This window comes from Bubalus kerabau, chromosome 15, assembly GCF_029407905.1.
Source record: "Bubalus kerabau isolate K-KA32 ecotype Philippines breed swamp buffalo chromosome 15, PCC_UOA_SB_1v2, whole genome shotgun sequence".
Lineage (NCBI taxonomy): Eukaryota > Metazoa > Chordata > Mammalia > Artiodactyla > Bovidae > Bubalus > Bubalus kerabau.
The window spans coordinates 76404244-76891830 of NC_073638.1; the positions used below are offsets into that span (position 1 = coordinate 76404244).

Below are 487587 nucleotides of genomic sequence, written 5' to 3' on the forward strand. Positions count from 1 at the left end.
CTGGAAGGGAGGGTGTGACTCACAGGTTGACCTTACTCTGTACAGTAAGTGTGTGTTCCTGAGAAAATTGCACTCAAATTGAATTTTTATAAATGGAATTCTATTTGGGCAATGATTTACAACACAATTTCTGAGATACTTTATCTTCATTTTGAGGTAATGTTCCTAACGTTTTAGTTTTAGAACTCCCCTTCCTTTTTTAAGCACTAAGAATGTTCCAGGTAGATGATGCCATAGAAACCACTAAGTCCTACCCTTTCAGTTTCTAGGAAATTGAAGCCCAGAGACAGAAGAAGACTAGCGTTTGTCAAGCAACTGCAAAGTCTCAAGTACCATTTTAGCTTTTTATATGCATCACGTTGCCCAATTTTCCAACAATTCCATGAGATGGGATGGGTGTCATCTTCCCTTTACCAATGAATAAAGTGAGGTTCAGGTAGGTGAGTCACTCAGTCACGTCTGACTCTTTGCAACCCCATGGACTGTAGCCAGCCAGGCTCCCCTGTCCATAGGATTCTCCAGGCAGGAATACTAGAGCGAGCTGCCATTTCCTCCTCCAGGGGATCTTCCCCACCCAGGGATCAAGCCAGTGTCTCCTCTGCTTCCTGCATTGACAGGCGGATTCTTTTACCACTGAGCCACAGGGAAAGCCGGTGGCTCAGATGGTAAAGAATCTGCCTGCAATGTGGGAGACCTGTGTTCGATCCCTGGATTGGGAAGATCCCCTGGAGGAGGGAATGGCAGCTCACTCCAGTATTCCTGCCTGGAGAATCCCATGGACAGAGGAGCCTGGCAGGCCCCATTCCATAGGGTTACAAAGAACTGGACACAATTGAGCAACTGAGCACGCACACACAGGCAGATTAAATAACCGGCACAGGGACGCTCAGCTCATACGTGGCTGCTTCAAATCCCCGAGGACTTCCATTGCTCACTCCATTCTGACCTCTGACCTGTGACCTGTGACAGTCTGCATGACCAGGCCCATCTCTCTTGTCCCTCTAACCTTACTGGCCTCCTTTCCAGTCCTCAAATTAGATACCCCAGGGCCTTTGCACTTGTTGTTCCTTCCCCTGAATGCTCTTCTCACTCACCTTATCTGGCTGGTATTCAGGTATCACAACTCATAACTCACATCTCCACAGAGTCTTACCTTCCCAACCTCCCACACACTTTCTATTATACTAACTTACTTTGTTCTCTTCATAACACTTATCACTATATGAAATCACTTATTTTTTGTTCATTTATTTATTTACCGTCACCCTACTAGACTATCAATTCCATGAAGACAAGGACCTATCTCTTGTTTCCCTCTGTAACCCCAATCCCTACGGAACCTGGGATGCTCAGTAAATCTTGCAGGACAAATGAATGTAGCAGAAGGGGGTTTTAAATCCAGACCTGCACAAACTCTGAAGCCCAAAGAGCTTCCCATTGCACCCCAATGAGCTCACGTTTTAAAATTATTTTTATAAACTATTCCTCAATGGAAAAGTTCTCTGAACTTGCCTTTGAAATGTAACATTTTGGAGTTTGTTACATTGGACTAACATAGATGAGAAACTCTTGTTCAAATAAAATGTAATTAAAAATCCAGATCCAGAGATAACCATGGCTCTGGAAGATCAAGAAGACTCCGTATCCCTTGGAAGGACCTCAAGGGGAGCAAACGGCTTGTCCCCAAAAGTTTTCCTGTGACCAGTTTCTCACTAGACCAGCCCACACTGCCAGTTGACTGGATCGTAACTGACAAGCCTGGGTTCCCAACACCTGTGGAAGAGCAACTTTATAGCATCAATAGTAAAGTCAACAGCCCCTTCTTTATGTGCCCAGAGGGTAATTGCTGGCATAAATGATCATCAAGCAGAGCAGGGTGAGAGGCCAGGTAAAGAGAGAGGCACTGTGCCCTGGGAAGAAACAATGCCACATCTGGGGCTCACTTATCACAGTAACCATAGCAACCACACAATTCCAGGCACTGTGCTGGGTGCTTTACACTCGATGTTGAAGACCCATTTTACAGAAGAGGAAACTGAGGCTCAGAGAGGTTAGGAGACTGGCTCTACATCCTCCAGTAACAGAGTTGAAAATCAAAAGTTTATCATTATAAAGGGCTCTTCTTTTATCACTCATAATATTTTTTTTATTCTGACTTTGAACAAATATCTACTTCGTATTAATATAGCCACTGCAACATTCTTATAATTAGCATGTGCCTAGTGTGTATTTTTCCATCCTTTTAAGCTGCATCTTTACAGTTAAAATGAGGTTTCTGTAGATGGTATATAGTTTGGTCTTGCTTTTTTATGAAGTCTGATAACCTCCACCTTTGAACTGAAATGTTTAGAGCATTTATATTTAATTGTAATCATTGATATGTTTGGTTTAAACTTATCATCTTGATATTTGTTTTCCATTTGTCTCATCTGTCCTTTGTTCCTTTTCTTTTTTAACTACCTTCTTTTGGACCAGCTGAGTGTTCTTGTAGTATTTCATTTTATCTGTTCGCTAATTAGCTGTACCTTTTTTTTAATTTTTAGCAGTTATTCTAAGGTTTAAAATACACAGCTTTTATTTGTTTAAGAAATCTTAAAACACTTTACTTCCATTTCTCCCTTCTTTTCTTTATAGGACTGTTGCAAACATTTTACTTTTATTCATATGATAAACATCATAATACAAATTATCCTTTAAATAATTTTTTTTAATGAGGAAAAAAACCCTTATGTTTTTACCTCTTCTGACACTCCTTGTTTCCCTTTCTTCCTCTCTTGTGAAAAACAAACAAACAAACAAAACCCACCATTTGTGGTATGTTAACACATGCTAGGCGCAGAAAGCCCGTTATTACCTTTAATTCTTACCAGAGCCCTGACACAAGTTACTAACCATGTGTACTTGATGAGGAAGCTCAGGAATGGGAGAGGGCAATACAGCCCTTGAAAGAAATGAACCCCAGGATGGGCCCTTTAGGGACGGAGGGCAGGGGCACTTGGGGAAGACAGAGGGGTCAGCTGGAGCATAAGTGGGCCTGGGGAAGGAAGGAGAGAAGCCAGGAAAGATCCGGCCTGCTCCAAGAGGGGACAGGCCACTGGACACGCCCTCCTCGGGGCCCACCCCTGCTCAGAGGGCCCCAGGCCTGTTGGCATTGCCTTCTCCAAGTGGCCAGCGGACCCTAAGGCAGTCAAAGGGGAGAGGCAGAAGACATGGGAGACCGAGACAGTCCCTCCATCGGGGACTCTCAGGAGTGAAGCCCTTGCCTCTCAGAGCTGGGCAGCCTTCTCGCCTCCTCTCCCTCTGTGTCCCCTGTGGCGGATCCCCACTTCTGTCAGCCTCTGCCTTGGGTGGAACGTTCACTGTCCATTTCCTCCCCCAGGTCTCACCTGCCTGAGCACACACAGTCACGTACATGTGACCTGGAGTGCCCAGAGCTTTGCATTCTGCTTTTCATATGTAACGGATCACCTCACAGATTTTGCCATGTGTCTGCATAGTCTTTGCTAAGCTCTTCTGGGTTTCCCTTTTTCTTTTACAAAAGTCCTTTTTATCACTGCACGATTCTCCATGGAGAAGACAGACCCAACGGCTGACCCAGTTCCCAAAGGTCTGCTGTTTAAAAGGGTTCCAGTTCTTCCCTGAGGCAAGGGACCCAGCTACCTAGGGTTGTGTTTGGGGTTTTCTCTGAAGCTTGAGGCACTACACCTTAGGGACCTCCCAGTCTCTTCTCCACCCCCCAAAGGTGCCAGGCTCTGCCACAACACCACCTCGCCCAGGAGAGCTGGCCCAGGATGGACGGGCCGTCCTCTATTTATTCACTCATTAATTCCACAACTGTCACCAAGCACCTCCTGTGCACACAGACCCAAGCCACGCGCTGGGAGTGGGGCACCCCAGACATGAAGACAGCAAGTGAGTGGGCCATTCTGACCTAGAAGGGTTTGTGCTTGATGAAAGGCTGGTGCTCTGGGAGAAGGGCTGCTAACCCTGCAGAGAGCTTCCCAGGGGACACGCCATCAAGGCTGAGATGAAGAGAATGTGTGGGAGGCCGCCAGGTAAGCAGACAGGGTGTCCACGAAGAAGGGAAAGAGCACAGGCCAAGGCCCAGGGGTGAGAGAGTGCACCCTTCCAGAAGCACTAAAGACTCCCCATGTGATCACAGCCCAGGGGATGTGGGAAACAGCAAGAAAGGAGACCAGGAGATAGAAGGGAGCAGGTACCAAGAGCCTGTAAGCTGTGATAAAGTGTCGGCCATTATCTTGAGGGCACTAGGGAGCCATTGAAGGTTTTTAAGTAGAGGAGAGACCCAACCAAATTTGAACTGTAGTAAACTCATCCTGCCTTCTCATGTTCTTTCCCCGGCAGCAGGTTGGGCACAGTGGCAGTTTGGAAGAGCCCTGGGTGCATCCTGAGTCAGAGTTGCTGCAGGGGACAGAGCGAAATCATTGTGAAGTCTTGGAGGAGAGCAAGGATCAAAGTGAAGGACAGGTGACAGCTGGGCTCCTGGTGAGAGACCCTGTGAAGAGCAAGAGCCAGGCAGCTGGAAGACCCTGAGCTGGGGCTCATCCCCCAAAACTGTGAGGGCCGAAGACCCAGGTCTCAGGAAGGTGGGCTCACCTGAGCATCCTGTCCCCCAGCCCCACCCCCACCAGGGATCCTAACTGCACAGCTAACAGAGAGCAGCACTGCCGTGGAAACTCAGGCTTCCCATCCCCACTTCAGGCCTGCCCTGCTCCTCCCACCACACAGTCGCCATAGTAACCATTAGAGGCACCAGATCTCGCTGAGGCTGCGGAATGGCATTAAGCCTGCCTGAGTGGAGGGTGGGAGGATGGGAGTGTTATCTTGGTACTCCTGTGGATGGAGAGTCCCTAGCCTCTCTCACTTTTCAGGACTGAAGGACAAGGAGCCAGATTTGTTAGAAGTGTGATAGGTTGTGGAATTCACAGCCCTGCCTCTTCTCTCTAGCCCACAGGCTGACCCTTAACCATGGCCATTTGCTAAGAGGGGCAGGACTCGCTGGTTGTTTTAGTCACTAAGTCATGTTGGACTCTTTGGTGACCCCATGGACTGTAGCCCGCCAGGCCCTTGTGTCCATGGGATTTCCCAGGCAAAAATACTTAAGTGAGTTGCCATTTATTTCTCCAGGGGATCTTTCCAACTCAGGGATTGAACCCACAGATCCCCTGGAGAATAAAATGCCAACTCATTTCAGTGTTCTTGCCTGGGAAATCCCATGGACAGAGGAGCCTGGAGGGCTACAGTCCATGGGGTCACCAAAGAGTCCAACTCAAGTTAAGACTCACTGGAACCCTTCTCAAATGCCTGAACACAAAAATCTCGACAACTCTTCTGTGAATGGTCTTAGAGCAATAATACAAATACTTCACGTGCAGAGTCTTATTGAGGGCCTGCTACAAGACCAGGAAGTACATGCTTCCTTATCTTCATTGTACTGAAGTGGAAATCGAGGCTCTGAGAAGGCAGGTCATTGCCCCCAAGTCATGCATCCAGCAAATGGAGCACCCAAGGGAGGCCCCAGTCAGTCTGAACATCTTCTCTAAGAGTCTTGACTGTGAGTGGAAGCCAGCATTCCTGAGCTTGCCTCTCTTGGACCCAGGTGTGCCACCTGGAACTTGCAGAGCCTGGCTGCTATGCCTGCCAAGCATCAGCCACCAAGGCAGTGCCCTGACCGCCCCCACCCCCCGCCCCACCGTCCTGGAACAGCACTCAGCAGCTCTAGAAGTTCTTCCATAGTGAGCTCTCAGATGGATGATTAATTGATTGATTGGTGTTTGGAGCTCATTCTGCAGCAAGACACAAGGCTGTTTGTGATCAGGGTTAAGGCTCAGTCGATGGCAGGGACCAGGGGCTGTGTACCTGGCCAAGATCAAGTTCACAGTCTGTGCCTGGGTCAGAGAGCTATGAACAGACTTTCTGCCTGTGTAGCTCCAAAGCCCTTCCAGGGGTCATGCTGCAACCTTGGCCTCATTAGCACATGATGCTCACCAACCAGCTGGGCCCATCTGGTTTCTTATTAATCCAAAAGTGAGATGGAGGAAGCAGCCTTCTAGGGAACCAGCAGTCTTGGATAAAACAGCCTGCAAGCATGCCAATACCTCCTTCTCCCTGCAGCCAGGAAAGAATCTTGCCCTCCTCTTGGCTGTGTCCTCTGAATCCTTCCCTCATGGCCAGACCTCAGAGCTTTGGCTGGTGACCAAACCATGCCTCCTGCAGGGACAGAGGAGAGGCAGGTGGGACGAAGAGCTGGGAGCAAAGGAAGGGCTTTGAGGGAAGGGGCATGGTGGGGGGCAGAGGAAGCGGATGTCATGAGGTCATCCAACGTCCAGCTGCATCCAGCTGCCACACCTGCCTCTTCCCTTTGGGTAGCTAATTCTCATTTTGCACCCTACTTTCCTTTGCACAGGATATTCTTTTTTTTTTTTAACTTTTTATTTTGTATTACGTGAAAGTGAAAGTCCCTCAGCTGTGTCCGACTCTTTGCGACCCCATGGACTATATAGTCCATGGAATTCTCCAGGCCAGAATACTGGAGTGGGTAGCCTTTGCCTTCTCCAGTGGATCTTCCCAACCCAGGGATCGAACCCAGGTCTCCTGCATTGCAGGCAGATTCTTTACCAGCTGAGCCACAAGGGAAGCCCATTTTGTATTAAGGTATAGCCAATTAACAACGTTATGACAGCTTCAGCTGAACCACAAAGGGACTCAGCCATTAATATACATGTATCCATCCTCCCCCAAACTCCCCCTGCATAGGCTCTTCTTATTATGTAAAAAGGCACTTTTGTCCCAAATCCACATAACATTATTCAGTTTCCCATTCCCCATCCTTCATGGCCCATCTCAGGTGCTACCTCCTGTAGGAAGTTGGCCCTGACCCCCGCAGTCTGAATAGACCAGTCCTCATTCTGACTTCAGAGAAAGCAATGGCACCCCGCTCCATTACTCTTGCCTGGAAAATCCCATGGATGGAGGAGCCTGGTAGGCTGCAGTCCATGGGGTCGCTAAGAGTTGGACATGACTGAGCGACTTCCCTTTCACTTTTCGCTTTCATGCATTGGAGAAGGAAATGGCAACCCACTTCAGTGTTCTTGCCTGGAGAATCCCAAGGACAGGGGAGCCTGGTGGGCTGCTGTCTATAGGGTCACATAGAGTCGGACACAACTGAAGCGACTTCGCAGCAGCAGCAGCATTCTGACTTCCTTGGTGGAACCATTAGTGGAGAGGTCTAATCATTCCTTTGATATTGTGAACTTCTTGAGGGCAAGGCCCATGTTTGATTCATGTATATTCATCCTTGATAATGCCCAACTCTTGTACAGATAGAACATTTAAGGTAAGTATGTATTGAATGAAAGGATACATGAATGGAGGAATGCATTTTTAATGAAAGGATGGGGTCAAAGTCATAGATTCAATTCCCTGGGAAGCAGGGAGGCAGAGTCTGGTATGCAGGATGTTTATAGAGAGTGTCCTTGGAATCAACACCTGTGGAAGGAAGGGGAAGGAAGCAGGATTGGCAGAGGGGAAGTCAAGCTGCAATGCAGTCTAACAACAGCAATCTTGGTCCACACTGCATAGAGCTCTGGAGCAAAAATAGATCTTCAGAGCTGTCCTCATAGATTGAGACGGCCAGACCTTTATATGTACACATTCATAAATCACTGGATGTGGGTTACCCTGGGAAAAGGCATGATCTTCAGCAAGGCAGATTTCTGCAGCTGAGATAAGCCTTGAAGGAACTGATCTCTAAAGGCTCTTTGACACCAGTCCTCCTAGCAGTTGGGACCAGAAATTCTTCATTGCAAGGGGGTCTGGACAGCACATCACAGTATCTAGAAGAGGTGGACATAACAAATAATGGACAAAAACATGGACAGATGGACAGTTAGGATGAAGGGTGGATTCATAGATGATACGTAAATGGATGATTAGATGAGTTGATATCTGGATAAAAATGGATGGATGGATAAATGGATAGATGGATGAATGGATGGATTTATGGATGGATGGATGAATGGACAAATGGATAAATGGATGGATGAGTGGATGTTTGAGCAAATGGGTATCTGGATGATGGATAGATGAATAAATAGATGTGTGGATGCATAGATTCATGGATGATGGGTGGATGGATTCATAGATGAATCTTTGGTTGATGAATGGTTGGGTGGATGATTGGTAATGGATGCATGAACAGATGACGTCTTCTCAACATTTCACGTCATTTAAGTAACTGGACCCTCCCAGTTATTCACCTGCTTTTTCTTTTTCCCTAAGGCGGATTCAAGGAGGGTCTTCAAACAGTAGTCTTAGCAAGTGAAATGATCTAGAGAGTGAAAGGGGACCCTTCAGCATCACCACAGAACATGTAGGGGCTCTTGAGGACTGCTACCTGGATGGACGGCCAATACCTACAATTTACTAATACAGATGTGACCCTGCCCCACGACAAGCACACACACGGTGAGCAGTCAGCAGCAACCTAGACACCATGCATGGGTGCCGTGGATGGTGAGAGCCCCTCCCCTGCCAAGAGAAAGGACAAGTCTAACTCGGAGGATGGGGGCTGGGGGTGGGCTCTCTTCTCCCACTAAAGACCAAGCCTAGGTACCCCTCAGGCCATGTCACTCTTTCACCTGGAGGGACAGGGCTAACTTCTGTCAATGACAGCACAAAGCCCTCCTTTTTATTTAAAACAATGCCCTATTTTTCTTTTAATTTAAATTGAAGGATAATTGCGTTACAATGCTGTGTCCATTTCTGCCGTACATCAGTATGAACCAGCCACAGGTATATGTATGTTCCCTCCCGCTTGAACCTCCTAAAGGCCTTCTTTACCCTTTGGGTTTTGCCAACTAATCCCCAGCCACTGCCCTTACGTCGATATCCAGCCAGTGGGGGACACTCACGGGGTTGGCTCGGGCCTCAGAACAGCATTCGGAGGCCACAAAAATCAGGGGCATCTATCAAGGGCTGGAGACATTGACCGAGGAAACTTGCTGCTCCATGCCTGTGGGTGCTGTGGGGGAAGACAGCTTTCACTCCCAGCAGGACAGAGCCTACAGAATAATTTGGACCAGGGCAGAGGCCCACATCTGGGTGAGGGGATCCCCTAGGATGGTTGTCCCTCCCTCTCTCCCTGGGCCCTGCTCCTCCTAGCTTGAGATTCTTTTCCCTCCCTGTAGGATACTTTTCCAAAGCTAGAGGTCCTCCCTTGCAAGGCAGTGAAGCTGGGTCTTCTCTGGTCTTAGGAAGAGACTTAAGATGATGGAATATGAGGGCGGGGTGGAGAATAGTCTTAATTCCCTATTCATTACGTGAACCTACTGCACAACCTCCCAGCCTCAGCTCACAAACTCTCCCATGTGTGACTGGACACCCATGACTTACCTAGGCAAGCTTCTCCATCCTAGAGTTGCTGTAATTGTTTAACAATTCTTCCTTTTATTCCACTTTCTATCTCCCATCACTGGGGCTTACGATCAGAAAAAAACAAGCTGGATCTTTCTTAAACCAGCAGCAGTTCTAGGGCCGACAATCACCTTTTCTCCGAACCATATCCATACCTCATACAAACAACCTCCTTCATTAACCTTCCTTAAGACAATGCTCCTGGCTACCTGAGGCCTGCTTCTTTGACTATGTTCCATTTTATCTCTTTTTTGGCACCCAGTAGAACTCAGTACTCCCGGAGTGGCGACCAGATGGGAGACAAACAGAGCTCTCTCCTCCTTTCTATTAATCCAGGCCCAGAACGTGGGAGCAGTTTTGGCAGCCACGTCATTCGATGGATGCATTGCGACCCTGTAACAGCTAAAATCCTAGGTCATTTTTATATTTGCTACAACGATCTAGCTGTCCTCCTATTTAGTACTGCTGTAGAGGTTTCTTGAGGGTGCAGTGGCAGGACCCCCATTATTCCTGCTACCTCTCATCTTAGGCTTAGTCCATCACTCAGTCCCATGAAGATCTTTTTAGATTCTGGCTCTGTCATGAAAGGAATTTATTATCCCTCCCAGCCCTCTGCCTTCTGCCAATTTGATTGTCCAGATACTTTTAGGGCTCTAGAGGGTGGGAAGTATCTCTTCATTGGCCTACTAATCACTTGCTGTTGACAATCTCCAAAATAACCCCCAATGATACCTGCCTCTTAGTATCCACACCCCTGTATAGTCCCCTCCCACATTATACCAGGATTGGTCTGTGTGACCAACAGAATAAAGAAGAAGTGGCAATATTTCACTTCCAAGATCCCATCAGAGGCTCTCGCTCTCTTGCGCGCCCTCACTCGCTCACTGTCACTTTCTCATCACTCTGAGGAAAGAAGCCGTGTCACGAGCAGCCACCTGGAATGGCCCACATGGCCAGGAACCAAAGCTTTTTGCCACCAGTCAAGTGGCTGAGTGTGGAAGTGGATTCTCCAACCAGAGTCAAGCCTCTGTTGACAGCAGCATCAGCTGGCGACTTCATTGCAGCCTTGTGAGACAACCAGAACTACCCAGACAAGTCTCTTATAGATTCCTGACCCTCAGAAACGTTGAGGAAGTAAATGTCTGTTGTTTCAAGCTGCTAAAGTTGGGATAATTTGTTACACAGCAATGGATGACTAATACACCCCCTCACTCACATCCGGAGAGGAAGAGTTGATAATAGGGGCAGAGGGCATTTTAAACTGTGATTTACATGGGATTAACTCTTTCCTCTTCCTTTTCAGTTCGTATCATCTGACCAACTAACCAGCCTGGAGTCTTCCCTTGCTGCCTGCCCCACCCTAACCCCACCATGGGGGTAGACCAGACTCTCTAGCCCTGTCTTTGGGGATCTTCTCTCCTCTGACTTGTGCTCCAGAAACGAGAAGTTATAACCTTCTCTTGCCTGGGAGGGTCCTTAGTCTCTAGATATGTCTTAGAACCCTAGCACATTTTAACTCCAGCTTCAGGCAACTGCCTAGTTTGGGGCTTAGAAGGAGGGAAAGCTCCCTTCCCTTCCCACTTAAGCCTTGAACTTTACTCCATGTGGTTCAGCCCAGGTTACCAGAGAGCTCTTCACTGGGTATTCAGACATCAATACAGCAAATAACGAAGTGGCAATTTGACTTCGCATTTGCTCTCCTCCCTTGGGACCTTTGTGGGGCAGGCTGGCCATGATGCGAGGTAGAATTCTGGCCATACCCACCTCTTTAGGCCAGAGCATCCAAGCTAGTGAGCTGTGAATAAGTTTTGGATGTGCTGCAGATATTGATCCCCTCGGGCCTTGAGGTATTGATCCCCTCACAGTCTTTGGAGCAGCCAAGTAGAGCCCGAGACAGCCAGATTCCAGGCCAGTCACCTTTGGCTATGCGCAGACTCAGGATCTTCACAGTAGACTGGACAAATAGTAACCTTTCCATGAAAGTCGTGATGTGGAAAAGAAAGTCAGCAACTTTCCTCAATAGATATCTTTATTCCTCATCTCTCCATCTTGTCCAAGTAGATATCATGACGTATCTTGTCAAATTTTTGCTGATTTTATAATCTCAAATGAATTCATAGATTAAAGTAATCATCATTAATTACTGATAACAATATATAAAAAGATAATCATCCAAAAAAGATAATCATCCAAACCATTATACTTCCTGATGAACATGTAACACTACCTGTGCAGAGAGGCACCGGTTATTCAGCTACTGTCTGTCAGCTCGAAGCCCCTCCCTCCCTGCTCTGAGATGCTGGGATTGGCTCTCTGAGAAGCACCCTCCTCCTCCGCAGGTTGACGTCAGGTTTAGCTCCGCCCATAAGGCACTAAGGGGAGACTCAGTTCAGTTCAGTAGCTCAGTCCTGTCTGATCCCTTGCAACCCCATGGACTGCAGCACGCCAGGCTTCGCTGCAGCTGCTGCTGCTAAGTCCCTTCGGTTGTGTCCAACTCTGTGCGACCCCATAGACGGCAGCCCACCAGGCTCCGCAGTCCCTGGGATTCTCCAGGCAAGAGCACTGGAATGGGTTGCCATTTTCTTCTCCAGCCAGGCTTCCCTGTCCATCATCAATTCCCAGAGCTTGCTCAAACTCATGTCCATCGCGTCGTGATGCCATTCAACCATCTTATCCTCTGTCATCCCCTTCTCCCGCCTTCAATCTTTCCCAGCATCGGGATTTTTCCCAATGAGTCTGCTGCTGCTAAGTCGCGTCAGTCGTGTCCGACTCTGTGCGACCCCATAGACGGCAGCCCACCAGGCTCCCCCGTCCCTGGGATTCTCCAGGCAAGAACACTGGAGTGGGTTGCCATTTCCTTCTCCAGTGCATTTAAGTGAAAAGTGAAAGTGAAGTCGCTCAGTTGTGTCCGACCCTCAACGACCCTATGGACTAGGGTAGGAGAAAAGCAGGGACTCCCTTCTTCCTGCTGGCTTGCTGGATTCCGATACCATTGCTCCAGGAGGACACCTTTCATCCTGCCCTCTCAGAGCAGCCGGTGGCAGAAACTGGGTGGTGGCCACTGAAGTCTGAGCCCCAACTCTGCCAATCTAGATTCCGTCATGCCAATCTCTTCTCATGTTCCCCTTCCCCAGGAATGGTGACTATGCCCTATCCTTACTGTAGCCCGTCAAACCCCTCTGTTCATGGGATTTCCCAGGCAAGAATACTGAAGAGGGTTTCCATTTTCTTCTCCAGGAGATCTTCCCCACCAGGGATCCAACCCACGTGTCCTGTGTCTCCTGCATCGAAGGTGGGATTCTTTACCACTGAGCCTTCGGGGAAGCCCCATATAGTTACTACCCCTGCTGAAAGGGCCAGTGTGGTTTCTGTTTTCCCTACTGGACTCCTCAACAGTACAGGACTTTGCCAAAATTAAAAAAGAAGAAGAAGAAGAAATCGAACCTGAATCTGATCAAGTCTTTAGACCTAATCATCAGTTTAAGTCATTAAGCTTTGTGGTGATTTGTTATGCAGCAACAAACAACTAATACAGGTGAGAGAATGACACTGAGGTTCCGGATTCTGAGACACAGCGAAGTGTTGATGAAGTGTCCAGGATTTCCTTCAGAATGATGGGGGAGGGGGGAGAGAGGAGAAGCTGAACAAAATGGGCCACGAGTTGAAAACTGCTGAAGCTGGGGGATGGATAGCTTGGTTTCACTAAGCTATTCTTTCTGTTTTATATGGTTTTTTTTTTTAATTAAAATTAAAAAAAAAAACTTTGCTCAAACCCCACAAAACAGTTAAAAGCAGAAATTGCATATTTGATAAGATTTGTTCTTCAGTTCAGTTCAGTCGCTCAGTCATGTCCGACTGTTTGCAACCCCATGGACTGCAGCACGCCAGGCCTCCCTGTCCATCACCAACTCCCAGGCCTACTCAAACTCATGTCCATTGAGTCGGTGATGCCATCCAACCATTTCATCCTCTGTCATCCCCTTCTCCTCTCACCTTCAATCTTTCCCAGCAGCAGGGTCTTTTCCAAGGAGTCAGTTCTTCACATCAGGTGGCCAAAGTACTGGAGTTTCAGCTTCAACATCAGTCCTTCCAATGAATATTCAGGACTGATTTCCTTTAGGATGGACTGGTTGGATCTCCTTACAGTCCAAGAGACTCTCAAGAGTCTTCTCCAACACCACAGTTCAAAAGCATCAATTCTTCAGTGCTCAGCTTTATAGTCCAACTCTCACATCCATACATGACCACTGGAAAACCCATAGCTTTGACGAGATGTACCTTTTTTGGCAAAGTAATGTCTCTGCTTTTTAATATGCTGTCCAGGTTGGTCATAACTTTTCTTCCAAGGAGTAAGCATCTTTTAATTTCATGGCTGCAGTCACCATCTGCAGTGATTTTGGAGCCCCCCAAAATAAAGATTTGTTCTTAGTGAGTCCATATTGGGTTCCAGTGATGCTCACTTCCATAGAGAGTACATCTAGAATAATTCATCCTCATGCATTGAGATAAGTGTGCTGATTTGTAGTTTCAGAATCCACATTGTTCCCCCTTTTGAGAAATGGAAGCGTGTACACCCCTCAACTGTCTTCAGTAACACTTCCTTTTCTCTGATTTCTTGAGGACAGAGACAGTGGTTTCGCGGTCTCATCTGCAAGTATTCTAGGACCATGAGTTCTCTGTTCAGTCTGGAGCCCGGAACTCATTTAGAGCAGCTGGGTCAGTGAGGGCAATTTTCCACCCATCCCTGAGCCCATTCCATGGTTGTATTGCAAAAGAGAAGGGATAGGAGCAAAATAGGAGATGAAGAATTCTGTTTCATCCATACCCCCCCAAAAATGCCATCTTCTCCAAGCTCTGTTGGACCTACAGCATAAATATATCAGGAAAATAGGAACTAGAAGAAAGAGAAAGGCACTATGGAAAGCAGACAGTGTAAAATTCAAGGCAAAATGCATTCAATAGAGCAAAGAGAGTCATTTGATATTGATAAAAGTTATGATCAATAATGAAGTCAAAGTTTGCTCCATGAACTTTAATGGACCAAAGAACATAGCATTGAAATATATTAAGCATAAACTCTTCGAAATGTGAGAATAAATTGACAGAAACTCAATTATAGTGGAAGATTTTAGCATACTCATCTCAATCCATGTAAGAAGGCAAACTTAATAAAGCAATAAGAGATTCAAACAGTATCATTAATAGCTGAATTAATAGATATTGAACTTATATCCTGCCAACAGAAACTATATCTTTTTGTCAAGTGTCTGTGTAACATTTACAAAATTGATCATATGCCAGGTCACAAATCAAACACCAGTAAATTCCAAGTAGCAGAAAGTATACAAGTTACCTTCTCTGACCAAGTGTTAGAAAAGTAGAAACAAATAATGAAAAATTTAAAAATAAATTTTAAAAGTCACCATTTAGAAATTTTTTTAAAAAAATATCATTTTAACCCAAGTAGTGGATATTTTGTTCATGATTTTCTTTTTGCTGTAAATTCCACAAAAAGCCCTTTCTGTCATCCTTGATGTGTTAGTAAGACTTAGCTCATTGGCCTTCTCTTTCCTGCAACTCTCTGCTTGCACCTACAAGAGTGGACTTTGATGTTTGGACCACCCAGGATCCATTTTTCTCTTCTTCTGGTACTTGATTTCCTCCTGGAAAGCCTCCCTTCCCCATTCCCAGGGAGCTGGTGTTGACTTCACCGTGTTCCCACCCCCACTGAGGGGCATATGGTACCAACCTGGTCAATGAAAGCATCATGTTACAGTGTTTAGTTCAAAAATAGCCAACGAGACATTTGCTAGGACTGCTGGCTTCCGACCCCTACTGCACTTGAACCTGGGAGCGTGGAAGTCTGGGACTGCGCCTGCCTCCTGGTTATCAAAGGAGGGGTCCCTTTGTGAGAAGAGAGCCAGTGTGAACTCCCCTGCTCTGTCCCATGACATAGTTTGAGCCCCTGAATCAAACCACACCTGAAACCCAATCTACTCCTACACTTTTCAGTAAAGTGCCTTTTAGTTTAATCCATCTTAAAGAGAGTTTTCAGTTACTTGTGTCTTTTCTTCCCACTTTGAACCTGCCTTTAAATACAATTCTTTTAATCCTCATTGAATTACTTAGAATTGAATGTCTTAACTGCATTTTTTTTTAGAACTTCCCAAAGCTTTGTGAGCAGTCTTCCCCTCAAGCCATGACTCATTGGTATCAGTCATCAAATTTGTCTACCATTCTCATCTTTTTTCAGAACTTTTAAAGTCCTTCAAGTCAGTGCTTTTTATCTGTGAATTGACTTTGGTGGGCTCTGAGGTCACTCCAAGATCACTCCAAAGGTAGAAGGAGCCAGAGGTCAACACCAAGTCTGCCTGACTCCAAAGGCTTTTTCTACTATACCAAACTGCCCTGCCCTGGACTATTTTTTCATCAGGAAGGGGACTCTGGGGCATCTCTCTGAGTCAAATTCTAAGAAGCCCATGTAGGCAGGAGGGAGCTTGAGGAAAGGCTGGAAGAGATTGACCGTTTCCCCACAGAGAAGCAAGCAGTGGGATCTAGAAGCCCCAGGCTTACGCCTCTGAAAATGCACCCAAGTTGTCCTGCCCTGCCGCTGTGGAGTGTTCCAGACAGTTGTTGGCGTCAGACAAGCTGAGAGGGCACCCAGCCTGGAGGCCGGTACCTTACAGGGCATGGGGAGACCAGAGGAGGGGTCGGGTGTGGCCTCTGCTGCTCTAACCCTGCTCCCTGCCTGTCCCCAGACCCCGGCCCTGACCACGGGGGACCCTGCCCACCCCAGATGGGTGTCACTCCCTTACCTTCTGTTCCCAGCTGGGAGCCTAAGCCTAGCAGGGCCTCCCAGGTGCAAGCAGAGCTCGCCTTCCAGCTGGTGGCCCAGAATCCAGAGTCCTGCCCTTCACTGTTCTCTGTTTGAATAAGGACTCTGGGGAAAATGCTAAGGCACCCCAAGAGTGCAGAAAGATGTTCTCTTGTTGGGGGGAATAGGGTTGTCTTGATACTTTTTATTGAATGACAATCAACACTGAAGCTTGACAAACCCAAGGTGACTTAATAAAGGTTAACACTTCCCTGAATGCCCAAGGTAGACAGGTCCTGGATCCTCCTGTCTTTCCCAACCTCTCTGCTACCTCTTAAAAGCATTTTGCATCCATGCACACTAAGTCATTTCAGCCGTGTCCAGTTCTTTGTGACCCCATGGACTGTGGCCTGCCAGGCTCTTCTGTCCATGGATTTTTCAGGCAAGACTACCCGGAATGGGTTGCCATTTCCTCTCCAAGGGATCTTCCCAACCCAGAGATCAAACCCACGTCTCTTACATCCCCTGCATTGGCAGGCAAGTTCTTTACCGCTAGCACCACCTGGGAAGCTATGACCCCACAAAAGGAACCCTCTCTCATCCTGCTCACACCAATAAATACAACCTTCTATTGGACATCTATTATATCAGGCATTTTACATACAGTATCTTTAATGTGAACACTAGTCCATGGCAACCCACTCCAATATTCTTGCCTGGAGAATCCCAGGGACAGAGCAGCCTGGTGGGCTGCCATCTGTGGGGTCGCATAGAGTCGGACATGACTGAAGTGATGCAGCAGCAGCAGCAGTCCTTATATTGTAGGTAGGACTATGCCCATTTTGCACATGAAGAAACTGAGGCTCAGAGAAATTAAGAAATCCAAAATCCCAGGTCAGTGGGAGGACTGGGACTTGACCCCGGGTTGGCTGACCATCCCCTCTCCACCATTCAGCACCACCGATGGAAAGAAACTCACACATTCACTCTTACACCAGCAAAGCCACTGGAGTCAGGTATAAACGTGCAGTGGATACATGGATGGTCCATCTCCCTAGAAGGCCCTCCGTTTGTCTGCAGTTATTTATGTGGAGGTTTGTCTGCTCCAATAGACAGTGAGCGCCTCTAAGAGCTGGGTCCAACTCCATCACTTGCTCCCACATCCCCGACATGCTGCCTTGAGTAGAAACATAGGAACAGTTGCCATCGTCCATCCTTTGAAAAGCTTTCTTTTTGGGGAAATTTTTTGTGAGCTCTGCCTTCCCAAGTACATAATATGCTCGATCACTGAGTTGTATTCTCCAGGCAAGCATACTGGAATGGGTTGCCATTTCCTTTTCAAAGGGATCTTCCTGACCCAGGGGTTGAACCCACATCTCTTACATCTCTTGCATTGGCAGGTGGATTCTTTACCAGTAGCCCCATTTGGGAGGCCCTCCCAAGTATATTGTTGTTGTTCAGTCGATAAGTCATGTTCAAATCTTTGTGACCCTATGGGCTGCAGCACACCAGGCTTCCCTGTCCTTCACTATCTCGCTGAGTTTGCTCAAGCTCGTGTCTATTGAGTCGGTGGTGCCATCCAATCATCTCATCCTCTGTCTCCTCCTTCTCCTCGTGCCCTCAACCTTTCCCAGCATCAGAGTCTTTTCCCATGAGTCAGCTCTTTGCATCAGGTGGCCAAAGTACGGGAGCTTCAGCTGTAGCATCAGTCCTTCCAATGAATTTTCAGGATTGATTTCCTTTAGGAGTGACTGTTCGACCTCCTTGCTATCCAAGGGACTCTCAAAAGTCTTCTTCAAAACCACAGTTTAAAAACATCAAATCTTCAGCACAGAGCCTTCTTTATAGTCCAACTCTCACATTCATACATGAAAAATACACCTTTGACTATATGGACCTTTGTCAGCCAAGTGATGTCTCTGCCTTTTAATACTCTGTCTAGGTTTGTCATAGCTTTTCTTCCAAGGAGTAAGCATCTTTTAACTTCATGGCTGCAGTCACCGTCCACAATAATTTTAGAGCCCAGGAAAATAAACTCTGTCACTGTTTCCACTTTTTCCCCATCTATTTGCCATGAAGTGATGGGACGGGATGCCATGTTCTTAGTTTTTTGAATGTTGAGTTTTAAGCCAGCTTTTTCACTCTCCTTTTTCACTCTCATCAAAAGGCTCTTTAGTTCCTCTTCACTTTCTGTCATTAGAGTGGTATCATCTGCATATCTGAGGTTGTTGATATTTCTCCTGGAAATCTTGATTCCAGCTTGTAAGTCTGGCATTTCTGATGATGCAATCTACATAGAAGTTAAATAAGCAGGATGACAATATACAGCCTTACCATACTCCTTTCCCAATTTTGAACCAGTCCATTGTTCCATGTCCAGTTCTAACTGTTGCTTCTTGTCTGGCATACAGATTTCTCAGGAGACAAGTAAGGTGGTCTGGTATTCCCATCTCTTGAAGAATTTTCCAGTTTGTTGTGATCCACACAGTCAAAGGCTTTAGCATAGTCAATGAAGCAGATGTTTTTCTGGAATTCTCTTGCTTTTTCAATGATCCAACAGATGCCAGCAAATTGATCTTTGGTTTCTCTGCCTTTTCTAAATCCAGCTTGTACATCTGGAAGTTCTCGGTTCAAGAACTGGTGAAGCCTAGCTTGAAGGGTTTTGAGAATTACCTTGCTGGCATGTGAAGTGAGCACAATTGTAGGATAGTTTGAGCATTCTTTGGCATTACCTTTCTTTGGGATTGGAATGAAAACTGGTATTTTCCAGTCCTGTGGCTACTGATGAGTTTTCAGTATGTCAATATGTTGACATATTGAATGCAGCACTTAAACAGCATCATCTTTTAGGATTTGAAATAGCTTAGCTAGAATTAAGTTACCTCCACCAACTTTGTCCGTAATAATGCTTCCTAAGGCTCACTTGACTTTACACTCCAGGATGCCTGGCTCTAGGTGAGTGACCACACTATCGTGGTTATCTGGGTCACTAAGATCTTTTTTGTACAGTTCTTCTGTGTATTCTTGCCACTTCTTAATCTCTTCTGATTCTGTTAGGTCCTTGCCACTTCTGCCCTTTATTGTGCCCATCTTTGCATGAAATGTTCCCTTGATATCTCCAGTTCTCTTGAAGTGATCTCTAGTCTTTCCCATTCTATTGTTTTCCTCTATTTCTTTGCACTGTTCTCTTAAGAAGGCTTTCTTATCTCTCCTTGCCCTTCTCTTACATTCAGTTCAGTATATCTTTCCCTTTTATCCTTTGCCTTTCACTTCTCTTCTTTTCTCAGCTATTTGTAAGGCTGTATGTATCAGAACTCAATTCTCAGGCTCCCTTGCAGTGAGGATAGAGGCACGTGACCTGGGCTTTCTCCTTAAAGTCCCTAATTCAGAACTGAGCCCCAGGCAGAAACAGGCACAGACTTCTGTTTTATGGTCCAGTTATCAGTGTGGCCTCAGTTACAAGGTCAACTTCCTGTGGCAGAAGAGACCACGGCTGCAGTGGAGTCTGTTCCTGGCCTCCTGCTTAGCGGCTGCTGCTGCGGCAGCAATTATTCTACCCATCGAGTCAGCACTACGGCAGGGTCCTGAGTTCCTCCTGCCCTCCCGTTGACTGCCTGCACTTGCTCATATTGTTTAAAAAAGCCCTTTTCTGCTGAAACTAGCCACCGTGGATTCTAATATTTGCAACTCTGTAAACATTTAGCAAATAAATGTTTTAAAATCTCCTCTCATGCTGGAGGCTGAAGAGGAAGCCCCATCGCGTGGCATGCCTTTGTGCCCTTCCTTCTCACTCTGCCTCCTTGCGGGATGCCAGGTCCCTCAGCAGTCTCCAGCAAGCAGGGTGCAGCCCAAGGCACTGTGGTACCTGGCACAGTTTCTGGCACACGGTGGGCCCAGGGAAATGTTTATTGATTGTTCTAATTCTCCTAACTTGCCTGCATCCCAGGATCCCCTGAATCGCTTCTTGACATTCCCAGCCCTTGAATTCTTTTCATGTGACAGAGCTTTATCGCTGTTAACTCATCTAATCCTCAGAGTACCCTGTGAGATGGTAGTCATTGCACCAGCCTCTTGCAGAGGAGGAAACTGAGGCTTGGAGGCATGAAGCAACTTGTCCAAGTTCATGGCCTGGTAGCAGCAGGGTCAGGCTTGTACCCAGGGGTGTTGGACTCCAGAAGCCCAAACATCTCAGCCCCTTCTCTCTGCTACACAAAGTGTAGCCTGGGAGGTGGGATTCTGGCCTTAGGAAGTTCAGATGCCCGCAGAGGGATGCAGCCAACTCCGGTAAGCCTTACTGAGATCTGGGAATTAATGACTGAATGGGCTGGAGCCACAGACGCTCCAATTTAAAGCAAGACTTAAAGCTGTTGTACTTTTTTTTTCTCTTTCAAAAGCAAATGTTAGCATTTCTGAACACCTGTGACTATTGTCTAAAACCACACAATGGTCTGGACATTCCCCACTGCCTAAGGCTTTGTCAAACTCCTGAGAATCAGAGCAACAGCCTTTGTTTTTTCTGGAGGAGCTGGAGCGAGTAACTTGAGTTCCTGTTCCCGCCAAAAGTACATACAAGGAAAACCAACCCACAATGTGATGGCACTTGGGGGAGGGACTTTGGGGTTAGCGCTTTCATAAGAGGCCAGAGGGCTCCCTCACCCTCTCTTTCCTCCATGTGAGGGTGGTCCACAACCCAGGAGAGGGCTCATCCATGCTGGCACTCTGATCTTGGACTTCCAGCTCCCTGAACTGCAGGGAACAGATGTCTAAGCACCCAGTTTATGGCATTTTGTTATAGTGGCCCAAGCTAAGAAAGTCCTCTGTCTCCATGCCTTCTCCTACCCCTCCTCAGCTTCTGGGAACCAGCTGCCAGCAAGAACTGGCTACCTCCTGCCAGAAAGAACTCATCTCCTGTGACAGGTGATGGTCCTGAAAGACCAGGGTCGAGAGAGGTAAGTTCAGTGAGGCTGCTAGAGTTCCTCCTCATGACACACAGAACTTGCTCATGACCTGTATCGGGGGCTCCATCACAGGGTCTATTTGAGAAGGGGCTGAAGCTGCACTCAAGCTTGTTAGTGTGGACACAGACCCTGCCCAGGAAGAGCCACACATGGAATGTCAGGAATGCATGACCTCTGCATGCAAAGGTCAAGGGGAAGGCTAGTTCGGGTCTGGACCTCCAACTTGTAAACTGGAGACCAGTAGGCTGAATCCATCTCCTGTGCTTTATTTGGCTGGCAAAGTGCTTCCATAAAATATTTTTTAAATTATTTTCTAGAATCTTCTATTTGGGAAAGTTCATAGCCTAGTGAGCCCCCGGGCTTGATATGTGCAGGGTCCCTTAAGAGTGGAAAGTTAAAGTCTATTTAGTCAAATTAAGTGTGCATATACATCTTACTTAGATGAAGGGTGACTGTGGACAGAGGAGCCTGGGGGGCTACAGTCCATGGGGGTCACAAAGAGTCGAACACGACTGAGCAACCAACACTCTCCCTTTCATACAGCTTTAGCAGAAATGCCATCCAGGATCGAGATCCAAAAGAAATCACCCAGCAGATCTGTGAGGAGAGAAAGAGGCTCCCCACCCTCAGGTTGTCTGAGGCAATGAGAAGGGGAGGAGGAAGTTTAGAAGCGAGCTAGGCCTCCATTGCTGAGGGGTGGGTAAAGGTGGTGGATACAGCAGTTTAGAGGCACAGCCTAGAGGTCCATACAGTAACCTGGGTAGGTCTTTAAAAGCAAAATGCTGGGAGAGGAAAAAAAAAAAAAAACAGAATTGGGTTTTTAGCACAATACTGTGCGCATAAGTTAAATACACGCACATAAAATAATATAGGCTTCATACAATCATAAAAATAAAAGCAAGTATGTCAAGCTCATCGGATACAAAAGAAAGAGCCCAGACGTGGGACAAGGAATCAATAGAGAAATCCATCCGGATACCCTTGCATGGAGCAGTAACGCACGAACTGAAAAGTGGGCTTAGAGCAACTCTGAGTTTCCTGAGCTGAGCCTGAAAAGACCTGGAGGTCTGTCCCTTAGGTGTTGGGGACGTTTCTCTCTGGCTGGGTACCAGGCAGACTTCCCGGGCCAAGGTTATGGTCGAGGACCTAAACTCATCCATTCATGCCTTCCTAAGGATAGTCTCCACCTCGCAGCCATCTCATTCACCATCCATCCCCTCAGAAAGCTCACAGCTGGCTAGGGAGTCAGGAACTTGACCAGACCCCAGAGGTCTGGGTGTGGGGTGTTCAGACAGGAGCATCTCATGCAGCCTGGGGTTCAGCAGGGCTTTCTGGGGGAGGCAGCATCTGAGCTGAGACCTGAAAATGGGGCAGCAGCCGGCTGAACAATTCTGATTGTATCTTGCTGGGGACTTTTGGCAACTCCCTTCCCAATCCGAGCTCCAGTTTGCTCACCAAAGAAAGAAAGTTAAGCTCTAATTTGGGGGGTTGCTAAACTGTAGGATGTCATGTGTGCTTGAGGAACCACTGAAACATCCAGAGTGGCCAAGCTCCAGGCCCCCAGCTTCAGTTTATCTTATCTGATGAACATAGAGCTGAGAAGCCCAGATCCCCCTTTAAGGGGGTACCCCTGTTCCCGGAAGTGCCCCTTCCACATCCACCAGCTGCAGAGAGTCACCATCGGAGCTCATGCCCTTCCCAGAGATCATGCCCTTCTCATAATCAATGAGTGACCAAGGAGGCTGATGGGAAAAAGACCTGGCCAATGGCCCATCCAGACAACTGTGAGGGACCCCTCTTGGGGTTGGCCTGGACCACCCTCGGGCCTGACTTCTCCACCTGCCAGTCCTGTTTCCTCCCCTTCTCTTCCTGGATGCTCATCCCTCTGACCCTTCCCAGTAAACACCATGTGCACTAAACTTGTCTCAGCGCCTCATTCCAGAGAGAGCCCAACTGAAACACTGCTTGCTACATTAAAACTTGCTTAAAAAGCAACAAAAACAATAATATCAATGCAATTTGTTATCAGTCAATTATTAATTTTTAGTCTGCTGCAAAAAGTGAGACACTTCAAAGCAGACAGACTAAATTCCCCTCCAGCCTCAACATAAAACGAGAGTGGCCAGAGAATTGGTCATCAAACATCGCTGGTCAACGGAACACAGCTTCAAAACCCAAAGGAGAATACAACTCTTGGTCTGAGATTCTGAACATTAGATAACAGTTTTACTGTTATTTTCTATAATAAGTTCTCTTGGGTCCTTCCTAGTGGTTTCATTTATTAATTACTCTCACTTTGTGCAGAATTGTTGATTTACATGCACAAAGTTTGGGGCATTTTTCTCCCTGGGGAGACTGTTTTCTTTGAGAGACGGGCTTACACAAACAGCTAAAGAGGTCACAGTCACCTGAACTCCAGGTGCCTGGCAGGATTTGTTGGGAATAAAAGAAGGAAGAAAAGAAAGCAGCAATTCAAGGAGGTGAGAGGAAAATAATAATAATGATAACATGAATCCTCTTTAATTGAGCACCTACTGTGTGCCAGGATCTGGGCTGAGAGCTTGACAAAGTATGAGCTCACATATGGCAGCCTTATGAGATGGACCTTTAATAATTCCACCCTGTGTATGCAAGTGGTTGCTGTTCAGTCGCTAAGTTGTGTCTGACTCTTTGCAACCCCATGACCTCAGCACACCAGGCTCTCCTGCCCTTCACTATCTCCTGGAGTTTGCTCAAACTCATGTCCATTGAGTCAGTGATGCCATCCAACCATCTCATCTTCTGTTGCCCCCTTCTCAAGACTGAGGGTCAGTGTGGCTATATGACTTGCCCAAGATCCTAGAGCCAGTAAGCAACTGAGCCAAGACTTGATTCCACATCTTTCTGACTCCAAAGCCCGGTCACATGGTCCACACTACTTGTACCAGTTGAGTCTACATCAAAGCCCTGGAAGAGAAAGTCAGGTTCAAGCTGGTAGTGTAAAGATGAGGCAAAATATACCCCTGGGACCCTAAGAGAAAGGTTGAAACCAACTGTGTTCAGAGTGTGGCTTTATAAAGAATCAACCTTTAGAGAGACCCAGAGACCTTCTGTAAAGTGTGGAAGGCAGGTGTCCAGGGGACTCCAGGCAAGGCTGTGTCTCCTGCATCTCTGAGTGAAGAGGTCCTCTGCCTCCAAGAGTGACCTGATCCCTCCTATTTGCCATCATAACTCAGGGGCAGCTGAGCCATGGAAGCCCTTCTACAAGTCAGCGCAGCTCCTCCAGCCTGAGTGTTACCATAGCAACCATTTGAGGCTGGGATTTTTTACTAAAGAAGGGAAAGGAGCACCTCCAAGGAGCAGGGAGGGGAAGTGGAAGGGAGACTTTTGGAGGGTGTGGGGACTCACCGTGTTCTTTCCCTCAGTGTGTGTGGGGCCCCAGTCAGTTCATAAAAGTGGGGAGCACAGAGAGTTACAGCCAGATTTCCCCAGGAACATCACACCTTGGCACACAGATAAAATGATCAAATTTGCACACTGTGTTGGGGGTACACTCAAGGTAACTAGGAACTGGGTGAAAACTGTATTACATTTTGTGTACATTATATAATTTTGGTAGAAAAAAATAAGTACAAGGTAATGAAAGTGAAGTGAAAGTCGCTCAGTCGTGTCCAACTCTTTGAGACCCTATGGACTATACAGTCCATGGAATTCTCCAGGCCAGAATACTGGAGTGGGTAGCCTTTCCCTTCTCCAGGGGATCTTCCCAGCCCAGGCATAGAATCCAGGTCCCCCTCATTGCAAGAGGATTCTTTACCAGCTGAGCCACAAGGGAAGCCCAAGAATACGGGAGTGGGTAGCCTATCCCTTCTCCAGCGGATCTTCCTGACCCAGGAATTGAACCAGGGTCTCCTGCATTGCAGGTGGATTCTTCACCAACTGAGCTAACAGGGGAGCCCTACAGAGTAATAGGGAAACTATTAAATATTGACTGCAAAGTCGCTCAGTCATGTGACCCTATGGACTGTAGCCCATCAGGCTCCTCTGTCCATGGGATTTTTCAGGCAAGAATACTGGAGTGGGTTGCCATTTCCTTATTCAGGGGATCTTCCTGACCCAGGGATTGAACTCAGTTCTCCCACATTGCAGGCAGACTATACCGTCTGAGCCACAAGGGAATCCCCATTGACTATGTGGAAAAAAAAAAAAAAAAAAAACTTCCCAATGACATCTTTTCAAGCAATTTAATGAGAAACTTGAGATTTCTTCCATGAACATACTTTTTTTAACATCAGGCTTTACATGTGAAATGGCCATACACAATTTTTGATGGGGGCTTTTTAATGAGGAGCTCTTGAAATTTTTGAAAGTCACTGTTGGCAGGAAACTTTTGTTCACTGAGTACATGATAAAAAATGTAAGACCATTTTATATCCATTCAAAAATGTATAACACTTGAAATTATATTAAAAGAACCTAACAGCTCTTTCTCCTCTTTCTTTGACAAATGTAATGTTGAAATTTCTTGTGATAATGTGAATGGATGGTGAATACAATCAAACATTTCATATCAAGGATTTCAAAATAATGATGAAGTTCTAATTTGCGGAGTGTGTGTGTATTGTTAGAGCTTTCTCCCTGCAGCTAACGTGGATGCCACTAAAAAGACACATCACCTGAAAAGATTAAGGCTTCAGCTTCTACCCGATGTAAAGACAGGGATTTGGAGCCTTCTCCAGAGCTGATCCACCTTGGATAACCCACCCAGCTTCCTTTTCACCTTCATGACTTGACCCACGCTGGACTGGGCACCATGCTTCTAGGACACCAAGAATGGGAATTCCTCTTGCAAGTCCAGGGTCCCTTGTTCACACTGGGAGCACAGGGCTTGGCAGCTAGCTGCTGACACAGGTGACAAGTCACCTCCTGGAGCGAGGCCCAGCCCACGTGGTACCAGATGTAGCTCCTCCTCATGAAATCTACAGGAACCACAGGGATGCCTGGGCCCTGTCTGGTAAGGGGACCAACCATTCCAGTTCTTGTGATTAAGAGGTTTCTGGGCTTCCCAGATGGCCCTAGTGGTAGAGTACCCATCTGCCAATACATGAGATGTAAGAGACGTGGGTTTGATCCCTGGATCAGGAAGATCCCCTGGAGGAGGGCATGGTAACCCACTCCAGTATTCTTGCCTAGGAAATCCCATGGACAGAGGAGCCTGGTGGGCTAAAGTCCATTGGGTCTCGAAGAGTCATACACGACTGAAGCAACTTAGCACATACACAAGAAGTTTCCAGGGATGTGATTCTTCCAGTGCTAAAACTGGGAAAGTCCCAGCCAAACAGAAAGGAGTTAGCTGGTCATCCTACATGGCCACCTAAAGGCTGTAAGAATCAGTTCCTCACTGCACCCCTGTAATTCATTCGCTGCACGCACACACACACACACACACTGGAATTCTCTGAATTAGAGCAGTGTTTTGCAAACCTTTGTGCACACATGAATAGACTGGGGATCTTATTAAAAGTGAAGATTCTGAATCAGTAGTTGAAGGGGAGCACGGGCAAGATTCTGTATTTCTAACAAGTACCCAGGTGATGGAGGTGCTGCTGGGACATGGACCACCCCTGGAGCTGCACGGGCTTGGATCACAGCACCGAAACAAAAGACAAGACTCCAACACTGTGAGACGAGATCTGTAGCCAAATGCTCAGGCGAACCAGGAGAAGAGCAGAGAAGGGTCACTGGAATCCATCCCCACCATATGAAAACCAATCGTCCTCGAAGGCCCACAGATTTGGAAAGTTGCTCTCTGCACACGGCAAGCATCTCTATCGAGGACAGATTTCCCATGGCCTCTAGGCCACTCTGAGTTAAAATCAGTTAACATCAGTTGAACCCTAGCATGGATCACTATAGCCAGTTTAGGGGCAGTGGTGAACTCATCAGACCAGATCCCTGACCTCATAGTGTTTCAAGGTTGACTGACAGTTCACACAGCAAATTCATGCACATATGTCTTTCTTCATCCCCTTTTTCGTTCATATACTTGCCAAATACTAGTGTAGAACCTATGAAGTTGTAGATACTCCAGAGAAATACTGCTCTTAACCCTGGTAATACAAAATACCAAATACCTGGGATGACTCTCCTATTGAAAACAACTAAAGTTTAGTTGCTCAGTCGTGTCTGACTCTTTGGGACCCCACAGACTTTAGCCCACCAGGCTCCTCTGTCCATGGGATTCTCCAGGCAAGAATATTGGAGTGAGTTGCCATGCCCTTCTCCAGGGGATCTTCCTGACCCAGGGATTGAACCTGGGTCTCTTGCATTGCTAGTTGATTCTTCATGGCAAATAAAATATCTGGGGAAAGAAGAAAAAGCATTCTTAAATGTAAGGTAAACTGGCAAGAAAGTAAATCATGTACAAGGCCAAAAAAAGCGTGGAATGGAGGCAAGAGCCAGGAAGGCAAGGAGAGTAGCAGCTGTGTTTACCAGGGGTATTTACTGAACCCTGAGAAACAGAGCTTGGTTTTCCTGGCATCCTAGGGGTAAGGGAAAAGGTGACAAAGCCCAGAATGTGCCCAGGGTGAGGAGTCTGATAGGAGTGACTCTCCCCAAACAGCTGAGACTTCAAGGGGAAGCAGTCTCGGGTTAAGGACAAAGGGGTAATATCAACAACGCCCTCCGTCACAGGGAGTGCAAGAAAAATGGAATGTCTTAAAACGAAGCCCCAAGTAGAAAATGGAAAAAGTAACTACTGAGAATTTGGAGCCATCAGTCATCCCTGACACAAGTTTGTAACCAACCAAGTTGAATTCACACCACCTGGGTGGTCCCCAAACTCCACAAACCAACAACTTAATTTACAGTGGTTGCTGCCAAGAAGTGCCCTCCAAGGGCCTGGCAGAGGCCAAAAATAAAAAATACTCTTCGGAAGAACCCTCTGCAATCCCAGGCCTCACGAATTTCCATAAATAGAAATTCAAGGAAAATTGAGTCAACCACAGTCCACAAGTAAACAAATACACAAGGAAACTCCGTATCACGACTGAGAACCAACAGAAAGCAGGAAACCACTTCTTACAGACCTGTGTTGACCCACCAGTGCCCTGCCTTATCGGCCACTCAACAGGCAGACCCTTTAGACTCTCACGATCCACACCCATCCCACTCCTGCACTCTCTGTTGAGTTGTTCAGTCATGTGGTGGACTGACGTGATGGAACGCTCTGGCCCACACCCACTGGAACGTTTCTTCTCCTCTGGCAGGCGGTGAGTTCCTGCAGCAGCCACATCTTCCCCAAGATCTGGATCTAGGCAGGAGGTGTGTGGGATGCCTCTTCAAGTTCTTAATTCCTTCCTGGCTTACTCTCCCTCCACCCCAGAGGAGGTGGGACTTCCTGCATGTGTTATTCTCATATTTCGTAAGAGTTCTCCTTTACAACCCTTTGAGTAATTAATCATATTTTACTTGCTAATCATTAATTATATTAAATGGTCCCTGTTGAAATTATAAATGTCAGTTCTGTTCTTGGCCTGGCCTTTGATCAACACATTCAGCATCCAATTAAAATCGCAGGGCGATGCAAAAAAAAGCAGATAAATATGACTCATAACCAAGAGGAAAATCAATCAATCAATAAAAACACACCCAACAATAATAGAATTAGTCATCAAGAACTCTGAAACCCACTCAAGTATTCTTGCCTGGAGAATTCCATGGACAGAGGAGCCTGGCAGGCTATATTCCGTAGGGTCACACAAAACTGAAGCCACTTAGCACACACGCATGACTTTGAAACATAAGTCTTATAAAAATTTTCAGAGATATAAAGGAGAATGTGAATACGATGAAGGTAAAAATGGAATATATAACATAAAAGACACAAGGGCCATATAGAAAGGAAAAATACAAATATGAAATGGAAAATGTGCTGAATTGGACTATAGCAGATTAGACATTGCAAAAGAAACAATTAGACAACTTGAGAACATCAGATTAGGAATTATTCAAACTAGGCATGGAGAGGATAAAAGGCTAGGAAAAAAGTAAAGCATCAGTCATCTGTGGGATGATGTTAAGATGCCTTATATATGGGTAGTCAGAATCTCAGGAAAGTTGAGGGGGACAGAAAAAAATATTTGAAGGAAAAAAACAGTTGATGTTTCCCAGATCTGACGAAAACTATAAATCCACACATACAAGAAGCGTAACGAACCCCAAGCAGAATAATGATAAAGAAAAACCTACCGAAGCACATTATAATCAAAGTTGCTGAAAACAAGTAATAAAGAGAAAAATCTTAAAAACAGCTACAGAAAAGAGATATTATACATAAACAAAAAAATTAAGAATCACAGCAAATTCTTCATCAGAAACAATATGAGGCAGAAGACGGTGAATCAAAATCTTTACATTGCTGAAAGGTAAGCCATCAAATTAGAATTCTAAAGCCAACAAAAGTATCTTTCAAAAACGAAGGCAAAAATAGACTTTTAGAGAAAATCTGAAAGAATTCATTGTCCATAGACCTGCACTCCAAAAAAATGTTATATTCGATCAAAAGTTCCTCAGGTGGAAGGAAAGGGACATCAGGCAGGAGTCTGGATCCACACAAAGGAATGACGAGCACTCAAAAATAAGATGAAACAGACCACCAATACATTCAACATGAATGAATATCAATCGTCAACCAAGGGAAAGAATCCAGACACAAAAGGCTGCATGTTTATGACTCCATTTATACAAAATCCTGGAAAAGTTAAGACTATAGTGACAGAAAGCAGCTCAACGGTTGCCAGGTTCTGGGGGTTAGGGAAGGAGACGGACAGCAAGAGGGAGAGCACGAGGGAATCTGGGGGCTGAGCTTTCCTATATCTTGATCGTCGTGATGCATAGCTATGCACATGTCAAAACTGATCAAACCATATATTTAAAATGAGTGAAGCTTATTGTATATAAATGGCACCCTAATAAATTTGATCATTTAGAAAAAGTCAATGAAAGACCACATATAATGCTTTAAAAATGCATCACAACAATCACAGAGAAATTTAAAAGAAGGCACAAAGAATTAAAGTGTTTTAAGGTATGCAGATGACACCACCCTTATGGCAGAAAGTGAAGAGGAACTCAAAAGCCTCTTGATGAAAGTGAAAGTGGAGAGTGAAAAAGTTGGCTTAAAGCTCAACATTCAGAAAGCGAACATCATGGCATCTGGTCCCATCACTTTGTGGGAAATAGATGGAGAAACAGTGGAAACAGTGTCAGACTTTATTTTTGGGGGCTCCAAAATCACTGCAGATGGTGACTGCAGCCATGAAATTAAAAGACGCTTACTCCTTGGAAGGAAAGTTATGACCAACCTAGATAGCATATTCAAAAGCAGAGACATTATTTTGCCAGCAAAGTTTCGTCTAGTCAAGGCTATGGTTTTTCCTGTGGTCATGTATGGATGTGAGAGTTGGGCTGTGAAGAAAGCTGAGTGCCGAAGAATTGATGCTTTTGAAGTGTGGTGCTGGAGAAGACTCTTGAGAGTCCCTTGGACTGCAAGGAGATCCAACCAGTCCATTCTGAAGGAGATCAGCCCTGGGATTTCTTTGGAAGGAATGATGCTAAAGCTGAAACTCCAGTACTTTGGCCACCTCATGTGAAGAGTTGACTCATTGGAAAAGACTCTGATGCTGGGAGGGGTTGGGGGCAGGAGGAGAAGGGGACGACAGAGGATGAGATGGCTGGATGGCATCACTGACTCGATGGATGTGAGTCTGAGTGAACTCCGGGAGTTGGTTATGGACAGGGAGGCCTGGCGTGCTGCGATTCATGGGGTCGCAGGGTCGGACACAACTGAGTGACTGAACTAACTAAAGTATTACGTGTATTTTTTAAAAGACGGGTAAAGATATTGACTAATTTTAGACTTGGATAAACTGAAGAAGGAATTTGTCATTTCTAATATTACCACTAAAGGAATAAAAACAGATATGTAAATCTCTAATCAGTGGAGGAAAAAAGATGTCATAGACAAAAGCATAATCAAAAGTAAGGTTAAAAATAATGGGTGAGACAAATAGGAAGTACAAAATAAGATGGTAGCTGTAAATTCAAATGGGCTTCATAGGTGGTAAAAAACCCACCCGCCAATGTAGGAGACGTGAGAGACTCAGGTTCAATCCCTGGGTCAAATATATCAGTAATTACAAGGCATGGCTGTGAACTAAAAGATGGAATAATAAATTACACACATTCTACCCATAGAAGGCTAGTGTCGCTATATTGGCATTAGATAAAATGGACTTAAGGCAGAAGCATTACCATGGTAAACAGGAACACTTCACGATGAGAAAAGGTGAAAATCACCAGAAATTATGATAATTTTAGATTTGTAGCACCTAAAAACACAATCTCAAAATCACAAAGCAAAAAAAAAAAAAAAAAAGAAAAGACAGAACGGCATGGGGAAATAGAGAAATCAATCTACCCACAATCCCAGTATGGAATCTTTAACTCACCTTTCTCAGTAATCATGAAAATAAACACATTTTTTTTTTAAGTCAGGAGCAGTATTTGGCCAATAAGTTTAACTTGACTAGATGGACTTAGGGGGCCCACTACATCCGGTTGTTGCACAAGACACATTCTTTTCCAGTGCAGTCCCCAGGCTACAACTGAGAACTGAGGCTCAGGGTAGACTTCCGGCTTGTCCAGCAAAATGCAAGTTGAGCAAGTGGAGCAAGTTCTCAAGGTGAGTCTCCTGTCACCTAAACTGCTAATTTTCTACTCTTCCTGGATGGTTTTAAATGCCTCCTGTTCCCCTCTGTGCAAAGGTTGTTGTTCCAAAGCCACTTCCAGCTTCCCAAAGCCAGCTGAAGGCCAGAGTGACATTGCTAAAGGCTGAGGTGTTACCAAGGAAGGAAGAACACAGGAAGCAACGCGGCAGAAAGCATTGTTGTTGGAGGCTGGATGCTGGACTGCGCCAGAGGAGGAAACCGCCCGCCGCTTGGGTGTGCTCAGCTGGTGTTCTCAGATCCCCTCCAGGAAGCTCTAAGATTCAGGTCTCAGAAAACTCAACATCCTTCATTGCTGGAGACAGTGGGCTTCCCTGGGGCTTCGGGAGGAAGAAGGCTAGGTCTAGGTCCCCATGTGAAAAGTGGTCCTTTGTGAACTGAAAAGAGCACAGATGCAGGTGGCTTAAAGGGGGCAGAAAGGCCAAGTCCATCTGACCTAGACGTAGCAGCTGAGCAGCTGACCTGGCCCATCCCAGGAAGGCATTTCCCAGGAATTTATATAATTTTGGACATGTGGCCAAAAGACAGTCGGTCATCTCGGCCAACTTCTAGTCCTGAGGGTTACTCCCCTAAGGGCACCGGACACCTGCAGGTGCCATCCTGTGGGTAGGCCCGCTTGTCTTCATGCTTCGCAGCCGTTCGGGGGCATTTCTGTCCGTCCCCTACTTGCCTCCCCCTAGTTAGCCCTTGGTTCTAGGCCTTGGCTGAATAAGGGGACTGGACTGACTCCTGTGCCATCTTGTTCAGGAGTAACTTTGTGCATTGTTAGCATTCATGTGAGAAGAGCTCACCAAAAAATCTACTATTCAACGAACATTCACTGAGCATGTCCCAGGCACCCTGTTAATAACCGTGGATAAAATGACATGGTGATGATGATGATAATGGCTAGCGTTGAATAGGCATTCCCTATACACCAAGCACAGTGCCCAGCACTTAAATGCATTAGCTTATGCAATCTTCAGAGTAGCCCTCTGAGGCAGGTATTATAAGCATTACCTTTGTACAGATAAGAACATGGAGGCTCGGAAAAATTGTGATACGCCCTAGGTCACACATTGACTAATGACAAAGATGGAACCGGAACCTAGAATCATGCATTTTACCATAATAGTTCCCAAGATGAAGAAGACATTGTAATTATAAGTCATCAGCAGATGACAACTCCCAGAAGCAAAAAGTGCAATTAGACAGAGGCAGGGGAGGGAGATGGGAGGTTTGGGTGAAGCTTTAAGGGCTCTTTGAAGCCTGGGTAATTGTCCCATGTATGGCCTGGGCAGGCGGGCTGCAGGCCCCCAGGCCAGTCAGATCCTCAGTTTGGGCACTAGTCTCCCAGCTGCACACACACACATGCACGCGCACACACACACACAACGCACCTAGTGACCACTCAGCCCATGGCTGCAGCTATACCCCCTAGTGCATTCAAACCCTACTTGCCTCTAAGGACTTGATTCCAACCTGTTTTTCAGCACTCGGGAGACAGAGCCTATGTGTTTTCTCCATGGGTCTGGGAAGGGGCTTCACATACATCTTTTCTTTCCCAGTGATGAAAGGCATTCCAGCAGAGAGAAATTCTTCCCCAGAAGCGGATGAATAGGGAATGGCAGGTTCGTTCTGGACAATACCCTGTGGAATGATGGGAAGTGGCGCTCAGTGAGCTCCCCAGAGGGAAGTGGGGCTGGGAGGCTGGAGTGTCTGCTAATACGAAGAAACAAGGGCGAGCAGGTGAGAACACACAAACAGAGGAAGCCTGCGATGAAAAGAATCGGCAGGACACAGCCCTCCAAGCAGCGGCATGAGAGGGGCCCTTAGTACCAGGACAAGACCAGGAAGTTACTCCTTAGGATCTAAGCCATCAAGGCGCTACACACAGCTGAGGTGGGGCCGGGTCAGCCCTGCCCACGTGGCGCTCTGACCACCATTTCCTGGCGGAAAAGGGTGCCTCTGCATCAGCAGGAAACAGCCGCTGGAGAGGTGCAACTGATGGGAGGCGGGAGGGTGCTCGGGAAACTGCAAACATTCCCTACACGTGTTTGTTCGCTGCCCTTCTCCCTACAAGCGTTAACCTTGGAAATTGTAACAAATGGCAAAGACAAAAAACTAGGAACATCAGTGTCTATGCGCGAAGTGGGAAAAAAAAAAAAGAATTGTTGACTACAGGGGGGTGATGTGGACTCTTAGAACAAAACTCAGCTGAACACCCCCTCCCCCCATCCCCTGTGAGAAACAGGCTGGGAGGGCATCAGCTGCCGGGGCCTCATTCAGATTCCCAAGGGCCCACCCCCTGGTGAAGGAGCCATACAAGCAAATTCTTTTATCCAGTGGGAAGCACCTGGTTTATCCCTTCTTTTATTCATGCAACCAGTGTTTACTGGAGGCTATCGTGTGCCAAGTCCTATAATTAAAAGCATGATTACAATTGTGATGAACAGTATAAAAGAGATGTACATGATGCCACAAGGGCCTATACTCGGGATATCTAATATAATCACTTATATGGGGGCCTATGATTAGGATAACTGAACCAATCTGATAAAACCAGAGAAGTGTTGATAATGACACTGCAGTCCAGAGGATGAGCGGATATTAACTAGGTTAAGAGGGCAATAGGAGTAACCCAGCCATGAGGAAAGAGCTAAGTATATATGCTGCAGTGAGCCAGAGTGCCGTATGTATTGGTTAGCTTCAGCTGCATAACAAGTCATCCAAAACTTAGTGGCTTAAAACAACTTTTTTAAACTCAATTTTGTGGGTCAGAAATTTGGCTGGATTCAGCAAGGCACTTCCCACAGTCTACATTAGGTTGCATCGCTGGCTTGGGCTGGGGCTCACTCGAGCACCTGTATCAGTGGCCAAGTCAGTGAGGAACTGGCTGGCCATTGGCTGGGGCTCTTTGGTTCTTCACTTTGTGGTCTGTCATTCTCTAGCAAGCTGCCCTGGGTTTCCTTCACAAGGCAGTTAAAGGTATCTAAAAAGCAGCAAAAAGGAACAAGTTCCAAAGCTCAGGTACTTCTCATGCCGCTGTAAGCCATTGACAAAGACAAGGCATGTGGCTAAGCCCAAATGGGGAGAAGGGACACTACCCAAGGGTGTGGTTACAGGGAGAGGGGAACAAATTGGGAGCAGTAACCTCAGTGTGTTCAAGGAATTGAAAGAAAGCCAAAAGACCAGAGTGAATGTGAGGGGAACACAGCTCGGGTGAAGCTGGAGGTGGGCAGGAACCAGGGCACGCAGGTCCTCCAAGAGAGCTCTAAGATTCGGTCTTTAGACCCTAGAAACAGGCCAGCACTCTGGCTTCTGATTCTCTGTCATGCAGGCTTGTTTATCACAAATAAACCCCTTGAAGGCTGGGTGATGGCTCTTCCAAGCTTGAAAAGCCCAGGACCTCTCAGTTCAGTTCAGTTCAGTTGCTCGGTCATGTCCGACTCTTTGCAACCCCATGAACCGCAGCACGCCAGGCCTCCCTGTTCATCACCAACTCCCGGAGTCCACCCAAACCCATGTCCATCGAGTCAGTGATACCATCCAGCCATCTCATCCTCTGGACCTCTGGGGCTGCCTAATCCCAGGAGTTCTCTCTGTCCCAGCCCAACAAAGCTGTGAACTCCACCCCAGGGACCAGCTGTTTTCTTGGAATAAGAGCTGGGGAAGCCGCTCGGAGGCAGCTGCTAGATTGCCAAGGATCAGAAGGAAAGTAAGCAGGACTGGTATTCCGCCAGTGTAGACAACAGGCCACCTGCACTAGCTGTTAAAGTACTGAATGCATCCAGACCGCTGAGAGGCCACTGCCCTGAGTCGACCCACTCTGGAATACTTTTCCCTCCCCGGCTATCCTGGCCCCAGACCCAGCAATAAAAGGAGTAACATCTGGCACAGGAAAGAGTCACCAGGACATCAGGATCTCCAGACACTGATCCAGCAAGCCACACCACTTGGTAAATATTTTGAGCATCACCCCCTGGCTATCAGGTGACTGGTCTCAACTAACCGAAGGGAAATGAAACTGTGCTCACTGTTGAGGGTGTTGAGGGTGATACGAATCCTGAAAACCAGCAACTGGTCATCGAATCCCCTCCTCCATCTCCATGTCTCTCCTCCCCAAAGCCAGAAACACCTAGACCCCACCAGGTTCTGCCTTCACCCTTTCACATGTCCCATAATCACACTCAGACATTATTGCACTCTTTTATTTACAGAAAACACAGATAAAGCATTTCAATGTTCATTTAGCAAACTGAACCACTCTTTTTTTTTTTTTTCTTTTTTGGCACAAAGAGATATCACAGATGGACCCCAAGATCAATCAGAAAACCATAATATTTATCAGCCATCACTGGTCCAGGGGCAGCCACAAAACTCAGACAGACAGACAGACACAGCGTTGCCACAGACTGGAAGAAATAAACAAGGTCCACATTCACCTCACAGTAAAAACCTGCTCACCGACAGGCAAGGATGGGCAGGAAAGGGCAGTTTTCTCTGCTCCAAGGAGTGGGGGGCAGCAGATATTGGGGAGCAGAAACAGGATGGGGAGGGATAAACACCATTCATAAATTAGAGAGAGGTGGCCTTTTTGTTTTTAACCTCTTACCTTGTTGAAGTAAGACAGTGCAAAAACTACCATACCCTGACCACTCGTCCATTCAAAAAACCTCAGAAGTTGTGTGGTTTGGGGTGTCTCTCCTCTCAGGCGCCCGTGTGTGTGTGTGTGTGTGTGTGTGTGTGTATACGTGCACATGTGAATGTGAAAGTGTGGTGCTTGTAAACATTGTCACCATCCACCAGGGACACACACTCGAGTGTCTGAACGGGGTGGGGTGGGAGCTGGACCCCACTTCGCCCCCTCTGCCCCAGGGATTCCTGTCCAAGACATAGTGCAAATTTCAGAGACAAAGAGAGGCAGGTGGAAGGGCAAGGGGACAGACAGGGGGCAGGTAGGACACCAAAGACGGGTGGAGAGGGAAGGGGGAAATAAGGCAACAGTTAAAAACGGTCCATGTTATCAAAACCGACACCCTGTGCCCCCTGCCCCCACCCGCGGAGCCCCGGTCACGAGAAAGGGCGGAAGTCCCGCTCCTCCACCAGGCTGATGGAGGGGTTCTTGAGCTCCTCCTCCGAGCTGGCCATCTTGTAGCCCAGCTGCGCTAGCACCCGCTGGCAGGCGTTCTGGGCGAAGGCCACGATGTCGTAGGAGAGGCGGAAGCGCCACTTCTCGGCCGTGGCCGCCGAGTTTCGCACCGTGCCGTACTTGTGCTTCCCCAAGGTGGGGTCTCCCCGCGTGTTGTTCTGGATCCAGCGCGCCACGTGGCTGTCCAGGGGGATGCCCAGGAACCCGTAGATCTCCTCAGTCTTCTTCATGGGGTTCCTGGCCAGGTCCTCGTAGCGCACCAGCATGTATTTGCCCTTGAGCCACGGGGGCCGCATGAGGCCGGTGGACACGGAGTTGGAGAAGTCCTCGCACACCGTGGTCAGCTGCGTCACGTCCAGGTTGTAGGGTTTCCGCCCGGTGCCGTACCAGAGCCGCCAGAGGCGGTATGTGTCGCGGAAGGTCTCGCTGCGGGAGGCCAGGATGCCCCGGGGGTCCCGGACCAGCTGGATGACCTTGAGGTTTAGGCGGGGGTCTTCCACCAGGGCCCGCAGGTCGTTGACCTCAGGTACGCGCACCGTCTTGATGGCCACGTGGCTGCGCTCGCGGCAGGCCTCGGCGGCCACCGTCAGGTTCAGCAGGCCGCACCTGCGCACGCAGTCCCCCTCCTCCAGCACCAGGTCCCCCGAGCCAGGGGCGTCGCATACCGGCCGGGAGCACAGCACGCGGCTGGCCCCGCGGCGGAAGATCCTGTCGGTGGTGTGGTTGACGGGCGGCGGCTTGATGTAGTTCTCCAGGAAGTAGAGATCGCAGTCGTAGAGGCTCCTCAGGAGGTCCCGGCTGGCGCCCAGCATGACCCGCCGATCGGCTGGGCTCTTGCCCTGGGTGAAGCGGGGGATGAGTGTGTTCTGCACGTGGTAGAGGGGCTCAAACAGGTAGAAGACGTCCAGGTGCTGGTTGAAGAGCTGGCCCACGAAGGAGGAGCCGCTGCGCGTGGTAGCCAGGATAAGGATGTGGGTCTTGCGCGAGAGGTTATAGGCGAAAGTGGGGCCCTCCTCGCACAGCCGCTCGGCCAGCCCAGCCTCCGCCAGGCCCGGGCAGGTGTGGAAGGACTTGGCCGTGAAGGTGCGGATGGCCGTGTATTGAATGGCGATGGAGGCCAGGGCAAGGAGGAGGACGGCCTTCCAGGAACATTGCATGGCTGGGCACCTTCATGGGGCTGCTTCTCCAGCATGTGAGGTCTGGGGGCCAAGGCAGGCAGCCGTCAGGGAGCAGCCAGGCTTGGGTGCCCCTGACGGCCAGAGGGGGGCACCGGCTTGCTCCCCTAGAGGAGCTGGGTCTCCAGCCCTCAGGGGAGGGGCCCCAGCTCCATGGCTTAGTGCTCCCAAATACACCTGAGCACTGAAAGGGCTCCTACGCTAGACTTTACCATTCTCTGGGGACTCCCGGGGGCTCTTAGGGACTGAACAAACCCATTCCCATACCCCAGGGTCTAACCTACAGAATACTGTGGGGCCTCCCATTAGAACTGAGTACCTCAGTGTGGCCTGACCGGGCAAGACCCTAACTCCCTCAACTCCCATACCTGGGGAACGACCAGCTCCCACCCACCTCAAGCCATTCCCCTGTCTCTGCCTATCCACCCCTGCTGGCATCTCCTGGGCCACCTGCATCTTCTTCCACTCCCATGAGCTGGCACCCACTTCCCCATATGGTCCTCTTTCCTCTGTCTTCTGCCCACCCCCAGGAGGAAGAAGGGTCCGTGTCAGATGCCGCCCCCTGACCCAAGGCCCCGTGCAAAAAGAACCCTTGCACGCCTTGAGCAGGTGGGCTGCTAGCAACCTCTGGCCACCAGGCTGGGGAAGGTGGACAACGTCGTAAAGCCCTTCCTGCTCCCCCCACTCAATTTACAGATGCAGGTGACCAGCTTATTCCAGTGGAGGACTCTCGGGGCTCATGGACTCCCTCAGAGGCAGGTGGCCCAGAGCAGACAGGGTCCAGGGGCTGCTGAGAAACACCCCTTCCCAGGCCCCAGTGGCCTCTAGGATTTGCTCCTGGCCCCTAAGGAAGGGGGTGGCCCCCAGGTGGCGCTATTGGTAGAGAATCCGCCTGCCAGTGCAGGAGACGCAAGAGACACAGGTTCAATCCCTGGGTGGGAAAGATCCCCTGGAGAAGGAAATGGCAACCCACTCCAGTATTCTTGCCTATAGAATCCCATGGACAGAGGAGCCTGGCGGGCTACACAGTCTGTGGGGTCACAGAGTCAGACACAACTGAGTATGCACACGTCTACTGAGGAAGGGGTCCTGACACGTGGGTGAACTGGTTTAGCTGGATGAACTGGTTCCTCCAGCACCCCTCCCCCAGCCAGTCCTCAAGGGCCTCCACCCTTAGGCCCTCACCCCCTTCAGCCCACAGGGTGAGCTCAGGGACCCCACTGTGATTCCTCAGTGGCCCCAGAGAACCCAGGCCAGGCAGAGAGAAGGAGAAGGGTGGAAGAGAAGGGGCATCTCAAGGAATGGAGGAAATGCGGGGAATTGGAGGGCAGGGAAAGTGGGGGTGTGCTGGGGTCCCGGGGTAGGGGCCAACTTGAGCATCTGGAAGTTGCCCCCCCGCCTCCCCCCCAGCCAAGAGAGGCCAGCTCAGTGACCCGCCCTGGGGAAGGCAAAGGCGAGGGAGGGCTCCACAAACTCACCAAAGAGGGGCTGTTCGGCGCTGGGCAGTCCACAGCTGCCGGGTCTCCAGGCCTCGCAGGCAGTCACAGCCCGTGCAGCAGTCCCATGGCCAGCAGACTGCAAGGAGACAGGGAGAGGAGTGGCGCTGAAGCGGGGCTCCCAGTGCCCCCTCCGACCTCTTCTCCCCTGTGTCGCATGCCCATGGACAGCTCCCTAGGGCTGGGCAACGCAAGCCCTGTCTGCTCTCCTAGATCTACCCACTGAGACTCAGGGCTCCAGGTAACCCAGTGCCATCTCGGAGTCCCTGGGTCCAGCCCTCTGAGTCCCAGGCAGCATCCCACCCCCTTCACCCACCTCTCTCACCCACTACCCATACCCTATGAGAAAATGATGCTCCAGTGGGCAGGGGGCTGGCAAGCCTGCATGCCCAGCTGAGAGTCAGTGCCCCATTTAGGGAACCACCCCAGAGAGGCACCCCTCCCAGCTACCACCCAAGAGAGGTGCACAGAAATCCACTGGACACAAACACCCCCAAGCTGGCCAGCTCAGTTCAGCTCTGGTGATCGGACTGACCCAACCAGATCCACTACCTAGTGCCCAACAATGGTACTGTCGGGGTCAAAGTTATCCCAGAAAACGGGGCCGGCTGTAGCACCGTCCAGATGGGTTCTGCATTTAAAATCCGCAGCATCCTGACCCTTTGCGATTCACCTTGTTCAGTGATTTTCCCCAATGGGGGTTAGCGGAAGTCAGGAAGAGCAAGGAGCCTCACCCCAGATCTCCAGGTGGAAACGGCAGCTCAGTGGAGGCAGCCCACCCGCTGAAGCCCGGGAGGAAGGGACAGAAAGGAAGCGAGGTTCCTCTTCCACCCACACAGAGAGAGGAGAACGACTACCTGAAACTCAAAGCAAAAGTGGACCAGGGAGCATCCCTGACCTTCACGCTCTTTGCAAACCCTAAGTGAAAGCACCAAGGTAACAGCATCATTTTGGTTAGTATCCAATGAGTATTTCCTAAGCGCTAAGCAGTTTACCTACCTTGGCTCATCAGTGTTCTGCAAGAACTTTACGTGGAAGCCAGTATCAGTTCCATTTCACAGGCAAGAAAGCTGAGGCACAGAGAGGTGGAGAAAACTGCCTGAACCCATATGCCTGGCTTAACCCCCATCCAGCAGGTTCCCCAGAGCCCACACTCCTTCCCTCCAAGGAGACCTGACTTACTGTTCCTCCAGGCTACCAATATTGGGCCTTCAGACATGCATGTAATTAATGTCCCCTGCTCATTTGTGAATCAGTGCGAGAGGCGCCAGATGTTAGAAGGCAACGTTCAGATGACTTCTGAGACTTAAAGCATGCTCTTCCCTTTGCTGTCTGGTCTGGTTGAACTACTGGGCTCGTGGAGGTTGGGTGAACGCCTGCGCCTTCTGAGTATTCTTCCCACGTTCACTATTGGGCACAATTCCCCTTGGAGGCAGGACGAGTGGGTCCTCATTTCCCAAATGAGTGCTGTTGGGTTCAGCTCACTCACCCAGCTCTCCACACCAGGGAGAGTCTGTTTTCCTGAGAGCCCCTGCTGGAAGGTCAGGGTCCTCACTCCCATTGTTCAGATGATGAAACTAAGGCTCAGAGACTACGCCAATGGGCGTGGTAAGCAAGTAAGAAGTAGGAGAAACTCGAGTCCCTCTGGATCAGACTCTTGGGCCGGCGCTGTGGCTCTTCTACCATCAGTTTGGTGGAGAAGAAACATGCTGAAGCTTAGGGATGGGCCCAGAGGCTGGGGTGAGACAGCAGTGGGCTGGCGGCGGCTCGGGGAGGCCTGGTTTAGGTGTGAAACCCTACTTGGTGCTTAGAGGAAGCGGTACCATGTCACCAGGTGGCAGTAAACAGGGGAAAGACGCAGTCAGAGGTTCTGGGGAACCTCCGGCATAAGCCGAGAAACGCACCCCCGTCCCACACTGCCTCACCCCACGAGAGCAGAAGACGCTGTCTCCATCAGCAGGGTTGCTCGGAGGACCCCACAGAGAACAGCGTCTCAGCTTTATGTGTGCCCCATGCAGAGTGCAGGCCAGCCCTGCCCAAGTGCCCTAAGACCAGCGTGAACGTCTTTCGAGAACAGGTAGGGAAAGTCACCGATACTTGTGCAGAGTAATATTTTTAAATTACTCAGGAGTCCATTCTTCAGCACCAGTGGTATTTCATTCGGCCATATTTCCTTTGTATTTATTCACAAGCATGTTATTATCTAGCATGAGCCAGGTGCTATTCTGAGCACTATGGGTAAAATAACATGAAGGAAAGCAAGTACTTCTGGGCACTCGTGATGTTTCTCCCAGTCATATGTTCCCTTTCCAGGCATCAGCTCATCTAGCGCTCACAGTAACCCTGTGGGGTCATAGTTCCATTTTACAGATAAGAAAACTGAGGTTCTACACGGTTAGGTAACTTCTCCAAGCTTAGAGCCAGGATTCTAGCAAGGCGGCATGCTCAAAATCCTCCTCCCTGACCTACTCCCTCTTCAACCACTTTCAGCACCCTTTGGTCCTCACCAAGACAGGAAATGGAAGCTTTAAAGAGACTTCCCTTAACTCTTAAGATTCCCGTTCCAAAAACAATTCACCCAAGGTTGTCTTTAGAGATGAGCATCTTTCAAGGAGGAAACCATTTTGAGTTTCTTCCCCTCACTTCCCTGAACCACCACCACCCCCAAAAACTGTAAGGCCAGGATTGGAAGCTGCGGTCTTTGCCAATAAATCAGAAGAAATTAAAGCATCATTGCGATGCTATAAATCCCTTAAAAAGCAGGACTCAGATTTACAAGGTGCAATCTGGACACCGGGGAGGGGAAGATGTTGAAGGCAGGCCACCCCGTTGTCACCCCTCCCACCCCCGACCCCCAAGGAGGGCAAAGCCAGGGCATGGGAACGGGAAGATGGAGGAAGTCAGGCCCTCCTAGAAATGCCCCTGCTCTCCTGCCAGCCTGGCAGAACCAGGCCCAGGGCCCGCCAAGCGTCCTTGGTATGCTGGAAGCAACTGCCCTGGAAACCAGAGGCCCTGAGGCCCGGCCCCATTGTTCCCAGGGGAGCTCTGGCCACTGCAAGGGATACCCTCAATACCCCCATCCTCTAAGCCGGACTGTGGGCCCCAGAGTCCCTCGCTGGGGCTTCTTGAAGCCTGCCTGGCCTCCCTCCACCTCTGGTGAGCCAAAACCCAGGCAAGCCTTAGACGTGGGTGTCCAGAATCTAACTTCTTTTGGGAGTCACCCACTCTCAAAGGAAAGTTCAGACTTGGGAACCAGCCACCTTCAAATTAGGGTACAGGATGGGAGTGGGAACACCTCCACCTGGGAGAACGAGAATTCAGAGCCAAGAGCTCAAGCCATGAAACCACACCTACCTGGACCTATCACTCGGCAGGACGCGGGCCTGGGCGACTCACTCGTTTTCTCTGAGCCTCAGTTTCCCCACCCATAAAGTAAGTATTACCGTAGCAGTGGTCATCTGAACAGGCGTATAATATGGTACAGCCTTGCACTTGGGACGTTGGCTGTGGCACCAGCCCTGTGGATGACCAGATTCCCCCAGTCTCCCTGGACCTCTGGTTTTCTCACCTAAGAAATGGGGATAATTTTAACAAGGCTGTTTTTTTAGGACTGATTACTTCGTACAGTGCCTAGCGGGGATTGGAGAAGGAAATGGCAACCCACTCCAGTGTTCTTGCCTGGAGAATCCCAGGGACGGGGGAGCCTGGTGGGCTGCCGTCTATGGGGTCGCACAGAGTCGGACACGACTGAAGCGACTTAGCAGCAGCAGCAGCAAGAAGGAAGTGCTCAATAAATGTTATTTTTATTGTCATTGATGCCTCGCGTGCTTTCTAGGTCAAGGAGGTCCCTCAGAACCCATCAGCACTGACTGTGACGGTGAGGCAGACACGCTCCCTGACCGCTGTGCCCAGACCTCTGCCAGGCAGCCTCTGCCTGGAGCTCCTGCCTTTCTGCACACTCTCCCAGCCGGCGAGCTCTCTCTGCGGAACCGCCGCAGTGGCTTCCCTGCTGCCCTCTAATGGCCACATCCTGCAGTGCCGCCCCTTAGCGCGGCGTCTCGGCTGGGTTCAGAATTCCTGGCTGGCTGGCTGCAGTCTAATGTGAGGACGCAGGCAGGCAGGCGGCGGGGAGACGATGTTGCAGAAGCAGCGAGGTGGGGGGATGACACGCCCACCCGGGCTGCGGGCTCTGCTCTGTGCTCCCCTCTGCCCTCACCCACACACCATGAGGCAGGCGGCAACAGGCAGCCTCAGCATCTGGAGGGTCTCGGCTCCCTGGTCTCCTTCCGCTCCGGCAGGGAAGGAACACCGAATGTCATAGGCTGGAGCAACCCACAGGCTCTGCATTCGCCTGGCTAGTGACCTTAGACTCATCCCCTGGCCTCTTTGTGCCTCGGTTTTTTCCTAAACCCAGTGACCCTTAAGGGCTTCCCAGGTCTGGCCATCGGAATTGTCCGATCCCTGGAAGCCCTTGTACTTCATCCTCAGGGTCAGGACCACCCTCCCTGAATGATGCAGGAACCCTCCTTCGAAGTGGGAAGGTTCCAGTCACCTTCCAAGAGGCTACCAGGGCTGGCAGCTCTGCCCCTATCTCAGCCCGATCCGTGGCTGCCCCGGTGAGGCCCAAGAACCAAGAGGGATGCTGCCCTCTGACGAGTTAACCTCTGCCTCCTGCTCTGTTTAATCCACACAACCCAATGCTGTGGTTCTTTGTCTTTTCTGGGTCACAGACCCCCTTGGAGAGACACAATCCCTCTTCCCTGAAGATCCATTTGTGCCCACAGTTTTACACACACAATTAGAAGGCTCTTAAACCTCCTAACACCCACCCATGAGCATCCCTTCTCTTCCCTAGAGACTTAACCCTTTCATTATTAACATTCTCCCCCACCCTAGCGTTTTCTTTTTAACCGATTCTGTCAGAGAAGGCTCCACAGATGTTTAAATACCAAGGTGGAACCATCACCCAAGATACATTATTAAGTAAAAAAAAAATGTTTTTAAGTCCAGGGCCAGGAAAGACATGGGCAATAGTGTGCAACCATTTCTCATTTTTTTAAACGGGAATGTATGTGACTATATCTATACACACACACACATTTATTTGAATCTATGCATAAACAACCACAAGAACTTGCACTGAACCAGTTAACTGTAGCTGCCAGGTGGGAGGAGCTAGGAGACGGGTGGGAGGAAGGCACAGTTTATACTGAGCATGTTGATCCAGTTTGAGTTTATTAACTTTGGGAAACAGAGAGAAGCCACCTCATGCAAGAACTGGAGGGACAACTGATGACAGGGTGTGGCACTTAAGCCCAGCACTGGCATCTCACTGTGCCCCCAGGGCACTGCTCTCCCTAGGGCACTGCTGGCTGGCTCTCTCCACCGGCAATTCCAAGGCACCAGGGTTGCATTCGCCATCTTTCAGACAGAAAAACAGCTCAGTCTGCTCAGGCGGGGGACAGAAGTCACCTGGGGCTACTGAGACAAGACGGGAGCTGAAAAAGGGGGAGACCTCCAAAAGGGGACCTGAGGCTTTGGGAAGAGCAGCTAAGGCCCAGTTGGGGAAATGACTCCCCTCCTGGTTTTTCTCCTTGTTCCCTTTTCCCCTGCTCTTGTGAAGTCCAGGAAGACAGGAGAAGCAGAGGGAAAAACCTGATCATTGTATCAGATGATACAGCTCATCAGAGTCAGGAGTCAGTATGGAGGAGCCCCGAGGCTCTGGGGTCCCCGAAACTGGAGCAAGAAGCAGAGGGAACTGGATGGGGGAAGAGATGGATGGGGGCACAGAGTTGGCAAACAGGCCTCTGGGATGGAGCCTGCAGAAAGGAAATGCTTAATCCCTGTGTCTGCAGTAGCCAGTGATGATCCACCATACGTTTGTTTAGTTATGTCTAGAACACATAAAACAGCAAAGTTTTTTTCTTCCTAAGGAAAAAAATGTGATGAAAATGGGCAAGGGGAAAACAGGGGTATGAAAGTCCGAAAGAACGAGGAGCCAGGTCAGTGCACAACAGCCCATGAGGTTACACAGACAGGTCGGAGTTACCTGTCAGCCGATGAGAAAAGGGAAATACTTCATTTACGTGTTTCATAGGATCCATGAAGTGAAGATTAAAGCACCTGCTCAAGAGATACCCAACTATTCCTGTTACTGAATCCAACACAAGATTTATCCAGAAGGCTCTCCTCGAGAGCCCTGAGCAGGTATCACTGTCCTTAAGACCTCATACCTAGTAAGTCCAAGGACAAGTTTAGCAGTGCTGTGTCCTGAAACAACCTTCAAGGCCAGCAGGATGCCCATATGTAGTTCAGCCAGCGCAGCCTTGGGAGGAGGTCATCTGATGGTGTCCAGACTCAGCCTCTGAGGTCTAGGTCAGCCCAGGGGTGACTGGAAGCCCCAGGGCTTCTTTCTCTCTGGGGTCATGCCCCCTCAATCTGAAACCCTGTGAGGTCTATGGGCCTTCTCTCCAGATCCACACCAATCCAAACTTGTGTTTTGCACACAATCTCTGGAGTCCCTGGGCCTCATGGCTTATCCATAGACCCCACAGAACCAGTACACACATCCTTCAGGCACCTCCGATGGGGGCAAGTTCTCACAATCATGGTTCCAAAGACAAGCATCCAGAGATGACCATCCACCAACTTTTCACCATCAGCAGAGAGGCTTGACTATTTCTCATGAGCCTCGATGTCTCCAGAGCAGGTCACTCCAATATCCACATATTTTGACCCTGGGACATGCATGGTGTCCCAAGCCTCCTTGAGAAGTTTACCCAAAGGCGTGCGAGGAGGCAGAGTGAATGCAGGTTGGACATCCTGGTTGTGGGACTAGCCAGGGCTGGGCTGACTCCTACCGCTGATGCTTTACCCTGAGCAGAGCACTTAACCTCCATAGGCCTCAGCTGTCCTTATCCATGAAATGGGAAAGATGATCACAGAATGTTTCGAATATTTGGATTGTGAGACAGAAAGCTGAAGAAGCTTATCACAGGGCTGGGCACAGAGCAGGATTGACTAACAACTCTGGGCATGATTTTGAGGGACTACTCTGCTTTTGAACTGTGGTGTTGGAGAAGACTCTCGGGAGTCCCTTAACTGCAAGGAGATCCAACCAGTCCATTCTAAAGGAAATCAGCCCTGAATATTCATTGGAAGCACTGATGCTGAAGCTCCAATACTTTGGCCACCTGCTGCAAAGAGCCGATTCATTGGAAAAGAACCTGATGCTGGGAAAGATTGAAGGCAGGAGGAGAAGGGGATGGCAGAGGATGAGATGGTTGTATGGCATCATCGACTCAATGGACATGAGTTTAATCAAGCTCTGGGAGACAGTGAAGGACAGGGAAGCCTGGCACGCTGCAGTCCGTGGGGTCACAAAGAGTCAGACACTACTGAGCGACTGAATAACAACTCAAACCTACAAACAGGCCAATAGTGGCCTGGAAATGTTCAAAGAAATTACACCAGTGCCACGGCCTCCTCCATGAAGCTCTCACCACCTGTGTAGGTTGGAGACCCCGTTGTTCAGACTGCAGGGACTACCTACAGTCCTGCCGGTCAGGGGGTCCCGACCGACCTGAGGAAAGTTTTCCCCAGCAGCTCCTGCCGCATGGCCCCAGTGTGCCTGACTCCTCGCGGGGAAGGGATGAGTCAGAAGGGCCCAGTTCTCTGTCTCGGGCTGATCCTACCACAGCCCGGCCTGTGGTAGGCGGGCCACTCTGCACCCACACCAGGCGGAAAGGCCCCGGTTTCCTGTCCCCCCCACCGCCCCTCCCCAGCAGCCGGTCGTCATCGGAATAGTACCCAGGCCCCGCCCCCTGGATACCGGGGGCTTTGGCCCCTCCTCCCCGCTTCAAGGATGAGAAACAGCCAACAGGAGCTAAAGCGAAGGCCGCTGCTGCTGCCCGAGGGGCTGGGAAGGGAGGACATCTGTCCCTGGATCCTGGAGTCTCCAGTCTTGGGCCACCTGCGTAAGGCCCAGCTGGCCCGTGGGGATATGGGATGGAGGGCTGGGCGCCGGGAAAGCTCACCTGAGCTTTGGGGCTATTACATGGGATGGAGGGGATGCTGAAAGGTTGTTGCTGAGCCGTGAAAGGCACTGGGATTTTTGGCCTCTGGAGGAGAGGGATTCAATCCGGGGCCAGTGACGAGGCTTGATCACTCAGAGCTTTTGTGTAATAAAGTTTTATTAAAGTATATTCTGACACAGACATCAGAAGGGGGCAGAAAGAGTGCCCCCCACCCGGCTAGTCTTTAGCCGGATGTTATATAGCTACTAGCTGGCTGCTAATTAGAGACAGGAAATGTCTCAGAACTCAGAGACTGGCACCAGGCCCCTCACCCACGACATGCATTTTGAGATAATGTTGGCACAAGGTGAGTTGTCCCGGGCCATGAATCTTGAAAAAAGGCAGTTTTCCAAGCAAAGGCGTAGTCTCATTAACACAGCTTAAGAGAACATTTGCATGAGTAAAACATACTGGTTTGTCAAGTAAAAATGGACACCAAAAAATGTCTTGATTACCACCTGGCCTGGAAGGGGCTGGATTGGGGCAGAGGGTTTGGGTTCAAGGTCCAGAAGGTCCCCCTGGCCCCTAAGCCCAGAACTTACCACCAGCCCCCAGCTGGCCCCAAGGATGCCAGACAGTTCAGTCTGCCAGTTGTCTGTCTCCTGGATGAGAAGTGTTGCGGAGAGCCGCTCACGGGGACCCTGACAACCAGTCTGTTTTACTTGACAAACCAGTATGTCAGACTGGTTCTGAGTCTTAGGCGGAACCAAGTTGAAGATAGAGTCTAGGGTAAATACATAGCTCATTAACATAGCTTAAGAAAAACATTTCCATAAGAAAAATGCACTGGTTAGCTCAAGGTTTGAGAAAAGTTAAGTTCAGGTGGAACCAGGTGTCGTCATGGCAACGCAGAATTTTAAAAGAAACCTCTTTTTAAATTTGTATAGAGAAGGGAAAACAATCTGACACTTGTAGTTTGCTTCCTCCTGCTACTGAAGAGAGGGATTAAAAACTGCCTGACACTTGCGGCCTATTTCCTCCATTTGGAGACCCTGGCCTTCCTGCCTGTCACCCTCTCAATACGCTTGAAGGGAGCCTCCAAGCGGGGGCTTTCCACAGGTACTGCTACCATCTCTCACAAGTGAGGGAGCGTGTCCAAGTGTGTGCGGCTTGTCCTTGGGGGCCAGGATTCAAGCTCAGCTCCGAGGACCCCTAAGCGCTGGCCCTAACCACAAAGCTGAAATTCCCCAGACCACACCCAAGAGCATGGAATGGCACCAGCCCCTGGAGACTAGAGGGGACAGGCAGGGCCAAGGTGGCCACCAGGCTCCCCACACACACCAGCGCCAACCTTGACCTCAGCGTTCACGCAGACCCAGAAGCAAGTTCACCCAGCAAACACCTAGTGACCATCTCCAAGGATCAGACCCCTGCTGTGTCAGTTGGAGGGATGCAGGTCCAGCTGCGTCAGCTGCCTGCAGCCCTTCCTGCCTGGTTCCTGGCACACCACAGGTGCGTGGGTACCATCTCACCGCTTCCCAAGGGGTTCTCCCCTCCCCAGCTGAATGACAAAGAGAAGCCCATCACAAAGATTAGAAAAAATACTGGTGCGAGCAGAGGGCACAGGGCAATGTCTCACCGGATAGGCACTAACCAAAACAGACTCTGCCCCCCACTCCGGGGCCCTGGCTCTGGTTGGACGAGTAGAGGTAGGGGAGTGGGTGGTTTCATTGCCAGCAAGGCCAGAAATGCCCAAATGCCACGCAGCCAAGAGGATGCCAAAAACTGTCTTGATTACCACCTGGCCTGGAAGGGGCTGGAATGGGGCAGAGGGTTTGGGTTCAAGGTCCAGAAGGTCCCCCTGGCCCCTAAGCCTAGAACTTACCACCAGCCCCCAGCTGGCCCCAAGGATGCCAGACAGTTCAGTCTGCCAGTTGTCTGTCTCCTGGATGAGAAGTGTTGGGGAGAGCTGCTCACGGGTACCCTGACAATCAGATGAGCACCTCTGCCCCTACATCAACAGGGACCTCCCGAAAAAGACACGATAGCAACTGCTCACAGGGGACCATCTCACAGGGGAGGGGCGAGGCCCACTGAGGCTGAGCAGCGTGCTGAGAAGTGGCGGAGGAGGGGCCAGATGCAGGTTACAGGGTTCTGTGTGTGAGGTGCATACGCAGCGAAGTCCTCACCTGTCTGAGTTTCTCCCTAAAGACGCAGCTTCCTTCCCTGACCCCCTAAACCCCGTGGTCTGAACCGCCCCAGCTATTGTGCTGACCCTGTTAAGGCACACTTAAGACGTCAGGAGCAACACGGCAGAGGCTGAGACCCAGACCTCAGATCCAGGGCAGGCTTACCCTCACAGGACTTTCCCAGGCACCCAGGGAGAGGAGAGATCACCTGCCTCCCTTAAATAAGATCACGAACCTAACACTCAACATCACGGTAATGCTCTTAGTGCACTAGGCGAGGTACTCAGTCCACAGCACCTTTGAAATGTCAGCACCGGGCTTGTCTGTCATCTTCACCTGCCTACAGAATCCCTGAGGGAGGGCGCCAGGCCCTCTGCCCACCCACCCATCTTGGGGTCGAGGGGTGCCCAACTTGGGGCCCTCAGCACCCTGCAAGGACGCAGTGGGTGCTAAGTGACTCGTTTTCCCCAGCAGAGACCCAGAGAAGGGGAGGACTGTGCTCTGTTTTCTGTCCCAGAGGAAGAGATGAGCGTTTGCGACAATTCCCAGCCCATGGCCTTCCAGCTCTAATCAAGGAGCAAACACAAAGAGAGAATCACTAAACATTTAGAAAACGCGGGAACTCTGTGCCCCACGCAGTACCGTGGGGATTTATAAAGAACAAATCATGCCTGACAAACTTGATAGCTTTCTTGATAGAATTACAAGACTGGTAGATGAAGGAAATGCAGGCAGGGTAATATATCTTGATTTTTAGCAAAGCATTTGATACAGCGCCTCGAGTAATCTTACAAAATTAATTCAAACAGACTTGGCCCTAAGCACTTGTCATGGGGCTGAAAGCAAGAAGGGGCAGGTCCCAAGGGTCCCAGGTGGAAGAGGCAAGCCCAGGGGGAAGGAGCTGAGGGACAGAGTCCGGGAGAGAAGGCAGGGCTGCCAAGACCCAGCTTTGTTGGGTCAGATCTTACTAACATCTTCATTAACGATCTTGAGAGAGGGAGTAAACAGTCCGTTAATGAAATTTGCAGAGGGTATTAAATGGGAAGGTGTTGTGAACACCAATGAGGATGGCAAAGCGGCCCAGAGAGACCTGGGGGAAAAACCTAGGCAGGAAACTGTCAGCATGGAGAGGGCTGGGGGCCGGGGGATTCTGGGGCCACCTGGGGCTGCCAGGGAAGAGGGAAGGACAGCCCCAGGGCGGGGGTGGGGCTGGGGCAGCCAAGGCCAGCTCGAGTGATGGCTTTGACTGGCAAAGCCCAAGGATCTCAGTTTTCCCATCTGTAAAACAGAAGGAAGAGCAAGCAGGTGTGGAGAATGAGCCGTAGCTCTGAGAGCTGGTACTGATGCAGGGACTGCCTTTTAGGGAGCTCGGAGTAGACGCCCTCCTTATGGGAGGGAAGGAAGGGGACAGTGACCAGTGACGTGGAGAGGAGGACGGGTTGTCTGCAGGCCAGGGAGGGGAGAGCAGCAACTGAAAAACAGACCGGTGAGGGAGACTGGCTGGGCCATCACGGGAGCCCAGAGTGGCTTCGAGCCACTGCCCAGACACTGCCGAGACACGGGTTGCTGGGGTAAGCAGATGTGGGCAGGCGCCCGTCTCCCAGCCTGCTGGGCTGGAGCCCAGAGCCAATCCAGACTTGCAGGGTGCGCTGGGCACACTTCAGCGGCAGAGGTTCTAACCTGCAGGGATGAGGAGGCCAGCATCTGTTATCTTTCTGGAGAATTCCTGATTCCTCTTCAGTGGCTCACCAGGAGATGCTTCTCCAGACAGGTGAACCCGCCTCTCCAGGATCCGGGAAGGTCGCCCCGGCTCCAGTCCCCTCTCTCAGTCTTCAGAGCTCCAAGGGGCCGAAACAGGACGCTGCCCGGCCATCTGGACTTGGGAGGATGTGTTCCCGCAAGCCTCCCAGGCAGGTGGGGTCTGAATGGGAGCCAGGACTCCCGAGCACGGTGCTCAGGCCCTCAGCCACCTAAACATGTGCTCCGTGGGAGGAAGAAAGGGATGGCTGGTTCCCAGCTGGGGGTGTACTGGTGGTTCCTGGGGAGGCTCTTTCAGGAAGCAGGAGGCCAGCCCCGCCAGATGTCAAGACTACCTTGCCGGATGCAGAGGGGTGGATCCAGGTGAATGCACCGCCAGGGGGAGTGCCCTTCCAACATCTTGAATTAATGGCGCTCACTGAACACTCACTATGGCCGTGTTCTTGGTGTGTTCCTCAGGTTAACACATTTGACCTTCACAACAGCCCTATGAGGTGGGTGAAGAGCTCTTACTTTCCCATTTCACAGAGGAGGAGACTGAGGCATACACTGGTGGCCATGAGCCCTAGCACCTAGTCAGAAAGCCCGTGGGAGAAGCAGAACCTGCCAGGAGCCACAGAAGGAGCTGAGCGGCTCCCAGGGTGGGAGGGCTAACCCCAGTGGGTGGGGAGAGGCAGCCCCTCCCACAAGGACCCCAGAGCCTTGCCCTGCCGCTCCCTGTTCCCCATGAAGGGAGCTGGTCCAACTCCAACCACACTTGTGGAGCCTGGATTTTTACTATATGTTTCCCTTCTCCCCCACCACCGCCGCGATGAACAAGTCTGTTTCCATGGAAACCATACCGTGACTCAGGGCTTCGGGACCTTCTCTGAACCAGATTATGAATATCAAATGCTCTCTCCCCGCACCAATGCAGAGTGAATTGGAAAAGTAAAGAGAGACCCACAGTGGGCAAGGGAGGGAGACAGGGATGTGGGGAAGGGGAACTGCGGCGGAGTTGGGGGGTGGGCGGAAGGAGGTTCAAGCCTCTCCCCACCCAGTGAGAGCATGGCATCTGGGCCCCCTGCAGACTCAGCGGAGCACAGATGCACACCTCCTGCGTGTAGATGTGGCCGGTATACTCATACCCCTGTATCAGCCCCCTCAGTACCACTCCTCGGGAACTAGGGCCCTAGAAGAACACATCCCTTCGAATGGGGACCTGCCCATGGCAAAGGTGGCCAGGCAGGAGGGAAGCTTGTCAGCAAGAGGAGCTTGACTTCAGATGCTGAAGAGGAACCCTCCAAGCAAAAACATGGCAATACTCAGCAAAGAGGGAAATTTGGAATTTTAAGGGGAAAATGTGCTTCCGCTTTGCGATGAGGTGTGTGTTAACGGTGTGTGCCAGGAAGGAGGCGGGGCTAGGATTTCAAAGCCTCAGCAGGGTTGGGGGCAACATTAGCAGAGGCAGCCTCTCACCTCCCCAATACCCCGCCGCCCTGGCCTAGCCCCTCACCTGCCAACATCAGGACAGCAGCAGAGAAATGAAGGTTTGCAATGCCAGGCTTCGGGGCCTCCCTCAGGGGGCCAAGGGCCCAGGGCAAATCCACCCCTCCAAGCCCCAGTAGCTCCCGGAAGATCCAGGAGGGAGAGGAGGAGAATAGATTGGAAGCTTGATACCTCCCTGGTGAATCCAATGCGTGAGTCATGATGGTGAGAGCACTTGGAGAAAGAAACAGGGCCATGGTGCTGCCCCTAAGTGTCCCCAGCTGCTGAGGGCCGGAGCCTGGGGACTGCCCATCTAAGTAAGGTCTCTGCCTGTGGCAGCCAGCCCCACCTCAAGGGGTAGAGGAACCCTTGAAGCAGGTACCTGGTACCTCGGGCCCCCTCCTGCTTGCCTCCTACACCGGTCCCACCTCCCACCCCCAACCCCCGGTCCCCTCTGCCTCCAGTCCTTATCTACCCTCTGGACATCCACCTCCCTACCCCCTGCCTTCACCTCTCTGTCAAAAGTCTAAGCCCATTCTCTGGCTCCTGGACTCCCTAGACGCCTCCAGCTTCGGAGCAGTGTTTAAGTCCATCAGGAGAAAAGCCGCACCAGAGGTGAGGAGCGGTAACCCTGGGAGGGGGCGGGCGCAGGATGGAGGGCGGGGGGAGGGTACCATGTGGCATCGCAAATCAGGCCAAGGTGCCACCTGAGGGCTACCATTAGGTCTTACCTTTTAACCCCTAGCTTCCCGGCTAGGGCCACTCTGGGTTCCCAGAGCCTGGGAGGGGCTGCTCTCCAGGAGGGGAAGAGCAGGCGGGTGGTTCTGGCTTCCGTGGGAGGGCTGCACCTTCCAGCAGCCCCCGTTCCCCCCTCCCCCTCCAAGACCAGTTCATCGCAGAGTGGTGGGTGCGGGTGCGGGGCAGTGGCTGGGGGCAGGAAGCAGACGACAGCCGCCGTCTCCGCGTGCAGCGTGGTTTTGGAAAGTTGGTGCAGACGTAGGGACCCCAGGGTCTGCAGGGGTCTCAGCAGCCCCGAGCCCGGCAGGCTATGGGACGCCAAGCCTCAGGCAGCCCCCGAGTGCGCTCCGCCGCGGAGGGGAGCGGGCGCCTCGGGGCCGCCGCGCGACTCAAGTTTGCTGCCTTCCCCGAATGGGGGCGGGGAGGGCCAGGGCGATCGCGGCGCTCACCCGCCGCCGGCCCCGGAAAGCCCCTTCCTGCGCCCGACAAGCTGCGGTCCTCCCCCCGCCCCGCACCGCCGGTAGCGACTGTCCCCAAGCGGAGGGGCGTCTCCCACCGCGCCCACGCCCCTCCCGGCTGCTGCGGCGAGTGTCCGCTCCCTCCCGCCCCGGGGCCCGCCGGGCCCGGCCGGTACCTGGTCGGGGGCGCGCCGGGAGCCGCTGCAGCGCCCAGCGCCGGCTCCATCCTCGGGTCTGGAGTCAGGCTCGCCGGGGGCCGGCGGGCGGCGGCGGCGGCGGCGGCGGCATCCTCCGCCTCCCGCGCCCTCCTCCTCGGCCTCCCTCCTCCTGCCTCTTCCACCGCCTCCGCGCGCCCCTCACGGGCCCCTCTTCATGGCCCGGGGGCGCGAGCCCAGGACCGCTCGGCCAGCTGAGAGCGTTCTCCGGGTCGGGGTACGGGATCGGAGACCGGAGCGCGAGAGCCCCGGGGGCGCCGGGCCGGGGGCCGGGGGCTGGGACCGAGAGCGCGGCAGCCCGGGGCGCCGGAGCCTCGCCGAGCGCCAGCCGCCCTGCGTCCCGAGCCCTGGGCAGCAGCGGCGGCGGCTACGGCGCCGAGCGAGCGGCGGGCGCTGCGGTCCGGGCTCCACCCCCCCAAAGCCGCCCGCCCCTCGGCTGCTGCCCGCCCCCTGCTCTTCCCCACCCCGCCAGCGCGCGCCCTCCCGCTCCCCGCGCCGCCCTGCCGGCTCAGGCTCCCCGCGCTGCTCCAGCCACCAGCCCTCGGGACATCCCCGTTCGCAGGCAGGTTCCTGTGCCAACCCATCCAAACCGGGGGGGGAGCCACACCCACAACCCGGGTTTTGGGAGCCCGGCGAGCGAAGGCGCAGGCTACCCATTGGCACCACTTTCTGTACATACCCCTACCCCGCCCCCGGTGTGTGTGGGGCGGGGGTGGTGGGGGTCGGGGGTGGAGAGCGCTCACCGATGGCCTTCTGCCTGAATGCCCCTCCACCTCCAGAAGTTCGCTTGCAGCCCCCAGCCTGGCTCCGGGACCCCAGAACCCAGAACAGGAGCCTTTTTGTATCTTTTGGTACCAATAGCCCAGCACAGACCCCTAGGTCACGCCCCACCACCCCCTTTATTTCTCAGATGTGGAAATGAATCGTTTGCTCCTGCTCCGTTGGTACCTCTTGGGCGGGGTCCACAGGCTGTTTGGGGTGCGGGGCAGGCATTAAGGTGCATTTGCCGGAGGACCCTCTTCCAGGCCAGCCCTCCACCCCGGCCCCACCCCCACCCGTCCTACCAGTCACATGCTGGGGCTCCTAGGTGGAAATCTGGAGCCACTGCCTCCCTTACGTAGGGAGACCCGCCGGCAGAGCCCAGAGCCCGCAGGCTGAGCACCTCAGCCTCTCATTCTTTGCACAAATATTGACTGAGCATCTCTCGAAGGCCATGTCTGCATGGGCACCAGGGACTCGTTGGTGACAAGACAGATGGACCCCTGGCCTCTCAGAGTGAAGTGTAGGAGAAGCCGGGTAAACAGGCAGAGAGTACCTGGGAGCAGTGGCCCCTGGGCTAGAGGGGACAGCAGGGAAGCTCAGCTCTGCCACCAGCTCTGACTGTGCAGGGGCTGGCCACTATGGGGGCCTGTATCCTCATCTGGCTGATCCCCTGTCACTCCTCAGCTTCTGACCAAGCAGTTATCTTCTGAGGCCAGGAAAGGCAGTCAGCTTCTATCTCCATCCATCTCTGAAACTCTGATTTCCTGTTATAGCCAGAGTCATGGGTGACTTGAAAACTTCAGGCACCCCAGGGAAGCCTCTTCACCCAACCACAGACAGTGCGGTTGAGTTGTTGGCGCGGGAGCCCCTGGGCCACAGTCTGCCGAATATGTACATGAAGGATGCAACCAACCTCTTTGCGCCTCAGTTTCCTCCCCCAAAAGATGAAGATACCAGTCCTCGCCCCTCGGGGCTGCTGTACACTAGATGGTAAAATGTATGCAAAGCGCTCAGCCCGTGCCAAGCGCTTGATAACTGCACAGTACTGTCACTGCTACTGGCAGGCTGGGGTTCAGGGCAGCCAGAAATGAACATTAAACTCAGTCACCCAGAGAAGGGTGTGGCCTCTGCGCTTCTCTAAGGACCTCCGTATTCAGATCACTCTGAATATGGAGAGAGACCCTCTCTCCGCCAGAGCCAGATGGTATGAAAGCCTCTGCCCCCCAGGGGCCCACCAAAACCAAACAGTCATTTATCTTGGTCACAACTGCAAATTTGTAATGAGATAAACTCCCCCACCGCCACTGGTGGTCAGTCTGGCAGTGGACCCCCGTCAGGCCATCGCGATCCGATGTTACCCACGCTCCTCTTCCAGTGAGTTCTTCAGCTGCAGCGACGTCAGCGTGGCCCGCCCTCCTCCCACCACAGCCGGGATGGTAGCCCCAAGCCTCCATCTCCACCTCAAGCTGATCAGACCTGTTTCCCCACGTGCTCCCCCAAGGAGTGGCAGCTGACCTTCCAGGAGCAAGGACTTCCGTGTTTCAAAACCCCGTTCATCCCTCTAGAAAACCAGTCTCCAAGAGCCCAGACCTGAGCCTTTCACCCAGAGCTAATCCCTCCCCACCGTCTTCAGCCTGAGAGGAATAGTCGGGGGTTTAGAGAGCACCTCCTCTATCTCGCCCTCTCAGATCCAGCGCCTCATGTTTCAAATTCTAGTGTGTTTCGAGTGGAGAGGAAGGAAATGTACCTCTGGCCGACATGAAAAGATTGGTGGGGTTGTAATGGAAAGACGGAGTGGAATTCGGAATTTTTTTTTTTTTTGGAAGACTATTTAAACTCTAAAAATAGACAAAAGACCTGGTCTCGGGAACACCGGGATTCTGTTTCATTTCCTGGAATCTCCCAGTTGACAAGCATGAGTGTTTTGTGAGTGCCTACTGTGCGCACGGCACTGTGGCAGACGCTACAGGGGAGGAGAGGAGGGAGAAAACAGGCCTTGGCTCAGGGCATTTGGATCCCAACGGAGGAGCCAAAAGCAGTTGCTTCAAATGTGACTTGAGTGCAAAACATGTAGCTTTGGAAGTCGGAGGAAGATGGAGTCTCGGAGGGCCATTCAGGGAGGGCTTACTGGAGGAAGAGGCCATTGAACTGAGGCTTGAGGGATGGGTAGGGCGTAAAAAAAGGTAAAAGAGCAGGAGAGCCTGTGAGAGGCAGCAGCGGCCCACTGGGTGGAGCTCGTGTGTGGAATAATATAGGAAGATTGACATTAAGGACTAACATTCAAGGTCTTACCCTGTACCGGGCACAGTACTATTTACTTTGTGTGGATTAGTCCGTTTCATCCTCAGAACAACTCGATGAAGGAGGTGTGAGCATTCCCATTTCAGAGATGAGGAAACTGAGAGCCAAACAGGTTAAACGGCTTGCCCAGGTGTGCAGAGCTGGTGAGCAGCAGAGCCAGCTTTTGAGCAAGCAGGCTGGTTGGTTCTACCTGCGAACCATTTAGCTGCCCCACCACTGCCAGCCTGACTCTAGGGAGGGTGCCTACAGGGAGGAATGGCAGGTTGAATGGGCTGGAAAGGATGGTGGCAGGGGTTGGGGCCTTCAGAAGCCCCCAGACACAGGGGCTTCCTGAAATGGAGCCCCCAGACCTTCCCGGAGAACTCTAAAATGAGTTCTCCCTTCAGAGAGCAGGTCCCTGGGGTTTGGGGAAATTGGTTAAGGGATCTGGGGGCTCAAGATTTCAGCTTTTTAATATCCCTCACTGTCCAGGCGATGGCAGTCTGTGCCACCCACCTGGTTATTTCAGTCTGTTCCTAGAGATTGATGGCCCAGGCTCTGATTTAAGATCTGCGGCAGGGATCCTCAATTTGCCCTGTCTCACAGGGATGCTGACAAGGCAGCGAGGGCGTGGAAGACGACTCCTGGCTGGCCCCGGACTTCAGGCCTGAGAGCCTGAAGTACCTGTAGAGAAAGTTCCAATCTGAAAAGCCTGGGCGGAGGCGGCAAGGCCCCGTGGACCCGTCCTCTGGAGCCTCAGTTTCCCCATGGGTGATTGGATGATAAGAGTTGGAGGAGGCCTCAGAGGCGAGCCAAACTGACTCCATTTCATAGATCAGCAAACTGAGGCCCAGAGAGGTTAATCAACTTAGCCGAGGCCACAGAAGAAGTGGGTTGGAATGAGTGGGTCTCCAGCTCTTGGAAGGAAAGTTCTCTTACCTATCTCTTTTCCCCCAATTCTGCCCTGTCCGAGATGAAGTCTTATTCTGGATGAATTCCTCTTCTAGATGAATCAAAGGACCTCAACTTCTCTGTGGTTGAAATAAGACAAATATTTGAGGACCTTACCTGGAACCTTCGCTTCTTTAGGAATACGTGACCCCATTTCTTTCTCATAAGAACCCCATGGGTCACCAGGCCCACAGGTCACTGGGCCCACAGGTCACCGGGCCTCATGAGATCCTAGATTCAGAATGTATCATTTTGGCCAAAACTCCCAAATTCCTGTTCTTTTCCTTTCCTGCCCTGTCAGATCCTCAAGCTGAAGGTCACTCTACTGTCCCACCTAAAGGGTCTCTGAACCTCTCAAAGGGAATTTATGTGGCTCCCAGACCAGCTTGACCACTGCGGTCACCACTGACCATCTGTCTTGTCTGCTCCTGCTCTAGAACCTGCCAAAGGCCATGAGGCTACTTGAAGTGCCCCCACCACGTACCATGTCTCCCCAGTTTTGACCTTTGCAGGGAAGCTAATGGCCAGGCCAAGAGGTGACTCCTGATGCTCCCAGAGCCCCTCCTTGGGCTGCTGGAGCCAGAAGAGCAGCCTCTTCCCCAGCACAGGGGTCCTAGGTAGGTCCCCAGGGCCCCGAGACATAACGATCTGCACCCTAAGTTTCCCAAAACCTCTCTGCAAAGAGCTTGTCCTGCTGGTGGCTGCAACCTCTAAGCCCGGGCCTCAGATGCCAGCCAAGGGGCCAGGGAGGAGTCCCTGTTCCCTCCTGACTCCTCCTCTTCTTGAACCTGTTCCCAACAGACAGTCCCTCTCCTCCAGTTACAGCAGTAAATCAGAGGATGCCAACATATCTTAGTGGAGGCAGGAAACAGGGCAACTAAACGATTTACTTCTAGGAGGTAGCCAAGCCACAACACACCTGCTACCCGGACTACCCCAGGCACTCCAGGGCTCCGGCCCTGCTGGGCCTGTGGGCGGAATGCAGGAGGGGTCTGTCTCGATCTTCCACTGACTGACTCAGGCCATATCCCAGCCTGCAGGCTCCGTCTTCCTTCCTCTGGCCTCACTCAGTCCAGCCCAGATCTTGCCAAGGCAAGTGTCACCCAATCCCCCCCCAGTTTCTGGGAGGAAGAAAGAGGTCACAGAAGGCCAAATGGCCACTTCCTTCTGGAGGAGCTGCCTCTGAGGAAGAGGTCAGCGCAGAAGTTGACCTGCCCTGAGCCTCTCTGCAGCCGTTGCCGCACTCATCCTGGAGGCCCAGACTGAGGACAGACGAGGGTGCACTCTCGGGATCCAGTGTCTCCCTAGGTGCTTCCGAGAGCTTCCTTGCTGGTGGGGTGGAGAGGGGGTCCCAACTGTAGTCTGTGGTCACCTGGAGAGGGCCTCCACCTCTGGCTCCCCACCCAGGGCAGACCCCAGGACCCCCAGTCACAGAACCCTGGGGGAGACGGACAGACTGAGCAAAGGCAAACAAGGCCTGAGGTGGGCTGCATCCGTGTGTCTGATCGGAAAACAAGAGTAAAATGAACAGGTCCTGGGGCGGGGCAGGTGTTGGGACCAGGAGTGGACGGTGCAGGGTGGTGGGCTGCAACGAAATCCCGCATCCTGGGTCATGCCCAGGCCTCCACGTTACCGTGGCCAGAGAGGCTGGCCCAGATGAGGTGGGCCCCTGGCAGGGCTGGCCTCACGCCTCCTCTCCTGCCTACAGAAGCCTCAGCCCCTGCATGGGGCGGTTCAGACCAAGGTGTAAGGTCCAGCTCGGAACCAGGCCAGGGACAGGTGCAGAGGCCCAAGCTCTGAGAGGCAGGTGGCCAAGCTGCCAGGATTAGGGAGGGAGGGGCAGTGTCTGGGCCCAGGAGGTAAGTAAGGGCATGTCCTGGTACTATGGGAGGCCACCGAGCACCCTGGCCCCGACTCTGGGGACACAGATTACCTCAAACAGCCAGGAAAGGCCAGTCTGGTCTCTTGAAGCAGAAAGGAGCCAAGCCCTAAGAAAGCCTGGGATTCCCATCTGGTAAACCCTTGCCCCTACTCCCCAGGCCCCCACCCCCTCACCTGCCTCCTGGCCAGCTCCTGCCTCCTGCCTCTCACTCCTCACACGCCCCCACTTCCTCTTGCTCATGAGGACTCACCTCATGTTAGCCGCCGAGGCTCTCTTCCCCAGCCCTGGCTGGCGCTGAGAAGGTCACATTCTCTGCTGGCACATGGCGACAAACAGGGCAAATGTGGGCCCCACACTGCATCTCACAGGTGGGCATTGGAGGGTGTAGACAGGTAGATGCCAGGAGATCGATGCTGGGCTGTCCTGAGGCCTCACCTCCATGGAATTTTGGAGAAGCTCAGCAGGGGTGCAGATTCACCTTTCATACCAGGACGCAGAAGTCTCCGTCTGGGAGGGTCTGACCCCGAGGTGACCGTGAGGCCTGCCCTCCTGGGCCAGTTCCCGGATGGGAGATGCCCAGAGAGGGGCTGCTGCTTCCCGGCGGATCCCTGTGGGCCGCTTCCTCCAGACTCCCAGGCTGTCTGCATCCCTTGACCCCAGGAGGGGAGGAGGGATAAGAAAGCATTCAGCGTCCACGTCCCCTTTCCTTACCTGGTCCCCACTCCTCATCTGCCCCCAACATGAGATGCCAGCTGAAGAGTCCACCGCCTGCCGGGCCTGGTCTTTCAGGAGCTGAGAAGCTGAGCGGAGACTGGGAAGTGTCTTCGGGGCTCCCCCTGCCTGGCCCTGAGGCCAAACTGGGAAAACTGTGGCTCCTGACGGCTGTCCTGCCGGGTGTGGTCAGCCCTTGGCCAGCGGCCCGTGAGCACCTCGCACTGCACAGCCCAGCCCTGGTCAGCGCTGCACTGGCTGGCTCTGGGAACTCTGCCCAGGAACAATGGAGCCATTCAAGCGGCCTGGGCTTTGCACAATGACCCTCTTGGTCTCTATCAGTGGCTAGACGGTGTGTGAGTGAGAATGTGTGTTGGGAGGGGTGGGGGCGCGGGCAGTGGGATGTGGAGGTAACTGGAGAGCCCAGGCAGAGGCAGGAGAAAGAGCACTGACCAGGGACTTATTTATGATAATCCCGATCTCCATCCTCTGTTAGACAATTTCTCTGTGCCAAGCACTACCCTAGATACCTGCGTTATCCTCACAACTCACAAGTGAGTGAGCTCCAGCAGGACCCCAGTTTTTAAGACAAGGAACTCAAGGTGCAGTTATGTAAGTCAGAATAACGGTAACTCCTTGAGAGGGGTATTAACCCAGAAGGGGCATAAAGGAACTTTCCAGGAAAGTGCAGAAGTCTCTCTTCGGATGGTGGTCACATGGTTGCACACACACACTTTCACTGTGCCATCTGCTGAAGATCTGTGCACTTCGCTGTATATAGATCGCTCTATGTAACTTTATATTAAAAAAAAATGACAATACACCCATAGAATGGAATATTACCCAGTCATAATTAAAGACGAGAGAAGCTTTTTATATACCTCTTTATATATTTACCTTTATACAGCTCTTTATATACAGATCACCAAGATACACAGAGTTAAGTGAAAAAGTTACACACTTAACATTAGTTCCCAGATAGTACACAAACACGTTTTAAAAGACTGTCTGTACAAATCTGTCTGCATCGATTAGATCATCTCTAGACGGACACACAGTCACCACAGCACCTCTGGGAAGAGAAGCCCCACGGGACCCGGGCTGCAGGAAGACTTTCTCCTGTATACCCTTTGCTTAACCCACAGGAGTGTATCACTTATTCAAAAAGTGAAATTGAACAATAAGAGTGCCTAAGTTGCCAGTTCCCAAGCCGTCATGTCCATTGCTTCCGTGCACTTAGTTTCAAAGCCAAACAGCCTCTCTCCACTCTCCCCACTCACCTCCAGCCTGTCATCCCTCCTCGAACCCAGCCAGACTGCAGCTGGCGCCCAGCTGGGCACAGTTCATGGCCGGGCTCCACCACGGACCATCCAGAGCCCACTGTGGCCTGAGAGTCCAGGGGCTGGGGTGGGGCTGGAGCTGTGGAGAAGCCACTACTTCACAGAGCCCAGTCCCCCACCCACCCTGAAGAGGGTGGGTGCCCCAAGGATGCTGACTGCTTCCACCTGGGCCCCCCCCCCAGCTGCTGGCATGCCTGCCCAGGTCCCCACCCTGCCCGCTGCTCCCACTCTGCTATTGCTTTCTCATAGGTTCCTCTCCCAGGTCCCTCGAAAGCAAACCCAGGAAGTCCCAGGCCCAGGGAGGCCAACCAGATGTGGTTAGAATCTGGCTGGGGGCGTGCAGAGCAGAGCAGCCCTGCTTAGCTCAACTGTCGCTCATCACATCCTGCTCAAAAGGGGCCAGCTTGGATCCAAGTCCTGGGTCTGAATCCCAGCTCAGCCACTTACAGGCCAGAGGACCGCAGGCACATTGACTTCATCTCTTTGTGCCTCAGTTTCTTCATCTACAAAATGAAAACAAAGATACATCCCTGCGTGGATTATTGGGACCGGAGAGGAGATGCAGAGGAGTACGGATGCTCCAGCACAGAACCTGGAGTCAAGCAGGCACATCTTGGAAGGATCCACTCCTCGCTCCCGGGGCAACAGTGACTACACAGCTTTTTGCAGCGAGGGTGACTCAAGGAGAGGGCCTCCCCGCACCAGGGCTCCAGGTCCCTTCTGGGTCCCTCCCTGCCCTGGGGTCATCACAACAGTGCAGAGTATTGAGATCCAGGGAGCCACCCAGGATGTGGGGAATGTGGATACCTGATTTTCTTTCAGGTCTCAGAGCCCAGAGGCAGGAAGACTCCTGGGGCCCCGGGGCCATCTCCAGGTCTCCAAGAGTTACCACAAGGAAGGAAAATCAAGACAAAGACAGTGGGGCTTCGGGTGGGACGAGTGTCAGCAGCTCCTCGGCGTCACCTACCTGGCTTTCCTTCTGCTACCAGATGCCCACAGCTTCGCACTCCCAGCAGACCGGGTGTGCACACACGTGGCTGGGCCGTTCTGGCCTGGAAGCTGATTTGCTTTGGGCAATTCACTGAACCTCTGAGCCCCATTTTTCCTGTCTGTAGGGATCAAATGGATGTCCCCACCTGGGCTCTTCATAGCCTCTTAACACCCTGATGGGCAGCAGTGCCCTGCCTCCAGGGCCCCTCCAGGATCAAATCCTCCTGGAGGAGGCAGAGTCCGTTGCTTCTGTAGCCTTCGCCTGGGGACTTGGAGGATGACCTCCTGCCCAGGCCTTATGCTGGGCATAGGAGAGGTAACAGTAACATGGTCCTGAATGAGCCTATGTTACCTGGGGGCCCAGGGGAGCCCAGAGACAAGCCAGAAAGTAAGGGACCAGGTCACACGGTGACCATGGTGGATAAGGGGGAATCAAACATCCTGGAACAGAGAGGAAGGGGTTCATTTGGCCAGGACAGCAGCTTCCCTACAGACCCCAAGTTTCCTGGCGCAAGTCTGCTCTGAGCATCACATCCGTAGCTCATGTCACCCTCCGAGCGGCTTCAGGCAAGGCAGGAAGGTGGGGAGAAACCCCTCCATTTTACTGATGAGTGCCAAGCCTCCACGGGGGCAGTCAGCACAGCACTGGGGTAGGTACCCAGGGCTCCAGCTCCCAGCCTGCTGCTCCCCAGCACTTTCGTGACCATTCAGCACGTCCCCACCCAGGACTGGCTGCACCTGGCCAGGCTCTGCAGGTAGGAAACTTCCTTGGGCCGTCCAGGGTCATTCCTTGATAGGTGAGAGCTGTAGGCCATCCTTTCTCTGGAGTGAAAGGGTCTCCTCAGACCCTGAAACAGCCCCACCTCTCTTCAGCCTCACGCCCTGCTCAAATCCACACCAGAAATGCTGTCTCAAAAAGTCCCCTGTAATGGGACTTCCCTGGTGGTCCAATGGCTAAGACTCGGAGCTCCAATTCAGGGGGCCCAGCTTGATCCCTGGTCAAGGAATTAGACCCCACATGCTGCAGATAAGAGCCCATATTCCACAACAAAGGATCCTCCAAGCTGCAAAGATGTCTCACATCAGGCAACAAAGACCCTGCGTACCACAGCTAAGACCCACTGCAGCCATAAACAGAAGTCGCCCGAAATGATAATCCATGCATCAAGCGCCCCTTGACTGTCTAACCTCCGGGAGGCAGTCGTTGAGCCTGGACCAGCCCCTCAGGGCCTGGGAAGCACACCCAGCGTTACCCCAGTCCATCAGGTTTTCCTTCCCTGCAGCTGAGTTATCTCTGCCCCTCTCCAGAGTGGTTCCACCACTCTGTTGCTCAACTCTTTTCTAAGCAGGCCCAGAATACAGATTGTCCCAGAAGATTTCTTTACATTAATGATTAGTTCCTCACCCTTTAAAAGAAAGACATCTTTTTTAAAGGGCAAAATCTTCCAGCCGCAGCCTGACGGGCCCTGAGCCAGGCTGTGGAAACAGCAAAGACAGACTAACAGGGTACCAGGGGCCCCGTTCTGCTCCTGAGGGTGATAAAGGAGTATCACAGGGCAGGGGGCTGCTGGCTGGGGCGTGGAGGAGGAGAGAAAGATGGGGAGCCCGAGGCCCAGTGTCCAGCTTCGGGACAGAGGGAGAATGTTAGGATCTTGGGACCCAAAGGAAGAACATTGAATTAAGAGTCCAGACACCCACTTCAACCTGCCGGAAGGTGCGGACCCGGTGAAGAGAAAATGCTGACCCCACTCCAGCTGACACTCCCTGTAATACAGGGGTGTGCTGGGGGTAAGGACAGTTTCAGTTCAGCTGTAAGAACGACCTTCTGACTATGACCTTGAACAAGACACCAAGAACCAATTTCTACCCAAAACCCCTCAGCCTGGTCCAGAGCCCTCCTCTTCACCAGATGTGGTTCTCTGAGTCAGTCCTGGCCAGAGGCAGAGGGATGCCCTAGTTGGCCTTTAGAGGTTCGTTCTCCTGGGGAAGAAAGATCTCCCACTAAGGAAGCAATGAAATGGCTGGCTTTTCTCACCCTTTTTCTGGGCCCCCATTCTAAATGGGAACTTGATGTGTGCCTACTTCCTTGGGTCGTTGAAAGGAATAAGGGAAATAAGTGTATTAAATAAAGCATTTAGAGCAATAGGCACATAGTAGACACTCAATAAATGTCAGCTATTATTATGGCTTTAAGACTGCCTGAAAAGGGCACCCCTCTGCCACCTCATCCCCCCTCCCCTGAATTATTCACACAGACAGACACCAATGACATGTCTGCTCAACCCTGCAAAAACGAAACAAAACAAAATCTGGGCATCTGGAATGGGACTTCAGGCCTTGCTTGGAGATGTGCGAAGCCTTCAAAGCCAGAAGTGGAGAGTGGAGGAAAGGGGAGGGGAAGGGGGCCTGGGTCCCCAGGGACAGCTGCAGGCAGCAGATAAGGGCAGAGGCAGCCACAGCTGGAGCTGAGCAGGACACCAGGGCTCAGACAGGTGAACGCACGGGAGGCTGGAAGGAAATCAGAAGACCAAGCAAAGCTGGGGACAGGACACACTCTTTCTCTCCCTCTCTAGAATAACAGGGGTGGAAGAAGCCCTTGTATCAACTCTGATTTACAGGGAGGAAAAAAGAAAATAAATGAACCCTTGACAAGTGGGAAAAATGCTAAGGCCACACAGAGACCATTGTCAGCACCCTCTGTGTGGGGCCTGAGAACTAGGGAGCCTGGCAATAGGCCAGAGTCCAACCTGGAAAGACCTTCTGCAGGCCTCTCAGCCCGTCCCAACGCTCCCCACTTCCTCAGCAGCCTTTTGGCCCCTCCATGCCAGCCTCACCCCTCCTGCAGGAGGCAGGGGGCGGGCTTTCGGGCACACCCCCTAAGGGCAGGGCAGGCTGCTTCCTGTCGGGGTTGCCCCTGTTTCTATGCTTGCTCAGGACAGCACAGTGACCTCAGGGGGGCTTGATGGCCTGATAATTCCCCAGGAGGCCAAATCCAGACAAAGTTCCATTTAACAAGCTAAGCAGCCCAGAGAGCTGAATAAACCTTGGCAAGCCATCACCCTCCACCTTGCCTTTTTAAAATCTGCCTTGAAGCACTCTGGCTTTCAGCAGTGACCTCAGCACGTGTTCTGACCCAGGGCTGATCCTACCGTGGCTCACAGGACTGCCCCTCAGCCAGGGCCTGGTCTGTGCTGGCCACCTGCTCTTCCCTCACCACCACCTGCCCCCTCTCCGCCCTGCCCAGCACCCCTGCCTCATGCCACTCCCAGCACCACAGTCTGGACAGACCAGCTTTCCCCCCACCAGGCCCCACCCCTCCTACACCCCCCATCTGTCTGGAGAGCAGCTCCTCAGGCCTGATGTCTCACTTTGGTTGTCTCTCCTACCAAGGCTTTTGCCCCAGCTCCCTCCCATGAAAGTGGAATCCAACATACTTTTCACCCCCTCATCTATTATAATTTTGTCCCTTTAAACGTCTATGCATGTGCCTTTCCTACTAGACTGGGAACACCTTGAGGTCAGGGCCCTAGAGCTTACTGGTCTCTGTAAACCTAGAACCTAGTTCACGACCAAGCTCATAGTAGGTAGCCACTAGGTAGCTGCCAAATGGACCCCAGACGTGACCTAAAAATGTGAGGTTTTCATGACCCAGTGAGTTCTTCCAACTGACACCAAAGCAGGGCACTGGTCTGGACAAACAGATCTTCCCATCTGTCCATCCTTGGGTGCTTAGGGAGTCCCAGCCTAAGACTCAGACGGGGAGAGGCTGTCTTGTCCCAGGGACAGTGCCCTGCCCACAGGACTGCGGACGCTGACTTACCAACCACCACCACCACCCAGCCCCCGCCCCTCCCCCCTTCATCTCAAGGATACAGAAAAGACACAGATCCAAGCACCAGCATTCGGGTTACTGTCCCCCCAAGGCTCCAACCCAACTAACAATAGTTCTCCAAACAGGAGAGGCCGCGGGGACAACGCCTTGTTTCACTTCCGGAGAACAGATGGCTTCCGATCCACCACCAACTCCCGGAGTTTACTCAAACTCATGTCCATTGCATCAATGATGCCATCCAACCATCTTATCCTCTGTCATCCCCTTCTCCTCCTGCCTTCACTCTTTCCCAGCATCAGGGGCTTTTCCAATGAGTCTAATGGCTCCAGAGAGACAGTGGATGCTGGTGGAGCATGCTCGGGGGGTGGGGCAGTAGCAGGAAGGCCACAGTCAGGCACAGGGGGTGGAGCTGTGCATGAGACCTAGGGCCCTAGACAGACACTCAGGGCCCCCCTCCCTTCACACCCACAGGTTCTACTTCCTCGTCTATGCCCCAGAGTGGCTGGCTCTCACCTCCCCCAGCCTCCCATCCCATGTAGCTTTCCTGGTCCACTTCTCTAGCTTTGCTCCTGAGCTTTTCTGGGCCACTCCCCTGTGAGCCCTCTCTGTTCCTGTCCCCTCTACTTAAGGAGCCAGAGGAAACAGCTCCAGCCTCTGGTGCCCCGACGAGGACAGGGAAGTCAGGACGCCCAGCAAACAGAGCATGGCAGGGGGCCTCACATAAATAAGAGAGGTGACAAACCCAAATCAACACAGCAGATAAACCAGACCAATGTTTCTCATCGTGTGCTCCACAAAGCAGGTGCTTCCGGAAATAGAGGATCCTATGGTCAAAGAAGACTTGCGAAGGCAGAGTCAAGCAGGTATTTTAGCAGGACTTCCCAATACTCTAATGTGCATGGCACATCTCTGAGAGGGATAAAATGCAGCATTTCTCAAATACATTTTTTTTTTTTAATCAAGAAACCCTTTTTCACAGCAGACTTCTCAAGACCGATGTTCTATGGAACATGCTCTGGAAAACACACGACTAGATCTAAGTATTCCGGTTCCCATGTCAAGTCTTTAATCTAACGAGGAATTCAGGGACAAACAGAGGCTTCCCAGAAAAAAGGCAGACAGGAGACAGAATGTCTGGCTCTGCCACTCCCTCTCAGGGGCCACTTCACTCTCTGCCCTGCCGGCACCCGGGACCCTTGTGGGGTCTGAGGGAAATATGTAGCACCCCTTTGGTTTTAATCAATTGATTTTTTAAAATATTTATTTATTTGGCTGCGCCAGGTCTTAGTTGCAGCGCGCATAACCTTTTTTTAATTTTAACTTGTGTCATGTGGGCTCTTTAGTCATGGTGTGTAGGAGGGGAAAGACCACACTGTACAATATGATTCAATGTGTAAAAGCTCTTTGCAGCATTTAAAAGGACTCATCTGCTGTATAAAGCAAGACACGTCTATGCAAGGCAAAGATGAAGTGATGGAAGAAAAGCAAAGAAGAGAAAGAGCTGCAGTGGGTGCAGTGAAGAAGGGCCGGGCAGAGGGTGGAGGCAGACAGGAAATCTAGTTCTGAGTTCCGTCTTGCCCCTGATCCCCCCGTGAGGTCATGGTCAACTCCCGCCTCTTCCTCTGCACATGAAGGGCTGGGGAGAAATGATCTCTGAGGTCCTCCTGGCCCTCAAGTCAGAACTGAAGCCCCCAACCCCGCTTGATGGGGTCCATCTCCCCAGAGGATCTGTCCAGGTGAGGACATACAGGCATCGAGGAGGAGAACATAACTGCGACCAAGAAGAAGCCCTCCAGGCTTAGCCAGAGAAGCCAAATCTGCCCCCAGTATGAACTTGGCCATGAAACTGGAGCGGGAGCCACACTTCAGGAACCAGGTAAATGCAGAGAGAGACAGAGCCGTCGCCCTGCGCGTGTCTAAGAGGCCCCGCCCCACCTGTTCAGGCCCCAGCATCTCCTCTTGGGTGGAGAGCTGACCAAAGGGAACTGGGCAGGCCAAGGCCAAGTTTCATTTAGACTGGTTTGCTGTAGGAGCCTTTGAGGGAAGCAAGGGCTGGGAGGACAGACAGGATGTCACACAGCCAGGTCTGAAGGGTGAGAATGGCTCCTGGAGCCTGCATGGTGGAGGGGTGTCGTCCGCCTGCTCACATGGCAGGCTCCCTTCCAGCCCCACTCCCTCAAGGCTCTTCCTCTTCGTCACAAGGAGGTCCATTCCCCACTTCCTGCAGAGTCCACAGTTAGCTGCGTGGGAGACTGAGGGACAGTCGTCCAGAGCACTCCAGCCTTTCTGGACAGCAGAGCAGCTGTCTAGTCTCGAGCCCCATGCTGAGGGGTGCGTGCACGTGTTTCTGTGTGTCTGTGTGTGCACGGGCACACTCGTGTTGGGCACAGAGATGTTCCCCAGCCCAGGGCTCACATCAGGAGGAGGTCAGGAGACTGCGGCTGTCTGGCGCTTGGTGACTGTGTCTGGGGATGCGGGAGTGCGGACACGGTCTGCGGCTCTGTGAGTGCAGACTGAGGGACAGCGCAGTACCCCACAGGGTCTCTGGGGTGCAAAGGCGACTCTTGGCGCCCAGAGAGTGGGGCCCAGGACGGGAGGACCTGCTTGTGCTGCGGGGGCCCTGTCCCTGCAGACTTCTGCCCGATGAGAGGTGTGCAAGAGCCTTCTGTGAATCCATGAGCCCCTGAAAAGAGCAGGGGGAAGGGGGCGGTGTGTGCTTGCACATAAGCACATTCAAAAGTGTTGGTGAAAGTACCCAAGGGTTCTAATTCCAGGCCCACCTCTGTACCAACTCACCCTAGGACTTGGGCTGAATCCGCTTCCCCTTCAATGGGAGGAGCAGACACAATTGGCTGTGTTCTGCAGTCTGATCCCCTGAAGTTGGGGCTCATGCAACCCCACCAGGGAGGGGGGCCTTATCCCCCAACCCTCCCCCCAGCAGCCGGAACCCAGAGGGAAGAGCTCTGTGGGACTTCATCAGCTGCTCATGATATGCTTGGGCACATGCCGCCCTGGCCTGCTCAGCCCCCTGAAGGGGAATGATTTGGTGGGGGGCAGAAGGGCCAGGGATGGGGTTGGAATTTCCGAGCGACAATCCTGGCCAAGGCTGGAATCGGCTTCCCCAGCCCCACAGCCAAATCCTAGCAGCATCCGATGGGGCTCCAGGGGCTGGCTTCCCAGCCACGGGGCCTTAACCCCACTCCAGCCACAGAAGCTGGTCGGGTTCACCAGGGTCAATACCCTGCACCTCCCCGCAAGCCCAGATTGCCTGCCTCCTGGACCAGGGGAGGCTCCAAACTGTACAGGGAGGAGAGGCTGAGGCTGAGGTTGAGGTCACCATGAAGGGGCAGTATCCTCCAATGGACCCCTTTCTTCAACCACCTTCCTTTCCTTCGTTTCACTTTTTTTTTTTTTTTTTTTTTTTTGCCAGAAAGAGTTTAATTGAGTCTCCTTAGGGAGATGCAGCTCCATCTAATTCAGCTCTTAATTAACCCAGCACACCCCAAAGAGGCTGCAGAACTACTCGTAAATTAAATATGAAAAGCATTATTTATCTAGGAACAGCCTTCTAACAGCTCTGACTCTGACGTTTATAGTTACTAATGAAGATGGATTTGGAGGGAGAGAAGTCAAAGAGGAGAGAGTCTACTGCCTGGGAGAGAATGAAGCCCTCGGGCCTCCTGAGGGTCTTCCAGGGCTCGGAGAGGGTAGTCATTACATTCAAGGGGGATGTGCCGCCGCCCCCCGCTCCCCGCCACCCAGTCCCTGCTTCTCCAGATCTCAGAAAGGAGGTTCAGAGCAGGCTCAGGGGGTCCTTCAGGTTGTTGAACAAGACCCTTTCACAGCAGCCGCCAGACCTCTCTCACCACCCCATTTTTCATTCCCAGCCCTTGTTCTGACTTTGGCTGTCCTTGACTCACCACTTAACTGCTCTGCTCCTTGCTCCACCCTGTCTCCATTCTATCCCTGCAGACAAGACCCCTTGGCGCCCTGGGTGGTTGCTGGCTAAGACCACGCCTCTAATATGTGAGCCCCTCCCTTCCCTCCAAATGGCCACAAGTAGCAACAGGAGACTCTCATCTTGGCTTTCAAGGAGCAAAAGATGCCTCTTTCTCTAGGCACTTGCACAGAACCAAAGAAGAAGCCAAAAGTCATCTGGAGCCTGAAGGGTCAGGAACAGGAAAGTGTCTGCGATTTTGCTGGTTACTACTCCTCTGCCATCACCCCACCAGACCCCATCAATTGCAGGAAAGTGAACCTTGGGAATCATGCCTTACTCATCTTTTATAAGCCAAGTCCAGGGCCCAGCATATAAGCACCACAAATGTATATAGGATTGTGGAATTTGAAAAAGCAGACAGGGGAAAGGAGGACGAGGGAGGCAGGCAGGAGCAACTGAAACCAAGATGAACAGGTGGATAAAAATCATAATATCCCTGCCGATATAATGGCTTCAGTTCTTCAGGAAAGACAGCTCTGTGAGTGCCCTTCCTTCTCAGGGCCTTTCTTTCCGCGTTGAGAGCCCCACCCCCACACCACATCCATAGCCCCAGTTCAACCCAGGAGTAGAAGGTCGATTTCCCTTTCTTCTAAAACAGTAGGAAGGAGGGCTTGAGTTTGGGATTTGCTCTCCTTGCTGCTGTCTTCACTGTCTCTCCAGAGGCGTCTATGCCTTCTTTTCTGCCCTTGCTGGCCTCTGGAGAAAGAGGAGGGACCCTAATTTCTCAGCTCTGTCAAGTAACAGACCTCTCTTTAAAAGGTTAAACTCCCTTCAGGCCTTACCCAGATGACCACATAAATGCCATCTGCTGAGCTGCCCCCTCTGGGCCTGGTGGGGTGCTAGACACAGAGATACCACACGGGGGGCTCTGTCCTTCCAAAGCTTCCAGTGCAGACAAGGAAGATATGCGAGAATGAAATGAAGCATCTCAAAGAACCCACAGTTCTTTGTGATTGTGCTCTTTTTGACTGCAATGAGTCGACAAACCCAACTTTGTTCAACCACAATTGTGCTGGAAAGAAGGTCTTCACAGACGTGGCGGTTCCAGGAAGATACGACTAAAGCTCTCCCCACCTCGGCCCAGGACCATGGACTCCGTAACAGGACACACATCTGAGACTCTGGGGCCTCCACCCAGGCAAGGTTCCACTCCAGCAAGCCTCTCTGCATGCCCTACAAGCCTGGAGGCTCATCATTCTGGCACCCTGAAATGGCTAGACGAAAACAGCTTCTGCACCTTGAAAGATCTTATCAAGTACCGTTAACAAGCAACACAGCTGTAACACGCCAAGGTGCTCAGAGTTCCCCGTGCAAAGACACACATCACCAGACTCCTGAATATCCATTCCACTGAAGACTTCAAACTGAGGGCTCCGATAAAACCTCTAGGAAAAGCTGATTCCAGAAAAGGAGAGCTTCTGCCTGAGACCACAGACAAGCTGCTGCCAGCAGAAGTGGACCACTTCCGCCCAAGACCACAAAGCAAGGTCACTTTGGATTCTGCAGTGCCATTTTTCTTTGCCTTCCCCACTAATCTTGTCACTAACTATACTTTGACACTCTCCAGTAACCAACTGGGGCTTCCCTAGTAGCTCAGATGGTAAAGCATCCGCCTGCAATGCAGGAGACCTGGGTTCGATCTCTGGGTTGGGAAGATCCCCTGGAGAAGGAAATGGCAACCCACCCCACAGTATCCTTACCTGGAAAATTCTATGGACAGAGGAGCTTGGCAGGCTACAGTCCATGGGGTCACAAAAAGTCAGACATGACTAAGTGACTGAATTCCCTCTATTAACCAACTAAAAGATTTCTCCACATGACCTCCCCTATCTAAATCCTGCCGCCTTTCACCACCTGCCACCCCCTAACCCAGGTCCTTCCTCCCTTAAGAAAAAAATAAGACCTTTGAGTTTATTTTTCTCAGCCCATAATTACTGCCCACCATTGATGACAAACATCTAATAACTGTTTCTTTGACTACTTCAGAAGGTAGATTTCCTTCTAAGGTCCTTCTGATACTTGTTTCCCTCATATAATTAATCTCAAATTTAATTTTTAAAAAATTGGATCTTGACCCCCCCCATGTCAAAAATATGCTTCTGTTTAGGTCATTATAACCCTGTCAAGCAAAACTTAGTCCATCAGAAATGGAAACTAATATTCAGACTATTTTTGCTACAGTAGTTTAATCTCTGCAGAGATACTTCATCCTGTTTTGCAGAAACCGTTTAACTCCACTCGGGAAAGCTTCCGACCCTGAAGGCAAAAAAAAAAAAAAAAACCCAGCTCACTCCCGCTGCGATAAATGCCATGGCCAATATGGTCTCTGCGCCACTGCGACTCTGCTTTGTATGTGGACGTTAGCCTTGTACCACCCGCCACACACTAACTTTTCCTGTTTTTCAGGACAAATTTTAGAGACTCTCAGATGTTTAAAATTACCACCCCTCCAGCAAATCATGTTTCCCGGAACAGAATGTCCAGAAACTTCCAAAAAGAGGTACACACAGACTTCCTGAGAGGGCTGCCAGAAGGGACAGCAGACCCACTCATTGGACCTACTAGGCAAGCTGCAGTCTCCACAGTAGGAACAATTCAGCTGCCAAAGGTGACCTGAAACTTTCCCCTGACCCTAGTAGATATCATCAGTTACACAGCTTTTGCTCTGGAAACCAAACCAACCATTTTAATGTACATCTATCAGCCAGAATTGTCATGCATGATCACATAGCTCTTGATTTCTTCTTGAATAGCCTAAGGGAATCTATACCCTAGCAAGTCTTCTCTTGGCACCCATATAAACACTTCAGGCTAAGGTAGAACAATCTAGACGTAGATCGAATGAAAAAGTCACCCGGATCTCTAGAAAAGAATTTGGGACACAGTTTCATTTCCTGAATTTGGTCATTCTGGCCCCGGTCTTCAGGATCAATTAAAGTTTTGTTTCTAATCACTCCCCCGCTGAGTGACTGCTGCCTGGTGTACTCTGTTCAGAGTCTTCTTCAAAGTGGCTATGCAACCCTTGTCACATCAGAAAATTAAGAAACTTACCCTGCTCCACAAAGAGGCAGGGAGACTAGCTCTTGTCCAGCTACACTCTGTAAACAGCCTCCTAATCAGCAAACTGTTTGTAAGAGTGAAGACCTGAAATTCATAGGCGAATGCCTTGCAGTCTGGCTTTGCCCTTGGCCAAATAGGTGCACTAGGAAGAGAGAAAAAGCCCCGGACAGTCCCGACTTGGCATTCTTTCCCAGTGCTTGTGTGCTCATTCAGCCGTGTCTTCCGACTCTTTGCAACCCCATAGACTGCAGCCCACCTGGCTCTTCTGTCCATGGAATTTTCCATCCCAACCCTGAGATGGAACCTGCATTTCTTGCATCTCCAGCATTGGCAGGTAGATTTTTTACCTAAGTAGCCCTTGGTATTGTCTAAGCCATGACAATGACCACACATCCTCCCATTCTGGCTAATACGAGTGACTGCTGCTTCTTTACCAATTATGGCCTGAATCTCACTTCATTCCTCCTGCCTTCTAGGAAAGACTTAAGATAACAATCATAGAGTTAACACCTCTTCCGGACAGTATCCCATCCAGAGCAAGGCCCAGCTTCCTTGAATCCTCCTCCCCAAATCACTTAAACAAGCCCCAATCCTATAACAAGTCCTTTATAACACCCTCTTCCTGAGACCACCCATGTTCCCCATAAGGTGTGTTTCTCCTTTGTTGCAATGAGCCAATAAATCAAGTTTGTTCAACTAGAGATGTGTTTCTGGTGACCTTCGGCTGGAGGGCTCTGATACATGTATAAGCAACTGGACAGGAGGCAGAAGATAGTACATGCTATGAGACTCAGCTTCAACTCAAGGGGGAAGTTGTATTAGGATAGAGAGGAATCGTTAAGTTCTGTGCATGAAAATGGCATCTTATAAGCATTTCTGGGTATGCTGGGGTAGAAGGAGGTTATTTTGTCTCCCGCCCCACCCCACCCCCAGAAGTAGACTGCTGCTGCTGCTGCTAAGTCGCTTCAGCCGTGTCCAACTCTGTGCGACCCCATAGACGGCAGCCAGCCAGGCTCCCCTGTCTCTGGGATTCTCCAGGCAAGAATACTGGAGTGGGTTAGACGGAACTATATGAGATCAGTCCAGACAACCAGGAAAATGTGTCTTGATCAGCAAGATAATTAGAGACCCAGCCAGGAGGAAGAGGAAGACATTGTCAGTGCTGACATGCTTCTACTGGCCAAAGAGAGAGAGGGAGCCTGGGATAGTTCCTAGAAGGAGTTTATGCAGAGAGCAAGGCCTGGGATCTCCTAAGGAGGGCTTGGGTCATAAAGGAGAAAGTCTGGGGGCTCTGGGAGCTCCCTAGAAAGCCGGGCTGCCTGACAAGTCTCCTGGTACCTGGCAGCTGGCACATCTTTGCAAAAGACTTGCACCCCACCCTTCTGCCATCCCAGTTGCTTTTCTGCCTTTGCTGCTGCCAAAGGGGGGCTACCCCTTGCCCTACTCCACCCCCACCCCACCTCCAACTCATATAGGGAGTATCTGGGAAGGAGGCTGGAGGGCTACATGTGTGCAAAGCAGTAACAAGTTTACCACCAAAATCATGCGGGGACAAAGAGAAGAGAGCACATTTGAAACGAAAGAAAAAAACCATCCTTTTAGTGGAAAAATGTTGAACACATTTTAGGAGGATATAATGCCCTGCATGTCAAAAGAACAAATCAAAATTCACCAAAAAGCTCTCCTCTCCACAAAGATACACACACAAGTCACTGAACGCACGAGGACACATAAGCCCTTCACCTAATTAGATGCCTCTGCTGGATGTCCCACCTAACTTCTTCCTCTTCACCCAGCCAAACACCAGATACCAACACCAGGCCAAAGGGCTTTTGTATTTCGCTATTAAGTGACTCTGGTGCAGAAGGAGCTCTTCTTTTACAAATGAGAGGCTTATTTTACAAATGAGAAAACTGAGGCCTCCTGATATAATGCGGGGAATGACAACTGAGAATCCAATCCAGGATTTAATCCTGGATCCATTGTTTTTTTGTTTGTCAGATTTTTCCCAAAAGCATCAGCTCACCTCCAGTTTCTAAAATCTACATGGTCTAGACTGGTACAAGCGTCCCTCCTCTTTGATGTGTTATACCAAAATTGGGAAGCCGTGGGTTAAATGCAGGTTAAAGCCTCGGTAAGCAGCCTACAGAGGTCCAAGGCCTTTGCTATTAAGAAACATGTCAGAGTCTGCATGCAGCTGACACAGACCTCGAGTATTATAGCCCAGGACCCGGTTGCCTTTTTTCCTTTCCTATAACATACATTATGGATACATAATTACAGTAATCAAGAAACTAAACCATTGGGTGGGCCAGAGCCCTTCTCCAGGGATTCTGGAGTTCTGTTCATTCATGCCTTCCAGGCATTTAAAATCCTCATGAGTTCACACTAGACTGGATTTTTTTTTTTCTCATGCCACAGCACCATTTCAGGTCCCCTAAGAGCCATTGACCACCTCAGTTTCAGAATTTATTTTTCAAGCTCAGTCTGATTCTGGCAGGATGCTGAGGTATCCCTTGGAATTTTCTGGTTCTTCTAATTGTAGATAGTTGGGGAGCCATCCGGTTTTAATTCCCAGATTATCTGTTGGGAAATCTCTAACAGAGCTCAGTTTGAAATCCTAGACAGTTTCAAAAACTCAAACTCATTTTCATTGCTCTTCTTCATACTAGACCGAGCCAAAGGGCTAGAGGGACTTTCTAGTAAAGCCACCTTTTTAAAATTGAGTTTGGGCCTCATTCTTTTGGTAGGAGCATCAAGATGGCATCTCTACCACGTTTCAGGGTGAGTGGCTTCGCATGACGAGCTCCCACTTCCTTGTGTCCAGGCTGAACTAGGACTCACATCCACCCTCTATCTAGGATGGGCGTGCCTCACTCCTTTTTGGGAACTAGAAAGGAGGTAGCCCTCAGATCCAAAGTCACCAGCATGTAGATTTAACCTTAATTACGGGCCCCATGGATTTCTAGCAGCCAGTTCTCTTCTTACCCTTGGTCAAGGCAAGTCCTTTGACTGAGCCTCTGTTTTCCCCATCTGTGTAATGGAGGAGGAGTGGGACCATTTTCAGGTTCTCTTCTGGCTCTGTGACCTTCTGACACAGATTAAGAGAGACAACATGAGGGCCTCAAGAGAGGAAGAGTGAGTGGAGACCCTTTCTATCAGAAGGACATCTGCCATTCAGGTCCATCCAGACCCCCCTCCTAAAGCTGCAGACAAATCAAACTCCCATCACATCTCACCTGGACTCTGGCAATGGCCCCCTAAGCAGCCCAGACTGTAAGGATCTCTGCCACCCTAAGCATCATCCCACCACCCACTCAAGAGTACCTCCAGGAGTTCCCACTCTTTTCAGAACCTGTGCTCTCAGGATGGAAGACACACTTTAAGGATGTGGCCTCTGCCCACCTCTTTGGCCTCACAGCTTTCTGTGCTCCCTTAAATGCCATGCTGCAAGATTCACTGTTCTCTTTCCTCCTCTCTCTCCCTTCTCTTTCTTCCAGGCCTGTGAATATTCCATTCAAACTGTAAGAACTCCCAAGGCCAGTGGCTCCACCTAATTAACTTCCCTGCATTCTTCAAGGTGGGCTCCACTCTCCCCTTCCCTCCCTGGGAAACTTCCCCAGCACAGGTCCTCCTCCACCTCTCCTACCCCAAGCACTCCTAGCAGAATATTTGGGACTCAGTCTGCTTTGTAATTCTTGGCCTCTTTGTCCATCATGGTCTCTAGACAAGACATACTCCTTGATCAAGAAGAAGTATTTTTATTCAAGCACTCTTACTCGGCACTCAATACAGACTCCGTACATGTTTGTTCAGGCAATGAATAAGAAATGAATCGATAGGTCTCCAACTTAATTGGAAAACCTGAAGAGACAATTAGAGATTCCAGAGTAGAGAGGCGCCAAACCAACGAAGATAGTGTTTTAGAAGCTCAGGGTCAGGCATTGTGAAGCAGAACAGGTTGTCTTTGCTTTGTCAGGAATTGGAAGTGTTTTGGTTTATGTGGCAAGGGTGTGGGAACTTCATCATAAAAGCAGTGTTTCAGGATTAATCTAGAAGTAGCATCCACCACAGATTTGAAGAGGAAATCCAGACAGTGGCCGGTCCAACCCATCTCAGGTAAGGAAAAAAAAATCATTTTCTACACTTACCAGAGAGTCTCAAGCACTCCACTCCTGACCTCAGCCTCTCACCCCACCTTGACCTTCCATCTTTCCATCATCTCCTCATCAGCTTGCCTGCCTGTCAAGGATCCAAGCAAAAGCCAGTCTGGGAGGGGGAGCCAGTCCTCACTGAAGGTTATCATAAGTAAAATCTGCAAGGTTGTTTTTTCCCCCCCTTTTCTTTTTCCTCTGTAGACCCCTGATTACGAGATGAGGTTCCTGGAAGAAACTCCATCCCATCTTCCCCTGCTCCACAAGCCATTAGCCAAGAGCCCCTCACCACCAAAGCACATCTCCAGGATTGCATGTGGAGTCCATCCTCTTTGGGAAGAATAAAATGAGCCCAAGCTCCCCTCTTGGGACTACGTTTTGTTCAAATGTCCTCTGTTGAAGACACTAAGCCCCAGAGAAGTACAATGACTTGCCTGAGGTCACGCTGCTAGTTAGCAGCAAAAATCAGATTTCAAAAACCCCAATCTTCCCTAAGGCCTCTTTCTCAGCACTCAGCCCAGGACTGGAGGAAGAGCTGATTTTGTGGGTTGCTGCAGGGAGTACCTCATGCCCAGGCTCCTGCCCATGTGGCCACAGCAGTTGCTGCTAAGGTTACTTGTCTCCAAAGATGATAGCAGCAGGTGCTTGCTTTCTTTTATCCCTTGCTGTCCTCATAAGGGGCTTCCCAGGTGGCACTATTGGTAAGGAACTCTCCTGCCAATGCAGGAGACATAAGAACCACAGGTTCGATTCCTGGGTCAGGAAGATCCTCTGGAGGAGGGCATGGCAACCCACTCCAGTGTTCTTGCCTGGAGAATCCCATGGACAGAGGAGCCTGGAGGGCTACAGTCCATGGGGTCTCAAAGAGTCGGACACGACTGAAGCAACTGAGCACACACACGTGTCCTCATAAGGTCCCGACCGACTGAGCGAGCCTAGTCTCAGGTGAGCAAGAGGCTCTGGACAAAGAGGAAAACACCGTGGTGCCCTCCCCAGGTGCCCACACAGCTGGCTAGGACTGGCAAAGGGAAGAAGCCATGGCCCCAGGCTGTAGCTCATGGGCCCTCCCTCTCCCTCCCACATGCATATGCCACTCACAGACTGTGGACTGCCCCCCGGGGTAACTAGCAAAGCATGAATTTTGTAGAGTTTCTAGTGCGCCCCTGAGGCTAAATTCAGGTGAGAGGCAGAAGGGTAGATGTCCAAGGCAGAGCCGCTCTCTGCCTCAGACACACAGGCTGCCACCTGGGGCCTCACCCGTCCCAGGCCACCTGCTCTCTTCACCAGTGAAGGAGAAGCCAAGATCTCTTTCTAGGTTCTACTAATAAAGTCATTCAGCAAAGGCCTGGCGACCCTCTCCTGGTACCAGGTTCGGTGGGAGGTTCAAAGAGGTCCAGCACCTCTGGAATCCCCCGTCCTCTGTTCCTACCGCATCCCCTACACACTAGTACATCGGCATTTAAGGGCATTTCCGAAAGTGAGCCTCAGCCCCTTCAGCACAGCCCATCATCCACGATAATAAAACAAATGAACTAGACTTCCTCACGCTTGATCCATCTTATGTACAAGATGAAAGTCCCCATAGCACCATATCCCTACTGAAATTCCTTTAGTGGCTTCTCCTGAGTGGGTTTGAAGTCTGGTCTTGCTGCTAACTAGCTGTGTGACCCTGGGCAAGTCGCTTGACCTCTCTGGGCCTTCTTCTGTAGGAAAAAGTCAAACCCTCGGCATGGCAGCCAGGCCTTCCCCAAGCCTGTGCCACCCACTGCCATCTCCAGCCTACTCTCCTGCCTCTCTCTGTCCCTGAGCCTAGACTTGCTGTCTTATAGGACCTGTCTCATTCTGAGACTCTCATGTTATTTGGTACCAGTCTGTCTACCTGCTTACTGCCAAAGTCCCCTGGGGCAAGAGCATCTCTGTAGCTCCCAGAGGGCCCAACACGGGGCATGAAACACAGTGAGCATCAACAGATGTTCAAGTATCAGTGAGAGGCTGAACAAATACACATCCTTCCTTCCAGGAAGCTGCGTGATGCCCTCCCCCAAAAGGTCTGACTACAGATTCCAGAGTCAGCCTTCTCAAAGGTGGTACGTGGACCACTGGGCAGCAGAAATACCCAGCAAGCTTACTGTTAAACTATGCAGGTTTCCCAGGCTCCACCCCAGGTCTATGGATTCAGAACCTCTGGAGCGTGCTAACTCGGGATGTGGGGAGGAGGGGGCTCCCCTCCACAGACTCTTGGAGCAGGGCCCTTTGGCAAAAAACATATTGCAGGTGCTCCCCCTAAGCAGCCTGGGGGTGGAGACAGGGTGAAAGGCGTGGGGACTGTGACTCTGTGCCTGCTAATGATCACCACCAGCTCCTAGAACTCATCTTCGTCTTCCACTAGCCAAGTCATGAAGACAGAAGCGCTGCCTTTCCTGCCCCATCCTGCCTCCCGGCGCACCACCCGCCAGCCGCCCCACACACACACACCACCTGGTATTTCTCCTCTCGCTGCCTCCCTCCCTCCTTTTCCCATGGGCACAGCAGGGCTGGAGGCTGCTCTTGCCCTCAGCCAGCCTCTCCCTTCCTCCCCAAGGCCTGCTATCTCTTCTTCCATTGGATTTAAGTTTCTTCTTCCATTGGATTTAAATTTCCTCTCCACCTTCCCACCCCCAGACAAAGGAGTAACTCTTGCTCCTCTTTGCCCTGTCCACTAGCATGCTAACGGCTTTTATAAAACCAGCGTGAGTAGCATTTCCAGCCGCACGCTTTGTATCATACCTAATAATTCAACCTTTGCTGGTTAACCAAGCAGCCTTCTCCTTCTATTGCAAGGCCTGCAGAGCCTCACAAACACCTCTGATGCCAAGTGTCTGTGGTCGTGGGGGCATCCTCACAGAACCGGGAACGCACGGGTCTAGGCTAGTACAAGCACTGGAACCGATTGGGTGCTTTGGGGATGGCAGGTCCCCCATCTCAGTCTCTGAAGAACAAAGGATTGGGGACCAGACAATCTGCAGGAATGCTTTGGATCGAAGACTCTAGAATTAGAGAGCTTTAACACTCTAAGAGCTATTAGTTCCTGGGCTGAGGGCTGCAGGGTGAGGGGCAAGTTCCCCAAAGGCCAGAGAAGTCACCATGACGGGTGGCTATCAATTCAGCTTCACATTTTATAGCGGTGGCTGGCCAGGGGAGAGGCCACAGGGCTAGAATAAGCTGCGAGTATTTGCCACAAGAAGCAAGTACCCAGCCAGAGTGGGGAAATCATAGCAAACACTTACACAGCATTTACTCCCAGGTGGGCAATGTTCTGAGCACTTTACACACGTTAACTCATTTAATCTCCGCAACACATCCAATACGTAGGCACTATTATTATCCCCATTTTACAGATGAGGAAACAGGTTCAGGGAGGGGAAATAATCCATACAAGGTCACAGAGTCAGTGGAGGCAGAGCTAGTGGACAGGGCAGGTCTGTGAATCCACACTCTCAACCCCAGTTGTTCAAACCTGTCACCTTCGCACACCCTCAGGGAAGATTCACCCCCATCCTGTTACCCCGTCACAGGGGAGCGAGTGGAGACGTCACCTCCATGAGAGGCATCGTCTCCAGCATCATACCTTTCATCAGGCCTTCAATGTCTAGAGCCAGATAGCCTTCCTTTGAAGAGACCAAATGTTGACTTGTATGTATTTCGTATCCCACAAATGGATACCAGAGCAGAAACCCTTTGGCATCCCCACCTTTCTTCACTCCCTCTTTCTTCCCAGCCCCCTGCTCTCACCTCCTCACTACCTCTCCCATGCCCAACCCCCCTGCACAGGGTGGTGAAGAGCCAAGGACTTGAAAGCAGAGGCAAGAGACCTGAGTGTGAGCTGCCTTCAGTCACCGACGGGGACCTCAGTCCTCCTGGCCTCTCGGGTCAAGAGGCAGTAAGAGTCGAATGACTAGCTTGCCGGCTGGAGAAAGCCACCTGAGATCACCCGTGGGGTCCGTGTCACACTCTTATCAAGCCCAGCTTCGCTAGGTGTGAAGCGGGGCTTTGCTGGGTTGGCAGGAGGCTGAGGCCCGGAACCTAGCTTTGGGGTCCGCAAGTGAGTTGAGTGCTGGGTGGTTCAGGCGGTGCTCTCACAAGCATGGCCTCACCTCGCACCACAGATGAAGAAACTGCCTCTCCCCCCACAAGGTGGGATTCGGCGCCCAGAGTTAAACAGGGCTCAGCCTGAGAAAGAGCTTTGTGAGCAGACCACAGGTGGCCAGGGGTTAGCAACCAGCTGCCAGGATTCCTCACAAAGGCTTAAATCAGTCTCCATATTTTTCTGTCCCCTCTTGTGATGCCAGCTCACCAGCACACACCTGTATTATGGGGAAGTGCCTCCTCAGAGAAGCTGCCAGCGACAGCCTAGCACACACTCTCCCAGGAAACCCCAGCGTCCTCCCCTCCCCCAGCACCCCGCTGGTCCCACCTCATTCGCCCACACCACCTGGAATGCCTGTTCTCATATCTCTTCAACTCAAACCCCTGTTCCTCCATGGAGGTCCTGTTGGGATCCCGCTGCTGTCTCATGGGAAGAATCAGGCAGGAGAGAACCACCTGCCCTGCTCTGGTTTTGTCCTGGGAACCTGGGCGCCTGCCCGGGGCCCATCAGATTTTCTGCTTCTTTAAAAGAAACCACGCCATGTGCTTTTCCTAAACCTGCTCATTACCCAAGCCCAGGGCCTGGACACACAGCCGGCACCCAGCAATAGTCACAGCAGTTATGCTAGGTGAGTGAACTGGGAGGAGCCGAAGAGCAAACACACTTCCAGGCTCTGGTCAGACAACACAGAAATAGCAAACGGCGGTTTCCTTCCCTGGAGAACCTGACCTGAGGGTGTTTCTCTGCACCAGGGGCTCCAGAACCCTCTCACAGTCACCTGAACAGCACCATACCACCCTCTCTTTAAATCTGAAACCCAAGCCTCTTGCTAAAAGGGTGGATCTCTCTCCCCAGTAGACAGCGGGCCCTTCCCTGTTGATTTGTAACTAGAACCTGCTGGAGGCAAGAGTGGGGCTTTGCGCCTCGAGAGTTTTGGGAAAGAGCCTCTCATCACAGCATGGCATAGGGTGAGTGAAGAGTGTGCCCTTCGCCTCTCTGAGGCCCACCTTTTCAGCCAGCGATGAGAACTTAGTACCTGGCTGGGTCCTGGGGCAGACGGGTGACAGAGCATGTTAATCAATCCACATTTAACACAATATGGCCACAAGAAAGCAGCTCGCCCACAAGTCAGGCAGGGGGCCTCCTCGCGACCGTGGCTTTGGGGTTTGTTGTGTTAGGATTCATTTGGGTCTTTCGGAGGGAAGTAGTAGGTGTTAAACACTCCCTCTCAAAAGTATCTCCCTGGCTCCTTGCTCAAGAAATGACAATTCGCAGGAAAGCAGTGGATACCTCAGATAAAAGAGGGCGGGTGAAGCCTTCTTGCCCTTTGGGCCAGAGTTAGCCTTGCAGGAGGGCCTCTGGATTAATGCCGACCTTCAGTTAGGTAGGAAACACTTTCCAGGCAGAAACAAATGGATGGAATAATTACCAAAAAAACACACAAAGGGTTATGCACTGAGAGGCTCACATTACCGTGTTATTTACATTGATGAAAAACTATAAAAATGTAATAGCTGTCTGATAAAAGTCGAATGGTCAAATAATAGTGGCAACTCCTTAGGACAGATTACTATTGATAAGCTATTTGAAGGGTCTTTAATGGCATGGGAAAGTACGGATACTATAAAGAGAGAAAGTTTGACATACCACTCTATACGTACACAGTGTATACAGGTTTAACTGGGTAAAGCACCAGATCAGGAAAAAGAAACCAGACCAAGGCGCTATATTATCTCCATGCAGTGAGGTTCTGAGTTTATTCTCTTTGAGTATTTTTCTGTGTGCACTCTCCCAAGTTTCCTGTAATGAGCATATATTCATTTTGAAATATGAGACTCATATAACAAGAAAGCAAAGGAGAGACCTTGGAAGAAAAGAAAAGAATAGGGAGAAAAGAGGGAAGCCGAGCAGAGGAGGAGGAAGTCAGGAGGAAGAATGAGGGCATCTTTGTGCCCCCACTGAGCTGGAGGACTGCACTACCACTTCCGGGGCAGAGGACAGAGTGGGCAGAAGAGGGCAGCTCAGGACCTAGTCCCAAGTCCAGAGCGGAGGTGAAGGAAGGGGCCACAGCAGGAGACTTGGGCCCGCACTTTGTGGGTCACAGCCTTTGTGCCCCAGCATCTCTTCTTTGTCACGGGTGAGAATGCCATCTGTCTGTCACCTGGAGCCAGTTCCCCATCGAGCAAAGCAGGTCCCTAAGGAGAAGCCCTGATTCTTCACAGACACACACCCACCCCTCCCCATTTCACAGCCCTGCGTCTCCTCCAATCCCCGCCCCCTCTACTGCAACCACCTTCACCACCCCACCACCCCCAACTCCCGTTCCCTGGGCTGCTCAGGCCCAGCACTCAGGTCGTCCCTTGCTGCCTGGAATAACCGGAACATTCCTCCTCCCGAGTCTCCCTCCTCCCCGACCCCTGCAGGTTCTTTTCTCTTCCTCCTCCCCTTTTCTCCACAGTCTGGTTTCTTTTTTTTTTCTCTCTCCCCAACCTGGGGCCCTGTTCCTCTGGGACAGGCTCCCTGCTGCCCCTCCCTTTCCAGCTCCTTCTAGCTCCCAGCAGGCCAGCCTGGGTCTAGTGGATTGGCTATCTCTCAGCACCACCTGCTGCCCACTCTGGCCTCCACCACTGTCTGCTTTCAATTTCTAGAGTCCTCAGGGCCTGGCTCCTATCTCAGCATATCCATCCAGCGCCTGTCTTTGGAAAGCAGGAACTGAAGAGTCAGAGCAGCCAGGCTTCTTCGCCTTTCTTTCCAGCCTCTTTCTATAAAACTAGGACATGTTAGAGCTGGATGAGACCTCCAGGCTAGCCCCATGGGCCTACCCCTACCCCTAATCCTGCTCCCCACCAAGACCCTGGGGCAAAGACAGCAACCACAGGCCTGTTCCAGCTCCCACAGAATACAGTCTGCTCTCTGCACAGGATCTGAGGTCCAGGGTGCACAGGGAGGGCAGACAAAAGCACCCACTCTGCACAAGTGTGTCACAAGGGTTATGACTGAGGGCGTTTAAAGATGCCTTAGAGCCCATTCGAGGCTCAGGTTGCCCCTTTGACCCCTCAGACACTATCACCCAGGACTCATCTAGATCCTTGAGCTACCAAGGCCAGCCACCTGAGGCCCTTATCCTCTCCCATCACACCCCTTTGAAGGCCATCACCCCTCCCAAAGGAAGAAGAGAGCTTGATGCACTCTCGCCTATAACAATACTTGGCAGGCTCTGGAGGATACCTGGACTACCAGTGTTCGAGGGTCCTAGAAAAATCCTCAAACTCAAACAACCGCAAATGGCACAACTGCAGCTACTTTCAGGGCAAAGGGTCTACAGCCTACTCCCGCCATCCTCTGCTCAGGAGACCCCCGGAGCCCTAGTCTGGAAGCAGTCCCAAGGTTGAAGAGACATCCTTGAAAGAGACAGGCGGCTCCCTGTCTCCCTCCCACTGCTTCTTCCGCTCTTCCGCTCCCTAGGAAGGCCCTCCTGTGTCCTCGTCCTCGGTCGGCCCCAGGGGAGCAGGGCCACTGGCGGGGCCGTGGTTCAGCTGGAACAATGAACTTCGCAAGGCAACACTCTCTGTTCCCTGCTGCCATCAGACCACAAGTGGCTGCACTGGCCCCGCTGAGACAAGCTGTCAGCACAGCGAAGCCTGGGCCCCGCCATCGCTCCCTGGCAACCCAGGAGTTAACACTGATGACTGAGAAAGGGCAAGCCCACGGGACTCCAGGAGACTGGCTGGAATTTGCCTATCCCAGAAACAGGAGTTTGAAGGCACTGCAAGATTGCGAGACATGGAAAACTAGAGAGAAAGAGGAGGATAAAGAGAAGGAAGACGAGCAAGATGGGAAACAGGGCCGAGCAGTTTCCTGAGCATCACCAATCCCAGACATTTCTTGTGGTAAGAGTCCATCCTGGGGATCAAAGGGATCCCTCTCCCCTGATCCTCCTCTTCCCACCCTCAGGGAAGCAGTAGCATGGAAAATGGAAAGAGCTTTAGAGCCAGACCTTGGCTCCCATACTGACTTCATTGCTTCCTAGCTGTGTGATCTTGAGCAAATGACTTAAATCCGCTGAGCCTCAAGTCTTGCCGTCTGTAAAAGGGAGGTACTGATGCCTCAAAGTGTTTTGTGAGAACAGAATGAGGTGAAATGTAATCCAAGATCTTCTCAGGCTGCAGAGATATTTGGCCACTTGCTTCCCTTTCATTCAAACAGAAGTTTTCCGAGAGGCAGAGTTATGAGCACAGTTCATTCATTCACTCATTCATTCATTAATTCAAAACTTCTTCATTGAGGGGCCCCCTACATGTCATGCCATGGGACTATAATTATAAACAAAATGAAGTAGCTACTCTCATTCTAACTGCAGAGGAGAGACAATGAACAAGTGAATATACAAAATGCCAAACAGAGACAAGTGCTATTAAAAAACATATATAAAGTCTGGCATGGAAAGAGAAGGCTGTTTTACATGGGATGGTCAAGGAAGGCATCTCTGCAAAGGTGGACATTTCACAGACATCTGAGAAAGTGACCAGGTCAGTTGAGTGGTTATTTGGTGGTGGGGGAAGTGTCCCAGACAGGGAACAGTGATGCAAAGACCCTGAGACAGTTGCATGCGCAGGTTTTGTTTGTAAGAAGGAGAGACCATCAGGGAGATAGATAGATAGACCATAGATAGATAGACCATCTATCCATCAGGGAGAACAATGAAAGGCTCAGAGACCAAGGCATTGAGAGACCTTCAAGAATGGGTAGAGTGTTTTTAACTTACATAATTTATGAGGTTGCACTAGGTCCTCGTTGTGGCACACAGGATCTTTGGTTGTGGCATGTGGGATCTTTAGTTGCAGCATGCAAACTCTTAGCTGCTCCATGTGGGATCTAGTTCCCTGGCCAGGATTGGAACTTGGGTCCCCTGCCTTGGGCAACACCCAGAGTCTTAACCACCGGACCACCAGGGGGGTCCCTTAGTAGTATTTAATAGGCACAGCTGGAAAGGAAAAGAACTCCAGACAGGCCTTCAGCCTTCATGTTTTAGAATCTAGCTCAGTCCCCTACCCTGTGTTAAGAGGGAAAGAAGCCCCAAGAAAGGCTTGCCACAGTCACACCACCAGTTAATAGTCAAGTCAGAACAAGACCCTGTCCTCTTGACTCCCAGTCAAGGGCTTTGTGTAACCTGGCTTGTCCTTATAATTCAGAATACATGCACATCTGCTCCCCAAGGAGGCTAGGCTGTAAGCTCTCTGGGGGCAGAAGCCCACTTCTCACCAAACTTGGTGCTCTCCCAAGGCCTAGCAAAGGCCAAGGGCCACCCAGGAATTCTGACCTACCCTTGTTCCATCTTCATGGGGGTTTTCTGAGCATACCAGTTACCATACCACCAGGCACTGTGCTGCAACTCTGCAGAAGTGCCACACGTGGTGAGTAATACCCTATATCCTAGCAATTATAATTAGTGCAGAATAGGAAATCAGGCATTATTAGGAAGAACTGGCTACTCATTTTCATGTTACACTATGCTCCCCCACCATACCCGCTCCCCCATCTCCCACCCTCTCCAGTTTCCCAGTCCCAGGTCAGAGGTGGCGGAGAGGAAGAGTTCAGCCAAAACTTCCTTCCTTCCACTAATGTGTGGGTAACACCTACATGCCAGGCGGTAGAAAGACAGGATTGCCACAGTTCCTGTCCTCAGGGAGCTTATGCTCTCACGGGAAGTGTTCTTCTCAGGCAGTTGCAATGATGGGAGTAAACAGAAGCTACAGAGGCAGCCCAGGAGAGGGGGTGCCTTCAAGAGTCAAGGAAGGCTTCCAGAGGAGGTAGCATTTGAGCTGGACCTGGAAGGATGGGCAAGCACATTCAAGGTAAGCACGCAGGAAAAAGGTATTCCAGAAGCAGCTCCAAGAGAAATGGCCAAAGAGCAGACAGTGTAAAAGTGGGGGATGAGCTGGGAGAAGGCTGAGCAGAGAGTTGGGATCCAGAGCAGGCAAGGCTGTTGGCTGTGAATTATCCCCCAGGGACCCAAGGGAGCTGAGAAAAAAGGTTAAGTAAGGCCCTGAGATTTCTGGCCAGCCCCAGAAGGTGAGTCCCTGAAGCAAAAGTCCTGGGATCAGGAAAGATGAAGTCCAAGAGCATTGTCTTGGGGGGAGCCAAGAGACCCAGATCTGAAGTGGCAACAAGCACTGATTTCTTCTCTTACACTCCTGGTTCCTGGAGGCTTGAGGGCACCCACCAGGATTCTGTCCAAGGGATCGATGGTTGGGGATATTTTGCTTGAAGGCAAGAAGAAAAGTAGAGTCAGAAGTGATGGAGGGTTGTTAATTAGACTAAATTCCAGGAGTGCAGAAGCGGCAGACTCAAGATGTCTTGATAAATATTCGATGATCAGGTGGTGACTGCTTGAATAAACAAATTCTGGCAGCCATGTGGAGAATGGTTTGCAGCAGATGGGAGACTAGAGGAAGAAAGACCACCAAGGAAGCTATTGCAATACACCTGGAGGCAGATGAGACAAAAGTGACAAGCCCTAAGGAGAGGTGCCTTGCGCCCAATAAGGGGAGGATGTCTGGATCATCCTTGGGGAGGAAAGGATTTGGGAAAGAATCTGAAGAAAGGACCAGCAGAGAAGTCCCGCAAAACCGATCAGCCAGCCCCCAAATCAGCCCCCAGAGTCCTCATGCCCTGCTGCTTTGTCTCAGGAAAGTACAAACAGGAGAATTGCTCCCCCAGGGCCTCCACAAATGCCTTCTGGGGGAAAACACAGCCTTGACATTTGTAATCCTAATCACAGGGGATTAAAAATGGCGTATAATACAGCAGACTAGCTTCAGGCAGCCAGACTCAATGAAGAAGCAGCATCCTGAGAACACTGAGGCATGTGAGGAGCCCAGGAGACAGCAGCAGGGCCTGAGGACTCAGGGTCAGTGGGGCAGTTGCCCCACAAGCCTGTAGGCATAACATCTAGATGTAGTTAGTAGCTGCTGTGGGAGTTTCTGCTGTCTTGGCAGCCAGAAGAGGTCACGCCTGTCCTACCTGACCAATCTCTCTGGATCCAAAAACAGCTTTCCCAGCTTGGAAGATCATCATATCCCCAGGAACTTAGGACTCTGAAGTCCTCATTGCTGATGACACCCCCTTCAGAATGGATGCAAGACCTGACTTTAAGGATTCCTGATCCTGAGACCCCATGGAATTCCCATCCCAGGATATCCAGCCTTCAACACAGGCCTTGAATTCAGGTATGGTCTTCAACAACAAGTTTTCCTCCAGTCTTAACAGCAACTTAGTCCATCTGAGTGCAGCTTGGCTCACTCATATTTTCATTACTGAGCATCTGAGACCTTATATCACAGATGTCTAGCTCTAACCCTTCAAGCTAAGTATTATCCCCATTTTTCAAATGAAGATTCAGGTTTAGAAGAATGAAATGACTCTGTCCAATATCACACAGTGGCACTCAGAGCTCAAACCCAGATCTGATTAACTCCAACATCAGACACCAGGTGCCTCTGTCTGGTCCTATCTACCTTAGCTGAAACACAAGGAGCAATGATAACACGAACTCTTCTCTGGATGAAAATTATACCATCAATCTTGAATCAGGCCACCAGAAAGACAATTAGCTTTTTTTGAGTAGCTACCACATGCCAAAATGTTCAGGTGGCCATTCACTAGGCTCTGTTTTCACTGTGGATTCTTTCATTGTGAATGCCTCTGGTCAGCAATTGAGTTCAGCCCAATATGGACCCAGGTCCCTCCGTCCCCTTTCTTCTGCTCCAGACTCATGAAAGTCTGTTTTCTCAGATCCCCTCTGTTCCTCCAACCAGACCAGCCTAGAGCTGTCCCCAAGAACCACTTCCCCACCCTGACTTCACCTCCAGCTACAAAGAAAATAGTAACTCCATTAGCTCCCTCAGCAGCTTCTGCTCCAGGCCCAAGCTGAACTACACAACAAACGCAAGCTGGACACTGATCTCCTCTTACACTGTTATTCCTGCAAGATATCCTAGGTTGTTCGCCTCTATGTAATTCTCTTTTACAAATTAACTCACCCTGGTGATGGAGAGAAAGACTATCACCCAATGGCATGAGTCAGAATGAAATCAGAAATGCACAAACGCGAAACAAAAAATACAGATTTACAGAGAAAGTGATCAAAAGAAAGAAGGCAAGAAAGTTAACTGGTCTAGAATTTCCCTCAAATCCTCATCCTCTAGACCCGCATTCCCCAGGTCATGCTGAGCCAACTGACTCCAAAATAACCTTTCCTCAAGAAATCTGGCTCTCAACTAAAGTCCCCAAACAAGTCAGCTCCCTTGGAGAATGAATGACTTCGCTTGGCAACCAGAAAGAGGCACCACCCCCAAATGGCTGTGTAAATTGGAACAGCCCATGCAGGTCAAGTGAGCCTTAAATTCCTCATCCATACACTCAAAATAATAAGCTTAGCCTTGCCTACCTTACGGGGTTATTTTGAGGATCCAGTAAGATCTTGGATACAAAAATGTTTCGGATATTGGGAGAGGAAGATGGGAAGGAGGAAAGCAATAAGATATAGAAATCAATAGGGGATGTTTGAGCTCAAGCAAGGCCATATGGTGCCCCCTTCCAATCTGGCAGGTAGTATTCATTCTGAAAAATTCTAGGGTACTGGCTGTGCTTTAGGGCAGAAGTGCCAGTGGGGGGAATTGGAGTCCTAAACTGCATGCCTCAGTATTGGTCGGGTTACATGCAGACAAGGCTGGCCCACTCCTCAATACCACCAGAAGAGAGAGCAGCAGGACTCAGAGGAGCATACGCTCTGAAAACAGAAAGACTTGGATCCCAGCTATGCCACCTGCTCAGCTGTGTGACTTCTCTGAGCCTTCATTTCCTTGTGTGTACAATGGGGACAGGATACCTAAGTTATAAGATTGTTGCAGATTTGTAAGAATTATGTTAAATAACTTGTGTAAAGTGCCTGACATTAATGGTAGTTGTTCTTATTATTCTTAATAATAATCATCCCCCTTTATCACTGCCTCATCCCTAAACATGAGGAGGCAGCACTGAATGGCTATTAATGAGAAATCCACAATCCACCTTACAACAGGCCCTCAACAAGCTCACTAAGCATGAAACTGAGCAAGAATATTTTTGTGTCTACTTGAAAGCTAATGAGTAATGAGACCCTAACTAGGAAAGAAAGGGTGCCTGTGGGGTTCCCATGTTGGTGATGGGGGTGGGGGATCAGAAAGGCAAGTGCAGAGAGGAAGGACAGCTGGGAGGCAAGCGCTCAGATCCCCAAAGCCAAAGGCTTTGGCCTGGCAGTGTCCAGACAGACAAGCTCCATGAGCCCACTGAACACTCCTTTCCAGCCCAGGATTAAATGCTTGACAAACTGCAGCTTGGTCATTTCCAAAACTGGAAACTGGAAATCCTGGACTTCCAGGCTTGGCAGGGTGAGAAGAGTCGGCTTCGGAATCCTAAGTGATGGTCACCATGCTCTCTGGTGGCCACCCCCATGGGATAGCTAGGAAACAGCTTCTAAAACCACAGCAGATAACTGGCTTTAGAGCTCCTTGGAAGAGGGTCTCAGGGCAGAACTTGACTATGAAAGAAAGCAAGGGAAAGGAAAGGAAGGGGGGAAAGGCTGGTATGGACTGACTCACAGTTTTAGTGGACAGGAAAGCCTGAAGAAAGAGCGATAGTGAAGGTGGAGATGCAGTAGATGGCACAGCAGAAGGGCAGATATGTTCCTGACAGTATTCATGAAGGCAGACAGCAAAGGAAGGGCAGGAACATCTCTTGAGCATCACACCTTTATGATGGGGCACTCTACTAGGATGGTCATAGATACAGCTCATCTAAGCCTCACACCATCCTTGTCAGGGCAGTAACTTTTATCACCATCTTCCACAGGTAAGAACCCTGAGATGTGAGCAATCACCTAGTTTATTAACTTTTGGTTTTGATTCTCTAACTTTTCAGCAAAGCAACAAGTTTTGATATTTAGATATTCTGACACGTGCTAAAGAAAAATTCCACCGCTTTATGACTGGACACAGTAGTTTTTCCCCACTATTCCAGCTAGTGGTTCTCTTTTCTTCATCCCTTCTCTTTTATCTATGAGTTTCCCACCCCTTATTGGTTAAAAAGACATATATATTCTCATCTAAATGCTTAACTGCAAAAGCATACATCACAGAATCCGTTTTTTCAAAACTACACCAGCATTTGTTTTTAAAGGAAAAACCCCTAGGTTACAAAATTCAGTACCTTTATTAATTAAGACTTCTAGATCTTTCTTCAGCTCACTCTGAATTTTCATTTGGAGACAACCCCTCTGTTTTAACCTTGACCTTCTCAAAGTCCCAAGCCCCCTCCTCCAAGCTCCTCCCCCTCAGTAGCAGCTGTTCTTTCTCCCCCACCCCCTCTTTTTCGTTCTGCACCAGCTGTTTAGTTCCCCCTACTGAGGCTCTTCAAGTCAAGCAGAGGGAAAGCCGTAATTTGCCCTTCAACCTTCCTAATTTGAAAGCGCCTGCATTCTTTCCCCTCACACAGAAGACAGTAACAAGGGGATAGAACAGTCTGCACACAACCCTCCAACCACAAAGGTTCATCTTCCAAGTTGGCGCTACGTGGCCTTTTAGAAAGACTCCCCTTCCTGACTCACTAAGTGCCTGTGCCGTGCAGCTACACCAGGCAGACCTCCCCACTCCAAATTAGCCTTCATGAGCTCAAATTTTATCTCAGGAAGATAGAGTTTAATACCTCCTTGTCCAAAACATTTTCCCCAGATCTTCCCACTGAGGACCATCTCTTACCCTCAATCGCCGTGCTTTAGAAGCCCTTAGCACTTTCGCCTCGCAATGCAGTCAGCACGTGTCTTTCCTTTTTCTCAGACCATAAGCTCCTTGAGGGCAGGACCCAAATCTATTCTGGAGGAACTGCAGTGGCCTTCCCCTATCTAGATCAATCTCAAAAGGACCTGACGTGCCCGCTTGCATCTCTTACAAGCATTCTATATTAATAAATCTACTTCTTGCCTATCACCTTGCCTCTAGCTGAATTCCTTCTGCGCTGAGACACAAAGAACCTGAACCTCAGTGAGCCCAGACATCGGGTTTCTGATAGTCATGAAAAAGCAAAAAGAGCACATGCTGTAGGATGAAATTGCCATGCTGAGACTGGAAATAGACCCAGTGAAAAATCAAAACCAGCGAAAGGAAAAGAAATATTTTGAGGATATTGAAATTGTCAAAGAAAGGATGATGATCTTCATTCTGGACTGACTCAAGACTGATCCATGGATGAGAAAAATAATGATGTGTAAAAGAATTTTAACTTTAAAAAGGTGTCTACAAGAGTAGAGCGCAGCACTAGCATGCTTGAACCAGTGAAGGAGGAGTTAACGATGTGTGCCTTACGTCTGCACCTACGTCTACCTGAAGGAGGCAGTCTTTGCCCCTCCCCTTTTTTCATTATAAATTGTAGCCCGCTCACACTTAAGGGCAGAGCTGCCTCAACCGCCAGCTTGCATCTCTTACAAGTGTCCTAAATCTACTTCTTGCCTAAAACAAAAACCAAAAAAAGCACCTGACCTTACATCTTTTTCAGATTTCCCATATTAAAGGCTGAGCATCTCCCTAAGAGGGGCCCTTTCCTAGGAATGGACCCCATGAGGATAAATACTTTGGGTCTTAATCACAGATGTCCCCAGCAGCTGGAAGAGTGCCTCCTTCAGAGCAGGTTCCCAGGAATGATGTGTTTAACAAGTAATGTCTCTAAGGTTGGATTTTCCTGGGATAATTCACTACCCTCAGCTTCCTCTGCATCACCAAGAGATCCTAGAGATCTAGGCCCCTTTGACGAGAATCAGATTTCTGATCATAAGCCTTTTTTCACTGACTAGAATACCCAGCTCCTTTTCTTATCTGCTATTCAACTTCTTTATTTAGAACTATTTAGAGGTGATGTTATTTGCACGAAATACCTATCTACTTCTCTGATAGCCTATTACTACCAGTGATCAGACATAGGGGATAAAAAGATTTCTTAGAAAGATTTTATTCAAGGTTTCATATCCCTTATTCAAGATAGCACATGAAAATATTGCATAACACATAGAGGGCACTCAGTAAATGCTTGCTCTCCTTCACCCCCCCCCCCCCCCACAGAACATGCAAAATAAAATTTAAACCAAGTTCTCCATGGAGAGTTAAGTTCTTCTCCCTCTGCACGCTTGCAGGCGTGTCTGAATGTAGAGGGCTGCCTGCAAAGGTGAGGGTGCGCATACGAACACACAGGGTCAAAGTGATATGTGTGCGTGAAGTCTCTGTCACTGAGGTGACGTTATAGATTCTCAAAGAAGTTTGGATCTGAAGTGAGACCGAGAGGGGATTATTCCAGGAGAGATGAATATTCAGTAGAGATTATTCCTCTAACGTGTGAAGTCAGGAGCCACCCCGAGGAGCCATGAGTGTGATAAGTTGCCCAGTAAACACGCAGCACCAGTCAGTAACATTTCTTTGTGCTACTACGACATTTGAAGCCCTATGATCATTACAGCAACACCAAGTCTGATTTTTTAACTTTTTCCCCATACTCTTCACCTCCTAATCAAACCAGACCCCAAAACAGACCCTGAAGGATGTTTCATTTCTGACTTTTCTACATCCTTAGACTGTTACGATATGGTTAACATGAAAATATCATTAAAAGCATCAGAGGAAGAATTTAAGACTCCGGGGGGCTATTAACTTTTCATGTTCAGCAGATGAGTTTGAGTCGATTCTTAGCTAGCCTTTTCAGTTAATGAGTGAGAGTTAATTCCACCTGCAAAGTAGCAATGGTGGTCATCTTAAGACTCTGTCACTGAGAAAATACGGATACTGTGTAACCATGAGTTATGAAGGGAGAGAAAACCGGACTTCTACAAAGGCATTATTTGCATCTGCATCACCAGTGCATTCAGTGTTCACTCACTCAACACAGATACTCAATATATTCATCCAGCTATTACTGAGCGCCTACTATATGCCAGATGCTAGAGATACAATGGGAAATAAGGAAGACAATGTTCTTGGCTTTCACAGAGCCTACATATCAAATGAAAAAATGGACAGGGGTCAAGAAAATAAATAAGATAATTTCAGATGGTGATGTACGCTGTGAAGACCACACGGCGGGCCATGGCAGAAAGTACCGCAGCAGAGGCAGCATTGGGTAGGGGACCATGGGGACAGCCTCTCTGAAGAGGCAACACACAAACTAAGACCTGAAGTTGAGAAAGGTCCAGACCAAAGATCAGAGGAAAGAATGTTCCAGATGGAAGAAACAACTAGGGAAAGATCTTGAGGGAACAATATGTTTTGGAGTATTTGAGGGCTAAAGTTGGATGGACCAGAGTGTGCAGGCAGATGGTAAAACCAAAGAGATGCACTGGAATGGGGAGCACCACATCTTTCAGGCCATGGCAAGGAGTCTGGATTTTATTCCAAGTGTAAAGGACAGCCAGAGAAAAGTTTTAAGCAAAGCAGAATTGGATTTACATTTTTAAAAGACCACTCAGCTGTTGTGTAAAGAGTAGACCCAGGGAAGTTAGAGCAAAAGCAGTCAAGAAGCTCTCCTGATCCATCAGCCATGCAGGCACACGGTGGTGGTGGCCTTGCCTGACAGTGGTAATCACCAAGTAACAAAAGAGCAGATGAGCCAAGAATGTGTTTCAGAGGCAGCATTAACAGGACTGGATGATGAATTCAGTGTGGAGACGTAAAAAAGAGCAGACAGATCAAATGTGAACCCAGTTTGGGGGTTCTGAACATATTAGATCCACACTACCAACACAGGGGAGACTAGAGCAGGAACAATTTGAGAGTGGAATTAGGAAAGTCAAGAGTTCTGCTTTAAAACATCGTGTGCATGTATAAAACGCCTGCTAGACACTCGAGGAGTTAGAAGTTCATTCTGGGCCTCATGGGAGGGCTGCAGCTGAAGACCTAAGTCGGGGAGTCACTGACATATAATCTGAAATCATAAGTCTGCCTGAGGGTATGGAAGTAAAGATTTTTTAGTGCCCAAGACCTAGCCTAGGCTTGCAAGAGATCACTGAGAAGGGCTCATAAGGCAGAAAGAAAACCAGAAGATGGTAGTGTCAACCCAGCCCTGGAAGAAGGAGACATTAACCCATGTTTAATGACCATTCAGCTCTCGGCACAATCAAAGCTGACCCTGGGCCAGGCACTGGGATCACAGTGGTGAACAAGACACTGCCAGACCCTCAAGGAACTTACAGTCTAATGGAATTACGAGTGGCACCCAGAGAGTGGGCAATTTAAAGTTTGTTTCTTACCAGTATAGCTTCTGATTCATTTACAACAACACTAGAACAAAGCAGAACATATTCCAACTGAAAATGAAAGTTAAAGCTACAAGGGAATCATTGTTGGAGTCCTCCCATTTTATGTACAGATCAGTAGATGTTTAAACATTGGCTGTGGCACAACCTACCAGTTACTGAACCTGTATTCTGTTCAACTTCTATGAGACTTTGAAAGTCTTGCAAGTAAAGAAGGGGACTATCAGCTGTCCAGTGGCATTTAGTGTCCCCAGAAAACAGTCTGAAAATTGAGAGGACTGAGAGGAGGGGCTCCACCACCCTGAATGTTCTGCTGTTATACCTCGATACAAGTGCACAAGGTTAGAATAATGACATGAAGAGCTCTGAAGACAAATGGTAGTCCCTAAGGGAAAATCCAAGAAGTTCACTGGGATTGGATCGAGGCAGTCATTACTGAATTTTCTGGATCATAGTAATGAAGTGGAATTTACAAAATGGGATTTAGATACATTTCTGATAGAGTGTAGAGACTGTCACCCTTCAGCCATCCCCTTTGTCCTGCTTCTCCTGATTCTCTGCCCCTGGGCTCCTGCAGAAGCCACACTGGTCATCACAACACAGGAAACCCTAAAGACCTGAGGAAACAACCCAAATTTGTGCATCAACACTGCCTCTGGCAAAGCAGCTTATATAAAAATCTTGTACAATATTACATACACAAGTTACGTACACAGAGTGTCCTGAGGTTCTCTGAACCTAAAAGTAGCATCTCAACTGAAGGGAAAGATGCAACAATAAAAGAACTGGTGAAACTCCCCTCCTTCATACATCAACTTAAACAAGTGAACGGACAACAGCAGTTAAGCATCTCACCACAGTAGAAGTGAGTAATTATTTGACCATCAATAAGCAAGGGAGGTGGAATGCCGATTCATGGCATTCTTCCTATTGCAGCCATTTTGGATTTGTTAGCCAGAAACACGAAGCGGCACTAAATCAAGAGCTGGGAGAGCAGACGACCTGAGGAAGTGCACATCAGAGCAGAGAAGTCAAGCAGGAGGGCATGAGGGTAACTGGTGCATTATGAACATTCTTGCACCAGAATTTCTTTTAGATATTAATTTTGTTTTGTGGCTTTCTGTATTTCTCCCTCTCCCTCCAATTTCAACCTGGTAACCTTAGTGTTTTAAATTCTCACTTCAGGGATACTGTCATGATGAAAAGCTGAAGCAAAATGAACCCATGGTTGTTGGGGAAAGCAAAAAGCCATCCAGTCACATTCTGGAGGTAGAGTAGGAAGGTGTAGAAACAGGGAAGTGAGGAGAAAGGTTTCCCAAGTCTAGGAAGGGGGCAAAGTCTAACGTTCCCTTGAGCAAAAGGGGACCAGACTCTGTTGCCTAGCAAGGTACTAGGAAGGTGGCAAAAGCCAAGAAAGGAACAAGAGATCTTATTCCTGTTCCTTCCTAAGCATGAAACGGAGGAAAAGCCACTGGCCCTGATTTGCACAGACGTGTACAGTTGTGACTGATGAGTCACCATGCCTTGGCCCGCTGTGACCTTGGAGCCATTCAGTAGCAGGGAGCTGCAAGAATGGTTGAAGTGGTTGAAGTTCAAAAGTAAACTCACGGATGTAGCCTATTACCAGCTGACATAAGCAACTGGTTAGAAGCGTCATAAATAGAAAGCACTCTTGCTGGACTTTACAAGCCTGCCATCATCTTAATTCAAAACCTCAGTACTTTCATATACTGTCTACTTATAATAGAATGAGCTAACAAATTAACTTTGCCAGGATTTGGGGGTGGAGGAACTTCTCTTTATATTCCTTCCTAAGAATCTAGGAAAGAAACTTAAAGTACACTGGTGAACAGCAGACTTCTCTTTTCTCACCCCTCCAGGTAGCCCCTCTTGATCCCTACCATACAATCTACAAGTGATTTCTCTCTTATCTAAATTTTGGTTGGTTCCTTTAGGCTGAACTTCCCCTGGGCAGTCACCCTTTGGTGGGATCATTTCATCTCAGGATTTGAAAAATATATATTGCAATCTTGATTTCATCATCTCCTCAGTCAGGCTCCAATGAACAGATTCACACACACACACCAAGTTCCTAAGAAACAGATTTCAAAGCTCAATTGCTGCTTAATTCCTTTGCAAAATAAGCAGTGTGCCAGCCCAAGTTCTTCCTGGAAAGGCAGTACAATGAAGAGATCAGAATAGAATATTGCTTGGTAAACACAAAATCAGCAAAGAGAAAGTATTGTCTTGCTCAAAGGATATTAGAATCAAATATATATATAGCTTGGGGTAATCCTCCCCTTGTCTGAGATAACTGACAAGATAAAACTATCCCTTCAGAGATTCACTGATAACAAAATTAATCAAATTTCTGATTTTGGTAGGGGGACGAAGATTAAGAACAGGCAGAAACAACAGCCACATTTTATTTTATACCTTGACCAGGAAAGGGTTTGACAAAGTGTCTCATAATATTCACACCAACCAGGCAGAAATATGTGTACAGGATGACAGGACAAGCAGGTGAGCCCGTCACTGTGTGATTAACCACAGTCGTATTCTGCTTGGCTTCATCTCGCTCGACACTTTTTTATATCACAGCAATGAAGACAAACATAGCGTCCCTCAATATATGCTAATTTCACAAAGAAGAGAGGTAGAGATGATACAAGCTGACTGAATCAAGACTCAGAACTATTTCAACCGCCAGGACATTAATCTAAAATAATGAAATTTACTAAGGCTAGTTGGTAAATCCTCCACTTAAATCAACTGCATTGAGTGTAAAATGGAAAAACTAGCTTAACAGCCTTTCAAAATTCTAGAAAAATGGAACAAATAACAGGGATATTTAATGACCTAGACCGAGTCCAGAGAAGGGTGAGCAGAACTGTAAAAGGGCTTAAAAATATTTTTTATGAAGAATGGTTGGGGTAGAGAAGAGAGCATAATATAAGGAGCCAATAAGATTTACAATAATTATTGGGGACATTTGTTTTCTTTCTTGGAATATGCAAGTGGATTAGAGACTGGAGGGCTTTTATAGGGTACTGAAGGGTGAACAAGAACGCATGGGCCCCAGTTACAAGAAAAGCAGATTTCAGTTCAATAAAAATAACTTTTAAAAATAATCACAACTATCCTGAAGAAAAAAACTACCTGTGAAGTTGGGAGCTCTCCATCACAAGACTTTTCAGAACAGCTTGAATGGCTATCTGCTACAACCTGCTCCCTACCAGGAAGCACACCAGTTCCCCCATCTGCAACTCAAGAGACCAAGGGGTCAGCTTTATAACAAAATAATAAGAACAATCCAAAGAAGTTGGACCAGGTCGAATTTCTGGTGGTCCTGCTCTGACCCAGGAAACTGGTCTTAGCATCTGGACCTCTAGCACATTTAATTATAACAGGTCATTTTCTCAAACACTGGTTTCAGTAGATGAAGCAGTTGTTTTACTACTTGGACCTCAAAACAAGCTGGTATTTTGCTTTTCATTCTGTCTACTATTTATTAAACTGGAGTCTTATCTATGAACCCCAGTCTGTATAGGTAGGTCTCCAAAACCACCCTCAAGGAAGCCTGTCAAAACCCCAAGGTATAAAACAACTGTCAGTCTACATCAACACCTACTGCCCACTGCCAAGAGACCTGATGCCAGCCGGTCATCAGTTTTAGAGCAACTAACAAAAGTCCAACAAAGTTTTGCCAACAAAGGTTTGTCTAGTCAAAGCTATGATTTTTCCAGTAGTCATGTGTGGATGTGAGAGTTGGACTATAAAGAAAGCTGAGCGCCGAAGAATTAATGCTTTTGAACTGGGGTGTTGGAGAAGACTTTCGAGGAGTCCCTTGGACCACAAGGAGATCAAACCAGTCAATTCTAAAGGAGATCAGTCCCGAATATTCATTGGAAGGACTGACGCTGAAGCTGAAACTCCAATATTTTGGCCACCTGATGCGAAGAACTGACTCATTGGAAAAGACCCTGATGCTGGGAAGGATTGAAGGCAGGAGGAGAAGGAAATGACAGAGGATGAGATGGTTGGATGGCATCAATGACTCAATGGACATGAGTTTGAGCAAGCTATGGGAGTTGGGGATAGACAGGGAAGCCTGGAGTGCTGCAGTCCATGGGGCCACAAAGAGCTGGACACAACTGAGTGACTGAACTGAACTGAACAAAATTCCTGATGAGTTGGGCTTGAAGTTCCCTTCTATATATCAGGCACTGAGGATACAAAAATAAACAGTTCTTGTCTCCGCAAACTCCCTATTCCGGTGGGAAAGTCGTCACCTTAGCACACTGTCTATGCCACTAATAGAGCATATGAATGAAAAATTAGGACACAAATTATTCTCTGAAACACAGGGAAGTAAAGTACAGTAGCTCCCCCAACCTTATCCACAGTTTCACTTTCTGAGGTTTCAGTTACTTGTGGTCAACCACAGTTCGAAAATATTACATGAAAAATTCCAGAAATAAACAGTTCACAAGTTTTAAATTGCATGTTGTTCTGAGTAACATGATGAAATCTCACGTTGTCCACTCCCTCCCACCCTGGACGTGAATCATCTCTTTGTTCAAGGCATCCATACTGGACACACTACCCGCCTAGTTAGTATGTGGAAAAAAGCCCAGTACACGTAAGGTTTGGTACTATCCAGTTTCAGGTGTCCACTGAGGGTCTCGGAACACCCTAGAGACGAGGGAGGACTCCTGCAGTCAAAACTTCCTTCTTGATGTGGTAGTGGGGAAGGTTTTCAGGAAGCGACTTCAGAGGACATGGCACCTGAGCTTGGTTTTGAAGAATGAGTAGGATTTTCCCCCTGGAAAATGTGAAAGAGAGGAAGGCACTGCATTCTCTGCTGATGAAAGAACACCAAAAACAACCCCGAGGCACAAAATTCACCAGCGAACTCAGGAAATCGGACCACCTGGTCCAGTCGGATTAGAGCAACAGTGGCCTGCTGCTGGCACCTCCACAGGCCGCCCAGACCCGAGGAGTCTGCTTGGTGCCCAGGTGTAAGTCACTCAAGCTATCCCATCCCGCCGTCAAAGCACAGGCAACGCAGCAGAGAAGCAGACTAGATCAAGATTTCTCAATACCAGATGTTGGCCTGTCTGCTGCCCGAAACAAATCATGAAAACAATGTTTGCTCTGAGATTATATTCTTCCTCTTTTTATGGAGTAAAAGAAAGACCCTTTTCTTTTGTAAACTGATGGTGACTGTAGATCAGGTTTAGATTTTTAATATTCTGACCTAAAAAAAATGTTAGTCTTCCAAATTTTAGAGGGGATAGTTTGCTACTTGTGAATCCATGTCTGGGAACCACCAGCAGAGAAGAGAGGTACCTCCCTACACATACATTTCCAAAACCCGGGAGCTTCATTCCAGACTCCTAGTGCCTCCAAAGGTCCTCTTCTCCATGGGTCAGATTAGGGTCTGCTGAGCAATTCCCCTTTTCCTGCAGTCATGATTATGCTGCCTCCCAGCAACAATGCTGCAATTCCCAGATGCCAAATTGCTGTGGAGTAACATTGAGACTATTGAGTTTCTGATTAACTTGAGTGGCCTCTTCATGACATTTACAACATGTAACAGATAGCTCTGAGCAAAGAGATCAATCTGAACAGATTTTACAGATGGCGAATCTCATCTATTGGCTTTAAGTGCTAGTTATCTTTCATTGAAGCAGTAGTAACTCTTCTCTGTTGCAGCTCTGTTTTAAGGTCCACCAATACTTTCCCCATGGCTTTAAGAGCTTTGACCCCCCAAATCTCATACCACCTGGGAGTCATTCTCTGTATGCCTCCATAGTCTGAATATGCTGTGTTCTCTAGTGAGACGCCAGGGGTCCTACTTGCCAGAAGTACAACCAAAAGGTAAGACTCAAGACTTAAGGTCTTGGAGGAAGAAGCATGCACAAGGGTGACATAGCCCTTGAGCTAGACTGCCTCCATCTCTGTGCCCTTCACTTTTCTTCTCTCTTCCAGCTCATTTTGCCCTCTCCCTTTCTCATGTCCATTCTTACCCCCACTCCCATCAGTGCTTATTTAGGATATATTTTGCTTCTCTCCTTTGGATTTCCAATTTTAGATCATCTTTGCTCTACCCTCCACTTTTGCGGTCCCTTATTCCACCAGAGCTAATTTTGTGTATTTACCTACATGGAAATTTAACAAACTATTAGTTCAATTCAATAAATACCTGTTTCCTGAACTCTTTGATATGCTAGACATTCAGGATACAGAGATAAAAAGAGCCTCTTCTATGTCCTCAGGGAGCTCCAGAAAACAAGGGAAGAAGCTGTCTTCTACCTGGCTCTGACTCTAAAATTCTCTCCATTTTCTATCCCTCTTCTCACACACAAACCCAAGTCCCATGGGTAATTAACGAGATGAGTAATGGACTTTCACTTGCCTCTGGCAAGTTTGGAAAGAAGGTTTTTTAGCAAAAGTGGCTTTAAATGGTTCCAGTTGTTTTTGTTTTTCCCTTTGCACCTTTAAAAGGCTCTGAAAACCTGGTAAATATAACTGAATCATCAGAATCTTTTTGAGGGGTGGACTGCACAGGTGGGGAAACTTGGAGGACTTGATAGGTAGATGTCGTCTTTTCTGGGTCTTCGCATTCCATGCAATATCTGAGTTTTCTCTTTCTGGGTCTATCTTTCACGTTATATGATACTCTTCCCCTCTCAAGATGGAAACAAACCAGGGAAAGCTATGAAAGGGGTAAGAGAGGGCGCCTGCCACCACTCAGCCACAAGAGCAGGCTTGAATCAGCAAGAAGAGCCACCCCACCATGTCATGCTTCATCTGGAAATGCTGTTGCTGAATCTGTATCTTTCAGAAGAGGCTTTCCCCATTCATCAGAAACTCTCCCTGTACCTCCTCTGAAGGAATAACCCCAGCCCATCCACGTCACTCAACTTGCCTTAATGTCCTCACCCATGACCTCACCTAACTAACACAAGGGTCGACCATCTCCTAGACGCTCACCTTAGATTCTGGCCTGCCAAAGGAAAGCATTAACCATTCTATCTCCCAATTGCTCTCTGGCATATTTATTATTTTTCATCAATATAGTTATTAGATACAAACTCAAGGAGAATCGGATTCACAGCCCAAAGTTCTCCTGGACAGACAAAAAAAAAAAAAGCCACCTCTGCCTTTTCTACCTTCTTTCTGCATTTGTTTTGCTAAACCCCACAATTCTACCACCACTAAAGAGTGGACTAGAGAAAAAACCAGGGCTGGGGTGGCAAAGAGTTTAGGAAGGATCTAGGAACTTCCCTGGTGGTCCAGTGGCTAAGATTTCACGCCCCCAACATAGGGGCCCTAGGTTCGATCCCTGGTCCTGGAACTAGATCCCACATGCTGTAGCTAAGATCCCACATGCCACAGCTAAAGATCTGACATGCCACAACTAAGACTCAGTGCTGCCAAACTGATTTTTTTTAAGAGATTAGGAAGAATCTAGAAAAGGAGTGATGGCTGTGCCTACCTTCTGTCAGAACTGAAATAAAGGGGGCAACACAATACCTGGGCACTGTTCAGAGGCACCCTCCTTGTAATTAGGTCAACCGTTCCCCCAGACAGTACATCCAGATGTTTCCATCAGGATCAAGGCACAATAGAGAAAGCCCACAGTAAGAATGAGTTTCAAGTGGAGCAGAGAAACCCTAACTCTCTTCCTCCTCCTCTCGCCTCCCATTTCTTCTCTTCCCCTCTCCAGTCCCAGATTTCTCTCCCTACACTGCTGGAGTTTTTGGAGGGGGTCTCAGAGGGGGTCTGACTTCCTTTCTTCATTTGACTCCTAACCCCAACACTCCTCACACTCAAGCCCTTTCACAACTCTGTCTTCTGGGCTGCCCACCAAAAGTCTAGAAGTGCAGGCCTTATCTCTATTATGTTAGACCTCCAAGAAGAGAGACAGAAAAGGCAGCTGGCAGGGGTTAGAGCTCCTTGCACTCCATGGCCCCTTCCACATTCCCCAAGCAGACTGAGAACTGGACACAGTGAATCCTGACTAGGTTCCGGCCTACTTGTGTAAAAGCAAACACCTTCTCCAAGCAGAGAGGGTTGATCTGAAATGCACAGTGTAAACAAACAGTTCTTCTGCGGCTTACAGCGCTCTAAAAACACAATGCACTCTGCGTGTTAGCTGAACTGCTTTTGGTGGATCCAAGAACTTGGTTATCACCTTTTCCTAGACTGTCTAATCCGCTTTTTCTAGTTTAACTTCTTTCCATGCTTCTCTCTCCTCTTATCTGTTTTCTACCCCTACCCTCCTCCTCCCATCTGAAGCTCTTTCCGCCTCGGGAGAGCTGGGAGAGCCCAGGAAGTGAAGATAGCAGATGGTTCAGAAGAACTTTCCCAATCCCTAAACCTCAGAACCTCGGGTGCCCACACACCACGTGGCCCCACAGAAGGTGCAGCGAAGAGACGGTCCCTAGTACTTCCTACCATTGCATGGTTCTACCTAACTGGATGCGTCCCTGCTTACCCACAGGAAAACCAGTCACATCACACAGAGCCCTCATCAGAAGACCATCACTGGTAAGTTCTTCCAGTACTTTCCTAAACAACTCTGGAGGTCAACCAGGTCTGTTACAGCAGCCAAACATAGGCACCTTAGACTCCAGCCTGCTGAAGACCGCCATGACCCTGCCTTCCCCTTAGCTTTCTCCACCCCACCACCACAAAACCAGAAGCTTATCAAGTGTTATCTAGTCCATCAGATGTTGCTGTATTATCAGTGTTTCCATTTACAGTTCTGAACTTGAAAATTTTTTCAACCGTCCCTCAATGAAGTCTCTTTCCTCGCAATCTCTCCTTTCTAGCCACTTAACCTCATCTAACCCAATAACTGGGGAGGAACCAGAGGATGGAAGAAAAAGAGTTGGAAACTCTGGAGAACCAGAGAAAATGTGAGGATGAAAGAAAAGCAGAAAGTGTCTACTTTCTAGAGCATTCCAAGGGAACAACAGTCAGAGATGTGAGTCCTCTTGTTTGCTCATCCTCCCTTAAAAGGTAACTTGTATCTAGGAACATGATACAGTTCTTTAGCAAATTACCCCAAACTACCACACAACTCTCATTCTATCAAGACTTGGTGACTTGATGAGAAACTGTTTGGGCCTAGAAGTTTCTGCCCCACAATTCTGTAATAATGGGACCAAGTGGCCTTCGGGTAGGGCCTAGCATTCTTCCCCTTGGGACTCTGGCCACCAGCCAGGACATACTCAGGCTACTTCAAGATGTATGCCATTATCCAGCTTTCTTCTCTCCCCACCCAGGAAGCTTCTATTGAAGCACATTTGGCCCAAACAAGGCTTAGTCCCCAAGCTTTCACTGAAGCCTCCTCTCAGGCTGACTGACTAGCACGCATCAGTCACCTCAGACACACAGTATCTTCAGTTACCTTGGAGTCAATCAACAGAGCTTGTTTGGGCTCTGCTACTGACATCCCTCATCTGTTTCCCAGCCACATACCCACAAGCCTGCCAATGTCCAAGGAGACTGCTGAACAGACCACTAGACTCCAGAGCTCACCCAAGGTGGCCTCTGCACTTGCCCACACCCTTCTCCTTCAGGCCCATCTGCTCACTATTTTAGAAATTGCACAAATTCATTCTTTTAGATATTGAGTACGTTCATATTTTCTTTGAGGTTTAGTTTCTATTATTAGGCTCCAAACCTGTCTTCTCTGTGAAGAAATGACCCTTCTTTTAAGAAAAATTACTTTGAGAGAATTTGTATTTTCAGTATTAATTTTGTAAAAGTATAAAGACTGGATTCTGTAACCATTGGGAGGCTGGCCATGTGGGGACAGGAAATGCAGTTCTTAGGAATTTCCAAAAAGGGAACAAAGAGGAAAATGTGAGTTCGGGGCAGCATTTTCCTTCTTTGGCCAATGACCTGATAACTCTGCTCTGTCTATCACAGTTACAGCTTGACTCCCTTCCCACTCCAAGAAAAACCCTTACACAGGTTAGAAGTAGAAGATAACAGGGACTTGCATCCCAACTAGTCAAGGTTCCTCTGTCCATGGGAATTCTCCAGACAAGAATACTGGAGTGGGTTGCCATGCCCTCCTCCAGGGGATCTTTCCAAGCCAGAAATTGAACCCAGGTATCCTGCATGGCAAGCAGATTCTTTACCATCTGAGCCACCAGGGAAGCCCCCAACAAAGAGAAATCTAGGTTAAATCACAGGATTCCAAAAAACAGAGGGGCTGCCCAGAGGCTGGAGGAGACAGGAACTAAAAACCTATAAAGATGAGCTTTATGGGCAGACTAGGCTAGGCTCACTCCACTTGAGAAGGGCCAAGGAGACACTGTAGTGGAGGAGACAGCCCCAGGGTCTGGGAAGAATCCATTTTCCACCAGATCAAAATGAGAACAAGTTTGGAATCCAATCCAAAGAGCTAACAGCAAGTTTAGGATCACAGCAGGTTCCAAACCAGCCAAAAGATCTCTTGGCCCCTGTATTTCACATTTTCTTATTTTTGTTCTTAAACTTTTAATTTCCCTGTAAAAGTTCCTTTTGAAAAATTTCAGTCTTGTCATAGGCTGCTATGGTGAAAAGGCTCTGCTTACTTCCATGGCAGGAATAGCGCTCTCTGTCTCCTCTGTCCTACGCTTCTCATCAGAGGGGCTTTGGAGAAGGAAAGGAGAACTGACCAGAGAAGGACAACAGTAAGAAAATGCTTTCCAAGGATGAGAAACTTTTATTTCCTTTCAATCTGATATTATTTCCTTCCATTCTCACATAGAAAAAACAATTCACCCAAAACATTATTCCTGAATCTTAGAAGCATCAAGTTCCAATTATGCCACACGGAGAACAAAGAATTGAAGGAGACCCATCTCAATTTCTTGTGGCCAAAAAGAAGACTTAATGATGCCATAAAATGCCTCCCTGAGGAGCGACCCTGGGGTGTCGCCTTCGCTCTCTCTCAGTGTTCCCATCTGAGGCTCACTACCGCTTGTACTGCTCCTCTCTCAACACATCTCCTCTCCTTTCCCAACCACATTTTTTCAGTAGATTGAGGGGGTAAAACTTCACGACTCCCTCCAGCCTCCTAACTCCACGTTGTATCCCCAATTCTACCTTTTCCTGAATTTGCCCATATGGCAAGGGAAAAGGGCGGCCAGTGTGGCTTGTCTCTCAGAAATGCTCTTCCTTCATGGTTTGGCAGCCAGCACAAACCACTGTCTTACGTCACTCCCTCACAAGCTGAGGAACCATTCTTTAACAAATAGAGGCACCCAACTCAAATTCAGCTCAGAAAGTACTGTGGTTGGAGTAGACGGCTCTAAATTCTGGATTAAGAAGGAAGATATCCCTTGAGGATTAGCGTAATCACTAAATTGGAGAAGAGAAAAGAGATGTAGAGAATCTGGTACTGCCTCAGCGTACCTGTCTTTCCACCTCTGAGGAGGGTTATCATCTAGGCTCAGTCTCTCCACAGCCCTGTCTCTCCTGTTTTTCAATCCCTTCCCTCATCCCTGCTCCTCATTTTACTGTAAGTATATGAGTGACAACAGGCTGAGGAGGCTGAGAAGGCTGAGAAGTCAAGTCTCACAGATAAGACAGATGCAGGATATGGCCCAGGACAGCCAGAGGAAAGCCAGTGATTCATTCATTTGGGTGCCCACCTGCCCTCTTCCCACAGGCTGTTTCTCCCTTCAGAATAAGTTCTCACTGCCTACCTGACTTCCCCTCCTGATTCTCAGCCTCTTTATTGACCACCAGATTCCATTATAAGAGGGAAGCCCTTGGGCATGGCATGTAAGATCAGGGGATAAGTAGCTCCTGGCTGGTCAACCATCTCCCTTCTTCTTGGACATTTTCCTTATCTTGATTCCCCAAGACAAGGCCACAGCAAAGAAAGGCATTCGTCTTCCCACATAAAAATCCAGTTTCCACTGTACACATACTTCCCACACATTGAGAGGATTTAGCTGAGGGTGCTGAGGGTGAATAGTGGAAGCCACTTTCTAAATCCCCAGAAAACCCTCAACCCATTCTAAACATCGTTGGCATTTTATTAGGACTATCTCAGGAGGAAGAACAAAAAGAGACCTCCTTAGATGACCCGAAGAAGAATCAGTTTAATGGGATTCTCTTCGATTTCTCTAGCACATTTGTTTGCCTCTTTCACTTCTGTTTATTTCCTCTTCTCTATCACCAACTCAATCGTGATCTTCTCTGGCCTACATGGTTTCTGTCTGCGGAAGGGGTGAGTACCTTCCTTTACTATCAACAGTTGGCTTCAGGGCCCTGTTCAGTAGCTGTATCATCCTTGCGCAGGCCGTACTTCCTTCCCAGCCTCTTGTCTGAGTCCTGCTCAGTTTCTCAGAAGTATTTCTAGTCGCTGTGGGCAAACCATCCAAGATCATCAAAAACTAGCCTTCACTGATAGCCAAATGCCCACCATGCCCCCTCCCCCACCACAGTACTCCATTACATTCTCCATCCCAGGGCCGACAGCTCCTCTTGTGATACTATTATCACTTGCCTTAGTGCCCCAACTGCAATGCCACTGTCTTGCCACATCCCACGGCTGCTGCAAAGCAGCTCATTTCACTCCTATTCAACTGCTTATTTAGCCCTTGATCCACGGATGTGAAAAATCAGAGCATCTTCCAGAAGCTGATTGCCTAGATTTGGTTCTCCAACTACCCATTGCCTATCTCATTTGTCCCACCCATATCTGAAACCCATGATAAGATCATCAGGAGCTGCCTGTGAGCATCAGCAAGATTCTAAAGGGTTTATGTAAAAAGGGTCTAACTTTAGTAAATGTGAGGCTTTCTGGACTCTTGAGATACTGAGAATGCTATAAATTTTCTTTGTAAATTAATAGAAACTTCTTCCGTGGAAACAGAAGTAGAAAAGACTTTGGAGACTTGGCAACTAAGTTATTTAACCAGCTTATTTAAGGGCTAGCTCTTGGCTCTCTGAGTCTGACGTTGGCACCTCTTGTCACTGGCCTCCATCTTGCCTCGGTTCTTCTCATCCTTGTCCTTGTCCTCTTCTCTATCTTGTTTCCCTCTGGCCGACCTTATCTCCATCCTACTACCCTTTTTCTCCCAGGCACAATAGGCCAGAGCCCCTTAGCTTGGGGAGGCTAGTCCACATGGCTTTGCACGTCCACTGTGGGCCTATGGGTTCCCCATCCTTCAACAGATCCATATTAAGGGTAATCTGGGAACTCAGAAGGACTCTCCATTGTTCCTTCAACATCAGCTTCTCTTAGTTACCTCAGCACTGCCAACTCTGCACCTCCCAACAAATACCTCTGATTCAATAAGTTGATAAAGGGGAACACAGAAACTAGTGAGGATAGGAAAGACCAAGGGAAATGGAGTACAACTTGGGGGTTCTTTTCTCTGTTCAGAAACGTCATGAGCTGTACTATGTACTCCCCAGAATATTCAGGAGCCTCCAATGATATATATCTTCCCTGTCAAAGAGAAAATGGTTTCAGGGTCTGTTGGGGGAGTCTTTCTCTCTCAGCCCTTAAAAGACCAGTGATCCCTGAGAAAGTTAACACTTGTGACAATGACTGATGGGAATTTCCAATGGAGTCTTGAATCTAACCATTCCCTCTTCCCAAGAGAGACAAGAAGGCGGGCGCCTCCCCAAGACCCCACCCCAGCAACCATGACAACCTACCTAGTGCTTGCCCATACCAAGTCCCAATCCCCTTCTCACCTGTACCTCCCTCTTTCGCTTTATTTCTAACAGGTACCATTTAAGATACGTTTGGGAAGGACCATTAAATAATCTCTCTTCATGCCCACTTCCCATCCTTTGGGCTCCCAGCTCTACCACATCCAACACCCTTCCTCTTTATAATTCAATCCTCCCTTATCTTCCAAGAGGGAGGCTCCAGCAGTTCCCATAATTACAGTGTGCACAAGAGGGCGTGGCCTATTTTCCTGGTTCTATCTTTTACTTCTCCACTCAGTTCCTATTCCATTTTGACTATGAGATCTAACAGCCCGTCTCCCAGCCCCCAGGAGGTGTAGTAATAATAGCTAGCACTTACTGAGTGACAACTATGTGCCAGGCATGTATCTGCTCAGCTTTTCTGGGAGCTGGGAGTCCCTACAGTAGTCTCCCTTTTGTCCTACTTTCCATCTCAATTCTCTGTCCCAACTCTCTTCATCTCTGACACCCTCTTCTAAAAAAATTGTATGGTGATCCACTGCCGCTCTTTCAGAGGCCACATCTTCCCTGGCTCACCCTTACAAGATGGACCACTCCATGTCTGGGCTCCAACTATTCCGATATACTCTAGAAGAATCTAAGTCCAGGCCTCCCCTTTCGCTATCCATGACAGCGCTTACTTAGAGGCCTTAGCAAAGAGACCGTTTCCATGGGTAAGACCACCACAACCCCTGTCCCACCTGCCTGCCAACCTCGTCCCTAGCCCCCGGACGTTTAGAGTCCCCAGAATTGGTCGCATCATTTCACCCAGGTCCCAGAACCTATCCAGGTCCCAGGAAAACATACAAGCTAAAAAAGCTGCAGTAAACACCTTAAACTCTGGCCTTCTGAGGACTACCTAAAGGCAGACTGGCCACCTTTCCACCCTCCAGCCCACTTGCTTTCCCACCAGCTTCTTAATAAATCAGGCCCCCGCCCCATTTATAAGTGTGATCCCCCAAATGCATGTCTCCTTTGAAGGAGAACATTTCCTTTCGCCCTTTACTAGGAAGTCGCGGGATTTCAGGTATAAACAATGGCCGACCAGATATGGCCAAAACCGTTACCCCAGGATCTCGCGATGAGAGCACTGGCTGTTAACGGCCACAGCACTTTCAAGAGTCATCATTCATTGGGCTGCCGACCTGTCAGTCACTTCTGCTGGGCCAATGAGTAGCATTGCCTCACAAGAAACAGCGGTTGGAGGGCAGGCCAGTGGTTCCCTGACTTTCTGATCCCGGAGGTGGCCCTGCTGTTCTCGTCTGCAACTTGCAACTGTTCATGCCTGTGCATCATAGGCAGATGGGCAGCAGGAGGGAGGATCATTGAGTCAGCCTAGACCCACGCACAGGTTAAGCAATTTGGAGGGGGAAGGGACAAAAGGAAAAGGTTTAGCGCCAACTAAACGTTGGAGTTTCTTAACAGTAATAGCGTTGGGAAGGCTGCGTTGGTTCAATCTGCCCCAACCCTGCTGGTTCCCTTACTGTGTGAACTTCTGCTGGTCTCTTCCTTGTCCTGGGCCTCAGTTGCTTTTTCATAAGGAGGGGATTGATCCTACAAGATCTCTCATGCTTCTTATTTTTTGATATTTCAAAAGACGAGGAGAGAACCCAGCTTAACCACGGTCCCGTTAATTGTGAAGGGGAAGGCAGTAGGTCAGAGGTGAAGAAAGATCTAGAACCAAGAGGATGTTCAAAAGGAATGAAAGAGTGATGCCCTCTAGCCTGAGGGAGAGTTTGAGGAGGGGGATAGCTTGCCAGAGGACCTGAGTGTGGAATCAAAAGGTAGAAAAAGCATTTTGGCCAGTGTCTATAACAGGATTGGGGTGGGGAAGGGAGCACGGTGGAGCTTAAAGAATCTCCTCTCACCCATTTATGGGTCGGGTTTTTTTGTTTGTTTTTCTGGAGTTTCCTACAAAAAGGTTCTTTTTTGGCGGGTGGGGGGAAGTTATTTTGAAGTTTGGCGAAGTTGAGCAAGGATCTGTTCCCACGGTATAAGTGAACTCCCTTCATTTACTGTCTTCTGTTTTCTCAACCAACACCACCTGCAGAAGCTGACAATGACCCTTGGGCTTTTCCAGTGGTTACCACAACACCATTTCCTGCCGCCTGGAGGGAAGACAGAGTAATTGTTGGCAGCAAGAGGTGCGTGTGGGTAAGGAAAAGGGAACTCTTTCCCCTCTTCCCAGCCCTCCTCCTCTCTTTTTCTCTCCCTCATATCCTTCTGCCCAGCCCTTTCCTCCTCCCACCTGCTGACTCCAGCCAGGGTCACACCAATTTTCATTTTTCACTGCGTCCCCAGAAATTCAGGGGGCCTGAAGGCATGCTCAGGAAAGGCTGTTCCCTGGCACAACCTCTCCATTGTCTGTTCCGCTGAGAAGTAATCAGTTTCCAGAAAGTTTGAGAAATTGATTTTCAGCAAGAGGGCACCAAGCCATTTCTCTAGCCCATGGGGTATCTGCATATTTGACATTGGCCTTCCTAACATTGGCCTCCCCTTGGTGGTTCAGATGGTAAAGAATCTGCTGCAATGCAGGAGACCTGAGTTCAATCCCTGGGTCAGGAATATCCCCTGGAGAAGGGAATGGCTGGCTACCCACTCCAGTATTCTTGCCTGGAGAATTCCATAGAGGTGGCAGGCTACAGTCCATGGAGTCGCAAAGAGTTGAACAGGACTGATGGACTAACACTAACACTTCATGAGTTAGAGGTTGTCAGCCAAGGAGGTATAATAACTTCATCCAAACCCAAATAATGTCTTGCTATTTAGCTTTTTACCAAGATTTCTACATCTCAAACCATCCACCTTCCACACAACTGGGTTTTTTTTCCCCTTTATGTCTCATATTTCTTGCTGTTACTCTGTTCTCCTCGCTGTCTCTTTTCCTGTGTCTTTCTCTCTGGTTTGATTTGTTTTTCCTGTTGTTTTCTGAGGCCAGAGTGGAACCTGGAGATGATGTGGGCATGCTGATTTTCAAAGGAAAAGATCTGAGCCTCCACCTTAAGAGGCAGACTCACCCTCTCCAACCTAGCGGAGGTGAATGTTGCCCCCCAGCTCCTCAGACACCCGCTTGGTACTAGGCTTGTTCTCCAGGCTTACCAGAAGAGTACCTCTTACTCTAACCCAACATCCTCAATGATTATCACCCCTGCCTCCTACCTCCCATGTCCACCCCCATGGCAGGGCCCCCACAGAAGCAAAACATAGTCACCTTAGACTCTGGCATACTGAAGCCAGGCCCTGATCCTGTCAGCTCACCTTCCTGCCAACTTGTATTTAATAAAAATATTGTTAAATGGTATTCGTGTGTCTAAAGTACTGTTTAAGTATTTGTTGTTTCAAACTGTATCATTAAATTATATTCTTCTTTTCCCCATTGTATTTTTTTTAAGCTTTACAATATTGTATTGGTTTTGCCAAATATCAAAATGAATCCATTGTATCCATTGTATTCTTTATGGGACCCAAATGTTAGAAGCTGAGAATGAGTAAAGTTGGAGAAAGTGTGACAATATACATTTCTCAATAGTGACCACAAAGCTTGCTACTCACAGGCAAGGTGTTTAAGAACACAAATGGTCCTAACCACGTCAGCCAAGAAAATGGTTTCCCTGAGCACCAGACACAGCTTTCAGCTAGTTGAAGGGCATTTCCACTACTCTATTAGGACGTTATGTAACAGCAATGTACAGGTCAGAAAGACCTTCTTGTTGTTTATAATAATAAATGGCCTAAAATAGTGACATTTGGTTTGGTCCTTCTAGTCAACTATTATGTAGCTGTTAAAAAAATACATTTGAAAACTTTTTTATGACAGACATAAAAAAGCATATTCTAAAACTATGTGCAAAATCTTCTAAACAAAAATTCCAGAAGAGGTTGGAATTCTGGATTTTTATTTTGTTACACATTTTTTTATTTTCTGTTATAAAATGAGCATGTATTATAGACAAAAAAAAAAATCCAAATTGTAAAACTAGTTGGTTCTTCCCTGTTGTAAATGAAGAAGGAACTGGAATGAACTGATTAAGTGGTCCCTGACATGACAACCTGGCAGCTGGAGGTGAAAGCTTTAATGGGAGTCAGGATGCCACAGACTTGCAAACTGTCGGGAAGATACAGACAGATTCAGATCTGGTGGAGGACAAAACAACGTATATTCCACTTCATCTTCACTCACTCTTGCTTTCTTATGCCTTCTCTGTGCTATAATGACAAGCATTCCATACTGAAGGGCAAAAAAACCTGAATTCAAATCCTGACCCTGGCCCCTGCTAGGTGGGTATCAAGCATTCAATCCTGCAGAACCTTAGCTAGATGATCATGTGATGAACCTTAGCCAGATGAGCAAAGGCCCTCACCTCAGGGCCCTTGCACTTGCTTTTCCAAAACTCTTTCTGGAATGCCGTGCTCCCAGATGTTCCTGTGGTTTGTTCCCTCCTACATTTAGGTCTGGATGCAAATGGCAACTCCTCAAAGAGTTCCTCACTCTAGTAACGTAAGATTCTTTTCAATTTTATTTTCTCTGAGCATTGATCCCTAACTAAAATAATCTTCTGCTTTGCTTAATTGCTTATTGTCTCTTAGAAATTAAATTCTTAGGGAGCAGGAATCTAGTCTTGAGCTCTGTATCCCCAGTGCCTAAAACACAGCCTGTGGCTAATTAAATAAGTCAGGCGCCCAGGTGATACAATTTCACAATGTTTTCTCATTTAATCTTCCTAAGACTCCTGTAGTTTTCCTAAGAGGGAAAGGTTAAGCACAGAGAGGTGAAGTACATTGAGTAAGTGGCAGAGCCAGAATTAGAACTAATTCCAGAATACTTTCCACTTCGCTACCCTTCCCTCCCATGCAGCCGGCGTGGGGCCTGTTTGGGAGAGAGAGGGCTGGGACAGTTCAAGGGCAGCGAACATCAAGAGCCAAGTCTCTGAGCCCAGAAAGTTCAAAATAGTAAAAAGACTGAATTGCATATGGACATAGGAAGCCGTGGGAGTGAAGGACGGAAAGAGCCGGAGGGGCTTGGTTGCAATTCCGGAACTTGAGAGCGTTTTATGGGTATCTAAGCAGCACACAGTCCCTTTTATTCACCCCATGAAGAGAAATGGAACACCTCCTGTGGGCTTTAAGCGATTCAGCACGTAGCTGGAATGGGTAGTCCCTGTCCTTAATTGAACACCTACTGTGCGCTCTGCACAGCTCAGGGCCCATCTAGACTGGGAGTCTTGTCCTTGTCCTCCCGTATCTGGGGTACTGCAACTGGGATGTCTGGTTAGCAGGGGTTACCTGCCCTGAGCAGAGACAGATGGGAGTTTTCAGTCATCATTAAGGTTTATTGACCAGCGCGGCTGGAATTTCCCAGAGAGAGGAATTAATCTCGCTACCGACTGAGAGCAGACACCCTGCTGGGAGTAGTTACATAAATTCTGTTGCTCAAATTAATTAGGATTGTGATTCATTTGTTTAATGAGGAAGAATCTGATGGTGGCAAGAGGCAAGCCGGCGGGCCTTTCAGAACCCAGCCAATTCCAGGTGACGCTGCGGCAGGTGGAACGGCTGGCCGGGTCGGAACCAGGCCCTGACGTGGGCGGAAGGACCGGACCAATCAGTAAGACGAATAAACTGAGGCAGGCAGAGACAGCCAATCAGAATACACTGCTCGTTGAGAGGCGGGTGTGAGGCTCGCCGGCTCCCAGACCTTTCTGCCTGTTAGGCCTGCAAGCGGGGAAGGGCGTCTCAGCTTCATCCCCGGTATTCCATCCTCCTCTTTTTTCAAAGCGACGGAGAAAAATGCCAACAGCTGAAATCGCATCCATTTCCTCACGTCCTCCCAAAAGCCAGATTATTTTGCTCACAGAAGGAAGGATTCTTTCAATAAAGATCTATTGCTTAAAGCATATAGAAACACTTGTCTCTTACTTCCACCTCTATTTATAAAGAGAGCCCTCCTCTTTACCCAGAATGTCCCTGTTTACCAAACCCTGTCAGTGTCCTTCACTGTGAGTCCCTCCTATAATGGTAACTGACCAGAACGGCGCAACCTAGGTAAACCGTGAGTCTGGCAGCACCAGACTTTTCATGAAGCAGAAACATTGTCAAAAGCATGCGCCTGACTGCCCCAGGGGCTTCATTCTCTTCCCAAAAAAGGCGGAGAAGCTTCGCCTGGAACTTGGTCAGTTACTCTGCACTCAGAGAATGGGTAGCCATGAAGGGGCACCGAGCTGGGAACCGAAAGTCTAAAAACAGGTGACCTAGGACAAGTCTGGTCCGTCTCTGAGCTTCACTTTCCTTCTCCTTGAAAGGCGGCTGCTTTCTGCTCTGAAAAGAATGGAGCTTCGGTTCCGGCACCCTACAGAGCGTCCCCCCTCCAGCAGTTAGAGGTCATTTTGACATCGAAGTCAGATCTTGGCACTTCAAATGTTTTAAAACCCTCCAAAGGCTTTCCAACACATTGGGAAAATTTTTTTAATATGAAAAAATGTAAACTGACATTTATTCCACAGCTAAGGAGGCCCACAAGATGCAGCTCCTGCCTTCCTCTCTGACCTCAACCTCTGCAGCACCCGCTCCCTCACCACATCAGCCTTTCTTTTAGAATACAAAAAGCCCACTCTCTCCATCAGGCCTCTGCACTGGCTGAGCCTTTTCCCTGGAAGGTTCTTCCCCAGCACTTTGTATGGGCAGAAACTTACCATTTCTTTCCCTGCGTGAATGTCACCTTCTTGGAGATACCTTCCCTCAGTGTGCAGTCTAAGGTAATTCAGGCTCAGGAATTCCCCGGCAGTTCAGTGGGTAGAGCTCTGCACTTCCACTGCAGGGGCCATGGATTTGATCCCTGGTCAGGGAACTAAGATCCTACAAACCAAAAACAAAACAAACAAAACAAAGTAACTCGGGCTTTATCCATTCAGTTCAGTTCAGTTCAGTCGCTCAGTCGTGTCCGACTCTTTGTGACCCCATGAACTGCAGCACGCCAGACCTCCCTGTCCATCACCAACTCCCAGAGACCACCCAAACCCATGTCCATTGAGTCAGTGATGCCATCCAACCATCTCATCCTCTGTTGTCCCCTTCTCCTGCCCTCAATCTTTCCCAGCATCAGGGTCTTTTCAAACGAGTCAGCTCTTCACATCAGGTGGCCAAAGTATTGGAGTTTCAGCTTCAGCGTCAGTCCTTCCAATGAACACCCAGGACTGATCTCCTTTAGGATGGACTGGTTGGATCTCCTTGAAGTTCAAGGGACTCTCAAGAGTCTTCTCCAACACCACAACTCAAAAGCATCAATTCTTCGGTGCTCAAGGCAATGGCACCCCACTCCAGTACTCTTGCCTGGAAAATCCCATGGACAGAGGAGCCTGATAGGCTGCAGTCCATGAGGTCGTGAAGAGTCGGACACGACTGAGCAACTTCACTTTCACTTTTCACTTTCATGCATTGGAGAGGGAAATGGCAACCCACTCCAGTGTTCTTGCCTGGAGAATCCCAGGGACGGGGGAGCCTGGTGGGCTGCCGTCTATGGGGTCGCACAGAGTTGGACACAACTGAAGCGACTTAGCAGCAGCAGCAGCTTTCTTTATAGTCCAACTCTCACATCCATACATGACCACTGGAAAAACCATAGCCTTGACTAGATGGACCTTTGTTGGCCAAGTCACATCTCTGCTTTTCAATATGCTGTCTAGGTTGGTCATAACTTTCCTTCCAAGGAGTAAGCATCTTTTAATTTCATGGCTGCAGTCACCATCTGTAGTGATTTTGGAGCCCAGAAAAATAAAGTCAGCCACCGTTTCCCCATCTATTTGCCATGAAGTGATGAGACCGGAAGCCATGATCTTAGTTTTCTGAATGTTGAGCTTTAAGCCAACTTTTTAACTCTCCTCTTTCACTTTCATCAAGAGGCTCTTTAGTTCTTCTTCACTTTCTGCCATAAGGGTGGTGTCATCTGCATATCTGAGGTTATTGATATCTTGATTCCAGCTTATGCTTCTTCCAGCCCAGCGTTTCTCATGATGTACTCTGCATAGAAGTTCAATAAGCAGGATGACAATATACAGCCTTGATGTACTCCTTTTCCTATTTGGAACCAGTCTGTTGTTCCATGTCCAGTTCTAACTGTTGCTTCCTGACCTGCATACAGGTTTCTCAAGAGGCAGGTCAGGTGGTCTGGTAGTCCCATCTCGTTCAGAATTTTTCACAGCTTATTGTGATCCACACAGTCAAAGGCTTTGGCATAGTCAATAAAGCAGAAATAGATGTTTTTCTTGTACACTCTTGCTTTTTCAATGATCCAGCAGATGTTGGCAATTTGATCTCTGGTTCCTCTGCCTTTTCTTAAACTACCCAAAAACAATGTCCTTTTCATTATAGGGGACTGGAATGCAAAAGTAGGAAGTCAAGAAACACCTGCGGTAACAGGCAAATTTGGCCTTGGAATATGGAATGAAGCAGGGCAAAGGCTAATAGAGTTTTGCCAAGAGAATGCACTGGTCATAGCAAACACCCTCTTCCAGCAACACAAGAGAAGACTCTACACATGGACATCACCAGATGGTCGACACCGAAATCAGATTGATTATATTCTTTGCAGCCAAAGATGGAGAAGCTCTATACAGTCAGCAAAAACAAGACTGGGAGATGACTGTGGCTTAGATCATGAACTCCTTATTGCCAAATTCAGACTGAAATTGAAGAAAGTGGAGAAAACCACTAGACCATCCAGGTATGACCTAAATCAAATCCCTTATGATTATACAGTGGAAGTGAGAAACAGATTTAAGGGACTAGATCTGATAGATAGAGTGCCTGATGAACTATGGACAGAGGTTTGTGACATTGTACAGGAGACAGGAATCAAGACCATCCCCAAGGAAAAGAAATGCAAAAAAGCAAAATGGCTGTCTGAGAAGGTCTTACAAATAGCTGTGAAAAGAAGGGAAGTGAAAAGCAAAGGAGAAAAGGAAAGATATAATCATCTGAATGCAGAGTTCCAAAGAATAGCAAGGAGAGGTAAGAAAGCCTTCCTCAGCGATCAATGCAAAGAAATAGAGGGAAACGATAGAATGGGAAAGACTAGGGATCTCTTCAAGAAAATTAGAGATACCAAAGGAACGTTTCATGCAAAGATGGGCTCAATAAAGGACAGAAATGGTAGGGACCTAACAGAAGTAGATAGAAGAGGTGGCAAGAATACACAGAAGAACTGTACAAAAAGCATCTTGACGACCCAGATAATCACGATGGTGTGATCACTCACCTAGAGCCAGACATCCTGGAATGTGAAGTCAAATGGACCTTAGGAAGCATCACTACCAACAAAGCTAGTGGAGGTGATGGAATTCCAGTTGAGCTGTTTCAAATCCTGACAGATGATGCTGTGAAAGTGCTGCCCTCAATATGCCAGCAAATTTGGAAAACTCAGCAGTGGCCACAGGACTGGAAAAGGTCAGTTTTCATCCCAATCCCAAAGAAAGGCAATGCCAAAGAATGCTCAAACTACCACTCTATCCATTACCTTGTCTTATTTTTCATCAGAACACTTTCTCTTTTTTTAAAATTGGAGTGTAATTGCTTTGCAGTGTTGTGTTAGTTTCTGCTGTACAACAACATGGATCAACGTAAGTATACATATATCCCCTCCCTCTTGAGCTTCCCTCCCACCCCCACATCCCACCCCCATAGTTCTTCACAGAACACCAAACTGAGCTCCCTTGCTATACAGCACCTTCCCACTAGCTGTCCACTTTACACACAGTCGTATATATGGCACTGCTACTCTCTGAATTCATGCCACCCTCTCCTTCCCCCGCTGTGTCCACAGTCCGTTCTCCATGTCTGCATCTCTATTCCTGCCCTGCAATAGGTTCATCAGCACCATTTTTCTCAATGCCATATATGTGTTAATATACAATATTGTTTTTCTCTTTCTGCCTTACTTCATTCTGTATGACAGACTCTAGGTTCATCCACATCACTACAAATGACCCAATTTCATTTTCATTCCATACACCACATTTTTTTTATCCATTTAAAAATGTTCTTCTTTATCAATGGACATTTAGGTTGCTTCCAAATCCTGGCTATTTTAAATAGTGCTGCAATGAACATTGGGGTATGTGTGTCTTCTTGAATTATTATTTTCTCAGAGCATATGTCCAGTAGTGGGATTGCTGGATCATATGGTAGTTTTATTTTTAGCTTTTTAAGGAAACTCCATACTGTCCTCCATAGAGGTTGTATCAATTTACATTCCCACCAATATTGCAAGACGGTTTCCTTTTCATCAGCACACTTTTTGCTGCTGGCCTTTTTATGTTTTGTTATCTATCTTCCTCAAGTTGAATTTAAGGTCCACAGGGCCAGGAACCTTCCCCATTTCATCAGTCAAGGTCAAGCTAAGAAAATAGAAACTGCATTAGATATTTCAACAGTGATAATTTAATAAAAAGGAATTCTTTTAAAATACATCTTTTTAAAAATATTAGGAGAGAAAAAATGTTAAGGAAGCCCTAAAAAAAAAAAAAATAGAGGTGATAACCACAGGAAGCAATGGGGTTGTGAGAATCTAAGAACTTGCAGGAGGAGCCCACAGCATTGGGACCTAGCCTGACAGATGACCTAGCCGGAGGTCATCTGTTGCTCACCTCTGAGGAGTCAGGGGAGGTTGTTCTGGGAATGTCAAAAGAAGTTGGAGGCCAGAACCAGCTGAAGCTAATAGGAAGAAGGGCCGTCAGGATCCAGCTAACAAAAAGGAAGGAGCAGGTCCTTATTCCTTCCTCCTGACTTCCAGTCTCACTCTAGTGCCCCTGCTGGCAGAAACAGGAAGTCCCAGAACAAAGAAGAATTGTAATTTGCAGGATTCCTATAGTTTATAGAAGCCTTCCCTGGTGGTTCAGATGGTCAAGAATCTTCCTGCAATGCAGGACACCCTGGTTTGATCCGTAGGTCAGGAAGATCCCCTGGAGAAGGGAATGGGTACCCATTCCCGTATTCTTGCTGGGAGAATTCCAGGAACAGAGGAGTCTGGCAGGCCACAGTCCTTTACAGTCCTTGTGGTTGCAAAGAGTAGAACACAACTGATCAAGTAACACTTTCACTTTCATGGCTTATAGCATCCATGCCCTAGTATCAAGAGGCATAGTAATAAAAAGATGGATTTGGAGCTGGGAGACAGCAGCTGAATAACTAGCATCCTCGTCTTGTTGTATAACCCTTAGTCCCCATGTTGCAGGAGTGTGTGGCATACAGTAGGCACTCAATACTTGTAGAATGGATGAATGAATGATGCACAACATAGTGTTAGTAGCTAAGGGTACAGAGATGAGACAGACTCTAACTTCAAACTGCTCACACTCTAACAAGAGAGTCAAACATCATTTATGGTTCAGAATAATGTAGTAACTTTATGGTTCAAAATAAATGTAAAAGCAAAAATACCCACAATGTGCTGCAGAAGCACAGAGGAGGGCCTCTGCTCAGTTTGGGCACCATAAGGAAGACCCTCCTAGAGGGGATCATGCTCCAGCTTGATGCTCTGGTGTGTGTGTGCACTCAGTCACTCTGTCTTATCCAACTCTTTGCGACACCATGGACTGTAGCCCACCAGGCTCTTCTGTCCATGGGATTCTCCAGGCAAGAACACTGGAGTGGCTTCCCATTTCCTACTCCAGGGGATCTTCCGAACCCAAGAATTGAACCCATGTCTCTTGCTTCTCCTGCTTTGTCAGGCAGATTCTTTACCACTGAGTCACTGGGAAGCCCTTGATGCTCTAGGATGAAGAGGAATTTGGAAGGCATGGAGGGATGCTGAGGGTCAATGACATGAGGATGCTGGATATTTCAGGCCTGGGAACAGAGATTGTGCAGAGAGCTTGGAGAGAGTGTGGCTCAAGTAGTTCGTTATGGCTACAGCATCCGTGGAAGTGGTAGCAGCCTGGAGGATTCAAGTTCAGCTCATGAAAATCTCCTGTGCTGCTCTAAGGAGTTTGGGCTTTGACCTCAAGGCACAGGCATGCCAGTTAAGGTTTTAGAGCTGGAGAATGACATGACCCAATCTGAGGAATGTGAAGTTGCAGGAATGAGAATGAAGGCTGGTTACAACTAGAAAGTTGTTAGATATGGGCAAAAAGGACAGGCACTTATCTAATTGTGCTTTCAATGGATACAGTCGGTTATGCAGAGGTTACACCTCAATACGGTTGCATTAAAAGAAAAAACCACATGGGCTTCCCTTGTGGTCCAGGGGTTAAGAATTCACCTTGCAATGCAGGGGGAACCAGTTCAATCCCTGGTCCGGGAAGATCCCACAGGCCTCAGAGCAACCAAGCCTGTTTGTCACAACTACTGAAGCCCACGCACCTAGAGCGTGTGCTCCACAACAAGAGAAGCCGGCGTAGTGAGAAGCCTGCGCCCCGCAGCTAGAGAGGAGCTCCTGCTCACCCCAACTTAGAAAGCCCTTTTGCAGCAACAAAGACCCAGCACAGCCAAAAAATAAATAAAGTAATCCTTAAAAAGGAAATCAATAATTTTTTTTTTTAAAGAAAAAACATGTGCTTGGGATCTGAACTACAGCTGAGGGAGTTGAAGGCTAGGGGAAGAGAAGGGGAAGCTAATAGAAGCTGGGGTCCCTTGGTCTGGACTCTGTCGTGGGATAATCAGAGCTGCAGGAATCCTGGGAGTCGGCCAGCTCTTTGCATCTTCCCCCTCACAAACCCTTCAAATCGTGGAGCTGGAAGGGGCCTTCAGAGGATGCATCAGCATCCCAGCAGGAAACAGAACTTCACTCAGATAGTTCAACTGAAGAGACTTGAACAAAGAGGAGAGACTTCTTTCCAGAGAGATGGGCAGGATTAGAGAAACTAGAAGGGATGCTGAAAACCCTGAGATTACAAACACCTGGAGGCCACCCCCGGGGCCTCAAGGGTCAAGGGGAGGAGGCAGGAGCACTCCTGGAGCCCAGGGAGTGCCGAGGCAAGAGGGGAAGAGCCGTTGGCAGGAGCTGTGGCTGAGCAGAGAAGCACTTCCACAGCCTCTGCCACCACGCAGAGAGGCCGTGGGCAAGAAATCCTCCACCCTCTCCTCCCCACCCTCCAGCTGGCAGAGGCATCCACTGATTCACTGCACAGGGGGCAGCCTCCCAAGACACAGGTCGGGGCAAAGAAGGGGAGACCTGAGACCCTAAATTGAAATGGACAAGCAGAGAATAACAGCCTAGTAAATCTCAATTCTTTTTTTTTTCCCAGAAGCCTCAGAAAGCTGAGGTGAACTTGCCCAAGGTCAGGCAGCAAGTTAGTACAAGGCCATTGGCCCCTCTCCCTCAGGGTCAAGGTTCATTAGATACTGGCCCTGCACTGAAGCAGCCAAGTAAAGATGGCCCGTTGTCCCAGAGCTGGAGCTGCAAATCCAAATTAGCCAGAAGAAGACAGCAGAGTGGGAGAGGATGGGCACCCAGTGGCTGGCCATGCATCCTCTGTGTCTGCACGGTAATAGACACCTGCCTCCTTGTCTCTTTGCGACCTGCTGTCTGTCCCCAGCCCCCCGTTTTCCTTTCTCGAGTCCTCCCCAGGCCTGGGTCACAGGAGCTCAGCCCTGGGATTGGCAGGGACGAGGGGAGGAGGCTCCACTTCCCTGGTAGCCAGCCCTGCTCATTGATTCCCCAGAGCTGCTCACTGATCCAGCACAAGATGGTTTAATTGAAGTCATTACAATAAATGGTGCAGAAAAGCAACACCCTTAGTCTGCCAGGAGCCTCAGAGATGAGAGGAAGGGCCTCTGGGAAACCCAGAGCTCACAGCTGGCTATTATGGAAAGGCCACAGGGCTGAGAAGTCACATCAGCCTGGGTTCAACTCCTGACCCTGTCACTTACAAGCCCTGTGACCTTAGTCAAGTCCCTTTATCTTCCTGAGCTCCTGTGTCCTTGTCCAGGAAAATGAGGCTTTTGTTACTTGGCCTCCATTCACGACCACCAGGCCATGCATGGCCCTGGGCACTGCCTGCCTCTCCTGCTCTTCTCCTGTGCCACCCCCTTCCCAACCTCCACACTGCGGATGGTTACTGTTCCCTGCCCCACGTTCTGCCTGCTTCTGGTTGCTCTTCCTGAAACACCCTCCCCCACTGCTGCCCTGGGTCATTCCCACCCACCTTTCAAGGTTCAGCTTCAGCTCCAAGGTCCCCTTCCTCCAGGAAGACTGCCTTCCCCCGTCTCTCCTTCCTTTGGATTCCTCTCCCACTTTCTGTGACTCCCATCTGGCATTCAACACGCACTGTCATGCACGGCAGCCTTTTTCTCTTCTCGTTGCTGGTCTTCTAATCTAGATTAAAAGCAGAAACTCTGACTTCTCTTTCTCACCCTCACATGCCTAACACATGCTCAGCTTTATCACTGTAGTGGCAGTGGGCGGGGGGGTGGGGAGCGGCAGGTTGGAGTGAGGGGCAGAGATTCTGAGCCCAGGGGTGGGCACAGAAAACAGCCAGCAGACACTGGTCAATGACAAAGTACCCTGAGCTCCCTTCCCAGATAATTAGGATGATACATTCATCCTATGCGTGCGACTCCAGCATGAGACACAGCCACCTGTGTGGCCAGGCTCAGCTGGCCCTCTGCTTGGCTTCATCAGCTGGCATCTGATTCATTAGCAGAAAACAGAGGATTCAGGTCAAGAAATCATAAAATTTCAGCATCAAAAGAAACCTAATTATGTAGCAAAAAGTGGTGTCCTTGTACCTCTTAGTATAAGTTATAAGAAGCTTTGCAGCTTCCACCTGGGTGCCTTGGAACACTCCTTCTTGAGTTGTTCCCTCTGAGAACCCAGACACCATACCATGAGAAGCCCACGCCACGTGGAGAAGCCATGTCCAGGTACTCCTCAGTCTGGCAGTCAGTCCCAAACGAGTGTCCAGATGGCAGGCAGCATCAAATAAACGCCAGCCATGAGAGTGGACCATCTCAGACGTCAAGCCCTGATGACCTTCAGATGACTCCAGTCCCAGCCACTCTCTGATGCCGCCACATGAGCGAACCCAAGAAAGAATCTCCTTGCTGAGCCAAACCAATTCACGAATCAGGGGGTAAAAAAGCAAATCATTGTTTAAAAAATGATAAATCATTGCTTTAAAAAACAATAAATTGATTTTCTTGTAAAGAAATTTTATCAAAATGTCATTTTGCTGGTGAGAAACTGAAGCTCAGAGATGCCATGTGATCCATGCCAGGTCACACCGTGCATTAGTAGCAGAGTCATGTAACCGTTGCCACCCGTTGCCACCACCAGAAAAGCCAAAGAGGAGTGAGCTGTCGGGGGCAGAAAGCAGGAAAGGAGCTGCTACAAAGGATTTGTAGGATCCTTCCTACAAAGGATTTTGTAGGAAACCTTTCAATTCCTCGGGAAGAAAACTCTTCCTTAAATGTATATGATTTTTTTTTTTAATTTTCAAAGAGCATCTCATACCTTTCATAACTTCTTAGAGTTTATTGAGTTAATTGCTCTGTATTTTAGCTTGGTTGGTTTTCTTTTTTCCTTCCCCTTGAGGTAATTAGCCATAAGCTTACCTGAGTACATTTGTCATGTCAAACAATGGCTTCAAAGGAAGGAAAAAGACCCAAAAAACAAGGCCAAGTGACAAAGCAAAACCTCCTAGAGAAATATTCACATTTCCTGAATAATCTGTCATTAAAAATGCACGCACAAGCAGGACAGCAAACAGCAGCGTCAGAGCAAACGTTACCTGGCCAGCCACTGTCCCCGCTGGCGCTTTGAGTTCCTTGATCTGAATCAAACCCATACCCGGGGCAAAAGTGACAGCCCTTCCCCAGTTCACTGCCATCTGTTTGGCTAAACCATGGGCTCAAAGGAAAACCTTGGACTTGGCTTTTCTTCTTCAGCCCCTTCAATTTAAGGAGCCATCTTTTTAAGGCCCATCTTGCCCAATACACGACAGACGGCAGATTCAGGGAAGACACATCTCAGTGTAAGGATAGAATCAAGCCCTTCTGGTCTTCGTTTTTATCTTTGAGTTGATGTGATCGGTATCAGCCTCACATTGGACAGACCTTGGTCTGGGCCCCATGGTCCCATAGTTGTTCGTTCTGAAGGTTTGCTGGGAGAAGACACCACTTTTTGGACATCATCTACGATTTATACTGGGTCCCAAAGGTTTTCTTTCTTTTGCCTTGTGTTTAATCTTTCTAGCCACCCTATGAGGGAAGAATTACTACCTCATCTTAAAGAGAAAGAAATTTAATCTTGAAAAGGAACACACTCCAAACATCACAGCTGGAACTCAAACTGAGGCCTAGCCAGTTCCCAAGGCCTGCTCTTCTCCCACACACTCATATTGCCAGGTATCTCTTGCCACAACAACGCCGTGAAACAAATCACAAGAAAACCTCAGTGGTATTCAGTAATCACCATTTACTGCCCGTGCATCTGGGATAGTTGGCTAGGTGGTTCTGCTGATCCTGGCCGGACTCACTAACACACCTAGAGTCTGGCTGCCCATTGAGAGATTGAGGCTGGGCTCCAGGGACAGCTGCAGGGACTCACTCCTCTCCACACGCCTCTCATCCTCCAGCCGGCTAAACCAGGCACGTTCTTATGGCCACGGCAGGGGGACAAGAGACAAGGCAAATCCAGCTGATTGCACAGGGACTTTTCAGGCTTTTGCTTCCATCACGTTTGCCATCATCCCTTCAGCCAGAGCAAGTTTCATTGCTAAGCCCAGAGTCGAAGAAGGCGGACACAGAGGACGCAGATGATGGGGGACAGGGTGTGAATGCCTGGAAGGATGAAGAGCTGGGATCACTTTTGCAGCTACCACATTGACCTTGGGCAAGTTACGGTTCCCTCCTGAAGCTTCCGTCCCTGCATTTTTTTTTTTTTAACTGGATTGTATCTATCTTGTAGGGTAGCTGAGAGCATTCAATAACATAAGCTCTGTGAAACACCAGCAAAGTCAAAAGTATTCCTTCTGCTGATGTATTTCAAGTACACAAGCTTGGGGGTTGTGGGGGTCAGGGTGAGAGTACTCATTATTAGAGGTACATGGAAAGTTCAGCTCCTATTTCTAGAATCCAGAAGGTTTACACAAGTCTCAGAGGTGAGAAGGCCCAATCACTGAGACAATAAACAAGATTTGTAAGAAGAAAATAAATCAAGGGGGAAAAGAACAATAAGTAAAATGATGTAATTAAAGTTACTGTTGAAGAAACGATCAAGGAGAGAATGAGTCAGCCACAAGTTTAAGCGATGAATCAGGCCCAATGTCATGTTTCTAGAATTTTTGTCTATTTCAAGAGAGCCTGATGTCCCAGTTAAAAGAGCACCTTGAGCGTGTGGCAACAACATCTGGAAGGAAACACACTTTTAATTTTAATTTCTCCCCAACAGCACTGCTAACCACGGGAGCAGGGTGCTGGGTGCAGAGTAGCCCATCTGAACAATCCCATGGGGAGCGGCCAATCACTGCAGCATTATTTCACGTGTATCCAAAGGGATTTTAAATTCTTTAAAAAAATAAAACCTGTGCAATATGCCATTTGATTGTCAAAACAAGGCTATGACTATTAATTGCTCTACTCAACAGATGTGGAAACTGAGGCTTAAATGGTCACCTAGTTAGAGACAAGTCAAAGAGTGGAAGGCAGGTCCCTGAGTTATTCTCTCCCAGACTAACAGAGAACCATCCTCCTGCTGTTGATAACTCATTTGGATTTTTATTTCCAGTCTGTAAGAAATAATATCAAACATTTGCTGAGCCACTTACCTCATAAGCATGGCAGTTCACGGAATCCTGACCATAAACAGAGGTCAGCATATGGCCAGTTTCTTTTACAGATAAAGAGAAATGGAGCTCAGAGACTTTAACCACTTGCCTGAAGTCACACAGCCTGTAATAATGAGCTCTGATACACATTCTGCAGCATATCTTTTTCAAATTCTGCCATCACCTGCATTAAAGCCTGAACAATTAAAAGCAATTGTATGGCTAAATCTGCCCACCCCCTCCACACACACACACACACATATGCTTTTCCCTCAGTTAATTCAAAGAACAAGCTTTCTGACCTGTATTTTCCACTTCACTGTGTGTACCACACCACTGCCTCTAACAGACACAGCTCAAAGCAGAGGAGCAAGTGATATTGGTTCAGGAAACCTGAGCTGTGACCCTGAGCTGCTGACAGAATGTCTGATATTTATAGCAACTTGGAGTCAAGTATGGAGGAAAGTGTGTTCTGGATTGTTGCAGATGTCCTCAGGGGGAAAGAAAGCGTCTCTATGAAAAACTGTGTGGGATGCTTAACTGATGGAACATCAGACATGAAAGGACAAATCAATGGGTTTGCATCCCGGTTTAAAAAAATAATAATAAAAGGGTGGCCCAGCCAGTCTCTGTGGATAACATTCTTCACACACCTAGGATATAGCCACAGGAGAGGCCACATTGCTAGCTGAATTTATAAATTGCCCCTTACACTTTAACTATTTCATTTATGCATTTGCCTGTTGATTTAGAGTTGTCCCATTCCACAAAGGATTTGAGGCTGATTGTTTAATTGTGAAAACTACGGCCAAAACTGCACGCTACCGTTGGCAGCTCAGCAGTGAAGAATCCACCTGCTAATGCTGGAGACTCAGGTTTGATCTCTGGGCGGGGACAATCCCTTGGAGAAGGAAATGGCAACCCACTCCAGTATTCTTGCCTGGGAAATCTCACATCCAGAGGAGCCTGGCGGGCTACAGTCCGTGGGGTTGCAAAGAGTAGAACACAACTGAGCGACTAAACAACAACAAAATGGCCAAAACTTGTTATGCCTCCCTGTCTCCTTGCCCTCGTCCTGCACGCTGACTCTGGGCCTGGCCTTATGACTGGCTTTGGCTAATGGAACAACAGAAAACTTCATGCAAGCATAACTTGGAAAAAGCATCCAGAAGAGAGCCCCAGACATCCAGTCAAGGCTATTCCAGACCGACCAGCCTCTGCCAACGTGCCAGTGACCACAGAGCCCATCCTGGCCAAATCAGCAGAGAAAGACATTGTTTAAAGCTACTGGGTTTGGGGATGCTTTGCTCCATGGCAATAACTAATTGATACAGAAATTTTATTCTTGAAAAACATTATTAATTAATCGATGGTTATGTATTGAGTGCCCTTGATCAGTCCCGTCATAATAGGTTCTGCATAATACAGAAAACCATGCTGTAAGACATGATCCTGCTTGGAGTTTCATATTTACTTGTGGCAAGACAAAGGAAAAATACCAGCCAGATCTACTTAAAGCATGTGGAAATTGTTTATATCCTACTCTTTCCTCAAGGCCAAGTTCAAATGCTACCTTCCTCTTGTAACATTTCCTTCCTTGAACTCCTTGCCAAATTGAATTGTTAACTTCTACCTCCTCTGGGATACCACAGACCATTGTTTTAAATTCTTCCAGGGTGACTTTCATGTTATATTTAGAGCGATAGTCAGATGAGAATGTGTCCGTCCTGCCCACTGATTATAAACCTGGGTCTTGCCTCTCACTATGTGGACCCCAACATCTGCTTCAACGGTTGCCTGAACATGAGCCGAGTCCGTGTTTGTTGACTGAATGAATGCTGTAAGAGTTCCAGCATGAGGGAAAACTCGGAAGTTTGTGGTAGTCAAGGAGTGCTCCATGAGGGAAGCAGGAGTTAAGGTTCTCAAATGAGATCCACAGTAAGACTTCCTAGAATTCATGGACTGAATTCAGGGGGACCTATGAACTTGGATGAGGAGGAAAATTGCATCTCTGTGTTCACTAATCTTTAACTGAAACTTAGCATTTCATGCCATTATAAATGTAGGTTACAAACCACAAAAGCAGGTGTAACAGATGTTTTCCTAATCACCACATACTACTGCAGAGACCTCAAAATATCATTAATGTTCATCACTACTTTGAAATAATAGTGTTTATTTAATATAGTAATAAAGGAGAATAGCATTACCATATCACAATTTGGTGTTCTTTAATATTTTAACAACCACATCACAACCAGTTTCCTTTATAATACTGTGTATTTTTTAATGTATCTAAAATCACATTTTTGAGATGCGGTTTATAGGTTTCATCAGCCTGCCAAATGGGTCCGTGGCACAAGAACAGTTAAGACTCCTCTCTACCTTGGAGAATATGCAGACTGTGACTCCCCAGATTGGAGAGAAGTAAATATTTTGGATAGATGACCAGCATAAACAAAGATACAAGTGGGACGGGACATGAGTTCCATGCAGGAAGGAAATTTCACCCTCTCCCCACCCTTGAGGAGAGAGCCTTCTGGGCAAGATGAAGTAAAAAGACAGAATCTGTTAGCATAATAATGCATCCAAGAAATGAGGGAATAACTGATTTCTCTTAGCCTCTAAGAATTTGGAGAATTTAAATGCTTAAGGATCTAACAGTCCCCCTGCAGGGTGGAGCTGGGATTCAGGAGAGAGCTGAGCTCTGAACCTTGCAGAAACCACGTCCCCGCCACACACAACTCTAGTCAAATTGATGCCAAGAAAAGGCCACACCCCATCCCCCGGGACAGGGCCCCTGCGCGGCGATTAGGCCACGCGCTGCCTGTGGCTGGGTTTGAGGACACTGGCAGCTGACTCACTGGGACCAAGGATGCTTTGCACCATTCTTGGACTCAGAACGGATATGCAATTGGCTAACAGTGAGACTCTCTTTTAGAAAAACACAATGATGACAGTTTGTCCTCGCAGAAAGACGCTACAGGCATAACAGAGGGGTGACCACATGGGTTTGGGGACAGCGCAGAGGCCACCCTGATGAGATCACAAGGCTGGCTCAAGAAGTAAAGCTGAGAGGGGAAGAAAGCAGAGAGGAATGCAGGAGAGAGAAGCAAAAACTAACTCTAGGCTTTCAAGAGCCTCTGACCGAGGCAGGGAAGTTAGACGGGGGCTTGGGACAGATGGCAAGGTCTATCTAAGGGATATGAGGTAACTTCAAGACATCGCAGGGACAAAGTCCCCGAGTCCACCAGAGACTCAAGAATAGAATTCCAGGGACAGACTGAAACGGAAAGGGAAGATAGTTAAGGGAATCATCCATGTAAAGGGGATTGTTCAAGTCTCCAAGAATAAAGGCAATAAAGTCAAAGAAAAGCAAGGACTGGGCCTAAGGGGATGGTCACAGAATCAAGATTGAAGACAAAGAAGCTGATAATGATGATAATTATACATGAATAAGGAGACTCCTGTGTCCAAAAGCCAAGATAAGAGAACATTTCAAGAAAAGGGTTAAATGTAGCCAGAAAAAGAAACTTGTGCAAGGTCTCAGGCTGTGGCCAGTGGGAGGTGCCTGGTGAGTTCCCACGGAGCAGAGCGTGGATGGATGGAGGCCCACGGTGGGGGAGTGGGTGGGTGGAGCCGGTTCAATGGGAAGAGGGAAGCCAGGACAGAGGGAGGGCCAAGCCTGGAATTAAGTTTCTTTTCTCCAAGAAGATCCAGACTTTCATTAGAGAAAGAAGGAGACTGCAAATCTGGGGTATTTAAAGGTCATGTGAAAATCATGGAAACCTCAAGCTGAAACTGTTCCCACCTAAATAATTTTTGTTTAGAAAGCAGGCAAAGCCGCTGAAACCATCTCAGCACAGCTCCCAAAATGGAATGACTCAGATGTCTCTGAAAATGTGTAGATGCTCTGAACTGCTCTGCTAATATATGGTCTGCCCACACTGAGCCCAGGGTCTTATGGGGACGTCTGACACAGAGGCCAGAGCTTCCCAGAGGCGCTATAAGAACAGGAATTCAGGAAGTGGGGTCAAGTGAAGCGCTGCTATCACTGAACACACCCTGCAGCTTCATGAAACCACCCACCATTTAACCAGCTCTACCGTGTCCCCAGCACTTCACCGACACTCTCCTAATCCTTAACCACAGCCTGACAAAGTAGTTTAGCTCCATTACTCTCCCCACTGTCCGGATGAGGAAAACTGAGGCTCAAGGAGGTTAAGTAACTTGCCTTGAACTCAGTTTACTGAAAGGCGGAGATAGTGCTGGGACCCAAGCATGTCTAACTTCCAACCTGCTTCTGTCTACCCTGTGACCTCAACCAACCCCATCCCACCCCTCAAGATGGGGGGAAAAAAATGTGACATTACCTCCTGTGACAGCCAATGAAAGACAAATCTCCAGTAATGTTAGTCCTAATGCTTTCCCAATTCAAGCCAACTTTTAGAAGGAATCCATTCACTTCTTCTCTAAGAGCCCTTCCTGAACTCTTGCTGAGGACAAGCGCTCAACTGGCTCCCAGAGGGAAGGGCTCTCAAGGGACGCCCTGGTGGTCGGGGAAGTCTTCACAGAGGAAGAAGATGAACCAAATCAGTTTCTTAATTTTGTTGTTGTTGTTGTTTTTGTTTAAACAAAGTATGACTTCTAAATCTTTTGAAAAATCAAATAGTGCTCAAAGGCTTACAATTGAAAAGAGCATTCTCTTCTTCTCCCCAACCCCGTCTCCCTCACCTTGTTCTCCTGAAGCTCTTTCCCCTGTTGTTTACCTCCCTCTCTCTAAATAACCCTCTCTCTAAATTACCCCCCGAGTCACCAAGGGGCTTCCATGGTGGCTCAGCGGGTAAAGAGCCTGCCTGCAATACAGGAGACCTGGGTTTGATCCCTGGGTTGGAAAGGTTCCCTGGAGAAGAAAATGGCAACCCACTCCAGTATTCTTGCCTGGAGAATTCCACAGACAGAGGAGCCTGGAGGGCTATAGTCCCTGGGCTGGACTGAGCGACTAACTTTCACTTTCATGCTAGATAACACTTATTTTTCAACCTCTTGAGTCATCATCTTAAACATCGGTTGACATCTTAGTGGACTAGAAGTTTTTCTTCCATTCTCTCTCCTCCTCCTTCCATTCTCTCCTCCTCCTCTCCCTCCTCCTACTTGCATCTCAATTTTTTAATTATTATTATTTGGCTGTACTGGGTCTTCATTGCTGCGCATGGCTTTGTCTATTTGTGGGGAGTGGAAGCCACTCTCTCTAGCTCTGGTGTGTGCGCTTCTCATCGCATTGGCTTCTCTTATTGCAGAGCACAGGCTCTAGAGTGCAGGTTCAGCAGTTTCCGTGCATGGGCTTAGGTGCTCTATAGCATGTGGGATCTTCTGGAACCAGGGATCAAACCCACGTCCCTTATGTTGGCATGTGGATTCTTAACCATTGGACCACCCTCATAATGGACGTTGCTCATAATTGTTTTAAATCCTTTGTCTACACCTTCACTACTATGTATTCCCAGCCTGATTACTAGACTGTGATTCTACTTCCTTTCTTTTTTGTTTTTCCTTTTAATAATTACCTCATTTTTCATCAACTTAGGCTTGTTTTGTAAAAAGCAATTGACTAAACTTTTCCATGCCCTCGATGTAATTTTCCACATGACCAAACCTGTCTGATAATTTGTCAGTCTCATTTATTTTCCTGGGGACAAACTCCCTTACCCCTTAGAGCCTTCAGCTATCCTGCTGATCAGGTCTAGTTGTTCCCTGGGCCAAGGCACAGCTGGTCTCCAGATATTCTCTTAGCCAATACCCAAGGAATTTCGTCCCTGTCTCCCCTGGGTTGGGGTCCCTGTTCCTGGATCCCACATCTTCTTTCTCAGCTCCCTGGTTTTAGTTGAGCACATTCTTCAGGAGTTTCATGAGAAAAGGGACTTGGGTGGACAAGTTATTCTGAGATATTGTGTGTCTAGAAAAGTCTTCATTTCACCATCACATTCAGTTGATAGCCTGGGTTGGTATGGAAGGAAGATAGATGGTAGTCGCTCAGTTGTGTCTGACTCTTTGTGACCCCCTGGACTGTAGCCCACCAGGCTCCTCTGTCCATGGAATTCTCCAGGGAAAAATTCTGGAGTGGGTTGCCATTCTCTTCTCCAGGAGATCTTCCCAACCCAGGGATCAAACACAGTCTCCTGTGTTGCAGGCAGCTTCTTTACCATCTGAGCCACCAGGAAAGCCCCATGTTGGTATGGAAATAAGTCAGAAAAAGACAAGGGCTTCCCTGGTGACTCAGTGGTAAAGAATCCACCTGCCAATGCAGGAGACACCGGTTCTATCCCTGATCTGGGAAGATCCCACATCCCAAGGAGCAACTAAACCTGTGCCCCACAACAACTGAACTTGGACTCCAGAGCCTGGAAGCCGCCACTGCTGAAGCCGGTGCTCCCTAGAGCCTGTGCTCCCTAGAGCCTGTGCTCCCTAGAGCCTGTGCTCTGCGACGAGAGAAGCCACTGCAACGAGCAGCCTGCAGCTGCAGCCAGAGAGCAGAACCTGCTCACCGCAACCAGGAGAAGCCTGCACAGCAAGGACGCCCCAGCACAGCCAGAGCAAGTAAGTAAAACTAGTTGTTGAAAAAGAAAGACACCACCATATGATATCACTCAGATGTGGAATCTAAAAAATATGACACAACCAACATACCCACAAAACAAAAACAGACTCATAGGCATAGAGATCAGCCTTGTGTTTTCCAGGGAGGGGAAAGGTGGGCAGTGGATGAAGAAGAGAAGGATTGGGAGTTTGGGATTAGCAGAAGCAAGCTATTATATATATACAAGAAGGTAACAAGGTCTTACTGTATAACACAGGGCACTATATTCAATATTCTGTGATAAACCATAATGGAAAAGAATATGAGAAAGAATATATATATATATAATTGAATCACTTAGATGTACAGCAGAAATTAACACAACTTTGTAAGTCAACTGTACTTCAATAAAATCTAAAAATAAGGAGGCACCAAAAGACCAGTCAGAGGCTTTGAGTACCTGGGCCTGACTTGTCCGTTTGATGAGCTACATTCTAGGACAAACATTCCTCCTGACAGCTTGTCTGCTACAGACCCCTAGATATATGCATCTATCGGTCATTTCTTTGGAATTATCTAGTTCTTCCAGAGAAACATTCTCCTATGTCCTTGTGGGGTGAAGCCAGAATACCAATACAGGCTTGATTCTGCTGCTCCGGAGCTGGGTGGGAGAAAGGTGCTGGAGAGCTCTCAATTTATCTGCAGACTCAATCCCCTGCTTACCCCTTTTCTAGGTACACCTGGCTTCCCTGAGCCCAGAGCCTCTGATCTCTCGTGGGAGTAGGAGGAACAGTCACCCGACTGCTGAGGACTTAGAGGTCGGCCTACTCCTTACCTAGACTTTGAGACTGCCCCCATGCTGCTGCTGCTGCTGCCACTAAGTGGCGAGCCCCCTTCTCCACCCCACATCCTGGGGCACTTGGTGCCTCCAATCCCTAACCCTCTAAACTGGGGGAGTATGGAAGAAATCAACTTGCTTCCCAGTACCCTTCCCAGCTGTGAGTGTGGAGATTTGGTATTTCTCCTCTCTGCTGGGAGAAGGGCATGACACCCCACTCCAGTATTCTTGCCTGGGAAATCCCATGGACAGAGAAGCATGGTGGGCTGCAGTCCACGGGGTCACCAAGACTCAGTAACGACTGAGTGGCTGAGCACACACGCTGCTCTGCTAAGTCACATGTTCCTCCTCTAGCAGCTTTATCTCCTGGATTTAGGAGGCCCTGAGATCCAGGAATACAGACATCTAAGTCCATCAAAGACAAAATTTGGGTTTCTATTCTGGTTCTCCTGGTGGTTTCTGTAGTTTTCAGGGAGTGAATAGAGTGGTGACATCTTTCTTCTACCATCTTGGAAAGCCTCAAGCTCAGTCTCAGGGGTGGATAGCCGTTGACCTGGCAGCTGAGGCAGGGAAAGTTATTCTTGGCGGAGGGCATGGTGTGTTCCCAGGCAAGAGGAATGGAAGCAGACAGCCTACAGCTTCTCGCGACTGGAAGCAAGCTCAAGGGAGAGGAGGCTGGACGGGGGCCAGGGAAGCAGGTCACGGAGGGCCATGAGGGTGCCAAGAAGTTTGTCACTGATCCTGGAGAAAAGGGGAAGCCTGAAGGAGAGCAACCACGTGACCAGATTGGCCACTTGGGGAGCAATATGGCAGGTGTGCTTAAGGGAGTCGGGGGCACACACGCCTGGGAGGAGAGAGACCCACCGCGGGTTATGGCAACAGTTTCCCCGTGAGAAACGGCAACAAGAGAGGGCACTTGAGCAGCGGCGGTCACCGCGCAGAGTCAACAGGACCCGCAACTAACGAGCAGGGCAGGAGGGCAGTGGAGGAGTCTAGTTTGAAGATGGCATGGCAACCCACTCCAGTATTTTTGCCTGGAGAATCTCCATGGACAGAGGTGTCTGGCGGGCTGCAGCCCATGGGGTCGCAAGGAGTCAGCCACGACTGAGCGACTAAGCACAGGTGGCAAGAGTGTCCACAGGGACGGGGAAATGCTGGAGGAGAAGCAGGTGTAGGGAAGCTATATTTGCATTTTTATTACATTCTTCCAAATCTGGGGTGACCAAACTGGTATTATATGGTTGCGGTCAATATCCACATAGCTATCTGAGTCTTGCTTTTTTCTATTAGAAGTAATTTCCAAGGGTCAACAGAATCCTCTAAGGTCCTTCTTTCATTTGACTACAGAATATCCTATCGTATTAATGTCCCATGTCCCACCTCCTCAGGACTCTCTTCCGGGCACTCTAAAGAGGACTGTAGGAACTCCATGGTGCTCTTGGCAGGGTCTGTGAGTGGCCTCCTGCTTCCTCTGAGGCTGAGGACCCCTGGAGAGGTGGGTCAGTGGCATCCGCTCCATCCGCTCTGCCACCTGAAATGAGAGTGATGAGGAAGCATGCTTGGCCAAACAGCCTGTGGCTCATCCACACCCCAAACTACCTCCCAATCTGATCCTCTGGTCGCCAAACAACAGTGACCCTACCAGATTTGGAAGGAGCAAGGCCCTCCCCCTCGCCTCACCTGGGCCCTCTCCCCTTCCCAAACAGCCATGCTGCTTTCTTCTGCCAACCATCCTCAGGAGTGGCCCCATTCAGATCTCCGGAGAGGGTCTCAAGGTGCCTGGGGTCAAAGTGTCATCAGGGTCACGCCTAAGAATGGTGGTACCCACACAGGGAAGCAGGTGGCCCTATGGCAGGGTTAGGGGAGGAGGAGTGGACCAACGGTTGTTATGACAACCAAGACTCCCAAGATGGAAGGAAGGGAAAAGGCGGCCCTGCTTAAGAGTTGCCATGGCAACCCAGATCCTTGAGACCAGCTCTGAAGACAAAAACCACACACTCCCCACTTACAAAGAAGGTACCTGGGAGTCCTCAGGATTCTTTGCATTTCAGAGAGCTGAATGGAATGAGTCAAGGTCTCCTGGTCCCACAGTTGACTTCAGAGACTTTTCAGAGACAGGAAGGCTTCCACTTTTCTTTGGGAAGACAGCCAGAGCTTGGCAACCCCTCAATTCACTCAAGAAGCATCTATTGAGACTACTGTATACCAGGGACACTGTGATAAACAAGACTCAGGCCTTGTTCTTAAATGAGGAAACTAGACATTTAAACATCAGTGCAAGACTGTTGTTGGTGGGCGTAAATGGTTCAGCCTTTTCTGGAGACAGTTTGGCAGCATCCATTAAAATTATAGGGCTTCCCTGGTGGCTCAGATGGGTAAAGAAGCTGCCTGCAATGCGGGAGATGCACGTTCAATTCCTGGGTCGGGAAGATGCCCTGGAGAAGGGAACAGCAACCCACTCCAGTATTCTTGCCTAGAGAATCCCATGGACGGAGGAGCCTGGCGGGCTACAGTCTATGCGGTCGCAAAGAGTCAGGCGTGACTTGAGCAACTGACAGTATTGAAATTACAAGAGCACATACGCTGTGATGCAGCAATCCCATTTCCAGGAGTGTGCCTACAGAAATATTTGCATCTGAATCTCCTCACTGCAGCACTATTTGTCACAGCAAATGGTGGGAAACACTTGGATGTCCCATGAGGGAGGCTAGCCATTGAGATTTGGGTGCATCTATATGTGCTGAGGACACATATGAGTATGTGTGGAAAGCAGAAGAAACTGTTAGCAGTGACCACCCCAGTGTAGTGGGATTGACCAATAAGATCAGAAACTGGAGGGTGGGGGACGGGGCTCTCGCTTTTCCTTCTGAACCACATTTGGCTGTTACAAGAATGCGCGTGTGCACGTTAACTCGCTTCAGCCATGTCCAGCTCTTTGTGACCCTATAGACTGTAGCCCACCAGGCTCCTCTGTCTGTGGGATTCTCCAAGCAAGAATACTGAAATGGGTTGTCATGCCCTCCTCCAGGGAATCTTTCCAACTCAGTGTTTGAACCCGTGTCTTTTACGTCTCCTGCATTAACAGGTGGGCTCTTTACCACTAGCGCCACCTGGGAAGCCCCATTACAAGAGTATAGATTTATAATTTAAGGAAACCACCAAATACTTGGGGAATATGTAGGATGGTTGGTGGGTGGTCCCATAGCTTCGTGGCAAGTAGATGAGGAAAAAATGGAAACAGTGGCAGATTTTATTTTCTTGGTCACCAAAATCACTGTGAACAGTGACTGCACCCAGGAAGTTAAAAGATGCTTACTCCTTGGAAGAAAAGCTATAACAAACCTAGACAGGATTTTAAAAAGCAGAGACATCGCTTTGCAACAAAGGTCCGCATAGTCAAAGCTATGGTTTTTCCAGTAGTATGACAGCTGGACCGTAAAGAAGGCTGAGCACCGAAGACTTGATGCTTTTGAACTATGGTGCTGGAGAAGACTCTTGAGAGTCCCTTGGACTACAAGACCAAACCAGTCAATCCTAAAGGAAACCAACCCTGAATATTCATTGATAGGACTAAAGCTGAATCTCCACTACTTTGGCCACCTGATGCAAAGAGCCGACTCACTGGAAAAGACCCTGATGCTGGGGAAGATTGCGGGCAAGAGAAGAAGAGGGCGGCAGAGGATGAGATGTTAGATGGCATCACCAACTCAACGGACATGAGTCTGAGCAAACTCTGGGAGTTGGTGATGGACAGGGAAGCCTAGTGTGCTGCAGTCCAAGGGGTTGCAAAGAGCTGGACACGACTGAACAACAAACAGTGGTTGGTGCTCTGATGAGATTTATGGAGGTGAAAAATGTGTGTATTGCTGGCTATAGGACAATGCAAAGAGCCACACTAGAGGGAGGTTAGAAGAAAAGACAGGCGGGTAGGAAGAAGTGAGGTCAAATTTCATCAGAGGAAGCCATTTTAAAGGGATGGCAAAAGCAAAGACTGGGAAGCGTGGAAGTCCAGGTGTGTTTGGGAACTTCAAGCAGACTCCATGCAGAGGTGGCAGAGATGGGTTGGGGCCACAGACCTCCCCAGGGACAGGGGAGAGCCATCTTAAGTGTGGAAGCCAGAGAGGGACGTGAGAAGAGCAGAATCTAGACAGATAGCCCAGAGGGCTCCTGTGTGGTGGGCAGACTCAAGGGGAGACATCCCTGGGGCAGAAAGTCACCTTGAGAGGCTGCTAGAATCCCTCCCATGGGGAGAAGTGATGGGGACCCCCCTGAGGGCAGATGGAGGGCAGGGAATTCCTAGTAGCATTTCACAAGTAGGCAGGGTAGGAATTGATGTGTTTATGAATCCACAGACTGACACTCTATCAGGGCCAGATGAGCCTCCTCCACTTCAGTTCAGTTCAGTTCAGTCTCTCAGTCATGTCCAACACTTTGCAACCCCATGGACTGTAGCACACCAGGCTTCCCTGTCCATCACCAACTCCCAGAGCCTACCCAAACTCATGTCCATTACATCAGTGATGCCATCCAACCATCTCATCCTCTGTCGTCCCCTTCTCCTCCTGCCTTCAATCTTTCCCAGCATCAGGGTCTTTCCCAATGAGTCAGTTCTTCCCATCAGGTGGCCAAAGTATTGGAGTTTCAGCTTCAGCATCAGTCCTTCCAATGAATATTCAGGATTGATTTCCTTTAGGATGGACTGGTTGAATCTCCTTGCAGTCCAAGGGACTCTCAAGAGTCTTCTCCAACACCACAGTTCAAAAGCATCAATTCTTCAGCACTCAGCTTTCATTATAGTCCAAGTCTCACATCCATACATGACTACTGGAAAAACCATAGCTTTGACTAGTTGGATCTTTGTGGGCAAAGTAATGTCTCTGCTTTTTAATATGCTGTCTAGGTTGGTCATAACTTTTCTTCCAAGGAGCAAGCGTCTTTTAATTTCATGGCTGCAGGCACCATCTGCAGTGATTTCGGAGTCCAAAAAAATAAAGTCTGACACTGTTTCCATTGTTTCCCCATCTATTTGCCATGAAGTGATGGGACCATATGCCATGATCTTAGTTTCTCTGAATGTGGGGAAATGGAGGCCCAGAGAGGAGAAATGAGGTAGTCCCTGCTTTTATGACTGAGTTTCTCCTGGGCAACTTGGAGGAAGCGGCTCAGTCCTTCGAGGACCTGGCCTATTTAACATCTGATTCAGACAATCCCCAACCGAGATGGAATGGACCAAGGGATGCCTGCTGCCCAAGAAGCCTCTGTGGGAAGAAGACAGGGAGAAAGACAACTGTGATGTCTAGATGGCAAGGTTCCCACCGAGATCCAGGCCTCCTAGAGGGGAAGTGTTCCGGGCATCAGACTTGGACATGGCTGGCTTGCAGGGAGCCTCGGCTGGGCGGGGGCACTGGGAAGGATGGCAGGTGGTGAGCATGCTGCCCCCAAGAGCTGGCAGGAAATGTCTCTGTCACCTGCCTCTCTGGTGCCCTGCTGCATGCCAGGGGACAGGCACTGTGGTGGCCCAGACAGAGCATGGGACTCTGGAGTCAGCCCCTGACATCTAGTGCCTTCCTGTCCTGCCCACTGGGTACGCTGGCCTTGAACTTGCCATGTAACAATCCCACGTAGGAAAACTGACAGAGGCTCAAGACTCTCTCTGAGAAATGCTGCAGGGAACGCAGCCCTCCTCCTGGACAGGAGAAGGGGAAAGCCCCCAAGGGATCCCTGTTGCCAAGCCGCCAGTGTGGCCCCATTTAGCAGATCAGCTAGAAGGAAGGGTGGTGATCATCGCCCTCCCTGAGCTGTGCACAAGCACAGAGCAGGCGGCGGCCTCTGCACACGATGTCCTCTCACTTAAAAAGAAGTAAACACCAGGGCAGGTGCAGCTATCCCATTTCACAGATGCAGGAGAAGAGCTCTGATTCAGGCCCCACCAGCGTCACGCCAACCTTTGGACAGCAGTCCCAGCAGCTGCTAGACTAGATTCAGATCTGTTACCACTGGTCCAAAGAGTTCTGCATGAGGAAACATTCTCCCCTTAAACAAGTCTGGGAAATGCTACAAATTCTTTCCTTCTTTAAGGGAATCACAGTGCCTCTTAAGTTATCAAAGGCTCTTAGAAGTCCCATAGTAATGCTGTTTAACACAGCATTTCCCTAACATATGGCTTCCCTGGTGACTCAGACAGTAAAGAATCTGCCTGCAATGCAGGAGACCTGGGTTCAATCCCTAGTTCGGGACGATCCCCTGGAGGAGGGAATGGAAACCCACTCCAGTGTTCTTGCCTGGAGAATCCCATGGACGGAGGAGCCTGGCGGGCTGCAGTCCATGGGTAACAAAAAGTCAGACACGGATGAACAACTAACACTTTCACTAACACACTTTCATGGCCTCTTTTACAGTCTGCAGAACCTGAGCTCCCTGAAACATTCTGACAAATGTGGATCTGACCAATAGCAGCAGAACTCTAAGGTGGGATTTCAGACCTTCAAACAAAAGACAAATCCTTGGGCAGAGTCTTCCCTCAGTCCCTCAAGTCACAGCAGAAGCCTCTGCTTCCTCTCGGGCCTTGGAACAGAGAGAGTGGATGAGGCTGAGGTCTGCGGGATCCCGAACTGCACCCTCGGCGGGCAAGGGGAGGACCAGATGCTGGCTGTGGCAGGACTTGTCTGCAGCTCTGGCACCAGGCATCCTTGGGTGGGCGGGCCAGGTCAGGCATCTGGAAGAGCCAAGGCACAGATGTTCCAGCCACTCTTGGATTCCAGCCTGGGCTCCTGCCTTCCCTAATTCCAATATTTGGCTGCCGCTCTCGCCTAATTCATATTCCAATGTCAACACTGCGTAATCTCCCCTAAACACTGACAGCCTTGGAGGTGGGCAAGGGGAAGGGGCAGCTGACAAGCAGGGACAGAGGGACCAAAGGGGAGGCGAGGAGGAGGTGAGCAGGAGGCAAGAACTCACACAGGACCCCACCCCACCCCCCAACCCAGCCAGGCCGGTAGCACCTGCGAGCTTTCCTGGAGAGACAAGACTGCGGCCCTAAAGGCACCCAGCACTCACCTGTGCTGATCAAGGAGGCCATGAGGTGTTGGGGCCAAGGGTCTCCCATGCCCAGAGAAGGGGGAACCAGAGCCCACTTAGATGTTGGGCTGGGCTGCCCAGGAGGGTGGGTCTTGTGTGATGGCCAGACAGAGAATGTGACTGCAGTCAGGAGGCTAGGGTCTAGTTCTAGCTCTGCCTCTTAACTGGCTGTGTAACCTTGGGCAGTCAGTCAACCTCTCTGGGCTTCATTTCACTTCTAGAATGAAGAAGTTGCCTGTCTCTGGGGGAAGGCAAGAGAGCATCAGGAGAAACAGCATGGGCCTGACTGCTGAGCTGGCTCTGTCCTGGCTCTTGACCTCACTGGACTCTGGTATCCTCATAGGTAAAATGGGAATAATGATGCTGGGATGAAATGAGAGAAGGCGTGCAAAGAGCGTGGATCTCTACGTGGGCTGTGGGGGCAGGGCAGGGTATGGGGCAGCTCAAACAAGGTATGCCTGCAGTCATCTTCTCCAGGCCCTCACTGAACTGAGCCTCATGTGAGCTCTATGAGGGAGAGACTATTGCTAACCCATTTTGCAGAGGTGGAAACCGAGGCCCCGTAACTGGCCCACAAATCACACCGCTGGAGGGCACTGGGTTCTGTCTGACGCCGAAGGCTTGGGGACTGTTCTGTTGTTCCACACTGTCTTTCTAAGCTTGTAGGGATGGTGAAGGCGTGGACCCGGGGCCGTGGAGGAGCCCCATCATCTGGCTGATGAGGAGTGAGGGGTGGGGGCACGGGGGTGCAGGTCCGGGGTGCCGGTGCAGAGCGGCAAGGCGGCCCTTGAGCTTGGTCTCCCTCCTGCCCTAGGAGCCCGTCTCCGCCCTCACCGACCTCTCGACCCCCAGCCCACCCTATTCACCCCAGTCATTGCTGCCCACCACCACCACCCTCCCTGGGCTGCCCTCTGCACCCCATTCCCAGCCAAAGGCTTCCCTAGTTCTGACCACAAACTTCCTGGAATTCAGGGACCTCCACCCAGATTTTCCCCAGGGCTGCATTCACTCAGACTTCCTGAGGAGGGCTACTCATCAGTATGCACAGGATTTGCATGCGATTTGCATACACTCATAAGGACCTGCAAGGCAGCTTTCCAGTGAAGTATTATCAAGGCTGCTTTCCGCTCCTTATCTCTCCATTTCTTCCTGCTGCTTTGAACCCACCCTCAGGCACTGCTCCCTGCTTTCCTACTTCTAGATGAGTAACTAAACAAGAGGAGGAATATTTTTTTTTAAATGACGATTGCCATTTACTGAGCACCTGTTATGTGACGGGAGCTGCCCCTCACAATTACTCCCAGAGAATCGCTATTTGAGGGGGTCTGAGGGAACCCAGGGAAGAGGAGCCCCCTTCCCAGCCCCTCCTCAGAGCCACCAGAGAGTGACTCAGGCAGAAGAATTTCAAAGGGCCTCTTTAATGTTGGTAAAGCTAATTCAGGGGGCTTCCCGGTGGCTCGGTGGTGAAGAATCTGCCTACCAGTGCAGGAGACGCAAGAGCCGCAGGTTCCGTCCCTGGGTCGGGAAGATCCCATGGCGTAGGAAATGGCAACCCACTCCAGGATTCTTGCCTGGAAATTTCCACGGGCAGAGGAGCCTGGCGGGCTACAGTCCGTGGGGCCGCAAAGAGCTGGACTCGACTGAGCACAGCTCACGCACGTGAACACACACACACACAGCTGATTCAGGACAAATATGCCTCAGGTCTTGTGGTTTCCTAATTCTGAGCAGAACGGCATGGAGAGGATGTATGCTCTCTGCAGGTGGGCAGATCCCCCAAAGAGAAGCGGGGAAGGGGCTGGGCTGCACACTGTCCCAAGTTCACCATTTACAAACCACCCCCTGGGGAAGACTGGGATGGGGAGCCAAGACTGTGCCTCGAGTGGATGCTCCCTCTTTGTGGAAGGACACAGCAGCAGCAAGTGAGCAGTGTTCCCCTTAGTTTATAGATGTGAAAACTGGGAAGTAATGTAACTTCCCCAAGGTCCATGAGTAAGGAAACTAGGGCACTGTCATTGAAGCCCAGCACTGCCTAACTCCAGAGCCTGTGGGCTTTCCATATCACCAGAGTCATCTCTTTGAGCAAAGCACACCAACCAGGGAAAGGGAGCAAAGAGAGAACACAGAGAAGAGAACAGAGAGAAAGCTGCAGGTGTCTGCACGTGGGTCAGCCCGCCACTGGGGAAATCCACCCCTTCAGCACCAGGGCTGGGAGGGCCTCTGGGCCATGGAGTCGTGGCAGGGGGGACAAATTCTCACACATGCCCGCAGGGGCGAGGCAACCTATACAGGAGTCGGTGGGCAGGGAGACAATAGGGAGTGGTGGGGACTGTGGTCCACCCCACTGCGGAAGGCCCGACTCCAGCCCAGCCCGCCTCGATCATGCAGCAACAAAGCCCAGGCCACCAGATCTTCTGACTTTTCAAGAAATGTTAAAATCAAATTATTACACGAAATCTCCCCTATCTGTTTAGGTTGGCTCAGCATTTGAGAGAACGAACAGATACTGTTGAGGCAAGCAAAACATCACTTCTTCTTGGCTGCAGCCCACTCACCAGTCTACAACCGCAAAAAAGGCCTGTCACCTCAGAAATGTGCTCGGTGAAGTGAGAGTTCCTGAGCTCCAGGGCTGGCCGCGTCCCTGTCCCTGCCACCTCTCAGGCCGGAGCAGGAGGCGCTCAGTCAGTCATGGGGAACATCCTTGGAGCCCATCCCAGAGCTAGCAAGCAGAGAACCGGGCCCCCTGATTCCTAGCTCACAGCCCCTTCCACAAACTCACAGCTACTCACTGCCTTTTTCCTTTTTCACTTTTTATTTTGTATTGGAGTATAGCCGATTAACAACGTTGGTAGTTTCAGGTGAATAGCGAGGGACTCAGCACTACATATACAGGTATCCATTCTCCCCCAAGCTCCCCTCCCACCCAGGCTGCCAATATTATAGGGCAGAGTTCCCTGCTATACAGCAGGTCCTTGCCGGTTATCCGTTTTAAAGACGCTACTTGCTGTCTTCTGATCCAGGAGCTGCATCTTAAATTACAGTCAGAATCTCTGCGGTCTCAGGTTAGAAATCAGCATTTTTAACAAGGCACCCCAGGGAATTCTCACGCACACGAATGTGTGGAAACCATAGCAGGGGGACTGGGAGCAAAGACGGAAATGTACAGGCATAGATGAGTCCAGTGCGGACCAGCCATGTGACCGGAAGTCACAGCCTCGCTAAGCCTCAGTCTCTCATCTTTAAAAGAGACAGAATGTTGATCGCTTCACACGTTTGCCTTGGGGAGACCCTAGTAAGGTCAGGTACACAAAAACGTTTTTGTCAGCACACAAGCAGTGGTTTTTCAACCTGCCGGTCCCAGTCAATAAATGGGTCACAGGATCAATTTAATGTGTTTTGGGACTTCCCTGGTGGTCCAGTGGCTAAGACTCTGCACTCCCAGGGTAGGGGGTCCAGATTTGATCCCTGGTCAGGTAACTAGATCCCACGTGCTGCAATGAAGATTGAAGATGCTACGTGCCACAACTATAGACCCAGCACAACCAAATATTAAAAAAAAAAATGTTTAGTGGGTCTTGACCCATTCTATTTTTAGTGAAATAGAATAAACAGTAGAAAGACTATTGTCTTACAGAACTTCATGGAACATAAAGACATATGTGGGAATATAAGCACCTGTGGGAATGTTGGGTCACAATTCATAATGTTTTTGTCCCATGAGTGGTCAAAGAAATTTTTTTGTTTAAAAAACACACCGCTCTATGGGAATTCCCTGGCAGTACAATGGTTGGGACTTGGCGACCTCCCTGCCAGCGACCTGAGGTTCGATCCCTGGTTGGAGAAGTAGAATCCCACAAGCCACACGATATGGCCACCAAAAAAAAAAGAAAGAGACATACACTGCTCCATGCATGGTCGTAAATCCTCATGACCTTGTATGACGAAATGGTTTCTTTGGACATGACAAAAAACACAAGCAACAAAAGAAAAAAAACAAACTGGGCTTCATCAAACTTAAAACTTTTGTGCTTCAGAGGGCATTATTAAGAAAGTGAAAAGACAACCCTCAGAATGGGAGAAAATAATTACAATCACATATCTAACAAAGGCCTGTTGTGCAGAATATATAAAAGAACTTTCCAACAGTAAAAATGATAATCCAACTTTAAAAGGGGGGAAAGTCTCCACAGACATTTTTCCAAAGAAGATACATACTCAAATAGCCAGCAAGGCTGTGAAAAGATGTTCACCATCATGAGGCTTCCCAGGTGGCACTAGTGATAAAGAACCTGCCTGCCAGTGCAGGAGACTAAGAGATGCAGGCTTTGATCCCTGGATTGAGAAGATTCCCCTGGAGGGGGGGCGTGGCAACCCCCTCCAGAATTCTTGCCTGGAGAATCCCGGGGACAAAGGAGCCTGGTGGGCTACAGCCCATGGGGTCACAAGGAGTCAGACACAACTGAAGCAACTTAGCACACACACATACATATGATTAGTCATCAGGAAAAGGCAAATCAAAACCACAGTGAGGTACCACTTCACACCCACTAGGATGGCTATCATCAAAAAGACAGACAGTGACAAGTGTTGACAAGGACACAGAGGAATTGGAAGCCTCATACATTGCTGGTGGGAATGTAAAATGGTGCAGCCACTTTGGAAAACAGTTGGGCATTTCCTCAAAAAGTTAAATGTAAAGTCACCATACGATCCAGAATTTTTACTCTTAGGTATGTATATACCCAAGAGAACAAGGCGTGAAATACTGATTCACACTACGGTATGGATGAACCCTGAAAACATCATGCCAAATGAAAGAACCCACGTATTGCATGATTGCATTTATGTGAAATGTCTAGAACGGGCAAAATCAGAGGCAGAAAACAGATTAATGTTGGTCTAGAGGCAAGGGGCCATGGGGAGTGAAGGTTAGTGGTGTTGGGGTTTCTTTGTGGGATGCTAAAAATGTTCTAGAACAAAATAAGGGTGATGGTTATACAACCTTATACGTATACTAAAAACCCACAAAACTGTACACTTTAAAAGAGTGAATTTTATATAAATTAGTTCTCAGAAAAAGCAACACTGTTCTAAAACATTATGGAATCTATTGATGCTAAAGAAGATGAGATGGGAAAGAAAATAAAGAGACCAGAAGGAGAGTGCTAAGCTTGTGAAGGCCTGGAGGGCTGCAGAGGGACATCGTGTCTCCACCACGCGCCCTCTGCACAGCCTGATCAACGGCACGCCGTCGGAATGCACGACCCAGTGAATGGAGCTCATACACTATGGACGGCATTGTGACCCGTAACAGTCTCATTGAGCGACAATTTGGCAATGTCTGTTAAAAACTAAAAATGCTCACACTTCTGACCTCAGACTTTGTGTTTTAGGACGATAGCCTTCAAAAACACTCCCAGAAGGGGTCACCATCAACACAAGTACATTCATTGCAGTGCTGTTTGGAACTGAGTACATTATGTTGAGTACATAATGACTAGCAATTGAGAGACAATTAAGTAATAATCATGATATACCACACGTGGAATACTGAGCACAGGTAGATATTTGAGAATTATTATTAAGTAGGGGCAGAGAGTATAAAGACAGCAGGGATCAGGGAGAAAGAATCATTTTTTCATAGCAGAATTCCAACTAATAAACAGGGTACTCTCAAAGTGTCTCTCCTACCCCCAAGATACTTATTAATTACAAAGGAAAAGATAGTTTATAGGAGAGAAATCCAGCAGTTGCCACCTAAACCAAGCGATCAATGTTAACATCATTTATAACGTGACACATGGATAATGTGTACCCCCTGGGAAAAATACATTACTGGGACTTCCCTGGCAGTCCAGTGGCTAAGACTTGGCCTTCCAATGCAGGGGGCTCAGGTTCAATCCTTGGTTGGGGAGCTAAGCTCCCACATGCTACACAGTCAAAAAAACAAAACATAAAACAGAAACAATATTGTAACAGTACAATGAAGGCTTTTTAAAAAAGGGTCCACATCAAAAATCTTAAAAAACAACAACAACAACAATTGGGGTATTCATGCCTATAATGCCTAAACTCCGGGAGTTGGGGATGGACAGGGAGGCCTGGCGTGCTGCAGTCCATGGGGTTGCAAAGAGTCGGACACGACTGAGCGACTGAACTGAACTGATGCCTACAATGCACAATCTCAATCTAATCATGACCAAAAGACAGCAGGTAAAACCAAACAGAGGAATATTCTATTAAATAAGTGACCTGTACTCTTCAAAAGTGTTGAGAGAGACAAAGAGGGACTGAAGCTCCATCCCTGACCAGAGACAGCTAAGTGGACCTGAGACTTAAATGCAGTGTCGATCGTAAATTGGATCCCAGAGCAGAAAAAAGTTATTCATGGAAAAGCCAGTGAAATCTGACTAAAGAATGTAAGTTAGTTAACAGTATTGAACCAATGTTCATTTCTTAGTTTTGGTAACTGCATTATGGTTATGCAAGATGTTAACATTAGGGAAAGTTAAGTGAAGGATATTAAGGGTACTCTGTACTATTTTTGCGACTTTTCTGTAAGTCTAAAATTATTTCAAACTGAAAAAAGTTTCAACAGAAAGAATATTGTAGTCTTATTTTTGTATAAAAGAATCATAATCTGGTGAGCATTTGCTGGTTGTCTTCTGTACTGGGTGGAACAGCGTTTCCCCCAAAATTCACAGCCATCTGGAACTTCAGAAGGTGACTTTGTTTGGAAATAGGTTATTTGCAGATGTAATTCATTGACATGAGGTCACACTGGATTAGGGTGGGCCCTAAATCCAAACAACCAGTGGTATCTCTATAAGAAGGCCCTGTGAAGACACACACACACACACTCACACGCACACGCATGCACACACGCATGCACACATACACGCACGCACGCACACACACGCATGCACACATGCACGCACGCACACACACGCATGCACGCACGCACGCACACACACATGCACACACTCACACATGCACACACTCACACACACACGGACACACACACACGTGCACACACACGCGTGCATACACGCACGCACACGCGAAAGCGCACACACATGCATGCACACACGCATGATGCACACACGCACGTGCACACATGCACACACATGTGCACACACGCGCATGCGCGCACGCACACACGCATGCACACACGTGCACACACTCACACACACATGCATGCACGCACGCACCCACAGGGACACACACACAGGAACACACACACACGCACACACACACTCACACACACACACAGGGAGAGCACAGGGTGAGCACAGAGGAGGCAGAGACTGCAGTGATGCAACTACAACCCAAGGAACACAAGCGCTTCTGGCCACCACCAGAAGCTAGAGAGAAGCACAAAGTAGATTCTCTCTCAGAAGCCCCTAAAGAAACCAACCATGCCAATACCTTGATTTTAGACTTCCAGACCCCCAAAACAAACAAACAAACAAAAAAAAACCCTGTTGTTTTAAGCCCTCAAGTTCATGGTAATTTGTTATAGCAGCTCCAGGAAACGAATACATCTTCGTAGCCAGCATTCCCCACCGCTCACCCTGGTCCCAAAGTCCCAACTGTCTCTTGAGGATCCGTGCGGTTCACTGAAGCTGACTTACTCCCCTCCTAAGCGTCCTAGGTTACTCAGCATATTCCATCTCTCCAGCCTCTAAGACTTGTGACCCCTGAGGCATTGAGGCTTGAGGACAATATTTGCTGCCAACTCCTGGGAAAGAAGCTTCTACACCTCCAGAAGAAACTGTCTCTCCTGTTAGACCTGAATGAGGAAACCATTGTGCTATATAACAAGGGGAACCAGTCTCCACATGAAAAGAGCAAAACAGGAAGCAGAATGGAGAAGCAAAGATTCTGATCCATCAGTAGGCTGCTGGATCAAGCCACACCTGAAACCAGTCATCTCTGGACTTTTGGCTTATATGAGCCACTAATTCCCCTCTTGGTTAAAACCAGTAAAGAGTCCTGACTAATTCAAGTAAGGCCGTGCATGGAAACAAAGCCATCATCATGCTTAGGACCCTCATTCTAGCTTAGCTCTGTTTCCCTCTCTGCCAGTTTCACTGTTAGATGAGTTCTGCTCTCCTAGTCCAAATTCAGCTCAGCAAGCTCTATGGAAAGAAAGCATCTCTATTTTTAACCATCAGGTATCTGCTGCAATGATGCTGTGTAACAAGCAACCCACAAAATCTCAGCTGCTTACAGAAACAATCCTTTTTCATATTCATGGCTTCCCTTGGTGGCTCAGATGGTAAATAATCTGCCTGCAGTGCAGGGGAGACCGAGGTTCAATCCGTGGGTCAGGAAGATCCTTGGGAGAAGGGCATGGCAACGCACCCCGGTATTCTTGCTCGGAGAATTCCATGGACAGAGGAGCCTGGTGGGCTTACAGTCCATGGACTCAGAAAGAGTCAGACAGGACTCAGCAACTAATACTTTCACTTTCGGGGGGCTAATTTCAGCTGCGTTAGGCTGCACTCACGTCTTCAGATTGCTTTCCATATTCTCCACCCTGGACTCCAGACGAAGGCCACGCGGGAAACACCCTTCTCACGGCGGAAGTCAGGAGCTGAAGAGGGGCAAGCAGGAATGTAAGACTGCTCTTTTCAGGACAAGCTAGGAACGGGCACAGTGACTTCTACCCACATTCCGCCCAGAACAAGTCAGGTGGTCAAGGCCACCACTGCCAGTGTGGGAAGAACACTCACCCCCAGCAAGCCATGGCAAGGACCGGAACGGAAGGAAGAGCATCACTAAATAACTTGATGGCGCACATCGTTCTCAATAGTGCTTCAAACGGGTTGGAGATAACTCACCCGCCGGGCTCAGGGTCAGCTGTTCTCCCCTGAAGCGACCACAGTGCCTGAGGGGTGAAAGTAGAGGAGGTGGTAAGGGTCCCTCCCAAATTTACAGGCCGGGGGGAACGCAGGGATGGGCTGCTTCCCAGTGGAACATCAAAATGCTGTTTCCACGTTAAGGATGAAAACCATCTCGACCAGGGCCGGGTGCCTCTCGAAGTACAGCACTGCAAGCGAATCGCCTGAGGGTCTTCTTAAAATGCAGGTGCTGAGTCAGCAGGCACAGGGTGGGACCCGAGAGTCCGCCTCGCTAGAAGGTCCCAGGTGATACGGATAAAGATCTGTAGCAATGATCAAGAATGAAATCAGGAGAGGCTCTCAACCTCCCGATGCCACCTTCTCGATTACAAAATGACAATCCCATCTGCCAGACTTTTTTTTGGCAAAGAAGATGGCGCCCCCGGGGAGTCAGGGAGTGAAATATTTGTGCTATTTCTTACCCCCTGACTGCCCTTCCATCCCTCCGCCAGTCCCCAGAAAAGGGCTCAAAATCAGGCCAACTGGGAGAGATGAAGCAAGTATCACAATGCGAGTGCGGCTTTCCATTAACTGCCTGAAACTGCTCCCTGCAATAATGTTGGCGTAATCCATAAGATTCAATTATGGTTATCAGGCAATTAGGCACACTGCAGCTAGGTTCTCGCATAATTAATGCTCAGCCCCCATCTAGCAGCTTCTGAAAGTGGCACAGGTAACATGACTCACCCACCCTCAGCTCTGGGAGAGAAACAGGGGACCCAGAAATGAAGCCTGCCCTCCCCCTCGGGTTCCAGAACATTCCTAGGAGATAAGCCCTGGATGTGTTGTGAGGGGACAGGGTGCAGCTCAAAGAGCTTGGGCCAATGACCCCCAGGGAGCCCTCGCGCCTGCCATGATGCTTGAGCTGTGGAGTACGAACCCCGGGGCAGAGTTCAGTTCCTGCCTCTGCTGTTGATCAGCCATGCCATCTCAGGCACTCCCTTTAAGTTTTTAAAATCTCGAGTTCCTTGTCTGTTGAAGAAGGTGAAAACTGGATCAGAGAGTTTGCGTGTTGCTTCAGTAGTTCCTGCAGGACTGTTTTTGAGATCTCCCTGGTCTGGGCCTCAAGGTCCTCATCTGTAAAATGGGGATAATAAGTCCTACCTTGCATATGCTTGGGTTTCCCTGGAGGCTCAGATGGTAAAGAATCCTCCTGCAAGGTGGGAGACCTGAGTTCAGTCCTTGGATTGGGAAGATCCCCTGGAGGAGGGCATGGCAACCCACTCCAGTATTCCTGCCTAGAGAATCCCCATGGACAGAGGAGCCTGGTGGGCTACAGTCCACAGGGTCAGATACCACTAAGCGACTCTCACTTTCTTTTTCCTATGCTTGAAGGGTCATCATGTAAACCAAATGAAATGACACACCTGCATGAGGAATTTGGAGCATTTCCTGGGACCTACCATTGTGTCCAAGCTGCTGCGTGCCTGGTTCTGCTCCACCCTCCGGAGCATCACTGTGTACAAGTTTCCTGGTTCCTGCTACCCCCCAGCAGAGCTCTGGGGGATCAACCGCACTCAAGCGGTGTAAATCTAATGATTAGGGTGGGTAGAGTAAAGGGAAATCACTTCTGAAGCCACAATCTGTGGCATTCAAATGAGGCTCAAGTGACACAAAAGAGAAAAAAGTAGCCAAAGAAGGCTGTGGCAATAGTGCAGGAGAGAAGTGAGGAGGAGCGTGAGATCCCCCAGTCGGGAAACTCAGGGAGTGGGGGGAGGGGGGACCACAGAGAACCCGGGAGAAGAAGTTGGCTGCAAAGACAGTGGCTGGACCTTTGTGAGAAAGACGGGGGCTTCTCTACCAGCCTGAGAGTCCCAGGTGCCAAAACACACACTCACAAGAACATGTGCACGCACATGCAGACAGACACACAGAAAGGCACAGAGATGCAGGCACAGGCACGCAGGCACACGCGCACCCATAGACCAGCCCAAGCAGACACAGACGCGGCACGAGCAGAGGCACCCACAAGCCAGCACACACAGAAATGCACACACGTGTGCACAGGAATGCATGTGTGCACACACATGCAAATTAAACACACACTCCGTGATACCTTAACATCCACCCGCTTCTCAAGTTGAAGCTCACGGTTCTCCCATGAGCCTTTCCCGCTGAGCATGTAATTCTACAACTGCCCACAAGAGGGTGCTCAGGAACTAGAAATCAGGTGTCCCAGCAGGTTAACAGAACAGGCAGCTCGGAGATCAGGACTCACCCTGCATATCATAACCGAGAAAGCTGAGCCCAGAGAGGGAGGGGACTCGTCTGAACGCACAGGTAGTGAGCCCTGCCCTGTCTCCCTACCGGAATTATGCTCCAGGACGGGGGACGGGGGATGGAGGGCTTGTCATTGCCACAGTCCCGGAGAGAGAGGAAGGTTTGAGGGAAAATTAGGGTACTTGAAGGTAAGTTCTTCTGAGGTTTTTGTTAGCCCCGTCCCTAACTTACTGTGACCCTGAGTCTGTGCCTTGGCCTCTGGTTTTCTCCGTGTTCTCATCTGTGAGGAAGCTTCCCCAGGCCCTCTGGAGGCCCCCAGACAGACCGCTTCCGGTGCCCATGTACGCCTAGATCTTCAGATCGCTGCTCTTCCTCCCCATTTAGGGCTCATGCTGTCACCTCCCCAGGCAGTCCTCCTCAGCCGGTTCCTGTGTGCCTGCTAAAGGGCTTCGGTCGTGTCCCAGTCTTTGTGACCCCATGGACTGTAGCCTGCCAGACTCCTCCGTCCATGGGATTCTCCAGGCAAGAATCCTGGAGTGGGTTGCCATTTCCTTCTCCGGGCATCTTCCCCACCAAGGGATGGACACCGCGTCTCTCTTATGTCTCCTGCATTGGCAGGCGGGTTCTGTACCACTGGCACCACCTGGGAAGGCCCCTGCGGGTGCCTCCTCCATCACTATTTCATTTGCATCACTTTATTGCTGCTTCCCTGGAGTAGGAAACGGCAGCCCACTCCAGTATTCTTGCCTGTAAAACTGCACCGACAGACGAGCCAGGCAGGCTGCGGTCCATGGGGTCACAAAGAGACACAACTCAGCGCACACGCACGCACATTCCTGGTTACTGCACTTGAAAGAGCCTTGTTTATGATGCACTTACATGTTTATCTTGTCTCCTCCAAGAGGATGTAAGCCTCATAAGAGCAGGGTCCTGGGGTGTCCCCATCTCCCGCATTGGTATCACTTGCACTCAGAACTGGGCCTGGCCTTCCCGAGGGCTGCATTGACTGGAGGGAAGCCTCCGCTCCCGGCGAGGCCCTAGCAGAGGCCGCCTCAGCCGTGTGCTGGTGCTGCCCTCTAGTGGTGCCGGGTCCCCATCACACCCGGCTTTCTCCCGCCCGTCCGTGGACCTTTTCAATCGGCCACCACCTGTCACCACCAGGGCACATCTTTTTTTTTTTTTTTTTTAACTTTACATAATTGTATTAGTTTTGCCAAATATCAAAATGAATCCGACCAGGGCACATCTTGGTGGGACAATAGGGGTGGAGATAACGGGCTCCTGTCTCCAGGGATCGTTCCACCTGGATGAATCCCATCAGGATAAGTGAGGGATCCTCTATGGCACCTAGTATTTGAAAAGTCAGTCTCACAATGAATCAAGATGGGTTTAGTGCATGGTGTGGACTCGGTCTCCGAAAAGACACCTTTGGGGCAGAAAATGATGGTGCCTATTTCGACAAAATCGAATAGATCGAGATAAACCAGCCTGTCCCATTTTACAAGTGAAGTCACCAAGGCCCAAGCCAAGACAGAGAGAGAAAGTTGCCTCCTCTAAGAAAACCCTAGAATAACTGACCCATCCCCCCCCACCCACTGATAAGCACAGAACAGTCGGATTTTATGCAAAGCGTGTGTTCCTGAAGACCTTGCATGATTCAAAACGTACATAATTCCAGACTAATTTCACCATAGAAATGAATGCAAAGTGCATAACCCCCATTGTGGCATATTCTTGCTTCAATGCCACTTTTTATTTTCCCAGCATTACCTCTAATATTTCACAACACGCTCTCAGCTAAATTAACAGGGCAGCATTTCCTGCCGGTGGTTTGGTCTTCTTCATAACTTTTTTTATCACATCTCACTTCCTTTCCAATGTTCTCGATTTTCAGGTGCGTTTTCCAGCACCACCGTTTAAAGAACACTTGGATGACGTTGTTACAGGATACAGATAAAAGATTAAAGTTATAATCACTGTGAATGTAGAGAAAGCTGCACAATGGTCTTTAGAATCCCCAGCAGAAATTAGAAATTCGGATGCATGAAGACAGCAGTGAACGCATATGGAAGGCAGGTATTTCTATTTAACAGCCTAAGCACCAGAACCACGCAGCAGGCTTACAATTCCCAGTTAACAGCTCACTGAGCTCCTCCAACTCCAGGAAACAACTCTGATGACTTTTATTTTAACCGAGGGGCTTCGTATTATTGCCAATGTCGTGCATAAACATTTTATCCGCATTTTACGTTACATCTTTCCAAAGCCACGTAGTTGAAGCTCTCATAAACCGTGACCTCATCTCCCTCCCTGTGTCCTTAACCCCAGAAGGGTGGAAACTAACAGCCGCACCCAACTGAACAGCCACACCCAACCATAGCAGATACAGACTTCAGAAATTCCAGGCACCCCACTCATACCCACGCCCTGGCCTTTGAGGATGAAGCATCAACAGGGGCGCCCACCCCTCCTCCAAGTCAACTTCTACTGGTCAGAGAAGGAAGTCCCCTAGGAAGGGTCCTCCTGTTTCTTCTTGCCCCGTTTCCCCACCAGCATTTGGTTCAAGTTGTCCATCATCTTGTTCCAGCAACCCCCTCCCCCAAAAGTAACCTGAAGAGGCTTTAGGTCCGTGTTGGGGTGGAGGGGGGAGGATGAAGGTGAAAACTAGCTCTTCGTTGCAAGTATGAGACCATCAGCCTTTTTTCCCATCACCGAAAAGGATCTCTCAGTCCAACTCCTATGAGTTGTTCTTTGGCCTTCCTCTGCCTGGAATCGCTTCTAAAAGGCTCCCTCAGCTTGGCCAGAGCCAGGCCCCAGGAGCAGGGGTGGGGGGGCCCAACCCTGGGAAGGAGGGATGGAAGGGCAGCCAGGGGGGGCTCTGAGCCCATCTGCTGGGATTTGTGTCCAGAGTCCATCTCCACCTGACCTCGAGCAAGCCCCTGTCCAGGACACTTCCCCTCTCTGGGCCTGTTTCCTCCTCTGGAGAATGGGGACAATAATGCCACCTACTTCCCAGGACCACCACAAGAGTAAAATCAATCCCCCAGGTGTCAGCGCCTAGTACCAGAGTAACAGGTGGTTACTGTAACAGGTTCTGTACAAAGTAACAGGTAAGCAAACGCTTACTGAGAGTTCGGGATGTCTGAGGGTCAGCACCAGAATCTGGGAAATCCCACCCCTCTGAGGACTTAGTGTCCAGTGGTAGCTGGTGATCCAGCCCAGAAGACTCTTGCCACTAATTCACAAATCCACCAGTGGGGATACAGAAGGAACTGCTCAGCTGAGAAGGGCAGGGGTTCCCAGCCCTGGCTTTGACCAAGTGTGCGTCAACTTGCCTTCGGCCTCTGGGCCACCTCTAGGGCGGAGGGGCGGGGACAGGAAGCTGGAGTCCTCCAGGGGGTCCGTTCCGGTCAGCCCCTCCCACTGGGCCCGCCCCTCCTTGCACTGCCAGTGAATCTGCAACTTTGCCCGGTGAGCATCTCTTCTGTTCCCTCAGTCCTGAGAAGCGCCAGGCTCCAATCAGTGTGCCTGGGCAGAGAAGAGGTAGCCAGGGAAAAATTCGTGCTGTCCAGGTAGCAGTTAAGAATCGCCAGGTGTGGCTTCATCTATCAGCAGAGAGATCCTGGTGTCAGCCCTGAAATTCCTTCTTCTCCAGGAAGCCCTTGTGGGATGGGAGGGCAAGTCCCATGATGCAAGGAAGGGTATTTGATGTTTCCCAGATACATCTCCTGTTCTCCCGCTTCTATGTCTTACCACCTGGACAGCCCTTCTTCCTCCAGCTGTGTCCCAATACTCCCCATCTTGTCCCTGTCACACTTCAATGCCACTACTTCCCAGGTGAAAGTGACTGCTCCCCTAGTAGGGTCACCCCACTATTTTCTACCCCGGGCTACTCAGATCACAGGTGCCAGGAAGAATTGCTCAGACTGGGGACCAAGGGCAGGTCCCAGCCTGGCTTTGCCCAAGAGTTTTTCAAGTCAGTTTCAGCCTCTGAACCTCCTCTTCGACCTGAGGGGTGGACGTGAGCTTCGAGGCCATTTAGGCTCTATATCCACCCTGGTGTTGTCTGCCCACCAGCCTGTGAGCAAGATTCTTGATCTATATACTTGGGACACTGAGGAATCAGTCAATTGTTAAGTGGCTAATGGATGGATTCAGAACTTGCAGACATAAGCCATAAAGCTCTCTTAATGTGAAGCCTCTGAGGATCCCCTGTCTTGCAACTACCCTTCCTTTTCCTTACACCAGCCCCTCCACAAAATCACTTTGTAAGCCCCCAGCCAGCGAGCCACACCCTCAGTATGACCCCAGGACATGTGATCAAAAAGACTGATAATATGTCCACTCAGCGCTTTTTTCTTCCATAGAGTTAATAATAATAATAACTTTTTTTTTGGAAAGTCACTCAGACATGTCCGACTCTTTGTGACCCCATGGACTATACAGTCCATGGAATTCTCCAGGCCAGAATACTGGAGTGGGTAGCCTTTCCCTTCTCCAGGGGATCTTCCCGACTCAGGGATCGAACCCAGGTCTCCCGCATTGCAGGCAGATTGTTGCCAGCTGAGCCACAAGGGAAGCCCAAGAATACTGGAGTGGGTAGCCTATCCCTTCTCCAGCAGCTCTTCCCAACTATTTATTAAATGTCTAGTATATGCCTAACACTGGACTCTAGACTTTCACATGAATTTTCTCATTTAATCTTGATAATCCATGAGGTAGGTTCTATTATTAGTCCCCACTTTTCAGGCCAGTAAATAAGCCTGGAAGAGTTTAAACTTGCCCAAGGTCAGAGCAAACAAGTGACAGAATTTGGGAACTTTGTAAATAAATCATTTTTATGCATTTGTGTTGCAATACATTTGCATTTTTATAGTCCTCCCTCAGACTTGAGATTTTTGTTTTTTAATTTAATGTCCTGATCTATTTCCAGTCCATTATGACTGCCCTGCTTGTTTGGCAATGTTTCTATGAGCTGTCAATTTTGTCTCCCTCTCTAAGAGAGGAGAAATATTCTGTGGAATTTGTGAAAAACATAGCTAAATAGGTAAGTGGACATGGATGACTGAAAATGAATTTTTAAAATGAAACAACCTAGAAAGCAGACAAAATTGCTTTCAAAATGCATATGAAAATTGCAAAATCACCCCAGGGTCCAATGACCTTATCAAGGCATGAACTAATGGCTGTAAACATTAATTTCCAACTAAATTCCTTTCTGTTGATTCATTTGAAACCTGGAAAAAAACTTTCAAATGTGTTCTAACTTTGTCAAGCAAATGCATAATTGCTGGAAAATTATTTAGAAATTCAAAGCCCAAAATACTAGAGATGGGAATAGAGAGTAAAGAGATAACAATAAAAGCTAAAATATACTTTTTAACATTTTAAGGGCACCCCATGGTACATAAAAATTAATAAAACTTGAAAAAACAGGGGCCAGAAATACCATTTCAACCTACGTTTTTGTATCAGCATTGCTGTGGTTCAGTACCTCAGTCATGCCCAACTCCTGTGACCCCATGGACTGCAGCACGCCAGGCTCCCCTGTCCTTCACTAGCTCCCAGAGCTTGCTCAAACTCATGTCCATTGAGTTGATGATGCCATCCAACCATCTGATCCTCTGTCGTGTCGCCCCCTTCTCCTCTTGCCTCCTATCTTTCCCAGCATCAGGGTCTTTGAAGTATAATTGCATACAGTAAAATGCAGATTTTTATGTGTAGATTTTAAATTCCAAAAAATATGTATACCCATATAACAACCATACAATCAGGATATTGATTGATACTGACATTGATAAAAGATTGAACATTTCCACCACCCCAGAAAGTTTTTTTGTACCTCTTTCTAATCAAACCATCCATCCCCAATCGGTGATCTGCTCTCTACAATCAGTTTATGTTTATCTGTTCTAGAATTTCATATAAATGGACTTACATATTACATACCATTTTGTGTCTGTCTTCTTGGTAAAATGTTTTCGAGAGTCATCCGTTTTTGCAGCTATTCCGCTTTTAGTAGTGTTCTATTGTATGGAGATGCCGCACTGTGCTTACGCATTCATCTCCTGATGAATGTTTGGATCGTCTCCAGTTTTTTGCTATTATAAATAAGACTTCTATAAAGATTTTTGCATAGGTCTTCCTCTGAATACAATTTTTCATTTCTTTGGGTAAATACCTAACAATGAGATTTCTGGGTCATGTGGGATGCATATATTTAAGCATTATAAGAAGCTGCCAAACTATTTTCTAAAGTGATTCTACGGTTTTCTCGCCCTTGGCAGTGGGTGAAAATCCCAGTCGCTCCCCATTCTGGCAGCATTGTGTAGTGTCAGCCTGAATTTTGTGTTTGTTTGTGTAGCAGGTAAGCAGTTGTATCTCATTGTTCAACCAAACTGCTTTTTATCCAACAATCAGCTTGCTTCTTGTCTGCTCTTTAGGTTGTTTCAGATATATATTTATATATTTATTCAGATGTATCCTTGTCTGCGCGCTCACACACACGCACATGTGGACACACACCACTCCTGCCGCCTCCTGTGTGGCAGATGAAGAACATTCTGGATGAGGAAACGGAGGTGGAGTCTGCCCTGGCTGACCCTGGGCAGGTCATTTTAAACCTATTTTTTTCAATCAAATGTTAACAGAAACCCCCGCTCACCAAAGCAAAAACACCAAAAGCACAACTGAGGAAAGAAAAATTGATCATTTGAACTTCATTGAAATTAAAAACTTCTGTACTGCAATAGAAGTTAAAAGAGGATAAAAGGATAAACCACAGACTGTAAAGAAAGCTGAGCACCGGAGAATTGATGCTTTTGAACTGTAGTGTTGGAGAAGACTCTTGAGAGTCCCTTCGACTGCAAGATCTAACCAGTCCATTCTAAAGGAGATCAATCCTGGGTGTTCATTGGAAGGACTAATGTTGAAGCTGAAACTCCAAAACTTTGGCCACCTGATGTGAAGAGCTGACTCATTTGAAAAGACCCTGATACTGGGAAAGATTGAGGGCAGGAGGAGAAGGGGACAACAGAGGATGAGATGGCTGGATGGCATCACCAACTGGATGGACATGGGTTTGGGTGGACTCCGGGAGTTGGTGTTGGACAGGGAGGCCTGGCGTGCTGTGATTCATGGGGTCGCAAAGAATCGGACACGACTGAGCAACTGAACTGAACTGAACAGACTGGGAAGAAATACTGGCAAAACACATATCTGATAAATTACTTGTATCCAAAATATGCAAAGAACTCTCAAAAGTCAACAACAAGAAAACAAATAATCCAACTTAAAAATTGGCAAAATACCTGAATAGAAACTCCACCAAAGAAGATATACAAATGGCAAATAATCATATGACTCAGCACCATATATCATTGAAAAGAAGTGAAAGTGTGGGTCGCGCAGTAGCATCTCACTCTTTGTGACCCCATAGACTGTAGCCCACCAGGCTCCTCTGTCCATGGAGAGTTCTCCAGACAAGAATACTGGAGTGGGTAATCATTCCCTTCTCCAGGGGATCTTCCCCACCCAGGAATCGAACCCAGACCTTCTGCATTGCAGGTGGATTGTTTTCCATCTGAACCACATCTCATTAGGGAATTGCAAATTAAAATAACAATGAAATATCACAACCACAGGAAGAAGCAACAACAAACTCCAGGGAGAGGGATAATGTGAGCTCCAGTGATGCCACGATGTACTACGCAAAATGTCCAGTATTCAAAGAAAAATATTATGAGACACGCAAAGAAACCAGAAACTACGTGTCATTCACTGGGAAATAAGAAAATAATAGAAACTGTTACTAAGATAATTTACCCATTGGGCTTACTAGAAAAAGCCTCTAAATCAATTGTCTTAAACGTGCTGAGACAGATAAAGGTAACCATCGATAAAGAACAAAAAGAAATCAGAATGATGTATCACAAAATAGACAATACCAATAAAGACACCAAAATTACAAGAAGGAACCAAAAAGAAATCTGGGAGCTGACACATACAATAACTGAAATGAAAAACTTGCTAGAGAGAGTCAACAGTAAATCTAAGACGGCAGAAGAAATAACCAATGGGCTACATAGGTAAATAAAGATGTCAGTACCTTCACATACCTTATTGGTAGTCTTTCTTTTCCTATGAGATTCAAAAGTCAAATGTACAAAACAGTAAGTATAAATCTAACCAGGACTCAATGTATAATGACGTAATTACTTACAGTGACAACATAAAGGGAAGAGGCTGGATCTACAGAAGGGCAGAGTTCTTGAGTATGGTTGAAACTAAATTGGTACTTAGTTTAGGTACTTAGATTTAGTGTAGATTTAATAAGATTTTAACTGTAATCCTCAGGAAAAACACCAAGGAAAAAATTAAAATATGACTTTTTTTTAAAAGGAGAGAACCAAAATAAAACAATAGGAAAAAAAAGTCAACTGACCATAAAAGGCAATAAAGGAAAAATTGAAGAATAAAAAAGATGTATAATGCATAGAAAACAGCAAAAATCTTTTCTTCCAGTAATTACTTTACATGTAAATAGATTCAGGTCTCCAATTATAAAGCAGAGATTGGAAAACATGGACTAAAAGAAAAAGAATTCACACACTATATGCTGACTGCGAGAAACTCACTTTAGATCTAAAGACACAAGTAGATCAAAAGTAGGAAGATAGAAAAAGATATTCCATACAAATCACAACTAAAATGTAACTGAGGCAGTTATGTTAATATCATACAAAAGAAACTTTAAGACAAAAAGTTTCAAGAGATTAAAAAAAGGGTCTATATTGATAAAAGAGTCAATCTGTTAAGACAATTATGGCTATTACAAGCATGTATGTGTCTGGTAACAAAACCGCAAAATACATGTGGCAAAACTAACAACTAAAGAAAGAAGTGGTTGTATTCATCTGCTCCGGCTGCTATTACAAAATACCCCAGACTGGATGGCTTAAACCACAGAAATTCATTTCTCAAGTTCTGGAAGCTGGAAAGCGCAAGATCAGGGTGCCAACAAAACAGCTTTCATTCCAAGGCCTCTTCTCTTGGCCTTTTGGCAGCTGCCGTCTTGACGTGTGTTCACATTACCTTTTCTTTGTGCTCACCGAAAGAAAAAGAGAGCTCTCTGTTATTATAAGGACATTAATCCTATCATATCAGGCTTATTACCTCATTTAACCTTAATTACTTCCTTAGAGACACTGTTCCCAAATACAGCCACACTGGGGGAGTTAGAGTTTCAAAGTATGAATTTGAGGAAGGGGTGAGCAGAGACACAAGTCCATTACATCAGTTCTACAATAATTGTTGGACTTCAATATCCCACTATCAAAAATAAATACAATGAAGGACACATGGTTAATAAGGAAATGTAGGACTTTACACTATATACCAACTAGACACAACCAACTTCTATAGAACACTCCACTCAACAAGTGTAGAAGTCAAAACATATGTCCACACAGAAATCTGAACACCAACGTTCATAGCAGCATTATTTAAAATACCCCAAAAGTGGAAAGAAAACAATGTCCATTCGCTGATGAACAGATAAATAAAACAGGGTATATTCATACTCTGGAATGTTATTTAGCCTGTGATGGTTCATTTTATGTCAACCTGACTGGCCGCAAGGCACCCACATTAAACATTGTTGTCTGTGGAGGTATTTCCCAACGAGATCGTCATTTGGATTGTCAGACTCCGTAAAGTGGATCGCTGTCCCCAGAGAGAGCGAACTGAGAGCCTGACTAGAACAAGAGATGAAGAAAGAAGGAATATTCTTCCTCCGTTTTACTTTCTGCCTCACTGCTTGAGCTGAGACATCGCATCTTCTCCTGCCCTCGAACTGGGATTTACAGCCTCAGTCCCTCTGATATGCAGGCTTCTAACGGAGACTGAACTACACCACCAGGTTTCCTGGGTCTCCAGCTTGCGGCTGTCAAATCATGGGACTTCTCATTCTCCATAATCGCAGGAGTTAATTCCTCATAATGAATCTCCTTTTATATATATATTTTTTCTTTTCTCCTATGACTAATACACAGCCATAAAAAGGAATCACATACTGATACATGCTGAAACGTGAATGAACTTTGAAAACATTACATTTAGTAAAAGAAGCCAATCACAAAAGACCACAGATTGTATGAAGTTACTTGTATGAAATGTCCAGCAATGACTAAAAAAAAGCGCACAATGTGGGCGTGTGAGTGAAGTTTTATTTGGGGCAAAATGAGGACTGTAGCCAGGAAGGCAGCACCCAGACAGTCCTGAGAAACTGCTCCAAAGATGTAGTGGGGGAAGGTCAAGATATATGATTTTGGTGCAGGGGGAGCTCAGTGCAATCAGGCTCTCATCTTGAGCAAAAGGTTTTCTGCTAGTCACAAGGAGCTGATGTCATCAGGAAGGGATTTAGTGCTTTTCTAGACATGAGGAGATGCAAGAATTGGGATCTTGAAACCAGTTCCTGAAAATATCTAACTATCTAAAGACCTGTTCCACCAGTTTCCCTGGAGCACAGTGCCTCATTCTCCTCTCTGAATTCCCTTCCAGGGGTGTTGAAGGTCAGCAGCTGCCTCAGCGCAGGCAGATGTCGAGCGCCTTTGGAAAGCGTCCATTTGTGGTTGACAGCAGCATAGGCAAATCTATACGGAGACAGAGGGTAGATTACTATTTGCCTGAGACCAGGGGGTTGGGGAAAATAAGAAGTGACTGGTCAGGGATATGAAGGTTCTTGCTGGTGTGATGAAAATGTTCTAAAATGATGGTGCTGATGGCTGCACAATTCTGTGAATATATTAAACGCCATTGACTTGTATACATTAAGTGGGTAGATGGTATGATATGTGATTTATATCTCAATAAAGCTGTTTTTAAAAGCTATTAAAGCTTATAAGTGAATCAAGCAAGGTTGCAGAATACAAGATCAATATACAAAAATCAATTGTATTCTATATACAGAAATAAACAAGTGGAAATTGAGTTGTTTTTTTTTTAAAAAGTACCATTTACAGTACCAACAGAAAACATGGAGTAATCAGGAATAAATTTAATGAAAGATGTGCAAGCTTTGTTTGCTACAAACTATAAAACATTGATGAGACAGTGACCCAAATAAATAGATGTGTGATGTTCATGAATCAAAAGACAAAACATCATTTTTCCCCAAATTGATCTATGTATTGAATACAATCTCAAAAGAGCCTGAGCAGGTTGGTTTTTTTGTTTTGTTTTGTTCTGTAGAAATTTGCAAGCCAGTTCTAAAATTTATATGGAAAAGCAAAGAACACAGACAGAACCAAAGTACTGTCTATAAAAAAGACAAAGCTGGTGGACTCACAGAACTTGAATTCAGAGCTTAGTATAAAGCTAAAAAATAAGCTTATATTATTATTTATTATAATTATTTATATGTATGGAAAGGATGGATATATATATAAATGGAATAGAAGAGAGTTCAAAACTAAGCTCTTTCATATAGATGTGCATGTTAAGTCACTTCAGTCATGTCCGATTCTTTGCAACCCTGTGGACTGCAGCCTGTCAGGTTCCTCTGTCCAAGGGATTCTCCAAGGCAAGAATACTGGAGTGGGCTGCCATACCCTTCTCCAAGAGAGCTTTCCAAACCAGGGATCAAACCCACATCTCTTATATCTCTTGCATTGGCAGGCAGGCTCTTTAACACAGTAGATTTTCAACAAAGGTGCTAAGGTAATTCGAGGTCAGGGGCGGCGGACGGAGAGGAGCTACCCCACGTCCAAGGAGCAGCGGCTGCGCGGGGAGGGCCTAGAGGAGCTATCCCACGTTGAAGGTCAGGAAGGGTGGCGGTGAGGAGATACCCTTTGTCCAAGGTAAGGAACAGCGGCTGCACTTTGCTGGAGCAGCCGTGAAGAGATACCTGACGCCCAAGGTAAGAGAAACACAAGTAAAACGGTAGGTGTTGCAAGAGAGCATCAGAGGGCAGACACACTGAAACCATACTCACAGAAAACTAGACAATCTAATCACACTAGGACCATAGCCTTGTCTAACTCAATGAAACTAAGCCATGCCCGTGGGGCAACCCAAGACGGGCGGTCATGGTGGAGAGATTTGACAGATTGTGGTCCACTGGAGAAGGGAATGGCAAACCACTTCAGTATTCTTGCCTTGAGAACCCCATGAACAGTATGAAAAGGCAAAATGATAGGATACTGAAAGAGGAACTCCCCAGGTCAATAGGTGCCCAATATGCTACTGGAGATCAGTAGAGAAATAACTCCAGAAAGAATTAAGGGATGGAGCCAAAGCAAAAACAATACCCAGCTGTGGATGTGACTGGTGATAGAAGCAAGGTCCGATGCTGTAAAGAGCAATATTGCATAGGAACCTGGAATGTCAGGTCCATGAATCAAGGCAAATTAAAAGTGGTCAAACAAGAGATGGCAAGAGTGAATGTTGACATTCTAGGAATCAGCAAACTAAAATGGACTGGAATGGCTGAATTTAACTCAGATGACCATTATATCTACTACTGCGGGCAGGAATCCCTTAGAAGAAATGGAGTAGCCATCATGGTCAACAAAAGAGTTCAAAATGCAGTACTTGGATGCAATCTCAAAAACGACAGAATGATGTCTGTTTGTTTCCAAGGCAAACCATTCAATATCACAGTAATCCAAGTCTATGCCCCAACCAGTAACGCTGAAGAAGCTGAAGTTGAACGGTTCTATGAAGACTTACAAGACCTTTTAGAACTAACACCCAAAAAAGATGTCCTTTTCATTATAGGGGACTGGAATGCAAAAGTAGGAAGTCAAGAAACACCTGGAGTAACAGGCAAATTTGGCCTTGGAATACGGAATGAAGCAGGGCAAAGGCTAATAGAGTTTTGCCAAGAAAATGCACTGGTCATAACAAACACCCTCTTCTAACAAAACAAGAGAAGACTCTACACATGGACATCACCAGATGGTCAACACTGAAATCAGATTGATTATATTCTTTGCAGCCAAATATGGAGAAGCTCTATACCGTCAACAAAAACAAGACCAGGAGCTGACTGTGGTTCAGATCGTGAACTCCTTATTGCCAAATTCAGACTTAAATTGAAGAAAGTAGGGAAAACCACTAGACCATTCAGTTATGACCTAAATCAAATCCCTTATGATTATACAGTGGAAGTGAGAAATAGATTTAAGGGCCTAGATCTGATAGGTAGAGTGCCTGATGAACTATGGAATGAGGTTCATGACATTGTACAGGAGACAGGGATCAAGACCATCCCCATAGAAAATAAATGCAAAAAAGCAAAATGGCTGTCTGGGGAGGACTTACAAATAGCTGTGAAAAGAAGAGAAGCGAAAAGCAAAGGAGAAAAGGAAAGATATAAACATCTGAATGCAGAGTTCCAAAGAATAGCAAGAAGAGATAAGAAAGCCTTCCTCAGCAATCAATGCAAAGAAATAGAGGAAAACAACAGAATGAGAAAGGGTAGAGATCTCTTCAAGAAAATTAGAGATACCAAAGGAACATTTCATGCAAAGATGGGCTCAATAAAGGACAGAAATGGTATGGACCTAACAGAAGCAGAAGATATTAAGAAGAGGTGGCAAGAATACACAGAAGAACTGTACAAAAAAGATCTTCACAACCCAGATAATCATGATGGTGTGATCACTCACCTAGAGCCAGACATCCTGGAATGTGAAGTCAAGTGGGCCTTAGAAAGCATCGCTACGAACAAAGCTAGTGGAGGTGATGGAATTCCAGTTGAGCTGTTTCAAATCCTGAAAGATGATGCTGTGAAAGTGCTGCACTCAATATGCCAGCAAATTTGGACAACTCAGCAGTGTCCACAGGACTGGAAGAGGTCAGTTTTCATTCCAATCCCAAAGAAAGGCAATGCCAAAGAATGTTCAAACTACCGCACAATTGCACTCATCTCACAGGCTAGTAAAGTAATGCCCAAAATTCTCCAAGCCAGTCTTAAGCAATACGTGAACCGTGAACTTCCTGATGTTCAAGCTGGTTTTAGAAAAGGCAGAGGAACCAGAGATCAAATTGCCAACATCTGCTGGATCATGGAAAAAGCAAGAGAGTTCCAGAAAAACATCTATTTCTGCTTTATTGATTATGCCAAAGCCTTTGACTGTGTGGATCACAATATAAACTGTGGAAAATTCTGAAAGAGATGGGAATACCAGACCACCTGACCTGCCTCTTGAGAAATTTGTATGCAGGTCAGGAAGCAACAGTTAGAACTGGACATGGAACAACAGACTGGTTCCAAATAGGAAAAGGAGTACATCAAGGCTGTATATTGTCACCCTGTTTATTTAACTTGTATGCAGAGTACATCATGAGAAACGCTGGACTGGAAGAAGCACAAGCTGGAATCAAGATTGCCGGGAGAAATATCAATAACCTCAGATATGCAGATGACACCACCCTTATGGCAGAAAGTGAAGAAGAACTAAAGAGCCTCTTGATGAAAGTGAAAGAGGTGAGTGAAAAAGTTGGCTTAAAGCTCAACATTCAGAGAACGAAGATCATAGCATCCAGTCCCATCACTTAATGGGAAATAGATGGGGAAACAGTGGAAACAGTGTCAGACTTTATTTTTGGGGGATCCAAAATCACTGCAGATGGTGACTGCAGCCATGAAACTAAAAGACGCTTACTCCTTGGAAGGAAAGTTATGACCAACCTAGATAGCATATTGAAAAGCAGAGATATTACTTTGCCAACAAAGGTCCGTCTAGTCAAGGCTATGGTTTTTCCTGTGGTCATGTATGGATGTGAGAGTTGGACTGTGAAGAAGGCTGAGCGCCGAAGAATTGATGCTTTTGAACTGTGTGTGGTGTTGGAGAAGACTCTTGAGAGTCCCTTGGACTGCAAGGAGATCCAACCAGTCCATTCTGAAGGAGATCAGTCCAGGGATTTCTTTGGAAGGAATGCTGCTAAAGCTGAAACTCCAGTCCTTTGGCCACCTCATGTGAAGAGTTGACTCATTGGAAAAGACTCTGATGCTGGGAGGGGTTGGGAGCAGGAGGAGAAGGGGACGACAGAGGATGAGATGGCTGGACGGCATCACTGACTCCATGGACGTGAGTCTGAGTGAACTCCGGGAGTTGGCGATGGACAGGGAGGCCTGTCGTGCTGCGATTCATGGGGTCGAAAAGCGTCAGACACAACTGAGCGACTGAACTGAAGGTAATTCAAAGGAGAAAGAACTATTTCCAACAAATGATTATGGCACATTTCAACACACCTATGTAAAAAAGGAAAAAAAAAAAATCTTGACTCACACCTCTTGCCACATGCAAAATTAACTCAAAATGGATCATAGATTTCAATGGAAATCCTTAAACCATAAAACTCCTAGAAAATATAGGAGAGAATATGTTTAACCTTGAGTTAGAGAAAGATTTTTAAAATCATATTCAAAAGCACAGATCATAAAAGAAAAAAATTAACAAATTGACCCATCAAATTTTAAAACATCTGTGCTTCCACAGATACTGTTAAAATAATGTAAAGTCAAATCAAAGACTGGGAAAAAATATTTTATGCATATATTTGGTAGAGGATTTTATCTCACAACTCAATAATGAAGAACAAACAAACCAATTCAGAAATGGGCAAAACACGAGAACAGATACTTCTCTAAAAAAGAAATATGAATAGCACATAGGTACATAAAAAGAAAACATCATTAGCCAGTAGAGGAAAGAAAAATTAAAACCACAATAAGTGATCACTACACATTTATTAGAAGGGATGAACATTTTAAGCTGACAATACCAAGTACTGGTAAGAATGCAAAACAACTGGAACTCTCCTACATTTCTGATGGGTACAGCCATCCTGGAAAAAAATTGTCAGTCTCTTAAAAAGTTACTGTACTTGCCATGATAACTAACTATGTCACTCCTAGGTTATCTTCTCAAGAGAAATGAAGACAGACCTCCAACAAAGACCTGTACAAAAAAAAAAATGTTTATAGCAGCTTTATTCATAGTGCCCCCATCCCAAAAATCTTGATTCCAGCTTGTGCTTCATCCAGCCCAGCATTTCGCAGGATGTACTCTGCATGAAAGTTCAATAAGCAGGGCGACAATATACAGCCTTGATGTACTTCTTTCCCAATTTGGAACCAGTCCATTGTTCCATGTCCAGTTCTAACTGTTGCTTCTTGACTTGTACGTAAAGAAGGACTGTGAAGAAGGCTGAGCACTGAAGAACTGATGCTTTCAAACTGTGATGCTGGAGAAGACTCTTGAGAGTCCCTTGGACAGGAAGGAGATCAAACCAGTCAATCCTAAAGGAAATCAACCCTGAATATTCATTGGAAGGACTGATGCTGAAACTGAAGCTCCAATACTTTGGCCACCTGATGCAAAGAGATGACTCACTGGAAAAGACCCTGATGTTGGGAAAGATTGAAGGAGGAGGAGAAGGGGGTGACAGAGGATGAGATGGTTGGGTATCATCATTGACTCAATGGACATGAGTTTAGCAGACTCCGGGAAATAGTGAAGGACAGGGAAGCCTGGCATGCTGCAGTCCATGGGGTCACAAAGAGTCAGACACGACTGAGCGATTGAACAAGAACAATCAACTGGTGATTATAAACAAACTAAGGTACATGCAACATGGATGAATTTTAAAAGCATATGCTAAGTGAAAGATGTCAGACACAAAGGCTACATACTGTCTGATTCCACTCATATGACATTCTGGAAAAACCAAAACTATAGGAACAGAAGTCAGTTCACTAGCGACCAGAAGGAACTTCTGGGGGTGATAGAACCATTCTCTATCCTGATTATCATGGTGGTTACCCAAATGTACATATGTGTCAAAATTCACAGAACTGTACACTTAAAATATAAAATTTTTGTACATAATGTATATATGAATAACCCTAACAAAAAAACCCTGAACATTATGTGCAGGAATTCTACTTTCTCTATAATCAGCTCTTCCAATTATATGCTGCATATTTGCCACACTAAGTATCCTCTTATTTTCAAATGAGGCTAGTGGAAGAATAAGATATTTGCATTTAGAAAAGTGCAAGATACCTCTTTACTTTTCTCTTTCCCTTCATACTCTTCATATTCTTCATCATGTCTGAGTAGAAGTTAATTTATCATGGGTTTTGCTGTCCTTATATCAGAATTTTTCTTCCTTGTAAAATTTTGAGGTGGCAAAACAGACATTTTGCTTTCAATTGATTCCACAAGATAAGAATAATTCTCAAATAGACATTTTGTTCAAAGATCAATAGTCTAAATGGAATTAAATAACTACAAATTAAATACAGTTCTTAAAAGTAATTTTGTTTAATGGTAAAAATGCTGTTCTGCCAAACAATTCTATAAAGAGTGGAATTACAAAAGATAATTGAATCTCTATTATTCTTCTTGGTACTCTTATTTAAATTTGTATAAACATTTATTAGTTCCAAAAGAATAAAATATTCTTCCTAAAGTTATCTAGCTAATTCCCTTTCTCTTATATTCATATGAACCATCAGTCTATTTTCATATTTATTTAAATTTTTGAAACTTATTATTTCAAACAATTATTGCAAACAATTATTTTTCACATAAAAGTAACAATTTTCAATTATCACTAATTATTGTACCATTTTACTCTGCAAAAATAAATGCATGCATATTCAGCAACTGATTGAAATAATCTCAATATATAAAGCACAAAACAATTTTCATCTTGGATTACTTCTAAAATGCTTACTTATGTTTGAAAATGTTCAAATGTTAGTAATAATCCAAATAACCTGCCTTCTTTGCATTCCTGATGTAGTTACATTGGTTAAATATGATGTCCCTCTCCTGATCACAGGATCATCGATCTTGTACAATATCAGGGATGTCAAGAATGACACAAAAATAGACGTTTCACTATTTGACCTTTCAAGGGCTGAAGCCCAGATTAAACAGAGTTTGGCTGAGTTTGGAAGACTGAAACCAAACCTCAGTGCATAACAATGGTTCTCAACTACATGTTCAGTTCAGTTTAGTCGCTCAGTCGTGTCTGACTCTTTACGACGCTATGGACTGCAGCATGCCAGGCCTCCCTGTCCATCACCAACTCCCAGAGTTCACTCAAGCTCATGTCCATCAAGTCAGTGATGCCATCCAACCATCTCATCCTCTGTCGTCCCCTTCTCCTCCTGCCCCCAGTCCATCCCAGCATCAGGGTCTCAACTACATAAGAGTGCCTCTTATAGAAACTAGGCAGGGCAACTGGCCCCAGGCCAGAAATCCTGGAGTGGGTTGCATGCCCTTCTCCAGGGGATTTTCCTGACCCAAGGATCAAATGTACTTCTCTTAGGTCTCCTATATTGGCAGGTGGGTTCTTTACCACTAGCACCACCTGGGAAGCCCAAGGTGTTTCATAAATTATATGAATTGAACAGTGAATCCAACAGAGAAGAGAGGGCCAGTGGTAGGGGTATCAAGCAGAAAGATCAATCAGAAGATATTTGTAAACCAATTTTAAATTCCCAGGTATCCACACTGGCCCACGTCACCATCACTACGTGCCACCTGCCAGTTTTACAGCCAAGAACCAAAGAAAGAAGCCAATCTTGACCTTTATCTGCCTATTGGCAGCCATTCTGCAAACAAACCATTATGAACACATCCTGGTCTACACTTCCTGCTGCCCTTCGCTTTCTCTTCTCCCACCCTGTTCTTGGAACCACAGCACTTGGGGGAAGTGGGGCTATGATAGCTAGATTCAGAGAAGAAATAAATCATCAGTGGGCTCATTAGTAAGACCTGGGTCATACTCACCCCTTTTAAAATTCAGCAGGACCCAGTGGTCCTTGCCTCACCCCCACCCGCATGTCCTTAGCCTGTCTTTTGTCTGTGTAAAACATTAAAACAAGACCAAATAATAGTAGTTTAATCATTAAGCAGAGTCAAGGACCTTAATTTCTCTTCAAAAGCTATAGACAATATTTTGAGCCTTGTCCTTTGAGCTGTCTTATAGGGCTTCCCTAATGACTCAGCAGTAAAGAAACTGCCTGCCATGCAGGAGACGCAGATTCGACCCCTGAGTCGGGAAGATCCCCTGGAGGAGGGCATGGCAAGCGACTTAAGTATTCTTGCCTGGGAAATCCTACTGACAGAGGAGCCTGGCAGCCTGCTGTCTGTGGGGTCACGAAAGAGTCAGACACGACTGAAGCGACTGGGTACTCTCAGGCACAGGGAGACTGAAATCACCACCAGGTGGAGTAAATTAACTGTTAATACATGAGGACCTGACCATAGCGGTGACATAAGCTGTCACAGTTCCGAGAACCCACCTTAAAGGGAACAAACTAACGCTGGAACTATAGACTAACTGTAGTTAAAACAATCAAGATGACACTGATCAGACCACTCCACGGCCAATTTCAAGATGACGGTCAGAGCTGACTGTGCTGTTTCTGCATGTAGCCCCCTCCCTCTACCTATAACCCACTGAAGGTTAGTGGTAGGCAGTCAGTCTTTGGGTAAAAGTCTGCTCTTCCCTCCAGGTTGCTGGCCTCAGAAATAAAGCCAACTTTTTATTCCACCAACCTTGTCTCTTTATTGGCTTTAGAGCGATGGGCAGCCAGACCCCCACGTTCAGTAACACTTTGGCTGGAAGAAAGCAGTGGATTGATGGCACCAATGACAGCAAGAGCCAAGGAGGGCGCCGTCCCAAAAGGAGATCAAGACTTTCTTGCCCAAAAAAGGAATATTAATAGATGCCTCCTGTGTGCACTTTCCTCATAACTCATTGACAAAGGGAAGCCGCAGGAGTGCACATCGGGGAGACCTTGTCTAATTGGAGAGTTTCCCTAGGGAAGTGATGTCTGCACTGAGTCCTGAGACAAGAATCTAGACAGACTTAGGGGCGAATGTGAGAGAACACTGAACAAGGTGTAACCACAGGAGCAAAGGAAGAGGGACGGGGTCCCCGCAACCCTCCAGATACCCTTTCCTTCATCCAGTACAGGCCTTCACAGCACACACGGGTAGTTTGCCAGTTCAGCATCACCCCTGTTTCTTCTTCCCCCTTCTAACTTTTATTTCTGGAGCAAAGCTTCCCCACTCTCAGATCATCTTATCTGGGTCCAACAGTGGAGCTTGCTGTGCAGGGCTTGAGCCAGACGCTGGATTTATCTACCTGGCCACAGTGATTGATCAAGGGTGGTCATGTGACCAGAGCTGGACCAATCAGAACGAACCTCAAGGGTTTTGAGAACCTGATTTTTTTTTCCCCCACCAGATTTAAACTTGAGTGATACTTTTTAGGGCAGAGACATGGTTGTATATGATAGTATAATGGTAGATATGTCTTTATACATATACATATATGTCAAAACCCATAAAACATAAAGCATCAAGAATGAACCCTAATGTAAACTGCAGACTCTGAGTGATAATGATGTATCAATGTAGATTCAAGGATTCTAACAAAGGTACCACTCTGGTGGGGGGGTGTTGATAATGAGGAGCTGTACATGTGTAGGGGAGGGAGGTTATGAAAAATCTCTGTACCTTTGGTCAAATTTGGTGGGAACCTAAAACTGCTCTAAAAAATAAAGTCTATTTTTTAAAAAAACCTGAACGGCATGAGGTCTGGAATGCTTAAAGCCATTTGCCATCATATGGAGTCTGAGAACAAAGCCAATGCTTGGAGAAGAGCCCAGACCAGGATCTGTTTGATGACATTGTTTGGGCTGCTGGGGGGCTTCCCAGGCAGCACTAGTGATAAAGAACCTGCCTGTTAATGCAGGAGACGCAGGAGATATGGGTTCGATCCCTGGATCAGGAAGATCCCCTGGAGAGGGGAACGGCAACCCACTTCAGTATTCTTGCCTGGAGAATCCCATGGACAGAGGAACCTGGTGGGTTATAGTTCATTGGGTGGCAAAGAGTCGTACACGACTGAAGCAACTCAGCACAGCATGGGCAAGCTTCTGGGTCAAGCTCACCTAAAGCCAGCCACTCCCCCTGGACTTCTCAGGAACATCAGCCAATATATTCCATTTTGCTTCAACAAGATCTTCCCCGTCCCTCCACACACTATCTGGGACAAGGGTCAGAGTTTCTTCTTTTGAGACCAGCAAGCCTGGCTCCTCTCCCATTTTACTGATAGGAAAACAAAGGTCCAGAGAGGTGGAGAGAATTATCCAAAGTCAAAAGATTGTAGATACCAGGCCCAAAACTAGAAGTCTAAGGAGCTTTCCTCTATGCCTTGAGGTCTGCTGGGGGATTATGCAGTCAATTAGCAGCTGGTACCCTTTCTCCTGTCACCCCCAGCCAAGACTGAGAAAAGACTTGATAGTCGTTGCTATCAAGACATTTATCAGTCAGGCGAGAGTTTTTAATTTTGTTTTTCACAAACCTACTGTATTAATTTCCTCCCCGGTGGTACTAGTGGTAAAGAACCTGCTTGCCAGTGCAGGAGATGTTAAGAGATGCAGTTTCAATCCCTGGGTTGGGAAGACCTCCTGGAGGAAGGCATGGCAACCCACTCCCATATTCTTGCCTGGAGAATCCTATGGACAGAGGAGCCCGGGAGGCTACAGTCCATGGGGTCGCAAAGAGTCGGACACCACCGAGGCAACTTAGCTTGCACACAGGTACTATATTAATTTCCTAGTGCAGTCATAACAAATTACCACAAACTCAGCGGCTCAAAACAATGGAAATTTACTCTGTCACAGCCAGACGTCCAGCATCAAGGTGTCAAGGGTGGGTTCCTTGGGAGGCTCTGGAGGAGAATCATTCCATGCTTCTCTGCTGGCTTCCGGTGCTCTCCAGCAACTCTTGGAGCATCCTGACTGGTAGCTGCATGACTCCACCCTCTCCAGCCTCCACCTCCGCCTTCACATGACCTTCTTCCCTGTGTCACCTCTGTCTCCAAACCTCCCTCCTTATAAGAACACCAGTCATAGGGTTTAGAGTCAACTTAACCCAGTATGAGCTCATTGTAACTTAATGAAATACATCTATTAAAACCCAATTTCAAGTAAGCTCCTATTCTGAGGTTCTGGGGATGAGTTGGAGGGTTGAACTCTAGTCAACCCAGGACACTTAACTCTGCCAAGCATCAAGCTTACATGCCTTGAGGCATAACTGGGGTGAAATGGTGTGTGTGATAATAATGCCCGCACCAGACTCATGTCCATTTATTTTTTAAATTTTTATGTTATATTCCATTTTTTAAAGGTTATACTCCATTTGCAGTTATTACAAAATATTGGCTATATCTTGCTGATATACATTGTATATCACTGTACATCATTGTAGCCTATCTTACGCCCAATACTGTGTACCTCCCACTCTTCCATCTCTATATTAACCCCCAGCACACACACTGGTGGACACCAGTTTGCTCTCTATATCTGTGAATCCGCTTCTTTTATGTTATATTCACTAGTTCATTGTACTTTTTAAATTCCATGTAAAAAGTGATATCATATAGTCTTCGTCTTTCTCTGTCTGGTTTATTTCACTTCACACCCTCCAAGTCCATCCATGTTGCTGCAAATGGCAAAATTTTTATCTTTTCTATGGCTGAGTAATATTTCGCTGTGTGTGTGTGTCCCCTTCTTTATCCATTTATCTGATGATTGATGATTAGGTTGCTCCTATGACTTGGATATTGTGAATAGAGCTGTTATGAACACTGAGGTGCATGAATCTTTTCAAACTAGTATTTTTGGGTTTTTTCAGATACATACTCAGGAATGGAATTGTTGAGTCATATGATAGTTCTATTTATAGCTTTTTGAGAGCTCTTCATACTTTTTTCCACAGTGGCTGCACCAATTTACATTCCCACCAAAGCGTGCAATGGTTCCCTTTTCTCCACATCCTCACCAACCCTCATTATTTGTGTTCTTTTTGATGATAGTCTTTTGGACATGTGTGAGGTGACGTTTCATGGGTGTTTTGACTTGCATTTTCCTGATAATATCGACAGAAAATGTATGGACCTAACAGAAGCTGAAGATATTAAGAAAAGGTGGCAAAATACATGGAAGAACTATACAAAAAAGATCTTAATGACCCAAATAACCACAGTGGTGAGATCGCTCACCTAGAGCCAGACATCCTGGTGTCCGAAGTCAAGTGACCTTAGAAGGCATCACTATGAACAAAGCTAGTGGAGGTGAAGAAATTCCAGTTGAGCTATTTCAAATCCTAAAAGATGATGCTGTTTAAGTATTGAACTCAATACGCCAGCAAATTTGGAAAACTCAGCAGTGGCCACATGACTGGAAAAGGTTGGTTTTTATTCCAATCCCAAAGAAAGGCAATACCAAAGAATGTTCAAACTACCACACAATTGCACTCATCTCACATGCTAGCAAAGTAATGCTCAAAATTCTCCAAGCTAGGCTTCAACAGTTTGTGAACCGAGAACTTCCAGATGTTCAGGCTGATTTAGGAAAGGCAGAGGAATCAGAGATCAAATTGCCAACATTGTTGGATCATAGAAAGAGCAAGAGGATTCCAGAAAAAACATACACTTCTGCTTTATTGACTATGCCAAAGCCTTTGACTGTGTAGATCACAACAAACTGTGGAAAATTCTTAAAGAGATGGTGTTGGGGGCCAGAGTGAGGCACTCCGCCCGTGGCAAAGGTCATGAGGAAGGAGGCTTGACATACGCAAAGGCAGGATCGAGCCTCAGGAGTCCCCCTGGAAATCCTCAAGCATCTACCCCCATAACCAGAGCCTGCCTACTTTGCTACTTTGTGCTCTCACCTACACCTCTGACTTTACAGGGGGCTGTCCCCCACCACCTCTTTCGGAGAAGGGGTTAACTTAGAGCTCCAGTTAATAAAAACTCCTGGGCGTGACAAGAGTGTTTTAACCTGCAAACTCCTCTGAAGGTTCTCTGGCCTGCCTGACAGGCTTGTCCGGCCACATGTGATTGCTCACAGCCTCCCAACCGTGAGAGGCACGAGATGCTTTAAACCTTCTAAAAACAGGTTCCTTAGAAAAGTTAGAAAACTATTAGTATAAGTATAATGGGCTGATTAGAAATTGTATTGGTGAAGGGTTTTTCATTTGTTGAGCCAATGTTTGTTGCTAAGTCTCCATATCCCCTGCCCTTACACACATTAATGAATATATAGAAGAAATAAGTATTAACCTTTGATATTAATCACGTTAGACCTTAGGTTAAGTAAATTCTTTCCCTAACTAAAATCCACTACACTCTCACCCTATAGGAATGTAACTTTATTTGGGTGGCGTTTGTTTTGAGAATAATCACCCCTGGAGAAATAAGTGTCCTGGTTGACTGACCGCTGTCACAAGGAGAGGGTCATAAATTGTCAGCAGGCCCCCTGGCCAGAAGATGATGTAACACCCCTAAGACCTCTATATACATTTGTATGCAGCACCTGACTTTGATAAAAGTCAGGACTGCTGACCCTGAATGACTTTTGCATAACATCTCAGTGTATAAAAGTAGACCATGGAAAATAAAGAATTGGGATCAGTTTCTCGAAATACTGGTCTCCCCATGTCGCTCTCTCTTTCAAATTCTGGCTGAGTCTCCATCTGGAGCTCGGAACCCACCATGCTTGCTAATTATGCCTGGGCTTCTAAGATCCGACCGGGGAGGCCTCAGTGTCTCCTCTCCTTCGGGAGAACGGAAGGACGCCTGCGGCCTACGTAAGTGGTGCAAGCTTCTTGTCTTGAAGTTTTATTGGTCCCCTGTGTAAACCAAGCTACTCAGCCTCTTTTCTCCACTGAATTTTCCTACTGAGCTATCCTCATTCTATTACTCTTTACATCTCTAATTAATATCTAACTGAAGCTATTGTATCCTGATCCTCGCCGACACCGCTTTGAACTCCCTGGATCAGCCAAGGCTGGACCCCGGCAAGATGGGAATACCAGACCACCTTACTTGCCCCCTGAGAAATCTGTATGCAAGTCAAGAAGCAACAGTTAGAACCAGACATGGAACAATGGACTGGTTCAAAATTGAGAAAGGAGTATGACAAAGCTGTATACTGTCACCATGCTTATTTAACTTATATGCAGAGTACATGATGCAAAATGCTGGGCTGGAAGAAGCACAAGCTGGAATCAATATGGCTGGGAGAAATATCAATAACCTCAGATACGCAGATGACACCCTTATGAACATGACCTTTATGGCAGAAAGCAAAGAAGAACTAAAGAGTCTCTTAGTGAAAGAAGAGAGTCAAAAAGCTGGTTTAAAACTCAACATTCAAAAAACAAAGATCGTGGCATCTGGTCCCATCACTTCATGGCAAATTGATGGGGAAACAGTGGAAACAGTGACAGACTTTATTTTCTTGGACTCCAAAATCACTGCAGATGGTGACTGCAGCCATGAAATTAAATGACGCTTGCTCCTTGGAAGAAAAGTTGTGACCCACCTAGACAGCATATTAAAAAGCAGAGACATTACTTTACAGACAAAGATCTGTCTCGTCAAAGCTATGGTTTTTCCAGTAGTCATGTATGGATGTGAGAGTTGGACCATAAAGAAAGCTGAGCACCAAAGAACTGAGGCTTTTGAACTGTGGTGTTGGAGAAGACTCCTAAAAGTCCCTTGAACAGCAAGAAGATCAAACCAGTCAATCCTAAAGGAAATCAGTCCTGAATATTCATTGAAAGGACTGATGCTGAAGCTCCAATACTTTGGCCACCTGATGCAAAGAACTGACTCATTGGAAAAGACCCTGATGCTGGGAAAGATTGAAGGCAGGAGGAGAAAGGGATGATGGAGGATGAGAGGGTCGGATGGCATCACCAACTCAATGGACATGAGTTTTAGCAAGCTCTGGGAGTTGGTGATGGACAGGGAAGCCTGGAGTGCTGCAGTCCATGGAGTCGCAAAGACTCAGACACTACTGAGTGACTGAACTGATAATTATCGATGTTAATCATCTTAGACTCATATTCATTTAACACACACTCCCTGAGCACCTACTATGTCTGAAGCTCTGTTAGGTGCTGAAGAATTAAAGGTGCCCAATGGCACAGACCCTGTGCTCACGGAGCTCCAGTCCAGGGAAGGAGCTTGGCATCTGCAAGGCTGTCAGCAGTCGAGAGTAGCGGCTGTCTCAATTTTTCATGAACTGCCCCTCTCTGGACCTGCTTCCTTCTCTGTAACGTGAGGGGTTTAGAATAGACGATCTCTAACACACTTTAGAATTCTAATATTCTGAAAACTTTTTTTTTAATGTGTTTGAAAATGATTTGTAAACTGCAAAGTGCTGTACACTCAAAGACAGGCAGTATAACATTAATAGTTAAGTAAGTCAGTCAGCCTGGATTCAAATCCCAGCTCTACTGTCTACAAGCTCCTATGACCTTAGGTGATTTACTTTGTCTCCCTGGATCTCGGTTTCCTTCCATAAAATAGGATACTATAGCATCTCAAAAAGTTATCATGAGGCTAGAGGAATTAGTCCATGCAGTATTGAGGCCAGGGCATGGCCCAGAGCAGGGCCTGATAATGATATACAACTATTAGCTGCATGCTTTCTGCCACTGGGACTTAACCATTCATGTGGGAGATGAAACTAACAGGTGAAAAAGTTAGAGAAAAAGATCCAATAGTGGACCAACCAGAGGGCTCTTGAGACAGCACGGCAAGTTCCCTGAGGGTTGGGGTAGTGAGGCCTGAGGCACATATCTGCCCCTCAACAAACTGCAGGACAGAGGGCAGTAATGCCAGGGTCACCCCATAGGACCAATGACCCAGGAGACCAACCGGGAAACTGGGCTCCGAGCACTGAGCTCATGCAACAGAATAAACTTCAGCTCCGTGATCAGACTAGTCTGGATTTAAATCCGACTCTTCCCTCCTCACTGGGTGGCCTTGGGTTAGTGACCCCTCGTGTCTGGGATCTCACTTTCCTCATCTGTAAAACAGAGATTAAAACAAGAGAGTGTCCCTCGCAGCCTTGTTGCAAGGACTGCCGAGTTGTACATGGAAAATCCCGGCATGGGGCCGCCTCCAATAAGGGTTAGTAAGACACCCTCCACCCGGCAGGACTGGTTCTGTCACTCACTCCCCACAGGTTCGCACCTAACCTGGGGAATCATCACTCTGGCTTGGAGATTACTCAGGTGCATGTTACAGGAGCTTTGGGAAGTAATGCTTTTGGCTATCCTAGACCTCAAAAAAACCAAAAAGGCCTGCACGATCTCAAGCTAAGTGCTTCCCAGAAGCCAGACCCTAGCATAAAGGTGCCGTCTCTGATAGATATTGTTACAGAGAACCAGCTCTTGCTAATCCTCAACTCTCCTACACTCGTCTACAGAACGCCCTCTCCCACACTGGAACTTCTTTGCTAACAGTCCTTCGTCCCCTGGCCATGCATCTCATGCTTTGGGATGTGCCCAGCTCTGCCACTCCTAATCCCTGTCTGGCAAACGAGCCCTGATTTGGAATTCTCTAGCCGGCCTCCAGCTCTGCAGCTTGTATTCACTCCCTGATAATTGTATCCCCTCCCTTGCAGCTTCAGACCCAGTACCACCCAACCCCAGGCCTTACTGGAATCTTAGACATGAGTTCCAGCAATAAAGAGTTACCTGGTCTAGCTGGACCTTGCTGTAAGGGTGCACTGAAAGGGGCTTATTCATCTCCTGCAATCAAGAGTAGGCGGTGCAGAGCTGGATGGCAGCTCCTCCAAGCTCTAAGGGACTCGGGCAGGCTCTCTCCACACTTCTGCTCTGCCATCCTTTGCTTTCCTCCTATCTCTTGTCTCATGGTTACAAGGTGGCTGCTGCCCAACCAGACCACATGTCTGCATTATAGACAGAACACGTAAGAAAAAGAAGCAATAAAGACTACTTATATAAGAAAGCAAAGGCTTCTCCAGAAATTCTCAGCTTATAACTCTTTGGTCAAAAGTATGTCACATGACCACATCTAGCTGCAAGGAGGTCTGGTGAATGAGTATTTTTAGGTAGACATATTGACATACAAATAAAATATGGGTAATGTTAGTAAGAAAGAAGGTTAAGTTAACAGAGGGTGAACCAGGGGTCAGCAAACTACACCAGTGAGCCAATCCAGTCCATGGCCTATTTTTATAAAGTTTTATTGAAACATAGCAGCACCTGTTTGTTACAACACTACAACAGCAGTGTTGAATAGTTGTGACAAAGACCATATAGTCCACTGAGTCTAAAATGTTTACTCTTTGGTCCTTTACAGAAAATATTTGCCAACTCCTGGGGTGGGCAATGAGTGCCAGCAAAGGAAAAGCTTTTTTTCCCCCCTGGAACACTCCAAAGAACATTCCAATCATGAAAAAAAAATCAGAACTTTTTTCTTCTCTGTTTACATTATTTTACAGTTTAGGACAGATTTTTGTTTTGAATCACACACAGGGTGAATGAGAAGCCTTTGAAGCTTTTCAGGGCATAGAGCCACAGGTCTTAAATCAGGTATCTCTAGTGGTGGTGTGACTTCCATTCATTCCACAAAGAGGTTGAAAGTTGAAAGTCGAAAGTGAAGTTGCTCAGTAGTGTCCAACTCTTTGGGACCCCATAGACTGACTGTAGCCTACCAGGCTTCTCCGTCCATGGGATTTTCCAGACAAGAATACTGGAGTGGGTTGCCATTTCCTTCTCCAGGAGATCTTCCCAACCCAGGGACTGAACCCAGGCCTCCTGCATTGTAGGCAGACGCTTTACTGTCTGAGCCACCAGGGAAGTAGTGCTGAATAGCTACTATGGTGAGAATTGTGTCAGGTCCTAGATAGGGACAGGATGGATGGATGAATGGATAGATGATAAATGGAGAGAGAGATAAAGAAAGAGAGGGATCCGACTCACAATGTCATGCCTTCTTAATTTTGCCTAAAAAGAAAAGTGAAAGTGTTAGCTTCTCAGTTGTATTCAACTCTTCAACCCCATGGACTATAGCCCAATAGGCTCCTCTGTCCATGGAATTCTCCAGGCAAGAATACTGGAGTGGGTTGTCATTCCCTTCTCCAGGGGATCTTCCCAACCCAGGGATCGAACCCAGGTTTCCTGCATTGCAAGTCAGATTCTTTACTGTCTGAGCCCCCAGGGAAGCCCCAATTTTGTCTAGAGAATACACATATGTCTGAGGAGAAAGGCGTATAGACTATGGTCAGTATGTGGGTAAAGGCCTAATTGCTGTAACAAAGAAATCCCTTCATAACGCCATCAGGGTTTCAGGGATGTAAATTGATCCCCGTCTCCGAGAACAGTCTCAAAGCAGTCAGGGCAGGTTGGCAGGTGGCTCCACGCCACACAATCAGAAACCCTGGCTCTTTCCATCATCCTTCTCCAACAGCCTCTAAAAATTGACCTCATCTCCATGGTAACACGGAGAAGGCAATGGCACCCCACTCCAGTACTCTTGCCTGGAAAATCCCATGGACGGAGGAGCCTGGTGGGCTGCAGTCCATGGGGTCACAAAGAGTCGGACACGACTGAGCGACTTCACTTTCACATTTCACTTTCATGCATTGGAGAAGGAAATGGCAACCCACTCCAGTGTCTTGCCTGGAGAATCCCAGGGACGGGGGAGCCTAGTGGGCTGCCGTCTATGGGGTCGCACAGAGTCGGACACAACTGAAGTGACTTAGCAGCAGCAGCAGCAGCAGCAGCCATGGTAACAGCTGGGTGATAGGCACATTTAGGTCTCGGGTTATAGGAAGAGGAGGAGAGAACACGGAGGAGCGCCCACCTAACATTTTAAGGTCTAGACTTGGAACATACAACACATCACCTCCATTCCCAATCCACAGTCACGTGGTGGTTCACCTACCCACAAGGGAGCCTGGGAAATGTGCCCTCTGGCTAGGCAACCATACAATTATCTTGGACAAATGGGAAATGAATTTTGGTGGAAAATTAGTAATGTCCACCACATACAACAGGCTCAGGAATCCTTGCTGAACTCAGGATTGAGACAGTCAATACCTGTGTGTTCCCAGGAGCACTCAGGCCCTCCTGGTACCAGTCCACTGCCCCGCCGCCGCCCCCCCCATCCCTGGGAGGTTAGTTCTGTTCACCCTGTCTGGTATGTATTGTCTCCTTCTGACATCATTAGTGGCTCCCAGTCAAGGTTAAGAAAATAGGACCACACCCATAAATGGTCCAACTGCGGCATTAATGACCTTCTGACCTGCCTCATACCAAGTTCACACCCTGGATAATTATTCTTGACAAAACCTAAAACTTCACCTTTTATAAATGGATTAAACAATTAACATTCCTTAAAAACAACTCAGAAGCAGTTTGTGCAAAGTGCACAGCTCCTAAGGCCTTAGATCTCTGTGAAACATCCCCACTGCTCCTTTCCTTGTGAAAAGCTAAAAGGATTGGGATCTGTGAGACTTACAGTACTGGCCTATCACAACCTTAATCAAGGGAGTGTCAATAATGGTAGAATTTCAGATACAGCATCCGGGGAGGGATTGGACACAGGGATACGCCTTGGTCTCCTGGCCCCTGGAGAGCCCAGACTGTGCCCCAAATATCCAGTGTAGACTGTCCCTGGGTCTCTCTCGGTGAAATGCATCGGGCCTATATAGATCATATATTTCTGCCCTAGGGGATCCAGGTGACAGCACATTCATCAGATAAATTAATTCCTGTTAACCTGCCATGTACAGATGTGAGAGTTGGACTATAATGAAAGCTGAGTGCTGAAGAACTGATGCTTTTGAACTGTGTGTTGGAGAAGACTCTTGAGAGTCTCCTGGACTGAAAGGAGATCCAACCAGTCGATCCTAAAGGAATTCAGTCCTGAATATTCATTAGAAGAACTCACGCTGAAGCCGAAACTCCAATACTTTGGCCACCTGATGCGAAAAACTGACTCATTGGAAAAGACCCTGATGCTGGGAAAGATTGAAGGTGGGAGGAGAAGGGGACCACACAGGATGAAATGGTTGGATGGCATCACCAACTCGATGGACATGAGTTTGAGTAGGCTCCGGGAGTTGGTGATGGATAGGGAAGCCTGGCATGGTGCAGTCCACGGGATTGCAAAGAGTCGGACAGGACTGAGCAACTGAACTGAACCTGCCAAGCTGAAGGGCCCTTCCAGGAAACCACGGCCTCTCAGAGACAAGCTTGCCCTGTGTGTCACTAAAGTATTTGTCATGGTGAAATATCAGGCCTAAGAGAGAAGAACAGGTTTAGGGGTTGCTCTTCACAAACTGAAACCTACATCCTTTCATGTTTGGCCCTGGAGTGAGACTCTCCAAGTCAGAGGACCAGCTCAGTCCCTTTAAGCCTTTTCTTCCCCCAAAGGGTAATTTGATCCCCAAGGTGACAAGGTGAGCAAATGGTATCCTCCACCTAGAGACCTGCCCATAACTAGGAAGCAGGAAGTCCCATTTCAGGAGGAAGAGGGCAGGCCTGGGGCAGAGCTCACCCTGGGGGTCTGCCCTGGCTGGGGCTGTTGGTGGGTGCTTATTCCGCTGCAACCCTTTCAGTTCCCATAGCCCACCATGGGCTGTTTGAAACACTGGTGAGGGTTTATGCAGTAAGCAAGTAAGACTCTAAATGTACTCCATAGGTTTTACCTTTTTATTATGGAAATTTTAAAATGTATATAGAACTAAGGAGACTCTTGTATCCTCCATGTACCCAAGCCTAACTTCAACAATTGCCTGTCTCGTTTTATCTATCAACCTTTGGGGTTTTCTTGCGGGGGAGCGGGGTGGTCTTGAGAATTCTAAGTATTTTCAACTAAATCTCAGACTTCTCATTCACAAATCAAATGCTGTTTGAAATATTACAAACAAATCGTAGTCCTTACTTTCAACCATATCAGCTAGGAGGTTGAGACCCACTTGCAAAGTCCAGCCTCCTAGTTTTAAGGACGCTAACTCTGGAGCAGTTACCCAACGTTAGTGGCTAGAGGGGGAACCAGGAAAAAGTTGGTCCTCCCGGCTGCCTGGTGAGTGATGGCCCAGGCTGGCGACCATTTCCCAGGCCCCGTCCCTGGGAGGGGGAGGGGGACCCTCCACTAACCGCCGGACTGCCGGCGGGAAGAATCTCGGCTGTTCCCCCGAACACATTTCTGGAAGCACAGGCCGGCAGCCGGTCGAATGCAGCAGGGTACTGGGACCTGCAAGCCGCGGTAACTGGAGTGGTGGGGGATCCCGGGCGGGATACCCGGGTCTGGGGTGGCCTTGGAAAGAGAAGGGGGCCTGCTCCCACGACCGGCGAGATAACTCGCAGCCAAGATTAGGCTGCGGCCTGGGTCGCCCTGCGGCCGACCCAGTTCCACGTGGGGAGCTGGCTAGCGAGGCTGGCGCGGCGCCCACGCCAGGGGCTGGGAGCAGGAAGTAGTCTCCCGCGGGCGAGGCCCTGGGCGCGGCGCGGCAGGTGCAGCGCCGGGCTGGGTGGGCAGGCGGCCAGTGCAGAGGAGGTGAGCGCCGGGGTCGCTTCGCGGCTAGGGACCGCCAGCCCCGGGGCAGGAGCTTGCGGCTGGGTCCGTCCTGGGGGTGGGTGGGTGGGGCTTCTGAGAGGGGAAGTGGGGTGCTGCCTTGAGGGTCGAATCGGGCCACCCGGAGGGCCTCGAATCTGGGGTGGGGGCGTTGCTGGGGGGTGGGTTTCAGGCTCGGGAGAGGGCTGGGGGCTGAGAAAGTAGGGAGAAGGAGGCCATTGCAACAAGGTTTTGGAAGTGTGAGCGCCGCTAGGTGGAGGGATGCGGCGGGGCCACGGTTCTCTGGACCCCAGGGGACTCGGGGTGGCGCCAGGGCTCCGGGGACGCGGTCCTGCCCGGATGAGGGACAAGATGGCCCTGCAGATGAGCTGAGTCGGAGGGAGTTAAGCCTCTCGAGGAGATGGAGCAGGGAGGGAGGGCTTGCTGGAAGGGGGCCGAGGCTCTAGCACCCACAGGACCCTTCCGCGGCTACCGAGCTCCAACACCCAGGACCACCAGCTGCGGGCGGGGAGCGCCCACGGGCTGCCAGGGGCCCGCCGCGAGCCAGACTCGGAAGGCCAATTCTCAGACGCTGTGGCTTTAAGGGAGATACCGGCGCGCGGGCTCTTTAAGGAGGGTGTTGGGGGCGTGTCAGGAAATGAGCCCTGGTCCCGCCTCCCCCGGGGGAGGGGCCTCAGGTGTCTGGAGGCTTCGGGACCGAGTGGAAGCTTGGAGCCTGGGAAGACCGCGCGCCGTGGGCTTGGACCCGCCCAGTCCACTGCGGGTCCGGAGGACCCGGGCCCTGAGCGCCCCTGACTTCGCCTGCACCCTCTTTCCAAACTCCCCCGCACACCCTCTTTTCAGCTCCTTGCATGCCTCCCGCTTCTCACCCTGCAAACCTTTTCTCTCCCATAGCAGCCCATGCCTGTTTCTCTCCGCACCTCTTCCTCACGCTGTCCCCCGCCCTTTTGAAGCCCCTTCGCCTTGCGTTTCTCCTGCTCCCCCTTTCTCCTTCCATTCCTCCCCTCCCCCACTTCCCGCTGGTTTCCTTCCTACTCGGTTCCAGCCCGTTCTCCCCTAACTTGTCATTTCCGTCCAGCCTTAGCCCATCGGGCACCTTTCCCCTGTCTTGTCTGATGAGTCCCCTGAGGGTGGGAGCAGGTGGTGGAGCTCACCCCAAAGCAGAACCTCTCCATCCGAGAGAAGAGTGGGAGGCCTCCAGGCCACCCGCCATGTGACAGTTGAGGACTTCGGCTTGCAGAAAGCAGATGTGAGCTCGCTGCCCTGTACTCCAGAAAATCAGTCTGGCTGTGAGCTGACCCAGCCCCTCTGCTACCATGAACAGGGCCTCTCTGAAGCGGTCAAAAATCCTGCACATGGCACTGATGGGGACTTCCGATCCCTCTGGAGAGGCAGAGGCCAGCCAGGAGAAGCCCTTTGTGCTGCGGGCACTGCAGATCGCCCTGGTCGTCTCTCTCTACTGGGTCACATCCATCTCCATGGTGTTCCTTAACAAGTACCTGCTGGATAGCCCCTCCCTGCGGCTGGACACCCCCATCTTCGTCACCTTCTACCAGTGCCTGGTGACCGTGCTGCTGTGCAAGGGCCTCAGCTCACTGGCCACCTGCTGCCCTGGTACCGTGGACTTCCCCGCCCTGCACCTGGACCTCAAAGTGGCCCGCAGCGTCCTGCCCCTGTCTGTGGTCTTCATTGGCATGATCACCTTCAATAACCTCTGCCTCAAGTATGTGGGTGTGGCCTTCTACAACGTGGGTCGCTCACTCACCACTGTCTTCAATGTGCTGCTCTCCTACCTGCTGCTCAAGCAAACCACCTCCTTCTATGCCTTGCTCACCTGCAGCGTCATCATCGGTGAGTGGCCAGCCAGGGACACAGGGAGTGGGCGCAGGGCGGAGGGGATTGGGGGAGGATGGGAGCTGAAACCCTAAAGAACAACCCTGTCAAACATCTTTGGGCTTTATCTGCCCCGGCTCCCTTTTTTGACCATCATATGAAGAAGAATCTGGGGTCCAGAGAGGGCAAATAACTTTCTGGAGGTCACCCAGCAAGCTAGGGGCCTAATCAGGGTCCTTCAAACAAGATGGGATTACAATCTATACTTCACACAGGGAAAACTAAGGCACAGAGAGGTTAAGTGATTTGTCAAAGATCACACAGCACACAGCTAGTAAGTGGTAGAGGTGGGATCTGATCTCAAGTAATCTGGCTCCTTACACTTGACCACTGTACTCTATTGCTTCTCAAGAGTTTGAGTGTCCTGACTTCTCACCCAGTGCTCTTTCTAGAGGACATTGCATCTTTTAATAAATATATGTGTACCATCATCCTCTGACCTTGCAGGCTTACGATAATGCCTGAGATGGTGGCAAGAGATATGCTATGGGATAACTTAGCTGTCTTCCCAGACTTGACCCTCAGAAAATAAAAATTACTAATGGGGACATTGTGTTAATTATTTGCATACAGCATCTCCTATGTTCCCCAGAGGTTGCCTGAATGGTATTATCATCACCATGACCGACTACATACACACAAGGAAACTGACACCAGACAGGTTAAGTCACTCACAGGGCCCCACAGCTAGGAAGTATCCAGCTTGGGATGGATACTCAAACTGGCTGCTCCCCCAAGCCTATATTTCTAATCACTCCGCTCTGTTCTTGTCCCCTAGAGCAGCGGCCCCCAGCCTTTTCGGCCCCAGGGACCAGTTTCGTGGAAGAGTCTTTCCACGGACTTGGGAGTGGGGGGATGGTTTCAGGATAATTCATGCCCATTACATTTATTGCACATTGTATTTCTAATCTAATGCTACCATTGATCTGACAGGACATACTGGTCCATGGCCTGGAGGTTGGGGACCCTGCCCTAGAGGTTAGAACTGTGCCATCTAGTTCAGTAGCCACTGACCACATGGGTCTATTTCCATTCAAATTCAATGAAATTTTAAAAATTCAGTTTCTCAGTTGTGTCCTGATTCTGTAGCCACATTTCAAGTGCTCAGTCACCACGTGTGGCCAGTGGCTGTTGTACTGGACGACACAGATGGTAGATCATTTTCATCATCACAAAGTGTTTTATTGCAGCCCCTTAGGTAGGAGCACCTCCAGCTTCCCACCCCCTCAGAGTCCTCCTGAGGCTCCATCTTCCAGGAACGGAATCTTTCTTTGAACCTGTTAAGGTTCTTCCTGGTTCTGCAGACTTCATCTTGGTTGACCTACATCGTCTTGGTTAGTATCTGAGTCTGCAAGCTGAGTTGCACCAGTGGCGAGGAGGGGCCCATCCCATGCCACCTGTCCTAGAAAATGTTTTCCTCATTGAGCCACTGTGGACCTAGGCCTGCCCAGTCTCAGTTCAAGGTGGGAGAGAGAGAATGGCAGAGGTTGGAGTGATGGCAGCTGCCAAGACCCCTGGCAGATCCATCTCAGCAGCTCCCATTTCCTCCCCCAGGGAGTTGGTATGGACTCCCAGGCCTCACTTAGACAAATGCCCCAGGGATCTCCACTTCAGCCCGCTGACTTTATGGAGTCGGGGGTGTGGGGGGAGAGGGAGGGACTTCCTGATTGGCTAATTTACATGCAGGCTGGTGAAGTCTTGAGGGAAACTAGGCCCAAGTCTGAAAAGTAATCAGAGTAGTAGATGGTGAGACAGCTTCTGGGAAAGGACATTCACTGGTTGGCTGCTGGGACAGACGCCCAGGAGGTAGTGCTGTCTGCTGGCCCAGCGCCTGGGCCTCCTCTCTGCAGTGTTGCCCCACCCCCCACCCCCTCCACCCCACCCCACCCCCGTTCCTCCTTGTCGGGGAACGTGGGTCTCAGGTGACTCTCCAGGCCCCCTCCTCCTCCCTTCCTTGGACAGTATCATTCAGTGCTCCTTCTTGGCTGAGATTCCCTCTGGGGTCTGGAATTTTAAAAGGGGCAGTCCCTCTTCTGGACTCAAAAGGTAACCGGCAGGAGGGCTGGGGGCCCTCTGGCTGTGCCCCCAGAACCAGGCTGGAGGTACCTCTTTGCAAAGGTTCTGCCGAGAAAGAGAACACTTCCAGCAAGCGCTTACGGCCCAGTCTTGTCTCCTCTGATCCTCACGACCACCTCCAAAACAACCTACATGCATTCACTCAGCAGATATTACTCACTGGCCAAGCATGTGCCAAGAGCTCTGGGGATGCAAATTCTGAAAAGGTAGATGCAGCTCCCACACTCCTGGAGGGCATGGGGTTGATGCCTGGCAGTCAGGAAGTTATGCCATGACTTGGACATAAAAGGTGCTGAGGAAACCCTGGCGGGGTGGAGACGGGGAGAGAGAAAAGCAGGGAGGGAGGGTTCTAAGCTGGCGTTCCAAAGGAAGTACTAGATGGATGTAAGGAAGAAGTGAGGAGAGAACGTTCTAGGCAGAAGGAAAAACACGCATTTCTGCGTGGCTGGGCCAGAGCAGGCTGTGCCCGTGAGGCTGCCCAAGTTAAGTGAGCCTGGACTGTTTCCTGAGGGCTGTGGAGATGCCCAGAGAGGCTTTAAGCCAGGACAGGACCCGAGCAGATCTGTCCTGTAGGAAGATCATGCTGGCTGCAAGGTAGAGAGTAGATTGATTGAAGTGGGAAGGTCAAGAACATGAACCCAGATGTCTACAGCGGAAGGACATGGGAGCTCAGAGAATTTAAGTAGACTTTCCATGGGCCACGCAGCCTTTAAATGACAGAGCCGGATCGGAGTCCAGGTCTCTCTGACACCAAAACCACGTGGCGGGAGATACAGCGCGTGTAAGATTTCGGCCCCTGCCTTCTGGGAAAGTGGGGTCTAAGCTAGAGAGGCTGTACTGTCCCCGTGGGCAGGTGCCTAGCAGCCCAGGGCAGGCAAGGGTCTTGAAGGAAAGCACAGGCAGAAGGAAGCCAGGAAGAGGTCTGGGTGCTGGGGGTACCAGGAGAGACTTCAGCCCTGGAGAGGTTGGCTTTGACCTTAAAGAATGAGTGGAATGTCCCAAGAAGGAGGAGAGCGTTTCTGGTTCAGAAAATGATCAAGGGTGCTGAACCCTGGTGTGAGAAGCAGGGAGATGAGAGTGGCGACTCGGGGTGATCGTGGCACGGAGATGGGGTTCGAGGGCCTGGGGAGCCCAGCATGCCAAGCTGAGGGTGGGCAGTGGGGCGCCGAGGAGGCTCCATGGGTAGGAGGTGTCACAAAATGATAGTCTCAGAGTAAGCAGCCCCAAAGGCCTCGGGCCATAAGTGCTTCTCACCAGGGTAGGCTCCCATCTCACAGACCGGGAGGCTGAGTGAGGCTCCGAGACCTCAAGTCACTCGCCCAGGGTCACCTCTACCACTAAGTGCTGTAGCCACGCTCAACCCTCAGAACCCATTTCACACGTTGCTTTTGAGGGGGCCCCAGGCCAGCCCAGTCGTCCAGTTACAGGGTTCTCACAGCACCCTGTCCTGTTTTATGGACCTCATTACAATTGCAATTAAACAAGTAATTGGGAAAGGAATCATTTTAATGGCTCTTTCCTCTGCTGGAATGCAAGCCCCATGAGGAAGGGTTCCTATCCTGGCCTAACTCCCCCAGCCCTTGTGCGGTGCTTTGCACGTAGTGGAGATTTTGCACACCTTTCTTGCAGGAAGGGCCAGGGGGATGGAATGGTAAGATCAGTGTGACACAGTCTGTGAACTTGGGTGGCAAAATTCTCTGTCCTTCCTCCTCCCCATGCTCGTTCCCCTCTCCCCGCTGCAGGTGGCTTCTGGCTTGGAGTGGACCAGGAAGGAGCAGAGGGCACCCTGTCTTGGACGGGGACCCTCTTCGGCGTGCTCGCCAGCCTCTGCGTCTCGCTCAACGCCATCTACACCAAGAAGGTGCTCCCGGCGGTGGACGGCAGCATCTGGCGTCTGACCTTCTACAACAACGTCAACGCTTGCGTCCTCTTCCTGCCCCTGCTCCTGGTGCTGGGGGAGCTCCGGGCCCTCTTCACCTTCCCCCAGCTGGGCAGCGCCCACTTCTGGGGTATGATGACGCTGGGCGGCCTGTTTGGCTTCGCCATCGGCTATGTGACGGGACTGCAGATCAAGTTCACCAGTCCCCTGACCCACAACGTGTCCGGCACAGCCAAAGCCTGTGCCCAGACGGTGCTGGCTGTCCTCTACTACGAGGAGGCCAAGAGCTTTCTCTGGTGGACGAGCAACATGATGGTGCTGGGGGGCTCCTCTGCTTATACCTGGGTCAGGGGCCGGGAGATGAAGAAGACGCAGGAGGAGCCCCACCCCAGGGAGAACGAGAAGAGCAACATGGAGGTGTGAGCTTCCCCAGAGACCCAGGCACAGCCCAGCCCCCGGGGAGCACACCCCTGAATGCAATGAAGGTGTCTCTCTGGACCCGGAGACTATGGCCTTACAGACATGATGGGAATCTGGTGGTTGAAATGGAGCCAGTGTTTCCCAGTGTTGTCAGAAAGTTGCCAGACCCGTCTCAACCCCTTTCCTAGTTGCAGGGTTTTGTCCTCCCATAGGGAGGAGGGACGCCCCAGTGAGAAGAGCCAGTTAGGTTCTCTGGAGGAGTAGCAGCTTGCAGGGACTAGGACAGGGGCGCGTGCCAGAGACTGTGCCCCCTTCCAGGGCCTTCTACCTCCACACGACCTTTGAGGTTGGGAACAGGCCACACCTTGAAGGGACAGCATTGGCAAAGCCAGCCAGTCTTCACTTACACTCAGGGGAGATGGGGCTGGGACCCCCACCAGAGGCTTAGGGTTTGAGAAACCTCACCTCTCTCTGTCCCAGGCAGGTACCATAGCTTTGACCCAACCCCCCACCTCAAACCAGCCTTTTGGAGGAGAGCATGGGCTGGGCTGAGGGAGGAAATGGGCAAACGTTCCCTCTTCTCTGCGATGAGACGAGCAGGTCCCATGAAAGGGGGTGAAAGGTCAGCGGTACCCAAGCCTGGTCCTGGCACCCGCAAGGGCTGCTGGGAAGTGGCCTGGGAATGGGCTGCATCATGGGAGAGCTCCCTGTCCCCGCCGTCTGCACCCCACGTTTCCCCTGTTTGAACATGGTACGTCCTTCACAGGTTCAGCAGGCTCAGTGACACCCTCCCGCAGTCCCCAACACCAGTTTTCCCCACCTCACTCCCCTGCCCCTAAGGGGCAGCTGCCACCTGGCACAGCTACCTGGCTCAGGGAACAGCCTCCCAGAAGTGGAGCCAGGGAGCCACTTTGGCTTCTGCGAACTCTGCCTCCCCAGGAGGTGCTGAGGGAGCAAGGGTCAGCTCAGAGCTTTCTACCTCAGCTGTGCCGACCCCCTCAAGATACACTTCCTGTAGGGCTGGGCTGGTAACCTGATCTAGGTGAAAGCATTCAGCTAACAGTTGCGAACATCCCTGAGTTTAAGGCTGAAAGAATCTTCCCTTCGGCTCATCCCCACCTTCCAGGCCCCAGGGTGGCTTTCCTGACTCCTGTCCCTTCTGTTGGTGTTTCGTTCCACCCAGCTTTTGGGGGGTAACTCTGATGTTTTCAGTCCCTGTAGCAGAAGGCTGGGGAGAGGGGGTCTTCTCACCACCCCTCTGTTCCAGTCCCTCCACCCTCCCAGGTGGTTTCTAATGAAGGTGGGACTTGATGCCCTGAATTGTGTGCAGTTTAATTAAAAATTGGACTAAAACATCTTGTTTGTGTGGAGTGAGACAGGATAGGCGGGGTCTGGATGGCACCTGTGAACAAAGGCCCAGCCCTGCCATCAGCAAGCCTGGGTCCTATCACAACAGCCCTTCTCAGAACCTGTTCTCCCTCCAGGCCAGGGGTTGATCTCAGACCTCAAGTTTCCTATTGGTAATTGTCGCCACTTTCTGGGTTCTTGCCGGAGGCAAGACACTGCTGAGTGCTCTGCTCCATCGTTCATTTCCACATCCCTCCCCAACACGCCTTGAGGTGGGCGCCATCACCCATTCCCCCACTTTACAGATGGGGACACGGAGGCTCAGGAAGGAGCATAGGAAGAAAGAGGCGGCAGTGGGAGTCAGAAGTCTCTGCCTTCAGAGCACCGCTGCTTCACCACAGGGCCCTTAAGCATACCCAGCATTTTTTGAGCACCTACTGCATGCCAGGCACTGGTGGTGGGACGTGCTGGCATGAGAACCCAAATCTGCTTCCAGAGACAAGAATATAAACACGCATCAAGGCTCCCGTAACAGATGCAGTATTGCCCTGAGATCTCAGAAGATGGAGAAACCACGTCTTCACAAGGGCCAGGGTGTTTGAATATTACTAGGGAAGCAGGGGCTCCAGGAGCAGGGGTAGGCTGACCAGGAAACAAGATTAACCTGAGGAAAGAGCACACAAGGAGTGGTGAGAGGTTTTGTTTGGCGAGGGGGGTGTATAGAAAAGGAGAGTGGGTCATGGTGTGATCAGCTTTCAATGCAGTGGTCCATCTGGTCTTGATTCTAATCAGTTTTAAAGCCATCACCAGGTCCCTTAAACAGAGAAGGGATATAATCATTTCTGCACCCTCTGTATAGTCAGAAGATTGAGACAACATTCTTCATGTTATTAGCCCTTTCTTGAATAAGATTCTAGAAAAATCTAAATAGTTTGAAAAAAATTCAGGCAGCCTCAATTCACAGGACACAACTGAACAGCCTGCTGTGCAAGACCTCCACACAGAAAAGCACAAAGATGAACGGTGTCTGAGGATGGATTTGCATCCACATGCAGCAGAACACCCCAGTTCTGATGCACATGAAGCCCAGAGAAAACCAGAGCCAGCCTTCCAGCATCCCAGATTCCCACAGTCAGCACCCACCGCCCCCAGCTCGTCTCTATGGTATTTAAAGGAGCCAGGGCCGTCCCCAGGAATGTTTCACCTGCAAGAAGCAAAGGAAGTGCGTCTTCACTGGCAAGTCCACAGTTCCCCTTCTCTTTGGTTCCCCTCCACACTTTTTTTTTTTTTTTTAACAAAGTGTCTTGTTTGTAACATAAAAATAAGATCACTTTTCCCCTTTGATTCCAGTGGTAACAGGTTGCTAAGGGGATAATGTACATATCAAGAAGGAGTTTATCTCCAAAATTTCCTCTAAGAAAAGGCCAGGAAGGCTTAAAGAGAACCATGTACATGTCATATATACACATCTGACATCAACAAAGATACCCTGAAATAGTGGGAATACAACTTGGAAAAAAAAAATCTCAAAAAATATTTTAATATGCCCCCAAAAAACAAGCATAAAATAGTCTGGTACAAAAAGGCAGAGATGTGGAAGTCAAGCTGCCCAGAAAAAAAAAAAAGAAAAATGGTGGATGAAATGGAAAATTTAGGAACAGGAAGCTGATTCAACACTGACACACACATTTCCAGAATGCATCACTCTTTGCTTCTGTTTTTGCAGAGCACTTGGTCATAAGTCTGGAGACCTGGGTTCCACTTCTTAGAAGCTAGGGGGCCTCAGACAAGTCTCCTAACCTTTTCCAGGCCTCACTTTTCTTGAAATATGGGGATAATCCTTGTCCATCCTGCCACACAAAATGGTTGTGAATTGATGCTCAGCATCGTTCTGAAAATACAGTGAGTTATTGTTCTTATCTGGAGAAGGCAATGGCAACCCACTCCAGTACTCATGCCTGGAAAATCCCATGGACGAAGAGCCTGGTAGGCTGCAGTCCATGGGTTCGCTAGGAGTCGGACACGATTGACCAACTACACTTTCACTTTTCACTTTCATGCATTGGAGAAGGAAATGGCAACCCACTCCAGTGTTCTTGCCCAGAGAATCCCAGGGGTTGGGGAGCCTGATGGGCTGTCGCCTATGGGGTCGCACAGAGTCGGACACCACTGAAGCGACTTAGCAGCAGCAGCAGTGAGAGGAATGAATTAGATAAATCACTTACCCTCTCAGATCCTTTTGCCATATGAAAGAAAAGAAAGTTGTTCTAATGAAGAGATTGGAAAAAACCCTGATGCTGGGAAAGACTGAAGGCGGGAGGAGAAGGGGACGACAGAGGATGAGATGGTCGGATGGCACCGCCGACGTGATGAACATGAGTTTGAGCAAGCTCCAGGAGTTGGTGATGGACAGGGAAGCCTGGCATGCTGCAGTCCAGGGGGTTGCAAAGAGTCGGACACAACTGAGTGACTGAAAGAAGAGAGAACATGACGATTTAAGGAGTTGACGTACGTGAACTTTGGTTACTAGATAAGAAAACTGAGGCCCCCATAGGGTCACAAGATAAGCCTGAGACATCAAGGACAAACTAGAGTGTGGTATTCAGTCCTCCTGGGCCCTCATCTGATGATCACATAGCTGCCTCACCTGACACAGGCCCTGCCCCCACTGAAAACCTCGGCTCCTGTGAGAGGGCTAAATTTAGGACCTGGAACTGGCTAAAACGGGGACACCGGAGCCAGCTGCACAGAAGCAGCTGCCCCAGGTGTGTTGGGAGCTTAGATGAAGGAAGGCTGGGGGAGGGAAGGGAGGGGGTGGTGACTAGTGTGAGGGTGACTGCAGGGGATCGCTGAGCCCTGGTGGGGAATGTACAGCCGTGGAGCTAGGAGCAAGTTTAAATCAGGCCCAGATCTCACAGACAAGCCTGAGGCTCAGTATGTGTGACTGACTTGCCAAAGCTGCAGTGCAGTGGGGCAGGACCCAGACCCCTTCTCTCAGGCCAGTGCCCTTTCTGCTAAGCATCATCGATCACCATTTTTTAAAAATAATGACAGTCACCGTGACTATTATTATTGCTAGTATTTGTTAGATGCTCACCACATGCCGGGTGCTACTCTAAGCATATTACCCGTTAAAGTCTGACACCCGTTGACCCAGATTAACATCTGCAATAGGTACTGTTTTGTTTTTCTTTTTTTAAGATGTGGAACTTTCTTTTTTTGATGTGGACAGTTTTTAAAATCTTTATTGAATTTGCTACAGTATTGCTTCTGTTGTATGTTTTGGTTTTTTGGTCAGGAGGCATATAGGATCTTAGCTCCCCAACCAGGGATCAGCCCCACACCTTCTGTGTTGAAAGGCCAAGTCTTAACCAGGACACCAGGGAAGCCCCTGTAGCAGGTACTATTAACAGCCCCCTTTCACAGATGAGGGAACCGAGGCCCAGAGAAGTTAGTACCCTGCCCCAAATCACAGAGCTGGGTGACCTTTCTGTACAATGAGACTGAAAACACAGAGGGACATGGGCCAAACCATATAGGACAATAGAACTCTGACCCACAAATTTGGCAGCAGTCAGCCCTGGAAGCTAAACCGGTACCTCCAGTGACACGATCCCAGAAGAGTCAAGATTTGGGCAATGGCAGCCTATTTCCCTATTTTTGATACCCACTCCCTACTTCCAACTAAGGACCAAGCAATCACACAGGATCCCCTCCCGCTTCTAATGAACCCACCTCCGCCTTTCCAATCAGTTTAATAGCCTCCTGAAGCATTCTCTTTTCTCTAGAAAGCCTTCCCACTCCTCTGCCTGCCTTTGAATCTTTGCCACACTGCAAGTGACGGTGGCTGACTCCCCTGCTATAGCAAGTTCAGAATAGATAGCCTGCTTGTTCTCATGTGGGTGGGCTTTGCCTACTTTTGTAACTCCCATTCACCATCAGCTTTCTGTCCAGGTACAGACTGGCTTGGGAAGGAAGAAATAGTCTCAGAGGACCCCAGGCAAGTGGAAGGATTTGGAAGGAGCCTGTGGGGTAAAGGTGGGGGCTGGGTAGGGGCAGCTGCGTTTCTACCAGGTCTGCAGTCTGGCTCCCAGGCTGCTCTGTAGCCCCAAAAGGGTTATATGATTTTCCATCCATCTAGCGAGCCTCTCTCTGCTTCCTCCCCAGGTCACCATCCACAGGGTCCCTGCCTTACCTCACTTTTCATTCCCCTAATCCTTATTGAGTGCACTATATGCAAAGCCTGAACTAGTCTCTTTACATCTTCATTCCAGGTACCCCACGAGGCAAGATCATCTTTCCATTGCTTTTGAGATACACTGGTCTTTAGTTCTGTGTCCAAAGTCATCTAATTCCCGACCCTCCATAACTTAGTTTCCTTGCCTATAAAACAGGGGGAAGGAGGCCAGATTAGATCCATTCCTCTAGGAAATTTGGGGAGCCCCCTTAAAGCAGAAGGGAGAACCAAGTGGACCCCCAGCCTCCACTCCAGGGCAGCCTCAGTTTCACCCATTTACATACCAAGGATGCAATTTAGATTTAGTTATGCTCAAACAGTAAAGAATCTGCCCACAGTGTGGGAGACCTGGGTTCCATCCCTGGGTCGGGAAGATCCCCTGGAGCAGGGCATGGCAACCCACTCTAGCATTTTTGCCTGGAGAATTCCATGGACAGAGGAGCCCGGCAGGCTACAGTCCATGGGGTCACAGAGTTGGACATGACTGAGCAATGAACACTATGGTCCACTGTGCTATCAAGGGGGTGGGGGCCTTCTGCATATTACCCTGCTAATGGGGCCCCTAAGACTTCAGCAGAGAACACGAGAACACTTTGTGGCACATACAGTATTTTTTGGACCCAGTACCAATCCCTGCTTCTTTGTCTTTGCTGCCATTGCCATAATTTTGATCCTTTTTCTTCTGAGACTTGCAGAGGGTAAAGAAGGCACTAAATCTTGATGAGTAAAAAAGAATCATGGTAATCCCAGTCTCCTTGTCTGTTATTAGTTAAAATGGAATTGACTGAGAAGACATGAAAAGTCTACTAGTGGCTAGTCCACTACTGGGAAACTTTCCTAACTCTTCAAAAGAGACACAAAACAGGAATGTTCCTGCTCTGGCCTCTTGACGGATCCTCAGCAAGATGGCTGGAGCTCTGGCAGCCATTTGGAATCATGAGAAGAGTCATTTTTAGGAAGTCTAGCCTACACACCATCAGAGTGGAGAGATGGAGAGAACCTGGGTCCTTGGTAACATCACTGAGTGTTGGAATTAAGAAACTCAGGCACAATTTAAGCCTCTTTCAGTAGGCTTTCCCTTTGTAGCCAGAAGCATTTTAGCTGGTTCAGATCTCCTTTTCTGTTTTGTGGTTAACATGGTCCTGTCCTAAGCCTTAAGCACCCATGACTAGAACAATGGGATGATGTAGCCCATCTGGGGCTTGAATTGAATTTCTCATCCAACAGCATCTGTCAGAGCATGCTCCTGGGCACCAGTCTGGTTCCAAACCTCCAAGCAACCCTCCTCTCTTCTTTCCCCTCTGCACTGTGATCCCTGGCCTGCTCCTAGCCTCTCCTCTCTCCATGGCTTTCCTCCTTCCCCTGTACCAAATTGGACTCTGCTCTTGAACCTCCACCCTCCCTTGTCTCCTGGACTTTCTGGTTGCTCTGTGTAACCACCAGCCCCATCCAGCCTGATCCCAAACTCTTGTCCTGATACCTGCTCATGTAGACCCAGGTTGTCCTGCCCCCTCCCCCAGAAAGGAAAATGAGACCCTGAGGACCCACACCTGACATACCCTTTAACAAACCCTGCTTTAAAGCAGGGCCACTTTACATGGAATCTCAAATAGAAAGAAATGACTCAAAACAGTAGAGTCAACTCAACCACCACCCGCAGTGAGCCAGTGGATCCTGGAGCCAGCCCAATCTATCCAACAAAGCTTGAGCTGTGGAATAGCATTGTGGTCATGGAGCTGAATCTGAACCCAAACCATACGTCCTTGATCTCAGCTCTCAGCTCCCATGAAACTTGGCAGGATGGGGTCAACAGAGACAATCACCGACGTCCAGCTCTGCCCTAGAACAAGAGCTCATATTCACATGAGTTGGACTCTGCGAGAAGGTCAGGGGGCATAAAAAGAACATGAAGGTTGTCACCTTCTCCAGAGGCCAGGCAAGCAACAGGCAACCAGGAGAAGCCAGGGTGTGAGTCAACAGGGATTAGTGGAGCCTACAGCAGACTGGGGGCCACCAAACCCAGCAAAGGGCCCAAAATTCCTAATTTCCAAAACTAGTTTGCCCCTCTGACCATCAATTTTCAACTTCTAGGCCATTGGACCTAAGTTGAAATCCCAGCTCTGCAATCTGTGGGCTGGGCATCTTTACATGGGCAGGATAACATCTCTGCAGACTCAGTTTCCCGTCCACTTCCCAGCTGTGTGGCCATAGGCAATATGACTTGATGTCCCTGAGCTTCTAATATACAGAGTAAGGATGACAAAAATTCCTACTCCAGAGGGCCACGCGGTGACTGGATGGGGTAATGCAGATTACGTACTTAGCATGTTGTCTGCTACGTGAACAGCAGCTGTGATTATTAGGTGGGAGCTCTCAGCAGAGAGAATTACAGGACTTTGTCACTTCTGCCACACAAGCCTGTGGATTCAGCTCTGAGACCTGCCCAGAGCCGCCTGCTGGGTGGGAAAGAGCTGCCCTGGCCGGAGCTGGAGCTGCCAGGACTCTCCATCCCTACCACCTTCATCTGTTAAATGGGTCTCTGATCCTCCCCTCCCACTGCAATCACAGGAGAGGTGAACCCTTATTTATCACAGGAGTGAACTCCCGATAAAAACAGCAATGAGGCCCACCAGTCACACAAGGGAGGGAGGCGAGCTAGATGGGAATCGTGGTGGAATGGAGGGCTTCCCAGGTGGTGCGAGTAATAAAGAACCCGCCTGTCAATGCAGGAGACCCAAGGAAGATCCCCTGGAGGAGGGCACGGCAACCCACTCTAGTATTCTTGCCTGGGGAACCCCATGAACAGAGGAGCCTGGTGGGCTACAGTCCACGGGGTTGCAAAGGGTTGGACAGGACTGAGTGACTTAGCATGTACCCACAGACAGTTTCACACAGGGGAGCCATGGCAGAGTTCTTTTCCAGGACTCTGGGTCTATATGTTTGCTGTTTGGGAATGTGGGTCTATACTGCTAGAACTCCTTTGGCAAGAGGAGCTGGAAATCTGAATCTCTACACACCATCTCCTGATTTGTTTAAACAGTGACTCAGGTCTATAAAATACTGTGTAGGCTGTGTGGCATGTACACTGACCAGATTCAGCCTCGGGCCACCATTTCATGCCCTCTTTCGTGGAATATAACTTCTTCTTCCTTTTTAAAAAAATATTCACTTATTTATTTGGCTTCGCTGGCTCCCAGTCCCGGCATGCAAGATCTTTAGTTGTGACATGGTAACTCTTAGTTTCAGCCCATGAGACCTTAGTTTCCCAACCAGGGATGGAACCCAGGCCCCCTGCATTGAGAGCATGAAGTCTTACCCAGTGGCCCACCAGGGAAGACCCAGAATCTAACTTCTTTGGTGGCCTTGTCATACCTGTGGAAACTTAAGTAGGACACAGAAGTGAAAGGAAATTTGCTCAGTCATGTCTGACTCTTTGCAACCCCAATAGTCCATGGAGTTCTCCAGGCCGGAGTGGGTAGCCTTTCCCTTCTCCAGGGGATCTTCCCGACCCAGGGATTGAACCCAGGTCTCCCGCTTTGCAGGTAGATTCTTTATCAGCTGAGCCACAAGGGGAGACGTAGGACACAGAACCAGGGGGCAAAGGTGGCAGGATCTCTGAACCAGAGCTGATGGGCACTGTCGCTCTGGAAAGTACCAGCTAAAAGTGCCCTTCTTTTGCCACCTCCCCAGAAGAGAAACTTCCTGCAGGGAGTCAGTCTAGCTGTTTCCAGCATTTTCCAGCAGCCATAAGTAGAAACAACACTTACAGTCTTTTAAACATCTTATTGCCTCTCTTCACTCTGTCCTTGAAACGCGCAGAAATGCAAGAGCAGGCCTGTGGGGCTTCTGTGATCACTGTTGCCACTGCAGATACTAAGAATAGTTCACGGAACAGTAATCATCACAAAGCCTTCTATTCCTGCAAGGAATGTTTGTATATGGTTGCAGTTTATTTCGAGAGAGTGAATTCTATCCCATCAACCTCCTCCAGAAATTCCTCGAGGCTTATGATCATGTTAATAGAAGGTGCAAATGGCAGCCACTGCTGGGTGTTCACCATAACCCTCTGTTCTAGACCAAAGAGCCCCCATTTTGTTCAAGTGTCGGGTGGCCTGTTGCTTTCCCGAGGTCAGCCTCTTCCAGACCCCAGGGGTGAATCGTGATTGATCTAAATTATATCAGATTGGCCAGGGCAAAGCCATGCGTACAATCCTGGCCGATAAGACCCGAGGGAGGTCTTCTGGGGGTGCTTCCCTGAAGACTTTCCTCCATCTTATGAAGGAGAGGGAGGGCGAGTGCTGCCGCTGCAGCTATTTTGCCGCCTTGAGGGAATCAGCGGACACCTGAGGACAGGTGAGCAGAAAGACAGAGGGAACCTGGGTCCTTGACCTGGGGCTTATTTATTTAGCATCTAATCTTTAAGTCTTCAAGTGGTCAATGCTCCCACCCACCTCAGGACCTCTGTATATGCTGTTTCCTCTACCCACAACACTGTTTTTCCCTCTTCCACACATCTCAGATCTCAGCGCAAACATTGTCCAATAAAAACAAATCAGGACATAGCTAGGGAGAGAAAAGCAAGAGAGTTCCAGAAAAAAACATCTATTTCTGCTTTATTGACTATGCCAAAGCCTTTGACTGTGTGGATCACAATAAACTGTGGAAAATTCTGAAAGAGATGGGAATACCAAAACACCTGACCTGCCTCTTGAGAAATTTGTATGCAGATCAGGAAGCAACAGTTAGAACTGGACATGGAACAACAGACTGGTTCCAAATAGGAAAAGGAGTACATCAAGGCTGTATATTGTCACCCTGCTTATTTAACTTATATGCAGAGTACATCATGAGAAACGCTGGGCTGGAAGAAGCACAAGCTGGAATGAAGATTGCCAGGAGAAATATCAATAACCTCAGATATGCAGATGACACCACCCTTATAGCAGAAAGTGAAGAGGAACTAAAAAGCCTCTTGATGAAGGTGAAAGAGGAGAGTGAAAAAGTTGGCTTAAAACTCAACATTCAGAAAACGAAGATCATGGCATCCGGTCCCATCACTTCATAGGAAATAGATGCGCAAACAGTGGAAACAGTGTCAGACTTTATTTTTGGGGGCTCCAAAATCACTGCAGATGGTGACTGCAGCCATGAAATTAAAAGACGCTTACTCCTTGGAAGAAAAGTTATGACCAACCTAGATAGCATATTGAAAAACAGAGACATTACTTTGCCAACAAAAGTCCGTCTAGTCAAGGCTATGGTTTTTCCTGTAGTCATGTATGGATGTGAGAGTTGGACTGTGAAGAAAGCTGAGTGCCGAAGAATTGATGCTTTTGAACTGTGTGTGGTGTTGGAGAAGACTCTTGAGAGTCCCTTGGACTGCAAGGAGATCCAACCAGTCCATTATAAAGGAGATCAGCCCTGGGTGTTCTTTGGAAGGAATGATACTAAAGCTGAAACTCCAGTACTTTGGCTATCTCATGTGAAGAGTTGACTCATTGGAAAAGACTCTGATGCTGGGAGGGATTGGGGGCAGGAGGAGAAGGGGACGACAGAGGATGAGATGGCTGGATGGCATCACTGACTGGATGGACGTGAGTCTGAGTGAACTCCGGGAGTTGATGATGGACAGGGAGGCCTGGCGTGCTGCGATTCATGGGGTCGCAAAGAGTTGGACACGACTGAGCAACTGAACTGAACTGGACTGAACTGATCCTCTTTATTAATTTTTATGGAGGTAAAATTGACATAATATAAGTCCTTGGCATTTTCTAAAAACTTTGTTGATGCAGTGAAAAACTTTTAGGCTTTGAATTCAGATAGACTTATGTTTAAACCCCTGCTTCACAGTTCCTACTCAGGTCACTTAACAAGGCACTGAGGTTCTCCAAGCGCACCCCTAATGGCTCAGAAGGTAAAGAATCCACCTGCAATGCAGGAGACACAGGAGATGAGGGTTTGATCCCTGGGCCAGGACGATCCCCTGGAGTAGGAAATGGCAACCCACTCCAGCATTCTTGCCTGAAGAATCCCATGGACAGAGGAGCCTGGTGGGCTACAGTCCATGGGGTCACAAAGAGTTGGACATGACTGAGCACACACACAACACCCCAGTCCACTATTGACTGGACCAATGTCCTAAGCCAAACACCATTCCTAAGCCAGGATTCAAGAGACACTGGTCAGTCCTCTCTTAGACATAGCCAGAAGTTAGAGCAGGCAGAGAAAACTGGTCTGGAGAGAAAGAAAATGCAGAAAAATCCAAAGAGAGGCAAACAGGAGATCACAAGATCTTAGAGTGAGAGGGAAGTGGGAAGAGGATGTCTGTCTTTATATCCAGTGGCTTTTTTTAAAAAAATAATTTTATTTATTTTTTACCGTCTGGGTCTTTGCTGCAGTGGGGGCCACTCTCTAGGTGAGGTGTGCAGGCTTCTCGTTGCAGTGGCTTCTCTTGTTGCAGAGCGCAGGCTTTAGGACAAGTGGGCTTCAGTCGTCATGGCTCCCTGGCTCTAGAGCACAGGCTCAGTAGCTGTGGTTTACGGGTTCGGATGCTCCTCGGCACATGGGGTCTTCCCAGATCAGGGACCGAACCCGTGTCTCCTGCATTGGCAGGTGAGTTATTTACCACTGAGCCACCAGGGAAGCCCCTCGGAGGCTTTCTGATGCTTGATTTCATTTCTGGTGAAGCAGGATCTGGGTTATGCCCATGGGTCCCACAATAGCAGCCAAAAGCCTACTCTTTGTGTGGAGAGCGGTGGTGGGGATGCCACTCCTCCAGCAGAGGCTTGTAATTGAGGGCAGCCCAAGGCAAGTGGCCTAAGTAATCCATCTCCTCGAAGTCATCCTCCCTTCCAGGGCCCTGGAGCGGGATTAGCAGAGACAGGCTCATTAATGAGGTCCTTTTTCTGGCGGCCTAAAGGCGTGTGTTTTGTGGCTGCTCTTGCTAGCTGGGTTCCTGCCACGCACAGACCTACAAACACACACCACGCTTCCCTCCTTTGAGCTTAAAGAGCAGTTGCTGTTTTCTTGAGCAAGAACCTATGAAATTTCAGTTTTCATAGAACTAATTTCATAGAACTAAATTTCAAGAACCTATGAAATTACACAAGGTTATACCCCTTACTCCCAGTTGCAGTCCTTCCCCCTGGTTTTGCTTTCTTATGTTTTCTCCTTTTGCTGCCTGGTGGCTCAGATGGGAAAGAATCTGCCTGCAATGCAGGAGACCCGGGTTCAATCCCGGGTCAGGAATGTCCCCTGAAGAAGGGACTGGCAACCTGTCCAGTATTCTTGCCTGGAGAATCCCATGGACGGAGGAGCCTGTCAGGCTATAGTCCAGGGGGTCATAGAGTTGGACACGACTGAGCGACTAATCCTAGGCTGGGGCCTCACCTCTGAGGGCAGCTTTCCTTTGATGAAAGTGACAGAGGTCTAAGTCCCGGGGGATCTGAGCACAGCTGTCAGCCCTTCCCCCACCAGCCACTGGGCCCAGAGTCTGATGGCCACACCTCATCTGATCACAGCTCAAACATCCTGTCAGTTCCTGGTCATCTACGGCAAAGATTAGAAAAGCGCTCACTCATTTCTTTGGCCCTTTGCTCAATGTTATCAAAGTCTCAAGTGGTGAGTCAGCAGGAGGTGAGGCCCAACACACCCAATGTTGTCTCCTCTTTGGGTTTGAAAATTGGTTCAAGCCCCCATGCGTGCGTGCTGCATGCTAAGTCGCTTCAGTGTCCAACTCTCTGCAACCCCATGGACTGTAGCCTCCCAGGCTCCTCTGTCCATGGGATTCTCCAGCCAAGAATACTGGAGTGGGTTGCCATTTTCCTCCTCCAGGGGATCTTTCTGACCCAGGGATCAAACCCTTGTCTCCTGAGGCTCCTGCATTGCAGGCGGATTTTTACCACTGAGTCATCAGGGAAGTCCTCAAGCCCCCATAGGATTTAACAACAAGGTGATACTGGTTACTTCCTGCCTCAGGTGATACCTCCTGTATCTGTAGGACATTCTTCCTCAAGATGATCTTCCTCAACTTCTTTGACCAGCAGAACAGTCTAGGAAGGCTCCTAGGGAAATCTTCAGAGAGCCACCGTTTTTTGTTTGCTTGTTTTTAATAAGTAAAGAATTTTTTAAAGCCAGTTCTCTGTGTATTTTTTGGTTGCACCACCTAGCAGGTAGGGGCTTCCCTGGTGGCTTAGATGGTAAAGAATCCACCTGCCAACGCAGGAGACCCAGGTTCGATCCCTGCATTGGGAAGATCCCCTAGAAGAGGAAATGGCAACCCATTCCAGGTATCTTGCCTGGAAAATCCCATGGACAGAGGAGCCTGGCGGGCTCTGGTCCACAGGGTTGCAAAGAGTCAAACACGATTAAGCATGTAACATAGATAGCAGGCAGGACCTTAGTTCCCTGACCAGGGATGGAACCTGCACTCCCTACAGTGGAAGCAAGTCTTAACCACTGGACCGCCAGGGAAGTCCCAGAACCACCATTCTTTATAGGATCTGGGGGGCCATCGGCTGTTTCAACTCCACCAAACCCTGGCCATTGCTGGGGACATCCTTAGGAGCAAACACTCTGGGACAAACACAGCCAGAGAGGACAGGGACAAATGCGTGGAATTCTGGACTCATCGCACCAGACCCAATCGGAGCCAGCATCCTATCTTCTTAAACTTCTAAGGGCATTTGGTTTTTCAAATTTGGTGTATAACTCAGCTTTCTAAAGCAGTTGTATCAATTTACACTTCCAGCAACAGAGTATGTGTGTTTTGATGGCTCACATTTTCCCCAACACACAGTTTTGTCCTCTTGTACCTTTACCTGTTCTAGCGGGTCTACAGCGGCATCTCACTGTGATTTTATTTCTCCACTGAACTTAGAAAGGTGAACACCTTTTCCTGTGTTCACTGGTCACCTGTACATCCTGTGTCGAGGAGAAGGTGGAACGTGCCTGTTCCAACAGCTGGCCGACTTTCACCTTGGGTTGCCTATCTTTTTTCTCTTTTTTATTTGTAAGAATTTGTTAAATATTATGGATCTGAGCTCTCTAAGAATAAGTATTTCAACTATCTTCTCTCATTCTGTAATTTGCCTTTTCAGTCTCTAAATAATGCTTTTTTTGATACACAAAACCTAATTTTAATATAGGTCAATTTATCAACCTTTCCTTTACGATTAGCACTTTCCATGTTGTATTAAAGAATTATTTGTCTTCCCCCAAGGACATAAGGATATTCTCCTATGTAATCTTCTCAAAGCTTTACTGTTTTACCTTTCATATTAAGCATGTAATCTACTTGCAATTGATTTGTGTGTAGGCCCTGACACAGAGGTCAATTTTCTTTTCTTTTCTTTTTAACACTAGGATACCCAGTTGACCTGGTGCTTCTCTGGTGGCTCAGACAGTAAAGAATCTGCCTGCAATGCAAGAGACAGGAATTCAGTCCCTGGGTCTGAAAGATCCCCTGAAGGAGGAAATGGCAACTGACTCCAGTATTCTTGCGTGCATGCTAAGTCACTTCAGTCATGTCCAACTCTTTGCAACACCATGGACTGTAGCCTGCCCGGGGTCGCAAAGAGTTGGACACAACTGAGCGACTAAAAATGGTTTTTCCTATAATGGAAATTGGCCAACCAGCTGAAAGTCGCTCGGTTGGCCCATTTTCACTGTGGGAAAAACCATTTTTACTCCACTTTTTTACACAGACATCTTTGTCATAAATAAATACCCACATATGTGAGGGTCTGTTTCTGGATTCTCAATTCTAAGATGTTTATCTTTTTTATCTTGTTCCAATTCCATGCGGCATCTGTTTTTTTATTATTATTATTTAACATCATCATCATCATTGTTATCATTATCCCCATTTTACAAATGAGGAAACCGAGGCCCAGGGAGATTAAGTAACTTGCCCAAGTAGTTTATTAATACTAGTTAACCACAGCGTTGGACATGGAACAAGTTGTCTGGCTTTTCAGTCCATCCTCTCAATACATTTTACAGCTTCTTAAACCAAATAGCTCAAATATCATACATCAAAGTATGCTTGGAGTGAAGTGTTGGAGCCAAGAAAACTGCAATTGCACACTGCGTTTAACTGAAAAGAAGAGGGTGGGCCCTTAGGGCTCCCAGCTCAGCCTGAAACTGAGCCGAGCTTCTTTCTCAGTCTAACCACTAGAGGGCGAGGGTCACTTAAACTCACTCCCTCCCTCTCTCCTGCTCCTGGTTACCTTTCAGTTCAGTTCAGTGGCTCAGTCGTGTCTGACTCTTTGCCACCCCATGAATCGCAGCACGCCAGGCCTCCCTGTCTATCACCATCTCCCGGAGTTCACTCAGACTCACGTCCAGCGAGTCGGTGATGCCATCCAGCCAGCTCATCCTCTGTCGTCCCCTTCTCCTCCTGCCCCCAATCCCTCCCAGCATCAGTCTTTTCCAGTGAGTCAACTCTTCCCATGAGGTGGCCAAAGTACTGTTTCAGCTTTAGCATCATTCCTTCCAAAGAAATCCCAGGACTGATCTCCTTTAGAATGGACTGGTTGGATCTCCTTGCAGTCCAAGGGACTCTCAAGAGTCTTCTCCAACACCACAGTTCAAAAACATCAATTCTTTGGTGCTCCCCTTTCTTCACAGTCCAAGTCTCACATCCATACATGACCACTGGAAAAACCATAGCCTTGACTAGACAGACCTTTGTTGGCAAAGTAATGTCTCTGCTTTTCAATATGCTATCTAGGTTGATCATAACTTCTTCCAAGGAGTAAGCGTCTTTTAATTTCATGGCTGCAGTCACCATCTGCAGTGATTTTGGTTACCTTTCAACCGACTGTCAAATATTTATACAAAGCGTAGTTCTTAGGGAATGTAAAAAACTGCCTAAGCCAGTCTGCATGCAGGACTACTACAAAAAGAGAAAACAGGACTCTGACCTCTGTTTTCTTAAATATTTTTAGCAAAGAAACTTCCCAGTACTTGGCTAATTTGTCTCATTCCTAAATCACTTAGTATAAAAAGTGAAAGTCGCTCAGTTGTGTCTGACTCTTTGAGACCCCCATGGACTGTAGCCTGCCAGGCTCCTCTGTCCATGGAGTTCTCCAGACCAGAATACTGGAGTGGGTTGCCATTCCCTTCTCCAGGGGATCTTCCCAACCCAGGGATCGAACCCAGGTCTCCCACATTGCAGGTGAATTCTTTACTGACTGAGCCACCAGGGAAGCCCACTTAGTATAAAGTCCCTCCTTAAATCTCTTACTCTTTCTAACCTAAACTAGATTCTTTTGTTCTGCCCTTAGTGGAAACATGGGCTTCCCTGGTGGCTCAGACAATAAAGAATCCACCTGCAATGCGGGACACCTGGGTTCAATCCCTGGGTTGGGAAGATCCCCTGGAGAAGGGAATGGCTACCCACTCCAGTATTCCGGCCTGGAGAATTCCATGGACAGAGGAGCCTGGCAGGCTACAGTCCACAAGGTTGCAAAGAATCGGACACAACTGAGTGACTTTCACTTTCTTTAGTGGAAACAAGGAGTAACCGTTTGGCATCCACATGGCAACTACTCTTCAGAGACGCTTGTAAATAGCAAGGTGTTAATAAATAAACAAGATGTGTAACTCAGTTCTCTTTTATCTCAAAGATGTAATAACTCATAAGTACATTTCACCTACTTAGCAATTTACAGATTTCTTTGGTCTCTCTCCAATTTCTCTATGTCCTTTTTGAACTGCAAAGTCCAAAAGTGGACTTTGCACTCCAGTATTCCATCCAGTGCCAGATTTACATCCTGATTCTTGGATATTATCCTATCATTATATGCAAACAATATGCAATCATTCAATAAGATAATTCATCCTTATCAACTTGAAAATAAAAATAACAAACACAAAGACAATGACATAGCAATATATTGTTGTTTAGTCACTAAGTCATGTCTGACTCTTTGCGACCCCATGGACTGCAGCATGCCAGGCTTCTCTGTCCTTCACCATCTCCCAGAGTCTGCTCAAACTCATGTTCATTGAGTCAGTGATGCCATCCAGTCATTTCATCCTCTGCCTCCTCCTTCTCCTTCTGCCCTCAATCTTTCCCAGCATCAGGATCTTTTTCAATGAGTCGTCTCTTCGCATCAGGTGGCCAAAGTATTGGAGCTTCAACTTCAGCCTCAGTCCTGCCAATGAATATTCAGGATTGATTTACTTTTTTCCAAGGGACTCTCAAGAATCTTCTCCAGCACCACAGTTTGAAAACATCAGCTCTTTGGTGCTCAGCCTTATGAAACATGTTTAATATTTTGTTCAAAGATGCATGCAACATTGCACCTCTGCTTTGATTAAAGTTGCAGAACTTAGATGTTTATGGACAAAGTCTGGAAGGCTACATGAAGATAAAAACTAATTGATTTGTTTGGGGATTGATGGTGATGACTTCCCTTTTCATTACTGGTATAATTTTGAGGATTTTAAAAAACTGACTAAAATCTTTTATTCACTCAGCAATTTATGGACACTCATTATGTGTAAAGACCCAGGGCATGGGTGTTGCAAGGAAAATAAAAGCAGACAGAGATCCTGCTGGTTAGAATAATAGTAGCTAGCTATTATTAAATGCTTACTGTATCCTAATTATTGCATAGGTTAAGAAAGTGGGAAACAGAGAGGTCAACTAGTTTACCTAAGATCACACAGAGCAAAAGCAGAATCAGAATTTGAACACAGTCATTCCAAACGTGTAAGACCTTGGGCTTAACCACACTGCCCTTCATAATAACCTATAGGATAGAAAGAGCCATGGCATTGGAAAACAGTGCTCAATCTTAAAATCACAAAATGAGGAACAAGTTGATATCTTGTGCCTGCTTCCCAGGGAAAGTTCATTTATAAGCTATCCTTGTCTGAAAAAAAAAAAAATCCTGAATTCCAAGTGACAGAAAGTACAGGATTAAGACTGGTTTGAGAAATATCAATAACCTTAGATATGCAGATGACACCACCCTTATGGCAGAAAGTGAAGAGGAACTAAAAAGCCTCTTGATGAAAGTCAAAGTGGAGAGTGAAAAAGTTGGCTTAAAGCTCAACATTCAGAAAATGAAGATCATGGCATCTGGTCCTATCACTTCATGGGAAATAGATGGGGAACAGTGGAAACAGTGTCAGACTTTATTTTTGGGGGCTCCAAAATCACTGCAGATGGTGACTGCAGCCATGAAATTAAAAGATGCTTACTCCTTGGAAGGAAAGTTATGACCAACCTAGATAGCATATTGAAAAGCAGAGACATTACTTTGCCAACAAAGGTCCGTCTAGTCAAGGCTATGGTTTTTCCTGTGGTCATGTATGGATGTGAGAGTTGGACTGTGAAGAAAGCGGAGCGCCAAAGAATTGATGTTTTTGAACTGTGGTGTTGGAGAAGACTCTTGAGAGTCCCTTGGACTGCAAGGAGATCCAACCAGTCCATTCTAAAGGAGATCAGCCCTGGGATTTCTTTGGAAGGAATGATGCTAAAGCTGAAACTCCAGTCCTTTGGCCACCTCATGCAAAGAGTTGACTCATTGGAAAAGACTCTGATGCTGGGAGGGATTGGGGGCAGGAGGAGAAGGGGACGACAGAGGATGAGATAGCTGGATGGCATCACTGACTCGATGGACGTGAGTCTGAGTGAACTCCGGGAGATGGTGATAGACAGGGAGGCCTGGCGTGCTGCGATTCATGGGGTCACAAAGAGTCGGACACGACTGAGCGACTGAACTGAACTGAACTGATGTTAAATGATTCTCAGAGATGCAGTCAATGAGAACAACCCAGAATGTGGGCTCTCAGCAGGGAAAATGACCCTATTTCCTCAACAAATAAACTGCCAAAAGGAAAGAGAGAACACAAAGAGGAACCTATAGATTAAAATAAACTTGCAAGATACGTCAACCAAAAAAGAAAGAAAAAGAAAGAGAGAGATAAATGACGATCACCTAGGCACTCAGCAAACATTTATGAGCACCCACTGCATGTCAGGTACCAAACTAAGTACTGGGAATACACTGGTGAGCAAGATAAATGCAGTCCCTGCCCTCATAGGGCTCATGCTCTATAGAGAAAGCATCATGGGAGTTCAGAGAAGAAGCAAATACCCATCTTTGAGGCTATAGGAAAGAACAATCTCCTTCCACTCTCTGTTCCACTCTTAGTAGGACACTCTCTGTTCCACTCCTTGTGGAGGCAAAAGTAGCTAGAAGACGGGACACAAAGTCTCAAAAGAAAAGTAATGCTCAACTATGTCTCAATTTAAATATTAGATAAATAAATATTTTTTTAAAGTAACGAGAGGTGGCATCTCATCATTCAGCAAGACTTTGGAGAGAAGATTAAAAAATAACAACAGGGTCAGAACTGGGATAGACCACTAATGTTCCTGGCAACCTAAGATTCTAGTCCCTGTCCAACTTTTACTCAAATAATCCTTGAGCATTAAGTACCAAGCACTGACCTAGATCCTGGAAATGATGTAAATGAGCCACAGTCCTTGCCCTCCAGGAGATTATACTCTAATGAGGCAGACAGGTAAGAAATTCCAATATCATGTATAAGGCCAGTGATAAAAAGCACAGAGTGAGATGTGCTGTCTACACTGACAGCAAACGACCTCTACACTGAACAGTGTTGTTTTGTTGTTGTTCAGTCACTAAGGTGTGTCTGACTCTGCAACCTCATGACTGTAGCCTACCAGGCTCCTCTGTCCAGCGACTTCCCCAGCAAGAATACTGGAGTGGGTTGCCATTTCCTTCTCCAGGGCATCTTCCCAGACTAGATACTGAACCCATGTCTTCTGCATTGCCAAGTGGATTCTTTATTACTAAGTCACCTGGGAAGCCCTGGTGAAGTCACACTGAGCAGAGACACAGGACAAACTGAAGTTAGAAAAGGGGTGGGGTGTGGTATGTGATCCAGGTTTGAGGGAACAGTTTCTACAAAGCCCTGACAATGAGAGAGCCTAGGACTGCAATAACACTGTGGTTTACAGAGTTGTTCCAAGTAATGCTGCTCAATTGCTGGCTACATTGCTAAACTCCTTCATTTCTCATTCCCAAGTTCAGGAAGTGTTCTGAGCACAGGCACACCTCGGGCCAAATTGAGACAGATTCTTCATTTGATAACCCCCAGAAGAAGAGGGCTCCACTTGGCTCCCCTGGGTTGGATTGGGGAGTGTCAATCTCACACAGACTTCAGTTCAGTGCTTTGCATACAGAGGTACCACTGAGTCTACTAAACACAGAAAAGAAAAATTTCATCTGATGGCATAATTACTATCTCAAATCACATCCTCCACATTTCCAGTCCCTACTCCCAACCCACCTACTGCTGCACAGCAGGGCACCTCTCCACGCGTCAATGTAAGGGTATTATCATGCTGCTTGGCTTAAAAGATGCACTCAATAAATAGTGGCTGTAGTAAAATGTAACGATGTACAGAGTGAGGTAGGTGACGATGCTATCGATGACGATGATGACGTAAGGCAGCCATTTGTTCGTCCTGTTAGTCACTTTTTGGAGTCACAGCAGCCTCGCCAGCGCGCACAGCTTCAAGCAAGACGTCTGGGATCCACTATCCCTCCACCGTCCACGCCCAGACCTCCTTGGGAAGCGCCACTGTGCGTGCGTCACCCCATCCCGCCCTCCGGCTCCTTTCCAGAGAGCCCACACATGGCGGGAACGTGATGGGGCGGGAACAGACCGGGGCGCCTCAGAGCCAATCGCCCGGCGAGAGGCGCTCAGCCAATAACAGAGGCGCTCCAGGGTCGTGGGGCGGGGCCCCAGGGAGGAGCCGTGGCGTCATAGGTCACTGGGCGGGCCGGGGGCCAGGCCCGCGGCGCCTACGGGGGCGGGGCGGTGGCAGCCCCAGTAGTCAGGGCGGTGATGGCGGCGGCGGCGGGGACTACCTCAGCGGCGGCGGCGGCGACCCAGGCGCCCGCGGCTCGTGGGGACGGCGCCTCGTCAGTGCACTGGTTCCGCAAGGGGCTGCGGCTCCATGACAACCCGGCTCTGCTGGCGGCCGTGCGCGGGGCGCACTGCGTGCGTTGCGTTTACATCCTCGACCCGTGGTTCGCGGCCTCCTCCTCAGTCGGGATCAACCGATGGAGGTGAGGGGGGCCCCCGGGGCGGGGGCGCGGTTCGTGGGCCCGGGGCACGCAGCCTGGCCTCTGGCACCCACCCTCGGAAGCGAAGGCTCTGGCCCCAGTCGCCTCTGCCGAAAGACCCCGCAGCAGGGCGACGGGGCCGAGTCCCCGGAGGGGTGAAGCCGGCACCGGGGAAGCAGTGAGTCCCGGTAGTAACGGCCTGGGGTGGGGGGGTGGTTAGCCTCAGAAGGGCTAGCCTCTGACACCGGGTCCGCACTGTGTGCTGCCCTCTTTGGTTGGTCCTCACGACGTTCCTGTGGGACAGATCATGATCCCCGTTGTACAGGTGAGACTCTTGAGTCCTAGAGACACAAGCTGACCTGCCCAAGGACTTGCAGCCACTGAGTGGCAGAACAGGGACTCCTGTCTAGGCGTGGACTGGGGCGGGGTGGGAGTGGGGTGAGGACTGGACTATTGCGGTGTGAGGGCAGGGACGGGTTCCTGAATTGACAGGACAGCAGATGCCTGCGTTCTTCAAGTAAAGAGCACATTGCCCAGCTCCTGAAGGTCATCTTTAAGCCTCTGGGTTTTTTAAATCCATCCTGCCTTCCCTCCACCAAGATCATCCTGTCTCTGGGAGATGTCTACAGACTCTGGCTTACCATCAGATAAGGCAAAGTGCCAGGCTCAAGGGCATGTTCAGTTAGAGACACTTTGTCCCGAGCTAGAGAGCAGAGAACAGAGCTTAACCCACTTTGGAGAATTCCCTCAGCATCTATGGACTTGCAAGGGAAAAAAAAAGGAACCAAAAATGTCCCTTCCTTCCTCTTCTCCCGAGATTGATTTTAAAGCGCGGTTGAGCGATTGTGGGTTAGACTTTTATCAACTGATGTGCTGAGATGAGGGAGCAGGAAAGCTGTGGTATCAAGGGCCCCTCTTTGATGACTCCCAGGAGATGGAGTGGACAGGATCATGGGAAAAGATGAGCAGATAGGCAGTGGATGTGTTTTCTCTTTAAGCAGTGTTTGAAACCAGGGGTTCCGAGACACTGCGTTTCCATCTCTGTGCAACACGCCCTGCAGTAGTCCTCTGGTTTGTTTGCATTGTTCTGGAGGATATTTGCTCGTGGCCTTGTTGCACAAGGGGCAGAGTTATTCCCAGGATACGCCAGCTCTCCACCATTCTTTCCTTTCCAAGGTGTGTGCCCTGCTAGGAGAGTGAGTGCCCCCAGCAGTGGGTCTATTCAATGCCCCTCCTGCCCCACTTAATATAATATTGAGAGAATCACAAAAAACAGTCCTGTGGAGAGCCTGCCCACACAGTTTTCAGCTGCTGTATTGCTCTGCCTCTGCTCCAGTTTCTATAGATAGGAGGTTGGTGTTGACAAACACCCTCAAATGACCTGCCATCCCTAGCATGGACTGAGTTTCAGACTCTGCCCCTCTCCCAGTGGCAGCGTGCCAGGGAGAGTAAATAGAATCCAGACTGCTTGCTGGTTGTATTGTCACGAAGGAGTTTCTTCTTTTATTAGGTTTTGGAGGACATTGCATAGGACTGCCTGTTCTTTTGTGGTTGTGGAGGTCACAGATCAATGACAAAAACTCTGTTGCTGATTAAACTCAGATGCTCGGGTCAAATCCTGAAGTCAGAGGCCAGGCAAGAATGCAGATGTTAATTGAGCAATTATTTAATGAATGCCTAATATCTGCCAGGCACTGCTGCTAGGGACACAGCAGTGAACATGCAGATGTGGTATCCAGAGCGCCCGGAGCCTACGTTTTCGTGGCACAAGACAAGTAACCAGCCTTCGTTTAGTAGAATTGATGCCATGAAATAAATAAAACTGGGGGACATACTAGAGCAGTGGTTCTTAACCTTGCGGCACACAGGAGTCATTTAAGGACCTTTGAAAGATGCCTGGGTCCCCTTCTCTCCCAATTCTATTTCATTGTTCTGGGTTATGGCCTGGGCACTAGGGTCTTTAAAGCTGACATGTGCAGCAAAGCCAGAGAAGCACTGGACTAGAGAACCCCAGCCTGACAACTTGGGACACGTGTTGCAGCTCATTGGCAAGAAGTGCGATTTGTTTTGGCATCAGACGAGAGGTGAAGTCACCCAAAATAGATGGAATATGATCATTGCTCTTGGGTTTGGACACAGACACATTCATCCCACCCCCACCATACTCCTTGCTCCCAGGTTCAGAGTGAAGGCAGAACTGCAGGCGGTTTTGTGCATTTTGTTGGGGGTTGGGGGAGTGATAGAGCCGGATGCACCTCTGCATAACTACAATATGTGTAGTCTTCTGGTGGCTGTTTCTGGATCTGGACGTGACCTGGGAGAACTGTGCCATGGCAGAACATTTTAGCTCTGCAAATACTTCATTTGCTGCTTCTGAGAAGCCTCCCTCGGAAGAGTGCGCTCCAGGCCTTCTGCCAGAGGCCAGGAGGCCACAATCTGTGTCTCTGTTATCCTCCTGTACTTCCTACACTGACTCCCACACTGCGTTCTTCAGCAGATAAATCAGATTAAAATAACCATGAAGGACACTTTCTAAGAGTCAAAATGGACAAAGGCAGCCAAGAATATGTAGATTTATTAGCGTAGGAGAAGGGCTAGCGCACTCCTTGCCTTGGTGGCGGTGGAAAGTTTATGGCTCATGGTAGCATTTTTGTCAAGTACTAGTTAGCAAAGCCCTGTTCCACTTTGCCCAGCCCTACGTGCCCCAGATTTACTGCATCTGGAAGGATGTACTGCAGTGAGAATCAAAAAAAGAAAAAGGGGGATGTGTGAACTGCTTCTGGATTTTAAAATGGGTACTCCAAATAGGCCCCTGCATTGTTTTTTTTTTATTACCTTTCTGTCCCTATTGCAGCTGAGATAGGTGTTGGGCAACAGTTCATTCACCTCACCCTTTATTTCTGTCATTTTCTCCTTGGCTCTATGCTGCACCTATCGTCAGGAACTTTGGGGACAGAAGGAGTTGGTAGAAATAAAATATCAGCTGAAATTTCTCAGTTAATAAAAGAGGTGACCCAGGATGCCTGGTAAGAACAAATGTGTCTCTCTTCCCACTGCTGAACACGCATGCGCTGTCCATGTTGGGTGATTCTTCCCTGGAGCCTGGTCAGCAAGAAGGAGATTGAGAACTGTGATATGCTGGCAGGGAAATTTGAGTTTCTCTGTACCCAGCAGAGTCATTTTTATTGTTCTACTGCTGAGAAAATGTTTCCATCTGCCCCAAAGGCATGAAAACTTTGATCTTCATCTTTCTCTTTGAAGTTAGGAAAGAATAAATATATTTTTATCAAGTGATACGTAGAGATCCATCCCTGCTATGGACTGTGGGTTTGGCTTATCCTTTTCCATTTGGCCTAAGCACTCTTAATGATTTTTTTTTTAAATTGGAGTATAATGGCTTTACAATGTTGTGTTAGCTTCTGCTGTACAACAGCGTGAGTCATCTATCTGTATATATATATCCCTTCCCTCTTGAGCCTCTCTTGGACCCCACTCCCATCCCGCCCCTCTAGGTCATCACAGAGCGCCAGGCTGGTCTCCCTGGATTATATACAGCAGCTTCTCCCCAGCTATTTTACCCATGGTGGTGTCTATATATCAGTGCTACTCTCTCAGTTCATCCCACTCTCCAGGAGAAATTGTGTGTGTGTGTGTGTGTGTGTGTGTGTGCGCACGTGCTCACTCAGTCATATCCAACTCTTTGTAGCCCCATGAACTGTAAACTGCCAGGCTCTTCTGTCCATGGAATTTTCCAGGCAAGACTACTAGAGTGGGTTGCCATTTCCTACTCCAGGGGACCTTCCAGACCCAGGGATTGAACCCTGGTCTCTTGTGTCTCCTGCATTGCAGGCGGCTTCTTTACCACTGTATCACCTGGGAAGCCCTTGCTGCTGCTGCTGTTAAGTCGCTTCAGTCGTGTCCGACTCTGTGCAGCCCCACAGACAGCAGCCCACCAGGCTCCCCCGTCCCTGGGATTCTCCAGGCAAGAACACTGGAGTGGGTTGCCATTTCCTTCTCCAATGTATGAAAGTGAAAAGTGAAAGCGAAGTCACGCAGTCGTGTCCTACTCTTCCCGACCCCATGGACTGCAGCCCACCAGGCTCCTCTGTCCATGGGATTTTCCAGGCAAGAATACTAGAGTGGGTTGCCATTTCCTACTGCAGGAGACCTTCCAGACCCAGGGATTGAACCCTCATCTCTTGTGTCTCCTGCATTGGCAGATGGCTTCTTTACCACTGCATCACCTGGGAAGCCCTTAGGAGAAGTTAATTTCTATTAATGCCATATGCAGCTAGTTTGGGCCAGCCAACAATATCATCATTACAGTTAAATAACCTTGGCTTGAAGCAGAGAAACTTGGTCAAGGGCAATCTGGACCCATAAAAAAGAGTTCACTATCATTTTCCTTCCTCCTATTAATAACAAACAAAAATACTTCTCAACACAGAATCTGCTGTCTCTGGAGAAGTCCTTGCCTAAAGATTTTCCTGTCTTGTTTTAAAAGGCTAGTTCCACGGAGTCCCTGAATTACTGTCCTTTTAGTATTTTTGGAAATCCCAAGTTGGTTTCCTCCACTTGTGCTTCTGACTGCAGAGCACTTACATAATGTGGCTGGGCTGCACATGTTGTCTGATCCAAAGGGTAAGCTTGAGCTGCTCACACAGGACTGTGTGCTCTGAATTTCGGCCATGTGAGCTCAGCTGGGAGCTGCCAAGGGTGACCTGCTGCCCAAACACTGCCACCTCCAGTGCCCAGGCCAGTTTTCTCTGGAGTCGTCCCTCATTGGAGTAAAGAGAAACTGGCCACATGGAGAGGAGGGCTTGAGGGGAGCACAAAGGCCCAAGGTTCTCTCTGGTGAAAGAATGTGCCCGCCAGCACCAGGGGGCTTTTGCCCAGCAGCAGCACTGCTCCACATTCCTTCTTGGCAGGCCTCTCGAGTGGTGCCCTGGCAGCAGCTGCAGTTTCTCTGTCTGCTTGGAGGCTGGGGCTCCTGGAGGTCATCGTGAGACCTCCCTTTCTGGAGAAGCCCCCCAGGGCTTGACTGGGGGTTGGGGAGTTGGGAGTAACAGCATTTCTAGAGAGCCAAAACCAGGATCTCAAAGAGAGGAACTTTAGTGAAAACAATACTAGAAGCCAAGGCAGGCAACTTGTCAATAGAAGCTAGAAGTCAAGTTCTGTTTTCTGGGACAGTGTGCAAAGGAATCACCAGGGGAGCTTGCTACACATGCAGATTCCGTTTCTGGAGGTCTGTCTAGGAGGGAGCCTGAGGTCCTGAATTTTGGCAAGCTGCTGGGTGACTCCCAGCTGTTTTGATCCCCCTCGAGGAACAAGGATTTAGTAGCAAAGTGTTGGCCTCGGTGCTCAAGGGGTGAGTACTGGTTGAGAGGCAGTGGAGCCTGGTGGTTACAAATGCAGACACCAAGCCACACTGTCCGGGTTTGAATTCTGGCTATTCGTTAGGTGATTGATGTTACGCAAATTACTTAGTCTCTCTGTGCCTCAGTTTTCCTCAACTGTAAAATGAGAATTAAATGAGGTATGTAAAGCAAGTAGAATAGTACCTGTGCATGCATGCTCCGTCCTGTCTGACTCTTTGCAACTCCATGGACTGCACCCCACCAGTTTCCTCTGTCCACAGAGTTCTCCAGCAAGAACACTGGAGGGGTAGCCATGTCCCCCTCCAGGGAGAATAGTGCCTGGTCCACTGTAAATGCTCCTGAAATGTCACTTGCTGCTGTTACTGTCGCTATCATTTGGTTGCTAAGTTCGGAGTCCTGCCTTCTGCTGCCTGCCCTGGCTGTAGACTTCTCTTGTCAAAAAAGAAAAGGGTTCTCACTGGGTCATCTGTACTTCAGAGCTGCTGCAGGGAATCTCTCCTTTTCATCAGTGAGGTCTAGGGTCTTCGCAGGTGGTGCGGTGGTTAAGAATCCACCTCGCGGTGCAGCGGACACACGGTGGGTCAGTCCCTGGTTGGGGGGCTAAGACCCCACATGCCATGGGGCAACTAAGTCCGGGGCTACAACACTGAGCTTGCTCTCTCTGGAGCCCACACACCACAACTAGAGGGTCCATGCGCTGAAACAAAAGACGGTGCAGTGAAGATCGTGCGGCACCTAAGACCCCTTGCAGCCAAATAAATACACGAGGTCTAGAAATAAAGTCTACAGAAGGCAGCTGGAACCTCGCTTCATGTGCATGCCAGTCCTGTTTGTAGCTTCGGCATCCTGTGCAGCCTAGTGGACTGTGAAGGATGCGGGCCCCCAAGTGCAAGGCAGGCACACGTCTGGGAGCCGCAGATGGAGGACCCTCTGTCTAGAGATTGTGAAGTCTAAAAGTCGCCAGTTATCCCTAGGCATCCTGCCTGGCAGGGTGCAGGTGGCATGGAAGCAATCTCTCGTGTTTTCCTCCTAAGAGGACGGTGAGGCCTGAGAGGAGGCCAACGCAAGTGCAGTGCGTCACTCTGTCTCAGCTTTGCTTTTCTAAGGGTGTCAGTGCTCAAAAATAGAAATTCGCAGAGGCGGAGCTCTGGCTTTGTGGAGAACAGCATTCAGCCTGTCAGTCTCCCATTGCAACCCCTCGAGGAGTCCCTGCCTGCTCGTAAGCTAGCACTATGCTTCGGGCTGAGCCCAGGACTCAGCTCGTGCCGGAATGTGGATCTGTGGCATTCATCACCTGGGAGTGTCATATCGTAGACGTCAGAGGTGGCAGGGGGGCCTGAGAACAGTTGATGCTTCTGTAAGCCTCCCACAGTCCAGGGACCGTGCTGTGCTGCGGAGGATCCCCTGGGTTTCATTGTGCTCACAGTAAACTCTAGTGACTCCCATTGTTGACGACGGGGCTGGGTGGGAGACCCCAGGGTAGACAGCAGGAGGTGGCTGTGAACCAAGCTCACCTGCCAGGGCCTCTTTCCTGCGGAAGAGCAGAAGGTCAGTGCATCACCTGGAGTCGGGTGTGTGTTCGTCGTAACACATGAAAGCTTGCAAGAATCTCAGCCCCTGGAGCAGTGTCTGATGTGCCCCTAGAAGGCTTAAGGAAGAAAACATGGTTTGAATCTGACCAACAGTGTGGGATAGGAACCTGTCCCCAATAACTGTGATCTTCAGCAAATTTATTGTCCTCTCTGTAGCTCATTTTCCTCATCTATAAAACAAGGGTAGTATTTTTCTTCAAAATGTGCTGAGAGAATTCAAAAGAAAACACTTAGAAAGCATCCCAGGCATATAATAGCACTTATAACATAAGTTGTCTCTAGAGAGGAGGATGAAATTCCCAGGGGATGCAGGAGAAGGAGACTTTTTTACTGTGTACCCTTTTGTAACTTGAATTTTGAACCACATGAATAGTTAATCTGTTTAAACTGTTAATTTAAAGATAAAATAGATGTCATAAAATGTATTGATGGGACTTACCTGGTGGCCCAGCAGTAAGACTCCACGCTTCCAATGCAGGAGGCACAGGTTTGATCCTGGTCGGAGAAGTAAGATCCCATATATGCCCCATGGTGTGCACCCCTCCCCCACCACCAAAAAAAGTATTGATGAATTTCTCAGAAAGGTGATCATGCCTAGCTGTTCAGTGCAGTCGCTCAGTCATGTCCGACACTTTGCGACCCCATGGACTGCAGCACGCCAGGCTTGCCTGTCCGTCACCAACTCCCAGAGTTTACTCAAACTCATGTCCATTGAGTTGGTGATGCCATCCATCCAACCATCTCATCCTCTGTCATCCCTTTCTCCTCCCGCCTTCAATCTTTCCATCATCAGGGTCTTTTCCAATGAGTCAGTTCTTTGCATCAGGTGGCCAAACTATTGGAATTTCAACTTCAATATCAGTCCTTTCCGTGAATATTCAGGACTGATTTCCTTTAGGATGGTCTGGTTGGATCTCCTTGCAGTCCAACAGACTCTCAAGAGCCTTCTCCAACACCACCAAAAGCATCAATTCTTTGGCACTCAGCTTTCTTTATAGTCCAACTCTCACATCCATATATGACCACTGGAAAAACCATAGCCTCGAGTAGACGGACCTTTGTTGGCAAAGTAATGTCTCTGTTTTTTAATATGCTGTCTAGGTTGGTCATAACTTTTCTTCCAAGGAGTAAGTGTCTTTTAATTTCACGGCTGCAGTCACCATCTGCAGTGATTTTGGAGCCCCCCAAAATAAAGTCTGACACTGTTTCCACTGTTCCCCATCTATTTGCCATGAAGTGATGGGACCGGATGCCATGATCTTCGTTTTCTGAATGTTGAGCTTTAAGCCAACCTTTTCACTCTCCTCTTTCACTTTCATCAAGAGGCTCTTTAGTTCTTCTTTGCTTTCTGCTATGGGTGGTGTCATTTGCATATCTGAAGTTATTGATAGTTCTCTTGAATCCAGCTTGTGCTTCATTTAACCCAGCGTTTCTCATGATGTACTCTGCATATAAGTTAAATAAGCAGGGTGACAATATACAGCCTTGATGTACTGCTTTCCCCATTTGGAACCAGTCTGTTGTTCCATGTCCAGTTCTAACTGTTGCTTCTTGACCTGCATACAGATTTCTCAAGAGGCAGGTCAGGTGGTCTGGTATTCCCATCTCTTTCAGAATTTTCCACAGTTTATTGTGATCCATATAGTCAAAGGCTTTGGCATAGTCAATAAAGCAGAAATAGATGTTTTTCTGGAACTCTCTTGCTTTTTTGATAATCCAACAGATGTTGGAAATTTGATCTCTGGTTCCTCCGCCTTTTCTAAAACCAACTTGAACATCTGGAAGTTCACAGTTCACGTACTGTTGAAGCCTGGCTTGGAGAATTTTGAGCTTTACTCTGCTAGCGTGTAAGATGAGTACAGTTGTTCGGTAGTTTGACCATTCTTTGGCATTGCCTTTCTTTGGGATTGGAATGAAAACTGACCTTTTCCAGTCCTGTGGCCACTGCTGAGTTTTCCAAATTTGCTGGCATGTTGAGTGCAATACTTTCATAGCATCATTTTTCAGGATTTGAAATAGCTCAACTGGCATTCCATCACCTTCAGTAGCTTTATTCGTAGTGATGCTTCCTGAGGCCCACTTGACTTCGCATTCCAGGATGCCTGGCTCTAGGCGAGTGATCACACCATCGTGATTATCTGGGTTGTGAAGATCTTTTTTGTACAGTTTTTCTGTGTATTCTTGCCACCTCTTCTTAATATCTTCTGCTTCTATTAGGTGTATACCTTTTCTGTCCTTTATTGAGCCCATCTTTGCATGAAATGTTCCTGTGGTATCTCTCATTTTCTTGACGAGATCTCTAGTCTTTTCCCATTCTATTGTTTTCCTCTATTTCTTTCCATTGATCACTGAGGAAGGCTTTCTTATCCCTCCTTGCTATTATTTGAAACTCTGCGTTCAAATGAGTATATCTTTCCTTTTCTCCTTTGCATAGCTGTGCAGGTAATAAATTTTTGTGGTCCTGTAAAGTAAAGAGGCCCTGAAAGCTCTCAGTCAATGTTCGTTTCCTGTCCCTGTCCCACGTTGATCCAGCCCTCAGGCCAGGTGTCTTGTGTTTCTGGAGTCCCACACCCATGAATGCCTGGGAGGGAATCCTCCAGACACATACCTTCTCCCTCTTGGGACAAGAACTTGATGGCCAGGGCCCTGGAGAGGCCTGGGGAAGGGGCTACCTGCCAAATGAAACGCTGGGGACCCAGCCCAGGCTGTGGGGCCATGAGGCTGTGTCAGGAGACAGCCATGCAGACCAGAGCGTGAGTGCGGAAGGACAGGAAGTCTGTCAGACCAGGGTGGATGAGACCTTCCAGGGCCACTGCAGCCTTGTTCCTCTGCTGATGGGACCTCTGCCGGCGTACCACAGGACTGCCCTTGTTTCTCAGATGGCTCCCCCATCTCTTCTCACTGTGGTTCTCACAGCCCCCTAGTGATGGACAGATAGTTACACCCAAGGTCCAAAAGGGAGTGAATGACTTGCCTCTGATCGCCTAGGAACAGCAGGAGTGGGAGCAGCTCACACTCCCCCAGGTTTCTCTGTTCCAGGGTCTGTATTGAATGTTCCTCTTGCATTATTTGGCTTTCTTTCCTTAACAATTCTATGCGATAGGTACTAACACCAACTCTGTATCACAGATTAGGGGGAAGAAGCTAAAGAGGTTAAGTAATCACCTAAAGTCAAGCAGCTAGTAATGGCAAAGGCAGGATTCAACAGAGGTGGCCCTGAGCCCCTACCACATCACGCCTGGACAGGAACCCCGGGGAACTGTGCTACTGGTTTGGCATAAACAAGGTTCTCCCTGCTTTGTTAGGGAGGAGTGACTCTTTGTTATGTTACCACCAACAAGGACTCCGTGGCTTCTGCAGGTTCCTACTTCAGTCTCTGGAAGATTTGGACAGAAGCTTAAGGAAACTGAACTCCCGCCTCTTTGTGGTCCGGGGCCAGCCGGCTGACGTGTTCCCGAGGCTGTTCAAGGTGAGTGCTCAGAGTCTGGGACAAGACAGTGAGCGTCTGTTCCCCACAGACTGACCGAGGAAGTGGAAACAGTCAGGGCCGGGCTGACCACTGCTGCTAGGGAAGCTGGGAGCGAATGAAGCTGGTCAGCTGCCCACAGAATGGAAACTGTGTTAAGGAAAACATCAGGGAATCTGGTGTCTTGTTGGAAAGTTCCCAGCTCAGTTCAGACATGGGATGTGGCAACTTATTTCACCCCAGATATTCCTGGCTTCCTTAAATATTTTCTTGATTCAAGCCAGCAAGATTTGTTAGGGCTCTTCTTGCGCCAGGAGTTTGAGGGTGAGGTTTCCTGTTTATCTAGGGGCATTTCCCCTCTTGCTTTGCTCCTCTTATTGGAAAAAAAAAAAAAGAAAAATCAGCCTCTTTAAGGGAGTGTCCCTATTTCCTCTGTAAAATGATTGACAAAATCTTCATTTCAGTACCACATAGGCCTCTGGCTACCACATAGGTAGCCAGCCCAGCTTCCCCCACAAACCCTTTATAATACACATTTTTTAAAACCCAAATGGAGGTGGAAATGCTCATGAACAGAGGGCTCTAGGACATCAGCACACGACTGTTTCTGTGCCTCTCTGCACCCCGCTTCCTTTCCTGTTCTTCCTGGAGGGAAAAGACAAGAGGAAAGATTTAAATGTCAAGGCAGGCAGCTGAGTAAATACTTCAGCATTCACTTCCCCTCCCCACACCCCCACACACAGACACACATGCACGAATCACACAGTGCGGGTAAGAGCCAGCACTCACTGAGGGCTAACTGAGTCAAGCGCTGTTCTCAGTACATGCTCTATGAACATTAATCCCTGTACCCCTTGCCGCTGCCCTCAGAGGTAGGTGCCCCTGTCCCTGTTCTGCAGACAAGGAAGCAATAGTTTGCCCATGCCTGTGAAGCTCAGAGCAGCAGTCTGGGACCTGAACCCAGGCTGTGAGCCCAGAGTTGTGTTGTGACCACCATACCATTAAACACACGGGCCTCTCTTCTCCTGCTGCATTGCCCCACCTCCCAGCACCTCCGAGGCCAGCCCACTAATAGCCCAGAGATACAGAGCGCCCATTCTCTGTATATTATTAAGCTTCTGCTATGTGCGCGGGCCCATACCAGGTCCTAGGATGATGAAGAATGAGGCAACACGATTGCTGCTCCGAGTACACACACTCCAGTGGAGGAAACTGGGGAGTGGTGGGCAGCTTCCCTGCCACATGGTAACTGCTGTGGTGGGAAATGGCAGGTGCCGGAGAGTCTTTCTGAAGAGGGTCGAGGAGGCTTCTTGGAGAAGGTGTCATCTAATAGTAACACTTCTATTATTATTCATAGGGCTGTGAGGCTTTAACCTTTAACCTATCATAAACTGCTAAGCAGAGTACTTGGCTCATAGTAAGCGCCCAATAAATGTTGAGTGCTAACCTTAACCTTGGGCGAGAGATAAGCAGCTCTGCGCGGGACCCACAGCCAGCAGGGCTGAGTCAAGACTGCACCGGCGTGTGCGTGGCCAGGACATTTGCCCCAAGGGTTCAGAGTTTTAAGGGACCATGACCAGAGACCTGGGTTGGAATGTGGTTTCCTCCTGCTAGCTGCATGCTCTCGGGCTTTCTGTGGGTTCCAGAAGGGGTACAACCTTTCACTGGGCCGCTTTCTCCCAGGTTTGCTAGGAAATACAGAAATTTCTACCAGACATGACTAAAGACCTGGAAGAGTATTCCCTTCTTTTAAAATATGTGGCCCCTCTGCTCTGATTTCTCTGACCTCTGGGCCAAGGGCTGCATCTCCTTTCCCAGCTGTCTGAGAGGTGGAGCCTACTAGCTCTGTTTGCTACTGGCCTCAGAAGTGTTGCCGTGGAAACCGTGAGGACACTTTATGTAGCACAAGTCTGCCAGGAAAACTAGGCCAGAAGTTTGCAGGGCCCCGAGGAGCTCTGGGAAAGGCTGCTGAGCAGACGGGAGGTGGCGATCCTGTGCCTCTTTCTGGGACGGGGGCTCCCCTGGGAGTGTGTATTTATAGCCTCCTGCTGTATTCTTCTCCCACAAGGACACCGGCGGCGCCCAGAGCTGCCCACCTCTCTCCTGATCCCTCGGGGGCCTGCCTCCTCAAACCTTGGGGCCCTCAGATGGTTGGCTTTCTGGTTCAAGTCGTCGTCCCCAGTGTGTTGTAACACGTCTCCCCACGTGCTCGGTTTCCTCTCGGCAGGGAGCTGAGTGCCTGCCCAGCTTCCTTCTCCCCAGCAGTGGTGAGCATTACAGATTCTCTCCCCCCACAGGAATGGGGGGTGACCCGCCTGACCTTTGAGTATGACTCTGAACCCTTTGGGAAAGAACGGGACGCAGCCATCATGAAGATGGCCAAGGAGGCTGGTGTGGAGGTGGTCACCGAGAACTCGCATACTCTCTATGACCTGGACAAGTAAGAGATGGGTCCCGGGCTCAGCTTGCCCATTGTGGGAGGTGGTGGTTTGGGCCCCTGCTGAGCGGAACTCAGGGAGGTTCAGCAGTAGGGCCCCCTGGCACATGGGGCATGGCGTTTTCTCGGAGCCAGGGGAGAACAGGTCAGAGTAGAGACCCGTAGAGCTTACCCAATTTGGGTGCTGCTGCTGCTGCTCAGTTGCTTCAGTTGTGTCCGACTGTGTGCGATCCCATAGATAGCAGCCCACCAGGCTTCCCTGTCCCTGGGATTCTCCAGGCAAGAACACCGGAGTGGGTTGCCATTTCCTTCTCCAGTGCATGAAAGTGAAAAGTGAAAGTGAAGTCTCTCAGTTGTGTCCGACTCTAGCAACCCCATGGACTGCAGCCTACCAGGCTCCTCCGTCCATGGGATTTTCTAGGCAAAAGTACTGGAGTGGGGTGCCATTGCCTTTTCCAAATTTGGGTGCAGAGAGGCTCATTAGGCCCAAGAGATGCAAGCAGGATCTTCATAGATCTGCTCCTAACACGCTCCAGGCTCACCTACCCCACATGCTCCTGCTTCCATCCTGCTGCTCAGAAACTGCCCTCTGACCTCAGTGGGGCCCTGTCTGTGGCCCCTCCCAGTAGATATCTGCTCTCACAGGCACAGCTTCTGTTCCCCAGCTGCGTTCCCTGGGCTCCCCTGGCTCTTGGGTTTCCAGGCCTCACATTTAGGTGTTGCCCCGGAAGCTTGAGAGATCGCTGTGGGGGCCCTGTGCTTTCAGAGAGGCCAGGAGGAAACCCCCTCCTCCCTTTCCTTCCCTGCCAGGGCTGTCCCTCTTGGGCTGCTGCTGCCACCGCGGCTTCCCGCCCGCCTTCCCCAGACTGGTGGTGGCTGCTGGGAGGCCAGGTCACACAGCTCTGCATGTGAGCTGGGCTCACAGGAGGCACTGGGTGTGGAGCACCTCCTCCTGCCACGTGCCGGAGGAGGCGGCGGAGGCACTGCCGGGGCAGCAGCCAACCTTCTGCCTCCACTAATGGAGGGGAGGAGAGAGGAACTGAGATGAACTAGCCCGGCAAGTCCCTGCTTGTCGTCAGCTGCTGCTTGGCCAACAGGGGCCCCGGGAGTCTGGCTCCAGCCCATCCGAATTCATCCTTACATAAACAGCCTCAATTTGCCTCTAAACTCTCCTCTAGCTTTTCTTCTTACCTGAGTGCAGCTGTGTTTATGTAAACGGCAAAAAAACCTTTAAGGTTGAGTTGTGACTATGAACCCCGAACCTCCGATTTAGGGAGGGACAGGCTGTTCCCCACCTCTCTGTTCTAGTAACTTGGGCCCAAGGAGAGAATGAATTTCCAACCAAGGAACACGTTTGCAGCTCTTATCAAAGAACTTCCTGGAGGCTTACGGTGGGGTAGAGACAGTCCACAGGGCACCCTGTGGCTTGGACAGGCAGGCCAAGGACCGTGAAGGCCAGTGGGGACTTTTCTGTGATAAGAGAGATATGGTCAGTCTCTGTCTTTAGGCGGCTCCACACTGGCACCGGGGAACCTGGAATTGAGCCCCAGATTTGGCCCTGACTTGCTCCATTACCTAAGGCACCTGCTCCAGCAATCTGGGCTTTATTTCCCTCTCGGTAACATGGAGACGTAGCCTCCCTTATCCCCTCCTTTCCCCCTAGAGGTGGGACCCAGAGCGGATGAGGAAGGCCACCCTCCAAGCCTGCGCAGTCTGGGCTGTTTTCTGGGTGGGCAGAGACCTGAGACGAAGGGCCTCGTGAGTGACGGCAGGCGTCTTTGGGATTCCCAGGATCATTGAGCTGAACGGGCAGAAGCCACCCCTTACCTACAAGCGCTTTCAGGCCATCATCAGCCGCATGGAGCTGCCCAGGAAGCCCGTGGGCTCCGTGACCAGCCAGCAGATGGAGGGCTGCCGGGCCGAGATCCAGGAGAGCCACGACGAGACCTACGGCGTGCCCTCCCTGGAGGAGCTGGGTGCGTACTCCTGCCCCAGCCCCTCATACTGTCACCTCCTTTTTTGTTAAAAACAACAGCTTACTATTTTTTTTTTTCTTTTTCGTCAAAGTGAAGCTTGTTATTGTGGACACTTTAGAAAATAGAGAGAGATGAAAATGGAAATAACTGTCACAGTTACCCACCACTGATAACTTTACAGCAATCCTTCTGCTCTTTTTTCCTGTTCATATTCACATGTTCAGCTTCTGTTTCTAGTTCATGACTAATTTTGTACTTTTACCTCTCAGATGACATAGACATAGACTGGCGTTGCCATCAGTGGGCTTCTCAATACCAACATAACTGGTATTGCGTCTGATGAAAGGGGCTCTATCAGCCTCTCTCCCCTTCCTCCCCTAGCACACATTTTTTTTCGATCTGAACAAAGTTAGCCCTTTTTACCTAAAAACCACAGCTGTAGCCAGCTAACCTGCCAGGGCCAGTCATATAGAATTGTTCTCACCTGCCTATAATGAGACGTGGCTGAGATGAGGGAGGCAAGGGAAAGGAGAGAAGAGGTCACAGTGGGAAGAAAACCTGCATGACTTAAAAAACATCACTGAGGAAACATTAAGGATTATCTCAGTGACTTCCCTGGTAGCTCAGATGGTAAAGTGTCTGCCTACAATGCGGGAGACCCAGGTTCGATCCCTAGGTTGGGAAGGTCCTCTGGAGAAGGAAGTGGCAACCCACTCCAGTACTCTTGCCTGGAAAATCCCATGGGAGGAGGTAGGCTACAGTCCATGGGGTCGCCAAGAGTCGGACACGACTGAGCGACTTCACTTCGCTTTAGTCCTGTTAGCACCAAGAACACCATAGTCCAGCTCACACAGAGCTCAGAGAACAGAGTTGCGTGTGAGGACTTGCTGCACCATCACCAGACTGACCTGACCTGCAGTCCTGTGGCCCTGCTGCCCCCCTAGGATTCCCCACTGAAGGGCTCGGCCCAGCGGTCTGGCGGGGAGGAGAGACGGAAGCGCTGGCCCGCCTGGATAAGCACCTGGAACGGAAGGTATGGCCCCGATTCCGAGACACAGGGCTTCAGATGCTAACACCCCCATGCAGCCAGGGGGGTGGAGCCAGGTTCATGTCCCTGAGTGCCTCTTCACTCAAGCTGGTTGAAAAAGTCTTCATGTCAATAACAGCAATAAGAGCAGCTACCATTAGTGAATGCTTATACCATGGGCTGGTCACCGGGCTGAGCATTTCTAGGTCTAGCACCTGCTTGTGCTGCTAAGTCACTTCAGTCGTGTCCGACTCTCTGCTACCCCAGAGACGGCAGCCCACCAGGCTTCCCCGTCCCTGGGATTCTCCAGGCAAGAACACTGGAGTGGGTTGCCATTGCCTATTTCCTTTCATTTTTCCATCTGCCCTGCAAGGTAGGTATTAAGCTCTCCATTTTACCAATGAGGAAATCAAGACTTGCCTCAGGTCACACAGTTACTAAGTAGCGGGGTGAGATCTTGTTCTACTTGGTCTAAAACTTCGGCTAGATTGCTTTTTTTTCATCGGTGTGTCCCCTTACTAAGAGGTCAGTGGGTAAGAGGTCAGATACTCTCTTACTAAGAGGATATCTGGTAGTAAAGTGTAGAAGATTATTTTGTGTTTCCATGTTCCCCACCCCTGCTCGCTTTGGCTGAGTCTCCAAGGCACTGATTTCCATTTGCTCAGAGCAGAACGAATGGCCCACCCCTCAGTGAAGCGGGAATTGCTCAGAGGGAAGAAAGAGGCTGAGGCCCCAGAGGAGGCCCTCACAATGTCCCCCACCACCTACACCCCCTGGGACTAGAGAAGCAGAGACTGTTCTCAAGAACAGTCGCCTCCTATTTCCTGCCCCCCTGCAGCTGGTTTATAGACTGGGTCCCTAGAATCACGGCATGTTCTATTCCTGCTCAGGTATTGGGCATTTGGCCCAGCAGCCAGGTGATAACAATGCGAGAAGGAGGCTAAGACAGCCCACTTGGGAAGAGTGCTCCCCAGCCCAGGAAGTACCTCGCTAGCAATGAAGGCGGGTCATGGGCCTAGTCTCCCCAAGGCCCAGCGGCCTTGAGGTCCCCATTTGGATCTTACCGTCAGACAGGGCCGAAAGCAAGCCCCAGCCATTAAAAGGAGGAACTTTGGTGTCCAGGATCTGTGAGGGAACCGACCTCTTTGTCCACATTAGCTTTATACAGACATCCTTGTAGTCAGTCTGGAGACAAAGGCTGGGCCAAGGGGGCAGAAAGGGGAGCCTATATCAGGGCCCTTTAGACTCAAAGATGGTCTTGGGGAATACTGTATTTTACATATCTGGGAGAACACAAGGTGCCTGATGGACAGGAGTTTAAACCATTTCAGGAGGTTTATTTTAACTTCTTCACTTCTCCAAATCTGAAGTGAGCATTTTCTTAGGTTGGGACGGTCTAGCTACTAGAAAGCCTGCCCAACACGGCAGACATAGAGTCTAAAACATAGTCTATAGAGGTGACAGCCGTGAAACAGGGAAGTAAAGTACATTTAGGTGAGGAAAGGAGTGGCTCAGAGGGTTGTGAAAGTGGACGCGCAAGAGGACTGACTCTGTTATCAGTTCTTGTTTGCAAGATGGCTTTTGAAAAAGGAATTTTTCTTAACTCATATAACCAAGAGTTCCAGGAGGTAGCCTTCAGGCACAGCTGGATCCAGGTGTCCAACTAATGCTACTTGGAATGCATTCTCCATCTCAGTACTGCCTTCCTGTGTATTATTTCATTCTCAGGCAGGCTTTCCTTGAGTGGTGGCAAGGCAGGTCACCAGAGGCTTATTTTCAATGTGCTTAGTACTGAGAAAGTTTCCAAAAGCTTCAGAAAAATTCTCAAGAAGTGTTTTCATTGGTCTGGCGTGGGTCATGTGACTGTCCCTGACTGTCACTATGGCCAGGGAAAGGGGTGCCCCCTTCCCTGGTCAGACTTGAATCTGGGAGTGAGCCCACTCCCAGAGTCCAAGGTGGGCTTAGCTCTACTTTACTCAGTTGACCTGAGATTAGGGAAGGATTGGGTCACCACAAGAACATTAAGCGCTGTTACCAGAAAGAGGGGGCCAAAGAATATGGTCTTTACCAGTGGGTTACCCAGTAGTAGCTGAGGGCAAGCATCTCTCCACAAGTGTCCCAGTTATTAAATGAAAAAGGAACAGTGGAACCTTGCAGCCCCGAGCGGTTCACTGATGACTGCCAGCACCAAGCATAGCGACCGTCAGGCGTGTTCCCCCTGTAGTCTTGGCAAAGACAGGAAACCTGAGTCCGAGCCCGTCTCTGGTACCAGCACCAGTTTGCAGGCAGCACACAGGCCAGAGGAATGTGTTGAACTGCACCCGTAAGAACGCAGGGAAAGCCAGATTGTGGGAATTAGTGCAAGTCACAGATCTTGAGTTCTTTTACAAGAAATCTAAAAGGAAAAGAAGGAAACGGCAGGAAATGCATAGAATAAAGTAAATAACATGTTGAACTCTTTGACATGACCAAGACTAAACAAAATGTGCCTGCGGATGTACATTTGATGAAAAAAAGAATAGAAAACACTTAAAAATGCAAGGAGTAACTGAGAAGGTAAAGCCCTCCCATCCAAATGTACTTTGGAAAAACAGAAAAATAAAAACATTTTAAAATGCTGGGACCTGATTATTAACAAAGTTGGGCAGGCGGTCATTGATGGAGCAGGGAAGGGACCTGACTGGCGGAGCACGTAGGTGGGCTTCTGGGGTGGCCGGCAAGGTACTGATTCTTGAACTCTGGTGGTGGTTGCAGAGGCATTTGCCTTAGAATAATTCATTAAGCCACCCATCGGTGTACTTTTGTATCTGTGTTTCACTTAAAAGGATTTTCAAAGAATGGTGGGCAAGGATGTGAGCAGGCAAATATACCTTGTGTCTGTTAGAGGTATTTAACCAATACCTGAGGATGGCTGAGGCTTCAAGGAAGAGTCAAAATTAACCAAGGAAAGGGAGCTGCATGTGCAAAGGCTAGCAAGAGCATGATGCTTCAAGAAGAGTGGCAAGGGAGGAAGCTAGAAACATGGGCCCCCCGCAGACTGCAGGGTGCTTGTGAGCCTTGTTTAGGATTTGGGACTCTAGCCTGAGAACACCAGGAAGCCTGTTGCTGGTGTCGCCCTCAGGGACAGGCATTTTAAAGAACCACTCTGCTCCCGGTGTGGACAGTGGATTAGAGGGGACAAGAGCTGATGCAGAGGCAGGTGGGAGGCTATCACAGTTGTCCAGTATAGATAGTCTTAGCCTAAACCAGGTCAATGGCAACAGGGGATGGAAGAAAAGGACAGAGTGGAGAAATACCTGGACAGTGGGACTGACATGACCTGCTGAGGGAGGGCAGGGAAAGGTGACGGCCATGGTTTTGGCTCTGGCAACGAGGTGGATGACAACGCACTTTCTGAGGTAAGGCATGCCAGTGGAAGGGCAGTTTAAAGAAGAGCCTGCTACCCTTGAGGCCTGAGAGTCAGTCCAGTGGAGATCTCTGGCAGGGAGTTGGATAGGGTGATTTGGGAGTCTAGGTTGCAGTCGGGGCGCAAGCTAGAGCCATGGTGATTGTCTGCAAGGAAGTAGCCTTAGAGGATCCACGGGACCGGATGAACTCAGCTGGAGCACAGTGGAGCAGAGGACCCGGGACGGAGCCCTGGGACGCCAGCACTTCAGGGTTGGGAGGCATGGTGGAGCTGGTGAAACATGAGTAGCCAGCCAGGTGAGAGCTGAGAGGCGACCAGGAGCCCACGGAATGGTGGGTATGGAGACGGGAGCGCGGGCAACAGGGTGAGTGGCTGGGAGGCCCAGAAACAAAAGGACAGAAAATGCGCACAGGATTCAGTGGCGTGGACGTCATGGAGGCTCTGGTGGGAGTGGTGAAGGGAACGTGGAGCTGGGTTCAAGGAAATAGAGTGAGGCTGGCTGTGAAGGGAGCAAAGAGGATGCAGGGGGAAGTATGCAGGGTGACTGGAAAGTATTTATTTTGTTTTGTTTGCAAAGAGCCGAGACCATTTCCCCAGTGTTGTTAGAGTGGACGCAAAAGAGAGGGAGAGGTAGAATGTGTGTAAGAAGGAATGGAGGAGGGCTCCAGAGCCGGGCGGAGGCCTCAGCCTTGGGCAGGGTCGCGGGGGGGTGGGTGCAGGCGAGTCTGTAGATTTGGTGGCTAAAAGTTGAGGTGTTTCCTACCTGATGGCTTCCATTTCCTTATCATGAGGAAAGAAGGTCATCTGCTGAAGAGGGGTGGGTGAGTATGGAATTGGAGGTCTCAAGAGGGTATAAGTTTGTGAAATAGTCCTCACAAAGAACAAGAGGGCATTAGGAATTGAGAAAGAAAATAGTTGTTAGAGGGAGTGGAAAAGACTGGAGTCAGTCCCTCCAGCCCTGTCTCTTACCATCTCTGTAACCCCGGCAGTCACGTAACCCTTCACAGCCTTGTTTCCTCATTCTCAAAAGGAGGTGACAAATGCTGCCTCACGGGATTGCTAATAGCAAATGAGAGAACCGGTGTCCCTGAGTGCTGGAGGTTAAGTACCCTGCCGGCAGCAACCGATGAGAAAAACAAGACAAGTGACCCCGCAATTGGTGACTCGGGGTCCGCAGTTGTGGATTAGTGCTGTGGAGCGTTGGGCGGAAGTGCCCGGGCGAATCTGTGCAGCAGCAGCCTCAGGGCCCCTGTGACAGCGGGAGCTGAGTGAGAGCTGCCCTCTTCTGTAACATGGAAGCCCCTGTTCCTTTCTTCTTTAGAGTCATAGCCTGTTCAGTGCTTTCAGAAACTTTCAAATCTGTCATTTTATTTAATCTCCAGCAGGTAGGAAACTTTCTTCTCATTTAATAGAAAAGTCACTGAGGGACTAAATAACTTACTACAGTCATAGCACAAATTAAACAGAGTCAGGATGAGAACTTGGGCCCCATTGTTCGGTTGATGGTGGTTCCATCAGAAGTTGTGCCAGCCTGAAGGGGTGGAACATGCGCAGGACTCTTGTCCTGGCCCCTTGGCTTTCTGGTCTGCGACCTTAAGCAGGGTTCCTTAACCACCAGCTGCCATCAGGCTTGTTCCTCGGCAGCGTCCCGGCTTGTCCTTCCTCTGCCCTCTCTTTCTGCTGCAGGCCTGGGTTGCCAACTACGAGAGGCCCCGGATGAACGCCAACTCCCTGCTGGCCAGCCCCACGGGCCTCAGCCCCTACCTGCGCTTTGGCTGCCTCTCCTGCCGTCTCTTTTACTACCGCCTGTGGGACCTGTACAAGAAGGTGAGGGCCGTCAGCCCGCCCCCACGTGCAGCCGAGAGGACCGGGGTCTTCTGGGCCGGTCAGTCACCATACACGGAGGCCTTCCCTCTGGCTAAAGTGTAGGTACTGTCCAGAGACGGTGAGGAGGAGGCCACATCCGAGAGGTGGCTGAGCCAAGCACAGCCCCAACCGCCGCTCGAAACCAAATCCAGCTTCTCAAGTGGAGCCGGACAGGCTGGCCTCAGGGTGTGAGCCCGGGGTGGCAGAGCTGACAGCAGCAGGGGGATGAGGACTGAGCCCTCAGGGTGGGAGGCAGGATGGGCGAGGCTGGGGCCAGTCCTGAGGTGAGGAGCGCAGTGGCCAGCTATGGGGTGGTGTCCAGACTATCTCGTGGCACTTGCCCATCAGTGATGAGGAAGTAAGCAGAGGGCTGGATGCAGGGCCGGATGGGGCAACAGGCAGAGCACCTTGTGGTGATGTACCCGCCCCCACAGAGAGAGAGGGCCGCACCTCCCGCCCCTGAGATTCATCAGCTCACACTTGCATCTGCGTTGTTTCATGTGTCCTTACGTTGCCAGTATCCAGATTTTGTGGCCTGGGGTAGCTTTGCCAGCTCAGTGGGTAATCTTGTGATTTTAGGAAAATTATCATTCCCTTGGGGCTTCCCAGGTGGCACAGTGATAAAGAATCTGCCTGCCAATGCAGGAGACACAAGAGACACAAGTTCAATGCCTGGATTGGGAAGATCCCCTGGAGGAGGGCATGGCCACCCACTCCAGTATGCTTGCTTGGAGAATCCCAGGGACAGAGGAAGCTGGGGCTACAGTCCATGGGTTGAAGAGAGTTCAGATGTGACTGAGCACACACACATCATTCACTTGGAGGTCTGATGTCTTAGTTCCCTCGTGGCCCCAGATCCAGGCTTAGGGTATCACGTATTTAACCAAAATCTAGACTGAGCATTTTTGTGTGTGTGCTGTTGAGAAAACTCCCTTTGACATTTTAGAAAGGAGAGTTACAGAGGCCCCTGAGGACAAGGACTGTGACCAGCCTGGAGAGCTCAGTTCCCAGCCCCGAGTCCCACAGCACTGTCCCTTCTGCCGCCTGCCGACCCTCAGCCGTTCTTGGTGCTCAGAGCAGCAGTGGGCACAGCCAGGGCGCTGGGTTCTGCAGGCACCTTCTGCCATTTCTCCTGGGCACGGCCCCTCCCCGCATCGAGGGTGGAGGTGGCAGCTCCGGTCCTTTGTGGGGAGGCCTGGGTGGTGAGGTGCTGGGGGCGGGGCAGGCGCTTGTACCCGTGTGCTGCCCCCGCCCCCAGGTGAAGCGGAACAGCACGCCCCCACTCTCCCTGTTTGGGCAACTCCTGTGGCGAGAGTTCTTTTACACGGCGGCCACCAACAACCCCAGGTTCGACCGCATGGAGGGGAACCCCATCTGCATCCAGATCCCCTGGGATCGCAACCCCGAGGCCTTGGCCAAGTGGGCCGAGGGCAAGACAGGCTTCCCCTGGATCGACGCCATCATGACCCAGCTGAGGCAGGAGGGCTGGATCCACCACCTGGCCCGGCATGCTGTGGCCTGCTTCCTCACACGCGGGGACCTCTGGGTCAGCTGGGAGAGCGGGGTCCGGGTGAGTGCTCTCTCAGTGGGCAGCCCCCACGGGGGCTAGGGCGTGGGCTGGGACCCCTGGGTGCAGGAAATTGTCTCCAGATCCTTCTTGGCTTGCCTGCAGCAGAAGGCTTTGACACCCTTCTCCGGGGTCTGTGTGGTGACTGGGGGAGAAGCATGGTCGTCCGCCCCCTGGAGGCTCATGGTTTCTTCTGCCTGCATCTAGGTGTTCGATGAGCTGCTGCTGGACGCGGACTTCAGCGTGAACGCAGGCAGCTGGATGTGGCTGTCCTGCAGCGCTTTCTTCCAGCAGTTCTTCCACTGCTACTGCCCAGTGGGTTTTGGCCGCCGCACGGACCCCAGTGGAGACTACATCAGGTGAGGATGCAGAGTAGGCTTTCTGACCACTGCAGCCTCCTCCTCTGGTGAGATACACTTGGCCTTTGAAGGAGGCTCCCAACGTGCTGACAGGTCGTCTGGTGGGTGCGTTTCAGGCGATACCTGCCCAAACTGAAAGGGTTCCCTTCCCGGTACATCTACGAGCCCTGGAACGCCCCAGAGTCCATTCAGAAGGCAGCCAAGTGCGTCATTGGCGTGGACTACCCCCGGCCCATCGTCAACCACGCCGAGGCCAGCCGGCTCAACATTGAGCGGATGAAGCAGGTCTACCAGCAGCTCTCCCGCTACCGGGGACTCTGTAAGGAGCACCCCCCCATCCCCTCATCCCCAACATGAAAAGCACCTCTGGGCTCCTGGGGTGGGAATGGGGGTTCCCAGATGTTTGCAGGGGGACACTGCTGAGCGCTGCCTTCCAGGCTGTTGACTTGACTTCCTGGGCACAGACCGCTCAGGCAGGGACAGAACCTAGGACCCCCCTGTCCCCTGCCCCGGGGCCCTGTGCGTTTGCATTCCTGTGAGTTTGCATTCCGATTACTCCCCTGCCTCTTTCCCAGGTCTGCTGGCGTCTGTCCCTTCCTGTGTGGAAGACCTCAGCAACCCAGTGGCGGAGCCCAGCTCGAGCCAGGCAGGGAGCTCAAGCAGTGTAGGTGAGTACAGCTGGCCTCCGGGGCCTGTGCCCGTCCCAGGGGCACTGCAGAACTACCCCCACTTCAGTCACGGGGTCTGAGGACGGAGACCAGAACACTCATGCCCCGGTGGAGCTTGAACTCCCCCAGGGACACAGGTGTTACAAAGGAACCATGCAGGATCATGTCAGATACCAAGTGCTTTGCGGGAAAGTCGAGTCGAATGACCTGCTAAGAGAGCGCTGGGGAGGAGGTGACTTTAGGTGAAGCACCAGAGCCCCAGGTAGTGAGCAGAGCCAGCCTTCCGAGAACAGGGGGAAGAGCATCCCAGGCAAATAGCAAGAAAAGACTCAGAGACGGAAGCGAGCTGCCTGTCCCAGGAAGGAGAAGAGGGAGGCCAGTGGGGCTGGTGTGTCCTGAGTGACAAGCTGGAGCGAGACAAGGATGGATAGCCAGAGCAGTGCCGTGTAGACTCTGCGTCCACAGGAGGGTTAGCGTTCCCTCATGTGTGCAGGGAGAAGGCGCTGACAGGGTCAGCAGGGCAGAGGCGTGACCGCTTTATGTTTTAAAGAGCTCACTCTGCCTGCTGTGTGTGTGTGGAGAGCACAGCATGGGCAGGAGCCCCCGAGGACGGGGAGGCTGGACAGGGGGCGACGAGTCGTCCAGGCAGGAGGTGGCAGGAGAGTGGGGTAGGCAGACTTGCCCCCTTCTTAACCTCTGCCCTTCATCTCTGGGACGAAGACTAGCAAGTTCAGACTGTAGAGAACTACAGAGCTTTTTCTACTTTGCCTGGCCAGGTGGGCTCCACAGGGGAGAGCATGCTCATCCCAGCTTCGGGAGGCCGGTTACAGAGGGAAGGCCTCAGTCCCCAAGCAAGGAGAGGCGCCAGGCCTGTCCGTCTCCGGCCTGGAGCCCTTGGCACTTGGGCCCCAGAGCTGGCACTCGTGCTTGCAGGCCTGATCATGCGCTCCTCGGACCTCTCCAGGCGGTCACTGCTGAAGGAGAGGGGCCGGTCTGAGGAGCAGTCTCCCTGCCCCCTAAAGAGCAACCTCTGCGCAGTTGAGGGTCATGTGGGCTGAATGCATGTGTCCGTGTGACACTGACCTGCTTCCCTACAGGCCCAAGACCACTGCCTGGGGGCCCAGCGTCTCCCAAGCGCAAACTGGAAGCAGCGGAGGAGCCGCCTGGTGGAGAGCTCAGCAAACGGGCCAGGGTGGCAGAGTCGCTCCCCTCAGAACTGCCGAGCAGGGGTGTCTGAGAGTGAGTGAGGCGGAAGGGAGGCAGGGGTGAGGAGGGGGAGAGTCTCGTGGGGTGAGGCGGGGAGGGCTGGGGGCGAGTTTGGGAAACTACCGCCCTGCCAGGTGAAGCTTAAAACCCGGCAAACGGGATTAAAGCCTTGTGAGGATTGCCTGACTTCTTTAGGATTTCAGCTCAATTTCTACCATTCTTAGTTTTACACCTTCTAATACTAAAAAGAGAATTTAAAGGTAAAGCTTTGTTCCTTCTTTGCTAGCTATGGGAAAGGGAAAAAAAAGACTCTTTCTACCTGTCAAAGTGAGCCAGATCCAAAAAAAAGAAAGCGGAGACCTGGGTGTGAGGCTGAGGGGGAAGTCGTCCCAGGGCAGGGCTGGGGGTGCTTCAGGCCCCTCTGCCAGTTGCCCCGACGGGCTGTGCGCTTGAGACTGGCCAGCAGAGGGCAGCACACACTTTCAGAATGTAGGCTTAGGGGTGCTTGGAGGCTCACTCAGCGCAACCCCACCACGCACTGACCCAGGCTCCCCGTCAGTCATCTGTGCCTCTTAAGCCACGCCTCCATTCAGGTCTTTCTCGTGGCTTCAGCTCTGCCCTTTCCTGTCAGCGCTCATCTTCCTTGGAAGCCCCCGAATGTCTTCAAAAACAAAAACCTGGCTCTTCCTTCCCCAGAGTAAGAGGGCCTTTTATGCCTTTCTGGGGAAGACATAAATTACTATCCACTTTGGGTCACCGTCTTGGGCTGTTCCTTATGTGCCGTGTCTGCAAGATTAGATGGGAGGGGAATTTTCTCTGTGAAGCCAATTCTTTTTTTCTAAGCTCTTGCGCTTCAGGGCTGGGCGGGGCCATCTGGTCTGTTCGTCTAGACTCACATGTCAGTGACGCGGCAGGTGTTTGGCGCCCTTTACCCAACTAGGTGCTTTGTCACAGACGTCACAGGTGGACAGACTTGTGTTACCTCGTCCTGGGAGTACTGGCAACCTCAGGCATTACCGCTTAGTTCTCTCTTAAGTCTGTGATACTAAGCAAAGTTCATTCTGTCTTACAAATCTGGAACTTGCCAAGCTGATACTCTGACTTTCAGGTGAGAAGATCACAGAACAGAGAGGTTAAACATCTGGGTTATGGTTGCTCAGGAAGGTAATGGCATCCACTTGAGCCTGAAACTGTTGCCAGCAAATGTGTGAGAAAAGGGAGCTTAAGACATATAAAACATGATACGATGCCGGTCCATAAGGATGTAATAGTCTGCTTAGAGAAACAAGACAAATGATCTATAATTCCTGGACGGATGATTCACACTCCACCAGCTTAGCATTAGACACAGGTTGGTGGGCTGGAGCGATCCAGGAGTATAAGACAGAAGTTACCCTAGAGGACCTGGACGACGAATTGAATTTAGGCAGCAAGGGGGGGCATTTCCGACAAGAACAACAGCTGAATGATTACATGATCTTGTGCAGATTACTTAAGCTCTCTGAGACTTGGTTTCCTCATCAAAAATTAGGTTCTTGTTACAAAGATTAAATGACTGAATATATGTGTCAGTGACGCATGGGGCTGCTGTGGTGAAAACGAAAGGGGTCCGTTTTCTTAGGGACAAAGGCCAGAGCACGGGCTTGCTGGTTTGGGTTTGATGGCTCAACAATGTCAGAGCCAATTTTTCTGAGATTCTCTTATTTCTTGGCCTTAAGGTGGCTGCCACGGCTTCAGCCATCAATTCCTTGCTCAAAGCAAAAAAGAGAAGGAATCGCAGAGACAGCTGCACTCATCCATTCAATAAACATGTATCAAATGACGACACTTCGCCAGACACCGTTGTAGGCACTGGATATGGTTGTGAACATGACCGACAGGGTCCTGCCTGCCCGTGGGTGCATCTTCGTGAGAGGACACAGACAGTAAACAGATAGATACATCTTGTGTCAAGAAGCCCTAAGTGGTAATGAAGGAAAAATAAAGTTGAGTAAAAGAAAGTAAAGTTTGGGTTGGGGGCCCAGTGAAGTTTTTTTGCAGTTTTATACTGTGCCAGGTCGTCAGGGGCTGCCTCTCTTCCTTTTCATCAAGAAAATAAAACCTTTACCAGGACACCTCTTCCGCAGCTTTTCACATTGGCGTCATGAGCCAGAACTGAGTCATAAAGCCACCCCCAAGCTGGGAAATAGGATCCGGATTGTTTAGACCATTGATCTCCAACCTGAGTGAGCAACAGAAGCCCCTGGAGGATTTGTTAAGCTGCAGATGGCTGGGCCCCCCCCCAACGAGCCTGGGCTTGGGCCTGAGAATTTGCATTTCTAACACGTTCCCAGCAGTTGATGATGATGCTGTTCTGGGACTGCCTCTGAGAATCACTGACTTGGACCATTCCTAATCTATTGTCTGAGCCATGTCCACGAGCCGCCAGACAAAATCCAGTTTCTGTTACAGAGTGTGGGTGCTGGTCAGTAATTAACACCGTCTGTGTAATACACAGGGTACTTAGCCTTCGTGCTGAGTTGCTTCAGTCGTGTCTGACTCTTTGCAACCTTATGGACTGTAGCCCACCAGACTCCTGTGTCCTTGGAGTTCTCCAGACAAGAATACCAGAGTGGTTGCCATTTCCTCCTCCAGGGGATCTTCCCCACTCAGGGATGGAACCTCCGTGTCTTCAGTCCCTGCACTGGCAGGCAGGTTCTTTACCACTAGTGCCACCTGGGAAGCCCCGCTTAGCCTTAGAAGCTCCTAAATAAAACGATAGCTATTATTATTATGGATATTGTTATTACTATTTTTTACAAGAACATGAGGTTACAGTTGGGTCCAGTCATGGAGGGTCTTAAATGTCAAGCAGACAGAGTCCTTGATGTGTACTCTCTGGGAACGGAGGCGCATTTTGAAACAGAGTGAATGATCAAACTGGCATTTTTTGAAGATGAACCAGGCATTGGGCTGGGGCGCTAGAGGAAGCGGTGTGGGGAGAGAGCCAGTCGCGAGGCCGTGGCGGAGATTCCAAGAGGACAGTGAAGGTGCAGAGGCCAGCGCCTCTCCTCGCGTGTAGTCCAGGGGTGTCCATCAGCCTGTCGGGATGGGGTCAGCCCTTCATCATGCCAGTCGACTGGAAGTGGGGCCCAGAGGTCAGAGGACAGGATAGATACTCGTGTTCTTCGGAAACCCTGAAAGAGAAGAGTGTCTCAGTGGCGCTTGTGCTTCGCTCTGTGCTGGGGGTTGCACCGGGGCCTGAGGATGGCTGGGCATCATCACCAGTGATCAGTGATAACAGCATCTTGTCACCTGCCCTGCCCATCAAGCACAAGCCTTGGGGAAAGAGGAGAAACCGTGTGTGAAAAGCCTCTGAGTAAAATGCACCACACAGACGAAATCACGTCGCCGCCTTGCATGTGCTTCTCAGGGTGTCTTTGATTCTGTCATTGTTACCGCAGTCAGAGCCAGCACCCTGGGCTGGACGGGCCACACAGCAGTGGCCCCGGGGCCCGAGTCGGTAGTCTTAACTGCCTTTGCCCCTTCTCCTCTCTGTCAGTGTAGCCGAGTGACTCAGGGCCGGATTCACAACCGTGCCGAGGTGCTCTAGCTGTCCGGTGTGGAGAAGCACGCTTCAGCAGCCGGAGGCTCCATCACGGGCCCTTCAGGCCGTGTTTAGCTCCAGCCTCTCTCGTTTGTTATTCTGTTGTTTCCAATGCCTCAGGCCTGGGCCAAACAATGATTTAAACTGATCTTGTGGGAAAACATATCCTGATATCAGTTGGTTCCACGCTTACATCAAACCCACATCAGTATCTGTTTTGCATTTGGTTACTGTACAATGTTCACAAAACTGAAAAATAAGCCAGCCTCAAATAGCTTTCATTTCAGCTGCTTCTCCGTAATCCCCAAAGCTGCTGACCGCTCAGGATTCCATCAGCTTCCAATTGTGCGCAGGTTTTTTGTATTGGTCCAATTATTTTAGCAGTGCACAGGATCTATTTGCCCTTCTGCTGGTACATACTGATCTGTTGAGAGAAGCCTGTTGAACACAGAAGGTTCATGGCCAAGGACCACCTCTCCCCGTCCTCCACCCGAAGTTCACGCAGGCTCGGTTAGCCATGGCGCTCCCCTGAGGAGGGCACAGCTCTCCACTCCAGTGTTCCTGCCTGGAGAATCCCACGGGTAGAGGAGCCTGGCAGGCTACAGTCCACTGGGTCACAAAGACTCAGACACAACTGAGCGACTAACAGTTTCACTTTTCACTGAGCAGAACCTGACTTCTGGAATCTCTTTGTTGTCTTTCTGACAACGGCATACATCTGCCGCATGTATGTCCATCCTTACGTGAACCTGTGTGTGAGGGGCACTGGGCAGTCTGTAAGACGCTGCCCGGGGGAAGCGGAGGCTGTGTGGTGGTCAGAAACCCGTCCTGGGAGCCTGCACACAGGTTTTTCTCTGACTCAGTTCCTGAAACGAGAATTTATTGGGGCTTGACATCCCCTCGCGCTTTCGCTGCCGCTTACTCAGTAGCTGCTGACGGACAGACACCCCTCCCCTTTGCTGTGGTACAGCAGGAAGGGCAGGCGAGTAGCTACAGTGGAGAATGAGGCTGAGCCGACGGACCAGCTGTAAACCCGTCCAGGCCCAGCCGCACCTCTGCCCTTCCCCGCTCCTCATGTGGGGGCTGGGAGCCGGCCTTCTGCCCCTCTCAGGCTCGGGCCCTGCACCTCAGCCCCTGTGCTGGGGAGGGTGGCCACTGAGGCCTGGTCCAGCTCCAAACCACGTTTCTTCCAGACCCTGAGCTGTAGTGGCCTCCTCTGCTGACGAGGCTCGGGTGTGCACAGTGGCCCACACGCCCCTCCCGGGCTGGGAGCCAGCATCCAGTGTGGGAGAAGGGGTGTGAGGGCCCTGGGACACGGTCCATCCTAACTGACGTTGGCACGCCGAGGGAAGCTCATTAACTTAGTCTGTGTTCCAGCCACTTCTGACGGGTTGAGAGAGTGAAACAGGTGTGAGATTGGCTTTGTCTTTAGTGGTGTTTTATGCGTCGATTTCTCCCCTGGTGCCTCTCCCCTCGCTGCGCTTCTCTGTGTTTAGTGAGGCCGTCGTTTTCCTGTACGGCCTCGTTTGATTTCCCCGAGCGCCTTTTTCTGCGGACTTATGTCCTAGCTTGAGAATAAGAGCACAGAGACCATCTAATTATCTGCTGATTGAGCAGCTTGAGTAAGTAGTTGACCAGGCCTTTGACTAGCTTTGTAGACAAGGATGAGCTGGTTCTTGCAAACCTTGGTTTTCTGTGTGGGTTTTTGAAGCCATCACAGAGGGTTTGTGGGTCACTGGGGCTCATCTGAGGCCAGGTCATTGCCACCTCCCTTCACGGGTCTGCCCCATGGCTAAACCATGTCCAGATGAGCGTAGGTCTCAATGAATTTTTAGTATTATACCTGCCCGACTGCACCTCATCTCCTCATCTTCTAAGCTGAGGCATCGGTTCTTAACTCCTCTTTGGGTTACCCATGCTTTGAAGAGTCTGATGAAGGATGGAGCCTCTCCCCGGAAAATTACACCTGTTCCCACACACAGCGAAATGTACGTCACGGCCTCTGTGGACTGCCCCTTAAGGCCTGTCCTTGGACCCCTTAAGGATCAGGAACCCCAGAGTAAGAGCCCGTGTTTGAAGGAATCCTCAAGCACCCTTTATCGTCCCTCGCCCCTGAAGGTGGGGAGAACACCAGAAATGGAAGTAGTGGGTAGGAGCACCTGTTTACTTTCCAGTCCTGAAGTTATCAGTTGCAGAAGAAGAGTCAATTAGCATGTTTCAATAAACATGTATACACTTTAGTAACGAATATATTTACTTGTAGTGAAAGAATATGGCTAGGTCATTATAATACAAGCTTAAAGAGAAAATTCTGAAAGAAATGGGAATACCAGACCACCTACCTGCCTCTTGAGGAATTTGTATGCAGGTCAGGAAGCAACAGTTAGAACTGGACATGGAACAACAGACTGGTTCCAAATAGGAAAAGGAATACATCAAGGCTGTATATTATCACCCTGCTTATTTAACTTATATGCAGAGTACATCTGGAGAAACACTGGGCTGGAAGAAGCACAAGCTGGAATCAAGATTGCCGGGAGAAATATCAATAACCTCAGATATGCAGATGACACCACCCTTATGGCAGAAAGTGAAGAAGAACTAAAAAGCCTCTTGATGAAAGTGAAAGTGGAGAGTGAAAAAGTTGGCTTAAAGCTCAACATTCAGAAAACTAAGATCATGGCATCCGGTCCCATCACTTCATGGGAAATAGATGGGGAAACAGTGGAAACAGTGTCAGACTTTATTTTTTTGGGCTCCAAAATCACTGCAGAAGGTGACTGCAGCCATGAAATTAAAAGACGCTTACTCCTTGGAAGGAAAGTTATGACCAACCTAGATAGCATATTGAAAAGCAGAGACATTAGTTTGCCAACAAAGGTCCATCTAGTCAAGGCTATGGTTTTTCCGGTGGTCATGTATGGATGTGAGAGTTGGACTGTGAAGAAGGCTGAGCGCCAAAGAATTGATGCTTTTGAACTGTGGTGTTGGAGAAGACTCTTGAGAGTCCCTTGGACTGCAAGGAGATCCAACCAGTCCATTCTGAAGGAGATCAGCCCTGGGATTTCTTTGGAAGGAATGATGCTAAAGCTGAAACTCCAGTACTTTGGCTGCCTCATTCGAAGAGTTGACTCATTGGAAAAGAGTCTGATGCTGGGAGGGATTGGGGGCAGGAGGAGAAGGGGACGACAGAGGATGAGATGGCTGGATGGCATCACTGACTCGATGGAGGTGAGTTTGAGTGAACTCTGGGAGTTGGTGATGGACAGGGAGGCCTGGCATGCTGTGATTCATGGGGCCGCAAAGTCTGATACAACTGAGCGACTGAACTGAACTGAAAGAGAAAATTGTTGAAAATATTTTAGAGGTACTTAGTATTGGCCCATACAGGTATCCACTTGTAAATTTGTTTTTGATTTTTCCCAGCTTCCAGAGAAATTATCATCATCCAGTTAAAATCTTTGGATTTAACATTTGCCTGAAAAGGGCTGCATGTGTCAGAAGACTGATTTTGAACCCCTGACTCCAGTGTCTTCAACTCTCGAGAGCATTTTTTCCTTTTCTGTTAACATCTGAACTTCCATTGATGTTGTTTGAATGTTAATCTTCATGCCACCATGTTGAACTTCTTGTTACATCCTCTGAAAGTCTTAAATGGGAGATCCTGTAATGTGGAGATTACTTAGTGGCAAAAATACAGGTTGCGGAAGCAGACGGACCTAGGTTTCCCGTCTTATCTCTGTCACTCCTGAATGCTGTCATCTTGGGCAGCTTACGTAGCCTCTCTGGCTTCAGTTTTCTCATCTGTAAAAATGAAGGCTGTGTCTTCAGGGTTAATGGGGTCGCACGCTGCATTAGTTCGCTTGGATTCTCACAAGGTGCCACAGACCAGGTGACTCTAACGACAGAAATTCATTCTCTCACAGCTCTGGGGGCTGGAAGTCTGAGGTCAAGTTGACGGCAGGGTTGGTCTCTCCTGAGGCCTCTCCGCTTGGCCTGTAGATCGCTGCTGTGTGCCTTGTCTTCATAGGCTCTGACCTCTGTGTGTCTGGGCCCTAATCTTTTCATAGAAGGACACCAGTCATTTGGGATCGGCCCACAATAAGTACCTAATTTTAACTTAATCACTTCTTTAAAGACCTCCTTTCCAAAAACAGTCCCATTCTGAGGGGATCAGGGCTTCAGTACACAAATCTGTATACGAATCTAACACACGTGTATAGTGCCTGACCCATAGTGGGCTCAGTAGGCTGTCTTGTTATCCACCTGATCATCATTTAAGAGGTAAGTCTTTGAACGGAGGCCCGCGTGTCTCTACACTCTCAGACACCCTGGACCTCTTGAAACAGGCAACCCAGCATTGTGATGGGCTTGCCCTGTCCTGTTATCCAGCATGAGGCCATCTCTTCCCTCTGCCCTAGATCCAGGATGTTATAAATCTTTAAAATGACTCATCCTTGATTCTCCTCTACCCCGCCCCCCAGTCTTCTAGCACAGTGCCAGCTTGCTTTTATCTCTATGTGGAAGTTCGCTCACCCGCTGATTCCAAACTCAGTCATTGCCTTCATCTTCAGAATTACTGGTCCTGGCTGGCTTCTCTTCCAGCCTTTTTTTTTTTTTTTTCCTGATTCTCCATCTCTGGCATCAGCCCCTGTGCCTTGATACAGAAACTGCCCTTGTCGTATCTGAATAAGTGTCGCCCAAGGCCTCAGGTAGTGACCCCTCCTCTGCCGTCCTCAGGCCTGGGGCGGAGGAGGCCCAGAGAGTCCGCCAGGGAGAGCTGGTCCATGTCAGCACCTCAGAGGGAGAGGGCCAGCATCCAGGTACCCGCTGGCATCCCAGCGCCACCTTGTCCCCAGGTGCTGCAGCTCGTGTGCTTCGCTCTGGGCTCTCCCTGGTTCCCCAGAGAAGCAGCCAGAGGAGCCATGTCCCAGGCAACAGAGAGTCTCCTGAACGCTCCTTCTCGTCCCTGTCTCTCTTGCAGCTGCAGTGCCGTGGCTCCATGAGCAAAGCTTGGGTGCCCAAGCCGCCACCATGGCAGCGGAGTGCAACCTGCAGAGCTGCTGACACCTGCAGAGATGGAGCGAACGTGTGTGCGTGTGTGTGCGCGTGCGGAGGAAGGAGGGCCACCTGTTGTGTGTGCATGCATCTGTGTACACTCGTGTCTCTGAACGCTGTCTGGGCCGGAGGAGGACAGGTAGCAGCTTCACCTCAGCCTCTGGACCCCGGACTAGAGGTCACGGCGGTGGCGGTCACCCCATACCTGTCCCTGGGGGCCTGCTGCCTCTTCTGCCTAGAAGGGTGGTCAGACCTTAGGTGGCATTTTGATACCTGCTCCCCTTCCCCTTCCCCCTCCACGTCAGACTGAGGAGCAGGGGAAGCATTTCTGGCTCGTGTGCAGAATGGGATTCTCGAGGCAGCGAGGGGCCTTCTGAGTTCCTGCTTTATGACCCCAAGGGCTGGACAGGCTGGAGGGGACAGGTGCTGTCTAGACAGTCACCTGGCCTGGCTTCTTTTAAAATTCCCTGCCAGTGGACTCCCCAAACTCTTCCTGGGGGAGCTGGGGCTGAGCTGTGGACAGATCTGCAGCCTTTCTGCCTCATACAGAAGAGCACCAGGGGCCTGACCTGAGTGCTGGGTGTGCAGTCTGACAGATAGTAGCAGAGAGGAGCCTCTCACTCTTCGGGGCTGAAAATCTGAGGCTAGGAGTTAACCCCTACTCTCACCGCTCCTTCACTGTCAGAGCGGACTGGAAACCCAGAGCTTTCGGCAGGAGGAGGCCAGGTTCCTGGTGGTGGAGGGCCCCCTGGCTCCCCTGGCCACACTCCATGGCACCTCAGTCCTGCCCCCGAGGTCAGCTGATGGCAGCCAGGGAAGCCATTGTCATCTGCCCGGGGCTGGTCAGCACCGAGCTACTGCATCAGCCCTCCTGGTAGCTGGACATCAAGGGGCCAGGCAGGTGCACGGCCAGAGACAGTTGGGAAGGGCCCCAGCTAAGGTCCTGGCCAGCGCACCAACCCTTCTGCAGCAGGCAGGGCGTTTGACCCAGAGAAACCAAGGGCTTGCAATCCAGGGGCAGCCAGTGCTCCCACATGAACCCTCCCACTGCTGGAGGTCTGTGCTGAGGAGGACCCCACCGAAAGGAGGACTGTGTGGCCGGCTGGAGCACATCTTCCTCCCACCCATGGCCCAGACTTGAGCCACAGCGTGCGCACACACAGGAGTGTGTGCAGGTGCGTGTGTGCCTGAGAGACCAACCCCGCATGGGGTTTTTGTCCTCACGTGTCACATTAAGCTGGCCCTGGGCCTTCTCCTCTCTTCCTCCCCATGACCTTGTCCCAGCCCTGCCCCCCACTCTCCTCTGTCCTAGGAGGACCCGAACCCTGGGTCAGGCCTCTGTCTCCCGCGTCTGTCCAGCACACTCTCCCTGAGATGTCCTCAAGCTTCCTCAGCCAGAGAGCTGCCTTTGGAGTCCAACCGTTGTATCTGTGTCAACTCACGAGAAATGTCCCATATTGCGTGGGGGAAACAGCTTTTTCTGCAGTGTTGGGTTGGGGGCTTTACTGCTGTCTTAGCCCCAGCCAGGAGGAAAGGGCATCGGGGGCTGCTGCCGGAAGGAGGGGAGAGCAAGCCTGGAAGGACTGAGCGGAGAAACTGGGACGGCCGGAGGGCTTAGGGCCAGAGTCGGTGCTTGTCTGACAGCATCTCAGACGGCAGGATGATTCCCTTTGCCTGTCTTTTTGATGATGGGTCTCTTCCCTAAGGTATATGTTGGCAGGACCACCGCCCCCTACTTCCCTACTGTCCCTGGCATGCTGGCCCTTTCCCAGCAGACTGGAAATGAGAGGGGGTATCCAGTGGCCTGAAGCTCTATGATGGCTTCGTGTCTCCCCTCTCCTGGTCCAGGTGTCCCTGGGGGCTCCTGCAGAGCACTACTCAAGTCCTGACCCAAGGGCCAGCATGGGGAGGATACGGTCGCAGGCCAAATGCACTTTATATGGAGATTTTGTATTGCTAGGAAGTGTGTTTCTCCCACAGTTTGTTTGTGAATATCCATGTGTTTCATAAATGTCTGATCCTATCTGAGCAAAGTTGTAATGTCAATTTTGTGGGAAGTCTGGGTACTGGGCGGCAGTAGGGCTTAACCTGAGTGAACCAGGAGCCTCTCACCTACCTTGGAGGTGGCAGGGAAGAGTGGGTGGGAGATGGAGGACCAGGGAGGTTCCCAGTTGAGCAGCTAGAGCAATTAGTGGTCTCGACTCCAGAGCTTGGTCAGAGTTGGAGGTCAGTCAGCCAGAAGGGTGTGGAGCATGCCAGCCCTGGGATGAGGTTCCTGCAGTGACCCAGCCTCTCAGCCCACTTCAACGCCCCCAGTCTGGGGATCAGTCAATGGCAGGGCCCTCTCCTGACCCTCAATCCATTCTTAACTCTGGCATGTAAGCTGCAGCTGCTTGGTGCAGAGGAAAGCCAGGCCCAGAGCCTGGATGCTGACTTTGTCTGATACCATCTAGCCAGAGTGGCCCTTTCTCTACTGTGTGAGGGTTTCCAGTTTTGGACCGCTGGACATGAGAGCTTTATTAACCCACATCCCAAGTTCCTGTGAGAAGGGGTTCAGGCCATGCCAACGATATCACAAGCTGCCTTGCACAGAGTGAGAAAGGAGAAAAGGAAGAACCTGACCCTGGGACTTGTCTGGTTCTCAGCTCTGCTTTGAAGCTCCTGATGGCCGAGACCTGGGCCTGGCATTCCCTCTCCCGCCTTCTCCTGCCTTCTCTTTAATACGGCTTGGCTTTGGCCTTGGGAGCTAATATACCTGTGCTCTTGAGCCAAAGATTCTGGAAGGTGGAGTTGTCCTACACGCACACACATTCCTAAGCTAAGGATGCTCCCTAGTAGAGAAGCACACACACTAAGGAAAAATTATTAGCCACTATGGCAAGACTGCTTTCCTAGGAGGAAAAGTCAGCACCTTAGCAGCAAGTGGTTACCTTTCGGTCCTAGTGAAAGGAGCCTGAACCAAGGAAAGATTATGCGTCCCCTCTGGGCCCAGGAACAGGAAGAAAAGAGAGAGCAAAGGCCTTCAGCTCTAGATATTAACCTCAGAACTGGAGCTCAGGGGTTTTTTGCCGCAGGGCAGGTGCCCACTGCTCCTTTCTGGGCACTACACTGTGGGCACAACCAGTGGCAGTCTAGATTTGCCCATAGGGTTCCACAGCTGTGAAACAGTTTGCCTCTTCAGAAGGACAGGACCTCTGTGGCTCTCTCAACTAGCCATACAAGCCAGTGAGATTTGGCAGAGGCTCTATGACGCACCAGAGCTGGGCACCTAGCTTTGCCCAGCAGCCTGAGTGCCCAGAAGTCCCTGTGCTGTGAGAGAATGCACAGGCTTAATCCTCTTAGGGGAGAGAAGTCCAGGAGGAAACATGAGCTGGAGGTGCAGGGCAGAGGCGCTGGAGGGAGCCGAAAAGCCATCAAAAGAATCCCAAGAAGTTAACCGTAGGGGCAGGAGGAAAGGCCCCAAGTCTTAGAATGTGAGAAGCCTGCTATGGGGTGTCTGAGTGCAAATGGGGGTACTCTCCAGGAAATACAATTGAGGTGCTAAGTGAGGAGAAGGTGACGTCAAAGTCCTGACATGAGGGAGGAGAAGCTGAGAGAAGCTAAAAGGAAGGGCTCAATTCACCATTAGAAGTGTTATGGGCTGAAAAGGGCTTAAATCACTCTTTAGACAGGAGGCCCTTGGGAGAGCCTTTGGGTGGAGGGGTGGGGAGTCCCCTCAAGGGGTGAGCCCTAGTTCCCAGCTGGAGGTGGGGTGTTCCCAGCCTCCAGTGCTAACGTTTGTATTACATTTCATCCTCACGACCATGGGATGGACCATTATCGTCCCCATTTCACAGATGAGAAAAAAATCAAACCTTAGGACTGTTGTCACTAATGCAAAGTCACACCACCTATTCTACTAGGAGAGCCGGGCTGTGACTTCACACCACCTCACTCCAAAAGTCTGTCGGTCCTAGGAGCCAGCTCCCAACACCCACTAGTGTTTTTCTGCCTTCTTCCACGACTCTCCTTTCCTGCCTGCCTTCTTTGTCTGCAGCGAGGGGGTCAACTCGGGTCCCAGGGACCAAGATCCCGCCATTAGTTACCCCATACCAGGCCGCTAGGCCCACCCCAGGAAGAGAGCACGCAGGGACACAGAGGGCTTTGCGGAAGGGGAAGCTGCTGTCGTTACTGCGTGGGATTGAGGGCGGGGCGGGGCCAAACTCGGGGGACCGTGGGGCTGCGACTTCAGCACCATGGAGAGCGCAGCGGGGGCGGGGCTCCCGGGTAAGGGGCGGGGCGGGGCGGGGCGTACCCAAGCCCGGCCGAGGACCCGGGAGCGCGCTCAGAGGCGCTCGCGCCAGTCCCGAGAGCGGCGCGCGGTCTGGAGCCGCGCCCTGCCCTGCGCAGGTGCGCCCGCCGCGCAGTCCCCAGCTGATCCCCGCGGCGGCGGCCTCTCGCCGCGCCCGCGCCTCCTTCCCCGCCGCCGCCGCCGCCTCCGCGCCGCGCTCCGCCCGGATGGCCAGGGCTGTGCGGGAGAATGGCGGAGCGAGAGAGCGGCGGCCTGGGCGGGGGAGCCGCGTCCCCGCCTGCCGCCTCCCCGTTCCTGGGGCTGCACATCGCGTCGCCGCCCAATTTCAGGTGAGGCTCTCCGGCCGCCGCGCCCCACCCTTCAGCCTAAATCGATCTGCCCGGGCTCGCCCCACCCCGCACCCGCCCCGCAACACACACTCATGGGAAACCGCAGAACGAGAGGGCGGCGTGGGGATGGGGTCTCTTCCCGAATCCCCGTCATCCTCAAGTCTAGACTCATGGCCGATGCATATCCGCGGTGCGGTTCCCTCCGCCATTCCGTGTCCGAGGCGAGGAGATCCTGAGCTGGAACTGGAGGAGGGGGCGCGGAGGCCGCCTTCCCTCCGACTTTGGAGCTGCGGCGGGGTCTGGGGTCCGCGTTGATTTCCCGCAGGAGGCAAGAAGCCTGGGACTTTGCCTGCGCCCAGTCGGAAGGCTCCTGTATAGAGGATGGCACTAGGTTGGGATGCCCCGCGGGTCCCAGTTTCTTGGGGCGACCGACAGCTTTGGTGCTGGAGAGAGAGTCGCAGGCCCCTCCCCCAGCCCTGCTTGGCCAGAGGGGCCCAACTCCCAGGCCTGGCGTGGCCAGGACCTTCTGTGGATTGGGACAAGCACTGACCTGGTCAGGTGCGTGTAGGTGCCGAACGAAGGCTCAGCCTCAACCCGCGAGATCGAGGCCCGGCTGTGGGAGGGGGAGTCTGGGTTGGAGCCTGCAGGAGTAGCCAGGGATATTGGTGGGGTGGGTCCTGCTGGGGTGAGTACCCTGGACCCTGATCTGAGCTCCTCCTTCAGCTCTCTCCCTGCCCCTAGTCTGACCTTAGGCATCTGGGAGGTGGATTTCAGAGAGGTGGCAGTGGGTGTTGCGGGGGTTGGGGTGGACGTCCCTCTGTCCTCATCCTGGCGGGCTGGAGAGGAAGGAGAGGAGGGGTTACCGCTCCAGAGCCCCCAGAAAGAGGCCTCCGTTCCCCATTGTTCCTCCATGTAATGAGCTGGCGCCTGCCCTTCTCCTGGGGCCCCCACCCCCGCCGGGCCCCAGCTGGGCTCTGGCGCCAGCCCCTCTTCTTGACCAAGGGTTGCTGGCTCCCCGGCCCTCAGGTGGGCAGGGACCTCCAGGGATCGCTAATGGCATCATCATCAGAACTAGAAATCTCCCAGAAGGCCCCAAGCTGAGCTGCCAAAGACCAGATGGAGGAGGCCGGGCTCCAGGGCTGGGGGCTTTGTGGTTCGAGCCTCAGAGTAAGGAGGCCGAGGTCTGAGACTCACTCCACCCGATGTGAACTGCGCTGCCTTCACACCAGTGCTGCCCTCCTTCCAGGAGGCCCCTCTGTGGTGGGAGAGCACAGCCCTCCGACAGACGTGGATGCGAATCCTGGCTCCACCAACTTTCTAGCTGCCTGGCCTGGGCAGCTCTTTGGTCTTTCCTGAGTCTCATCTGTTGATGAGCTAATTCATATTGATTCCTTAAGGTGCATCACGTTGGCACTCAACAAGCGTCACCCTTCACACCAGCGGGCGTTGAGATGGCTCATTCCTGCTCGGGGCATGTTCCTGGGGCTGGCTGAGGTCTCCCTCCCCACCACTCTGGGCGTCAGGATAGGCCTGCCCATTTTGTAGATGAGGAGACTGAGGTTCAGGAAGCCGGGTGGCTTCCCCGAGGGGAGTCAGGACCTGAGGCTGAATGTTCAGGCCCAGGCCCACTCTACCTTCAGGCCCTGCCTCTGGCCCGGAGGACAGCTTGGCCTCCCCCGCCTGCTTCCCCCTCCCCAGGTGAGAGCGCTTGCCGTCCCCGCTGCCCCGGCAGGCAGGTTATCCTGGACGCCTGAGGGACAGTGACATCATAAGGAGGGCCCACCAGTGAGTGTGCCCACCCCTGGGCCCGGTGGGCGAGGGTGGCACTGTGCCAAGGCTGAGCGTGGGTTGGCCCTCCGGGACACCAGGGCCTGGCTGTGGAGATGTGAACAGTAAGGCCAGTGTCTCCGGCCCCGAGGCCTGCCCTGCCGGCTCCAACAGCCCCCGCTGCCCTTTCCCTGGCCGCCTCTCACAGTTCTGAGCTCGGCTGATGGAGCCCGGGTGGAACTGCTCCCCTGTGGCTCTGGCCTAGCTTTGAATCCTGGCTCCGTCCCCTTAGCCACATGCTCAGAGTGGGTGCCGAATGCCTTGGGTCAGTTTTTTCTCCACGATGCCTACTTTGGCCCCTGCTCAGGGCGGCCCTAAGACTTGGATGAAACAACACATGTTGAGTGTTTCAAGGGCTGTGAAGAGCTATATTCACGTAGGGCTGTTCTTGTGGGTATTATTTTGCGTGTGTGCATGTGTGTGGACGTGTGTGTGCACATGTGCGTGTGACCCAGCACCACTGTCCGCTTCCAGAAGGCACAAGACGTCAGTACCTAAACTTCGGTTTGCTTGAAGCCTGGCACAGAGTAGGTGCTCAGTAAGGCGTTAGTGCTTTATTATTTAACTGGGGATGCAACTGGAGAGTTCAGAGAAGAACGCTGGAAACCCTGCCACTTGGGAGGCCTTTGCTTTGCCCAGGCGCCGTTCTAAGCACTTTTTGTGCAAGGGCGCCTAGTCCTGCCCAGAACCACATAAACAGAATCTTGTCGTTATCCCCACTTTGCAGATGAAGAAACTGAGATGGGAAGAGGTTAGATAAGAGGCAGAGGTCGAGTTCAGAGCCACTCTGGAAAGAGAGGACCCAGAGGGATAACGATGGAGGAGAGTTTGTGGAGGGGGACACTGGTGTAGATCTGAGGAGGGCGAGCATTTATTTGCTGAGAGTTGGTGTAAATAAACTTTTTTTTTTTTTTCTGATTCTAGAAATGCTCCAACCAGTTACTAGTAATTACCTTTGACTCCGGTGTGGGAGAGGGATTTTCACTTATTTCACAAACTTCTGTATTCTTTGAGTTCTTATTTTTACCATAAGCATAAGTTACTTCTGTCACCTACAAAAGAATAAAAGAAAGTTGGATGGTAAAGTGATACATGTTCATTTTAAGGAAATTCTGTGAGAGAATTTAGAGACTTAGCAGAGGATCCCTTGAGCTAGGTGGCAGGAGGAGGAGGGGGCAGTGGCACAGCCCGTGTGAGAGGCTGCTGGGGGGCCAAGTGAGTGGCTTCCCCGGGGTGTGCCGAAGGCGGCGTGGATGAGAGGACCTTAGCGACCAGCCCACCCCTCCCCCCTTCCTTAGCGGGAGACAAGAGAGGCTGAGCGGGTTCTGGAGCGCACACAGCAAGCTGCAGCGGAGCTGGGGCTGCACTGGGTCTCAGGACTCCTTGGACACGATGGTCATGTTCTGGCCCCCATGCTGCCTGGGGGGCGCAGGAGCTGAGGGCCCCCTACTCATCTCTTCACAAAGTTCTGTGCACTCAGCTGTTCTTCATTCACTCAGCAAGAACTTGCAGGAATTCCCAGTAGTTAGGATTCCACCCTGGCACTGCCAAGGGCCTGGGTTCGATCCTTGGTCAGGGAACTAAAATCCTGTAAGCTGTGCCGCCCGGCTCCCCACCTCACCCCCCAAAAAACCCAAGTACTTGCACCTTGCCGGGCTCACTGAGACACGCCAGAGGCACAGATGAGAGCCTGGCCTGTCGTGCGGGTGGCGACATGGTCTATGTGGTCGGACAGATAGACAGACAAGGCCTTACCAGACATGTGGTAGGTGAGCTGGTGACTCGGGTCAGGGGCCTGGAGGGGCCCTGGGTCAGAGCAGGGTCAGCTCAGCGCGGGCCCGGGGGGCGAGTGAGGGTCACCCAAGAGGAGGGGTGAAGAGGGAGGGGGTATGTGACACCCAGGCTGGCCCAAGTGCGGAGAGCAGGCATGCAGGGACGCAAAGGCCTCGTGGGGACACTGGCCTGTCCCCCCACAAGCAGGGGAGCACGCAGAGGTCTCGGGAAGGACAGCATCAGATGGTGCCTCGGGCTTCTGATCAGGAGTAGACAGGGAGGCAGGGAGGCCACTGGGAGACCGGCCATCGTGAGGGTGTGGACGGGGCTCAGGGGAGAGACATTTGGAGGGTAGATTAGCGCCCTCCCCGGGGGAGGGGAGAGAGGCACCTGGGATGAGGCCGGTCCCCTGTGGGAGATGAGAGGCTTGGCGGGTGGGGGTGATGACGGGCGGGGGTGATGATGTCACTTGAGGCTGAGCCTGAGGTTGCTGATTGAGGGGGGACCCAGTTAGACAGTTCAAGCAGGCAGTTGGTGTGGGGTCTGGAGCTCAAAGGGGAGGATGGGGCTGGGGCCACAGACCCTGGGAGTCTCTGCTCGGAGAGTGAGCAATGGCCTGAAGCCTCAGGAGGAACGTCATACCCGGGGAGACAGAGTGAAAGGAGAGGTTGGGAACCTGCCACATTTGGGGGGCAGTGAAAAGCTGCTGCTATTGGGGCCACCCCAACCCGGCCCTGGGCAGCGCCCCCAGACGGCTGCGATGAGACAGAACGTGGACTCTGCTCACACAGCTGGCTGTGGCCAAGGCAGCATTTCAACCCAGTGATTGGATGTCAGAACCGTAAGTTGGCCTCTGGATTCCTGGGGCCCCAGGGGGACCCACAGGTTGGGCCCTGGGTCCCCTTCCCGCTCTTGCGCGTCCAGGGCGCTGTCTCTGCAGCCGGCCCTGCTCTTGGATTCATTCAAGAAATCTCTAGGCACGTCCACCGTGGGCCTGGCCTTACCCGGCACCAGAGACACAGGCAGGGCCCAGGGCCTGGGTCCACCAGCGCTGCTTCTAACAAGCATTTATTTAGTGCCTGCAGTATATGGGCCCCGGGCTTCACGTTTGGAGCAGAGCGGGGCGGGAGTCAGAGTTACCCCAGGAAACCCGGCTCTGCGAGGGGCGGGGGCTCGGGGGTGTGACCCTGAGCGGACTTGCGGAGAAGACGCCCCCCAGATCCCACCGCGTCCCAGGCTGTATTTGTGTCAGGATCTCTTCCTGTGTGCGAGTCATCACGTGGAGCCATAAGGTGACACGCTCTGTCTTTAGTTCCCACTTTCACCATTAACGCACAGACTTTATAACGTTCATCCCAAAGAGTGAGTGAGCAATGCTCCGTCAGCTGGAAGACCCCGCGTGCCAGACTCCGCCGTGGTTTCCATTATGGGACACACACCCTTGTGTAGAAAGGTTTTGCCAAGGTCAGGATGGTTTCCATAGGATAGTTTGCCGAAAGTCAAGTCACCAGATCTCAGAGTTCTTGCTCCATATCAGCACCAAAGTATTTAAACAGATTAGATGCTTGCTAACCCCAAGTAGGGGCTTCCCAGGTAGCCCTAGTGGTAAAGAGCCTGCCTGCCAGCGCAACTGGGCTTCCCTGGTGGCTCAACTGGTAAAGAATCCACCTGCAGTGCAGGAGACCTGGGTTCGGTCCCTGGGTTGGGAAGGTCCCCTGGAGGAGGAAATGGCAACTCACTCCAGTATTCCTGCCTGGAGAATCCCATGGACAGAGGAGTCTGGCAGGCTGCAGCCCATGGGGCTGCAAAAGAGTCAGGCTGAGCACAACCCCAAGTAGGGGTGTTCTTGTGGGACTGGTTTCTTGGGTTGGATTCAGTTTTCAGTGAAGATGACCCCAGTGTGGACAGGGTTGAGAAAGGAATTCCAGACCAGAGAAGAAAACCCAGCCTGACCCCAGGGTCCCCCAGAGCTGGGGTGGGATGGAGAGGGGCCTCTGAGGGTGAGGCTGGGCCTGGCGCCCCCCACTCTGCTGTCTCAGCCAACAACATCTTCCCAGAGGCCCCCACTCCTATCCCAGACATGCAGGCAGGGTGCGGGGCACACAGGAAGTCAGGCTGAAGAGGGAGCTGGCTTCGAGATTTCCGAAGGGGAAGTCTAGAAAGACCTGGGGACACCAGTGTTTCATACATTCAACAGCAGTCGCTGAGTACCTGTCATGTCAGGCCCCCCGCCACGTGATGCCGCCCTCATGGGCCAATTGCCTTTAAGGGGTGCCCGCCTCTGGTCACAGAGCCCATAGGGAAAATTCCAGTGACTCCCTGCCCCAGGATGCCTGCACGGGGGACCTAGGCCACAGCGGGGCTCTTCGGCCCAATCAGGGAGCCAGTGGGGCAGGAGCCTAAGAGTTGGGAGGGTGGGAGGCGGGGGCAGGATCCACAGGTGAGAATTTGGGCCCCTTCCCATAAGGATGAGGGGAAGCTGTTAGGGTTCTGAGTTGGGGATGGGTGATAAGACCAGACTTGCATTTCACATGTTGGTCTTGGTGGCCCCTCGGAGAATGGCCTGTAGGGGAGCCCAAAGGGAGGTGGGGAAGCTGCTCGGAGTAGGGCAGCCCAGGCTAGGGTTCGAGAACCCTCTGGGCAGCCGTGCTCAGCACTCAGAGGGCGGCAGAGAGGCGGGACCCCTGGACTGCAGCTGACCCCATCACAGCGGGGCTCCGTGAGACATCATGGGGGGACCCGTGGTCAGTCAGCTCGCACCCTGACCTCCCTCCCCAGGAGCCAGGAACAGGAAGACAGGAAGAGCCTCTGGGCAGCCAGATGCCTGGCTGGGATTTGGCATTGCTCAGCTTGAAGCCTCAGCACTTTACCATTTAACCCTTGTTTGGCAGGCACAGCTGACTCCACCTCCTCCTGGGTGGAAACAGCAGCTTAGAAAGAGCTGCCGTCGGTGGAACGCAGCTGTGACCGATGGCGCATGGCAAGGGAAAGGCCATGACGTAAACATCGAAACACAAGAGGCTTGTCTGTCCGCTTAGGGGAGCTCGGCTCAGGCAGGGGAAGCCTGAGGGTGGCACGTTCAGAGGACAGTGAGGAGCCAGAGGGGAGTCGATGAGGTTAACTCGGAAGAGGGGGCCTGGGTGATAAAGATTGATGCCAAAGGTCGGGGGGGTGTGGTCTCGAGAAACCAAACCCTTGCCGTAGGGTTACCAGATGCTAGTGTGGGTGAGACCTTGTGATCCGTCTCACCCAAACGGGCAAGCAGGCCTGGGTGATGAGGGCAGCTGCCTCCGAAGGGCTGGGGTTCCCAGATCTAGAGGCAAATCTGGGGACCCGACCTGCGGCGGGTCGTGTGGTTCAGCCTGAGCTGTCTTCTGGCACTCCGGGGGCTGGTTTCCGTGGGGAAGGTGGATCAGTGGGTTCAGGAGGGGACCTTCCTCCTTCCTTCCTGCCCCACTGCCCCCCTCCCCTCCATCTTTTCCTTCCTCCTCAAGGAGCTGCTCTCCTTGAACTTGGAGGGACTAAGGGTCTGTATGGCTTTCCCTCCACAAAGGGCCTTCTGGGGCTTCAGCTGAGAGACCCAGAACTCCTGGTGCCTGGAAAAGCAGGAGGGAAGGGCAGGGAATAGGGCGGCGGAGGGGTGGGCAGAGGTGGACGTTGCGGGAGGTGGGTGTGATTTGCAAAGGCGACTCCAGGATTAGTCCAGCCCCTGATCCTTGGTCGGAACCTCCTCACAGCACCCTGTAATTTACACACACTCCACTCAGTTAAGTTTACCAGCACCCAGATGGGGGTCCTCATCTTACATATAGGGAAGCTGCAGACCTATGGCATCTTCTGTCTGAGCCTTAGTGTTCCTCATCTGTAAAATGGGCAGAATAAAACCATCTTCCAAGGCTGGAGTGAGGATGAAGGGAGACACAGAGCGTAAAGAAGGTTGGTGGCCAGGGCATGGCAGCCACTCAGGCGACAGGGCGGCTGATCCTCATGAGGGAAGGAGTCGGGATTTGATCTCAGGCCTCCTGCGTCTGAGCCCGGTATGGCGGCCATTCCACCATCTTGCCTGGCTTAGGAGTAAAAAGTAAGATTGAGGAGCTCCGTGAACCTGCCCCACCAGAGCCAGGGATCAAGTGCAGGCTATTGAGCCCCAGCCCAGGGCTCTGTCCACCACTGCCCTCGGTGACCCTCATTGCTCATGTGTAGAGGCTGAGACAGCTGTCCCAACCCTCCACCAGACCTGCCTCCCAAGAAGCAAGAATATCGGGTGATGCTGAGATTGCGTGTGTAGAAATGAGCTGAGAAGCCTCGGCCCAGGTCCAAGCCAGACCCTGCAGGTCTGCTGCAAACACTCTGGTCTGAGAGGAGCCGTGGAGGCTGAGGCTTTCCTGGACAGCCATCAGCAGACACATACTGAGTGCCTAGTGTATGCAAGATGACCTCACCAGCTCTGCCCTCCAGACTTTGCTGGTGGGGGGGACCTTTATTCTTCACCTGCTGGGTGCAGGGTGGGGGTGGAGTGTGAGTTCCGTCTACTTTGCAGCCCCCTGAGAGGACAGGAAGGGTGCTTGATGCAGTCCTCTTTCCCTCTACTCCTTCACACTGCCTTCCCTCCACGTACAGGGTGACACCAACCGCAAACAGGAGGAATGACAGGGACCGGTGAGCGCTGCCTGGAGGGCTGTGAGGCGCTGACACCGGGGGCCTGGAGGGCTTCCTGGAGGAGGGGGCTTAACCGAACCTTCTCCCAGCAGGCACAGGTTGAAAGCCTGCCACGTGCTTCATCCAAGCGCTGGGTTAGATGCTTGGGAGGCAGATGCAAGAGATGGAGCTTCACACACAGTCGTGCAAAGGGTGGTGTTTCTTCTGCCTCATCGTGGTGGGTGCAGGGTGAGCGATGTGCAGGCATGGGGAAACTGAGGCAGACGGGCCAGGGCAGAGGCCTGGGACTGCAGAGGCAGGAGCTAGGCCAGGCTGGGCAGTGAGGACAAGAACATGCAGACGTGTGCGGGGGTCCCAGGCCCCCAAGGGTCGTCTGAAGGCACGTCTGGGCTAGTCACCCAACGGTCCTGCCGCTGCCTGGTGCCAGCTGAGTCCCAGGGGTGCCTTCTCCGTGATGGGCCATCTGCCAGTGTGTGTTCCCCACCTGATCAGTACCACTGCAGATGGGTTATCAGCCCAGGATCAGAGATGCCACCCTGCATCAGACCAGGCAGGGCTGCCCTGACTGCCTCCCTAGCCTGCCCTTACCTCCACGCCGTGCCCCAGCCCGGGGAACCTACCACCCTTGGGCTCCAGGTCAGAAGAGGCCTCAAGAGCACATTGTCCATCTGCTACCTCGGCCAGTCAGAATCCCTCTGTGGCGTTCCTCCAGGGGTCTTCCAGCTTCTACTGCTGCCACCCCGCGGTCCCAGGAGTCTTTTGGGCCCCCAGGCTGCCCTTCCTGCCCTGCCCTGGGAGATCCACACATGACCTGCCCCTTAGCCCTGGCCTTGGAGCCTCCTTTGCCTCCAGGCACTTCCTGGATGGAAGGACAGAGCCCTGGGGAAGGGGACCGGGTTCTGTCTGCACCCAGGTGGGCAACAGAAGCAGCCCAGACCCACCCCAGGCAGCGCTGTCTGTGAGCCCACAGAAACCTGCCTGATGAGCTGCGGGGGCTGAGCATCCCTTTGTGGAGAATTTTGGAAGCACAGCCCCCAACCCCACCCCCATCTCACCACCAGGAGCCCTAATTGTGCTGCTGGCCCTTTAAAAGCAGATCAGGGCTGGCTTTTGGGGGGAAACAGCCCAGATTTCTGCCATCTGCGTCCAAGCTTGGGCCAGGGAGGGGGGGCCACCCCAGCCCCCGACAGGATCGGGGCATTGGAAGGGCAGGAGGAGCCCGACATTGATTGCAGTAACCTGATCCCGCAGGGGAGGCGGCCGCGACAGCCGCGGCTGCGAAGGGCCGGGGGAGGAAGCTGCCTGCAGCTGAGGGCTGGCGGGGCAGAGCTGGGGTCGGCAGCCAGCCGCTGCCTCCTCTCCTGGCCCATCTATTTTTAATGAGCTCCCCAGGCTTCTGCAGCGGGCTGGACACAGAAAGGCAGGCCCAGGCGGCGGAGGCCAGAAGCCCCAGCCCTGCCCCGAGCCCTGGCCCCCACCCCCACCCTTCTGGGCATGAGAGGGCGGCCCTGGGGCCCTGCAGCCCCCCGGCCGGGCAGGGCTCTCCATGCAGCTGGTGCTGAAGATGGATTCAAGCCCAGACAATGACAGCTGGTTGGAGGATCAGTGGGAGCACTGGTAGGGGTTTGGGGCCCGGCGTGGGGGAGGGGGAAGCTCTGGGGCGGCTCCACTGGGCTCCGGGTCTCTGTTTGGTTTGGGGGGAAGGCCAGAGGCAGGGGGTGTGGCCTCCTAGGACCCCCTGGGGCTGAGCCCACCACCTCTCCTGGGTGACCTTGGACTAGTGTGTCTCCATTCTCTATGCCTCAATCTCCTGGTCTTGAAGAAAAGACTCAGAATTCTCCCCAACTTCCTTAACAGAGTTCTCCCACTGTCCCACCCACACCAAACCGGGCAGATACCCAGGGCTGGGGCTGAGTAGGGGCTGGCACAGCCCGCCACTCTGGGGCGGGGCGGCCTTGCGGGGACAGGATCCTAGTACAGCGAGTTAGAGTTCTCATGCTTTGAGTGGGGTCTCCTGAGTCCAGGACACCTCCAGCTTATCCCAGCCCTGCCACGGGCAACCTCCCGTTCGGGGCCCACATGCCAGGCAGGAGGATTTTGCATTGGAATTGATGAGACCAAGAGCACAGAACGGGGCACTGTCTTTCCTAGAACTGGATGAAGCTAGATTGACACCAGGCTCCCCTTCACCTGCTCCCAGGGCTTCCGAGGGTGGGACCTCCTGGGCCGGGGGCACAGAGCACCCCTCTGAGCTGGGGCGGGGCCTCTGCCAGCACCCTGGGTTCCGTCCCCAAGGTGCACAGGGAGGCCCCACTCCTGGCCCCCCTTGGAGTCTCTTCTCGACGCTCTGCCTCCTCCATGGGTGAACTGGAGTCAAGTCAATGCCTTGACTCTGGAAGCCATTTCTTTGGCAGAGCCGAGGCTCTGACCAACTGGGCCTTCTAGGCACAGCCTCCTGGTTGACAGCAGGGTGGAAACTCCCAGCCGGGTAGAGCTAGGGTGACCCAGAGCCCTCCCTTCCAGTCCTCACTGGGAGACCTGCCTTTTGATCTGAGCCCCGAACTTGCCCTGCCTGTTCAGTACGCCTTGCACTGATGCAGGCAGACCTCAGGTCCCATCCTCTAGGGGCTGTGATATGTTGAGGGGCCGCCCCTCGGAAGAGGTATGAGGGAGGCATCAGGGTCCTCAGCCCACCGCCAGCAGTCCCCTGAGTGGTAACTTTGGCTTCTTGTCCCCACCAGGCTCACCCATGACATCAGCCTGGAGGAGTTTGAGGATGAAGACCTCTCCGAGATCACCGATGAGTGTGGCATCAGCCTGCAGTGCAAAGACACTCTATCCTTACGGGTAAGGGTGGGCGGATGGGATGGGTAGGGGCAGGAGGGAGGGTATCCCTGTATCTAGAGGGGCTCTCGAGGGTCTGTGTGGCACTCCCATCTAAGGAAATAACATGCAGGAAACATCCAGGACCATGCTTGGCACATCTTGAGTGCTCAGATTTTTTATTTATTATGTATTTATTTATTTTGCCAGGGGCAAAGGCAGGAGACAGCTCCTTCAGTTGCCCACAAGAAGGAAGTCTTGAAGCCTAGGACAGTAGCAGTTAGAACCAGAATTAAGGGAAGGCTCAGGACTACCCTAAATTCTTTGAAAAGCTTCCTTGGCAGAGGGCCTGAGGCAGTGTAGGGTGGAGTCCAGTGGAATCTGCAGTGCTTTGGGGCAGGAGAAAAGAGCCAGGGCACTCCCTTGGCTACCATGGCACCGAACACACCACAAGCCCTGCGGACCCCCTCTGGCCCACTGTCCTAAAGGTCCCTCTGGAAGGTTAATCCAGCATTGCTGCTCTGGGCCCCCATGGCTTTGCCATAGGAGAGATGGCTCTCTCAGCTGCCAAAGGTCTGAATCCTGCCCGGAGGGAGGTCCCCAGCGTCTGGGAAGACCCAGCCAGACAGAGATCCCTCGTGTCTTTTCAGAACAGGAAAAAGGGGCCACAGGCCAAGAGATAGAAAGCAAGCGCGCAGCTAGGTTGCAGAGCCCAGAGTCTCTCTCAGCCCCCAGGAGGGTGGGCGGCCGGAGTAGGCATGCTGTTGGGAGGATGTTAGCAAAGGAGAGCCGCAGTGTGAGTTGGGGTGGGGTGCCTCTGTGTTGACCTCCTTTTGCCCCCAGAGATTCTGTAAGTCCTGCTAGGCAAGAGGAAACCGAGGGGTGGAGCTAAACTCTACCGTATGCTTTACGCCCCACCCCACCCCGGCCAGGCCTGGAGGGGATGGAGGCAGAGCCCACTGCTTCTGGACTAATACAGCTTCTTTGGGACTCCCACACCATCCTCTTGTCTGACTTGTACAAGCAGAGCCTTGGTGTATGTGGGGCCTTAGCCAAGCTCCAGGGGACTATCACGTTTTCTTGCCAGTAAATCCTCGCCTCTCTGGGACGCTGGGAGGCAGTTAACTGGTGAGGGAATTGGGAGAGTTAGGGGATCTGTCCAAGGTGCCAGTGAGTTAATGGCAGGCCGGGAACTAGAACGGAGCTCTGGACTGTCAAAGTTAGGCTGGCCCGAGAGAAAACCTCAGGTTGGAGGGTCCTTAGCCTGAGGACGGAGGAGGGTGTGGATGCCGCTGCCTCCTGCGGGTGCTCGCCACCTGCTCCTTCCCACCCGGCATCCCTCTTCCGGCCGCGCTCTGGTCCTCCTGTCCGCACTGCGGCCCTCCGGGCTGAGACTATTTCCTGAGTTTCCCTTACTGCCCACTTCAAAAACTAACCCCGGTCTCCATCCCTTGTGGGGCCCTGAACAGCTCGGCGACCCCTCCGTCCCCAGTCCCCATGGCAACAGCGGTGACCTCACTCTGGGCTCGGTTTACTACTCCGGTGAGGTCACCGGCCGTTGCCAAGGGAACGAGGGGGGTTGCAAAGAGTCGGAAAGCGGGGGACCGTGGGCGCGGGGATCGGTGTGGACTGCCAAAGGTGCGGACTGACATGCGGAGGAGGCGGCGGCCTCGCGCGTCCTCGAGGGGGCGGGAGGGCACGGCCCCCTCTCGCGGGGCTCCTTGCCGCTCTCCCTGTCTCCCCCTCTTTGCGGCCGCGGAATGGGCTCGCCCGCGCCGGGTGTGGGGCGGGGGGAGGTGGGGGGCGGTGCTCGGCCGCCTGGGCTCCGCCCCCGCCCGGCCCCCTGACGCCCCTCCGTCCGCGCCGCGCAGCCCCCACGCGCCGGGCTGCTCTCCGCGGGCGGCGGCGGCGGCGGGGGGAGCCGGCTGCAGGCCGAGATGCTGCAGATGGACCTGATCGATGCGGCGGGGGACACTCCCGGCGCCGAGGACGACGACGAGGAGGAGGAGCGCGCCGCGCGGCGGCCGGGAGCGGGGCCACCCGAGGCCGAGCCCCGCCAGGAGACGGCGCCCCGCGGCCAGAGCCAAGGGCAGGGCCAGGGCCCGGGCCCAGGCGGCGGAGACACGTACCGGCCCAAGCGGCCCACCACGCTGAACCTCTTCCCGCAGGTGCCGCGGTCTCAGGTGAGGCGGGGCCGGGGCTCAGGGGGCGGTGCCGCGGGGCGGGGCTCCGGCAGGTGTCCTCAGGGTCCCGGCAAGGGCCGCGGAGCCGGCAGGGCTGCGCGAGTCAGAGAAGTCTCCAGCCTGGTGATGCTTGCTTGGCCTAGCTTTCCCAGGGGGAGGTCCCTGGAGAGGTGATCGCTGAAAGCAGGCAGAATCCGCCCTCAGTGAGAAGGGCCGAGTAGGTCTGGCTGGGTTTCGAGCCTCGAGATGAGACGTGGAAGGAATGTAGGGACTGAGAAGGGCAGGGGGAAGATGCTCCTGGAGAGGGAAGTAGGGGATTGGGAGAACAGGGGTTGCCAGGGTGTCGGGGTTCCTGGTGAACGTGGGGCAGAAGCAGGGCCTGGAGAAAAGGGCACTTGAGGTGGCCGCGTGGGAAAAGTCAGGGGAAGTAGTGAGGAGTTGTGGCTGGGGAGCAACCGCCGCTTTGAAATTCGGGCAGCTGGGAATTCCCGGGAGGCAGGGAAGAGAAATGGGAGGCGGAGCTGCTGGGTTGAGTTGGGGGCCTAGGGCCCCTGGACTGGGTGGCTGGATGCCAAGAACGGTTGAATGAGGTGGGGGGAGAGCCCGCGGTGGGCCATTGTCTCCCAGGCCCAGTCTGGGGAGGTTCAGAGGAGCAGCTTGGAGAGCTGGGGCTGTGGGTGGAGGGTGCAGGGGCTGCAGAGAGAGGATCGGTCCCTTTCCCAGGATCCTCTCTGGTGGGTTTTGGCAGCCAAATTCATGAATGTGCGAGTCTGCGAGGGTGTTCTCAGGGGAGGGGGCTTAAGGTGTCTGTAGGGAACCTTGTATATAGGCATTGTGGAGAGGGGTCCCAGGGGCCGGAGAATGTGGGGTGTGTGGCCCGGAGACCCGGGGAGGAGGGCCTCTGACAGTTACATCTGTCATTCCTACGTCGTGTGCTCCTGGCAGGGAGGGGTGGGGGAACTGAGTCCTGGAGCCATCGTTTGTATGATTCATCCCAGTCCCCCAGGCCAGCTGCTGCGGAGACCCTTCTTCCCACCTCTTTCAGACTCTATGAGCACGTCCCTGCCCCTTCCCTAGGCCATGGCTTCCCAGGCTCCAGGGGAGTAGGGCTGGGAGTGAGCATCTTCCCTGTAAACCCTCCACGTCTGAGACCCCGGGGTCTGGCTCTGTCCCTGGATGGCTCTGGCTCCCCTCCCCACTCACCACCAATGTTGGCCATTGCCACTTTCGTTGAGGCCAATGAGAGCATCTCCCCGAGGCCCAGCCAGCTTCCCTGGGCCCAGGGGGTGGGCTGTCCCACGTTAGCAGGCCTGGCGAGGAGGGTTGTGACTTGCCACCTCTCCTGCCTGCGCCAGAGGGCTGAGGCCCTTGGCAAAGTGGTAGGGGGGCAGGGGCAGCAGCAAATGGCCTAGGGCTGGCCTGGGGGGGCAGGGCCGGGGCCTCCCTGTGCCGGGCACTGCTGAGCGCCTCTGTCACAAGGGCCTTTTGTTCCGTGCACAGGACACACTGAATAATAACTCTCTGGGCAAGAAGCACAGTTGGCAGGATCGGGTGTCGAGATCATCCTCGCCGCTGAAGACAGGTAAGTGGGGACCCTTCCCTTGCCTGAACCCCAGCTGTGGCCAGCAGTGGCCCTGGAGCCTGATGCAGGCCCGCGGGGAGGCCCCACTGTGTTTTGGTGTCTGTGTCCAAGGGCCGGGTGAGGGCGCCGCCTTCAGCCCCGCCCTGCCTGCTCTCCAGGGGAGCAGACGCCTCCGCATGAGCATATCTGCTTGAGCGATGAGCTGCCGCCCCCCAGCAGCCCCGCGCCCACCAAGGATCGAGGCACCTCCACGGACAGCCCCTGCCGCCGAAGCGCCGCCACCCAGATGGCGCCTCCCGGTGGGCCCCCTGCCGCCCCCGCGGGTGGCCGGAGCCACTCGCACCGAGACCGCATCCACTACCAGGCGGACGTGCGGCTGGAGGCCACCGAGGAGATCTACCTGACGCCCGTACAGAGGCCCCCGGACCCTGCGGAGCCCACCTCCGCCTTCCTGCCGCCCGCCGAGAGCCGGATGTCAGTCAGCTCCGACCCCGACCCCGCCGCCTACCCCGCCAGTACCGGGCGGCCACACCCCTCTATCAGCGAGGAGGACGAGGGCTTCGACTGCTTGTCGTCCCCGGAGCGGGCCGAGCCGCCAGCCGGAGGATGGCGCGGGAGCCTGGGGGAGCCGCCGCCACCTCCGCGGGCCTCGCTGAGCTCGGACACCAGCGCCCTATCCTACGACTCGGTCAAGTATACGCTGGTGGTGGATGAGCACGCACAGCTGGAGCTGGTGAGCCTGCGGCCGTGCTTTGGCGACTACAGCGACGAGAGCGACTCGGCCACCGTCTACGACAACTGTGCCTCTGCCTCCTCCCCCTACGAGTCGGCCATCGGGGAGGAGTACGAGGAGGCCCCCCGGCCGCGGCCCCCGACCTGCCTCTCGGAGGACTCCACACCGGACGAACCCGACGTCCACTTTTCCAAGAAGTTCCTGAACGTCTTCATGAGCGGCCGCTCTCGCTCCTCCAGTGAGTGGGCAGTAGGGAGCTGCGGGGGGACCTGGGGGAGGTGTCCCTGGGAGGCGGCCCCAGGTCCACCTGGTCAGGCATTAGGGCTGAGCCGGGGGCTGGGATGATCCTCTCCTAGCTTGTCCCTGTCGCCTACAGGTGCAGAGTCCTTCGGGCTCTTCTCCTGCGTCATCAACGGGGAAGAGCAGGAGCAGACCCACCGGGCCATATTCAGGTGAGAGCTGAGGGCCACTGGGCAGGCAGGAGCTAGCCACACCCTCCTGGCCTCCACCGTCACCTCATGGCCTAAACCTAGCCCCTGCACTCAGCCCCAGGACAGTGTCCACCCTCTAGGAACCTGGAGTTCGGACACAGAGTGGACGGTCTCAGAGTGATGTGTTTGCTGCCAGAGCCCAAGAGGGTGCCCAGCAGACACCTCTGACCACACATTAAAACCCACCAGCCCCTCACCCTGCCCCGCATGGAAATAGTCCCTATCCATGACCCCTCACTTAGAACTTCCCTGTAGCTCAGACAGTAATGAATCTGCCTGCAATCCAAAGAGCCGGGTTCGATCCCTGGGTCAGGAAGATCCTTTGGGGAAAGGCATGGCAACCCACTCCGGTATTCTTGCCTGGAGAATCCCATGGACAGAGGGGCCTGGCGGGCTGCAGTCTGTGGAGTTGCAGAGTTGGACACCACTAAGCGACTAACACTACCACCACCATGACCTCTCACAGTTGATCTGTGGCTTTGCTCCCTTAGTTGTGATTTCCTCGGTGGCAGATGCATGTCTGATTGACCTCGGTCCTCTCCTCCCGGCCCTAGGAGTCACGGGCACACGGGATGCTGTACAAATGTTTATTGAACCAGTGATGTCGATGTAGCTCCCTGACCCCAGAGCAGGGTGGGGATACAGATGTCTGGTTGAAGGGGCCCAGGCGGTGAATTCCTCACGGGCCCTCACTGGGGACAGGTTTGTGCCTCGACATGAAGACGAGCTCGAGCTGGAGGTGGACGACCCTCTGCTGGTGGAGCTGCAGGCCGAGGACTACTGGTACGAGGCCTATAACATGCGCACGGGAGCCAGGGGCATCTTCCCTGCCTACTACGCCATCGAGGTCACCAAGGAGCCTGAACACACGGCAGGTAGTGTTCCCTCCCCAGCCCTGGCGCCCCGGGGCCCCCACGTCAGCCCCGCCCCCATCACTCCTGGGCTGACTGGTGCTCCAGATCTCAGCCTCCCAGGGAGGGGGCCCGAGAAAAGTGAGGCCCAGCCCAGCAGGGTTAACCCCGGTTGGGGGGGGGGGTGGGGGTGGCCCTCTTTGGGTCTGCCTGCTGCTCATTCCACACTTGCTTTCCAGCCCTGACCAAAAACAGTGACTGGGTGGACCAGTTCCGGGTGAAGTTTCTGGGCTCAGTCCAGGTCCCCTATCACAAGGGCAATGATGTCCTCTGTGCCGCTATGCAAAAGGTAGCTGCTCTGCTGGGGAGGGCACCCACCCCCGGCCCGGTCCCCCATCCTCTCCTGGGGAGAGGGGCGCCAGCCTGACGTCCCGTCCTGCACCCACAGATCGCCACCACCCGCCGGCTCACCGTGCACTTTAACCCGCCCTCCAGCTGCGTCCTAGAGATCAGCGTGCGGGGTGTGAAGATCGGCGTCAAGGCTGACGACTCCCAGGAAGCCAAGGTGACGGCCCGGGGCACCCCCTGCTCTCCCGCCAGATTCCCAACCTGTGCTCCCGCGGGCTGACGACCACCCTCTTCTCCCTCCTGTAGGGGAATAAATGTAGCCACTTTTTCCAGTTAAAAAACATCTCTTTCTGTGGATATCATCCAAAGAACAACAAGTAAGACCAGAGGGGAAAGGGGCAGAGGAGGGCGTGCTGGCTCAGGGTGCTTGCGGTCCAGCCCGGGGCCTGGCATGCATCCCAGGGGCCTGAGCCCCCGTCCCGCCCAGACGGACTGCTTCCCCTCTGCAGGTACTTTGGGTTCATCACCAAGCACCCTGCTGACCACCGGTTTGCCTGCCATGTCTTTGTGTCTGAAGAATCCACCAAAGCGCTGGCAGAATCTGTGGGGTGAGTGTGTGCGTCCTGCCGAGCTCCCAGCCCTGGCCTGAGGGCCCCAGCACACTCCTCAGGCTCGGCAACACCCCCAGGTCTCCTAGCACTTCTGCACAGCGCCCTCGGCTCACGCAGGGAGGGCTGGCCGGTCCTGCAGTCCCGACTTTATAGTCGCTGGGCCCTTTCTTCACTTGCAATCTTACTCAGGAAACACCATGTGTAGAGAACAGAGCTGAGCAGCTCTGACTGGGGCGGGGTTGGGAAACAGAGTCCGGAATAGGGACCCCGACGCTCCAGGGTGGAAACCCCAAAACCCCGGGGAGAGATCCTGCCCCTCCGCGGTGACGCCTGGGTGTCTGCCTGCCTCCTAGGAGAGCGTTTCAGCAGTTCTACAAGCAGTTTGTGGAGTACACCTGCCCCACAGAAGACATCTACCTGGAGTAGCGGCGGCGCCACCCCGCCCTCGCACCCCCGGGCCAGGGCCAGGGCAGCAGGCTGCTGACAGGACGTGGCACTGCTTGAGGGGGCACTTGGCACCGCCAGAGGAAGGGCAGCGGGGGGCTGCTGGCCGGGGTGGGGGAGGGCAGGGGCTACCGGGAGAAGCGAATGCAGTCTATTGTAATATATGGGGTTAAACTCATCTGTGGAGGATGGTGTGGGCTGCCCGGGGGTTGGGAGGGCGCGGGGCTTGCCAGGACGGGGTGCCCTCCTAGGAGCAGAGGGCTCTGTCTCATCTTGGGCCTCCCTCACTTACCCCCTACCAGGGCTTCTGGCTGGCAGCTCCTGCCTTGACAAAGCCCGTGCCACCTGCAAGTGCCCATTCCAGCCCTGTCCCCAACTTCCAACCCCCAGCCGCGGGGGCCCCCGAGCTCACACCGAGCCCAGCCCCTCCTGAGGACTCTGTGGTCAGGAAATGGCCGCAGGTGGGGGGTGCCATCCCCATTCCCAGCTCTGTCACCGGTGTGGCCTCTGGACCGACAGCTCCCACCGCAACCCCGCTGGCGCGCTGGCCCCCCTGGCAGGCGTGGGGGTCCCCACGGGGAGGGGAGAGCACAGCAGCGGGGGCCCTGCCTCGGCAGGAAAAGGAGGCTCTGCCCTGGCCCCGGCCAGCCGGGGCCTCTTGGCTGCTTCAGCTGTAGCCCCATTCTAGGTCCTGTGACCCCGGCCTCAACTATTAAAGTGCCATTTCCTGTCGGGATCACACTGGGTGTCATCTGCTTGGACCCCCCCTGCACCCCCCACCCCCAACCTCGCCCGGCTCGTTCCCACCCCAGGAAAGCCCAAGGCTTTGCTGCACAGAATAGTTTTATAAGGGGTTCCCATCACAGGCGTGAGTCATAGTAGTACTCGGCCATGTCAGGCCCATCTCGCTTGCGCTGCTGGGCCCGGGAAAGCAGGGGTCGGGGCCCCCGAGGCCACGGGTGTTTCGGTCGGACCCCGTAGTCTAGAGAGAGAGAAAAGCGGGTGAGTGGCAGGGAGCGTCTGCGTTCCCCCCAAGTCTTCCCCACACACAGGCTGTGTGGGGTGAGAAGGCCCCGAGGCTGCGGGGTGCTCGCTCCCAGGGCAGGCTCCCCCATCAGGGTGCAGGGTAGGGAGAGGAAGGGGAGAGCCTACCGTCCACCAGGCCGGAGAGCGGCGCCGAGAGTTCCAGAGGGGCTGAAAATTCCTCAGGAACAGCTCGCTGAGGCCTGCAGGAGAAGTTGGGGTGCTCAGTGCTGGCCGGGGGGCAGCCACCACCTCCCAGAATGGGAGCAACGTCTGAGGGTGGGGGGGTCTTGACACCAGGGAGGGGCCGGCCCACCTCAAGAGTTACCTCAGCGGCTGGGGGCGGAGGAGCGCGGCTGCCAGGACAAGGTACAGGACAAAGAGGCTCAGCCCGGCCCTGGGGTGCAGAGCCCCCAGCATGGCGAGAACCATCCTCCACGCGGTCCCTGATCCTGGCTTCTGCCTGCCCCTCCCCCGGCAGGCCGGAGGACGGAACCTGCTGCCCATGCCTGCCTCACAAAGGCCCCCCCGCTCCGTGGCTCCGTGTCAGCAGCGGCTCTGGGGCCCGGCTGGGAAGCTCCCTGCTGAGGCCTGTGGGCTGGTTGTACTGAGGCGGTGGGCCTCCAGGTGCCGAGCCCATCTTACTCTAGACTCACCGCTGAGGGCACAGATAGCTCAGCTCAGATTCCCACCTTGCCTCCCCTCTGTGGGCCTGGGCTTCCTCACCACTGAGGTAAGGTACCTACACAACCTGCCCAGGGACGGGCACCCAGGAGGCCCTGTGCAGAGGTCACAGCCACTGCCCGGAGCCCCGGCATTTCCACTGCTCGCCCAGCCTCCCTCTCCCACCGCCCTCCCTCCCACACTGACTTGCCCCAGGAAGGTCCTGCAGCTGGAGAACCCTGAGAAGGTCCCTGGGCCCTGGCCCACCCAGGCCCCACCGGACAGAGCCCATGCTGAGGGCCTCCCAACAGGCCGCCCCCCGCAGCTTAGCACAGCTGCAGGCCCACCTCCGAGGCTGACACGGACTTCAGCATAGGTGGCAAAGCCTGGGACCTGGGCCTTTCGAGTGTAAGCTTCCCAAGGGCAGGGACTACGGGATGTGTTGGATGCCTGCTGGGTGCTCAGTAAATCCTCGATGAGCGAATAAATGGAGTGTGACATCCGGCCAGAGACTGAGTCTCTTCACAGGCCTGCAGCAAGGCTGTGTGGCCCTCTGCTTCCTGCCTGGCCCCGTGTTAACTCAGTGTGGACCCGGCTCCCTCCCTGGACACAACTGGCTCCCAGGAGCCCCTCCCCTGCCGGGAACCGCAAGTTCAGACGCTGTGGCTCCTCCTAACTCCCAAACCCCTCATTTCCTTGCCTCTGAGAGGAGACGCCACCCTCTTCCTTTGTATACACAGAGTCCCCAAGGCCTGGCTGGGTCACCCCCACCCCTCCTGCCACCATCTTAACTTGGCCCCATCCATGGTTGCAGGCCTCCATCTTCCCCCTGTCCCTGCCCACAGGCCCCCTGCGCAGCGCTGAGGTTTCAAACAGGTCCCTCCCCACCACCTCCCACTCCGAGACATGCCTTGCCTGGTGGGCTCGGCCCTGCCCTCCCCTCAAGCCCCCGCCTCTGCTCGGGCTCCCCCCTACCCCAGCAGGGCCGTCACACCACTGCAACAACTACTTGTGCTGTGTTCTTGCACAGCCTCCACTCCCGTCTGCCTGCTGAAAACACATGAAGTCTCAGCAGTTTAGAAGCCGGCTTGAGTGGAGGGCTCCCTGACCAGGGCGCCCTCCGGCTGGGGCAGGCAAACAGTCTGACCACGGTCCACACACACTTCCACCGACTGCAACAACTCGGAATACGGAGGCATCCACACACCCGTCCCCGCCACTGTCGAGAGTGAGGGAGGCGAGCTGGGCCTGACTCACTTCCACACACGGCATGAGGCCCACAGCACACTACCATGCCCAGCCAAGGTCGCGGGTCTCGAGTGGTGACCACCCACTGCCTTCGCCCCCTGCCCAGGACCAGGACAGGGCTTCTCAGAAGCACTTGGGGAAAGCAGTCAGGGACAGCCGGCCCGTCCCAGGGTGTCTGGGGGCAGCAGAGGCACAGCTGACACAGGGCAGATGGAGCCCTCTCAGAACCTATGCAGCTGCCCGGCCAGCTAGAAGCTCCAGCAGGAGTGTGCGGTCTTCTCACAGCACAAAGGCAGCAGAGACTGAGGGAAGGGGGAGACCGGGCAGGAAGACAGCAGCCGCCGTGCCCAAATCCCTGCACGGTGCCTCCAGGAAGACCACGGGGGAGACGCCGGCTCGTGCCCTGTGAACCCGCGCGCGGCGTCTCCCAGCCCTGCCAACCTTACCACTGCCCAGGGCCGGCCACAGTGCTGGCTGGGGCCTGATGTCCCCATCCCACAGGAGAAAGGCCTTCTGCCCTCGGGCAGGGGTCAGGGCTTGAGGTGCCCTCTGCACTGAGGCAGGCCCCCAGCCCCACGCTCCACCATGGAGCGGGTGCCAGGCATCAGGCCCCGGCAGGGCGCAGGCCGGAAGACACAGGGGCAGCTGTCGTCCACCGTCTGGGTTCAGCCTTGCTGGCCGTCAACAGGGACCAACCGTGCTTGTGAGGTGGGGCTCCAGCTTTCTGGGCTGGAGAAGCCCGTGGTCCCGGTCCTGGCGGGGGCATCCCGGCCAGTGACGAGGTGCGGCGTGTGCTTCCTTCCCCTCAGAATGCAGAGTCGAGAGGGAATCAAGGGCACTCTAGTGGAGACCAGGGTTGTGTACGGAGCCGGGAGCCCCAGGTCAGGGGCATGGAGCAGTCACAGGCGTGGACACTGCCAGAGTCAGTTTTATTAGGGCAGAGGGGCCCAGGGGACTTGAAGAGCTGAGGCACCCCCTGCCCCTCCCCACACCCCACTTCCAGAATGTCCGTCAGCCCCAACTGTAGAAATAAATTTTCTGCCAGTTGGGCAAGTAATCCATGAGCGGCCCTGCAATGACAGAGAGGGGAGCAAGTTCAGGGCTGAGGGCCAGACTCCAATCCGGCTCTACCCAGGGCCCTCCTGAGGCTCCCATCCGCCTGGCCAGAGCCCCCGCCCTGCCACCTCCCCCGCCAGCATCAGAGCCACCTCTGGCCGTGTTTCAAAGAGTTTCAAGCTCACAGAAGTCACACAGCTGTCCCGCTGTCCATGTGGACAGCCCCGGCCCAGGGCCTCTCTGCTGAGGGTGCCTCTCCAAATGGCCAGCAGGCTTCATTCCTCCGTATAGTCCCCGCCCAGCGAAGTTGGTCTCATGTCATTCAAGGAGCTGTCACCCACCCAACCTAACCTCTGGGCTCCCTCTCCCAACTGTGCCAAGAATCAGATTACAAGGAGATACAGGGAGCCGGGCCACACATAAGCTCCGTGATGGTAATTATCACGCCCTCACCCCACGCTTACTTGTGACCAGACCAATGCCTGGGACGTGGTCTGCCAGGAGCTGGAGTAGAAAGAGGATCTTGGCCCTACAACAAAGGAGTAGCCTGAGAAGGGGGCCTGGGTTCCTGCAAACCCAGCGTGTAAAACCTCTGCTGACCACCCGACTAAAGGCAGCGCATCCCAGAAGCCAGGTCACCACGTGCATCGAGGGCATCCTCAGGACAGAAGGCTCTGGTCCAGCCGTCCCCAACCACACGCCTGGGAGGGTCACAGCTCAGCCCACAGCTGGCAGGCAGCCCAGAGCCAGAGACTATGCTGTCTGACAATAAAAAGGGGGAAGGAAACTTCTCTCTCCCCAGACTATATCCCAGAGGTCCTCGGCACCCTGCCCCTGTCCTCTGAGGGACGGGCTCTGGGCCCTCCTCAGTCTGGGCCACTGCTCTAAGGGTGTGGGCTGGTCAGGTTGGCAGGAAGACAATCCAGACTGGAGGCCTGCAACCTGGGAAGCCACCTCTGCAATTAGGTAATCCTCAATTCAGAGCAATACTGGGGCTACAATGCTTCCTCCGTAGAGTGCAAGCCATCTGTGGGCAGAGGTCACGATCTACCGAAGTCTCCAGAGCGTTTTCTCTGGAGTGTGGAAAAAGATATGGCTTTAGAACCTTATGAGCTTTCAAACTGATCTGAAAATAGAAACTGCCAGGCAGTTATTTTCACTGAGGTGGTTATTAAATCTGACCTAAGCTTACTTTCTACCAACTCAGAAAATAAACAGAAGTTGTATGTACAGAGTGTTAAGTATGATTCCAACGATCACTCCAGTCTTTAAGCAGTGTACTTGTTACAACCTGGACAGACCAGATCCTGGGAGCCTCCAGCCTGTCTCACAGCCCCAGTCGCAGTATAGGGACCACTCCTCAAATCTCGGTCTGACCTCAGGTGACCTCTTTGGGAGACTTGGCCCCGAGTCACCCCTGACTCACCCCCAGCAGGCCTCTCTGTGGCTAGGAGCTCTGGACCCTCTCAGGGGATGGAGGGAGGGCTGGGCTAGGCAGGGACAGGCCAGGAGAGAGCACGGGTGTGGGAACTGGCTGGCTGGGTGGCTTCATTTCAGCTGCCCAGCCTCTTTGAACTTAAGTGTCTCCTGTGAGCAGTGGGGAATAACCCAACTGTTAGGAAAGTGGGCGAGCAAGCTAAGGATGGGGAAAGTTCATGCCCACGGTCCCTGGGGCCCTGCCCTCACCTGCCAACAACAGCTTAAGCAGCACACTGGGCAGATGGCCCCAAGAAATTAGGAGTGGCCACACCCAGGTAGCACATGGCAAGCGTTCAGTGAACCCAGATCGGGGAAGGAGGGAGGGAAGGCAGGCGTGAACCAGCCTGGGGAGCCGGGCCTGCTTCCCCTGCTCTGCCCTGCAGAGGGTGCGCCCTGCCGAGCCAGGGGCCAGTCCTTACTCAGAGAAGTGGTCGTAGAACGGGGAGCGCAGCAGGTAGTAGAGCAGCAGGATGGTCCGGCGCCGCAGCTCCAGCCGCTCCCTCCGGGTCAGGCCCTTCCTGTCGCTCAAGAGGCTCAGGCTGGGGGGAAGGGACAAGGTTCGGGCCAGTGACAGGAGAGGCAAGGACCCTGCTTGCCCACGTGAGGCTGGGCCTGCAGCACAAAGCCGGACGGAGGGAATGGGGCCCCAGGCAGGCCCGGCTCACCTGGTCACATCCACGACACCGGACAGGAGCCAGGGTGTCCACGACCGCTGACCCCAGAGGCCCAGGCTAAGCACTGCCGGCCACGGCGTTAAGGATGTCTCCAGCACACGGCCCGCCCTGCCTGCCCCTGTCTATCGCGACCCGGGCCTGGGCTAAGGATACAGTGCAGCAGGGGCCGGGCGATATGCAAGGACTCAGCGATGGTCTCCTGCAGCCCCAGTGGGGTGGGGGCGACGCCCAGCTCCTCCCGCTGCTGCGGGGCCCCCCAGTGCCTGGAGTGCAGGGACGGAGCTAGAACACAAGGGCGGCAGGTAAGCGGCCGGCGGGGCAGGGGGCGGGCAGGCAGTGACGAAAGCCAGGCCCTCGGGCCCACGCTGACCTCAGCACCAAGGTGTCTCATCCAGCAACCTCCCACACTTACTGTTCTGGAGGGTTCGCACCACCCGGTTTGACCGCTTCCCCACATATGACTGCTCCTGGCTACCAGCGCTGTGGTCACCATCTAGCGGGAATAGATAAAAGGTCGTACTGTTAGAGGGACACGTTTCTAGCAGAGCCTACAAGCGAATGCAGGTATAGTGAATGCTCATGGCTACGGGGAGAATGGATAAACCTGTACTAAGGCAGCAGCTGAGTCAAGGACACCACAGCAGAGGCTGTGCCTAGGACCTGTCCATGGCGGGCAGCATTCTGCAGCCCTCCCCAACCTGGGGAAAGGCCAGAATCACCTGTGCAGATTTACCAGCCAAGAACTAAGGCCTCCCAGGCACTGGAACAAGGCAGGGGGGCCGGTGGTCCATGGCGACCACAGCACAGAAGGGGCTGTATCTGGACTTCACCGGTGGCCCAGTGGTTAAGACTCCATGCTTCCACTGCAGGGGGTGCAGGTTCCACCCCTGGTCACCGAACTAAGATCCCACAGGCTGTGTGGCGTGGCCAATAAACAAAAATTTTTAAGAAGGAGGGGAAGGGCATATCTTCTGAGTGCTTTGCTTTCAACATGACCATGAAAACAGAAGCAAAGACTTGCCCCCAACTCAAAGTCAAGGGGGTAAGACCCAAAGGCCAATAGCTGATGGGCCCAAAGCCCTGAAGGGGCGCATCTGCTGGGTACCCTGCCTCATGAGGCTGTGCTCTTGATACAGAGCCAGGCCCAAAGACAAGGCTGGCAAGACCCCTGCTTCCTCCTGATGCTCTGTCCCCTCTTCCCGCAGCCCATAAAAATGACTGAGGACTCCGACGTCAGAAGTCCTGAGTTTAAGTTCTGATCCGGCCTCTGACCTCATCATTCTTTCTCTTCTGTAAAATACCAATATAAGATGACGACGAGGACAAAATGAGTAGATGGGGAGAGGTGTGCCCCATGGCGACAGTGCCATATTCAGGTAGGTCAGCTCTCATCTACCAATCAGCCCCGTGCCCCGTTCCACTCCAGAGTGGGCAGGCACTTACCCCGGGACTGTGCCTGGGTCTCCCTGTCCAGCGGAACGATGGGGGGTGAGGTCTGGAGGCCAGCCTTGAACCAGATCAGCAGGAACATCCGAAGTACAGCCCTGGGTTGGGAGTACGGCAGGGCTGGGGAAGGGGGAGGTGGCTAGCCGGCAGGGGTCCGGGCTGCTCTACTGAACACCGTGGGTACAGCTGGTCTCAGTGACCCCCACCCCAGGCCAGCCCTCCACAGTCCCAACATACTTGGCCAGTTGGATGAGGGCGATGACGAGCCAACGTCCTACTTCGCCCCACACTTTGGTGGCCCCCATCTCCATGAACACCTCCACACACTCCAGCACACTCAGCCATGTCAGTAGCCTCTGCTGGGACAGGGACTGCAAGAACCCCAGGCCAAGAGGTCAGGAGGCCCCCCTGGTTTCAGCTCCTCCCCCAGGGGACACCTCTGACAGGAGACGTAGATGTTCCTCTTCCCAAGACTAAGTGCGTAAGCCTGAGGTCTACTGCTGGGACAGGCGACTCCACCCTGTGAAACCCAGTCTCTCCACCTGATAAGGGCACTAATGCCTGGACTCGTCACCCAATGGCTAGAGGCACAGATGGATGCAGCCATGTCTCGTACTCTATGAGACCATAACGCGTGCTCCAAACACGGGCTGGTGGTTACTATTTTGTTCCTGAGGCCCCTGCTTCTGGCCCTCAGTTTCGGGCACAATTCTTACCACGGGTAATTTTTTCCGAAGTTCCTTCCGTAGGATTCCGTCATTGAGCAGCACAAGCAGGTTAGAGGCAGAGTACACTGAGGGGCAGAGGGTGGCCTTGAGAGGCTGGCTCTGCAGCCTCCACCCCGTCCCCTTCTCCCCAGAGCAGCAGGGATCACCTATTCCCCGCTGTGCTCAACCACCCACACACTATGTGGAAACAACAGGTCCCGCCACCCACTTCCTCAGAGCTCTCCACTCTCCCCAACGACCTCTTGTGTGAGCACTAGAACAAGAAAGGATGGTTTGATCTCTATGACATACCAGCTACTGCCCTGCTGAATAGCACTGGTTATCCAGCAGCCCAGAACTGCCCAACATGCTCCAAAGAGACATGCGAGGTGCAGTCACCTCCTGGCCTTTGCTCTCTCTGCAGCCTGTCCTTGAAATTCTATTCCATCCCTACCTTTTAAAACCCAGCTCATCTTTTCAGGACCTGTGCCTCCTGTACTGACTGGGTAAACACCACTGAGGCAGTTACAGTCTGGGCATTCTGGAATTTGGGAGATTGGGATTTGAATCCTGGTTGAGGCCTTCGGTGGCTGTTCCTTAACCTCACTTAAACTTCTGTTGCCTTAACTGGAGAAGGAAGACAATAACAGTAGCCACTTCACTTGACTGTAGGGAAGATTAACAGAGCAAAGGCAGAAGAGGCGCTTGGCTCAGCCTCCTGACCAGTCAAGGTCCCCAGACATATCTCTCAACTGTGGGGGGTATACGCAACGGCCTAGGACAGTGGACGCTGGACCCCTGTCTGATTCAATCACAGAACTGGATGATCTAACGGGAAATCTAGGAAGCCCTCAGGGAAGCCCTCTCCCACCCTCTCGCCCCCCACCCACCCGAGCCCGGCTCACCCAGCTCTGACAGCTCGTGCGAATCGGCGAAACGACCTGGGGAGAAGGCACAGAAGGAGGCGCCGGTGAGAGTCTGTCTCTCCCTGCTGCTTCGGGTCCCTGGACATTCCCTCCCTATGCCCTAACGGGAACCTGGAAGGAACTCCTCAAGCACAGCGATCACTACCCAGGATCCGCAGGGAAGGGAAGGGGAGGCAGGTGGGGTCAGAGGCCAGAGATCCGAAGGGATGGGTCAAAGGTCAGGGTGGCACCTGCCAGCAGGTAACTGAGGCCGCGCACTGCCGTCTCCAGCTGGGCCGTGGCGGCCGGGTGACGAGTCACGTACTCCTGGTAGCGGAGGCCCAGGAGCCGCAGCTTCTCCATCCTGCCCTCGGGACCGACAGACCCACGGACCGACAGCGCTACTGGCTACGGGGCCCTGCTTCCTGCGCCCTCCTTCCTGCTTCCGGCGCTAGGCCCTCCTCTCTGCTGCTTAACTTCCGCGGGCCACAAGGACGGTGACACGAAGAGCCGTTGAGGCACCCTTCACCCCATTTCTTAAATCACCTCCCACCAGGGTAGCGTTAAGTAACCGCGGGCCTAATCCCGCCCTCCCTAACTCCTTCAGGTCATTGGTTCACACGCTCTCCGCCCCCCGAGCCCGGCGGCCTCAACCGGCTTTTCCGCCTTCCGGGTTTGCTGCCTTGCACCTGCGCAGTTACAGCTCCGAGAAAAAATTCTCCCGCGGCAGCCTGAGCAGTTAATTCTGGAGTAGGGATCAAGAGCCTTTCCAATGGAATGACGAGAGGCTCGAACGGGAGGACTGGCTTTTAAAGGGCTTGGGAGGCAGCGCCCAGAGAGGAGCCTTCTCCATCAGACTTGGGCGGGTGGGGAGCGCGGGGACAGCCTAAGGACAATCGGACTGTGTGCAGGCGCGCGTTTGGCCCGTTGCCTTGTCGCCTGACTTCTCCCAGAGATAGTGCTGAGGAAACTGAGGCAGCGAGAAGTCCAGCCTCCCACTCAAGAGCCCCCTGGCCAGCATCGTTAGTGCCCCGGCTCCCACACGGAGCATGTCCTCCCTCCCGCCGCCCTCCCGCCAAATCGCGCACCTGAACTCCCATCTTCACGGAGAAAAGCCTGGCCTGGGCTTCTGCTCTCCGCTCGGGGTGACCTTAACGAGGATTTTCCCTTCTCTGGGCCTCAGGTTTCCCCATCTGTAAAATGGTTAGAGGGCAGATGGGCTCTTTGAACTCGGGGTCAATTTCACAGCGCTTTTTGGCCCTCCGGTGCATCTTCCAGCTCTCAGCTGCTTCCCAAGAAATGAGAACTTCTCCAGGGAATCTCTTCCCAAACGGGGTAGCCTCCCTGGAAGGAAGTGGCGGCGGGAGAGGAGCGGCCGGAGGTGGAGGGAACGGATGCGCGGAAGAGGCGGCCGCCGATTGGCTGTGGGCAAAGGGGCGGGGCAAGGCTGGGGCCCACGGGACTGCGCCGTTGGGGACCAGGGCTGCAGGTTTATGATACTCTGAGAATAGTACAGTATTTTACTTAATCCTCTCCACCAGATATTATCTCCACAAGAGGAAAGGATCCGCTTAAGAACGCCCCGTCAAGATTGGAATCCTGGTCTAGTCTGACCACAAAATCCAGGCATTTTAACACACCTCACCAAGAAATCACAACCCATCTTTGAGCTGCCTAAGTCTCCTGCCAGCTTAGTTTTCTTCTTTTTCAGATGGAGGATCTAACTTCCCGCCCTGCCCCTGCCAGGGAATGAAGACTCAAGGAGATGTGTCCAGGGCCTCAAGAGTGGCAAACCTCCTGGGGAACAGAGAGGTGGCCATGGGCATCATCTACATTATTTTTCACCACCTCCTGGGTGCCAGGCTCACTCATACTTAACTCCTCCTAGTAACTTGGCCAGATTGGTATGAATTCCATTTCACAGATGGGGAATAAGAGGCCCAAGAAGGGGAATGGACTTGTCTTAGGTCACACAGCATGGCACTGGTCAAAGAGACCACAGTGAGGGTCTCCTGTGATAGGATCCTCTCTCCTACTGCTCACAGCTCAGCCAGAGCAGCAACTGTTGAGGCCACTTGGTCATGAATCAAGTTAGCAACTGGGATTAAGACCAGGGCTCAGGGAATTTGGCTGGGGCTCTTCCTTCCTTCCTCCCTACATCCCCTGCCATCTTAATGAACTTGTTCGCCAAACCTCATCAGCAGTATTCTCGCCCCTGTATCTGAGGCTAGAGACGCAGAGTGAGGAAGGGGAAGTGTGGAAGGCAGAGTGGAAGAGTGAGGAAGGGGACTGTGCAGGGTTTCTTTGGCATTCCCAGGGCTGGTGGTTCCAGTGCTTCTGGGGAGGGAGAGGGGCATGGGAGACAGAGGAGCGCGGCCCCCACCCCACCCTTGGACAGACTATAAGGGACACTGGGGCTGGAGGCTGTTTTTCTTCCCTCCCTCAGGCCAGGGAAGGGATCAGGAGCTCAGCCAGGTTGGCAGCAGCACAGCGGCCTGAATTTCCTCTCCAGATCTTGTGCCTCATTAGGTCCCAGAGACAAAGAGGGTCGTGTGTACGGGAGGCACCCAGGGCAGCCCCGCCCTCCTGGGCCCCTGCCTGAATTTGGTCACCTGGGCTGGGCTTTGAAGGGCCTTTGGGCAAGTTGGACCTGATCCTGTCTCCTTCACTCTGGCCCGAACCACAGAGCAAGACAGCTAGACCTGTTCAACAGGTATACCGAGGTGGACACCAAGGCCCAGAGAAGGGGCCTGGGTAGTCTAAGGTCACATAAAAAAGTCCTGGGTAGAGCTAGGTCAAACGAGGTCTCTGGCCTAGAAGACCAGCACTCTTTCACATGCCCATACCTATCTCCCTTTCCCCCTTCCATACCCCAGAAGAATTTCTTGCAGGCCCAGCAAGGATCTCAGCACCTCAATATCCCCCTGAGTGATAGTTTGAGTGAGGAGTAGGGCCAGTACCATGAGTGACTACCTGACTACCCAGCTCCCTGCACAGACTCCCTGATCAAGCCCTCACAGGGTACCCTATCCACTCCTCCGCAGTCTCTGCTGAGGGGCCTGGGGAGGGATTCACTCACACTCATCCCAGGTCTAGGCTAGAAATGAGGCTCAGGGGACTGAAGTTTCGAAGCTCCAGACACATCAGTGGACCCTACCTCCTTTCATTGCTCAATTCCCAGATGTATGAGGAACCGCATCAGTCTCCATAGTAACCACTGCCCCTGGCCTCCAAAGTCCGAAAGCCAGCCCTTCCTTGCAGACTCCCATTTCCCAGAGAAAGGCATCCTGGCCTCACAGAGCGGGGGAGTGGTCTCAGGCTGGGCTGCTCTGCCACAACTTCTTCCCGGGCTGGGGCCTCTCAGACCCTCACTTGTTACAGCTGGAAGTTGGGCTGAAGGACACTGCCCGGACCCCTCCCTGTCCAGGTCACACTGCAGCCCATCCGTGTTCAGCACATACTCACAGGCCCTGGTTGGGTGCTAGAGGCCCAGTCCGATGAGCTTGTAGGGGAGACACAAGCTATAAACAAGTCAGTGAGGTTACCTTGCAAGAACTAGGAAAACAACAAATCAAGGAATGTGGAAGGAGAGGCTTACATTGTGAGAATCTGATAGAATCCAGGAGCAGGAACCTCAAGGGCAGGTGCTGGGACAGGAAGCCCTTAGGGAGGAGCAGCACTCTGCAGGGTACAGCCTCAGGAGGGTGTTCTAACTGGTCACTTCAGGTCTGCGGGGAGAAATCAGCTGGTGTCACAGGACTGACTGAGGGTTGATTGCTGCGAGGCAGGGGAACCTCAGCACAGGGCCTAGAGCAGAGGACAGGCACTCCGGCTCCATCAACGGTGATGGGTTGTTGGCGGCCCGGAGCGCCCCCCAATCCCTCCAGGGCAGAAGACAGAGATCCAGGCTGGGGGATGGGGGCCTGGCACAACCACGACTGTCTAGGCAAGGGCTGGGGATTCCCGGCGCTGCCCAGGAGGCCCCTGGCCAGCTCCTGGGCAGGAGGGGACCTTCACAAGGCGGTTTCTGCCGCCAGGCCACCTGCACTGAGTTGGGGTGGAGCAGACCGGGAGGAAAGCTGGGACTCCAGGTGCTCCGCGGCTCCTGGGCGGGTCTTGGCCGCCGGCCCCGCCTCCGCCCCCAGAGCAGGTGTCCGGACCCCATCCCCCGCCCCCACCACCACCACCAACCCCCACCCCGCTAGGCCCTTCCTTCCAGCCCGGTTCCCTTTCCCTTATTCTGGCTATTCCTTAGATCCTGGGCCTGGGGACCCTGCCCCTCCCGCAGGGGAAGGTTCACGGGGCAGGGAAGAGGGGGATGGGCTCAAAGCAGGTAGTTTTGAACTGGTCCTTCACGGGTGGCTGCCCCCGAGCCCTCCGGCCACCCTGAGGGTTCCCGCATTTCCTTCCCCAGTGTTGGGGCTCCTGGTAGCGGGGCGGGGCAGCCCTCCCCTCCTCCTTCCCCTGGGGGGGTCTCCCCGCCCCTTCGGACTCTGCCAAGCGGAGGTGAAACCTGAACCCAGGTTGGGGGCGGGGCTGGCTCCTGCTCGGACGGGGCTGGCCTGCCCTCCACCTCCCCTTTCCCTGCACCCCAGCCAGCTTCTGAGAGAGTAAGATTGGGGACCCCACGCCTCTGGAGCAGGTGAGGTGGCGACCCAACGGCGGGAGAGAAGACCGGGTGGCCGTCGGGCCCCGCCGCCCAGGGCTGACCTCGCCTCTCCCTCCCTGGTCCACAGGGCCCGCGATGGAGCCCACAGCCCGGGGTCGTGCCCCGCCGTGAGGACCCCTGCCCGCAGCCATGCTGCTCCGAGGGCGCCCCCGGACGCTGGGGGCCGCAGCGTTGCTGCTGCTGCTGCTGATCGGCTTCTTCCTGTTCGGCGGGGACCCGGACTGTGAGCTCGGCGGCAAGCGGGAGGCGAGGCGGGGTGGGGGTGGCGGGGGTGACCCGGGATCCGTACCCGGCTCGCCAACGCCACGTGTACCTCCAGACGGGCGGCCGCGGTCGCGGGGGGCCGCTACCTTCGATGGAGACCCGCCGGCAGACCCCAGGGGCCACAACCGCTCGGACTGCATCCCGCCGCTGCCGCCGCCGCCCAAGTGCGAGGTAGGTAGGTGCGCACGGCCCCTGGCGGTGGGAATACCAGGGTCCCCCCCGCGCCCCCAAGCCCAGGGACCTGGACACCTGTGGGAATCCCAACACCTGGTTTCGGCTCTGACACTGACCAGCCAGCCGGGGGCGCCCCGGGTTCACACCTGCCCTTCTCCTGGCCTCGGCCTCCCTGTTTGGGAAATGAGGGGGTGTACCCTGGCTCCGTGGAGCCCCCTCTCCACACTCCGGCCTAGCTCCGATGCCAGATGGGGCTCTACTGCCCTAGGCCGGGTCAACCCAACCCCAGGTCCTTCCCGTCTGGAGCCCGCCGACCTGCTGTCCCCTCCCCAGCTCTTGCAGGTGGCCATCGTCTGTGCGGGACATAACTCCAGCAGAGATGTCATCACCCTGGTGAAGTCCCTGCTGTTCTACAGGTACAGCCAGGAGTGTCCCTTTCCTCCCTGGAAGGAGGCTGTAAGAATACCCTGAGCTGGGCAGGGAGCAGCTCGTGATAGCAATCAGTGCTTCCACTTCTGAGCCCCTCGGGGCGGGGCTCTCGTCCCTTGTAGTTCCTTCTGGGGCCCATCAGCTTTCCTCCCGTGTCCTTCCTGAAGGAAAAACCCACTGCACCTTCACCTGGTGACCGATGCTGTGGCCAGGAACATCCTGGAGACGCTCTTTCACACATGGATGGTGCCTGCTGTCCAGATCAGCTTCTACAACGCTGACGAGCTCAAGGCAGGAGCCCCAGCCTTTCTGCCCCCTCGTTCCTCCCAGGGTTTTGGGTATCAGTGGGAGGGCAGGTTAGAGCTGCATGAGACCCCCAGTCCCATCACATCTACTGAAGCGCCAATCCTTCACCCTCCTGGGTACGTCACCCTGAGTATGTTCCGACACTGATAAGCCCTTCTCTTGTGGGCTCACGCCCTGTGCTTCCACCCACAGCCCCAGGTCTCCTGGATCCCTAACAAGCACTACTCTGGCCTCTATGGGCTAATGAAGCTAGTGCTGCCCAGTGCCCTGCCCCCCGACCTGGCCCGTGTCATTGTCCTGGACACAGATGTCACCTTTGCCTCCAACATTGCAGAACTTTGGGCACTCTTTGCTCACTTTTCTGGTGAGAGGTCTGGGACCCCACCCCAGTCAGCCCCCTTCCCTGGCCCATCCAGGCCTCCCTGTGGCCTAGCCCTGAGCTGAGGTCCAGTGGCAGCCTCAAACAGCTCTCTCGTGCCCTCCCTCCCAGACAAGCAAGCGATTGGTCTCGTGGAGAACCAAAGCGATTGGTACCTCGGCAACCTCTGGAGGAACCACAGGCCCTGGCCTGCCTTGGGCCGGGGATTTAACACAGGTGGGGACAGTGTTGAGGGGGGCAGGAGGGCAGCCACTGGTGCTTGGGCCCCTGGGGCTGGTTAGAGCATAGAATGCTTGGGAGGCCCCCAAGAACCGTTCTGTAGAAAGAACGCTGGGAGAAGAGCCAGAAATCACAGTTCCAACCTGGGCTGATGATGCTGGATGACATTGGCCAAGTCACTTGATTCTGCTGAGCCTCAGTTTTCTCATCCATTAAATGGGGGTGATTTTCCCAGCCCTGGGACCACTGAATCTGAGAAGATGGTTGTGGGGGTGCTTTGCCTCCCCTTCACCCCGAAGAGGGTTAGTTGTGGACCCAGCGAGTCCACACTCACGTCTGAGCGGTCAGAAAATATTAACACAGCACAAAAACAAGCATTCGGAAGACACCTTCAGGAGCCTTGGCCCCTGGTCATCCCAGGGGATGGAGCTGGTCATCCCAGGTGGGCATGACAGCCTCTCCCCCCAGCAGGCGTGATACTCCTACGGCTGGACCGGCTTCGGCAGGCTGGCTGGGAGCAGATGTGGAAGCTGACGGCCACGCGGGAGCTGCTCACCCTGCCTGCCACCTCACTGGCCGACCAGGTCTGGGGGTGCCGGAGGGCGGTGGGGGCGGGCTCTGGGCCGAGGTGTGACGGCGACGGTCTCTGCCCAGGACATCTTCAACGCCGTCATCAAGGAGCACCCATGGCTGGTGCAGCCCCTGCCCTGCATGTGGAACGTGCAGCTGTCAGACCACACACTGGCTGAACGCTGCTACTCGGAGGCGTCTGACCTCAAGGTGAGCCAGCCGGGGGGCGCTGAGCGGTGGCGATGGGCTCCCATCCCCCCTCGCCGCCCCCCACCCCGGCCCCTTTCCATGCCCTCCCTGATCCCAGGTGATCCACTGGAACTCACCGAAGAAGCTTCGCGTGAAGAACAAGCATGTGGAATCCTTCCGCAACCTCTACCTGACTTTCCTGGAGTACGACGGCAACCTGCTGAGGAGAGAGCTCTTTGGGTGCCCCTGCCCGCCCCCTCCTGGGGCCGAGCAGGTGAGAGGGAGCCACCTTCCCTTCCCTTCCCTTCCGTCAGGGAGGCTCTGCCCCACCCACCCCCTGCTCCGGTGGGACCTGGGCTTGTTCAGGGCTTGTCCGCCTGCCCCACCCAGCCTGCCCTCCTCTCCCCAATGACCCCCCAGCTGCAGCAGGCCCTGGCACAACTGGAGGAGCAAGACGCCTGTTTTGAGTTCCGGCAGCAGCAGCTCACTGTGCACCGCGTGCACATCACCTTTCTGCCCCACAAGCCGCCACCCCCCCAGCCCCATGACGTCACCCTGGTGGCCCAGCTCTCCATGGAGCGGTGAGGGAGCCGAGGCAGCCCCAGGGCGCATGGTGCGCGGTCTGGGAGTTTCGAGAGGAGGGTTCCACTTGGGAGTTTCGAGAGGAGGGTTCCACTTGGCGGAAGGGAGAGCTCTTACTTCCTGATGCTTGAGGAGTTCCAGGGGCTGGAGACACCGGAGAGATGGTAGAAGGAGCTCGGACTGTGGGGATCACCCAGATGTCGGGAAACTGCCCTCTGTAGCTGTGGAACCATGGGCAAGGCTTAATATCTCTGGCCCTCAGTTTTCTCATCTGTCAAATGAGAAAGTACCCACCTTGTGGGGTAGCTGTGAAGACGAAATAAGCACAGTTCGAAAAGTGCTTGGAAGGGGCTCAGCAAGCCACTGGAGGGGGCTGTCCGTGGCTGCGAGTGCGGGAGGCAGCCCAGTCCTCCCCCGGGCTGACCACCCGCCTCCCCCCAGGCTGCAGATGCTGGAAGCCCTGTGCAGGCACTGGCCGGGCCCCATGAGCCTGGCCTTGTACCTGACAGACGCAGAGGCCCAGCAGTTCCTGCGTTTCGTGGAGACCTCGGCGGTGCTCTCTGCCCGGCAGGACGTGGCCTACCACGTGGTGTACCGGGAGGGCTCCCTCTACCCCATCAACCAGCTCCGCAACGTGGCCCTGGCCCAGGCCCTCACACCCTACGTCTTCCTCAGCGACATCGACTTCCTGCCTGCCTACTCCCTCTACGACTACCTCAGGTGGGCCGGGCTGGGGGAGAGCCACGGCACACAGGTGGGTGTGGACAGGGTCGGGGGCACCCATGGGCCCTGGCGGGGGCATCCCTGCTCCTTCCTGGACCCCAGTATCCGCGCTTCAGGGTGCACTGGCCCCAGAAGCTGGGTCCTACGTCTAACAAAAAGAGAACCCCTGGGCCCAGCGCTGGAGGCAGAGTACCCCCCCCCACCGTTCTCTCCGGTTCACGGGGTGCTCCCTCCTTAGGGCCTCCATTGAGCAGCTGGAGCTGGACGGCAGGCGGAAGGCGGCCCTGGTGGTGCCTGCATTCGAGACCCTGCACTACCGCTTCAGTTTCCCCAGTTCCAAAGCCGAACTGCTGACCTTGCTGGACGCTGGCTCTCTCTATACTTTCAGGTGGGAGAGGCCATGGCCTACCCCTCCCAGCGCTGCAGTTACCCACACTGACCCCCATCAGTCTCAGACTGGCTTCCCGTCCTACCCTGCCCCCCTACAGGTACCATGAGTGGCCCCAGGGCCACGCACCCACAGACTATGCCCGCTGGCGGGAGGCTCAGGCCCCGTACCGTGTGCAGTGGGCAGCAGACTACGAGCCCTACGTGGTGGTGCCACGTGACTGTCCCCGCTACGATCCCCGCTTCGTGGGCTTTGGCTGGAACAAGGTGGCCCACATCATAGAGCTGGATGCACAGGTAAGGGGCGCCCTGCTGTCTCCAGCCTTGATCTGAGAATACCTCTATGCCCAGCGAGGGCTGCCCCGGGTGGCTCAGGGGTAAAGAAACCCACCTGCCAATGCAGGAGGCACAGGTCCGATCCCTGAGTCGGGAAGATTCCCCGAGAGCAGGAAAGGGCAACGCAACCCACTCCAGTGTTCTTGCCTGGGAAATCCTATGGACAGAAGAGCCCGGCAGGCTCATCTGTGGGTTCACAAAGAGTCAGACGTGACTTAGCAACTAAACGGCAGGCCCAAGGGGCTCACTAACGGTGGCACAGCGTACTGTGAAGGGCCCTCTGTAGAACTCGTCTCTGACTTTGGATGAATCTGCTCCCCCCGCCCCAGAGCTTTCATCCTCCCCCAGCCTACACAGTGACTATCCCCCCACCCTCCGCCGCGCCCCCCAGGAATACGAGCTCCTGGTGCTGCCCGAGGCCTTCACCATCCACCTGCCGCACGCCCCAAGCCTTGACATCAGCCGCTTCCGCTCCAACCCCACTTATCGTGACTGTGTCCTGGCCCTCAAGGACGAGTTCCACCAGGACTTGTCCCGCCACTACGGGGCTGCTGCCCTCAAATACCTCACTGCCCTGCAGCAGCCCCGAGGCCCCGCCTGACCTCCGTAGTCGCCGGGGCTCTCACACACACTCCCTGCCGCCACCCCGCCCTCCTGCTATTTAAATTATTTAAGGTCTCTGGGGAGGGGCTGTGGGGGGGCATCTGTGGGGTGAGGCCTGGGGCCTCCGTCTGCTGCTGCTATTCAGGTGGGTCTAGCGTTTCTCGGCCCCAGCTGGTTTGGGGCTGGTTCCTACATCCTCTCAACCGTAACATCCCCTTTTCGTTAAGTTTTAACAGCTCCTTTGCACGTTCCTCTTGGCTTGGGGCATGAGCCAGTCAGAAAGGCTGGGGAGGTGCTGGATCTGGCGAGAGCCCAGCAGTGGGGGCCCCCCCCTGCCCCCAGAGGCTGGGGCTGAAGTGCCTGTGTCCCATCCACCCTCCCCTGCCGCAAACCCAACACCATGAGTCTGAGAGACTTTATTTGGCTTTATTTAGTAAAATGTTAAAATAAATAAATACAAATTGATCAGCTGCTCTGTATCCCCCCCACCCCCTCAAAACAAAACTCAAACAAACAAAAACAAAAACTTTGAAGCACAAAACTCCAAATACAAGTTCTACCAAGACTGAAATCACAAAGGGCTTGGACAAGAGACAGGTTGGGAGCTGGCTGGCACTTTTCTGCTCAGAGCTCACTGACCTCCGGCGGTCCTGCCTGACTGCAGCGTACCCTGGGCTGAGGACCCAGCAACGCCGGAGAGAGGGGCAGGGACCAGAGGCTGCTGTGGGGCTGGTGGAGTCCTCAGGGAACGAGAGCCTTTGCAAGTGGAGAGTGAAGAGAAGTTGTGAGCTCTGCTCTTCCTTTACAGGAGCTATTTTCAGGAGCTCCACTTGGGCTCTCCAAACAGGGAAACTCTCGGCTTCTTCCCCTGTGCTCTGCTGGGAGGGTCACCCTTCGCCTCCTGGAAAGGAGCTGACACTGGGGACGGCTGTAAGTCGGAGAGAGTGGGTCTCCTGTTTCCTGCCAAGGGTGCCCAGCTGAGGGGTGGGGGTGAGGTCCACGGTCTTCCTTTCTACATAGAGCAAGGTCACCTCCATCCAACAAAAGCCACCGAATCTGGAGAACCCAGGGACTGGAAGACGTACCTGGGCCCCCATTCTTCCTCCTACCAAAAAGCCTTCTTCTCCTGGGGTAAAAGCCTCCTAAATTAAGCCCTTTGGATAAATGAGAAAGACTAAACCGTAAAAGGGAATGTAGGGAGGAAACCGTCATGAGTGTGCTGTGTGGGTCGTGGTTTGGGCTGAGAGCCCAAGAAGGCTCTGCTGGCCCCAGGAGTAGGTGGCAGAGATGGCTGGAGAGGCGGCTGCACACGCAGAGACTGCAATGAGCCAGAAACGCGGTCACCCTCACGGGAGAGGCGCAGGGCGAGGAGCCGCGCCCCACTCACATGCCCTTTTGAGCCTGAGCCAAGAAGCCAAAGGGACACTGGGCGCTGGGTGCGAGCCAGAGACCGCCATGGCCAGGGCACAGGCCTCACACAGGATAAGGCCCTGTACATGAGGGGCTGTGTCGAGGGGGGCCTCCCTGTCAGGCATGACCAGCAGGCTTGCCCCAAAAGGGCCCAGTAAGGAAGAATGAGCTCAGCAGAGGTGAGACAAGACCCAGCAGGCTCTGAAAGAAAAAGGGAGCTGCAGGCCACACTGGCAAGAACGTGAGCAGGGAAGATGACAGCAACATGACCTCACTGCCTCCAGGGCACGTCACCTTGGCCACGGGACTGACAAGAGGCCCCTGATCCAGCCCAAGCGGGCAGCTGGACCAGTCCCAGCCCCCGACCAGCGCTCCCCGGCCTCTGAAGCGGCTGCAAGCCGGCTGCCCTCAGAAGCGTCTGTCAGTGGAAGAAAAGCAGCAGAGAGGAAGAGGGAGGTGGGGCGGTCATGAAGGTGTGTCTCAGGTGGTCACAGGGATCCTCGAGTCTGGAGGGACAGGGAGGCTCTTCTCTTGGCAGGACAGTGGAGGAGGAGGACACTGGTGACTAGGGCCTTTTCTCTGCAGTGAGGGGTGTTTGGGAATTTGAGTCCAGAATGCGGGTTTGGGGGCAGGGCTGCAGTCTTCCACTCCGTCATCCTAGGTGACTGGCACAGCAGCTTACATCTGAACTGCAGAGGAATCCGTACCCCAACCCTCGGCAAGGTCAGAGTGTGAATGCTCACAGCAGCCTGCAAAATCCTGGTCAGTTAGTTCCTAGCCCAGCCACCCACCCCTGAATCCCCAGTGGCTCCTTTCTGAGCAAAGGCCTCTTCTTTCAAGAAGACAGGTATTAAGCGGCCACCTCCTATTTCTGGGCCCAGACAAGTCTGATGGGAGGGCTCCAAGACAGGGCGCACAGCCCATCTCTGGGCTCTGAAGCTCCGCCAACCATTCCTTCAACTAGCCCAGGCATCTCCCAAAGCTCCCTGACTAGACATAGCACCTTGGTTTTTGCATGAGCAAAGGGAGCGCCTTTCTTTCCCCCCTCAGGCAACCTTGCAGCCAGGCCCTGACTCTCAAGAGGCTGATGCAGCCCCCTCGTCATCCCCTCTTCTAACAAACATCCCAGGAAGAGAAACTGAAACTGTTGGTAGCGAAGAGACACGTTTTATGTGAAAAGGACTGCTCTGTGGCAGTCGCCTTCAGGGTCCATCTGTCTCTCCGGGCCTCACTAGGTGAGGGAGAGACGACTGGTCCCTTTCTGCCCCCTCCTAGACTCTGGCCCTTACTGGACACAGGGTGGGCTTGGGGGAGATGCTCTGGGAGTGACCGGGCACAGAGTCTCTGCTTCTCTCCTGAGGCCAGATGTGTGCCATGGGCAAAGGTCTCCAGCAGGAGGGCACACGTGACAAAAACTTATTTCCCACAAGGCAAACATGATAGAAATGGTCCAAGCCTTTCAGAACCCTGGTTTTCTCAAGAAGGCGACAGGCCAAGCCAAGGCAAGCACAGCATTCTAGCCAAAGGTCACCCAGGAAGCTTATGGGTGAGCAAAGTGGGGTAAGACTACCATCTCCAGTGCCTGGAGCCAGCAGGCAGAGAAAGTGGCTGGAGATACAGACCTCTCTTCAAAGGTGTGATGACACGAAGGCCGCCCAGGGACTCCCTCGTCTCAGAGAGACCCTGTCCCCTCAAGACATCTCACTCCCATGTCCTCTCTAAGCACCAAGGGCTGATGCAGCCAGCCTGCTCCCTGCACCCTTCAAAGCCAGGGTGTGTGGGCACCAATGAGCTTCACTGGCCACTTCCTTCAAAGCTGTCCCCCAGGCACTCGAAATGCTGGTGGCTGAAAGACCAAGAGCAGCACCAAAGGAAGGGATCTTATTTAGGCACCAGCCTTTTGCTCCAGCAAAACCCGAGGAGACAAGGAGCAGGGCCCTGACACCATCCACGCTCCATGTGGGCTCCAGAAACAGGAGCCCCACTCCCTGCACCAAGCAGGGAGGACAGTCTTTCCCGAGGAGGGGAGGATGGTGGGAGAGCGCTGCCCCTGCCTGTCAGGGCTGCAGCCTTCTGGAGGACAGAAATCACGGAGACTAGCCCACCAGTCTTGAGACACAAACACAGCAAAATGTCATCATGATCAGCAGGTTCTGTGCTAAAAAATTATAACTACACAGCATTTTCTCCAGTTCTGACACCTTTTTAATAGAAATCACTGTTTTTAGGAAACAAATAGCACTTTTGTAATTTTTTTTTTACAATGTTTCTTACCTTGATCTTAATTTAAGTAACACTAGGAAGACCTCAATATCTTTTATTTTCCTTTTTAATTAAAAAAAAAAAATTGTTGTTGTTGTTTTTTTCCCCCAGATACAAAGATTTTTGCCCTTGCATAAAAAAACAGTGCCCCGAACGCTGACACAAGGACTGACACACTCACTGGACCTCACTGACACTATGATTCCTATTCTACCATGCAAGGTCTCGACTACCCTTAAGTGGACTGTCAGCCTGAAAAACAGCTTTTCTATTCCTTATTTTAGTTTTTGTTACCAAAAATGTAAAATAAACAACAAAATAAAACTTTCTTTTTTTAAAGAAAAAAGGAACAAAAACAAAAATTAAAAAAAAAAAAAAAAAAAAGAGAGAAAAGAAACATCTCCATTCGATTCACACACACCTGGCCGCGTGCTGCTTCGCTCAGGATCTTCTCTTCTTATAAATATAGAAAAGGGATGGAGCTTGTTTTCAAGTAAAACCACTGATCCACCATTTTTCCTTCCTCGACACACACACACACCCTTCTTCCCTGCCCCGGGCAAGGGCCACCTGAGGCCTGGTTCTGCTTGTTCTTGGAGAGGGAAGGTAACCGGCTCACCCATGGGGATGGCACCAATTTGCCAAAGCAGGGAAGGAAGCTGGGGAACGTGGGGGCGCCCACGGTCGGGGAGTGGGGTGCTCCGGAGAAGAACCAGGTGGCTGGTTCTTGGTGTCCGTCTCTCCGGGCACGGTGCCCTCTCCAGACACTATGAAATACTGCTTATTCGGTACACTGTTCCCACCCCGGCTCCCCCCCTCCCCGCCCCCACCCCTCCTCTGGGCACTGGGGTTGGTGAAATCTCCCTTTCCTCTTTTTGGTTTTATAGTAGTGAGAGTTTAGAAACAGAAAGCCCACGCACTCTTTGGACTTGTCTCTCCACCCAGACAGACGGCTCGGCAAAGAAGGGTCTGGAACCTGCTCTCCCTCCGCCCGGCCCTGCTTCCCCCCCGACCAAACAAAAACAAACCCATCGTGGCTGTGGAGGCTGCTGCAGGCACACACTGGTGTATAATAGAGAGAGTAAATATATTATTTCACTTGGCATGGTGCTGGCAAAGAACCTCCAGCTGGCACTATTTCATGTAACATGGTCCAATCTTTGCATGTACACACAGAATAAGAAGGATCAATTGGCAAACTCTGGTGCCACCTGGCACAAGCATCTTCTCTCTCTCTGGAACCAAAGAACCAAAAGAATTCTGTACTTTCCAGAAGAAATCCGGCTTGGCTTTGCTAGAGTCTTCAGTGTTTTGCTCTCCTTGCCGCCGGGATCTTGTGGCTTATCCTAGCGGGGCTCTGTTATTTAGTCTCTTCCCCCGGGTTACAGTTCGCTGTGCAGCTCTGGGAGGAGGAGGAGGGCGGGGAGGGGGCCGGCGTGGAGGTGCTGGCGTTGGCAGGGGGCGTGCAGTCCGGGCCATTGGAGAGGGCCCCCACAGTGGCCTCAGAGTCTACAGGTTTGGAGAGGTCGATGCCATGGATGAGGCGGATCAGCTGTTTTACCTTCTCCAGGGAGCTGTGCATCTCCTTCTGCCGGGCCAGGATGGTGTTCTTCATTTCCATGCATTTCTGCAGCCAATGAGAAGGGCAGTGGCACTGAGCCTCCGGCTGTCCTGACAGGCCCGGCAGCCCTCTCCAGACACAAGAATCCCTGTGGGCTAGGGTGCAGCCCTACACCTTGCTCTGCTCCACCTCGAGTGGGCGCTGCTACCCAAGGGAAGGAGGAGGCCCGAGAGGCGAGAGAGAGGCAGCGAGTGAGCGGCTTCAAAGCCCACTACTCAAAACTAGGACTTACAGCCAAACATGAATCACCGCTATAATACTGTAAAATGAAAGGCATTAAAGAAAAAGGCTCTCACAGCTGAGCTGAAGCTGCTTTCAGCAGGTCTGGGTATGCTTCTACCCTGCTAATATGCTGACATGCTCCGGACCGAGCTGAGCTTTCCAGGATAGACACAAGCCGGCGGTATCTGGATTCAGTTTAAGGGCCTACTGAAGACCACTGGGACAGTGTGAGCTCAGAGGCAGGGCCCTAAGGTGGGATATTCACTGATATTTAGGAGAGTCAAAGACTGCAGCCAAGAGAAGGCCTTCTGCTCGGTCATGGACAGGTAGCTTTTTGCTGCGTTGTATGAGGGCAGGAGGAGAAGGGGACGACAGAGGATGAGATGGCTGGATGGCATCACCGACTCAATGGACATGGGTTTGGGTGAACTCCGGGAGCTGGTGATGGACAGGGAGGCCTGGCGTGCTGTGGTTCATGGGGTCGCAAAGAATTGGACACGACTGAGCGACTGAACTGAACTGAACTGATGAGGCCTCCCACACCTGCTGGCTTCTGTTCTAGGCAGGGAAGGTGATGTGAAACCTGCCAGCCACAATGGGCAGTACAATGAAGAAGGACAGCAAGACTGCCAACTGGCATCCACGAGGGCTGGGGCCACATCACTGCAACAAGGGGACCTACTCAGTGGAAAAGGGACCTACTTAGCGGAAAAGAAAGCCTGCTCCAGTCAGGAGGAGCCTCTGAATCCCTGTGGCAAACACAGCTCTCCTTCCCACCTAGTCAGCCAGGCTGGGCGGTGTTTACTTCCAGTACTCATCTCCAGAAAGCGCTCCTTCTCAAGCTGCGCAGGGGACCCTAGAGAGGCGATCAGCAGAGCATGGGAGAGGGGACAGGAGGGAAGGCCCTGCGGACGGGCCCACTAGCTAGCTAGAGCGACTGGGAAGAGTTACACATGGGGACCTGGTCTGTTCAGGCGGCTCCACACTCCTCCCAACACGCTCAGGAGCTCACTGGGGTGCTGGCTATGCTCCTGTAGCTGCTACTTGATCTCTTCAAGTAACAGAGAAAATCTGGAGACTGAAATCTCTCAGATCAAAGCCAAGAGGATGCTCTAGAGCCTGGCTAAGGCACCATGTACCAACTGTACCTGAGGACCAACCTCTAACTGGAGGCAAACTGCAACCGCCTAAGGTAGCAGTATCAGTATGCTGAAGGAATGCATCAACCCCTGAGAGCCACACGTCCTCTGATGTACATGTAAAGTGCTGCATCTCTGTACCTGTCACTGAAGGCATGAGGTTGACTTACACTTATAGAACTGCTGAGCTGTTTCACCTTCTGCTCTAGTTGTTCTCGTTCTTGTTTTAAATCTGAACTCCATTTAAGTAATTTCTGTTTCTCTTCTTCTTTTGCTGGGAAGAAATAAAAAAAAAAAAGGAACTTAGTCCCATGTGCCATCAGTACACAGAACCTGGTCACCTGGACTTTCTGTTCTACATGTAAAAGGACGCTAAGAAAACTGTCAGTGGCTTGGGCCTGGCATTACATAAATAAGATCTCACTTCTCAGTGTTCCTCCCCCAAAAAGTACTACAACCAACTTTTTATTTCATTCAATAAAAGCTTTTCATGTGTAACTTTAAAATTCCCTTTGAAAACAAAACAAATACTGTCAGTACTTTTAAACAAAGGCAGGCTCACTCAAAAGGCAGTATGGATAATTTTTTACCTGCTTTGTAGGCGATATAGGAATGAACAATTGCTAAAGTTCCAGGCCATGGAATTGCTTCTTCCTTCTTCAGCATCTGAAAAGATTTTCAGAATTTTATCCTTGAGAAAGAAGTATAAGCACACATCCCCTATGTAACAACAAGCAACAGTGGCCGTCGCTATTGGCAGACACAATCCAGGAAGAAGGATTTATGGTGGCAGTATGGCAAAACCCATGGCTATAGTTTCTGGACGACGAAGTTCCAGTGTACCAGCATGAGAGAATAAAGGTCAATGGCAGGAAGAGCCAAGCCACCTGAGCCCGATCATAGGCACAGGTGGGGACGGGGCTGGGCGTTCCCAACTTTTCAGACCTGCTGCATGACCCTCAGCTGCGCCCTACGGCCAGAACCAGCAGCACACAAGCTGCACGTCTGCGTGACGGCAGCCCCACAGGCAGGTGCAGCCTTGACCTGACACAGGCTGCCGCTCTCAGTTTTAGCTTATACATACCTCAAAGACAGCCTGATCAAGGAAATTAAATATCAACCCCAAACACTGAAGTATAATCTAGACCCCATGAAGAAAATTATCAGAGGGTCACAAAGCAGCATCAGTACGAGGACTATCTCTATACATCACGGAGACAGTAAGGACGGAGACTAAAGATGTAAAGGGGGAGACCAGAAGTCTCTCAAATCAGGATTCCAAAAAATTGACCAGGGCTCCTAAAGCTTGCTGAGTACTGGGCTTCTTTATTTACTATTTATATGCTTGCCTAGTTTCAAAAAGGTCTCAGGACAGCTTGTCATCAAAACATAAAGACATACATGAATCATTGAGAAAAAAAATCAGAAACTAAACAGAAAGGGGAGGGAAGGAGCACTGTTTCTCTTCTTTCAAGTGCATTAAATATTAAGACAGTACTTTATAGTTAGTGCTCTGATCCTGATGAGAACACAGGTTAAAAGTAAAACTGTTCTTATTTGAACTAAATGATCAATTTCACATTCTCCTTTAAGGATTTTATTTCCAGAGTTTCAACCATATGCTGAGTTTGGACCATTTTTAGAGAATGAGGCAGACAGTACTGTGGAGTTTTAAGGGTAACGGTAATAAAAAGATACGCCATTTCAAATAGAGAGAAGCCGTTAGGGTCTCTCCACTTTACATGAGTCACTGCCCCATGAACTGAGGACCTCTGAGAGGACGGAGCTATGCAGGTGAGGGCTGTCCTGTGGGTATGGCAGACGTGGCTGGAGAGCTACCGGAGCAGGAAGAAACTGAGCCGTTCCCCCAGATGAGAGGGGAGGGGGGTCTTTCTCCTCCTCTGTCCCTCGTCCTCTCTGACCCACCCCACATTACCTGGTCCTGACATCTGGGACAGATCCACATGCCCTTGGGAATCGTTTTCAGAGGAGGGTCTAAGCAGTCCAGATGATATACACGGGAACATGTGTCGCACATCAGCAACTGGCCACTTTTTCTGCAAACACTGCAAAAATCCTCATGGATATCACCCTATGACATTGTGAGGAAAGGTAAAGAAAGGACAAAAAGGTAAAAGCTGAATGTTAACATGCACATTCTGAATACACATAATAAATGTTTTAGGACAATCAGCTGTGCCCCTCCAACTCATTACGAGAGTGCTGAGGAAAAGCAGGAATTACCAATGGTGCAAGCTCCCGACCTGGTCCACAAAGCTGGGGCTCTCCAGGTGGGGCCGGTACTCTTAAGAGTTTACAGGAGACTGTAACTCTGCAGTCACCCAGGCCAAAATGAGCTTTAGAGGTGACAGCTCAGCATTTATGTTTTAGTACAGTCCAACCCACAAATCATAAAGTTGAAAGACCTTGAAATCCATTCATCAAAGTGTTCCACAATACGATACCAAAAATTCCCATTACCTATCGTTTTTTAGAGGAGTTTAGAAAAATTGGAAAAGACAGACAGACAAGAAATGGAAGCTTTTGTTAAACACTTTGCTTGTTCTGGGAGAAAAACTATAGTCAAAATTCACATGGGAAAGGATTAAGTTGGAGCATATTAAACTCCTATGAGCGTTCTAACGTGAAGAATTAAAACAGCCAAGCACCTGACAGTGTTCTCTTAAAGCCAGTACTTGGCATCTGCTGTGCAATGGCCCCTTCTATTCCGGGAGGCTTTACTCCTCCTGTAAGATGCTTCCCCAGATGGAAGAAGAAGAGCAGCCTCAGCGTGCTCTGCTAGTCCCCCCTCCCCTCAACAGGGGCAGTTCTGGTACTCAGGTGAGTCTGCGGGAGCCCTCACGACAAAAGGCACCATCAGGAAAAAGCAGATCTATTTAAAATTTGGAGGGAACACATTTTTTAAAAAATGAGGTATTAAAAAGGTGGTTTCCAGCGAGTCAATCCCTGGCCCGTTCTCTGAACAGGATTAATGCTGCTGCTAAGGACACCAGGGAAGAGAAGACTGAGGGGTCGTGCCAGAGGTTAGCTAAGAAGGCAGTGCCACAACTTGGGGCAGACTCCTTTTCACTTCCAGTGTGTTGTTTTAGAATTCCAGGCTATTCTGCCAGAAGGTCTAATAGAGAAACTTTGCACAGGAAGCAAAGACAGACACAGCAATGCTCAGTTCTTCCTTTCTATGATATAACCTTTCAGCCACCACTGCAGAAAGTGAAAGTGAAAGTCACTCAGTCGTGTCTGACTCTGTGTGACCCCATGCACTATAGACTCCGTGGAATTCTCCAGGCCAGAATACTGGAGTGAGTGGTCTTTCCCTTCTCCAGGCTATCTTCAGGAATGTCATCTTCTCAGACCTACAATTTCTCTCCAAAGGAAAGGAAAGGAGACTATGTGGCAGTATCTACATATTTAGGGTATCTGGTGAACTGGCTGCAAAAAGTTGTAAGATATATCAAAGTGTGGATGGATGCTAATCTTTTTTAGTAAAACAATGTTACCTTTGGACAATAAAAAAAAAAAGATACTTAGTACATGTGCAAAAATACTGCAGGAGAATGCAGCATAACAGTTTAACTTCAAAGCCACTGAAAGACATGAAGGTTTCTCTCCTAGATTAACTGTGACTTTCTTCGTTTGTTCTTAAGATCAGGCTGAGGGGCGTGCTCCTCTAGACAGATCATCTTTCTTAAGCCACATGCTTTAAGTCTGTGACTTTAAGGAGTTTAGAAAAATTTTAAGGTTTCTGAAACTCTTTTTACATGAACCACAGGTAAAATTATCAGTGATGAAGTAAATGAGACAAACTGGATATCTTATCCCAAATACCTGTCTTATTTTTTGGGTAGAGTTCTTGTTCACCTCCCTTTGCTACTGAGTAAGGACACCATCAGGAAGTGGAAGGTGGAGAGCACATAAAATAAAGGTTAAATAATTTCTTTCAAGTTCCTAAAGGAAAAAAAACTCTTAGCTTATTTACATATCCCATAGCAGCAGTTCATAATCTTTTCAGTGTGAGGACCCCTTGGTAACTTTAAGAATTACTAAGCGCTTTTGTCTACCTCAAAGTGCTCTTGTTTACTTCAAAGTGCTTTTGTTTATGTGAGTTCTACCTATTGCTATTTTTGTACTAAAACTTTTAAAGCTTTTTTATTTTGAAATAATAACAGAATCACAGAAAGTTACAAAAATCACGTACTGAAAAATGTTAAAACCCAAGAACAAGCAGGCACACCTTTGGTTAGCTCTCAGTGATGACATCATCACTGATCACGTAGTATGTGGAAAACATCCCTGTCCTACGCGTGGGAGAATGAGAATGAAGATGGTGAAGAACATTTTAGTGCTATCATGAAAACATTTCTGATTTTATGTTTTGATTGATACTATGTTTGAAAATACGTATTTTGAACCCCTGAAAGAGTCTCAGGGACATGCAGACCACACATTGAGAACTACTGTGCATCAAAATGGAATATAAAATGCCAGGATATGTATTTCAGCCACACAGAATTGGTTCTTTGCTTAAAGAGAGCAGAGGAAGTCCCCCAGAGGGGCTGCCCCAGGTCCAAAAGCTTATTAGGCTTCGGTGACTGACCAAATTACTACCGTAAACCAAACAGCTCTGCTAGGAGCTGAGGGGTGTATGTTTGTGGGAAACACCCTGGCTATATCAATCACAACTTCATCATTTGCTAAAAGAATTTTCAACCATGTCAATGTATCTTTTTTTCTCATGAAAACGATGACAGTGGCACCAGGTATATCCTGAAGATTAGAGACCAGCTGGGTCTTACATCACTCGCTCCTTCTGGATGATTATTGATCCCCAGGAAAGGCTTGCCTCTCGACTGTGATTGTTTAATTAACATTGTTGGGGTTTATGCTACCTGGAGGCAAACACATATAGAGCCCTGTGTGCTGATTTTAATCACTGCCACTGTTGGGACACTGAAAAAGTAGAAGTCAATTATCTTTAAAGAAAATCCATTCCACTAGGGTTTTTATTTATTTGGTTTCTTTGGGTCTTAGTTGGGGCCTGTAGGATCTAGTTCCCTGACCAGGGCTTGAACTCGGGCCCCCTGCAATGGGGAGCATGGAGTCTTAGCCACTGCACCACCAGGGAAGTCCCATCCATTCCGCTAGGTGTAACCTAGAAGGTTCTCAAAATATTTAGTGGTTTTAGAAAACCTTTATTTCACCTTTAGTTTCCTGGAAAGAACAAAGTTTGCATTTTAAGATGAAACCTGGCAGAAGCTTTTCAGTTTGTGATTTGATCTGAATGGATCCTTTGGGTTCAATCAAATAAAATCATAAACCCTCTAAGTCAAAAGTCATAAGAATAGCGTTCTTTAGCAATGATAACTCAAGTGCAGATCCACAATCACCTGTTCGCCACCATTCGTGCGTCACCTTGCGAAGGACCCCTACCAAGAGGCTGTGAGCTGGCAATACCTTGGCAACGCTTCAACTGAGGAAAATGGAGACAATCTTTGGGGCCAACAAACAAGGTTTTTGACAGCGTCCTGGTACTCGTTAACAGGACAGGCAGCAAATTTGTGTCAACCACTAATGCCAAAAGCCAATGCTGAATCTTGAGAGCAAGTCTAGGCCTGTAGCCTTGGCTATGTCCAAGGAAGGAAACCTGCCCGAGAAGACGACTCTTCCATGACCCTGGTCCTCCAAAGACAGCACTTACTTTTCTGCTTCTGGAACTGTAACTCATGCTATGTATACGGTATTCTTTTGCTCTTTGGAGAGGAGCAGACCACTAATAGAGGAGGGCATGGCAACCCACTCCAGTATTCTTGCCTGGAGAATCCCATGGACAGAGGAGTCTGGTAGGCTACAGTCCATAGGGTCGTAGAGTCAGACATGACTGAAATGACTTTGCATGCATGCATGCAGATCATTAATAAGTACAAAAAGAAACTTCAAGCTGAAAGGACATTTAACCTGAAGATGTAGCTTCAGGTAAAGACAAGCTCTGTAATCCACAAAAGAAATGGGACATGTACAAGGTTAACTCCTTGGTCTCTCTTCTCAAACCTGCTCTTGTCATTCCAGTAAACGGCAGCGTCATCCTTTCAGTTGTTTAGGCTAAAATCTTTGGCTATTCTCTTTTTTCTTACATCCCCTTATTTAATTCTGCTCATTCTTCAAAACAGACACAGACCCTATCAGTTTTCTCCACCTCTGCTTCTGCCACTCTACTGGGCCAAGCCATCGTCAGCTCCTGCCAGGACGCCTGCAACGGCCTCCTACCTGGTCTCTCTGTGCTTCCACCCTGTCCTCCTCAGTCTCCTATAGAATCCAAGTAAATTCTGCAAACGCCTTAAAAATAATAAATTCAGGCAAGCACCATCAAAAATCACTGAGTAAGACTGCTGGTCAAGGCTATGTTTTTTCCAGTGGTCAGGTATGGATGTGAGAGTTGGACTATAAAGAAAGCTGATTGCCAAAGAATGCATGCTTTTGAACTGTGGTGTTGGAGAAGACTCTTGAGAGTCCCTTGGACTGCAAGGAGATCCAACTGGTCCATCCTAAAGGAGATCAGTCCTGGGTGTTCATTGGAAGGACTGATGCTGAAGCTGAAACTCCAATACTTTGGCCACCTGATGCGAAGAGCTGACTCATGTGAAAAAACCCTGACGCTGGGAAAGATTGAAGGCAGGAGGAGAAGGGGATGACAGAGGATGAGATGGTTGGATGGCATCACCGACTCGATGGACATGAGTTTGGGTAAACTCCGGGAGTTGGTGATAGACAGGGAGGCCTGGCATGCTGCAGTTCATGGGGTTGCAAAGAGTCAGACACGACTGAACGACTGAACTGAACTGAAGACTGCTGGGGTATTTTTACAGACTCAAAGCTATCTGCACCTAAGGAAACAGGCACCTTTACAAGTAGAGACATCTGATGGAGTCTACCTTAGAGATGAAAGCTAACATCAACAACGAGATGGATGGACAACACATGCCCCTTGAGATGCACCGAGAAGGGCTCATCATCATGTATTTAGTGCGCCTACAAAAATGCACACCCTGAATCTATTCTTGAGGAAACAATCAGATCATCCAAATGGAGGGACACTCTACAGCAAGCACGTGGCTTATCTTTTAAAAAACGGTAACGTCATGAAAGACAAAGACAGGCTGAAAAACGGTTCCAGAGTAAGGAGACTAAAGACAAAGCACCATAAAAATTAATGTCAAAAGTGATCTTGGATTGGATCCTGGAACAGAAGAAAACAAAGTGCCACTAAGGCATTTACTGAGACAACTGGAGAAATCTGAAGATAGGCTGTATATGTATCATAATAATAATGCTTTATCATATTAAAGTTCCTCAAAAGTTTACTGTGGCTATGTCAGAGAATATCTTTGGTTTTAGGAGATATACACTGAAGTGTTTCGGGTAAAGCTTCATGATGTTTCCAACTTTTTAACTAGATCGGCAAAACAAGTGTGTGCGGAGGGGTGGGGAACAGCAAACGTGGCAAGATTGTGCCAGTTGGTGAATGTAGGTGAAGGGCAGACATTTGTTCTCTGTGTTGTTAGTGAAGCTTTTCGGTAGGTTTGAAATTTTTTCAAAATAAAAAGTGAAAAGTAATGCCACTCTTCTACCTAAAACCCTCTGGCATCCCCCATCTCATTCAGAGTTAAAGCTACAAGACCCTGCAAGACGGGCCCAGCCCTCTGAAGTCTCTTCTCCCACACGCTCTCTCATGTGCTCGCCAAGAGCCTCTCTGTGCCACGCGCACTTCCTCCTGTGAGCAGGGCTTCTGCTCTGCTGTCCCCTCGGCGTGGAATGCCTCCCCACAGATGTTCCCACCTACTCCATTCCCATCCGAGGACTCTCTCTCACCGCTCTCCATAAAACAGGACCTCCTGCCGTAACTCTGATTTTGTGCCTCTTTTCCTCATTGCACGTTTCATTACCTGACATTTAAATGTTCATTTGCTTAGCCCCTGCCTCTGGCCTTGCAATGTGAGTTCCCTGAGGGCAGGGATTGGTTGTGTTCCCTGTTCTGTCCCCAGCCTCAAGAGCAGCACCTGCTCAGCAGAGGGTGTGCAGTATCTGTTAGGTGAAGGGGAGGGGGGCACAGTTCACACGCCTGCAGCCTCAGGGGCAGGCTGATGCTTTCTCAGGAACCTGTTTCTGATCAATTCTGCTGAATAAAGTTGCTCGAAGGCAAAGTTTTCCACGTCTTAAATTCTACTTGAAGCAAGCAACAAGGACTGCTGGGGGAAATGTGCACCTTTGTCCATTATCCCCACGCCCCAAAACTGATGACAAGACGGCTGCACACCTCTCAGTTATAGGAGCTGACTTCCCCACCCCATCCCTCTTCCTGAGAACTCCTTCACAGTGGATAAAATCCAGACTGAGAGCCCTGACCGAGCTTCCTGATGTGGTATTTAACATGATTCTCAAGTTCATGGCAGGACCTGGGGCCCTAGCAGAAAGCTGCCTTACATGGCACATAGTGTCCTTGAGGGATGACTGCTATTTCAGGATTAGTCAGGAGATGCAGCTGATAAGGAGACAACATATGATAACGGTTTCCCCGATTTCAGGTCTGAGAAAGAGAGTGAGCTTTTCCCAAGTTACTTACGTCTGTGGAGGTGGGGCTGGGCAGGGACACAGGCTGAACAGATGCAGGGAAAGTGAATGTGGTCTCTGTCTTTTCATTTTCAGGGGAGTCAGGATGACTGGATGGGGGGGATGTTGGGGTAAGGGCTCCAAACCCCAGCACTGCATTGTATTTTGGAGGACGACCTATATACCGAGAGAAGGGAACAAAAGGGGAAAAAGGGGGAGGGAAAGAAAGGGGGAAAAATGATCTTACATACCTTTGGCCAGTGTTCCTCATTGGCTAGCATGGAAAAGGAAGTGAGGTAGCAGACAGAAAGTTAATACAACAGTCCCAAAGAGAGGAAGAGAAGCAAAGACTTAAATGTCATTAGAAACAAATGCATGAGTCTCAAAGGGAGGATAAGAGAGCCTCAGAGAATGGCAGGAGATTCTGGGTCATATGTTAAAGGTCTTCGTCTTGGGCAGATTAAGAGACACTCCTCAACTATTACAATCTGAGATTTCTAATGGGAAAACAAGATATCAAAGCTCAATGGGAGTCAAGGCCAGGGATAAGTATTTATTTTCCCGTGTCTTTTGCATGTTGTTCCCTAAGGTTTTTCTGCAATCGCTATTCATATAATAATATTAATGATTCTCAGTTCCCAGAGATATTCTCAAGGACTTCTGATTGTCCTTTTCTCTCCTATACACATTTTAGTCGCTTCGCTTTATGAGGGTGGAGAAAGGCAAAGGGAAGAGGCAAAATTCAAGTTAACTACTCTGCCCCTTGCTGGCAGAGCTAGTAAGACATATGTTCTGGGAGCAGCTGAAACCTAAGAGCTAAAAAGATGTTGTGGGCCTAACAACGACTTAAGTATGCCTGGATTCAGATACCCTCCCCAGCTGATCAAGGAGTGCTCCCTGCTTCCATCACAAACATTCCAGTGAACTACCTGCCCTGGCGTCTCAAGTAAGGCCCTGTCGTCAGTAACACTGCTAACTCAGAGAGCTGGTCTGAGCAGGAGCATGTTGCATCAAACTTCATGGCTACAGAGAATCTACAAATGAGTCCTGATGGATGTGAGAAGTCCAGGCCAACCCCTCTTGCCTTATGATATATCAAGTCAGGGTCTTTGTCTTCCAGGGGCCAAGGTCATAGCTTCTAAGATGTCAAGTGATCAAAAGTGTACACCCAGCGTACCACAGGCAAAAACAACAACAACAACAACAGGTACACAACTGCCTACGAGCACCGGTGAACGGTATATGGGATCATGACTTTGCCAACAGTTATTATTTATATTAGAATTATGCACAAGAGTCATGATTCTGTCAGATATTCCACAAACATTACCTATCTGTGTTAAACTGGCACTGTCTGCCGTACAGAGACAGACCATACTGGTTTGTCTTTTCGAAGGTATTTAGTGCTGCTAGAAGGGAAAGTGGAAGATGAATGCTCTTTGTTTACCCACAGAAAGCACGTCCTAGGCATTGTGAATGCAGGCTTTCATCCTCTGACCTTGGCAAGAGATGCCAAGGTCTTTCTGGCTCATTTAACCCCTATCCTCTTAGCGGATACTGCCCACTGGCAGGCCAATTAACTGCAGCTTCTGGCTGGGGGCTCCTCTCTGAGAATTATGTCAGAGGTCACTAAAAATTGCCAAAAACAAAACAAAACTACAGAAAATAACCCATGACACTGCAGCCTAGGGATCAATATGAAGCAAGCCCAGTGACTGCAAGACTCCCATTTAAGCGTGTTTTGGCTTCCAGAAGGAGGAGGGACTGATGAAGCACTGGAACGGGTCACTAAGGTGGGTGTGCTATCTCTGTGAGGGGAAGAGGTGGGAATGGCATAGTCGGAGCCCTGCCTAAGGCAGACAAAGGGTCGAGGTGACCGCCTAAGCTTCCAGCAGCCCTGAGACAGTGTGCACGCACACAAATCAGTACACTACTCCACTCACTCTGCAACCTTTCTGGCCTAGAACTGTAATTCAGGGCCGCATTATCATGTGGAGAAAGGGACCTTGGGCTGTATTACTGACATCAAAGAACAATTTCAGAGCCCTGCTTATGAGCTCAAACTCTGAGCCATTAAGACCTTTTTAGGCCTACTTGTGGTGAGAGTGGAGACTGCCCTGGGGGGACAATTGGGGGGTGGAGCTCTTTGGGAATGTCTGCTCTGGGGAGCCTGTTTTGACAGTGATCTTTTCTTCCTTAGTTGGAGATGCTCTCTTCTCTCATACATTCTAAATTCTCAGTGTGGCTACCCATCTCCTTCCTAGGAAGCCTGCAGCTCACAAACGCTTAAGAGTGATGCTCTGTCCTCACTGCGTCAGGACCATTCAGACACTACTAAGAACACCTTGGCAACAGCAGCGTTCTGTTTGGCTCAATGATGCTAAAATGCTTCTTCTTACGGGGTGTTCTGCTCACTGTGCTATTCATCAACAGCCTGGTGGGCCTGGGGCAGAAAAGCTGCATTAAGCCATTCCCCTGAGCCAGCTCTGCCAGAACCCCAGGAAGGCAGCTTTGATCCAGCATACAGACCTCTAATGAGAAATCTCACTCTCTTTTCCCCCCATTCTCAGAGAACAGCAACAAGACTGTTTTCAAGGGGGACAGGAATTAAGACAGGCTCCAGGACAATGGGAGGAGGGAGGGGAAGGAAACACAACACAGAAAGCAAAAGCAACAGCAAGGGAGAGACACAGAAAGGTACTCACCTCTCTTCCGGGTCCCAGGATGCATTGTACTGTTCAGGTAGGTGACTGCACTCTTCTTACGCTTTGGGGAATGAAGACGGAGAGGTGACTGGCTGAACGGCATGGTTATTACTAACACTGGTACAAGCTAAAGACCAGGCACTGCAGGCCCGCCAACCTGCCAACTAGTTAGTGCCGGTCACCCCAAGGTGTGGGGTTATTATGTGTACTTGGCTCTAAGAGAACACTCCAGAGAAACCTGTCTCTGCTTCAGGAGACAGTCATACTCAAATGACAGGATGAGTTAAAATTTTAAGGTAGGTCTGTAGCTACTTGAACTTCGGGAAGAAATTAAGGGGAAAAACAGTGAGAAAAATGAAAAAATGGGATAGGCCAGAGAAAAAATCCCCCATTTTACAAAGCTGGCCAAGTACAATCTGGGTACTGCTCTTAAGCAGGTTTTCGGAGGGGAGGCACTGAATGAGTTGTGACTAAAACTGAACACGTGCAGAAGGGCCGAGTGCTGCCAAGAGTACCTCCGGCTCAAAGACCGCACCACTGTACACCGGGTTCGCTGTCGTTCTTCGTTTCCGCTCTTGCCTCTTGCTTTGGATTTCTTTGGAAAGCAAAAGGTTTGGATTAGAAGAGGGGCACGGAGAACCCCGCCAAGCTCACCTTCCCTGTCTACCTACTGGCTTTCCCACGACAAGTTAGGGAAGGAGAGCAGGTCTCTTGGTTACACTGCAGCCTCAGCCAAGGCTAGCACGCGGCTGGGAGCAAGCACGCAGGACCGTTTCCTCTTGCCTCTTGGAGGGCAAGGCCGTGCTGTCCTGCAGGGTGGCTCTCTGTGGACTGAGAGCTTAACAGTAGACCACACCTCTCAACAAGCTGTCCTGATCTATTTTTAGGTCACTCTAATACAGGTGTGGGTGACCTTTATCCACAGACCTAGACCGAGTAATCATAGATTACCACTTTTGAATTAAATAACTAAGAGAGGCACAGCTCTGCAACTATTCCTAAGATTCTGATAATCAAAAGTGACTGAGAAATTCCAAGACTTGTCAGAGGGCCATTTGCTACTTTGCGCTGCCAGGAAAAAAAAATAGTTTCTCTAAGTGAACAGCAGTCCCCTTAATTCAGGCAAGTAGGGAATTTCCCCAGGACAATAGTGTGGATAAATAAAGACAGGAGAGAAGCTGAACATTAGCTAGAAGGAAGGTAAGTTTACTCCAAAAAAAAGTCCACACTGGTTGAATCACACTCTGTGTTCCAATTTTCAAGTCTAACAATAAATAGAACACCATTTTTGAGAACAAAGCTCTAGGCCAGAAGCAAGGCAGCATCATGAATGTCTTCTCTTACCTTCTAGATGGTCATGTGTTACCAACCCTAGAGACACCATGAAGGCAAGTTTCTGTGCCAGAGAAACAAAAGAAGAATATACTTCAGTTTGGGTTCTCACAAAGCCAACTGCATGTTCCCAGTTAGACTCCTAGGGAAAGCCACCCAATGGCTGGTGGCAGGAAGAAAGCCAGGTTCAGATGAGCAAGGAGCAGGCACCCTCTACTCTGAGAAGCTATGAAGCTGCCCAGGAAGCTTTCTGATCTTACAGGAATCAAAAGAGAAGGACTGGGGCCTGCATCTTCTACTTTCTCAAAGGCAGAAATCAGAATCTTGAAAGACCTAAGTTTTCCCAGAAAAATTCTCTAAGAGAAAAGAGGACTCCACACTGAAAAAAAAAAAAAAAAACACCACACAGAGTGTTCCAAAGAGCCTCCCATACAACAAGCTCCAAATTCTAAGAACTTCGTTTGTGATACCAGGTCAAGAGTTGTTGTATTTTTACTACCACTGACTGGACAATGAACATTCAGTTCAATTTTCAGGACAATGAAAACTCAAAGCTAAGAGTTTTAGGAATGCTAGCGGGTGGTTCTGCTTAATACTGTGCCTTTCCGGTCAACCATGGACCTATAAATTATAGAGTCATTTCTCTCTGACCACCACTCTCAGCGCTCCATCAGAAGCTAGACTGATGAGAACACTGGACTCCAAGGCTGGAATGTTCATTGCTTAAACATCGAGTGAGCAACAGATTGATTACTATTTTGCTGTTTGGTTGGATGTGGGTCTGGAAAGTATGTCTTCCTTTTCTGCTATAGCACTGCATGCGGCTGCTAAATATGCCAAATGATACACCATCAATTTCTCTAACTGATGAATAAGGAAACAGCATTAGTTGACACTCCTGCAGAATTATGTATACCACAATTTGGCCTTTGAAAATCCAGACATTTTACTCTCAACATTAAGCATCATGATATTTTGGCCTGAACTGACAGGTTCAGGCTACTCAAGTTACTGCGTGTTTTATAAAGATAATCTTGAACAAGCCACTTGAGAAAACAGAAATGTCCTTTACTGGTATTCTCAGCATCCTGAAGAAATGTAATTATTTTATTTCTTATTTCAAAAGCAGGTGGGCACTTGTCCTCCCAACAGCCCGAGTGCTTCAGTAAGGAAAAGCCTTGGACTTGCTGCCCATTCTCTACACTGCATACACTTTGCAGCTGCCAATTAACCGCATTCCTAATTTTCACTTATTCCTTCAAAACTTAAGATCACAAGACTGTCTCCCAACTGTTCTGTGTTAATAAAGCAGTGTGTGAACTGACATTCTGATGCACCTTCTTTTAATCAAGTAACGGCACCCTTCTTGGCCACTCACATCCAACTCATCTTTGCCAGTCTAGATCAAGCTCATAAAAGAATTACTACATGGGGAAACAATCTCTTCCACAAAACTGATTTTTAGTGATAAATAGAATAAAAAGTCAAGAACTCTGGCCTCATCTATGTATCACATGTATACCAATAACGAATTTATCCTCTTTATGGCCGTGATTCTGTCCAATTAGAAATACCTGTTATAACACAAGGGTACCTGCATGTCTACACGGTGCTACTGACATAAGACATCCTTCAGTTTGTTTTGATAATGGAATTTTGCTAATAATCTGCTCTCTTTTTCACCCTCCAAGCCTAATACTTGACACTAATTTTGCAGATGATTTTGTAAGTTTCTCAGCAACATGCATGACTAGTACTTCTTTTTGGTTCAAGTTTCAGTCTCTTCTTTAAAAAGCAAATTAAAAATTAATTCATTTCATATCATAAAGAATTATAATTTCTACTTGTTGTAGAAAAACCTGAACTGGCTTAATAAATCATTGCTCTAAAAAATGACATGAAGCTTTGATGGCTTCATGCCACTATCTGACATGGTTTCATTACAAAGAATGCACTGAGGACAGAAGGGAATGGATCTGGTCGAATAAAATCCAACTATCAGATATTCATCATCATATTACCTGTCCATATTTTTCTTTTAGAGCTGCTTGTACAAAAGTATCAAGTATAATATTCTATTGTCTAAGGACACACAAATTCACAATCTGTGTTTGTATCAGAGTTTTGTTTGCTATTTAAGTTTATAAGTCTATATTAAGTTGCAGTACAGATGTTACTGTTTTCATCCCTACTTTTGTGCTTCAGTGATATACTTTCGAGCTACTGATTCATCTGGGATTTGGGGATCTAATGCAATACAACAGTAATAACAAAAATGCACATGTAACAAGTGTAATCAATAACATGGATAGACATTAACTGAGTGAACCAGACCCCTTATAGATGCTGGCTGAGACAAACAAAACAGAATGATCATTAGGAATGCCGGGGGGTACCTGGGAAATAGTCATGCATCACACAATTCAAATCTGTGACACAGCTATGGAATCTCTGTTTGCCAGCTCGTGAACCCTAAGGCCACACTCTTAATCTGTCCCAGGCCAACCTGATTTGGCAATAACATCACTGAAGAGTGAGAAAGCACAAGAAAAGCAAATCAAGTGGTTCAGAAAGCAAGGGTCCCCCCTGATGTATGAGAGTAAAGTCACATCTCAGAGACTGAGCCATGCCTGGGAGGGCTGGGCCTACCTGAGGGTTCTCCTCCCGTTTTGGTTTGGGTGCAGCAGGCGGGGTGACGGTGCGGCTCTCCGTTTGTTTCTCATCTGCTTCTGTGTGGGATTTAACCGTCTAGAAGAGGAAAATTAAATCAAACTTCAGAATTCACTTTTTATTAAGAGAATAAAAGCAAACATACTTTGTTGCCAACAAGAAAGAAAAGAACATACTCAAACCGGAAACATTAATAAAGGAGGTAATATGGACTTCAGGTTAGAAGGGGAGGGACTTCCCTGGTGGTCCAGAGGTTAAGACTCTGTGCTCCCAATGGAGGGGGCCTGGGTTTGATCCCTGGTCAGGGAACTAGATCCCACATGCTGCAACTAAGACCCGGAGCAGCCAAATAAAAAAATTACAATAGTCTATTTCTATGTACTTTAGGATGCAGGAGTAGTTTTCCAGAAATAAGTCCATTCTTGTTACATATAGGGCAAGCTCTGGTTCACAGTGCACTTAAGATCTGAATGATGTTAAAAAAAAAAAAGTCTTACATACACACTTTTCTATTTCAGAAGAATTCCAATCACAGCCTTAAGAGAGGCTGCAGAACTCTGCTTACTCGGGACACTTAAAATCTGCCTGTATCATCCATTAGAGGAGAGATGCAGTTGCCAAGGAAAGACTATCTTGTAAAAGGCCGACATCCTGATTGTAGCCAACCTCGCCTTCCAGGTGCATCCATTCAAATGAAACACCACCAGTAGCCTTACCATCTTCAGACACAAGAGGAAGCTAGCAAATTGGTAGACTGGGGGCTGGGTTGGCCTTTCTATTCTCATCATGACCCAAAGGCTAATTCATGTTATGAAATCCTCTGTAAATACTGAAATGATATTAGAAGAGTGGATACAAAACTATAAACACAAACCTAATTTACTTTTTCAAAATTAAAAACAATGAAGATGCAAATGGTCTTTTTGTATGGCAACAAGTAATTAAATAAAAGTGAAACTGTCTGATTATTGATGAGAAGGAGCCAAATGAAAGCCAAATGTAGAAAGAAGGTTCTAAAAGCAGGATATCAAAAGGTCTCAGAAATCATTATGTTGTGAAATATTTTACTAGACCTGAAAAACAAACATAATAACAAAGACTTTCACTTTATTTCCTGGCCACTTCCATTATTTTCCTTCTGCTTCTCACATTATTGCTTTAGGAAAGTTTAAGTATCTGCCTTATCAGTACTGTGGCAACCACTAGGGGCATAAATGCTACTTTGCATTTTTTTTTTTCTTTTTCATCACGGTAATATTTCCACCTCTGGACTATACAGAAGCCACTTGAGAGCAGGATTGTTCTACATTTTAGCATCCCTTTGCACCCAGCACAGGGCCTCACCATAGAGGAGGCATGCTGTAAAGAGGTGCTGATCTTCTGAGTGGGGAGTAGAAATTACCAGAAGAATCGCTTGCCCTCCTCTCTCACACACTTTTTTTTTTGTTTTAACCAAAAAGGACACACTTCCCCCATAAAACAAACCAACAAACACACCTACAAAGGAACACAATGGGAAAATAGTTTATAGTGGCTGTTTGAAGGCCCTGCGTGCCCAGGAAGGTTATTTCATAGCTCTGTGGATCGGAACAACAGGAGTCTGATAGGGGAGGGAGAAGGGGTCAATTATAAGGGTTTGCTGCTCTACTCCAAGGTTGTGTGAAGTCTCTTGGGGTTTCTTATTTCCATCTCTAGGGCTGAACAAAGCAGGTGGTGGTAATGCCTCCAGGGAAGATCAAACCAATTCCTCTTCGCTAAGGAATTATCCAAGGTTCAAATTTTCTCTCATGTAAGAAGAGTACAGCTATCTCAAGGTTACATAAAGAATACCAAAATCATCCAAGAAAATAAAGATAAAACAAACAAAACAACAGGAAGGGGGACTTTCCTGGTGGCTCAGTGGTAGAGAACCCACCTGCCAATGTAGGACACACGGGTTCAATCCTTGGTCCAGGAAGATTCCACATGCCACAGGGCAACTTGAGCCTTGACATGACTGCAGTTCTGGCCAACTAATCTGACTGCAAATTTGTCAGGGACCTTGAGCCAGGACCACCAAGCTGAAAGGCAACCTGATTTCTGACCTCAAGAACCGTGTGGGATAATACATTGTTGTTGTTTAAAACTGCTTACAAGAAAAAAAAAATTAGGGGAAGGGAGTGACATCACAGAAATGGCCAGACAGGGAGTTTTAGAATCATTCCTTTCACTGAAACAAACGTTAAGCTGGCAGAAACAGAATCAACTTTTTAAAATTTTGAATCTAATAAAAAACTGAGAACAACCAGTGAGGCACCTACTGAACAAAGAAGCTGCTAAAGTTTGTTAAGAAACTATTTTCCCTTACGTACCTACAAAGCCATCCACGTGCTCAGCAGAGGCTTTGGAGATGGTAACCTGTGCTTCTGGTGTGTTTTGCTGAACCTTGTTTTCAACGTGTAGCTGTGTATTCTGACCTGTCTGGTAATCCCCTGAGGACTGGTACAGAGGTTGACCTGTGTTTGCCCGCCTAAGGCTGGAGTGGCTTTCCAAGTGCCATCTGATGAAAGCATCTAAAGACATAAGCTACTTGTAGTTACGTGTGCAAAGGACGCTGAATGGAGTATGCAGCAGACAGACTCAAAGGCCTAGGAAGGAGGAGGCTGAGGAGGAAGATCCTTAGAGGAGTGAAGGCTTTAAACAGCTATCCCATATGCTGGGGAATCCAGAGTGCATGGAGCATTACCGGGACTAGATGCATCCTTAGAAAAGAGCTGAGAGAACCCTAAGCTTGCACCTCTGCTGATGTTTGAGCTCTGTCCAAGAAAGAGGTGAAGTCTAAGACAGTTACAGGTGGCCTGTTTAAGCACTGAAGGAATGCCCCTGCTCAAAGCCAATCTGCAAAGACCAAGAGAGGCTTTTCTGTTTTTAATTTACTTATTATTATCTTTTTCTTCTTTTTGGCTCCAGTTGTTTAAGTAAATCTAATAGGACAGAGATTTCAATAACCACAGATGACAAGAAATAGTATTTGTAAAAATAGTCTGGAAAAGGCACTAAACAGAAAAACAGCAGAGGCTCTCAACAATCAATAACAATAAACCCTGGGGTAGGAGGAGAATCTAATTTCCAGAGTTATCACGTTGTAATTTAAAAGTGAACGTTTTTCACAATTAGGAGGCACACAAATAAACAGGAAAGTATAGCTGTTTCATTGGGGAAAAACAATAATAAGACACTGGCCTTCAGGAAGCCCAGACATCAGACTCCCTAGAGAAAGACTTTAAGTCAACTGTCTTAAATATGCTCAAAGAGCTAAAGCAAACCATGGCAAAAAACCGAAAAAATAACCCAGAGAACAATGGCTTACCAAAAACAAAATATTAATACAGAGACAGAAATTATTTAAAAGCAGCAAATAGAAACCTGCGACTGAAAAACAGTTGAAATATTCATTAAAGGAGTTTAGGCAAAAGAAATAGTCAGTGAACCTGAAGACGGGACAACTGAAATTAACCAGTCTAAGGAGCAGACACAAAAACAAATGCAGAAAAATGTACCGAGCCTAAGAAACCTGCGAGACACTACTAAACATGCCAACGTATGTGTTACAGTTCCCAGGGGAAAGGAGAGACAAAGAAACAGAAATGATCTTTAAAGAAAAACAGCTGCAAACTTCCCAAATTTGATGAAATACAGGATCTACAGGCATACCCTGCTTTATTTACTGCACTTCACGTTACGGGATTTTGCAGATATTGCATTCTTTACAAACTGAAGGTCTGTGGCAATCCTGCCTCTATGTCACATCTTGATAATTCTCACAATTTTTCAAATGTTTTTGTTATTATTATATTCAATAATATAAATAAGGTGTTTTGTGATCAGTGATCTGATGCTACTACTGTAGAAGATTATAACTTGCTAAAGGTTCAGATGATGGCCAACATTTTTACCAATAAAGCATTTTAAAATTAAGGTATATGCATTTTTTTTTTTTGGACATAATGCTACTGCACAATCAGTAGACCACAGTATAAACATAACTTTGATATGCACTGAAAAACCAAAAAATTCACGTGACTACCCTTATCTGCTTTATTGTGGTGGTGTGGAACTGAACCCACAGTATCTCCGAGGTTTGCCTGTATACATCTAAGAAGCTCAATGACCTCCAAGGAAGATAAACTCAAACAGGACTTACACTGAAACACAACACAATCACACTGTCAAAAGCCAAAGAGAATCCTGAAAGCAGCAAAAGCAGAACGATGCATCGCCCCTTAGTAAGGGGTCCTCACTAAGATTAACAGTCAGTTTCTCATCAGAAACCAGAGACCAGAAGGCAATGGGATGACATGTTTAAAGTGCTGAAAGGACTTCCTTGGTGGTCCAGTAGTTAAGGCTCCACACTTCCACTGCAGGGGCCACGGGTTCAATCTCTAGTCAGGGAATTAAGATCCCACATGCCATGTGGTATGGCCAATAAATAAATAAATGAAGTGCTAAAAGAAAAAAAGATTATCAACCAAGAATTCCATTTCCTGCAAAAAGCCAAGGGAGTTCATAGCTAGCAGGCCTATCCTAAAAGAATTCCCTTTAGATTATTCAGGATGAAATAAAAAAAACCTTAGACAGTAAATTAAACCCCCTCCCCCAAAACAAAAACTTCAGTAAAGGTAACTATATAGGTTAATGTAAAATCCGGTATTACTGTGGCTTTGATTTGTAACTTTCCTTTTTGCTTCCTATATGATTTAAAAGAGAAATGCATAAACAGAAATTCTAAATATGTGTTCATGGCTACACAATACATAAAGGTGTAATGTGAGACAATAACAACATAACGGCGGGCAGGGGGTGGGCAGAGCTTCTGTATACTACTGAAGCTAAGCTGGGATCAAATCAAATTACATTGGTCCAAAAATATGTAAGACATGTAGATAACAAAATAGCAAAATGGCATAAGTCTGTGCCTATAGGTGACCACTTTAAATGTAACTAAACTTACAAATCAAACAATAGAGTGGCAGAATGGATTTAAAAAAAACAAGATCCAACAATATGCTCTCTACATTTTAGAGACAAAAACACAAAAAGGTATCCATCAAAGAATGGAAGAAGATACTGCATGGAAACAGTAGTCAAAAGAGTATAGGGATGGCTATCCTAATATCAGACATTTAAACTCACTTTAAGTCAAAGATTGTTATAGGAGACAAAAAAGTCATTCCGTATTGACAAAAGAGTCAATTCATCAAGAAGATATGACAATTCAAATACATAGGCACCAAACAAGAGAGTCTCAAAATATATGATGCATATACTGACAGAACTGAAGGGGAGAAATAAACAGTTCTATAATAATAATTGAAGACTTTAATACCTCACTTTAAATAAAGGAAAGAACATGGACAAAGAAGATCAATAAGGAAATTGAGGACTTAACGCTGTAAACCAGCTAGACCTAAGAGACATACAAACAACAACCTACTCAACAACAACAGAATACACATTCTTCTTAAGTATACATGAAACACTCTTCAGGACAGACCGTATTTCAGGACACAAAACAAATCCTAATAAATTTTAAAAGACTGAAATCATATGAAGTATTTTTTCTGATGATAATAGAAGCCAGAACTTGATACAAAGCAATACTGAAAAATTTTAAGTAGGTAGAAATTAAACAACATACTCTTAAACAACCAGTGGAACAAATAAGAAATCACTGGGGAAATTTTCTATCTCCCTGAAGAATGAAAATGATAATCGTACATACCCAAACTGATGAAACACAGTGAAAGCACTGCTCGGAGGGAAATTCATGGCTGTAATGGTCTACATTAAAAAATAAAAAAGATTTCAAATCAATAACCTAAATTCATAGCTTAAGGAACTAAAGAACTAAACCCAAAGCTAGTGGAAGGAAGGAAATAGTAAAAATTATCTCCACATTAGAGTGGAGATAAATGAATTGGAGTATAGAAAAATAACAGAATTAATGAAACCAAAAGTTGATTCTTTGAAAACATCAACAAAATGACAAGTCTTTAGTTAAACAGGATAAGGCAAAAAAAGACACAAATAATGAAAATTAGAAATAAAAATGGCTACATTACTATGAACCTTATAGAAATAAAAAGGATTATAAGAGAATACACTGAACAACTGTACACCAATAGGCTGCCAAAGGGAAGGGGCTTGCAGAGGGGATGGTGAGAGGCTGGGGTAGCAGATTCCTACGGAACAGCACAGAGAACTACATTCAATATCATACAATAAACCATAATGGAAAAGAATATAAAGATGAATGGTAACTGAATCATCATGCTGTATGGCAGTAATTAACACAACATTGTAAATCAACTATCAGATCAGATCAGATCAGATCAGTCGCTCAGTCGTGTCCGACTCTTTGCGACCCCATGAATCGCAGCATGCCAGGCCTCCTTGTCCATCACCAACTCCCGGAGTTCACTCAGATGCACGTCCATCGAGTCAGTGATACCATCCAGCCATCTCATCTTCTGTCGTCCCCTTCTCCTCCTGCCCCCAATCCCTCCCAGCATCAGAGTCTTTTCCAATGAGTCAACTCTTTGCATGAGGTGGCCAACTATACTTGAACTTAAAAAATTTTTTAATTGTATACCAAAAACAGATAATATAGATCAAATGGATAAATTCTTATGAACATACAAATTACCAAAATGGACTCAAACAGAAAATCTCGACAGAATACACAACTAAAGAGATTGAAACAGTAATCAAAATACTCTCAAAAGAGAAAGTCCAGGACAGACAGTTTCTCTGGTGAATTCTACCAAACATTTAAAGAACTAACACCAATCTTTCTCAAACTTTTCCAAAAAACAGTTATCGATTATGAATACAGATGCAGAAATCCTCAATAAAACACAAGCACACCAAGTCCAGCAGTATATTAAAAGGATGATACACAATGATAAAGTAGAACTTATCTTAGGAATGGAAGGTAATATACCATGTTAATAAACAAAGGCAAAGAAAAACAATATGATCATCTCAGTTAATGCAGAAAAAGCATCTGTGAAAACTCAATACCCATTCATGATACAAACACTCATGATAGATAGAAAACTAGGAAGAGATGGGAACTTTCTCAGCTTTATAAAGGACATTTATGTGAAACCACAGCTAGCATCATACTCACTGGTGAAAGACTGAAAGCTTTCCCTCTGAGATGAGGAACAAGAGAAGCATGCCCACCCTCACCACTGCTATTGAACAATCTAGTGGAAACTCTAGCCAGAGCAATAAGGCAAGGAAAAGCACTGCGAGGCATCCAAACTGGAGAGGAAGATGTGAAACTCTATTTGCAGAGGACCTGATCTTACAGACATAAAATCCTGAAGATCCACAAAGCAACTACGATAGCTAATTAATGAATCCAACAAAATTGCAAGATCCAAAATCATCACAAAAATAGCTGTATTTCTAACACATTGTAACTCATAATAGCAGTGAACAATTCTAAATGGAAATTAAGAAAACAACTCAATTTACAATATCATCCAAAAGAATAAAATATCTAGGAATAAATTTAACCTAGGAGGTAAAAGACTTGTATATGAAAACTATATAACACTGCTAAAGAAATAAAGAGAACCTAAATAAATGGAAAGACACCCATGTTCAAGTACACGAAGATTGAACATTGTTATTAAGATGGCAATACTATACAATCTACAGATTTAACACAATTCCTATCAAAATTTCAACAGCCCCTCCCTTTTTTTTTTTTTTTGCAGAAAGATTGGAAAAGACAATTCTCAAATTCATGTAGAGCTACAAGGACTCCTGAAGAGCCAGAACAATATTGAAAATGAAAAATGTTGGACTCATCCTTCCCAATTTCAAAACTACAGCAATTAAGACAGTGTGGTTGGTAATGGCATAAGGACAGACATATAAGCCAACAGAATAGGACTGATAGTCCAGAAATAAACCCATACATCCATGGCCAACAGATTTCCAATGATGGGATGATAGTTCAAATGGGGAGAGAATAGTTTCTTCAAAAAATAGTGCTGGGAGAACTGGGTATCCACATGGACCCTTGTTTCACATTATATACGGAAAATTTATGTCAAAATGGATTACTGACCTACATATAGGAGCTGCTGCTGCTGCTGCTAAGTTGCTCAGTCGTGTCCGACTCTTCGCGACCCCATGGACTGCAGCCTACCAGGCTCCTCCGTCCATGGGGTTTTCCAGGCAAGAGTACTGGAGTGGGGTGCCATTGCCTTCTCCGACATATAAGAGCTAAAACCATGCAACTCTTAGAAGAAAAATTAGGGTTAAATCTTTGTGACCTTAGATGTGACAATGGTTTCTTACCTATGACACCAAAAAGCACAAGGAACAAAAGTATATCTCAAAATCTCTCAAACTATCTGGATTTCTGGTTTTTATTTATTTTTGGCTGCATTAAGTCTTCGTTGCTGCACAGGCTTTCCTCTAGTTGTGGCGAGCAGAGGCTACTTCCTAATTGTAGTGTGCAGGCTTCTCATTGCAGTGGCTTTTCCTGGGCAGAGCACAGGCTCTAGAGCGCACAAACTTCTCCTGTGGCTCCCAGGCTCTACAGCCAGGCTCTGTAGTTGTGGCACATGGGCCTAGGTGCTCTGCAGCGTGTGGGATCTTCCTACATCAGGGAGCAAACCTGTGTCTCCTGCATTGGCAGGCAAATTCTTTACCACTGAGCCACCAGAAAAGCCCTCTGGCTTTTCTTAGAGAAGTTTTCCATATGATAAAAATTGGCTACTGTCAAAAAGTAGCTGCCTCCTTGAGACGGAGTATATTACTCTGCAGTTTACTGCAGTCTTTTCTACTTTCTATTCTTGACACCAAGGCCAAAATGTCAATTTTGTCACACTGGTCTTACTATTTCAAAGATAAATTAAGAATACGACTGGGATATCTCTTGTATTCATGTTCCCACTGAAAGTGGGAAAAAAAAAAATCCATTTGTTTACTCCCAATCTGTGTAATTTATTTTTATTTCCTACTCTGCACCTGTACGAATTTGCAAATCTTGTTCTTTTTTGGTTTTAAAAGATAGAAACCAAAAACTCTGGAAGATACTAGAACTAAATTAGCCACATATACCTCTGAATTACAAATTCACCTTTTGAGGCCACAATGCACGAATAATCAAAGTCAGACACCTGCAAAGGTTTTAAATGTCCAAGTGGTCACACCAATCAAGGTTAAAATTTGGATTGAGAACAAAGCAAAATCCATCTTTTGGTCACTTGGCTGTTTTCCCCACTGGAGGGCAAAGAGTCACTACCTCAAATTTCCTTAAAGGGAAGACTGGGATTTGAAGATAATATATAGGATAATATTCTCAACTTGGAAATACTTTTTTTTTTTTTTTAAAGAGGATACTGTGTAGGTTTCTATATAAAATAATAAACGGAAGTAGGGGAATGGGTAGCAATCTGACAAATTTTCCCATAGAACCTGGGATTTTTTCAGCAGTCTAGCCTTGGGAAATACACAGAAGGCTTTGTTGCAGGGGATGGGATGGCATGGCATGGATAAAAAATGAACATTAATTCCTGGGAACTAACTGTGCCAGGCACAGTCTAACAGACTTTAAGTGCTTTATGACTTTCTAGCATCCACAGGCGTTTAGCCCCGTTTCACAGAATGCTGGAGGGGACAAAGACATAAAAGGAAGCAGAGTGGGGGCTCCGATGTAAGTTTGTCTGGCCTTACCTACTTTTCTGCCTTAAATATGTTTCTAGCCTCAAAGCTCTTTAAACTTGACCACTCAGTTTCTCACAGCCACAATGTAATATGGCTTCTAATAAGGGACAAGACAGGGGCTCTTTCATCGGGGGTGGATAAGAAGTTGCAGATGCCTAATGGGGGCAGGGGGAGGAGAAGTGGACAACCGCTGTTACAGCTGATGTTACCTCTTTCCTTTCCTACAGGGAAGCCTTGGAAACTACCCAACCTGCCGCGCTTCCTCCTATGAAGGCAGAGTCACAGCACCTGCCCCAAATGCTCTAGAGACTGAGTTTTGTGACGGCACAGGCTTTAACTTCCCAACCCTCATGTCAGTACATGTAGCGTAACAGCTGGCACGGAATCAACACATTTTTATTAGGTGATTGCTATCATCCTAAACAAAAGAGCAGAAAGCAGAAAGGAACCCATCTAGCCTGGTCACATACACAATGTTAGGATACAGGTTTGGGTATCTCTATGAGCAGGCTGTAAGTGGTACTTCTGTGGCTACATATTGCCTATCTATGAGATCTCTTAAACAGCTTTAAATGAGATACTGGAAATGAAATATGAAGAGAAAGGGGGAGAGTAGAAAGATCTGAAGATAATCTTGAGAATGGAGTCTAAAGAGAATCCTTGCTGACTGAGCTTGATAACCTGTAAGACTGCTATGCTAAACTAGAACCGCAATGACTGCATTTGTTTATTAGATCAACAAGAAGGGAGCCCATGGAATTCACTGCTGGAAAAGTTTTTTAATTTATGGATATATTTTTATGGTATTATAATTAACATGAAGAGCTCTATCAATATGTAAGGCTGCGACAGGAAAATATATTCAAGATCTAATATGGTAAAAACAAGTTACAAAGTAATATATAATCTGATTTTGCCTTTTGCTTTAAAAAGAAAATATGGACGAATATGATGCTAAACTGCTACTAGCAACTTAGAAGGAAAAAATTATGGGAGAAGTTTACTCTCTTCACAGATCATGAAGGAATGCACTTTGTACTGTATATATCTCTGTAAAGTCTGGATTTTCTTTTACTATGAATGTGTATCATCGTTGTAATCAGAAAAAAATAAGAAATGTAAAAATGAAATGAAATGGAAAATATTTTTGTCTCCTAAAAGCATCTTGATCAAATAAGAGGTCCAAGAGAAATAACATTCTAAAATAATGCTTTGAAACCACATTCTTTGTAACTCGAAGGCTCCTCAGAGGTCGTCTGAGAGCCAGCATGGGATACGACGGCAGATGGTCTACAAACATGACTCCACCCAAACTCCTAAGCTTGGGCATCTTACTTTCCTTATTTCATACTGAAGTTCGCTGATAATAAATTTGAAAACTTCTGATCTAAAATGCATGTTAAGTCACTTATCTCTAAATGTTCCTCAAAGCATTTCCTAGGGTTTGAGTAGGCTCCCCAGGAATAGATACATGTTTTCGCTTGTGTTTCCTGATATAAGATTGTGGTACCCAGATTCTTAGTGCCAGATTAGCAGCATTTATGAGCTGCCTGGGTAGAAAGCCGGTATTCCATGCATAAGGCTCCTCTGTTCAAGGCGGCCAAGGCAGCAGGAAGCCTTCTCATTTCCCACCATCTGGCCAGCCTCTCTGAATCATGGTCAGCCACCCAGAAGCAGAAGATTCAGGATCACCAGAGACTATTTTCAGATGAATGAGAACTCAAGCCTGAGCAATTAGAAATAGGTCAATGACTTTTTAAAGCAACCTTCTTAAAAGAGCTTTTCTTTGCAAAAGTCTTTCTTGTCATTGGTTTTTCTTTAAATAGAGTACGGTGACTGCCTATAAATCCTTCTTCTTGGTTTTAAAAGTCTTTCTGTCATAGAACCCTTATGTATTCTTGGAGGTTTAGTTCTATAGACTTGCATTTCTGACACAAAATCTGATTTTAGAAATATAAATGAAAGGCTTCAATATTTGAGCTAAATGTCTGTAACCTCCAGAGTTAAAAGAACGCTTTTAGAAATCTTCATTTTTCATTGGCTCCTCATTGTCTGTGAGAGACAGGGAAAATCTTTGTAATGAAATTCTTTTCCTTGTTTTGTTTATTCTTCCTGACTTTTATAGTGATATCCTCATCTGGATTCTCACTGGGCCGAAAGGAACACAGCATTTTCTGTTTACTTCCTTATCTGTGCTTCCTGACTGAGGGCAGTAGAACTCATCTGTGAATTTCTGCTTCTGAACCAGCAGGGGGAGCTCACTCACCCAAGAATCAGAATCCACCTGCAAGGAGATGGTGGGTAAAGCAACCCCAACTTTCTTCAGTAAGAATGGCCCTTTTGTACTGTGGATAAATTATCTCCTGATAAGCAACTAACAATGGTGCTGAGATAAAGAGCCTCTGAGAAGATAAAGACCCCTTACAGGCTGCCCAGCCTCAATGGCAAAGCTACTGCCCAAAGCAGGTGCACACCGTGCCTGTACCTGTTTTTCAAGGCTTGGCTTGCTAAGCTGTACAGTCTGAGGTCCAGCGAGTCTGGTCCCTGGAGTAGCTATCACAATGCTGGTGAGCTGGGCCATGGGGAACGTTTTGGCTATGGTTGCAGTCTGCCCATTGACGACACGGACGGGGTGGATAGAATTCTGGGAGGTAGGGAGGGTCGTGGGGGTGAACTTGGTCAACATGACGGGCCTCTGGATAAGCTGAGGAGCTGCGAGCATGGGAGGAGGTGCTGGGGCAATAGGAATGTTATTCTGGGCCACAGGCTTGGGTCGAACCTATGGAGAAAGAAAGAACAATTATCGTATTACTTAAACTTCTCAAGTCCTATATGCTTTAGACACTGCCAGATCTTCTACACTATATATGTGAAATGGTATTCAGTACAAATATTTATTAATAGCCACTTTAGAATTATCAATTCTACAGATCTCAGGATATATAATATTACAGAGATGCATCGGGTCTTAAAGAGGATCCAGATGCTATCCTAGAATGTAGATTTTCTGATTCCAAACCATAGCTCCCTCTCCTATACCATGCCACCTCTTCAGGCTGAGGTCAGATGCCTAATCCAGAGACTGGTCCCACCCAGACCTTGTGCCTAGCAATGATAATCACACTGCCAGTGTCCTGAACTCGCATCCTAACTTTCTTCGCGCCCACAGCTTTAGTTCACTCTCATCTCTGGCCCTCTAACTAACTCCCCGTTCTCAGCCAGTCCTTCTCTAGGTCTCCCTTGGGGCTTCCTCTGCCTCTGCTCAATCCAAAATATAACTATTTCTCAGGGTTTTGTCCTGGAACCCCTTTACTTCCCAATGTCCTCACTCCTCCTGGGAATTCTCACGCATCCTATGGCTTCAATTACTATCTACATAGTGAAGACTTCCACACTTGGATCTTAGGACCAGACATTTCCTGAACTTCAGAATCATTTGTTCATCTCTCTGTTATACATCTCTACTTGGAAATTTCACAAGAAGTTCAAAATCAACATGTCTAAAACTCATCAACTTCTTCCAATCCAATCATTACCTCAGTAAATGTCCCTTAGAAGAAGAAAAAAAAAAAACCTTCAGAATCATTCCTAATGCTTCCACTCTACCTCTGCTTCCTAAATCCTTCTCAAATATGTCTACTTTTCTGTCCTCACTGCCACTACTCTAGCTGTGTCATTTTACTGAAACAGTGGCAGAAAACTGTGATTAAAACATGGGATTATCCTTGCCTGTGTTCAAATCCTGGTTCTACCACTTACTAGTTAACTGTGTAACCTAAGGTAGCATACCTGATATCTCTAAGCCAGTATTTTTTAAACTTTCTAAATTGTGACCTGGAGGCAAAATCCTTTCTCCTTATACATAAGAATTTGACCTTCAGTTAACTCTAGCTGTACACCCCTGGAAGCCTGATAACAGAAGAATGCCAACTATGTTAGTAGGAACACTGCTTATGGTAAAAATGACCTCTTGTTGCTAAATCAAATCTACTATTTCCATTACTTGCAAAAAGGACAGATAGAAATTTGCTATAAACACTTTTTTTTTTTTTACCTCAAGAAGATGACAGTTTAATGTGGAATACAGAGAAATGCTTGTGAATTACAAACCAGATTGAAAGTCATCAGTTCAGTCGCTCAGATCAGACACCATGCTTTGGGCTTCCTAAAATGGGGTGACTCTTATAACCGGGCATGTCCACTGCGGGGACCTTGAAAGCCATACCTATGAATTGTTGCAAGATACACTGGGCTCCTGAGAGGCATAAGGCTTCTGTGCCAGGGAGGCTCTCTTACTGTCCTGTTGAAGACCTCATTTGCCTGTACCTGAGCAGTCCCTGGACAGCCATAGTGACTGCTGTATGGACGCCTGTAGGGACTCCTACTGAAGAAAAATGTCTGATGCTATCTTGCTGGCAAGTGCTGATTTCTGTCCTGTATCATTCCAAGTGGACTGGTGCAGAGAGTGGCCTTTGATAGTCTTGTGAGTCTGAATACTTAGCTGTGTCTAAGACAACCCTATAGTGTGTGCTGCAGATACATAATAGGAAATACGTTTTACACTGTAAACATAGATATTTATCTATACATAGACATAGACATTTATCTATACATCTATTTTTAAAAAACCTCATGAAACAATACTATGTGCAACATACTCTTAACATTTCCTTTCTGTTTTCTTCATTTTACTTAAGAACTCTGGTTACAGTCCACCAAACTGATTTCACAGTCTACTAATGGGTCATGACCCACCCTTTGAAAAACAGACTAAACCTTAGATTCTTATCTAAAAAAAACACCATCTACTTTCACAGAGTTGTTGTGAGGATTAAAATAGATAACCCGTGTAAAATGCCCATTACAATAAGTGGCATAGAGTAAGATTCTCTAAACATTAGCTATTGTCATTGTTGACACTGTCCTAATGGTTTTTCCTGCCCCAGTCTAGTCAATCACCAATCTATTCTCTACATAGTGTTAAGGGGGAATTTTCTAGAACAAAAATATAATCATGCCAAGCACTTGTTTGAGAACAATTTAATGGATCCTCACTGTTCCTAGGTAAGGCCCAATTCCTACATAGCCTCCAAGGTTCCAAAGGCACTGGCCCATGGGCTTATCCATCCCCACCTGTTACTCTAGCCTGAGTCAGCCGCGTGGCCCACACGCTCAGCCACATCAAATTTCCTTTGGTTCCTTAAGCCTATGTGTTTCTCACCATTGTGGACTTGCATACATGTTCCTCTTTCTGCCCGGCATGTTTTTATTCCTCCTCCATAACTACGTCAAACTAACATCATTAGGACTTTAGGTCTAAGATTGAATGTCAACTCTTCAAGGAAACTTTCTGTAATACTCAACAGATGAGATGGGTGTCCTCCTCAGGTGTTCTCAGACTATACAGTACTTCCAACAATTGTACAGTAGCTAAGAAGTGTCCAATTCTTTGCAACCCCATGGACTGAAGCACACCAGGCTTCCCACCTCCTGAAGCTTGCTCAAACTCATGTCCACTGAGTCAGTGATGCCATGCAACCATCTCATCCTCTGTCACCCACTTCTCCTCCTGCCCTCAATCTTTCCCAGCATCAGGGTCTTTTCTAGTAAGCTGGCTCTTCGCATCAGGTGGCCAAAGTATGGGAGCTTCAGCTGTAGCATCAGTCCTTCCAATGAATATTCAGGGTTGATTTCCTTTAGGATTGGCTAATTTGATCTCCTTGCTGTCCAAGGGTCTCTCAGGAGTCTTCTCCAGCACCAGTTTGAAAGCATCAGTGGACACAGTGATTGCCGTACGTGTGTCGGAAGCTGCATGAGACTGAGAACTATCTTGAAACCCTCATATCCATAGTTCTTAGGGCCCTTTTGATACCTACAGCATTAAGGATTTACCTGATAAATTATTGATTTATCTCATGTTAGCACTGCCCATTCCCCGCCCCAAGGCAATTCAGAAATCATTAATGGCCGCTGACCACTCACTTCCTTCAAGCCCTTCTCTCTGTCTGAAAGCTGAGGCTTCAGATAGGAATACCCAATCTTTCTACCAGGCAAGGCAACTTCCCGTCAACACCCATACTGGGACAATCCTGGTAGTCTGTCATGAGATTGGTGAGTTCAGCCCAATTGCTGGAAGAGTGCTCTCATGAGAATATGGGCAGTGCTGCTTGGGTCTGGGCTCCCTAGTAGCTTCCTAGTCTAAGTCTTTGTTAGCAAGACTTTGGGTTTCAGTATAAGCCTCAGGGCCATCACTTCCCAGGGAACAGAATGCTTTCTACTAATTGGCTTGCTACTGTCTCCTCCCTACTCTCCTCAGCATATGGGGTTCAGTGGTGGGGGAGAGAAGGGAGAACTGCATTCCTTCCCCATTGACAGGCAGTTCTGGCTAAATTCTTCCAGTAAGTCAATGTCATAAGGTTGAAAATGGTGCTATCTTAATTATTTTAAACTTAGGACAGTTTCCCTTTCCATACATCCCTCTGCTACAGCCTTTTGTCATTGCTAAAAAAAAAACCCCTGATGATAACATAAGCTTCTTCTGAGGGACTTCCCTGGTGGTCCAGTGGTTAAGACTCCGTACTTCCACTGCAATGGACAAGGGTTCAAATCCTGGTCAGGGAACTAAGATCCCATATGCTGTGTGGCCAAAAAAAAAAGCCTTCTTCATGGTATAGGGATCTGCAGCTAGAATCTTTTGCTAAGTGGGATGTGAATACAGCTGAATTGACAAGTACATTATAGGCTGATTAGAAAGGGTCCACAAGGATTCTTGTCTCACCTAACCCGTCACTGGGCTTGTCACTGATTTACTCACCTGTGGAAGAAAGTTTGGACGTGGAGTGAGTCTAGGAGGGGGGATAAACTGTGGTACTTTGATGGGCTGAGGAGGTGTTGCCTGAACCTGCTAAAAAAAAAAAAATGAGAAAGACAAATCAGAGGGGAAAATAATTATTCAATATAAAATAAAAGCTAGGCATCCTTCTTTTTTTTTTTGAGTATAATTGCTTTACAATGTGTGTTAGTTTCTGCTATACAACAAATTGAATCAGCTATATGTATACACATATCCTCCCCCCTCCTGAGCGTCCCTCCCACCCCTCAAGGTCGTCACAGAGCACCGAGCTGAGCTCCCTGTGCTGTGCGCAGCCTCCTGCTAGCTCTCTGTCCCACACACGGTCGTGTACGCACGTTACTGCTACTCTTCCGATTCACCCCACCCTCCCCCTTCCGTGGCCACATGTCCATTCTCTACATCTGTGTCTCATTCCTACCCTGTAAATACATTCATTGGTACTATTTTTCTAGATTCCATATATATGCGTTAAAATGTGATATTTTTCTCTAACTTACTTCACTCTATATGACAGACGCTAGGTCCATCCACATCACTACAAATGACTCAATTTTGTTTCTTTTTATGGCTGAGTAATATTCTATTGTATACATGTACCACATCTTCTTTATCTATTCAGATGTCGATGGACATTTAGGTTGGTTCCGTCGTCCTGGCTATTGTAAATAGTGCTAAAGCTCAGTATTCTTAAAGGATTTTCAGCATCACTATTCTCTCGATCAGACATTATTTTCTACAAGCTTTCACTGGAGAATTAACCATCTGAATTAACATCACCTTAAGAAACTTTCTTACTCTCTTGCTTGCATGCTTTGCCCCATAAAGTGAACCAATCACATTTGTTTCCTTATACCTCTAATGTAGAACATAACAGACTCGGCAATCTTAGATGCTTTCCTTTGACATTCAAGAACTCTTGCACTTGTTTATTTTAAAAGTCAACACTGATTCCAAAGTAAAATCATATTTGCAGCCTGGACAGATGGGCTTTTTCCTAATGTAAGAGTTTTACCTAACAGTGAATGGCTTTCTTCCTACAAAGAATTCTCTAACTCTCAGCATCTGGCTGAGTTATTTGGCTGCTTCCCTAAAGATTCCTGGGTAAGAAGCAGAGCTTCCCTTTAAGGCCCTCTAGCTTCACTCACCACTGGTCATCATTCGAAAGCCACCAAGAGCCTTTAGCTTCCACTTTAAGAACAGAGTTTTAAACTGCAATTTGGATATATTCTGAAAACATTGGGTTTTAGATGGTTTTACCCTAGAAATCTCAAGAACAATTTTTGTTCAAGAGCTTCTTCCTTCCAAAGGTCGTTTTTTTCTGATGGACCTTGGAATGGACACTGTTATTTGTGTGTCTTAAACATTTTTAAAGTGCCCCAACTAACTCCAGTACTTCCTGGGTGCAATTTCAAGGAAGAGTGAACTAAAAAAAATGAGCAGGGCATTCCCCCTGAATTAGGAGTACAGCACCAGCGCACTCAAGTTTCACAGGGAGGACTGTGGACAGGACGGAGGGAGAGCCACATGAAGCTGCGTAAATGCCTCTGTGAAGCGCGTTTCCCCCCTTTAAGTCAAGTCATATTTTGGCCATCCTTGGTGTCAGGACACCTCTACAGTTATTTAGATAGTGTGTGCGTGTGTTAGTCGCTCAGTCATGTCCGACTCTTCACAACCCTATTAACTGTAGCCTGCCAGGCTCCTCGGTCCATGGGATTTTCCAGGCAAGAATACTAGAGTGGGTTTCCATTTCCTTCTCCATGGGATCTGCCCAACCCAGGGATTGAACCTGGGCCTCCCGCACTGAAGACTCTTTACTGTCTGAGCCACCAGGGAAGCCTCAAATACTACAGTGGGTTGCCATGCCCCCCTCAGGGCATCTTCCTAACAACCCAGGGACTGAACCCAGGTCTTCTGCATTGCAAGTATATTCTTCACTGACTGAGCCACCAGGGAAGCCCCTATAGAAACCCTAACTCGAACCCTAATCCCTATAGATAGTAGGAATGCCATATTCCTTCGTCAGCCCCAAAGGTGAGTTTGGTATGGTAGAAGACTGATGGAGACTGAAAAATCTAGCAGGAGTGTAACATGGATATAAGTCTACAAATGCATAGCCTAAACCCTTTCATGTGGGCACACATAAGTAGCAGCTGCTGGCTTACCAGAGTGACTGTGTTTTTTGCCACAATTTGGACAGCCTCTGCCCCAGGCCCAGTGACCTTACTAGACGTCTGGAGGTTGACTGGTGTGTTCTGCACATCAGTGCTGAGCACAGCCTTCTGACTGTTGATGGCGGTCACCATAGCAATGGTAGGTCTCTGGCCCACAACAGAGGCAGGCATGGTCGCAGTTGCTGCTTTCAAGACGAGAGGTAGTGTCTTTGTGGTAATCATAGAAGCTGTAGTTACAGTCTTCTAGGAGACATGGAGAACAGATATTAGGACACTGAAGTGTCATCCCACTAAACAAAATGCTAACCTCCAGAAGAAAACAAAGCAATGGTTCTCATAATCAGTTAAGCTTTTTGGTGTAGAGCACAGTTCTTACTACAGGGCAAGACAATGTCAAGTTTGCCAGAGTTCTCAAATTTAGCTTCAAGTCTGTTTATAGTAATAACTGCAAGATAATATGCTGCAGGATTTTCAACAAGGAAAGGAGTGGGTTTTCAGATAGAGAATATGAGTGTAACTATTTCTTCTGGTTTTTTAAATTTTTGCTTCCTCTCAATTTAAACTTTGTAAAAGTTGCAAATCAATGAGGTACACACCATCTCTTTAACTGTTACAACCTCATCAATATGAAGAAACTTATCATATAATTCTGGTTATCTGCCTTCTGTGACACAAAGCCTGGGATAAAAGGACAGTCAGTGTATTTTAATTCTTTTGAGTGTCACCTTGGAGAGGAGGAAAGGAAACTCACGTGAGAATTAGTACAATTTGTTGCCTCAAAGGCAGTAAATCCCCAATTCTAGATAATGAAACCTATTAACCAACTAGTATAGTAAATACCAGCTCTTGATACCAAAGGGATATGAGTCACTATCAACAATCTTCTCTCTGGAGGACTGCTGCAGAAGTGATTAAAGACCCAGAAAAAGGCGATGGGGTGGAAACAAACACCTGAGTTTCAGCAAGTCTGATAGATCAGAGTCTGCACTGAGATGAGAGGACTTCACTGATGCTCCACAAGCACTACTGCCGCTTTGGAGCTGTATTTCTCTGGATTTTTCTATTAGCATAACTGAAGGAGCCAGCTACAGAAGAAGAAAATATCAACAATCTCATTTCATGGCACACACATCTATCGAATGCTACTAGTCACTCAATATAGAGATGTTTCAGAAACATGAAAATATACCTGGTCTAACTTGTTGGTTCTCATTTTATCATATTTCATCTTTTTCTTCTTACTCTGTACTTGCCCTGTTCAGTTTCGTAGCTAATAGCCACATGTGGGTATTCAAATTTAATTAAAACAAAATAAAACTTAAAATATCAGTTCCTCAGTGACACTAGCCACTCTGAAAGTATTTATAGCCACATGTGACTAGCGACTACCAAACTGGCCAGCGGCGTTTTCAACACCAGAGCAAGTTCTATTGGACAAGCACTGCCCCTCAACCAGGGTGAAGGACCCCACTCTCCCTGAAATAGATCCGAACAAATTCCTTTGTGAATTTCTATTTCAGTGTTTATGCAAGTCCTTGTGTAGTAAGTCATTTGGTTCTAAGCAATTTTTCTGCCTTAAACACTCGCATGACAATATACTTGCATGTATTATCTAACTTTTTAACACCCTTTTTTTAACCAAAAAAAGGTAATAAGCTGCCCTCATCTATTCCATATTGAGAATAATCAGCTAAAATCCTTATTGATGCCTACAATTAAAATCACCCAAATGTTTCCTCTTCCCTTAGTCAATGATAGAAGATGGCTTATTTTCCTTGCCACTGTCCTCTCCAGTGTGAAATGGGAGTAAAAGGGGAAACACTGATAATTATTATTTATTTTGGGAGGTAGCAGGCCATCCATTGCCTATCAGTGATGAAAACCAAATAAAAGCGAAATGCTATTTATCATCAGAAATGTTACAGTAGTATAGCGAAAAGGACTGACTTTATATTACCAGCTATCTTAATATCTGTTTTTAACCCAGTGTGATATTAGTTCTATCTTTCAATCTAAAACATTTAAATACACAGAACTTTTGAAGTGGTGAGCAAGTCACACCAGATGGCATTCAGTCCTGGTACCACCACGAGTGGTGGAAGGAAAGCTATAATCAGCAGAACTCACTGACATGGATTTTAAAAACGTTTGTGCATGTTGTACTACGTTAAAAGAGGGTCAGTATACTTCTGTTTGAAATATGCTTGGTTCAGGTTAAGTCATTATCAATTTTCTGAATAATTATTCTTAAAAACTGAGTAAAACCTCAAACTAACCTGAATTATATACTTACCATTAACTGCAACACTAAAAAGCACTGAATTCTAACAAGTGTGTTCACATGTTAGCATTTTTATTCTACTTTAGAAGTATTTAGTTGTAGCTAATTTCACTCCTATCTTCTAGCAGCTGCGTGACTCTCTTTGAATATAAAGGCGCAAGACCTAGTACTGTATGTTCTGATGAAAAGCTCCTGATGAATACATTTGCTAACCATTTACTGACACCAGGTATTGCCACGGGTACTGGTTGGCTCTTTACTCGTCTGGTGCTTATTCTATTCTAAGTGCTAGGGAATATAAACCGATCCTGGAGTTCTGAGTTTAGATGACAAAGAGAATCTTAAAATTTTGATATTCAAACTAATGAAAACCTCTGAGTTGTTCTGGCAGGAGGAAGAGAAGACACAGAAAGGAAAGGTGCCCCCAAACAGAGAAAGTTCTTTCTATGGAAGCTGTGATTAGTCCTTGACTGGTTGATGCAGTCCAAGTACGATCTCTTCCAAGAGACGACAGTAGTTTTCCCAGTTTCATAAAGGGGTTCTTTATGGACAAAACCAAAACTGCATGAACTAGAAGTTAATGCAGAAAATACACGGCAAGAAGTACTAACAGCAAAATCTTTTTATTTTTTTGCTAAGTTATTGGTTTTTTACAGTCACATGTGGCTAGTGGCTGCAAAGCATAAGGTACTGAATTTAAAAAGACCAGCTCCAATGTACAAATCAGAACTTAAGAGGGATTATTACTATGGGCTCTAATTAACTTCCACATCTATTTCAGATTGTTGGTTTACTTCTGAATGGAAGGTAACCGTTGTACACTTGGACAGCTATCAGTAGAATTCCACTCCCTTTTGTCTATAAGGGTTTATTTTCTGTTTGGCTTTATTAATTGCATGCTTCTTTATACCTGTATTCATTTAAAATGACAGAGTTGTGAGTATAAGTTGAAGAGCACACCTGTGTTCAACTGTTCTTTCATTGTTTTCTGTAGATTGGAAAATTTTCAAAATATACATACAAACATGAGCTGGAGTTAGCTAAGTAAAGGGAACTGGTTTCCTTCCCCCCCTCCCTCCCTCGCCCCAGCCTTGGTACATGCTAATCATCCAACTTAGAATAAAACGCTTGCTCTTCCTAGCGTCTCCTCTTTGCTTACACAGATTGCTAAATTTATAGTTAATCCTTTCTGGACTGAAACATTTAGTATATGCCATATATTAAACTTCCCATTTGTCCCTAACCTCATGAACCTTTAATGACTCCCTATGACTGCCAAAAACCCCCAAAGTTCTGCCACACATTGGAGAGCTTCCACAAGCTAGCCTCTTCCTACTTCCTGGCTCTATCTCCCTCCCACCACTTCCTGGAATCCAGGCTCCAGCCACATCAGCCTCATTGCTATTCCCAAGGCACACAATTCCTTTCCGTCCATACTTTTGTTCACACTTCTCTCTGCACTGTGACGCTCTTTCCCCTCTGCCCCATCACTGAGCTCTCTTATCTGTCAAAGCCCTGATCAAAAGCTACCTTCTTTATGTAGCACTCTCTGATCCCTCTGGTCAATATTACTGTCCTCGGGTATTTTCACAGCTCCTCATTGGTGTTTTCATTTTTTTCTTGTTAGCTGTTTACATCTTCCTCTCTTCTAGATTTTTTAAGTTCTTGAAGACAGAAACCCTGTCTTATTTGTGAATCTGTCCTCTCCAGTGCCCAGCACTGGGCTTGCATATAGTAGAGACTCAATAAATATTTACATAATTAATGAAAAGAATTATCATAGTTTACCAGAGTCTAGGCAGGGACATTGCTGTTGTTCAGTTGCCAAGACATTACTACCTCTCTGTACTAAAAGCTAGCATATAAGGAGCACCCAATAAATAATGATGGACAGTTTACTATAAAAACAAAACCCCCAAACTTGAAGATCTTTTCGCTTTTATCGTAAAAAAAAAAAAAAGGCAATATAAAACAAGCTTAGCTAAATCAGTTAAATTATCAGATAGGCTACCAGATGGAGAGGCCACGGTTCTGGGAATAGCCCCAGGCCCCTTACTATTGCCATCCCAAACCAGTACAGAACTCAGATTACCAGGGAAGGGAATAGCTATTGTTTAAGTATTAGGTAAGTATTTCCTCTGATTTGTGCAATATGGAATGGTACTTGAAGAAGAAGTTTCCATGGATTAATAGAGAAAACTCCTAGTACCAGGAAACAATGATTTCTAAAAAACTCCTTCCATGTAAACACTTTCTGATCAAACTGTACTTTGGAAAGAGAACAACCAATCCAACTCTGTTAAAAACTCCAAAAGAAGTAAACTGATAGGCAACCTTTTGGAAGAAATGCAAGTCCTGGTCAGGGGGGTTTTAAAGTCAGTTTGAAGGCCTCATTTCCAAATAGCCTTAGAGATCAAGGTAAAAATGATGCAGGCCACTCTAGCTGCCTGATTTACAATGAGGACTCTTCATTTTTCCTTCTTTGGCCTTTTATGTAATGTCAGTATTTCTCTTTTGGACATTGTATAGCAGTTCAGAGTAGCAAATGGACAGGTTTGTCAGTCAGAACGTCTGGGTTCAAATCTTTGCTCTACCATGTAACATTCACACGATTTTAGGCAAGTACTAATTTCTCTGTGCCTTAGTTTTCTTCTCTAGAAATTAGAGATAATAATAACAATACTGTCCTAGGAGGGCTGGGGTGAGGACTGTGCACGTTGTACATGTAAAGCCCTTAGGAGAGTGCCAGTATAACGTCACAACCTCTGTCAAATGTATCTTCAGTATTTTTATAAGTATTTTTTTGCATTTGCAAAATATTGTATATGAACCAGTCCAATTGTACATAAACAGTGACTAACCAAGTCAACTATAATCTTTTGTTCTACATATAAAGATATGGTGGAGGTGGTGTTGGTGGGTGAGCGGTGTCTGTGCTTAGGTTTCAGAAGATCCCCAAATCTTTGAAACCATGTGCAAAAATGACTGTATTAGGTGTGAATGTGTATTTTTCCAGGGAGGAAATCCATGGCTTTAGAGAGTCTCAGAGGAGTCTGTGACCTCCAAAGACCAGGAGCCACTGCTGAAGAGTCCCAATTTAAAAGGTATGCCCACACTACATATAAGAGTGTGGAGATCAAGCTTGATTACTTCTCTTAATTGAATCATTTCTAAATACATCCTTTTCTGTGTGTCTTGAATGCCTTAATATTCTTACATTATGTGGTAGTATAAATGCCTTTTTCAGTAAAATCATTTATTTTCACAGCTACACCAATTAGAATGTTCTTAAGCTTTCCACTTCTCAGCACTATTTTTGACTTGTAGCTTCCATTTCAGATTTCCTTCACGGTATGAGAACAAATACATATTCTCATATGAGATGAATATGAACTTGGAAGTGAATATTTCATTTCTATGAAATATATCACCTTCTAAATGCCTCTTTCTACTGGTCCCATGAGCACTGATCCTGGAATATTTCCACACCAACTGCTAAGCATTCCAGAAAAACCATTCTTGAGGATGTCAAGTCACAGAGACATTTAGAACAAGTGTAAATAAACACTTTCAGAAATTGAAAATAAGACTTTAATTCTGCTCTAATACAGAGACATGACTTTTCTTTGATTACCTTTTCCCCTTCTTTGGACACATGGGAAATCATTTTAACTCTTACTCTTTGGTAATGTTCTTTCTTTCTGCCGATGAATTCCAAGTGATTGTTATCCCAGACACAGTATAAAAAAGTAACCAAAAGAACTTCTGCTCAGCGCTGGTTCAGCTTGTTAGTACAGGCTGAAACAGGACCTAGCTCTCCGTGACCAGCGACAACTCAGCCCACGGCACGAAGCGCGGGTGCCGGCGCACAGGCGTACCTGCGGCGCGGTCAGGCCGGGGGAGGACGCAGCCGCCTGCGCGTGGTGGTGCTGCTGCGGCTGCAGCGGCTGCTGCTGTGCTGTTTGTAGTTTGTGTTCAGACTGTGGCAACGGCTGTATTTGGAACTTGTCTGGTTGTTCTTGCTTTACTATCAGGTTCTTCCGTAGCTGTTCAACTACTCTTTTCTAGCAAATGAGGAGAAAAAAGAATAAAATCTATTAGAATATTGTTCTATCAGCTGTAGAGAAATAGGCAGCAATTATATGCCCCTGACAACTTTTCTGGAACCAGCTAAATCTAAAACTGGTTACATCTAAAATTTAGACAACAGATAAGACAACTGAGAAGAAACCCATGGCATAAGAAACACTTCATATATAAAGGGAAGCTGAGCCACAGATGAGAAGAAAAGCTAAGGGAGGGCCCACAGCAGAGCTGAGACCCCTTGGCTCTTATTACTTGGTGTGCCGGACTGGAAGGACAGTTTAAAGTCGCAGTAAACACATGATTCTGGAGACACACTGCCTCAATTCAAATTTCAGTTCTGCTACTTACCAGTTATATGACATTGGTCAAGTCACATAACCTATCTGTGCTTCAATTTCCTGTTCTGTAAAATGAGGTAATTAACAATAACCTTAAGACTCTTACAAGTACCAAAATGCCTCATGTAAAGTACTCAGAATTATTAGTGGTGTACATTGTTAGTCATTTTTTTTCTTTTGCATCTGATAACATAGATACCAGTCATACTAATTTTTATTAATCAAACAAACATCATGTATGTACCCCAGTTTAAAACATTAAACAGACTTTAAGAAACCTTGATCCCAGCACCATGTGATATACACAACAGAGACTTTAAATTACTGAAACAGGTACCTCATGTAACAGGATTATGAAAACTTTGTTTAGGCAGAGTAGGGTTTTGAGTATATGGGATGAAATTTTCAGATAAATTTGTTTCCCTGACTTTACTGAAATCAAAGAAAATGGTATGTTCAGAAACTTTCATTACTATAATACTACATTTCAACAAAGTGACACTTCACGGAGCCGCAGGCTTAACTTCGTTTGCAACTAAACTTTGCATCTAGAACGACGTGGCCAAGTGAATGTCTCTTCACATGGCGTGTGGAGCGGTGGAACTGAAGACTGGCAAATGGCTCAGAGAAAGTACACTGACCATTTGGGGCCTGCCTTGGGCTCTGACTCTCCGGCCCCAGTGGCTGGAAGAAAGTCTAAGCAGCACTCCTCATTTACGCTTTTGAGGTGAGTTCACCAGCTGAGGTTTGTTACTTCTGACAAAAGCAGACTGCTATTTTCTAATATAGATTTTAAATAGAGAAGAAGAAATAAATAAAGATCACTAAATGAGGGGTTAAGTGAAACCATAAGGGCCAGGCTGATTTTCACATTCGTGCTTATGACTCCAACCAACTTCACTACACAATACTCTCTAAAGAAGCCAAACCTGCAGGTTATGTGCTTAACCTACTTGAACATTAAGATATTTACAAAATAGATTTTTTTTAATGTTAAGCCAATACAAAATACATTCTTGACAAAAAAAAAATTTTTTTTTTTTTTTTACTGATTCTTTTTAGGTAATGAAAATATCGTATAAAGGCTGGTGAAGGGGGAGTAGGCTGTACTTTACACTCTGCCAGCACTGCCTCTCTGAGAAGTTAAACATTAAAAAGAAAAAAGAAAGATGCAGAGTTCAAAGTATTTCCAGAAACCCATCTGCAAAATACGAAAAATGCAAATTAATAAAAATATAAAATTCTTATAAAAATAACTTTCAAGTCTTCAAAATCCTATTTCTCAAATACAGAAGGCAGAGTAATGGAATGGATACAGTTTAAGAGAACGGGAGTAACAGCAGGGGTGCTGTGGATAATTCTGAGCATCACACGTAGGTTTTATTAGTTGGTGACTGCCACAACATTTAGACATTGAACAATTAAATAATTATTTAGAGCTGCTTTCAGTCCCCCTCCCCAACATATTAATCAGCATTAATTAAACATATTAACAAACTAGTTAAAGTGCAGCACCGGCAGCTGAAGAAAGGGACTAGAGAGTCTTTACCAAAACAAAAACACACCTCCAGCTCAGATCAGGGGGAGGAGGAGAAACAACACAAACATAAATGTGATATCTGCCAAAAAATAGACTTTGAACAAAAACAGCACCGGAAACTAAATCATTACTATACCAGGCACAAAAGGAAAGGGTGTTTTTCTCCTCTCCAGCCATCCTTGGGAAATATACTGTGCTCTTCCACTTACTGCCTAACTGGGTTAAACTAGAAGCAAGAGACAAAGCTCGGAACCCACTCCTCGTGTTTTGTACAACAGAAGGGAACAGTAGGGGAAAGAACAAGAAAGGGACGCAGGCTAGAGTACTCTGCAGCCATATGGCTAGAGCAAGGTGACGCCCAATCAGAACCAGAATCAGGACCGTGGGAGTCAGTGAGTCACCAGGCATTCACAACTGTTCCTCCCCCGGAGCCTGAAACAAAGAGGGGAGGGGAGGTGGGAGCATAACACCTGCAAACTTACTAGGCCTTGAGAAGAGGGAAAGAAAGAAAAAACAGAGAGCTGTGCAGACTGGACACAGGTCAGATCACATGAGCTGTGTAATGCTTCCTTTGAAAGAAGGCGCTAACATATTTCAGAGAGCTGCTCAGAAATGCATTGCCCTGGCAGTCCTTGCTGTGTTCACCAGAAGACGAGAAGAATATCCAGCATATAGTTGTGCATGTCTATGGATTTTTTTTTTTTAAAGCAAGGTTCAGGTTGATTCTTTACGTCAATTAAACTCCTATTCACTGCCTTCTGAAAACCAATGATCTAAAGTTAGATGAGTTCTGGAGTGGAGGTGCTCCTTCTTATGAGCACAGACACTATGCACACTCTTTTAAGGGCCAGCCATGAAATTAAAAGACGCTTACTCCTTGGAAGGAAAGTTATGATCAACCTAGATAGCATATTCAAAAGCAGAGACATTACTTTGCCAACAAAGGTCTGTCTAGTCAAGGCTATGGTTTTTCCAGTAGTCATGTATGGATGTGAGAGTTGGACTGTGAAGAAAGCTGAGCGCCAAAGAATTGATGCTTTTGAACTGTGGTGTTGGAGAAGACTCTTGAGAGTCCCCTTGGACTGCAAGGAGATCCAACCAGTCCATCCTAAAGGAGATCAGTCCTGGGTGTTCTTTGGAAGGAATGATGCTGAAGCTGAAACTCCAGTACTTTGGCCACCTCATGCGAAGAGTTGACTCACTGGAAAAGACTCTGATGCTGGGAGGGATTGGGGGCAGGAGGAGAAGGGGACTAAAGAGGATGAGATGGCTGGATGGCATCATCGACTCAATGGATGTTGAGTTTGAATGAACTCCGGGAGTTGGTGATGGACAGGGAGGCCTGGCGTGCTGCAATTCATGGAGTTGCAGAGTCAGATACGACTGAGCAACTGAACTAAACTGAACTGAATAAAGGAGAGCTGCCCTGTGCAGTAGTTGGCTTTTCTAGGTTCCACATCCGGGCTTGTTCTAGTTCAGTCTTGTAGCTTCTGGCAAATAATGGTAATCACATTAACTTCAGTAAGACCCTGATCTAGGCCTGTACCAGTTCTGGGTGGCAGTGAGGGAATAGAGCTACAGTGTTTCATAAGTCTTAGTCTGTGGTGTCAAACAAAGTTCTTAAGTAAGTAGTCTCTCATCTTCACAGGTAGTGAGCCTATACACTCTTGCTATTGTGTGTTTTAAACAAAGAAATCATGACTTCTGCTGGTCATGGATGAAGGTTATACTGGCATAAGCAACTAGGTATTTTCAATGTCATTCACATATACTCAACTTAAACATTGCTAATTATCTTGAAACATTATCCTGAAGCTTGGAGAAAAGGCGAAGTCTCACAAACTGGCTATCTGTCACTCACTAAATGCTGGGAAAGACTGAAGGCCAAAGAAGGGGACAGCAGAGGATGAGATGGTTAGATAGCATCACCGACTCAGTGGACATGAATTTGAGTAAACTCCAGGAGATGGTGAGGGACAGGGAAGTCTGTAGTGCTGCAGTCCATGGGGCTGCAAAGAGTTGGACATGACTTACCAACTGAACAACAACAAAAAACAAGTTAATGAGAGCTAAAAAGGAGGGAGGAGAAGAAGGACAAAAGAACTGGAAAAGGAAAAGCTGGAAAGAATGAAGGTAGAAAGGAGAGAGGAAAAGTGAACAATTTGCTCTCTTCTCTCCTTAATACATTTTCTATAAACAATAGGCCAGTGTGCCAGACATCCAGAATGGCTAGTACTGCCCCCTTCAAGTCATCTGTCAAGAAGTGCTCCAGAAACCCAGCATGTGACTCCACGCCTCCGATTCCCTTGACACTCGCATCACTAGGTTTCACCAGGGCTTGTTCAGGCAGAAGGGTTCAGAGTCCCTGACACGTGAAGTCACAGTTTCTGAGACAGGTAGTCGCTGTGATAAATACTGTGACATTGAGTAACACTATCAACGTGGTCACACGACAGCAAGACAGAGCCCAAGGGAAACACAGAAGCTTATAGGTCAATTCAACAGAAAATCGGGCTCATTTTTCTGCTATGTAAGTCAGTCACTCCAAGTGCCATGGCCTTTGTCAACACACAAGGGAGATGGAATGGTGGAAGATCAGCCTACTCTTCCACTCAAGCCACGAATTTATTCCCATCAAACCCTCACACAAATTTCAGAAAGCCTCACTCAAGAGCAACTCCAGACACAAGCACTGCCCTCCACAACTGGACACTGTGCTTCAAGGCCCTGTTTTTCCACACAGTCGCTCAGCTCGCTTGTGTTCCATTCAGCGTTACCTGTTCGTGTACAGTTATGAGAGGGCTACACCCACTCAAACATCTTCTCACACAGCATTGCCTTAAAACTTCATCTTTTTTCCTCCCTGATCAACCACACAATCAGAAAATATAGCCCTGCCTCTTCATACCAAAAACTGATAGAGGCATGTAACTTTTCACAAATCCAGAAAATCAAGAGAAAAACTTTACCCATCTTCATACCAAAAATGCAATGAAAAAACTTTCCAGGTCTTCAGACTTACCAACTGCACAAATGAAAACAGGATACTAAGTTTTTTGTGTGCAGAAAAACTAACATGGAGAAATTTACATTTGCTAATAAACTCAGAATTTAGAAAGAGAAAAGAACCCTTTCTACTGTCCAACTGAGAATTAATCAACTGTATTTATAAGCAACACCAATACTCAATAACAGTGAAAAGGTAGAAAGATCAGATGAGTCTTCAGAATGCTGCCACGTAATTATTCTCTAAAGAACAGGGTATGTTACTGGCATAACATCAATGACAAAATTACAATCCAGAGTAAAAGCTACATGCTATTTAAAGGAAATAGAAAATTAAGTGACAATTCCACCATTTTATCAACAACAACAACAACAAAAAAACGGAAAAGAAGCAATAAACTCAAAATAAGTTCCTTCTTGATGTTAAAACAGAAATTTAACGGGAAGATCCATACTGAAGTTATTAGAGGGAATGTTCAGGGGAGACACACAGAACAGAATTCAGACAGGGGAGCAGAAGGAGGAATATTGGAGGCAGCATTTACAAAAATATACTTAGGGGAATCCCTTGGTGGTCCAGTGGTTAGGACTCAGGCCTTCACCATTGGGACCCAGGTTCAATCCCTGGCTGTGGAACCAAGATCTAGTAAACTGCACAGAGCAGCCAAAAGAAGAATACAGATGGAGAGAGAAAATACACACATGTACTTAAATATTTATATATACTCAGATAAAAATTACATTTCATTCATTAGGTAAGGCACTAGGAGGTTTCCCCCAAACACTCTGACATTCAGTTTCAGCATTAGAATTAGACAAATAGCATCTAACCTTACAAGCCTCTTTTAAAAGGAATATATTCTTGAGAAACACTACCTGTTTGGCCACATAGTATCTACACCTCATCTAATACATGAACTGTGTATATTGTCTACTAAAGCGGATTTGTTTGGTCTTAGAGAGTTGGGAACACAGATATTTTACAGTTCTGCAAGGGGTCACAGAATTTGTACAGTACAATTTAGATGAATTAAGGAACAGCAGCAGTTGGAATTATCAGGGTTTTTTCCTGTAAAGTTCAAAATTCTCTACATGGATGCTTAACAGATGGTAGAGAATGCATATGTCATGATAATGATTAGACTTTCGCTTTTTTAATTAAAAAAAATATTCTTTGGGGTTTATTCTTCCTTTAACACACACACACACACACACAGATATTTACAACAATAGATTTTACATTCAGCCCTACAGGAGATTAGACCTTTTATTCATATCAATGGGGTTTATATCCCATTTCCATTGGGGATTACATCTTTTATTTGACAGCCTGATTGAAATGCAGTTTACTTTTTTTCTTATAATAGTTCATTCACGCTCTAATAGGTAAGCTCAACCCCACCTTCCCCCAACTCCTTATGCAGGACTATAAAAGACCGCCAAGACAGCGATAGTCAAACTTTGTCTAAATCTATGAACCCTTCTAATAGGAACCTGAGAACTTATCTTTAATTTGCATCAAACAAGAAAGAGTGTAGCTGTTTACTCAAGAGAGAACAGTCCCTGGAGAACTACAGTGTTTCAATATGTAACACACCCAGATGCTGGGACAAAACAGTATCAACAAAGAGAGACTAAAAAACAGCACTGCATGCTGGGAATGGTAGTTATAATATATTTATCCATAATAAAAGAGGAAGGAAGCCAAAATCAGAACCCAGTTAGCTTGCATTTAAGTTCTCTATGTTTCTTTGACGTACTAAACTATACTGTCCTGCCTGCTCCAGAAAAATGCTGAGGATCAAATGAATAAATGCTGGGGAGTGCTTAGGAAATTGTCAAGGGCAATGTGAAAAGCAGAGATGATAACCAATGAATAATACAATTTCTCTAGTATGAGTTTTAAGCTCAGAGCAACCGCTAATTAAATGTGATTTTTCTTTTCAATGTCAATTATCTTTCAATCATTTTATTTTTAACATCTAGCCAAACATTTTATGCTTGTTCAAACTATGTTATTTTCTTAAAAAATGAGAATCACCAAACAAAGTACAGGATTCAGAAAGAGAATGCTACCTGTTGCCCTTTTATCTCAGAAATCAAACACAGTAAAGAATATTTTCCTGTGCAGAAATCCGTACAGCCCAGATTCTTCTACCTCTATTAGTGGTTCAGGGCCATATTCTGAATACATAAAATAGATGTCCAATTTAAATGTAACCTGACCCAGCAAAGACCCTAGATACAGTAATGCGAACAGTAGAAAAAAAACCATAAGAACCATTTATAATCTGTACAATTTAGCTGCTTGCTAATATAAAAAAAGTGCCTGAATCATTGTGTTTGTACCACAGTGAGATATGACACACAGACTATTAATTTGTAAATTAAGCTCCAGTTCAGTACAACTCGTGGCCCTCTGTAACTATCTGTTACAAACCTGCACGCACCACCAGCCTGTCCTTCACCGTTCCACGGTTCTACCCCACAACTTTAAAGGCAGCACTGCCTTGTTAATGTCAGGGTTGTCCCATACACTATAGAAATCCTCTCACTGCTCTGCCCTGAAGCTGCTATGCTTCTCCTCACAAAAGAAGTATGACTGGAAATGGCTGCACAGTAGCTGTCCCTGACAAGTTGGATATGAAAATACAATTTAAGCACAATAATGATCCTAAAATGGGGGGAGGGAAAAGGAAGAACAAAACCAAAAACCTCTATTATTTTACAGAACACTGCTCAGATAACAACAGACTGTTTTGGTGACTCAAGCCCTGGGTACAATTTGAGATAATGCAGGAAGCCTTGTTTTCACAGAAACGTATGACAGAATCAGATTCTAGGAGAGGCAAACGTACAGGCTATCTGACCAAATTCTGAGCAGAATACGCGCACTGAGTCACGGATCAATCAATCCCAAGGATGAGGATATCTTTTCACGATCCTCAGTTTTACAGCTTTTTTCTTAAATGAGATAAAAAGAGAAGAGTATTAGAATACTATACTGTGTCGGGCAGGATATATCAGGAAATATATAAAATATTTCTGATGAAATGTAACGCTTTCCTCACACTGAAACAAAAGTAGGGCTTATAAATCACTAAACACTGATATTTCGCATTGGTAAGTATTTGATGAAAGTACAACCTGAACAGCATATTTTTTATCATCTACCATAATAGCATAATCACACAGATTAAAAGATTCCAAAGCTGCTAAATGAATATCTCTTAATTTCAAAGTGTTCAGCTTCAGTATTTTATCACTAAGTATTTATTATAATCACTTAAAGAAGAAAATGAACAGTTTATAAATATACTTTCTGACAAGACCCCGCATGAAACAACAGAGGAAGCAATTCTATCACCTACGTAGGCTGCCAAGATGAGGGATAGTTAACTTCAAGGGATTGGATCTTACAAGACACGTGACCAAGAACGATTTGCATTACTCTGTATTTAGTCTGAGTTTTCTGCAACAGAGAAAGAAGAAACCTGAACTCATCTTTCAGAATTTCAGAGCAGGTTTGGCTTTTCTTTGTTTTAAACGGTCAGTACTAGAAATTTTAATTAGAAAGACAGACAGCAATACAGAAGAAAAGCATGAACAAAGCATTTCGTTAAGAAATTTTAATTTGTATTAAATCTTAAGTATAAAGAAAAACATTTTTCACAAGCTATGAAAATGACTAAATCCAATCCACAAATCTCTACACAAGTATTTAAAGTCTTTACACACACTCACACATGCACAGACACACATGCAAGCACATAATTCTAATTTTTAGAAAAGATGGTATGGCCACAGTAAAAATGATTTGTTGTTTTATCTTCTGTTAGCATACTTTTTAGTCCTGAAGGTGTAGCTCACTCTTTACCATACTGTTCCCCAGTTTCCACATCCAGCAAGATAGTGAGGGTCAAAAGAGAAGAGGGCACTTCACTAAACACAAGACGCGTCTCTTGGTTTGTTTTTGCTGTTGCTGTTTGATTTTATTTTTTAATCTTTTTTGTTTGCACCGTGCAGCTTGTGGGATCTTAGCTCCCTGGTGAGGGATGGAACCCTCGAGCCCAGCAGTGGAAGGGCCTGACAAGCTGGATAAGAAAATACAATTTTTTAACCACTGGACTGCCAAGGAAGTCTCTCTTTGTTTTTCTTAACCACTGGACTGCCAAGAAGTCTCCCTTTATTTTTCTTTAAATAGACTTAATTTTTTATTGTTGTCTCATTTATATTTTTTAATTTATTGAATTTTTTACTAAAGTATACTTGATACACAATATTATATAAGTTACAGGTGTACAATATAGTGGTTCACAATTTTCAGAGAGTATATTCCATTTATAGTTATTATAAAATGTGTGCTATCTTCCCTGTGCTATACAATATAGCCTTGCAGCTTATTTTATACCTGATAGTTTGTACCTCTTAATTCCCACCCCTATACTGCCCCTTCCTCTTCCGTCCTCCCACTGGTAACCACTAGTTTGCTCTCTGTATCTGTGACAGACCTAATTTTTTAAAGCAATTTTAACTTCACAGTAAAACGGAGTGGAAAATACAGAGAATTCCCATGTATTACCTGCTCCCCTACCCACAGCCTCCTATATCAAACAGTCCCAACAGAATGATACATTTGTTAAAACTGATGAACCTATACTGATAAATCATTATCACCCCAAATCCACAGCTTATACCAGAGTTCACTCTTTTTATTAAAATTGAAGTATAGTTGATTTACAATGCTGTGTTAGTTTCTGGTGTACAGCAAAGTAATTCAGTTATATATACACATTCTTTTCCATCACAGGTTATTATAAGATACTGACTGCAGTTACCTGTGCTCTACAGTAGGACCTTGCTGTTTATCTGTTTTATACATAGCAGTCTGTATCTCGGAGAAGGCAATGGCACCCCACTCCAGTACTCTTGCCTGGAAAATCCCGTGGATGGAGGAGCCTGGTAAGCTGCAGTCCATGGGATCGCTAAGAGTCAGACAAGATTCAGCGACTTCACTTTCACTTTTCCCTTTCATGCATTGGAGAAGGCAATGGCAACCCACTCCAGTGTTCTTGCCTGGAGAATCCCAGGGACGGGGGAGCCTCGTGGGCTGCCGTCTATTGGGTCGCACAGAGTCGGACACAACTGAAGCGACTTAGCAGCAGCAGTCTGTATCTGCTAATCTCAGACTCTAATTGATCCCTGCCTCTCCTCTTTGGTAATCATAAACTTGTTCTCTATGCCTGTGAGTCTGTTTCTGCTTTGTAAATAAGTTCATTTGTACCATATTTTAGATCCCACACATAAGTGATATCATATATTTGTCTTTGACTGACTTCACTTAGTATGATAATTTCTAGGTCCATCCATGTTGCTGCAAATCATATATTCATTCTTTTTTATGGCTGAATATATATATACACACCACTCTTTAAACATTCATCTGTCAATGGACATCTACATTGCTTCCATGTCCTTTTGCATGATGTAAATGGTGCTGCTATGGACATGGGGTGCATGGATCTTTTCAAATCAGAGTTTTCTCCAGGTATCTGTCCACGAGTCGGACGCTGAATCATATGGTAGCTCTCATGCCAATCATAGGTAGTTTTCATTCCAATCCCAAAGAAGGGCTACGCCAAAGGATGTTCAAACTACTGTACAACTGCACTCATTTCACATGTTAGCAAAGAAATGCTCAAAATTCTCCAAGCTAGGCTTCAACAGTACATGAATCATGAACTTCCAGATATTCAAGCTGGAATTAGAAAAGGCAGATGAAGCAGAGATCAAACTGCCAACATCCACTGGATCACAGGAAAAGCAAGAGAATTTCAGAAAAACATCTACTTCTGCTTCATTGACTAAGCTAAAGCCTTTGACTGTGTGGATCACAACAAACTGAGGAAAATTCTTACAGAGATGGGAATACCAGACCAACTTATCCGCCACCTGAGAAACCTGTATGCAGGTCAAGAATCAACAGAACCGGACATGGGACAACAAACTGGTTCTGAATTGGAAAAAAAAGTACATCAAGGCTGTATACTGTCACCCTGCTTGTTTAACTTATATGCAGAGTACATCATGCGAAATGTTGGGCTGCATGAAGCTCAAGATTGCTGGGAGAAATATCAAAAACCTCAGATATGCAGATGACACCACCCTTATGGCAGAAAGTGAAGAGGAACTACAGAGCCTCTTAAAAGAGGAGAGTGAAAAAGTTGGCTTAAAACTCAACATTCAAAAAACGAAGATCACAGCATTCCAGTCCCATCACTCCATGGCATATAGATGGGGAAACAATGGAAACAGTGACAGACTTTATTTTCTTGGGCTCCAAAATCACTGCAGATGGTGATTATAGCCATGCAATTAAAAGACACTTGCTCCCTGGAATAAAAGCTATGACAAACCTAGACAGCATATTAAAAAGTAGAGATATTAGCTTGCCAACAAAGGTCCGCTTAGTCAAAGCTATGGTTTTTCCAGTAGTCATGTATGGATGTGAGAGTTAGACCATAAAGAAGGCTGAGTGCCAAAGAACTGATGTTTCTGAACTGTGGTGTTGGAGAAGACTCTTGAAAACCATTTGGACTGCAAGGAGATCAAACCAGTCCATCCTAAAGGAAATCAATCCTGAATATTCATTGGAAGGACTGATGCTACAGCTGAAGCTCCAATACTTTGGCCACCTGATGCGAAGAGCCGACTCATTAGAAAAGACCCTGATGCTGGGAAAGATAGAAGGCAGGAGGAGGAGACAACAGAGGATGAGATGGTTGGATGGCATCACCAACTTGATATACATGAGTCTGAGCAAGCTCCGGAAGATGGTGAAGGACAGAGAAGCCTGGTGTGCTGCAGTCCATAGGGTCGCAAAGAGTCGGACACCACTGAGCTACTGAACAACAATGGTAGCTCTATTTTTAGTTTTTTGAGAAACTACCATTCTGTTCACCATAGTGGCTGTACCAGACATTCTCACCAACGGTGTAGGAGGATTTAGCATTCACTCTTAATGTTGTACGTTCTATGAGTTTTGACAAATATATAATTATGTATCCACTATTGTAATATCATATGGAATAGTCTCATTGCCTAAAAATCCTCTGTGCTCTAACTCTGCACCCCTCAACCCTTGGCATCCACTGATCATTTTACTGTCTCCATAATTTAGGCTTTTCCAGAATGTCATCTGTTGCAATCATACAGTAGGTAGCCTTTACAAACTGGCTTCTTTCACTTAGTAATACATATTGGTTTTCCATGTCTTTTTATCCCCATATATATTCCATTGTCTGAATATACCACAGTAGTCTCTTGATTTTTAGATACAATATAATGGCAGAAAGTGAAGAGGAACTAAAAAGCCTCTTGATGAAAGTGAAAGTGGAGAGTGAAAAAGTTGGCTTAAAGCTCAACATTCAGAAAACGAAGATCATGGCATCTGGTCCCATCACTTCATGGGAAATAGACAGGGTAACAGTGGAAACAGTGTCAGACTTTATTTTCTGGGGCTCCAAAATCACTGCAGATGCTGATTGCAGCCATGAAATTAAAAGACGCTTACTCCTTGGAAGGAAAGTTATGACCAACCTAGAGAGCATATTGAAAAGCAGAGACATTACTTTGCCAACAAAGGTCCGTCTAGTCAAGGCTATGGTTTTTCCAGTGGTCATGTATGGATGTGAGAGTTGGACTGTGAAGAAAGCTGAGCGCCAAAGAATTGATGCTTTTGAACTGTGGTGTTGGAGAAGACTCTTCAGAGTCCCTTGGACTGCAAGGAGATCCAACCAGTCCATTCTGAAGGAGATCAGCCCTGGGTGTTCTTTGGAAGGAATGATGCTAAAGCTGAAACTCCAGTACTTTGGCCACCTCATGCAAAGAGTTGACTCATTGGAAAAGACTCTGATGCTGGGAGCGGTTGGGAGCAGGAGGAGAAGGGGACGACAGAGGATGAGATGGCTGGATGGCATCACTGACTCGATGGACCTGAGTCTCAGTGAACTCTGGGAGTTGGTGATGGACAGGGAGGCCTGGCGTGCTGCGATTTATGGGGTCACAAAGAGTCGGACACGACCGAGCGACTGAACTGAACTGAATGTGAATGATTACAATAAAAACAACAACAATAGTATCAAATAGCTATTACCTGCCAGATAAGACAGTAAGGCTCTGAGCATCTAAGGGACTGGATCTAGGTCTCAAGTTAGGGGCAGAGTCAGACTTAAAAGTTTTAGTTCCTGATACCTAATTTCTATCTTTCCTCTCACCGCATTATTTTACTTGCTGGTAAGGACCTGAAGTTCTCACATCTATTAATATACAATTTGTTTGTGACCTTGGGTAAGTTATTTACCTGATCTTGGTCTCAGTTTCTCCACTCAGTATTCAATATTTTCTTCTGTTTATAAATCTGTGAATCTCTAAATGGCAAGAATACAATCACATGATCTTTACTTTTCACCTCTATAAGCACAGTACACAGAAAACTAGTAACACTCACAATGATGATCTGACACAATACAAAGAGGCTAAATCATTGAAGAATAGTTTCATTCAAGGATTAAACATTCACATGAACAAGGGTCAAGCAGGTAATGCATGTGAACGAAGCAGGCCAGCTATGAGATAATAGAGAGTGTTGGGGACTACAGTCAACTGGAGAGGGAATGACCTGTCTAAAAACCCTAACACAAGAATTGCTTTTAACACTGTTAAAATATCTTTGTTCCTTAGATTAAGCCCATGTGTTACCAGTATTCAACTTTTAGACAGTAAATTCACTGAACTATAGTTACTAGGAAAGGGATCAGCCATTACTTAGCAAATTTTTCAACAGTAAAAGGTAAGTCAAAGAATTTCAGATAAACCCAAAATTCAAATGGCTTTCCTGTTAATCAAAATCTTATTTATCATTGTTAAATGGCTAGGTTGAGACTTCAGTGGGAAGAAGCGCAGACATAAAAGCAAGTGATAAATGGGTACTGAGAAAAATATCTTAAGAGAAACAGACAACAATACACGAAATATAAAAGAACAAAAAATTTAGTAATAATATGTTCCATAATTGTGCCAATTTTATCCAAACAGCTTCAAGTACTTTGTAGACAATTTACCCTCCGCCCCATCATGTAACACCAACATAAGAATGAGCTGGAATCACTTTCTCTACCACTGAACCACAGCTGTCTCTAGGACTGAAGAAAGCAGCTGTTTAAACAGCCACACTGCAGAGGTCAGAAAAATGAAAACCACCTTGTTGAAGCTGCCCAGGGAATTACAGTAAGCAAAATGCAATCATCAGACCTGGAATCCGACCACAACACCAGAAACATCTCCTATACTTAACTGGCTCTCATTTCTGAGTACTCCAGATTTTTCAAAATCGTTTAGTTTACATGATTAAAAAAAAGGAATCCATGTTATAAACATATGTATTCATTAATAATTTTTCAAGAATCTTACTTTCTGAGTGAACCCTAAATGAAAAGTGATTCCATTTTCACAAATATTTCCCTAATGGTGTGCTTCTTTCAGCTTAAGCAATCATACGTTGATACAGCACTTTGTAAATTCTCATACCCTCTTATCAAATAAGATTCTCACTACTCTGTGGGGTGAATTAAGACAACTGTCTTTAATTAGACAGGGACACTGAGGTGATTGATGACTAGCCAAAAGTTATGCAGTTACTTCATAGTAAAAAGGGCACTAGAATATGGACTTCCTCTCCTCTAGAAAACTAGTCTGAATGAAGCTCTGTTCACTGAACAAAGAGCTGAAGCTCGTTTGTCTGAGCCAGTCCTTCTGGGGTTGACAGGAGGCTGGGTGACATCCAAGTGGACTGTCTAAAAGTGGAGTATCTTTTAGATACTGGACTGTCTAAAACTGGTGTGGGGAGATCAGCCAGGGGGAGAAACGTCCTCTGCTGGGCATCAGTCTCTAGATACAGTAACTGCCAGGAAACAAAGACAGGCCATTGAAAGCCAAGGAAGAAGAACAGCCTGCACAATGACCTGAAGGGCCAAGCAGGAGAGGCGCCCGAGGATACAGTCAAGGTGGGAAATGGGACAGTCAGAGACGAGGCATGGATGGCATAGATGGATCTGGAGCAAACTGCACAGAGAGTGACCCTTCTTAGAAAAACTTCCTATAGGCTCTGAGCATCAAAAGAGCTGGGAATGTTCTTAAAGGGATTGAGATGTCCTAGATATCTTGTTCCAAAAGGCCAGAAGACTGTAATTCCGTCCGTCATCAAAGATATTCCCTCTGGCAGCTGAGGAGGGATACATGATGAACAACCCGACAAGAATGACATGCTTCCTTCACCTGTGGAGCACAATGGACAATTCTAAGATACTGTTGCTAACCTTATACCTCAAGCCAAAAACTTTAATTCTGGAGCAATGACTTCAATTTAATACACATAACGGGCTTCCCTTGTGGCTCAGCTGGTAAAGAATCCACCTGCAATGCAGGAGACCAGGGTTTGATTCCTGGACTGGGAAGATCTCCTGGAGAAGGGAAAGGCTCCCCACTCCAGTATTCTGGCCTGGAGAATTCCATGGACTGTAAAGTCCATGAGATTGCCAAGAGTTAGACACGACTGAGTGACTTTCACTAATGGATGTTGGCAACATGTATGTGCGTGCGTGCTAAGTTGCTTCAGTTGTGCCCAACTGTTTGCAACCATATGAACCATGGCTCGCCAGGCTCCTCTGTCCGTGGGTTTCTCCAGGCAAAAATACCGGAGTAGGCTGCTGTGCCTTCCGCCAGAGGATCTTGCAAACCCAGGGATTGAACCTGCATCTCTTATATTTCCTGCGTTGGCAGACGGGTTCTTTAACCACTAGTGCCACCTGTGAAGCTTGGCAACATATATACTGGGTAAAACACTGGGTTCCAGAATTTAAGGGAGTAAATCACAGCAAACTTTACACACCAGCCACTAATATCAAGGTGGGTTTAAAATTTTTATTCACTAACAGATTTATCCTACTGCCATTTAAACTATACAACTATTTTGCTTTTAAAATAAAGCACAGATGATCAAAATCCATATGCAAAGGGGCTGGAGAAATAACACTACAAACCAAACAGAGAGGTTTTCCAATCAGCCTCCCTGCTTTCAGAGCTGCTACTAGGAATCCTGGCCGCCCCTCCCCCACCCGCCATGCAAGACCAGGGCTGAGTCAGTAAGACTGCTGTGCAGGCGACACAACCATCACTTCTGCTTAGTCTCCACAGGCCTCATGTATGTGATGCTGAATTTACTTATCTCAGTAGGCAGCAGAGCCTCGCCAGGAGTGGGAATGTTTTAGACTCGGTAAGAACAAGATGTCAGGGGTTTTGTTGTTGTGGCATCATTCTGCAACACCTTATTTCAACTCTGTGCTGAGCTGGCAAAAGCACTCAATCAACCCGGCTCTATAATCCAGCTCCGCTTACCCTTCAGATGTTCCAGTAGCAGGACGGATTCGCTATATTCACCGGCAACGTGACATACGAGTAACACAGATCTGTCCATTAATCACACCCTTTGAATGTCTCCTTGGTCCTTTTCTGTCCTTGTACCTCCCAGCTGTCATTTTCCTTTCTAAACATTTCCTGTGATATTTTCATCCAAAGGACCTAAGGATCTAACTCCATGGCAAGCCCACAGAAATGTGCCTAACAGTCACTGCTATACGGACATCCCAGGACAAAGACCCATCAGATGGTACCCGGGCTTCCTACAGCCTCCTCTATTCAGCCGAGAATGAGAGGAGACGGCCGTTTCCATCCCCTTTGGAAGGACGCAGTTGATTTAAGGACAGTGGTGAGGGCAAGCACGACAGACCTGCCCGGAGAAAGCGAGGGTATCTGTCGTCTGATGGATACGGTGGCATGGACCTACTCGTGCACAGGCTGTCAGCCTTGCCACTAATCAGAAGGAGGAAAGCATCTTCAGGAAAAGAAAATGGAACAAATTGAGTGGAAAAGAAGAAGTGACATGAAAGTACAATGTTTAACAAGCAGCTTTTCTTGGTGGTTGAAGGTGCTCCTTTCCCGAGACTTCCTGTAACAGGAAGGAATCATTCCTACACGGGGGTGCGTATCTATACGTCACGGGGTGTTTGTGTGTATGACAGTTATACTGTCATAATTTTAGATGGTTAAACCTCTGCTCCAGGGTTTATAAAAGATCAGAGCACTTGTCACTCTTGGTGCAGGTAGAGAGAGAGAGAGTAGTTGAGCAGTTCATTTTTCTTTATAATTACACTCCATTAACCTTCCACATGAGAGCTCCCCTGTGCTTTCATACCAGCAGCACCAACTGGCGGCATTTGATAAGGCTCTACAGAGTCTGCAAGACCAGCACATGCAACAAAAGGACACTTTAATACTGCAGACTTAAGCAGAAGCTGAACACGGGTCCGCAGCTCCTCTACTTACTGGCACACACATTCAGCTCAATTATACATGTGTAGCAAAAACAAACCAAAATCGTAAAGTCTTGGAACCAGCAAACAGATGATGGGAGCTCATTCAAACCAAAAGTGATTCAAAATCTTCTGATAATATTAAAACCCCAAATTTATTACTATTTTTCTAATCTTGGATAATGTGGCACCCTGTAAGAAATGGGCTCGATAAACTAAAGCTTGCAGGGTGACACAATTACTGGGCGATCTCTCTTACAATTAGATCACAATGGTGACTACAAGCTGCCTGTTGTGACCGGAATTTACTCACTTAAGTATTTCTCCTTTGGTATCTCTCAGTAACTCATTAAAAAAATTCATTAAGAACTAGCACTAAGTCAATCTTTATCCTTCTTGACAATGCACACATAAGTGATTTCCCTTTTCCCTTTTTTGAAGACAGAGAGAGAGAGACCGAGACCTATCCCATTAATAATGCATTCTCCTGCAGTTTTTTATGCAGCGCCCTGAATGCTTCTTTCAATATGTACAAAGGTAGATTAGTGCTCTTCCTACCCTAGCAAAGACCAGGTATTACATGCTTGAGCCAGTCTGGGAAATAGGGGCTGGCGCAGTTAATCGTGAATCATCATTTAGTCACTCAATCATGTCCAACTCTTTGTGACCCCATGGATGGTAAGTAGCCTCTGTCCATGGAATTCTCCAGGCAAGAATACTGGAGTGGGTTGCCATTTCCTTCTCCAGGGATTTTCCTGATGCAGGAATCAAACCCAGGTCTCCTGCATTGCAGGCAGATTCTTTACCGGCTGAGCGATGAGGGAAGCTCCCAATTATTGGGGAAACAAAAGAAGCCAAAATTTGTACCTTTGCCCTAACCAATGGCATCCACAGCCCTCACAACATTTCAGAATAACGTTTCCATCATTGTAGCTTGTGTTTCTGGGTATATTCCCTAACCACAGTGATCTAAAGAAGGGCACAGGTACCCTGACAATGCTGCTCACTACTAACTCTCTTTCTTTGGCAAACTTATGCACTAAGGGTATTGGTCTATGATAAGTGTAATCTGACAATCAGAAGATTAAAGTATAAGAATTCAGAGGTACAGCATATTCTTCATCAAATGTTACATTTAAAACACTTTGTCTAGAGGTATAAACTACAGCAAGACCTTGTTTTTTAAAATTAATGAGCTTCTTAGTACTTCTGAAAGTATCTGGCAGAGAAATGATTGTTTGCGTTCATTGTCTGAAGATGGATGATTGGATCTGGGTGTTTCGCTACACTTTTTTTTCTATGCTTTACATTTGAAACTGAAGGATTTTTCCATTAATATTTTTCTTTTGCTTAATACCATTACAAACATTACTTTCATATCCGCAGGCCACTTACCACCATGGTATCCTTTTTAAAAAATGCTTTTCTTAGCCCAAATATCAAACTTGTGCTTGCAACTAAATAGTTCATAATTCTTTGAAACCCAGAATCAAAGACATAATTTTAAGATATTCTTACTACATATTACATGCTGAAGTATTCAGCATACTGATGCTGAATGACCAAATGCCAAAAGATAAAGCCAGCCCATGCCTATAGGAAGCAGCTCCGGAAAATGTTGGGTTTCAATGTCCAGATCCAGCGACAGTCAGGTTTCTCTTCTGCCTAATACGCATATTTTTCATTTCCTAATGAGTGGAATTTCTTTCCCCAAGTACTTATTTTTCAGTTTTAAAAGTGGTAGACATTAACCACTCTCTATAACCACGTCAAGAATTAGGCAAAAGCCAATCTACCTGCTCAGACTTTGTTGCTCTGACTCATTGTTGGGCCATCTGTTTATGAGTGCAGCTCGTCTCACGGTGCAAATCAACCTGCTGCTGGGCCGATCTGCCTCATGCTGCAAACTCATTCTGCAATTTCAACCTCCCTCACCAGCAATTGGCCCTCTTATCGGAATCTAAAACTACCACTTCAATCAACTAGAGTCAGACCTTATTCTACTGCTCTTGTACCAAAAAATGATACACCACAGGCCCATGTGCAAACAGGTCATCTCTGAACACTGGGCTCACGAGGAAGGTGGCAACACAGGTTTGCTCCTATCAAACATTTCAGTACCATCAGCAGCAATCAGCCTGTCACCCAGAAATATACACGTACGACCGTGGAGAGGCTAAAAAGATTACTGAATCCCAGAGGACAAGAGCATGAAATACAAATACAAACCATTCTGGGTCTTCTTTGTTTTAAAGACTGGCAACTTATCCAGAGATAGGTTTCTCTGTGTGATTAACACACAAATTTAAAGCAGCATTAGAAAAGGTTCTCAGAACATCCTCTGAAATCCACAACTACCAATTTGCTTGCTATTTTGCACACACTTTGCTAATCATTCTTTCATCTTAGATTTAAAAGGATGTTAGGGCTATAATAGGTAGTCAAGGTTTGATGACATTATTTATTGAATATACTTACAAAGCATGTAGTACAGTATTAGATTTTGTGGCATAATATTAAAAAGTTAAATTCTTTAAGAAATTTATGTAGCTATTTCAGAAAATAGAAGATGTGTGTGTAAAACAGCTATAACATTTCTTATAGATTAACAAGGAAAATTACTGGAAGATTTTAAAAAATATGTGAACAAAGCAGAGAGAAAATAGAGTCAGTACAAGTAAGAAAGTCAAACCTGGGAGTGTACATTTGAGCAGTGACAATCCAAACGGCTTTCTTTAGACAAAAACAATTAAACATGGGCTATCAATAACAATTAAAAGATTTACCTTGGAGAAATACAGTACTGCAAGTTTAGATGCTAGTGTTTGATTTATGTAAAGAATTTGAGAAGACTGTTCTTTGAGAATAAAATGTAGAATTAATCTATCTTGTTTCCAACAAATGCAATTGGAAATGCAGGTCTATTTTTAGAAAGGAAATTTTTTAAATGTATATGTAGCAGACCAAAACATGTATAATTCTGAAGGAGCTGAAAAGTTACTAGATTGGTGGTCAGAGGACATGAAACTATGTCAATGATGTGTAGAAATAGACCTGAAAACACAGACTTGAGAGAACCAAATATTATGCTGCTTATTAGCAATAGATATCTGGGGATGACAAAGCACAGGAATGAGAGACACTGATACCTTCCTGAGAATTTCTGTGTCCTTAATGGGTGAGAAATTCATCATGTTTCATTTTGTTCAAGGTACTACTGTCTCCAATGTACACAAACATCTTAACTTTTCTCCTGAGGATGAGTTACAGCAGTGGTGAAGAGAAATATCTGCCCCATTCCTCCATGCAAAGTCACAGCTTCCTACAAGACTGGCAGCAATATGACTTCTACTAACAACTACCAACATTCTTAGTCTTTTTTTTTTTTTTTTTTAAAGACACTGATAAATAGAAATAATCTAGAGAGGATTCTAATTTTTACACTGACTGGAGTGTTGAGGCCAGTATGTCAATCCTTTCAACTGCATGATACTTGCAAAACAAAATAGTACCAGTCAAATTATAGGTGAAGACAGCAAACTAAAGAAGCAAGCAACATGTCTAGCATAAAGAGCCGCTAATCACTCCCTGCGCCATGCTATGGAGACCAGCTATTCACTTCTATAATATACGCCAAGGAATACAGTGTTATTTGGAAACTATATCCTCATACCTTTAGATTTAACAGCAGATAAACCCTACCTCTTACTTATACTCCACTGGGAGTTGCAGGGTCTTCCTTCACCAAGATATGAAAATACTCATAATCCTTCTGAACTCACTGCTGAAAATGACTACAGTTGAAATGTGGGACTAAAGAAAATACTCAATTACCTCAACTAGCTAACAGTCAAATTGTAGATGTTAAAGACTTAAATGTTTTCCTATTGAAAAACAGTAGATTTAAAACTGACCAAAAACTCAGCAACTGTAACAGTCTAATGATTTTAGACTGTGTTCCAACCCTTTGGAACATTTCTATTAGAATATAAACTTACAGGTCAGTTTTTCATTATTTCTTTCATAGTCAGAGGTCACTATTTGTGTCATTTTCTAAATTAAAAATCTATGTTAAAACAAGAATTTACACTCTAAACTTTGAGTAATGCCACATCAATAGTTCAACAAATCTTAACCATCAAACCCAGACATTTTGCTAACACAAATTAAATAACACCCTGGAACTTATTAATAACTTAGCTACTTTAAAAGCAGAAACTCCACAGAAGTCATGTATTGCCCTGGGAGGGAACCTGAGGGGGGATGTGGAAGTTGAAAAATCATCAAAGTCAAGGATTCTGTAACTACCAGGGTAGTGGAAATGGGGCAGTGTTTTAGAATTAAGATTTCAGAATCAGGTCTCTACGATGTTTCAGAATGCCTAATGATATGGCCGTTCAAACTTCCATATCAATGAACTTCTATTCCAATGAATTACTGCCATGTACTTAACCAATGGGCTTGTAGGTTTTAATGAGATAAAACCATATTCACCTGACCTGAGAAATAAATAACAAGACCAAATAATGAAAGCCACAGTTGTGGTGACTAATCAGTGCTTCCGCCACGTGTCCCACAGCTTCAACAGAGCAGCTAATAACACGGGGAAGAAAACAAAAACACTGCTAGCTAACACTGCATTTCTGTATAAGAAAAGAGCAGGAAGGGGATTAGCGGTATTCTTTCTTTCCCCTGATGCTGACATTTTAAAAATTCCATTAGTATCTTGCCAGATTTTCAAGAGAAAAACTGCATGCATCAGAGTTAACTGGTAAGATAGGCCATGGGAGAATAAAACCAATAAGAAACCTTTCTGTTCTGCACTTCACAGGGCTGTCACTTGTACTAGAAAAACGTCACTTTGAAGCCCTGTTTGCATTCCATTTTTAACTAGAGGGAAGAGGATGGAGGTCTTTGGTTTCTATGACAACCCAGATGGGCCATAATACAAGATACTTACAAATGTTCAATCGCAGGGATGCCAAATCAAATTAAGGCAGAGTTAGCACTACTTCATAAAAACTAGATGGGGGAGAAAACAAAATACTTACGGCAAAATGATGCCATTTCTAGATGTGGTTCTGAAAGATTTCATGGAGGAATAGAAGAGAAAGAGTGGCTATTTTTAGTAAAAACAAATAAAGTGGCAAAACTAATATACAAAAATAAAGCTCCAATTTACATGAGTAAATGTTTTCATTAAATTTGACTACTGGAAAATTACTACCTCACTTAATGTTTAAAAAAATTCCTCTCAAACAACATGAATTTCATTAGTGATTTAAATCATTACAGTCTGGCACACTGGCTGGGCTTTAATGGTAAGTTGAGCTCCTTGGAGTAACTTTTTCTTTTCCTTCATCCTCAAGATCTGTTTCTATCTTTGGCTTTCATAACTAGGTTACTTAGACCCCAAAATAATTGTGGAATGGCTAATGTTTTTCAGAAAGGAACTAATTTGTAACTTGTATTTACTATAATCTGTGAAATTTAACTTTCCAGTAGAATGTAAGAGTAATCTATTGGATTTCTGTTTATAAATTATGATTCCTCAGCAAACACTTCTAGCTTCTAAAAGTACTGTCCTAAAAAAAAAGTTATTCACATGTGGCCCTCTTCATTTCAGGATAAAAAGGAAATGCTTTATATTCAATCCTAGTAAGTGATCTGCTTTAGATCATGTATCTCACCAGTGGGGCAACATTTTTAATACCGTAATATCATAATGAAGAATTATGGTCCTCACCTCCAAAAATGTCATAAGTACTAGAATTTATACACACATATTTTGCACATATTTCAGGGTGTTGAGTCCCACCTCACTCCAACAGCTTCCAAGGGCTACTTAACATCCTTATTCAGGTACCTTCTTCCCCAAAGCCAAAATCACACACTTGTAATAACAGAAGTCTCCCCTTAAAAAAACTTATTTTCAACAATAAGTAGACTGATGGTACATTTCTACCTAAAATACAGGTCAAATAAAGTGGATTTAAACAAAATGCATTACTTTGGTAAATATGTACCTGCTGTAAACATTGTATGCAAGTTTGAAAACTATTGTTTCAACTCTTTTGGACTTGCAATATCAGTTAAGTTTGTCTCTGGGCTTTTTTCTTCTCCCCTAAATGGCACAGACCCATTTAAAATTATTTTTAAAAATTCTGAGGTAAAAGAAGACTGTAAAACCAGAACCAGAACAAGTCCCTCAGTAGAATCTTTTAAAAACTAAGATGCTTATTGTTTTGAAAAGAAAAATCTGTATACGAAGAGTTCCATTTAAACAAAAATAGCCCTGAGAACGTTGTACCTGATGTACTGTACAAGGGAAGAGTTTGGGTTGAAGGCTAAAACACATTACCAGCCAGGATGCTGGCTTCCCTTTCATCCCATCTATATAACTCTGGTCAGTACTTCACTTGAATATTCAGTTCAGTTCAGTCACTCAGTCATGTCCGACTCTTTGTGACCCCATAGCCTGCAGCACGCCAGACTTCACTGTCCATCAACAACTCCCGGAGTTTACTTAAACTCATGTCCATTGAGTCAGTGATGCCATCCAACCATCTCATCCTCTGTCATCCCTTTCTCCTCCTCCTTCAATTTTTCACAGCATCAGGGTTTTTTCCATGAGTCCATTTTTTGCATCAGGTGGTCAAAATACTGGAAAAAAGCATCAGTCCTTCCAATGAATATTCAGGATTGATTTCTTTTAGGATGGACAGGTTGGATTTCCTTGCAGTCCAAGGGACTCTCAAGAGTCTTCTCCAACAGTTTAAAAGCATCAATTCTTGCGCTCAGCTTTCTTTATAGTCCAACTTTCACATCCATACATGACTACTGGATAAACCATAGCTTTGACTAGATGGACCTTTGTTGGCAAAGTAATGTCTCTGCTTTTTAATATGCTGTCTAGGATGACCATGTCAAGGCTGTATATTGTCACCCTGCTTATTTAACTTATATGCAGAGTACATTATCAGAAACGCTGGGCTGGAAGAAACACAAGCTGGAATCAAGATTGCCAGGAGAAATACCAATAACCTCAGATATGCAGATGAACTCAAAAGCCTCTTGATGAAAGTGAAAGTGGAGAGTGAAAAAGTTGGCTTAAAGCTCAACATTCAGAAAACTAAGATCATGGCATCTGGTCCCATCACTTCATGGGAAACAGATGGGGAAACAGTGGAAACAGTGTCAGACTTCATTTTTCTGGGCTCCAAAATCACTGCAGATGGTGACTGCAGCCATGTAATTAAAAGACGCTTACTCCTTGGAAGGAAAGTTATGACCAACCTAGAGAGCATATTCAAAAGCTGAGACATTACTTTGCCAACAAAGGTTCGTCTAGTCAAGGCTATGGTTTTTCCAGTGGTCGTGTATGGATGTGAGAGTTGGACTGTGAAGAAGGCTGAGGGCCGAAGAATTGATGCTTTTGAACTGTGGTGTTGGAGAAGACTCTTGAGAGTCCCTTGGACTGCAAGGAGATCCAACCAGTCCATTCTGAAGGAGATCAGCCCTGGGAATTCTTTGGAAGGAATGATGCTGAAGCTGAAACTCCAGTACTTTGGCCACCTCATGTGAAGAGTTGACTCATTGGAAAAGACTCTGATGCTGGGAGGGATTGTGGGCAGGAGGAGAAGGGGACGACAGAGGATGAGATGGCTGGATGGCATCACTGACTCGATGGACGTGAGTCTTGGTGAACTCCAGGAGTTGGTGTTGGACAGGGAGGCCTGGCGTGCTGCGATTCATGGGGTCGCAAAGAGTCGGACACGACTGAGCGACTGATCTGATCTGATCTAGGATGATCACAGCTTTTCTTCCAAGGAGCAAGTATCTTTTAATTTCATGGCTGCAATCACCACCTGCAGTGATTTTGGAGCCCCCAAAAATAAAGTCTGTCACTATTTCCATTGTTTCCCCATTTATTTGCCATGAAGTGATGGGACCGGATGCCATGATCTTAGTTTTCTGAATGTTGAGTTTTAAGCCAACTTTTTCACTCTCCTCTTTCACTTTCATCAAGAGGCTCTCTAAGGGTGGTGTCATCTGCACATCTGAGCTTACTGATATTTCTCCTGGCAATCTTGATTCCAGCTTGTGCTTCATCCAGCCCAGCATTTTTCATGATGTACTCCGCATATAAGTTAAATAAGCAGGGTGACAATATACAGCCTTGACGTACTCCTTTCCTGTTTTGGAACCAGTCTGTTGTTTCATGTCCAGTTCTAGCTGTTGTTAAACTTTAATATTAGTTTCCTCTATAAAATTAGGATGATAACTATCTATAAAATTAGGATAACACCTATCTGTGCCCCACTTCATTCAAAGAAAAAAGAAAAAAACTTGTTTTTATAAAATTAGAGTTATGAAATACTCAGAATTCCTAGTACTAATAATGACATTAAATAATAAACTGACAGTCTAAAAATGCTGATAAACTTGATTTTTAAAACACCATAAAGCTGCCCTATTGCCCATTATTATGATGACATTTTCACAAAGGGCAATGAGAAAATGCTGCAATTCTCACCAGGATGATGACTAATACTTACAGAAGATTAAAAATAAGAATGGTATATTGTGTATAACAGTAGCAAAGATGAAAATATAAGCATGGCTCAGTGCACTATGGAGAACACGGTATTTAATTTGAAAACTACTGACACAACACTATTAATCAACTCTACCCCAGTAACAGTTAAAGAAAAAGAAAGACAGGTACCGGCGAGGCCTTGCACAGAGGTCCATACAAGTGCCTTCAAAAGTTTCATTAGACTCTGTGGATGTGTGCCCTTCATCAACTGCTTCCTAGGTTAGGATTTCCTTTTTGAGTGTTGCAACCTAATAGTCTTCGCCCAGGCAACAACAAGCCTGTTTGGAAAGGTTCCCTATTTCAGAAGTCTCAGTGCTATTTCCATTTGGAAACACATTTTTATGAAAATATGTATCATCCCCAGAACTAAAATGCTTAGATATATTAAGTTTCAGCTGTAAGTGATATTTTTAGAAAACTGGTAATTTCAGAATCTCTACTTTAAAATTATAGAGTTGGTTCTTTTTTTTTTTAATGGAGTCACAAAGTAGAAAATTAAAAACATATATCAATGATTAAAGGCCTCTCCTCTTTTTCTAGTACAATTTTACTTAAAATTTAAAAATTTTTATTTCCCTTATATTTTACAAATATCACCAAATTATGCATACTACCAAAAAATTTATTCAGATATTCATCTTCATAAAACCAAATAACTCAATGAGAAAGAGCTCTTAACAACAATGTTCTCAGAAATGATCGGAAATTATGGACGGTGTTGCTGTACAACAAAGTGAGTCAACCTGAGATGCCTTGCTTTGCGTAATGCAAAAAAAAATTCTACCTTTCATCAAGGGAAAAGAATTTCACTTTTTATAAATAATAAATTAAAACACCAGTATCAGTTCAGTTCAGTTGCTCAGTTGTGTCCGACTTTTTGCGATCCCATGGACTCCAGCACACCAGGCCTCCCTGTCCATCACCAACTCCCAGAGTTTACCCAAACTCATGTCCATTGAGTCAGTGATGCCATCCAACCATCTCATCCTCTGTCATCCCCTTCTCCTCCCGCCTTCAATCTTTCCCAGCATCAGGGTCTTTTCCAATGAGTCAGTTGTTCACATCAGGTGGCCAAAGTATTGGAGTTTCAGCTTCAACATCAATCTTCCCAATGAATATCCAGGACTGATTTCTTTTAGGATGGACAGGTTGGATCTCCTTGCAGTCCAAGGGACTCTCAAGAGTCTTCTCCAATACCACAGCTCAAAAGCATCAATTCTTTGACACTCAGCTTTCTTTATAGTCCAACTCTCACATCCATACATGACTACAAGAAAAACCATAGCCTTGACTAGATGGATATTTGTTGGGAAAGTAATGTCTTTGCTTTTTAAGATGCTATCTAGGTTGGTCATAAATTTCCTTCCAAGAAGTAACTGTCTTTTAATTTCATGGCTGCAGTAATCATCCACAGTGATTCTGGAGCCCAGAAAAATAAAGTCTGTCATTGTTCCCATTGCTTCCCCATCTATTTGTCATGAAGTGATGGGACCAGATGCCATGACCTTAGTTTTCTGAATGTTGAGTTTTAAGCCAACCTTTTCACTCTCCTCTTTCACTTTCATCAAGAGGCTCTTTAGTTCTTCTTCGCTTTCTGCCATAAGGATGGTGTCATCTGCGTATCTGAGGTTATTGATATTTCTCTTGATTCCAGCTTGTACTTCATCCAGCCCAGCATTACTCACGATGTACTCTGCATATAAGTTAAATAAGCAGGGTGATGATATACAGCCTTGATACACTCCTTTTCCAATTTGGAACCAGTCTGTTGTTCCATGTCCAGTTCTAACTGTTGATTCCTGACCTGCATACAGATTTCTCAAGAGGCAGGTCAGGTGGTCTGGTATTCCTATCTCTTTCAGAATTTTCCACAGTTTATTGTGATCCACGCAGTCAAAGGCTTTGGCATAGTCAATAAAGCAGAAGTAGATGTTTTTCTGGAACTCTCTTGCTTTTTCTATGATCCAGCAGATGTTGGCAATTTGATTTTTGGTTCCTCTGCCTTTTCTAATCTAGCTTGAACATCTAGAAGTTCAGTTCATGTATTGCTGAAGCCTGGCTTAGAGAATTTTGAGCATTACTTTGCTAGCCTGTGCAATGAGTGCAATTGTGCAGTAGTTTGAGCATTCTTTTTGGCATTGCCTTTCTTTGGGATTGGAATGAAAACTGACCAACTGACCTTTTCCAGTTCTGTGGCCACTGCTGAGTTTTCCAAATTTGCTGGCATATTGAGTGCTGCACTTTCACAGCATCATCTTTGAGATTTGAAATGGCTCAACTGGAATTCCATCACCTCCACTAGCTTTGTTTGTAGTGATGATTCCCAAGGCCCACCTGCCTTCGCATTCCAGGATGTCTGGCTCTAGGTGAGTGATCACACCACTGTGATTATCTGTGTCATGAAGATCTTTTTAGTATAGTTCTTCTGTGTATTCTTGCCATCTTTTCTTAATATCTTCTGCTTCTGTTAGGTCCATACCATCTCTGTCCTTTATTGAGCCCATCTTTGCATGAAATGTTCCCTTGGTATCTCTAATTTTCTTGAAGAGATCTCTAGTCGTCCCCATTCTATTGTTTTCCTCTGTTTCTTTACACTGATCACTGAGGAAGGCTTTCTTATCTCTCCTTGCTATTCTTTGGAACTCTGCATTCAAATGGGTATATCTTTCTTTCTCTCCTTTGCTTTTCAGTTCTTTTCACAGCTATGTAAGGCCTCCCCAGACAGCCATTTGGCCTTTTTGCATTTCTTTTTCTTGGAGATGGTCTTGATCCCTGTCTCCTGTACAATGTCACGAACCTCTGTCCATAGTTCATCAGGCACTCTGTCGATTAGATCTACTCCCCTGAATCTATTTCTCACTTCCACTGTATAATCATAAGGGATTTAATTTAGGTCATACCTGAATGGTCTAGTGGTTTTCCCTACCTTCCTCAATTTAAGTCTGAATTTGGCAATAAGGAGCTCATGATCTGAGCCACAATCAGCTCCCGGTCTTGTTTCTGTTGACTGTATAGAGGTTCTTCATCTTTGACTGCAGAGAATATAACCAATCTGATTGTAGTACTAACCATCTGGTGATGTCCATGTGTAGAGTCTTCTCTTGTGTTGTTGGAAGAGGGTGTTTGCTATGACCAGTGTGTTCTCTTAGCCAAACTCTATTAGCCTTTGCCCTGCTTCATTCTGTACTACAAGGCCAAATTTGCCTGTTACTCCCAAGTGTTTCTTGACTTCCTACTTTTACATTCCAGTCCCCTATAATGAAAAGTACATCTTTTTTGGGTGTTAGTTCTAGAAGGTTTTGTAGGTCTTCATAGAACCATTCAACTTCAGCTTCTTCAGCATTACTGCTGGGGCATAGGCTTGGATTACCATGATATTGAATGGTTTGCCTTGGAAACGAACAGAGATCATTGTGTTGTTTTTTGAGATTGCATCCAAGTACTGCATTTCAGACTCTTTTGTTGACTATGATGGCTACTCCATTTCTTCTAAGGGATTCCTGCCCACAGTAGTAGATATAATGGTCATCTGAGTTAAATTCACCCATTCCAGTCCACCTTAGTTCGCTGATTCCTAGAATGTCGACGTTCACTCTTGCCATCTTCCGTTTGATCACTTCCAATTTGCCTTGACTCATGGACCTAACATTCCAGGTTCCTATGCAATATTGCTCTTTACAGCATTGGACCTTGCTGCTATCACCAGTCCCATCCACAGCTGGGTGTTGTTTTTGCTTTGGCTCCATCTCTTCATTCTTTCTGGGGTTATTTCTCCACCGATCTCAGTAGCATATTGGGCACCTACCAACCTGGGGAGGTCATCTCTCAGTGTCCTATCTTTTTGCCTTTTCATACTGTTCATGGGGTTCTCAAGGCATGAATACTGAAGTAGTTTGCCATTCCCTTCTCCAGTGGACCACATTTTGTCAGAACTCTCCACCATGACCCATCCGTCTTGGGTGGCCCTACGTGGCATGGCTCATAGTTTCTTTGAGTTAGACAAGGCTGTGGTCCATGTGATCAGATTGGTTAGTTTGCTGTGACTGTATATTATATGCCAATTACACTTCAATAAAAACTATACCAGTGTCAAATCATTATGTCATACACCTGAAATACTGTTATATATAAATTATATTTCAATGAAAATAAAAAAGAGAAAGAAAGAAGAGACATCAGGGTAGGGGGACAGAGAAGAGAGGGAAAATTCTTAAGAAGAAAACATAGGCAGAACACAGACATAAATCTCAGTAGTATCTTCTTGGATCCACCATCTAGATTTAATGAAAAAAAAAAAGAACAAAAATAAACAAATGAGATCTAATCAAACTTAAAAGCTTTTGCACAGCAAAAGAAACCATAAACAAAACAAAAAGAACTCACAGAATGAGAGAAAATATTTGTAATTGATGCAACTGACAACAGACTAATCTCCAAAATATACAAACAGCTCACACAGCTCAACATCAAAAAACAAACAACCCAATCAAAACAATGGGTGAAAGATCTAAATAGGCATTTCTCCAAAGAACACATACAGATGGCCAAAAACACATGAAAAGATGCACAACCTCACTAATTATTACAGAAAAGTGCAAGTGAAGTTGCTCAGTCATGTCCGACTCTCTGCGACCCCATGGACTATAGCCCACCAGGCTCCTCAGTCCATGGAATTTTCCAGGCAACAGTACTGGAATGGGTTGCCATTTCCTTCTCCAGGGGATCTTCCCAACCCAGGGATTGAACCTGGGTCTCCCGCATTGCAGGCAGACACTTTACCATCTGAGCCATCAGGGAAGCAGATCAAAACTATAATAAGGTATCATCTCACACCAATCAGAATGGCCATTATCAAAAAGTCTACAATGAATCTGGGGAGGGGGTGAAGGTTTGGAAAAAAGGGAACCCTCCTATGCTCTTGGTGGGAATGTAAACTGGTGCAATGATAATGGAGAAAAGTATGGAAGTTCCTTAAAAAACTAAAAATAGAGCTACCATATGATCTAGCAACTCCACTCCTGGGCACATATCCAGAGAAAACCATACTTTGAAAAGATACCTGTACTCACATTTACTGCAGCACGATTTACAATAGCCAATTCATGGAAGCAACCTAAACGTCCATCAAAAGAAGAATGAATAAAGAAGACGTGGTACATACATACAATGCAATATTACTCAAAAGAATGAAATGATGCCACACGCAGCAACATGAACGGACCCAGAGATTATCATACCAAGTGAAGTAAGTCAGAGAAAGGCAAATATCATATGATGTCACTTATATGTAGAATTTAAAAAATGAACTTGTTTACAAAACAGACATAGACTCACAGACTTAGAATGCAACTTACAGTTACCAAAGGGGAAAGGTGGTGGTGGGGGAATATATTAGGAGGTTGAGTTTAACATATACACAGTACTACATATAAAACAGATAATCAACAAGGACCTACCGTATAGTACAGGGAACTCTACTCAATACTCTATAATAACCTATATGTGAAAAGAACGTAATTAACAAAGGTGTGGTTTTTCCAGTAGTCATGTATGGATGTGAGAGTTGAACCATAAAGAAGGCTGAGCACCGAAGAATCAATGCTTTCAAACTGTAGTGCTGGAGAAGACTCTTGAGAGTCCCTTGGACTGCAAGGAGATCAAACCAGTCAATCCTAAAGGAAATCAACCCTGAATATTCATTGGAAGGCCTGATGCTGAAGTTGAAGCTCCAATACTTTGGCCACCTGATGCAACAGCCGACTCACTGGAAAAAACACTGATGCTGGGAAAGACTGAAGGTAAAAGGAGAGGAGGGCAGCAGAGGATGAGATGATTATATAGCATCACCAACTCAATGGACATGAACTTGCACAAAATCCAGGAAGCCTGGTATGCTGCAGTCCATGGCGTTGTAGAGTTGGACATGACTTGGTGACTGAACAACAAAAACATAACTAGATCAATTTACTGTACACCTGAAACTAACGCAATAGTGTATATACTCCAATATAAACTAAAAAATTTCTAAAGATGTAGTATATACAATGCCATCTGTGGCAACATAAACGGGCCTAGAGATTATCATACTAGGCAAATTAAGTCAGAGTGAGAAAGACAAATATCATATGATATCACTTATATGTGGGATCAAAAATATGACATGAATAAACATATCTATGAACAGAAACAAATTCAGACACAGAGAACAGGGAAAGAGGGAGGAGAAGGGAAGAATTGGGAGTTTGGGATTAGCAGATGCAAACTATTATATACAGGATGGATAAACAATAAGGTCCTACTGTATAGCATAGGGAACTATGCTCACTATCCTGAGATAAACCATAATGGAAAAGAATATGAAACAGAATATATATCTGTATAACTGAATCACTCTGCTGTATAGCAGAAATTAAAACAACACTAAATCAACTATATTCCAATAAAAGTTTTAAAAACATTATTTTGACTCTACTGGCAAAAGTCTTTGATTTTTCTCCACTTTTTAAAATTGTAACCAGTGAATAAAATTATCGGCAATCTTTTTACTGAGAAATGTGAACTACCTTATACTGGAGCAGTCAAACATTAAGGGATCATCAGCACCAACCGCTTACTCCCCATGAGCAATGAATAAAAGAATAATATTTGTAGCACAATTAAGCCTCTATGGCTCAAGATGGATCATCCCATCAATCCTGAAACAATTTTATTCTAGCTGCATGAATATGATCATAAAGAAAAAAATCACTTCTAATGAAATGTGGAAGGACTTTTCCCCCCACTGAAACATATTCATCATCATTTCTTTAAAAAATTTAATGTCAGAACTCTTAAGAACAGAAAATAAAATGTATATGGAAAATAGTTTAATTAATTATTTAGACCCTACAAATGACTGTGGAAAAGCACAATTTTTAAACCTTGAAATGGACTAATCTGTAATATAAAATAGTCATTGTAGATAATAAGTACTTCACATTCACACAATAGAGAATTAAAGAATTGTGATATTTCTTTTATTTTACATTTATGACTAAAGAACCATAATAACCCACAACAGACCATTGTTGATCTCATCCTTACAAATAAGAACCAAATGATTTAAAATTAAATCTGTTATAAGCTATATGCTTTAAGAAGTATCTGTTTCCTGTTTTTCAATCGTTTTCCAGCATTTTCAGAAGCCCAAACAAGAATTACAAAAAGGGAAAAAAAATGAGGAAATAGTAAGTTCTGAATCTTTTAGCTGGATATACAATTAGGGCAAAGGCTAAGTCAAAAAATTAACTAGAATCTAACAAAATACTGTATTTTAGTATAGTTTTTTAGTTTGAATAAATCTGCCCTTAGCCTTCTGATCTTCCTAGTATTTCCACAAGTAACTTCCACAAATCACTATATAAATAGTAAGGAGTCCAAGAATACACTGCTACACTCAGTTTCTACAGATACTCAAATCAGTTCAACTACATAGGAGGCTGTCTGTTTAAGTTAGAGGATGAAGTTATCACTTAATGAATTGACGCCATCTAGTGGGATCAGTGAGATTTCAGCTGAATCTGGTTTGCTCCAGGTTACTGCTATCTATTCAACTGGTCAAATGTCTCGTTTTAAAATACACATTTGCGGAACTTTCCTGGTGGTCCAGTGGCTAAGACTCCATGCTCCCAATGCAGGGGGCCAGGGTTTGATACTTGATCAGGGAACTAAATCCCACATGCTGCAACTAGGATCCAAGTCAGTCAAAAAAATAAAAATAAAAAAAATATATATATACACACACACAGTTGTACTAATAAGTGAACTATCCTGAATGTCTATCGTAAGAATGTGGAAAAGCTGCCTACAATAAAAACAGCACAAAAATATTTTAAGACCAGCAACCCTCACTTAGAAGGGAATAATTTTCTATTCTTTCCTTCAAAGGCACAAAATAAAATCAACATGTACTAACAATATGTATTTTCAAAGATCAGAAAAAAGTGAAGTCAAAATCAAAACAATATTTGGTCATAAAAATGTTTAAATAACAACAACTATTATTATGGAAACAGTGTTAGACTTTATTTTTTGGGGCTCCAAAACCACTGCAGATGGTGATTGCAGCCATGAAATTAAAAGACACTTAGTCCTTGGAAGGAAATTTATGACCAACCTAGATAGCATATTCAAAAGCAGAGACATTAGTTTGCCAACAAAGGTCCGTCTAGTCAAGGCTATGGTTTTTCCGGTGGTCATGTATGGATGTGAGAGTTGGACTGTGAAGAGGGCTGAGCTCCGAAGAATTGATGCTTTTGAACTGTGTGTGGTGTTGGAGAAGACTCTTGAGAGTCCCTTGGACTGCAAAGAGATCCAACCAGTCCATTCTAAAGGAGATCAGCCCTGGGTGTTCTTTGGAAGGAATGATGCTAAAGCTGAAACTCCAGTACTTTGGCCACCTCATGCGAAGAGTTGACTCACTGGAAAAGACCCTGATGCTGGGAGAGATTGTGGGCAGGAGGAGAAGGGGACAACAGAGGATGAGATGGCTGGATGGCATCACCGACTCAATGGACCTGAGTTTAAGTGAACTCCGGGAGTTGGTGTTGGACAGGCAGGTCGGGCGTGCTGCAATTCATGGGGTCACAATGAGTCAAACACAACTGAGTGATTGAACTGAACTGAACTGAAGCATACACTTAGCATGCCACAAAGTTTTAATCTTTAAAGCTATCTCGCAATGTAGTTTTAAAGCCAATTCCCTGTTATGAAAACACTTACACCCTGAGTGAATAATCAAAAAAAGTAATCCTTCTTCCCTCTAAACATGATGTGAATATCCATCTATTGACATTACTTCAGCATACCTACTATATGCCCAGAAACATGCCAAGAGATGAGGAGGTTCTAAAAGAGAAAAAGAGTCCTGGTCTTTGAAGGAGACCAGGCTTGGCTCTGATTCCAAAAATCAGTGGCACTTTACAGAAGATGCTTACAATTGCCTTTTATCATAGTTTTACTGTTAATTTTCTTCAGATTGAAATAAACTATTAGCCTGAATGGGCTTCCCCAGTGGCTCAAGCAATAAAGAATCTGCCTGCAATGCAGGAGATGCAGGATCCACCCCTGGGTCGGGAAGATCCCCTGGAGGAGGAAATGGCAACCCACTCCAGTATTCTTGCCTGGAAAAGCCCATGGACTGAGAAGCCTGGCGGGCTACAGTCCACAGGGTTTCAAAGAGTCAAACACAACTGAAGCAACTGAGCATGCACACACACACTACTGCTGCTGCTGCTGCTGCTGCTGCTGCTAAGGCGCTTCAGTCGTGTCCGACTCTGTGCGACCCCAGAGACGGCAGCCCACCAGGCTCCCCCGTCCCTGGGATTCTCCAGGCAAGAACACTGGAGTGGGTTGCCATTTCCTTCTCCAATGCACGAAACTGAAAAGTGAAAGTGAAGTCGCTCAGTCGTGTCCGACTCTTAGCAACCCCATGGACTGGAGCCCACCAGGCTCCTCTGTCCATGGGATTTTCCAGGCAAGAGTACTGGAGTGGGGTGCCATTGCCTTCTCTGCACACACACACACTAGCATGAATATTAAATCCATCATGATTTTGATTCAGTGACATAATTTTAACTAAAAATCATTGAGAAAAAGATGTGCATCCTTCATATTACCTAACAACAAAAATATCTGTACTTTCATTTCCAGAAATATGATTTATCATTTGAAAGTCTTAGGATAATGCAAGACTTCCCCCTAAGGTATAGGATCTATTGCAACAATCAGCATTATTCAAGTTATTTACATTCCTAACAGCATATCTGCTTCTACTTCTCTTTGCATTTCTTGGGATTACCATATTCCAGGTAAGAAGAGAAAAGAACTTCAAGTAAAATGTGTTCCTTGTTTTTCTGCTCACTGGTAGGTAGGAAATTACACAGAGTGAAGTTCACGTAAGTAATCTGCAAACTATTCCATTTTCTAAGTGGGAATGTTAATCTTAACATTTCACCATCTTCCCCTAAACTGTGTATCAGTTTACACACACTCATTCCTACACTCTGCCATATCAAACATTAGATTAATATATAATAATGTCCAGATGATAATTCAATTTAATTTAGCAAGTTTTGTAGAATATTTAAGGGTATCAAAATTTTCCCGCGTGTGTGTTCTTATTAAAGAAAGTACAGAGCAGAGTTCCATACTATAACGCGTATCTGGGGCACCATGAACCATACATGGCCTCAGTTCTGAAACAAACAGCTAAATTTAATCAAACTCCCCTCTTTTTCCGAAAGAGTCAGGAATTGGGTGGCATATATCTCATCTTGACCCAATTTGCTTCACTAAAGAAATGCCAATGGCCTAAAGACCACTCCATGGGTCAAAGGTAGAAGAAAAGGGCCTATCTGACTGCCTGAGTTGACTATTAAATCTACCTGTACATCTAGCAAAGGTAGGGAACATCTAGCAAAGAGAAACAGCAAGGTAGGGAGGAACAGGGCTGGGTTTGGCATATGAAAACCTGATGCTGCTGGACAAGCTAAATGTGAATGTAAACTGCAAAATGCTATTTTCAGCCTAATAATCTTATCTACCCTATCCACTCTTATCCCACCACTTATCTGAGCAATATTCACCCTCCATCTTATCCAGATCCTTTGATAAGACTGGTCTCTTTTCTGCTAAGTGAACTTAACAAATTTGGTCCCATTTTAAAGCTTTTGTTGATGACATTCCCTGGACCCAGTTTACCTTTCTTTCTCTCCTCTGCCTTGGTCCATCTACCCTTGAAGGTTCTGGTAAGTACCATCTCCTCTATAAAACTTTCCTTGACTCTACCTGCCTAGAATGATCTGTGAAACCCTATTACACCAAGTGTCTGAATCATACATAATATAACATCTAAACAAATAATAATAACAGCAGCTGAAAACACAGAAGCCCTTACTATATGGCAGGCATTTCTAAGCACATTAACCATGTTTTATGTTATTTAATCTTCAAAGCAATCCTATGAGATAAGTTGTATTAGTATCCCATCTTACAGATGGGGAAAACACGTTTCCAAAGGTAGTAAGTGGCAAAGCCAGACAGATTCTAACTCAGGCAGTCTGGTTCCAGAGCCCATGCTGTTCTCCATCATACAGTATGGACTCGGCTTGCTCAATGTTTTACATGATTTTGTCTTTTGACTCAGAATGTATGATTCCTAAGGATAACGGCATTTCATTTAGTGTAACCTTTCCATAACCTTGTATTTTTCTGGGCTGTACAATTACATGCTCAGTGTTACCTTGAAAGTAGAGATGGACTATCAGTCACTTTATATTCTGGGGAAGGAAGTTCAACCTTACAAAGAATCTTTCCAAACTTCAGTGTTTTCACTAAATAAATATACTAATTTGTTAAGGTTTTGATAAAAGACTATTCCTGCTGCTAGCCCAGAACCAAAAAATTTAGGGATGTTGGAGAAGGCAATGGCACCCCACTCCAGTACTCTTGCCTGGAAAATCCCATGGATGGAGGAGCCTGGTAGGCTGCAGTCCATGGGGTCGCTAAGAGTTGGACACGACTGAGCGACTTCACTTTTACTTTTCAGTTTCGTGCATTGGAGAAGGAAATGGCAACCCACTCCAGTGTTCTTGCCTGGAGAATCCCAGGGACGGGGGAGCCTGGTGGGCTGCCGTCTCTGGGGTCGCACAGAGTCGGACACGACTGAAGTGACTTAGCGGAGGAAAATTAATTTAGTCACTTAACAATAAATGACTTTAAAATTGTGAAAAACATGCCTAGTTTGAGAGTCAGGAATAAGGATAATCTTCTAAAGATAAAAACTAAAGCTCTCTCCTGATTTATACTCACAAAGCAGTCTCTTGAGCATTTGTAAGGAAAATTAATAATGGAGACTTAATAATTCAATGATTAAGTCACCTGAGACCAGGTCTAGTACAAGTCTAAGATACACAACTATTTTTAAAATGTCAGCATTCTATAACTGATATTATGGTTTCAAAAAGGCTTTTCTTTTAAATATATTGTTATTTATACCTCACAACAATCCTGTGAAGATCCTTATTTTAAAGAAGAGTAAAGCAAAGCTCAAGGAGATTTAGTGATCCGTCTATAAAATTACACAATTACATGACAGAACCAGGATCCAAATCTTTGCTTTCTGATTCTAATGCCTAAATTCCTGTCTGCTTTACAAAGTTGTTGGGAAAAGCGGTGTGGATTAACTCAAAACTAAATTAAATTTGGAGTATGTTTTTTTTGGGTCTCATCTTTTGGTAATTCATAATGCTGCAAGTCAACAACAATCATAAAGCAAAAATAAAAATAGTCTTGACTCTGGAAGAAATAGCAGGTTTCTTAAGCCACTGTGCAAAGTCCTGGCCCAGAGAAGTTAGAGAACAAGAGGTCAAAATATACATGTGTCTCAGAGGACAGACAGAATGAAAACCACAATCACAGAAAACTAATCAAACTGACCACATGGACCACAGCCTTGTCTAACTCAATGAAACTATGAGCCATGCCATGCGGGGCCACCCAAGACAGACGGGTCATGGTGGAGAGTTCTGACAAAATGTGGTCCACTGGAGAAGGAAATATTTGCAAACCACTTCCATATTTTTGCCTTTAGAACCCATGAACAGTATCAAAAGGCAAAAAGATATGACCCTGAAAGATGAACTCCTCAGGTCAGTAGGTGCCCAATATGCTACTGGAGAAGAGTGGAGAAATAGCTCCTCAAAGAATGAAGAGACAGAGCCAAGAAAAAAACAACACCCAGTTGTGGATGAGACTAGTGATGGAAGTAAAGTCCAATGCTGTAAACAACAATACTGCATAGGAACCTGGAATGTTAGATTCATGAATCAAGGTAAATTGCCAAGTAGTCAAACAGGAGATGGCAAGCAAAAACATTGACATTTTAGGAAAGAGTGAACTAAAATAGACTGGAATGGGTGAATTTAACTAAGATGACCATTCTTATCTACTACTGTGGGTAAGAATCCCTTAGAAGAAATGGAGTAGTCATCACAGTCAACAAAAGAGTCCGAAATGCAGTACTTGGATGCAATCTCAATAACGACAGAATGATCTCTGTTCATTTCCAAGGCAAACCATTCAATATCACAGTAATGCAAGTCTATGCCCCGATCAGTAATGCTGAAGAAGCTGAAGTTGAACAGTTCTATGAAGACCTACAAGACCTTTTAGAACTAACACCCAAAAAAGATGTCCTTTCCATCATAAGGGACCGGAATGCAACAAGTATGAAGTCAAGAATCACCTGGAGTAACAGGCAAATTTGGCTTTGGAGTACAGAATGAAGCAGGGCAAAGACTAACAGAGTTTTGCCAAGAGAACGTGCTGGTCATAGCAAACACCCTCTTCCAACAACACAAGAGAAGACTCTACACATGGACATTACCAGATGGTCAGTACCGCAATCACATTGGTTATATTCTCTGCAGTCTAAGTTGAAGAAGCTCTATACAGTCACTTATTGCAAAATCCAGACTTAAATTGAAAAGTAAAAAAAAAAAGAAAAGTAGGGAAAAATCACTAGACCATTCAGGTATGACCCAAACCCTTACGATTATACAGTAGAAGTGAAAAACAGATTCAAGGGATTCAATCTGATAGAGTGCCTGAAGAACAATTGGACAGAGGTTTGTGACACTATACAGGAGGCAGTGATCAAGACCATCCCCAAGAAAAAGAAATGCAACAAGGCCAAAATGGCTGAGCTGAGAAAAAAAGAGAAGCTAAAGGCAAAGAAGAAAAATAAGATATACCCATCTGAATGCAGAGTTCCAAAGAACAGCAAGGAGAGATAAGAAAGCCTTCCTCAGTGATCAATGCAAAAAAATAGAGAAAAGCAACAGAATGGGAAAGACTAGTGATCTCTTCAGGAAAATTAGAGATATCAAGGGAACACTTCATACAAAGATGGGCACAATAAAAGACAGAAATGGTATGGACCTAACAGAAGCAGAAGATATTAAGAAGAAGTGGCAAGAATATACAGAAGAACTATACAAAAAATATCTTCATTACCCAGATAACCATGATGGTGTGATCACTCACCTAGGGCCAGAGATCCTGGAATGCGAGGTCAAGTGAGCCTTGGGACGCATCACTACGAACAAAGCTAGTGGAGGTGATGGAATTCCAGTTGAGCTATTTCAAATCCTAAAAGATGATGCTGTGAAAGTGCTGCACTCAATATGCCAGCAAATTTGGAAAACTTAGCAGTGGCCACAGGACTGGAAAAGATCAGTCTTCATTCCAATCCCAAAGAAAGGCAATGCCAAAGAATGGTCAAACTACCGCACAACTGCATTCATCTCACACGCTAGCAAAGTAATGCTCAAAATTCTCTAAGCCAGGCTTCAACAGTACGTGAACCATGAATTTCTAGATGTTCAAGCCGGATTTAGAAAAGGCAGAGGAACCAAAGATCAAATTGCCAACATCTGCTGGATCATAGAAAAAGCAAAAGAGTTCCAGAAGACCATCTACTTCTGCTTTATTGACTATGCCAAAGCCTTTGACTGTGTGGATCACAACAAACTGTGGAAAAATTCTGAAAGATATGGGAATACCAGACTACTTGACCTGCCTCTTGAGAAATCTGTATGCAGGTCAAGAAGCAACACTGGACATGGAACAACAGACTGGTTCCAAATCGGGAAAGGAGTGTGTCTAGGCTGTATATTGTTACTCTGCTTATTTAACTTATATGCAGAGTATATCATGAGTAATGCCGGGCTGGAAGAAGCACAAGCTGGAATGAAGATTGCCAGGAGAAATATCAATAACCTCAGATATGCAGATAACACCACCCATGGCAGAAAGCAAAGAAGAACTAAAGAGCCTCTTGATGAAAGTGAAACAGGAGAGTGAAAAAGTTGGCTTAAAACTCAACATTCAGAAAACGAAGATCATGGCATCCGGTCCCATCATTTCATGGCAAATGATGGGGAAAAATGGAAACAGTGACAGGCTTTATTTTTTGGGGCTCCAAAATCACTGCACATGGTGACTGCAGCTATGACCAACATAGACAGCATACTGAAAAACAGAAACATTGCTTTGCCAACAAATACCTGTCTAGTCAAAGCTATGGATTTTCCAGTAGTCGCGTATGGATGTGAGAGTTGGACTATAAAGAAAGCTGAGTGCCGAAGAATTGATGCTTTTGAACTGTGGTGTTGGAGAAGACTCTTGAGAGTCCCTTGGACAGCAAGGAGATCAAACCAATCTATCCTAAAGGAAATCAGTCCTGAATATTCATTGGAAGGACTGATGCTGAAGCTGAAGCTCCAGTACTTTGGCCACCTGATGCAAAGAACTGATTCATTTGAAAAGACCCTGATGCTGGGAAAGACTGAGGAGGAGGAGAAGGGGACAACAGAGGATGAGATGGTTGAATGGCATCAGCAACTCAATGGATATGAGTTTGAGTAAGCTCTGGGAGTTGGTGATGGACAGGGAAGCCTGGTGTGCTGCAGTCCATGGGGTCACAAAGAGTTGGACACGAATGAGTGCCTGAACTGAACTGACCTCTGTTTCACCTTTATTTTGGAAGTTTATGGTTCCCTTCCCCTAACAACCCCCACCCCCAACCCCGAGGACGGGGGTAATACAGCTGACTGGTTGATTCTTAAGCCTGAGTTGCTAGGTGCACTGGAGCAGTGGACATAACCAGACAGTGAACAGTATCTCCCTCTTCACTGGCTTCTTTCCCTCCAACTACCAACAAGCACGCTCTGGTCTCGTCTATAAAAACACAAACACACTCTCTCCCCCCAAGGCTGCTGTTGTTTCCTCCTTTCCTGAGAGGTGACAATGAAATGTGTGACAAGTAGAGGGCCCAAAAGAAAATGGGCATCCACTAAAGCATATTTCTCATTCCCCTTTATCACTAAACTCACAAAAAAATTTGAGCATTTTTACTAAATTTCTTCATGGAGTTACTGGGGCCTTTCACCCTCCCACTAGACTGTGAACTCCTTGAAGGCAAGAAGAAACTGTTTCAACTGGTAACTTTACTTCTTAGCTGACCGGTAGTAGGGTGTTTAAGTTAATGAATCACCTACTGAAATAAGACTGCAATTCTTAAGACACTTTCTGGCTCTCGAAGACTAGGATTTCAAGACATCTCCCACTTGGTACTAAGCACTGCTTTTCATTTCTAAAGTCATGAAAGTTTTGGCTGAGATCCTTTTTCTTTTCTGACTCCTACAGAATAGAGATGTTATTTCAGGCAATGTCTTCAGCTAACAAAGTTTTCCCAAAGCAAAAAATGTGGATGCCCGTGAGTCTGGCAAGCTTCTTTAGTATAACATTAATTTTAAAACTTTGTACATAAAAATTAGAAGCAAGCTAAACACTGTAGGTCCTTCACTCTGTCTACACTTGCAGACAACCAATCAGTCATGGCTTCAGTAGTTCCCCTACATCCTGGGATCCACACTTAACTACTTCCACCACACTCTCCCTTGCACTATTTTTTTGTTTGTTTGTTTTTGAACTTGACAATCCTTATACCTGACCTGCTTATTACCACTGGAAAGAATCCTTAAACCAGGCCACAGGCTCTGCCTGAAGTTCATGCCATCTTTACCCTCACCTTCTGGTCACCCTTAGTGATCATCTATCAATATCCCTCAAAAGCTATTCAAATCTTTGTCTTCCTTGACTTCTTTGCACAAGTGTACTGTTGACCATGCTCTTCCTGGGATCCTCTGCTCACCTGTCACTATTACTTATCATTATTTAGTTGTTTCTCTTTCCCACAGCCCTGAAAGTTCCTTTAGGCTTAGATCCTTTTACAGTCATATGCTTTTTAAAGTTCCTATCCTAAACCCTCTTTCTCTCCCTCTCTACACTCATTTCGTTGGTTATCTTCATTCAAAATCAATGCTGCAGTTATCTCCTTTGTCAGACAATGGAAGACCATAGAACCTGGATAGAATTTTGGTCCTTACGACTAGCATACTGTATGGTCTCAGGCAAGTTAATTAACTTCAATCTGTTTACTCACCTCTTAAATGGGGATAGCAGTATCTATTACACCTTACAAGGCTACTGTGAATATTAAGTGAGGTCAGTATAAGGTACCTACCTAATAGTCCTGGCCTCTCCTGAATCTCCACACCCACATATCTAATTTATATGATAGACATATCTACCTTACCACTTCACCAACACTGAAAAGTTGGCTGGCTCAAGACCAAATGCATCCCTGTCTTCCTCCCTTGCAGTTTCCTATCTTAATAACACCCTACTAGCTCAGGCTGGGAACCCTAACCACTGCTTCACTCTTATGCCTAATTAGTCCTTGCACTGTCTTGTACTTCTGTGCCACTGCCTGAGTCAGGCCTCTTACTAAGACAATTTATAACATCTTCCTAACTGGTATCTCTCCCATCTAGAGCACATAGGTCCTTTTGCTGATAGAATACTTTCTCAAAAAGGGATCTCACCATGTCATTTCTCTGCTTAAAATTTCCTGTGTCTTCTACCTAGTAACTATGGAATAAAGCCTAGACTCCTAGGTGAGGCATTAAAGGCTGTTAACAATTATACTTCGTTCATTCCTTCAGCCACTCTGAATTATCTGCTTGATAACTGAAATGCTTGAAATGTTTCTTCCTGCCTCTGTACCTTTGCTTAAATCAGTTCTTCCTTTCCATCCACCACCTCTCCTACCTGTCTATACACCTCTCATTCCTGAAGACCTAAAACAAACACTGTTTTCCTAATTCCCTACTCTTTTCCTAATTCCCTAATCAGGATTAATATCCCCTTCTCTATGTTTGCAGAACACGCTGTTTATAACTCTATAAAGGCATGTACCATAATCTACTGTATATTTCAATTTACATGTTATACATCTCTCTCTTCTTCTATGCTACCAGTGACCTGAGAACAGGAAACCAGGTCCTAAGCATTCAGTAGTCCACTGCCTGGAAGCTGGTAGTCCTCACAGATGTTTGTTAAAATGAACAGAATAATTATATGATTCTATCATCTAGAATGCAGAACTGTAGCACTTAAAAAAATAACAAAACAGAAACTACCTCAACCAATCATCAAACTCAGCATCACTGATAATGGGGCAAATGGTCATGCTGTGCCCTCCTGTGATGAAGGCACAAAGTAGTGTAAGAAGTATTCTTAAACCAAGAATGTTTAATGTGGATTTAATCGCAAGGAGCTAAATCAGATAAATCAAAATCACAGGACAATCAGCATTGCAACCAGGCCACAGGCTCTGCCTGAAGATCATGCCATCTTTACCCTCACCTTCTGGACACCCTTAGTGATCACCTATCATTTTCCCCCAAATTGATTTTTCTTCAAAAATTTCAACAATGTACCTCTCCCCTCTCCCCTCCATGCCCCCCACCAAAAGGCCATGAAACTGTTGTAGATTAAAGATCAAAGAAAAATGGCAATCAAATGCAATGTGTGATTCTTGACTGGATCTTAGATTAAAAATACAAAGCCTTCTAAAGAATACAGTGGTCACCTACTAGGGAAATGTGATTTTGAGATTAGTGCTACCCAAAAGTATAGTCCATGGGCCCATGCTGATCTGTAAACTATTAATAATAAGTAGTGAGATAAGTATAAAACTTGAGAATGTACATTTACAAATGTTTAGAGAAATGTGACAGTAATTTTATGTCTGTTTAATAATAAAGCAATTGGGCCTGTGCTTTGTCCATATGATGTTTTTTGAAATTTCATTTTTTCTAGTAATCCATTTTGTTGTACATCATAAAAACTTTACTGATGAACTGGAAGTTTAAAAACAGATGCTTTTCCACAGATAGTCTGAGAAGTACTCTATTAGAGAAAATTATCAATCTTAAATTCCCTGAGTGTGATCCTTATGGCTATCTTGGAGATAAATGTCTACAAAAAGCAGCAAAAATCAATTTAAGTAAACATGTATACAAAGAAAGTATACAGCTATATAGAGAAAAGTTAACTAGACTTTTACATCCAAAACATGTACATCTGTTAATCTTTAAATGAAACATTTGCTATCCTATAGCTCTAGTACAGTGACAAATGAGATTTTTATTAGCGCTAAGAATGAAGAAAGAGGCAGAAGATGTCAGAGTATACTGAAAGCTAGCAAGACTACACCCCACTGCTCACACACAGTACTTGGATGTATTTACTCCCTTCCTGCCCTGTGGGTGTGGACTGCAGATACTCTCTCTACACTGTCTGCAGTGGTGGTGTTCTATCAAGCTATTTCGTAAGATGAAATTCTTGACAATGAAAAGCTCCAGGTTTTTAAGTAACATGTCAAGATTTGCTCTATTGAAAAACCCCAACACTAAACTGGGAAAGAAATCATTATCCTTACTATACTATTTTATTTCTAATTTCTATGCAATTAACAAAGATTATACAGATCAAAATGTAAGTGTGTTTGTCCCTGAAAACTGTTAATTATAAACATGTACTGTTTAGGAAAAACTAATCTTCTCCTTAAAAGTAACCAGGGTTCAACAGAAAAGACTATCAAATAAAGAAGTATAAGGCAATCAGCTGCCTGAATTGTATGTTGCTGTACTTTTTCTCTATAACTTTGTAATCTCAATTAGTGCAAAAAAATTTTTTTTGCTATTTTGGCTAATTAATTACTCTAGCTAGCTGTAGGGGTTTTAGAAATATGTCCTGTGCTTATTCTGTGCTGTGCTGTCATATCCAACTCTTTGCCACTCCATGGACTGTAGCCCACCAGGCTCCTCTGTCCATGAAATGCTTTTTTTCAGGCAAGAATATTGAAGCGAGCTGTCATTTCCTATTCCAGGGGATCTTCTGGACCCAGGGATCGAACCTGTGTCCTATGGTTAAAGCTTCCTTATAAAGACATCAAAATATAACAAAATATAACACCTAAGAATGCCCTCAAGACCTGTTAGTTGGGTATCCTGAAAGTCTGGACTCAAGCTCATTGTCATCTTCAGAAGAATGCACACTATTGCCATTTAATGTTTTCTAATTGGGCAATCTATAGGGGAAAAATAAATGCATCTTCCTAAAATTGAAAGAAAATTGTCAGAAGACTTCATCTCTTGTCACTTCGGAGAAAAAACAACTATGCTGAAACGGCCATCAGTGTATAATTTAATTTATGTGCCTTTAAAAATCTCACTAACCTATTTGACTCAATTTCTCATGGAAGGGATTTCATAGAATTACAAGTATATATCACATGACTCCGAAAAAGACAATTTGACAAATGTGAACAAAATCCTGAAACAGACACCAAACCAAAAAAAAAAAAAAAAAAACAGAAACTGAGACAGCAATTGATGCTTGTAGAAAAAATGATGCTGTACTGAGAATGACTGCAGGTAGGAGCAGATGGCAATAACTGGCTTAATGGCACTGCTTACTGCATACCATGACACACTCTCACAGATGCACATCACCAATCTCTAAAATAACATCTCAGAGCAATGCAATCCAGTGCAAGACTTTTTATGACAAAATCAATGTATCATCACTGTAAGCAGCTGAACACACAAATCATGTAAGAAGCTAAAATTGTGTTTAAAGACAAACTCATTTGGTCAAAACTAAGGCAAGAAAAAGAAAGGGAGAATAAAATAAGACTTTCCCATTCTGGAAGCTTAGTCTACTTTGGGTTTTTTGCTTTAAAAAAAAAAAAAATTGGAGCCTTTGAAACTCACATACTCCCATTTTCAAACTTTCGTGGATGCTAATTTCTCAGTTATTGGTTTCTGCTTTATTTTCTCTGAAGAGGCAAAGAAAGAACTGCTTTTTAATGTGTTCCAGGAGATGGGAGAAAAGACTGTCAGCTTTTAAACTTGGCAGGAAAGGTACTTTTTGATGACTGTGGAATCTAAGTTTCAAACAAAGTCATATCAAAATTAAGCATAACATCAAATCAATCTCAATTGTTTTCACTTGAGATTTAGACTAACCTAGAAACTAACTTTTATTGATAAATATACATGCATGTATACAGCCTTTAAAAAACTAAGTAGGAATGAACTAGGCCCACACTTGGATATGACCAATTCTAGACAACTTCTGCTGAAAGCAGGCATCAGAGGAGTTTAAAAGACATTCTGCCATACTCCTAAGTAAGTTCTGGAGTTGGTACTACAGAGTATCATGCTCTTATTGATGCTATAAACTGCACTTTATCCACCGAAACTAACTTTTTCAAGACCTAAACATTTTACTTTTGTATTGACTTAGGCAGTCAGACTACATTCCAATCTTGGTAATGAAGTTGAGTCTCATCGTCTATTTGGATTTGACTGGCTCCTTTGTTTTTATTTTTCGTATTTCAGCTTGAGACTTAAATAGCACTCTGCTCTATAAAGGCTAGCATGACACTGAAATATGGGTTACATTTCCTAGGTAGCAAAGGATCAAATAACCAGAAAAAGCAGGAAAACCAGTGTGCTCGACTTTCAGGGTTCCTAATAAACTTAACCGTCATGTCATAGCATTTCAAATCTTTTTCCTTTAAGGGCTTATCACTAATCCGTACATTTTAACTCCCTTTTTGGGGCTACCATTTTGGAAGAGGCTGCTTGACCTAAAATGAGGGGAATTCAAGCAAACTCTGATAAGCAAAGCTACTCTAGTGAGAGCAAGTCTTCTCCAACTCCATTTTATTCATTCTGGTTAGTTACTACTACTAGCAAACAGGCAATTTTGCCATTCATAAGTACTCTGACTGGAAATATGACTGCCTTTTCTGGGGTCTGGTCCCTATTTTGTGGCATCAGTGGTGTCATTTCCCAATGTCTTCTTTTGTTGCCTGTTGACATTTTCAAACATGGCATTTCATTCACACATATTGCATCTGTAGAGCAAGATCCTGTGACATGTTTGGGGACGACACTAGAATTCCCTGAAGTGGCTGCTGCTATCCTGCAGCATTAGAACTGCCACAAGGAGCAAGAAAGCTGGCTCTGACACCGCTTGGCTGGCCTTCACGTGGCGGCAGTGGGGAGCACCCATCTCTGCGCAGGAGGTAAGAGTCCTTTCTAGGCACGGGTGCTGTGGCTGTGCCTTTAAAAGCAGGCCCTTGGCAGAGCTGGCTCCCACTTTCCCTTTTTTCCTACTCTTCTTGTGTCTCAGACTGATCATCTAAAATATAAAACACTATCCTCAGGACTTCCCTAGTGGTCCAGCGGCTCTCAATGCAAGGGACCTGGGTTCAATCCCTAGTCAGGGAACTAGATCCCACGTGTCACAACTAAGACCCAGTGCTGACAAATAAATATCTAAAAACAAAAACACACAGCAAAAAACCATTATCCTCTTTGGTCCTATTTACCTCCAGAAGTTATGAAATTTCTCAAATATGAACATGACTCCTAGCTCCCTACGTCTTTACGTTATCTCCGGGCAACTGGACCAACTGAAACTGCTTCCACATTCAAAAGTGTCTGTTTTGAATGCTGATACGCTGATAAGTGCATGACAGTCATAACTGGAAAAGATTACCCCAAATCTAAGCATACACGAAAGGGACCATTAGATTGGTAATAGTTAGATAACCAATGGTCCAATGATAGACTGGACCCAGGCATAAATCTACCTCCCATCAAATTATTATTGTCTCTGATTTTCCCAATTCTCCCACTGACTTGTCTAGGCTATCAAAACCCTTTTTTATCTTCTTCACTTTCTTCTAACTTCCTTTTCTTGTTAGTAGTCCTCTTTCTTCCAAAAAACTGCCTTCCTCTGCTTCCCATTGGTAATAAGCAGTATCATTTTTCTTTCATTAAAAAAAAAAATGCAAGTCACTGCTCATCACTTAATACTGTTTCACTTTGATGTTAACCATCGAGTTCTGCTACTCATTTATTTTTCGTTTATTTTTCGTCTGTGATTTACTTATATAAGACTTATGGATTTCTCTAAGATTTAACCTGCTGTTCTGATGATTCTCTAATCTCCTTTGTCTCTACCATGACTCCCTATCTCCAGACTGGTCTATGAAGCCATCATCCCTTATTACTAAACATCCTTTCCTCATAGGAAGCTGTTCAAAATGAGCATTATGCTATGCTGTTCCATCATTAGATACTGCTACTGCTGCTGCTAAGTCGCTTCAGTCGTGTCCGACTCTGTGTGACCCCATAGATGGCAGCCCACCAGGCTCCCCCACCCTGGGATTCTCCAGGCAAGAACACTGGAGTAGGTTGCCATTTCCTTCTCCAACGCATGAAAGTGAAAAGTGAAAGTGAAGTCGCTCAGTCGTGTCCGACTCTTAGCGACCCCGTGGACTGCAGCCTACCAGGTTCCTCCACCCATGGGATTTTCCAGGCAAGAGTACTGGAGTGGGGTGCCATTGTCTTCTCCTCACTAGATACTATTCATCAGCAATATAGTGGTATTCTAGACATTTTATGAAAATAAGTACATACTGCTTACCCACAAGGAGTTTTCTCTGAAAGAGCTACTAGCACTGAGGTGGATTTCCTCTCAGATACATGTATAAAGTTTTATTTTTTAAATCTTTTCTCCATCTCCCAATTATGCCATAAATTTATTTATTATGCCATAGATTTTAAAAAGGAAGGCATTTCCTTATGTCTTAACATCAATAGGTTTCTTCTTTGCCCAAATCTGTGTCCCTTTCACCTGGACGAGACCAATTGACAGGCAAACATTTCAACCGTTTTTTTTAGATAAAGGTCAAATTCTTACTGATAAAGTAGATGTCCCCCTCCTTCCTATTTTAGCTTTAAAATTAGACCTTCTATGGTAATAGATTAAGTTAGTAGAGATGCCATTCTCCTGGTAAGACAATAATGAACCCTAATCACTTGCAGTTCTCGGCTACAGAAAATCATTTTATCTAAGGAGTCCTGACACCCTGTTCTCTGATACCCTGAGAACATTCTGAGTTGATGCATTACAGTTCTCTTACAATCTCAATTTATTTTTTCTTTTAAACTTTTCATTCTGACATAATTTCTGACTTACAAATAAGTTTTAAGATGGCAGAGAGTTCTCATATAACTTTCACTCAGATTCCCCAAATGTTAACTCTGACACATTTTATTCTTTTTTCTTTCTTTCTCCCTCAGACACACACATATATACTCTCCCCCTGAACCATTTGAGAGTAAGCTGCAAGCGTTATGTGCCTTTCCTATTTTGCAAATAAATAAACATGATAGAAAAGACAGGTAAATAAGATGGAAACATGAGCCTAGGTGATGAGGCAACTATGTACAGATAATGGGCGCAGTTAGACGTTCCCTATAAAATCCTTCAACTTTTACTGTACACTTGTATTTTTTCATAATAAAATATTATGGGGAAAAAAAAAAAAACAGAATACAAATAAATTTTGCCAATGTCCCAGTAATGTTTTAGGCAAAATAAAACCTCAGATCGTGCCATGTAAGTTATTTAAATGTCTCCTACTTCTCTGCTTCTCTGATGGGCAACAGAGGAAGTCAGCTTTCTAATTACTCATAATTATGTGAAAGACCTGGGCTAAAGATAAACCAAAACGCTAGAACATCCAAAACTCTGTTACATTTGATTCTTAAATTGTCAGGCTTTTAAATGGTCTTGTGGGGGTTAGATAAATCTATATAATTAGGTTTTGAGCTTTAAAATTAAAATTCCATTAGAATGTTCTAAAACACCCAAGCTCAGTGGCACAGGAAATGTTTTTGTAGTAAAGTATGCCTCGAGGAAAACTGCCTTTGGTGGAAAATGTAGTTGCAGACAGCCTATGACGTAGACAGCACCACCAAGGTGTGTGAAAGCTGACAAGATACGGGCTCAAAGATGCCATTCCAATGCTTTACAATCCTTTGCAAGAACAGGTGTCGACGTTATTTTTATTAATATATCTCTTTTTGGATCCTTAAAATAAACCTAAGGAAGGGTGCTGAGGAGGATTTTTCCCCCTTCTCAGAAAAAAAATGTGGGAAAGCTTTAGCTACCTCTTCTATACCCTGCGTGCCACGCAAACAAGTTTATGTGGTAAACTGTCTCCATTCTGAATGGCTGACTGATTTTTATAATCTGAATTTTAAAATGCAAAAAAAAAAAAAAAATCCTTTAAAGTCAAACAGTGGAATTAACATATGAGCAGAGCTCCTGTGGGCATTTAAATCCGTAATTAAAAAACCTGAGACACGTTGGTTTGGCAATCGTTATTGTCTAACGTGCACAGATAGCCAAAAGGTACTGAAATGCGACATTCTGTCCCACATGACTCACTCACTCAGCAGAGGCAGCCTCATGAGGAATGCCGAGAAGGCCTTACATCTTTAAATGCCTGGCCCACCAAAGGTCTTTCCCCCAGCACTGAAAAATGCCCAGAGGTCCTAGGGAGAGACTGCTGAGTGTTTAGAACTCAGAAAATCTGCTTCTGCTAATATGTTCCATTTCTATGCAGGAAAAGGAACCCTTTCCCGAAAAATTGAAAGTCTGAGAGTAGGAACACACGTGCATACGCACGCAAATCATCATTCCTTTCTGATGTGTAAGAGCATAGCACACAGCACAGCAATCTAGCTACGAGCCTCCTGGATTATAAATAGGCTGCCAATCCAAGCAGCAGCTGTCTCACATCACTCTGCTTTTTCTCCCCTATTTTATTATATGTCAAAGATGAAGCACAGATTTCTACAAGTTTTCTCTGTGTTAACAGGTACAACATGCACAGGCCAAGGAAATTTGTTTTTAAGATTATTCACATCAAACAATATTCCATGCTAATCTGCCATTGTTTACCTTATTTATACATGTAGAAGGGGTTTAACAGGTTTGCACTCCTGCATTTTCTGTTATAAATTAGGCCCTGAGTATTATAATTCTGCACTCAATCGCAGTCAACCAAGAAATTGCCTTTATAAAGGCAACTGAGCACCCTGCCCTTTCTGGACTTCGAAAACAGTACTACCTACACCTGAATGCAGGCGCCTGCACAGAAAACAGACAAAATACAATGCAATTTGATGAAGTCTTTAATGCATACAACTCTTTCAAGAACGAAGCAAACCAATCAACTAAACGTACTGCTTAAGAACTTTATACCCAACTGCTGAAGACATTTCCAGTTCACCTTTCACCAAAAGACTAACAGCCAAAGCTACTGAGAGGACCTTTTGTTCCCATAGGGAAAAGCTACCTTCTCAAGAATCAGTATTCAGAGGACCCCTTTTAAAGAACGACTCCTATCTTCTCCTTACACAGTTCTCAGCATATAATTCACTTTGGGAAGATACTTAATAGGCAAAATGGCCATTATTTTACTTTCTTGTTTATAGTCAGTACATTAAGAATTTCTACTCGGCTGGCACAGAAATGTCACTCCCCAGCAATGAGGGATCCTACATTACACCGAGGGAAAGCAGCCAGAACTATCATTTTCTTTCTTTGTCAACAAGGAATTCACTTCAGCCTAATAACACAAACAGGGTAACATTTCACTATGGCTGAAATTAACAGGCTGGTAGTTAATTCTCTAAATGCTTGAATTGGGAATCTCTGAGGACAGTGTTTTTTGAAGGGTGGGCTTTGGAGGAATATAACAAAAAAGGATTTGAAAAAGTTGTCTCATCCAAAAATACTTTTATTGTTCATTATCCTGAAAACGTCAACTTTTCAGCATTTGATGTCAGAAAACAAAATTATTTCAGTTTTCAAGGACATGCACATACAGTTGTCCTTCCTGAAATTTTAACTGGAAAATCTTGATTCCTTCAGAACAATCTCACATTCATTTTTTTAAAAATGAAAATACTAGGATTTCCCTGACAGTCTAGTGGGGTTAAGAATCTGTGCTTCCATTGCAGGGGGCATGGGTTTGATCCCTAGTTGGGGAACTAGGATTACACGTGCCATGTGACAAAAAAATGAAATTAAAAAAAATTTTAAATAGAGTACATCAAAATATTAGCAGTTGAGTGTAAACGTTACAAGCAATTTTTGCTTTGCTAAATTAATTGCTCTGCTAACTAACTGAATTAATGTATTAATTAACTGAATATATTATTTTCATAATCAGAATAATAATTATACCATCTACTATGTTTTGGGAAAGAAATGTTTTCCCCTCCTCATACTTTAAGGCTTCCTAATTCAGTTGTAAGGCTCACATTAAAGTCTATATGTTAAAAAATACTTCCTTACACTTGAAAAGCTTGCCTTTTAAAGGTGTTTTTTTCACTTGCTTTAAAGTGTCCCTGAAGGACATGTGAACACAGGATGAATCCTATTGGATCCTCAAATTGAGTAGAAGTCCAATGTTGATGCAATCATGGTTTGTTAATCTGAACTTCACCTTTCCAAAATAAAACAAAGCTCCTAAAAGAGTGGTATCTGCCATTATGAACTAAACTTTGGGGATATCAAAGAATTATTTCAGGAAGTCAATGATAACTTCTTGTTCCATGATCATTCACAAATTTTTTGCACTTAATGTTCTGAGATGCTTTTTACCAGGTAATTCTACTTGATACTGAGTTTCTCAAAGTCTAACAACGACCTGGGTTGAATTTTTCCTCATATAAGAGATTCCCAAAACAATATATTCTCTATTGTTTAGTATTGCCCAACAAAGTAACTGTTTTGAAAACCAACTTTTTCTTCCCACTTAAGGTTCTCTTTTTAAAGTTCAAAAAATTCTTCACTGTCTTCATTGTTAAGCTGTATTTCCTTAAATATAACTTAAAAACCCAGCAATAAATTCAGTGTCATTTCTAATAGTACACTTGAAATAAAAACAATAAATCATCACTGGAGTTCTTTTTGTTAAAAAGTATTTCAACTTTACTCAACCTTACCTATGCCGCAGTTACACAGCAAAAATAACAAAAGAATAGAAGGAAATAAAAATGTGAACTTGTAAATTGTAAGGGGAGATGGGTAAAATATTCTATTTATGAAAATGCTTTAAAAGACTTATTCTTTGAATGGTGTTTTGTAACTTGATTTGATAATTATCCTTTTCACTGAAATTTATTCTTGTAACTGGAATGTAATACTACCTACTATAAGAAGAAAGCCCTGACATACACAACTGATACAGTGACTTGTTTTTCATATTAATAACAGCCTTTGGACATAGAATCAACAAGAAACAATAGAGCAAACTGCTGGCTCTACCAGGTTTAGAATCCCAGCCTCCGTAAAGAACTATCCAGAGAATATGGCCAAACAACATTTTTGATTTCTATTCTCTGATTTCCTTAAGTGAGTATCAAACAACCAAAAATTATTTATTCTTTCCAGAAGCTCTCCTACTCCAATCAAGAAAGCTTCTTTCACTAGAAGAGGACATTGAACAGTTTTTTACTCTAATGATATTATTTGCCTAGATTTTTAACATTTGTTTAACATCATGTTCATGAGATTCTTCTTTGAATCAGTGGGGGATTAAAATCTGATTTCAAGAAGAGAATTAAAATGTAATCTGAAAACAGACAATAGGAAAGTATTCTTTTGTCAGCTGCAAATTATAAATAAGTTACTTTACATTAGTCTACTACTCTCTGAACGTTACTAAAATTTAACTTTGTAACAACCTTGAACACAACACTCAAAAAGATCTTTAAAGCCCACAACACTGTAAATCAACTATATAAAAATTAATTTTAAAAAATCTTTTAATGCTAAAATACAAATTCTTAGATTCAGAGAAACAACCTGCATCATAAACATAAAATTTTATTCAAATAATATTTTATGTTTTCATTCAACTATTTTTGCTTCCATTTTTAAATATGCAATTTTTAGAACTTGAACATCATTTCTTCTAAACCACATTTTGTGAGTGAGTGTGTGTGTTTGTGTTTATGCAACCAATTTTTACTATTTTGGGGTGGGCTGGGACTGACTAGAAAAAGTGCTGATTTCAAAACAGTATCATCTATCCATATTTGCTCACAAGTAAATAAATGTTTTAAATAGCAAGTAAAGCAGAACCATAAGGAGCTAGAGACTATATTACTGAGTGGAGTTCTACAAGAAATTTTTGTAGGGGCACACTTAGTAAAGAAGGGCCCCTGTGCTATACATTTTTAGCCTCCTTAGCTCAAAGTCTCAGAATCATCTCTCATTCTTTCTTTCTCTGCCTTGTGGCCCAGTTTCAACCAATTCCTAATCCTGCTCATTCTTGTTCTGCATCTGCAGTCCTATTCATTCCAAACCTCTCTTCCTCATACTTCTTGCCCCTTACCTGTGTCAGAAATAATTTCCTTATCCCTAAACTGCAATAATATGATTCTAACTGTATGTCTGTACCCCATTTCTCCCTTTCTGTACAGTGCTGCCAGATTAATTTCAAGAAAGCATAACTCAGATTGATTATGTCACTTCCTTGGCTAAAAAAAAATCCAACAGCAAAGAATCACAGACTATTACAGTTGGAAGGGGCCCTGGTGGTCCCTGAAACCATCTGCTGAGAGAGCGGGGGGAAGGGAAGGTACGGAATTGAAGCCTGGAAACAGGAACCCGAAGACAAACAGTCCACAGGACACAACGAGGTGGAGACCTGGCAGGTTTCAACCTAACTGTTCATGCAGACTGCACAAATTCATTATCTTTCTATAAAGTTTGTAATAAACATGTGTAACAAGGCAGTATATACTTTAAAGCATTTAGTTAGGTGATTCTTTTCTTTTTAGATTAATATGCACTCTGAGGTAGGTCAAATCAAAGGGGTTTGGCTGGGACTCTTCCTCTGGTTTTGTCTGTAATGCCTAACAGTGCCTGGCAAAGGATGAAACAATCTTGTTTCTTTCTGATAGTTTATTAACACAATACTCAAAAGCTGGATTATCTGCAGTTTTCAGGAGTGACACTTACCCACAGACTGTGAAAATGGGGTGAGATATAAATGCTTGATTGAAGTTAGCAGCACCATTGTTGAGTCCAAGGTTCTGAACTGGACTGTGTCACACAATTACCCAACTTCCCCCAATGCATGTCTTTTTCCTCCTTTTTCCCAAACCAAAATGAAAACCATAGCTCTATAAGCTGATTGCTTAAATCACAGTCAAAGCCAAAATCTGAAGTGCTGCTTTAAAAAGAAAATTGTCCTAATCTATAAATTTCTCCAAGGAAAGACACTAGAGTTTTACTTAGATTAACTCCATTGCAATGTCCAGTGTCCCAAGGATCCTGCTAGACAAAAGAACATCAATCTCAAAAGAAAAAAAGGGGGGGGGGAATACCCTCATATTTTCCTGTTTATAAGCATAATATAATTTCATTTAAAATTTTTCAAAATAATTAAATATCAAATAATCACCTGTCTGCCTCAGAGATAAGCACTGTTACTTGATTTATCCTTTCTGATGTTTTCCTAATTTTACATAACAGTATTGGAATTGTATATCACACTGTTCTGCCCTTACTTTATTTAACAACATGTCATGGACGTGTTCCACATCAATACATATATTACCTACTTCTTTTTAACAGCTGCACTTACGAATACACCATACTTCATTTAACCAATCTGCTACAATGAAGGTTGTTTTCAATTCCCCACTGTTACTAAAAATGAACATCTTTTTTCATTTACCTGAGTCTTTCCTGAGAATAAATTCTTAGAAGTTAGGTTGCTAGGTTAAAGGGTAAGCCAATTTAAAACTTGGATTCCTATTCCAAAACTGCTCTCCCTAGAGGCTGAATATTCTCATCAGTAGTATGTAAACTGCCTGTTGTCTATTCCTTATAAATACATGTACTTGACATCTTCAAAATACTTTTACCAGTTTGATAAACAAAAATATTTCATTATTGTTCTAACTTAGAATTATTTGATTAGTGAAAATGAGTTTCACTTCATATTTACTCGCCATTAATGATTTTAATACAGTGAATGATTTATACAAGAATGATTTATACATGTGTGTGTGCATATGTATTTATGAATGTATATGTATGTGTATATTCTCTAATAAAGTTATTATCAATATCTTTGCATCCCTGAGCCCCTCTCCAACTGCATCCCTCTCCTTCTGCCAAAGAGTTAGTTATTATGTTTTTAATTATTCTTTTTCCTTTATAACTTTACCACTTATATAACTATCCACCAACAATCTTTCACCAGTTTTAATATATTTTTATGCAACTCATATTTCCTTTTTTGCCCAATATTGTGAAATTCTCCATGTTGATACACATGCATTTCATTCATTTTTTAAAAACATATCCCATTGTGGAAATTCTGTTGAAGCTGAAGCTCCAATACTTTGGCCACCTGATATGGATGACTCATTTGAAAAGACCCTGATGCTGGGAAAGACTGAAGGCGAGAGGAGAAGGGAACGACAGAGGATGAGATAGGTGGATGGCATCACCGGCTCAATGGACATGAGTTTGAGTAGACTCTGAGAGTTGGTGATGGACAGGGAGGCCTGGCGTGCTGCAGTCCATGGGGTCGCAAAGAGTCGGACACGACTGAGCGACTGAACTGACTGACTGACTGACCTATCCTGTCAAAGGACATCTAGATTGGTTCAATTTTCTGTTATTATTTTAAAAGTTTCTATGAATATTCTAGCATAAGAGTGTCTAGAGCTGCACTGTCCAATACAACATCCACTAGCCACACAGGGTTATTGAGCACTTGAAATGTGTAAACAGCAAAATATAAACAACCAGATTTCAAAGGAAACATCTCACTGCCAATTCTTAATATTGATTATGTGTCGAAATGAAAATATTTTACGTATATTTGTATATAAATAAAATTTAATAAAATGCATAGTTAAAATCAAAATTCTCCAAGCCAGGCTTCAGCAATATGTGAACCGTGAATTTCCTGATGTTCAAGCTGGTTTTAGAAAAGGCAGAGGAACCAGAGATCAAATTGCCAACATCCGCTGGATCATGGAAAAAGCAAGAGAGTTTCAGAAAAGCATCTATTTCTGCTTTATTGACTATGCCAAAGCCTTTGACTGTGTGGATCACAATAAACTGTGGAAAATTCTGAAAGAGATGGGAATACCAGACCACCTGATCTGCCTCTTGAGAAATTTGTATGCAGGTCAGGAAGCAACAGTTAGAACTGGACATGGAACAACAGACTGGTTCCAAATAGGAAAAGGAGTACGTCAAGGCTGTATATTGTCACCCTGCTTATTGAACTTAAATGCAGAGTACATCATGAGAGACGCTGGGCTGGAAGAAGCACAAGCTGGAATCAAGATTGCTGGGAGAAATATCAATAACCTCAGATATGCAGATGACACCACCCTTATGGCACAAAGTGAAGAAGAACTAAAAAGCCTCTTGATGAAAGTGAAAGTGGAGAGTGAAAAAGTTGGCTTAAAGCTCAACATTCAGAGAACGAAGATCATGGCATCTGGTCCCATCACTTCATGGGAAATAGATGGGGAAACAGTGGAAACAGTGTCAGACTTCATTTTTCTGGGCTCCAAAATCGCTACAGATGGTGACTGCAGCCATGAAATTAAAAGACGCTTACTCCTTGGAAGGAAAGTTATGACCAACCTAGATAGCATATTCAAAAGCAGAGACATTACTTTGTCAACAAAGGTTTGTCTAGTCAAGGCTATGGTTTTTCCAGTGGTCGTGTATGGATGTGAGAGTTGGACTGTGAAGAAGGCTGAGCGCCGAAGAATTGATGCTTTTGAACTGTGGTGTTGGAGAAGACTCTTGAGAGTCCCTAGGACTGCAAGGAGATCCAACCAGTCCATTCTGAAGGAAATCAGCCCTGGGAATTCTTTGGAAGGAATGATGCTAAAGCTGAAACTCCAGTACTTTGGCCACCTTATGCGAAGAGTTGACTCATTGGAAAAGAGTCTGATGCTGGGAGGGATTGGGGGCAGGAGGAGAAGGGGACGACAGAGGATGAGATGGCTGGTGGCATCACTGACTTGATGGAAGTGAGTCTCAGTGAACTCTGGGAGTTGGTGATGGACAGGGAGGCCTGGCGTGCTGTGATTCATGGGGTCGCAAAGAGTCAGACACAACTGAGCGACTGATCTGATCTGATCTGATAGTTAAAATCTAATTCAATAAAACATACATTTAATTAATCATTATATATAATCACAATTAATCATGTTTTTTTTTTTTTGCAATGTGGCTACTAGAAAATTTTAAATTATGTATGTGGCTTCTGTTCTAATAAACAGCGCTGCTCTAGGTTTATCTAGGAGTACAACTGGTGGGTCACAACATCAACACATCTTCAAAGTTGGTAGAAAACACAAAATTGTTCTCCCAAGTGGTTGAACCACCTTACTTTTCACCCAGCAATGTGCATGGTTTCCTGCTACTCTATCTTTGGCAACAGTTGTGGCTGTTGGATATATTTTAATTTTTGCCAATCTGGCAGAAGCAAAGCGGTATTTCACTGTGATTTTGTATATCATTCCCTAACTACCAGTAAGTACATTTGTCCACTGGTGCTTCCTTCTCTGTACATTCATTAACATGTTTACTTCTTTTGTGATTTGCCTACGCATGTCCTTTGCCTAATTTCTCTTGGGATGTGCATCCTTTTCTTAGAGATTCATAAGAACTCTTTAAATGTAAGACTAATATCCCTATTGTAAGACATGTGTTGAAAATATTTTTCTTAAGTTTTTTATCGCTGTTCTCACACATTTTGTTAGGTTTTTCTTCTTTTGCCCACTTATGTTACTAAGTCTTTCCCTGTATGGTTTCTGTTCTTATCATGAAAGAAAGACTTCCTCACGCCCAAGACTTTTTTAAAAAAATGAAGAAAACTGTTTTGTTCTAGTATTTTTATACTTTCATATTTTATCTCTCAGTTCAGTTCAGTTGCTCAGTCATGTCCGACTCTTTGCAACTCCATGAATCACAGCACGCCAGGCCTCCCTGTCCATCACCAACTCCCAGAGTTCACTCAGACTCACGTCCATCGAGTCAGTGATGCCATCCAGCCATCTCATCCTCTGTCAACCCCTTCTCCTCCTGCCCCCAATCCCTCCCAGCATCAGGGTCTTTTCCAATGAGTCAACTCTTCACGTGAGGTAGCCAAAGTATTGGAGTTTTAGCTTCAGCATCAGTCCTCCAACGAACACCCAGGGCTGATCTCCTTTAGGATGGACTGGTTGGATCTCCTTGCAGTCCAAGGGACTCGAAAGAGTTTTCTCCAGCACCACAGTTTAAAAGCATCAATTCTTTGGTGCTCAGCTTTTTTCACAGTCCAACTCTCACATCCATACATGACTACTGGAAAAACCATAGCCTTGACTAGACGGACCTTTGTTGGCAAAGTAATATCTCTGCTTTTGAATATACTCTCTAGGTTGGTCATAACTTTCCTTCCAAGGAGTAAGCGTCTTTTAATTTCATGGCTGCAGTCACCATCTGCAGTGATTTTGAAGCCCCAAAAAATAAAGTCTGACACTGTTTCCACTGTTTCCCCATCTATTTCCCATGAAGTGATGGGACCGGATGCCATGATCTTAGTTTTCTGAATGTTGAGCTTTAAGCCAACTTTTTCACTCTCCTCTTTCACTTTCATCAAGAGGCTTTTTAGTTCTTCTTCACTTTGTGCCATAAGGGTGGTGTCATCTGCATATCTGAGGTTATTGATATTTCTCCCAGCAATCTTGATTCCAGCTTGTGCTTCTTCCAGCCCAGCGTCTCTCATGATGTACTCTGCATATAAGTTAAATAAGCAGGGTGACAATATACAGCCTTGACATACTCCTTTTCCTATTTGGAACCAGTCTGTTGTTCCATGTCCAGTTCTAACTATTGCTTCCTGACCTGCATATAATCTAGTTTAAATCTATTTTTAAGTATAATGTGAAATAGAGGTAACAGCAAACAAATATTAGAGTGACCCTCAATTCATCACAAGTTCTTCAGTGGCTGTGGGTTTGCTATCCACTTCCCTTTTTTTTTTTGGAGAAAACCTCATCACCCTCCTTCCAACAAACACATGTACCTCCACAGAGACCAACACCTACTCAGTGAAGGAGCTCACATTACCTAGACATAGCAATTGCTCAAAGCCGTAGATGGGGATGGTGGGCAAGCAATGTGATCCAAGCCATATAAATCAAAGTACTTCCTCAGGGATATTAAACAGGGAAATAAGACTAGAGAGCACTTTCCTCTGAAAGGTGACAAAGTTCTGAGCCTGGAAACTGCTGAAGGCTACATTCCCTGCCACACAGAGTTAGTCTACCTTAGAAACTAAAGCTGAGAATGTAAGATGTAAGAGATAGAATATCATAGCTTTCAAGTCAGTGAGGGCTGAAGAGGTTTGCTGCTTCTTGAATTCCTAAAGCTTAGCTATTCCTTCCTTCCAGAGGTATCTTCAAATTCTTCCAATGATTCCTTTTTGGCTTAAACTAGTTTGAGTTGAGCTTGTAATCTGCAACCAGAACTGTCTGAAATAATGTAGGAGTCTTACTTGATACTTATCCTTAAGTGGATACCCAACTGTTCTGATATCATTTATTAAATAATCTATCTTTCCCTACTTCTGTAATATTTTAAATTCCAATTTATATTAAAGTTTTGTTTTTGAGTTTGTTTTGTTCTGCTGATCTGTTTGTTCCTGCCAAAATAATACGATTTCACCTATTATAACTTCCTATAATCGTAATAATACAATTTCACCTATTATGTTTTAGTTATTTATTTCACTGTACATATTTACTGAACACATTATGCTGTGCAAGACACAGAAAATATCCCCTTGTATAAAAAGATGTCCTAATTCTCATGGAGTTGAAAAATCTAGAAGCAAGAAAAGATGGTTACAGTAAAATAAAATGAATACTAGAGTAAAGGGAGTAATAGGCTGCACTAGGTGAACATTCAACAGTTGGGCCTAACCTGATCTACAGGTGAGAGAAGGCTTCCAGGAGGAAGTGGTTTTTACACGGACACCTGAGGATGCATATGAGTCTGCAATGTGGGAAGGACAGTAGCTCAGAAGGAAGAACGTTTAAATTCAAAGGCACAGAAGGATCAGGGTCCATAGTTACTGAGAGAAGCCCCAGATGGCTGGCACTTGGAATGAAGCAAAGAGGAGAATGAAGAAAGGTTGGGAAAAGCAAGCAAGGATCAATATACGTTTTTAAGTCATTTGGGGATTTTGGACTTGGTCCTAAGAGCACAGAGAAGATACTGAGAGGTTTTATGCCATGATTCAGATCTGTGTTTTTGAAGACTCAGTCTAGTTACAGCAACTGGAAGGGAGGAAGACTGGAAGTAAGGGGATCCACAAAGAGGCTCTTTTAATAAGCCAGGCAAGAGATGACGATGGCGTGGACTAAAGTAGTGATTATGGAAAGAAGACAGACTTTCGAGAAGATGTGCAAGACCTAATGACTGAATTTTGGAGATGAATAAAAGGTAACAACCAAGGATGCCTTTTGGGTTTCTGGTTTGATTATTACAGCAGATAGTGGTTAATATTTACAGCAATAAGGAACATCAGGGGAAACAAACTAGAGAGAAGATAATGAGTTCAGCGTGGTACATCCTGAGTTGGAGAAATCTGTGGGACATTTAAGGGAAGTTGTTCACTAGCAGCTGGCATACAGGTGTGGGCCAGAACTGAAGCATCCCTCATCATTCTTTTCCAAAGTTTCCTTGGTTACATATGGGTGAACTTCAGAATCAATCTGTCAAATTCCTCAAAATATCCACTGGAATTCTGAATGAAATACTATTAAATTTCTAGATTTCAGAAGAATTAGCTTCTTAAAGATGTTGACTCTATTCAGAAAGAAGGTATAGATCTTTCTTTATTCAAATCCTTTTATATTCCTAGGTAAAGATAAAGGTACACATATCATACATTTCCTATTAAATTTACTTCTGTCTTTTAAAAGATTTCTTGCTTTAGTAACTAGAAAATTCTTTTCCATTATTATTTCCTCACAAGATACTGCTGATATAAAGGAAACTTCTTAGCTTTGACTTCATCCTATATTTGGCCACCTTATGGGAAAGACTGAGGGCAGCAGGAGAAGGGGGTGACAGAGAATGAGATGGTAGGATGGCACCACCAAATCAGGGGACATGACTTTGACCAAACCCCAGGAGATACTGAAGGACATGGAAGCCTGGAGTGCTGAAGTCCAGGGGGGTCACAGAGAGTTGGACACAAGTGAACAACAATAACAGTTATAAGCAGTAGTAATGTTCACTGATTTTCCTGGTTTCTTTAGGTAGACAAGCACATCGTCTGCAAAAATGAAATACACATCTATTGTTTCAACGGTATTTTTCATTTCCTTTTCCTATGTTAAGGAAATACTACCTAGAACTTCTAGAATAATCAACTCTTTTTCCCCCTTTGTCAGTATAACTAATGATTTGTTAATTTTTCTTCGTAACTTCCAAGAATTTAACTTCTAGTTTTTGTTTTCTGATTCTTTAATTCTGACTAATCTGATTGAAGCACATCCAATTGGTTTTTCAGACAAAAATTTTTTTCGAAGGGCTATGTGAAAAGTATACTTTTTGAGTCCAAAAATGTCTTTCTTTAACCCACACACTTAAATTTCTTTCCTAAATACAAAGTTCTAGTGTCACAATCTTGTATCTTCATGTTGATAAAAAATGTAATGTTTATCTGATTCTTATCCCCTTATAAGTAACTTTTTTGCCTGTCATTATTACCTATTGAGAAGTCTGTTTCTCCTTAAGTATTTAATATTTTTAGCAATAGGATGAGCCTGTTTTTACCCAAAACAATCTTGCCTGATGCTAAGAGATTTACCTCAAGACCTGAAGTTTTTTTTCAGCTTAGGAATCTTTTTCTTCTCAAAGTTTTTTGATCAGTTTTTCTTTTGAAACTCCTATTATATAGACAATATATAGTAGATCTAGTATCCATTTTTATTTTACACCTCTGACTCTTCCTATGTTACAGGAAAATTTAATTGGTGGCTTCATGGTAAAGAATCCTCCTGCCAATGCAGGAGACACAGATCTGATCCTGGGTTGGGAAGATTCCCTGGAGAAGAAAATGGCAACCCACTCCAGTATTCTTGTCTGGAAAATTTTATGGACAGAGGAGCCTGGCGGGCTATAGTTCAGGAGGTTGCAAAGAGTTGGACACAACTTATCATCTAAACAACAACTTCTGGCGGAGTCCACTGTGCTATCCACTCCCTCTGTTGTGTTTACTTGTGAATACTCCTATTTATTTCAACTGATCAAAAGCCATTTACTGACTACCTACTATGGGCCAGATCACACTCCAGTCTCTTGAAGGAGGTAAAGGAGTTAGCTGTGTGTCTGTTTCAGAGCTTCCCAGGCAGAGAGAATGGCCATTATAAAGTCTGGGGGTGTGAACAGCCCAACAGGTACAAAACCGCAAGGAGCCCCCAGCGGCTGGAGGGGAGTAGGAAATGAGGACAGGTCATGAGATCTTATGGGCCACGTAACTGAGGGTAATAGAGACAGCCTGTTTTGTTTTACTGATGAAATAATACCTTCTCAAACCTCAGTGAGAATACGAATGAAAAACTTAACAAGTTACCTCCTGTTTTCTTGAATTAGCTATATTATATTAGTAGAGGTGGGACAAGGGGTTTGATTTGATTGCTCGGCTTCATTCTCCACTTTCAAGCTGTTTATTCTTTTCATATAATTAGTAATCTTTTCTTGTAAGCTTATACTTAAAAATAAAGGCTGAGTTAATTGATATATGCGTGGCCATGCAAGTCCAGAAGAAGGCTTTGTCCCCGGCACAGTGAGCATTTGGGGAGTCTCAGAACACACATGTAAATACAGGGCCCATCCTGAAAGGAGGCAGTTCACTGCAATTTTACTGTTATATGAATTCTCAGAAAGCACGTAATGGTCCACACCGGGAGCTCTAACTTAAAGTCAGAGACTGTACTCTAACCATCATATCTTCATGTGAAAGTGAAAATAAAAGGTGCTCAGTTGTGTCCAATGCTTTGTGACCCCAAGGACTATACAGTCCATGGAATTCTCCAGGCCAGAATACTGGAATGGGTAGCCTTTCCATTCTCCAGGGGATCTTACCAACCCAGGGATCAAACCCAGGTCTCCCACATTGCAGGGGAATTCTTTACCAACTGAGCTATCAGGGAAGCCCTGTATATGCTTCATATTCAGTTCAGTTCAGTTCAGTCGCTGAGTTGTGTCCGACTCTTTGCGACCCCATGAATCGCAGCACACCAGGCCTCCCTGTCCATCACCAACTCCCAGAGTTCACTCAAACTCATATCCATCAAATCAGTGATGCCATCCAGCCATCTCATCCTCTATAGTCCCCTTCTCCTCCTGCCCCCAATCCCTCCCAGCATCAGGGTCTTTTCAGTGAGTCAATTCTTCGCTTGAGGTGGCCAAAGTATTAGAGTTTCAGCTTCAACATCACTCCTTCCAATGAATATTCAGGACTGATCTCCTTTAGAATGGACTGGTTGGATCTCCTTGCAGTCCAAGGGACTCTCAAGAGTCTTCTCCAACACCACAGTTCAAAAGCATCAATTCTTCGAGCTCAGCTTTCTTTATAGTCCAACTCTCACATCCATACATGACTACTGGAAAAACCATAGCCTTGACTAGATGGACCTTTGCTGGCAAAGTAATGTCTCTGCTTTTTAATATGCTATCTCGGTTGGTCATAACTTTCCTTCCAAGGAGTAAGCGTCTTTTAATTTCACGGCTGCAGTCACCATCTGCTGTGATTTTGGAGCCCAAAAAAATAAAGTCTGACACTGTTTCCATTGTTTTCCCATATATTTCCCATGAAGTGATGGGATCAGATGCCATGATCTTCGTTTTCTGAATCCACTGAGCTTTAAGCCAACTTTTTCACTCTCCTCTTTCACTTTCATCAAGAGGCTTTTGAGTTCCTCTTCACTTTCTGCCATAAGGGTGATGTCATCTGCATATTTGAGGTTACTGATATTTCTCCCAGCAATCTTGATTCCAGCTTGTGCTTCTTCCAGCCCAGCGTCTCTCATGATGTACTCTGCCTAGAAGTTAAATAAACAGGGTGACAATATACAGCCTTGACGTACTCCTTTTCCTATTTGGAACCAGTCTGTTGTTCCATGTCCAGTTCTAACTGTTGCTTTCTGACCTGCATATAAGTTTCTCAAGAGGCAGGTCAGGTGGTCTGGTATTTCCATCTCTTTCAGAATCTTCCACAGTTTATTGTGATCCACACAGTCAAAGGCTTTGGCACAGTCAATAAAGCAGACAGGAACCTGGAATGTTGGTCCATGAATCAAGGCAAATTGGAAGTGGTCAAACAGGAGATGGCAAGAGTGAACGTCAACATTCTAGGAATCAACGAACTAAAATGGACTGGAATGGGTGAATTTAACTCCTCAGATGACCATTATATCTACTACTGCGGGCAGGAATCCCTCAGAAGAAATGGAGTAGCCATCATGGTCAACAAGAGAGTCCGAAATGCAGTACTTGGATGCAATCTCAAAAACGACAGAATGATCTCTGTTCGTTTCCAAGGCAAACCACTCAATATCACAGTAATTCAAGTCTATGCCCCAACCAGTAATGCTGAAGAACCTGAAGTTGAACGGTTCTATGAAGACCTACAAGACATTTTAGAACTAACACCCAAAAAAGATGTCCTTTTCATTATAGGGGACAGGAATGCAAAAGTAGGAAGTTAAACACCTGTGGTAACAGGCAAATTTGGCCTTGGAATACAGAATGAAGCAGGGCAAAGGCTAATAGAGTTTTGCCAAGAGAATGCACTGGTCAGAGCAAACACCTTCTTCCAACAACACAAGAGAAGACTCTACACATGGACATCACCAGATGGTCAACACCGAAATCAGATTGATTATATTCTTTGCAGCCAAAGATGGAGAAGCTCTATACAGTCAGCAAAAACAAGACCGGGCGCTGACTGTGGCTCAGATCATGAACTCCTTATTGCCAAATTCAGACTTAAATTGAAGAAAGTAGGGAAAACCACTAGACCATTCAGCTATGACCTAAATCAAATCCCTTATGATTATACAGTGGAAGCGAGAAATAGATTTAAGGGCCTAGATCTGATAGGTAGAGTGCCTGATGAACTATGGACTGAGGTTCATGACATTGTACAGGAGACAGGGATCAAGACCATCCCCATGGAAAAAAATGCAAAAAAGCAAAATGGCTGTCTGGGGAGGCCTTACAAATAGCTGTGAAAAGAAGAGAAGCAAAAAGCAAAGGAGAAAAGGAAAGATACAAGCATCTGAATGCAGAGTTCCAAAGAACAGCAAGGAGAGATAAGAAAGCCTTCCTCTGCGATCAATGCAAAGAAATAGAGGAAAATAACAGAATGGGAAAGACTAGAGATCTCTTCAAGAAAATTAGAGATACCAAGGGAACATTTCATGCAAAGATGGGCTTGATAAAGGACAGAAATGGTATGGACCTAACAGAAGCAGAAGATACTAAGAAGACGTAGCAAGAATACACAGAAGAACTGTACAAAAAAGATCTTCACGACCCAGATAATCACGATGGTGTGATCACTGACCTAGAGCCAGACATCCTGGAATGTGAAGTCAAGTGGGCCTTAGAAAGCATCACTACAAATAAAGCTAGTTGAGGTGATGGAATTCCAGTTGAGCTATTTCAAATCCTAAAAGATGATGCTGTGAAAGTGCTGCACTCAATATGCCAGCAAATTTGGAAAACTCAGCAGTGGCCACAGGACTGGAAAAGGTCAGTTTTCATTCCAATCCCAAAGAAAGGCAATGCCAAAGAATGCTTAAACTACTGCACAATTGCACTCATCTCACACGCTAGTAAAGTAATGCTCAAAATTCTCCAAGCCAGGCTTCAGCAATACATGAACCATGAACTTCCAGATGTTCAAGCTGGTTTTAGAAAAGGCAGAGGAACCGGAGATCAAATTGCCAACATCTGCTGGATCATCAAAAAAGCAAGAGAGTTCCAGAAAAACCTCTATTTCTGCTTTACTGACTATGCTTCATATTAGTCAATAAAATCTTAAAAATCAAGATAGGTATAGGCTCACCTGTAGATTATAAAGGCTGAATTCAATTCTGTATCTTCTAAGTAGTAAAGACAAAAGGTCAATATTACAAAGAGCAAACTAAAATTACAGAACACTATCAGGATCTCAGTCAAAACTGCACAAACTGCAGCTTTCTAGAGTCCTTGACTAAAGTCAGAGAAAATAACTTAAAATTTTTCATATGATTAAAAATATCTGCATGAATGAAAAATACTGAATGCTTATCAATCTGTTTCCTTTCCGCATCTCCCCAACACTTTTAAGCAACACATCTACGAAAAGCCCTCAAATAAGTTTACTCTTATTTGATACAAACAGTATTTTCTGGGAAAAAAGAGATTAGACCTTTTATAAGCCTAAAGCACATGGAACTGAAAATGTTCCAGTAGGAGAATTTAACCTTCCAAGTCTTTTTGTGCTGGCTCTGAGTATGAACTATGCCAGATACAACAGGGTTACTAGATGTGGTTTCTTTTGAACAACCTCTGGCAGTAATCCCAAGTGACTTTTCACTCTACTCTTGTATTTTGGTGGGTAGAACATAATACAAGTCACATAGGAAACAGAATTCTACTAAACCGAGTGGTCCGACCTTAGTGGTGAATGGAGTTGGGATGGAGGCACAGTTGGCTGGTAGTGGAAGAAAATACCCACACTACACTTATATGCAAAGAAGAACACTATGTTACACAAACTATAATAAAGGCTTTTTTTTAAGGACTCTTTTATTCCAAAATTATTTAGCAATATAAGTAGAAAACATAATTTGTGGGTAGTGATCTTAAAAAGGTAAGAAGGGAGAAAGCTCGGGGTGCCAGAGCCCTTGTGTCATCTAAGATGATTTTGAGAGTAAAACAGAGTACGCATTGTAGTATATTAGGGCTTAGCAACTAATATGACTTCAGTTCAGTTCAGTGGCTCAGTCGTGTTCAACTCTTTGTGACCTCATGGACCGCAGTATACCAGGCTTCCCTGTCCATCACCAACTCCTGGAGCTTATTCAAACTCATGTCCATTGAGTTGGTGATGCCATCCAACCATCTCATCCTCTGTCGTCCCCTTCTCCTCCCGCCTTTGATCTTTCCCAGCATCAGGGTCTTTTTCAATGAGTCAGTTCTTCACATCAGGTGGCCAAAGTATTGGAGTTTCAGCTTAAACTTCAGTCATTCCAATGAATATTCAGGACTGATTTCCTTTAGAATGGACTGGTTGGATCTCCTTGCAGTCCAAGGGACTCTCAAGAGTCTTCTCCAACACCACAGTTCAAAAGCATCAATTCTTTGGCACTCAGCTTTCTTTATAGTCCAACTCTCACATCCATACATGACCACTCGAAAAACCAAAGCTTGGAAAATAAGAGTATGTGCTAAAGGACTACATTAGGAGGCCCTGCTGGTAAACACTTGCTCACAATTCAATACTAAAGTATCTTATACAAAATTGCATATTATGGCAGGGAGTGAAGGAGCCTACGTATGTTCAAGTTTCAACACTACTGCATTTTTTTTTCTTATAGTTCTCATTCTCTTTCACAAGTTGATTAAACAGTTAAAAACCCAGGAAAAGCTCCCCTTTTCCTCTCTGGCTAAATGTAAATCTATTCACCCTTAGGACTACATTGATTAGGGATCAAAGCAGGATACTACACACCCATATCTACCCACCTACCACACAAAGGTAAGGTTCTTGATCCATCAAGAGTAAGCATTTCCCAGGGTGGTCCCATCCTTTGACAGTGTACCAGATTTAAACATGCCTGTATACAATAAATAGGTCATCCTTGCTGATTTTTCATGGTGAATATAGTGAACACTAGATACATGCATTCATTTTTCTCTCTCTTCTTTAAACACATACAAAAATCCAACCTATTCTCCTTCCTTTCTCCATCATCTCTTCCCCACTGCCCCCAGCACAATGTGAAACATAAAAGTGAGCACACACAGATGCTTTTCAGAAAACACTGCAAACATCACTAAAAAAGAAAAAAAAAGTCAGAAAGATGGAAAAGACAAGTCGTTAACAAATGAGATCTTAGAAACATTTGGGTTGTAGAAAGAAAAGTACTATGTTGACTATTAATTTGAGTGTTGTGGTTATTTCTTTTGAGCAACGACTTTTTCTGCTGCACACTACTAACCACGCTGAAAATTGATTATTTTTCAGTCATCTGGGTCAAATTTATCTTGGGAACATTAACCAAGGGGTTAATCTGAACTTTAGAGGTTTCTTTTCCTTGGTTTCAATTACAGGCAGGTCAAGATTACCTACTTCTTTCACGGTGGGTGGGTGGGGGGTATGGTCAATTTGGTAAAGTATGCATGTCAGGATTCTGAAGATATGGGTGCTGCCCAATTTGTTGCTTTGTAAGTATACCTAACGTATGAAGACCCAGATTTAAAATAAATTAGGAAGCATTTCTTGTTCTTATTTGTATGACTTTTTACTTTGTAAAATTTCAAATATACAGGAAAGCTCAAGAATAACACAATGATATCTTTTACAAACCAATTATCTATCTATCCTTCCATGCTTCTCCAAATTATGTATTTTTTTTTCCCATGAACTATGTGAAAGTAGACAACACGACACCTACTCCTTGACCACCTCAGTAACAAGCACTTCTATTATAGAAAGATTGCGTGCATTACAGTCAAGATACACTCCAGAAGATCCCTGAAAACAGGATTCATCTAATATATTTTTTTAAATCTTGTACATCAGTTTAACTATTAAAATGGCAATTTCCCCTATTATATTTAATACGGCTTTAGATTTACAGAACCATCTTTTTGAACACACAGTCTGAAGAAAGGTGAACAACTAACTCCTCAGAATTACCAACCCAATAATATTGTGGTTATTTTCCAAGGTGTCAGGCAAATAGATCTAGTGTTTATCATTTAAAAAAAGGCAAACAATCTTGGGTCTGTGGGAGAGCTACATGACTGACCATATTCCTCAACAGGGCATATTTCAAAATGTTAGGGATTTCTGAACCAAACTTTCAGATCACTGGACAAGTCTGAGGGCATTTTAAGGTGGGAGGACTAGAATTTGACAATGATGAAGAAGATCCTAGGAGAAGTCATATTAGCTTGTGAGATGAATTCTGGGAGAATCCACCACTACGCGAGTTGGTCTAAGATAAGGTGTTAAGGCAGGCCATGGACACATTGTAAGACTGGACTGAAACCATTGGCTCATTTTTATAAATACTGGGGAACTGAAGAGAAGAGACTGAAGAAACGGAGTAACAGTTTTCCTGGGCGAGTAATCTGAATTTTCTCCATCTCCCTCATGTCCTATGACTAAGACATGGATCTCAGTCACAAGATCTCCAGAAGTTCTCTCTCCCTCTCTAGTACTTCCTATTATTCTAACACTCCCTTTCTCATCTTACTGTCCTATCCTTCCTTTCCATAAAAAAATATTTAAATTTTTTATTTTGTGAGGATAATAAAAAGACATTCATGTTTAAAATGCATTTTGGGTCCCTTTGATGTAAGAAACTCAATCAATATAAAGTACACTCTATATAATCATTAATCTTAAATAAATGATGTAGGAATAGGATTCACAACCTAACAATGATCCCATTCTCTCCAACAACTTTCTTTTAAAAGTTATCATATTCAAATAGAGAAATAAAACAAATGTATGCAATTATGGAATTTATTCCAAAATACCATGCATCTGAAGATACAGGCTACTGCTCTTTATTTACATTGTCACCTTTAACACTCATCTACATCTAAAAGTTTTTTTCTCAAATTAATCCCCTCTGGCTAACATGCTACATCTAGAAAAGCATATACAAAGGCAAATAAGCCCATATTATGGTCTTCTGGCTATTAATATCTGCAATGCTCTCTCTTTACACTGGCCTAGTGAAGTCTTGGCCCCCGAAGTGATAAAGATGAGCTCTGCCAAACTATTCCCCAGCTCTAAGGCAGTATTAACACATTGCAAAGTGCCAAAAGGGCCATTAAAAAAAAAAAAAAAAAAAACTGACCCACTTTTAGAAGTCAGCAGCTTTCTCCTTCTGGTGAAGTATGAATATTTAAATCAGGCAGACAAGTCAAGGAGCAAACGCTCCATCCTGAATGCAATGTGTGCATCCCCGGCTCAGAGCCGAAAGGATCCCCGTCAGACACCAACATGGAAATGAATGCTCGCTTAGGACTCCAGGAGGGCAGTTTTCTAATCATTCTGCTGCTTTCAGACTCGAGGTTCCATATTTGGATGTGAAGTCAGAAAACAGTAAAAGATGGATCACAGCAACTGCTTTAAATTATACATTTAATGATTTAGATCAGGCATAATATAATTTAATTTGTAATAAATCAAGCAAACTGAGAAAAGGTTAGGTTTGTGGTTAACAACTGTAAATTTATTTTTACCTTCATGATATAGTAACAATGCATTAGAGCAGTACTTGATTTGAGAAGATGGTAAACTCGTCATAATAAAATTGATTAGAATCAAGTTTCAACCAATGAGATAAATAATAGCAACTAGCAACACAAGATACAGGAAAATAAACTGTAAAATACACTTCTATTCAAAAGCCTACGTACATTTACAGGTATAGGTTCCTTTTGGCTTTACTGAGAATATATTATTAAATGAAAATTTACTTTAAACAAGTGAAAAAATAAATGCTGAAAATTTGCATTAAGATAAAAGATACTACTGAAAATTTTAGGGTCATCTGTTCCTATTCAAATCTAAAATACAATTTACAACAGAAATTCCCAACCTTTACACTCCAGGGCACCCTGAACTACGTTCCCCTCTCCCCTTACTACCCCCCTATTTGGATCTTGTATTTTATCTTTCAAACAAATCAGATTTCTATGTAACTTGTGTAATTTATCGTAAGAAAGATTTCTCTTATTCCTTCAGGCAATCCCAGATCAGGAAGCAATGGTATGAGTCCATTTGCTTCTGCAACAGCTATCCAAACTCTTTTAAACCCATTCTTTCACTCACAGACAATCTCATTTATAAGCAAACAGGCTAAGATTTCACAACTAGGAAACAAAATTCCTTTCAAGGGGAAAAACCCTGCTCTCTTAACCTTCTCCTACAAGATGGAGAACTGATTTAGTTCTGTGAACATGTTGTTTTGGCAAAACAAAGAAAACAAGTCAATGAAACCTTGTGTGTGTACTTATTTGCTCAGTCGTATCTGACTCGGTGTGACCCTATGCCTGCCAGGCTCCACTGTCCATGAAACCTTAACTTCCTCCCAACTCATTCCACCCTTCAAATGCTAAAGCATTCCATTCAAAAGATAGATACTGACCAAAGTTCTCTGTGCAAGTCTAGTTCTAGGCTGGGGACAGGATAGTCAATTAAAGCCTTCAGATACCAGGCCCTATCATAGCCATTCAGTCTTCATTTTCATTGTTTCCCAACATATTTTATGAAAAAACAAAAAAAAAAAAACAAAAAAAAAAAACCTCAGCAAACAGTAAAGGTCCCATTTGTTCCTGTGTATCACATTCCTTGCTACATCCCTGCATCTGCTCACGTACTTCCTCTTAGAATGCCTCCATTCTTGCTGCCTTTCTGGATCCAGGTCCCATCCGGGTTCCCTGCCCTCTCGATACTCATTACCTATACCACACTGTTGTTTTAGTCACTCAGTCGTGTCCGACTCTTTCGCGACCCAATGGACTGCAGTCTGTCAGGCTTGCCGTGGGATTCTCCAGGCAAGAATACTGGATTGGGGTGCCATTTCTTTTTCCAAGAGATCTTCCCGACCCAGGGATGGAACCCACGTCTCCTGGCACATTCTAACTCTTTTTATGCAGTACCCTGTTCTGCTATTTATGTATATGTTTACTCCCGTCTCCCTACTAAAGATTATAAGCATTAGCACACATACTAGAAGTGAACAGAGGGCTAAAATAAAACATTTCCTGGTTGATGGATTTCATACAGAAATACACAGTTAAAATCTGCTGAGTGGAGCTGGGATGGGTGGCAAAGAACAGAGAGGCTGCCTGATTCAGCAACTACTATGCTTCTAAGACTCCACTGCTACCCCAACCTGATTAACTTGCCTATATTTTACCCAAGTAAGAGAAGGATTAGAAAAGATTCATTTTTTTCCTAACCTTTTTAGGTGCTAATAAACAGAGTCACAAGAAGGATTCAAAGCACAACAAAGTATTTTAAAGAACAATAGTTGGAAATCAAGATTCTCTCTCTGTACATTTAGTTAATGAAAAAAGAGTAGGGGCCTAGCTCCAAAGGAAATCACTATCTGTTCAAAATGTATAGGTTACTAGACTTTTCGCAAGTCCTACTCTCACGTTCTGGGAATTCTCTTTGTGCTGCAATGAGCACATCGCACCCATATATCTTAGGGAGAAGACTCTGGACAAGGTTTACCTTCTTGGGAAGTGGTCACCAGAGAGAGGCAGAGAAACTCCACTCTGGGTTAGACCCAGTGGCCCGCAAGTGCACCACTGGCTTTGCTTTCTTGCTCAGAGAGATAAAGTACCATATTAAAACTCGATACATTTTGGGAAGAAAAGATAAAAACACAAAAAGGGCTTGTCTTATCTTCGGAAATGCAATTCTCAGCTTTGTGAGCTCTGGCATTCAGCTAGCCAGATTACCAAGCTTATTTAATAGCTGAAGGCTTTCCCCCAACTTCCTATTTCGCTATTTCCAGGGTTTGTTTCCACGAGTGCGCCTGAGCTTGTGTACATGTGCTTCACTCAATTCACACACATCAGTGAGCAGCGGCAGCAGAAACCCAGTCCACAGCAGGAGGTTTAATTAACTGTACAGAGGACAGTGCCCACAGCACTGGGGCCATCCCCCCTGGGGCAGCACGCCAACAAAGGCTAATACGACGGGAGGGCTACTTCTGAGGGGAAAAGGGACACCCCCATCAAGTAAGACGAAAGATCAATATGACAAAAAGGAAACTCCTCCAAAAAAAACCAAACCACCAAAAAAAAAAACTTGCCAGAACAACCCCAGTGAGAAACTAGAGCTTTTCTCTTAACTCAAGTAAAGAAAAAAAGCCAGAATTCAGTATTTGCCAATAGATGGGTCAGGCTTCACTCTGCTCTCTGGTGGGTTATTAGAAGCGACCCTAAGTCAATCTCTTACAGGTCTTTCCAATTGTCTTACACACTCCTCCCATTTATATTCTCTGTCAAAGGGTTGGTAATGGGACTAAGCCATAAAACCAAAATACTATTAAATGATGATGGCAATGGTGAAGGTCTAGGTTGTAATCCAGATGGTAAATGGGCTTGCTACATGTAAAGAGACCGTAGACCTCAACGACTTGGGAGGAAGTCTGTCTTCACTCTGTTAAGGGTGTCTGGACAAATGAGAGTACTTTCCAAAGACGCATCAGGCTTTCTCCTGTCTACACGGCAAGACACACAGTTGGCACCACACCCCACAGTGAATAATAAAAAGTAGACATTCAGGAGTCTTGCACAGTTTTCTAGTCTAGATGAAGAATGACACAGTCAGGTCAAAGTAAACAGTTTTATACCCTCAAAAAAGTTAAAGCTGATCTAAAATGATTCCGGAGGGAATATTCAAGCATTGTTTTCATGTTTAACAAGTGACAAGCTCACAGAGAACATATGTAATCAACCAAATAAATATCACTAGGGGCAAATAAATGAGCAATTGGTATAGTGCAGACCCAGACTGAAATAAAGGCTTCACGCAAGTTACTTCACCTCTCTGTACTCTAGGCTCCTCTGATACCAGCCCTCTATGTAACTCACAGAGAAATAGGATTAATTTGATAATGTCTGTAAAATGCTTTCAGCTCCTTAGAGAAAAGTGATATAAGTGGTTATTATAACATCTCACTGAGGCTGTCAGGTTGTACAATATAAAGGAAAGGAAAAAATAAGACTCTCTGATAGTTTATTATGAAGAATTTTTTATAGCTTGGCAAGATATTTCATAATTGGTTTTTTGTTAGTTTCTATTATATGCCTATGAGACAGGAAACATTCCCAGCTCCCTCCTCTAGATAAAGGAAGTTAAGTGACTTTTGAGATGGGAGAAATTCTTATCTTTATCTTCCACATAAGGAAAGCAAGACAGAGAAACTGAGTGACTTTTCTAGTCATATTCAAGAGGTGAAAGGTTAAGCATAATTAAGAAACTGGAAACCATCAAGGTTCACGCCATTACTTTCTTGACAGTTCTGACACTGTTCTGACCAGAGTGCCCTGACTAGGACAAGAACGCCTGAGATGAAAAACTCCTTCTCCCATTTACCAGTGGTACAATCTCAGATAAGCCACTTTTCCTTTATGCCTGTCACTTTCATCTGCACACTAGAGTTCCGTGGAGATCAAATTAGAAGAAGTACGTGAAAACTAAGGACAAACAAGGACACTCTGTGCAAATAAGTTATTACTTTTATTAGATTGGTGTTCTTATTGGGAATATGGGTTCTTCTAGCCTCCCCAACTTTAGGGAAGACAAACCAGTGCCCTCACACCAAATGAAATATATAGTAATAAATTTTAAAATAGCTTTATTGAGACATAATTCACATACCATACAATTCACCCATTTAAAGTATACAAATCAATGACTTTAAGTATATTCACAGAGTTACACAACCACCACTAAAATCAATTTTAGAACATTTCATCAATCCCAAAAGAAAATTCTGAACACATTAGCAGTCATTCCCCATTCCCCCACCACACACACACACACACACATACCCACTCACCCACCCACTGCCTTGGGCGGTCATTAATCTACTTTCTGTCTATATAAATTTGCATGTTCTAGACATTTTAATATAAGTGGAATCATATAATATGCGGCCTCTTGTGATTCGATTCTTTCACTTAGCATGTTTTCAGGATTCATTCATGTGGAAGCATGCATCAGTACTTCATTCCTTTTATTGCCAAATAACAGTCTATTGTATGGGTATACCACATTTTATTTAACCATCTGTCAATGGATGGGTTGTTTCCACTTTTTGGCTATCATGAATAATGCTGCCATGAACATTTTGTGTGTAAGTTTTGTTTGGACATATGTTTTCATTTCTCTTCAGTATACACCTGGAGTAAAATTACTGAGTCACATGGTAATTCTATGTTTAACACTTTGAGGAACTGCCAGATTGTTTTCTAAAGTAGCTGCACCATTTTACATTCCCACCAGCAATGCTTAAGGAGAAGGTAATTGAAGAGAGACCATTAAATGGGTGCCTGTTCAGGGAATTGCTAAACTATTCACTAGAATGATAATCTGTGTTGCTGACAAAAAGAATGAAAATGCTTCGCATCAAGTTTTAGAAAAAAGGGATACTGGCTGGTGGTGTCTCTTCCTTCTTTCCCCGGCTCTTCCCTAGGCCCAGGTTAAGACCAAGGAACATAAGCAGCTTTTCACACACAGACGCGTGGTGCTCCCATCTCGAACAGAAAGAGATGCAGAACTTGCAGAGTCAGGCTTTGAACGGTGTTCTACCATTTCTCGGATTCAGGCAGTAAGGTGTGTCGTCTTTTTTGTTCAGTAAGTAGAACTGGTGCGTAAAATCTATGAGATTTTATATACTGGGCCCTCACCATTCCCTTCAGTTCGTCAAGCCGAGCCCAGCCCAAATACATACGTTTAGTACAGGTCAAGCATACGCTAGCTCCAACACAGTGTATTTCTGTATAGTGGCATCTGCAAGCCAAACAGAACTGGTAGAGGGAAACAGATGGCTTCTAAAAGGGGAAGAGAAGAGAAACAGAAGGTCAGGTAAAAGAGGGTGGGGAAAGAATGGAACAGAAAGAGGATAGGAGAAAGGAGAAGCATATTTTCTGGTTTTGCTCTTCCCACCTGTCACAGCACTCCCCTTGCTGGTTGCCAGCATGCTCCCTTGCAAACACAGCTGCAAGTGACAAAGAGCAGCCACTGTCCTACTCAGGGGGTCCCTTCCATGTTCCATGTTGTAAACTGTACTGAAATGCCAGCTGCTTACAAGAAAGGGAATTATACACCCATTAGAGCCACGAGTAGCAAACTGCCAACCATATCCAACTAATTAGCATTGAGACCCGTAGGTTCCCTACAAAATAACGTTTAAGACTATGTGGAAAAGAGTAAAAAGCAACAGAATCAAGAGATAAAATACTTTTTTAAAATGTGGCTTTTTTTAATTTTGTAGATTTGTCAGACCTGTTACGCAATCAATGTAAGACCATACTGTCATATATTTCCTGTAGCCACCACATGTTCAGTTTGCTGTGGGGCTCTGCTCTTTCACAATTAAAAGAAAATTACCAAGTCTTTCCCCAGCAGAGTTAGGGGTTGCCACTAGGGACTGCCAACAGAGGGAAATGCTCCACACCAAGTTTTACAATGGAGAGATACTGGCTGTCTGGGCACTTTCCTTTTTCCTCCCCCCTTGCCGAGGCCTAAGCCAAAACCAAAGCCAAGGCAAAGGGAATATAAGCAGCTTTTTACACACAGACTAATGTTGCCAGCAGCGTTCCAGTGGCCTTGCTCACGGCAGGAGAGGGCGTAGTGACTAATACCGCTGGGTCTTGTTGAAGAAAAGTGGCTGGCTTCCTTTGATCAACTGAGTGGTGTGCTGATCAGTGTGATTTCCCTGTTCTGCTGACTGTGAGCATGTTGGGGAGAGCAGGAGAGCTGGCTTCTGAGAGGCCCATGCAGGGAAGCAAATTCCATAGCTGCCGAATCACAGAAAGCAACAAGAAATAAAAGAGGGCTGAGCTGGAAGTAGACACCTTAATTCTGCCAGCATGTTCCTTACTGATATAAGGATCTCTGGGAAGGGAATGAAGTAGGTGCCTCTGTAACTCTAATTCATCAATGGCAGTACTACACGTAACTGTTAAACACAAGGTTCAAGATCAGAGTCCAAGCTCCTGAGACTATCATTTAACAGAAGTTTTAATCAGTTCATTTTGATAGGTGAGGGAAAAATTGGGAATTTTAATTTTTTAAAAATTTAAATGCATTTAAAAAAAAATAAAAGGAACTCATCACATATGTGACTCTTGGCACAGTTTTTGAGACAAAGGAAGTATATCCAGCACCTGAGCATGTGTGCAGGACTACAGCTGCATACCCACTCTTCTATTTGCCAGAGAAGCAGCTGCTGGATTAACATGAGTTAATCTGCTTGCATGCTATACAGAATTTTCCCTCATAAATTGCAAAATTTACCTAAAGATAAATATAGTTCTTCTAGTTCTCTCCTCCATTCAGCTGCTGCTGAGAAACACTTCTGTGATCTCAAGTTTCATCAGCAGATTGTACTCCTTCCTGGGGAACAGCAGCAGAAAGTAGCTTTCTAAAAGCATAGTCAGTCTCTGAGGTAAAATACACCATATTTAAATGACTTCTTCCAAAAAGAGTAACTTCCCACCTTTAAAGTTTTAATTCTTGATAAATAAAGTATGTGATTTCTTAAACTAGATCTAATCATTGCTGCTTTAAAGAGTAAATAGTCAATTGCAAATTGAACAAATTGCTTTGGCCATCCTAGTACCAGAAATGAAATGGATTAGGTCAGCAGGTGGCATGTCATTTCAGTGCTGCCTGGGGGCCCAAAATACAGTCAGGTCATTTTTATTCCAGTGACAGCAGGAATGAAAACCAGAGCATTTAACAGTACCTCCCGCCTCCATTCTCATAGCCATCTTGGACAGAAAGAGTTTACAGAAGTCCCTGCATCTCCAGTACTTGGCTGCTTCTAAGGCCTCTGAGCTACCTGAGCTGAAGATTCCCCAAGTAGCCTGGGACAAGATCCTCTGATTTTGGTCCTCAGAGTCACAAAGCTTCTTGTCCACACAAGGAAAATGAGTTCTCCTTAACAATTCTTAATCATATCAGCATATACTCTAATTCTGTGGTACTTTACTTGGAGGAGGAAACTATAGTTAATATGCCTCTACTCAGGGGGGAAAGGAAATTGTCCAGCTTCTGCTCCCTCGGCGGGAATGACTACAGAAAGGAGTCAACTTAAGCCAACAGAAAGAAGGGTGATAGGGGGTGGGAATACAGGCAGGAACGACAGGGTGAACTGGGAAGAAAGTTCTTCTGTCCAGAAGTCAGAAGCGTCTTGCAATGTTGAAAACTTTAAACAATCCAACAACAGCTTTTATGTTAAGCCTCCTTTCCTCCATATGTATTTCAAACTATTAGTAAAATTCTAAAACTAGTAGCCTTCAAAGCTCGTTTCTCTGATAGCAGCCAAAATGAGATCGGTCTGTTTAGTAGTGTTTAGTCACTACGCTGTTATGAGATGACAACATTCAACTTGCAAGGAAGAAGGAAAATGTTTTGATATTAAGCAATCTAAAATCTCAGATTTCGAGATTTTATGTCCTTTAGACAATTTTATTTACTTTGTGATTGTACTTCTTTTGCCCTTTTTAGTAGCAGAAAACTGAAAATAACATCGTTTTAGAATCAGAACTCAGTAACTTATTGGGGACCTTATTTTTTTGCCTTCTCAGTATCTTTTTGGAGACCTACTCTTCCCCTATTCTCAGTATATGTGGTTCTTCCTGGGATGATGTCAATCTTGTTTCTAGGGTGGCATGCGACCCAGGGCTGGTCAGTGAGAAGGCTCCAGTTCCTTGGCCATGGTGAAGGATGACTGGTTTAAGAATGGACCTGAAAATCAAGTCCATGTTTTGTGCTGATATTTCTAGAAGGAAAAAAATAAATTTCTCTTTTCACCGGGGTTGATAAAATGGCAGGCTGTAAACTAAGAGCTGCCAGAACAACTGCTGAGTACAGGACAGTCTCTGTGCAAATAATGCCGAAAAGGAGAGAGCACCCTACAACACAGTTTAAGACCCAAGACACAGCCAGGACTGAAACCAGCCACATCTTTCAACTCACTAGTCCTTTAAGCCAATATATTCTCTTTTTTTTTTTGCTTTAGCAACTTGAGTTGTTTCTGTCACTTGAAACCAAGAATGTTCATTAATGCACCAGCCAAATAACCTTGGACAAGTCAATCTCATTGCCTATCAGTTTTCTGAATTATAAGGAGTGAAAAAACATGTTTGTTTACCTGACAGAATCAGAAACTGCTAAGCACTACATAGGAGGCATTGATATTTTAACTAACACAGAAGGTAAGGACAGAAGAAATGAGATATTCATGGGGCTAAACTGCTCTTAGGTGCTACTGCTAAGATAACATTTTATTAGTTTTCTCATTTGCCCTGGTGGAGCCTATGAAATCTTTATCAAACCAGTTAATCACCTAGTAAGTCTGTAAGTATTTTCCCTTTATTACTAAATCTTTAAGTATTTTCCCATTTGCTTTCAGTTGATAATATTTTTCCGCCTTCCTAGACATCTTTGATCAAGCTACCTAAGTAGTTTACCATGATGGATAAGCAAAGAGATCACAGAAAGGGAAAACTAACAGTATCATCTTCAAGGGTGTGTGTGTGTGTGTGTATGTGTTAAGTGTCCATGCATACATGTGCTGGGAGATGAGGTAAAGCAGTAATTCTCACACGAAGGCAAATCAAGGGTGAAAAGAAGTTACTCCTATACAAGATGAAAACCTGAGGGCTTCAACTAATGTGCCAGACCATCTCTTCCCCCAAAACGTTAGTATTCTAAGAGTAGAAGTGAACTATTAAGATTAAATTTTCAATTCAGAATTCATAATCAAATGTGTATTTTGAAATTTGTTGTAATGTCCTGATAAATGCTTGGTTTCAAACAACACCAGATCACATCTCTTATGGATACCAGAAAGAATAAGAAACTTTCTGTAAGAATATATCTGATCTATAACATCAGTATCAAAGGATTTTAGCGAAACAAATACCTGAAAGTACTAACCTTTGGTCCTCTTTTGAGTGATACAAGTGGGAAAATAAGCAAGAAAAGCACAACTACATTTTACAAGAGCAAGAATGAAAAATAATGAATGCACTACACTTTAATTTTCAAAGTTTCTGGGCCTAAAGATCAACTAAGAATGAAATCATTCTTAAGAGGAGGTTTTAAGATGTTTTCAACACCTTTGACACCAATTAGTTTTTGTTCATCGTATGTAAAATTATAACTACATGCTATGACTGGTTAAAAGAACCCCATGGCTTGTATGTCCAAATTTTAATCAGTGTTTCATATAAATGTTCATATAAGCTGAATATTAATATTCTAAAGCAAATAAAAGATATGATTTTCTCAATATTTCTCACCAAAATATTTCTGAAAGCTAAAATACACTGGTAAAAATTGCATACTTCAAACTACAGAGAAAAGTCAAAGAAGAATTCCAACAAATTCATTGTCTTTCTTAAAAATTTTTTTCTCTACAAGGCAAAGTTGAGAAGTCAGATTATTAATATGAAAGTTTGTCTACAATGAGGTATCACACCTCACACTGGTCAAAATGGCCATCATCAAAAAATCTACAAGCAATAAATGCTGGAAAGGGTGTGGAGAAAAGGGAGCCTTCTTTCACCTTCAGTGGGAATGCAAACTGATACAGCCACTACAGAGAACAGTATGGAGAGTCCTTTAAAAACTAGCAATAAAACTACTCTCTGACCCAACAATCCCACTACTGGGCATAAACCTTGAGGAAACCATAGCTTAAGTACCCCAATGTTCATTGCAGCACTATTTACAATAGCTAGGACACAGAAGCAACCTAGATGCCCATCGACATGAACGGATGAATAAATAAAGAAGTGGTGGTTCATATACACAGTGGAATATTACTCAACCATAAAAAGGAACATATCTGCCTCAGTTCTAATAAGGTGGATGAACCCAGAGCCTATTATACAGAGTGAAATAAATCAGAAAGAGAAAAACAAACATCACATATTAATGCATATACATGGAATCTAGAAATAAAATACTGATGAACTTATGTGAATGGAGAGGCAGGCACAGAGAACAGACTGGTAGACATGGAGAGGGTGGAAAGAGAGGGTGGAACAAATTGAGAGAGTGGCACTGGAACATATACATTACCATATGTAAAATCAGATAGCCAGCAGGAATTTGCCGTATGACGCAGGGAGCTCAAATCCGGTGCTCAGTGACAATTTCTAGGGGTGGGATGCGTGGGAGGCGGAAGGGAGGTTCAAGAGGGAGGGGACATATGAATACCTATGGCTGATTCATGTTGCTATTTAGCAGAAACCAACACAATTTTGTAAAGCAATTAACTTCCAATTAAAGATAAATAAATTAAAAAAAAATATGTCAGTTTCTTCTCTAGGAAGATTCAAACAAATCATTAATTCTGACAAACCACATCATATAGATTCGTCCCCAGACGATTCAAGAATAAACATGCTCTACCAAACTAGCTTAGGGTTATCAGATCTAGTCTGGGCAATACTGAACTACTTTTAACTAAACTCAACCTGCCTTTCCTACACATCTTTGTAAGTATGGGCCCCACTCCCAGAGATTCTAACCTAACTGGTTTCTAAGATGGGGCCCTAGAGGCAGCATTTTCAAAAGCTTCCCAGGTTACTCTAGAGTACAAGTTAGGGTGGAGAACCACAAGTCTTCAGGTAGATGTGGCTTTGGCCTTCAATACAAAAACTAGATTTTATTTGATAACTATTCTATAACTATTGAGAAAAACATTAGTATTCCCATCACTATACTTTCACTAAAATACCACTAGCCTATGACAAACCATAAAGGAAAAGAATGTTTAAAAAAGAATGTGTATATATGTACAACTGAATTACTTGGCTGTACAGCGTAATATTTTAAGTCAACTATACTTCAATTTAAAAAATGCTCAGCACAGTATTTTTCTTAATGTCTTTACAGTAAAAGCCTCAAAAGGATATGGACAAGCAGAGTAGGTCTGTTTGCTAATTTACAGTCAGCTCCCATTTGTTAGGTGTCTCAAATGAGGACACTCTGGTGACAAAGAACTACTGCCACCAGGAGGCTCTGCAATGTACCTTTTACTGAAAGCCTTGAAATTTAAAGTATTCTTGTTTCTTTATAGCTAATGGGATACCTTTTCAAATATACAAATTTTCCATGGAACCTTTTTAAAAAATAAAGTTATAGCATTCACATGTACTACTCCCAGGAAACAGGACCTCAGATTTTGAATTTTATTATGTAGGGAAAAAGAGAACTATTTAAAAATTTTTTAAACTTGGCAGCAATTTTGTTTTTATTTATATTTTTCCCAACAAAGCTGGTAACTCCAACTTTTTTCCATGGGAAACCTGGCAGAAGACTTTGAGAGCAAAACAGACTTTAGCAATTTCGTTGGCTCGGGCTCTATGGGCCAGAATCTATGACAAACTAACACAAATCACATGTTAAATGTAAAGGTAATGAGAATGACAAAAGGTAAATTTGCACATTAAGGATCTATAAACCTGGACTGTTTTCAAATTAGTCTCAGCTAGTATCACAGTCTGGAGAAGGCAATGGCAACCCACTCCAGTACTCTCGCCTGGAGAATCCTATGGACGGAGGAGCCTGGGAGGCTACAGTCCATGGGGTCACTAAGAGTTGGACACGACTGACTTCACTTTCTCTTTTCACTTTCATTCATTGGAGAAGGCAATGGCAACCCACTCCAGTGTTCTTGCCTGGAGAATCCCAGACGGAGGAGCCTGGTGGGCTGCCAGATATGGGGTTTCACAGAGTCGGACACGACTGAAGCGACTTAGCAGCAGCAGTATCACACTCAAGATTTTAAAACAAGGACCTGGACTTTTTAAACAAAAGGTCCTTATTAATGTTATTTTTGAAAAGGAGAGTGGATAAATTTGCTAATCTGTCCATTTCTAAGACTCTGAACTTGTTCAAGACGAACGTTATCATTTCATTTGTACACAAAGCTTTTCTTAACCTGTGTGTTTACTTCACCGATAATGGCTCTCTCAATGAATCAGGATTTAGCTGCAAAAATACAATATGAATTTCATAGAGGCTCCTGTTTAAAAGGCCTTTAGATAGGGAAACGTTAAGGTTAGTTACAGAATCCTTGTGCTCTGTGTTAGGAAACAAGACATGTGCTTGTCCTCCTCCCCAGGGCTCAGTTCCATAAAACGGTTACATTATTTACAAACAGAATAGTTTTTTGCCTTGTGCTGGGCTGACAGGCTTTTCATTTATCTATTTTAAAAACTAATCAAGTGCCACATCTTATCAAGATAACTGATTTTATTTGCTTTAAACAGAGTAAAAAAAAAATCAAGATAAAGTTCTGAAAAAGACTGAAATGTTAGCACAAAAAATAAAAATGTTATTGTTATTAATGTTTGGATTTACAAGAAAACTGTAACTGGGTTTTATCACCTGCCTCCCCAAGTTCTTACTGGACTTGATTAAAGGAAACAGCAGAGTAGTTATTTTCACTAGATCATGGTCAGCAGGCTATTAATGCTTGAGACTTTTTTGTGTCCCATCTTGAAACGACATACGCAGTTACCGTATCACTGCATACTCACACAGCTGTAATCTTTGGGTGTCTATGAGTTTTACAGGAGAAGGCTTCTTATCATTACACAATAGCCTTTTTCAACCAGGATTCCTCATTTGAACCACAGAACACAAACTTATTTTTATAACTATTTCCTCAATTACTACAAGATAGTACAAAAACTAGTACCATTCTAGACTCATAGGAAAGTTAATACATATAATGAATACCAAGAGCATTAGGGCTTAATTCTCTCACTTAACCCAGGTTGGTTTAGAAACTGCAAAACTGAATAAAATTTCTTAAATTACATATACCACCACACATATAGTTTATTATAATATAAATACATAAGAAAGCTTACACTTCTTGTTCTCCATATTGTACTTCTCAATAGAGAAAAGAGAAAACTTGCTGTCTCTTTAAAAATGTCATCCGTAACTATTGTAATCATTCTGCAATATACACAAATCAAATCATTATACCGCACACCTGAAACTAAATAATGTTATATGCCAATTATATGCCTCAATAAAAAGAAATATTATTTTTTGGAAAAAAGTGCCATCCATAATATGGCTCAAGTTGAAATCAACTAAAACTCTAAATCCAGCAGCAGCAAGGAGTCTCACAAGTGCAAAAAGGCAGCAGCAAAGCTGTTCTAGAGTCTGCCCCCACTCACTGAAAAGGAGGTTTGCCCCATCCAAACCGAGATCAGGTCTCCTGAGAAGGCACTACCCACTAACCCCGGCTTAAATACAACAGATTTTCCAGGTGAAAGCCAACTCCGAGCAGAAAAGTATAAAAATATGATTCTTAGGAGGAATTTTCCTCTAAAACACCAAGCTTGCACAGCACATTTTCAAGTCTGTCACTGGGTGACTTACCTCTTAACTTGACTGATAGGTACAAAACACAATCTGGAAAAAGTCTAATCAGTTTTTGATGTAAACTCAAAACATAAGTCTTTCTCTATTTTGCAGAGGGTTTCTGCCAAGTAATTTTCCAACTTTGAGAACTCTAGTCCTCTAACATGTCACCTCCGAGAGAGACTTGTTAAATGTGAAAGATCTCATTTAAACTTGCAGAAAACAGAAACTAAAGACACACAGCCTGAATACCACCAGTGCCCTACCACAGAGGTGGGGGAAGGAGGAAGGATAAACTGTCAATATTCTAAGATGTCAAGCAGCACAACCTCACAACTTCCTATCACTCACTTAGAAAAAACTGAATAGATATCCCCAACAGAGGAAACATTATGGGTATTTCCTTTTTAGGCTCAAGTGTGCTTTAGCATCAGTAAAATGAAATCTGATTCAGACTCTGAGTGGCAGCTCAAAGTGTCTCAAACTTCTAATACATGACTAAAAGAAGAGCTGCGACTTACAGCACTGATGGGACCTGCCTGCTGGCTCAGTGGTAAAGAATCTGGCTGCAATGCAGAAGCTGCAGGAGACTTGGGTTCGATCCCTGGGTTGGGAAGATCCCCTGGAGAAGGGAATGGCAATCCACTCCAGTATTCTTGCCTGGAGAATCCCAAGGACAGAGGAGCCCTGTGGGCTATAGTCCATACGGTCGCAAGGAGTCGGACACAACGGAAGCCACTTAGCACGCATGTACACACAGGACTGATACACAGTTGATCCTTAAACAACGTGGGAGTTGATTCGACCAATCGCAGATCATACAGCACTGAAGTACTTACTACTGAAAAAAATCCACGTGTAAGTGGACCTATGCAGTTCCAACTGATATTGATCAAGCGTCAACTACTGTCAGCATCCAGAAGGGTGCCTGGCATACAGGAGGTCCTCAATAAATATTTGCCAAATGAATTGATTGTTACAGCTTTTCATTACATTCAAGATAGAATTTCATCAAGCATGTCAAATACAATAGCCAGTATATACCTGGCTGTAAAACAAGTAAAAATCCCTGGCTTTCATGGAGTTTATAGTTAGGGGGCTTTGAGTATATCACCTAAGGGCAAAAGAGACATTATATCCTATGGGGCTGAACTCATCAGTAGCAATATGCTTTTATTATGTTTCATTATTATATTATTATAATTTCATTATTAGAGCCTAAAACTATTAACCCATCCAGAAGAGAAGAGCAACCAACTAAAGGGCCAGTTTCTCTCTCCTGTAGATTCCCAAGGAACACCTTAACCAAATTTTGGAGTCGCCTTGTGGCCTGTACTACTAAAAATGAAACGAATTTATGAGCCCAAGCACAGTCCCTAACTGTCTGGGATGGGATGGGTAGGAGGCCAAAGACTTAAGTCAAGAGATGACCTGCCTCAGGAGTCCAGGGTAATTCCACAAAAACTAACAAACATCCCATCCAGGAAGTCCAGACTTTCATTTTCCTGTTTAGCTTTTTAACCAAAGCAATATATATATAATATACACAGCTTTAAAAAAATACTACTACAAGACTTACAATAAAAACAGCAGTCCCTTGCACCAACCCTTTCCAGCTCTCTAGCCGTATTCCTTTTAGGAAACCACTTTCAACTATCTTAGCGATTTCTTTAAGTGTTTATCTTATCTTTATATTATATATATTACAATTATTATATGTTTTACATATTCATTGTGATTTCTTGATTTTTCACTTTAATCATTACCTACTGAATTCCTACTACAGATAATTAAAATTTAGTTTACTGCTTTCCCCTCTCCCACTTCCTATTCCCATGGCAGTCATCTCACAATTTTTATTTAAATCCCTATTTAAGGTTTATAATATTAGAATATACTATTAGAACCATGCAAGTAACATTAACTAGTAAGACAATGACTACTAGAGTTATACTTATTTTTTTGCACATTTTGTTATTCCTGAAACTAAAAATGCTCTTTGTCATTTGCTTAGTTTTCTATATTCCCATCATTAATTCTACCCCATACTCTCTAAAGAAGTTAGAAAACATCTCTAAATAATGGCTCCAAACACATCATATAATCTATCAGTCCATTTCTTTCTTGGCTACATCTTTCCTAGAGACCTCCATCCTTCTGTTTAACCTAAACTGGTTGCTCTCTAAACCTGTTGTACAATAGTCATCTGTGTTTTTCCTTCATCAGATAGGAGATATTCTTCATCTCTCTTTTGTAGTGGATTCCCTGTTTCTGGATCCATGTTTTCATCTTGACTGGTGTATTTTCTTGTTTTGATGGAGAACATCCTTTGGTAGCTTTCTCAAAAGAGTGCATGGGGGGTAGGTCTGTAATCTTGCATGTCTACTGTGTCTATCCTACCCCTCAGACTTAACATCAAGAGTTGGGATGGGAAATACTTGTTTTTCACAAGCAACATTATACTGAATTCTAGCTTCCTGAATTGCTGCTGAGAAGGCTGATGCCATTTGATTCCCAATCCTTGTTCACAATTGTTTTTCCCCTCCCTTTGAGGACACATTCAGGAGCTTTTATTCAAAGTATCTTTCAGAAGTTTCACAGTAATGTGCCCTGGTGCAGGGGTCGGGGGAGGGGGGTAGCGGGGAAGGGTTAGTTTTTTTTCACTCATAGTTTCAGGCACTCAGTAAACTCTAGAATAGGAAATGGCAACCCACTCCAGTTTTCATGCCTGGAAAATTCCACGGACAGGAAGAGCCTGGAGGGCTACAGTCCATAGTGTTGCCAGGAAAGAAAGAAAAGAAAGTGAAGTCGCTCAGTTGTGTCCAACTCTTTGGGACCCCATGGACTGTAGCCTACCAGGCTCCTCTGTCTATGGGCAAGAATACTGGAGCGGGTTGCCATTTCCTTCTCCAGGAGATCTTCCTGACCCAGGGATTGAACTTGGGTCTCCCGCATTGTAGGCAGACAGACACTTTACCATCTGAGCCACCAGGGAAGGGTCACCAGGAGTCGGACACAATTGAGGGACTGAGCACGCAGCACAAACTCTTATTAATCTGGAATGTATGCTCTCCAGTTCTGAGAAATTTCCTTATATTCATTATTGGATGATTTCCTCTTCTCCATTTTCTGTCCTCTTGCATTAAAATTGCTATTAGTCAGGCATTAGACCTCTTGGATTGATCCTTGAAAATTCCTCTTCTCTTGTCATTCATCCCTTTGTCTCTTCATCTATTTATTGTAAGATTCCTCCTATTTCATCTTCTAAACATTTCACTTTTTATTATCAAGAATTCTTTTTGGTATACCTGAAACTAACACAACACTATAAATCAGCTATACTTCATTTTTTAAAAAAAATAACTCGTTTTGTTTTCTAATGGTTTTTTTCTAGCATCCTATTCCTGTTTTCAGGGATGCAATATCTTTCTCTTTCTGATCAGAGGATCTAAAGTTATAGTTATTTTTAATTGTCCCTTCCAATTCTCTGGATCTGTTAGTAGCTTCCCTCAACTAGCTGAGACTCTTGGCTGTTAGGTTTAAAGTGTTCATGTATACCTGTGGCGGATTCATTTTGATATTTGGCAAAACTAATACAGTTATGTAAAGTTTAAAAATAAAAAAAAAATAAAAAAAAAAGAATAAAAGGCTAAGGATGCAGAGCAACTCGAATTCTCGTATACTGTTGATGGGAATGTAAAATGATACAACCACTTTAGAAACATTTTGGCAGTTTCTTTAAAAAAGTTAAAAATACACATACTGTATGTACCATTGAAGCCACATCTAAGTATTAACCTAGGAGACATGAAAGTTATCTCTACACAAAGACTTGCATATGAATGCTCATAGTAGCTTTATTTCTAATAGCTAAAAACTAGGAGGGCTCCCCTGGTGGTGGCTCAGTGGTAACGAATCTGCCTGTCAATGCAAGAAAGGTGGGTTCAATCCCTGGGTCAGGAAGATCATTTGGAAGAGGAAATGGCAATCCACTCCAATATTCTTGCCTGGGAAATCCCATGGACAGAGGGGTCTGGTGGGCTATAGTCCATGGGGTCACGAAAGAGTCAGACCCAACTTAGTAACTAAACAACAACAAAAAAAAGACTGGGAAAAAAAAATCCCCAAATGTACATTCTGTATAAATATATTCATTAAAATTCTAAAATGTATAAAACAATCTAGAGTGACAAAAAGCAGACCAATGCTTGCCTGGGGACAGGACTGGGAAAGTAAGGAAAGAAAAGAAGGGTTACCAGGAATACACAGAAACCTTTAGAGGTAATGGGTATGTTCATTATCTTGATGATGGTGATGGTTTTACTCATTAAAACTTATACTCTTTAAAAAAAACTGCATAGTTTATTTTATATTAATTATGCCTCAATAAATATATAAGAGAAAAGGAGAGGAAGTAGAAGAGAGGGAGAAAAAAATCCAAACAAAACAGCTTTTTAAAAAATGAACTGAAAACTATGGGGCTGGAATGTATGCATGTAAGAAGGCCTTTTCATTATTCGGTATATGTATTGTTTCCAGTGTGGCACTCTTGATCTTCACTGTTATACTGTGCCTACTACCTCTCAGTCAAGCGCCTCTCTGGTTAAATTTCTCTCAAGTTGGCAAACCTTTTCTATAAATGGGCAGATCTTTGTTGCAGCTACTCAATTTTGCCACTGAAACCCCAAAGCAGCCAGAGACAAAATGTAAATGCAAACTAGGTGGCTGTATCCAACAACATCCCCCGAATGTTGGCCGGATGTGCCCAGGTACAGGCCGTGGTTTGCTGATCCCAGCTCCAGAGATTCATACCACTCTTTCCATCTGTGGAGAACTAATCAATTTCTCTTCAGAAGTCATGGCTATAAACTTCTTTGTAACCAAGGAAGACAATTAAGCAAGTTTAAAGAGGAAAGAAAGTCAGGAAGAGGGAATACTGGAAATTTTAAAAGTTGTAGATACAATCTTATCAGCTATTAGCAGAGGATAAGGCTCAGGGGCAGTACTCTGATAACTTGCCAACAGTCTCAACTGATGAACTCACATTGGGATAAACAGAAATCAGAGTAAACAGTTAAGTGTCTTCAGAAGTTTATATGACAGATGTTTATAAATGACCTCTGTTACTTTTTCTACCTTGATTTTAGTTGGGAATTTGGGGTGTGAGTAACAGTCTCTAAGACTTCATGCAGATGAAAAAAATCAAACAAACATTCTACGGAAAAGGTGAACTTCTAAATAATTTATGTTTTTAAAAAAAGTGACTGCCACCTCATTCTTAATTAAATAGAAGTGATGGATTAACTCAAAATCTTCATAAATCTGTCTCAAATTCACAACCAACTTCTACAATCTGTAATAAATAAGGCACACTCAGAAAAACAAATTTCAATTCCTGTCGATTAATACACTCCCCAACTTCACTTCAGGAAATGCAACTTTTCAGAGTAAGTTTATCTGTGCCTCTTGACTCCATAGGAAAGGCAATGTTAATTTCTCCTCCAATCACTATATTAGATGACAGAAGCACTAGATAAAACAGGATTAGCAATAATCATTCACTGCTCATAAGAGAAGTAAGTTCAGAATCGAGCTCCACCTTTAGTGTTCTTCTTGGTCAAAATGATATAATTTGTTTTGGCAAAAGGAAGAGGTTTTTTAAAAAGTGGAAGTGGTAGTAGGACAAAAGGTGACAAATTAAAACATTAGTTAAAGATTGCTAAGGCCTCATTTTTCAGAGCAAAGGAATATTTGGTGCTTAACTGACAAACTAATAATCACTCTGTCACTTTCAGATGAAACTAGTATGAGAGAGGTTAGCCAATCCCTGCTGACTCACACAAACACTGCTTCCTGAACTTAGACAAAAATCAACTTTGGGGACTGTGTCTTCTGTAAAGACAGTCTTGGAGGGCAGCCCGTCATCTAACCAGCTACCATGGGAAGACAGGAGCTCAAGAGCACACATACTTTCCTGCCTGGCTCTCCCGCCCTGTGCTCGGTTGGTCAGCAGTGCCCAGCTCTTTGCAAGCCCATCACCTGTAGCCCACCAGTCTTCTCTGCCCAGGAGATTCACCAGGAAAGAATACTGGAGTGGGTTGCCATGCCCTCCTCCAGGGGATCTTCTCAACCCAGGGATCAAACCCGTGTCTCCTGCATTGCAGGTGGATTCTTTACTGCTGAGCCACCAGGGAAGCCCCTCTCCTAACCTAATCGGTAAAAAATAAAAAACCAAATGAAGTAATCTGTTGATTTTGCCTGTCATTTATAGTGTTTAACCTTTTAAAAAACTGAAATCCATGAATACCATTGGATTTGATAAAACTCTGGCTTTTCTGAATAATGCAGGTTAAAAGGTATTGTTAACCAAGGGACATCAGGCTGCCATGCTTCAAAGGCATAGACTATTAATATTAATAACAGTGATGACAATGATAGCTTATAGAAAATAAATTTTAAATATTGAAAAACTTCAAAATAATTTACAGTTCATATTTTAAATAAATTACATTGTTTTCTGTAATAGATTTACCTTTACAATAATATACTGTTGATACTCTGGCAAACAGCAAAATTATTTTTACATTCCTTGACCTAAAGCAGGTTGTTAGGTAGGCTGGCAAAGGGAGACCTTTCTAAAACAATCTATGAAACCAGTAATAAGCGCTAAGGGCTCACATATTTTTCAAACATATATTATATTTAACTTACAATAGTAAGGACAACTGTTACATAGATGGAGACAGACATATACTGTTGACTGCCTTTTCAAATCCGTTACTCTCTATCTCCTCTGTTTACTTGCTAACAAGAAACTAATTTTGTATATCTAGTGTTCAAATGTTTGAGAGGCGAATGCTCAGCTCCAGGATATAAATTAGTCTTGGACCCACTCTTTCTGCCAGTCACTACTTTAAACACTAGTATGTGGCAAAAGTGTGCTCAACAGGATGCAAAATCTGCTGAATAACTTCTAATTAAGTTCTTCTTTGCTCGTAAAAAAAGACATACCAGAAGAACTGGAAGGATGTAAAGCCTGGAGCAGCAGCAGCAATATTGTGACAACAATCAATGTTTGCTGACTTGCTAAGGGTGGCAGAGCAGAAAGATGACCAGAACATGTGTTCTGGTGGTGCTGCTGAGATGCTGAACTGGTCAATTCTAGCAACTTATTAGGTGAATCAATAAGTCCACTTACTGCTTCAGCCACTTTCAACTAGGTGCTCAGTTACGTGCAGCTAAAAGTATAGGACGGAGAAGGCAATGGCACCCCACTCCAGTACCCTTGCCTGGAAAATCCCATGGACAGAGGAGCGTGGTAGGCTGCAGTCCAAGAGGTTGCTAAGACCTCACGACTGAGCAACTTCACTTTCACTTTTCACTTTCATGCATTGGAGAAGGAAATGGCAACCCACTCTAGTGTTCTTGCCTAGAGAATCCCAGGGACGGGGGAGCCTGGTGGGCTGCCGTCTATGGGGTCACATAGAGTCAGACACGACTGAAGCGACTTGGCGGCAGCAGCAGCAGCAGCAAAAGTATAGGAGCTGATGTAATCATAATGATCATATTAGAGATGAGGAAATCAGTTCAGAGAAATTTAGTAGGTAAGGCCAGTAAATACATGGCACAATCTAGAACACACAGACTAGAATGTATTGCTTTTTTTTGACAAATGCTATTTAAGTACCACTGTGTGTGAAGCACTAAGTATATACTGGATTTTAAGGATGGGAAAAAAAAAGCCCACACTACTTAGGGACTCACAATCTAGAAGGGAGATAAACATACAAACAATTAATGAAATGTGATAAAAACAACAGAGCAAGGAACTATCAATTCACAAGAGAACACATTTAACAATGCCAAGAGACTTTACGGTGGGTTTATCAAGGAGATGACACTTTTAGTCTTCAGTGATAAAAAATTTCAAAAGATAACTTACTGTGACTCTCTATATTTTAGTTTTTAAGAAAAACTTCCAACAGACACAATCTCATAAACATTATGTTGAACAAAGTAAGCCAGAAAGAAAACAGAATACCTTATTTGATTTCATATAGGCAAAATTAATCTAAGCTGTTAGAAGTCACACCAGTGGAGGTGGGTAGTGAACTGAAGAAAGCATATAACATTTTCTGTGGCTATAGTAATGTTCTGATACTGATATGGGTGCTAGTTGCCTGGGTATTTCAGTTTATAAAAATATATTGGAGCCATATGCACATACATATAGAGTATATATATATATATACAAACACATATATATATGGGGGTGTGTGTGTGTGCAGTTTTTGTATTTATATTATACTTTAATATTTTAAAAAATTAGAAAAGATATACAAAAAATAAATCATCATAAATGCATGCTTACAAACAAGATTTTTAACTTTTTATTTTAAATAATGAATCATATTGTACATCTGTTTTAGAATTTATTTTTTTCACCTTCCATTCATCTTTCTATCCACTTAAGCACCTCATAATATGCATATATAGCTCCTGTATATTACTTGCTAATTGCACCCTGATTTATTTGTAGTTACTTTCAGTTTTTCTTGCATGGGTATTTCTGAACTACAATGCCCTGAATATTAGCTTACTGGGTCAAAGGGCAGAGGGTGACTCCAGGTTTGCACTAAGCAAAGAAGATGAGAAAGAACATTCCAGGTCAAATAAAAACAGGGCATATCCAAGAAACTTTAAGTACGCGGCGAGTACTCTGCGTATTGAAGTACGCTGAGGAAAAGGTACGCGTAAGTTCAGTAGAGAGGCAGCCATGGGTGAGATTATGAGGGGTTTCTGAGCCATCATAAGGCGTTTGGACTTTTTCCTAGAGTACAAGAGAAGGTCAGCTACTGACTGAAGGATCTCTAGCAGGAAAGCAACATTCAAGGGTTTGACTTTAGATCAGCCTGAAAATAGCGAAAAGGCTGAATCAAAAAACATAGTAACTGGATGCAAGGTAACACCATGGAAAGGGCACTAGGAAGGTACTGAAAAGGGGGTAGGAATATTGCGGAGCCTGAATAAACAGGACTTTGTAATCATGGATGAGACAGAGAAAGAACTTCATAATTATTTCAAAGTTTCTGCCTGGCTACTGGAGGAATAGGGCATCATTAACCACAAAGGGAAAGAAGGAGAAGTAGAATGAGATAGTTGGATGGCCTTCCCAACGCAATGGACGTAAGTTTGAGCAAACTCTGGGAGGTAGTAAAGGACAGGGAAGCCTGGTGTGCTGCAGTCCATGGGGTCACAAAGAGTCGGACACGACTTACTGACTGAACAACAACAACAACAAGTTGAAGAGGGGTGGATACCGAGATCTGTTTGGAGGATACAGAGCTTTGGGACATCCAGTAGGAAGAAGCTGAAAATACATATCTGTCTGGAGGTCAGGAAAGAGAGGAGAAGACAAATAAACATTTGGAGGTCAGTGGCATTCAGTAGTGGTTTAAGGCAGGATATCACCCACCGGGGTAAAAACAGGAAAAGACGAAAAGCATAAAATACCATGGAATATTAGTTTTTAAAGGGCAGACTAAGGAAGAACTGTTTGAGAAGGAAACTGAGCAAGTGCATTCAAAGATGTAAAAGGAGACCAGGAAACGAAGGTTCTTGGTTCTGTGAAGAAGATTGAAGAATGCCATCATTAATATGAAATACTACTTACTTCAAGTAAGAAGAAGTGTGAAAAATTTCCTTTAGATTTGGCAATTATGTTACCAGAAGTTTCAGTGAGCTCAATAAAGTAGAATGAAAATGGAAACTGTAGTGGGGCGGACAAGGACCACACGGTTATAAAAAAGTAATATAAAAAGAGCCTGAGTTGAAAAATATTTCATGGTTTAATAAGTTTAATAACAAAGGAATGGGAAGGAGAGAAAGACAAGACAATAGCACAAAGAAATTAAGCAACAAAGGAAGGAATTTTGTTGTTGTTTAAAAGAATATAAGACATGTAAGCATGTTTTATAAAGTCAGGGGAAAAAACGTAAAGAGGACTTGGAGAAAGTACAAGACAAAGAGGTATGTGACATAGCAACACTGCAGAAGAGACTGTTTCTAGATACACTGCATTCCTAGATAGCTGGACCCAGGCTCATTTACTAGTTTATGCTACTTCACCTCATTAAAGTTTTCCTTTCCTGCAACTAAGATAAAACTGCTCTGAACTGGAACACAGGTTAATAATGTCAGTGTTCTTTTTTAAAATATACTGAGTGCTTTTAAAGAATTAAGTAGGAAACAATATTGAGAATATTTTTCCCCAAAAAAAGGGGAATTGAACTATATGAATGGAAATCTCCTTTTAATGGTAAAACACCTTGGTATGGACATCCGACATATCGGGCCACCCTACTAGACTACTAGCTTCTTGAAAGCATAATGAATTACTACATTAAAAAATGCTTGCTACAAATCTACCATGCTAGCCTTGAGGGGTATAAACATGAGAAGACATACTCCCTGTCCTGGAGAAACTTACAAATATATAATTACAATACAACGTAATAAGTACAAATAAGAGAAGCAGGCACAAACACCAAGGGTACACACAGGATGGATATTTAACTCCTCCTGGAGAGTGGACAAAAGTCAAGGGAACCTTTTGAGGATCTCTGTTTAAACTGGGTCTTCAAAGGATAAGCAGGAATTTACCAGGCAAAGAGGAAAGAGAATTCCAGCTGTAGAAAACATCATGTGCAAATGCTGTTGGGAGATCAAAAGTATTGAGAGAACCCATGAATAAAGGTGAAAACAGAAAACTTACAGGGTATGTATGTACGGCAGGAAAGGACTGAAGAGAGGCGATCAAGAATGAGTTATCAAAGGTGTCAGGAAAAATGAGCTTGCATTTTTTTAGCTCATGACCAGTCACAGGTAAGGAACACTGTGAAGTTTTCATCCTCAGCATTTCCCATGGGCCTAGGACCATGCCTTTCACCACAGAAAACTTTCAATAATGGGTATGGAATAAACAGATGAGTCAGAAACTTAGAATGACAAAGAAATTTGAAGGAAAAAAAAAAACACACAGATCCTAGGGAGAAAGGACTAAATTAGAAGGAGCTGATAATTTAACTTTAGACAGGATTAAAATTTTCAAATGATTTTTTTAAGTCACTGCATTTACAAGTACCAAAAATAAATGATTAGGATGACCTGAGAAGAAGATTAACTCAGAAGCAGATGGCTGCACTCGGTACAAGTCACCAAACTTACCTGGTTTTCCTCCACCGTATTCAGGTAAAATGTTCTACAATAACATGGCACAGTATTATTAAAATACGAGTTCCTTCAACAAGCTTTTCTATCTTAAAGAAATGATCAAATCATTGACCAGTAGGTTGCAACTTCTGGCTAAAGAGACAACTGAACTCTGAGAATAAAGATTAAAAAGAACCAGGAGACAACGCAGCACTGGGAACCACAGCCACATCACAAGCATACGACCTCCTAGTCTTTAGAAACTTGATGTTCTTGTCCTGTATTTCTGAGCCCTTCATTCATCTCATCTTCGCTGAATACAAGCCAAAAGGATTTCACCAGGAAAAATTTGAAATAATACACTTCCTGTATTTGAAGCAAGGGAGAAAGAATTCATGTACACAAGAGGCAGTAAAACCAACAAATAGTTGGACTAATGGTTTCACATAAATATTTAACAAGAGGGATGAACTAGTTAAATCGTAGGAACTCCTAAACTCTGGATGAAGATGAGGTCAGATTCCCATCATAATTCAAGGATCTTTAAGAAAACAATCTTAAATTCTAATATGACATGTCAATCACATTAGCTTGGATATGGATGAGACAGGGTGACTTTTTATGGTTACTGGTATCAGAGGCTAGAGACAGTCATGTGTCAGGTTACCAATATGAGACTACAAGAAGCAATTTACTTACATGACTCCAAGGCAATGAAGCTTAAAGGCAATGTAATTATTGTGCCTAATGTCCTATTTCAAAAAATATTTGATAGATAAAGGTTCACAGAATAATTTAAGAATATAATTTACTAAATAAAACTGAACAAATAGTACAGTGATCTGGATTCTAGTCTTGAATCTGATACAATTAATTATATAAGTCACAAATAATCCATGTCCCAGTTTATGTATTATGATGATGTACTCATGACTGAGTTAAATGTGAAATGTTCTAAGCTCCTTTAAAAAGTAGTACTTTACTTATAAGATGAGTTTTACATCATTATGAGCATTACATCAATATGAGCATTACATATGACATGAAGTAGACCAGCATGACTGAAGCTAACAGTTTCCATTTAAACAGAACTTACCTTCAAAACTACTCAGTGCACTCAATAGATATATGTTCATTAACTCTTAAAAGGCATTATTCAAACATTCCATAAATAATGAACTAGACATATTAAATTATTTGATAGCTCAAAAATCTACCAACAAGTCTATCACAGAGTAAGGAACAGAATCAAACTCTGCATCCCCTCCCCGACTCCCCACCCAGCCCACTGTTCACGTCACCCACTTAGCTTAAATTATGTTGTTCTATGCGTCAGAAACATAATTAGTTATGGCAGGACAGAGATTTCTCTCCCAAAGGCCTCAGAATCCACTTTACTACAATATGTTCAAATTTTAAATGAGAATGGTTTCATGAACAGCAACTATTTATTAAACCCTCAGAAAAGTATTTCATCTTGTATTAGGTTAAGTAATCTGTGAGGAAAAGAGACTATGATTTTTATACACAGAGTCAGCGGCAAATACCAAAGACTATGAAGGAGTCTACCTCTCTTAAAAGGATTAAGAAAAATAGTGGAAAGAGTGAAAGAAAAACCAAAAGGTAATTTTATGGAATACTATGTAATATGTGTACCAGGGACAAATGGCATGAAAAATATATTTTCAGATAAGCATCAGATACATATTACTCCATCTTCAAAATCAGCACAGTGATTTCCCCCACCCTGCCTCCTCTCAAGGTATCTCTTAGGGAGAACTTGGTACTCTCACAAATACTGTTAATCTGATTAGCCTTTCCTGGAGGCTATTTAGAAATAAGTTGTTGTTGTTTAATATTTTAAAAGCTTTTTATACACTTTGACCAAGAGTGGTAGATGGATTATTGCTCGCAACTCTTCATACTTTGTCATAAAATTACACATTCACACCCTTTGTCATATAATTTTGCAAGGTATGACCACACGATTTATTTTGGTGATTTGTTTTGACAATGCCAGCAGAGGCTTAAAATGTGTTTTGGTAGCCTGGCTTGTGTCTTACACTCCAGTGATAAACCATGACATGGGTATGCCCCAGGTAGCTGCTGCCCCCTCATGACTGGCCTCAGAAGAAACAAACTTAGAGGAGTCTAACCCAACTGACAGCCTGAGGCAAGCCAACTAACCCACAGACTGAAGTAGATGTCCCTGGTCAAGCCAGCTTAGATCAGGAGGATCAATAGACCCAGTGTGAAACTTAGTGTTGTAATTTAATAAAACACTGGTTTGTTATGCAGAACTGTTATGGCAATAGCTGACCAATACACCCAAAAACCTCACACCTGAGAATGTATCCTGAGGCAATTAGATTCACATATAAGAGTATTTATCATAACAACATTTATAAATAACAAAAAACCAAAATATCATCAAATAATAGAGTGAATAGTTATGATCAAACCAGACTATTAAATATTTGAAGCTATTAAAAGTTTCATTCTTAAGGAACACTCAAAAATGTATGAAAATGTTCATAGTATTTTAAGCTTAAAAAATATAAAAAGCAGATGCACCATTTAAAAAAATATCTACAAGTACAGAACAAGATCAGGTAGATAAAATAATTCACTTAAGAAATATAAATGCCTTTCTGTGCTAAGTATTACTTTATGCTAAATATTATGCTAAATACTATACTTGGAATAAAGAGGTAAGTATGCTCCCTGACTTCTTGAAACAGTCTAGTGAGGACAACAGGTATTAAAAACAATAACCATATATATGTAATTACAAATTTTGATAAACTATTGTGGCAAAAATTGCTAATTATCCCCGGTATTTATCTCCCTCTTCTTGCTCAGTACCAGAGTCCCTGAATTTTATCTGCCAATGGCCATCTGGAATAGACTATACTTCCCAGCTTTCCCTGCTCCTAGTGGGGGCCATGTGATCAAGTTCTGACCAATGGGATCTAACTGGAAGTGAGACATGAAACTTCCAGTAAACATCCTTAAAAATAAAGGGCTTGTTTTCCCCCTTTTTGCCAGATGGAGCAGCTATTTTGGACTATGATGTGGAAGCTTCACACTGAGGATGGCAGAGCAACAGAATAGGAGGAGCTTGGGTTCCCTGGCACTGTGGAACCACTATCCCCACAGAGCTTTCACATGAGACAGACAAAATTCTACCTTGTTTACGCCATTTTCATTTTGGGTTTTCAATCATTCACAGCTGAACCCTAATCCTAAGTGGCATACCTATGCAGGAAAATTGAAGGGTGTGATGAGAGATTATAACAGAAACTGTTGGTTTTGACAGAAAGAAGGGATTTCAGAGACCGGTCCTCTGAGGAAGTAACTTTTAAACTGCAACCTATCTGATGCCTGGCCAGGAGAGCTCCAGGGGAAGGGAGACGAGGTGGCAAACCCCTCAAGCCAAGTAGTTTCAAAGATGAAAACCTCAACTGCAATAAGCATAAGCAACAAACTCTGGGATGCAAGACTGCTTCTATTGTAACAATGAATGAATTAGAATGAAAGCAGAGCGCTAAAGCAGTTAAGTGCATTGGCTCCAATATTAGAATCTCCACTATGACAAGTAAAAGACCACATATGCATGTCAAAAATGAAAGGGGAGGGGTGCAGAATGAAAACGAATCCTGTTAAAGAAATTAATAGCTGCTTCCACACTTCAGTATTTCTAGTGTTTAAAATAGTTGGATTCTCTGATTAGAGTGGTTCATATACCCTAAGGAGAATGTCATTAGATTTTTAAAGGCTAACTATCCTTGGAAAATGTAAGACTTTGATGTTAAAAATTTTTTTAATAATATTTTCTTGTGTATTTCTGATTTTAAAAAAGAAATATATTTATTGTAGAGAATGCAGCAAATATACATAAGAATATAAAGAAAAAATAAAGTACCTGTAAATCATCGCTTACCAACAACATTTTATACTGACACTGTTTTTTATACACACTTACATGCCTATCTACATGTATACACACAATACACACAAATGGGATTGCTAACGCCTATGAAGTTGCGTGTGTTTTTTCACTTATTTATCATAAGTGCATCCCTTGTATCATTAAAATGTTTCTGAAACCATGATTTTAACTATATTACATATAATTTATTTAGCCAATCAAGTCTGGGCTAAAACTGACTTTAAACTGTCAACCACAAATTAAAAGTCCTGTGGGTCAAGAAGAGACTCCAAAAACGGCCATGGGGAGTTTCTATTCGGAAATCTCAAATCATAATTTGAAAGCACTGGTACCATCTAACTAAGAATTCACTGAAATTCACTGAATTTTAGCCATGAAGAGTGCTTAATAAAGACTATATTTTCCCAAATGGAGTGCATTATTTTGTAATTGGTCTTGAGAAAGAAATAAAATAAGTAACCAAGATTGAGATAGCAATAACAAATAAGAACTAATAAGTGCCTAGTGTATGAATTAGTGACTAACTGCAATGTTTTATTTTTTTAATAAAGCAAAATAAGAGAACATATGCATTTATTACTTCTATAATTAAATTGTCAAGTGGGTTTAAAAAAATGAATATGGAAAAATACATATAGAAAAAGAATGGAAACAGATATGACAAAGGGTTAATAACCATTAATTTTGGAATATGACATTCTTTGAACTTTTGTTTTTAAATTTCACAACCAATAAATTAATATTAAATTAAAATATTAAGTCATGTGAGTGAGGTAATTCAGATTTCAGTTATTAAAGTGGAAAGAATATCAGTAAGTTTTGCCAGAGGCTAAGTGGATCTTTTGAGAAGGAAAAACAAAAAGCTGAGTACACAGCATTAGGAGTTTGCTCTAAAATAAAACTATTTTAAACAAAATATCATAAATCTGAGGAAGGGCTAGCTTTTGAACTTCATAGCTGTGCTTCCTTCAAGTACTAGCCTACCTAAAAAATGACAGAGTTTCTGTTCTATCAAAAATGTTGTTCCAACAGTTAAACAAACATTTTAGAAACGTCAAGATTGCATTTTAATTTCTTACACTGGTTTTCTTTACTTGGTAAACCAGGTTTTCCTGATGCTACACCCATTTTTAAACTTCTAGTTTCTAATACCAAATTTAGTTCAGAAGACAGAGTCTGCCACTTGATAAAACATCTCACTAAACATAAATGGTTGCAATGTTCTATTAAGTGAGGTCTCTAGCAGAAAAAAAATTAGAAAGTTACAGAAATAAACCAAATCTTTACATCAGTTCTCACAATGATTTCAAATAAATGTAAATTTTTTACAATCATCCCATTTTCCCCAAATGCAGCCTTAGGTTGTCTTAACTTTGTGACAGCATCCCCCATCCCCTACTCCACTAATCAGTTCTCACCTTCTTTCCCTGATAGAACACGTGAGTTTTTCAGCAAAAATGACTCATTCACTGGCATCTTGTCAAAAAAAAAAAAACCCTGAAACTTTAAGAAGGCTCAGCGCTAAAAGAATTCCAAAACTAGAACATTTCACTAACACACATCATTTTAACTTCAGAGAATTGAATCACTTTCAGAGTCAACTACATCTAATGAATGCTGTTTATATTTTTCCTTACAAATTGGTCTCCACCATGCTACTATGTACTCAAAATTTTAGTTTGGCAATTCGCTAATCTAAAATACCTCTTGTCTCTGAAGAAGACAAGACAGAGGAATGTAGAAGCATTAGAATAAGAGGTGGGGGAAGCAATTGTTCATGCAGCTTGGAAAAAGATTCTATTCTGAAACATTAATGACTCACATTTATTCCACACAGTTCTCAAAATGTATTTCTCCCATTAGTTAAATGAAAACACAATACAATACATAATATAAATGCAATCAGAAATCTCCAGGAATAAATTACTCTCATTGCTATTATTTCACTAAATAAAAGTTTAGAAAATATAACACAAAAATCAACTATTGAGAACTATATAACTAAAAATCTTCAATAAGCATGAACTATCAACTGAAAGTCACCTTATCGTTTTGGTTCACACATTCACCTACTCCAAAACCGCGCCTTTTAACCAGAGGGAGAATGGTGGGGAAGGAACAAGAAAACAAATGCTCTGTCAGATTACCACAGACGTTTACTTATACTCTGTCAATTGTCACACTCCACCTGGTGGCAGGAGCTGCCTGAACTGGTGAAGTGGAGCTCATTATACAAGAAATTCCAAAGAACACTTGCTAGATGTACTTGGGGAAGAAAGCAAGATGTTCTTATTTTTTTTGGTCCTATACAGAATATATCTAACAAGCCTCCACCAAAGTTTTTTTTTCCACATAATAGTAAGTCAGTATCTAATCAAGATTAACATAAAGGAATGACAAAAATCAGAATGGGAGACCTACTTAAACCATTCTCTCCACGGTAAGTTAAATGTCATCTCAAGCCTTTAATACAGGTAACAAGGCACATCCAGCAACTTTAAGATTCTCTGTCACACACTCTCACTAACATGCTTTGCCCCATCTTCTATGGGTAAACTATGGAGTTTAATTAACACAGTCAACAGCAGCCTGCCACACGGCTGTTAGATATTTGCCACTAACATATACTCATGGGATACTCTAGAGACTGATTTCAACTGAAAATAAAAATAGATAAACAGAGCTCAAAAAAAATTAAAACTGAGTCTGGCTGCCCACACTTATTTTCACACATGAGGAAAAATAGCAGTTCTCCTAGAAGCCTCGAGCAGACATATCTTTAGAACACAATGTTAAAAATATGCCCCCCCTCCTTTTTCCCCTACCTGTTTCTCACTCAAAGCTGTGATTTTGGCTTGGAGTTCATGAAGCTGTTTCTTTAAATCAGCATTCTGATTGGAAAGAAAAAATATCTGTGAGGAAGATATTTCATTTGTTAACAGGATAGTAGCAAGGAGACTTTATGCATACTGTATTACAAATGATGAAGCAACCTTAAAGCATTTAGCCAATCGTATTTGTCATGCATTAAACTGTAGTCATGTTACCACCACCTAGCGCATAGATCCTAAATGTAGGCTGCTAACACAAGGACAGGGGTAAATTCCTTTGTGATTATTTCAAATTAAAAGATATTTTATATTTTAGCATTTTGTAGTGTAATAGTACTCCTTTCTACTAAAATAGCTATTCTTCATAAATAACAGCTGACAGAAACCCTAAAGTTCCACTCATCAGACAAAAGCAAAAAAATGGAATTTATAAGGATGAGCAAACTGGATGCTTAATAGCATTATCAATAAAAAGAGGTTTTTCTCTGCTTGCCCTCTCCCTTACTTAGTCGAGTACACTTGTTATTTCAGCCTAGATTTGAAAAGCTGTCAGCGCTGCAACTGCCTTAACACTACATCATTCAAATTAACATACTGACTACCAGGGCAACTTCTCAGTTCTAAAATGTTAGGAATCAAAAAAGAATACTATTTTAAATGAGATACACTGAGCATGCTTGCCTTTTACTCACGTGGGAGAAAAATCCAAAATTAAAGTTTTCAAAAGCTTAATGTAACAAGATAGCCTACTTACTAGCTGACTGAATACCACCCCTAAGAGAGACTACTTTTCCTCTTTCGTTTCTCATGCAATTCTTTCGATTCGCTCTGCCTGATCTCCTGACAGGGCCACAGCATGCATCCTCCCTTCGTGTTTCCTCCACGAGGTCTTCTTTGTGACAAGGCCTCTCTAATGAGATCACTCACAAGACTGTCCAGCAACTCACTGCCCCCTCAGATTCTCCACATTAAGATTGCTCTGTTATATAACTGCCAGCTATGTCAGAAACGCTACAGTTTTCTAATAATATTTCAGTTGATGATAATATAGGTTACCATATTAAATATAAAAGAATCTATTCACTGATCTACTGCTACTTGGTTCCCTAAACCTAATTTAAACTATAGTGTATTTTTAAAAATTAAAATGGAGAAACTTCTCAAAGAAGTTGGGCTGTCAAACAGGAGTTAAGTGGCTATCAATGCCAACTCAGAATCAATGTATTATGTTAAAAATACAATAGTTAAGCTACTAGGGGCTAAATTTGTAAAAATGAATACTATGTCCCACTTTCAAAAATCAATCTGCCTCAGCACCATTCTTTAATCCAAGAATCTATTTTACTTAACTTTACAATGAAGCATGTATGGTATGTTTAACAAGCTAAAAAAAAAAAAAAAAATGTGTGTGGGTCTAGGTGTTCTGTGAACAGATTATGAGTAAACAAATGCAAGGGAGAAATCTTGAGAATGTCTGATACTTTGACCCCATACTTATGGCCCACTATCTAATTGCTGCCAAAGAGACATTGCCTGAACAATAAATATATTAACAGTAATTAAAGACAAGGTAAGTTTTTAGGAAAATTTCTCTTTAGGGATAAGAGAATAAAATACCTGAGCCAAAAATTCCTATGAGACATTAAAGAAAAGGTAATACTTGATGGATTACTGTATTAACATAAGGTTCTTTAAAACCTTCCTTAAGGGGTCTTTAAAAAAGAATTTTTTAATGCTTTTTAAAAATTATTCTAAAATTCTACTCTAAACAGTGAGATTAAGCATTTAAATGTTCTATACTATAAACTATAAGAAAGTAAAAAATGGTTCTGGGCTATGTTCAATAATTTTGAGAAAGCCTCATAAACTCTGATTTCAAGTAAGTGGGCTTGTGGAAACGAAATTTAAGCTAAGTATTTAATATACATATTAACTCTCAATTTTTTCCCAAAATACTCAAAGCAATTAACTTAAAAGCAAGATAACAGTAACAAAGATGAAATAATAGCTATTTTATAACAGAATGACTGGATTTTTCTTAATTCTTAAAACATGAAGACAAATGTGCTAAAAAAAAAAAACTGCTATAGAGACGAAATAGTTTTTAAAACATAAGTAACATCTATATTTTAGTATTTTACAGTAACTTTATCTTAAATTGTTTTAAAAATTAAATGAATAAAAGTAGTATTTTACCTGCGGATCCTGCTTCATTTGAGCAACCAGTTTCTGATAATAAAAAGAGAAAAAGAGCCATCAGTCTCACATACTAACTCACTGTCACTAAGCAGGCTTGGCCCCCAAAATCTAAAGTTTTAAGTCCACACACACACACACACACACAAAACAAGCAATACCATAAACAGAACAGACCAAAAGCTTCTGTGATCCATGTAAAAGATTAATGAAACACTCTCTTAATAATTAAAAAAAAAAAAGTATTGCTTTATATTTGAAATAAAGAGCTTCCTGTTTTTAAACAAATTTGGAGATGGGATGGGGGAAAGGAGCTTTTAAAAGACAATTAAACTAACCGAATGCTTCAAAAGTCAAATGTCCCTTGAAAATGTCATTTTGTCTAGAGTCCCAAATAAGGCCTGGGAAGAAGCTGCTCTCATACAAAAACAGACCCGTTTGTATACAGCAAACAGACTTGGCAAGTCAGTTGTTTGGTTCACAGAAGGAGCCTAGTGTCAGATGTGACTCTGCCACTGTCCTCTCTGTCAGGGAGGGGAGGTACCCAGTGGAGCCATGATGCCAGTACTTGAGAGCGAGGAAGTGAAGAACAGTAATGCAAAATTCGACCTACCTGGGGTTCCTGGGTGAAGAGAGTTCTACCAGAATACTGAATGGAAAGACCTTAACTAAGGAAAACCTAAGTCCAAAAAAGGAAAAAGGAAAATGGATGTCGACCGACCTACCCAACTTCTAAAAGCATCACTGCCTAAAGGTAACAATAGCCATGGAGAGAAGAAACTGAAGCATAAAGGAATATCAGAAGACTGATTCCTGTAAGTATCTGGGAATAAGCTGTTCTCCAAGTGATTTTTTCATATAACTGAAAAATCTATGCATCTCTTTGGGTGACAAGACACATTTAAAGTTTTAAGTCATAAAATAAAAACTTTCTAAAATATATACTTACCCACCTTATTAAGTAAAAAAAAAAAAGCCAGCATTTAATGATATTTAATGATAGAGGCATGATTACATCAATACACTATTCTGCAAACAATACAATAAGGTCCTTAAATAAAGACCCCAAATTGCTATGTTCTTAAGAGTTCTTTCAGTTTTTTCATCTACTCCTTAAGGTCAAGCAGGCAGCTACCAAATATTGCTACTATCACTATGCCTCCCTCTAAGAGCCCCTGAGCCATAATTCAAATTTGCTACTTCTGATCTGCTTTGTGATATGCTCAATGAAGTAATTCTAAGATGAGCAAATATCCTAAGAAATCCCCCTTGAGTAAAACGTACTATCTTTGGTGAGTGACTTTAGACATTTCTTCTAGCTTGTCAAAAGCCTTACATTAGGTGCTAGACAGAGTCTGGATAGCTGAAATTGCCAACCATGTGACCTCCAAATACACAAGGTATATTCTACTATATTCAAATATGACAGTGGTTAACTCTTCTATATCCTGTCTTAATCTATAAAATAGTAATAACATACATTCCAAGAGTTCAAGGATATAAAAATACAAAGTTTTATACATATACATTTTTACTAATGCAGCTTAAAGGCTAGTCACATTCTTCAATGAAAAAAAGCTCTTGGTCTTCCTTTCTGATTTTGTACCAGAGACTGGAGTACTACAATAAAGTTGCCTTTTTAAAGCTGAAACAAGTTTTCCTCCATGACACTGGAATTTAAAAACTGACCAGCAAACTCAGTCTCCACTTCTGGAGGAAATAAATAAGCCAACTTTTCTACCTACAATCACTCAAGCTTCATTTTAGACCATTACAGGCAGGACAGAAAAGCTGGGCAATTCAAACATTCAAATCCCCAAAGACTTTAAGGTGACACTGTGTGTTATCAAAATTGTTACTTTCTAATTCAAGAATGCAGCAGTTTTTCATGAGGATATAGTTTATGCCAAAGGTTGGCAAACTACAACTCACAGGCAAATCTGGCTTACCACCTGTTCCTATAAATAAAGTTTTATTGGGACACAGCCACACCCATTCACTTATATATTGTCTATGACTGCTTTGTCCATACAGCATCAGAGAAAAGCGGTTGTGACAGAGACCATAAATGATTCCCAAAGTGTAAAATACTTTACCATCTGGCCCTTTGCAGAAAGTTTGCTAATCTCTGCTTTATACTATTTTCTGTTACATGTAGAGTAAATACTCCAGAAGTTTAAATATAACTTGCATCATATCCACATAGGAATATTCAAAAAGGCAATTTCTCAAAGAAAGATGAGATGCCCATCACAGGCCATTACTCTTTGAACATTCATTCAACATCAACCATGTGCATGTCGCTACTTTTTAAATCATTTCCCTGTTCAACAAGAACAAAAGTATACTTCTACCACAGCAATACTAGGTAGCTTCATCAACACACTTTCTATCCAGTAAGCTCATTTTCAGTCCCAGTTTCATTCCCTAAGTAGAAATGATGAAGGGGTGGCTTCTGCCCCAAAATTTAGTCAAATGTATAATCTGGCTTTGGCCTCGGCCTAATAGCCAGTGCCTACTTTAAAAGACGCTTACTCCTTGGAAGAAAAGTTATGACCGACCTAGACAGCATATTCAAAAGCAGAGACATTACTTTGCCAACAAAGGTCCGTCTAGTCAAGGCTATGGTTTTTCCAGTGGTCATGTACGGATGTGAGAGTTGGACTGTGAAGAAAGCTGAGCGCTGAAGAACTGATGCTTTTGAACTGTGATGTTGAAGAAGACTCTTGAGAGTCCCTTGGACTGCAAGGAGATCCAGCCAGTCCATTCTGAAGGAGATCAGCCCTGGAATTTCTGGGAAGGAATGGTGCTAAAGCTGAAACTCCAGTACTTTGGCCACCTCATGCGAAGAGTTGACTCACTGGAAAAGACTCTGATGCTGGGAGGGATTGGGGGCAGGAGGAGAAGGGGACAACAGAGGATGAGATGGCTGGATGGCATCACTGACTCGATGGATGTGAGTCTGAGTTGGTGATGGACAGGGAGGCCTGGCGTGCTGTGATTCATGGGGTCGCAAAGAGTCGGACGCGACTGAGTGACTGAAATGAACTGAACTGAACTGAACTTTGACGTCATTTCTGGCATCCCTGAATTTCTCATGATCATGTAGGTTAACATGTACCCAATCAGAATAACAGCATCAGATTTACATCAAGGCATGTCATTTGTATTTCCTGTTAATACGTATTTTTTAGTGGGGGGCTGTATGTCACAGTATGTGGGATCTTAGTTCCCAGACCAGGGATCCAACCCGTGTCCCCTGCATTGGAATGCAGAATCTTAACCACTGAACTGACAGCAAAGTCCCTACTGTAAGTACTTAAATTTTTTTTCTAATAGGAAAGGATTCTAAACATAACCGGAATGAAATATCTTACATTCTATATAAGTTAAAATACTATCAACCAATGTTGATAAACATAAATGTTTATTACCATATAAAGTGCTGTATTAACAGTTAAGGAAGAATATAAAAGCTATTACTTTTATGCTAAAAATAGTTAAATACACAGGAAAATAATGTGAATAAGTAATAACTTCAGGAGAGTATTTTATTCCTTTTGAGTCAATAAATGTAATTTTAAAATTTAAATTATATTTTAAAACAATAAATATCCAATTTTTTCATAATTTTTATAAAATTAGTATGCTTGAATTAAAAATATGAAGCTAAATATTTAAGAACTCTATTTAAATTTTGTGATTCAGTTCAATTATATCATGAACCTTTCAAAAAAAAGTCTTATTTGGACTTGTTCATATCTTGTGAGGAGGAACCAAAAGCTGAATGTTAACTATGCCATCCCAAAATTTCCTGAGAGGAGGAATATGTCCAAAAATCACATGTGAGTAACTCTGGTATACATGATAGTCAACTGAAACATGTCTTATTTTTTAAAATATGAAAGTAAACACAGGGAATTATATTCAGTATTTGGTGATAAACCATAATGGAAGATAATATGAAAAAGAATGTATCTATGTATAACTGAATCATCTTGCTGTACAGTAGAAATTAACATAATACTGTAAACCAACTATACTTCAATAAAATAAATTTTGAAAAATAAAAAATAAATAAAATATGCAAGTTAAAGTCACATGAACAAAGTCCCTCAGATTAACCAAAAAACAGGGGGAAAGGGTTTGTTTGTTTTTTTTAACACATTCAGTATATGGAAAAAATATTTTTAGTTCTTTTGCCTAGAAGACAAGTCAGGGTTTTTAAAATTTTCAAAAATACTATCAGTGAGTTTGCTGAGTAGTGTTAGAAGGCAAATAACATGATTCTTGGACAACTGACTAAAAAAATGATTAAAAACTGTACTGAAAATCAGAGACAGCAGGTTGTTTACTAATTTAGCCATTACTTAAAAACATGATGTGGGATAACCCATGAATGAAACATACCTGGTGAACCTGAATTTCCACTTTAAGAGCCTCCTGTAGAGTCTGCAACTCCATCCTCTACCTTCTCCACTTTTTCTATGTCTGCTAATTCTACAGTTTCTTCAGCCTTTGTTTAAAATAACAAACTCCTCTTCTCACTGCAGCTGTAGAGATCATAAAATGTTTGGGATCATTATGTTGGTTATAAAGGAAACATACACGTTAGATAAAATAAATTACATTAGGCAAAAAAATTAGCCAACTAAACAAACTTTCCCCAAACAGATTTCTTTCCAAAATGAGTAGATTTGTACTGAATTGGTATCAAAACTTTCTGAGTTTTATTCTGTGAGCATTCCTCTACAAAACACTTCAAATAAGTAAGACATGAAAAAAAAGTGTTTAATCTGGTCATGAAAACATCCAAGCACTTACTACGTGCTCAGCACCATGTAAGATACTACTTTCTGAGGACACAGAGCTGAACAAGACCACTTCTGTCCTAGATGGGTCAGGAGACAAGAAGAGGAGAGGACAGCCACCCAGGACACACTGTTCTTGGAAAGAGACACACACCAGCATGGTCATACATTTTAACTACCACACAGAGTGAACTGGAGAGCTCAGGATCTCTTGGAAGTTAAAGAAGGCCAGAGCATTCTCATTTGGATGGACTTCCACAGTATTTAAAAAAATAAATATAAACTCAAAATAGGGGAAATTCTGGTATAAAGGTTTACATTTAACAAATTAGTACTTAACCACATTACAATGGAACTCTGCTTTCCACAAAGTTATGACAGAGATGTTAAAAATAAATCCATCGTGCACAACAGATGAGATGTGCCTATATAACAGAACAGACTCTTCACCTTTACACACCTTCTTTTCCAGCCTGCTGATGCATCGCTTTGGCCACACGTATAACTACACATGGAGACAACGTCAAAAGTCTAGATTTGTGAATGTGAACCTTCTGCTCTGCTCACCACTACTGCAACTTAAATTAACTCCATAGCTAACTTTTCTTTCTTTTTTCTTGAATGTGGCCTTAGACATGATTTCAGGTACTCTCCTCAAAGTAAAAGTTTAATTGAATAAATATATATATATATATATATATATATATATATATATATATAAAACTTGTAGTTAGAGCAGCTTTTCAGCATTTTTACAAACTGAGGAAGGGGATAATCAAGAAGTTAGAATAACTGCTACTCCTTATGCTAATTCAATGAGACTCATAATCTTTAAACCTTCTAAAAACTATTTATATATGGATAAAATTCATAGTTAACTTGAAAGAGTTAGTCGCTCAGTCATGTCAACTCTTGAACTCTATGGACTGTAGCCCGCCAGGCTCCTCTGTCCATGGGATTCTCCAGGCAAGAAAACTGGAGTGGACAGCCATGCCCTTCTTCAGGGTATTGTCTCAACCCAGGGATCAAACCTGTGTCTCCTGCATTGTAGGTAAATTCTTTACTACCTGAGCCACCAGGGAAGCCCCAGAGTCAACCTAAGTTTTCTTAAAACTTCTTTAAAACCTGATTTAACAAAGTTATAATGAAGTCATTAACTTCAGGCTGTATTCGTGTGAGTATTAGTCTTCATTATATTTGTTTAATCTTACTAGGCTTAAAAACATCACTGGCAATCTCTTCCCTAGGGCTTACATACTATGTTATGTAATATCAAAATATCCTAAGCTTTTTTTAAGAAAACAATACATTTCCAAAGTGTAAAATTCCTTCAAACTTACATTTGTGGAGGCTAGGAAATGATATTATTGTACAATGATATTGCCCACCAAAAATTTTCATAAAGGTAGTATGTTTAGGGGAGATAATTTGGAAAAGGCAATATTGATGAACAAACCCAGGTTTTCCAGATATTTATTAAATATTTAAAAATTGTTGGAACTACATAAATATTGGTTTTAGACCAAGGTTTTTGTTGTCATTTAGGTTTACATACTAAAGCAAATGTTAAAACTATGCACTCACTATAATTTTAAATGTTAAAATAATCTCTCTACTCAAATTCCTGACTTATGTATTAGAGGTCTTCCTGAAAACAGTACTTAGTTTTAAGCCTATCAGAAAGCATGTCCAAAAATGATTCCCTATCATTTTCATTAAATTAAAATCACCTTGAAGGGTATTTTCAACGACAGAAAAGCCACACTTTATTTTACTAGTAGTTACATATAACATCATAGCTCAACTCAATTCATAAGCTCTAGAAATAAACAGGAACTTAAAAACATAAAGAATTTACAATATACACAAAGGGTTAACATAATTTGTACAGTTACAGAGTGCTTACAGATTAATTACAAATTAATTTTTCAAAGGCTATGAAAAAGCAATTCACAGAAGAAGAAATAAGAGTGATCAACATGAAAAAAAATCTATCTTCAAGAGAGTCATGGAAATGTAAATTTAAGAAGACACATTTTTGTCAAACTGACAAAGACATGTAAAAACAATAATACTCTGAGCTGTCTAAGGTTTGCATCAGGTGGCACTTTTATAATTTGCTATTAGTTATATCTGAGTGGTAGCACTGAGGATTATTTACTTTCTTCTTTTCAGAGTATCAGTATTTTCAAATTCTTCCATGGAAAATATGTACTTATTTTTATATAACAAAGAATTAACTTAGAATTGCTAGATAAAACATCAGAAAAATTTATACTGATGAAACAAAACGTTCAGGAACAGAGTAAGTAAAGCCAGAGTTTTAACCTGGAGATTCTAAATGTCAAAGAGTGCCTCATAGGATAAGAAGCCTGCAACTCAAGTTAATGAGAAGCTGACAGCTTTTACTTCCTTCATCAGATTGTTGTCTGCTTATTAAAGATACACAAAGGCACGAAATTTTACTTGGCAAGGACTCTAAAGGCCAATTACTCATTTTATTTCAAGATAAAACTGAAGGGTTAAAAAAGGTAGTGACTTATTGTAGAAAAATATATGAAGGATTAGAAGATTCATTTAATATATTTCTTTTTCACAGAAGCCTCTTTCTGCATTTTTAAGAGACTGATTTCTGCCTAAAGAACAGGTTATATACATATATATTCATAGCCTACAAAAAACAATGCAAGCACATGTTGAATCCTTTTAAAAAATACTTTGGGGCTTAGACAATGTATGCAGCCATCATGTGATGACCATTTGGGGGCAGTTTATAGTATTATAAAGTAATACAGAAGGTAACATAAAGTATTATAAAGAAGGCAAAATTTATAAAAAGATGATTTATCATATTTTGACCAATTCTAATAAATTATAAATAACAAATCCACTGCTGCAAGGTAAATATGAAGAGACTTACAAAACAATTTACTGAGGTACAAAGCCTTTCTCCGCCCATCAGTTCTAAGTACTACCACCAGAGAAGGCAAGTGCTTAGCACAAAATACCAACATTCACTATATTCAAGACTGTATGTGTCAAACCACTGGGACACCTAATGGCCTCCCACATTCAAATTACAAAAAACATAAATAAAAACTCCACAAACCAAATGAACAAGCAAATAAACAAAATAACCAAATCTCACTTAAAAAAAAAGGGGGGGGGGGCAGATGTAGTATCTGAAAAGAATATTCACTGTCTCAAAAAAAAAAAAAAAAAAAACAACCTGATTCCATTTACTCACTGCGTAACCACTCTCAGCTTTAGGTTTGTTTGCTTATAAATCATAAAAAGGGGAACAGAATCATCTGTTTCACAAAACTATTATGAGGTTTAAATTGGGTGAAGTTATATGAAAAGCCATTTGTAAACTGTAAAGTTCTATGCTTTTCTTAACATACTTAACTCTTACTCATACACACAAACTTTTGTATAAACTTCTCAACACAGTGTATTTCTGAAAAGAGTGTAAGCTTTCTTATTTCCAACTTCTCTAAGAAAGGGATTCTAACCACTTTCCTGGTTACAGTTCTGCGTGGAGATGTATGACTGCTAGATCTTTCATAATGATTCTAATAATGCAGTAATGCTACAACTCTGAATTTATTACTAAAATCACTGCTCTGTTCTTGAATTGATATAAATCTTTTCCCAATTAAAACTCATTGCATCAACCAAGTTTACTTAACTACAATAAGTCTGTAATACGTTATGCCCCCAGACTGAATTCCTTAAAAATGAACAGCTCAGGGTTCTCTATACCATGTATCTACTTGGTGTAAGACTCCACTTTTGATCTATACTCTCAAAATAGTGTTTCAAGTAAGTTTAATTAATTTTTTAAAATTTGAAAAAGTAGAGTCTTGTAGATCTATGTATCCTTACTTGTCTGATGTCTATTACTAAAATACTAAAATTAAATTACTACAATACTGAAATAGCTCCTCTGTCCACGGAATTCCCCAGGCAAAAATACTGGAGTGGGTAGCCATTCCTTTCTCCAGGGGATCTTCACAACTCAGGGATAGAACCTGGATCTCCCACATTGCAGGCAGATTCTTTACCACCTAAGGCACCAGGCAATGGCACTCCACTCCAGTACTCTTGCCTGGAAAATCCCATGGACAGAGGAGCCTGGTAGACTGCAGTCCATGGGGTCGCTAGGAGTCAGACACGACTGAGTGACTTCACTTTTATGCACTGGAGAAGGAAATGGCAACCCACTCCAGTGTTCTTGCCTGGAGAATCCCAGAGACGGGGGAGCCTAGTGGGCTGCCATCTCTGGGGTCATGCAGAGTCGGACACAACTGACGCGACTTAGCAACAGCAGCAGCAGAGGCACCAGGGAAGCATTATTAAAATATCAGGTTTCAATTTGTACTGAATACTTACTGATTACTATGGATCTAATATGCTAGTAGATAAAACGTATCTTTAACTTTTAACTACCAGTGCTAAAAATGATCACAAATGTGAAAATTTTAATAACTTATGAAAACTAACATTTACTAACATGAATCAATAAGATGACATTAAAAAAATATATAATGTTTATTTTCTTATTTTCATGGTGGTATTTCTTTGGTGACACTCCATAGGTCAACAGGAAATGCTACTGCACAAAGAACTTGATGTTGGAGGCTACACTTTGAATCTGGCAAGGTTACTATGCTCAAGTACTGGTATTATAGGTGTTGACAAACCTGAGCTAGTAAGACTGATGCTTCTTAACCACTGAATTTACACACATACACACACACACAATTCGATTAATGATATCTAAAAGTATGAATGCCTTTGAGTATAAAATATGTATCTTTCCTTTGGTTTCTTGGGTGTAAGGGGGCCAGATCCTTGTTAAAAACAAAAAAAAACCAAGGAACACCTGCACAAGTCATACCATTCCAGCACAAGGGAGTGGTATTTTCGGTCGAGTCAGGGTTTCCCCACAGCCCCTCTTCTGCACAGGTCTGCTGTAGTGAGTGTCCTGCCCCACTCCCTACCACCAGTGTTCATTCTAAGATACCGTTTCTACCTCAGCTTCCTGGCTCCAGGCCTGGCAGACACACATACACTCTTTTATTTGCTACTTTTCTTTACAGAAATCAAGCATGTCTACTAAACTCTTCCCAACTATACCCAACAACAAGAACATTGAAGCAAATTCAAAAATGCACAGAAATTCAAAATGAAGGAGGCTGAAGAGAAGAGTTGTATAAAAGCATTTTAGAAATGGTTGCCATATTTACCAGAATGCTTTTTAATGATAAATATTTTACTACACAAAGGAAAACACAAGAGAGGACGGTGGTCTTGGTATAACTAATCAGTACTTAACAGAAGTGGAAGTTATGGGAGAGAGATTTCAGATCAATTTAAGGAAGAGCTAAGGATTAGAGCTGTACAAAAAAGGAATGGGTTACCTTATGAGGTAGTGGGCTCCCTGTCAATAGAAGTATTCAAGAATGCTGCATATCATATCCCCCTCTTGGAGATTCACAATGCACATTAGCATATTAAAGGTTCTGAGAAGTCCTGCAGTAAAGAAACCTGTTTAACTTTGTTTAAAGCAGCATTTTCCAAATTATTTGACCACAGAACATTTTCCCCACCCTCCCACCTCAATAATATTTATTAATTTCTGTGGAAATTACAGTTCCGCAGAACACATTACAGAAATATGAGCTACATTCTTTAAAATGTAGAATTTAATACATCAGGGATATATCTGAATAACAATATGTCAGGGATATAAGAGAAGAAACTGCCACACCTGGTAAATGGTTCAAAGAGAAGGCCCTTAACATTCCTTCTTCTTTAAGAAATGTATGATTCCATTGCATCTCAAACTAAAGGGCTAAGGGGTCTTGATTATTTATTTTTATTGGTTCCATGAGAGAAAGGCAAGTAGATAAAAAGGTAGTATAATCTAAGATTAACTGGTTCAAATGCCTCCCTTCCAAGTTCAAAGCTCAATACCTAAAAGGTAAGAGATACCTCAATGATCATTAAGTTATGAAAGAAGCCTCAACTAAATACCTACTCTACCCACTAAATGAATTACCATTTGAGAGAGAGAATTAAAAAAAAAAAAGTACCTTGCAATAGGGGACTACCCTACTCCAGTTATCTTGTTTAAATTTAATTTTTTATCATAATACATGCTCTCAAAATAAGGTTAATGTTTGTTTGGTCTTTAGACACTGGAATGCCCTGTGTAATCTGAATTATACACTCAAATAAATGATTAAGCGTGATGATTTATAAGCTGTTAAAGTAGACATTAAAACTGATACTATGGAAAAAAACATGTTTGCCTATATGACCCACACTGCCACATTTCTCTCATTTTAAAAACTTTTTCCTCTTCAAGAATTATACAAAACATACACTGAAAATGTAGTATCAGACATGAGGCCAATCCAACGTTAAATTTAATAATATAAATGCTAAGAGTCCCCAAATTTCAAAGTCAAGGTTCCCATAGTCACATTAACTAAAGTCTTTTTGCACATATACTAAGGCCATCAAATCAAACAGCGTATTAAGTAATACAAGACACAATGGGAACCTTAACTTTTGAATTTCCTGGTTTCTGAATTTTCAGCCCTAACCACTGCATTAAGGACATTTTCCGCAAAGGGGACCTTTACATTTTAAGAGGTTATCGAACGTAGGAACATGCAAGCCTGGCAGTAATATTAGAAACACAAATGAATTTGAGATATGGTTATGTGAAATTAGACAAAAATTCACTTTCACTCAGTACAAACAGTGAAGTCTTTCTCATTTCTGGGAGAGAGCTTTTTTGCAAAAAAAGAAAAAAAAAATCACTGAATATTTGAATTATCATCCTACGAGCATCAGGCACAGTATGCCTGCTTGAAAAAAGTACTTACCAATTTTGGGGAAACTGGCTCTCCTTCAGTTCTCTTGCTCCCTATAAGAGAAGAAAGGGAAAATGGAATTAGACTACAAACACAGACTTATGACAAGTCATCAAAAGCTGGTAACATAAAGATTTCTAACTCATTTTAATGAGGTAAAAACCAAAACACACAAGAATCTCCAAAGCTTTAAAACCCAAACGAAAAAAATAAGGAAAGAGACAGGTAGTTTCGTTTTTACAAGAGAAGAATTCAAAGGCAAGTGGATATCTAATTTTCCATTTTTTTTTCCACTTTTCCATAGCCTTTTCAAGACAAGAAAAAGTAGCTGATAGTTTCCCTTTCCTAAGAGACACAGAAATGCAGAAATACACACACATCCCCAACAAATGACCTTCACTGTTTGCTGCTTTATTTTACAAATTAGGCTAACATCATTGGCCCTTAGCTTGATCTACTTAAAAGGCTTTTTTTTTTCAATTAATCTTGAAATGGACCTGTCTATATAAGGCTTTAAAATTCAAGCATCTTATATGTACAGTCATAATTTCAATTAAACTTTTCATTCACATTCTTAAAGTCCTACCAGTTTAAACTGTGAAACACATAACACGAAAGTGACTTTCCCTATGCCACATCAGTGATAGAGCCAGAAAAAAAAATCCAGGTTTTGGGATCCCAATCTATGCTCAGTGATGCTTTTATCAATTGTGGTTTTTTAAGATTATCTAAACTCCATTAAGTTGATTTCAAGGCCAGAAAATTCATGTCAAGCTATATTATTTATTTTTAACTTGCCCTTGCCCCAAACTTTTCTAGTTAAAAAAATTAGTGAACAAAAATTACAACCTTTTCCTTAGTATTTTAGTATTAACTTATTTAAATTCAACATACCATGCTCCAAATCTATATCATTCTATGCCTTAAACATAGTATATTTGTCCACTGATGTCACTCCAATAGTGTGATGTAAATTCTCATTTCCTTAACGGATATTTAAAAAAAATCTTCATCCAAATCACAAATTTTTATTTAATCATGCACAGTCATACCCAACATATAGTAAAATAATTTTAAAGGGCCTCAATTCATGCAGTTAACATTCATTTCCAAAAGAAATTCAATTTGCTGTTTTATTCTGCCTTTCTTTTAGCAGCAGCACTTTTCTAGAGTTCTAAAGTCCATATAAATGGCAATTTTAATCACCAAGATTAGAATGATTACCAACCAAAAGAAAAATCTATAAAATGATCTGCAGAATGATGTGGTTATTAAAAAGTAGATTCTTGGGAATTCCCCGGGGGTCCAGTGGTTAGGACTCTGTGCTTCCACTGCAAGGATCATGGGTTCAGTCCCTGGTTGGAGAACGAAGATCCCACATGCCACAAGGTATGGCCTCCCCCTACCAAAAAAGTGGATGCTCACTAGGAAAAAAAAATATCTAACTATGTGTGATTCACAATACACACCCATATCAAACCATTATGTTGTACACCTAGAACTAATATGATGTTCTATGTCCATTTTAAAAAGTGGATCCTTAGTACAGATTCTGTACCACTCTAAGACAGTACCAGGCAAACAGTAAAGGCTCCTTAGGGAGAACTCCCCAGAAGTCCAGTGGTCACGACTGGGCACTTCCACTGCTGTGCCCAGGTTCAACCCCTGGTCGGAGAACTAAGATTCCACAAACCAAGTGGTGTGACCAAAAACAAAGTAAATGGTCAGTAGATATTTGTTAAATGAATGAATTGACTGAGTGGACCCTTAACTCTCAGTTGCTGGCCTATTTTCCCTACTAGGCATTTCTTGTTAGCTCTTTCATGCTGGGGACAATCTCTCATGCACCAATCTCCCACAGCATTATTTGTTAAATGAGTGACTTTGGATAAAAACAGTTGATTGCCATTTTAAAACATAATGAAAAGGAAAATATAGATATATTGGATCAAATAAAAATTAGGAACTTCTGTTCATCAAAAAAAAAAAACCAACATTTAAGAGAATGAAAAAGCAATCCACAGAACTGGAGAATTATGACTGTAATACATAACAGTAGCTTATACTCAGAATGTATAAAACATGTTGAGACTCAAAGTGGTCAGGATGGGATCGGGATTTCAACTTTTACACAAATGGCATTTGAGAAGGTACAGTCAAATAAACTTTTCTGAAAATCATATTCAGTAAGAAGGGCAATGGATGCACCTTATCTCTGGGGCATTTTCTCCAAAAATAAATAGCAGAGTCAATCCCTAATTGACAAGGAATTTTACCATGATATCACAAAACTACTCATAACATTGCTTGCATGGATGGCAGAAATCACAATGGAAATCAAAGTCTGAGAGGTTAAGTGACTTCCCTGAAGGTCACACAGCTAGCTGGTATCAAGCGAGAGAAAAGTACACAGACCCTGAGACTCCTTTGACTAAGCTGGCCTTTCTACTAGATCACACTTTCTCTTATCCAGCTTCAGCAGTTACTCTCTTAAGAAACTAGGATAAATACTGACTGACCAAATATTTTGGGGAAAATCTTCATATAAAATTTTAAAGAAAAATCACATAAGTAAGCTCTCTAAGGCTGGTTTTAACACTTGAGCTCCTTTATGCCTAAGGGATCCCCATGAATAGGCTTCAGAGGGGTTTGCCAACTCCACAATACTATATGCTGAATGGTGAATATAATAGTATTCTGGGAAGATCCACAACTTAAATAAGATTCACAGAGGTTCAGATACCCAAAAAGAGTAAATTATTTTTAGACTAGTGATTCTTAAACACTGCATTAGAACTACCCGAAGTGTTCCTTCTGAAGACTGATTATTAACTGACTACCACTGGGATATTGATTTAAAAAAAGAAAAGCAAGTATTTCTGTAATTTAATAAAAATTAGCCGCAAAAATATTTACATGTAACTTGTACTTTTTACATTATACATATGCAAAATGTATGTAAGTCTGAAATGCAAGTTTGACTTCCTCAGGTTAGGTTGATTGGAAAGTCCACTTAACTTCTCACATACATTTGACACTTGCAGCTCAAGTAGTTCAAAATTTTAGCCTTATATGCTTAAATTTTTTTAAATAGATTTGTTCCTGAAAAATACATTCAACACACATGAATTGGAGTGATTATTTTTACTTTTAGAGTTGAATACTATCTTGTTAACATAACTTCACATAATTTTTTGCAAACTAAAAATTGTTCCACCTCCTCTCTGGAACTTCACAGGTATTGTAGCTGCTTTAATTATAGCCAATAAAGAAATGAATCATTCAGATTTCTGATATGGTTATAAAATTTTTAAATATCATCAATAAATCTAAGATGATTAATCAGATCAGATCAGATCAGTCCCTCAGTCATGTCCGACTCTTTGCGACCCCATGAATCGCAGCACGCCAGGTCTCCCTGTCCAACACCAACTCCTGGAGTTCACTGAGACTCACGTCCATCGAGTCAGTGATGCCATCCAGCCATCTCTACCTCTGTCGTCCCCTTCTCCTCCTGCCCCCAATCCCTCCCAGCATCAGAGTCTTTTCCAATGAGTCAACTCTTCGCATCAGGTGGCCAAAGTACTGGAGTTTCAGCTTTAGCATCATTCCTTCCAAAGAAATCCCAGGGCTGATCTCCTTCAGAATGGACTGGTTGGATCTCCTTGCAGTCCAAGGGACTCTCAAGAGTCTTCTCCAACATCACAGTTCAAAAGCATCAATTCTTCGGCGCTCAGCCTTCTTCACAGTCCAACTCTCGCATCCATACATGACCACTGGAAAAACCATAGCATTGACTAGACGGACCTTTGTTGACAAAGTAATGTCTCTGCTTTTGAATATGCTCTCTAGGTTGGTCATAACTTTACTTCCAAGGAGTAAGCATCTTTTCATTTCATGGCTGCAGTCACCATCTGCAGTGATTTTGGAGCCCAGAAAAATAAAGTCTGACATTGTTTCCACTGTTTCCCCATCTATTTGCCATGAAGTGATGGGACCAGATGCCATGATCTTCGTTTTCTGAATCCATTGAGCTTTAAGCCAACTTTTTCACTCTCCACTTTCACTTTCATCAAGAGGCTTTTGAGTTCCTCTTCACTTTCTGCCATAAGGGTGGTGTCATCTGCATATCTGAGGTTATTGATATTTCTCCCGGCAATCTTGATTCCAGCTTCTGTTTCTTCCAGTCCAGCGTTTCTCATGATGTACTCTGCATAGAAGTTAAATAAACAGGGTGACAATATACAGCCTTAACGAACTCCTTTTCCTATTTGGAACCAGTCTGTTGTTCCATGTCCAGTTCTAACTGTTGATTCCTGACCTGCATACAAATTTCTCAAGAGGCAGGTCAGGTGGTCTGGTATTCCCATCTCTTTCAGAATTTTCCACAGTTTATTGTGATCCACACAGTCAAAGGCTTTGGCATAGTCAATAAAGTAGAAATAGATGCTTTTCTGGAACTCTCTTGCTTTTTCCATGATCCAGCAGATGTTGGCAATTTGATCTCTGGTTCCTCTGCCTTTTCTAAAATCAGCTTGAACATCAGGAAGTTCACGGTTCACATTTGCTGAAGCCTGGCTTGGAGAATTTTGAGTATTACTTTACTAGCGTGTTAGATGAGTGCAATTGTGCAGTAGTTTAAGCATTCTTTGGCATTGCCTTTCTTTGGGATTGGAATGAAAACTGACCTTTTCCAGTCCTGTGGCCACTGCTGAGTTTTCCAAATGTGCTGGCATATTGAGTGCAGCACTTTCACAGCATCATCTTTCAGGATTTGGTATAGCTCAACTGGAATTCCATCACCTCCACTAGCTTTGTTCGTAGTGATGCTTTCTAAGGCCCACTTGACTTCACATTCCAGGATGCCTGGCTCTAGGTCAGTGATCACACCATCGTGATTATCTGGGTCGTGAAGATGGTTAATAACTACTTTGTAAATATCTTTTGTAAAACATCTTAAAACCTTCGTGTATGAAGAATATACATAAACCAAAAACAAATTTTGCAGAGGAAAAGTTCAACACTAGATTATGTCTTAAATTAGGCTAAAATCCACCCCATTACAAATTTTGAACGATTAAGTTTATAGTCTGTGCTCAATCATAAATTTTGATAAGGGACTAGAATAGCACAGATAATTGTCATTCAAAGACACTTTAAAATGTCACCTTACACAGAAGATTCAATCTCTTCTACTACACCAAGCTGATACACTATTTCATATACAGTAAGTTTTACTGCTTTTTATCTGTCTTTCCTAACTTCTAAAAGAGAGTATAATAAGTTTGAAATAAATTTAAATGCAAATAAATGCTCAGATGAAAAAGCAGAATCCTGCTAAAGGAGATTTAGTCCTTTAGGTGCGGCCCAATATCATAATCATCCCTCTTGCCCAGAGCCCTCTTAATCTCACCCTCTCAAGGGCATCCCTCTCCCCTCTCTTTCCTGAAGCATCAAATTTTCTTTCACTACTGGATCATTTTGCTTCTTTTATCTAAAAAAATAGCCTTCCATAACTCCATATTCTTCTGTAGTTATTATCTGCACTGCAACTTGTAGCAGAACTCCCTGAAAGAGTTAACCGAAGTCACTGTCCCCAGTTCCTCTCCTTTCATTCTCCACTGAACCCACTCCATTAGGGCTCTGCCTCCTTCAGTCTTGTTTAGAACAGTGACCTCTCTGTTGCTAAATCCAACAGTTAAGTCTCACCCTCATTTCCCTGTTCACACAGTATTATCTGACCCTGCTGATCATCCCTTCCTTCATGAAATCCTTTCTTCTCTTGACTGCCAGGACACCAGTCACACCTGATTTTTTTCCTAATCTCTTGAGGCAATCTTCTGGGTTTCTTCTGCTAGTTCTTTCTCATCTCTCAAGACCTCAAATGTTGAACTCCCCCAAGGCTCAGTTCTTAGAATTCTTCCCATTAGGCAAACTCATCCAGTCTCATAGCTATAAAAGGATCTGTACACTGGTGACTCCAAAATTTGTGTCTCTGCCAGACCTGCCCCGTGATTTCCAAACCTACATATCAAACTGCCCATTTGACACCTGTCAAATTGGCTTCTCAAGCTCAACAAATCTAAAACTAAACTCTTGATTACCTATCCCCCAACTTCCTCCCCAGAGTCATCCTCATTTCAATAAATGGAAACTCCATCCTTTCAGGACAAAATCTTAAAGTCATCACTGACTCCTCTTTCCCACATCCTACATCCAGTCCAATAACTGACCTTCTTGCCTCTGCCTTCAAAATACATGGGACTGTGACCACTTGTCTCAACTCTACTACCACCTCCTTAGTCCAAGTCACCATCATCTTTCACCTACATTACTGCAATAGCTTCCTAATTGGCCAGCTTCCCCACTTCCCTCTTTGTGCTCCAAAGTCTAGTCTCTCAGTCGCCTTTTTAAAAGACAGATCTAGTTACGCCTCTGCTCAAAATCCTCCAATGGCTTCTCATCACGCTTAGAGAAAAAGCTGAATTCCTCTACAATGGCCACAAGGCTCTAGTGATGTAGGCCTCGGTTACTCTTAGATCTCACCTTCTTCCCTCTCCCCATTCCTCAATTTACTCCAGCCACCCTGGCCCTTTTCTGTATTTCAAAAACTCCTAACAAGTTCTCTTCTCAGGGCTCTTCTGGAACACTCTCTCCCATCAAATACCTTCAAAAGTTCACTTCCTCAAATGACAGGAAACCTACAGCAGCTGCAAGAGTAGAATACTAAAACAAAGATTAAAACATTCATCAGAATTGTCCCCCTCCCCAAACGTTCACTTTAGGGACGTTCTTTCTTACACCAGGAATACCCTTTTTTTAATCTTCTCTCTGCCTATCCAAGTCCTACTCAACCATTAGGACCCAGATGAAGACTCATTGATTAATAGCCCTTCCAACTCCCAGTTCTCAATAGCCCTTCCAACTCCCAGTTCTCCATTCTTTTAATTCGCGTAGTGTTTATCATCTTCCTCATTCATCTTAGAATTTAACCATGTACTATCTCACACTGTAACTTACATGTCTCATTTCCCTAACTATACACACACACACCCCCAACATGTGTAGAACAGAAATAATGTCCTGCACAAGAGTTCTCAAACCTATATCAAGATTCTGAATTCATTATGTCTGATTTGGAGCCCAGATATCTGTAATTTTTTTAAGTTCCTCCAGAAGATTCTGATGCACAGCCAAGATTAGGAACCATTGCCTTATACATCTCTACTACCTTCAGGACCTAGGAAAGTAGGCCTTCAAATAGCCTAAAGCTAGAATGGACAGCCTAGAGCACCAGATCCATACTTTCATTTCAAGGGGAACAGTGGTCCAAAAAATCTAGATGTCTAGCCACTAGCTATAAAGATTATAAGAGGCAAAGCCCAGTCTAAACCCCAGATTTACTGCTCTCCATCTAGGAATCCTTCCATTACACTGTGCATAAATAAAGTAATAAAAACCCACAATTCAAATAGGCATAGTAAACAGTGATCATCTAATACGTGACCAGTAATTGCAGTGTCCACGCTCTAAGACAGTGCACATTATTAGCTTCTATATGCTTGAAAAATGTTAGCAACATTAGCTGACAAGAGACTTAAAATGCTAGAGAGTAATTGTGTTAAGGCTTACAAACAAAAAAAAAAAAGTTACTTAAATTCTTAGAATACGTACAAAAACTTGTAAAAATCATTTATTTTGTAGTAATATATTACAAAAAATCAATGGAAAGGAGAATTCTTGCTTCATCATGCTATAAAGTACAAAAATCCTTATTCACAAGCTTCCACAGTGCACAAAGGTATAAATGTTTTCTGAGTCTAATCACCATAACATAACCTTAATTACAGATCAGACTTAGTAAATCACCCCATATCCCAAGACAACTCAAACTCTTATTTTAATAATCAGTTAACCTCAGGACCAAAACTCTAGCCATCATCAACGAAAAACAACTGAGGTATCTATAAAGCATTACAGAAGAGCTTGTATTCATCCTGGTGTACAGGGATTTAAGCCAGTGCCTCCTGTTAACACTAATGGGAGTTCTGGGTGTGAAGCGAGGAGGAGATCAACGCCCAGCACAGAACCCGTGAAAACCCTTTCTGTGTCACTAACTGCAACTACTGGGACTTGTTCTCTCAGTGACGGGATAATAGACCCAAATTCCTATGTCTCTAAAGAACAAAGATCATTCAAATAAAAGTCACTGAGGAAGGTCACTGGTAAACACTTGATTTTAAAAATATACAAGAAAAAGCTAAACTAAAAGAACAATTACTGCATAAGGGAAACTTTATAAAATAGCACCAATATGCACAGGTGGAGGGAAAAAAAAAAAACTAGTGAAGTGCTGGAGATAAAATATCTCACACAAAAATTCAACAGGATTAATACATACTAGACTTTTTTACATTAGAGCACAGGAAGCCCAACTGTAGGAGAAGCTCGTCCAAAGAAACACACACACAAACAAAACAAAAACTCCTACCCCGATGGAGCCCTAAGTGCACTGCAATCCTTGCCTTTAAACAGCACAGAAGAAAACTGCTGCACTGACAGCCTGGAATAACCACAAAGCACTTCCAGACAAACAGGTAACAATCACAAGCTGCCCAAGACAGCCGAAACTAAAATAAAAATTACAGCACCTTATTGTGTCTCATATACTGCCTCACTTCTCACTTCACTGCTGTACTCACCAGGCTGAAAAATGACAGGTGTGTTTCAGGCTACAGAAAAATTAGTGAGACACACACACGCACTCACACACACACCCCAGTCACAAACACACACACAAAGGGAGTGATATTCTTTCACATGAAAGGGCTTTAAAAAAAACCGCAAAGCTTTGCTGAAGGCCTACAAAAACTAAGAAAGAGTAGGCCTTACCGGAGCAGTAAGGAAAAAGCCAAGGTTTATTCCTAATCCACAGTTACTAAAAGAATTAACATTTATTTCAATTAGAAAGGCTTTGGCAGCAATCCATTTTTTAAAGAAAGAGAAATTAAGATTTTCCCCATTTCTATCCTACAAAGAAAATTAAGATCTTCTTCTGATCTTAGCTCCACAACACAAATGAAAAAGAAACCTGACTTAAGGCCTGAAAACTAAATGGTTCCATAACATTCACAGTTGAAAAAAAAAACTATGTAGTCCAACATATTGATTCTTTATCATCACTGCTATCATTAATGAATATTTAGCTTTTTATCTGTACTTTGAAATGTCAATGAGAAATTGAAACAGCTACAATATGCTGGGGATTCTAACTTTTGAAACAAAAACCACAAAGAAACATGACTCTGAAGCATAAAGTCTCAATCATGCTGATAAGTAAGTGGTCCTAAAATTTTAAAGTGAAAGCAATACACACTAAAAAAGAAGTCTGCCTGATACTAAAGCTAGCCTTTAAAACCCAAAATATTTTCTGTTACAGAAGACTGAAATCAGGGCTTCCATTAACCTTGTTTAAAAAAAAAAAAATCCCATGAGCATGGATTTTTTTTTTCCTAAGTCTCTTCATCAGAGCAGCATGGGGTCCCATTAGGCACCCTATTTTACTTCCACCTTATAAATAACGTTAGCTATTCGCTATTTCCATGGAAACCAAGTACAGAGAAACCCACTTAAATGAATACCGGTTAAAGGAATAAGTTTTATTTTAGTAAGGTTTTGCGGCTCTAGATGAACTCTACTGGGGAATACTACAAAGTCTTCTTAAGTATAATTTTTAGAAAGATATCTTTGGTATAATGGGAGCTTATTAAGAGTCCTGTTAAATAAATGCACTCCTTGCACTAAACTAAATATGCCAAACAGTATCATAATGCTAAAAGTTATCTTTCCAATGTACGGTACATGGGTTTAGATGCACATCCACCAATGACTGCTTCCTCATGCACTGGGGTGGAATAATTACCCCTACGGGTCTAATTTAAACTAATAAAAGCAAGGAAATTTAGAAATAAGCCTACCATCACCTTGTAGTAACTGGTAATGAACAGGACCCACAACTGCAGACACACGCACAACTTGCTACTCCTCCACAGAGAAATGAACAGTAACTTAAGTTCTAAGTTCTTAAAAACTGTTACTGGGTCCAGGGATAGCAGGGAGTCAAAATTCCCTCCTCAATAAACTATTTCACAGTTACAGTGTATATTCCCTAGTCAATCAACACATACATTTGGGTGAAGTACAAATAGAATATGCAAGAGAAAGTGCAGAACAAGACTTGGCGATTTTCGACTATAAGCTGACAAATATTGCCCAACATACACTAGAAATGGCCATTTGTGGTGGTCCACACAAAAGCTGCAGACAGGAAGTGCTCATAAAATTAAATGCAACTCTTAAGAACAATAAATTCAAAACTAATCATCTTAAGTTTCAAAAGACAGAGAAGAAAACTAAAATCTTTCCAGTAGATATGGTTCTCTGTTAAGGTGATGGTGGTTCAGACATCTTCAGTAAGTTAAAAAGCAAATGAAAACAACATTACCCTAAAAGATGATTTACCAGTATTAAATTTACAATGTATGTAGAGAATTAACATTTCAGCACACATACTTTTCATTTGAGTATACCAACATATCTATTGTAATACATGTTCTAAAAACGTAAAATTATTTTTCTTATATGTAAAGTTTGGCAAATGTTAATAATTGTTAAAGTTGAGTTAACAGGTACGTAGGGTTTGCCAATATTCACTCTACTTCTGTGTATGTTTTTAAATTTCCATAAAAAGAAGTTTTTAGAAATCCTATAAAGTTAAGGCTCTTGTCTCAAATATGTTTTTATCTATATGTAACTGAAAAATGGATGAAATGCCTGGTACAGACTTGAGAAGCTACTGAATTTAAATCCAACATACCCATTACATGTAACCACAACTAAAATTTCCAAGTTTTACTTTTCTTACCAAAACAATTCAGTTAACAGTTTAAAAATCACAGGAGAAATCTGAAAAGGAAAGGGTCTGCTATTGTGTAATTACCAACAATGAAATGAAAACAATCAATGCCTAATAACAAGGTATCTTTAGCCATATTTTGTATTTTACAAACTAAAGAAATTCTACTAGCCCTCTCTCTACTAATAAATCAAAATACTTTCAGAATAAGCAACACCAACTTCTCCATTTTCTTCTCCAATTAGGTCCACAGGACTACAGAGGGCAATCTAACAAATTAATGCTTCCTATTTCTTTTATCTTGGTTAAGTAACACGGCTACCCCCCTCCTCTCTACGATCCCAGTTCCCCTCCTATCAGAAAATAATAAAGCAACTTTTGAGGTAAAAAGGTCTTTTTCTATTCTCTCCCTTAGTCCAGATATGAAATGTTTCACAAATCTTCGGTTACTTTGGAAGTGATTTTAAGCTATTATCCAACTCCTGGCTGAGGGGCCAAAATGCAGAGGTTCACAAACTGTCAAGCTTTGAGGTCTATAATAACAAGTCTCTCTGTTTAAAAAGTAATCATTGAAATAATGTTCTGTTTTTAAGAGAAACAGAGTAAGATGGTGGTTGCTTTGGAAGGAGTGATGAACAGCAGACAGGGAACGGCATAAGCACAGATGAAAGTTCAAAGATAATAAAGAAGGGGGGAGAGCAAAAGAAACGGAGGGGTTGATGGCAGCATCTCTCTGCACAGTAGCTGACTTCCCACGAAGCAGGCAGGCTCCTGCACAAGTGTAACAGCGGTCACAAGTAGCCCACCTTTTACAAAGAGGCAGGGACATGATTTTCAAAACTGTGTACTTCTTTAAATCAACCCCAAAGAGGCCATTTAGGGTCCACTTCTAACTCCCCTGTTTGTTAAAATAAAATCACTTCTAAACTTTTTACAATTCCATTCACCCAAGAGAAGCAACTTTTACAGACCCTGAACACAGACTGAAATGAAGAGAACACAGGACACACACTATACGCCTGCTATGCTAATTCTAAAAGTGCAAAACGTGACTTCCTGACCACTCTGGCTATTGTAAGACAATTTTTTAATTGAAAAAAAAAAACTACACAACCTGCTATAAAATTGCTTGATTTTAAAAAATATTTGTCGAGCTAAAGTACAATATTTTATCAAAACAACCTTGTTGGAGTTTCTGCTCAGAAAGCAGAAACAATGTTTTAGGAACACAGACAAAATAAAATTGAAGAAAGACTTCTATCCACCTACTAGGCCTTTATCAGTGGTGCAGTTGGGTAAATGAGAAAAAAAAGTTAATGGAAGCTATTATTCTATTTTTTAACTCAAATGCTCACTACTGGCAACATATACTGTATTCAGGATGTTTGGTAAGCTATTACAAACACACTTTTTGATCCCAGGGAAAAAAACGACACAGACCAAAGACGAAAAAGGTTTCAGATCTAAACTGGCAGTAAATGAATAAAATTAATCCTACTTCATACTTAATGATCATTCCCCTCAATGACTGGTTTCACTTACCCGATACATACATACCTATAGATATATGTACCAACATACTAATGAATATATTTAAAACTCAAAAGTACACTTAAAAACTCAAAAAGCATTTAAAACTCAAATTCTTTTCCAAAAACTTAATTCTGAGATCACTGTAATGCAGAGACAAAGTATGGCTTTTCTCACAATCAACTTGTTCTCAGGCCCAGTTTCTAGGCTCAATATAGGTAACATATGATGATTAAATATAGAAAGAAAATAACAATTACTGAAAGAAAAAATCAGGCACCAAATGAGAGGAAATTTCACAAAGGAAAAATGCTCAAAATAAAAAGGCAGATAAACTGTGTCCATCATTACTAGAAAGCATTCCTATGCCACTTTTCTGTCTTTGAGGTTCTACATTTGTTTCCATGAGTTATGATACCAAGCATGTGTTCTCAAGTTGTCCTGGGCTGTAGACCCAATGGACTGACCAGCTGATTAGAATTCTGAACCTGTGTGTTGTAATACAATGCCTAATCTGCTACTGCCTTGATGCTAAGTGACCTACTGTAAATATCAATATCTTGGTGCAAAAAAATTCTTTTATCACTAGAGTTTTAAAAAATATAAAGTGCCCTGAAATACTTTTCAAAATCTCTGTAATAACTGACATACTCTCATCTATTTTATACTTCTCTTAGCAGTTTCCACAAACAAGAACTCATTAGGTCACTTTTCCCATCCATATCTTTTCTCATGACATTTCAGGAAAAAACTCTCTTTTCTAAGTTGTTCCATATTTACCCTTTTCCCATAAACTTTTAGTGGGACTGTAACAATAACAGCAGGCTTCTCTGGTGGCTCAGTGGTAAAGAATCCGTCTGCCAATATAGGAGACCTGGATTCAATCCCTAGGTTGGGAAGATCCCCTGGAGAAGGAAATGGCAATCCACTCCAGTATTCTTGCCTGGAGAATCCCACGGACAGAGGAGCTGGCAGGCTATAGAATCCACTGGGTCACAAAGAGTCGGACATGACTTAGCAACTAAACAACAATAACTGTAACAACGATAATCAAGCTTATAAAGTATCTTAAGACATCCCCATGTTATCTCATGTCAATCCAAAGAGGTCAATATTATTGTCCCTATGTCATCAGTAAAGAAAGTGAAAAGTCCAAGTGAACACCAGAATGCTTGGTATACAGCACTGGTACCCAGGTGTGTATAGTACCCTTCCATCACCCTCTCTTCTTCTTCCTAAACACCATAAAAAAACACAGCAAAAGGAATGAATGAATGTACAGGAGACATATTTGTTAAAAAGAGCTTAAATAATCAGTCCAAGGTCACACACTCAACATGAAGTGGTTGTACTGAGAGTCCAGGGGCTTCTCTGGTGGTTCAGATGGTAAGAATCCACCTACAATACAGGAAACCTGGGTTTGATCCTAGGTTGGGAAGATCCCCTGAGGGAATGGCGGCTACCCACTCCAGTATTCTTGCCTGCAGAATTCCATGGACAGGAATTCCTGGTGGGAGAGGAGCCTGGTGGGCTACAAGTCCATGGGGTCACACAGAGTCAGCTATAACTGAGCAACTAACACACACACACTGAGATTCCAACCCACAGGTCAGACTTGCAAGCTTAGGCTCTTCTCCAATTATGCAACATTTGTCTCAAACCCTGAGAAGAGAACAAGTCTAGAATTAAGGTTAATAATAGCTGAAAACAGCTACCATTTATTTAGTGCTTACTATGTGTCAGGCACTTATTTATTCCTTCTAACAACCTCAGAAAAAGAGTACTCTTATTTATTCAAACTTTACAGGTGAAGAAACTGAGGCAGGGGCACAGCAGATGAAGTGATCTGTCACAGAGCTAATACAAATCCAGACTGCACAGAGCACAGCCAGGATTTGAGCCTATGCAGACTGGCTCCAGCACCCCATACTCTTAACCACTGTGCTCTACTGCCATGCTAAAAACCTCCCTTCATTTGAACTGCCCGAAAACAAAACTTTTAACCTTTTCACAAAATTAGTAAATCGTAAGGCTTCATGCTTCAACTAATTCAGAGAAAACTAGTAGTGCTTTTCTAAGCATGCTCACCAGACTTTACAGGCACAGGAGATATGCCCCTGGTGACTAGATCACTGCAGTGCTCAGGAAGTAGCACACTGTAAATCAGGTTAAAAGCCCCCAGCCCATCTCCCTGCACACTCAGACCCACACTAACCATGCACTGCAAGATACAGGCAATTCAGAGACGTCCCAGTGAGATCTTCTATAAAATGAATGTCACCCTGGAAGTACCCAAGTGCATACAGTACCCTTCCATCACCCCATCTTCTTCTTTCCAAACACCATAAAAAACACAGCAAAAGGAATGAATGAATCTAAGCTACTTAAAAATCATAGCAAATGTCCAATGATAACTACAGATTTAAATGAGAAAAAAATGCAAAATTCTCAGTTTTGTAACTTGTCCAAATTCTACATTCAAAAAGCAGTAGGCCTCTTTGAAAGCCTCAATTCTTAGACTACGTTATTATCATATACGTGCCTTGAAGGGTGTCTAGAAAAGTCCATTTTTGCCTCAGATTCTACAAATCTTGATATGCGTATTTAAAACAAGATTCATTACTGTTGGATTACAAGTTACTGGGCTTTTACCCTAATATCTATTAATATGACAATGTAGTTAACAATATAAACAAAAATATTAAGCATGGATTTAATATTTGCAATATTAACATGGAATATACACAGAAAATAAATAGAAAAACAGGACTGGACATGGAGGTACTGAGAACTTGACACAATAAGAACAGGAACTATTGCAGCTCCCTCCATTGACATCGTAAAGTTGCCACATTTTCTGGGCTCTCTTTTGAATTAATGTGGCATCTGTTCCAAGTACAGCATGCTAACATTTTACTAAAAGATATTTTCATTCTACATTTGTATCTGGTTTGCTTTTATTTGAACTCCTGTTTTATTTCAGTGGTCATTATTTCCTTATACCAAGTTGTCAATTTGGCATTCCCGATCTATCTCCCTTGAGGACAAAAAGGGTGGCGAGGAACCATCAGCTTAAAACCCTCTAACAGCAATAATTACAATATGCTTTGCATATACATTAAATAAAGAGAATAAGCAGCAGAAAGATTTTTGTGGGCTTTTTAGTATCAGGTCCTGATAAGCTAACGGCATCTGTTCCTTTCAGAAAAAGAATTCTGCTCTGAGTTATGTGGGGGGAGCAGGGGGGAGTAGAAAACAAATACTAAATAGAATAATTCAAGTTACAAAGTTTGGTCTTCGTGAAATGATGATTTCAATAATTTGCACATATCCAACCCTATCGAGTGATAATTGCTTTTTAAGACAGCCTCAAAACTGCTGCAGCAACAAGCCAAATACAACCACTTGTACTTAACATGCATGCTGCATACTCCACAATGTTACGTCATATCAGGCACAGAGAAGACGCTTACCAAGCTATCCTGCGTTCTGTAAACTGCCTAACAACAACAGAAAAAGGCACTGCCATCTCCATAGTGGGAGTAGGAGCTGTCAGGGTAGGCCAGCCTTCTCCCTTTGGTCAACTCTGAAGAAAACAAATAAGGCCTATATTTCTGTCTTTTAAGCTAACCTCTCTCAAGGCCTTTACTCTCGATCATTCAGCCTTCACAGAAAGAAAGGCTGTTGCTTTAAAATTAAAAAGCTGTAAAAGATCACTCCAACTTAAGAGCCCCACACTTTGTACCAATGGTCCTCCAGGTGTCCCCATGGCTACCTCTCCTGCAGAAGAATGGCCTATCTAGGCCGCTAGTCTCCAAGTGGGTGCACCCACCCTGGGGAAAGAAGAGGGCCATGGGAAGAAATTACTACAACTTATATTTTTAAATCTCATCCTTTTTAAAATTTCTAATTTCCTGTATGTTTTATAACATGCATAAAATACTAGGTTCAGGAAATTATATATAAATACACATTTATGGGGGCCATAATATTTAAGTTTGGGTATACAGGTCAAGAAGACCAAAACTAGAATAAGAAAGGCAGGAAAATTAGGCTCTGCTATTAATATCAACTTACTCAAATTCTTGTCTCTGCCTCAGTTTTACCATCCATGGCATATACTGAATCCTTTGTGCATTTATCAAATTATTATGAGAAATAATAAAATACTCTCCAGAGCATAGTCTAAGCCACACAAAATGAAAAGCACCTAAGAAGCTACCAATGAGAGATAACCTTAACTTGGTTTGTTAAAACTAGTTAACTGCTACACCCTATCAGACCCAATTCTTAGAATTTTAAGGCCATGCTTTAGCACTTCACTAAATATGGATCTAAAGACCTACAAAGCACTTTAGATAAGAGCACATTCTAGAATTAGAAAGACACATTTTAAACTTTTATAATGAAAAACTTATTATCCATAAAAATTTTCAACTTAAAAATTACAAAGGTGAATTATTAATATAACCTTATCAACAAGTCAAAACTCTCAAAGCTAGAATCAAAAGATATTTACTGCAGATTATAAGGTCTTTAGAATGCTTTTTAAAATATAAATAACACCAGAAAAAATGAATTATTGGTACTCATTAAATTATTGGCACTTCCAATTATTAACCTTTTTTCTTTCTTTTTTTTTTTTTTACTGCTTTAAAAAATGCTGGGTTACCAGTATAGCATTCAAAGGTGATTGAGTAAGTAGGGTTAGGGATGAAGGTGAGGTCAACCAACACTAATTCCTAGGCAGGATATCTGTATGCCATATCTGTACGCCCATTAAGCTGTACTGGTTTGAGTTTCTATTTATTAAAACAGCACAAGTATTTTCTTGGTTTTAAAACTCTACTGTATAAATGTTGAATGAACCCCTCCTAACAATCGGAAAGAGAGACTACAATTTTTTTTAAAAAGTTATCTGAAACCACAACTGATCTCCTTATAAATAACTACCAGAATAAACTAACGGAATTTAAAATTCTGAAGTGATATTTCCTAATTTACTTGTGCAGGACAGAAAACAATGTTTTCATTGTACTTAAGATGACATTTTAAATTTTTAAAAAATAACTACAACCATTTCTAATGGTGGCATAGTGGTCAAGAATCAGCCTGGCAACGCAGGAGATGCAAAGAGACAAGGGTTCAATCCCTCTGTTCAGGAAAATCCCCTGGAGTAGGAAATGCCAACCCACTCCAATATTCTTGCCTGGGAAATCCCATGGACAGAGGAGCCTGACGGGCTCCAGTTCTTGCGTTCACAAAGAGTCGGACACAACTGAGCACGCATGCAACTCAACTCAAACAAAAAGAACTTAAATACTTTCTGTCCCACAGGTAATAATCAGTCTAGGGCATTGGAGGTTTACAGTCTTAATATACAAATCTTACCTACCTCTCTCCTTCCAACCTCACTACCATTTCCCATCTGAGCCTTATTTTCAAAAACAAGCCAAAGTTTTTAAAATAGCCACCCGACAAAAATAAACTTTAAGTATGATGGTATAATTTTACTTATTTTTAAAATGTATATACATTACACATGGGGCTTCTTTGGTGGCTCAGTGGTAAAGAATCCGCCTGCCAGTGCAGGAGACATGGGTTCAGTTCCTGAGTCAGGAAGATTCCCTGAAGAAGGAAATAGCAACCTGCTCCAGTATTCTTGCCTGGGAAATCCCATGGACAGAGGAGCCCAGCGGGCTACAGTCCACAATGGGGTTGTAAAAAAGTAAGATACAACTTATCAACTAAACAACATTATACATAGTTAAATACACAGGAAAAATTTAAAGTAGATGAGAATGGGCTAACTTCTGTTTTCTACTTTACACATATCTGTATTGCAAGTATTACTTTTATAACTCCAATTTTCTGCCTTTTGATGTTTTTAAAATATTAAAACAAACTATTAAAAGAAAGGACACTTACCATCCTACCCTCTAAAATACTGACAGTTACCTAAGGACTGATTGAAATAGCTAATGTAAACCATCTGCACCTACTAAGAAAATGGATAACCTACCATGCTACAGTGCCCAAATTGCAACCTTTAAGAAATAGGTACTACACCCTACTCCACAGCAAGCACTGCGCTTTGCAAAGGGCACACAGTGATGGACAGGACATAGGTAGTGTGTGCTCAGTCATGTCTGATTCTTTGCAACACCATGGACTGTAGCTCACCAGCCTCTTCTGTCTACGGAATTTTCTAGGCAAGAATATGGGAGTGTGTTGCCATTTCCTACTCCAGGGGATATTCCTGATGCAGGGATCGAACCCACATCTTTTATGTCTCCTGCACTGGCAAGTGGATTCTTTACCACTGAGCCACCTAGGACATGAAATACTATCCCAAATGCCTTCATTTCCATTCCATTCCACTGCTTACTATTCAACCTAACCCAACAAAATCAGATGAAACATTCTTAAAAGGATATGTCAAAGCTGTGGCCATTTTGGTAGATTGAAAACTCCTTTAGTAATGCACTTGCTAAGCTTCTACAGGAATTACAGAGCTTAGTACAGCATTACAGACACTTAAAAGGAGGGGCTCTGGAATCAAACTTGGGCTTGAATTAATATTGTATCATGGCTATGTATGTGATCCCAGGGAAGCCTTCATTTCCTCATCTGTAAAATGGGGGTAGGTTAACAACAGTAAATCCTCAGAACATTGATGTGAGGACTAAAATTAACTGAGACACTGTATGTAAAAAGGCTAGTACTAAACATACTAACAAACACACTAAACACATAATAACAGATAACCCTAAAATACAAAAACTGTTCACCACTTGCCAAATATTTAAAATCTTATATATATATGCCCTTCCCCCAAGAACAAATGTATGTATTTGTTTAAGTTTGAATATTAACACATTTTTCAACATAAAAGGCCATAATTGAAACTTTTCAACAACGTAACACACAGTATACTTACAATATTTTTATATATATACACACAAACACAGCAGTGCATATTGTCAAGAACTACACTGCAAACACGTTAAGAACTTGTCTGTTGGCCATGGTGGGGGAGGGTGATCCATATCACCAATTATGATTCTAACTCATATATTTAGATTCTATAAATATTAACATTGTTAACATAATACAGACAAATATCTTAAAATCCAGCCATCTATTAGTGATTAAAAACTCAAATTTTTATGTACTTCTTTAGTCTATAAAGTACATTCATGAGTATCATTTCATCCTTTTAGGAATACAGTGAAGCAGGCCTTCACCATTATCCCGATTTTACTACAGTACTGGGAAAATTAAAGCTCAGCTAGGATGAATTTCCCAAGAGTGTACAGCCAGTGACAGGACTGGTCTTAAACCCAGGTCTTCTGACACTATCACAACTGTTTCATTTACAAGTGGTCTGGGACACTTCATTTAAAAAAAGATAGAAAACTGTGCTCAATAATTCAGGTGTGTCAGAGGACTCTATAGATAATTACACATGGCTGCCCAGTTTCACTCCTCTTACATCCTCTCCTTATTTCCAACTTTAGTGTGTAACTATAAAATGTAGATAAGAATTCATCCAAACTTCCTGCACTGGCCAAGTAACACCAGAGACAATTTCTCCCTTATACTTAGCCATTAGAATTTAACATCTTTGTAACCACTGAATTAATTTCATTTTAATATTAGGTCTTAAAAAGATGAATTAATATAAAATAAAACCATTCATAATGTAGAAGCATATCAGACCAGATTCCATAAATTTATGACATATCTAAAAAATCTAACGTCTAAACTACAAATATTAACCAGTTTCAGTACACCTTTATGAGGAAAAAAAAAGATTAGTATTATTACAGTGGAATGGGTTGTTGTATAAATAAGTACTTGAATAATTACTACTAAAGGCAGAGCTTTCTTAAATAAACACAGCAGCCCTCAGCAACAGCATTCGATGAACTCTAATAGACAGTGGTCAAGGAGGTAACAAAGACACTTCCCTGATTCTACATACACTCAGACTAAGGCACATAGACCACACCTTATGCCTACATTTTCCAATATTCCCAGGTGTCCCTTTTCCTTTTCAAAAAGCTAAAAGCCATGTAGATAAAAAATTATCCTCAAACAATTTCAAGAGCTGAAAAGAAGTTCATGTCCTAAAAGAAAAATAACGTAAAGACTTACGACGTCTTTGAACCTAACATTTTAAGTCCATCCCACAGACCTGAAACTACATTCTCTTTTTGAGGCTGCTCACTGGCCTCCAATACATCAATCCTGTAACACTGTGAATGTGGTGATAGACTGTTTCATGCTTCTAAACACGGCAGAATTTTTCCAAGGTTACATACACTGTGACGCGAGGAAATTTTGACAGCACCTTATTTTCATTTATCAACTAGTTTGGATGTTCTAACAGTGCAAACATTAACAAAGAAATTTTCATTATCTTTTGAACTTTCTAAAATCAACCAAAGGCCATGGCACAGTGGCAAAGAGTTCTGAATCGGCAAAGCTGAATCCCGGAGAAACCAGCTACTAGCTGGCTGTCCAGAGAAGGCAATGGCACCCCACTCCAGTATTCCTGCCTGGAAAATCCCATGGACGGAGGAGCCTGGTGGGCTGCAGTCCATGGGGTCGCTAAGAGTCGGACACGACTGAGCGACTTCACTTTCACTTTTCACTTTCATGCATTGGAGAAGGCAATGGCAACCCACTCCAGTGTTCTTGCCTGGAGAATCCCAGGGACGGGGGAGCCTGGTGGGCTGCCGTCTATGGGGTCGCACAGAGTCGGACACGACTGAAGTGACTTAGCATAGCTGGTTGTCTGACTTGGGGCATATATCACTTAGGGAGAAACTGAGGTGTGAAGACATTTTATGTATGGCAAAAAATTCTAAGGAACTGCCACATCATTACTATAGACCAAAAATCTCAAGGTCTGTTTAGAACATCCTGAGTTTCTGATCAAATAAATAATAATGTAAAAAGAGAGGGAAAAATGTAAATCATGATATTTTAAAAAATAACAATAAACACTACTACTAAACCTACTACTAACCATATACATTTATTGAGACTTTATTATGTGCCAGGCACTGTGCTAAGCACTTTCACAGATTTTAACATTTAATCCCTACAACACTGACACTAGATAAGAAAGTATTAGAACCCTCAAAAGGACAGAATTTTTAAATTTACAAATGAAAATATAAACAAATTACACTGTTTTTATAACTTTATGTTTTTCTCTACTTTTCAGCCTTTAGCTTTGAGTATTAAACTTACATTAAAATTACAATTATTTTCAGGACTTTGTCTTCCATTTAAAGAATACTGAGACTCAAGATGTTGACAATCATTACAGAAGAGTAAAAACTTCTACTTAAATTCTGGCACAAAAATAACCCTTCCATCCAACTTAGCTGTCCCCATTCAAAGAAAGAACTGCGTATGTATCAGGCCCTACAATAACAGTCTTCTAATTCTAATGCCCACACTAGCAATCAATTAATGCTGTAATTATAAAGAAATCTGTATCATCACAAACAACAAAAAAAGTTACAACTGCTAAGTCAAGTTTTGAGTATATATACATATGTATGCTATTCTACATGTAAATCTTTTAGCAACTGATTTTAAAAAACAGCTAATGCATCTAAGGTAAAATCACACTAGGGTGTTTCTGAAGACTCACTTTAGAATACTAGCAGCATAATAATCATGACATTAGCAATCAAACTTTACTTAGCAGAAAGTTCTTAGAAGCTTTGGGAAGCTGTGTATAAAATGGAGTAGACAGGAGGGAAGGGTTCCCTGTGCTGTTAAAATCAACTACAGGTCCCAGCATGCAATGCTCTATTCTGGAGCTAGGCAAAAAACTGCACTGCATCTTGGGATTTGTAGTAAGTAAACGATTTCACCCTATCACAGTAAGTTTTAAGAAACTCTGAACTATCTAGCACAATCTGACTAGATCTTATTATCAGGGCCTAGTCAAATCTACATATAATTTGTCTGTTCTCTGCCCTAGCACAGATTCTTTACTACATCAGAAAAAAAGTATCAATTAACATTTAGATGAACATTTTCACGTTAGAAAAACAGAATAACTGTATAAAAGAAATCCGTAAAAAGCAAAAAGATGTGACACAAATTTAAAATGATATTTAAAGATACAACTTTCAAAACAATTGCTTAAATTTTATCAGTTTCAAAGCTTTCTATCCCCTATACCCCAAAAAAGTTTTAATTGTTTTATCAGGTTTTCTCTTAACAGTCTTTCAAGCTACATTTTATAAATAATTTTTCTTGAAGAAAATTCTCACAAGAAAACATTTTCCATACTTTCATACTGCCCACTAGGCCCACTGGGAAATACATTCTTACAGTAGACACATAAAACCATCACACACAACAACAACAACAATACTTAAGTCCCTCTTTTGACGAGTCCTTACTATTTACCCCCTCCACTTCTCACCCTTCATTTCACATACACATCTGTTTGTGAAAAGAACACTTAGGAAAATACCAATTACAGATCCATTTCTCTCATCCACTGACCTTTTCCAGAAATACGGAAGTTGTTTTTTTTTTTTTTAGAAGCTATCAATGACATGTCCAAACCCAAGTGGGTAACTTTGAGCTGTAATATATGTATATAATTTCTACACACACTCTCATTTTCTGCAACACTGAAGGAGGAGGCAGGGAAAGAACTAAGTGCAATCTGCATTAGGAGGCCTAACACAGGTGGTGGGTTATTTTCAGGCAACAGCACCTTCACAAACATGTTGTGGAATACAGTCCAAGAAATTCCTAACAAGGAAAGATAAGCTGGCACACAAATTTAACACAATCCAGCTAAAAATCACCTGCAGCACATGCTACTACATTTCACCATAAAAGTGACAGGCTACTAGAGGATCTGAAGCTTCATCAATACAACATACTGTCCATAAGGCCAGAGAGAGCAGTTGCCATGGTTACTATCACCCACTTTTATCAGGAAATTATTGTCATTACTCTGAAGTTTTTGGTACTTATTTAAAATTTTAAAAAACAGTCTAGGGTTCTGACTGTTAATTGAGTCAGAGAATCAACTACTGTTTGATTTGTAAGTATGCTGCTTTAGAGATCCACATGGTTAACAATACTTGGATCTGCAGCAGAAAAAAATCAATTCCTCTCTGCTGCTCCTTCTCCTCAAGTACTGACAGTTTGTATTCTCAATGCAGCCAAAACAATAAAACAAAACCCATCTTTTTGGCTTCTGTGTTTAAGTTATTTTTCTCCCCTAGGCCCACAAACAAAGTCAAAATATAACCTAGATCACCAACCTGTTAGGCCCCATCCCTTTCCTATCTCCAAATTATCAGTTCACTTTTTTGTCTACTTTAAAAAGCAGAAAAACATTTCCATAGATGATTCCAAAATATAGGAAAGAATAGTTTCCTCCAGCTGAGACCTGCTCACTATTTTTTCTTTAAAAAGGGGGCAGAGGTGTGCAGTCTGCAGTGTGTTGGAGGGAGAGAAATGGAGGGGCATTCAAACTGCCTAACAAGTGTCTAGTGTAAGAAAGTTGCTTTAGAAAAACTCAAAGGATGACTGAAACACAGATTATCTCTTAAGGGGAAGAGTTCACCACCTTCCCAGTTTTAAGACTCAATTGATAGACAAGCAATATAAGAGTTATTCCTAACGAACGGTCTATTTCAACATTCTCACCAAAGGTAACTGTTCAAAAATTCAATACACAAATAAGATGATATGAAAGCCCACGAAACAGTACGGCCACATGCACACACACAATACAAAGAAGGAAACATATGCTACTGAAGAAATAAATATCAACAATAATTTGCATGCAGTATTAACATATTACTTTAAAAAAAACACCTCAAAACAGCAAAAATACACACCTGGTAAAGTTAGAAAGTGATCAAAATACATTGCTATGCTCCTGAAGAATATTTAAGGCCTACGAAAAAAAGCCCATGTACAAAAGTTCTGAGAAGTCAACATAAATCATTAATATTTCCCAGCACAAATTAATATGAAGATTCAAACATGTTTCAAGAAATCAGCTCTGAATATAGATATAAATGATTTCTGTCAAAGGTTAGAGACCTAAAACTATAACCCCTTCCTTTTCTCTCTTTGAACAGTAATTAAATACAAAAGACTTCAGCAATAAAATATTAAGGATCCAAAATTTAAAAACGCATTACTAAAACCTTAATGTCAGTATTTCCTCAAAAAAAAAAAAAAAACTTTAGTGTTCACTGTCTAGGATGAAAACATTAATATTACCCTGAGAAGTTTCATTTTTATCTCACAGTTAAATGTTTTTCTCACCCTTCACTGAAGCAAGTTTCTATGTTTAATTTCTAGTTGCGGTTATTTCATAAAGACTAGTTAATTCTAAAATTTAGGATACTATACCTTTTGATATGTTCACAAAATAGGAACTCCCCATTATCTATATGTTACTTTATTTCAGTCCAAATGTATGATTAGAGTCTATAAGAAAGCCAGAACTCAAAGTTCTGAGTTTTAAACTTCTAAGTTATTTTGACACCAAAAATATTTCAGTGCACTCCTCTAGATTTGAGTAGTCATTTCCTCACGCATTCCTTCTCAATTAGAAAAACAAAAATGATACACACAGGTACCTAATACTAATGCATACAGATACATGTCTTTTTCACTCTGAACAAGTCTGAATGGTTTAGTTAGCAAGAATTTTTCAGAAAGTTAGCAGGATCAGTCAAAACAATCAAAATATTAACCATGACATCTGTTACTCTGTGTATTACGAAGTCTATAGAAAAACACAGGAACTTTAAAATAATCACTAAAATCAACTACTATCACATCAATGGAGAATGAAGAAAAACTTTAACAGGAGATACACATTTCACAGGGTCTACAAAAGGAAAAAATGATCTTTTTTTTTTTTTAATTAGGGGAAACTGCCTAGACAGCATTTTTAAACAAAGCTTCAATATTCCAACAAAGAGCTTTTTGGTAACCACAGCAGTATTAAAAAAAAGTTCATAAAGTGTTCTGGGTGCACTTTTAATGCACTCGTTTCCCAAATCATATGAATAAAGTTAATATTTTAAAGCCAGGAGCTTCTGCCCATGTATTAATTAGCCACCTATCTCAACAACTTAACATCTGCATGGCTTCTGACAATTTACAAAGAACTTTCACATGTATTATATCATTTGATCTTATTGAGAAAAAAGTACAGCATTATTTCCAAAAAACAAACAAAATTCAAAGCAAGTTCATCAAATTTGCTACACATTCTTAAGTTTTTAAAACTTTGATATAAAGCTTTACAAGCCACCACAGTACCATAATATTTCCAGTGATAAATCAATTCACCTAACACTAACAAGAGTTTCAAAGGACCATGTGCTATAAATGCTATGAAAATACTTCCATCTTTATGCAATTATTGTTGTGTTACTAACAGCCATATCAGCAATGACCTATACCCACAGACAGAACTTTACTTCTAGTTCAAGAATCTCAGTCTTGGGAGGCCAACTCAAACACATTAACTGCATGTATTTATAAAGTTGAGGGCCTAAGAATTTATGTATTAGGATTACTGTCCACAGATGGGAAGAAAAAAAACACAGAAAGTCTAAGAATTTTTCCATACAAATCTCCCTTTCCAATAATAGTTCAAGTACTCTATACCTCACTCAATATTATAAAGATGACCTCAAAGTCAAAAGTCCCAAGTCATATTAACTACTTTTGTTTATAGCCATCCACAGCACGTAATTTTTAAAAACATGTTCAACACTCCACTCACCAATATGAGAGTAACTCCAATATGAGACTAATTATTTTCCAAGCAAAATATTTCTAACAGTACTCTGTACCTAAGGGCAGCATCCTTAAGCTGTCCACCATAAGCAATCTACTTTGTGTAATATTGTAAGCAGGTAAAAAGCAATCACAAATTTCAGCTTCTAATAGCGAATGCAATTTTTCAATGGACTTACTCAAGATCTTTCTGGAATTTTAAGGTGTTAATCCTGTTGCTTAGCTGAAGCTAAGTAGAGCTGTAATAAGTAGCAAGACCCTTACAATTCAGAGGTTTCCTTTATCTTGCTGCAGCACCTCCTGCTGGATAGCATTTAGAGTTCTTCATGTAAGCAGAAGAAGAGTATTTCTGAGGCAGCTCTTCCAGATGACTGAATGGGAACAAGGATGGATGGACCCTTCAAAGCTAAAAGAAACAGGGGCCACCCAACACTTACACCTCTTAAAAATAAAATCTGGCAGAGGCAGGGGGCTTTTTACTTTTCCAGTTCCATAAAGACTCACCTGGGAGTTCTAAGTGCAATAAGCTTAAATAAAGCTTGCAAAATTATCTTAAAACTATGTTAAAAATCTTCTGAAGCATTCAAGCGAAAAGACTATTAAGACCATCCAAGCAACATCAGTCATATTGCAAATACTATTACCTTAAGAAAAGCAAAAGTATGACATAAAGAAAAGCACCTGGAACATTTTTAACGTGTTAGCCAGAAACTTGTTTGAAGAATTTTCTGCACTATTACTGTACTCTTCATTTAAGGATAGTTGTATCTACAAAAGTTTTAAGTACAGAATTTTTTCATAAACATGAGCATAACTGCAAACAAAAACTTCCTTTTTGCCATCAAAAGATGTGTCCTGAGATTTTAAAATGCATTCTTAAACATTTTAAATGGACCTTAATAAGCCAGTTTTAAGCCCACAACGTAGATTCCATATATAAACATAAAGAGAAAAAAAGAACAGAAAAGGACTTACCAAAATCAAAATGAATAATAGTATTTCCAGTAAAAATGTAGTAACAGTTTCCTACAATGCTGTGAAACCAAGTAAATTGTGAAACTTAGGAAAAAAAGGGGGCTGGGGGAGGGGGCTAGTCTTCAGAAAGCAAAAGAAAAGCTGACCTATTTATTTCTACTGCCCAAACGTGAGTGAACATCAGATGTAAACAAACCCAACATAAACGCTGAAAAGTACACTTCGATGTCTTAGCCCCAGTTTCAGTCCCTTTAGCAGGCCCTCAAGGAAGCTACAGATGTTGGTGAGTACCCTCTCTAAAAGGAGATATTCAAGCTCTGCGCCCTAAAGAACCCCTTTAAAGTGTGCCTATGAAAAGGCTTCCTTCCTAGAGTGCATAACTGCTTTAAAAAAAAAAAAAACTTTCATCACTCCAATTAATCTGATTCTAATATTCTGCTATCAATTATTAATATATAAATGTTCTTCCTTCTCCAACGTCCCCAGCTCAAGCATCTACATTCCTGACCCTAAAAAGCACAGCTCGCACCCCAGCTATGGAGCAAATCTTTGAAAACCAAAATAGAGCCACAAAGTTCACTGTCAAGGCCAGTGCTGAGGCCCGCACACGCCCGGACCTTCACTCACATTTTAAATTCTAGAAAGCCATACTTGCAGAGACATCATTTAAAAACAACACAATGTGGACGTGCGGAGTAAGATCCTCTACTTCAAGACCTAAACAAAGAATATTTCAACATATGACCGGAATATGATGACACCAGATTCACCAATGAAAACAAAACCTGCCTACAATTAGCAGTCGTGCCCTCATCTCGACAACTCAACTACTTAGAAATCACTCTCGGCACATCTGCACCCCACAACCGGCGTGTGGCCTTCTCCGGGGGTGCAAGCCACAGACAAAGTTGAAAAGAGACATTCTTCCCCCCGGTGCCCAATCTCGACATCGACCCCTCCCCTGTCAGGACCACCTTGCTGCTACCCACCATCGCGAACGTGGTCAGGGGAGAAAAAAAAAAAAAAAGAAAGAAATCCTAGCAGCACCGCTCAGCAGAATAAAGAGACCAAAGAGAGGATGACGAGAAGTGTTGGGAACTGCGTGCACGACGGGGCTGGACCAAACGGAAAGAGTCCCACTCCGCGTGCCCCTCCCCCCGGCGGGGGCGCGGGCGGGGGAGGGGCGGCCGCGGCCCCTTCTCTTGCCGGTCCCGGCCCGCTCGGGGTACCGGGGGCGCCCCGCGGCCGCGGGCGGCGGGGGCGAGTGCGGGAGGGCCGGCCCCGGGGTGAGGGGTGCAGGCAGACTCTCCGGAATAACAAGTTGCAGAAGAAGAAGAATAAGCGGAATTTCCCCAACGCTGCTCCGGCCACCCAAGACAAATGCACCAACACACATACACACTCACACACACACACTCGGGCCCGGCAGCGTCAGCAGCCGCAGCTTTTTTTTTTTTTTTAAACCAGATCCCTCAGTCATCAAACAAGATGGTTTTCCAAAAAAAAAAATTAAATAAATAACCATAATAAAAACTTCCCCCCGACAGCATCCCGAGGGGGTGGGGGGTGGGGTAGTGAAAGAGCCCCGGCGACCATCCCCGGGCCGAGGGGAGAGCGCCCGAGGGGGCGGACGAGGCTCCGCGCCCCCCGCCCCCGCCGGCCGCCCCCCCCACTCCCCGGCCCCCCGCCGGGACAATGTGACACCCCCCTCCCCGCCACCCCCGGCGCGCCGCCTCTGTCACCCGCTCCGGCCCAGCACTCAGCGCCCAGGCTCCCGAGGCTGCTCATAAACTTACTTCCAATTTATCCTGGGGAGGGGTGGAGGGCAGAGGGGAGGAAGGGGGAGACCAGGTTTTTCCATTGTCTTTTTTTTTTTGGTTGGTGGGGGGGATGGAATAGGAAGGGCACGCAGGGGGAGGGGGGCGCCCCGAAGGGGAAGTTATTGCTCAAATCTCAAGTTGACTGAGGGGTCCTGGCGAGAACACCCCCCGTTTCCCTCCTCCCTCCCACACACCCCTCCCCTCCCCCTCCCTCCTCCCCCCACCCCACAACAAACTCCAAGCAAGCAGCCCCCTGTTCCTCCCAGAGACAAACACCAGAGACAAGACAGAGAGAGAGAGAAGAGAGAAGAGAGAGGGGGAAGGGGGGAGGGAGGGGAAACAGAGCTACTCCAGAAAAAAAAAAGAGAGAGAGAGGAGAGGAGAGTGAGGAGAAGAGAGAATGGAAAAGCTGGGATACTGCACCCTCCTGCTGCTGGCTGGCTGTCCCCCCTGGCAGCTGGAGGCAGGAACTCTGAGCAGGAGAAGCAAGGAGGAGGAGGAGGAGGGAACTCTTCTTCATGGGGAGGGAGGGAAGGCGCTGGAGCGGCTGCTGCTGCTTCTCTGCTGCTCTGGGCCTCTCGCACTTTTTAGATATTAGTGTGTTAAGATGGTAGGTTGTTCCCCTCTCCCTCCTCCTCCTCTCTCTCTCCCTCTCTCCCTCACTCACTCTCTCTCTCTCTCTCCCTCTCTCTCTGGGCTGTTTCTTTCCTCCTCTTCCCCAGGCAAGGGGGGGGTGGGGAGGAGGGGGTGGGGGGGGAGGAACTGGATCCTCCTCCTCGTCCAGGAGAGACACACACACACACACACACACAGGCCCCGGGCCGGAACGGGAGGGCAGAAATCAGAGCAGCAGGAGAGAAACTGTGGGAGACAAACAAGCCCAACTCTTCATCCTCCTCCTCCTCCTCAGCAGCGGCGGCGGCGGCGGCGGCGAGCACCACCAGCCCATTCACCACCCGGCCCCGGGCCGCAGCACCTCCGCCGCCTCAGCCCGGGGATCCCTCCGCCCAGGCCCAGACACACTCTCGCCCGCGCGGGAGCCCGCCGCGCGGCCCCGCCGGCCCGCCGCCGCCGCCGCCGTGCGCGCCCCCGCCGCTCCCGAGAGCCGGGCGAGAGGGACTGAGGCTGAGGAAAGCGGGGACGAGGGCGGGGGGGGGGCGGGGGAAGGAGAGGAGGCGCCGGGGTAGAGGGGCACGGGCGGGGGGGCGGGGGCCGCCGGGCGGAGTTGTACGGCGGCCGGCCCGGGCCGCCCCCCCGCCGCACCTCCCTCCCAGCGGCTCCCGGGGAAGCACGGGCCCCTCACCTCCCCCGGGGGGGGTGGGGGGAGACGGCGGGAGGGGCGGCGGGGGGCCCGCGGCGGCGCTCGGGCGGGCGGACTACTTGACGTGTCGGTGCGGCGAATTTATTTCACTTTGCCTAAGGAACGGGGTGTGCTGCGGCCCCCATTGCCTAGGGAAAAAACCCGGATGTAAAGTGAGTGAAACTAAACTAGAGTGAAGTAGGGCAGCGGCAGCCAAACTCCAGTGCAGCGGCGGCGGCGGCGGCGGCGGTGGTGATGGGGCTGAGCACCGAGCGGCCAAACTCCGGGGCCGCCGCAATGATGGGCCCGTGCAGCGCTGCAGCTCGGCACCCTAGGAGCTGCAGCTGAGGCGAGGCCGGAGCCCGCTGCGGCCGCCACTCCCCCCGCAACCCCCAGCACCACCACCACCACCAACTCGGCGGCCCGAACCCAACTCCCCCCTCCCGTCGGCAGGAGCTGCAAAAGGGGCTTCGGAGCGGCCCCAACTCCCTCCAGTGCAACAGCAGTTTGGAAGCGGGGGGGGGGAGCCTTGGAGGGCAGGGACGGAGAGAAGTGAGGGGGGAAGCACTGCAATGGGGGAGCGTGGTCCAGGCAACAGGAGAAAGATGCCACCTCAAGTCGAATGCAACATGCAATCCCCGGCCGCCGCTCGCTCGCTCGCCCGCTCCCTCCCCTCGCCACCCCGCCCCCTTTCCAAATAACTACCCTTGAACCACTTTATTAGCCACACTCCGTCCCACACTCGCTTCGGGGAGGGGCGGGGGCCGGGGTCCTCGCTCACCTTTATTTATTGCCGCTTTCTCCCCCCCCCCTCCATGTTTTTTATTCCTAAGTTCTTTTGTTCTAAGGGGGATGATGGCATTTACTTTTCTGCTTTGTGTAGCAGGGCAATCACTGGGAATCGGCCACGTATAATCCGGCGGTTTGTCATATTTTATTAGTGAAAGTATTTTATGCCTATTCTGCCTCCAAGGACTGTAACATGGAGAACTGCAGCGAGGAGAAAAAACATCAGAAGAATTCTTGTTTTGAGAGATTTCTTGGCGGGGCGCGGGGGAAGGCTTTTTTTTTTTTTTTTTTTTCTTTTCCAGGGGGTTTATTTAGATTTTCAAATCGATAGTTTTCAACTTAGAGCTGAATGTTTTTGTATGGATATATTACTAGATTCTAAAATAATACCTAACCACGAAAAGGAAAAAACAAAAGTCCAAAAATCTTAGATTTTTTTTTTTAATACCTACTGGGCGGTGATTATTATCTGTTCTGTTCAGCACGCTGGACTTAACGTAGTGTTGGCCTTCGAATGTTAAATAACAATAAGCCCCAACCTCAACTGAATACAAATGGGGGGTGGGGGTGGTTTTGTTTTTAAGGCTCAGCACTTTTGTAGCATCTGCCACTACGCATTTTTCAGGCATTGATTAGCCATGCAACTCCCATAGGCATGAAGTCCAGTTTTTGCAGATAAAGAGCAACAGTGGTGAGACGATTTGCTCAAAGTGAGTCATTGACAGAACCAGAAATAGTCTTGGACTCTATTTGTTACTTGTCACATCTTTTATATTAAATACTACTTCCCTCAAGAAGTAAACAGTATTTAAAAATAAATGGACGTTCTTTATCCTGTTATGTATTTCCACCAGAGGTGCTTTGAGATCCCTGGACATGCAAGCATTTTTTTATTTCTGCAAAATTAAGTTTCATTTCTCAATAAAAAGCAATTTTAAAAAATTCTGATTTCTTAACGCTAAAGGATAAATAAAATTATGGGCTTTATTTTACATGTGTAGCCCATTTAGTGCTCTGAGCTTTACATTAAAAAAAAAAATTTTCATAGCAGAGTGTAAGAGTTTGAGATCGAAAA

The 487587-nt window shown here is 46.2% G+C and overlaps 8 protein-coding genes and 2 long non-coding RNA genes across 31 annotated transcripts; 5 read left to right on the top strand and 5 right to left on the bottom strand.

Annotated features, from left to right (window-relative positions):
* Positions 1–36158: 36158 nt before the first annotated feature.
* CHST1 (carbohydrate sulfotransferase 1) lies at positions 36159–55014 on the bottom strand. 2 transcript variants are annotated; one of them, XM_055546945.1, is made up of 3 exons: positions 54577–55014; positions 39758–39854; positions 36159–38303 (listed from the first exon to the last, which is right to left on the bottom strand). In XM_055546945.1, exon 3 carries the CDS (start codon positions 38259–38261, stop codon positions 37026–37028), a length of 1236 nt encoding a protein of 411 aa, XP_055402920.1. In that variant the 5' UTR covers positions 38262–38303; positions 39758–39854; positions 54577–55014; the 3' UTR covers positions 36159–37025. The 2 variants fall into 2 exon arrangements, with proteins under 2 accessions (XP_055402920.1, XP_055402921.1); XM_055546946.1 differs by lacking the exon at positions 54577–55014 and adding an exon at positions 40775–41219.
* A 50314-nt stretch (positions 55015–105328) lies between these two features.
* Positions 105329–114053, top strand: LOC129627615 (uncharacterized). Of its 4 annotated transcripts, none has more exons than XR_008702646.1 (4): positions 105329–105591; positions 105876–106030; positions 112805–112898; positions 113693–114053. It is a non-coding gene; the product is annotated as an uncharacterized LOC129627615 (long non-coding RNA). The 4 variants fall into 4 exon arrangements; XR_008702647.1 differs by lacking the exons at positions 105329–105591; positions 105876–106030 and adding exons at positions 111893–112105; positions 112352–112538; XR_008702644.1 differs by lacking the exons at positions 105329–105591; positions 105876–106030 and adding an exon at positions 111908–112105.
* Positions 114054–137110: 23057 nt separating this feature from the next.
* Positions 137111–152160, bottom strand: LOC129628402 (uncharacterized). The gene is made up of 3 exons (XR_008702812.1): positions 151741–152160; positions 151515–151601; positions 137111–137456 (listed from the first exon to the last, which is right to left on the bottom strand). It is a non-coding gene; the product is annotated as an uncharacterized LOC129628402 (long non-coding RNA).
* A 35055-nt stretch (positions 152161–187215) lies between these two features.
* On the top strand, positions 187216–194200 carry SLC35C1 (solute carrier family 35 member C1). The gene is made up of 2 exons (XM_055546948.1): positions 187216–188427; positions 192288–194200. The coding sequence occupies exons 1-2, from the start codon at positions 187893–187895 to the stop codon at positions 192845–192847; spliced, it is 1095 nt and encodes a 364-aa protein (XP_055402923.1). The 5' UTR covers positions 187216–187892; the 3' UTR covers positions 192848–194200.
* Positions 194201–214297: 20097 nt separating this feature from the next.
* On the top strand, positions 214298–252288 carry CRY2 (cryptochrome circadian regulator 2). Of its 3 annotated transcripts, none has more exons than XM_055546949.1 (12): positions 214298–214549; positions 224877–224985; positions 227280–227422; positions 229211–229395; positions 230340–230428; positions 235515–235655; positions 236953–237264; positions 237469–237620; positions 237737–237939; positions 238196–238288; positions 239386–239527; positions 248065–252285. In XM_055546949.1, the coding sequence occupies exons 1-11, from the start codon at positions 214326–214328 to the stop codon at positions 239523–239525; spliced, it is 1791 nt and encodes a 596-aa protein (XP_055402924.1). In that variant the 5' UTR covers positions 214298–214325; the 3' UTR covers positions 239526–239527; positions 248065–252285. The 3 variants fall into 3 exon arrangements, with proteins under 3 accessions (XP_055402924.1, XP_055402925.1, XP_055402926.1); XM_055546950.1 differs by lacking the exon at positions 248065–252285 and adding an exon at positions 241213–242154; XM_055546951.1 differs by lacking the exon at positions 235515–235655 and having other exon boundaries at positions 248065–252288.
* A 179-nt stretch (positions 252289–252467) lies between these two features.
* MAPK8IP1 (mitogen-activated protein kinase 8 interacting protein 1) lies at positions 252468–271824 on the top strand. The gene is made up of 12 exons (XM_055546952.1): positions 252468–252758; positions 263759–263864; positions 265712–266023; positions 267524–267605; positions 267764–268576; positions 268715–268790; positions 269532–269704; positions 269920–270029; positions 270129–270245; positions 270335–270405; positions 270538–270636; positions 270993–271824. Exons 1-12 carry the CDS (start codon positions 252658–252660, stop codon positions 271063–271065), a joined length of 2133 nt encoding a protein of 710 aa, XP_055402927.1. The 5' UTR covers positions 252468–252657; the 3' UTR covers positions 271066–271824.
* Positions 271825–271895: 71 nt separating this feature from the next.
* Positions 271896–281662, bottom strand: FREY1 (Frey regulator of sperm-oocyte fusion 1). Of its 2 annotated transcripts, none has more exons than XR_008702648.1 (3): positions 281373–281662; positions 272236–272309; positions 271896–272065 (listed from the first exon to the last, which is right to left on the bottom strand). XR_008702648.1 is itself a non-coding variant. In XM_055546955.1 (3 exons), the coding sequence occupies exons 1-3, from the start codon at positions 272611–272613 to the stop codon at positions 271944–271946; spliced, it is 375 nt and encodes a 124-aa protein (XP_055402930.1). In that variant the 5' UTR covers positions 272614–273470; the 3' UTR covers positions 271896–271943. The 2 variants fall into 2 exon arrangements, 1 of the variants encoding a protein (XP_055402930.1); XM_055546955.1 differs by lacking the exon at positions 281373–281662 and adding an exon at positions 272435–273470.
* PEX16 (peroxisomal biogenesis factor 16) lies at positions 274928–280824 on the bottom strand. The gene is made up of 11 exons (XM_055546953.1): positions 280536–280824; positions 280285–280320; positions 279389–279465; positions 278910–279043; positions 278670–278770; positions 277639–277719; positions 277380–277508; positions 277218–277290; positions 276972–277091; positions 275538–275602; positions 274928–275087 (listed from the first exon to the last, which is right to left on the bottom strand). The coding sequence occupies exons 1-11, from the start codon at positions 280645–280647 to the stop codon at positions 275029–275031; spliced, it is 987 nt and encodes a 328-aa protein (XP_055402928.1). The 5' UTR covers positions 280648–280824; the 3' UTR covers positions 274928–275028.
* Positions 281663–285082: 3420 nt separating the features above from the next.
* On the top strand, positions 285083–290299 carry LARGE2 (LARGE xylosyl- and glucuronyltransferase 2). 2 transcript variants are annotated; one of them, XM_055546972.1, is made up of 14 exons: positions 285083–285161; positions 285273–285388; positions 285725–285807; positions 285988–286111; positions 286319–286490; positions 286617–286721; positions 287196–287308; positions 287379–287504; positions 287602–287757; positions 287904–288064; positions 288507–288785; positions 289027–289176; positions 289277–289472; positions 289903–290299. In XM_055546972.1, exons 1-14 carry the CDS (start codon positions 285083–285085, stop codon positions 290110–290112), a joined length of 2070 nt encoding a protein of 689 aa, XP_055402947.1. In that variant the 3' UTR covers positions 290113–290299. The 2 variants fall into 2 exon arrangements, with proteins under 2 accessions (XP_055402947.1, XP_055402946.1); XM_055546971.1 differs by having other exon boundaries at positions 285083–285388.
* Positions 290300–290524: 225 nt separating this feature from the next.
* Positions 290525–486376, bottom strand: PHF21A (PHD finger protein 21A). Of its 14 annotated transcripts, XM_055546957.1 has the most exons (21): positions 482604–484050; positions 481808–482034; positions 479702–479760; positions 455369–455409; positions 453893–454004; positions 448066–448208; positions 443656–443688; positions 441454–441540; positions 337013–337198; positions 330845–331096; positions 328644–328733; positions 324315–324608; positions 312077–312175; positions 309440–309491; positions 308611–308690; positions 308096–308156; positions 305404–305567; positions 298705–298860; positions 297359–297434; positions 296939–297042; positions 290525–295413 (listed from the first exon to the last, which is right to left on the bottom strand). In XM_055546957.1, the coding sequence occupies exons 6-21, from the start codon at positions 448117–448119 to the stop codon at positions 295147–295149; spliced, it is 2055 nt and encodes a 684-aa protein (XP_055402932.1). In that variant the 5' UTR covers positions 448120–448208; positions 453893–454004; positions 455369–455409; positions 479702–479760; positions 481808–482034; positions 482604–484050; the 3' UTR covers positions 290525–295146. The 14 variants fall into 14 exon arrangements, with proteins under 14 accessions (XP_055402932.1, XP_055402937.1, XP_055402933.1 ...); XM_055546962.1 differs by lacking the exon at positions 453893–454004 and having other exon boundaries at positions 482604–484051; XM_055546958.1 differs by lacking the exon at positions 481808–482034.
* Between the last annotated feature and the right edge of the window lie 1211 nt (positions 486377–487587).

What these genes read in the sequence shown, in the direction of transcription:
- CHST1 (XM_055546945.1), bottom strand. Translation starts at nt 38,261, where the DNA reads ATGCAATGTTCCTGGAAGGCCGTCCTCCTCCTTGCCCTGGCCTCCATC.
- SLC35C1 (XM_055546948.1), top strand. Translation starts at nt 187,893, where the DNA reads ATGAACAGGGCCTCTCTGAAGCGGTCAAAAATCCTGCACATGGCACTG. An exon ending in CACCTGCAGCGTCATCATCG is followed by an intron (nt 188,428 to 192,287) that starts GTGAGTGGCCAG and finishes TCCCCGCTGCAG; the next exon opens with GTGGCTTCTGGCTTGGAGTG.
- CRY2 (XM_055546949.1), top strand. Translation starts at nt 214,326, where the DNA reads ATGGCGGCGGCGGCGGGGACTACCTCAGCGGCGGCGGCGGCGACCCAG. An exon ending in GTCGGGATCAACCGATGGAG is followed by an intron (nt 214,550 to 224,876) that starts GTGAGGGGGGCC and finishes TGGCTTCTGCAG; the next exon opens with GTTCCTACTTCAGTCTCTGG. An exon ending in CCCAGTGGAGACTACATCAG is followed by an intron (nt 237,621 to 237,736) that starts GTGAGGATGCAG and finishes GGTGCGTTTCAG; the next exon opens with GCGATACCTGCCCAAACTGA.
- MAPK8IP1 (XM_055546952.1), top strand. Translation starts at nt 252,658, where the DNA reads ATGGCGGAGCGAGAGAGCGGCGGCCTGGGCGGGGGAGCCGCGTCCCCG. An exon ending in GCGTCGCCGCCCAATTTCAG is followed by an intron (nt 252,759 to 263,758) that starts GTGAGGCTCTCC and finishes TGTCCCCACCAG; the next exon opens with GCTCACCCATGACATCAGCC. An exon ending in ACGACTCCCAGGAAGCCAAG is followed by an intron (nt 270,246 to 270,334) that starts GTGACGGCCCGG and finishes TCCCTCCTGTAG; the next exon opens with GGGAATAAATGTAGCCACTT.
- FREY1 (XM_055546955.1), bottom strand. Translation starts at nt 272,613, where the DNA reads ATGGGCAGCAGGTTCCGTCCTCCGGCCTGCCGGGGGAGGGGCAGGCAG. An exon ending in CTCCGCCCCCAGCCGCTGAG is followed by an intron (nt 272,310 to 272,434) that starts GTAACTCTTGAG and finishes CTTCTCCTGCAG; the next exon opens with GCCTCAGCGAGCTGTTCCTG. An exon ending in GCTCTCCGGCCTGGTGGACG is followed by an intron (nt 272,066 to 272,235) that starts GTAGGCTCTCCC and finishes CTCTCTCTCTAG; the next exon opens with ACTACGGGGTCCGACCGAAA.
- PEX16 (XM_055546953.1), bottom strand. Translation starts at nt 280,647, where the DNA reads ATGGAGAAGCTGCGGCTCCTGGGCCTCCGCTACCAGGAGTACGTGACT. An exon ending in GCCCTCATCCAACTGGCCAA is followed by an intron (nt 278,771 to 278,909) that starts GTATGTTGGGAC and finishes CTCCCAACCCAG; the next exon opens with GGCTGTACTTCGGATGTTCC. An exon ending in GGTGCGAACCCTCCAGAACA is followed by an intron (nt 277,509 to 277,638) that starts GTAAGTGTGGGA and finishes CTTGTGTTCTAG; the next exon opens with CTCCGTCCCTGCACTCCAGG.
- LARGE2 (XM_055546971.1), top strand. Translation starts at nt 285,083, where the DNA reads ATGCTGCTCCGAGGGCGCCCCCGGACGCTGGGGGCCGCAGCGTTGCTG. An exon ending in CCACCTCACTGGCCGACCAG is followed by an intron (nt 287,309 to 287,378) that starts GTCTGGGGGTGC and finishes GTCTCTGCCCAG; the next exon opens with GACATCTTCAACGCCGTCAT. An exon ending in TCATAGAGCTGGATGCACAG is followed by an intron (nt 289,473 to 289,902) that starts GTAAGGGGCGCC and finishes CGCGCCCCCCAG; the next exon opens with GAATACGAGCTCCTGGTGCT.
- PHF21A (XM_055546965.1), bottom strand. Translation starts at nt 448,119, where the DNA reads ATGGAGTTGCAGACTCTACAGGAGGCTCTTAAAGTGGAAATTCAGGTT. An exon ending in CCGGCCTGACCGCGCCGCAG is followed by an intron (nt 331,097 to 337,012) that starts GTACGCCTGTGC and finishes CATGTCTCCTAG; the next exon opens with AAGACTGTAACTACAGCTTC. An exon ending in AGCTCAGCAGTTCTATAAGT is followed by an intron (nt 295,414 to 296,938) that starts GTAAGTCAACCT and finishes CATTGGCTGCAG; the next exon opens with AAATGCATGGAAATGAAGAA.